General features: G+C 44.9%; 1 protein-coding gene and 1 non-coding gene across 3 annotated transcripts; one reads left to right on the top strand and one right to left on the bottom strand.

Moving 5' to 3' along the window:
- Positions 1-97,451: 97,451 nt before the first annotated feature.
- On the bottom strand, positions 97,452-549,815 carry PRKCQ (protein kinase C theta). Of its 2 annotated transcripts, XM_078677123.1 has the most exons (18): positions 549,682-549,815; positions 465,373-465,504; positions 404,324-404,523; positions 395,705-395,765; positions 392,493-392,655; positions 391,932-391,963; positions 391,447-391,532; positions 390,047-390,176; positions 388,122-388,231; positions 350,246-350,366; positions 341,551-341,708; positions 338,549-338,722; positions 303,637-303,728; positions 249,094-249,156; positions 214,228-214,366; positions 189,231-189,419; positions 103,182-103,310; positions 97,452-97,952 (listed from the first exon to the last, which is right to left on the bottom strand). In XM_078677123.1, exons 2-18 carry the CDS (start codon positions 465,494-465,496, stop codon positions 97,797-97,799), a joined length of 2,127 nt encoding a protein of 708 aa, XP_078533249.1. In that variant the 5' UTR covers positions 465,497-465,504; positions 549,682-549,815; the 3' UTR covers positions 97,452-97,796. The 2 variants fall into 2 exon arrangements, with proteins under 2 accessions (XP_078533249.1, XP_078533254.1); XM_078677128.1 differs by lacking the exon at positions 549,682-549,815 and having other exon boundaries at positions 404,301-404,523; positions 465,373-465,749.
- LOC144779728 (5.8S ribosomal RNA) lies at positions 506,344-506,497 on the top strand. The gene has a single exon (XR_013600713.1). It is a non-coding gene; the product is annotated as a 5.8S ribosomal RNA (ribosomal RNA).
- Positions 549,816-576,716: the final 26,901 nt, after the last annotated feature.

Raw genomic sequence — 576,716 nt, 5'->3', positions numbered from 1 at the left:
ACACATACTTATTACGATATTTTTGTAATCGATATTGGTGATTCCGATATTTTTCATCATCGATATTTAAACTTCGATATTATGTCACTTCGATATTAAAAGTTCGATATTATGTCTGCGTACCATTATGAATATTATCAAAGTCCCAATCATCAGAAAAAGTACTTGGTTTTACAAAGTCACTTAATGAAACCTTGAACTGGTGTGGATATTTCAAGAGCTCAATCGGGCCATAGATTTCATAATCCGTTTTGTCCCATGCACCCCACTGGGTATTGGATTGGCTGTGATGTTCACTGGTGACAGTTCTCTTTTTGTGATGTGAGAGGATGTGTGAGACTTTAGGACCAAGTTGATGTTCTGACTTGCTGTGTCCATTGTACTATATGTTCCATCAATTAATTTTCCCAAACATAGAACCATGATGAGCCAAAGCAGGAGGAAAAGTACACCTAACACAATCCAAAATTCAATCCATGGAGAAATCAGATAGGTTTCTTTGAGTTGATGAAAGAGTTCAGTTACTTTGTCTTTGAAAGTTTTTGTTGCTGGCGTTTCTCCATGCTCGCTTGGATCTTCAGAAAAGTCAACGAAATTGATCAAGTAGCCAGATGCAGTTCTGTCAATTGTTGGAAGTGCTTCCGAATTTTCATTTGCTTTTGGATTTTTCTTTGTTTCACTAGCATAGTCTGAGGCTACATCGTTGTAGACTGGTGTTTCTTGACGAACTGTTGCAATTTGGTTTCAAGAGGCACAAGTTCCATGGCTTTGTTGCATAGTCCTTTTTTATTCACTGCAGGTTTATCAAAAGTAACTAGTCTCTCGGTTTGAACCTCTTGGATTGTAGCAAGATTTGGTCTTCTGCTATTTCTTGGGAGTCCACTGGGCCTACTACTTATTATTGGCCACATGATTGTGGTTTTACCAGGTCGATGGATACAACTCGGTTCTCCTTTTTACCAGCAAGGGGCGGTAGTACAACTGATCTTGTTCCGCTGACAGCTAAGACAGGTACTGCTCTTCTGTAAGAAGGCCCAAATTCCTTCTTCACCATGATCTTTTCTCTGACCAGATCCCCAATCTTTGGTATCCAGACAGGTCTTGCTGGGACAGGTAGTTTTTCTTCAGTGGCCGTTGGCTTTAGCTTTAGATTACTCAGACTTCTTCTTGTTTCATTTAAGTCCTGTAAAACAGCCAAACGGTCTTTGATATCAAAGGCTTTTTCTTCTACCACTGAAGTGTGACTATCCAAGTCCTGGATATGCATTCTAGTACCGAACAATAGTTCGTAGGGAGTGAGACCTTTTAGAGAATTTCTGGGCAGATTGTTAAGACTACGTTGGACACTTGTTAAATGTTTGACCCACCCATCACCAGAACCTAATACCCTCGCCGTTATAGATTGCTTTATGCCACGTTTTTTTCTTTCCACTACCGCATTTCCCTCAGGATGGAATGGAGAAGAGTACCGCAATGCAATGCCCATGCTGGTCATGGCCTCCTTGTAAGCCCTAGCGCTACACGCAGGACCCTGGGCAGAATATAGCATGCCAATTGCGTATATGCCGATAAAGACTTGCAAATCTTTTATAACAGTTCTGGCGTCAGCCGAGCGCTGGTGTCTGCATTTTAAGTGAATCTAGTCTTTATATTTATGGGATCGCATTTCTCCTGCTGGATTTCTGCGTATAGATAGCCTTATGCTTTCTAACAAAGGGGTCCTGGCAATACTCCATTCGGTTCATGACTGGGATCTCTGTTGCAGTCTGGACAAACCTTTGCAAATTTGTAATGTTGCAAGTTCATCCCCGACCACCAGTATTCTGATTGTAATTTTTTTAGAGATTTAACGATCTCTAGGTGCCTTATACCCTCTCCCATGTGTGCGTCTGCTATTAAAAAGACTCTCTGGTTCGTGTTTGGAATTACTCTATCCCCCACTCCAGGGATTTGAGCAAAAGGAACGGTGTTTGCATCAATTATGTATGTATAACTGAGTGGATAGTTCAGAGGTAATGCTGCATAGTCGCCTTTTAATGAGGCTTTTACCGCTAGCACAGTTTCTCCGTCTATCTATTTTTTAGAAAGCTTTTTTGTGGCTACGGAAGCCAGTAGTACCGCTTCCGCTGTGGCTCTGTTAGCCATTGAATTCCCTGCAACGTGAACGCCATCACGTTGATGACTCAGTGTATGTATCACGTGAGTCTTTTGTAGTTCTTTCTGCAAAAGAACTACTTGTTCCCAGAGCTTATGCTTGATTGTGGCACCTGTGTCATCTTTGTAACCGTTTTGAATCCAGGTCTGCATGTCATTATTGTAAGACTTGACACAGAAATGCGAATCGCACACTATTAGTGTGGAGAATTCACGATCGGCATTTTCAAGCGCCATCTTTAAAGATCTTATTTCAGCTCGCTGAGTTGAACAGTTTCTGAGTGATTCAGTTTTGGTGACTATTGGTCTGAATTTACCAAAGCGCCAGCAACCTTTAACAATCGCGCACGTTGCGTTGTAGGATTTTTTCTCTACATCGTAGTGTTGTGCAAATCTGTCCATGTAGATTACACATGTGTACTGTTCGAGAGGCAGAATTTCGATTGACAGAGGATATTCTTCTTCATATTCTAGATTTTCTAGTTTTTTCATTTTCGAGTCAAAATAGTATTTCACGTCTTCTGCAGCAAGAGAATTTTCCCATTGTATCCATTTTGGATCTAATGCCACAGCATTCAAATTGCGTGGGCTTGTTAATGCCTCAAGGGCCGATTCTGCTGTTAAAACAGTTATTCTTCTGCCTTGGGCTTGGGCTCTTTCTTTTGCTACAGCAGTTTGAACCGCTATTAGAATCTTTTCAGTAGAACTGAATTTCATTTCAGCTTGTGTGTACAAATGTGATTTGTAAGCTATTGGTACCGTTTCTCCCTCATTAGAGGTTAGGTATGTGAATCCGCATCTTCCTGGGATGACTCGGATTACAAGGTTGCGTATGTTTTCGCGAGTTTGTAATTTTGTTTTAGCTAACATGTCTGTTTGCAATGATCTTAAAATTTCTGTGTGTTTCTGAGTCCAATTTATTGGTTTGAAATCAGGTTTTATTAATTAATCGAGAGGTTTAACCCTCTCTGCATAATTTAGAATGTATGTTCTTCCGAAATTCAGGAAACCTAGTATTGATTGTAAGTTCTTCAGCGTTTTAGGTGCTTGGAGTACAGCACACTTCTCTAAGAAGTTGTCTGCTAGGCTTTTGCCTTCACTTGATAATTCATATCCTAAAAATAGGACAGTTAGATGGGCAATTCGTGACTTTTTAAAGTTGAATTTGTAACCCTCAGCTGCAAACCCAAGTATTATGGTGTTCACTCTTTTCAAGTGAATCTCCAGGTCATCATCTGTGAGATAGATGTCATCGACATAAGATAATGCCTCATCATCATATATTTGTAGTAACTCTGTTACTCTTGCTGAGAATAATCCTGGGCTATTCTTGAATCCCTGTGGGAGTCGACAGAAGTGTTTTTGCGACCCCATTATTGAGAAAGCGGTCAAATACCTGCTTTCAGGTTCAATGTTTTGACAGAAGAATCCATTAGAGATGTCTAATGTCGTTTTATATTTTTTGCGCACAATGTTATTCATTAGTGCTGCACTGTGTGAGTTTTGTACTGCAAATGTTTTGCAACAGGAGTTTAAGTGTCTGTAGTCCAAAACTAGACAATATGAATCGTCTGGCTTGGAGACAGGAAACAAAGGATTGTTTATTTGTGAGGTGCATGTTTCAATCACCCCCTGATATTCAAGTTGATCTAATATCTCCCTGACCTGTTTTTTAGCTTCTTGCTTAACTGGGTACTGCCTTTGTGCAGTGGGTTGAGTTTTTTAACTGGATTTTGTGGTGAGGAGAATCCTCATCCCATCCTACATGATTTTTATATAATGCAGGAGCTTGGGCCACTGCCCATTTTTTTGCTAATGTATATTTTTTATGAATTGGAATATGATTTGAGAAGGCAGGCATAATCATTTCTTTGCCATGAGGGCACTCCCTGACAAACTCTGGTGGCCAGTCTTACTCAGCTAACAGGATGTCATAGCCTTTTGAAAGGTTATCCCAAAAGGGACTCCTTACTTTCCTAGTCTTGTCCCCCTCTATACGTAATGTTATTTTGTATAATTTATGGGGTTTGCTAACTTAGGTGTCTGCAGTTTCCACTTGAATGTATTCATTCGTGTCCACTGTCTCCAGAAGATTCATCAAGATCTTGCGAGCTATTGTTACTTCTGCTGCGCTGTCTAGCATTGTCTGGGCCCACTCTCCGTTTTTCAGTTGTGTCCTCAGTATCCTCTGCATGTTTTATTATTTTAATACTAGCTACCTTCTTTCTTGGAAATTGTAATTTTTTACTTTGATGAGCAGGTTCCTTGTCTTTGGACTTGACGTGCTCTTCTTTGTGTTCTGACCGTCCTCTTCTTTCCGATTTCTGTGAGGAAGTCTGAAAAGATCGAGAGGGACGTGTATCAATATCTTGATATCTGTCAGGTTTTCTTAATTTATCCCTATCTCTAAGGTTGTATCTTTTCTCAGAGGGCTCCCTCTGGGGAGACTTGTGTCCTCGGTCCGGAGATCTTTTTCTCCGTTGAGGAGACCTTCCTCTGGACTGGAATCGTTTTTCTTTGGGAGTGGATTGTTTATTGCCATCCAAACTCTTTTTTGGAGTGTTTAGATTATTTTTAATAAATGTTTTTTCAGGATTTTCAAGTTGTTGGGATTTTACTGGTTTCCCACCCAAACTATCTCTACCTAGTTCTTCATAGGATTTTTCTATGATTCTGGCAAGTTCAAATGGTTGTTCTGCTATATCTGTTTCTTTCAATTTCTGGCGGATCGCCACAGATGCTGCTTCTCCTTTTATGTTGGCTAATAATATAGCCGAGACCTGCTTGAAGTCTTTCAGTAATTTCATACCCAGAGTTAAAGCAGGTTCTGGACCGTATTCATTTTGAATCTGTCGTAGCACATCTGGTATTACCGCCATGGACGGAATACCATGCGTTTTTGTGTATATCGAAGCAAAGACTGTGCCCCAAGTGTCACAGTCCTCCACATGTGGTGCGATCCCCATCGGAAGACAGATAGTCAGAATTCTGTGTTTCTCAGTAGGTGTCATTTCAGGAAATACTGCCTCTATTTGAGTGATTTTTTGTGCTAACCAGAATGGAATTTGTTCCTGTTTTGCGGGTATTTTGCCAATGGCTGATTGTATATTTTGTGTTGTGATTTTATTTGTGTTCCCCTGGTGAGGGGTGGTCTGTGGAATTATTATTGCCGTTTGGACTGTTGAAGTCCGCATGACATATTGGACCAATTGTCTATGTATTTTAATCAGTAGTTTTAGCTGAGCTAAAAGTTCCCGGTCTGACATTTTGTCAATGTCTGGATGTGGTGTGCAACTGGCTAGAACCGGCCACGTGGCTCCTGGTCTACCTAGTGGACCTAGCCTGGTGATGTGATTTTGATGTTTTAGGGCGCCATTAAACCAGAGCAGGTGCTCTTGGTAAGTTAGTGGGATTTCAACGTCCTCGAAAGGAGCGTATTCATCCAGAGGTTCCCCCATTTTGTAATAGTGGAATTTGTGTGTCACAGCGTGTGCTGCTGGAAAATTTATCCTTGAATAGAATACCTCTGTCTGCCGATATTCAGGGCCTCTACCACGAATATGACTGTACCACCTCGTGATGATACTCCATTTTCTATAAGTGTTTTAGTTATAGTTCTTCTTACATTTACCGGAATGATTATAGCATTCGGCTCTTCATCTTGGAGACTTGTGTCATCCGATAGGAGTTGAGCTGCTATTCTAGCTCTCTCCCTTTCATCGTCGCTTTCCGTCATTTTTACTAACAGAAAGATTTTGTTGCAGATCAAGTGTCAAGGGAAACAAAGATTAGGTGCACAATATTTTGGAACACTGTATCCTTCAACGTTGACTAAACCAAAAACTAATACATAGGAATCTCTTCCTACTAAGTTCCGGCGGATATTAACCTTTTACCCACTCCAGACGTCTATTGGAGTTTTTACGGGGAAAAGGGTCTGTGTGAAAAAGCATGACTGAGTTACTCAAATGTCTTGCGTTCGATTATCGCTTTACCAAACGTTGGGCGCCATGTAGTGTAGTTCCTATATTCCCAATAGGCTCTGCGCATTGGAATAATATAAACAGCAGTGCAGACGTAGGACTGAGGTCGACTAGGTCTCTACTGACTATATTAGACTTAATTAGTTTTGCCAGCTAGCTCAGCGGTCACTAGAAACTTTCTTGAGTAAACAAGGAGGAGTTTAACTTACCTGGATAGACAAGAAGGGATTAGCTTCTGACAACCATATAACATGACAACTTTGCTCCCTCAGAATAAAGAGTGTTTCTCTAGAGCCGTGTGAAAACAATAGACAATTATTTCACTCAGTCAATAATGCGTACTTAGTTTCACCAGAGTGCAGAGAAATAGAGAGACAGGCGTTTTCAATAAAAGGTGTTATTTATTGAGCAGTCTTCTTTCTCATGCAAGAGAAATGAATTGCCACAATTGCAATACTTAACATAAAATAAAGTGCATACAGTAAAAGGAGTATTATGAAATAATACTGTAAAAGCATTGATATGATTTCTTAGCCATATGATACTTTAAAATGGATAAAATATATACATACATAAATACATTGACTAACGTCCTCAACTGGTGCTTCTAATCTACGCCTACCCCGGTGTACCTGACCTAAGCCTAATACGTGGGAAGGAGTAGGTAAGTTGCAGTTTAAGTTAAGTTGGTTTTGCCAAGGATCTGGATCAAGAATTCTCTTAAGGGTTTAGTCAGCTCCGTACCTTGGTTCTTAGAATGAAGGAGGTCTTGTATCTCTCTCTCAGGACTCGTGATCCCGGCAACCCGCAAGGGCGGCTGGAAACACCGGAGCTGGATTTTCTCGGCTGGAGAAAAAGACAGCGTCTTTCTCAGTGCGTCAGCTGGGCTTCCGGGCAAGTAGATAGCCGCTCTGCTCCAAACCACTGTGTGTTTGCTTAAGGCAATGTTGGTATATTTATACCTGAAAGGTGCCGGGTTTGACGTAAGGTTGGACATAAGACGTCACCAAGAACTAACAGTTCTTTCTGACTCTAGGAGTTCTTGTGCAAATCAAAACAAGAGCAGGGGGATTTACCGGGCTGCTGGAGGTTTGGTTTGTTTAAAGAACGCGTTGTACTTTCTAGGAGTCTAGGGGAGTAGCCATGCCGTATTTGGGCTGCATGGCTATTACTAAATATGGATATGATTCTTATGCCTTTATAAGGATAATATTTATTGTAGCCACATAAGGGCATAAATCGGGAATATCAAATTAGGGTCCTAGATAGAAACACAACAGCCTTGGGGGAGGAGTCAGGTGACCAAAAGTTTAGATTGTGTGGAGGGACGGGAACCGGGCCTTGAGGAAGTGACTAACTACTTTCGTGACAGGCTGCCAATCAGCTGCCCGCAGCTGACGAACTGACGCCCTTATAACGATCTGCACTTTCAGATGCGTAGTGGATGCGCTGGATGTAGGCAGACATAGAGTAAGCTAAGCGACAAGGAGCACTTTGGAAAAGGCCCAGTTTTAATTAAATTCCTTTTTAAATAACCTCCACGCACTCGCTGCTTTTATCTCTCTTTTCCATGCCTATTTGCACATCTTGTTTAATCTTTGCACACGAACAGACTGTTTAAAAAACAAAACTGCATTACCTATTGCACTTGTTCTATGTCCCCGGTCCACCGCCAAAAGTTTGGATTGTTGGAGGGACGGGAACCGAGCCTTGAGGAAGTGATTAACTACTTCCGTGACAGGCTGCCAATCAGCTGCCCGCAGCTGATGAACCGACGCCCTTATAACGATCTGCACTTTCAGTGGCGCAGTGAAGCGCTGGATGTAGGCAGACATAGAGTAAGCTAAGCGACCAGGAGCGCTTTGTAAAAGGCTCAGTTTTAATTGAATTTCTTTTTAAATAACCTCCACGCACTCGGTGCGATTAATCTCTTTTAATTGCCTATTTGCACATCTTGTTTAAATCTTTGCACACGAACAGACTGTTTTAAAAACAAAACTGCATTACCTCTTGCACTTGTTCTATGTCCCCGGTCCACCGCCAAAAGTTTGGATTGTGTGGAGGGACGGGAACTGGGCCTTGAGGAAGTGATTAACTACTTCCGTGACAGGCTGCCAATCAGCTGACCGCAGCTGACGAACCGACGCCCTTAAAAAACCAAATGCATTTTCAGTCGCGCAGCGGATGCGCCGCTGGAGCGTCGAAGGCTCACCAAAGGCAAGCCCGTGTGCGCCCGTCCGAGGCCGGGGGCCAGACCCCCTGCCCAAATTCATCCTGGTCCCACCAATTACCTCCGTGAAACCCTCCTATCTCTCCGGTCCACTCAGTGCACGCATGCTCCTCTTAGATGTGACCTTAGCCCTTCTCACTGCTCTGGTTGTGGGTTCTCGCTCTCAACCCCCCTATCTCAATTGAACACTAGTGCCTCAGATTTCTTACAAACCTCTCACGCCAAGATTAACATGACTAAACTCTCTGAATTCACTTTTTTTAGCCTAAACTGCAGATCACTGCCAAGACATAAAAGAGACATTTATGACCTGCTATCTGTCTCTCAACCAGACGCTATCTTCCTCACAGAGACATGGCTAAGCGATAGTTCTGGTCCGGATATCGCCACAGCACTCCCCTCTAATTACTCGTACCTTGGTAGAAACCGTATTCGCAAAGAAGGAGGAGGGACAGCTATAATTTTAAAAACCTACTACAAATGCAAATGGGATGACCTAGACCTTCAGGGCTGTGAAGCCGGCCTTTTCAAACTTTTGCTCTCGCCTAACTTTACTCTATCAGGTACACTTATCTACCCCCCCCCCCCCCCAGGACCAGCTAGTGCTGTGGCCGCTTCCTTTCCCAATTTCATTGCCCCTCTCTTACTCCAAGCCATTAGCTTCTTGATTGTAAGCGATCTTAATATACATTTTAATGAGACCTCCTGCCCTACTAACGCCAACCTCATTGCAGACCTGTCTGCTATGAACGTCACCCTTCATAACTCTGGCCCCACGCATAAAGCAGGAAATTTACTCGATCCTATTTTTTCTAACCTTACCAACGTCTTATGTAAACCTGCTACTCCTATCCTTTGGTCCGATCACTTCCTGGTCGAATTCCAAATTAAACTTAAACTACCTTTTAAGAACCCCGTATATCCACAAGGGCCTAGGAACAGCAGAAATTGGAAAGATCTGGATCTAAACAAATTTAATGATGACACGTTAATTCATAAATGGCTCAGCTCTGCCATTTATGCATGTTTACCTCAGACCAAGAAGAAATATAATCACCACTACCCACCCGCCCCTTGGTTCACTGAAAAACTCAAACTAGAAAAGACAAACTGCAAAAACTTAGAGAGGCGCTGGCGCAAATACTACGATCCTAAAACGAAATCACTTTACAAATCTGCCCTAAACAAATATCATTCACTATGCAACATCGCCCGGGCAGAGCACACTAATTTCACAGTTTTACACGCACAAAACCGCCCAAAAGCACTTTTCAAAGTTGTCAAGGAACTTTCAGGCGCCACCTGTCAGCCCAAACCCCCGTGCCTGGACACTAAGCAATATAACGCCTTAGCTGATTTCTTTGTCAACAAAATTTACAATATTTATGCTGACTTTGATAAACAAACAAATACGACTATAAAACCTGAATCTGATAAACTCCCAAAACAACTCCTTCCCCCGGAAATCATCCCAGCCAACAGTAAAACCTGCCTAGATAAATGGACCCCACTTTATATCCTCACGTTCCGCAAGATCCTTAGCAGCATTAAATCAGGGTCCCCTAAGGATCCGCTTCCCCCCCCGGTACTCCAAACACTAGATAACTCCACACTCAACCTAATCATGGAGCTACTTAATACTTCCTTAACTGAAGCTAGGGTCCCGGCAGCCTGGAAGCATGCCATGATTGTGCCCTTGTTAAAAAAAGCTAACACCGATCCAGAGGTACCAGCTAATTTTCGCCCCATCTCTCTTCTCCCAGTCCTTTCCAAAATCTTAGAGAAACATATAAACATTCAGCCCTCATATTTCACGGAATCACAAAATCTACTACATACATCCCAGTCTGGTTTCAGGGCAGGATTCTCGACGGAATCTACACTTCTGGGTGTTACTGAAATCATTCGCCAACAGGTCGACAAAGGAGAAACCGTGGCACTTATTTTACTTGATCTAAGTGCTGCGTTCGACACTGTTTCCCATTCCATCCTTCTTAACACCCTCCATTCATGTGGGATTACTGGCCTAGCACTTAAGTGGCTATCCAGCTTTCTATCTAACAGGACATTCCAAGTTTTCTCCTCCTCCGCCAATTCCAAAACTCATGTATCAGAGTATGGAGTCCCCCAAGGCTCCATACTGAGCCCCCTGCTCTTCAATATATACGTTAGCCCCCTGGCTTCAATAGCTGAGCAAGCTGGGCTCACTATTTACTCCTACGCAGATGACACTCAGCTCATCTTCTTACTCTCCTCTAACACAACCTCCAACACATCAGTACTTCGATCTGGACTAACAGACATAGCCAAATGGATGCAAGCTAGCAAATTAAAACTTAACGGCGAAAAAACCGAACTTCTCCTTTTCGGTAATAATAAAACCCGCTGGGGCCGCCACCACTGGCCGTCACAGATGGGCTCACCCACGCCCCCTTCCCAATCTGTCCGCAATCTTGGGGTCATTGTCGACGACCAACTGACAATGAAGCAACAAGTGGTCAAAATTGCTTCCACTTGCTTTGCAATTCTCAAATGGCTCAAGAAAATCCTCTGGATGCTACCTCTGTCCACCCAAAAAACTGTAGTACATGCCCTGATAATGTCCAGATTGGCCTACGGCAATGTTCTGTACTTGGGCGCAAACAAGGAAGTGCTAGGCAAGTTACAGGTTGTACAGAACTCGGCCGCTAGATTACTTTGTAAACTCCCCAACAAAACTTCTACCTCAGCGTCACTACGTGACCTTCACTGGCTCCGTATTGACAGTTGTGCCAAATTTAAAGCCCTGTGCTACATACATAAAATCAATTCCGGTACAGCCCCCCATTACCTAAAGTCCTTAGTGCACCACTATCTCCCCCCCGCCTTCTCCGATCCTCCAGTCAGCACAAGTTCCAAGTCCCCAGGATCAGACGGGCCAGAATGGGTGGTCGCTCCTTTTGCTACCTGGCTCCCTCACTCTGGAACTCGCTCCCTAATCACCTACGTTCTGAAAAACACTACCTTAAATTCCGCAAGGACTTAAAAACCTGTCTTTTTAATCAGTAGTTTCCATCACACTCTATTTACCCTAGCCTTCTTCCTTCTGCGTTCTCTAGCGCTGGGATACATTCGGGTAGCTGTGCGCTGTACAAATGGAATAATAATAAAGAGGGGTGGGGGTCCGCAGAGATGACCCTGGTCTCTTTAGGAGACAGTGAGATGGTCCCAAGAGCTCATCTGCCTGATAACACTAAAAAATACAGGCGGGGGGTGTCCATCAATGGCCATAGTGTGGAAGCTCTGAGAGACACTGGAGCCAGTGTGACAGCTGTCAGTTGTTGGCTGGTGTCTGAGGAGCAGGTGGTCCCCAACACATTCTACCCAGTAGTTGCAGCTGACAACTCTGAGTGCCTCTGCAAAGTGGCACAACAGGTTCCCTTTGAGTGGGGAGCGGGGGGGTGTCAGGTACCTTGAAAGTCGCTGTGACGCCAGCCATGCCTGTTGACTGTCTGCTGGGCAACGATTTGGAGAGCTCCCCTTGGGAAAAGGGGGAGCAGTAGTCTCATTTGGAGATGTTGGGTCTACCTGAGTGGTCGTGTGTGACCACTCGGTCTATGGCAGCCGGTAAGGGCATTCATGAGGACCTGGAGCCTGAAACAGTGGCCCAGGTACCTGCCAGAAAGAGAAGAGGAAGGGGGCGCGGTCCAGAAGGAGGCAAACCCTGAGGGGATGCCCTTGAACCTATAGGGGAAAAAGTGGCTGACCTGAGGGACCTGCATGAGCTGACCCATTGGCAGCAGGAAGTGGGCCTGTTAGACTTGACTTTTTCAGCAGGTTTACCCCCAGACTTTTTGCTTTTTTGCCTCCTGTTTTGGACCCTGTTTTTGTTGGTTTTAGGACTCTGGGCACCTTACCACTGCTGATCAGTGCTAAAGTGCATATGCTCTCCGCATAAATTATGTTATGGATTGGTGTTTGCATGATTAGCATATTTGATTTACTGGTAAGCCCCTAGTAAAGTGCATTGAGTGTGCCAGGGCCTGTAAATCATCATCATCTTTATTCGGTCATATTAAAAATAACCATAAAAGCACATACAAATCGATCTATAAAAAATATTATTACAAAATATTATCATTTAAAATTCCGAATATTTCCTCATAATACTAAGCTGAGATGAGAGTGTATAAAAGACAAAAAAGAGATAAAAAATATAGAAAAAACATTTCATATCATGGGTCTAGTTACATTGAGATTGCTAATCAAACTCAATTTACTGCATGTCATCCCCTTCCTTTTTCCCATGCAAGCCCATAGGAAAGTTGCTACAGAGAAGCAAACCAAAGGACCTTGGAGTGTTTTTAAAAAGGATAGTGCTACCCTACACTGCTTAAAGCCCATTTTCTTTAAAATTGGCTTCAAGTAGGCCTTCCGTTCACTCTCGTAGAGTTTGCAAAATAAAACCAAATGCAGTTCAGTCTGAAGGGATAATTACATCGGCAAAAACTTAGTTTGGAGTGGTTATACGTTTTTTCGGGGTAGCCAAGCATTTGGAGAATCAAGTTGGTACAAAATCTTAACAATAAGAATCTATGTTGTGAACTGTTTATGTTGACCAGGTAAGAGACATCTCCCTCCATTGATGGTGGGTTGAGATAATAGACCTGTGCTACATGTTTCTCTTACGCTTATATTCAGCCATCAACATAAACATAGCAATAACTTTCTGCTTGGACACCCTCTTACAGACCAGAGGATCTTTAAAAAGTTCGTGAAGACCGATCTATTTTAAAACTGTCTCCACATAGCTTAGCCACTTAGATCTTTTCCATTTCTCCATCTCTATGAAACTCTTAATTATCATTTTAGTCAGACGTAATTTGTCTCTCCTCCAAATGGAATGCCATAGGAGGAGTGGGGCTAGTTTTATATAATCTGATATGTGTGGGAGAGTTAGTTCTGTGTGTAACATCACATTCATAAAGGAGAGAGGGAGGCCCACTACAGATTTGAAAAAATTATTTTCAATGATTTGTAGAGGTGTAGCTGCAATCGTACCCCAGACCCCAGCTCCATAAGTCACAGCCGCTTTTACTCTAGCCTGATATTTGTTTTTTATTGGCAGTAGGGGTTTGGTGCCCAATTTCTTTGCAAACGATTTTACGGCAGCAATGCCCCTCTCCATCACCATCCTCCTGCCTTCCAGCAATTTTGCCCATGACAGGTCTTTTTCAAAAAGAATACCTAGATAGGGGAAAGAGTCTACAACCTCAATTTTTCCTGCATCTGCGCTAAAGTATGGGACTTTATCTCTTTTAGTACCCCCAGCTATGATTATAAAGGACTTAGATGGATTTACTTTTAGCTGTAGTGATTCCATAAAAGAAACATACGCTGTTATAAGCCTTGGTAGTCCTATCCCTGTTCTTGCAATTAAAACCACATCGTCTGCATAGGACAATATCGGTAGCATTTGATTTTCATAAAGAGGAACCTCCCTAGTAGCCACTGTTAGCGCCTTCTCTACTCCGTTTGTTAATAGGGAGAAGAGAAAAGGGGCCAGTACACAGCCTTGTCTGACTCCTTTGGAAATTTTAAAGGAACATGTACAATTTCCCGATTTAGAATAGCACACTGAAGCCGTGGCGTTTACATACGATTGCCTAATGTAATTAAAGATAGGGCCTGTAAATCAAATGCTACTAGTGGGCCTGCAGCACTGATTGTGCCACCCACATGAGTAGCCCTGAAAAGGTAACTCAGACCTGCCACTGCAGGGTCTGCGCGCAGTATGTAATTGCCATGTTGACTTGGCAAGTGCACCCACTTGCCAGGCCCCTTACATGAGAGTCACCCCTAAGGTAAGCCCAAGGTACCCCTGTGGGCAGGGTGCAGTGTATGTGAAAGGTAGAACATGCCTTGATGTGTGTGGCATGTCCTGATAGTGAAATACTTGCCAATTTCGTTTTTCACTATTGTAAGGCTATCTGCTCCATAGGAAAGCATGAGAGTTAATTTATAACATCTTATAAATATAATTTTCCATTGTGACCAGATAGGAAAATAAAGTTAATATAGGCCTTAACTCAGAATGTAAAAATGCATCTTTTAGTGAAGGTGGTTTTTACATTCTGTGTTTGAAAATACCACTTTTAGAAAGAAGCTATTTTCTTGCTTAGCCATCCAGTGTGCCGCTGCTAGGATGTGTATTGACTGTCTGGCTTTGGAGTGACAGGGGCTGGGGATGTGCAGTGGCTCCAGAGAGTCTAATGAGTCAGGGCTGGGCTGAATAGACCTGGGCTGCATTCAGAGTAGTGGGAGGAGTTTTCGCTAGCAGCTAAAGAGGCCCAGACTGCATTTAGAGTAAGGGGAGGAGATTTCTTTCACACCTGAATGGGCCTGGTCTGCTGGAGACAATGCTGTCTCCGCCTCCTGCTGGGCAGCTACACTGAGAGGACAGAACTGGTTCTGGCTGGGGACAGGGCTTCTCTGCCACCAGAGAACAAAGGAATTTTAGGTATAAGTACTGGGGCCCAGACCCCTGAACTTTAGAACTCTTTTGGAACCAAGAAGACTGCCAAGAAGAAGAGCTGGCGAAACTGTGAGGAGGGACTACCATTTTGCTGTGTGCTTTGCTGTGTTGGCCTGCAGTGCTGCTTCTGTCTTGGGCAGTGAAAAGACTGGACTGAACTTTCTGCAATTTCTTTTTGTGAGTTTCTCCAAGTGCTGAAGTACTGAAATCTTCATTCTCAGGGAATACTTACTAATAAAAAGAACTTGGCACGGAAGCTGAAAATATGAAAAGACATCTTTATTAAATTTAATAAGTGAGGCCACGTCCCACAGAAGCCGTAGCAACTGAATGAGGTAGTCTGAGGAATACAGAGAACAGAGGCCTTTTATATGCTCTCAGGGTTACAAACTTCAGCATACAAGTAAGGGGCAGTCCTAGCTTTTGCAAGCATGCAAAATACCTAACATTCCTTCTTACACAAGCCGGACAAACCCATAATAAAAGGACCACAACCATATCATAAACAGACCATAAAAGAAGGAACAGAAAACAGATAAGGGGTGTGTGTGTGTGCATACCAAACTCTACAATGTCCTGTGCTTTGATCCTCAATCTTGATCAGCTAAAGGGAAGGAACTGGTTTAACAAGGTCAGCTTCAGGCAACAGGGTCAGTTCACTCAGGTCAAACAGGAGTCAGCACAAACTCAAGCTAAGGTCTACATGTCCTTAAAAGACTTGTTTCAGCCACAATCATGGCCTATGTGAGGGCAACCACAAAATGGCTGCCATACACAAAATGGAACCCACGGGTTCAGAATTCACAGAACCTCAGTGCTTGATGTAGAGCTTGCCCCATGTTCAAACATTTTCAGAAACAGCAAAGACTTCAAGTTCTTCTGCCATCAGTACTGGGGACTGTGCGTTTTGTGCTGCAACAGAAGGAAAAGCAGCCAGACGCCGTCTACGACGCCGCTGCGGACTCTGTGTTCTGAGGGTTCCGCAGAGGGCATTGCCGCAATGCCGCAACGCAACCCTGGTCTTACTGATGACGCCACCACCGAGCCGCTGATTGCACCATGACCTATGGGGATCGCACTCCGCACCGCCTCGCTTCACGCTGCCACCCTGGTATCCACGACGATGCCACTCCACGCCGACATCGCCGCTGCTGCTTGTACCGTGGTTCGAGGACACTGCTCGGAAATTCCACAACGCACAGTCCTCATCCCGCACCGCAGCCTTGGCCTACCAACGCCGGTGCCATCGACTCTAGTTCGTCAGACGACAACAGCGCTCCAGCACCGACGACACCGCTGCAGGCACTGTGACCTGCAAGCACTGCGATGAGCATCGCATCACTTTGCACCGCAGCCCTGGTCTCACCAATGCCGCTGGACAACCGTCACCGAGCCGCAGTTTGCACCGCGACCTGAGGGCACTGCATGCCACACCGCAGCACCCGACGTCTGCCGACGCCGGTGAACCCCGACTTCAACCGCGAGGAGTTCAATCTGCAATACGTGTGACTGTAAGGGCCCGACAACTCCGGCACCGACCTCCAGAACCAACGCCTGCAGACACCGGCCGTTCTGGGCTCATCGGGAGGTCGCCGATGACCTATATTTCTAGAGGTACTGTTTTGCTTGTTTACCCAACATCGTAGCTGGCCCGCGATGCTGCGGTCAGCCAGAGCTGTGTGGATTTGTTGTTCATGATGCCATGATAGCTCCAGACAAAGCTATCAACTTCAAAGAACTGCATTTCAAGTCTATTTTGATTACTCGAGATTTTTGTATTGTGGATTGTTATCGTTTTAGTCTTGTTTTAAGTATATAAAATATTGGATATTTTTCTAAAACTGGTGTGGTGTCTGTTTGTAGAGTTTTCACTGTATTACTGTTTGTTATGTGCAAATGCTTTACACAAGCCTGACTGCTCATGCCAAGCTACCAAGGGTGTAAGCAGGGGTTATTTTAGGGGTGTAACTCCCTCATCCTGACTAGAAAGAAGGGTCCCTACTTGGACAAAGGTACTACCGCTGCAACTAGAGACCTTCATTTCTAACAGGGACCCTCCAGGGAGGAATTCTGCCAGGAGCAGCAGAAGTGCCCTTCTCTTGTTGGTTTGCGGCAACAAGCTTCAAACAGGCAGCAGGTGATCAGTCTGGATCACATTGGATTTACTGGGAGAATGGTCTCGGGTATAGTGAGCCTAAGGTTGCTGAGCCTGGGTCAGCCTGTGTGCTGGTGGTACCCCAGCACGCCAGAGCCTTCCTACTGGGTCTGGCTCATGATGTGCCTTTGGCTGGGCAGTTGGAGCAAGAAAAGACATTTGAAAGGCTTGTCACCCACTTTTACTGGCCCCAGATGCGTAAGAAATCTGACACCCATTGTAGTTCTTGCCAGACTTGCCAGGCAAGTGGGAAGAGTGGGAAGAAATGCAAGGCTCCTCTCCAACCTTTCCCTGTGGTCAACACCCCCTTTGAGACGGTGGGTATTGACATTGTGGGGCCTCTAGATCCCAAGACAGCCATGGGCAACAGGTTCATCTTGGTATTGGTGGACCATGCCACTTGGTACTCAGAAGCCATCCCTCTCCGAACTGTGACGGCCCCCATGGTGGGTTGTGCATTGATGGGGATTATCTCCTGTGTGGGGTTCCCTTTAGAGGTGGTGTCCGACCGTGGCACTATACTTCATATCTAAGTATATGAAGTCCCTGTGGCAGGAGTGCGGTGTTACCTACATGTTCACCACTCCTTACCACCCCCAAGGCAATGGGCTGGTTGAGAGATTCAACCGGACCCTGAAGGGCATGAGCTCTTGTATGGGCATCCTGTAAGAGGCCCTCTAAGTCTGGTGAAAGAAGGCTGGGAGAAAGATCCCAGTAAACCTCCCCAGGATGTATACAGCTACATGCTGGCCTTCAGGAACCAGACTAAGCTCTTCAGGCAACTCGCTCGGGCGAATCTGGAAGCCAGCCAGGAAGAGATGAAACAGTGGTATGATCAGAATGCCACTCTGATCAAGTTTAAGCCTGGCCAGAAAGTGTGGGTCATGGCCCTAGTGGAGCCTTGCTCGCTCCAAGATAAGAGGACTGGGCAATTTGAGGTGGTGGAGCGCAAGAGTAAAGTCACCTACATGGCAGACTTGCAGTCTCCAAGGAACCCGTTGCGGGTCCTGCATGTCAACCGCCTTAGCAACAGATGCTGAATGGAGGAGGAGATGGAGCCTCTTTCTGACCTCCTGTCTGCTAAGGAACATGGTGGGTCAGTGGACAGTGTAACACTCTACACCGCCTTGACTCCTGAACAGCAGAGTGACTGCCGCCAACTGTTGGAACAGTTTGCTACTCTGTTCTCCATGACCCCTGATGCACACCCTATCCCCAGAGCTGATGAGCTCCTTGTAGGAAAGTAGGATCTGCTTCTTACGGTTATCCCCACTTTTTGCTTGATGTCTCACGGTTTTTGACTAGTCTGGCTGGGATCCTGCTAATCAGGACCCCAGCCTATCTGCTTTCTCCCTTAAATTGACATACATGTACTTTGGTAAATTCCAGATTGGATACTGGGGTACCCTTATCAGTCCCTAGTACATGGTACACAATGTACCCAGGGCATAGGTACCCCAGAGGCCTCCCTTGGGCTGAAGCATGTATGATGCCATCCATGAGAGGCCATGCAAAAAGGAACTCTAGGTGTGCTCCTGCAGTGTGTGTAAGAGGGTGCTTGCACAACTTACTTTAGATATAGGATCACTATATCTAATGGTCACTACACTTAAAACGTATAAGTCACCCCTATAGCAGGCCTTATCAATTCTGAAGGCAGGGTGCTGAGTTTTATGTGAGAGGGTGCCCCTGCATGAGCGGAGCCCCTATGCATCCTTTGTAGACCAATCTCCCGGGGTGTCTGTGACTCAGCCGGATATATAGGTAGAGGTGCATTATAACCTTGCGGTAAATGCTATCTTGAAAATGGCTGCATAGAAACATATTGTGCTCAGTATCAAACACCTTGGAATCATACTTCCACACTAGTAACTGGTGTGGGAGGTATGATTCCATCCTTCTGAAGCGAGCTTCGTGGGGTCACCGGTGTACCCGGTGCCAGCCTTCTTGACCCGAATAGCACGAAATGGATGTAGCCAGCCAGAGACACATTTCTGCCCTCCTGTTGCTGAGCCAAGCTCGAGCAGAGGAAGGCAGCACAATAGGCATCCTGTCACGGGGCGGTGTGACCACCTCCCAGACAGGGTTTAGTGTATTGGGGCTTGGTGGGTGCACTCTGAGAGTGCCTGAAAGTCTGCACTGGGGGCACATTTGGTGTCCTAATGCCCTGGAGGAGGGCCAGCTTGGCAGTCCAGTCCCTTGTTATATCCCACTTGGATTATGGAATTGTGACCCTGGCTTGGCTTCCCAAAGCTAGTCTGGCCCCTTTAATAGCTACCCTGAACTCTACTGCCAGACTCATCATAGGTTCTAGAAAACACGCTCACATCAAGCTGAACCTAATTCAACTCAAGTGGCTCCCTCTCGAAGCAAGGATTCATCTCAAGAGAGCCTGTCTGACACACAAAATGTTACACTACAACTATCTAGTCTACTTAAATAGAACTTACAACCAATCCTTCTCTGGTCTCCCTAAATCAGAACTAACCCTTTGATCGCCACAATCAAAAAAGATGTCACAGGGATGTTCCTGAATAACTACTTGCAATAATAGTCCTGAAATCACCATACCAACTGTTCTTCCTGTTTACTCCACTGTTTTGTAATGTCCTACAATGCATTTTATACTGCTGGGTACCTCCCATGACCCGGGCTATTCCATATTCTTCTCCTGGTTAAATTGCTTTCTTTCTTGTACAGTGCTCTGATGCCCTGATGGGTCATGTTCGCGTTATATCAAACTTCTCAAATAAATAAAGAAAATCATTGGCATATGCCTACATCATTTCTGTTATCATGGGAATAATTTGAAGTCAATCCTTTGTTTAATGAGCAGCCAGTTGTCACAGACCAACGGTCTGTTAATACTCTGGCGGATGCAGCAGCCAGTCCACTGTCTCCCAAGCGGCAAAAATATAAGTACTTCGTAGGACAAACAAGTACTATCATTCAGACCCAGGGTACACAAGGAAGAAGTAGTAGGACAAGGAGCAACACCGCAAAAAAAATCCCACCATCTAGTAGAAAAATGCAAACACTGGTATTAATTAATATCACTTATATACTATTGTACGACCTCCTCTGATGTGTTTGTAAAACTTTCCTTTTGTCTAGAATTTTTGTCCTGAATTTTGACCTTCTGTCCTGAATTTTGACCCTTTGTCCTGAATTTCTACGCTCATCATCGTGAATTTGCACCCATGACAGTGGGTCACCCTAGTCAAGCGAAACACTAAGCTAAGCATAGATTTTCAACTCAGGTGCTTTTAAGCCACACCCTCAATCACATTGGTCACACCCCTTTGAGAGACCCCCCCCCTGTTTCTTCATCCCACTTAAAGCCCTGAGAACTGCCTCTAACATTACTGTCTAAGATATGCTCATGTATTTACCATAATCTGTAAATACCTCATCCCACGGAATTGGTATTTACTGAGTGTGGTAAATGACAATTCCGCACACAAAATTACGGTGGAACAAGTCAGAATGACCTTGTTGTGCCTTGGTAATCGTGGTGCGTATGGACATTTCTCAAACAGATCTTCTGTATCTGTCAGCCATCTAGTGATCTTCGTGAATTCCCTAAAAAGAACCAACAAATCCATCTTCGAGTCGGGTCTGGCTGGCCAGCGGGTCTTTCTCCGTTCAAGCAGCCTCTTTCTGGACTAAAACCACCTTAGTGCATTTACACACGGGCGGAATTACTTCAAATCTCCTCAAACAGTGAAGACCTGGCTGTACTCACAACCCCGGGCCTTCCATTCGTAGGGGCATGTTATCTAGGGACGGCGATAAATAACGCAAAGCACGCTAAGCTCTTTTTTATTTATTGCCGTCCATCGCTGGAATTTATCGCCCTGGTAGGGCGTTATTAGCAATGCGTTTCTCCAGGGTGACTAAAGTTCCAGCGATAGCAGGTAAATCGCCATTTTGCAGGGAATATCGCTGGTTTTCCAGTGATGTTCCCTGCAAAACGGTGATAACCTTGCTGATACGACCCTGTGGTCGTATCAGCATAATCCACCCCAATGTTAGGGAAAGGTAAGTCTGTATTTTAGCAAACGTTAGCTTTCTCCAAAAACTAACGTCTCTCTAAATGCTGGGGCAGCCTTGCAAATATCGCGATGTGCACATCAGCGATATTTACAAGGTTGTACTGCCCAGTGACGCCCACTTTACATCTCATTAGAGATACAAAGCGAGGCGTCGGTAACAAGGCTGCTAACATGCACTAATGCATGTTAGCACTGCCTTGTTAATAGAGCAAAAACATTATCTCCGCTTTTTTGGCTTTTAAAGCCAAAAAAGCGGAGATAAGTCACTTGATAATATGCCCATAGTCTTTTCACGCCAGCGTGCCAACGTCTTCACACCCACGTTGAAATATAAAAACAGAAATGCACAGTGAAACTAAGCATAATAATGTGTTGAAATCGTGCTATATTATCTTAAGTGGGCAAAGTAATACCATAAATATATACGGATAAGGACATCGGCGTGAATGTACCCCAGTATTCCCATAATATATCCATACACTCTCAGCAGACCTAAACGAAAAAAGAATTGATTATGTTGAAAATATTTGTGTAGCTGTGGTTTAACGACTGAAACAGATACAACCAGAAGGCCACCAGATGGCGATTTGGGACTGCAAATGATCCATGTTTTCTCTCAATATTTGAGTTGCATTATCTTACTTGGCACAACAGCTCTGAGCTCTTGATCTTTGTAGCTAGCAGTTTAGATATAAAATGTTTGCCTGGCGTGTTTGAATCATGCTTTTCCCTTTTCATGCCTGGACATGTGCAAGTTCTTAGGGGCAGATTTACAAGCCCCTTGCGCCTCTTTCACGCTGCCGTTGAGTCACTTTTGTGACGCAAAGGTGGCGCAAATCCAGCGCCATGGTGCGGGGTACGTACAATGTCACGCATCTCGTAGATGTGTCACGTTGCAAAACCCTGCGCCACTTGTAGGCGTTCTGGCACGGGGGGGGGGGGCGTTCCATGGCAGAAACGCTTTCTAAAAGTGGCTGAGTGAAATCTACAAGATTTCATTCAGTTACTTTTAGGGCCATGCTGTGTCAAAACCCTGTGCCAGCTTGAAGCAGGCGTAATGATTAACGCAGCATGTCACAGATAGGGCATCCCGAGCCTTGCTAGAGCTGCGTCGCGCTTGCGACGCAACTCCAGCAATGCGCCGAATTTCCACCAGGGATACGTCACGCATCTGCCCATCCGAGCGCCACAGTGCGCCGCATTGTAGATGCGGCGTATCAGTAGTGGCGCACGGGTGGGCGGATGTGTCGCAACTCTTCTGGCGCATCACTGCTGATTAGCAGAGATGCGCCAGAAGTCGTAAATCTGCCCCTTAGTGTCCTTGCACTGGAGGACACTAAAATACTAGTCAACTTTTCAAGCCAAAAACAAGGGTGGTATTCGCATGCCGCTGCAAACACACCCCCTATGGTCGTGGAGGTCCTGGACCAGGGTACTACAGGGACAGAAAATAGGCCCAGGCACCAAAGTAAAAGTGACAACAAATACTGACATGATACTATATTGGTAAAGCAAAATGTAAAAATAGACTAAATAATAAGAGTATGCTAAACAGTTTATTCATAGTAAAAAAGTGCACAATAGTTAAAATAATCATTAAAAACAAGGGACAGACAATTAGAACAAGGAAACACTCAAATTCCTATTGGTAAAAAGAGGTACCAAACAGAAACTCAATTCAGCAAAACATCAGAATTGTCTTCAATTAGTATGTAGCACAATCCTCCTGGGTAGGCCCGCATATGGAAGCATCCCCTCTCCCGCTGTGCCGGGGGGTATCCACAATCATCTTTCTGGCGCTCCACGCCCCCTCCTGGGCCTCGGTGGGGGCCTGGTCGCACCCGGATCCCACAGGTAGGAGGATGTGGCTCGGGGAGCCCACCACTTGCCTCTATGTTGGAGGGCAGCCTGGGGAGCTCACCCCCGGCAGCCCCCGCCAGCTCCCCGCGTGGCCAGCACCCTCGTGTGCTGCTGCGGGAGCCAGCTGTGCACTTCTGGTTTGCCCGCTCCGGCGGGCAGACGCGGACTCAGCAGTCCCGTCGGGACCTCAGGGGAGTGCGGCGGCGGCACTCCCCCAGCCTTCTCCTTGTCGTTGGGGCACGGGGATGGGGTCCGGGCCTCTGGATATCTTCGGGGGGCGCGACGGCGCTCCCCCCTCTTCCACCTTCAGAGGGGGCCAGGGTGGGCTCCTGCCCACGGTTGGGCATTTCTGCAGGGTGCACAACTGCGTTCCCTGGCTTGACTTCGGGGCCCGGGGATGGGGTCCCGGGGCCCCTCCAGTCTTCTTCAAGGGGGGCGCGACGGCACCCCCTGCCCCCTCCTCCTCACATGGGGCCCGGAGTTGGGCTCCTGAGCCCCTGCTCCACACACTCTCCAGGGGGAGAGCAACGGCGCTCCCCGGCTTCGTGTTCAGCGGGGGCCAGGGTGGGCTCCTGACACCCCGCGGGGGCAGCTTCACGGGGTGGGCGATGGCGCAACCCGGCTTTACTTCTTGGGGGGGGCCTGATCCACCCCGGGGGCTCATTACTGGTCTCATGAATGGTCAAAGGTCGCCTACCTTCCAAGGGCAATATCTCAGCCCCTGGGGGTCCAATCTCCACCTTCGGCTTTTCTTGCTCCTGTGGTGCCTCTCCAGCCACTGGGAGCACTCTTCTTTGCCCTCGGGGTCTCCAAGAGGGTCCCATTCTGCAGGGAGTGATCTTCACTGGCTCCCTGTGCCTCTCTTCTCCCTGCGCAGAGGCACCTGCTTCTGCGCACCAGTCCTGGGCTCTTCTTCTGGTGCTGTTAGGGGCCTGGGGAGCAGTCAGGGGGGTCCTCCTTCCAACTACCCATTGACAGGCTCCTGCACCTTCCCCCTCAGCAGACCACACCACAGAGAGAGCTTCTCTTCCTGTGCAAGTACTTGTTAAAAGTTGAGTAGGGGGCTGGCAGGAAGTCTCTGTGTGTCCTATCAAACAGTGCCACATCACTTCCCTGCCCTTGCTCCCTCCTTCTTGTCCAGCCTCTGGGTTGTTCAAAATGGAGTCGTCCAGTGTCTCTGGCCACATGGCCTCTGAAACCCAACTCCTTCCCCCCTCAATGCCTTCCCTCCTTGGTGCAGCCTGGTGCCAGGTGCCTGGCGCCCAGTGACAGCTGCTAAGGGATGAGCCTGTAGCCCCACCCATCTCCTTCTTTGTGGAGAGGAGGCCTTAGCTTGTGGAAGAAAGGTTATCAATCCATCCAGCGGAGGTCAACCCACAGCCTGGGTCTGGTCATGGCTGGCTCAGAGAAATATAGCAGTTCTGTATGACCCAAAAGCAGTACAAATAGGACTTAGGACTCTGCAGAATACTTCCTTTCACATCCGCTATACTGGACCTTAGTGCGTGTCTGGAATCTGTAGGCCTTGTGGAATTTACTCTAGCCATGGGTTCCACCTCCCCATAAGGGAATAATGAAGTGAAAAACACAGTAAAACACACTCACTTTCCCTGGCATGTTTACTTCCAGTGTATAAAGCCTATTCCATGTCACCACCCAATTCTGCATAAGTCCTACCACACTATTCACTCTGTAGCTGCTCCTGGACAGCGCACGCTAGGAATCTCCCCTGTGCAGCCCCTACACGTGTGCACACACATGTACACATGTGTCTGCATGTAACCAGTGAGGTGCCCCATACTCCAGCTGCTGCACAGCGGCCTAGTTAAGCCAGGGGGACCTCAGTACAATCTCCATGCAGTCTCCTTCAATATGAGTTCACTGTGGGTGAGTCCTAGATTATGAGGCTCCCCCACAGTAAAAGCTCAACAATTAGGTGCTCAAAAAGCTAAAGTCCTGGTGGCCCCTAGTGTCAGAACCACCTTCTAACACACGCCGCACGCATCTGATTCCTACAGGGAAGAAGTAGCCACTTTGCATGGGTACACTTCCCATAGTCAGCGATAACTAGGTATAAGGGGTTCTGACCAGACCCCCCCTACTCACCAGTTATCTGCTCAGACCACCTGCTTCTCCCATCCATGAAATCTCCACCCATGACAGGGATCCCAGAACCCTCCAGGCTAGATCCCTCCAGGTCACTCATGGTCTACACAGACTCAGCCTTACTAGGCCCACCTTTGCCCTTGGGCATGCAACACTATGCCTACCCCTTCTCTGGACAACAGTACAGTGCCTCAACACTGATGTGGTCTCCTGGGATAGGTCTACATCCCATCCCCGGGACAGTAGCTAGTCTCCCTTCCAGAGTTTGTTCCAACCAGTACACTCTCTCCGTTTTGGTCCTTGCACCCTAAAGATGCAACCTCTCTGGACTCTCACCCTCAGCCTGCAGCTGAGGTCATTTTGCCGCCACCACCCTTTCGGGATGACTGGCTTTCCTAAAGAAAGCACAGCCACTCATGCTTTTCCCACACAGAAAAGCTCCTCTGGCCACTGGCCTGACTCCAAAAGTAGGACATCAAACCGGCCTCACTACCACACTGGCAGTTCTATGGAAGAACACTGAGGTTGCCTCATCAGACCCCCTACAGCTCATTCCCCCCGTCAGTAGCTCCACACGGAAACTACCTCGGGAACCTAGACCCCTTCCTTGTTTTGCTCCGCGAGAACAGGGCCTATTCACTCTTCCTCCGAGAGGCGCGCTCTCCTCCACGAGTACCCTTAGAGAGCCTGTTGGCCCTGAGTTAGCTAGCCCCAGGCCCACTTCTCATGGCCTTCCCCGGTCTCCCGGCAGTGCCTTGGGAGACCGTCCAGGGACCTACATGGTCCCTGGATGGCCTGCACCACTCCTTCTGAAGAGCAGGGTCCCTTCACTTAAGATAGGCCCCACCTGCTCTCAGGGTAGTACTACCACTCTCAGCCAGGGACTCTAAAGATCCCGGCTAGGCCTGCACCACCCCTTCGCGAAACACAGGGTCCCTTCACTGAGGATAGGCCCCACCTGTGTTCAGGGTAGTACTACCTTGCAGAAGTCCATCTCCTGCCTCGAGCTAGGGGAACTCCCCCATGATCCTGGTCCTTGGGTCCAAGTCCCACAGGACCTACCTGACTGGTTACCGGCTAGGCATCGCCCCAACCACCACTTCAGGTTCCTTCCACCAGCTCCTGGTCCTGGGGTTCAAGTCCCACAGGAACTACCGGACTGGTCACCGTCCACCACTAACCTTTCAACTAGAAACTTGGGAGCACATCACCCCCACTCAGATCTCCACTGGGTCAGTTACCTAGCCCACCTAGGGTAGCTAGGGGCTACCACTACACATCATCTCTCAAGAACTACCCTCCTTTGGGGCCACCCACTACCAGGGGCCACCCCTGGGTTGCTCACCTCCCCACCAGTTAACCGGGGGGACCACACCCTCCTCCCACAGTGGAAAAAGTTTGATGGGGTCCCCCACCATGGGAACCCCTGGGGTGTTACTACCTGGGGTGAAGAAAGCTCCTGCCCCACCCTTCAAGTTGTTTTGGCTTGTGCCAATAGCAAGAAACTTTCAGCGGGGGGATGATATCTGGGGCCCCTTCTGTGGAAAGCCTCCCTGCCCTTAAAAAACGCGGGAACCTCCCAGGACCCCTTTTTCACCTGACCCCTATAAAGGTCAATCCACCCCTACACCCCCCTCTGTGATGAAGGTATCAGTTGCTGTCCCTATCTCTTGAGGAGACACCGTCCTCATGCAGGTATAGTGCGTGTAGTGTTAGGGTTAAAAGGTGTACAATATGGTTTAGAACATTTGTTTGTAATCATTTCCTGGAAAGCACCATCCTGCTAGCACATGATAATCAAGATAGCGTGGTCATATCTATACAGTTTACATTTAAACCATAATATCTTCACATGACACATATGGGCGCGGGGCTTTGCTTTCCCATACCTTTAGTTCGCATAACCAAAACTTTTAACCCTTCTCAGCGCCTTGCACTCTACCATTTGCTCATTACTGCATAGGCAATGTGTGGCAAAACGGGACTTATCAAATGCTATAAATGCTCACCAGAATGGGATACTATGTTTCCCGCCGATAGACACCGCTGTTGCAAAACGAGGCAGCATCTGCGAGGCCTGCACAAATAACATGACTACATTTGTCCTTCACTGGGAACCAAACACCCAATTGTAGCGCCTGACTCTCAGAGGGTAGCGTTGCAGATCAGTCTGAAGCTTACTCAAGGGAGGTGGTATGGGCTAGTAATCGCCATTTGCAAGTGCGCAGCAATAACACTCAATAATTGATTGTCCAGTCTGTACTTTGCTTTATAAAAGTAAGAGTACATTTATTAAACACACACACTACTCAATACTATGCACCAATTTACAAATATACATAAGCTGTTGGAATTACTTTGTGACATTGCATAACATCTCCACCCCTCTGCAGGTGGGTGGGGTCTAGTACCACCACTCCCATGTATGCACATCATCTTGCCCCCAATGCAATTAGTTGAACATAACCTGGAGGGCGGGCCCTGCACACTGGCACCATCCCAGTGGCGCCCCCCCTCATTACCTCAACAAGCATTAACCAGGGGTACACCTGCCTTGGTGACACATGACCCTGACTGAGCATCTCCTACTGACCATAAAGTATGCACCTCTACATCTTAAGGGCTAACAGTCCGGGTTCTTCACCTAAGCACAGCAGCAAGAATACATGTTTACGCACACTTGAGAATGACAGTGCTCACTACATTTGGGTATCATTAGAATGCTTTGCAAATACAGCCCCTAAAGGCATCACAGATTAAATCACCAGATTAGGATTATGAATATACAGCAAGACACCCTAACTGGAGTGTCTGACAACATAACCGCTCTTTGCTTATGACATCACCTTTACCATGTACTTCACATTAAAAACATGAACTTTAGTCCCCATAAAAGAAATAACAATTAGTAAATGCAGTTCTGATGCACTTACACCTCTTCATCTCCAGACATCCCCTACTCAGCCCATTTACTCAATGAAACACTTTTCAAATCACCCTCAGTTCCAGCCTCGAAGGTGTTAAATGTAGGGTGAGCCCTTGAGTGGTTATTCTTTCCAATCCCCAAGGCACTTAGGGTGGGACTTTTCTCTTCATGCAAGGGGGAGACTGTGCTTCTCCAGCAGCTCCCCCAGCACCTGCACATTCATGTGGTGGTGACCCCGTCCTCCTGGGGCCACCACAAGCAAAGAACACACTGTTTTGACCCTGCAGGCCGGGCCAGACCTGCAAGGCATTATGGGTAGGCCCGCATATGGAAGAAGCGGCTCTCCCGCTGTACCGGGGAGAGCTGCGATCATCTTTCTGGCGCTCCGTGCCGCCTCCTGGGCCTCGGTGGGGGGGCACGGTCCCACCCGGATCCCCCAGGTAAGAGGATGCGGCTCGGGTTGCCCACCCGTGGCCGCTCTGCCAGTTGTTGGGGGGCCTGGTCTCACCCGGCCCCCGACGCCGACTCCGTTGTTCCGGGGGTCGGGTTCCCCCGGGACCCCCACTTGCCTTTATGTTGGAGGGCAGCCTGGAGAGCCCACCCCAGCTGACCCCGCCGGCTTCCCACGTGGCCAGCACCCTCGTGTGCTGCCGCAGGAGCCAGCTGTGCCCTTCTGGTACTGCCCGCTCCTGCGGGCAGACGCGGACTCAGCAGTCCCGTCGGGACCTCGGGGGAGCTCCTGGCCCCCGGTTGGGCATTGCCACGGGGAGCGTGACGGCTCTCCCCTGCTTGACTTCAGGGCCCGGGAATGGCGTCCCGGGCCCCCTCCAGTTTTCTTCGCGAGGAGGCGCGGCGTTGCCTCCCACACCCGCCTTCTCACACGGGGCCTGGAGTTGGGCTACCGGGCCCCTCCTCCTCACACTCTGCAGGGGGAGCGCGACGGCGCTCCCCAGCTTAGTGTTCAGCGGGGGCCAGGGAGGGCTCCTGTCACACCGCGGGGGCAGCTTTACGGGGTGCACAACAGCTCACCCCAGCTTTACTTCTTTGGGGGGCAGCCCCCGGGACCTGACCCACCCCGGGGGCCCATTACTGACAGGCGGCAGAGCCCCACGCGCTCCGTTGCTGGTCTCATGAAAGGTCGCCTACCTTCCAGGGGCCATATCTCAGCCCCTGGGGGTCCGATCTTCTCCATTTTTGGCTCTTCTTGCTCCTGGCAGTGCCCCCCAGCCACTGGGAGCACTCCATCACCCTCGGGGTCTCCAAGAGGGTGCCATTCTGCAGGAAGCATTCTTCACGGGCTCCCTGCCCCCCTCTTCTAACTGAGCAGAGGCACCTGCTTCTGCGTACCGGTCCTAGGCGCTTCTTCTGGTACAGTTAGGGCCGTGGGGAGCAGTCAGAGGGGGTCCTCCTTCCAACTGCCCATTACCAGGCTCCGGCACCTTCCACCTCAGCAGACCACACCCCAGAGAGAGCTTCTCTTCCTGTGCAAGTACTTTTATAAAGTTGAGTAGGGGGCTGGCAGGAAGTCTCTGTCTGTCCTATCAAATAGTGCCACATCAGTTCCCTGCCCCTGCTCCCTCCTTCTTGTCCAGCCTCTGAGTTGTTCAAAATGGAGTTGTCCAGTGTCTCTGGCAACATGGCCTCTGAAACCCAACTCCTTCACCCCTCACTGCCTTCCCTCCTTGGTGCAGCCTGGTGCCTGGCACCCAGTGACAGCTGCGAATGGATGAGCCTGTAGCCCCACCCATCTTCTTCTTTGTGGAGAGGAGGCCTCAGCTTGTGGAAGAAAGGTTATCAATCCATCCAGCTGAGGTCAACCCTCAGCCTGGGTCTGGTCATGGCTGGCTCAGAGAAATATGACAGTTCTGTATGACCCAAAAGCAGTAAAAATAGGACTTAGGACTCTGCAGAATACTTCTTTTAACATCCGCTATACTGGACCTTAGTGCGTGTCTGGAATCTGTAGGCCTTGTGGAAATTACTCTAGCCATGGGTTCCACCTCGCCATAAGGGAATAATGAAGTGAAAAACACAGTAAAACACACTCACTTTCCCTGGCATGTTTCCTTCCAGTGTATAAAGCCTATTCCATGTCACCACCCAATTCTGCATAAGTCCTGCCACACCATTCACTCTGTAGCTGCTCCTGGGCTGCGAACGCTAGGAATCTCCCTTGCGCAGCCCCTCATGTGTGCATACACATGTACACATGTGTCTGCATGTAGCCAGCGAGGTGCCCCATACTCCAGCTGCTGCGCAGCGGCCTAGTCAAGCCAGGGGGACACCAGTAAAATATCCATGCAGTCTCCTTCATTATGAGTTCACTGTGGGTGAGTCCCAGATTATGAGGCTCCCCCACAGAGATCAACAATTAGGTGCTCAAAAAGCAAAACATCTGGGCGGCCCCTAGTGTCAGAACCACCTTCTAACAAATACTTTTTGATTTTACTTTTACCCACAAGACTCAGTGGGAAACAGAGAGTTGGAAAGTAAGTCTGACAGAACTTATGTTACATCACAGTTATGTAAAAGTGCACTAAGGATAGGAAATATTTTATGTTTGTTGCATGTCCTTGATCTAATTACATAAAGGGTATTGTATGAAAGTGAATTACTAATTCGGGTGAGCAGTCTCCCACCTCAAGGAAGGACACTAACTTATCAGGATGAACCCCAAAGTCACTATACTGAGCTGAGCTCAACTCCCTGGTAGCTGTTGAACAGCGGAGGCAAAGCTTAATTTAGGGGAATGTGTATAAAAACAGTAATAAAGTCAAAACACCAAACAATAAAAATCCTAAACCAAATTAGAATAAAAGAAAAAAATGTAATAAACAAAATGACCAAAAAAAATCCAATAAGGCATACTGAAGATATGAGTTTTAAAAGTCTAAAGTACAAATAGTGCCAAAAATCACTAAGCGCCAACGATAGTCTATGGAAACAGTAGGCCAGAACCCAAGCACAATTTCAGTCAGATCGCGATGGAGCACGGGTCGATACCCCAAGCAGGGTTATCCCAGTAAAAGATTTTATAGTCTGACTCAGTCTTTTATGGAGTTCAAAATCCTCTAGCAGGGAAAGCCTGAAGCTGTAGCCGAGGAAGATATATTGACTGGGCCGTGTCTAGGTGTTTTGCCACCCTAGGCGAGAATTGAAAGATGCCGCCCCCTCCCTTTTACTACCATCACTCATCAACTACAAGTTCTTAATCCTTGCTAAGCACACTCGGTCTTCCATTCTGCAGAGGTAGGTAAATAGGGCAATTGTGACACCTGTTATTTGCAGCCTTTGGAAATTGTATACGCATTGTGTAAAGCGCAATATGAAAATAACTCTACTATTTTTGCTTGTGGGGTTGCAAAAGGACGGGGTCGCGGATGGTTGGGTGGGTGGGGGTAGCAGCGTCCTCTGACATCACATGATGTAGTCTTTGCTCGATCAAGTGACCGGAAAGAAGAGTGTCAGTCAGTGTGCTAGTGCATGGGAAGCCAGGTTGCAGAGCCCCAGGCGCTTTTTGCCTGAAATTGGGTTTCATGAGGCGCTTTCTAAAGGTCTATATGTTTGAGCTATGAATTCACCGACAGTAAGATGCAATGGGTAAATAGATTGATGCAGTAAATTTTTATTTCAATATTCAACTTGGGAAGGAGAAATGTATTCAAGGCTAGAATGACTAATTAATTAATATTATTACTAATAATTCAGGCTGTATATGCATCAGTGAATATTATATTTATGTACACATGATGCCTACTATCAAGTATCCGACAGAGAATATCTTCTGCTCGTTTCAATGAAAGTGGAATTTCACTTTGTTGTGGCTCTTACAAAAATCCTGCCTTCCCATTTTCTTTTCACTTGTTTAATAGTATGCCAATAAAAGTATTACCCAACTTTGACATTGGTTTTGTGTTAAAGTTACTACAATCAAATGTACTTTCACGTTGTTATTTTTATAACTCTCGCCATAATAAAATACTTTGATATTTTTGTTAGAAAATAATGTACAATAAAAAATATTAAATTTCCCTTTTTTATACTATTTTGTACAATAAAAGTAATAGTTCAGTCAGTACTGGGGCTGTGATAAACATATTTCGATAAAGTGTTATTACACAGTTTTTTAAATGAATTAACAAAACGTGTTTGTACACTTTTTGCACTCCGTTGTAATTAATATTATGATAAAAGTATAATAACACGTTATTTAATAATTATTATAGCAATTACCATGTTTTTACGTGTTTATATTGCTTCTTATCACTCTGAAGGTGCATTTACACTGTTGCTCCATCACATTATACGTGGAAATTATACAGTTGGTAATTTTGGGTGCTACCAGAACAACGCTATAAAAGTTACTTTAATTTAATCATAGCACAAACAATCTCCACCTAAGGCAAAAACTACAATACTTGGCCAAAATTTCGATAAGCACTTAGGGCTAGATATAGGTAATTTAGATTTACCGATTCGAAAATACTGAATTTTACCGATTCGGTATTTTCGAATCGGTAAATGCAATGTAGGTAATTCTTCGGTAAAAAATACCGAATCGGTAAGATTCGGTATTTACCGAATCGGTAATTACAGATTCGGTATTTGCCATTCATTCCTATGGGCCTGTAAAAATCCAAGGGTGGCAGGGTGTCACTTTGACACCCTGTTGCACCCCTGATTAGTGCTGGTGTGCACATGTGGCATTCATACATGCCCTAAGGGCATGTATGTCTGTCACATAGCACAGGTGTAAATGCACATTTATGCATTTACATAGGAATTCCTTATTTACCACCAACTAATAGTTGGTGGTAAGTAACGAATTCTTAAAGCCCAGAAGCACTGTTTACAGTGCTTCCTACATCTCATTTACCGGTAAATGATGATTCGGTAAATACCGAATCGGTAAATACCGATTCGTTATTTACCGAATCGGTAAAATAGCCTCCTACATAGGAAAAGGCTTTTACCGGTAGTTAACGGTCGATTTCGGCCGTTACCGACAGGTAAAAGCTTACCTACATCTGGCCCTTAATTGCTAAAACCATTTGGGAATTAGTAGCATATTATTAACAGAGCCACAAAACCAGAAAACACTATTAGCAAGCGCCTGACTTCTAACTCCTGATCCACTGGTATAATCTTCTTGGTGCACTGAATTACTGACGCCGCGCAGCCCCAGGGTGGCGCAGAGCTCTTTCATCCCCGTCTATCCCGAGCCTGATGTATGGCACCTCTCCTGGCCACCGAACCACTTTTGCCCCCGGATTTATGACACATTTGTTTCCGGCGCCTTTTAATAATGAATGCGAATAACTGAGGCAAAAGAGGGACCCCGGGCTGAGCTTGTGCGCGAGGAGCACGACCGGAAGCAGACATCTGCCAAGCACTTTTCTGCCCAGGCCGGTCTGAGGGTCCCTGCGCTCTGATAGTGGCATAATTGGTGAGCCCGTTACTGTGCCTCACATGTACACTCCCTTGGCAGTGCTGGGGAGCCCTGCACCATGAGAGAGGGGCTTAACAACGGCGACCCCTGCCCTCTTCTGCACCTGATGCAGGGTCATTTCTAGGTTACTTTGCCGCCCTCCCCCTTGTGCCACCCCAGGCGGCCACCTAGTCCTGCCTAATGGTAGAAACGGCCCTGTATATTAAAATCAGACTGCTTTACCACAAGGTCCCCCTGATGGCTCTAAACATCTTGGCAGTATAAAAATGTTCTAAGCTCAACTTTTCAGGATTTCTGAAGTGGCTCCACTGAGCCAAATCTGTGGCACCCAAGACCTCAGGGACTTAGGGGCTACAACCCACTTCAGCAGAGGCCACCAGCAAGGTCCAGTCTAGGTCCAAATTGGTACTGGCCAATAGCTCACTTCAGGAAAAATGCTTCTTGTAGCTCGTTATGTCCCTGTAGCCACACATGAGGCAAGCCCAGTGATCCTCTCATATCCCTTTTTTAGGTCTCGCCTAGCGTTGCAGCGCATGCGTTGCTCGCTTTGCGAGGCATGCTGTATTAGTGTATGTTTTAGAATTGGGGAAGCCCTGCCCATATTTTTCATTGGCTGATGGCATTGTTTTTGGGAAAAGCTGGTTTCCAATTCAAAATGAGGCTTCCTAGTCTCTCCTTGTTACCACCCTGTCTCCTTTTGTGACCGCGCATCAGGACTAGGGGCCAGATGTAGGTAATTTTATTTTACCACCTCTTAAATACCGAATCTTACCGATTCGGTATTTAAGAAGTGGTAAAATAGAAGTACCGAGATGTAGGTAAATCCAGATGTGCATTTACCGAATCGGTAATATTCGGTATTTACCGATTCGGTAAATACCGACCGGTAATGCCCATTCATTCCTATGGGCTTTGAAGCCCATAGGAATGAATGGGCATTACCGATTCGGTAATTACCGAATCAGTAAATACCGAATTTCACAAGGGTGCAGGTGGTGTCACTTTGACACCCTCTAGCACCCCCAAAACGGGTTTGGGTGCCATGTGGCAGGTATACCTGCCCTAAGGGCAGGTCTGCCTGTCATATGGCACAGGTGTGCATGCACACAGGTGCATGCACACCGGAATCGGTATTTTACCATCAAATAGGATTTGATGGTAAAATACCGATTCGGTAAGGCTTGTGGGACTCAGAAGAGTCCCACCTACATCTCAATTTTACCGATTCGGTAAAAATACCGACTCGGTATTTTACAGAATCGGTAAATTTACCGATCGGTAAATTTACCGATTCTGTAAAATTGAGTGACCTACATCTCAAATTCCAATTACCGGTCGGTAACGGCCGAATTCGGCCGTTACCGACCGGTAATTGGCCACCTACATCTGGCCCTAGATCTTTTACTTGTAGTGTTACACGGTCTCCATAAGTCGGTAAGCACTCTTTTTTTTGTTATTTGCAGTGCGGTTCTCTTTCACTTTAGGGGCCGCGCTTGTTTGTTTCACTGCAGAAGTATGCATGATGTGCTGTCTGTGTTAATATTGTTTTTTCCCTTACAACACGGCACATCGGTAATGGCTCCAGCGCGTCTTTTTAAAATGCGGGTAATGCAGTTTAATTTAACAATTTATTTGATTATATCAAGGCGGGGTCCACTTTCGAGCGACCACTTGCCTTTAATAGTTATTTACTTAATTTACAGCCCCCCCCCAAATCCCCTCTCCCCGGCTGCAGTCCGTCACTGGTCTGGGCTCCCTGTCTCCTGCCACCCGCCTCGTCTGCGCCTTTCTGGCTGTACTAGTGGGCTCCCTCCTGGTCCTCAACTCAGACCACTTCGGACAGCTCCAGGAGGCCATCTAGGAGGGGTGGCTGAAGAAAAGGTGCCCATGATCCGGCCCCGCAGGAGGTCCAGCCTCGTATCTCTGGGGGAGACCTCCAGCACCTACTATGCAGTGGGAAGATGCCCCGGAGGCCGTCTCTGCCCTGCATCTTTCGGGAGCAGGTAGGTGCGAAAACCCCTTCCCTCCCACTAGGTTTGATGCCAGCCTGGCCAGGGTGGACTTTTGGGACAAAGTATTTCCCTTTTTAATGTCTCCACTTACAGTAAACTATGGCTGGTCAGGCTTCACCTCTTTGCCGTTCAAGTTAATGAAGTTCCTGGGCATACCACAGCTGTCTTTCCTGAGCTAATACATATAAAATGTCCCACATCCAGTTTATTATGCCAAGTGTGGAGTGGTACAGAGTAGAGTGCATTGGCGTAGATTGTGCTGGCATAGAGTGCAGTGGTGTAGAGTGCAGTGTTGCATAAGGGAGTGGCCTAGACTGGAGCGGTGTAGAGTGCAGTGGCGTAGAGTGGAGTAGAGTGCTTTGGCATAGAGTAGAGTGGTGCAGAGTACAGTGCAAAGGTGTAGAATGAAATGGCACACACCGGCAACACATTTAATGGCAACGCTGGAACTTCGGGCCTGGTTTCCTTCACCATCACTACACATACACCGGCTGCCAGGGAGAAGGAGAGTACTTACTCGGCTACAAGCTCTCCCCTCCCTTTGCTCCAAAACACTAGGCAAAATGCAGCACTGCATGTGCTGTGGTAACCAAGCACTGATACTTTCAAACAGAGCTCTACACACGCTGGACTGCAAGACAAAGCTCTCCTTATGTGCTTTTACTTTAAAACAAAGGTGAAAAACAGTCCAGTCCTTCTCCAGCTTCAGACAGGAGCAGCAACAGCAGGCCAACCCACCCCTCACAGCAGAGAAAGGGTAGTGTTCTTCACATAGCTCTTCAGCTCTCCTTCCCAACAGGTTACTTTGGGATCCAGTAAGGATCTTTCTTGAAGTCTTTGATTTCTGTGAGACTTTCAACAGGAGGCAAGCACACACAAACCCTTGAAGATTCAGTCATTTTCATCTGCCACAGACAGAAGCAGCAACTGCAGGCCCTTCACACAGAAAGGGCAGCGCTCCTCACACAGCTCTTCTCCTCATCAGGGTCCTCTTGTTTCCATAAGTAATGTAAGGTCCTGTGGTTTAAGGTCTAATACTTATATCCCATTTTCTCATTTTTCTTTTTGCTTCAGAGCCTCTGAGCTCAGTACAAACCAGTTCAAGTCTCCGTTGTCCAGCTTGACCACAGGGGGTGGGACAGCATTGTGCAAAGGAGACACAGACTATTCAGATGGTAGCGAAACTACTCCCACCACTCTAAATGCAGACCAGGTTTATTCAGCCTAGTGATGAGTCACCTAGGCAAGGCAGGACACACCTCAGCTCCCTTGTGACTGTCTAGAGTGAATGCACATCCCTAGCTCCTGTCACGCCAAAACCAGACAACAAATACATAATCCGACAGAGGCACACAAAATGGTAAAGCAAAAAATGCCCACTTTCGAAAAGTAAAAGACACACAGATGATGGATGGACCCCCAGTTTCGACCCAGTCATATGCAAATCAGTCTTGGCCCTGTGCCTCATGGGAACAGTACAGACCGAACTACCAAGCCAGGTGCTCCCTGAACCGGAAACAAGCATCCTGGGACCGGTTTAGGGGCATCACCCCTCATCAGCAGGCTAGTTTGAATCCGGTGGCACAGTGAGAATGATGGATTTCACACAGATCTCTTGACTGGTGGTGAAGGTGTGTCTTTTGCTACAACTGGTAAGCCTTTTCGCCTTCACTTACTACAAGTATAACACCCCATTTAGGAGTTTGGCCCTAATTGGATTATTATCCTGCAGGTCTACTTTTCTCCTTTTTTACGAATACTGAAGACCTACATCATCATAGGACCTAATGGAACCCCTTAGAGGTAAGGCACTTTCACGTTGAACTCACATCTTTTCACCCTGACTAGTATTATACTTCACACAATACACCTTTATTCCTCAGGTTTCCTGTGGCGTGCGCCCCTGCGCCTGCCATGTCACTTGCTCCCAGTCCCTTCCAGGAGAGGGGATACTGACATAATCAGTAAGATCCTCATTACCTTGCATTGCTTTACTCATTGCGTCAAGCTACATCTGGTATTCACATCAATATCACTTGGATTGCACTTTCATACTCACCCCACCTAGGGCCATATGTATCAAGCTAATTAGCATTCGCAAAGGCCGAAATTCTGCGAATTTCGGCCTTTGCGAATGCTAATTAGATAAATGGTATGTATCAAACATGTTTGATGCAAAATAAGGAATTGCTAAATTTGCTATTCCTTATTTTGCGATTGCACTTAAGGAATCGCAAATTTTGCGATTCCTTAAATGCAATCTATCAAACAAAAAATATTCAAAAATTGCCATTAAGGATTCGCAAATTACCACCAACTTCTAGTTGGTGGTAAGTTGCGAATTCTTTTCAAAAAGCTTTTTTACAAAAAAACAAAGGTGCCATATGACGCCCATACATGCCCTTAGGGCATGTATGTGCGCCATACGCCCCAAATGTCTTTTTCAGGGGTGCAGCAGGGTGTTCTTGAAAAAATTTCTAATTTGCGATTAGCAAATTGCTAATCGCAAATTGCACTTTCATTCCTATGGGCCTCCTGGCCCATGGAAATGAATGGGTAATTTGCGATTAGCAATTTGCTAATCGTAAATTAGGAATGCTAAGGAATCGCTATTGAAAAGCGATTTTGTACATACATACCGTTTTGCGAATTCCAAATAGCGATTCCTTAAAATTCTCTATTTGGAATTCGCTAAACGGAAGTATGATACATATCGCCCTTAGTGCTCTATGGACGCTATTGAATGGAATGCACCCATTTTATCAACCACACTTTGCATGGTTTTTTAATAGCCATTCTGTCAGACTCCTTCTTTTGATTCCCAATTCTAACTTTCCCTTTTCTTTCTTTTTATTATTTTCCGGATAGTTTTACAGGCATTAGTCTCAAGCATATAATCTTATGTCCTGATCATGATCCCCATATTAAGTTAAATGGGATTGAACCTTCATTGACTCTGTACATCTTGATACTCTCATAATTGTTAATTGTATTGTGCTATGGTGTTGCTCTTTGCATTTGCTTGGACAACTGTACATTTGAATCCAAATCCTTGTAAATGCCCGAGCCGCCTTCTTTTGTTTTTATTTTTCACAACAAATATGTCCCCACTTGTATGTTCTTTGTGTGTGATTTTTTATTAATATAAAGACATTCAAAGATTCTTTGTCCGGATGAACATAAAATGTATATAGACCTCATTGTATGTCTATATTATTCGTTACCTCTATTTCTGTTGTTGCAAGCACACTAGCCGCTTTAGATTTACAGGTGATGGCACACACAGTGCACTTTACTAGAGAGTTATCAGTAAATCAAATATGCCAATCATGAATAACCCATCATCATCACAATTTACACAGAGAGCATGTGCACTTTAGCACTAATCGCAGTGGTCAAGTGCCCAGAGTCCTAATGCCAACAAAAACAGGGTCAGAAAAATAGAAGGCAAAAGGCAAAAAGTTTGGGAATCAACCTGCAAAATGGCCAGGTCTAACAGCCAGCAAATAGAAAGCCAGAATACGTGAGTTACAAACCATAAAGCCAATGGTAAGCAACGGGCAGAATGCATTACCAGAGAAGCTTCCGACTGCCCCAAGATGTCTTTAGCAAACCGCTTTGACCGAAAAAGGAACAGAGAAGTCAGAAGTGGAACCCAAAGTTCAAGAACCCAGTCCTCATCCGAAACCCACCCCATCCGCACTACTGAAAAAGGCAACAGTAGGGGCCTCAAGCGGCTGCTTTAGGAAGCTCATGGCCAAATCAAGTAGAACTGTAATTATATCATCTAATTGGCCACAACATATTTGTACAGTACGATGGTCTATTAACCCATACATATTTGAAGGATATAAATAGAGAGAACATTAACTGGGTTATTAGTACTAACTACAGATGATATATTACTTGTTTAGTGTAGTTGTTATCACTGAAGAATTTACATTGGTTGCTCTTCATTTTTTAGCTGCTGCATAATTCTTTGTGAATGGTGGCAATAGAACGTCAAGTGAGCAGCAAACCCTAAAATCCCTGAAAATGGCAATAACCTCTGGCACAAGAGCATAAACACATGCACACCTTCAATTCTCTGAAATACTCAGGCTCTGTAACTGAGTATTTGGCCTCCTAGTGCAATGGGAATATGATGCTTTTGGTGCTGTTAGCGATCTTGATACATTTCAACAACCTCCGGTGATATCCGTGACCTTTATCATTGACCCCTCCAGACTCCCAATATAACAATAGTAACAGTACCTCCTGCAATCTATTGCCCATAAGCGTACTAAAGAATACCACAGGTAGCCCGCGCTCAGCATTCACAACCTTAAGCTGATATCATAGCTGTTGGCAGACTATTGTCAGACGATACAGCACTCATCATTAACAGGCAAACTTCTCTCTTCCATCAACAATACACAGTGCATACCCTTAACCTCATCTCACTAACCCCAGATATTCAAAAGGGCAGACTCAATAGATAAGGAGGTTAAGTAAGTTATAGAATAAAAGGTTAGGCAAAAAATATCAAAACAGGAACCAGAGATCTCAAACTCACTTATCAAAGGGAAAGAAGAACCCTCTGTCAACTGTGGCTTCACGGCTAGGGCAAGTCTTTGTCTGGAAAGGTTCAAGACTGGGTGAGGTGTGGTGTAGTGCCCCATCTTTTACCTTGGAGAAGTGTGGCTCACTGGTTAGAGCAGGCAGACCCTGAAGCAGAGGTCAGACCCGGGACCAGGGTTCAATTCCCAACGCGGCAGGGTCTCGAGCTCAAATGTCCACGGACTCGATAATTCTCGCTTCGGTGCCTGACCTAATCATGGGTTCACACTCTGCAACTCTGGGCATTAAGCTTGCTTAATCTCCACAACGGCCCCCCGCTCTGCAACTCTGGGCATTAAGCTTGCTTAATCTCCACAACGGCCCCCCGCTCTGCAACTCTGGGCATTAAGCTTGCTTAATCTCCACAACGGCCCCCGCGGCGGGATGCCTGGCTTTCACCTTGGGGATGCCCTGTAGGGGCTATCTCACAGGGAAAAGCCAGGACGGGTTCCCAAGGCAAAGTGCTTAGAGACCCCTGGGTTATAAGCGCTATATAAATCCAATACATACATACATACCTTCTTCATCTGTGTAAAGTTCCACAATCATGGGCAATCGGCCAGTCTTGAACCTTTCCAGATGCTGTTTTTTGGATGCCACAGTACACTACGAGAAATAAGAGATTTACGAATTATCCAAACCCGATGAAGTCCTAAGTGACAAAATGCGTTGGCTGGGCTGATGTGCAACTGTAATAGACCCCAAAAATTCAATAAATTTGGATTTGAACATACGTATAAGACGCCTGAGGAATTCAACACTGAACTTTGCTGATGGACACTATTTGATGTTCCATTTCTTTTTGGAACTTATATCTGTACTCTGTGTTGCTGTGCAGACGTCCTGTACACAGACACGTTTCCCACAGTGCCAACTATTTTAATTTATAAAAAAAATAAAGAAACTAGCCTTCAAGCAAAGTGCATGTGACCGAGACTGCTCAGCAGTTTCAAGCAAAGTCAGTTATCAAAGTACTGCCCAGAGCAGGACAATGGAGGAGAACACTGCTTCAGAAAATCTAATGCTTAAAAGCCACGAGGAGCTTTTACAGTTGATAAATGATTATAAAAGAAGTTCTGCATTTTTGAACTCTTCGTTACTTTTGTTAGAAACGCCCTTAATTTATCATCAAAATAATTTCCATCATATTTTCAAGAAATAATTGTTTCTATAGGTATCACTGGAATATATTCATATATAACTTTATATGTTAAAAAGTCATTTTCAAATATTATATTTGGGCCAATATCCTAAAATAATAATAAAGATTTCTTTTTTTTTAAATAAAGAAATGTGGCCGTCGTTTAGAGTTTGGTGGTTGTGTGACATTCACTATAAACTGGCAGATGTCTTAAAGCCATGATTCCCCACCTCAGTTACAGGGCAGGGGACTGCTTGGTTTCCAGTGGCGGAGACTCCGTTGGCTCTATTGTTGGACAACTTTAGTACTGACCATTGGGCACAGGGCCACCAACACATGCATGTCAGAAGGCCCATCCTTTTGAGGCCTTGCATTTTTCCTGCCAAGGCTGCCACCTGAGGCATGACAGCGCAAGACGGGAAAAGAATAGAGGCCCCCCAGGCACTGGAGAAAGGTCCCAGTTTGCCAGAGCCGTTTTTTTCTTCACAGTTTGCTTCTGTAAAAAATAGAAAAGAAAAGCTGGAACTATGACATGGTAAACTACGCTGGATCAAATTTTTGCTAAAAGTGTTTCTGCTTTGTCGGCAGTGATCTTTAGATATGTTTGGTGGACCTAAGCTGGGAAGACTAAGCTGAGTCTTCAGTGCTTGGTTTCCTATGCTCCATACAATTAAAATCCCCTCCATCTTCTATTTGCAGCGACACCTTTTTACTTCCTCAGCAAAATGATTACAAAATTAAAAATAACCCTTAATATCGAGGCTGCACGAGTTCTTTATTTAGCTGAATGTGACAAAGGACGGATGTTGAAGTAGAACACCAATGCTGCGGCACTTGATTAGACATGCTTAAAAAATACATGTCAGGGCACGTCATATAGCATGTTTTCTAGTTAAAATAGAAGTTAAAACGTCTTCAAGTTGTTTCACAATTTCCCCGAAAGTGTTTATGTTGAACCTTACAGTTTCCTGCATTCAGCACCACCACCCACGTCGCCGCATTTGCTCGCTGGAAACTGAGATGAGTCAAAAGCAGCATTGAACTACTATTTTTAAATGCTGCTAATTAACCCTATAACTGTTCACCTAGTTTATGCGCCCACGTGCTCCTTCGGCACTTGGGTACGTCATCTTCCACTCTCGAAGAGGCCCTTGCTTAAAATAGACGGCAGATATGCGCCACTGACAATGTCTGTTTGGGGTTTGTGCAACTTTCCCCTTCTGAGACCACGTGCCGAGCGATTATCTGATTTCAGATTTAACACAGGAAATGATTATAGGCCGCCGCCTATGTCATCATGTCGTGCGCGCGACGAAGAAATCACGTAGGAAAGATAGCGGGGGGGTGGGGAGGTGAGGGGGTCAATGATCAGCTGTTGTATTCCAGAGCCCTGACAACGGACGACTGTTCAGCGCTCCTGTCTATGTAAAAGTTTGTGTGCTTTATGCATAAGTTGGTTGCTCCTTCTTGTGGCGCCATATCCTTCTGCCTAATGTTACCCTAATGTATCACTTGTAAATTATGAGATGTGCTATTATCACAGTGGCTGCAGGCGGTTCATTTAGGGGCAGATTTACAAGCCACTTTGAAATGAAATGATTACGCACTTGTATAGCGCACGACTACCCGTAGGCATCTCGGCGCTTGTACGAATACCGCAGAGGAACCCTTCCTGGCCTTTCCCTGTGAGGAGCCCACTCGCAGCCGGACTGGGAACTGAAAGCAGCCCTGGCAAATTTTGCCAGACCAGCCCCCGTCCGGCGCGTTGCGAGCTCGCCCACTAGCAGGGCGTTTTTGGGGGGGGTTCTCCAAGAAAATTTTGGAAAAAGACAGGCCAAAATGTTGAATTTTACAGCACATTTTTCATTACATATTCAATTGTTTCAACTTTCAAAGCACAGTAAATAGTAGATGATGACCTTAAGAGCACCAGGTTGCACAACCAGTCATATGTACCCCTAGACATTCTTACAGAGAGCACCAAAAATAGACACGAGTAATGAATCAAAGAGAACAAAGTCAAAGTGAGACCATCCCCTATATGGTGTGTAGCGAGCAAGTGTAGTGAGCAGGCACTATTAGGGGGAGTTTGGGAGGGGTTCTCCCACAAAGAAATTTTTGGGAGACAGAAAGGCCAATACAAAGCAGTTTTCAACACATTTTTCATTACATATTAGATTGTATTAACTTTTAAAGCATAGTAAATTACCTGAATTTAATTTGGAGGAATCTGAGGCCGACAAGGACTTATTTACCATGTCTCAGCAGTCATTATGAACAATTTTTATCTAAAAAACACCTCACAAGGGAGGCCTGTGGAAGACTAGTGCTACAGCTCATCATCCTTGAAGAGCATCTCCCTACCATGTCCCAGTATCATTTTGAATGTTTAACACAGGAGAGAGTTTACGGATGCATATTCTTTAAAGCGCTGTGAATGCAACTACTTTTGTAAGTGTATGGCTAGTGTAGTGTATCACTATTCATTGTTGCACTTTTCTGAGCATAGCTATTTCTACTGGGATTAAGAGTGCTAGCCCCGCTGGCAAGGGCTCTATTGCTCCACACCTTATTGGGCTGATTTAATATTGCCTGTTATATCATATGGTAACTCCATCTAGCAGTGTTTAGATATTGACAAGGCTTCGAAGGCCCAGATGTGCCCTCTATAAGTAGCGCTTAGTAGCCATTGACTGGGGCATGTGCTTCGTCTGAAGGTAACCTGTACCTACACCCTGCTTCTGCTATGTATCCCGGAATCCACACAGAGAAGACACAGGACATGTGTCTGAGTGTTATGTGAAGCAGATTAGCAGATATGTATGTCCATTTACTTTGAGGAGTTAATAATTGGCATTTCCCACTGCCATTGTATCAGCAGCAAATAGTTACATACCCTACCACCAATCATTTAGCCCAACCGTGAACATGAAGCATAGGTTGTCCTCAAGGGCACTTATGTGACAATTCACGTGACTTGTGTGACAACTTGTAGGACACTTTATGACAGGCATGAGCTCAATAAATATCCATAACTTGACTACATGTGCATCGCATGTGCGCAGCCTTTTGAATCTCGAAAGAACATGGAGGTGACTACGGCGAGTGATCCCATTTAAATGGATGGATATATGGATAAATGGATGGATGAATGGATAGATGTATGGATGAATGAGATTTGATGAAGATGTCTGCGAAGGACATTGTAAGAGTTTGGCCCGACAGCGTTATCACTGTAGAACTAGGGTTCCTTCTCAAGGGCCCCCTCTCGCCTCAAAGGCCACCTCCTATTACATAATAAAAATAGGTTCCCTCTTGCTTACCTAAATCGGTATGTTTCCTGATGAGAATGTTCCCCCAGCAGCAGGATGGCACACGAGTGAGAGAAGTTATGGCTTAAGCTGCATAGTACTTCCACTGCACAATCTACTTGGAGGTTCCCTGTGCAGCAAAGTAACTTCATGTCTTTTCAAAATGCAGATGTTCTGGGTTACTATCCTGGCATTAGTCAGTATGCTCTCTATTCACGGCTTCCACTTCTATTGCTAGTGGCGCTGTAAGCATGTCCCTGTGTCCCTGTTGAATGTACTTGAGAGCACGTACAGACTTTTAAAGTCATACAATGCAGACTTACTGTAAATATTTATACAGCACAATTGGCGCACACGTGAGGCTTCAGAGCATGCGCTATGATATCATAGCATGGGCTTGGCAGGACTTTGACGTTGTGCAAAAGGGAGGGTGACTGGCATGGTTGCCTCACATGACTATGACGTGCTCTGCTGGAACAATGTGGGTGAGGTGGTGTAGCATTACCCAGCTACGCATGGCTCATGGATAGCACTGAGGGCGGCAAATGAATAATTAGTCTAGTGCAGTGATAGGCTGATGTGGGGTCTCAGATTGACATTACCGGGAGAGTTACATAAACCACGGTTCATCAGTAACTAACAAATGCCAGTTCTACCCATTTGGCTCCCAGACAGGGCACTCAGAAGAAAGAGCACACCAGCACTCTATTCTTCGGGCCCACCTCCAGTCCCTGCGCTCGATCACTGACACTGCTTTAAATCCTGAGTGTGCCTACGCTCCAGTGCAAAGGTTAATGTGATGTAATGCAATGTGGTGCAGCACAAAACAGGCCGCACAAATATTGTGCTCTTTTTCGGAGGAGTCCACCATTGTTGCCATGAGTCCTAATTCTGACTGAATACTTCCATGGCACTGAATGCAGCTTTTGCTATTTTGTTGACTTTATATATCAGGCCACCAAGCGGGTGCTTGCTCTATTGTTAGAAGGGCAGCCCCTGTCACCTTCCTGGAATGTCCTGCATTATTATGGGATCATTCACTTTCTACTTTAGAAGTTTTGTGACGCTGTAAATGTAAATGTAAATTGATACTTGTATAGCGCACTACTCACCCGCAAGGGTCTCAAGGCGCTTGTACGAATACCGCTGTGGAACCCATCCTGGCTTTCCCTGTGAGGTGTCCACTTCTGGGCACCCCCAAGGTGGAGGCCAGGCATCCTTAGCGTTGTGGGGGCCGTTGTGGAGATTAAGCAAGCTATTGCCCAGAGTTGCAGAATGGGACTCCATGATTGGAATAGGCACCGAGGTGAGAATTATCAGGTCCGTGGAATTTTGAGCCCAAGACCCGCCGAGGCGGGGAATTGAACCCTGGTCCCGGGCTAGACCTCTGCATCAGGGTCTGCCGCTCTAACCATTGAGCCACACTTCTCCTGCAGTCTCAGTCATGCCAGGCAGCACAATCACTGACTGTGAAATGCAGGCCTGGTGAAATATGTCACTATCATGGGCTATGTTTCACGTTGAGGATGTATCCTGCTGAGGCATTGCACAGGACTTGACTTTGATGGGGTATTTACCGTGGTTCTGTACACGGCACCAGCGAGGCCACGAGCTCCACACTGTGTTCCCCACAGCAGGGGACCGAGTTGGCCGTTGCATAAAGGCCAGGGAACGAGGCCTTTCAAAACCGGGAGATATAAACCCAGGGCCCAGGGGACGCAGAACACGCAGGGTATCACATCGAACCTAAAAGATCAGCAGACAAAGACTGTGACAGGGGAGCCCAATATAATCTCAGGAAGGGAAGGAGTCGTGGAGCCCTTAACACTGAGCACCTGTGAAAGCCAAGCCTCCCAGGGACGCCCTGAACTAGGGAGACATGGACTGTCAACTCTTGAAAATGAGGTAAAGATATAGGCAGTGCCTAATTAAAAAAAATAATAAGCACAGGGAGTCCAAAGTTTTCTTAGAGACCCACTTCAGGAGCAGCTGAAAGCTGAGGTGCCTAGACTTGTGAATAACTAATGCCATTTTCCACCACCCCCACACTGCTTCAGCTTTATTCTCTTACAGGTTCTTTTTCGTCCATGCTTTCCCCTTTTTTTTTTACTCTTTTCCTATCTCTCCTTTTTCCTTTCTCTGCCTTTATCTCTCTTACTCTGAGTAAAGTCTGAATAATGAAAAATGTGTCCCATTCCGTTAAAAAAGAGCGCAAGACACCACAACCTGGACAAATGAGACGCTGGATATTTAGGATGTCAGCCAGATCTACTGTCAGGCCCTTGTCAGCAGGACACCATGTTTACACAATCCAAGGCTTTCGTTTTAGGTATCTTTATTTTCAAGTGTATTTATACAAAGTGGTCCACTGAGGGGCATATCAAGACCACAACTCCCAGAAAGCACAGAATAGTTAAATCAGTGCTATAGCTGCCAATATTTCAGATTGCTATGTGTGACATTTTCATAATTTCATTGTATATATGAGTCAGCCGCCGCAGATCTTCTTAGAGTTTCTTGTTGCTCAAATCATGGGTCTAATTTTTGTATTTATATGTTTCCCTCGCCTTCATTGCCTGATTTTTGCTTGCAAGAAAGTATCATTCATACTCATTGAAAGTGAAACGTCACTCATAATTACACTGTAATTATGAAAATGTCACACATAGCAATCTGAAACTTTGGCACTGCAGCTATGCAAATCAAAAATGTTAACTATGATGATTGTCACTCACTGTCGCTGACCCTGACAAACAATCATCACGATTAAAGTATTTTATTTATTGCCTGCAGCCAGCCACAGCCAGGCCCACGACGGTGCGCAACTGAAGCCACCACCTTGTCCGCCCTGCTTACAATTTAAATCTACTGTGCAGAACCGGGCCCGGGCATGACATTGCAGGCAGATACTGGCCACAGGTGTACAGAAGAAAGTAGAAACGTCGAATACAAAGGAAACGTTGCAAATTATGCAGCAGCCAGCAGGGTTGCTATTCGTAATGATTTTTCATGTGAATAACTGTTATAAGAAAGGGAGGGCATACTTTAAGTTTACAAAGTATGCAAAGCGCCTGATGAGTGTGTGATTGCGCCCAGCACACTCATACAGAAATGCACCCCTGACATCTTGTGTGATCTTTATGAGATCTCTCATTAAGATTACACGGATAGTGAGGAATTCTCTGCTGGACGCCTGAACGAGAATTTAATGGACATTATGTCACAGCTAAAGTGCATTTACATGAAAACTAAAGCTACCGGGCCAGGTCCTAATTATACCTTTTGTTTTTTTTAATACCGGCCCGGTTGTGACGCCCGCTCAGCAAAGCCCACACTGCCCATGATGATTGCAAAGACTGGACAGACTCACCTGGCTGTGGGCGGTAGACAGGGGGCTCGAAATAATTAAATGATGGCTGCACGGGTTGGTGCGGTGCCTTGCCTCTCTATGTCAGTCGACTCCTCTCTCTACTAGCAGGAACCTCTGGGATGCCTTTGCGTCCTTGCCTCACCAGTCACGCGCTCTTTTTAATGTGAGAGCGACAATGCGCATGACTGATCACCAGCCCCACCCTAACGGTGCACTGCCGCAGAGACATCTGCGCAACCTGCGCTGCGCACCCTATATCCGCCTTGGCCAGGCTGCACCGGATGGTGCTTAGAGGCCCCAGAGTACCAGACAGTTGTGCTTTTTGGCCGCATGGAGCGGAGCGGCCTGGTATGGTGTCTGTCTAACCTCTGCTGGTGCTGCTCTACAGCCCGCAGCGGAGGTCACACAGACAGACAGACAGACTACTGACTAACTCACGCACAGGGTGCTGGTTTTGTTGTGGGGCCGATTTTCGATCCGTGACTCACAGACCGAAAATCGGCCCCACAACAAAACCGGCCTCCTGTGCAAAAACCGGCCCCCTACCCCATCCAGCTGACCAGGGGATTGCCCGGTGCCCGGAAATACCAGTCCGGCCCTGAGCCCACTCCTGGGCACCCCCAAGGTGAAGTCAGGCATCCTCAGCGTTGTTGGGGCCGTTGTAGAGATTAAGCAAGCTATTGCCCAGAGGTGCAGAGTGGGACTCATGATTAGAATAGGCACCGAGGCGAGAATTATCAGGTCAGAGGAAATTGAGCCCGAGACCTGCCGAGGCGGGAATTGAACCCTGGTCCCAGCCAGACTACTGCATCAGGGTCTGCCGCTCTAACCATTGAGCCACACTTCTCTACTTTTGTGATGCAATGGCGGCGCAAAAAAATGCGGCAAATTTACTACGTGACGCATCTAGGGAGATGTGTCACGTTGTAAAGCCCTGCCTGACATTATACCTGCGTCAGGTATAATGTATGCAGGGTAGGTGTTCCCACGCAGGAAAGCCTCGTGAAAGTGACGCAGTGAAAGCTACAAGATTTCACTGTGTGACTTTTAGGATGCCATTGCGTCAAAACCAGTGTATTGGAAGTAGGCCACAACAAGCTTTGCTGTAGTTGAGTCGTGCTTGCGGCACAACTCCAGGAATGCGTGACTTTTCCACCAACAGATGCGTCAGAATTTCTGACGCATCTGTCAATCCTTGCGCCACTGTGTGCCGTATTGTAAATATGGCGCATCTATGGTGGCGCAAGGGTTTTTCACTAAGGCGCAGGGAAACTGACACATCCATACAATGTGTCAGTTTCTTGTAAATCTGCCCCTCAGTGTTTAACCACCTGCCATCATCAAAGTGCCAAACAACATGGTCAGGTTTTGTTGTGAGTTGTTTGTTCTGTTGTATATTGTGACAACAAAACCTCAGAAACATTGTCTAATAGGCATTGAGAGGATTAACCAGATCTCATAATTTTCTCAAAATCCGATTTCTAAGTAAGCTAAAGCCCATCCCGAGCCCTTGAAACTCACCAGCATGTCAGCTAGTAGCCTCACATCACCTTTGAACCCTAATGAACAGCAGTTTGCTTTTAAAAATTGCTATGCATCAAATATTTAAGACTGCAGTTCGCAAATAAACAATGATTAGTAAAAGACGCAATCACCTAGATTCTAGAAATAGTTGATACTAAAGGCAAGCTTAAGTGTGAAAGATCAGTACTGCGATATTTAGGTTTCACCAACCAGACATTTTTTTTAGCTGTCCTTAGGGGAAAGCTTCTTCTGTACCATACCAAAAACCATGCCAAAGACTTACAGTGGGATGAGTGCCCTCCTATTGCTTATCGTTGGTTCAATCAATCAATCAATCATTTGTAGAGCGCTACATACCCGTGAGGGTCTCAAGGCGCTGGGGGGCTGCTGCTACTCGAAGAGCCAGATCTTGAGAAGCCGTATGAAGGCCAGCAGGTCCTGGGTCTGACGTAGGCCGGTAGGGAGAGTGTTCCAGGTCTTGGCAGCGAGGTAGGAGAAGGATCTGCCGGCGGCGGTGGATTTCCGGAGGCGTGGAACTGTGACGAGGGCGAGGTTGGCTGAGCGGAGGCTGCGTGTGGGGGTGTAGAAGCTGAGTCGACCGTTAAGGTATGCTGGTCCGGCGTTGTGTAGGGCTTTGTGTGCGTGGATGAGGATTGGCTATAACTGTGACTCTTATTTACTTGCTTCTTATTCAATAGCTTGTCTTCCTCTACTTGTTCTCAGGGCACATGTCAGGGGTACACACGGATACATGGAACCATCCACTATTTACCTGGGGTGGACACTGTCCACCCTGCCAACAAGTTGGACCGCACAGAAATATGCTGAACTTGTACCGGTGTAATTTCCAGAGACCAGACACTTTCAGCAGCACCTGCACGTTGTCTGCTTTCCATTACCAGCAGCAATGTGCAGGCAGCCAGAGCAGCTTTTTTTATTTTCACCTCTAACTGGGTCAAAGATAAAGGCCGAAGTTAAGAAGCAATCAGGCCTCCCTTTGATCGAGTATCCGGACTGGATGAGACCTGGAACCTCACACTTAAATGCAAGGGAGGGGAAACAAAGGCACACAGCTTATTATCACTTCACAGGTACTTAAGAGAGGCATCCTTTTGACCTTGTTCTGTCCCTGTATGTAACTGCATGCACTGTAAGAAATGTCAGATTTGTTGGTCTGTCCATTATTTACACAAATTACAATTTAAATAGTATTGTTTTTACTTATTTTATAGGACTACTCATGCCAGTGCAGGGTGTCTGAGCCCTTTACGTAACATACACATTATATGTTGACAATAAATCGTGTAAGTGTGTAAATCAATGTACAAGATGTGGTACATGAAAAAGTGAGGGTTACAAGATGTAGGAGTCACACTATATCACAAGGATTACAATTTATGAACTGCAAATAACAAAAGGATTGCTTTGTTAAAAGCAGTACCCACTTACCTATGCACATAAAGTAAAAATCTGTCATCTGCATGTTACATGATATACTTTTCAGGAGACATATTAATCTCATATAGTACTTTGATTCAAATCTGGGACTACACAAAGCACATATCTCTTCATTAAATGTGTTATCCGCCAGTGTTATCTCACCATTATTATTATTCCCAGAGATTTACTGCCTGAACCCCATAGAATATTTTAAAATGCAGACTTTGCAACTAATTAAGCAGAACTGATATAGTGCCATGCTTCTCCTAGTTGCCAATTTCTTTGTGGTAGGGTTTTAAAAAAGACATAAATGTATTAGGTGAGGCCGAGATTTTGCGTCGGCGTTGCACTACTTTTTTGGCACAAACTCAACACAAAATCGTATTTGTTACATCTCATAATGTGCTTAAATGTACTCATGATGTACTTTATAAACATATGCATGAGGTCTTAATATTTCATGTCTCTTATTGTGATGTCACTTCCTGTGATGCCATGTGCAGTGTCACACATCATGACCTTATGCCCTATGATGGCACGTGCCATCATGTCACTTGCAAACTGCCTAACTTGGTTAGTCCCCCCACTTCTTTATAAAGGACTTGTGCCCAGCTTGTGCTTGTACCTCCCCTGGAGTGTAGTCTCTTTACCATGCTTTTGATTCGCTGACTTGTATCCTCCACTGCACACATTTAGGGAGCTAGTTCTTTCTTTTTCATTACACACTCCGTGAGCAAGCATGAGTCTTCTTAGTCTCCTTCATCTGCGGCTTCCTCCCCCTCAAATAACCCCTCCCTATCTTTCCCTTCAAGTTCCTCCGTTGCTCCTCTACCCCTCATTGCCCTTTAAACATGTTTTCTTTTAATAGAAAACAAATTGGAGAGACCGAAAACTGCCTTTTGCTGCTAGGCCCCCCAGCTGTCCAAAAACATTTTGTACAAATATTTTTTTTTTACAAACTGATCTAAGTGGTAGATGCCATTTTAAATCTGTAAATTTAAAAAAGAAAGAACGAAAATAATACTTGCATCATTCTTTAGCCATGAACATGTGTCATCACGACAGGAAAAGTCATGTCAACATGCATCACAGCGTAGCAAAAAAGCATTGGTAAAGTCAATAGGTCAACAAGGCAAGAATTATTGAATTTTCCAGTGCTTGTTTGCAAAGCAGCCAGACTTTAGGGTTGCAAGCCATAACATTGCCACCTTGTTCAATTCTTCAATTAGTCGTGACAAATATAGAGATGGCTTTGCTTTCCACAAACAGACAAACCTTTCATCCAATCCTCTTACACCAACACATTTAGATCACACCAACAAATGTAGACCTTCTCAGCTATGTATGTCTGGACCACCTACCCAGACAACATCTGTTTTTTTCTCTGTTCTAGACAAGCAATCTGTACCTTTGGGCACAGAGTTACTTTTTAAACGAAAAGAAAAAAATTAATATTGGTCTGTTGTGGGGAACTAGACGTTAACAAATTAGGACTTTGGGAAAAGAAGTGATAGGGCTTTTGGACTTGCATTGATTTACCTTGTGGCCTTTGTAACTCAAAAGCGCACTGGAGAAATGGCATTCTGAGGATCAGACAGATGAAGACAGCATCTTGCCATTGGTTCTCAATGCGGGATGGGCATGAACAAGCATTTACAATCGCCAGCATACTCGTCAATGAAACACTGTCCCTGTGAGGACCTAGGTATACATGAGACAGAAATGACAGGTAACTGCGGCATTGTGAGCATCCTTTATGGCGAGAATTGCATAAATGCGAGAGATGTTGGCCATATGTGCAACATCTAGGCATCCTTTCATTAAGCTCTTGCTGCAGGAAGCAGCTCTCTTTGTGGAAAAAGTAGCATTTCAGGCCTACGTTTTAGATGATCGTGCTGTGCAAGTTTACAGTTTTAAGAAAAAGAAGGTGGCTTTAGGTTTTTTTCTAATTGGTCATTTTGATTAAGGAATTCTTGCAATGGATTGGGGGCTTTGTAACTCCCTAATCATTGGTTTAAAAACATATACATTTTTTCTAGGTTCTTTTTTATTTGTTTTTAGAAGAAAGATGGATAGGAAAAGATCTGAGAAAAGGAATCCTTTTTCTGCAAAGGTTTCTTCGGATGATGAGGAGACTGATGAGGAGACTGATCACAAAAGAAGCAGACTTAAACTTTCCACACTTTCTGCAAAGTCTGACTTTATGTCAGCAAATAAATAATAGCTGTTGGTGGAATAATTAAAAGCTAAGACTTTGACTACAGAAAGTGATAAACAGTCATCATAGCCGTCATATTAAAGAGCAGACTATGTTCAAATTCAAGTTCATCCGATCACAAAGAGTGTGGTCCATCTAACCACAGCAAATATGTTCACAGAGAGGGGTCGAGCCATTGTGACTCATGTAAGTGAAAACATGGGATTTACAGACAGTTCAAGTGAAAAATTCTGTCAATTCTCTTTATCTGCAGTATGAAAGATTATCAAGTGCAGCGCTTATTCTGCCTGGTAAGATGAAGTGACTTATACTACACACATGGCATGATTTTGTCGAACTTCCAATACTTTGTTTCAGGTAAAAAATGTAGGGGCATATTAGCAAGGGCGATATCGCCGCTTTAGCAGGACTTTTTCCCACGATAAGCGGTGATATTTTTATCCCCCTATTAGCAAGCTGTCGCTAACAGCAGTTAGCGACAGCATGTAGGCGATAGCTACAGGTCTGGGGCCCACTTTGCATGTAAGCGATATTTATCGCTAATGACATGCAAAGTGGGCATACCCAACCTGTTAGCGACTGCAAACAGTCGCTAACACAGCTATCGCCTATTAGCAAGCCAGGCAAAGTGATAAAAATACTTACGCTAAGCGCGATTATCGCCAAAACCTAACACCTGCTCAGACCACTTCTTAACCTGTATATCCAATGGGAGATGGATATTCTGGTTAAGACCTCATTAGCGATGATGCCTGAATATCGCTGGATTTCCAGTGATATTCACGCATTGAGCCGCTATCGCCGGATATTTTATCACTTTGGAGATAAACGTTGCTAATAGCACGTTATCGCTGCGAAAGCCGGCGATAAAAAAAATGCACTAAGCACATCTAGTGACAATTATCGCTATTTGTTGCTAATATGCCCCGTAATCTCTAGAAGAGGCAGACAAAGATCTACCCCATGCTCCAAAGGTAGACTTTAAAGCCCAGATTCTGAATACTGTCACGCAACGCAGTGCAACCTCCTAAGAGTCTGTGCTGCATGGCAGGTAGACAGCAAGAGAGTGCCATGTTCACAGAGAAATGGCTCTCTCCTCCCCTCTTCCTAGCATTGGTGCTGATTTCAGCAGCCGTACGCCAGGTACATACCTTAGCGCCAAGGCGTTAGGGTGCGTGCCTGAGTCTAGCATATGTTTTGTAGAACGGAACCCTTCCTATACAAAATACTATGCCTAGACATGTCTAAAAGCACTTCACACTTTGCATGTGTGCTGCACAGTGCAGCAGGCATGCAACATTGGAAAAGCACAGAGAAAGGTAAACATTTCTCTCTTTAGAGCCTGCTTTTCAGCTACATTAAACTTTGGCTGTATACCCTTTCCACTCATGTTAGTGATTAGGGTTTAGCATCAAAAAGCATTGGTGGTTGCATTGGAACGCCCATGTACCACCCCCTTAATGCAAAGTAATGCAAAGCAGCGTTTCGCGTTGCTTTACGTTACTTTACCATACAATCTAATACAAATATTTATTTGCTTTGTTTTGTGAATCCTAAAAAAGGTTTAGCATCGGGTTAGCATTAAAAAAGTAATGCTAAAAAATTTGAGAATCTGGGTCTATGTTAGCCTCTCTGACAGAGAGCATATCAATTAACACAAAAGAATACGCGTAGTAAGGACCGGTGGTCAAACGCATGGGTTGCGCATTAAGAATGCATATGAACTTGGCTTTAGGGGCAGGAGTTTTTGCAACAAAAAACGTGCAATCTTTGGTTAAAAATTTTGAATTTCTGGCTTGTGCAATCCCGGAGGTTGAAGTTTGCTCAGATATCTTGGTGCATATGGAGAAAGGAGCACATTTTAATTTGTGTATAGCTTCAGTTTTGGCAAGAAGATGCCTATGTATGTGGGATTGAAAAGTAGTCATAGCAAAGAAGACAGCACTAGTGAAAATCCTGTGTGTAGGACTTCCAGTTGTGGAAGTTTGGATTCATGTAAACATTACTCACGCTCATCTAGATTTTCATGACAGGACAGACATGCTTCCAACCAAGGCAGCTTGAGAAAACAAATCTAACACAGTACAGTTCTCTTTTAGCCATGACCAACAGCAGCAGATGTTTCAGATGGTTGAGTTTGGCCATTAATTGAGACAGGTACATTACGACTTTGTCTCCATGCTTCTGGGAGAGCGGGGTTTTCTATATCTCAATCTTCAGATATGATCATACCATAACCCCCACCACTGGTCTATGGACCTTTCCTTCGTCAACAAAGAGAAACGAGGAGAAAACAGCTATAGAACAATAAAACATTAAAGACTTAAATTCATTCAACAAAGATAGTTATTGTGTGTTACGGGATTAGTCTTTCATCTATTTATTTATTAGGCATTAATCTTTGGATTGCAGCATTAAAAGTTAATATAATCCATCAATCAATATTTGATTATTGAATACGACAAAAAGTTCATTAGAATCACAGTCAAAATAGTAATAATACAACAAGTGTGTTCCATAAAGGAAATTCTGTATTTGGGATAAGGAGGGAAAAAGGTGTCAATTCAGATACCCAATAAAGAGTTCTAATGACAGAATCAATAAGCAAGCATAAAGCCTTTTATTCTCAGCACAAAGATACCAGCAGACAGTTCAGTAAAATCTAAGTATGGCAGACTCTCATGAAGAAAAGGTATCAGAAACTGAATCTGGAATCTGCATCTGGCTTCTGGCTAACTGTTCTAGGAATACACACTAATATAAACATACAAATATAATGTTGCAACATTATTTTCTTTCATCTTCTTCATCCTCCAATAGAATATCCGAAAACTCCTGTGAATTAAGCAAACCCCCCATTTTCTCAGAGGAGCACAAACCATGAAAAGTTCTTGTCTCAGTGAGAACTCACTATCAGCTGTCAAATACATAACACACACCTAGTCACTATCTAAGAGAAGGCTCCTGAAATAATAAAATATTTAAAATGAAAGAAAAAAACATTGTTCACAAACAACTATTCAATGTGGAAAAACAGGCCTTTCATGTTAATTCTTTATTTTTCAGTTAACATGGCATCAGCAGTTAGACTAACATAAATCAGCACTTTTACTCATTTGCATGCCTACAACATTTAAGTATGGTTATGTACTACAAAGTTGGCATTTAACATATGTCTGATTTAAACGTCAGCTTTTGCACATTATTAATAAAAGCATTTTATCAGCAAATAAAATTTGAAGCAATGCTTTCTGATTTGGCATGCTTCGATATGCTGACCTTGATAAGGATGGCAATCAGAGGTATTGAGAGAGGGAGTTGCTATAATACTGTAGGCAAAAGCAGTCAAATCAGTCCCCAAAAGAAAAGAAGAAAATGCTATTTATTCAGTTCTGTTCCTAGTGGAAAATGTGATGGGGCATATTGTGCTATATTGGACTTAGAGAGTGTCAACAAATTGATAAGAACAACACATTTGTGTCTACAAGGGATTCTTCCTTTGGTGTACCCAAGAGAATATATAGCCACTCTAAACCCTAAAGATGTATATCACTTTATTCCTATGCATTGCTTGAATGCCAGGCGTGCAAGTTTTTAATTATTTGGATAGAGTGGACTCTTTTATAATGGCAGTTAACATTTTTCTTAATTTTGGCACTGAAAAGGATGACTGGAGGCCTTCCATTCCTATCTGCATTTCCTGGGCCTACTAGATTCAGAACTATCAAGAACGGGCCTAATAGTAGAGAGGTTCGGGAGAAGATCATTACAACTTAGATACATGGAGGGATATGTACTGATTATGAATACACTGATAAACCCCTGCTGGTAATTTAACTGAGATAGGTACAGCTGGAACAGGAAAATAATGGGCAAAAAGCATACCATATGTATGGTGTAACAAACAATAGGGAAACTTTCTCTTATTGGCCTACAAAGATCGTTACCTATACATTCCTGCACATTCTGTGAAACTTAGGGCTTATAGCCCTGATAATTAGCATCTTGATATAGTAATATGGTATAGCTCCGAAAACCAGCATATCGGTTTGACTACATTGGAGCTTCAGTAGTTTAAGGTATTGTGTATGTTATAGTAAATATCTATGGAGTAAATCACTAATTAAAAAGTAAGCAATACGTAGTGTTAGTGATTAAATAGACTCTATGAATAGAAGCTCGATTTAACTTTTTCTACAAAGGGTGGTTGATATTAGATAAGGGAAATAATATGAGATTCCAAACTTAAAAAACACCTAGATCGATATAACATTGTTTGTAGCCCAGATAGTAAATACACCTAAGATGGCCGCCAGACATGCGCAGCCCACAGTGTGACGACATCACGTTTGACGTCCATCACATGTAGACTAACCCTTAAAAGAAGTACTAGCGCAATGGCGTTGCCTATACAGAAAACGCTGAGCATCAAGACGAGCGTGAGGGAAATAAAGGTAAGCGGAAAAAGGCAAGAGTGAACAGGAGCGGTTCATCTTAGTGCGTGCAAACTTTAAAGGCTAAACGGGCAATGATAGATAGCGTCCTTTATAAAGAGACTTAGGGTACCCCGACTAATGCACGCACATCTTAAATTAAATATCCATGGGGAGGGGGATGTGCTAGCGTTATATTTCAGTAAAGAGGGTTCACATAAAATTGTCCACAAGATTCGAGACACCGAACAACTAAAGGTGGGGGTCATATGCCAAGGGGAATAGTCCCGCCAACCAGAGCAATTCTAATGTATGCGAACACCTCCTTAGTGTTGAAATAGGTAATATACAGAGCACCGAGTCCTGATCAATCAGGGCGTGGCTCTCCTAGAAGATCGGAGTAGAATAAGTAGAGAAGTCTTTGAACTATTTTATAAAAAGTCCCCTGGTTTATGATTCTAACAGATACCATCGAGATTTAATATCCATAAAATCCGGTGCGTGACCCACGTATAAGCGCATCAGAAGCTGGGGGTTGCTGTTTGATCCTAACCAAAGAAAAGGAATTAAATATAACTACGAAATAGATTCACATAGATACTGAGGTAAGCTGCATTGGAAATTCTTTTTAGTTTAAAAAAACAAAGAGGAATCAAATTGAAAACTAAAACCACCTTTATATATCACCATGCAGGGAACCATTTATCTATACTCTAAATGATATAACACAATGAGAGAGTAAGAAAGAAAGGCTTTAAGGAATTAATATAAAGATAACGTCATAATCAGAAAAAGCGATCAACACACGGAAGGTAAGACAGTTATGTTGAAAGTAACTACTGAGAAGGGCCTTACATCATTATTGATAATAATAAGGCCTTTTGCCCTTTTCATGTCATTCTAGCTCTAATAAGTGGATCTAGAAATGGAACTCCTTTTACCTGAACCGAATATGAGATACGGATGTAACATCAGAAATTACCCGATCCTATGGTTAGTAGATGTGATTATATAACAGCTCATCGCTTATGTATGAATGTGGATGATAGGATGAAGTGATGTAGTCTATATGGGGAGGAACATACCTTCCTAGGAGGGAGGACTCCAGGGGGTGGTATTCGGCTTTCATATGAAACCCAGAATGGAAGGCAGTGCTAAACAAATGTTAGTGTTTTATGATAAGACGATCTGGTTGAGGTTGAGGAAAATGATGCAGGAAGCTAAGACAGTGAAACATAAATGGAAAAAGGCCTCTGTATTCATATGTATCTGGGGGACATAAGAGTATTTATTGCGTATGTGTACAATACATGGAGATAAGGCGGACATCTGTTTTCTCTTTATTAGATTAACCAGTTGCAAAATTGAAATATTAGACCCTGTACCCATTTATGTTAGTCCTGAAGAAGGTTTTTGGGTAATAAGCATAGATACGCATCAACGCACTTGATAAGAATCCACCGCGGAAGGGTTTTTCAGGATAAAAAGAAAAATACAGTTTTTTTGCCGAAATTACCTTTAAATCATATATCAGCTTTGGATCTAAAGTCTGGCCACAACTGAATTTCATTACCATGTTGTTGGAGGCCATGGGGTCTTGTACTTTTGTTTTATGAATTGTCTATAATATGTTGTGTTTTTGTTTTTTATAAAAAATCTGTATGCTTTTAACGGACTAACATCCTTCATATACATGTATGAAGGAACTGCTTTTTAATATTTGTATTGATACAATTAAATACCTGTGTAAAGAAGAAGACTGTTTTTAAAAAAAATGAAAATAAATGTAAATTAGCACTACTTCCTAGTTTGGTTATAGATTCATGCCACAATGGGGAATATCTTGTAAGTCAAAGGAAGAGTGTATGTTTTGTGCTGAATTATCTGTGAGTGAACAACAGGCTTGGATGTGAATTCTTACTTACCACTAGCAAGTCCAGGGGAACCTCTTTTTGCTTTCCCTACTAGATTCAGAACATAGCCTGTTCACTTGGCAAACTGGGTGGGCCAAAGTTAGTGCTATCAGCTTCTTGGGCAGAGGCTCAGGGGGCATCTTTGATGGAAATAGGCAGAGCACCTACTTCGGCATCCTCTCCCACATTCACAAAATCTTATTGCATTCAGGTCGAAGGTACTGATAATAATATATGGGGCTCTATGATTCTTGCTTCTATGAGGTAATGTGCATTAGGTTTTCTTAAATAAATGTGTTTGTTTTGACTGCAAATTTGGAGTTTCGAACTAGACATTGTAAAAGGTTGTCCTTACTAAATTGTTTGGCTTTGGTATGCTCCATGTTTGTAATGGGTGGAATGAGGAATTGATCAACGACATAATATTTAAATTACTTAATATAGTTCCATTTCTCTGTGACCAGTTTTCCTCATTCTGGTCATAAATGAACTCCTTCCCCATTGGTATTTAGCCTGGCCAACTTTGGAGTTTAGGATTTGGTAACAACACAAGACGTTTGGAGGTGTAGGTGGATTGGCTGAAAGGGTTGCCTATCTGTGAGAGGTGTACTTGCTTCCTTATTTTTTATGACTGAAATAAGGGTTAGTGGACTCAGTGAAATTAAATTGCTCTAAGCCATTTACACATTGTGGTACCTGTCACTTCTAAAGGACACCGTTGATGTTGCCCACACAGAATGCACTTTTGTGTCTAAGGAAGTTTTCAGTGAGTGGTGATTCTTAATGCTCACCAGATAGAACTCTGCATTATATACAGGCATGGACCGAAAAATGCCTTTTTGGATGGAACAAAAGTTGTTTTTCGAAGGGAAGCATTATTAGAAAGATATAACGGAGGTGTGTGCAGAGAACTTCAAGTTTTATGATAATTATGAGACCCTCGCTGTTTTTTCCCTCAACCTCAAAAGATTTCGGCTGTTCAAACCAGCCAAATTATATTTGGGGCCCATCGGGAGACGGGGAGGGGAAAGATCGACCGGAGACAATATTAAGGTGTGATAAAGGCCGTTTTATTGGGAAACAGGTGCATCCTGAAAATATACCACATCCTTGGCCTTTGCCGTACAAAACTAGGCCTAACTAAATATGCACATACCTGACCAAAATCCCCACCCCTAAACAGTTCCCCCGCAAACAACATAAACATCATTACGAAGTACCAAAACGCCTGCCTCAACTGTTTAAACACCTGCCATATGTACACTCCCTCCCACTCTATCCAGGGCAAATCATTCCTCCTATCCTACCCCCCCCCCCTTTAACTAGGAAAAAGCACAACCTAGCAACAACTTTCCAGCACCTGCTCCCAGCGACAAAATTCCAGCCACCTCAACCATAGAAAGCACCTGCTCCCAACAAAACCCCTATAACCAGCGGAAAAAACCCTTCAGGACCCCAGTGCCTCCCCCCCTGCATTAACCACCCCACGACCTGACTTAAAAGGGGAGGGTGGGCGGGACAACAATTCCCCCTGCTACTCGGCTGCTGGGTCACTGTCCCACAAAATGGTGCACAGTGACCCAAGATGGCCGCTCTTATAGCCCCCAGCCCAAAAGGAGCCCAAGGCAGCCCAAATCCCCCTAAACAGCCCAACCAGCCCAAATCCTCTTCCTGTCCCCCCGTCTAATCCTTCCCCCCACCCTTCCTCCCGGGGCCCCAAATTCCCTGGGGGGGCGAGCCTCCCTCCGGTCGGCCACCCCCCGCAAAGCCCCATTGGGGCCCATCGGGAGACGGGGAGGGGAAAGAGCGACCGGAGACAATATTAAGGTGTGATAAAGGCCGCTTTATTGGGAAACAGGTGCATCCTGAAAATATACCACATCCTTGGCCTTTGCCGTACAAAACTAGGCCTAACTAAATATGCACATACCTGACCAAAACTCCAACCCCCACCCCTAAACAGTTCCCCCGCCAACAACATAAACATCATTACCAAGTACCAAAACGCCTGCCTCAACTGTTTAAACACCTGCCATATGTACATTCCCTCCCCCTCTATCCAGGGCAAATCATTCCTCCTATCCTACCCCCCCCTTTAACTAGGAAAAAGCGCCACCTTTCGACCCCCCCCCTAGGGCCTCTGCACCTTTGGATACCTAATCACCCCCACTGCCCGATCCACTGCCTCCTTCAGCTGCACAATATAGAGCTCCATCCCATATCTTGATAAGTGCACTCCATCCTCCAGGAAAAAATATATCGCCCCATATCTCAGCTCTGGGTGTTCCATTCTACCCAAACCTTCCTTCTCACAAAAGGCCCGCATATCCCTGTTAATTTTCCTCCGTGTCCTGTCAATGGCCCCCGGCCTCTCCGCCCCTCTCCAGCACCTCCTGGGAATGAATTCGGACCAAATAACATAACACCCCGCCCACTGTCTCCAAATTTCCAGCAAATCCCTCTTCATTTGCTTCACCAGTGCCAGCCCCTTACACTGCACCAAATCATTGTCCCCCAAATGGATGACTGCCATATCCGGACAAACTCCCCCCCGTACAACATTGTTCAAAACTGGCACCAACTCCTGCCAACGCATTCCCCCTTTTTCCCTCCAATGACACCTAAACAACTGTTCGTCCAATTCCAAATTAAGGTTCCTGTGTTTCTGCCATTCGGCCCGCTCCGCTCTTTTAACAAATGAATGTCCCACCACGTAAATGCTGATCGCTGTCCCAGTAGGCCCCGCCACCGCACCTGCAAAGATAAATATGTAAGCCACGGTCCCAACATGTCAGTCTACTCCACACCTACCCCCCGCATCCTGACGTATGTCTTATAGCAATCTGATCTCCAGCGTCCCAGCCTCTTAATCTCCTCCTTCCCCCAACCCCTTCATGCCGCCTCCGTCGCCGCCCCAATGCGAAAGGAATGCGTCCCGAATTCACCCGGGTCCACACCCATAGACCGTAGGGCGTGCCGCAGGACCCACAGCAGCTGCGCAGCCGTCACCCGACCGCCTTCTCTCCGGCCAAAAACCTCCGCACCAACCTGCACCTGCCCGTCCGCCAACCGTCTGCCCCATTCCGCCGGACACGCCGCCTCCGACCCCCCGGGACCCAACACCACCCAAGTACCCTCCCCCCGCTGATCTGTCTTTGACCGTCGCAGCCGCACCGCAACCTCCCGGCCATGCAACTCCACCTCCCTCCACGTCAAACCCGGACGTCCTTTCAGCCCTACCAGCTCCGACACCCGGAAGGCTCCGAAAAACATCCATGACATCAGCGTCGAAAACAACACCACCTCCGATTGATGCCTGCACACCCCCGGTAAGCACCGCACCAAGCCTTCCAACATCGCCTCCGTAATTGGCCGTCTCTGACGCACCCGTGCCCCCTTCTCTCTCTCCCAGCCTTCCAGAAGACGCCCCCCCAACTCCCCACCGACGGCGCATAACCCCACCAAAGCTTGCCCATGAAAGCCACCCCCGCCAATTTACCCGCAATCGTCACCCTCGCAAGCCCCTTGTCCATCAAACTAAGCATGAAACGCACCACCTGCTCCTCCCGACGCCACTTGCCCCTCTGCCTTACCGCTCCACAGCGTAGGAACTCCATCCAAGCCTGCTCATAAGTCCTCCACGTGGACGCTGCCAAGGACGACTTCACCAGCTGAACGACCCGTGCTCTCCCACCAACCAGAGCTCCTCCAGCACCTGTGTCTTGACCGCATCCGCCTCCGTGGCTAGCCCATGGAACCTCTGCCACTATGAACGAGACAAAGCATCTGCAATGTCATTGTCCACCCCCGGGACATGCTGAGCCTGGAACAAAATGTCATGCTCCAAACACCTCAAGACAAAAACGCGCATCAACTTCAGGACCAGTGGCTCCTGTGCAGACTGCCGATTTACCACCTGCATCACCAACATGTTGTCCACCTTGAACAAGACACGCTTGTGCGCCAACTCTTGCGCCCACACTGTCACCGCCACTACCAATGGGAACAGCTCCAAGAACGCAATGCTCCTGCCCCCTGCCTACCAATGTCCCGGCCACTGCTCCGCGCACCACCTGCCTGCCCAGTACAGGCCGAAACCTCCGACTCCCGCCGCGTCCGATGACATCGTAACGTCCCACTCCCAGTCTTCCGGAGGCGCCATGGGCACACCGTTGAAACGCCCCAGAAAAGCCAGCCACATGCTCAGATCCTCTCTTGAACCCGCCGATAGGCGCATGTGGTGATGTGGCAGCGTCATCCCCGCCAAAGCCAACCCCAGTCGACGACAAAAGGTCCGCCCCGCCCGCACCACCCGGCACGCAAAATTCAAATGTCCCAGCAACACCTGGACTTCCCGCACCATCACCTTCCGCTTGGCCAACATGCCCCTCACCAGGTCCATCATCACCCCCCGCTTCTCCTCCGGCAGGCGTGCTTCCATGGCCGCTGAGTCGAGCTCTATCCTGAGGAATGACAGCACCGTGCTGGGACCCTGAGTCTTCTCTGGCGCCAAAGGAACCCCCAGGTAACCCATCAAGTCCGTAAAACTGTCCAGCCGCTGCTGGCAGTCCGTCGAACCGGGCCGACCCACCAGGAAGAAGTCATCCAGGTAATGCGTCATCGCCTCAGAGCCTGTGCGCCAGGAAAAAGCCCACTGCAAAAAGGAGCTGAATCTCTCGAACAATGCACACGACACGGAGCACCCCATGGGAAGCGCTCTATCCACGAAAAAGGAACCTTCAAACTGTATCCCCAGCAACTGATGATCTGCCGGATGTACCAGCAGCAACCGAAATGCCGATTTCACATCACACTTTGCCATAAAGGCACCCCGGCCCGCCGTCGTCACCAACCTCCTCGCGACGTCCACGGACGAATACGACACCGACGCCAACTCCGCCGAGATATAGTCGTTCACTGAGGCGCCCTCCGGCCAGGATAGATGTTGAATGAGACAAAATTGTCCCGGCTCTTTTTTGGGGACCACCCCGATCGGGGAAATGATCAGATCCGGCAATGGCGGCTCCTGGAAAGGCCCCACCATCCTCCCTTCCTTTACCTCCTTGAACAGCTTCTCCCGGACGATACCTCTGTGCGCGTTCACAGATTTCAGGTTCTCCGCCCACCGAGCGATCCGCGGACCCTCGTAGCCTAACCGAAAACCCTCCCTGAAACCCCGACGAAGCACGGCCGCATCGTCCGCCCGAGGATAAGCCGCCAAAAGAGGTTCCAATCTGTCCAGCCTAACCGGTGTACGAGCCTTTTCCCAGGGCACTTCACCCCCCTCTGCCGCCCCCCTGCCCCCACTTGGCACCGCTGCCGGCTGTTGGCCCTGTGCGGGGCCTCCCCCGAGCCCCCAGCAGCGCACCACCGGGTGGCGCCTCCCGCACTTGGAGCATTCGTGCCGAAAACGGCACACTTGCCTGAGACAGGAACCCCTGTTGAAGTCCCAGCAGGCCCCGACGCTGTGCGTACTCCCGGCGTCCGCCGACCCCACCCCCCCTCGGGTGGGGCGGGCTGTAAAGAGGGTCGGTGTCAGTGGCAAACCACTGGCCGTGTATATGGTGCGGCCAAACTTGGCCCGGCTCATCGTCTGCTGATACAAGTCAGCATCCAACTCTCCCCACTTGGGCTCCGGATCCGACGCCATGCGCGCCCAAAACTCCTCGTCATAATGCGACCACGCAAGACCTCCGTACGTCACCTGCGCCCGCCGCACCACATCCATATACTTGAACAGCGCGACCGACCTGTCGGGATACTTTTCGCAGTAGACACTGGCGTAAATCAAGAAAGCGGCCGACCAATTCTCAATGGTAACCGGCACCTTCGGTCACCTGGCTAACTCCTGTTCCTCCTCCTTTGAACCCTCTTTGGCCATCAATTCCCTGTGAAGCAACTTCAAAATCTCCACATACTCCCCTTTCCAGATCTTCTCCTTAGTCGCCAGTGACAAGTGCGCCCCCGGTGGCTTCGCTACCCCCATATAAGGCAGCTTCCGGACCGGCACCTCACAACTCTCTTTCGCCCTGACGCCGGATGCCGCCGATCTCCCGGACGGCGCCGCCTTCCCCGACCCCGTGCTTCCCGACGCCGCGTCGCCTGTCGCCTCCGTACACACACCGCCATCCATCACATACCTACCCTTCACCAGCCGCACCACACCCCCCTCCTCAGCATCCGTTCTCACAGACACCCGGCCTCCGCCATCCGCACCCCCAGACGCCTGGCCTCCATGAGGCCCACCCAAGCCACTCCCCAACCGTGTCCCGGCCTTACCTGGCGTCAAGGCCGGCGTCCGCACCGGATCCCGCCGCCTAACCAGTTCCGCTGGGGGGGGCGTCACTTGCGGCACCATCTGCCGGGGGCATACCTGTAAAACACTGCCAACACCATTACTCGTTTCCCCCCTCCCGAAGCTCCCCTTCCTCTTCCGACTCCATCTCCCCCCCTACATCTCCATCACCATGTCCCCACCGCCCTGCCTGGACCTCTTCTGTGTGCACCCTGCTCAATGCTGCTTTGTCCCTGCACTCCTGCATCAGTGTCTCCAGATCCACGCTCCCCCTCCTCCCACGCTCCGCCCGGTAATCCGTGTATCCTGCCTCATGTGTGCTCCGTCCCCGTCCCCCGGCGGCCGGCTCGACCCATCGGGAGGGGGGCGTTGGAGACCCATGGCCCTGCCATCTGCGCTCGTCACGTGCATGGGACCACGTTGGAGCATGACCGCCCGTACTAGGCAGAGCCGGCCCATCCTCTCGGCGGGTTGGAACCGCATGCTGCTCACCCGAGCCCCTTGCCAACTGCTCCTGCCAAGAAAAAAGTAGGGACGTCCAGCATGCCGATGAAAAGCCACCCCTTTCGCCCTCCCAACCTCCTGGCGCGCCTCTCCCCCACGCCGCCGAATGCCCTCCCATCGCGTCGGTCTGCCCCCCCACGCTCTCCTCCCACCCCCAACCCCACCCCCCAGCGCCCCCCAGGCCCCCCGTCGCTCCCCCCCGAACCCCTGCAAGCACCGCAACCTCGCGACCCCCTCCCGCTACCCCCTGCCACCCCCCTCCCTCCTGGCTCCTCTCACCAAAGCACCCCCTCCCTCCACCCCTCCCCCACCCCCATCGGCCCCCATCCCCCGTGGCCTCTCCTCCCCCCTGCCCCGCCCCCCTCCCACTCCTGCCATACCCCCCCTAGACCCACCCCCCCTCCCCACCCCCGGGGACCCCGGCCTGCTAGGACCCACCATGTCCCCTTCACCCTCCGACGATGACCCCCAGTCTAACACGCTCTCCCCCTCCCCCCTCCCGGCACCCCCCTCATCCTCCGATTCATCAATCAGCAAGGGGGCTACCCACCCCGTGTACCCCTGGATCCCCCTCCCCGCCCGCACCCTGAGGCGGCCCCTCCCCCGCCCCTCCACTCCCACCATCCGGGCCTGCCAGTGAACCTGCGGTACCTCTTCCCCCCCCGGGATCCCTCCTCCCTGTCCTACCCGCCCCTGTTCCCCGTCTCCCCCCTCTCCCCCCCAGCCTGACACTCCTCCTATTCCGTTTCGCACCCCCCAACCTTCTTCCCTCCGTCCTTCTCCTTCTCCACCCCTGCGCCTCCTGCTGGTGTCCCTCCCGCTGCACCGGAGCCGCCCGCCCCACCCCGCCCTCCCGCTCCCTCCACAAACTCCAGTGGCGCCTTCCGCGCCCTACCGTGCTTTTTCCCCGTTCCCCCTCCCCGCTTCGGCGCCCCAGCCACCCGCTTGCCGCCACCGCGCGCCGCTCCTCCCCGCACCCCGCCCCCTCCTCCCTCCTTGCGCGAGAGCGAGGCGGCTCACAAGCCGCCACCGTCGCCGCGGCGCCATCGGCAGCGCGCCTCGGGGGCCTTACCCTAACGTTGCCGCGAAGCAGGTCCATCCTGCCTGCGTCTCCCAAGAGGTGGAGCGCCTCTCTCACCCGGGGATCAGCCATCGCCTCTGCCACCATACTGCAACGAAGGTATGCCTCTCTAGCCGTCCGCACCGCCGCACCAGTTCTCACGATTCCCGACACTCACCACCACTGCCCTGCCAACGGACCGTGTAAAAGCACCTGCCTACAGAAACAGTGCATTTAAGCACCACTACTCCCCCCACTAACCACCGAACAGAACTATGCCACACTATGCCACAACAATTCCCCTGCTACTCGGCTGCTGGGTCACTGTCCCACAAAATGGTGCACAGTGACCCAAGATGGCCGCTCTTATAGCCCCCAGCCCAAAAGGAGCCCAAGGCAGCCCAAATCCCCCTAAACAGCCCAACCAGCCCAAATCCTCTTCCTGTCCCCCCGTCTAATCCTTCCCCCCACCCTTCCTCCCGGGGCCCCAAATTCCCCGCTGCATTTCGTGCTTGTCATTTTACGGTGATACGCACACCTATCCTCATTAACAAAACGTTTGTTTCTAGCGCTACAGAGTGTTTCAAAGACGTGAATAAACACTAGTATACTAAGAGTTTTGGAATTTGCGTGTTGCTCAAAACGGTGACACGCACACCATTGAAAGTACATTTTTGGAAAATAGATTTATTTGTACATGAACACTTCCATTATCCCCTAAGTTTTGGAACTATAAAATAAAGGTTGGATAGCTACAATTGCAAGGAAATAACTTTAGAGGATAAATCAATACAGTATTGTACTTAATGGGTCGGTAATAGTAATTACTAGGAAACAAAATATTACTTACTTCAAAATCTGTCACAAATTGTCAAAAAAAGGGTAATTAGGCATGGCTTCAGGTAATGTTTGGAATTTATCTCCACCCTTACCTTTCATATCCTCTACAGGGGATGATGCCCTTAAATGGGATGAGTGGAGGGAGTACTTTGAGAACTATTTATCCACTTTTGAGGGGGATGAAGAATTGACCCCGGAGAAGAAAAAGAAAATTCTTCTTCATTGTTTAGGTGCAAAGGCTATGAAAATTTACAACCGCATCAACAAAAAAGCTAGGCCAGGTGATGTTTATACTATTGCATTAGAAGATTTGACAATGTATTTCAAACCTACTATTTCTATTTCTGTCAACAGATTCAAATTTTTTCAACGCAAGCAAACACAAGAAGAGTCTGTAGAAGATTACGTAGCTGTGTTGAAAAATTTAGCACTAACTTGCAGATTTGGGGCATTACATGACGAGCTAATTTATGAACAAGTCGTTATGAGATCCTCAAATAAGCATGTCCAGGAGAAACTGTGGGCTAAAGGTGAATTACCATTAGAAGAGGTAGTGGAAATTGTAAAATGTACTGAATTAACTGGAAGGTGTGCTAAGGCTGTGTTACAAGAAGAAAAATCCTCTACAGAGGAAAAATCTATGGTGGCAAAAGTCATTGGTTCTAGAAAAGCTAATAGTAAGCCTAATTCTGGTTATGTACAGAAAAGAGATTCTAGCCATAAAGCTAAGCTTTCAGATGACAGGAAATGTTATAGATGTGGCAGTATATATCACTTGGCCAACGACAGATCGTGTCCCGCGGTAAGACAAAAATGTTCAAATTGTAGTATGGTAGGACATTTCAGTGCCATGTGTCCTAAGAAACAAAAAGGGAGTAGAAATGTGAAAGCTGTAATTTATGAAGAAGAAGGAAAATTTACATCTTCAGATGAAGATGATATGAACTTATTTGTGTTGAATGTGGAAGGTGGTGGAAAGAAAAAGAAGAAACCTATATGTGACATGAACATTGGCGGGGTGGACATGTCAATTGTGGCTGATTCAGGCTCGCCATATACAATAGTAAATCAAGATGTATGGTTAGAGAAATTTGTTCCAGTCATTGGCAAAAAATTTAAAAACCCAGATATTTTCCCAAAGTCATTTAATTATGAACCAATTGAAATGTTAGGTTACAGGTAACTTCAGTTCCAATTTAAATCCCGCCAAACAGTTGGCAAATTGTATGTCTCCAAAGTGGGTCCATCTGTGTTAGGGTGGATTGACCAGGGAGAATTAGGTATAATTCTGGATCCAAACAGTCCGGATCCCGTCCTCATCTTACAAACAGAGGAAGAATGTAATAACTTCTTTAAAAAAAGGTATCCTAAGGTGTTTTCAGAGAACATTGGGAAACTTAAAGGTTTTGTCCATGAAATTAAACTTAAAAGAGATGCTGTGCCTTGTATACACAAGTCCAGAAACATACCGTTTTCCATCATTGGTGAGGTGCAAGATGAACTTAAAAAATTACAGAAGGAGGGCATCATTGAGCCGGTTGAATCTGCATAGTGGGTTTCGCCGTTGGTTTTCGCGAAGAAGCCAAATGGCAAGCTCCGTCTATGCATTGATCTACGCGATCTTAATAAAAACATTCTGGTGGATCAATTCCCTTTGCCAAAAATTAGTGTGATGCTGTCCCTTACTAATGGTGCTAAATGGTTTTCAACCATTGATCTAAGCTCTGCCTACCACCAAGTGGCTTTACATCCCAAAAGCAGAAGCCTTACCACATTTGTAACCCCGCTGGGGTGTTTCAGGTTTAAGAGAGTACCATTTGGACTGGCCTCTGCTGCGGCCATGTTTCAGAAGTTGATGAGTGAACTCTTCAAAGGGGAAAAAAATCTCTTAATTTTCCAAGATGACATCATGGTAACAGGCAAAAGCAGAGGTGAACATGATGCCAAACTCAACAGAGTCCTAGGGTTGCTAGAACATCATGGGCTTACAGCTGATCTGCGTAAATGCAAATTTGCTGCAAATGAAGTCACCTATTTGGGGCATGAAATTGATGGTAATGGCGTAAAACCAAAAAAAGAGCTGCTGTCGGCAATCAGGGAAGCCCCCTCACCCAAAAATAAGGAAGAGGTCAGAGCATTCCTAGGCCTCTCAGAATTTTATGCTAAATTTGTAAGGAACTTCTCTTCAAAAACCTTACATTTAAGAGAACTCATAAAACAGAAGAATAAATTTGAGTGGAATGCTACTTGTGAAGAAGCATTTAACAGGATAAAAGAGGACATTTGTGATGCACCACCTCTTCAAGGGTTTAACCCCTCTTTAAAAAGCATAGTGACCACTGATGCAAGCAACAAGGGGTTGGGAGCGGTACTCTCACAGATTAATGGGGAAGGAAAAGAGGTTACCATTGCTTTTGCCTCATGTTCAATCACGCCCACAGAAGGAAGGTATTCTGTGATTGAGAGGGAGGCACTAGCATGTGCATGGGCTTTGAACCATTTTAGACAATACATTTGGGGATACAAAATCACCCTTAGAAGTGATCACAAACCCTTAGGAACAGTGCTTTCCACAAAGGGTCTTCAAGTTGCTTCCCCCCGATTGTCACGGATTTCAATTAAATTGTTAGAATATAACTATGAAGTTGAATATCTTCCTGGTGTGAAAAACAAGGTGGCGGACTGTCTAAGCTGTTTACCTCTACCAAACAATGAAGATCAGGTTTCAGACATTGACACTTTCTGCATAGCTAATGTCGTAGAAGAAGTACCATGTATCTCTGGTGGTCAGAAAATATGGAAAAAGATGATGTTCTACTTGAGGTAAAGAAATACATAAGAGTAGGCTGGCCGGATAAAAAAAAATTACCTGCTCTATTGCGTCCTTTTTGGGAACTGAGACAAATTGTCTAAAGAAGGTGATTTGATTTTGAGAAATGGAAAGGTTGTTCCACCCAAAGGTTTACGTTCTAAACTCCTGGATATTTGCCACGAGGGGCACCTTGGAATTGGTAAAACCAAGAGTAGAGTCAGGAATTCATACTGGTGGCCTGGGTATGACCTAGAAATTGAAAGAAGTGTCAGGAATTGTACAGCCTGTGAAAACTCTGACAAGACTAAGCACACATTTAGACCACCTCTTCAACCCCTGTCTTGTCCTAACATGCCTTGGGTCAGATTGGGAATTGACATTAGTGGGCCCATTCGTGAACAAGGAGAACTGTTATATCTTATTGTACTGGTAGACCATTTCTCAAAATGGCCAGAGGTTGAAGTGGTACAAGATGCTGATGCTAAAAGTGTTGTAAGTTTTTTGCACAAGCTATTCCTAAGAGAGGGCCTTCCAAGTTGCATTGTATCGGACAATGGCCCACAGTTCACGTCAAAAATGTTCAAAGAATTTCTGATGAAACATGGGATAGAACACAAAACCACATCTGTTTATCATCCTGCAGGTAATGGTGCCGTTGTAAGGTTTAATCGGGTGATTAAAAGAATAATTCAACTGGCAAATCAGAATGACATATCATGGAGAAAACAACTAATCAAAAATCTTTGGTCATTTCGGGTTACGCCATGTGTATCTACAGGTACCAGTCCCTTTGTACTCTTGAGAGGGAGGACTCCCATTACAAAGGATAATGTAGGTTGGGCTACCCCTAAAAGAGTGATGTGGTCTTCAGAGGAGATACAAGAGAATTTACGAAGGTCACAAACCATAAGTAAGAAATACTATGACAATAGACATGCATGTAAAAAGGTTGACATCAAAGCAGGTGACAATGTGAGAGTGAAAAATACCAGAAGTACCAGCAAGGGAAGAAATCACTACTCTCAACCAATGGAGGTAAAGAAAGTGTTTTGTAATTCTGCCCTTTTGAGTGATGGAAAAACTTGGCATTTTTCTGCTTTATCATTATGCAAGGAGAGGAAAGGAATGTGTGATTCTCAATCCACTCCGGGAAATAACGAGGTTTCATGTTCTCAAGACTATGATTGGATTCTGGACCGTGAGGGAATTGTGGGGTCTCGGCCAGATGGTACTAACATTGTATCTTTAGGTACAAACGAAGTATCTTCTGAGAGTGAGAACACTTCAGATGCCTCACGGTTGGAAGACAGTAGTAGTAGGCAGAGCAAGGAGACATTGGAAGAGTACAGGTATCAGACCAACAGCGATACGGATTCTGATTCAGATGATTCTGTTTATGAAGATGTTACGTCACAGGACGTCAGTTGTGAGGACCAACCCACTGTGAGCAGATATGGAAGAGTAGTCAAACCTCCAGCTAAGTTACAAGATTACATATGTGATTAGCTGCGGGTTCCCCTTCTCATCCTTAAGCTTCAGCTGGGCAACCACGGTCCCTCTTGTTGTTTTGGGAAGGGAGATGTGTTATGTTTATATTACCCAGTGCTTTCTTCTAATGTAGAGCACGCGCGCTATGTTCTCTGCACGCGCGACCTGCCGGTGCATTGTGACGTCAGGGTGTTCTACCTGACCACCGGCAGGTTGACAGTTAAGATGTGACAGTTGCTTGTGAGTGGCGACTGCATGTAGACGTGCTTTGGTGTCAGTACTATACTTCAATAAAGAACTTCCAACTTACCTCCTTTATTGGTCATCTTTACAGGTGGGTACAGCAAATTATAAATGTGATTCAACAAGAAGATGCAGTATTTTCATGAGTGTTCAGATGGAGATCATGGGTTGCACAGTGGGCATCTGTTGGAGGAAGTGATTTGTAAAGAAAATGTTTCAGATGTTCAAAATGGTGTAGACCTTATTCCAAGAGAGAGGGCTTAAAACCTTTGGGGCTATTTGATAGAATAATATGAATTTGGGAAAAGGCACATTGGGCTTAGATTTGTTGAAGCTTTGGGGACGAGAGAACAGACAAGACGGTGGGACCAGAGCTCTGTACGACCATGGAAGGTGTGGTGTAGGAGGGTAGGCTCTGGGAGAATTTAATCAACGGGAAAAATGTGTGAAGGGCCTCGTTATGCACTCTAAGACAACATGACTGTTTTCTGTATAGAGAAGCTGAGGTGCATGTTCGAAAGATGAATAGGTTATGGATAGCAAAGTCAAGGTCTAGGGAAAGCGATGATTCTGCTATTGGTTATGTTTCCTAAGCTGCAAGAAAATAACCATTATTTTGGCTGGGCTAACATTGAGTTTTTTAATAGCTCATAGAGGTAAAGAGAGTTAAAATAGAAAACTGTTCTATTATGATAAGCACCTCAAGATGCAGTGTTGCTCTATTTTTAAAATGTCAAAATATTTGACATAAGACATTGCCACCTTCTGTGATTCCTTTCAACACTCTGTGGACACCTCAGGGCACCGAAGCATAACATCCTATACACATATGCAGCTGTTCACGGCAAACACAGCTGTTTGGGGAAATAAAAGAGATTGTTTGCCTGGCATTTGACTGGATGATTCTATACAATCCCTTACTTCCTTTGAAGGCACTGGTTTGTAAGAAATGTTATCAATGCCCCCAAATGTTAATCACTCTCACAATGAGATATGCCTTTTAGAGGATTTCTCCCAATACACTTTTAACGGATTCAGATAACGTTGCCTGCTGTATTTCTAATGATTTGACGAACACTTCCCCAGCCCTAAAACACATTCGGAGACACTGGCTTAATGAATATAACCTCATGTTTCCAAGAGAACAGAGCCCCCACTCTGCAACCATTCACTAGATAATACCGAATATTTTACTACTTTCTGAATATGATATTTTCCCCAGATTTGGAGGGGCGGGGGTGGTTTATGAATCATGGCTTTAGTCATTATGTATGGTAAAAAGATTAAAGCTAGCTTGCAAGCAGAGACGGCCATGCTGCACATCACCCTGGCCTCTCTGAACCTTGCCAAATCAGACATCTTTGGTGAGGAAGGATGCGCTCAACTAATAATGAAGAACCCGTGACACACCTCGTTGAACTGTTTACTCAAGGGGAACTTCTGGTTCGTTCGTCCTGTGAATTCTGCTATATGTTCATACGTATTTTGCTGTTATGCTATACAATTGTTTCTATGAGGGAATTCATGATAAACTGTCCTTAAGTAAACTGCTTTAATGCAGCTATAGAAATGATGTCATGTGAAACTTCATGTTTAATTGTCAGGTGTAAGAGTTGCCCTTTGCAGGATGAAACTGTTCTTAGGAGCAGCACTCTAATACGGAGTGGGTCTTGTTTGCTCTTTATTTAACTGCAATTAAAAGATTCAGTTTCTATAACAACTCACCTCAGTTAAGATGTTTTGGGCACGGCTGGCACTTCTGGGATAACAGTCAATATTTTGGGTAGTGGAGAAGTACTCGAGGAAAAAGATGGACCTACAGCTTCAAGACAATGGTATAAAGTAAACTGTGAAACCAGTTGAGAATAATAATTCCTGTGCAATAAGGACTTAAACCAACGATAGTTAGTGCGCCCCTGGGCAAAGTGTCATGCAGAATATAACCACACACAATCACCACAATACTCAAGCTAAGAACAATACAGCATTTGTTCCCACTCTCTAGGTCATATTGTCTCCAGGAAATCTACGGAGTGGGCCAACATTTAAACTGTTGCATATTGGAAGTGCAGTACCCTGCCACACCCAGTGCGATGTATATATATTGGGGCAGATTTATGTTAACTGGCACATCCCCAGGGATGCGCCAGTTAATGTGCGCCACAGTGCGCCACTGCTCCGCCACCCATGGTGCGCCGCATTTACAATGCGGAACACCATGGTGCAAGGCAGGGAAGATGCGTGACGCATCTTTCGGCGTACGGGCGGCGCATTGCAGGAGTCATGTCGCAAGTGCGACATGACTCCTGCAATGCACAGGGGCCACCCCTACAATGCATGGTGCGTCACCCTTACGCCTGCTTCAAGCAGGCGTAAGGAATTGACGTAGAAAGTGACTGAGTGAAATCTCAAAGATTTCACTCAGCCACTTTTAGGAGGCATTCCTGCGCAGGAACGCCCCCCCTGCGCAGGAACGCCTCCTTATGGTGCAGGGCTTTCCAACATGACGCATCTCCTAGATGCGTCACGTTGTAAATAGGGCGCATTGTTTGCGCCACCGTTGCGTCAAATTAAGTGACGCAATTGCGGGGCAAAGAGGCGCAAGGGCCTCAAATCTGCCCCTAGGTACATACCAACGAATAAAGCATCCTGCCTGAATTCATCATTTTTATCACTCTGTCTTCCCACGGTCACAATATAAACACAAATATGTGCTCGGCACGAGGCTTCTAATCTAACAATGCACAATAACATTTTATTTAACGATCCAAACTGCAGCGATACTTCACAGCTTCACCTAATGATAACTGACCGTTACAAACTGCTACATAAAAAGGTGCACTGAAAACAACTGCCGAATTTATCTGTACTGTGGAGCGTCCTCACAAGACATAGGGGCATATTTTCATGAAAATGGCGCAGCTCGGTGCTGCAAGCGATTTCCCTACTCTGAGCAGCGTCATTTTCAAAACGCAGGAATGCGCTGTATTAACACGCGTATGGCGCATCCCTGTGCTCGCCACGGTGCTAAAAAAGCAGCCTAGCACCAATGCATGCACCCTTGCACCATGGTGCACAAGTGCCTGCGTTGCAGCGATGAGTGTGTTTATGCAGGAAGGGACAAAAACAATAATTAATGATGTTTTGCTTCTTCTATATGTGCTGGTGTATTACTTAGGAAGAGCAAAAAACGAGGAAAAATAAAAGTATTTCTCCTCGTTGCGCCACATTAATGCCTCCTTTTGAGAGGCATTTGTTCTTGGCACTGCCTCAAATTTACAGATCCTTGTAAATCTGGAGCCGTGTCAAAAAGCCATGGGTGTTGCTGCGAACGCCCACAGCAACACCCAGTGCACGCCCCTTTGCCGCAGAAAGCTGCGTTGCAGAGGACCACATTTACAAGGCTGTGTTGAGCCACACAAAGTGGCTTAGTAAATATGGGCTTGAATAGAGCGCCACCGGAGCGTCCAAAAAAGTGACGCTCCGGTGGCGTTCGGGGCTTGTAAATATGCTCCATAGGTCAGCCACACTGTACGTGTTGCATCGAGAAGCTGCAGTTGGCGTTGACAGATGGACAAAACGCACACCAAGGATACAAAAACACTGCATGGGCCATGTGCGGAGAGATCTTCGGCTCCGAGTCACTGCTTTTCATTGGGAAGAAGTAGACGACAATACATCATTTGTCAGAAATCATGGAAAAACATATTTGAAGTGATTTTTTAGGCTCCAAGTGCATGGGCTCTAAATCAAAGCGACAGGTGTGCAATTTCAAAGCTCCAAGAATTGACACACATGCCACAGTGAAAGGGCCGGTGGGATTATTAACAAAACGCGTTTTATGCGGTGCTTGCTGCTGCTTAGAGCTGTAGAAAACAGGTGTGATGAGTGTTTGTTTTCAGTCTCAATTTATCTGAATTCTGAACCCGTGGCCAGAGGTCTTCGCACTCAGATTGCTAGAAAGATAAATGAATCCACTGAGCTAACGCGTCAGTTTCCTAATCACCATGTTTGTATTTCTTACACTTATCATTAAAACGGATTGTACAATTATTTACGCCTCCCTAGGCAAAGTTTAATGACACTAAAGGTGCGCTGGGATTACTAGCAGGAATTGACATTCATAGAGGCAGGCAGGAGATAGTGACCAGGAAATGTAAATGTCACTGGAGTACTTGAGGTGCCCATTAGCACGCTGAGTCAGTTCCTGATATTTCTTTTGCTCCTTATCCAGGGATATGGATAGGAATCACCAGAGACAAATGCAGCACACAATACATGTTCATCCCCCTCATATCTTATTAATCATGACACTAGTTTATTGGGGAGGAGCGAAGGCAGTGTGGAATCTGCATGCATATTGTGTATCCACTACAAATATCATTATCGAAGATCAGAAAAAATGTCTCCTGATGGATACCTGCTCCCATTCACTCCTCATCCTATGAATGTCTCACAGAAATACCTCCGTGGGAGGTGGGATCAAGTACTGGCAATTAACCAAGGAAATTATGTGACATGGATCAGGCAAAGTACATATTGCTGTGTGCCTGATATGTGAGGCAGTGGTTCTTTGCGACAACCACAAAAAGCTGGTCAGCATTTCTATCCTGTTGTGTGCAGTAATGTGACTGGGATTGTCTGGGACCCAGTTTATGCATAAAATCCTCTTCCTTGGTTGGCTGTGAGGGGGGGGGGAAGATAAGAGAATAGTAGCCTGGCTCATCTGGAGTGCAGAAACCGATTTGGGTGAAAAGGAGGAGAAACGAAGCAAACGTATCCGAGTGGAGAACCGTGATTGGTGGACAAAAGGTGTGGGGTTAATTAGAGTACACCTATAGATATCTATATATACGTATCTTCACATATTGTGGTGGTTTGGCAAGTCAATATTTAAATCTCAACATTCTGGCTGTAAACGTTTGCAAGGTATAAATTGAGACTTTAGAATTGTTGTTACACAAGCTTGGATTATTTTCAACCTACATGCAGATAATACTCAGTTCTATCTGAAAAGAAATTGCATTAATAACATCTACACTTTAATCACATGTATAATAGGTCCGGGCGTAATTTGTGTTTGCTGAAGTAATTTTGGTAATTTCACGTTACTCTTGTTATGCAAAATACCAGAAATTATTCTATTACTCCACATCGTATAATTGTGTGCCATTTGCAGGTAAAATTTACTGCAAACTCACTGGAACAACGTGAACAGCTGCTGTTAGCTGCACTTTTATTTTTTAGCCCAACATATATCTGCCCGACAAAAGACAAAAGCATGCATTTTGAGCCAAATGACAGTGGGAAATGGCAGTTTTATATTTTGCACAATTGCACGTAATGTCATGTAATTTTGCAGAAATTTTGCATAATAATGTAAAAGGCAAATTACGCAAATTTCACTCACCCTATTTAAGAGGTTCAAAAGTGGATGATATATAGGAAAATGAAACTATATTTAACCTTAAAAAAACTCACTCTTAAGTCCAATCACCAGCTTCTATAAGAATGGACTAACATCTTCAACAATATCAGTGTCTCCTAGGTTAGAGGCGAAACCCAAATATCTAGCCATCATTTTTTACTTCAAACTCGATTTATATGCTCACGTTAAAGCTATATCTAAAGGACAAAATGAGAATCATTTAAAACATCAGAAACTTCCCTCACATGCAGATTTAAAGTTGGTTAGACAAACCAGACTTTTCATAAATTGTTAATGAGAATGCTTTACTTACTAGACTTCCCAAGAACGGACTTAGGGGGATATTACCAAGAAATGCAATAATTATCCCAAAGAGCGCTTAGCTCTGTTTTTTTTTATCGCCAGCTATCACTGGATTTCACCGCAGAGATAATGCGTTATTATCAACGCTTATCTCCAAGACGATAGAAAATCCAGTGATAGCAGCGAAACCCAGCAATAGTGCGAGGAAACCAGCGATACATTCTACATGCTAATGAAAAGCTTGCTAATAGGCAGGTGAGGACTTAACCTTACAATCCACCCCCCCCCCTTTGACTAGAATGATTGTCAGGTTTTTAGCAGGTGTTAGATTCCAGCGATATTCACGGTTAGCGATAATTATTTTATCGCTTTGCGGGCATTGCGAAGAGGGGATAGCTGTGTTTGCAACGGTTTTCAGTCGCTTTAAGTTGGGAACGCCTACTTTGCATGTCATTAGCGATATATAATGCTGACATGCAAAGCGGCACCAAAACGTCCGCTTTCATTATAAAGCTGTTGCTAACAGCTGTTAGCGACAGCTTGCTAATAGGGCGATATAAATATCGCCGCTTTAGTGGCAAAAAGTGCTGCTAAAGCGGCAATAAGGCCCTTGCTAGTATCCACCTTAATTTCCTTAAAGCTTTGTTACACTGTGATTCCTGAAGGATCCCTTGTACCAAGATATGTGAACATATTACATCAGTCCTGACGAGCCTGAAATGGCCACCTCTTTAAGAGTGCAGCATATATGCATGGTGGACCCCTTACAAGGCTCTGCACCTCAGCACTGCTGAATGTCTTACTTCAATATGTTTGAAAGGAACAATACTTGTAGAAGCAAAGGGCGTCTTCAATTGGAAATCCGGGAGTTCAGGAACATTTCTATCCTGAAGTGCTCTACATGAAGTGTTATCCCCCATGATTTGGAATTCTCTGTAAGCACATGTCTGACTCACGAACACCCTGAAGAAATGTAAAAGAGAACAAAAAGGTTGCGGTCTTACCTTGAACCATAACACTTGAATCCATCCTTCAGTAGAGAATATGACATACATAACCACAAAAGGTCCACCATAAAAAGAGGAGCATCACTTAAATGTATGTGCCCACTTAACATCCCAATATGTACCCACATATGCACCTACTGAATTTTGTTTGTAGCGCTGTATCCGTTCTCCATGCCATGTATTACTCATATGTATTTTTGTTCCATATTTTACGGTCCTCTTTTAATTTATCATATGGTTGCCTGCCTTGATTCCGCCTGGTGCTACATAAGAATAATAAATAAATACATTTTTTCGCATCATATCAAGGATTTTTTGAAATAATGAAAATGAAAACTGAAAGGAATAGGCAGCTTTCGAAAACTAGGCCCCTTTTCAGTATAAAAAATGTCCGCCAGTTAAATGCTGTGATATCTCCCTTTTCAAACACAGCTCCATTGTTAACACAACACTCTTCGTCGGAATGAGCCAGTTGTGTATAATGCCTATCTTTGAATAAAAATGCTTACTTTAGCCTGGCCAGTAAGAACACACTAACTGTCAGTAATTTGAAGTATAGCAGGCAGACTTTGAGCGAAAAAGTGAGGACCTTGTGCTTGATTCTGTGCAAGATTAGAGTGAATTTCAAAGTATTTGCTATTAGCAGCAGGTCGACTCATCGGGTCTCAGAAACCCAACTACAAGGGCAGACTACAATAGGGATTCCCTACACAATGCACACTACAGGGACCAACATTCACATTGAGTTCGAGGGAGTAGATATATATTATCCATCCTCCTTCCAGGGGAAGTGCTGTCTCACTATTCAGCAGACTAGGTGTATTTTAGTAGTTCACAACACATCTTTTTGTTTTCTTTTCTACATCTGCACTATGTTTGGATTTCTATGGTAATGAGTGGTCATTGTGAATATGCCCCTCCCTTGAAAGGAAAGTGATTTATGCAATTCATCAGGCAATATTCAGTCAACCAGCAAATGCTTCTACCCCCTGCCAATTCCAAATATATATATTAGTTAGGATTTAAGAGTTAGTCGCAAGCACTGAATGCATTTTAGCATTATCTGTTGTGAATGGGGCTCTAAAGATCCTGCTACTGAAAGTTGTTATAGTTGCCTCGCTTCATCAAAATGTATCCAGTTGCATTGCAGAGTGGAGACCAATGCCCAGCTGAAACATGTTGATGCATCTTTGTGTTCTTCAGTGAAACATAATTTGGTGCTTACCAGGGTCCAATATTGTAGTATCTGCTGTATTTAAGCTATATCAAATGTGAAGACTTGCATTAGTGGAAGATATGACATTAGATACAAAAATCACCTAAAGCTGACGCCATTCTCCTGTCTCTGCATTGTTAGCTTTGGGTATCTTGCTGTGAACTTTCCCTTGGCCCTGAGGTCGGATGTCAATAATATCATTGTTAAGTATCATTGTGGTATGAGATCTACATCTTTGGTGACCTTAATATATGGTTAGAATGTTCTCAAAGACCAGACAGTACAGCTATCGATAATCAATCAGGATCAATCTTGTATACTAATAGTAGACAGCGAGACCGATTTTCAGAGGTGCACGATAATCCTTATAGTGAACTATTTGCACACCAATTAATTCCTCTTCATTTAGGAATAATTCCAAATAATGGAATGCCTGTAGTTTTTATACATTTGCTCTGATTTTGCTAAACTCCCATACACAGCTCTTACTATTTGTAAGACATCATCCTGAATGATAGAGAAGTTTTAACTGGTTTGCATAGGCAGCTTTGTTTATTCCTCTATTGACTACACAGCAGATAGGACTTTTAGTGAGGAGCACAATCTCCAATCACTGGACATTTTAAAAGTCCTATTTAACAGTATACACTGTCTATGTTCTCATATTAAGTCAAAATGAGATTACAGACATTGAGGCTAAAAGGAGAGAGCATCCTAGTCTGTAACTGGGGCATGAACTCTCCCTGCTCTACTTTCATAATAGCCTCAGGGGCACTATTGCCCACTGCTTTCTCTGGCATAAGACTTCCACTTCTCCTCCATCACACTGGATGCCTCAGTCAGGCAGCCAAAACCAGCACTGAGTGCTGCCTTAGATCTGCCTCAGAATGAGAGATAGATCTGTTTATTGTCAGTATACTGATTGCTTAAGATGCGCTTCTCAACATTTCATGAACATGTTGGTCTGCAGATTAAATAAATTCTCCAGTATTGGTATCTTTCTTAGATTCACATGCTTGAAACATTCCCTGTCGTCGAAGTGGGAGTCCCACAGTACATTAAAAGCGGTAAGTAATGTCTTTAACTTTAATAGAGAAAAAAAAGTCACCTTAATATCTCGTCCTAGTCATTAGGAATGGTCCAAATTCCAGATAATCAGGCAACAGCACCCTCTAGTACCCTCTCCACAGAGGCGCCAGGCTCTCAGATTTTGTACCGCACATTGTGTGAAGGGAGTCTCCCTGAGCTCTGCTCAGTACTTTCATTTTTGGCCTACTGAGCATTGTTTGTCTTCTTCTGATCAGCATGTCTTTTACAAAGAGGCCTCTTTTCAGGCATTGTGACTCCAGTGGGATACTCAGACTTCACTAGGATGATCCCCACAAAAAGTGTATCTACCTCCTTCACTCTGATCATCAGGTGAGAGACTGTCAGATCTGCAGAACATTCTCTCAAAAAACCTTGAGAGATAGAGAGGGACGTCTCCTTCTGAGGCGACAGAAGTTGAAAACTAAGGACAATCCTCTATCTGATGAGGATAGTGATTACTCCCTCAAAACTACTGCTTCTAAACAGAATGCTGTTATGGTGCTGAAGAAACATCACCATTCTTTAAAATCTGATGACCAGCCCTCCTCATCTGAAAGGGAGTCTCCCTCTCACAAGGGTCATTCTGTGCTCTCTACTCCTTCTACAGCCTCATGCAAAGTAAAGTCAATGTCCAGGTCTCTACCGGAGATGGTTTGGTCACACTCTGTCAACTAAACCATTCAACAGCACCCTCGTTGACGAAAGCTTCTGTCCCCACAACTACGATGACGACATCGACCTTATCTTCATCCAAACAAAACTTATTATGTTGTCATCCACTTCTCCGTTGACCATAGTTTTGGTAAGGGTGAAGCCTTATGCGTCAACGACAGCATTGTCTTTAATGTCAACGACGAAAAAAGGACTTTTGTTAAAAGAATCGTCAAAGGGTCGCTCATCGCCTCTGCAGCTGTCGGCGGTTCTCAAAAACAAGACTCTCTTGTTGACAGTAGCCTCGTTGACGGTAGCCTTGTCGACGGTGGCTCTGTCGACAGAGCCGAAGCCTATGAACACAGACCAGCTTTGACGAACTTCATTGACGTCAAAACTGTCAAATTGCCCAGAACACTGTTTTGTCAGATACAGTTCCCCAACCTAAAAGAAGAGCTTCACAAGAACTGATTTTACCTATCCACACTTCTCCTAGTAAGGCATCTCCTTGTCCTCCAAAATAAATTTTTGATTATGGAGACGAAGATAAAGATTCAGATGGCAAAGAAATGTTTGGTGTGGCTCACAGTCCTTCGGAGGTTCAAATAAAATGCCAGGAGGATGATGATGAGTATGTCTACTATCATCAGGACCCCAACCAGGATACACACAGGGAACAAATCATTTAAATGCCTGTTTCCCTAGTATCAAATTTACAGCAAATGGTAGAAGATTACTCCCGCAGATTCCCTCCTTCAGAACCAGCTACTTCTGTTCCTCAAACTCCTACTGCGCAGCCTTCCTCGATAAGGTCTCCCCCTCCTTTTTCTCCACCACCTGTAGCACTGCAACCACTGGGTCAGGAGATCATTCTTCTGATGACGAGAGAGGCGAGGGTGAGCTGGATGAGGTACCCCTACCTAACGAATGGGATGACTATCAAATACAAACACCATCTCCTTCCACCCAACCTCCGGTTGATTTCCCCCCGAAGATATAGGGGGTTATCATACCCTAATGGAAAGAGCGGCAAAGAGATTTCAGCTACTGATGGTTACCTAACAAGCTGATTGTTTCCTTTACGATTTTAAGGAACAGCCTAAAAGGCAGGTGCATTCTATCACCATAGTGGATTTTATATGGGAGGAAAGCTTAAAGGTAATGAGAACACCAGCTTCAATTCCAGCATTCTTGCTTAAGTTGGAGAAGAAGTTTAAGGTGCTGGAAAACTCGCCTGCCTACCTTATAGGATTTATAGGACTTTATCTAAGCAGGATTAAGTGATCACTCAAGCGGCTCAACGTTGTGCCAGAAATCCTGCTTCACCCCTGTCTGCCCCTCCTGATAGAGACGGAAGACGTCTTGACTCTATTGGAAAGAAATCTCCACTAAGGCAGCAACCACTATTAGAGCGGCCCACTCTTTTGCTATTTTGGGTAGATAAGACCGCCAAATGTGGTCGGACATTTCGCCGTTTATTGAAATGTTGCCTGAGGACTCGAAGGCAGAAGCAAGGAGAATACTTCCGAAGGGAGAGAGGTTCTCGGCGGAGACTATTGACTGCGCTGTAGATGTTTCGTCAACAGGTTTCAGACAATTGGCTGGTGCGGCAGTCCTCAGACGAAAGCGTTGGTTAAGAGCTCCTTCTGTCCACCAAGAAGTGCAGACAAAGATCATTGATATGCCTTGCAATGGTGAATCCTTATTTATCCGTCACATTGATGAAGCGCTGCAAATGATTAAGAAGGATACAGATACTGCAGTTTAAGAAGCAGCCTTTTTGTGGAGCCAGACGATGTGGCTCGTGTTCCTTTTGGGGAGATTATAATCAGTACAAATAGTTCCAACCTTATGAGGGGCAATCCCGATAGTCATCAACACAACATCAGCAGTCAAACAAGCAACCTCCTGCCCTTTCCTACAAGTAATACACAGGAAAGACAGCCTTCAGAGGAAGTGGGAGCACTAAGAAACAGTGACAAAATGCCCAGTGCTGGCTACAATCCCCACCAATCACTTCAAAATTAGTGGAAGGATTTCATTTGTCCTCCCCAGATGGTCCACAACAACAACAGACAGATGGGTTTTAGATATAGTTTCGAACGGTCACACTTTGGAATTTCAGAAGAGCCCTCCAAATATCCCACCGAGGTCCTCCGCCTTCTCATCTAACAGAATTACTATCTCAGATGAAGGTAATGTTGCACAAGGGAGTGATCGAAGTGGCACCAGGTGCACAGCAAGGAACAGGATTTTATTCAAGATTATTCCTCATAAAAAAGAAATCGGGAGAATGGCGCCCCATCTTGGACCTACGTTGCTTCAACAAATTCCTGGGATAAAAACCTCTTGTATGTTATCTCTTCAGGAGGTGCTTCAATTAGTGAATCGAGGAGATTGCATGACTACCTTAGACCTTCAAGAGGCCTATTTTGATATCCCCACTCTCCCCAAAGCACAGGAAATATTTTCACTTCAAAGTGACTGGCATGGACTATCAGTTCTGGGTTCTTCCATTTGGCTTTCGTCCAGTGCCTCAACTGTTCACCAAGGTCCTAGCACAGGTGGAGGCCCATCTAAGACAGGAAGGGATTCAAATCTTTCCCTACCTGGACGATTGTCTCATAGCAAGCAGTCATACTCAGAGATGCCACTCCCTTTTCCAGTCCTTGGGGCTGTCCGTCAACATTCCAAAGTCTCTGCTAATTCCCTTGAGGATCAGAACATTTTTAGGAAAAACCTTGGACACTCACCAGGCAAAAGCTTTCACCTCGCAGGAAAGGCAAGAGAAGATTTGTAGACTGGCAGCTCTATTCCTAGTAAAAAAGTCAATTTCAGTACAGAAGTACAAATCACTTCTGGGAATGCTGTACTCCTGCATTCCACTCAGTCCCAACTGTCGCTTGTAGATGAGGCCCTTGCAAGAAGGACTAGACAGTCAGTGATTACAAATCTCAGGGTCCTTTAAGGATATTATAAGGATAACACCACAGATGAAGGAGGCGCTTCAATGGTGGACTCACATCCCGAACATTGCCACAGGCCGGTCATTCTTAATAGATTCTCTGAAATACATAATTACGACAGGCGCCTCCCTCGAAGGTTGGGGAGCACATCTGGTGGATCTGACAGTCAAGGGCAAATGGGACAGCCAGCCACGGTCCCTGCACATCAATCTGTTGTAATTAAAGGCAATTTTCTTGGCCCTGAAGTCCTTTCTTTCAAAAATCTCAGGAGGATCAGTTTTTAATTCAGACTGACAATACGACAAGCATACATTATTTAAACAAACAAGGAGGGTCCAGATCTACTACACTATCTCTGAAAGCCCAGCAAATTTGGGATTGGGCAACTCAGCACCAGATAATATTAACAGCAGAACATGTTCCAGGACTGGCCAATATCCTGGCAGATTCCCTGAGCATATCAATGTTGTCCAGCTACAAGAGAGAACTTCACCAACCAACGTTGGATTACCTCTTTCTATCATTGGGTGAACTGAAGTTAGATCTGTTTGCAACTAGTCAGAACCACAAATGCTGATTCTTCGCCAGCTGGCTACCTCAACAGGGATCATGCAGAAATGCATTTTTGATAAATTGGTCAAAGATTTATGCTTACACTTTTCCTTGGATTCCTTTAATTCCAAGCGTGCTCCAGAAGATGAGGAAGGAACCTTGCCGAATGTTACTCACAGCCCCCTGATGGCCTTGCCAGTTTTGGTTACAGAGGTTCTCCTTCTACCGGAGTCCAAATCCATTTGGTTGCGTCCTATACCGAACTTGTTAACGATGAATCATGGCCAAGTCTGCTATCCAGACCCAACATCTCTTCGATTATCGTTATGGCTCCTGGACACTATGAGGTCGCCAATCTAGCCATCCCTGCTGACTGTCGGGAGGTCTTTGTGAATGCTAAAGCTCCGTTCACTATCAAGCCTTACAAGCTTAAATGGAAGAGATTCTGCGATTGGTGTGCAAGCTCTGAGGTACATCCTATCCAATCTCCTCCAGAGCAGTTACTACCTTTTTTCCTGCAGCTGGCTAAGTCTCGTCTTTCCCATTCCTCCATTAAGGTTTTCCTTGCTGCAGTATCCAGATTTCGGCGGCATAATGTGTCACAGTTGCTTTGGTCATCTAAAATGTGAAACAATTTCTAAAAGGCTTGTTTAGAATGTGCCCCCTAATAAGGAGCCCACCTCTACCTTGGCATCTAAACATTGTATTGGCACAACATATGAAAGGGCATTTGAGCCAATTCATTGAGCGGACCTCAAATATATCACTTGGAAAATGTCTCTTCTTCTGGCTACACGAGTAAGCGACATACAAGCTTTCACTATTCGTCATCCTTTCCTTCAGTTTACAAGGGACTTGATTCCGATCGCAAAACAGTAATACTTTACCACCAATTCAAAAGTGGGAGTAACTCATTCTTAAATGGGAAGGAGTCGCCATGGGACCCCTTCTCCTTTGAGAATGTTGAACACAATATTTTATAAGACCAGACAGTGTTCCCATGGACCATTGCCATACTCTTAAAAAAATGAAACCTAAATAGTAAACTTTCTTTTTTGAAACTCAGGCCGTTTTTCTTTATGGAAAATGGGCAGCATTAAAAAAAAAACTTTAAAAAAAGATTGCTTTATTAAAAAGCAGCCACAGACATGATGGTCTGCTGACTCCACCAGGTCATCACCCCTCTGAAGACCTCAGTAAATCTGATGAACATGGTCAATTTGCGACCCACTAGGAATCACGATTTTAAAAATAAAACTGTCATACATTAGGAATTGCAGTTTCCAAATTTGCAAATTGGTAAGAATCCCAATTTGGAAATCACAGTTCTTAATGTTGACATATCTGGCCCTAAGTTCTTAATAAAACCATCCCATTCACACTTACCATTTCCATGCTCCACTTTCTAGAGTCAAAAAGACTTGAGTTCACTCGCATCTGACAAAACCCAAAATGTTGTTTTTTTAGATGATATTTTTGTGGTCTCTTCTTAAAGACACAATTATAGCATATAGTATTCTTCATGTGTCTTAAAGGCACCATAATCAAGTGGTTATATGTGACTTCGTAGAAAAACGAATTCATGGAATATTAGTGAGAAGTCATTTCATCTAAACTGCTTAATGGGAATTTTCAGAGAGAAGGCCATTTACCTTTTCGTATAAACCAATTCATAGAATTTCTTTTTGGTCGAAATTGGCTTTTGAATGCTTATATTTTTCAAGTGTAAATACAATATGCAGGTCTTACTTTCAGAAACAGATTTGTCAGAGATATTAATTCAGTGCTTTACTTCAGGGGACATTATTTCATATTTATATCTTTTACATTGTCAAACAAATACTATGGATGATTTTAATGTGCTGACCCATCACCACCTGTAAACACCATCCATTGCTGACCCAGTGAGGTTCTCAAGGTGCTGGGTGGAGAGGAGGGTCTGTGACTGCTGTTCAGTGGAAGAACCAGGTTTTGAGGTCCTTCGTGAATTGTGGCAGCGATGGTGATTGCCTGAGGTGCAGAGGCAGGGTTTCCAGGTCTTTTGCAGCGAGGTAGGAGAAGGGTTTTCCTCCAGCCATGGTTTTGTGGATGCATGGGAGGGTGGCCAGGGCCAGTTGGGCGGAGCAGAGATGTCTGTAGGAATGTAGGAGAGGCGGTGGTTAGGGTATTGAGGTCTGGCATTGTTGGGGGGCTTTTTAGGCGTGCGTTAGTAGCATGAAGGTGATTCTCTTGTTGACAGTCAGTGAAGGTCTCTTAGGTGGCTGATGTGGTTGTGACGTCGGATGTTCAAGAGGAATCTGGTCAAGGCGTTCTTGGTGGTCTGAAGTTGTTGGGGGAGTCTTTGGGTGGAGTCGACAAAGAGTGCGTTGCCGTAATCTAGTCTGCTGCTGATGAGCGCCTGGGTGACCCTTTTCCTGGACTCGTAGGTATCTCCTTGAAGATCTTACAAAGGAGGTGGAGCCTTTGCAGCAGGAGGATGAGACAGCATTGATTTGGCAGTTCATTGAGAGTGAGGGGTCCAGGATAATGCAGCGGTTTCAAGCATGGTCTGTGGGGGGGGGGGGGATTAAAAGCGATGCTGGCCACTGGGGGACATCGCAGGCGGAGGGGGAGGATTCCATGATGATGACTTTTATCTTGTCTGAGTCAATATTGAGGCAACTGTCCTTCATCCAGGTGGCAACTGCTTTCATCCCTTTGTGGCAGTTGCTCTTGGTGGCTTGGGTTTGTCTTTGAGGGAGACAATCGGCTGGGTGTATGTGGCATAGGAGACAATGTTAACTCTGTGGCTTTTGATGATGGATGCAAGCAGGGTCATGTAGATATTGAATAGGGTGGGGCTCAGGGAGGATCCCTGAGGCAGTCCGCAGCTACCCTATAAAACCCCTCAACATAGCTAAGCTACATTCATACCTGAAGCCTAAACACCCTTTCTACCGCAAAAATCCACTATCCTTGAACCATAAAATCATTCACTACCTCTATCTCCACCCATTCCTTAACACTAAAAACCCTTTCATATGCCTGAACCCCACCCATGCAGTACCCCTTTAAACACCTCAGCACAACCAAACTCCACCCATCCCTGGCCCTAAAAAACCCTCAATGCCATTAAACATCAGCCAGTCATCACCAATAAGAACTCCTCATCACCCTAAACTGCTATTTTCTGAACAATAAAAACACCACCCATATAAACTCCACCCATCTCTGAATCCTTTAATGCCATCGCCACTCTAAACTCCACCCCATCCTGATCCCAAGAAACCCTTAACCACCCCAGCCGCTACCTATAATTGAACCTTAAAACACTCACCAGCCCTAAACTTCGACCGTCCATGATCCCTAAAACCCCTCAAAACCCTTACACTCATCCATCTCTGAAGCCTACAAGTGCTTCACATACCTAAACACCACTCATCAGTGAACCCTTAAAACCCCTCAACACCCCTACACTCCACCAATCTCTGACCCCAAAAACCCCTTTCTATGCCCAAACTCTAATCATTCCTAACTGCTAAAGCCCCCTCATCAACCTAAACATTACCCATTCCTAAACCCAAAAACCCCACTGTAGTATTAAACTCCACCCAGGTTTAATGTAATTTTTGATTTTTCCTTAAAATTAATTGCGTTTAAAATGTTTCCTTTAATTTTCGATTTTTTTGGTATTCCCTTGAAATCGCCTTTCCTTAAAATCGATTTTCCATAATTTGGTTCCATCCAATGTGGTTTTTCAGTTTTCATTTTCCATTAATTCACACACATCAAATCAAGTATATATATTTAAAACATTTGACATTAAAAGTGCCTTACTCCTGCCACCAACATTTGTTCATGTTGCAATCTTTTCTTATATAACTGTTTGGAATTATTTAATGTCCCTAAAATGCCTGGTAGGAGGCAATTTCTCAATGATTGAAGCCCTTTAATGCACATTCAGATTAATAATAATATCAGGCCCATGGTTGGAAGGCTCAGTTTACACTTGAGATGCAATATCATATGTCACCAGTCCTCAAAACACTTCATAGGAAAAACGCAAACCAAAATACTGGACTTGGGGGCATATTATCAAGTAAGGGCATTACATTATCGCCGCTTTTATCGGCAGGAAACTGCCGATAAAGCGGCGATAATGGGCTTGATAATATGCTCTATGAATTCCAATCAAAGCCCATGTTAGATGTCTTCACATCTAACATGGGCTTCAATTGGAATTCATAGAGCATATTATCAAGCCCATTATCGCCGCTTTATCGGCAGTTTCCTGCCGATAAAAGTGGCGATAATGTAACGCCCTTACTTGATAATATGCCCCTTGGTATTTACGACATGAATGACCATGGCCGAAGATATATTCCAGGGCATTCTACCAATACCAGCTCTGCAAAAGCCTTAAGTCAGCCAACCACAATAATCTTGATTCCTAAACATACAGGTTCTAAAGATTTGGAGGCAGAACAACCTGTCTATTTAGCTAAGATGCCAGAAAGATATCCTGATGTACCAGCGAGGCCTGAAAACCCACGTCTTTTGCTCTGCCTATGAATAGAAACACACATTTTCTGCATTCTTTAGCAGCACCACTACTGTATGAACTCTTACTGTCTTTACTCAGTAAACCTCAATCTGGCCACATGCCTAAAGCTGGACCTTCCCTTGCGATGCTGCTCACTTTGGTGCTACTGAAGTCGTTTTTCATCTTATTCATGGCAGTGGATAGATTTTAAAGACATCTGAAAGCCCAGCTGATACCTGTACTCCTTAAGATTTTTTCTGTGCTTGTCATTTCACAATGAACATTTTAACACATGTATCAAATATACAGTATCATGGAAAACAAAGACTACGGTGAGAAAATAAGGCATCCATACACAGACTATGTGATAAATTCTCTTTTGAGTCCTCAAAAATCTTGCTCATCTTTAATGCAAGGCAAACATGCCAAAACGAAGCAGCCTTTAAGATTGTATATATATCACACAATGATCCTGAGAAGGCTGTAGTAGGCGTAATTCTACCTTTGAGGGTAATATCCGTCCTAGAAAAAGGCCACGAATAACAATGGAACCAACTCAGTAGGACTAATCAGCAGGGTCATACAGTGTAACACTGATGAAAACGGTTCCTTTCATTTCATACTGCTCCCTGTGTATGTAATGCAGGTATATACTGTCGTGAAAAGAAAGACAGGGATGCACACTGAAATGATCTCGGAGGGCGGACAGGAAAAGGTTGCAGCATCTGTTTTCAGTTGTTTGTAACAAACTGAGGAATAGATACAGAGGATCTAGGGGTATATTATCAAGGGGGTTTATCTCTGCTTTTTTGGCTTTAAAAGCCAAGAAAGCGGAGATAAAATTATCTCCCTATTACCAAGCTGTCGCTAACACCAGTTAGTGACAGCTAATAGGAGATAGCGACCATCTTGGGCCCCGCTTTGCATGTCAGTGATATTTATCACTAATGACATGCAAAGTGGGCGTGCCAAGATGTTAGAGACTGGAAACAGTCGCTAACATCGCTATCTCCTATTACCAACTTTTGGAGATATTCCCGCTAAGCGCGAATATCTCCAAAAGCTAACACCTGCCCCTGAGCAGTTCTTAGCCATGTTATCCAATGGGAGGTGGATAACATGGCTAAGAGCATTTGCTCGATAATGCATGAATATCGCTGACTTTTCAGCGATATTCATGCATTGCGGCCGTTTTTTATCGCATTTGCGATAAACCTTGCTAATAGCAAGGTTTATCTGCGATAAAAATCGCCGATGTGCGGCGATAATTATTGTCTCTAAACAAGTTAGAGACAAAAATTATCGCTAGTTGTTGGTAATATGCCCCAAGATTCTTTGTGGTCAGCTTGGATAGGTCTTCTTGCAGGTAAATTAGGTGTAAGCTCTTGGGGGTATATTATCAACAACTAGCGATAATTTTTGTCTCTAACTTGTTTAGAGACAAAAATTATCGCCGCACATCGGCGATTTTTATCGCAGATAAACCTTGCTATTAGCAAGGTTTATCGCAAATGCGATAAAAAACGCCCGCAATGCATGAATATCGCTGAAAAGTCAGCGATATTCATGCATTATCGAGCAAATGCTCTTAGCCATGTTATCCACCTCCCATTGGATAACATGGCTAAGAACTGCTCAGGGCAGGTGTTAGCTTTTGGAGATATTCGCCCTTAGCGCAAATATCTCCAAAAGTTGGTAATAGGAGATAGCGATGTTAGCGACTGTTTCCAGTCGCTAACATCTTGGCACGCCCACTTTGCATATCATTAGTGATAAATATCACTGACATGCAAAGTGGGGCCCATGATGGTCGCTATCTCCTATTAGCTGTCGCTAACTGGTGTTAGCGACAGCTTGGTAATAGGGAGATAATTTTATCTCCGCTTTCTTGGCTTTTAAAGCCAAAAAAGCGGAGATAAAACCCCTTGATAATATACCCCTAGGTTCCTCTTTGTAAAACATCTTTAAATATTACTAACTTTATTTAGATTTCTTCAGTTGTTAGATATATAGCCTTAGCAACACCAGATTAGCTAAGCACTATATTTGCAGTTGACCAGAACTCTTTTTGCTCATCAACTGATTTGTCAAGATGATCTAGTATGCTGGGATGTTAGATTCCTCATATATTTGTCATGTTGCAACTACCGTACATACCACTCTAGCCTCAATCCTCAGTCAGCACATAACTGAAGGTGATAATTCTGGACAGAATTCACCCTACGTTACCTGTAGACCAGTCACATCTGAGGGGCATCACAGAAACCATTCTCTCTTATGCACCTCAGATAGGACTATTGAGAACTTCCTTTCACTTCTGATCTGTACAAATGAAGAAGTTTTGCCAGCGGTCACCCTTGTTGCATTTGGAACTTCATCACAAACAAGGTGTAAACGTCCAAAACTGTTTTGTTTTAGAAGAGCCCCAATAACTTTACTTTTTCTGGCCTGTGAAAGCTGTAATATTTACATTTTTAGATTGAGGGTGAATATTTCTCTTTAGGATGAAGTTGCTTATAACAGAGGTGGGAATGCGACAAAAGAGTATGAGTTTGGTGGACTGCCCAAGAAAGTGGTAGGCTGGCAGGTGTTTGTCAGGGAAAAGGGGAGTAGAGTTGGAGGTCACATCATGATGAGTGATTTTGGAGGAAGTGGGTAATTGGCAAATGGGGTGAAATAATCAACAGATGATGGGAAAGGAAGACTATCTATGGATAGGTAGTTAACTTCTGCATTATTTTATCAAATTAGCACCCCATAGTCATTATTTGAAGTGACCCAGTAATCCACTTGCTAACTCTGCCTGTTCTGGTTTTACAGGTTCAAGAAGTACTGGTAACTCCTAAAGGCCAGGCATGGTTTATGGAGATCACGAGTAGGGTCCCTAGGATCCCTAAGAAATGAAGACTAACTGGGGAGTGGGTAATTCCGTTCTTAAATAACCCAATTGTTCTTTATTCTCGCCCGAGTTTCCTCCAAGTGATTTTGCCTCCTTTCAGGATTGTAGACAGCACAGGGCCCATGTCAAAAACGCAGACCGATGGGGCAGATTTTGGAAATTACCTGCCTCATCAGAATTAACAGGGCCCTCTTATGTGGCCCTATATATACACCTTCTCTTAGGCAAGATAACGACTCACCAATATAGTGCCATAAATGTTATCAAATGCAAGAAGATTCCATGTCACTATAGAATTATTGTTTATTTCATTTTAATTTTAAGGTGAACAGGAAACCCTACTTCAGGGAACATCACAGTACCTTACAGAAATGAAATTTAATTACAAAAACACAATAAAAACATATTGTACCATGACGTAACAGGACTTAGTAAATATTTAAGGCCCACAGGCAGACAGACCTATTCAAATCTTTGGAGCAATACAGTAGAATGGTTGACCTCCAAGTGTTCCATGCGATATGCTTGTCCTAAGCAAAATCTTATGGTCAAGGTTTGACCTTATAGTGAACTGGACAGTGAGGTAGAGAGGGGTACTTCAAAGCTTACAAGCCAAAAAGGCAACAGGTAAGCAGCACAGATTGCCCAAAATGAGGTGTAGACACTGGAAGCCTCCAAGCAATCTCTCAAAGAATAGTTGCCTAGGATACATTGACTACTATTTATTTCTACAGTCAAATGGCATATGTATTATTAGGACTAATGCACAGAACTCACACACAACAGTATTTTCATAGAATATAAAATGCAGAAATTACTGAGCCTCTGTAAAATGAAAATAGAAGAGCTTATGCATTCACATTAGGAGTATATAAAAAAAAACATAATATAACCTTTTTGATTGATGATTATGGTGCATAATGAAAATTCACATACTCAAAAGCCATGTATCACCCTAAGTACAAGGTGTCAATCAGGGTGTCAACATTATGTAAAATGTTGCTAAAAAGGCTGAATGGTGATTGTATCCCATTGATCAGGGACACAATATGTCGCTATCACCGTCTTCATTGGAAATATTTTGCTTTTGTGTACAATCAACTTTCAGCAGGTGTTTTCTATTGCCCTAAGGTTTCATGAAATGTTGGCAAAGAGTTTGGCACCTTTCACCTAGTGTGATTCAGGGGACCACCTGCAATGGATGAGTTTTGTATAATGCACCGTAAATAGCCATTGCAAAGATTATATGATATATTTTCTTTATACATACTTGCAGCCGCGGGCCGTGGAGGGAGTTACGGTGGGGCAGGGAGGCGGGGAGGGGGAGGGGCGGGGTGGAAGGACCTAAAAACTGGCATATGGATAATTGCAAGTAAGTACACAATTTAATTAATAAAACGAAATTCGTAGCGCGCACTGCATCGCAAAATGCGATACTGTGCGCGCTACGAAATTCGTTTTAATAATTAAATTGTGTACTTACCTGCAATTATCCATATGCCAGTTTTTAGGTCCCTCCACCCCGCTCCTCCCCCTCCCCGCCTCCCTGCCCCACCGTAACTCCCTCCACGGCCCGCGGCTGCATACTTTCAAACTAAATGAATAAAAAACGCTTGTTTTTATTTCATACAGGTCCTATAGATTGTTTAATGTTGTACCTCCTGCATTACACAAGTCTGCCCATGCAGAAAAAAATATTAACTAGGCCTGGGTGTGAAATTCTGCTCCAATCATGGAGTTTGCAGAGTTTTCCCCCTCTCCGTGTAGATAGCAGAGCTAAAAAAAAACTCAGCGTATCGGCGCGGAGTGTAGTTTTTCCCTCCTGTGGCTTACCAACGCTGGTGAGCGCGAGCGAGGAAATTCTTACTCCAGACCACCTCCTGGCAAGATTTCTCAGCGCGGGCAGTCGCGGCTGGTCGCTACCACTCATATTGAGAAACCTTCCACTCACGTTGCAGAAGCTGCTGCTCGATTAGAATGTTTACTCGAACGACAGAAAGAAGAAGCACACTCTTGTGCTCCGCAGGGTGGCGTTTTTGCTGATTTTATGGCGCCGGACAGACACCTACCTCTAAAAATCCACGTGAGCAGCGTGACGTAACACATTCCGCCGCTTGCGAAAACTCTGTGTAGCGCAGCAGTGTTTTTTGGTAACTGTGGACTCCGCCCAGGCCTAATATTAACCTTACTTGCCAATTAATTCTATGAAACAATTGTTTAAAAGATCGTATGTAACACAGGCTGTTTCAAAGAAATCCAAGAATACCTTATTTTGGGAAAGGGACCTTCCAAGGAGGCGTTCATTACAAACTAGAGCTCCCAGCTATTTACACGACATGCTTTGGATTTAGAGTGTTTCCGTTGATCAAGATGCTTCAAAGTAGGTTTGGAGCTAATGTGTCAAGTCCGGACCAAAAAATATATGGCAAAAATATAGTACAAGCCTCATAGTCTTGTCAATTAAACAAAACCAACTTGATGGTGGATGCAGCAACATTAATTCTAAGATGTGGCTGTAGAGAAAGCCATAGTTGAACCTCTAAATTTGTACCAACTTATTTCACACCATATTCTTTGCATCACTTAAGGCTAGCATTGACTTCTTTCAGAATACAAAATCAGCAGTTTCAACTTTTCTGGACTTATTTGAGACCTCCTCTCCTCTGTGGAGCTAGTAACTGTGGCCAAACACATGTTTAGAGACCCCTATGCAATGCTAACCCCTGAATGAGCTAATATCCTGGTTGTTATCAGCAGATCCGCTCCGCCAGTCTCGCCCTCGCCGATGTCCCCCGCATCCAACGAACAACCTCCGGTGGCAGATCCTTCTCCTACCTCACCGCCAAGACCTGGAACACCCTTCCTACCCACCTACATCAGACCCAAGACCTACTCGCCTTCAGAAGACTCCTCAAGACATGGCTCTTCGAGCAGTAGCGGCACCCCTTCCCCTCAGCGCCTTGAGACCCTCACGGGTAAGTAGCAGCCTTTACAAGTGTTCTGATTGATTGATAGATTGATTGATTGATTGATCTATGATATCAGTCCTCTCAATGATGAGGGCTGAAAAAGACAACCCGTTAAAAAGATGTTCTAAGGTCAGGCATGCCATGAGACCAGTTGCTGAAATTGCAGCATGGGTGTAACTTATTCTTATGTAAAGTATTTCAACATCTATACATCTGTATAATGACATACATATTTTTCACATGAGCATAGACATTATTGTTTACGTACATAATTGTAGAAATCAAAGTTAAATATTGATATGACATTTCAAGAACTGATATATTTATGTATGTTTGCTGCATAAAACGCATGGATAGAGCTTTATGAAGTGCTTCTTTGTTCACTCTGAATCTTCTTATAAAAGATGTCCCTCCCGTGTTTTTCACTTCTGGTGAGTGCTCCTCTAATAAGTTACCTTGGTAGAGTTAAATAGAAATAATCCCCTCACTGTGCTATGCTATTGTACTTCTGAAGTGCATTATCACCTTATAGGTATCATGGTGGTGAGGGATTGCTGGGGGATAGAGGAGGAGTGAAAACTCCAGAGATTGAGTAAAGCACAGAAGGTTTTCAAAGCTTTCTGAAAAGAAAGGTGAAGTGATCTGATGCAGCACACAATGTATCTCCAATACCAAACACAGAGAAATGAGAAAGAGCAGTCTACTGTATGCATGAGATGGATCTTGGGTAGGACATGGAGGCAATGTGAAGAAGATCTGAAATAGCAAGGGAGGGAGTCGTGGAAAATGTAGACACGAGATAGGAGGAGTTGAGAAAGTGTAATGAGTGGTGCTAGACAGATATGTAAATTTGCCACTTTCGAAAATACAAAGAGTCAGACAAGCCAAGGTCTTACAACCAATGCTGCAGATGTCAGTCATTAATCTGAGAATGCTCTGAAGATGCTTGGTTTAACATTGGATTTGGCATCTCTGTTTAATCAATTTAGAGTGATTTCCAAGATGAGGATCCTCTGTGTGTGACATGACCCCATAAGCAAGTCATTCATTATTTCTATGGACTTAGCATTGCCTTTCCTATGACTCAGTCATGTCTTTCAAGATTTAACAGCGTCGTGTTTGCTGATGCTCATAAATACAGTAGGAGTGAAATCGATAGAGACATTAGGCAGCTTTACACGCCTCTATCCAATAAAATCCCACTTGGATTTGGATTCCAAGCAGGCTGTATAACGTATTTATTGTTCTGTATTGTGTGGGTGATCTATGAGGTAGAAAGGGGATAAAAATAGATGTAAAACAGTGGTCAACACATTGGTTGGACTGTGAAGTTGATATAGAGGTATCCGTCAATAACTTAACTGGCGCAGGGCACTGCAGGATAAAGGCCTAGATCACATAGGATACATTTTCCTTTGCAGAATGTTTGTCAACCAAGAGACGCTTGCAGAGATGGAGTGAACAACTCAGTCAATACAAGTGTCATTCAAACTGTCCAGCAGGTGCAGTTGTTTCTTTTTTGCCCAAAGGGAAGAGGGCTAAGGAGTGGAGCTGTTGTCTCAGGAAAGCAGAGCCTCCATCTTTGGATTTATAAATGAGAAATTTGTAAACATGTTTTGATCCATGCTGTTCATCAGTGTTTTGTCCCCGCAAGACAGTCGAGGCTTCTCATTTAGGAATTCCTTGTCAAAGTTGCTGCAGTCACTTGGGGATTTCTGGAGAGAGAAAACATCCACAAATTATGCAAGTGAAAGTTACATTTATTTATAAGACACTTAGCAAGAAGGAGAGGGTTTACATTTGGCACTCTTGTCGACACAAGTATTAAATGGAAAATACATGCTGATGTAGACAGTAAGAAAGCACAAGTAACGTACTTTTTCCAAAACATAGAGTGTACATGCAGAAATTCTTGTTTAAAAGCAATGTAAGGGTAAGCCTACCACCAGGCGATGAGTGATCTTCCAAACTGACACTTACAGAACAATGACTAAGAAGCATTACACCATGTTATATTTAAGACTGGAATCTTAGACGAAGTAGTGTATGATGTTTACTTACATTCCAGAGAAGTACTGATTTGGTATATATTTCAGATCTTCAGATTGAAGGCGAGAGAGAAAAAATTGCACCATCTCCTGGCTAATTTGTGCTTCCTGGTATTGGAAGCTACATCATTCTTTTGATCTATGAAGGACTTCATGTTTTAGGTAGGACATATAGTAGCCATATTTTCTGAAAAAATTAATCAATTAAGGGTTGGATCTGAGGTCCTTTGCACAAGATGAATTGGTGCTGTATATGAAGAGGATGACATTTCCCATCACTCATAGGATTCATTTTTTTTTTGTAAGCCAAAACCAATCAATAGATTTACAAAAAATATGTGTTTACCCACAAAAAAGCAAGTCGAGAGGGTTTGCAGTATACATATCATTGCAGTGCATTGCACAGTACACGAGAGCACTCTGGTGGATTCAACAGACTTCTTTGTTGGGAACCATGAGCCCATGGGTCAGTGTTCCGATGACAAGGTATTTGTTTCAGATTCCATAAGCCTAATGGATGAGAGGACTGAGTGCAGGTCCAGATTTAGGATACCCTTTTCCAGACTAAAAACTCATTTTCTTAAACCTTTTGGTGGAAAGTGGCAGGTCTGGTGGGACAGGGCATGGTGCCTGACACCTGTCACTAGCCTCTCCATGGTTTATTTGCAAGCTTGTATCGCGCTAGGAATCGACTCCCTAAGGAGTATCTCCGCGCCTTTGGCAACATCTGAGAGCAAAAAAAGAGGAAGAATCCCAGTCATATATCCTAATTCCCTAGCCAGATTGCTTAGTAATTGAAAAGGAAAGTTTTAAAATTTTTTCTAAAGGGAAGATATTCTTTGCATAGTCTAATTCCAATAGGGAGTTCGTTCCATAGCTTCGGGCCAGCCACTGATAGAGCCCTTCCCCCTTGTCTTGTCTTCCTGAACCTGGGGACACATAACAGTTCTTGATCTCCTGATCTCAAAGATCTGGAGGGAACGTATGGATTACATTTTTTGGTCAGATAATCTGAACCTTTACCAGTGAGGCACTTGTGAATAATGCAGCAAGTTTTGAACAACACCCTCTGTTTCACTGAGAGCCAGTGAAGCTTGACTAATAGGGGTTTAGAGGGAGTACGAGCCGGGGCATTGAGAACAAGGCGTGCAGCAGTGTTTTGCACAACCTGTAACCTTGCGGTAATCCCCTCATTGGCGGCTAGAAGCAAACCATTGCAATAATCCAGCCTACTCAGTACGAGCGACTGAACCAGTGTTCTTCTGGTGGTATCAGGTAACAGGGGGAATACCTTCCGAAGAAGTCCAATAACATGGAAGCAGGAGCCGACCACTTGATTGGCGTGTTGTTTAAGGGCGAGCTCCTGATCCAGTTTAACTCCTAGATCTTTCACAACCAATTTGGGCTCAGAGACTGGGCCTAGATCTTGAGGCCACCAGTCAGGAGTCCACAGGCGTTTGGCTTCCCCAAAGAGCATCACCTCAGTCTTAGAGACGTTACACTGCAAGAAGTTTGCTGCCATTCAGTGGGCCACTTCTTTCATCCCCCGGGCAAAGGAGTTACGTACTTCAGGAGTCATCGTTTTAAACGGGAAGAGGAGTTGAGTATCGTCCGCATACAATACGGGGATAAACCCGTGGGATCTCATGATGTTAGCTAGGGACGCCACATAGATGTTAAATAACGTTGGGCTCAAACAAGAGCCCTGTGGCACCCCCTTAGAGATCTCCACCTCCTCTGACTGATATGGACCCAGAATGACTCTTTGAGTACGTTTGGTGAAAAAACTCCTTAGCCAGGCCAGCGCCTTGCCTCCCAGACCGATGTCAACTAGTCTGGAGGTCATGATGTTGTGTGACACAGTGTCAAACGCCGCTGACAGATCTAAAAGCACCAAGATAACGGAGTTTCCTTTATCCTGTAGCATATGAAGATCGTCAGCGACGGACAGCAAGGCGGTCTCCGTGCTGTGCCTAGGCCTGAACCCAGATTGGGAGGGGTCTAGCCCCCCAGCACTTTCGATGTATTTTGACAGGTGCTGGTTAACAAACTTCTCGGTGAGCTTCCCTAAAAAAGGGAGGAGAGAAATCGGTCTCAAGTTTGTCAATTCGGTCCAGGGGATAGAATTATTTTTACGCAGTGGCCTTACCAGAGCACGCTTCCAGTCCGGGGGGACTTCTCCTGTACTCAGGGACAGATTAACTACCTGCCGAATTCCAGCACCCAGATTGTCAATCAGTAGTGGCATGATGCGTGCCGGGATAATATCTGAGGGGCACCCGCTCTTTATTTGGGTGACTAGAGCAATTGTCTCCTCCATTGATATGGGAGGGAATTCTACAAGTTTACTAACCTTGTTCTCTGCTGTACTAATGGGTGACTGAGCCATGTGGTCGACTGTGCCCATATTGTTGGAGATGTTTTTTGAGGCTAGTATCTTAACATAAATGCCCTCAATTTTTCTAATAAAGAATAGGGAAATATTATCACAAAGTTCCTGAGATTTTATCCCCTCAGTCTCACAAGCAGTAGGCTTGATAAAGGTTTGTAGGATTTGATAGAGAACTTTCACATTTTTACCAGCTGCTGATAATTGGGCTGCTATATGCTGTTTCCGAGCAGTCCGATAGCTTTTTAGAGAGATCCTATGGTTCTCTTTATCCTCAGCCTTACGTGTGTCCCTCCATCGTTTTTATAGCTTCCTCGCAGTTAGCTTTAGTTGTCTGAGGTCGTCAGTGAACCAGACTTCTTGTTTTGGAGCAGGCCGGGGTTTGTATGTTCTAAGAGGTACAACGTGATTTATAGTTGCTGTCACAGCTTCATTGAGTTTACATAGTGCAGTGGTAGCATTGTCCCCACATTCGTCCCAATTGGGTTCAGTGTATTTCCCCCTAAAAACCTCTGATGTTAATTTATTCCAGGGCCTCCTAACATCTGCCATGGTCCTCTGAATGCCCTTAGGTTTATAATAGGACCGGGTGTAGAATTCAATAATGGAATGGTCAGTCCAATCCACTTGGATGGGAGGCAAGCATTTCATGGCAGTAGAGTTACACAACACTAGGTCCAATGTGTGGCCTGCTAGGTGTGTGGGCCCCTGATTCATTTTATTAAGTCCAAGTGTGCCCAGATCAGTTAAAAGAGTCTGTGCCTCCACAGAGGTAGCAATTTCGCTATGGACATTAAAGTCCCCTACCAAGATGAAATCTGAATTCACCTGCACATGGTGTGCCAGAGCTTCAACAAGTTGAATGGAAAAATTCCCACATGGGCCTGGGGGTCGATAAACTAACGCTCCCTTCCTGGTTTCCCTGGAACTAGGGTTGATTGTGAAGATCAGGAGCTCCATCTGGGGGGTACACACTACCTCGGTAACTGCAATCTCCATCTCCTGTTTAAATACAATGGCTATCCCTCCTCCAGTTTTAATGGGGCGGTCCATCCTCACTATTTTGTACCCTAGCGGCACCCCCAGTGTTATGGGCGAAACAGTATGGGGCTTCAGCCAAGTCTCAGTTAGAAAACAGAGATGTGGGCTCTCAGATGTTATGAGATCCCAAACCTGAGTTGCGTGTGTAACTAAGGAGCGGACATTGCACAAGAGGCTCTTACAATTTAAAAACGGGTCCTTAAGAGGGGTGACAGTCAACTCCGCAGGATGTTTAATAGGGATTGACAGCCTAGGTCTTGGCAAACGCAGTGCGGTTTCAGCGCTGATGGTAAATTGCGTTTGACATCCCCTGCAAGAAAACGGCCCTTCCAGGCTATTTCCTACCCTATGGGTGCACAGTGTGGTAACGTACCTACCAATATCCATTAGGGTCTGGCTGGTGTATGTAAGAATGTTGCAATTGGATTTCTCCAAGCACTTGATGCTGTCCGCCATAGCCCCCTGCCCCTAGCCCCGTCCTGACGCGGACGGGCGCAGACGGGCTGGTCTTTGGCTCGTCTTAGGCACAGGAGTAGGCGCCACACTGCGCGTCAACGCTGCGCGTTGAGCCGACGAGTTGCTTTATAGCCCTCGAGTAGGGGAGAGCTGGAGCGCTAACCGCTCGCCTCCCTGAATGTTCCTGGCTCTGCCCCGCCTTCCGCACCCGTGATTGGCTGGAGGGTCGGACCGGGCGTGCAGGCACAGGTCGAGCTACTGTAGGAGCTGGTCCCTCAATGCGTGTGGGTATGCGGTCTTTTTTCACAAAGTGCAACTAGTAAATCAGTTCTGAGCACTAACAGTTTCTATCCCCTTATTAAAACACAATTTTCGATTTCTACATAAAATTATTCTGGAGCTCACGGAGCCGGTTTCAACACTTAAAACAATGATGAGCAATTATGCTCTGAGAATGGTGCCAAGCGGAGTCGGGAAGAAGCTGCCACCGTCCCCCTTACCGCCAAATCCATGGCAGGCTCATCCAGATGAGGGCTTGCAAAAACAGGAGGTCATATCTGTTTGAATGGTGCAGAGGGCGCAAGTCACTGACCATAACTGTTTCATGATCGTCAGCCAAGCTAGCGTAGGGAAGCACTAGAGACTGTTTTGAATTGACCAGCACTACAGTATGTAAATAGGCATCATCAGTGAGCGTGATGGTCTTTTTCTGGTGTCTCGTTGTGTGTATGTATATCACTGGAAACATCATTGTATTTAATTTTCCACAGCATTGTTGTTTTATTGATTACAATGGGCCAGTACTCAATTGTAAATGCTGGACTGACAACGTTTACATTGTCGCAATATCATATGAAAAAGAATTGGCCAAGTCTTCCGCTTAAATGCTGTAACCAAATTTGCTTTGCATTCACACCTAGCAAATGAGAATTTTGTTGTTCTTTCATTCTGTCTTAGACTAGTGCTTTTGAAGCAATTTTCTATGCAAGCTGTTCATGATTATTCCTTACCACTTTTGGTTGAAATGGTGGACACATCCCTCTGTTTTCAAGAACCTCCCACTTTATCCCTTGGAAGAAGGCATGCTGACGGATGTTCCCCTTCATACCCAGTCTCCTTTCGGGTTCTCGGATGAAAAGCTGAAAACAAACAGATTTTTAAAATTATTTCATGTCACAATTTATTCACAACTGTATGGCAGGAGATGTTGACATGGCCGCGGCTGAGCAAAGAAGGTGAGTCTGTTTAGTTTTAGGAATCTTGTATCAAAGTTTTTCTTCTAAGCACTATGCACGTTACCAATCTACCCAGCCAACCTCATGAGATAGACTGGATCCTAAGCCTTACTGCCAATAAAATAATCTACTTATATTCAACATTCACATAGAAACCACTAATGAAACAACTGCAACATTCTTTAAAAGATAAGTGACTTCTATAATAGTGCAAACTGATGCTGTATAAACCTGTTTAGAGTTAACTTTCTTCACTACCAAAATAACATCTATGGTTATGAATAATGAGCTAAATGCAGGACTGAAGCATGCTGCCCAGGCGGCTGGATCGTGCTCGCAAAGAATCTGAAGGATATATGCTTACAGATAGACAAAGGACAGCACTTAGATACTGTATTCCGCAATATATATTGTTTTATTTACAATTACAACTTTTATCACATGGGTAGAAAGGAACATATCCAAGAAGGCTTCCCGCGTGGCACAGAGAACACCTCAACTTGTAAATGAAACAGCTCATAGACATATATGTTTTTGGGTCATTCAGACTGATTAGTATAAATAGGGAGTTAGACTTTCAGAGAATTGGGGGCTGGTGATGAGAAGTGATTGCCTTTCATAGAGTGTGCATCTGAGTCAGTACAACCGATGTGTGCATTGGCACAGCAGATTTGAGGTAGCCCTAAAGGACTTGGGGGCATATGTAGGTAATTTAGATTTTGCGATTCTCAAATAGCGATTTTTAAGAAATCGCTATTGGAGAATTGCAAAATGGAATGTAGGTAATAATTTGCAATTTTTTTGCGAATCCCTAAAATTCCTTAATTGCGATTAGCAAATTGCGAATCGCAATTAAGGAATGAGTGCCCCATTCATTCCTATGGGCCAAGAGGCCCATAGGAATGAATGGGGATACATTCTCAAATTGTGATTTTCTATGAGAAAATCGCAATTTGAGAATAATTCCAAGGGTGCCAGGGTGTCCAAAGGACACATGTTGCACCCATGGAATGTGCCTGTAAGTGCATGTGGTGCACATACATGCCCCAAGGGCATGTCTGTGCGCCACATGGCACTTTGAATTTTAAAAAAAATGCATTTTGACAAGAAATCACAAAATACCACCTGCTTGGAGTAGGTGGTATTTTGCGATTCCTTAAGCCAAAATCGCAATTTAAAAGGCACCCCTACATAGCATTTAAGGAATTGCAATATTGCGATTCCTTAAATGCTTGAGCAAAATAAGGAATCGCAATTTTTGCGATTCCTTATTTTGCTATGTGGCACCTAAATACCAAAACGCCGTTTGCGATTCACAAACACCGGAATTCTGCGAATTCCGGCGTTTGCGAATCACAAACGCCTTCCTACATATGCCCCTAGGACTTGAAGCTATATAAGGTTTCAATGTCAAGAGTAGTGAGTGGTCTAAGTGGATGTACCTGGGAGAGCTGAAAATCTATCAGTTTGTTTCAATGAAATTAGATGAGAGCTAGCTTGGCAAGTTTTCATGTAGGGATGAAGGAGTTACCTACGTGATGTCTAGTTGATTTGTTGGGTGAAAGGAAGACAAATTAAGGGATTTATTGTAGTTCCATTTCTTTGATCCATTAACAAGGCAGGCAGCTGTGTACTGCAGAGCTGCAGTTAGGGAATAGATTGTCTGGAATAATCTCCGATGAGGCTATTGAACTAGTCCGGTTTATATGACATGAATTCTCTTCCTAGATGCAGTGTGAGAATTGTATTGTATCGTATTGTAATTGCATTTATATAAGGTTTACTACCCCTGATGAGGCGTCAAAGCGCTTTTTCGGCAAGTAGCACGCTACTCCGGGACCCATAGAGGATTAGTGTTGAATTAGTATAGTAAAACATGCAAGTACATGTTAAGTGGTGCATAGGTTAGTCAGTTATTTGGATTTGGAATGATAGCAGAAAGATAGAGGAGGACAAAGGTTTGTATTTATAGAGCGCTTGTTGATGCACGCTATTCAGGAAGCCTGCACAGGATTAGTGGTGAATTATTATAGAGAAATATGAAGTAATTTCAGTGGTGAATATTATTCAGTTACTTGGAGTGAGAAGGATAGCGGAGGGATAAAAAGGGAAGAAAGAGTGTAATTCATATAGCACTTGCTACCCCATATGGGTGTTGAATCGCTTTTCTGGCGAGTAGCACGCCACTCCGGAACCCATAAAGGATTACTGTAGAAAATTAGTATAGTAAAAAAAATTAATGAAGTAATTTGAGTAATGGATATGTTATTCAGTTATTTGGGTAGTATATTAGTATAGTTTAATATGGAATTTGAGTAGTGAACATGTTAGTCTGGTAATTTCGATTGAAAAGGATAGTGGAGGGATAAAAAAGTGAAAGATTTCTTTTTTTTTAGGTCTTAGCAATAGAAGGAGGCTTTTGGATGAGTAAAAAGGAGTTTTGGATGGGAGGACTCAGAGGAAAGAGTTTTGAAAGTTTTGTTTTAGGGGATTGGTATAGTAAAAGAGGTGTCAGATGATGCAAGGAGGGGTAGAGTAGGAGAGAGTCTAGAAAGGGTTATTTTGGCCATCATAGTAATGGTATGGGGTTTGGGATAAATGAGAGAGTGGATGAAGAGGATATATTGATAGATGTATAGGATGAGAGATAGGGTAGTGCATTGGAAGGAGTAGTAGAAGAAGTTTGAGATGAGTCAGAAAGGTTGGGCTAGAAGATATATTGAGCGAAGTATAGGCTGAGAAATAGGGTAGCGCATTGGAAAGGCTAAATTAGAAGAAAGTGATAAATATATAGATCCATAATTACATTGAAAGTGTATAGATACATAAAGGTGGTACGTATATGTAGATTAAAGATATTGATAGAGGCACAGGATGAGAAATAGGGTAGTGCATTGGATATGCTTTTTCAGGAGAAAAGAAACAAACACACAGATCCAAGTACATGGAAGGTACATAGATGCACAATGGAAGTATGTACATGTAGACCAAAGATGATTTTTATTTATTTATTATTATTATTTTTTCTCTCAGCAACATAATCATTTTACATGTTTATACAAAGTAATACACAAAGATAGGTACATATCTATAGTGAAAAAAAAATGCTTGTATGAAGAGGGATATGCTGTAAATCTCTGTTTGCGTATGGTGCTTATGTGGGGAAGAGCAAAATCTTGAGTAGTATTCTGAAGATAAGGTGGTTGTCGGTGGACCTTATGTTGGGGGGTAAAGAATACCATAGTTTGGCTGCTTGAACAGAGAAGGATGTGCCACCCATGGTTTTTTCTTGTATGGTGGGATTTTGAGGCGAGATGCTCCTTTGGAGCGGAGGTTCCTTTGTTGAATGTGTTTGGTGATTTTATTCCCGATGAAGAGCGGTCCCATTCCATGTATTGCTTTGTGGGTGATACAAAGCAGCTTGAACGTGGATCTTCTGGCAACCGGTAACCAACGCAGGGCTTTCCAGGCAGGGGAGATGTGGTCTCGCGGTTTGATATGCCGAGTTCTGAAGCCGTTGTAGTCTTTTCATGGTCGTTAAAGGTGATCCGTGGTAGAGGCTATTGGCGTAATCGAGTTTGGACAGAACAAGGGAGATGGTAGCTTGGACCTTGTGTGGAAATCCCAGTGAGGGAAAATTCTTTGCAGCATTTTTATAGTAGCAAAGCTTGATCTTGCTAGTTTATCCACTTAGGCATTCATCGACGGCTTGGAGTCCATGGTCATTCCGAGGTTTCTTACTTCCTTCGATACTTTAGGCAGTGATCCCAGTTCATCAGGCCATGCGGCAAGCGGGTTGTAATGTTTCCAATCACCACACGTGAGTATTTCAGTTTTCGAAGCATTCAATTTGAGATGGCTCCAGGTCATCAACTGATCCACGGCTTTGAGACAGCTGAAAATTGGTGATTTTCCAATGTCTTTGGGGCATTCCAGTTGAAGGAGTATTTGCATGTCATCTGCATAGTTATAGCACGTGAGGTGAAATTTATTGATCAGTACTGGTAATGACTTCATGTAGATGTTGAAAAGCATGGGCGAGATGATAGAACCTTGAGGGACCCCTGCTTTTGTGGAGTATGGTTTGGACGAGAAAGGTGGGGTATGGATGACATTAGTTTTGTTTCGACGGCAGGACGCTATCCAGTCTAAAGCAGTTCCCTCTATGCCGGCTTCATAGAGTCTTTGTTTCATGGTCAACTGTGTCAAAGGCAGCTGAGAGGTCCAAGAGGAGTAGCGCAGCAACCCTGTTGCGGTCAACTGTATTCTGTAGGTCATCCCAGATGGCAAGGAGGGCAGATTCAGTGCCTCTTCCCGGACGGAATCCTGTTTGGAAGTCTGAAAGTATGTCATTCTCTTCAATGAATTGTGACGTTTGGGCGAACGCTGCTATTTCTATCAGTTTGCCCAGGAAGGGTCCATTTGTAATGGGTCTATAGTTGTCAGGCTTCAGCGGATCCAAGTTTGTTTTCTTCAGTAAAGGGTGTATGTATGACTTTTTGAGTTCTTCTGGAAATATTCCAGTAGTTAAGGAATTGTTGATGATTCTTCTTACTGGAGTGGCAGCAGAGGTTGTTAAAAGAATTGTTTTGAAAGTTTGTGGCAGACAGGGGTCAAAAGGGCTGCCGGCAGGCCTGCTTGCTTTGACCAGGTCCATAAATTCATCGTGTGAGTAGTGTTGGAAGGAACGGAGAGGCTTGATTAGAGCATTCTTGGATTGTTGTTTTGTACAAGGGTTAGTGATGGTGCTTTGTTTCTGTTTTAAGTATGATTCCAATGTGTCTGCTTTGTCCATGTAATGATTTGCCAGTTTGTCTGTGAAATCTTGAGTAACAGGATGAGTTCCTTCTAGGCAATTTGGTTTGCGAAATTCATTGAGTATTTTATGGAATTCTTTATTTGCACGTTTTGAATTCTGTTTGAATAGTACCTTTTCTTGGCCTTTTTGATAGCAGACTTGTATAATCTGTTAATTTTCTGTAGGTAAAGTTTGCCTTGTTTGGCGTTTGTTTTGAGCCAGGTACATTGCAGCTTTCTAATTTGTTGTTTTATGTCTTTTATTTATATGTTTCTCCAAGGAGCTTTTTTTCTTTTGTTCTGTTGTGTGGTTTTGAGTGGTATCAGGATGTCAAAAGCTTCCTTAGAAATTCATATAGATTTTGAACAGAATTTATGCTTTCCAGATTTGTACTGGATGTTAGTTGTGTTTCCAAGTGTTCCAAATTGAGTTTGGTGGATGGATGTAAGGTAGTTTTAGGTGAGTTGCTTAGCGTTGTTTTATGTTGGAAGGCAAGCAAGTGGTGGTCTAACCATGTGACTGGAGTTATAGTTTGAAAGGTAACTAATTCAGTATTAGCAAAAATGACATCTAGGATTTGTCCAGCGGTGTGTGTCGGATTGTGGACAATCGGATGCAGGTTCATTGCGTCTAGGCCGGTGATTATAGTTTTTGGATGGGTCATGTTGGGTTTATCAAACCAATTGTTAAGGTCACCCAGAACGCATAGGTTGAAGTGTATTGTTATCAGGTTTGAACTGTGTCTAGAAGTGCGTCTGGGAATGTTGCATTGCTAGGTGGAGGCCTGTAAAAGAGGAGGAAGACGGTGTAGGATTGCATCTTGTTAGAAGAGCCTCACAATTCTTTATGGAGATGTTGTCAATTTTAGTGATATGTATTGTTTGCCTGAATACAACAGCTAGACCACCTCCTTTTTTGGCTATACGATTTTCGGGGATTATTTGATAGCCTAGAGGAATGACTCCATGTAGGACTGGAGCCATATCTTCTCCCAACCATGATTCGGTTATGAATAGCATGTCTGGTTTTGCATCTGTGAGAAGGTCCCGATTAAAAAAAAAAAAAAAAGAAAATGGGGGGCAAGCCCCGGGGGGTTGGGGTTCCCAGGGCCAAAAAAGAAGAAAAAGAAGGGGGGCTACACAGTCCCCCTTCTTAAAAGTATTATTTTTTTTTTAAACGGGATCGGGAGGGCATCACACCCCCTCCCTGCACCTCTCTTCAAACGCGCGTTTGCAGAGGGGGAACTAATTCCCCTCGCATACTGGGGGTCCCTAGGGGACAACTAGCCCACCAGGAGCCTCCAGTATGGGCCAGGGGGCTCCCTTGCAGAGGGTGCAACTGAGGCCACGCCCCTTTTTACACCTCTCTGCAGCGGAGCCCCCTGGCCCATACTGGAGGTTGCTGGTGGGCTAGTTGGCCCTCAGGGACCCCCAGTATACAAGGGAAATTAGTCCCCCTCTGAAAAAGCGCCAGAGGACTGTGTTGCAGAGAGGTGTAAAAAGGGGCTTGGCCTCAGAACACCTCTCTGCAACGCAGCCCTCTGGCGCATACTGGATGTTCCTGGTGGGCTAGTTGGCCCCCAGGGACTCCCAGTATGCAAGGAGAATTAGTTCCCCCTCTGAAAAAGCACCAGGGGGGGGCTTTGCAGAGAAGTGTAAAAAGGGGCATGGCCTCATTACACCTCTCTGCAACGCAGCCCCCTGGCGCATACTGGAGGTTCCTGGTGGGCTAGTTGGCCCCCAGGGACTCCCAGTATGCAAGGGGAATTAGTTCCCCCTCTGAAAAAGCGCCAGGGGGCTGCGTTACAGAGAGGTGTAAAAAGTGGCATGGCCTCATTATACCTCTCTGCAACGCAGCCCCCTGGCGCATACTGGAGGTTCCTGGTGGGCTACTTGGCCCCCAGGGACCCCCAGTATGCAAGGGGAATTAGTTCCCCCTCTGCAAACGTGCCAGGGGGCTGCGTTGCAGAGAGGTGTAAAAAGGGGTGTGGCCTCATTACACCTCTCTGCAATGCAGCCCCCTGGCACATACTGGAGGTTCCTGGTGGGCTAGTTGTCCCCCAGGGACTCCCAGTATGCAAGGGGAATTAGTTCCCCGTCTGCAAATGCGCCAGGGGGCTGCGTTGCAGAGAGGTGCAATGAGGCCACGCCCCTTTTTACACCTCTCTGCAACGCAGCACCCTGGCACATACCGGAGGTTCCTGGTGGGCTAGTTGGCCCCCATGGACCCGCAGTATACAAGGGCACTTAATCTCCCAACTTAGAATGTGGTACAGGGCGTGTTTGCACAGAAGTGAAGTTAGGGGGTGGGGCTAGAGGTAATATGTGTGCAAACATGCCCCCCTAGGGGCCAAATAGTCCAACAGGTACCTCCAGTAAGCACCACGGAGCTGCCTTGCAGAGTGTTGTAAAAAGGGGGCGTGCCCTCTGAACACCTGTCTGCAACGCAGCTCCCTGGCGCATACTGGAGGTACCTGGTGGGCTAGTTGACTCACAGGGGACCTTGGGATTGAAGAGGAATTAATTCCCCAACCTAAAACGCGCCACAGGGCGTGTTTGCACACATGTTACCTCAGGCCCCGCCCCCTTCCTTCACTATTGAGCAAAATATTCCTGTAAAATCAGCCGAACTACGAATTCTGATTTACTCACCTGTTATCACAAGAGACGTCAGTGCTGCATCTTTGAGCGCACTACTGATCCTGAAAGTAATTCTAACCATACTTACAGTAACTTGAATTTCCTTCCATAGGCTAACATTGACGGGTTTCACTAGGAAATTCTTCTAAGTGTGGAGTTTTGGAAGTTTAAAAAATTCCTCAAAAATCAGCCAACTACGAATTCCGATTTACTCACCTGTTATCAGGAGAGACCTCAGTGCTGCATCTTTCAGCCCACTGCTGATCCTGAGAAGTAATTCATCAAAGCTTTATTCGATAGAAATATCTTAAAAGCACAGAACAATAAAAATACAATTCATGTTATTAATTAAAACACTTAATAAATAATTAAAAAGACAAGATAAAACAGCATTAAACAATTTACAGCTTTGGGATAGTTAGGAAAAAAAAAAGACAGGGGATCGCCAGAGAAAAATTCATCACATAGCTTTGAATCTAATCACCCACGCCCAGCTAAGAAATTAAGCTAACCCACAGGCCAGTACTGTGTTAGGATCGGATTGTAAGATTCTTAACGCTGGGGCATAGCCTCTAGTCTCGAGAAGGCGACAGACTGGTTTTAGCCATTTTGATCTAGGCTTGTTATAGGCACTGCAGACAAAAAAGACATGTGCGATGGTTTCCAGTTCAGCTCTGCAGTGTGGGCAGGTGGCAGGTATGTGATGGGGGGGTTTCCATTTAGAGGTGCGTTCACAGACTGGTAGAGTTCCCATTCTAAACTGGATATATAAGGCCCTATCTTTAGGTTTTCTAATGAAGTCCATATAGGGTTCAAGCAAGGGTACTGTCTTGTGCAGACGAAACTCGTCTGTGAGTCTACCTAGATTATCCGCTCTAGATTCTTAGGCATCGATCCACAACCAGTATGCCCGCTTAACCTCCAGTTTAGATATTGAAGCACCGGATTCCCATATAACCCACAGGCCAGAAAGCATCAAACTTATTCAAGTAAGCCATTGGAGGGCAGTTAATTAATGATTTGAGTAGGCGTGTCAGATGCAGCACTTAAATATGTCGAGCCTCTGAAGAGAGCAGCAAGCTCAGAAACGCGTCAGGCTAACATCGACATTTCTGAAAATGTATCAGTATGCAGAAGCAGTCCTACCTAATGAAAGGCTCGAAGTGAACTGCTGTCGAAGTGCGTCCTTACCTGCGGGCAACCTGGAGCTTTGATGTTACACACGGCCGCCCGGCCGCGGAGGATTGCACCACCCCGGGAACATAGGGGGTCACAGGGCTTCGAATCATGAGGAGCACGTCGTCTGAGATAACAGTTCATAGGATCTAAGACTGCCATTCATTCTGAGGCCATTGGAGGGCTTTGAATGTTTAACATTTGACATGAACTACACGGCCCAGAAAGCATCAAACATATTCAAGTAAGCCATTGGAGGGCAGTTAATTAATGATTTGAGTAGGCGTGTCAGATGCAGCACTTAAATATGTCGAGCCTCTGAAGAGAGCAGCAAGTTCAGAAATGCGTCAGGCTAACATCAACATTGCTGAAAATGTATCAGTATGCAGAAGCAGTCCTACCTAATGAAAGGCTCGAAGCGAACTGCTGTCGAAGTGCGTCCTTACCTGCGGGCAACCTGGAGCTTTGATGTTACACGCGGCCGCCCGGCCGCGGAGGATTGCACCACCCCGAGAACATAGGGGGTCACAGGGCTTCGAATCATGAGGAGCACGTCGTGTGAGATTACAGTTCATAGGATTTAAGACTGCCATTCATTCTGAGGCCCATTGGAGGGCTTTGAATGTTTAACATTTGACATGGACCACACGGCCCAGAACGCATCAAACGTATTCAAGTAAGCCATTGGAGGGCAGTTAATTAATGATTTGAGTAGGCGTGTCAGATGCAGCAATTAAATATGTCGAGCCTCTGAAGAGAGCAGCAAGCTCAGAAACGCGTCAGGCTAACATCGACATTGCGGAAAATGTATCAGTATGCAGAAGCAGTCCTACCTAATGAAAGGCTCGAAGCGAACTGCTGTCGAAGTGCGTCCTTACCTGCGGGCAACCTGGAGCTTTGATGTTACATGCCGCCGCCCGGCCGCGCAGGATTGCACCACCCCGGGAACATAGGGGGGGTCACAGGGCTTCGAATCATGAGGAGCACGTCGTGTGAGATAACAGTTCATAGGATTTAAGACTGCCATTCATTCTGAGGCCCATTGGAGGGCTTTGAATGTTTAACATTTGACATAAACTACACGGCCCAGAAAGCATCAAACTTATTCAAGTAAGCCATTGGAGGGCAGTTAATTAATGAGTTGAGTAGGCGTGTCAGATGCAGCACTTAAATATGTCGAGCCTCTGAAGAGAGCAGCAAGTTCAGAAAGGCGTCTGGCTAACATCGACATTACTGAAAATGTATCAGTATGCAGAAGCAGTCCTACCTAATGAAAGGCTCGAAGCGAACTGCTGTCGAAGTGCGTCCTTACCTGCGGGCAACTGGAGCTTTGATGTTACACGCGGCCGCCCGGCCGCGGAGGATTGCACCACCCCGAGAACATAGGGGGTCACAGGGCTTCGAATCATGAGGAGCACGTCGTGTGAGATTACAGTTCATAGGATTTAAGACTGCCATTCATTCTGAGGCCCATTGGAGGGCTTTGAATGTTTAACATTTGACATGAACTACACGGCCCAGAAAGCATCAAACTTATTCAAGTAAGCCATTGGAGGGCAGTTAATTAATGATTTGAGTAGGCGTGTCAGATGCAGCACTTAAATATGTCGAGCCTCTGAAGAGAGCAGCAAGCTCAGAAACGCATCAGGCTAACATCGACATTGCTGAAAATGTATCAGTATGCAGAAGCAGTCCTACCTAATGAAAGGCTCGAAGTGAACTGCTGTCGAAGTGCGTCCTTACCTGCGGGCAACCTGGAGCTTTGATGTTACACGCGGCCGCCCGGCCGCGGAGGATTGCACCACCCCGGGAACATAGGGGGTCACAGGGCTTCGAATCATGAGGAGCACGTCGTCTGAGATAACAGTTCATAGGATCTAAGACTGCCATTCATTCTGAGGCCATTGGAGGGCTTTGAATGTTTAACATTTGACATGAACTACACGGCCCAGAAAGCATCAAACATATTCAAGTAAGCCATTGGAGGGCAGTTAATTAATGATTTGAGTAGGCGTGTCAGATGCAGCACTTAAATATGTCGAGCCTCTGAAGAGAGCAGCAAGTTCAGAAATGCGTCAGGCTAACATCAACATTGCTGAAAATGTATCAGTATGCAGAAGCAGTCCTACCTAATGAAAGGCTCGAAGCGAACTGCTGTCGAAGTGCGTCCTTACCTGCGGGCAACTGGAGCTTTGATGTTACACGCGGCCGCCCGGCCACGGAGGATTGCACCACCCCGAGAACATAGGGGGTCACAGGGCTTCGAATCATGAGGAGCACGTCGTGTGAGATTACAGTTCATAGGATTTAAGACTGCCATTCATTCTGAGGCCCATTGGAGGGCTTTGAATGTTTAACATTTGACATGAACTACACGGCCCAGAAAGCATCAAACTTATTCAAGTAAGCCATTGGAGGGCAGTTAATTAATGATTTGAGTAGGCGTGTCAGATGCAGCACTTAAATATGTCGAGCCTCTGAAGAGAGCAGCAAGCTCAGAAACGCATCAGGCTAACATCGACATTGCTGAAAATGTATCAGTATGCAGAAGCAGTCCTACCTAATGAAAGGCTCGAAGCGAACTGCTGTCGAAGTACGTCCTTACCTGTGGGCAACCTGGAGCTTTGATGTTACACGCGGCCGCCTGGCCGCGCAGGATTGCACCACCCCGGGAACATAGGGGGTCACAGGGCTTCGTATCATGAGGAGCACGCCGTGTGAGATAACAGTTCATAGGATTTAAGACTGCCATTCATTCTGAGGCCCATTGGAGGGCTTTGAATGTTTAACATTTGACATGAACTACACGGCCCAGAAAGCATCAAACTTATTCAAGTAAGCCATTGGAGGGCAGTTAATTAATGATTTGAGTAGGCGTGTCAGATGCAGCACTTAAATATGTCGAGCCTCTGAAGAGAGCACCAAGCTCAGAAATGCGTCAGGCTAACATCGACATTGCGGAAAATGTATCAGTATGCAGAAGCAGTCCTACCTAATGAAAGGCTCGAAGCGAACTGCTGTCGAAGTGCGTCCTTACCTGCGGGCAACCTGGAGCTTTGATGTTACACGCGGCCGCCCGGCCGCGGAGGATTGCACCACCCCGGGAACATAGGGGGTCATAGGGCTTCGAATCATGAGGAGCACGTCGTGTGAGATAACAGTTCATAGGATTTAAGACTGCCATTCATGTATCAGTATCCATAAGCAGTCCTACCTAATGAATGGCGCGAAGCGAACTGCTGTCGAAGTGCGTCCTTACCTGCGGGCAACCTGGAGTTTTGATAGATATATATATATATATATATATATATATATATATATATATATATATATATATATATATATATATATATATATATATATATATTTTTTATATATATATATATATATATATATATATATATATATATATATATTACCTACTGGCGGTCGCCAGTAGGTATATATAGTTAGGATTTTTTCTCTATGGGTTTTTTGAAAATTCTATGTCTAATAACTTTGGCGTTTGTGGACGGAATTGGCTGACATTTTCAGGAAAATGGCACATTTTGTTTCTGAGCAGCCCCTGAAAATTTTGGGGGGGTTCGTCAAGGGGGGGCCGAGAAAAAAGGGGGGTCCCAAAACGCGTTTTTCCCATGTTAATTTCCATAGGGCGGTTGGCCTCACTTTTAGCCCGAACGGCTGAATGGATTTGCACGAAACTTGGCAAAATTGTAGGGACTGGTAGCCCGATGTGCCTTTTGTAGGTCTCAATATATGTGCTCCAGTGGATTTTGAGAAATTAACGTTTAAAAAAAGATATATATCTGTAACAGCGGACTGGGCAGCGGCCCAGGACGCGTACTTTTCGCGCAACGGAGCTTTGTGAAGCGAAGCTGATTGGTTCTCCGGCGTCTGTCAACATTCCAAACAGTCTGTAGCGGCCGCCATCTTGTCTCTCGGTAGGATCGAGAGACAAGAGGAGGCCAAAGCGAAGGGGCAAATGACCATAAGGGGGCATAGTACATTGTCGCTGACCCCCTAGGTTTGATGTGGAGGTTTTAAAAGGGCCCCGCGGGGCAAAAAAAAATAAAAATAATAATAATCGAACAGCTGAATGGATTTGCACGAAACTTGGCAAAATTGTAGGGACTGGTAGCCCGATGTGCCTTTGCTAGATCTCAATATATGTGCTCCAGTGGATTTTGAGAAATTAACGTTCAAAAAAAGATATATATCTGTAACACCGCACCGCTTCGCGTACTTTTCGCGTTACGGAGCTTTGCGAAGCGAAGCTGATTGGCTCTCCGGTGTCTGTAAACATTCCAAACAGTCCGTAGCGGCCGCCATCTTGTCTCTCGGTAGGATCGAACAGCTGAATGGATTTGCACGAAACTTGGCAAAATTGTAGGGACTGGTAGCCCGATGTGCCTTTGCTAGGTCTCAATATATGTGCTTCAGTGCATTTTGAGAAATTAACGTTCAAAAACAAGATATATATCTGTAACAGCGCTCCGCTTCGCGGAGATAAAATTATATGTGTATTACCTAGCTGTTGCTAACACTAGTTAGCGACGGCTAGTAGAAGATAGCGACCATCTTGGGCCCCACTTTGCATGTGAGTGATATTTATCACTAATGACATGCAAAGTGGGCATGCCAAGATGTTAGCGACTGGAAACAGTCGCTAACATCGCTATCTCCTATTATCAACTTTTGGAAATATTCGAGATAAGCGCGAATATCTCCAAAAGCTACCACCTGCCCTGAGCAGTTCTTAGCCATGTTATCCAATGGGAGGTGGATAACATGGCTAAGAGCATTAGCTCGGTAATGCATGAATATCGCTGAGTTTTCAGCGATATTAATGCATTGCGGTCGGTTTTTATCGTATTTCCGATAAACCTTGATAATAGCAAGGTTTATCTGCGATAATTTCTGGCACATTTTGTTTCTGAGCAGCCCCTGAAAATTTTGGGGGGGTTCGTCAAGGGGGGGCCGAGAAAAAAGGGGGGTCCCAAAACGCGTTTTTCCCATGTTAATTTCCATAGGGCGGTTGGCCTCACTTTTAGCCCGAACGGCTGAATGGATTTGCACGAAACTTGGCAAAATTGTAGGGACTGGTAGCCCGATGTGCCTTTTGTAGGTCTCAATATATGTGCTCCAGTGGATTTTGAGAAATTAACGTTTAAAAAAAGATATATATCTGTAACAGCGGACTGGGCAGCGGCCCAGGACGCGTACTTTTCGCGCAACGGAGCTTTGTGAAGCGAAGCTGATTGGTTCTCCGGCGTCTGTCAACATTCCAAACAGTCTGTAGCGGCCGCCATCTTGTCTCTCGGTAGGATCGAGAGACAAGAGGAGGCCAAAGCGAAGGGGCAAATGACCATAAGGGGGCATAGTACATTGTCGCTGACCCCCTAGGTTTGATGTGGAGGTTTTAAAAGGGCCCCGCGGGGCAAAAAAAAATAAAAATAATAATAATCGAACAGCTGAATGGATTTGCACGAAACTTGGCAAAATTGTAGGGACTGGTAGCCCGATGTGCCTTTGCTAGATCTCAATATATGTGCTCCAGTGGATTTTGAGAAATTAACGTTCAAAAAAAGATATATATCTGTAACACCGCACCGCTTCGCGTACTTTTCGCGTTACGGAGCTTTGCGAAGCGAAGCTGATTGGCTCTCCGGTGTCTGTAAACATTCCAAACAGTCCGTAGCGGCCGCCATCTTGTCTCTCGGTAGGATCGAACAGCTGAATGGATTTGCACGAAACTTGGCAAAATTGTAGGGACTGGTAGCCCGATGTGCCTTTGCTAGGTCTCAATATATGTGCTTCAGTGCATTTTGAGAAATTAACGTTCAAAAACAAGATATATATCTGTAACAGCGCTCCGCTTCGCGGAGATAAAATTATATGTGTATTACCTAGCTGTTGCTAACACTAGTTAGCGACGGCTAGTAGAAGATAGCGACCATCTTGGGCCCCACTTTGCATGTGAGTGATATTTATCACTAATGACATGCAAAGTGGGCATGCCAAGATGTTAGCGACTGGAAACAGTCGCTAACATCGCTATCTCCTATTATCAACTTTTGGAAATATTCGAGATAAGCGCGAATATCTCCAAAAGCTACCACCTGCCCTGAGCAGTTCTTAGCCATGTTATCCAATGGGAGGTGGATAACATGGCTAAGAGCATTAGCTCGGTAATGCATGAATATCGCTGAGTTTTCAGCGATATTAATGCATTGCGGTCGTTTTTTATCGTATTTCCGATAAACCTTGATAATAGCAAGGTTTATCTGCGATAATTTCTGACGGTAAAAAAATCGTTGCTAAGCATCGTTAGGGATAAATATCGCTTAACTTTGGTAATATGCCCCAACGTCTGTTAACGTTCGATTCGAAGGAAATCAGGAAGTGTTGAAAAACATTGTCTGCGCCTTCTTGTCTTTTTTCAAATGCCACACTTTTGTCGTGCACGGCAGCCATTTTAGATGCCTTGACCAGACCCACTCTGTGCACGCTGTCGATCCTTAGCATGGCTCCCCACCCTCGCAAGCATCTCCCCCAGGCAGTGGTCACCCCCGCTCTCTGTCTTATGCATGGGTAATAAACCTCCCCCCATCTGCGCTGCTCTTCCCTGAGAATCACACCCTGTGCCCGCCCGACACCTCCCTTTCGCCCTATTCACTACCGCACCCTCTGACACTCCTTTTCCTCTGTGTCCGATTGTCCAGGCTGGTCCTAGGGTATCAGCTAGCCCTGCAGATGTAGTTTATGGCCACAGCTGTAAAGAATCACCCCTCTTCAAAGGAGTTATAGTAGATCAAGGCCCACACTGGATGAGATCCGTCACAGCAGAAGCGTTGCTATTATCTGAAAACCATCCTGTATTGTGATTGGGGAGGGGACCGAGCCTGAAGCGGAAGATTCCAGGGATGACTCTTTGTACATCAAAGTTTTTACAATTATGTGTCACATTAAATATATATAGCACTCCGACAAAGTAGTAAGATTATAAAACTTTAATAATTTATAAATATATACAAGAAAACAAAAATAGTAATAACATATAAAAATTTTTAGGGAAAAACAACGAAGTAGCGGTCGGCTGTGCGAATAGTCCCAACGCAGCACAACGTCCAGATTTCCGGCGTGGGGCGTCGCGGGGGGTGGGTCATCAGTAGCAAACTGTTGTGCGAATAGTTCCAAGGCAGCAGAACGCGCCGAAATCTAGATGACACGAAAGTGATGTCTAGTAAGTTGCCACCCAGCAAATAACGGCATGGGGCGTCGCGGGGGGTGGGTCATCAGTAGCAAACTGTTGCGCGAATAGTTCCAAGGCAGCAGAACGATGGCACCAAGGTGATGTCCAGTAAGTTGCCGCACTGGTTTTGGTATCCTACAATGCTGCTCCGAATAACGGCGTGGGGCGCCCCGGGGGAGGCGGCGTGAACGGGCCTCTCCAGGTGGAGTCTCGTCTGCTGTAGTGGGGCGCCCCTTTACCGTTTCAGTTGCCATTCCGTCTGTTTTTGGTCCACTGTGTCAAAAGCCGCAATTCAGCTGAGTTGCGCCCACTCTTGCGGTGCAGCGATAGGCGGCTGTCACAGGACTCTCAAAATGGCGGCAGGCTGTTTCCTTTTTGGGCCTGGTCCACTGAAATGGCCCTGGGACACCTTGGAAATCGGACGCTTGTCTGCTAGGTCTTGGACCCCATTCTCGAAAGCGTCCCCTTCGCCTTGAGAATTCATCAAAAGTTTTGGGGGCTCCGACTCCTGCAGGCTTCTGGTGGGGAGCGGCTGCCATGATTGCTCGCGGAATGACCACGACTGAGCTACGAGATGGTGGTGCTCTCATGCTGACGCCAGCTTCAGTCTGAAACATCCAGAAACAAGGTGCGGCTTTCATCGTTTGGGGAAAAAAAAAGTTTTCATCCAATGAAAAGTGTTGTTTTTAGGTCACATGATCAAGCCTTCCATCATTAGGAAACCAAAAGTAAAATGAACCAATGAAAAGTTTTATAAACAAGTCACATGACCTGTTATGCGGCATAGGGTGTAAAATGCGGAGAAAATACGTTGGCACGTGAGGCGGCGTCAGTAGCGGACCGATGTGCGAATAGGCCGAAGGCAATACAACGCGCCAAGATCCGGATGGCACCGAGGTGGTGTCCAGCAAGTTGCAGCACTGGTGTGGCCATCCTACAATGCTGAAAGTCGGCGTGGGGCGCCCCGTTGGCCTGTGAGTTTGCGTCAGTAGCGGACCGATGTGCGAATAGGCCGAAGGCAGCACAACGCGCCAAGATCCGGATGGCACCGAGGTGGTGTCTAGTAAGTTGCCGCACTGGTGTGGCCATCCAACAATGCTGAAAGTCGGCGTGGGGCGCCCCGTTGGCCTGTGAGTTTGCGTCAGTAGCGGACCGATGTGCGAATAGGCCGAAGGCAGCACAACGCGCCAAGATCCGGATGGCACCGAGGTGGTGTCTAGTAAGTTGCCGCACTGGTGTGGCCATCCTACAATGCTGAAAGTCGGCGTGGGGCGCCCCGTTGGCCTGTGAGTTTGCGTCAGTAGCGGACCGATGTGCGAATAGGCCGAAGGCAGCACAACGCGCCAAGATCCGGATGGCACCGAGGTGGTGTCTAGTAAGTTGCCGCACTGGTGTGGCCATCCTACAATGCTGAAAGTCGGCGTGGGGCGCCCCGTTGGCCTGTGAGATGGCGTCAGTAGCGGACCGATGTGTGAATGGGGCCGAAGGCAGCGCAACAATATTTTCGGAATAGAAGACACCACTAGGCGCTGAGATGCCAAGATCCGGATGGCACCGAGGTGGTGTGTAGCAAGTTGCCGCACTGGTGTGGCCATCCTACAATGCTGAAAGTCGGCGTGGGGCGCCCCGTTGGCCTGTGAGTTTGCGTCAGTAGTGGACCGATGTGCGAATAGGCCGAAGGCAGCACAACGCGCCAAGATCCGGATGGCACCGAGGTGGTGTCTAGTAAGTTGTCGCACTTCTGTGGCCATCCTACAATGTTGAAAGTCGGCGTGGGGCGCCCCGTTGGCCTGTGAGATGGTGTCAGTAGCGGACTGATGTGTGAATGGGGCCAAAGGCAGCGCAACAATATTTTCTACTATATTTTCGGAGTAGAAGACACCACAAGGCGCTGAGATGCCAAGATCCGGATGGCACCGAGGTGATGTCTAAGTTGCGGACCGATGTGCGAATGGGGCAAAAGGTAGCGTAACAAGATTTTCTGTATGGAAGATACCACTAGGCGTTGAGATGCCAAGATTCGGATGGCACCGAGGTGATGTCTAGCAAGTTGTGCCACTGGTGTGGCCATCGTACAATGGTAAAAGTCGGCGTGGGGCGCCCTATTGGCCTGTGAGATGGTGTCAGTAGCGGACTGATGTGCGAATGGGGCCAAAGGCAGCGCAACAATATTTTCTGACTGACACCACAAGGCGCTGAGATGCCAAGATCCGGATGGCACCGAGGTGATGTCTAAGTTGCGGACTGATGTGCGAATGGGGCCAAAGGCAGCGTAACAATATTTTCTGTATGGAAGATACCACTAGGCGTTGAGATGCCAAGATTCGGATGGCACCGAGGTGATGTCTAGCAAGTTGGTGTGGTCATCCTACAATGCTGAAACTCGGCGTGGGTCACCCCATTAGCCTGTGAGATGGCGTCAGTAGCGGACCGATGTGCGAATAGGCCGAAGGCAGCACAACGCGCCAAGATCCGGATGTCACCGTGGTGGTTTCATAGTTGAGAGGCACTTCATCTGCAGTGGGGCGCCGAGATCCGGATGGCACCGAGGTGATGTCTAGCAAGTTGCTGTACTGGTGTGGTCATCCTACAATGCTGAAATGTAGTGGGGCGCCCATTTACCGTTTCAGTTGCCATTCAGCTGAGTTTCGGCTGCTCTTGATGTTAAAGCGACAGGCGGCTGCAAGAGGACTCTCAAAATGGCGGCCTGTTCTTTGGATTTGGGCCTGGTCCACTAAAATGGCCCTGGGACACCTTAGAACTCGGACGCTCGATTTTTTTTTCCTTTCCTGTACATGCAAAAAAAGGTAAATGCCCGGTACGTTACACGCTTCATCTGCCACGATGAACTCTCCAGAGGAACCGGAAAAAAATATAGTTGTGGTAACTATACCATGCATCGTCATATGGAGAGGTGGCACCAATTAATTATAGTGCTGCATAAAAGAGAGATTTGGAGGAGAACCCCTGACCTGCTAGTACATTCATCAAAGAAGTGGCACTGAGAGCTTCAGAGGCAAGGGAAATGGTCCCAAATATTTAGAAGAACTTTGGAAAGATTAAAATGACATGTTTAGATTGTGGTAAATTAATTTCATGTGGACAGATGAGTGTTACTCTAATAAATACAGCATATGAACATCATCATAGTCGATGGTTGGTAGAGACATTTTGACTATATCCTGGACCTGCCCGTCCTCGCCCAAAATGGCGCCGGAATAAATGGGACTCGTAACTCCTTGTTGTGTACTGGTTGCAGAACCTTGAAATCACGAGATACGTATGCAGTTTTGAAGCACATGGCGGGCGGGGACGAGAATTGATTGAATATTTCGACATCCCTATTGATATTAAGTTCTGATGTGTTATTGATTACTGTACTGTTGAAAATTCGAATTAACGTCACCCATGGTACTTGCCCGCAAATGTATATCTAGATAATTTTATTGTAACTGGCCCTGTCGTATTTTAATTATAAAATGTACGTCCACCGATTCCGTAACTGTTAGACACCTTAGTTCTTGCAACCTAATGGCCCGCCCGTTACGTTCCTCTACAGTGTAAATGTCTATTCATCATATACGATTACAGTTTGCTCCGTGGCACACCCACGTGGTTATAGGCTCGTATTTGTATAATGAAATTTTCACAATAAAGGTTTTTAAAAGAAAACATGGTAGTAGTATATACATTGGTAAAGTTTTTAATAATAGTCACTGTTTTAGAATCATTAAAAGGCAAGTGAAATAAAGCAGACCAATTACATGAAGGGTAAAAGGTATAATACGAAGGAACGCAGTAAAGATAAATGGTCAAGGGCTGTTGTGTTTTCTATTCCTGCAACATAAAGTGATCGATAAGAATCTCATATTCAGGCGTATCGGCGACTAAGACAGCAGGTCGACCCTCTTTTGCTCAACGGCTCCGTCATGGGACGAAGAAACGCTCTTTTTCTCGAAAAAAGAATATATTTTACTTGCAGGACAGTTGTAAAATTTCCGGGAAAGTACATTAGCCTGGAACATTATAACATATATTTAAGAAAAAATAATGTTCGGAAGTAATTAAAAGCGTAATTTTTAGGTGATATGACCAAGGCTTTCATCATTAGAATAAGAAAAGTAAAATGAACCAATGAAAAGTTTTATTAACAAGTCACATGACTTGTTATGCTTACGTTACGCGCTGCGCGCCCCGGATGACTTCCGGATGCGCTAACGCGGCGCGTCATATGACGCATTACGCGACAACGCAGGTCCAGAATATAGTCAAAATGTCTCCACCAACCAGCGGTCGAAACACAACCCCTTTCAGCAGGCTAAATAGTTCTGTTAAATGACAACAGAAGGGACAGGGAACAAGAACCATCAGTCAAAGAGGGGAGGGCTAGTTCTTGTCTACCGGGTTACATTGGGGCGCTACTGGAACTGATCGAATTGGTAGTCTACAGTGTTTCTGGATGTTTCAGACTGAAGCTGGGGTTAGCATGAGAGCACCACCATTTCGTAGCTCCGTTGTGGCCATTCCGCAACCAATCATGGCAGCCGCTCTTTATCGTTATTTTGGGCGGGGTGGGTGGCGGAGCCGAGCTGTTTTGCAGCCATCATTGTGTGGAGTTCAGTTCATCTCACTAGTTTTGTATTTGTCATGAGGGGTTGTTCCTAATGTTTCTATTTTAGCGAGGTCAAAAAGAGATCCCATTAGTGGCCTACTGATTTTACTCGATTCCTTTTCTTTTTTTTACACGATTTTTCGTTATCTGCAAAGACTAAACAGAGTATTGCGACATCTGTGTTTGTTTGTAAATAGAGAATGAACCAAAGAGAACTAATTCTAAAACAGTAAATACTTGGATAACAATCAATCAAATGGAGAGAGAAGCAGGCACGACGGATTACAATGGGGGCAAAGGCCTGCGTTAACTACCTTTCACTATCTGCAAAGAGAGAGTACTCCTAATAGAAATGAGGGGGGGGGGGCACCATTCAAAGCAGATCAGTGTGCATAAACACGAAAATGTTTTCACTTACCACGTACTTGACATTCGACAGCTTATGATATTTGCTATTAAAAAACCATTGAAATTCACTGAAAAAACCATAGGTTATAGACCATATATAGTTAGGAATTAGCATTTACAAAACCTTGAAAATTCACTGAAAAAACCATAGGTTATAGACCATATATAGTTAGGAATTAGCATTTAAAAAACCTTATTTTACTCACACAAAACCATTGAAATTCCATATATAGTTAGTTGCACTAACTATATATCGCGCACCCGCAATCCATTGCTGATGATGTCACATATTACATCATTCATGACATGGTCAGTGACATCACTGATGACATCACTGATGACATCTCAAATGACATCACTGATGACATCACTGATGACATCTCATTTGACATCAATGACCACATCACTGATGATATCATTCATGTGACAATACAATGCATCTCCTCACATTTTAATATAACCTCTGTTTCACCCAGTGTTAAATACAGAGTATAATTTTTGAAACCATTGACACACCAATACTAGTTACTACATACGCACTCACTGATTCCTACGTCTACACACACATTCACTCATTCACCCATACAATCATTCATACATACAATCACTCATCTTTACAACACTATCATATGCAGTCATACACCTATACAGACACTCACACTCTGCCACTCATCCATGGAGTTACTCACACACCTAGTCAGTCCTGTAAAGAATCAATCACACTTCCATTTTCTTGTCTATACAGTTAAACATAGAGCACCTTACATTTTCAAACATATACTAACACATACTTACTTTCTTATACAATCATTGATACAAGTACACATTGATCTGCACAGAGTCACACACCTCCCAGCCAGCCACACACACACTCAGTCTCCCATACAAATACTTGGATAATCAATCAATAACCCATATAGTTAATCATATAGCTACTGATCAACACATGCAGCAGTTTACAGAACAACAGACATAATGATGCACAAATTAAGACAGTTTAGTCACTAACCCATGCACTCAGTGAGACACATTTAATCACTGACTCATACATTCAGTCTTGCACCTACTAAATCCTTCGTCCAGACACTTATACATTTACTCATTCTTCAATATGTAAAACATATTAAAACTTTACAGAAACACACAGTCACTGGATGATGTCATCAGTGATGTCATTTGAGATGTCATCAGTGATGTCATCAGTGATGTCACTGACCATGTCATGAATGATGTAATATGTGACATCATCAGCAGTGGATTGCGGGTGCGCGATATATAGTTAGTGCAACTAACTATATATGGAATTTCAATGGTTTTGTGTGAGTAAAATAAGGTTTTTTAAATGCTAATTCCTAACTATATATGGTCTATAACCTATGGTTTTTTCAGTGAATATATATATATATATATACACAAAACCCGGCTCCAGAAGGAAGAGAGCACGCACACAAGGAGTGCTGAGTTTTCAGGCACTTTTTTATTTCTTAGGGCCTCCTCCGACCCAGCAACAAAGAGAGACGCGTTTCGGCTGACCAGGCAGCCTTCTTCAATTTCATGAGATATTGCAAGTACTAAGAGCAAATGGAAATAGGCACTTGCTGCCGTACTTTTAAACAATCCAAAAATTGCCAATTTTAAACAGCACTTGCACTTTTTGAAATTCTAGAAATGTACAATCTTGTTTTATAAATACTTTAATTTGCGTTTATTTTAATTGTACAAAATTGAGGAAGTGATACTCCCAATTTATATATTTGGCTTTAAAAAAGCTCTATTAGATTTCAACCAAGAATTAATGAAAGAATTGGTAATTGAGCTGGTCTGTGGTGAATATAGATATGTGAATGCTGGTAAAAGTAACACATTTAAATATGGCCGCTGCTTTCCACAAAGCTGAATCCCACACACAACTCTGTGTCCATCCTCGCTTCTTACTGTCACTGTGCTGTGTATTTTAACTTGAAAAAAATGGTGGTAAAACATTGTGAACAAGGGAGCTTGACTCCCGAAACGCGTTGATGTAAATTTGTCATTCTGTAAAAATAAACTGAGTACGTTTCAATCCCACCTTGGAGTGCCGGATGATTTCCTGTTGCCTGTTGGATAATGTCATATTCAATATATATATATCTATATATACACAAAACCCGGCACCAGAAGGAAGAGAGCACGCACACAAGGAGTGCTGAGTTTTCAGGCACCTTTTATTTCTTAGGGCCTCCTCCGACCCAGCAACAAAGAGAGACGCATTTCGGCTGACCAGGCAGCCTTCTTCAATTTCATGAGCGCCATTTTGTTTAAAACATTTATACATGTCATAATCATGGACAAAGAAAAAATCTTTTTGTTCCAATTTAAAAAGATGCATACATTAAAAATATACCTACATTTAAAACATATGTGCAAATGCATTCACGTGAATAGTATGAAATAATGAAAATGGTCACAAACAAAACTGATAGCAATAAAAATATATATATATATATAAATATATGCAGACGAGCTTTACCAAGTTAATCCAAATGCGCAGGAAAGATTAATACGGACGCAAACCTTCTTGCAAGGTATTTATTAGTTCAGACACCCAGCACTACTGCCATGACGCGTTTCGGCCCTCAGGAGGCCTTGGTCACATTGCACCATGAGGAGTGACCCAGCTTTTAAAGTGACAGTGCAACAGCAAGTGTTAATCGAGGCACAGTACAATTTAAACTTATATACCACTCACAAAGTTTCGTAAATGCAGCAGCAATCAATCAATGTGTGCAAATATGGCAATAAATACATTGTAATAATTTAAAAATGCACATTGATTCATGGACATTTTAAACATTACTAAAAACATTACCACGTGCAGGCGAACTGGATAAGGACCCAATTTTCTACGATCATTATTCATTGGTAGTTTGAAGAATAATACCCAAGTGGGTATACATACATTCTATTCACAATGCAACATCAAGCAGCTACATAAAACCATTTTTGAAATTTAAACATGCTCATTAATACATGAATATTAAAAATAACAATCTAAAACAACCCCAATTTCTAGTGCAAATGTGCAAAGATGGGAACCAATTTTCAGGAGGTTAGCATCCAATAGTGCTAATACTAAGCATTATGGGCCAGATGTAGGTAGCCAAATACCGGTCCATAACGGCCGAATTCGGCCGTTACCGACCGGTATTTGGCTTTTGAGATGTAGGGGACAGGAAACAGGCCATTTCGGTAATTTTACTGATTCGGTAAATATACCGGTCGGTAAAGTTACCGACCGGTATTTTTACAGAATCGGTAAAATCGAGATGTAGGTGGGACTCTTCTGAGTCCCACAAGCCCTACAAATTCGGTATTTTACCATCAAATTCAATTTGATGGTAAAATACCGATTCAGGTGTGCATGCACACCTGTGCCATATGACAGGCAGACCTGCCCTTAGGGCAGGTATGCCTGCCACATGGCCCCCAAACCTTTTTTGGGGGTGCTAGAGGGTGTTAAAGTGACACCCCCCTGCACCCTTGTCAAATTCGGTATTTCAAAGCCCATAGGAATGAATGGGGCATTACCGGTCGGTATTTACCGAATCGGTAAATACCGACTTTTAAAGATTCGGTAAATCCACATCTGGATTTACCTACATCTCTGTACTTCTATTTTACCGATTCATAAATACCGAATCGGTAAAATTCGGTATTTATGAGTCGGTAAAATAGAATTACCTACATCTGGCCCTATATCCCAAGTGGATATAATTATATAGTAAATGTCCTGCAAGCTGATTAACTAACCTTAAAATTTAAAAACACCATAAATATTTATTACTTCATAAATAATTAAAATAGTTCATAAAATAGGCAAATCACGCTAGAACAAAAAGATTTCTAATAGCAACATGATATTAGTGATATATGAGGGTTAGAGGCTAACCTGGTTGACTAGAATTGCCTCACTGGTTATCTACTCCTGCCAACATAAGCGTTACATTGGTTTATACATATGGCTGTCACTGCATTCAGAGTGAAGGATGTAGCCTTAGTGGGCTTTGATTGCTTCTCTATGTCAATAAAACAAAGTGCAAGTGCATACAATAGTGCTACCAAAAAGAAATAGTTAAAAATATATATATATATCTAAATATTACAGTTGGAAACAGGGTATGAAATGTTTCAAAGGCATCAATGAAATTGAAAAGGGCTAGTTGAATGCGTTATAAACATGTGTATAGGTCCTCACTGGAGTTGAGCCCCTTGGGTGACTTAGTATCCAACTCCAGGATGTACCTAGCAGAGCTTCGCGGTTGCCACCGCGCTTGAGTTGTGGGACCAGATCCGCCACAAAGTAGCTAAGGTTATCCAGGCAATTGCCATGGACCTCCTTAAAATGTCTGGCAACCGGATAGGATGTGTCATTGTTACTGATTGCCCTAATGTGCTGGAGGATCCTCTTGTGGACCTGCAACTTGGTACTACCCACATATTGCAGGCCACACGAACACTACAGCACATATACAGCAAATTCTGTTTTGCAAGTGAGCCTCTTTTGTATGGCAATAGGGTCCTGTAAGAAGTTCTGCTTTTGCTATATTTGCATGCTTTGCATATAGGGCATCTAACAAATCCCTTCACAGTTTGTAGCCATGTTTTAGAGGTAACGGCCTCTAGACTGCTCTTAACCAACATGTCACTCATAGACCGTGCTTTTCTGGATGCTATACTGGGAGAATCAGCAAGCGATCTTCCTATCACCGGGTCATTGCGCACTACAACCCAATTTTTATTGATTATTTTGCGCAGGGCACGGTGTTGGGGATAATTAATCTGGGCAGTTTGGCAGTTGGGGAAGGATCAGCATTTGACTTCTCTGACTTATTAGGGGTCAAAGTCATTGATCTGGATACTAGTTCTGCTTTTTTGATGGCTTTGTCAACCATATCTACTGGGTAGCCCCTTCCCAGGAACCTGCTCTTACTTTCATTTTGGGCCTTGACACAGTCATCATCCGCGCTACAAATGCGCTGATTCACAGCATTTCCCCTTAGGGAATGCTGCGGATCAAGTGCTCAAGATGGTAACTGGTAGCGTGGAGCACTGTATTGCCTGCAGTTGGCTTGCGGTGTGATCTAGTCTCCAGTTTCCCATGATCATTGTTAACTTCTACATCCAGAAAGTCGACTATTTCTTTACTCATATGTGCTGTGAATTGCAGATTTAAGTCATTGTTGTTAATCTGCTCATTGAACACGAGAGCCTCTTCCTCATTACCTTTCCAGATAAGAAATAAATCATCAATATAACGATACCACAGTATCACATATTCAACTAACACTTTAGCAAATGTAGTACTGAGGACCTATATATATCTGCCCTCCTTGGTGTGGTTTCCCCAGCCTTTTTGCCTTCTTACCTCCTGCTTTCCTAACTTCATTTTTGCTGGCTTTAGGACTTTGGGCACTTTACCACTGCTAACCAGTACTAAAGTACATGTATGCTCTGTACCCTAAACATGGTAACATTGGCTAATCCACATATTTTATTTCATTACAAAACAGAGGCTACATTATGCAATATCTTTAAATGCAGTCTCCAAGCAGCCGCATATGTCATATTACAAAAGTTCCAGAAGAGAACATTGAAATAAAGTAAATGGCATGAGCTGACCATAATCTGCCTCTTTTAATTGCAGCTCCGAGCAGATAAGTAAACTCTCTCTCTTTGAGTTTATCTCTATTTTGGTTATTGGTGGCTTATTGGTGGCATAATCCCCACCCCCCACCCCCTCCCCTCACCTTACTGGTCTCCAGTTTACCGAGATCTCCCACTCTTGCCTCACCTACGTGGTCAGGTAACTTGAGTCAGGTAACTTGATTAAATTGTTGTATTATATGTTTTAACTTCTTCCTCCAAAGCAACATGTAAGTATTATTTTTTAATGTTTCTATTACTGCTACAATTGATTAACTGACTGCTTCTTGCTCACGAATCTCATGCGCTACCTACACTTGAGTTCGTTTCCCCTCAGGAGATTTGCTCACTTCTTACCTTGCGCCTCTTCACACACTGACGGGGCTTGGCTTCAGTTCCCATTAGACGCTTAGCCTACGCGCCCTTCCGCCCTTCCTCCACTCGACTGAGCAACACTGGCGCATTTTCCTGTTCTTCCTCTACCGCAATGCGATATAGGCAGGACATCGCGTTGTGGTGGGAATTAGAGGAATGTACCTTGGGAACAGGCAAGCTTCGTGTCTAGTTCACCAAAGACTTTTCCTCTACTGCATCAACCTTTAACATAAGCCTCGCGATCGTCAGTTGACGATCAGCTGTTCACATTACAAACGCAAAGCATTATTTCAAGGGAGCCTTGGGCATTTATATTTTTCTGAATACATATAAAAAAAGGGGGTTTAAATTAAGAAAAGGGTCTGATCATCAGTAATATTCAAGGCATGATCAATTTCTCGTGATTATATATCTAAATAAAAAAATCTGACTCTGATTCAGAGCAGGCTAGTACCTATTTTCCCAACTTTGATAAGGAAAGTTTTAGATTAATGTTACAAAGGGAAATGAGGTCATGCATGTTAGAGACCCTTGGACAGGTCATTCCCCCTAAAACACCTCTCCCTTCTCAAGAAGGCAAAATTAATGAGGTGCCTACTTATGATGATCATGATTTAAGGGATAAACAAATTTAAAAAAGTAAAAATGTTGATCTCTCTACCCCTATGAGCATTGGAGGTGCTAGCACCTTTTCAGATATGGGAGGTCCTGGCACATCAAATCTATTTGGAGGTTCCGCACCTCAATTTCCAAGGGTGTCCCTAGCGGCACAACATCTGTGGATGCCCATTGCGGCGCAAATAACTCGGATGTCCATAGCGGCACAATACCTCATAGTACTCAACATAATATGGGAGATGACCCCTCTAACATCAATGATACATTTTTGGATGTACCTGACTAGTACATCTAGGATTTAAACAAAGAAGATGGTGATTTCTTCAACACAGAAGATGACGCCCCTACATCCTCTAAAGACAACATTCTTGACCCCTTAGGGGAAGAAATGTTTTCTCCCTTAAACCTAAAGTACCCTAGATCTTCGGAATGGTTCCCACAGGACCACGTTTCAAAATGTATTAAAAAAATGGCTTCGCAATCTCCTAGAAAGAGAAACTAGGAATATTCTTAGAGCAGAATGCTCAAGACCTTCCATTGAAGATAACACCTGTCAGACTCCTAATCTAGACCCCGAGCTCATCAAATTTAATTTTAAGCTCGGTCATGACCCTAGAAAAGGGATAGAAAAATCACTTAAGGGTTACCAGGACCGTGTTCTTGATGTCCTTGGCCCCCTTGCAAGAATTCTCGACTCAGCTGCAGAGAGCCATATCCATGGCACACCTCTTAATACTGAACTTATCAGAGGTTGGAGCCAAAGAGCCCTAATACTCTTGGGCAATGCTAACGCGAGCGTTAACGCCGAAAGGCGTAGACTAATTCTCTGCAAGATTGACCCCAAGCTCTCCGATATGGCCGTCAAAGAGCCATCTTCAAATTCAAAAGGCCTTCTTTTCGGTGAGGAGCTCATCAAGTCCCTTGGGAAATATGTCTCAACATTTACCGCCCTAGACAAGGCACAACAAAATATGAGAATGGTTTTAACAATAACCTTTTTGGAAGGACCGAAAGAAGGGGCCTTTCTTCCGGCCGGTTTAACCAGAGGCCCTATCAAAGATCCTGTGGCTTTGGACGGGGATACCAGCAATTCAACACTCCTACCATCTACCCCTAGCGTGGAGAGTAACTCGTTCAAGAGGATATAGATCCTGTGGTTCATTCAACTCCAATCCACCAAGTTAGTCTTCCTCTCCTCCCTCCTCCCCCTTCTATCCCCTTAAAGGTGGGAGGCAGACTCAAGCTTTTTTCCAGAAATGGAAGTTAATAACTCAAGATCCATGGGTCCTGAACACTATCAAGGGGTTTGTGATAGATTTCGCTCAGTTTCCCTTTCAAACCTCCTTCCCATGAGCCATGCCTGTCTCCTTGGAGAAACAAAAAATAGTAGAAGAGGAGATATCCTCTATGCTCCAGAAAGGTGCAATGATAGAGGTTCCCTTGGATACTTTAACATTTATAAGTACATTATTCCTCAAAGGGAAAAAAGGGAACGGTTGGAGACCTGTAATAAATGAAAAAAATCTCAACACATTTCTAGTCTGCAGGCATTTCAAGAAGGAGGGTATCCACCTCCTGAGAGTCCTCCTCATGAAAGAAGACTGGTTGGTCAAACTAGATTTAAAGGACGCGTATTTCAACAATCCTATGGCCGTAATCCACCAAACCTTCCTCCAATTTATGTGGAAAAATCATCTTTATCAGTTCCAAGCCCTTCCTTTCGGACTTTCTTCTGCCCCATGGTGTTTTACCAAGGTCATGAGGACGGTCGCCTCTTTCCTGAGAGAAAGAGGTAATCGCCTTATCATTTATCTCGACGACATTCTGATAATGTCTCAAGACCTTCAACAAATTCTCAAAGATTTGAAAACCATAATGAATCTTCTAGAAAGTCTAGGATTCATTATAAACAAAGAAAAATCTATCCTGACCCCCTAAAAATCACTGGAGTTCCTCGGGTTCACCTTGGATACCTCCAAGTGCCTCCTTCTTCTACCTTCCACCAAAATAAGAAAGATCAAGAAAGAGATAAGACATGTTTTGAGACAACAAGATCTTCCTCTGAGGGAACTAGCCAGACTTTTAGGTCTTCTCTCTTCTTCTATTCAGGCGATTTTTCCAGGCCCTTTTAATTATCGGGCCCTACAAAGGATAAAAGGGAGAGCCCTAAGATCCGGTCTCTGGTACGAAGATCGAATTACCCTGGATCAGGATGTCTAATCAGAACTAATCTGGTGGCTGGACAACCTAGAAGCTTGGAATGGTACCTAAAAATACCCTTACTCTCTCTCTGGTATAAACAAAGCAATCTTTGGTTCAGAACCAGATTTTGCTTTGTAATCAGATGCTCCCCTCCAAGGTTGGGGTGCATGCCTTTTGGATCAGAACACAGGAGGGATCTGGTCTCAAAAGGAATCATCTCACATAAATTTTCTGGAAATTACAGCTGGCCTTTATGCTCTTATGAGCTTCAAACATTCCCTCCAAAGGAAGGTCGGTTATTTTAAAGATGGACAATATATCCGCGGTGGCTTACATCAATCGTTTGGGAGGTACCAAATGTGACGATCTCTCCAATCTAGCCAGGAGACTCTTCATGTTCTGTCTAGAGCACAAAATTGCCCACAAAGCGGAATACATTCCCGGGAAGTCGAACATCTCTGCCGATTGGAATTCCAGATTCCTATTAGATCACAGCGACTGGAAGCTCAACGTTTTTGTTTTCAGTTCCCTGAACAAGATCTGGGGCCCTTTTGAGCTATACCTGTTTGCGAGCCGTCTCACTTCACAACTAAATAATTATTTCAGCTGGATGCCCAACCCCGGTGCTCTAGCAGTGAATGCCTTTCTACAACCTTGGTCAGGGATCAACGCATATGCTTTTCCTCCCTTTGCCAAGATGCAAAGAGTCTTACAGAAAGTGAGACAAGACCAGTGCTCCCATGTCCTGATAACTCCATTCTGGCCATCTCATGCATGTTTCCCCACCACTCTGGAACTTGCATACGATCTTCTCTTCCTATCCCTTTTCCAGAGAATCTCCTTACAGACGTAAACAGAGATTACCATCTCCTAACCCAAACAGGGAATTTGAACCTTTTTGCTTGGAGAGTGTCAGGAGATCCAACGAAATCTGGGGCCTTTCGTCATCTGCTGAAACTCTCCTCAGAGAGTCTTGGGCACCAGGCACTCACTACAGATTCAATAACATTTGGAAATTCTGGGTTCGTTGGTGCCTAGAAAGGAACTTGGATGACCTACAGGCACCTATTGTTGATGTAGTGAACTTTCTGGTCGAACTATTTGATAAAGGTTTAAGCTATAGATCTATCAATTGCTATAGATCTGCCATCTCTGCTGGTCATATACTTGTCAATGGGAAAACAGTAGGTAAAAATGTCATTGTTTGCAGAGTGATGAAGAACGTTCAACTAAGGAGACTCCCAAGACCCAAATACGATACAGTCTGGGATGTAAACTTGATTCTGGATCTTTTTAACTCCTAGCCTGATAATTCCCTTCTGAATAGAAAGCCTCTGTCCATCAAGCTGGCAACTCTTCTTTGTCTTTTCTCCTGTCGTAGAGTCTCTGATGTTAAAGCCCTTCGAGATCTCTAACAGATATTATAACATATTTGCAGTCAAATTCGAGATTAACAGAAGAACCAAAACCATGTCTGATTCGATCTTCTATCCACGTTTTGATCCTTGCCCAAAACTTTGTGTGGTTGAGTGCATGAGAGTATACGATCAGAGAATGTCTAGTCTACGTCCTGTTGATGAGAAACAACTTCTCATTTCCTTCGTAAAACCTCATAAAGCTATAACCTCTACTTCCATTGCTAGATGGGTTAAGACTGCCATGAACTTAGCAAAATTTCAAGCTCATTCTGTTAGAGGTGCTATGGCCAGTAAATCTCTATGGTCTGGATGACATTCTTAAATCGGCCGACTGGTCGAAAGCTAGCACCTTTGATCGACATTATTGTAAGCCTATCGAACATATGTCTAATGTTGTGTTACAAAGCTACCAACGTGCATAATGTAGCCTCCATTCTTGTAATAAAATTGCGATTCTCCTATTACCATGACTAGAGAATCTGGATTCCATTAAAGACACGGAGGCTGACATTATCCCACCCATCCCATTCCCAGTGTTTGGTGATTTCCGTAACAAAGATTATTTGTTTACATTTATACCTATGTAATGCTTTGAAATAACTCTTATTTCCTTTTTATCTTGTCTTTGGTATGGTTTGGTTTGTTCTAGAGACATTCATTGCTTTCTTTCTTTTCAGGTAACCCTTCTTCATAACCTACGGTCTTTTTGGCTGAATCCTTGTTAGGTTACTTCCTTCTTCACGTCTCCATTTGGATCTTTAGAAGCCTTCAAGTCTTCAATCCAAGTTCTCTGTAGTTTATCATACCTTTGAACTTTCTTATTTTTCTTCGCTTCATTTAAAAGAGGCAGATTGTGGTCAGCTCATGCCATTTACTTTATTTCAATGTTCTTTTCTGGAAACTTTGTATTATGACAAATGCGGCTGCATGGAGACTGCATTAAAAGATACTCCATAATGTCAGCCTCAGTGTCTTTAATGAAATCCAGATTCTCTAGTCATGTGCAAGTTTCTAGTACTGTACACTATATGTGCCCAGGGCCTGTAAATTAAATACTACTAGTGGCCCTGCAGCACTGATTGTGTTACCCACTCAGTAGTCCTATCCACATGGCTCAGGCCTGCGTTGCAGAGCCTGTGTGTGCAGATTTAAACTGCATTTTCGACAAAGCAAGATAACCACTTGTCAGGCCCAAACCTTCGCTTTTATTACATAGAAGTCACCACTAAGGTAGGCCCTAGGCAGCCCCAAGGACCGGCAATAGTGAATTAAAAAGGTAGGACATGCACTTTTTAGTTTTACATGTTCTGGTAAGGGACAACTGCTATATTCATGTTTCACTACTGCAACGCCTATCACTCCTATAGGTTAACTTGGGAATTGCCTTAAAACATCGTTTAAGTGAAATTTCCCATTGGGAGAAGATAGAAAACTGAAGATTGGTGTCCCTGGACTCACAATTTGAAAACACATCTTTCAGGAAGGTTGTTTGTTTAAATTTTAGGTCTGAAAATGTCACTTTTTTAGAAAGTTGTAATTTCCCTACTTTAACTATACTGTGTCTCTGCTTGTCTCTGAATACATTTCTAGGTGAGACTGACAGCTAGGCTTTGTGCATTCCCTCTAGACAGTCACACAGGAACCTGTGGTGCTACATTTGCATCCTGGCCCATCACCAGGCTGATGGGCCTTCCTGAGGTAGATTGAGAGGAAGGAGCTGACACTTGGACTTCAATAGGGCTATGCCTGTCCGTACAAAGAGATGTATATTCCCCTGTAGTGCATCTGAGGCCAGTGAAGGAAGGGCAGGAAACGTTTGAGGCAAAGGCCTCTTTGATGTCTCTCCCCCTCAAAGACAGATTTTGGTATAACTTCTGGACCCCTGAAACCCCCACGTTAGTTCACTTTGAGGTCCTGAGGAGACTCTGCAACTAAGAGGAGCTGTGCTGCCAGGCGAGATTGCCACTTTGTCACTTGTTTTGCTGTGTTGGCCTGCTGATTGCTGCTCTGCCAGGATGGACTGCCACTTTGCAACTTGCTCTGCTGTGTTTGCCTGCCGCTTCTGCAGTGAAGCAAAACTGAAATTGCCCTCTACAACCTCTTTAACGAACAAAACTCCAAGGTATTGTTGGTTTGCCCCTGTTGTTGGAGTGTCAGGGCCATTAAAGACTTTGTTGTACTCATAGTGAGCTCTCACTACAGTTCAGCATCTGCTTTTGTTTCTACGACTTCTCTGTGTGTGCGATTATGCTTCAGCGCCGAGGAAAGCCAGCGAGCGTGGACCCCAGCATTGCCTTCGAGATCCTGGGCTCCCCTTGTGACGGAATGACCAGACTGCATGCCAACGTCGGCGTTCCCACCTCTCTCGCAAGTCAAGGCCGGCGAAGGGAGAAACTGCAACACCTGGAAACCCCGGGGTGCCGTGGAGGAGAGTGAGTGAGACACTATAGCTAGTCGGTCCTGGGATTTTGGGTACTGAGGTGGTAGGAAGGCTTAGCCCCTATACACTTAGGTCCAGTATTCCTGTGCATAGTTCTGTGTATGTGCAGAATCCCTGCAACACCTTCACAGCTCTCCTGATACCGGCGGCAATTCATTCTCCATGGAGTCTATGGACATCTGGGTACTAACTATGACCCCCCCTCTTGGTCACCTCCCCACCACACTCCAGGGATACCAGGACCACGGCGCAAAAAATGTCCTGCAGCTGAGCCTGAATTTCTCTACACACCTGGTTGGTGTTCTTCCCTGGGGAAACCAGCCTTTCTACTGCAATAGTCTGGCTAGCCCTGGTATCCCTCAAAGCAGTGACAGGGATTCCATTCACTTCTAACTGGTGGAAGTGACGACTCCCCCCTCAGGGAACACCAGCTTATCCTCTTGGTCTATCTTTAGCTCCCAGCTAAGGGAGATCATGGCATGGTCTATGACCTGCCCGTGGGGACTACTTACCCCTAAAGCCAAATTGGCCACCCCTGTAGAATTCCCAGCAGTGGATGGTTTCTTTGGACAGACAGACACCCCCCTGCTTGTGTCCTAACTCAGAACAATCAAATCACCAGGGTTGGAAATGATACACACTGGGCCACATCCCAGCAGAGCAGCCTCCCTGTTTCTCAGAAGTGGCATGGGAACCCTTTCCTCCCCCCTTATTCTGGCACTTGTCTGGGCCATCTTTAACCCCTTCGCCGTAGGGCTAGTTCCCCTAGTGTGGGGGGGGGGCAGCGCGCGGCGCCGCGGTACTCATGACGAGCCCAGCTGAGCTTGTCAAGACTCCGCCCACTCCCATGGAACATCCGAACATTAGGGGAATTAGCCCCGCGTGGGCGTTCCGCGGCAGTTATGACGATCTCAGCTCATCATGAGCACAGCTCCACTGTGCCTCATGACGAGCTGAGCTCGTCATAAGCGCCGAAGGATTTAACATCTACCACCCTTCTTAGAGTCACCCCAGCTACTTTTTTGGACACACTGGCACTGATCCTAAGGTCTGCTTTCTTAGCAAGCCCTCTATGGTCCATGAATTTACAAGGAACCAGATTGAACATAGTCAATGATGCAATTTAACATATCATGAGTGATGTAATATATGAAGTCATAAGCAGTGCATGGTAGAGATGCCATGGTACAAGGGTCCCTGCATTGGCACTAGGCAGCTAAGAGTGCGCCAAAGCATGGAAAAGACAGGAATGCAATGTTAAGTGTTAAATACTGTTCAATCCTGCCCTTTCATGCAGCACAGCAAAAGGTAGCTTGCTGGTCTGTGTGAAAGTTTGATAAATCTGCCCCTGTATTTCTCGTGTTCAACAACAGCTCCACACATCCAGAGAGTATTAACATGCACCTAGGTGGTGTCAACTATCAGCTGTCAGACAATGTGAAATGATTTGAATTCACCATTGATCTAAAGTTACATTCAAAAAACACACCACCAGAGAAAAGCAAGAGGGCATGATACTGGCTCTCCTAGAAAACGCTGAAGCCATCTTTTCAGAAACCGAATTCAGAGCAACAGTACAAGCCCTGACAGCTCACATCTGGTAGAAAGCAACACTCTGCTCAATGGCCTACCCAATACCACTCTGACACCCCTCAAAGGCATCCTTATGAAGGGGCTGAAGAAATGTTACTACATTGCTTCAATGATGAAGGAACATTCTGGCTTACCCTCCAAGCTGCATCTTCTTCAAGTGCAGCTGCATCACCTATACGGCCCTTAGAAATGATATGCTCTGTAAGTGACCTTGAATTGTACTTCAGTGCTCGCACCCTTTGACTAGTTCTCTATTTATTCTTAGGTAGGTTTGCACTATGCAAATACCTCTACATACGTACATACAAACATGACTGAACCCAGTGACGCTCAAAGTGTGGCATGAGGACCTTTCCATGCAGCCCCCTAAGGAATAGCAGCACTGGAACGCTGTTTACCTTGACTCACACTAACGTTAACATTCAGAATGGAAGTCCTGCACCACTTAACTTAAGAAACACCTTCATTTTTTAAAGATATTTTACAGCAAACGTGTACAAATATGATAAAGTCTCTTCAAAATTCAAAAACGTGTATTTTGATAACATGCAGGGCCTTTTCACCTTAGTACATCCGATGATACCACTGCATTGAGAGGTATTTTTTAAGAAGTTAGTTTTCAAAAATGAATTTAGAAGCATTCATGCCTCTACTGACCCTGACAACAATGCCAACAGTGAACTAAGAGACAAGTCAGCTTTGTTGCTATTATAAATGGACAACAGCATAGTTTATTAAATCAAACACAAGAGAAGGAAAAAAAGTCAATGTGAAAAAAAAACCAATTGCCTAGGATCACACAATTTGGTAAAGTGGGGGAAGCCAGGATTGATCCCAGCTTTTCTGGTTTCGAATTGTGAAATTCAGCAACTACATGTACATGTTTTGCTTCCCCTACACCCACCTTACAAACCCCAAACCTCCTGACCGCCACCCTGCTGGAATTAGTGCGGCCCTTGGTCACACCACAGACCATACTTTGTGGCCCCTGGGAAATTGTTTGTGAATACCCATGTCTTAACCACTTGCTTTCCATTCTCAGTTTAACTCTTAACTTAGTTATGTTAACTCAATTTATTTCTATATTTATCCATGTTATCGGAAGAGCAAATATAGAAAATAACATCCAGGAGCGTATTAATGCCTCCCTGCTAGCACTCCACTGGCTCCCCATGAATATGGAAAAACCAAAGGAAATGATGGACGGAGCGTTGACAATACAAGCACTCACCCCCAGTCAACTGATCTGGGTTTAATCGATCACCGTTCTTTAGCCCACTCTGCCACCCCAGTTCAGACATGGCCATATGCAAATCAGTCTAACCCTGTGCCTCATGGGAACAGTCCAGCCCAAACTGCCAAGCCATGCTTTCCCTGGACCGGAAACAAGCTACCAAGGACCGGTTTCTGGCATTTCAGCCGTCTTCAGCCCGGGTTGCTTGAATCCAGTGGCAAAGTGAGCAAGGGACTTACGTCTGAGCATACCCTGCCAACTTATGGCGAACAAAGAAAAACCAAAGGAAATGATGGACGGAGTGTTGATAATACAAGCACTCACCCCCAGTCAACTGATCTGGGTTTAATCCATCACCGTTCTTTAGCCCACTCTGCCACCCCAGTTCAGACATGGCCATGTGCAAATCAGTCTGACCCTGTGCCTCATGGGAACAGTCCAGCCCGAACTGCCAAGCCATGCCTTCCCTGGACCGGAAACAAGCTACCGAGGACCGGTTTGTGGCATTTCAGCCATCTTCAGCCCGGGTTGCTTGAATCCAGTGGCAAAGTGAGCAAGGGACTCACGTCTGAGCATACCCTGCCAACTTATGGCGAACAAAGAAAAACCAAAGGAAATGATGGACAGAGCGTTGACAATACAAGCACTCACCCCCAGTCAACTGATCTGGGTTTAATCCATCACCGTTCTTAAGCCCACTCTGCCACCCCAGTTCCGACATGGCCATATGCAAATCAGTCTGACCCTGTGCCTCATGGGAACAGTCCAGCCCGTACTGCCAAGCCATGCCTTCCCTGGACCGGAAACAAGCTACCGAGGACCGGTTTGTGGCATTTCAGCCGTCTTCAGCCCGGGTTGCTTGAATCCAGTGGCAAAGTGAGCAAGGGACTCACGTCTGAGCATACCCTGCCAACTTATGGCGAACAAAGAAAAACCAAAGGAAATGATGGACGGAGTGTTGACAATACAAGCACTCACCCCCAGTCAAATGATCTGGGTTTAATCCATCACCATGAATATGACCAACAAGATCCTTTGTTCAACTCACAAATACCCATGCATGAATTGTCTCTAACATCTCAGCAATATAAATGCCATTTCCTAGATGAGTCCTCTAACCATAATCTAGTCCCTCAGAACATATTACACCTCCAAATTCCAGTGATGCATCAAAGTTCGTGGACACGGACTATGTAATGCAAAACCCATTAACTATCAGACTAAAAGACCAAATGTTAAGGAAGAAACTGAAAAAGCATTTCTATGAAATTCGCTACCCTAGCCCCAATAAAGCAGTGCCTAGAGGTAATTCTTTTCCCCGGAGATTTTATATAGCGCGAACTTGACCCAAAGGTATCAGGTATCAGAGCACTTTACATGAGCATTACACAAGGACACATTCAATTTTTTGGTAGGCATGGGGAGATTAAGTGATTTGCCCAGAATCACAGGATGTTAAGCACCATTGCCGAGACTCAAACCAGTTCCCCAGATTTGAGATTGACTGCCTTAACCTTCAGGCTAAATCCTCTCCCCACTTCTCAGTGATGTGTGGTACATGGTTCAATCATTAATTCGAGCTAACTAATTGAAAGAGTTAATTGGGTCTCGTCTTGTTCATTCATCTCAGTGCCCATCAAAAGTAGGGCATTTTAAGATGTTTGCAATTTGAAACTAAATGCAGCAATGTATGCTAAATCCACCCCCAGGAACACTTCTAATGTCATGAAATCTCTAATAAATAAATGTGTACTTATTGCTTGAATGTGCTTACCATGAAGACTGCTCATTTAAAAAGTCATAAAACGCAATGTCAATGACCAATTCGACATGAGTCGTATTCTTTAGAATTTTGTTTACAATTATAAAAATGCATGGTTTACAAAAAACGTTGGTGCGTCATAGATGAAACCATAGACACTCAGCTGTCATAATATGATAGAATCCAAGGCCTAATTCCTATGTTTTAGGAGCTGATATATAACGTATTAGGACGAGGGAGCCTGGGATGTTTCCTCCGACAATGTTCCTCTTCCACAAACACCAAACTCTAAAAGACAACATTAGAAGCTACCCCGTGCAATGTGATACCTTACAAAGAATCATTGGGGCATATTTACAAGGGGATATCGCCACCAGAACGTTACTTTTAGTGATGTTCGGTGGCGATATCCCCTTCTCCTTATTTACAATGCAGCGTTAAGCCACTTAACGTGGCGGTTTTCAACCACTTAACGTAGCTTAAAGCCACCTTGTAAATAAGGCCCTTTTCATGCTTCACTTAGCGTGAAAGGAGTGTGCAATGGGGGTTTGCAGGGGTGTTCTGCCGCATCAGCCATTGATTTTTGAGGCTGCCTCATATTTACAAGGATGGAGCAGCGCCAAAAAAAAGGCCAGGTAAACACTGAATTTAGGAGGGCGATGCGAGGAAAATTATTCGTTTCTCCTCGTATTTTGCTCTTTCTATATATGCTGCATTCTGCAGCATGCATAAAAACATCAAATCGCCTTTAAAGATTGTGTATGTTTGGAATGTGTACCTTCCTGTACATAAACAATTGCCCCTGCAGCGCAGGCAGCGCAGGCAGCGCAGGCAGCCATGGAACATGGCAAAAGGGTGTCTGCGCTGCAGCTAGGCAGCTTTTTTAGTGCCAGCGCTAGGGGAATCACATGAGTGCGACACATTTTTGCAAATATCTAGGCCCTTATTTATGAAGGCCTTGCGCCGCCGGTGCGCCACTTTTAATATGGGAAAAAGTGACGCACCGGCGGCGCAAGGCCTTCATAAATAAGGCCCCTAGCATCTCTGCATTTAAAAAGTGTCAGTGCGCGGCGTCACCAATTTTGGAGCAACACCTCACTCTGACATTTTATTGTAAATAGCTACCTTTATCGTCCAATCTTCACCCCCGACCTTTTACTCTCTGGTAGGAATAGAGTTATTATTTGTAGTGTGGCAGCTATATATTATATGCTAATACGGTGCAATTCACATTCTCTCAAAAATCCTACATGCATGCTGTCTTCGAAATTGAAATACCCCACTTCTTTCAAGTCACAGTATTGTCCCATCGGGGACTTCCGGTTGATAATAACCACCTATACTCTAACGCTCCATTCAGCACGTTGAGATGGGTCAAGTTAACTCCGGCGCCTCTTATGACCGCCATCTATATTGCCTCAGAAATGCTTGCCATATCCTTATCGTGTAAACACATTAATGCGTTGACCTTGAAAAGTGCCTGGAAGGAGTTCCTTTCCCTCACAAATGAAGAGGCTGTTGCCTGTGCACTGCTCTCTCCTTGGGGTGGCCTGAAAGGCGCTATGGCTTCCGCTGTCAGACTACAGTGATCTCAGCTCGTCACACAGAGATAGGTGTACACTCAAGTCTCCTTGTCTCAAGCCACGTCGCAGTGGTTGGAATTGTCGCTTACGGCTTTCCGTGACATCTGTGTCTATTGACAGTCAGTCTCAAAATAGCAAATGAGAAAATGCCCTGCGGTTTGTGAGTTGGAAAAACACAGTTTCTCGTCTTGGAAACTGGCACGATGAACAGCTCAGATTTATTTAAGTATTTGATCTATGGTGGCTCGAGTAATTGGAGTGGACACTGTGGTCATGCCGGCAACCCTAGCCTACAGGACCTTGTTTTTGAAATGTCCATGCTGCGATAAGAATGCGCCTTATGAAGCCATCTGCCCCCTTGGAGTTAGACTACATTAAATACCCAGGGCATTATTTATAAAAAGTGACGCATCGCTGCGTGAAAACAGCGATGCGTCACTTTTTAAATATGGCGCAACAAGGCGCATGTTTTACGCCGCCGATGCGTCACAAAAAGTGACGCATCAGCAGCGCAAAAGTGACGCAAGGCCTCATAAATGAGGCCCCCAGAGAGCTGTGTGTGGAGCTCACAGGACTGAATCTGGATAGATGGCGCGTGACTGGAACAATTCGAGACCACACACCGTACCATTCTTGTATAAATTAAATTAGTGTAATTAACATTTGTAACGTGCTATCAAAGAACAGGATCGCTTCAGAGGCAAAGTCAAGGAAGGGGGACGAGGACTAGTGTTAAAAAACAAGGGGCTAAGGAAATGGAGCGAAATAGAAAAGGAAAGGTTACCAACAAGGACTCAACAACGGAGAGGCTTCATAGCGCCATAGGGGTTAGCTACAGAAACATGAGATAGGTAGGCCTACCGCCTTTCCGTATTTGCAGCAGGGCTTTCTTCTCTTCTCCAAAAAGTGCAGAGATTTCGACATAATTAAAGTTTTTACTGCGAGGAGTATCTGCAATTATGCTTTAGCAGTGAAAGCAAGGAGGCGTTCAACGGCCTTACATGCCTTGCTGGTGTGCAACAAGTAAGCAGATCTCAAGTTGTGAAGACCCTTTTGGGTAAGACAGAGGGGCATATTACCAAGCAATAGCGATAATTACTTGGTTAGAGACAAAAATTTACCGCTGAGCTGCGGCGATTTTTATCGCAAATAAACCTTGGTGTTACCAAGGTTTATCGCAAATGCGATAAAAATTGGCCGCAATGTATGAATATCGCTGAAAAGTCAGCGATATTCATGCATTACCGAGCTAATGCTCTTAGCCATGTTATCCACCACTCATTGGATAACATGGCTAAGAACTGCTCAGGGCAGGTGTTAGCTTTTGGAGATATTCGCGCTTAGCGCGAATATCTCCATAAGTTGGTAATAGGAGATAGCGATGTTAGCGACTGTTTCCAGTCGCTAACATCTTGGCACGCCCACTTTGCATGTCATTAGTGATAAATATCACTGACATGCAAAGTGGGGCCCAAGATGGTCGCTATCTCCTACTAGCTGTCGCTAACTGGTGTTAGCGACAGCTAGGTAATAGGGAGATAATTTTATCTCCGCTTTCTTGGCTTCTAAAGCCAAGAAAGCGGAGATAAACCCCCTTGATAATATGCCCCCCAGTGCTTTGAATGTGCTTTCACCGAAGGTTATGTGGCTTCTTAAACTTGATTCGATGTGTTTAAGAGTTTAGAGACAGCCTCCATATTCGTATTGAATATGCTGAAGATTGGGGATGAGGTTAGATGAAGAAGTACTGAGTTCCTTATTTGTGGCAAGCAACACATTGTAGCACATTCAGTCCTCGAGCCCTTATGTTCTAGTGCATAGAGCATCATTAAGTTATTCATTCATATCAACAGATTTACCACAAGCTACATTTGAAATATAGTAGGTCATCCAGTGAGAGATTACTTTAATGTTATCAGTGCTTTAAGAAACCTGTCGTTCCAGTTTTACAATGTGCATTAGCTTAATGCAAAGTGATTGGGCCCCCATGCAAACTATGTCGAGATGTTCCTGGCTTACCTGGTCAATATAAGTGCTGTGTAATGATGGCTGCTAACAGGGACTGTCAAGTGGGGCCTTTGACTGTGCCTTACACAGATTACCTTTCCCTTATCTGACTTGTCCTTATGACAACAGTATAGTATTATAAATGTATTGGAGCTTTTTGACCACATAATTCCACTGCATCTTTGACACAGCATTCCTAGTACAGCGCTTCTGTTTTTCACTTGTCTAAACAGCTAACCTTGGCTGGGCACAGCCACATCTCTGCTTTATCCCTTGCACGTTTTCTGCCCCCACACAGACTAATGGGAGGACAGCACTCCCACGATTCTGTATGTTAAAATGTTTATGGGTTTTGTCAAACCTCGTTCAGGGAGGCCACAAAGCAGGCAGGGACAACTGGGCCCCAACCTTCGTGGTTGATATTGTTTGCTATTGGTGTCCTGGGTCCCATCCTAGTATGACTCTGCAAACTGGGCCAAGTCTAACCCTTTCTACACTTACTCTCAGGGAAGTGAAGATGAGCAGGCAGAGGCTTCCCAGGCATATAGAATGGGTGGCAAGAGCTCAGAACTCAACAATGAACCAGCAGACAAAATAATATAATGTCCATCCCATTTGTTATACCTGTCAGCCTTGGGGTGGTCTTCCTCCTAACCATTTACCTAATCCCCTCCTGTTTATTGAAATTCGTTTTTCTTGACTTTAGGACTCTGTGCTCTTTACCACTGCTGACCAGTGCTTGTCCTCACTCCTTATAACTTGGTAAAATTGGCCTACACCTGATTGACACATTTCATTTACTTAAAAATCCCTAGTAAAGTGGTGCAACACTTACCCTGTGCCTTTCAGTTAAATGCTACTAGTGGGCCAGCAGCACTTATTGTGCCACCCACTAAAGTAGCCTTGTAAAACCTGTCTCAGGCCTGCCACTTCAGCCTTTGGGCAGTTTTAAGCTGCCACTTTGTCCTGGCAAAATAAATCTTTTGCCAGGTGTTGGAAATTGAGTTACTGGTTTGTGCTTAACCCACTGGTAGCTTGGCACAAAGCAGACAGGCTTAACTTAGAGGCAATGTGTAAAGTATTTATGCAGCACTTCAAACAATAATGAAGTGAAAACACAACACAAAGAAAATAAATCCCACACCAGTTTTGAAAACTAGAGTAAAATGTAGTAAATGTCTTGATACCAAAACAACAAAAATCCAATCAGTAAAACCAGAGATTTGCAATTTTAAAGATTTAAGTGAAAAACGTGTCTAGAAGCACAAAGTGCTAACTGTAGTTATATGGTCGATCTGAACTTGCACAAAGTCACAAGTATGGGCCTACCACAATGGAGTGCGGGCTGTATACAGAGGGACTTGGTTATGCACGCTGAACAAGAGTACCGTGAATCTTGGTTGCAGAGCGTTCCAAAATCCTATGTTGAAGATGCATTACACACTGGCTGGTTCTGAAGAAGCTGCGTGTCTGCGATGCAGAGCCTTGCCTCATGATCGAGGATACCTTCAATGAAGGGCTAGCAATATAAAGGCCTGTTTAGAAGACGCGTCGCACAGTGGCGGTTCTGAGGAGGCTGCGTGCTGCGATGCGAGGTTTTGTGTTGGGGATGAGTTGTCCTGCGGTTAAAGCATGGGAGAATTCAGGATGAAGTGGTTTAATGAAAGGATTTATTCCTCATTTAGCAGTGCGACAGGCGGGCGCACGAGCAGTGCACCTTTATGGAGACTTTTAGAAAGTTGGCATTTTCTTGTCCTAACCATTTGGTGCCCGAAGCCTGCATCACATGACTGTGATTAGCCTTTGTGTATTCCTCCCAGACAGTGAGGCATAGGGGGACTAAGTGTTGGCAGAATGTGTCATCTTGCTAGGATGTGCGGGGTGTGGCTGTCCCCTGTCGCACTTACCTCCTCACCCCAATGAGTTAGCCTCCTCAGTACACTCACTAGCCTTTTGTCAATCCGGACCCTTTGGAGCCTGGGCAGAAAGGATGGGAATTTCAGAACCATCTTTGGAGTAGGGGGGGCTCCAGCAGTTTCCTCCACTTCAAAGGCACCAAGTATAAAAATGGGACCTTTAGACCCAAGCACCAGTTCACTCCTGGACCTGTGGAGGACACTCAGAAGTTCTCCCGTGCACTTAAGAGGACTGTCCTGCTGCAAGAAGCCTGCCTTGAACCCTGAGATGACTGCCTTGCTGCTGGAGGACTGCCTCGATGTTTGTACCCTGGACTACCACAGTAACTTCAAAGAGTCTCTTTGGCTAACCTCCTATGTGAGCTACAGGGATGCAAAAAGTTCCAACTTAAACCCTGAACTTGGAAAATTTTCAGCTAAACAGTGCCTTGAGAACCGAGAAGAGACCAAAACCTTCCTACCAACCAATCCACCCAAGGTGCATCGCCGGTCAGCCTGACTTTCTGGTAGCTCATTCTACACTCTTGTCTGCCGTTGCTCCTTGCAGAAGGGGTATCCGGCCTCTTGGAGCCCTCATCTGCCACAGCCTGCAGTTTTGTTCTGCTGGACATTTTTGACTTAAAAAAAAAGACACTAAGTCTGAATGTAGAAATCTTCACCGCAACTATGACCAGCAGCGCCCTGACAATGACACCTCCTCCTCCGACCCCACCATCTGCCTTGTCCTGCTGTACTCCACTTTCTCAGACATGTTCTGCAAGAATTCTTTTAAGTCTGAAGGTAAGCAGAGACCAAGCCCAATCCACCTCGTGTATCTGAACCACCCTCCATTGTGGTAAGCCAAAATGTTCGACTTTGACCGGTCTCTTGCGACTGGATGACGCAGTTGGTACTTTGATCTTTTAGCTGCTAGTTTTAATAAAAGATTTAAAAATTCATAACTCCAATTTTACTGATAGAATTTGTATTGTATTTGTATAAAATAATGTATTTCATTTTACTCTATTTATCTATTTGTCTAATTTGGTGTCTGATTTTTCTTGAGATGTTTTCAATTTATTACTGATAGTGCTGCATAAATACTTTACACACTGCCTCTACAGTAAGCCTGAGTGATTTTGTGCCAAGCAACCAGAGGGTTAAGCAAAGGTTAATTTAGCAACTTTTTGAACTTTTTGTGATTCACCCTGAAATAATTGGGGTTGTTGCTTGAGGAAGGATTACACCCCCCTCAACCAAACACCCAATTTCTCGGACCAGTACTTATATTTTATGGAAAAAAAGAAGGCACTTAAATCTCGCAGCAGAACTAAACAGTACACAATTAAATTGCCATGTCATGCAGGTTTATCAAACTTGTGTCCAAAGCTAGAGTAAAGTTTACCTCTATCACTGTCCCTACCCCTCTTTGGGATTAATCAAGATTAGGCTCTTGACCAGATGGCCTAAAACAGTCTCACTGTTTAGGGGGGCAGCTCATTTCAATGTTTCTTATTGTTCCTTCACTTAATAGATTCAGGCAAGTGCATTGAGGCTGGCCTGCAGGACTCAGTATCTTGTTGTTGGTCTGTGCACGTTAAGCCCAGCCGATTACTTGTGTGTATTCAAGGTGATCTGAACTGTGCCATGGATGGATGTTACACACTTGCTATCACAGCTTGGCCATTCTTCCACAGGGGAAGATGTGGCAGCGACCTCACTTTAGGACAAATCTCCCAGTTAAGCTCAGAGGCAGGGGATAGCATGCACTGCTGCACCCAACTCTGGCATTGCGCCATCTGGGGCAGCTGTATTCCGGTACTCTCTAATGGCAGTAGCAGCTTCTGTGCCAAGGTTTTTGTTTCAATGACTGTGGGGGTAGTTGCTATGTCTGTGGCAATCAATATTCTCTACTGGGGCACTGATAGTGATCGTCTCTTTGTCAGCAGCAGCAATATCTATCTCTCAAGTTGCAACAGACTACCTGGGTATACACTCTGCACCAAGCTTGGTACAGTTAACTCCTGAACTGCGCATAGATACCTAGGGGCCCTCTTTTCATCATCGGTTGCTCCAGGATCACTCTCATGAATCATCAGCTTCCTGATGGGACTCCTGAAGCTGGGAACACAAAGAGCTTCTCCTTCTGAATAGTCTGTCTTTCTGGAGGGCCAGTCAGACTCCTTCCCTCTCTTAGCAAGCAGACTGGTTTCTCGGCTCTGCAGACAAACCGACAGCTTCTTAAGTAGAAAGTGTTGTATCCAGGTGATGTCTCCTCATCTATGGGACACTTGTGGTCAGGTAATCACTAGTTCTGTTTGCATAGCAGCTCCTCGATTAATCTGCTGATAACTCCCTTATGTCATGAACCGTCAGAATCTATGACAGAATTTTGACAGACAAAAATATCGACCTACAGAAACATCGACGCTGGAATATCGAAGGCAAGTATATCGACATCCTATCTACAACATGGTAAGTACAAAAATATCGAAACAAAAATATCGATGTTAAAAATATCGTAATTAAAAATATCGTTATATATCTGTTAAAATATAATGTGTAAAATATAGTAAATACTACTTATAAATAAAATAAACATTGTTAAAAATATTTAGTAATGTTTAAAATTAATAAATAATAGATATATAATAATATAACACTAATTAAACACATATGTAAAATATATATTATATATTTACTTAATAATACATTTTAATAATTACTTTAATTACTTATAAATTGTTTAAAATTAATATAAATTACAAATAGATCTCCACACATAAAATCATTACATAAAAAATAAAATAATTATTTTTAATAAATTAAAAAAATTAAATATACTTTCAATATTTTTTTGATTAATAACATAATACATTATCTAAATTAATTCTAAATAATAAATAAAACTACTATTTAAAGTCCAAAAAAACTACAGTATTAAAAACATTGGATAGCGTAAAACGTAAAATTACTATTCCCACTCCAGAAAATACAAAATTAGGGAAAACATTGTGTGGCATAAAAATAAAAATAACTATTACCACTTCAGGGAGTGAAACAGTAAAGAAAACATTGGATAGCGTAGGGGTCAAAATTACTATTCCAACTCCAAAGAGTGCAACAGTAGAGAAAGCGTTGGATAGCGTAGGGGTAAAAATGACTATTCCCACTCCAGAGAGTGAAACAGTAGGGAAAGCGCTGGATAGCGTAGGGGTAAAAATTACTATTCCCACTCTTGAGAGTGCAACAGTAGGGAAAGCATTGGATAGCGGGTGGGTAAAAATTACTATTCACACTACAGAGAGTGCAACAGTAGGGAAAGCGTTGGATAGCGTAAGGGTAAAAATTACTATTCCCACTCCAGAGAGTGCAACAGTAGGAAAAGCGTTGGATAGCGGGTGGGTAAAAATTACTATTCCAACTCCAGAGAGTCCAACAGTAGAGAAAGCGTTGCATAGCGTAGGGGTTAAAATTACTATTCCAACTCCAGAGAGTGAAACAGTAAGGAAAGCGCTGGATAGCGTTGGGGTAAAAATTACTCTTCCAACTCCAGAGAGTGCAACAGTAGGGAAAGCGTTGGATAGCCGGTGGGTAAAAATTACTATTCCAACTCCAGAGAGTGCAACAGTAGGGAAAGCGCTGGATAGCGTAGGGGTAAAAATTACTATTCCAACTCCAGAGAGTGAAACAATAGGGAAGCGCTGGATAGCATAGGAGTAAAAATTACTATTCCCACTCCAGAGAGTGCAACAGTAGGGAAAGCGTTCGATAGTGTAGTGGTAAAAATTACTATTCCAACTCCAGTGAGTGCAACAGTAGGGAATGCGTTGGATAGCGTAGGGGTAAAAATTACTATTCCAAATCCAGAGAGTGAAACAGTAGGGAAAGCGCTGGATAGCGTAGGGTTAAAATTACTATTCCAACTCCAGAGAGTGAAACAGTAGGGAAAGCATTGGATAGCGTAGGGGTAAACATTAGTATTCAAACTCCAGAGAGTGAAACAGTAGGGAAAGCGTTGGATAGCGTAGGGGTAAAAATTACTATTCCAAATCCAGAGAGTGCAACTGTAGTGAAAGCGTTGGATAGCGGGAGGGTAATAATTACTATTCCCACTCCAGAGAGTGCAACAGTAGGGAAAGCATTGGATAGCGTAGGGGTAAAAATTACAATTCCAACTCCAGAGAGTGCAACAGTAGGGAAAGCGTTGGATAGCGGGTGGGTAAAAATTACTATTGCCACTCCAGAGAGTGCAACAGTAGGGAAAGCGTAGGATAGCGTAGGGGTAACAATTACTATTCCAACTCCAGTGAGTGTAACAGTAGGGAAGGCGTTGGATAGCGTAGGAGTAAAAATCACTATTCCAACTCCAGAGAGTGAAACAGTAGGGAAAGCGGTGGATAGCGTAGGGGTAAAAATTACTATTCCAACTCCAGAGAGTGAAACAGTAGGGAAAGCGCTGGATAGCGTAGGGCTAAAAATTGCTATTCCCACTCCAGAGAGTGCAACAGTAGGGAAAGCGTTGGATAGCGTAGGGGTAAAAATTACTACTCCCACTCCATAGAGTGCAACAGTAGGGAAAATGTTGGATAGCGTAGGGGTAAAAATTAATATTCCAACTCCAGAGAGTTAAACAGTAGGGAAAGCGCTGGATAGTGTAGGTGTAAAAATATCTCATTAATATTTGCAAAAAAATAGGTTATAATAAATCATTAACAATAAATTTACAATAAATATCAATAAATAAATAATAGTTACCAAATAATAAATATTAAGCAATAAAATACTGTAAAAAATATATATATATTATTAATAATTGATTACCAATTAAAAAACATTAAACAATATAATTATTTGTATACAAAAAATAACTTTTTATAACACATTAATTATGAATTATTGACAAATAATTTCCCATAAAAATGTATTTAATTACCAATTAAATAAAGTAATTAACAATTACAAAAATTAATTAAACATTAATACATTAATTACAAATTACAAACATTAACTACCAATTACACACATTAATTAGCAAATAAATTAATTAATTACCAATTACAAATATTAATTACCAATTAAAACAATTAATTAGCAATTACATTTATTAATTGCCAATTAATAATTAATAAAAAATACATTAATTAGCAATTACAAATATTAATTACCAATTAAAACAATTAATTACCAATTAAATTTATTAATTGCCAATGAATAATTATTTAAAAATACATTAATTATCAATACCAATAAATAAAAATAATTCATGACTTAATTACAATTAAAACACTTCCCACCCAATTCCCCTATAAACCCACTACTAGCTACAGAGCTTAAACGCAAAAATGAATTAACATTAATTCATATTTCCTAAAAAGTAATAATTAGTTTAATATAATTAAATTACTTCCCACCCTATTCCCCTATAAACCCACAACCCGCTCCGGTACTAAAACATAAAATTGACTTAAAAATAACATTATAAATATATGACAATAGTTCACATATAAATTAAAACAAGTAAAATACTTAACAAAAAACATATAACACATACATATTAAATACATACTAAAAAACATAACAATAGTACAAATATCGATATTAGTAACATCAAAATTACTAACATCGATATGTTTGATATTGATATTACTGACTTCGATATTACTTACATCGATATAAAAAAAATCGATATTACTTACCTTAGTGTCGATATTCTGTCCAACGATATTCTTGACATCGATATTCTTTACCTTCGATATTTCTGACTCGATATTTGTGTAGGTCGATATTTACAACTCGATATGTTGACTGTGTACCGAACCGTCATACTGTGCCCTGTACCATTTGTTAGCAACCCCAAGGGCTGCTGCTTAACCATATTGCTATTGGGGCCCCTCTCTCCTGCCATTAAACACTGTATTATGTGGGGTTATATGTGGCATGACATCATGTTTATTCTGTTTTGTGTATTTTATTATGGGCACTTACCACTCATTCACGTTATGTGTTTTGTTATAGGTCGCGTGTTTCAGGGAACCCCATTGCCCTGGCAATTGATTCATGTCCTTTTTTTTAGGTCACACCTGAGCCAGCGCGCATGCGCTGCCAGGCAAGGCTTCTAGTAAGGGCTTTTCAACTCGCACCACACTCTCGTGTGTGTGCTTTTTTTTCTTCACATCTATTGGCCTTTGTGTGCGTCTTTCTAAGAAAGACAGCACGCAATTGGCCAAAAGACGGGTGCATGGCCCACCTTCTCTCTGCCTTGGCCTAGACAGCTCGGGAGCAAGCAGCAGCGCCATCTGTTTCCCATGATCTTAATGGGAAATTGATGGCGGTCGCGCTGGCCGTTATCGTATTTCAAAGGCTTCCCCATGCTTTCACTTTCGCGGCTACGTTCACGCGGCCGGGCACTGTTTTCTGTAAACAGTGCAGAACAGCGGAGGTTCCTGTGGGGGGCAGCTTCGGGACTTTCAAGACTCATTGGGGAAGGCTCACGCTATGAAATGTGCGAGCTGACTGACAGCGTTTACAGTGAGGAGAGATGCATTCTTTATTGTGGGGTTGACAGCTGGAAAAGTTTAGGAGACTGCCTAGTAGCTGGCTTTGGGGACAGCGTGGCTACAAACCACGAAGCTTGCGAGTGAAAAAGCAGAGGGGCAAAGTCCGCAAGGGGTGTTTTTTGCCACTTTGTCGTGAGTACATCCAGCGTCTGTCCGCCGCATTACTGCCACCTGCGGTTGTTTCTACGACTGCTTCTGTCATGTTGTGTGTAGAAAGCAGCCAAGGTTGCAAAAATACCCCAGCCAGAGTCGTGCAGTGGGCCTCAGGTCGTTTATTTAGAATGACATGAGCTGGTGTTTGCGGGACCCACGCTGCCCTGACATCCAAGTGGTTTCTCCTCTGGCTGAGAAATTTCTGACCCCGTTGGAACCTATCTGGCTGCATATATATAGTGTATAATATGTGCCAAACGCACTGGGGTGATGGCTGCTTATTACAGAAGAACAGGAGAGAGAAACACCGGCATCTACGTGTATTGGGGGCAAGTTGTATGTGTCTGCCAGTGTCCGTTCTTGTCTACTTTGTAAAAATTGACCCCGGCAGTAATTTACCAAGAAACCTACAGGCTTGGGTAACTGGAGGGAGCTTTATTTGTATTGGTGTCCCTCCTCCCCCGGCCCTCTGTGGAATTCCTCCCCAGATGGGTTTCTCCTTAACACACACTGGTTCTGTCAGCTGATCGTTTGCATAGCGGTGACGCTGTAGCCGCCCTGGGGTGATTGCTTGTCGTGATGAGGAAGGCAGCAGACAAGTGAAACTCTGTCCTGTCATAAGAAGCGGTGCTTTGCATTGTCTCCAAGGGGACGAGTGTTTTTCACCGTACAATCTTGTGTTCCGTCTCTGAATCCCTGTAAACCCTTTGAGCACGCAAATGAATATTTATAGAGAACGGTGATCGTCCACTTTAAAAGCCTTCTATTTACCCCCAAAAAACGTAGTCTAAATTACATGTTGAATTTTGTTTTTCCGCCGTTTAAATGTTTTCTTTGCCTTACTCATATCCCACAGCTATACAAACTGTTTTATTGTCTTTTCAGAACACCTATTGATTTCTAACTTGCTTTGCTCCTATTTGAAACATTATAGCTGTTTGAGACATAGCTACATTAATTCAAAGTATGTTTTCAGCATCAGAAACTCTCGGCGGGAACTTCTAAGCACACCAAAGCCACGGTTTCAAAGTGCTGGCTTTGTGGGAGCATAACCATGGGCACTGGAATTATGTAATTCGGCTGCCATGGCATTTTCCGCAAAATAATGTATTTACTTTGTGGTAAAGAATGTTTCCCCTTTCAATTGCTCATTGCTGTATTTGGGTGTTAAATTGGTACTAATAAGGAGAAACATGCTCTCAGTGTTACATATGTACAGATGACAAAATAATGAAGTGCTAAGAATGCAAAAGATACAGTAAAACTGAGTCGAACATGTTCTTGGACCTGGATTGGTCAAACTGCTTCAGCTCCAGGGCATACACCCAATGTGTAGTGCTTGCAGAAACATGTAGTGTAACCCAAATGGCCGCTCTGCATATCACCTTAATGTGAATGTGTCTTTGAAAGCCACCTTATGCTGCTTGGCCCTAACACTATGAGTATGCCAAAGACAGAGTACTTCAGTGTCCAGTGGGATGATGCTTTAGAGCTGGAAGAACGAGTTCACAGAGTAGAACACCCAGGCTCTGTATATCCACTACTTCACGCTCGGACATGGTATGGGTCAGCACCGTCCCGCGTCTTTGTAACCAGCAGCACCCAACAGGTACCCTTACAGTACCCACCTCTGGTGGCAATGGCATCTCCCCTAACTTCTAATTAGCCTCACTTTTCAATCCATTGTACAACTTAGCCTCAAGGAATGAGGCCTAAGCGTAATCAGTGCAAAGACCAAATCAAGGTGACCAAATATGAAACAAGCATTGGGACCTTTGGGACCGTAGAAGTATTTAGTTATGCAGTACAATATCCTTGGTACAACAACATCAACTGTTGCAGGGCTAAACACTTATAAGGTTCCCAAAGGAGAGACCTATTGGCTATGTCAATGCTTGTTATTGCTGGTGTTCTGGGCAACACGTGGGCAATGTAAGCCTCCTGACTGACATCTCCTTGCCGGCCTGCAGGTATTTAAGGCCACACCCCAGCCAAAGCCTTGCTTGGCTTTGTTATTCTTGCCTACAAGCAGACACATTTCCATGAACTTCCTGGACATAGGACGAGTCCGTGCTGCAACATTGAGGAACCAGAGAGCTCTTCCGAAATCTCCGCTGTCGCAGCATTGGACAATGTAAGAGATTACCTGAGAGCCGAAGCTAAGTGCCATGTGTGCGCATTTGACTTAACCAGTATATGCAGCACATTGCGAATATATGACTTTACCACGAATACAAATACTCCGCATGGCATTACCACGCGAATTTTACTTCGCAAGTAAGTGGCTTTACCACGCAGCTTTTTAGAACGCAAGTTCTAACATCGCATTTAAAAAATGTTACGTTCAGCAGCTCTTACTTCCATCCACCATGGAAATATGCATCAAAACACGTCTACCAAAACTAAAAAAGGACTACAATTATGACGTACACGCCACGTCTTTGGTGCGGCTCTTTTCTTTTACTTTTAAATGACACTGTAGTGCGTTTTTTTAATGTATGTACCCTGCTCGTTTTATTTTTTATTTTTTTATGGGGGGGAGACCCCACCCAACCCCCCAAGGCCACGCAGAACTTACAAGCAGGACGACCAAAAGGAATACCACTTGCGTGGTAAAGACGGTCGTGGAAGGCACCCGCGTTGAAGAGACGTTTGCGGGGTAAGTGGATCGTTGATAACGTCATGCGTGGAAAAGACTTCGTTGTAAATGATGTTTCCACACATTGCTTGCTCAGGCGTCTTGCCTCAGGACAGTGCAGTTGAACCTGAAAGGCACACTCGCTTTTGACTGTACCATAATTTCCAGTGCATTTCTTGCTTTGGCGTCTTGCCTCTGAACAGTGCCCTTGAACTTGAACCTAGAAGGCACACTCGCTTTGACTTTGCAAGCACCACCTTGCTCGAGGGCCTCTTTCCTGGCCTTCATTTTATTACTCATAACAGTGAAGGTGGGATGTGTTAATCCTGCTCATTATTTTAATATTGATGTTTTATTTCTTTTATGATGCGCGTGAGAGAGAGAGAATGGGGGATTATTGTTTGTTGCTCCTTATGTTTCTTTTGAGTGTGACACGAGTGGCATCATGAGGTGGTGTGATTGATATAGTGTATAATATGCACCTGCGCCAACAGAGACAAGCGCATTGGTGCCAACCCCAGCACACTAAGGACACCTGCCATAGTTCATGAACACTGCCTTCGGATGTATCACAACCTTCTAGTGACAAGTCTCCCTGAAGGTGCCTAACATTTATATTCATCCAATGGTACTACTTGTAGGAATACCCCCTGTGTAATGTTACTAATCTATGTTTTGTTTGAAATATAAACTACACACACACTCAAGAAGAGTGCTGTTCCTTCTACTCCTGAAAAACCCAGGATGCCTGGCTGGTTGAGGCAGCAAGGCGTAGAAGTGTCTCTTTCTCTTCTCCGTCTAAAACCTTTTCCCTTTTGGAAGACCTGACGGGACTACTTTGCAACCTATGGGTAGTGTAGAGAGGTTGCATCAAACCTGCATTTCAGGTGAGTGGTCTCACCATATAATGCCAAGCCACAAAAAAAGGTTTTGGGGGATGGATCCAACCGTTACAGACATTTTAAGGGTTTGTCCTAAGCCCTGCAGGCTAATGAAAGTCTCTCCTTGTTAGAGTTAACTAGGGCCTTAACTAGCCTGCAACAGGAATTATTCTCCATGAAGCACGAAAACCAAGAGTTGAATCATGAGCAACAGAGATATAAACTCAGGGGTAGCCCATGGAACAGTTTCATGAAGTCCAATAAACCTAAGACTAAAACCCCAGTTAAGCAGCCCTCGCGCTTCGATATACTCTCCACTTGCCTTGGCACTACAGGGACGACACCTCACACAGCCCGTGAATGTAATACCACCACACACATGCACGTTCCATTAGCTCCGCCAGAGAGATTTTTTGACAACAGCAATAAATACAAGATCTTTATACTTCAGTGCAATTACAATCCCTGTGTCATCCTGCAGCCTTCCCTAATGACACTGCTAGAGTGGCCTTTGTCACTTCCTACCTGGTTGGAAATGCAGCTATGTGGTTCATCCCTTTGGTAGAACAGAATGACCTGCTTCTCTACAACTTCTGCCAATTCAAGGATTCTATGTATAAGCTATTTGCCAAACATCTCTTTGTGCAGGCTAGTGACAATAAGCTGCTAAACTTGTGTCAGGGAAATAAAGAGTTCCTAGATCACTTCCTTCAATCGACTCATTGCAGAAACGGAATGGCCGAAAAAGAAACAAATGTCTCTCTTCTACCTGGGGCAATCTAAGGATATCTTAGCCCAAATCGTGGAGCCCCTCCAATTGATTGTACTGGTTTATTGACCTGGTTGTGAAGATGGACAACCATCTGTGTAAATTAAAGTGTGAGAAAACCAAGCGAGATACACGAGTAGTTATAGTGAAATCTGGGCAAAAAGAATCTTCTACTGTAGCCCCTGAAGCCACAGAACCAATGCAAATTGGAAGCATTAGAGTGCCCCTGCCGACGGACGAAAAAGACTGCAGTTGACGATTGAACATCTGCCTGTATTGCAGCAGGTTAAGGCACTTTGCACGGGAATGAACAAGTAATCCCAGCACTCCTAAGAAGGCAATAGGAGTAGAGGGAGAATCGAACTCTACCAGCCTTGATCAGGCAGAAAACTCCTAAGCTCGATAACTTCAGAGGCCTCTTTATCGAGCGCTACAGACCAGGCAGCCTCTCATTACCTAGAAAAGACCATGACAGTCATAGAGACACTACTGCTGTCTACCCAAGCAAGTAAGGTTATCCTCATACTTCTAGACTCTATGGCTATGGGTAACTTTTTAGACTTAGGTTTGCCAAAGACACTTGAGATCACGCCGATCAGGAAGGCGACTCCGGAACCCATTTCAGCCGTGAATGGTTCTGAATTGTCTTCAGGGATCCTTGTTTATCAGACATCTCCTTTGACCATGATATGTGCCAATGGACACACAGAACGCATACAATTTGCCCTAATTGATACTCCTGTCTTAGGGGCTATTTTGGGCATCCCCTGGTTACAGCTTCATAACCCAACAACAGATTGGATATTAAGTACAGGGACCCTTGACTCAAAGCATTGTTGGCAATCCTGTTAGCATGCTGTATCATATTTGGTAGTGCCCTTGCATTGTGCATCCACAAAATTAACGTGGCCTTGAAACACAAGCCCCACCTGAGTCATACCAAGACTTCTAAAATGTATGCTGTGAAAAGAAAGCTACCCAGTTGCTACCTCGTAGGTCCTACTACTGCCACATAGATCTGATCCCTGGAGTCACCTAACTGTGTAGTAGGGTGTATGCCTTCTCTATGGGAATATCACTATTTACCCAACTACCTAGATGCCCTATTATACAAGAGCTTCATATGCCATTCTATCCACAAGTAATGTCCCCCTTATTCTTCATGCCAAAGAAGAATCGTGAGCACCGTGCTTTCATCAATTACCGCTCAGTTAACAAAGCAACAATAAACAATTGGTACTCTCTGCCGCTTATACCTGGCCTCCTAAATCAAATATGGCATTCCACCATCTACACTGAATCTGATTTACGACGTGCCTACCACTTGATCTGGGTCATGGAGTGGGATGAGTGGAAAACTGTGTACCGGACCACGTTCAGGCTCTTAGAGTATACTGTGATGGCCTTTGGTCTGTTTAACGCTTCTGCAGCCTTCCAATTTTTCAACAATGAAGTGCTGCTGGAGTTCTTTGACGTCTGTGTAGTGGTGTACATAGACGATATCCTCATTTACTCACCCTCTGAGGAAGAACATATAAGGCATGTAAGGGCAGCACTACAATGGCTTTGTGAACATCAGTTCATCTCTAAGCTTGAGAAATATGTATTTCATGCCAGAACCATTAACTTTCTAGGTTATATCATCACCCCTTATGAGTTCTCCATGGATTGCTCTAACGTTCAGGCCATTCTTAATTGGGAAGCCCCAAAATTGTTTAAGAAAGTCCAGAGGTTTCCAGGTTTGCCAATTTCTATTGGCGGTTTATTCCTCACTTCTCCACCACAGTGTCTCTGATCACACAGCTGTTGGGTGGTGGGGTCTCTTTCCAGGGGACAGCCGAAGCCTCCTGTTAATACTTCAAACAAACTTTCATTGAAGCACCTTTTTTGCACCACCCAGATCCTTTCCAACCCTCTTTTGTGAAAGCAGATGTCTCCCAAATAGCAGTGGGGGCATGGTTTGTCTCAGAGGGGTTCATCCAGTGCCTACTTAAAAAAAACTTCTTCCAGCAGCGCAGAACGACAACAATGCAGAGTGAAAACACCTAGCCATAAAGCTGGCATTCCAGGAATGGAGGAATCACCTATTAGGAGCTAGGCACACAATCACCATATACACAGATCACAGAAACGTACAGTTCTTCCAGGCAACCAAAGCCTTGACCCCTTACCAGCTACGCTGGCTTTTATTTTTTTTAATGAATAGGACTTCGATATTATGTACCGTCCTGTTGCTGCACAGTTGAAAGATGACACACTGTATCATTTGGCTCTCTCAACCACTGACCTAGAGACAGAACCACCACAAAGTGTTATCCCCCTAAACAAAATAACTGCCCTTTGTTCCTCACAGAAGTTCCTGGAAAAACTCAGAGAAGCACAAACCACCTTATCACCATCCACAGAGATCATGGTAAAAGAAGGGTTGTTGTATCACAAGAATTGGTTAGTCCTTCCCTCCCAAGATTTATGTGATACTGTGATGCATTAAAGTCATGACTCTGTTTTGGAGGGACACCCAGGAGAAATAAAAGTGTGGAACTCTGTCAGCGATGGTTTTGGTGGCCTAAATTGGTTCACAACATCAGAAACTATCTATATGGGGAAATTCTAATTACAGCACTCCAAATTAGTAAGTATCAATGATGAGCTCTAGTATACAGCCCTCAACACTCAAAATTTTATACAAAGGATTGTAGAGTGTTAAACAAGCAACCACAAATACAATTCAAAAAAGCAATTTTTTGTATGTAGTAGGGGATCAACAATTGTCACGCCAATATAATTCGAGGTCCAAGTCTGTGTTCTTCAATATTTCTTTATTCAAAATTTCATAAAGACTTTCCCAGCATAATGTTCGCCAACACTACTATCCTCTCATTTTTCAACATCAGAAACTATGTTCAAACCTATCCAACTTGCGTGCGATCCAAAGCAACAAATGTGATGCCTGTTAGACTGTTATGTCTCTGGCCCATACCACCTTCTCCATGACACACGTTGAGCATGAATTTCGATACAGACCTTCCAACATCCAATGGGTTCTCCGTTATTTGGATAGCGGTTGATTACCTGGCCAAAACTGGCCCCTTTTGTCCCATTAAAATGGATACCTATGACAGCAGCTCTTACTGATCTATTAATTCAACACATAGTACGACTCTATGGTTTACCAACCACTATCGTTTCCGATCGGGTCCGCAATGTGTCTTGTGGTTTTGGCGCAGTTTATAATCATCTGTAAGAATAGATGTCTGTTTGTCCTCCGCTTACCACCCAGAAACAGAAGGTGTAAATCAGACCATGGAACAGGTTTTGAGGTGCCTAGTGATCACGTGGTCCACATACTGGGATAAATGCTGCCCCTCGATGACTTTGTGTATAACACTGCCACAGGGATTTCCTCATTCTACTGTCGAAATTTGGAAGTTATTATAAAGAAAATGAAGTATATGGTCTTTCATGCTGATTCCACAAACTGTCCTCTCCCAAAAATGGACAATAGGCCTCTGGAAAGGGTACCTATATTTGACTACTTGGGTATTACCCTAAATCAGAGATCTTCAATCTGTGGGGCGCGACCCGCAGGGGGGCCGTGGAGGCATGGCAAGGGGGTCGCGCTCTTCATTTGCAAAATGAAAACATCCGAGACACAGCTGAAATGCTTTCCCTGGAGTTTTATTCAGGGAATGGGAAATTATAGGCAAACAGACATCTAAACAGCCTTTCTACCAGTGTGTTGCTGGCCTGAAAGAAATACAAATATGCACAACGAGTTAATCTGCAAATGTAAAGGATTTGCAGATTAACTCCTTGTGCACATTTACATTTCTTTCAGGGCAGCAGCACACTGGCAGAAAGGTGTGTTTAGCTGTATGACTGGCTTCAATTTCCGAGAGTGCTGTTGCAGGTAATAGGCAGTGGCATACCAAAACGTGAGGGGGCCCCCTGAAAGAAATGCTGAAGGAGCTCCCCACATGCTGGGGCCTTTGTTAGGCCCATGGTTTCCCTTAGTAGTATACACATCTGCGAAGCAAATGATGGCAGCAGTGACCAACGTCTAATGCTGCACCAAACCCCACATCCATGTATAAGATAATTTTTTGCGTTCAATTGCTCCTCTAATTTATTTATATTTAGGCACTTCTAAAGTGCTATAGCAAGGTAGGTACATCAGCGCTCTTTTTTAAAAGCCCATTTCTGCAAATCACTAACCCGTCATATAAAATCACAGGAGCCTTGTAGTGGAAAAGCCAGGTGTTTAGTAGCTACCTAGTCTCAATCTCAGCAAAGAGTGTTGTCTTCTCAGATTTATTGTAAGCCAGTTCTAGAGCATTGCTGCAGCCACTGAAAATCATCTTTCCCCATAAAGTTCTCTGAAATGTGGGACCGGGGAATTCCCAAGCTTTTTCTGGGTGCAGACTGCATTTGGGGGTCTAGAACCTAGATTTATGGGTAAGAGGGCTATGTCTATCGCCATATAATGCTTTATGAACTAAGCATATGTATTTAAAGTTAACCCTCTGAAAAACCTGAAGCCAATGATGTTTATTTAGGTACTTTGAGAAGGACTGATGCAGTGTGAAGCAACACACTGACTTGCGCTGCATTGCCTTACGCCATCTCTAGGAGGCCATCAAAAGCCACGCAAAGTGACTTTGCATGGCCTCGTAGATATGGGTCTGCACTCTGCGCAACTAGAGCGTCATAAAAAATGATGCACTGGTACTGCAAGAGGCTTATAAATAAGCCTGTATATTTTAGAAGCAGCCCGCATATTTTGGAAGCACCATTTTATCGTGAAACATTTTGCACATTTTGTAGCGGTGTATCTTATATTGTGTGCAATGCAAGTATAAAAAAAAAGACTTACATATTCACAGTGCTCTGTCACAGGCTGTGACCTCATACCTCTAAAGATACACAAGTCACTTTTCTCTACTGCACCAGCCACAATTTAATTCTGTGTCTTTCTTTTTTCACACAGACTTTTGCAGTGCATTAACTAATAGAGGTTTCATAATGTATTATAGTGATTTTCCTACTGAGTAACAACTTTTTAAAATGTCTTTTTTATTCATTGAAGCTGCCCTTATTTTATATGTAGCTACCTGATGACGAAAGACCACAGGCTTTTGCAGTGCATTAACTAATAGAGGTTTCATTATAGTGATTTTCCTACTGAGTAACAACTTTTTAAAATGTATTTTTTATTCATTGACGCTGCCCTTATTTTATATGTAGCTATCTGACGACGAAAGACCTAAGAATGTAGGTATTTTTAATTATGATGAATAATGTTCATCTACCTCCGGTTACATGCAGCTGTAATTGCCAATCTGTGAGCATCCCATGAAATACAGTATGTTTTTTTCTCTAATGCCGTGCATTAAAGTTGCAGACCATGCATTACAGCTATTATACCAGGGGACAGTGTGGCCGCAGCGATTTTAGCATAATTATAAATTTGCCGCATTTGCCATACAATCCATCATCTGCCGCATAAACTACTGATTTTAACCCAAATAAATGTATTTACTAAAAAGGTTTAAAAGTTACTAAAAAGCAGCAACAACTGTTGCCCCTCTGTAGATGGCCCTTTGTAAAGCTGTACTGGTCCCCCTTTTGTTGCTTTTTGCTATATTTTGGTTTTAAACTGGTACTAATGAGGTGCAACCACAGATTGACCATTTCTCTGGAGATCATCTATGGTTGTCAATGATAAGGACTACCAAGTTCTAGAAATTGTTGTCAGGAGGGGGTCCTTACGCCTAAAAAAGTTTGATGGGGGTCTTGGCATCAAGAAGTTTGAAGCTCACTGCCCTAAATGATAAAATGGGGTGGGGCCCACAAATCAATAAAGCAAATTTAAAGCTAATCCAGGGGGGATCTAAAAGTTCAAAGGAGCTGTGTCCTAAAGGTTATCAGCCCACCTGTTGAAATTTATAATGTCGAAGCCAGGGGGGCATCAATGTATGGTGCTGAACTCTGGGGTCATTCCTCAGCTAAGGTCCTATCTGTAACAGAACGCAATTTTCTAAGACAACTATTGTGTCTGCCCAAAAGTACCCCCTTAAGGTTGGACCTGGGTATTGTCCTCATCGCAGATCTGATTGCTTTTCGTCCACTCCTCTACTGGCGTCGGCTATGGAGTACGCCTGAGTTAGTACATTATAGGGAGGAACTAAAGGCTGTTATGTCGGTGTTGGGGGCGGGGAATATCCCGTGGTTGTCATTTATTAGGAATGCATTTAGTGCCATAGGGAGGGATGACCTATGGTCGGCACCAGAGGAGACATGCCCAGCTATCTCAAAAAAATTACTAGCAATCGCCTTGAGAGAGTATAAATTGGCCCATATGTTACAGACAGTAGATTCTTCTAGTTTGACTTCTGGGTTTTTGGAAACAAAACAACACTATACCATGGAATTGGTGTTGGATTCTATCCAACCCCACACAGCAAAGAAATTGTTTCTGCAATTTAGGCACGGTACGCTCCCGCTACATGCGTTCACAAACAAATGGGCGGGCGCTACTAAACAATATTGCCCGGGGTAACAATATTGCCCGGGGTGCCTAGTAGCGGAAGAAACTGAAATTCATGTGGCATATAAAAAGGCCAGGTCTAAATTAGGTCCTCCAACTTTGCAGAAATCTGGGGATAAGAAATGATAGAGGATTTTTTAGGGTATTAAAATATGACACTCACCCAGTTTTTGTTGACGCTATTTCCAAATTTTTGTTTGCTATGTGGTGCAAGCGTAGGTATCTATTGAAAGATTGATGTGAGAACTAGCAAATCTTGTTATCATAAGAATATCAGTGATCCCAAATGTGGAAAAATTTAGGCTGTAAAAATGTTACATTTTTTGTTTAAATTAGATTTTTAATGTGACTCTTAATCGTTTATACTTACTATTACTGATGAAAATGTCACCCTTATTATAATTTTTGTATCGGTTTGCTGCCCCAACAGTCAATTTTGATTCCAGTGGGTTGCTCCTCTGCATGCAGACACCTTTTTAATCCTTCAGCTGCTCCAATGATATTTGTATTTCCTTCTTTTCCCTAGGTTTTAACCATGCTGTTATATGAATTGTAGAGATTGTTATCCTATGTGTGCTTTTATAGCTGTAATAGCCGAAATAAAGTTTTAAACAAACAAACATTCTACTGTCTATTTGGTCAGCCCCCAGGATGTTCCCATTATCAATGCACACGTCTTACCACATATTCCATTCATTCGGGAACGTCACCAAAAACTACACAGCATTCAACAACCCAGAGGAAAGCCCAGGCTGATAAACACAGAAGACCTACCCCACAGTACCAACCAGGCTACCAGGTATGGCTGTCGTCCAAAAACCTACATATGGCCCGATACATTGGTCCCTTCACAGTCACCCATGGGATAACCCCTGTGACAGTGAAACTCACCGTGCCAGAGGAATACAAAATCCACCCTCTAATCCATGTTTCCTTGCTATGTCTCTATTTCCTGAATGCCTGCACTGCCCCGCCACCAACCCCAGTGAAACTGGACAGCCAAAGGGAGTATGACGTTGCCAAAATCCTGGACTCCAAACTCATTCATTGGACCTTAAACGACTCCATTGCTTGGGAGGAATATGGCCCTGAGGACAACTCCTGGGAACTGGCTACAGCCGTACAAGCCCATGGTCTGGTTCAATCGTTTCATGTACAATACCTGTCTAAATCTCATCCATTATAGCAACCCTTGGGGACAGTGTCCGGAACCGTCATATTGAGCCCTGTACCATTTGTCTGCACCCTCAAGGGCTACTGCTTAACCACATCACTATTTGGGCATGTGGGGTTAAATGTGGCATGATATCATGTTTGTTCTGTTTTTATTTTTTCATTATGGGGTCTTGCCTCTTCAGACATGTCATGTGTTTTGTTGTAGGTGGCATGTTTCAGGGAACCTCGTTGTCCTGGTATGTGATCATGCCCGTGTATTATTGTTGGTGGTCGGGGCAACACATGGACAATATAAGCCTCCTGTGTGACGGCTGCCAATACCTTGCTTGTCTTTGTTATTCCTGCCTACAAGCAGACACACCTCCAAGCACTTCCTGGACGTCAGACGGCCCATGTGCAAAAGAACGGATCTATGCTGCAACATCGAGCAACCAGCGAGTTCTTTAGAAATCTCTGTGGTCGCCGCATCGGATGACATAGATCGCCTGACAGCCTAAGCTACGTGCTGTGCGCACACGTTTGACTTTACCGGTATTTGCAGCGCATTCCCTGCTTTGGCGTCTTGCCTCTGGACGGTGTGGTTGAACCTGAAAGGCACAAACACTTTAACTTGGCAAGCACTCCTAGAGCACATCTCACTCTGGGGCCTCATTCCTGCCCTTCATTTTATTGCTGATAATAGTGAAGGCCGGATGTGTTAATCCTGCTCACTGTTTTATTATTATTGATGTGTTATTTCTTTTATGTTGCTTCTTATGTTTCTTTTGAGTGTGACATGAGTGGCATCATCAGTTTTATAATGGATTTGGTGTATAACGTGCACCTGTGCCAACCCATTACACTTAAGACCCATGCCATAGTTTATGAAGACACCTTCTGTTGTATCGTAACCTTCTAGTGACAAGTCTCCCTGAAGGTAATTAACATTTAAGGATATGCATCCAATGGTATGGTAGTAAGAACACCCCCTATGTAAGTGTTACTAGTCTATGCTTTGTTTGCAATAAAAACAACGCACACACTCAAGAAGAACACTGTTTCCTGCACTCCTGGCTGAACCAGGCGGCAAGGCGCAGCAGTGTCTTTCGCTTATCTTCTAAGTCCCTCAGTAAGCAAGATACCAATGTCTCACAAGATTTCTGTGATAGTGTGTCTTCGTTTTTCAGGGATAGGATTCTCCAAATTTAATTCAGTCGCAACCCATGTGGAGGATGGGTTCAGTCAAGATATTCCAGGTGGTCCTTCTCAACTGCTGTTGTTTCCATCTATGTCAGGGCTTCAGGTCAAAGAAATCATTATGGGGTTTCAATCCGTTTCTCTCATTGACCTGTGGCCCCCCCGAAAGTCCTGCAGTTGGCTCCTGATCCTGTGGCTGAGTTCTTGGAAAAAATGTTAATCAAGTTTTGAGACGTTGCATTTTCCCCGAGGGATGGAAGGAAGCTATTGTTATCTCACTACCCAAAAAGCCAAACGTAGACCAAGACAAATTGAAGAATTACCGCCATAGCTCTTCCTCCCACTCCTGCTAAAATACTTGAGAAACACCTGAATAACGTGCTAGTCAAGCTCATTACTGACCATGATCTCCTGGGCCCTACTCATATTGGCGTCAGAAGTGGCTATAGTATAGTCAGCTCTCGCTACCGCGTGATGTGATGAGAATGCAGGTGGACTAGGGTAGGACTGCTGTCTTAGTATTACTGGAATTGTCACAGCAGCCATTGACACCATCTCTCCATCACATATGGTTGGGCAGCTAGAGTGAGTAGGGGTGGGCAAGAAGGCAATGAAATTGTTTCACACCTTTCTGCTTAAAAGACATCAGATTGTCAGCTGCAGTCAATTCAGGGGTAAGACTTTCAGTGTTCTTTGTGGAGTCCTGAAGGGCTCCACCATTAACCTCACAGTTTTTATTTTGTATGTCGTGCCATTGGCAGTCCTGGTGAGATCTTTTTTTTCCCAGGTGCTGTCATACGCTGTCAATACTCAAATCATTATGCCGTTCACTGATAATCTTTCTGAAACAGTGATGGTCTTTGGAGCCCAGCATTCTGCCTGGTCAGAGCTTTGGTGGCAGACGTCATGTGGGGAGGTGAGGTTTGTGTCAGGAAAAAGAGGCGGGGACGAAAGGGGACAAGGTATATACATGTAAAAATACAAAAAGAACTTAATTGCTGTCCTCCACCTTCGCGTCAGGCTCGTCTGCTCCTCTCCTCTTCTCTTCTGAAGGCACAGACTCCCAGACTACCCTGCGGCCAACCCCGAAGTTGCTTTCAAGCATGAGAGCGGCTTCAGGATTGGTCTGAGCATCCTTGATTTGCGCTCCAGGCTGGGATTTTGTGCCTGCTCTCTCCAACCCAGCTTCGTTGCTGGGTTAGAGAGAGCTTTCACTGCACATGACACTTTTGGCCAGCCTAAGACGGCTGGACTAATCATCATGTACAGTGAAGGGAGTGCACATACCACTACTCTCAGTGCCTGTCGTCACTGTGGCACCAAAACCCAGCACAAGGAAAATAAAAAGATAATAAAACGGGTTTCAAACCCGTTTTATTATCGTTTATTTTTCATATTTTGGAGGGTGCTGGCAGTGGGAGCTACCCCTGTGTGTGGCTCCACCCCATCTCTGTGGATTCTGTTATAACCTTGGTGTCACATTGGATACTTCTCTTAAATTCAATCTACAGGCAAATTGCACTACCAGCAGCTGCTTTTTTCAAATCCTCATGAAGATCTTTCCTTTTATTCCTGGAGAACTTCATAAAGCAGTGGTTATCTCGTTGATCACCTCACGTCTAGACTATTGTTACGCCTTGTATCCGAATATCAATAGCTACAAACTTCAGACGGTGAAAAATGGGGCTAAGCAGCTCATTCTCAGCATCCCAAAACATCTTTCTGTGAAAGAAAGACTTCAGAATTGGCTGCCAATTGGAAAGTGCATGATCTTCAAGGCGCTTATTAGAGTGCATCTTGCGCTTCATGATAAGGGAGCATTAGCAATCAGGTCCACCTTTCATTGGTGCAGACCGACGAGGAATTTGAAATCAGTCCCCAGCAAGAAAGTTGTAGTCCCTAAATTTCAAAAGGCAAGATGGGACACTCGCTCCTTGTCTGCGGCAGTTGCAATATTATGGCACACCTTGCCTAAAAACATTGCTGAGACCGACTCCTTCATCTCCTGGCTTTTCACATCATAGGCTTGTATTTTGGAATTTATTAGATTAGGTGTGCCTTCGTTTTCTCGTTTTCTTTTTTGTAACTTAGGACGGTTTCATTTCTTTTCTTTTCTGAGGGTTCCTGGATAGAGTTTTGTAATTCCTTAGGTGCAGCGTCTTGATACCTACAGTTTAACAGCGCTTTATAAATACCTTTTCATTTTATTTCTCTTCTCTGTCTAAACTCTGTTCCTTTTGGGACTCCCTTGCAACATATATCTCAGGAGGTGGAGGTGGAGCCAAACATCGCCCCTGCAGAAAACCTGATGGAACTGGAATAAACTGGTGTGGATCCCCCTTTTATACACATTTTCCAGAAAGGGATGTGGCTCCACTAGCTCATGCTTAGGAACTAGGGGAGGGTGGCAAACTCTGCTCTGCCAGCAGAGCTCATGGAGTTTTGCTACTTCGCGCTCCGCTTGTAGCGCATAGTTCAGTAAAAAGTCTGCCACCGCCATGTAGCAAAGTTTTTTACTGGTACCACCCCCTAGATTTAAGTGTGCCAGGTGCTCATCACCCCTTACCTGCCACACTGTGCTCCCAGCCCGGCAGCACTATCCAGGGAATGGTCTTGGACTGCATAGTGGACTCTCACGGACAGCACACTGCTCGGTCCTACAGCTGGTGCAGTCCCCGGAACATTGTCCCTGAAACCCTCAGCTTCAGGGCAGGCGGTAAAGGGCACCCCAAGGCAGGCAGCATCCCCGGGCAGGCAACATCCCAGGGTGGCACCCCCTGTCACAGATCTCAGAACCCCTTGACACTACTTTGGCAGGGTGGGGGTTATCAGCTCAGTAATGTTCACCGCTCCGTGGGTACCAGGGAACAGACACGCTGATTGGAACCCTCAGACTGGGATACTTCTTAGGGCAGTAAATCCAGTGGCTGTGCTATTCCTGACCCTCTGGTGTCTGGACGCACCACAGTTCCTTCGAGGTGGGTGCCTTCTCTGATCCCAGACTGAGCGACTCTGATGTTGCTGATATGGAGGTGGCACCAAGTCCTGCCCCTAAGCCTGGACCACATTATGTGGCCCGTGGGTGAGGAGAAGGCACAGCTCTCACATGCTGCTGTCCCAGGAATCTCATTGTGGTGCCTTCATGGCATGTGTGCAGCATACCTGCAGGATCATGTCCCTTAGAGAGGGAGTGATGGGAGGGATGGAGGGAGGAGAAAGGAAGAAGGAACTGATAGTGTAAGAAGGAATGAACACAAGAACCACTGAACCACCTCCCCCTTGCAGCATCCCTGCTGTCCTCCTGCATCATTCCTTCTCTCTTCCCACACTGTACCATCTCCCCTCTTGCAGCATCCCTGCTGTCCTCCTGCATCATTCCTTCTCTCCTCCCACACTGTGCCATCTCCCCTCATGCAACATCCCTGCTGTCCTCCTGCAGCGGTCCTGCTCTCTTCCCACACCATGCCACCTCCCCTCCTGCAGCATTTTTGCTCTCTTCCTGCACCATACCATGGCCCCTCCTGCAGTGTGCTTGCTCTCTAAGGGCTACAACAATTACCCTGATCAAGAAATTGTGTCAGGAAGCCACCGTTTTCTAACGAGGCTGCAACGATTTTGTCCATCCTCTTTGTCGAGGTTTCCCAAGTGTTTCTGGAGGGAGTTCTAGGGAATTGACAGTCCCGACCCCAGAAGTGGCAGCCAGAGGCTCAGAAGGGGGGCTTGGGGAGCAGCCGAGCCCCGTGAGGTCTGCCTCCCTTTCAGTTTGGGAGGGGGAGGGGCGGCCTCACCGGCCATTTTGTAAGTTTGGCCTGCATGGGGAATAGCCCAAATGCAGCCCAACAAATTTTGTAGCTCAAAGGCTATAGGGGTTGCCACGCCTTCTCCCAGCCACCATTTTAGCTTCTGGTGACCCGGTGGCTGAATGGTCAGTAGGAAAATAATTTTTGTTGAGTCAGGCAGGGAGTTTTGGGTAGGTGACTATCTGCAGGCAGGTAATAGGTCAGGAGATATGGCCATGGTAAGCGAGGATTATCAGGTCCTGGAGGCGGTGCGGCTCCTCAGCCAGGCAGATTGTCTGGACGTCCTGATGCCGGAGGCTTCAGGCAGAGGGCGCCCAATGAGATGCTCGCCTGCAGGGGTGGCAGCCGCCGGAGTGGCTTGCTCCTCGCCAAAGAAGGGCAGGAAAGGACAGGTAAGTGATGCGGGCCGTACGCGCTGTGTGCGTGTGGCCCCAGTTGTGTCAGGGCAGCTGGAAACAGAGGCTGCGGCGAGTGGGGGGATAGCGGGGTCCACCGCAGGAGCGCATCCTGCGCTTCCCCGAGCAGGTCCATGAGAGCACAGGGCTGCTCCCATGCCAGGAGAGCGGCCCGCTGGAGCGGATTGCGCCGGAGCCTCGGGTAGATCTGGAAGCTCCGGTGGGGAAGAATGTGGGCGGGGCCTGCCGGAAGAGTGGGTCGCGTGGCTCTCCAGCCAGGCCCCTGGGCCGGCAAAGGAAGTCCCGGAAGAAGGAGGCGGAGAGCCCCGATGGGCCAGTGTTGGTGAAGGGCGGGCAGGGGGGCACGGGGAGCGGAGAGCAGTGGGGATAACCCCCCGAGTGGGGAAAACTTGGAAGCAAGGGGGTTTCAGGACAGGGTGAGGCAGTGGGAGGGGGAAGGGATAGCACCCCAGCCCACACATACTGAGGGCAGGGGATTCCATGGGGGAGAGGGTGCTGGTTGGGCCTTCGGGGGAGGTTTGTCAGAAGGGGTAGGGGGCGCTGGGGCAGGGGGGCATTGGGGGACTGGCTGGGGAGAAGATGGGGATAGCATCCCAGAGGAGTTAGAGCCAGGAAGGGGGCTAGGGATTGGGACGGCTTAGATATATTTACGTCTTGACATGAAGACGTGCATGGTTTAGACAGGGTGGGTCAATTGGATGCCTGCATGGCACAAGGGAGTCACTGAGTCTGGAGGCCAGTATGAGGGTGGGTGCTGGTGGTCACGCGGAGGGGGTATTGGGCTGGAGGCCTGGTGCCATTCGGGAGGGGCCTGGGCCTCGGGGAGTCAGTGGTTCTGGGAAGTTCGAGTGGAGCGATGAGGAGGGGGAAGACAGGGTGAAAAGGGTAGCATTAGACCGTAGCATAGTAGGACGGCACTGGGCGTCCTCGACGTTCGGTGTTGGGGCGGGAGTGTCAGGGGAGGAACGGGGTAGGGCGGTTAGACCCAGCACACCAGTCCGTTCCTTTTCCTTGCAGGCGTCAGAAAAATGGCAGGAGCCGGACTTGGCAGAGCTGAGAGCGGCTCGGAGGTGCCGAGGTGAAGGAAGGGTGGAGCTTCGCATGGCATGCCTAGTACCACCGGGGGAGCCCGTCGTGGCCGGTGCATGTAAGCCCGAGCGGTCTCACTGACCCAAACACCCAATGGCCCTCAACGAGACACGGTACACCAGGAACACAGGACCACAAGCGGTTTTGATGTGGTTGGGCGGAGGAGGGTGCAGTCTGCCCCTTCGGTAGACAGGATTTGGGGGCCCGAAGTGTTGGACTATGATGTTGAGAGAATGGAAGAGGGTGAATTAAGGGAAAGTGAGGACGGTGAGGGGGGGCCAGCCATGTTTGTTCTAGTACCTTGCAGGTGTCACGATGCCCGGCGGAGCCCACCGGTTGGATATCTGGGTTGGTTGAAAGGATGGCCCCGGTGCCAAGGTGGACTGCAGCACGACGGGCACCCTCCTTGGAGCCAGGTAAAAAGCAGAAGGGGTCGAAACCTAAGATGGTTTCTGTGGGTTTTGGGCAGGGGAGGGGTTGGGGGAGGAAGGGGGAGGCTAAGTAAAGGCAAATATGGGTTGGATGTGGGGGTGGGCACTGATGACACAGGAAAAGCGGCGACAGGTGCAGGGGATGACACTAAGGTCAAAGAGGTGGGTGACGTAGGGGCAGCAGGGACGGGAGAGTCAGACTTAAAACTAGAAAGCAAGGAATTAAAATTTAAGAAACTGCCTTATATGGGGGTGACAAAGCCATTGGGAGCGCATTTGATGTTGGCCACTAAAGAGCGCATATGGAACGGGGAATATGTGGAAATGCTTAAGCTGCTGCACAGGGAGGTGCACGCAAAAAAAGGGTCAAAGGAAGAAGAGTACGAATTGGCAAAGCGGCCATGAGTGCCCCTCACTATTGAAAACTGGACTGCGGCTTTTCTAATATATGCCAGCGTGTATTGCGAAAAATACCCGAAGAGGTGTGTGGCTCTCTTTAAATACATGGAGGTCATTAGAAAGGCTCAGATCACAGGGGAGAGCTATGCATGGCCACAGTATGATGAGGAGTTTGGAGCCCGTTTGGCATGGGACACCGAAGCTAAGTGGGGGGAGTTAGATACAGATCTCTGGCAGCACACAATGGGGTCTGTAAGGGCAGGGAAGACGTTATTCACGGCCAGTGGGCTTCCACTCATTTATCAGCCCTTTCAGGGGCAGCCCACCTGGGGAGGAGTAGGTGGTACAGGAAGTGGGCAGACAGGATCGGGGGGCCTGCTGGGATTTCAATAAAGGACTGTGCACATGAGAATTTTTCTGAGTCAGGCATGACTGCTCGAAATGTGAAGTCAGACACGCCTTGGTTAATTGTTTTTAGGGGGGTCAGGAAAGCAGTCGAGGGTCCACCAGTGGCACCAAGGGGGGTTCTAGACAGGGGGACAGCAGCAGCAGTCTGGTGGGGCGGGCTTGGGGGCTAGGGGGGCTGAGCCAAAGGGCTTGAACACCAGTTAGGGTGGACAAACTAGTGGCAGCCTTACAGGGTTATGACAACCAGAAGGCTGCGAAAATGCTACAGGACGGTTTTACTGAAGGTATTAGGTTAGGTTACAAAGGCCCCAGGGATAGGCGCAACAATTTACAGTCAGCTAGGGTGCACCCGGTAGTGGTGCAAGACAAATTGGACAAAGGAAATGCGTGAGGGCCAAATGGCAGGCCCCTTTGATGAGTGGCTATTGGAAAATGTAATTGTCTCCCCAGTTGGAGTGGTCCCCAAAAAGAAACAGGGGCAATTCAGGTTAATCCAGCATCTGTCTTGGCCAGAAGGCAATTCGGGAATTGATTTTATTGACGACACAGAGGCTACTGTGTCATATTCAACGGTTGACGTGGCCATGTCACTGGATGTAACCGCGGGCGCAACAGCAGAGATGGCAAAATGCGACAAAAAATCAGCTTTCCGACTGCTTCCAGTCCACCCGGAGGATTGGGACCTCTTGGGTATCCATTTCAATGGTAAATGGTACGAGGACAAAGCATTGTCGATGGGCAGCTCTATGTCTTGCTCATTATTTGAATGTTTCAGTACGTTCTTACAGTGGTTTTTCGCCAGGCGCATGGGTCACCAGTTGATAACGCATTATCTGGATGACTTCTTCTTCGTTGGCACCTCAGACTCCACGGAGTGCCAGGCAGCAGTGGACAGCTTCAAAGAGATCCTGAGGGAACTTGAATTGCCTTTGGCGCTGGAAAAGACAATGGGGCCTAGTGCGGCTCTTTTCTTTTTGGGTATTGAGCTGGATTCACGAGTAATGGAGGCATGATCGCCAATGGGTAAAAAGCAGCAGATGCTGGGGCTGCTGGAGGACATGCTGGCTAGAGACAAAGTCACAGTTCGCGAGATTCAGGTGTTGCTGGGACACCTTAACTTTGCCTGTAGGGTAGTGAGACTAGGGAAGACATTTTGTAGATGACTGGGTTGGGAGTTGTCAGGACAGAGACCCCCACATCACCATGTCCGACTGTCAGCGGGAGTGAGGGAGGATTTGAGGATGTGGAAGTTTTTCTTACAGGATTTCAATAGCATTCCATTGGCTCAGGAAGATGACATAGTATGGGATGTTCAAATTTGTTCATATGCCACTGGCAGCAAGGGTTTTGGCCTCTACTGGTAAGGGAAGTGGTGCGCAGAACAGTGGCCCAGTGAGTGGGGGGCAGGGGGTAGGAGCATAGCTTTCCTGGAATTATTTCCCCTGGTAGTGGTAGTGACATTGTGGGGAGCAAAACTGGCCCATAATAAAGTAACTTTCAGGATTGACAACATGGCAGTTGTGGATATTGTCAAATGGCAGTCCGCTGGGACAAGCAGGTACTGAAGCTGCTAAGAGTGTTTGTTAGGGCTGCTTGATCAATGACATCGCCTTTCGTGCTGTACACGTGCCAGTTGTGGACAATGACATAGCGGATCCTTTGTCTCATTCACAGTGGGGAAGATTCCGTGGGCTAGCTAAGGATGCAGACAGGACTCCGACCCCCATGCCGTGACAGTTGTGGTACATAGGCAACACCGGATGCTACAACTGGTGGTAGGCTCCCTGGCACCTTCCACGAGGTCAGCATATATCTTAGCCTGGCAGGAATTCTTGACTTCGGGGGCACGGCGGAGGGTTTCCCTGGAGCACAGGAGAGGGGACGTGATACAGTTAATATTCCAATTGATTGATAAAGGGCTCTCTAGAGTGACCATTTCGGGTAAACTGGCAGGGGTTGCGTTTGTGGGGAAGCTTTTGTGGGGTTACGTCCATCCGCGGAAGAATTGGGGTCGCAGATGTTAGAAGAGTGGGCCAGGGAGCAAGGCGCAACTGGGTGCATTTGACAGCCTTTGTCATGGGACCTGCTAGTTAGAGTACTGGGAGTTTTGTACTCAGTATGTGCGGACAGTTTTGAAGCGTGCCTGTTTTCCACATTGATGGTGTGGATGTTTTTTCCGGGCTTTCCTGGTGTCGGAAATGTTGGGACAGAAACACTTGGGGGGGTCTTGCCTGGGGAGACGTGGTTCAGCGGCGGTATTGGGTTTGCATATGGCTTCGTAAATCCAAGACGGACCAGCACGGCGTAGGTAAATAGGTATCATTGCAAGCAGCGGACCCCCCCTTTAACATGTACTTGTAGGTGGGAAGCACGACAGAGGGAGCTGTGGGGGGTCATGAAGGTTGGGTCTTCACGCACAAGGATGGGCGCAGAGTGTACTGTGCCTATCATTGTTTGGTAATTTTGTGTTTTTTAAATTTAGAATCTGTCCTGAAGAAGGTGTTTGTATTTGAAAAAAACCGAAACGCCACGTCGACTTTCTTTGATTCTTGTTTTATCAATTTTATAAATTGTGTATTGATTGTTCAACTACTGTGAATTGTGTTTATCCATGATTTGACTTTCTTTGATTCTTGTTTTATCAATTTTATAAATTGTGTATTGATTGTTCAACCTACTGTGAATTGTGTCTATCTATGATTTTAATGTATTAAAAAAACCAAACTGTCTACACAGCTGTATGAAATAAAAATATGTCTATGCTTTTATAACCTAACTCTTGATAACAGCTTCTTATTTGCATTGTAAAAACTGTATTGGCCTTGCATAAACTCTTTTCATTTAGTAATACCAGTATTATTTGCCTCTCCCATGACTGGCCTAATGATAGTAGGTCTATATGCCTAAAATTCATGATACCTCTGTATTAGAAGTATTGTGATTCTGATCACATAGGATAGCTCATTACTTGTATTGTGGGACATCCTTTGCTTTTCTTTTAGTGTTTCAATTATTGTCAGTTTTGTGTAAAGCGCTTGCAGCAAGGGATTCGGGACACATTCCTTCAGGATTGGGGCGGCATCTGAAGCAAGGAACAGGGGATGGGCAAGGGGAGACATTATGAGGTTGGGGAGATGGTCTTCGGACTGCTACCGGAGGTATGTTTGTGGCGCTGCTGGGGGGATATAGCGTGGTTATGTGTTTTCTTCTGTTCACACAGTTTTTCTGTTTCAGGTTCTGTTGCGGGCCCCCTCCCTAGGGAGATGACAATATGTATAGTGGGACATTCATTCGTGAAGTGGGTCCAGGCCCAGGCAAGGGCCAGCTATTTCGGGGAAAGTTTGGATTTTAAAGATTGATTCAAAGTTTTGTGGATGGGTCGGGGGCATGCCTTGAAGGGAACTTTTGCGTACATTGAATGGTATGTTGGTGGCTGGTAGGTGCCCTGACATTTCGTTGATTCACTTGGGGGAAAATGACATGGTTCAGGAGAAGGGTTCGGTCCTCATGAGAAGCATGAAGAGGGACTTGGCCTTGTTGAAGCGTCAGTGGTCCGGGTGCTCTGTCATTTAGACAGAGTTTATTCCGACCAGGGTTTGGAGAGGTGCTGTCAACCCTGGGGCGGTGGACAGGGCTAGGAGGAAACAGAATACAGAGATGGTGCAGTTTTGCAGAGAATTGGGGTTTTCCAGGATTGCACATAGGGAGATTAATTTTGACACAGTGAAATTTTGTAGGAGTGATAGGGTCCATTTGTCCCTTTTGGGGATGGACTTGTATTTGCTGGAGATTAGGGAGGTTCTGGCTAGATGCTGCATGTATAGTGTGGTTTAGGAAACACTCCTATCAGGGCAGGGGGGCAGAAAAAAAGGAGGCGGCGTCACCGCCTACACTCCCGCTTTTTCCTGGGTGGCGGGGTTGTTGAAAAGTTGGCCACATTGGCAGAAGATTTTAGTTAAATGTTGGAAGTTTTGTGGGCAGGGCCAGGGAAAGGTTAGGCAGGTAGGCTAAGTTTAGACTAGAGGTTAGGTAGTTACAGTTGCAGAAAGACCGGTAGGGTTGTAGGTTTTTATTAGAGGGCAGGAATTGGGAACTGCAATACTGTGTAATGGGATTGTTGTGGAATGTTATGTAATGTTATGTTATCAGCAGGGTGGGGGATTTATGTGGGGATCGTAGGAGTGGGGGCGTAAAATGGAGGGTCAGTGAATTTATGTATAGCGAGGTTTTAGTTTGTAAGGCAATAGCCTAGGTTGACATTGTGATATGCACCTGTTTTCAATAAAGCGGCCTTTTTCACACACAAAAATGGGTCCCTGTGTTGGCTTGCCCCCCTCCTGCCCAAGGGGGATTTGGGGGGCAGCCGAGCCCCATGAGGTCTGCCCCCTGAGCAGTTTGGGAGGGGCGGCCTCACCAGCCATTTTGTAAGTTTGGGCTGCATAGGGAATAACCCAAATGCAGCCCAACAAATTTTGTAGCCTGAAGGCTTTAAGGGGTTGCCTCACCATCTCCCAGCCACCATTTTAGGTTCTGGTGACCTGGTGGCTGGGTGGGCAGTAGGAAAATAATTTTTGTCCCTCCCTCCCACCCTGTAATTAGGGTTTCTTGGGGGGGGGTTGCTCGGATAGGCTTCTTTAGGGGTTTTGGTCAATGTTGAGGACAGGTGCCTAGGAGTTGGAGAATGTTGTATATGCTGTAGCTTGAACAGGTGCTGCAGGGTTGTTAAACAAGTTGACCACATTGGCAAAGGTTTTTAGTTAAATGTTGGAAGTTTTGTGGGCAGGGCCAGAGAAAGGTTAGGCAGGTAGGCTAAGTTTAGACTAGAGGTTAGGTAGTTACAGTTGCAGAAAGACAGGGAGGGGTGTAGGTTTTTATTAGAGGGCAGGACTTGGGAACTGCAATACTGTGTGATGGGATTGTTATGGAATGTAATGTAATGTTATGTCATGGGCAGGGTGAGGGATTTATGTGGGGATCGTAGGGGTGGGGGGGAATGGATGTTCAGTGAATTTATGTACGGTGAAGTTTTAGTTTGTAAGGCAATAGCCTAGGTTGGACATTGTGATATGCACCTGTTTTCAATAAAGCTGCATTTTTCGCACACAAAAATGGGTCCCTGTGTTGGCTTGCCCCCTCCCTCCCAAGGGGTTGTGCTGCTGTGAATAGCGGTCGGGGAGCTGTGGGCAGACAATGGGCCTGTGAGCCAGCTGGACGGCTGTATGTCAGCTGGACGGCTGTATGTGAGGTGAGTGCACAGGCTGTGGAATTTGAGGACAGGGTCACGCTTCACATGATGCTTGCAAGAGAAGAGGAGATGCGAGGTTTGTGGGTTTGCAGAGGTTCGTCTGTGCTGTAGAGGGGTGGACCTGCAAGGGGGCATGCTCTCAGGTTGGAGAGAGGTGACAGCTTCCTACTCACATTGCAACAGGGTACCTAAGGGCACAAAAGAATGCAGCCTTGTAGGGTGAGCATGAGACTCCATTGCCTTAATCACTGCAGCCAATCAGAGAGGCACCCACACTTTCATATGTTTGTGATCTGCCATGCCTGTGGTTTGCTTCCCATGCTCACATGTGGCACCCCGTTTATCTGGGCAAGTCAGCGACTCCACCACTTGTTATACACCTGACTAGAGGTGGTCAAGCAATACTCCCCCTACATGTGGAACTCCATGGAATTTCACGCAGTTTGACGCTAACTCCACAGAATTCAGGCTAAATTTGAACCTGGTTGGGTTGGTAAAGAAGTTCTCTTCAGTAAATAATGATTCCACTCCCAATTGTTGTAATTCGCCAGAAGTTTATTCACAATGGAGCTGCCAACATAACAGTCTCACAGTATCTCTAACAGGTTACAACTGCCACCCGTTAAATCTCAACGTTCCCTTGGGCTCTCTCAGCAGTCCAAGGAAACCTTAAGCAGTATTTTATAGAACAACGCTGGACATAAACATGCAGTACTACATTACTTCTAACCCTTACATACATGACATAACAGTTACCACATTACTTAAGATGCCCATTGTACTAATAATCCTTAAAGAAAATTATACAAAAAGAAAAATATAAAACACTAGAGATATAAAACACTAGAGCATGACCCCACTAATTTCATTACATAAAGCCATGTATGCATCTATAAATAATGAGCAAATTACTAAGGCAACCAAGGAAACGTGTGATAGCAGATTTATCCCCTCATGGCAGAATTACCTAAATCTACTAGGTAACCTTCTCACACGATGACCCCTACGTACATTACCATCCTGTGAAGTAGAGGAACTGGGACTACCCTTTTTCCTTTGCTCCACCAGTGAAGTAGAGGATCTGGGATTGGGCAAAGAAGAAGAACTGGGACTGGGACTACCACTATCTACTTTCTCCACCACTCCCTTTCTCTCGGGCCCCCTATCATTCTGCTCACTACCACACTTCACTACTCTTCCGACATTCCACCAATTTCTTCCATTAACTCTAGCAGCATTTCCACAAACCTTATCAACCATCACAGGCCCACTGCATTTCTCTCCTCTTTTTTTTAACATGGACTCCTTTCTTGACACATCCCCTATTTTGACCTTAAACTCTTTCACCTTAGAATGATTGCTATAGTTCTCCTGCTTAGACTTTGCCACAGCAAGTTCCTCTTGACTGTCACATCGTAATCCTCCAAAGACACACCACATTTTATCCACACACCAATCCAATTTGGGCATATTTTGGTGAAATGTTTCCTCCCGCTCCATAATTCAAAAGGAGAAATCAATGTTAAACTTTGCGGGATAGATCAATAGAACCAAATCATCGAATTTACTGCATTCATCACAACAAACCTGTGTGCGACTGCCCACCGGACACACTTTACCATATCCCGGTTCATACACTCCACCTGCCTATTTCTTTGGGGTTTGTACAGTGAAGTTCTCAGATGTTTTAAATCTCCAGATTTCAAGAAACTCCTCACTTCCTTGTTTTCAAATTGGACACTGTTGTCTGACAACAGAAACTGCGGCAAAAGTTCCCGCAGGCAAACAGCGTTCAAAAACTCAATAAGTATTTTAGTGTAAGGCTCTGATACACATTTTACTTAGGGCCACTTATAAATCTACTAAGACCAAAGCATAGCGACACTGGCTTGGAAGGAAATACAATGAACCAAGCAGATCGATACCAACCTTTTCCCACTCAAGATGGGCACTCATTCGGTTGCAAAGGTGGCTTCCTCACAATAAAAATTTTCTCCGAAGTGGAACAAATAGCACACCCACTGATGAATTTGTCAGCCTCTCTGTCCATGGATGGCCATCAAAGGTTTGTCTTAGCCTTTGCTTTGTAAACATGTTTCCTAGGTGTCCATCATGTGCCAACCTGATAAGCTTGTACCTCAAAACTGAAAGGGGTACCAATTTGTCCACCCTGAGTAATAATCAGTCTTCAACTGACAAATCATTTGCCAAATTCGAAAATGGTTGGCAAGCTACCTTCACAGATCTCTCCTATGTCACCCTTTAGTGACATACTCAATTGATTGTTTAATAATCTCATCAATTCCAACTTCCGTCCTTCATTCTGCCTGTGATATGGCACACATTTCCTCCAAATCAATAGCTGCAATCACACAACTTTCTACGCCCTCTACATCCTCCATACCCTCCTTATTATTAGATGAGCTTCAAGATAAGTAATCAGCCCTTGCATTTTTAAACTGAATATACTCAATGTCAAAGTGAAATTGCAAAAGCTTCATATAAAACCTTTCTATGTGTGGGGTTTGATCCTTAATTTTATCACCACTCAAAATTGTGACCAAAGTTTTATGGTCAGTCTTTATTATGAACTTGATTACCCACACATACAGCTTACTTTTAAACAGTCCCCCAGAATGCCAACTGTTCCTTCTCCATAGTCAAAAAATGTGTTTCTGACTTTGAGTGTCCTTGATGCATACCCAATAGTGTATTCAACAACTTCACCATCGTCCTGGGGTCAACGGTACACAAACACGATCAAGCACACTATACAACTGTGTGTTTACGTTTCTGGCACTAGTATCTTCCAGTGGAGTATTTCACAGTATGTGCGCTCTGGCTGCAACACGCTGACACAGTGAGCATATCACTGGAGTAAACACCTCTGGACTTCACTGTTTGCACTAAGCTGTTGCAAATGAGTGTACCATTGCAGCAGACATGCCCAGAATGAGTACAACACACTGACACAAGTGTGCGTATCACTGATTTAAACTCCTGACATTAAATGTACGCAAGCATAGCTATATATACACAGTGTAATAAAAGTGTGGCTGTCTCTCTGGCACTAGTTTCTCTTCTAGTGCAGTCTTGTACAGTGCTTATCCTCTGGCTGCAACACGTTGGTGCAGTGTTGCATAGTACGTATGGTTCATCTGCAAAACAGCATATCATTGGGATAAAAGAACCTAAATATTACTGCATTAGACAATGCTTGTACCACTGGGCTACGCACCCCTTAAACTGCTTTAGACAATGCTTGTATTACCAGCAGATTTGTGCAGTGCATGTTTTACTGGTTGCACTACACTATTTTAATTGAGCGTGTCATCGCAGCAACACGCCCGGCTGAGTATGCGTATGTGCATGTCACTGGTTACTGCGCTCAATACCATCAGCTGTACAGTTTAATTTGATGGGCCCTTCTGACATCAGACTCTTCCAAAGTCTTCCAACACCGCAATAACTCAAACTTGAGGCTCTCCAATAAAAGATGGCCACCTTAACACCACGTAAGCAGCACTTCACTGCATTGGATATGGTGACTGCTGACGGTTGCACAGATGGAGTCCCTTCCCCTGCATGGAATGCAAGGCCTATGCCTTCAGCTGGAAGCTTTTAGAATGCATAGGCCTGCAGTTGTGCGATGCTCGGATGTGCTGAAAAACTGCTATAACCCTCTCAGCTGCCCCAGTATTGGCAACTCTTTACTGCCACAGGCCGTGTACGAGTATGTAATAAAAGTAAAGTCTTATCTTTCATCCTTGTCGCCAACAATAATATAGAAGTTATCCCTGTGCCCAGATGGATCGGCAGCCCCCATCCCCCCTCAGCACCTCGAGACCCTCATGGGTGAGTAGCTGCGTCTATAAACCCTCTGATTGATTGACTGGTTATCTTCAGTAAATAACAATTCCGCTCCCAATTGTTGTTATCCACCAGAAGTTTATTCTCTAGAGAGCTGACAACATAACAGCATCACAATATCTCTTCTTATTATTTTTACAAATCTTGTAAAGTGCGCAGCTACCCCCAACATGAGTGTCCCAGTGCTGGCAGTGGAGACAAAGAAAGAGGTGGGGTGAGTATGTTTGAATCCACAAGGTGCTAAGGAAGATTAAAGAGCCATGTCTTCAAGGATTTCTGGAAACTAGACTCCAAGTTGGCCTTTCTGATGTGTTCGGGTAAGGAGTTCCACAGGGTCGTGGTTCTGATGAGGAAGGACTGCCCTCCCATTCTAGCTTTGGCAAAACGAGGGGTGAGGAGGAGTTCAAGATGATTGGATCTCAGATTCCTTGTTTGCTGGGATTTACAGATTCTTTTCCGTAGATAGTGGGGCCAACTCTGTTTATTGCCCTGTAAGCAAGAGTGAGTGCTTTGAATTCTGTTCGTTTTTTCACGGGCAGCCAATGTAGGCTACGCAGATCGGGGGAGATGTGATGCCTTAGCGGGACATTTTTGATAAGCCTTGCGGCCGCATTCTGTATTGTTTGCAGTTTCCTGAACAGGTAGGCCGGAAGGCCCAGATATAGACTGTTATCATAGTCCAGGTGTGATGTTATAAGTGCGTGGACAATTGTTTTCCTACAGTCTATTGGTTGGAGGTGGAGGAATCTCCGTAACACCTTTAATTTCCAGAAGCATGAAGAGGACACATATCCTATCTGGGCTTTGCATGAGAGGGTGTTGTCAAATTTAAAACCCAGATTCCTGGCCAAGGACACAGGAAGTGGAGGAGGATTGAGCTGTAAAGGCCACCATAGTTCAGATCGGTTAAGGGAAGGTTGATTAAAAAGCAGTACCTCCATTTTATCGGCATTCAGCCGTAGACAGTTCTTAGTCATCAGGCTGATATATCTGTCAGACACTGCTTGAAGTTTGTGAATAGGGCATCTGAATGATCTTAGAAGGAAAACACCAGCTGGGTGTCATCAGCGTATGAGATCACACTTACTCCATGTTGCTCTATGAGTGGGGCTAGGGGGGCAAGATAAATGTTAAAAAGGGTCGGACTGAGGGCCGAGCCCTGCGGTACTCGACAAATCACAGGCGGGGTGATGAGACGTGAGGATGTAGACTCATTTTCTGGAATCGCCCCTCAAGAAAGCAACTGAACCAGGCCAAGACAGTCCCATTTACTCCCAGCTGCCTAAGCATGTCAAGGAGGATCTTAAGAGACACCTTGTCAAACGCTGCTGACAGGTCAAGCAGCACCAGCATTGCATGGCTACCCTTATCCAAGGCTTCCCGGATTGTTTCAGCTACCTCCAACAGAGCTATCTCAGTGCTGTAACCAGCTCTAAATCCGGACTGCGAGTCGTGTTGCAGTTTATTAGATTCTAGGGAGTTGGATAGCGGTTTCTGCACTTCTTTCTCAAGAACCTTGGCTGGTGCGGGCAAAAGGGAGATGGGTCTGAAATGTTTTAGTACAGTTGGATCTGCATCCTCTTTCTTGAGGATAGGTTGGATAAGTGCAGTTTTCCAGGTGGACGGATATATGCCTGATTTTAGGGATGGGTTCCATAGCGAATTTAGTGGAGGGTTAATCATAGGGGCAAATAGTTAAAAAAAACTAGCAGGACAGGGATCCATGGGGGATCCAGATTACATTTTTTTCAACTGCTTCAGTAATAGAGGTGTCAGGGTTAAAAGGGCACAATTCCGACCAGGTGTTTGTGGGTGGGAGGAAGGTGTTTTAGGGGTATCTGTATCTGTGAATGAGGCTTAGATGTCTTGAATTCTTTCTTGAAAAAAGATTGAGAGATTCTCACAGAGAGTATCGTACGGGGTTATAGTGCTATTCATCGTCCCTGGTTTCAGGAAGTCTTGGACAATTTAAAAAACTTCTTTAGTAGAATTGACTGATAGTTTCATTTGGTTGGCTATATGATACTTTATGGAGGTGCATTTTAGCCTATGGCATTGCTTTACATCTTTCCTGTAGGTGTTTGTCATCTCAGTTCTGTAGGTTTTGTGCCATATCCGCTCAAGCTTTTTGCAACATCTTTTTTTTTTGCAGTTCTGGCATGAACCAAGGGGCTGAGGGTTTATTGCTGGCCAATTTCATCACTTTCATGGGGGCTTTTTTGTCTATGGCAGAGGTGACCCATTGATTGAAAGTTGCTGCATCACTGTTAGGTTCTCCGGTAAGTAGTAAGGGGGTGTTAAGAAATGCCGGACCCATGGTTTCGGGGGTGACTTTCCTCCAGTTTCTTCGGACTTCGTGCTTAATCTACCTGTGGTCATGATTTGCGGTGGAGGTTGGGTTAAATGGAGTCAGACTGTGAACTGACTATGCAAGAGGAATGGGGTTCTCTGCCGTTAAGGTTGAGATATTTGTAAAGATAAGAACCAGTATGTGTCCTGTCACATATGTGGGCATAGAGACCACTTGGTTGAGATTTAATTCTTTGAGTGTGTCATCTAGTTCGGAGGCTAAAGGACATTGCGTGTTGCCCATATGGACAATGAAATCTCCCAAGAATAAAAAGTTTGAATATTTCAAAGAGAGGTCGGCGATCAAGTCACATATATTTCATAGCTCAGTGGGTTTGGATCCCAGAGGTCTATAGACCAGCATTCCTGCAATGGAGAGAGTGGGGGAAAACAGGTCCATGGATTCAATCCTTCTGTGCATTATCTCCTGTTCCTTTTTTATGATTATAGCTAGTCCACCATCTAGTCTGTTGCCAACTCAATTTTCTGTGACTATTTTATAGCCCTCAGGGATGGCCAGACTGATATCTGGGGTGTTGCTTTCTCTTAGCCATGTTTCTGTGAGGAATATAATATCCCAGGCTCTCACTTCTAATAGTAGCCAGATATCATCAGCGTGCTTGGGGAGAGACCTGTAGTTTTTCAAGCAGGCTTTAATATTGACGTTTGACCCTCTACTGGCGGTCCTTGAGTCTGAAGGTGTGACTTTATCAAAGGACTTACACCTCTTACCTAGGTATTCTTCTTTGAATTCAAAGGTACAGTCCTTGCAATGGGGGTTCTGGCCAAGAACCTTTAGATCTAGTGTGCAGGGATTTATGTGTATTGGATTAGGACAGCCTTTGGACTTAAGCTTACGGATTTGGTCCCTGGTCAGTATCATCCTTGTGGCTGGCTGCAAACAGGCAGCATGGCTGGCGTTGGACGCGGGCCGTACGCGGACGGGCGCAGACGGGCATGCCTTTGGCACTTCTTCGACGCACCAGCCGCGCGCCTGCTGCGTGAGTCGGCTGGTCCATGGACTGATAAGGGGAAGCTTAGGAGTTACTCTGCCCCTTCTCCGTCCCGAATGGAGTCAGCTGTGTCTCAGGGGTAGTTTGGCCCCACCCTCCACTCAAAGGGCTCCAACTGCAGTGTACCAGGGCAGAGGACAAAGTCCCAGAAGGAGTATGTGCAAATCCGAAAAGGCAAGCCGGGTAGGTTTCGTTTAAAAACAGTTAAGATTCTAAAATTCAAAAATGTACGCGCAGCATTCAGCGCGAGCGGCAACAAGTTACTGACATCCTCTTCTCTCTCCGTTGCATGTCTCTTACAGGTTACAACTGCCACCAGTTAAATCCCAACGTTCCCTCTGGCTCCCTCATCCTTCTAAGGAACCCTCGAGCAGTATTCCATAGAACATCAACAAGCAGTACTACAGCTGGCTTCCTTTCAAACATAATTTCCGGGATGCTCTTCGGACACAGCCATTTTGTAAGGCTATGATCTTATAGCAAGTATCACGAGGGCTGACTTCAAGCAGGATTACTCAAAAAAAACACGGACACAATTGTTTACTGCACCTGAATTTCATTACCCTCCTTGAAGCAGCAATCAGAGACAGACAAAAAGGATGGATGGCCTAGAACTTCCTCACATTTAACAAAAAACAACATTTCCGCCTCTCTCCCTTACCATTCACCAAATGGCAGTCAGTGACTGCTAATTAGTAGTCCCACGCTAACAAAGCGTTCATGGATTTTCTAAAGGTAGCCCTTTCTCCATCCTCATCACTGTCTGGTTTTCGGATCGAAGGAATGAAGACAATACACTTTCAATGTTTGGGTAAGCTATACTCACTTTACATGCTAAGAATGGGAGCATGTAAAATTGAGCCTACTGGCTTCAATACTCAGGCTCACACATGCACACAGATTACTATCAATATACACGTATCACACACTCACTGGGCACTCAATATGCACATTAGATTTTTGCTGCATATTCTGGGTCCCCTTAGAGGGGACAGTAGACCACCCTCTCACTGCCACAAAGAAAACATTCTGGTCACACCATAAATCACAAACACAGTAGGCTGCCACTATTGCTGCATGTGATAAACCCAGTACAAGGACAGTAGGTTACTGTCATGCTTCTGACCCTTCAGTTCACAGCACAGGTTTTGAATCTCACATTGTCATGGACTGGCCTAGTCCTCTGCACAGCACTAGACAGCATACCAGTTTCACATGTAATTGGGCACCTGATTATTATGCAAGACATTCCTGTCCCAACATATTTCAATTTATTTAAAACAATTTATAAGAGTGATGATGAATATAGGATGTGAAGGACACCACAACTCCACTTCTGCAGTGAGTTTCTTTTTGCAGCTGACAACTCCCATCATTTTCCAGGCCACTTTCAGCCAGAGAACCCCAGACACACCATTCCACAAGAAGGAGCTGGAGCTCCGGGTGTGTCAATGTAATTGCAGTATTCTTTCTTCTACTGACTATGCTATTATGTTCCTCATTGTGACAGTAACATAGGGTATTCCTGGTAATATGTTTAGCCATGGTATAATCTATGTAGAAGAATGTCCTGCCTCTCTGTTCCTTATGATGAAGAAGTTCAGAGAACCATTTAGATTTTTCTCAATGTATTCGGAACATTTTTGTCTCTCTCCATCTGTCAAGATGTAAAACATCAATGATTATTGGAGCTTTCTAACCGTAGGTCCTCTGCCAAATTGACATGGAATATTTTTCCCCCTGAAAGTTCAAATTCCTTTGCAAGGTTACTGTTACATGGATCTTCCTTTGATGTTGAAACTCTATGAATCAGCCTGTGGATCAGTTAACCCGTGGGTCTAAGTCATTTAACCAATCGCTCAATCTAAAGGCCTTATTTAGACTTTGACAGAAGGACCACCAAACACTAGGGAAGTAGAGATCTGCCTCTGGCAAACCTGCGCAATCTTTCCTCCCAAGTTATCCACTGTGACACGAGTTTTTGCCAAAACCACTTCTGCTGATATGGTGGGAGCACGTTTGGTAAACTGAATGTTGGCTGGCCTTTCTATCAAGTAGTTGGGATGGTCATTTTTTTAGGTTTTGCAAGGACTCAAACCTGTGGTTTCCTTGCTGTGCAAGGACATTTTTATTTATTATAAAATACATAAGCTCCTGCTGAAACATACATGACAAGGGGCATTAGCTCCGGTTACAATGTAGACACGGAGCGGAGAAACAACTGCGTTTCATCAATGGAAGATGACCATAGTATCAGTAAGAACTCCATTTCCAAGAACTGTTGAAAAGTGACCTTTTTAAAAAGTACTGTTGCTCTGACTGCTGTATCTATGTTCTGTAAATACCTGGAACTGTTTCAGGCAGCATTTGATGCGTATTACAAATTCAAAGAACTTATTAAACCTGCAGTGGTACACTATGTTATGTAAGGAAGCAATGTGGGTGGTAATGCTTACCACTAAGAGCATGATTACGAGTTTGGTGGACAGGGTTACTCCATCACAAATGTGGCGGATATCCCCTTTGACAAATTGCAATTCCATTTAATCCTATGGAGCTTGTAATACTGAGGAGGCGATATCCATCACCGTTGTGATGGAGTATCCGATCCGCCAAACTAGTAATCAGCCCCTTAGTATGGTCTGTGTACAATATGTTCGATTTCCATCCTGTTTGCACATTGCTATGAGGTGGGAACAATAAAATGCTAATGGTGAGCTTTACTTTGCAGTTTTTAAGTACAAGCTACAATCATCTTCCACAAGAGTGTCTAGAGGCGAAGCTCCAGGTAGCTCCTCTAAACACAGAGAGGATTATTCTACATGTATTTTTGAGATACTAATGTATACTTGTTTATAGCTTTCAGGACGTCCAAACTGTCCTACTGAGGCACAGAGTTGATTATACAGAGATATTGCTAAGTTACTGAAGACATCTATTTATCTTGTATCAATCCACTAAAACCTGCAGACCTCCTTGCTACCTGAAATGATGATAGCAGAGTGTGGAGTCCTCTGGTCTGTTTTCTCTCTCAGCCCATTCCCCTTTCACTGCATCCACAACTGGCCCTCATAACTTAGAGTATGTGCTGTTGGAGATGTTGAGCGACAGAAAATAACAATGCTAACATTTAATCTTGTGTGCACAAGGTTAGTACAACCTGAGATTCAAATCTCAAAACAGTCAAATAAAATCTGAACATCGTCTTACCTTGACCAAAATATCTCTTGCTTCCTTGTTGAGCCAACGTGGATAAAATGGGTCATCCATCCGAATGGATTGGAACAGTCCCTCTTCGTCTTGGCCATGGAATGGAGACTGTCCAATGAGCATTTCATAGACCAGCACTCCAAAGGACCACCAGTCGACAGACACATTATATTTCTGCCCTAAGAGAATCTGTAAGAGGAAGAAGTTTTAATTATGTAATAACAATCAATCAATATATTTCACCCCCACACACAGTGTAGACAACAAGCTATCCAGTTTGCCCAACACACAATCAATTTCTAACCAGGATCTATTCTTCATATCTCTATATTAACATTTATTGCCAAATGTAAATGTATTATTTGTATTTGTTCTGTATGAAAATATGTTTCACACATTTCAGCATTCAATGACATTGCAGATCGGGAATTGGAAACTGTTGCTTTATGGCTGTCCATCTACTTTGTAAGTCTTCCGCAGTCTTTTTTGCTTTCTTTGGACACAATATTTTTACTTTTGGTGTGTGTTTGGCTCGGTTTTCTGTAAAGCTGGTTGAACAAGACTTAGCAATATATGTTCTTTTAAAAAGAAAATAAGTGATCCTCCTGCCTTTCAGCATGGGCATCATTTAGGGGAAGCCAAGGGTCGCAGTTGCCACCCCTGGCCTGCCACTTTCGACCCCTGTCTTGCAATATCTGGGTCAGACTCTAACCTCGTTTTCTGCTCATTTTTGTTACGCTAATAGTAAATAATAGTTTATTATTCCCTATTAGTGTAATAAAAAGTGGAGTGAAAGTGGAGTACCAAGATCTGGACCTTCACTGGCACCTTATATAAAAAAAATGGTTTTCATGTATGTTGTGTGCATGCATGTGGGTGAGAATGAGTTTGGACGATAGAGCATGTATGTGTGTGAGCATGTATGTTTGTATATGGGATTGTGGTTGTGTGTGTGTGTTAAAATGAGTAAGTATAATTCAGTCAGAGTAAGAGTGAGTGAGAGAGTGCAAATGAGTGATTCAGAGTGAGTGAACAAGAGCGGGTGAAAATACATGAGTGCAATTCAGTGCTATTGATAGAATGAGTGTGAATATGTGAATATGCCTCAGCTCCTTCATTGAACACTCCCATTTTCTTGATTCTCATCAGGCAGGTTTTAGACCTGCAGACCAAACGGAGTCAGTTATTCTCACGGTTATGGACAAGCAAAGGGAAGGGGCAGACAAGGGTATCACCCAGGCCCTTGTACTTCTTGATTTGTCTGCAGCATTCGACACAGTTGATCATGATCTCCTGGTTGACCGTGTCAGCAATGACGGGATCCAGGGTCTGGCACTAAAGTGGCTCTCTTCTTTTATCAGCAACTAGTTTCAAGCAGTTTCACTTACCAACAAAGTGAAACTGGCCTGTGGGGTTCCCCAGGTCTCCTTCCCTTTCACCGCTTCTTTTTAATTTGTATTTACTAACCTTTATACGCTCCTTGAGAGAAAGAAAGGTTGGAATATTAACTACGCTGACAACCTTCAATTGGTATTCAATATCAACCAATCTGAATCTTCCCTGTTCAATTTTCAATCCACCCTGAGTTTTATCAGTGAATGGATGAACAGTAACCAACTAAAACTGAACCCTGACAAAACTGAGTTGATCATTACGGGTGGCCTAGCTAACCCATGGAACTCCAGCTTTTGGCCTCCATTATTGGGTAATTCCCACTCCCAGTAGGCTCTAGCAAGAGCTTGGGTATTGTGATCAGTAATGATCTGTCCATGAAAGCTCAGATTAGCTCAGTGGTCTCCTCCTGCTTCCTCCAATTGCGAAGAATTCGGACGATCAGTAGATTTCTGACCACGGAAGCCCTGGTTTTAGTCATCCTAGCGGTAATCTCCTGTGTTGATTACACAAATTCACTGTATGTAGGCATCCCAGCTTATCAATTACATCGCTTACAGTTGGTACAGAACCAAGCAGCCAGGTTGATTTTCCACCAGCCCAAATGGCATCATGTCAGACCATTAATGAAAAGCCTACACTGGCTTCCTGTGGCCAAACGCTGTGCTTTTAAGCTGGGATGCACAATCTTCAAGACCCTCTCCGGTAACAGTCCAGCATTTATCTCCTCTAGGATCCAGAGCTATACTCCTTCTCGGGATCTGCGGCCCTCCCATCTGAATCTGCTGGCTTCTCCGCCCTTTAAACGTAAAAAACATGGGGATTAAGATTTGCGGTCTTGGCCCTGCAATTTTGGAACTCTCTCCCTGAGGAGTTGAGGTCTGTGACCTCTTATACACAATATAGGAAACAGCTTAAGACCTGGCTGTTCTCCCAGGTGTATGACAAAGTCAATCCTCTCACTGCTGCAACATCTCCCTAGACCTCAGCACCATGAAAGCGTTTGGTGTACCTGTACTCAATACATTTCTTAACTTAACGTAGTCATGGACGGCAGAGTTTTGTCACGAGAAGGCCTGTTTGCAGCCACAAAGACCCCATACTTCAAGATTTTGACCTTATTTTTGTGGAGGGGTTCTAATTGATGCCAGCCAAGGGTCCTGGACCTGGGAGATACCTCTTGGGCATCAGGACTCACTCCAGCAGAGGCCAACAGCAGGGCTCAGGCAGGTTCTGTTGGTGCTGGTCGGCTGGACTGTTTTGAGGAGGTCTCTGGAAGCTTGCTTTTTCTCTGTAACTCACATGGGAGGTTAACCAACTAATCCTTGGAGTCACTCTGGGATCAAGGCAAGCAGGTCCAAACTTCCTTCTTCAGACAGCATGACATTTCTTCCAATAGTAGAGCTGTCCTTCTTCTGAATCTTTCACAGATCGAGGAGTGTTCTAATGAGTGTTTATGAAGGTCCCATTACAACACCTGGTGCCAGCATTTGTGTGGGAGAATTCTCTTATCTACCCACAAAACTGGTTCTCTCAGGTTTTCCTTTTTACCTGGTGCTGGCTCCAAACTGCCTAGGATGACTGCAGGCAAGTGACTTAAAATCTGACTTTAGCAATAAAGAGGATTTTAAATTGTATTTCATTTCAGTGTAAAAAGCATCTCGCTATGTCCCCCAATCTAAAGTCCGCACTTTTCTAACTTAATACAGTAACCAGGGGCTAGTGTATGGGAGGGATAGGCCTTACAGCAGTGAAACAAGATTTTGAGAGTATTTCACTGTCAGGATGTGTAAAACCACATATGTCCTACTTTTTAAATAGTAAGTGCTCTGTGCTAAGGGTGGTTAGGGCCTAACTTAGGGGTGATTTATACATTTTAAAAATCAAGCTTCAGGTCTGGCAAAAGGTTTATTTTGCCAGGTTGAACTTGTAGTTTGAAACTGCAGTACAGGCTGCAGTAACAGGCACAAGACATGTTTTACAGTGCCACTTTAAAGAGTGGCACAATGTGTGCTACTGCCCATCAGTAGCATTTAATTTACAGGCCTGGGGTACACGTAGTACCATGTGCTAGGGACGTATATTTAAATTAAATGTGCCGAAAGGTGTAGGTCAATTACACCATCTTTTAGGGAGCGAGCACAAGCACTTAGGCACTGGTTAGCAGGGGTAAAGTGTACAGAGTTCTAATGCCAAAAAAACAGGTTCAGCAACAGAAGACAAACATCTGGGGTGATTCTGCAAACAGGGTCACGTCCAACAAATTAATTGTACCTCATTGGGTAACCTATGAGTCTACTATTGTGTACCTACTTTCCTTTCATAGGAAATTGGGCAGTCTAAATAAGTTATATTCTGTATTTATTACATTTCTAATTCCACACTTGAAACAAAAAGGTGTCAATATGCTGCTTAAGCACAGCTAGGCAAGCGGAATGTTGGACATACATTGAAATAATTAAGTTATTGAGATGTATCTTGTTACCTGGTGGATCATGCTATGCTGGGGGGCAGCAATGTTGAAGAAGGGTAGAGCCTTTCCAGAAGAGATGTATGAAGGTGAGGCCTTGGTAGCAAGAGAAGGATTGTTCCACAGATTGGGATTTCTAGGCATAAAAATAGCTGTCACCTCGTCCAGTGTTTTGGTTCATGAGGTGTTCATAGGGTCGGAAGAAAGTATCTGAGCATTTAATTTCAGAGGTAAGCAAGTGCTGTGCATGTATGTTAGGGAGCAATATTAAAAAGTAGATTCTTGCTCTATTGTGGAACATGTTGAGGTTGCTTTGCATGGACTGTAGTTTTAGTCTCAATCAATCAGGGAATTCTAAGCGAGCTACTCACCCGTGACAGTACATCATTATTGCGCAATCCATGCCACTGTGGAATTGTTTTAAAAGTTTATATTTTATTGCACTTATAATGATGTATAATATTTAATTTTGCACACAATCCTACATATATAGAATTAATTAATGCAATTACACGTAAAACAAATTCCATATGATGCATAGAAGTGAAGTTATTCATGTGTTTTAGTTAGGCCACATGTCTGTATAAATCTCCATTTTCAAAAAGATGAATGCCATCTCTGTCACTCACTCCTCCCCCTCCCATGACACCCCCTCACTCCACAGAATTCACAGAGCACACGGTTAAACTGATGACATAATGCTTTATTTCTACTGCAGTAGTAGCCTTACTTGTGTTCTAATTGCTATGGTGTGGATGTAAAATTGCTACAATTATCTATTCTATACTAGATTCATTCACTTGAAGAAAGCCTTATTGTCTAAATGTTTCATATTTGTTCAAGCATCTCCGGATGACATTAGCATAGAGAGTGATGAATACAATCCTTAGTATTGGAATGTTGCTTATGTGCTAAGGTAATGACTTGTATTATTCTTGAGTTCTGATTTGCTGAGGAAATAACACCTTTGTTCACACCACAATTACTTTGCAGTTTTCCTAATAATTCTGTGCAAGAATTGTGTATTAAACACCCCTCCATTTGTGGGTAAGCTAGAAGAACATTTTCCTGTTGTACTAAGGAGGCTGCCCAATTTCATTATGATTTTGCTGCTCACTGAGATGTAGAATAGGTTTCTGATCTGTGCATACTGTTCATAACTGGGCATCTGAGACTGGTCATGGCATCAACCCTGTCTCGCTTATTATGAATGTTTGTGCTTATTTTGATTTTTTTTCATCAAACTATTTAACTTTCCATTGATCTAGAAGTCTGGTATTAAGTGGCACCATTATTTATTGTGTAACACGAAAGATTTGAGAAGGGTCCAAGGGGAATAAATATTTAGAGACCACCGAACACAGTCTTCACCCCCATTTTACATGTAGAAACAAAACAAAAGACTAGTAGTGGTCCATATTAAGGAAAAGACTGACCAGAAAGACAGAAGCAAGAAACTATGTGTCAGGTGCAATACGTGTGTTAGAGACTGGAAATGAATCCCATCAGCCCACCCATATGGCGGAGCATCGTCATCTGTGATTGTTTTAGGTAATGGTCTAGATAAGGAGACACACCTGTTGGTATTGTGTGTAATTATCCAATTCTCCAAGACCTCCAGTGATGGATCCGACCCAAAGATGTTGTCACGTGGATGTAATGGTGTGGGAAGTTGATTGCAGTGAAAAAATGTGTGTGAACAGAAATCAAATGTGCAACTTAAAATTGGCTACCATGATAGAGGGGAACTTTATTGGGGATAAATCATGGTGTCAACGTTAAAAAAGAGTGTATGACAATCTGAAATAATGACTGCCAGGGCTAGATGGTATTGCGGTCAACATGTTTCTGCCATTGCAGGGGCGTCTCCCCTACCAGGCTTTCATCAGGACCTTTATATACACTACTGCAAAGAAATAACAAGAACACTGTTCAAGATTGTTAAACAAGTGATACCAGATACCCTACAGTCCACGGAATCCTTCCTGCGTCGGTGTTCCGGTTTCTGAATTTGTAAAGGATTCTTTCCTGAAAAATTTCAAACACACAAATATATCCATATAACAAATACATATGAGACATAACAAAACGTGCTTACTGTCAAAAATGATTTTTAATTGCTTCAAAGTCAGCCTTCACAAAGATAGTAACAGAAGTAGTGGTAATTTTATTTACTCACCCAAAAATGCTTGGGAGTAAACCTCACCTCTCCTGGCCACTGCTCAGGAAATGGAGGCCCCGCTCTATAGTAGTGGAAAAACAAAGAAATTACATATGTGGGTTACCCTCATAAGGTGTGGCCCAACAAGTAATTGTCCACTACGTGTGCAATCAGAAAGATGCACTGAAAACCTTGGTATTGGTCATGGAAAATGGAGTTTGCAGGAATTCCATTGGGCTGGTATATAACGTAAACACAAGTTTTGCTTTGAAGCCATAACCAGAGCTACCAACCATGTTTTGGCTAGAGTCCTGTGGTAAACATTTCTTTGGCCATCTTTTTGAAGTCAAGGGCAAAAAACCAACAGACAGAATCTTGAAAGTTTTGCCAGTTTCTTGTTTTACACTACCAAGAGCTATACATCACTTATACTAGCTCTGGTTATGGTTTCAAAGCAAAACTTGTGTTTACGTTATATACCAGCCCAATGGAATTCCTGCAATCTCCATTTTCCATGACCAATACCAAGGTTTTCAGTGCATCTTTCTGATTGCACACGTAGTGGACATTTACTTGTTAGGCCCCACCTTATGAGGGTAACCCACATATGTAATTTCTTTGTTTTTCCACTACTATAGAGCGGGGCCTCCATTTACTGAGCAGTGGCCAGGAGAGGTGAGGTTTACACCCAAGCATTTTTGGGTGAGTAAATAAAATTACCACTACTTCTGTTACTATCTTTTTGAAGGCTGACTTTGAAGCAATTAAAAATCATTTTTGACAGTAAGCACGTTTTGTATGTGTCATATGTATTTGTTATATGGATATATTTGTGTGTTTGAAATTTTTCAGGAAAGAATCCTTCAGAAATTCAGAAACCGGAACACCGACGCAGGAAGGATTCCACGGACGGTAGGGTATCCGGTATAACTTGTTTAACAATCTTGAACAGTGTTCTTGTTATTTCTTTGCAGTAGTGTATATAAAGGTCCTGATGAAAGCCTGGTAGGGGAGACGCCCCTGCAATGGCAGAAACATGTTGACCGCAAACCATCTAGCCCTGGCAGTCATTATTTCAGACTGTCATACACTCTTTTTAACGTTGACACCATGATTTATCCCCAATAAAGTTCCCCTATATCATGGTAGCCAATTTTAAGTTGCACATTTGATTTCTGTTCACACACATTTTTTCACTGGAATCAACTTCCCACACCATTACATCCACGTGACAACATCTTTGGGTCGGATCCATCACTGGAGGTCTTGGAGAATTGGAGAATTACACGCAATACCAACAGGTGTGTCTCCTTATCTAGACCATTACCTAAAACAATCCCAGATGACGATGCTCCGCCATATGGGTGGGCTGATGGGATTCATTTCCAGTCTCTAACACACGTATTGCACCTGACACATAGTTTCTTGCCTCTGTCTTTCTGCTCAGTCTTTTCCTTAATATAGACCACTACTATTCTTTTGTTTTGTTTCACCATTATTTATTGAACAGTTTTTAGTCTACTAATTTATTGTTCTGTAAGCCTTAGTGCAGGATCACATTAGCTCATGAAAGGGAGGTTTAACACTGTCTCTGATTAATTAAACTGGGAGAATGGAATTAGGTAAATTTGTGGGTGTCCAAATTTCGGGGTATGGTTTTACTTCCACACCACATCAGTTTGGACCCAGCCATATGCAAATCAGTTTTGACCCTGCTCCAATGGGAACAGTCCAGCCAAAAATGAAGGGCAGATCCTCCCTAAAGCCGTATACAAGCAACCCAAGACCGGTTTTGCCCTTGTTTGGGCTAATCATTTAGCTATAGCTTGGTTCGAGAGGCACAGTGTGCACGGAAACTACGATGGATCCATTCATCACTTTTTTGTATACTTCACTTTGACGCCTTCAGTAGGACAGGTATGCCAAGACATGGGTTTCATACACATCTTGGACTTTCTGGTGTCTGATGGTTAATACTGGAGAGACACGGGTGGAGGGAGTTGGTGTAATATAATGTAGGGTTGACAAGATAGGACATGAGGGAAGTGTGAAAAGAGAGTTCAAGTGGAAGAAGGGGATTTCACTCTCACTGCCATTTTTTGTTTGAAAAGCTCAGGTCACAAGAAACACAAAGTTCTTGACCTTTAATAAAAGGTGGCCAGAGTGTTGAAATACAGAAGGACATCTGTGGAAATCTGGCACAACATCAAAATACTGACATCAGTCTTGACATGGCTGCACCTGATGATGCACTTATCTTTTCATTTTTCAGTGGAGTTGAGGCAACTGATTTTCTGCTGGAACTTATCATTGGGGGTTGTGACTTTGAGATAGATTTTTGATGTCACCTACATTTTAGTGGAAGGCAACATCCATTGTCCTACTTAATGCCATATGGAGATGATGGGCCAAAGAGGAGAGCTTTGGAGGCCCCTGTAAATGATCAATCAGGTGACATCCGGAGGTCAGGTACATTTTGATTCACTTAGTGCAAGTGGTAACTGAAGAAGAAGTTGAGCCAGTTGGTAGTATCTGTTGTGGCATTAGTCACTGAGCAGATCTTGAAATAAAGGTGCTGTGAGAGAAAGTGATGGATGTGTTAGCAAGATGTTGAAGTATGTGGTATTCCAACTTTTGTCCTGAAGGACACAGGGACCCATTCAGTGGAACGATATTGTGGTCAGTTTCCTAACAACTGACTGGGGTCGTCAACTAACTGAAGTGTTTTTTTTATACAATACACACATTTATGCCACACCAGTGAAATCAAATGTAGGCCAATAACACACCACCCCCAAACAGTGTTTTATTAGACACAGATTCATTCATCTACCACATCTACAGTTCAAAGGTGTATTGCTGCACATAGAAAAGGGCAAGAGATAAACCATGCATGCAGATCTACTGAGTACAATATGCTGTATAAAGCCATTGTGTAAGGAGGGGAGCGACATTGTGACCACATGTGAATCTTAGTGAAGAATACAAGAAAGTGGTTGATGGAATGCTTATCTCAGCCACTAACTTGGCAGTATGGCAGGACTGTTCTTACTGGAGCAGGACCAAGGCTGATTTGCATTTGGCTAGTTCTTAATCTGAGGTAGCATGGTGAGCAAAAAATATGATGGATTAGGATAAGGGCCAGAGTAATTATCAGCGGCTGACATTAATTGAATTATTCCACCTATCACCTTTGTGTTTACTTTAATGAGATGCACTAGGTGTGATTAGTATGCTCAGATGTGGGTCTTGGGCTCATTGTACCACTTGACCCAAGCTGCACCTGACTCAAGAAGCCCAAATAGACCAAAACTGGTCTTGGGTTGCTTGTGTTGCGGTTCAGAGGATCTGGCTTGACAGTTCGGGCTGGACTATTGCAACAGGATCAAGGCTGATTTGCATATGGTTGGGTCTTATCTGAGGTGGCATGGTGAGCAAAAAAACGGACGGGGCTGCAGCTGGGAGTAATTACCAGGGGCTCAGATTAAATCAGATATTCCACCAATTTTTGTTTACTTTACTTTTGCATCGAAGCCATGCTTCTCTGTCAGCAATAGTAAGAAATAGCATATTACACTTTTCACTTCAACATTTATATGCTATATATTATATTGTCAGCTATAATGACTGCTACGTTATGGTGAAGTCTTAATTTCAATTGAAAATTACCTTTTGCTTTGCTTATACATTTGGGACTTGCTTGGTTTGTTTGGCTGTTTTGTTCATGCAAAAAACATTTATTGCGGAAAGAAATAGGGAATGGAAAGAAAGTTGTGTTTTCCATTTTTACTCCATAGGAAAGTTTGCTTGCCCCTATGACTAAACTTGCTATTACTAGAATTATACTCAGAATAGTACTTTTGAATGTTTTGAGCTAAATCGATATGCGGGCTTTGAGATATGTGAAGTGTGAAAAGGTGCAGGCTGGCTTTGAACACTTAACTAGCTAGGGATTTTTGTGCATCTTGTCAGTTAATTAGCAGGTTATTCGTGGATGTGAATCCTCAAAAGAAAATAGATTTTAAAAATAATCAAATCTCATTGGAAGCAGCACCATTTTCCCATTTGTCCAATGCATCTTTGTGATTTGGATGGATAGCAGCAACTGAAAAGTTTTGTGACAGCCATTATAGGATGCCAGGCGCCCGAAGAAAGTGACAGACGTGATATATGGGGGCTGAGGGGGAATCTCCTAACGCCCTGGAGGATGGTTCCAAAGACGCACTTCAGATTGTTTGCAAATCCTGAAGATTAAAAATAAAAGCAAACAAAAAAAACACATGATAGATGGTAAAGACTGCGCACGGTGAGTATTGCGAACTCGGGGGATGGTACGCTGTGCCCAGGAGCTACTAAGCGCAGCTAAAAACTGATGCAGTGGCACTGTGGCTGACCCAGCTCCCAGAGACCACTGCACAATGCTAGAGCCGTGCACAGCTGGTTTGGTTGCGGAGGCCCAGTACCAAGAGTCTGCCACACATGGCCGAATGCAGAGGTGGTTGGGCAAGCTGAAGGTAGGTCAAAATATTTGGAGCTAAAAGGACTATATCTTTGATGTATATGGGCAAAATGTAAGTCGTTTTTCAGGATTCAGGCAACTGAATGTTACCTACTTGTCTTTCTGGTGACCCTGAGATAAGTTCAACAGTCACAAGGTGGAAGAACTAAAGAGTAGAAGGATACAAACATTTTAATTAAGTGAAGCCTATATGTAGGTATTTGAGGCATTCTTGGATTAAATACACATTTTAATATTTCACCTTAGAACATGTAGAAAATTAAAGAAACATAGTAAAAAAACTCTTGGGGAACAAGATGGCGGATTGAAGACGCCACTGCGGTGCAGCAGAGCCTGAAGCTCCCTCAACCCATCGCTCTGATACTGCCGTTTTTTCGGCTGTGCAGGACTTGGTGTTCCCGATGCTAACCAGTTATTGAAAAGGATCATTATCCGCAGACAAGCAGTTTGTTGAAAGTTTTGCTGTCTCCCAGCCTCCTGTCAACTCACTCTTCCTTCTATTCCAGCTGGAGCTGAATTGCAGTACTGGGTCTGAGCCTGCGAGAGCCACAAGAGTGGAGTGGAATTGTACATGGGGCAGGGCGGCAGCGGAGTGAAGGAGACCTGCTGTGAGCTGGGACTGAGCTGACTGAGCCGCGGTACTGGGACAAACACCGGCAAGTACACCGGCGGAGTTGAAATATGCAGTAGCCGTGTTTGCCCACTATTGCTAATACCGGTATTGGACTGTTACCGGTTCGCAGACCCCCTCGGAGGAAGCAGGCTCCGTAGCAGGCAGTCCGTTCACTTTCGGCTGATTCCCAGACGGCAGTACCGTGGGCGCGTGGTGCTGCTACGGCGGGGACCCTGGGGGCACGAAGAGGAGTTTCGGAGAGTTTCGGAGAGAAACAGACGGAGCCCCCCCATTGCAGCAAGAACACGTTCAGCTTGCCAGAATCAGAGAGTGACAGCGGAAACAAGGACAGCTGCCGCTCGACGGAGGAGACCGCTCGGCTGAGCAGGTACAGGACGGGGCAGCTTGTTAAAGTTTTGACGCTGGGCAATTTCACTCCGTGTAATATTGTGTATGCTGCTGGGGTTGAGAGGTTTGCAACTCTCCTCGCCAACCTAGGACACGACTGAGGCTTAGTTTTGTTTCGCCCAGCAACGTCACTGGGATAGTTTAAACCGGGACCAGTGGATGTTACAGCTTCTACTGCTTCGCGGCTTGACCGGGTGGGGCGTTCTGTGTCCCGGGACGCCGTGCTGGGTTCGGCGTATGCTCCTCCCCTGGCTCAGACACTCTGGACTTCGCTTTTACACAAGGCAGTTGGCTATTGCGGCGGGGGAGACATCACAGAGTTTATGCTCAGGATATATGTTTCCAGTTAAAAACATGGCCCCAAAGAATCTTCCGAGAGGGTCCCGTACTACAAGGGGGGCACCGGCAACGGAGGATAATTCCGAGCAGGGGACTGCCGCTGCAACAGCTCAGATGGAGAACGCGAACCTGCTGGTATCGACTATTGGGACTGGGCAACAATTACCGGCTATGGCAGAGACTATGGGGAAGCACGATAAGGTGAACCCGCCGACGGGTAAGCCGCAAATTATTCGCCCTTCTCTGTTTCCTGCTGCTGATAAAATACCTGTTGTTAAGTCAAAAGCTGCCTTGGTCACTGTAACTGCTACCCGCGCGAAGGGCAACAATGCTGCAACTATTTCAAAAACTCAGCTAAATGAGGATACATCAGTTGGTGTGCTGCTTAATTGGGGAGCTAACCGGAATAAAGACACCATTCTTGTGACTGATGACCCTTCAGGGAGCCACAAAGGAGTGCTTCTGAGTGAAGTGCCAGGGAGCACAGGAATTGTGGGTCTCACAGTTGGGGAGCAGGAGCAGGCGAGCATTGACCAGGAACTAAGTTGCCCTGAAAAGGACGATGTGCCAGATGATGAAACCCCCCAAGCACTGGTTATTATCAATCTGGAGCAGAGTGGAGTAATACAGGAAATATATGTATGAAGATAACAGTGCTTGCGTAAATAACACTACTGAGCTTGCTTCTGGGAGCGTCGATAGAATTGAGGGGCTCTCCAACGATGAATATGAGGAAATTGACGAACAGGAAGATGAGGAGACCATGGGATCTCCTACGGACACGGCTAAGCAGCTATGGAGGAAAAAAGGGAGGGCGAAGGCTAAAGGCAAAGTAAAGAACAAAAAAAATATTAACCCCTCTACTCTCTCAACGGTTATATCGCTCTCAAACACGAGAAGCAAACCTATCTTGGATGAGAGCCCACTACGAAAGTGGATTAAGGCAAAAGGAGGGGTCAAAAACATGGCACTTCGACTATCAGGTGCTAGCACAACTGAGACAGTTCATCCACTCCAAGAAATAAGTGGCAAGGGAGGTTTGGGGGGCAGCCGAGCCGCGAGGTCTGCCCCCCGGGCAGTTTTGGGAGGGGGAGGGAGCGAGACATGGGCGCGGCCATTTTGCCGTTTTTGGGCAGCATGGGTATAGCCCAAAAGCAGCCCAACTCCATGTTTTTATAGCCCAATTATAAAAGGGGCTTCCCGCATTCCTGGGAGCGGAGTGCAGGTTTTTTGGCATTTGTCTAGTGTGGAGTTTTTTCGTCAGCGAATTCCTAGCGTTTCTGAGGTGGTCGTTGCATCGGACGATAGGATGGCTGCACATGGGGATTTTAGAGTATTAGAGGCCATCCGCCTGCTGGGTGAGGCGGGGCGGATGGACCTCCTGGTGGTCCCAGTAAGCCCGCCGAGGCGCGTCGCGGCAGGTGTGGCGGCGGCGATCCTTGCCTGCTCGCCGCCGTGTACCGCCCCAAAATTACAGGTGGGTGCCGGGGGCCGCGCCGATACCAGGAGCGCGGCCTGCGTGTTGGCGGGGGGGCGGGGCAGTCGCCGGGGGGGAAGCGCGCGGTGAAAGGCGCCTCGCTGCGGGAGCGCCGCGCTGTTAAAACAGGAGCGGAGCACAAGGGCCTGCGGCATGTGGAGAAGGCTCCGGGTAAGGAGCCGGGGCAGCGCGGAGAAGCGCGGGATCTCCCCAGCACGTCGGCTGACGGCGGGGAGATCCCTCAGAAGGGCAGGGACTCGGCGGTTAGGCGGTCGGAGAGGAAGGCCGTGGGGGGCGGGGCAAAGGGGGGGAGGGCGGGATGAGCGTCATTGCAGGCGCCGGGCAGGGGGGCAAGAGGACACAGAAGAGAGCAGGGCCCCCAGAAAGGGGGCAGGTAGGGGGGACACAGCGAAGAGTGAGGAGGGGAGCCCCTCCCCGGCTAGACAAGGGGACAGCTTGGAAGGGGGGAGGGGCAGGTAGGAGGTAAGGCCAGAGACTAGAAGGGGGACGCAGGGGGAGTGGGGCAGGGGAGTGGGGGGGGGTTAGGGGGGCAGCGGGTGGGAGATTTGGGGGGTCTTGGGGGTGGAGAGAGGAGCAGGGTGGGGGTGGTTGGGTCTCCCCATTATTAATAGAGTCGGGGGATGGCGAACAGGATTGGGAGGGCCTGGATGTCTTTGATTCCTGGGGGGAGGGGTTGAGAGAGGCTCAGGGTGGGACGGGGGCAGGGTAGGGAGGGGGAGGTGGTGGCGCCTCGGGTTAGGCAGGCGGAGGGTCGGGGTGCAGGGGAGGTTGTGGAGTGTTCCCCGGAGATAGGGGGGTCTGGGTTTGGGGAACTGGCATGGAGCGAGGAGGAGGATGTGGGGGAGGTCGGGGGGACGCGGGACAGGTGGCAGGAGGGCAGGGGGGCCGCGCAGTGGCAGGGCCCCAGCACATCAGCAGTACCGTTTTTATTGCAGGGGGATGATCGGCGCGGGGATGCAGACTTGGCCAGGCTTGGTGCGGCGGAACGGCGCCAAGGTGAAGGGAGGGCTGTGCTTTTTGCAGCAGGCTCGGAGACAGCGAGGGAACACGACATGGCGGGCACACAAAGGCCCCTGGCGGGTTCGCTGGCCCATCACCCCACAGGGCCCTCACGGCTTGGGGTCCAGCGGTGGAAGTAGAACAGCATGGAAGAGGACTGTTTTGTATGGTCTGGTGGTAGAGAGGGGGAGCGGGCCGCTGGTAGGGTACAGTCGGCGCCTCCGCTGGCTCGCCAGGTGTATAGATGGGGCGGGGTAAAACTATGTGAAGGTGATGAGGAGAGTTTGGAGGAAGGGGAGTTACGGGATGGCGAGGGCGGACGGGGGTCCGTTAATGGTGTGAGCTCTTTTTTGCAGGTGTCACGGGGCCTGGGTGCTGCAGTGGCCCGGACACAATCCAGGGACAGGTCAGCGATGGAGCGGAGAGGCGTGGAGCGCCACGGGGAGGCGTTGGTGCCAGGTAAAGGCAATGGGACGCACATGGTGTCCGTGGGGGTGGGGGAAGGGGGCGTGGGGGGGGATCGATTGTGCAAAGGCAAGTATGTGGCGGATAAGAGTGTGGGTTCAGAGGAGGTTTTGTTGGCGCCTGCGGGGAACGGTACACCCGGAGAGTCAGGGCCGGCGGCCGGGGGGACGCCCGGGACCTCGGGGAGTACAGCGGGGGCGGCGGCGTCAGACGGCGGTGCGGAGAAGGTAGAGAGCAAGGAGCTGAAGATAAAGCGGCTCCCTTATATGGGGGTCACGAAGCCGCTGGGGGCGCATTTAATGGCGTCCACCAAGGAAAAGATATGGAAAGGGGAATATGTGGAGCTGTTGAAATTGCTACACCGCGAGGTCAGATCGAAGGAAGGGTCAAAGGAGGAGGAATATGAGCTGCAGAAGAGGCCGAGGGTGCCCCTGACGATTGAGAATTGGACGGCGGCATTTTTAATTTTCGCGAGTGTCTATTGCGAGAAATTCCCTGAGCGCTCGGTGTCCATGTTCAAGTACATGGACGTTATACGGAAGGCGCAGATCACGGGGGGGGGTTACGCGTGGGCACAGTTGGATGAGGAGTTTCGGGCACGGATGGCGTGGGATCCGGAGGCCAAGTGGGGGGAACTGGATTGTGACCTCTGACAGCACACGATGGGGCTGGCGGGGTCGGGTAAGGCTATCTTTACCGCCAGCGGTTTGCCGATAGTGTACCAGCCATTTCAAGTGGGGACATGGGCCAAGAGCCAGCCCGCAGCGTCGGGCGCCTGTTGGGATTTTAACAGTGGAGTATGTGCCAAGGAGCATTGCCGTTTTAAGCACGAATGCTCGGGTTGCGGTAGGTACGGACACCCCGTGGTACGTTGCTGGGGCCCCCCATGACAGCAAGGGGGATCCCAGGTGCCGGGGGGAGGCACGCGTCCTGGAGCCGCCCCACAGGCGGGCAGCGGGCGTGGGGGTCGGGGCTCTGGGACCCAGGGCTCGTACTCCGGTTAAGTTGGAACAATTGGCAGTGGCCCTGCGTACATACCCGGACGTGGGGGCCGCCGAGTGCTTGCCAGCCGGGTTTCGGGTGGGGTTTCATTTAGGTTATGCGGGGCCACGGCAGAGGCGTTGGGCGGACAATCTGCAGTCGGCAAGGGAGCACCCGGATGTGGTGCAGAGCAAGTTGGACAGGGAGGTCCGGGAGGGGCGTATGGCAGGTCCGTTTTCGGATTGGCCGTTGGAACACTTGATAGTGTCCCCCATTGGAGTTGTGCCCAAGAAGGAGGCGGGGCAGTTTCGCCTCATCCAACATTTGTCATGGCCGGAAGGGGGGTCGGTGAACGATTTCATTGATGAAAATGAGGCCACGGTGTCGTACTCCTCGGTGGAGGCGGCCATGGTTTTGGTGGTGGGAGCAGGCCCCGGTGCACAAATGGCCAAGTGCGATATCAAATCGGTTTTCCGGCTGTTACTGGTTCACCCAGACAACTGGTGCCTACTGGGGATCCAGTTTTGCGGCCGCTGGTATGTGGACAAGGCTCTGCCGATGGGCTGCTCGATGTCGTGTGCCCTTTTTGAATGTTTTAGCACGTTCCTCCAATGGTTTTTTACGGAACGCACGGGTCACCAGGGAGTTACACACTACCTGGATGACTTTTTCTTGGTTGGGGCCCCAGACTCCACGGATTGCCAGGTGGCTGGACAGGTTTCAGGAGTTCATGGAAGACCTATGGGTTTCTTTAGCACCGGAAAAGACAGTGAGGCCAGGCACGGCGCTGTCGTTTTTGGGCATTGAGCTTGACTCAGTGCGGATGGAGGCACGGTTGCCGGCGGACAAAAAGCGGCAGATGTTGGGATTGCCAGTGATGGTGGCGAAGCACAAGGTGGCAGTCCTGGACATTCAGGTGCTGTTGGGACACCTAAATTTTGCATGCAGAGTGGTACGCGCGGGCAGGACATTCTGTAGGCGTTTGGGTAGGGCGCTGGCGGGCAACAGGCCTCCACACCACCACGTGCGTTTGTCGGTGGGCGTGTGGGAAGATTTGCGGATGTGGCGGTTTTTCTTGAACCAGTTAAATGGTGTGCCCTTACAGCGGGACGTGGACATGGTTTGGGATGTGCAGATTTTCTCAGATGCGGCGGGCAGCGACGGTTTTGGTTTGTACTGGAACGGGAAGTGGTGTGCGGAGAGTTGGCCCCTAGAGTGGAGCGGAGGGGGCCGGAGTATTGCCTTTCTGGAGCTTTTCCCTTTGGTGGTGGCGATTTGGCTGTGGGGGGAGGTGCTCACACACCGACGAGTGACTTTCCATGTGGACAATATGGCTGTGGTACAGGTGGTGAATCGGCAGTCAGCCAGGGACGAACAGGTGTTGAAGCTGTTGCGTGTGTTTGTGCTTGGCTGCTTGCGGCATGACATTGCTTTTCGCGCGGTGCACGTCCCGGGAATCGACAATGACATTGCGATGCCTTGTCTCTTTCGCAGTGGGGGACATTTTGTGGGTTGGCCGCTGGGGAGACTAGCATGGTGTTAATGAGGACGATGCGGCGGGATTTGGTGGAATTGCGGAGACGTTGGGCCGGTTGTTCGGTGGTTTGGACGGAGCTGGTGCCGCGAAGGGTGTGGAGTGGGGCGAGTCGGCCGCAGGCGGTAGACAAGGAGCGGAAGAAGATAAACGTGGAAATGGTGCGTTTCTGTCGGCATTTGGGGTTTGCGAGGATTTGGCACAGGGATATTCACTATGATGCACCGGAAATGTTCAGGGGTGATGGGGTACACCTCTCGAGGATTGGGATGGATTTGTACCTGTTGGAGCTTCGGGAGGTGTTGGCCCGTTTGGTAGGCGTGCGCCGTGAGTAGGACCCTGGTTTTCAGTGTTGGATCTGTTTCGCTGCGCAGAACGGAGTGGGGGGGGCAGGGAAAGGGGGAGGCGGTGTATTCACCTTCACTCCACCTTTCCCTGGGTGGCGGAGTTTGTTTGGGATGTTGGTCAAGTTTGGCTGGAGTTCGGTATTTTGTCGTTAAGTTTGGGGACTTGGGGAACGGGAGCGGGGAAAGGGTAAACAGTTTGGGGGTTACATGAGAGGGTAGTTTGGTTACAGTTGCAATAGGACAGATAGGAATGTAGGTATTGTGAGGTTTTGGATTTAAGAGGTAGGGGAGAAAGTTGGATATTCATAGGATATAATGCTGACATATATTGTTATGTTGCGGGGTGAAGGGATATTATCATGTGGGATCATAGGGGTGGAGGGAGAAAAACAAAAGGGGGTCAGTTAACTCGATGTTTAGAGAGGTTTTAGTTTTGTAAGGCGGTTTGCCAGTTTGGTAATAATGTGATGTGCACCTGTTTCAATAAAGCGGCCTTTTACACACACAAAATTGTAGTCAGTAGTGCTTGCCTCCCTCTCTCCCTCTCAAGGGGGGTTTGGGGGGCAGCCGAGCCGCGAGGTCTGCCCCTGGGCAGTTTTGGGAGGGGTAGGGAGCGAGACATGGGCGCGGCCATTTTGCAGTTTTTGGGCTGCATGGGTATAGCCCAAAAGCAGCCCAATTCCATGTTTTTATAGCCCAATTATAAAAGGGGCTTCCCGCGTTCCCCAGCCACCATTTTAGGTATTGAAACCTGGTGACTGGGAGCGGAGTGCAGGTTGTTTGGCCCCACCCATCCTCCCTGGGGGTTTTCATGTTTTAAGTGGGGGGTTTCCCATGGGGATCCCCTTTGGGAAATAAAAGATTTTATGAAGGTTGCGGAATTGGGAAAGGTGCACAGGGTGGGGATTTATTGTATGTTGTCGCTGGAAGCAGGTGCAGGCGGAGTTTGTTTGGGATGTTGGCCAAGTTTGGCTGGAGTTCGGTATTTTGTCGTTAAGTTTGGGGACTTGGGGAACGGGAGCGGGGAAAGGGTAAACAGTTTGGGGGTTACATTAGAGGGTAGTTTGGTTACAGTTGCAATAGGACAGATAGGAATGTAGGTATTGTGAGGTTTTGGATTTAAGAGGTAGGGGAGAAATTTAGATATTCATAGGATATAATGCTGTTATATATTGTTATGTTGCGGGCTGGAGGGACATTATCATGTGGGATCGTAGGGGTGGAGGGAGAAAAACAAAAGGGGGTTAGGTAACTCGATGTTTAGAGAGGTTTTAGTTTTGTAAGGCGGTTTGCCAGTTTGGTAATAATGTGATGTGCACCTGTTTCAATAAAGCGGCCTTTTACACACACAAAATGGTAGTCGGTAGTGCTTGCCTCCCTCTCTCCCTCCCAAAGGTACTTCTTCTGATGTCTCACTTGTGGCCGGAACCCCGGACACAATTTCTGCAGGAGGGGGATATTCATTAGCTGAGGCAAATGTGGCAATATCCGGGGGAGAGGGGGCTAGCAGCATCGGGTTTACTCAAACTACCATTGTTACCCCTTCTACTGTTGCTCCAAGCGCTGAGGCAAGCGGAAAACACTTAAAGGATGCGCATACTGTCACTAATGTTCTCTCTGATACCTCATCTAGCATCAACAATCCGGCAGGCTCCGCTCAATCGGAGAGTTCTTCTTTGGCTTTAATACTTCATACTTTGACCGAACAGCGGCATGAAGCTCAGCAATACTTTTTACAATTAAAAGAAGATAATAATAAAATGCAAAACTGTCTATTAGAAGTGACTAGTAAGATGATTGGTATTATACAAGAAGTTGAAGAACTACAACAGCGGGTCGTGCTGGTGGAAGAGCAATCCGCAGGTACAGAATTATGGTCATCCCGCCATGATGTGGAAATTAACACGCTGCAAAATAAACTCGAAGAACTGGAGAATAGACAGCGGAGGCAGAACCTCAGACTATTCGGAATGCCTGAGGGCTCAGAGGGCTCGGATCCTCGAGCCTACATGGTTAAACTATTTCAACGCGCTTTCCCTGACCTGGCCGATTGGGATTGGGACTCACAATTACAAAGAGTTCACAGACTGCCTTTAGTAAACAGAAATAAAGGAAGTACATTTCCCCGCCCTTTCCTGATATTTTTCGGGAATTTTCTACTTAGACAGGCAGTCTCTTTGAAATCAAGACCAAATTCCCCAGTGGTGACTGAGGATGTAACTTTTTTTGTAAGGTCGGATTTATGTAAGAATACAATGGAGAAACGCTGGAAGCTGTGTCAGTTAATAGATCCCTTCAAGGCAGCTGGGGCTCAGGTTTTCCTCCAGGAATCGGCTTGTCTCAAAGTTATTAAAGCTGGCCATACATTTATCTTAATGAGGTTAAAGTAGCAGAGAATGTACTTTCAAAAATAGTACAGCTTAATGGCACTTATACTAGGAAATGCTTAAATGAAATTCTGGTCGGGGATCCGTTAATTATCTGATTATTCATATCTGGGTGATCCAAGTTTTATTTATTTACTTTTTTTTTTTTTTGGATGGAGAGGGATCTTCAGACTGCTGCACCCTTAGTTGGCTGCCCTCCCAGCGGCAGCAGGAGTTAGAGGGGGTTCCCTTTTGGTACGTAAGAGAGGCAGGATAGGGGTTGGTGGTGGGTTTGGGGGCTGGGGGAGGGGAAAAAAGAAGAAAAGGACAAGACAAGCTTCAGGGTGATTTTCGCTGTGGATTACAGCCAGGTTATGAGGTTGGAATTAAAGAATTGTGCAGAACGTTTAGATCTACCAATCAGTTATTATGCTGCAAATTAGATGTTTAGCCTGGAACATTTCCGGCCTGAACAATAAAAATAAAAGGCGTTTGGTCTCCGAGGAGCTGAAAATGTATGATCCACACCTGGTTATGTTAACGGAAACACATATCTGTTATAAGGATAAGAAGTTATTGTGCCAACTGGGGTACGATTTGGTGGTATGCACTTCATTAAATGCTCCTATACGGAGTGTGGCAATTTTGAAGAAGAGGCAACTACCGGGGGAAGTGATTAAAACAGCATCGGATAATGGAGGCCGATGAGCCATCGCTCAAATGGAGGTGGAAAATTGTAAATATGTTTTTTGTACTATCTACGGGCCTAATATTGATGAACCACGTATTTTTGATTGGCTGAACATTGAATTACTTGCTTGGGAGGGGGAACTGATTCTGATGGGGGATTTTAATTGCGTGCTGAATTATGACCAGGATGTAACCAAGAGAGGTTTATTCCGGCGGTTGGACAAAACTAGGGCTGCGATTTTGGAATTAGCGCAGATTCACAACGTTAAAGACGTGTGGAGGAATCTACACCCTGGTATAGCTGGCTATACGTACTATTCCCCACCCCACAAACTGTGTTCACGAATCGATCTGGCGTGGGCATCAGATAAAGTTATGGAGACAGGGCATATGGAGATTTTCCCTAGAGTATCGTCTGACCACAACCTCATACTATTTTCATTTAGCATAGCCCAAAGGGCACTGGAATTTCGACCTTTCACATTCCCTAGATATTTATTAGCAGATATAGCATTTATAGCTAAACTTAAGGAGTATATTAAAGAATTTATTGATATTAACATTAACACCGCATCACTTTTATCGGTATGGGACGCTTGTAAGGCCTCTATTCGTGGTCAGGCTCAACAATATGTACTAAAACAAAATGCAGAGCGCAATAGGGAGATTAAGGTGGCCACAGCAAATATTCTGTTATGTGAAAAACAACTTGCTGATACACTTAGAACTGACGGGCCGAGTGTGCAACATATTGGTCAATTAGAAACTAAGTTAGTTACTTTACGCTCAGCTTTAAAAAGTTCACTCAGGGAGAGAAATAGCCTTAAAATTCATAAGTACAACTATCTCAATATGAATGCGGGGCTAAAGTTGGGAAGGTCTTGGCGTACAATGTCGCACACGATCGTGCATCAACATTAATTAAATCTATTAAGGGCCCCAACGATACCTCGATTACTCAACCAGTACAAATATTGGGACAGTTTGTTTCATATTATGAAAAGCTGTATACTCCTGAGAGCTCCTGCAACGAGGCCAATATACAAACATACATTAATAAAAATGTGCCCGCAAAAGCGTATTTAGATCAGGAATGCATTGACTTATTGGAGGAAGAGGTTACAATATCGGAGCTGCGTCTTGCTATCACTTCTCTCCACTCTAACAAGGCTCCAGGTGGGGATACACTCCCTATAGAACTTTATAAAATTTGTGCGGAGGAACTTTTACCACTTTTTTGTCTAGTTCTTAACTTAATCGGTTCTACAGGGAAAGCTCCGGATTCCTGGAAAACAGCCAAAATTATGTTAAAAAAAAAAAAAAACATCTACGGAGTGTGGGTCTTACAGACCCATATCCCTGATCAATGCCGACGCAAAAGCTTACTCTAAACTTCTTACAATACGATTGGCTCCACTTATGCCACGGCTTGTTAATGATCAACAACATGGCTTTGTTGCAGGGAGGGACACTACCACTCATGTCAACATGGCTGCAACCGCCTTTGATGTAGCTGCAACTAATCTCACCCCGCTCGGTATGATTCTTTTAGACGCAGAGAAGGCGTTTGACCGAGTGGGGTGGGATTATTTGTGGGTGGTTATAAAGCAGTTTGGCCTAAAGGGTCGCTTCTTGAAAAGTATACAGGCATTGTATAGGGACCCTAATGCCAAAATAAGCCATGCTGGGACATTGTCATCAAATTTTGCAATTTTAAGAGGAACCAGGCAGGGGTGCCCGTTGTCACCCCTGCTCTTCGCTCTTTCCATGGAGCCATTTATTAATGCCCTTCAAATTCAAACTAAGATTGTACCTGTCCGGCATGACGACAAAACTCTTAAAATCACAGCATATGCTGACGATTTAGCTATTTATACGTCAAACGTGGCGGATGCACTGGTAGGGATTACTGAGGAAGCCAATAACTTTGGGGTTATTTCTGGCTATAAATTAAATATCAACAAAACTCAAGTTATAATGAATTACCAGTCCAACTCACCAGTGCTGGGGCTCTGCCACGCTGCGGTATATCTAGGGGTAAAGATATCTGCTAAGATTAGTGAAATAAATGCTCTGAACTATGATTCTTTGTTAAAAGAAGTGTCCGTTCTTTTGAAAAAATGGCACAAGATTCCGCTCAATCTCCTTGGGCAAATTAATCTTATTAAGATGACCATCTTGCCGAACTTTTTATATCTTTTCAGGTCTATTCCTTTTCGCGTTAACAATTTGTTTTTTAAAAAACTAGATGGCATTCTCAGCAGCTTTATTTGGGGCTATAAAAAGTCCCGAAGATCAATGTCGATATTAAAACTTCCACTCGATAAGGGCGGTCTTAACTTCCCTGACATTAGAGCTTATTTTTTTGCTTCCTTTTTGGGTCGGCTTCGTAGCCTGTATGTTGTTAACCATCAATATTTCTTTCATCAATTTTTGCTTGGTAGAGACTCAAAACAATTCTTGGCTAGAGTGCAAGATCCAAACTATTTTAAACGTGTCAAATTGAAGACTGCGAGGGATGCAGTACGTATCTGGAACCTGATACTGACTAATTGCGGTACTTCTTTTTTCATACTGATTTGCCACTCTGGGATAATCCAGGGCTTCCTGATATCTTTAGCGATAAAACTGGGCGGGACTGGGCTAACTATGGCATTAAGACACTAGGAGACTTATATGGCACTGGTGAGCTCCTACAATTTGAAACATTGAAACTCTTGTATAAACTACCTGAATCTATGCAATTTAAATATTTTCAAATAAGGGATTTTTCAATACGTAAGATGAGGCTGCAAGAGCTGAGCGGTTCAGACATATGGACTTGCTTCTATTCGCTGAATAGGAAATCACTAATTAGTTTGGGATACAAGTATCTTAGCCAAAATAGAACAGATGAATGCCCCAAAATGGCTTTAAAACGGACTGATAGATTAGGTTTTAATGTTACCGCCCAGAATATTTCGGCTGCTTTAGTGAATATGGACAAAGTGGCTCATTCCTCAGCTTAATGCTCCAGTCTTATAAGACTATATGTCATTTATATCATACTTCACTAAGAATTTCGAAATGGTCACCAAATAGCTGAGTTAGTGATCGTACTAAATGTCCTAAATGCGGTCTGGTGGCAGCAGACCTCATACACATGATTTATTCTTGTCCATCATTAACTAAGTATTGGTCAGCAATAGAAGGTATCATACTTCAAAAACAAGTGATTAATTTTGCAATATCCGCAGCCGAAGTTCTATTGGCTAAATATCCTACTAACAGTTCTAATAAAGACTTGTTGAATATCCTTCTGTCCTCTGCTAGACTGGTCATAGCTAGAGCTTGGATTTCTCAGAATCCTCCTCATACGACCGACCGAGTGGTGGGCTCTTGTTAATGAAATGTATACTATGGAAGGCTCACTAGCCAAGATCAGAGGTACTAAAGCAGTGGCGAAGTTTGTTAAGATCTGGGATAACTTTATTTAAAAACTTGCATTGTTACAGACTACGGTTGCCGGGGGGGACGGATAATGATAATGTTATTGATGTTACAGGGTTAAGAGCCCTTTTTTTTTGTTGTTAATTCTCTCTAGGTTAAACAAAGTGCATAGGAAATCTTATGAGTCTGATCTATTGTATATTGAGATGTATCTGCACTATATTTTTCTGTAAATTGTGATTGTCAATCATCTTGGCTTTTCTGTCAATAAAAAAGGAAAGAAAAAAAAAACAGTAAAAAAAAAAAAATTAAAGAAACACTTTTATGGAGTTTATGTGAACAGTCATTCCAATCTAATACCACTATTTAAAGTCTTTCAGGCACACAATGTCCATTTGGACTCAAGAGCGCGAAATGTATAGATTAAACAGTTCTGGAAATATTGTGAAAGCAGTGCATAGCAAAAACCAGCTCACTTTAAGTATCATATTTAAGTCCTCTCCCTTGCTAGTGTTTATTCTTTGGAAACCTTTTCGCCCATGAATGCTATTCTTAGGTATACCTCTAACAAAAGGAACAATGATTGCTGAGTTGTAGTTTCAGTGGGTAATGGGTTGGGCGCGTTCATTGGGCCGCCCCTCATCAGTCTTGCTAATAGACTGAACTCTTCCCTCCAGTAAGACTGAAGAGTGAGATCCGAGTAAAGACTGTCTTCTGAAGTTCAAATCAATCACCACCTCCCTCCAAGAACATATAGAACCCATAGGAGATGGGACTAGCACTCACCTCTGGTGCGATGTAGTCCGGGGTCCCACAGAACGTGTTCGTCTTGGTAGGTCCAAACATGTTCTCCTTGCACATCCCGAAATCGGCGATCTTTATGTGCCCCTCCTTATCCAACAATATGTTGTCCAACTTCAAGTCCCTGCAGAGACAGAGCAGAGCGGCCATATGGGGCTGTCATTGATTTGCATAGCTCGGGTTTAGCATCTTGCTCTTATTCTCGATGAGTACTCGTGTTACCCTGTCTTCCTTCTTTACCACCGCCGTTTCATTATAACAATGTGTTACTTAGTAACGCCTTGCTGATGCCCTTATAATAACAATGTTATCTGCTGAGTTCTGGATCACTTTGAAATGCTTTGTAAAGTTAACAGTCAGTGATTTCTTATTTTTTTCTTAGGTTTTTACTGTGATGTTCAGGCACCACCTCTGGAGATACGGCGTCTTTCGCTATTTAAAACCTCTTTTTGAAATTGGATGATCTGATCTCTCCTATCGTGGTATTACATTGCACACGTTTATTTTGCTCTGAGTAAAAGCTAAATAATGACCACAATCTCTGAGGGCTTTTGTGTGTGTTTTGCTTTTACAGGTGGAGGTGTTGAACTTTCTTTTGGTGCAATCTATATTGAGTAATTGCTTCTGTCGATGGGGGCATTTAATGTTCTTCTTGCATTCCCCAGAGATACTTGTAAAAGTAAATGGTATGACATTTAGGACTTTTCGATTAAGGGACTTTTGGCTATTCACGTGCCTTGCACCGCCAGTGAGCTTTAATGTCTGTGTTATGTAGATCGGGGTGGTTTGTTGTAGTGCCACAACAGGACTGTTTTAAAAATGAATATGAGAACCTTGTGCATATTTATCTTACAGGTGCTAGAAACATACAATCTTAAGTGACACGTCCAATGCCTTTTTTCAGAATTGCTGGGTCCGCTGTGAAATATTTACATATATCTTTCACGCACCATTGAACGAGCCTGTCACAATACGTGGAAGCTGAAAAGCCTCCCGGGTGCGCAGACATCCCCAGAGAAGTAACTGTGCCCTGCAGAGACCTCTTTTCACCTGAGTTGATTCACACGTCAGTGCCTCACAGTGGGAGGCAGGGAAACGAAAGTGGAGGTGAGACAAAGAGGATGGCATCTGAACATCAACCTCCTAGCACAGAAAGGCAGCCGATATATTAACCAGTTGCGTGAAATATTCAGTCAAATTAAATGTTTAAAGAAAGTGCTATGCAACACATCTTAAAAGCAACAATAGAGGAAATGAGCCTGTTTTATTAGTTCATTTTGAAACCTAGAATGTAAAGATACTCTATACAATTAAGCGGCCACAATATTTATTTATACATTTTATGTAGCACTATCCTTACTATTAGGGTGTCAGTGCGCTTTGCAATTAACATGGAATACAAGACTTGAGCCTCTTAATTCCCCTAAATATAGCAAACCACAAAAGAGTTCAAAAACTTCAGATATGTCTAAACTAAGACTGGGTTGATTGGAGTAGCAGAGGAAAGGGAACCACTTTGGGGCATATTTACAACAAAAGTGGCAGGGCGCAGGTTAGCGCCAAAATAGCTAACGCCATGCTCCGTCACTTTAGAAATGCAGGGATGCACTGTATTTACAATAATAGGGTGCATCCCTGCATATCTCCCTGTGCTGGCGCTAAATTCAGCTGCCTAGCGCCTTCACAGGCACCCTTACACCATAGTGCAAGGGTGCCTGCATTGAGGGAATGATTGATTATGTGCAGGAAGGTGTCAATTCCTGCATATGAACAATCCAGAATGGCGTTTTGCTGTTTCTATGTGTGCTGCACAATGCAGCACATGGGAAACATCGTTAACAACACGGTCACTACACCGCAATGCTGTTACAACGTGGTCGTTACAACGACCGCGATGTAACCACGCTATGCCCTTACAACGCAAGTCTTTACATCGACTTGCGCTAGATGGCGTGCTAACATTACAAATAGTGTAGTTTACTATCCCAACACCTTCCCTACTGTTAAGTGGACTGGAGTTGGAATAGTAAATTACACTTTTCTAATGTTAGCACGCCATCTAGCGCAAGTCGATGTAAAGACTTGTGTTGTAATGGCATAGCGTGGTAACATCGCAGTCGTTGTAACGACTGCGATGTAACGACACGCGTTGTAATAGCTAGGGTTGTTCCATCACACATCCCAGCACACATAGAAACAGCAAAACGAGAAGAAATAAAGCATTTCTATTGGTTTTGCCATGTTAAGACAAGGTTTTCCTGGACTTTTTTTGCCACAGCCCCATATTTACGCCACCCTTGTAAGGGTGTTGAGGCAGAACGCCCACCGCAACGCCTGTTGCCCACCACTTTCATGCTAAGTGTAGCATGAAAGGGTGCCTTACTTACAAGGCAGCATTAAGCCACATTAAGTGACTTAAAGCGGCCTTGTAAATAAGGCGGAGCCCCTATCGCCACAGGAACTTCTTTAAAAGTGACGTTCCTGTAGCGACAGGGGCTTGCAAATATGCTCCGTTGTCCATCATCTCTGTAGGTGAGTAGGGAAAATGATGAGCTAAATGTTGAGGTGAGTGCTCAATACTAGCATTTTCAGTAGGGCCTTTGTTTCACCAGCCTCTCTTGTTCTGAGGTCGAGTGTTCCACCACGACGGTGCAGTCCAACACAAAGATTTGAATGCATTTGAGTGAGATATGAAACTTTTGGGGGCATATTTACAAGAAAAGTGATGGATCGCAACGTTAGCCTTCTTGGCTTAACACTGCGATTCGCCAGCTTTGAAACACAGGGCTACACAGTATTTACAACGATACGGTGCAGCCCTGTGTTTGCCCCTGCGCTGGCGCTATTTACAGTTGCCTAGCGCCATAGTGGAAGGGTGCCTGTGTTGGGGCAATGATTGTTTATGTGCAGTAAGGTGTCCCTTCCTGCACATAGACAATCTTAAATGGCGATTTGTAACTTCTATGTGTTCTGCTTTGCGCAGCACATAAAGAAGTTGCAACTCATCATTTTTTAAATGATTGGGTCCCTTACTGCACATAAACAATCATGCATGCCGTTTTGCTGTTTTATGTGTGCTGCACAATGCAGCACACAGAGAAACAGCAAAAACTAGGAGAAATAAAGCATTTCTCCTCATTGTGCCATGTTTGGTCTTAATTTTGGTGCTGTCTCATATTTACGCCACCCTTGTAAATATGGGGCAGTGTCAAAATCAAAAGGTGTTATGGCATAACACCCATTGCAACACCAATTGCCTACCCGTTTCATGCTAAATATAGTGTGACAGAGTGCTTAACACTGCCTTGTAAATAAGGCAAACCACATATCGCCACAGGAACGCCCAAAAAAGGGACGCTACTGTGGCAATATGGGCTTGTACATATGCCCCTTGGTTTCCAGTCAGCTCCGGATATATATTTTTCGTGGAATGGAGTTTTGCTGACTGTTGTCTTAGGACTTTGAAAGTGAGAAAGGTGCTAGTCAATGACGCTCTATTAATACAGGATGACATGGCCATATTTTGGATCCAGTGACCCATCTGATGACCGAAGGCAGTACAGCTTTCTTGGGTAAAAGGCGTGGGATGCTTCACTGCAAGAAGTAAGGCACATTCTAGCATATTTTTGTCATTATCATACGTAACATCAAGCTAATCTCACAATTGTCTATGCCTGCTTGTGTACTTATTGTGCTCCACACGTTTATTCTGGATCTATAACACATACATAATAGTATGTTAGCAGGCATTACACTGGGAGTCGATACGCTACAGGAGAGTTGTTATGTAAATGTACAGGAATTTATATAGCGCAAATCACCAAGCGGTTTCTAAGCGCTTGCTTAGGGAACCCATCCTGGTATTCCCCTGTGAGATAACCCCAGCAGGGTATCCGCAAGGTGAAAGCCAGGCATCCCACCGCGAGGGGCCGTTGTGGAGATTAAGCAAGCTATTGCCCAGAGTCGCAACCCGTGAATCGAGTAGGCACCGGAGCGAGAATTGTCGAGTCCATGGACATTTTAGGACTCAAGACCCCACCGAGCCGGGAATTGAACCCTGGTCCCAGGCTGACCTCTGCTTCCACGTCTGCCTCCTCTAACCAGTGAGCCACACTTCTCCAATTGTTAGATGTTCACTTCTCAGGTCTTTACTTCAGGGATAAGTTACACTATATGTGCAAATATCTTTATCTATCTATATATATTTATAGACATATACATATATATTTCCTTGGGGCCATTTGTTGGATATATATATATATATACACATATAAATATATGTTCGTATATATTGTTACTTAAAACAATAAAAGTAGAAATGCATTAATACACTCATTTTCGTTTATAAAATAAATACTAAATTAGTGTGTTAAATGTAATGGATAAAATAGGATTCTTTCATATTTTCATATATTAATGCATTTATTTATTTCAAAAAATTAACTTTATATATGGTATTATGTTTTTGTCACTTTTAACGTTTTCAAGAGAGTTATAAGGAGTTTTTATGATTCAGGGATAGGTTGTGTGTAATGGTAGTAAGGAGTTTACAGGTGATGGACAGCATGCAGCCAAACTAAGGGTTTTCAGGGGTCAGAGATGGATAGTGTGAATAAGCTGTTTACTCCAAAGTGTTGCTGACAATGGTCACTAATTGGACTTAGAATGTTTACGCTTTTTTTAAACCTTTTTTGAAAAAATTGGGCGATGGGGAAGCCAGTAGATTTAGACAACTCTGTGTCTGCGGCATTTACCTCAAAACGATGGATTTACTGCATTTGCCACATACTTCATCACATAATGTGCCACATTTTTAATTTCACCAAATATTTTGTTTCTATCTCTGATGGATAAAAGTAATACTGACAGTGAATGTGGTGCATCATTTTGATGCATAATTTAGATAACCTTGCGGCATAATTTGGTCCTCTCTGCCTCATAATTCTAGCAGCCCTTTGTTGGACATGACCCTTCGAGGGGGATTTCCCTTATACTTTTTGCTTTTTGTCCTCCTGGTTTTTGCCAAATCTCTTTTACTGACCTTAGGACTCTGGGTACTTTCCCACTGTACTGCGGCAGGAAAGTGCGCACACCCTACCTCTACATGGAAAGATAGGTTGCTTACTTGAATGGTTTAGGTGTTGTACCTATGAGTGCCCTATAAAAAGGTACACCACATGCCAAGGTCAGGTACTGCACTGGCTAGTAGTAGGACACAGCACTAATTGTGCCACCCAATGGAATACCTTTTCAGACACTCACTCAGCCAACCCTCAGGGGGCCTTTCACTACCACCAGAGCGGCCCTAGGTTAAGTTTGGAAGGGTGGAGCTCTGGGTAGTTGAGTGGCTGGGTAGGTACACCTGTGTGTTCCCAGTCCAGGTAGGGACGAACCCCAATGTGGGTTTTCCCTATCTAGGGGTTCGGCTCTCCCCAAGTGACACCTCCTGGGTGTGGCTCATTCTCTTTCTTAAGCCTTCGGGCCTGGGGCACATTCCCACTGTAAATGTGAAAGTGTGCGTGCCCTTCCTAGGGATGTATGACGTTACTCCGCATACCGTTACAACTACCTACCATTACAACGCGACCATTACAACGCATACCATTACAACGCATAGCGCTTTGGGGTGCTGGATAGTGGTAAGTATAATTTACTATTCTAACTCCAGTCCCCGTGGACCCTAGGGAAGGTGTTGGATAGTAAATTATACCATTCCCTATCCTATAGCGCCCCCCAGCGCAATGCGTTGTAATGGTATGCGTTATAAAAGTCGCGTTGTAATGGTAGTGCGGAGTAACGAATGCGTTGTAACAGGTCTGCCATTGCAGGCCTATGTTTGTGCACTCATACCTATGGTGGTTTTAAACCGGTTTCCAGTCGTCCATTGCTGGCCAGTGTGCGCACTTGCACCTATGATGTTTAAAACATGTGTCCAGTCTACCATTGTAAGCCGTTCTGTGCACTTGCGCCCATGATGTGCTTAAACATGTGTCCCGCCTGCCATTGCAGGCTGGTATGCGCATTTGCACCTATGGTGTTCCTAAACATGTGTTCAGCCTGCCATTACACCTCAGTGTGTATGCAATTGCACTTCTACTCAGGCTGGCCTTTCTAAATCACTAGCCATCCTAAGAGGACTTTCCAGTACCCAAAGGGGTGAAGTGAGCGGTAGGTAAAAACGGACTGGGCAAGTACACATGCTTGTTCCCTGCCCAGGTAGTGAAGAATGCCTGTGTGTGTTTTCACTACTTATGAGGGTTTCTCTTCCTATAGGCTAACATGGGAAAGGGGTTGAAATTACTTCAGGCTGCAATTGTGGATTGCAGTGGAGAAGCCTCATAATGTTTCCTGTCATTGGATTCACAGTGGTAAAGGTGTTTTTGTCTTTACTAGCTGAGAAATGCCGCTTCTAGAAAGTGGGCATTTATCTGCTCTAAAATTCTTTGTGCGCCTTTGTGCTTGGCTCCAGTCCACACTGGAGGCTGTGGGAGCACATCTGGGTATTCCTTAGTGACAGCTATAAAATATTGGGCATGCAACTGGAACAGACCTCTGCCATTTTTGGGCCTGGCTGGATAGTTTGGAGGAAGAGGTTTTGACACTTGGCCTCTGGAGCCAGATCATGACCCCACTAAAGATTAAGATCTACATTCCACGGCCTCATGGCAGACAAGACTGAAATTCAGGGGCGACATCCTTTGAACCACCCACAACTTCAAAGGCACACTACAGTATAACTACTGGTGCCATACTTCAGCATGGCGGAGATACACTCCTGGGGACATGGGACCAGAGAACTTGGAACTGCATGGTGCACACTGACATAGGAATCTGTTGTGCACAAGGAGGATGACTGTCATTGAAAGGGACCGCTAAAGGGACCTGCATGTCCTTCATGAATAGTGGCTGGCCTGAGCTGACTACTTGCTGCGGTGTGGCACCCTGAAGTGTACTCTCCAAGGGCTTGCTGGCTTGCCCCCTGTTCTTTCGGAGGCCTTAGGGACATCAAAGATCTCCTATGAGGGACCCACACCGTCTACTTGTGACACCTGGAAAGCAGTTTCCTCTTAAGTGACCACATCTTCTGCTGGATCCCAACTGTTAGCAGAACTGAGAGGGTACCTAAGCATTGTGCCTGGAGACCGGACTGCCTTGTGTGGAGCCCCAGAAGTCTTGTCCACATCTAAGACATGTGACCTGTGCTTCGTGGACACCTCAGCATGCTTAAGCGTCTTGTTGGGGGTGAGCGATTCACCGGTTGTGGGAGCAACATAGCTAGTTTTGTCAATTGTGAAGCATCTCGCTCGTGCGACACACCAACTGCATGCTCATTGCTTGCAGTGTCCAAATCACAGGGTGCGATGCTCGGAGGTGGGGGTATAACCCTGGTAGTGCCCATTCTACCTTCTGAGGCATTACTCAACTTGTGCCTTTGAGTGTGACCGGAATTGTCTGGTGTGGCCAATATCAATGTGCACCAGACGTTGTGTCTCATTTCGAGGGAGGCTCAGAACTTGCAGCACTTCATTGTGTGTGACCGGAATTGTCTGGCACAACCCATATCAACGTGCACCCGACAATATGCCTCCTTTCCGGGGGGGTTTGGAATTTGAAAGTCCTCGTTGTGTGACCGGAATGGTCTGGTGTGACCCATATCAATGTGCACCAGAAGTTGTGCCTGTATTGTCTGGGTACGACTCTGATCAATGTGTACCTGACGGGGTTCCTTTTCCTTCCGAAAGGTTCCCTGTTTCATTCTTCATTCATTGATTGTTCCCTTTTTGGCTCTCAGTGCGGCGCACCAACTGCCGTCTCCTCACCCTGCCCTCGATGACATTGTGTTGCAAGGTAGTATTGGCTGCCTTGGGTCTGGGTGGTTAGAGTTATTGACTGCCTGACCCCCCTGTGCTTTGCAGAACTGGGATGGTGCCGGAAGGCATTTATGGAACTCTTTTGAGTGACCGACTACTGCCCCCAAAAGCGGTACAAAAGGGGGTGGTGATGGACGGAGCATCTGAATCAATCAAACACTCACACCCAGTCAAAAGATCTGGGTTTAAACCATCACCATTCTTTAGCCCACTCTGCCACCCCAGTTCAGACATGGCTATATGAAAATCAGTCTGACCCTGTGCCTCATGGGAACAGTCCAGCCCGAACTGCCAAGCCATGCCTTCCCTGGACCGGAAACAAGCTTCCGAGGACCGGTTTCTGGCATTCCAGCCGTTTTCAGCCCGGCTTGCTTGAATCCAGTGGCAAAGTGAGCAAGGGACTCACGTCTGAGCATACCCTGCCACACTTATGGCGGCCAAAAGCGGTACAAAAGGGGGTGGTGATGGACGGAGCATCTGAATCTGAATCTACTGCTCCCAGCCTCCTTCTGCTGTGGGTGAACTCCTGAGTTATGGCCAAACCCTCATTTGATGACTACATCTTAATGAGGCCTGCTACCTACCCTCCACCTGCTTCCCTGGGACCCTTACTAAGTGCGCCGTTGCCGCGTGCAGCAATGTCCAGGAGAGGACGGGTTATCCCCAATCTGGGGGTGTGGATAGTCAGTGTGAGTAGGAGGGTGGAGGGAGGCTTGGGCCACGGGGTCTGTAGTGTGTTATTAATTGACCTACTGGGTATCAGTGCACCGCATTAGGGTGCTGAGTACGTATGTATGCAAGCGCATTTCCTACAGACCTGTCTGCTACCTGTTGCATCACCTATCGATGCAGAGTGAGTGTGTGTTGGAGTGACTGTCTGCAGACTGTCTGTGACTCACGACACTGGCCAGCCTTAAATGGTGATTTCTTGCCAGTAGAGCATTACGTTTTACATTGCTTTTTCCCGTGCAGCTTCGGCCCACGTTGCTGCTAAAAAGTGTTAGAATTCCTTGTATGTACATATTTCTGGTATCGTTGTAACTCAGGGTGTACCCTATAACTGTGTGGTATTAAATTATAAGAATTGCTAGGGTGGGCCTGCGGTGGACAACGTGTTGCACCACATAAGGGTGCTGGAGGGGTGTAGAATAGGATCTTTCCCAATTGTGCATATTACTGATGTCATTTTAACACGGATGGGTCTAGTACTGCTAGTAAAAATTCAAAGTATGATTTATGCCGAGAAAAACATGATGTTCATGTTGTGTTGATAATTGTGTGTATTGAATACAAACGTTATTTACATCCATCATGTGTGAAGTCTCTTTTGTGATGGTCAGTGTACTTATCGTGAGTGCTCTGTATTTCACATGCAACCTTGAAATAGTTACCATATTTGATGGTTTTCTGCAATTTGAGCAATAAAAGCACCACCACAACATGTAGTCAGTCTGTCTCTATCTATCTATCTATCTATCTATCTATCTATCTATCTATCTATCTATCTATCTATCTATCTAGCTATCTAGCTATCTCTATCTATCTATCTATCTATCTGTCTGTCTGTCTGTCTGTCTGTCTGTCTGTCTGTCTGTCTGTCTGTCTGTCTGTCTGTCTGTCTGTCTGTCTGTCTGTCTGTCTGTCTGTCTGTCTGTCTGTCTGTCTATCTATCTATCTATCTATCTATCTATCTATCTATCTATCTATCTATCTATCTATCTATCTATCTATCTATCTATCTATCCATCTATCTAAAATTTTATTTTATTTTAATGTCCAGAGCCCATTCTAGTTTTATATTCCATGAGATCTCAAAAACATCACCATTCTTTCAAATAAATGTGGATTTATTTTGACAGTAAAATACAATATAAGGGAATTTATGGCAAAATGGCATGGTTATTTCTGATGCCAAGAAATATGTGGTATCTTCCGGAAAGTGGCCTGGGATCTAAGATATTTGGCATTATCAGAGGTTGGGATTTTTGTGATGCATCTTTAGTCGCTAACGTGCCATAATGGAAATTAAAGATTATTAAAGACTTTGTAAAAAGTAGTATAATACATCTAGTACTGTTTTTTTGTGCATGAGAAAATGATCACCAATAATAAAAGACAGGTGTGGAGCCTGAAAGTTCAATAGAAGGGAAGAGTGTAAATGTACCTGTTGCTGTGAAGGACAGTGGCGGCCGGCATGGATCTGGGATCAAGAGGGTGGCATTACATTGGGTGCCTTGCTGTCCTGTTTTAGAATGATACACCAGTCCACCATGGTGTGGATCACCATTAGACGACTTTGTGTGAAATATTTTTACAAGCAACAAGTGATGGGCAGATAACATAGAGAGACCTCTTTTTGTCAAAACTTTTCTGGGTGTCCCTTCAGCCCCAGTTTGCAACTTTGTCAGTTTGAGCCAAACTAGCAAGTGCTGATACAATATCCAGAGACACTAGCCTTTAGGTGATTGTAAACAGGATATTGTTAGAGTGTCCTGAGAAAGTTGATCAAACAGGTTTTTAGGAAAAAGAAGAGAGTTGTCCCCATGCGTCATTGTTTTTCAACATATAGATGTCAATATCATCGGCCTGCATATATCGACTCCAGAATATTGACTACCATCATATCTTGAAGGGAACCTTCTGAAGAGTAGAATGGATTTACTATTCCTAAATCCTGTAAATGGGTGAACCCGTCCCCAATGCCTGTATGGCCCGGTCAGGGGCGTGTGGGATGAACTGTTTGGCCTGCAGTGGGTATTCTCTACCTGGTATGGAATTAACCCTGATGGGTCACTTAGTATTTCACCCTTTTCTCTTGCCAAATACTCACTTCATGACCCTCACCCATGAAGATGGTTTCCTCTTCAGGAAAGTGGGTACAGGGACTTACAGCAATCTTATTTGGAATCCCAACATTCAGGGATCCTCACTCCACACCTGCAGCATTGCAAAAATGACTACGCAGAAAAGCATGGGGGGTGACTTTTAAAGGTGGACCGGGATTCTCCATACAGGGGACCAATAATAAATGGAAACATCACTGAATGTGCATCTTTTGGACCATCCTCTACCCATTCAATTATTGCCAGCGGCCAGCCACTGGGGAGCTGGGCTAGAACCTGTAGGACTCCAGGATGGGTTGCAGGAGATGCTCAGGATGACATACATACTGCACTCCATTTCTCCCCGCTGATATTTGTGCTATGAAGAGAAAGGGGAGTACTGCACAGCTGGGGCTTTGGAGAAAGGACAAGGGGCCGCAGGAGCTATTAGTACTGCCAGCATTTATCCACTCTATTTCTTTCCACAGGGAAGAAAGTGTTACAGGCGAGAACCTGGTACCTAGACCCTATCAACCACAAGAGTAAGGACGAGGGAGAACGACCCCTAATATGATAGGAGAATATCCTGTATGCGTAGAATAAGCTACTTGATCACAAGAGGAATGTCAAATCTCTCTTGCTATCCCAATGGGGCAACAGGATTTCTGGATACATTTTACAGATTGGACACGTATAAGTTGTTGTGATTGGGAATAAATCATATACACTGCCTCCCTGGCCGTGCTTTCTGACTTACCCACATCTAGTTTCCTTTATGATTAGGAGGCAGTCGATATTGTGGGGCCATAAAATGGCAAACTCAATATTTTGGTAGAATCGTCATGTACAATGAAGGAAACAGATAGCCAAAGTAATAGGACAGAGCATTGTGAAACCAGGGGATTTGAAAAAAGAAGGCAAACACCACAAATAACTCTGAGAATGTGAGGAAAATCACTGCCTAAGGAGAGAGAAGATAAAATATCTCGAGGGGTGGAAAGGAGATGGCCATGACATTAGGTGAATCAGAACATTGCAACACCCAAGTAACATTTTCTCTAATTTATTGAACGTATGATGCTTAAGTTTTAACTATGAAACCAGAAAACCAGTGTATTCATTATGGCTTCCACATTTGATCTGAACTATGTAATCCTCTACAACATGCACTACCTCCCAGGCCTATATTTCTTTCCCTGACGAAGCTGGGAATATTTATAAATTAGCTTTAACCCAGTTTTAATCAGGATATAAAAGACTGGAAATATTTATGCAATATTTCTAAACAAAGACAACGCAACGAAAGAGTAAAGTTTGAAATGGTACCTATTGAACTGCTTAGGAATTTAGCTATTTTTCTGCAAAGTCTTTATTTTCCATTGTAACAAAGGCTGTCAGTCCCCCCTCCTGCGGAGAACCAACAACAGCAAAAACAGACTCCTACCGGACAGAACTACAGGATTCAAGTAAGGTATTACAGCATTACTGCATCACAACATGATAACAATTTGATTTGGATTACTAAAAAGTTAATGAAGGTTGCTGGAGCGCTAGGTGTCCAGAAAACCACGTTTCCCCGCACATTGTGTGATTTGAGCTGCCGCCTTCTCATTGAGCGCTAGGAGCCACTTGGGAGCCGTCTGTAAGAGACTGTATCGACCACTGACACTCACGATTACTGTTCATAAAAGAATCACAAACATAACATCCTGATGACACGATGTTATCTGACATGCTGTCAGGACTCTGACACAAACGGACTGCCTGCCCTGACACACATCATCTGGCGTTCACTTTAGTCTACAGTAATATACGGATGCGGCAGGGGAGTCACCGGGCTCTCTGAGGTTTGCATTCATCGCAGTCATTTCCCCGATTCTACATAGGCAGCCTGCTCACCGCTGGGGGCATCTTAACGATGCAGGGTAATTGGCAGCACCATTTTAAATACTACCAATACTCATCTGGACTGTACTCTTTAAAACGTCATTAAGATCACTATAATATTTCATACGAAATCATAGAACACCAATATGAAAAACCTTAAACTATTTGATGTTGCATCAACCTGAAAAAGAAAGAGCGTGAAATTCAATATAGAGAACAAAATGCATGTTGCAGGGTTTTGATGTAAAGCTGTTCCCTGGGGCATGCTAAAAATAGTATAGGGTGAACCCAGTGGCCACGACATAGTTTGAAGCAAGCGGCAGGTTCTGTATTTAAAAGTCGGACATGCTCATACCTAAGGGAAGGGACAGGGTTAGCAGGATATGTTACACTTTATTTAGGCCTCTTCATACACAAGAAGAAAGTTCACGCATACACAGCTGCTCAATAGTCACTGATCGGTACGTAGTTCGAGAGAGGTCCTACTCACTTGAAGACAGGTCTTACAATGACCATCTGATTTACTTTTTCAATGTCATTTTATATTATATGCATGCCTGTACTGTCCCCATGGCTCCCTGCATAACACCTAAAAAGCCACATTGGCTGGTAGAAGTGGTGTGTGACCTGCACAACCGATCGTGTGTTCATTGATAAACCAAGGATCCACATAACTAAGACATTGACTTGTTATTCGTGGGCTAAAAATGCAGTAAAAGGACAAATGGTTGTGCTTTTTCATGTTGTCCGGTGCATATCACAGTGTGTAAATAACATTTGACACCCACAGTTCTTTAGTGACGCAGTGAGTGGAGCGAAGCACTACACTACACTCGCATAGTTTGCGAAGTTTGCGCAACTTCGCACTACGTGAGCTGCACATAGCACAGTGCGAACATGCGTAGCGCAGCGGTAATTTTTTGCTTGTTCGCGGTCCTCAACGTCATGTTCGCGACCACGAGCAAGCAAAATGACATCCCGGCGAAACTCTCTCAACGCGGGGAGGTCAGGTTTCTCATTGCAAGTGGTTGTGCATTTTCGCGACCGCTCGCGATGAGGAACTACCAGTTCGCAAGAGAAAGCTACCGCACGAGTAAAAATCTACTCGAGCGGCAGAAAACTACAGCTCGCACTGTGCAAGATGCCGTTTTCAATGATTGCACAGTGCCGGATGCTTGTTCGCACTGTGCAATCATTGAAAATGCATCTTGCACAGTGCGAACATGCTACTACGCAGCTCGTGTAGTGCTACGTGAAGTTCGCATAGTGCGAAGTGCACTTCGCGTAGTGCTACTTCGCGAACTACGCCCACCCTAAGTGCACAGAATAACTACAACAGTTTTTACCTTTGTTACATCAAACTTAAAGCTTGGAGTCTGCACTTAACAACACTGCCTCCAGGCTCCTGCCATCTCACATCATGAGGAACTAGATAGGAAAACGTTGTAGCAGGAAACTGGATAGTAAAACCCTTCACGTCACCTGTCCATCATTTTTAACATGCCCTAGACTTAGCTGTCATAACGAGCTTTATTGCCCAGGCACTGTCTCAAAAAGGTGTCCTGACCGCTGTACACCGTAAAAAGAGGAGGTGGTTCATTTTAGACTTTTTACTGTGCAATCTGTGTGCTGGATTATTTCCCTGACTATTTTCTGGCTTAACTGTCCTGAGTCTGATTTCACTGACGTTAAAGTATATGCCGGTTGGTTGTTGTTTCGGTTTTCACTTTTCTGAATTATCCCCATAGAAAATATTTCTGTGCCTTCTTGTTAACTGCGCTATTATGAACGTGCTAATGTTTGAATGTGAGTTTACCTATACTAACACAAATTACTTTTGAATAACGATTTCATTCTGGTACTAACTGAATGATTAATCTAATCCTAACATGTCTGCTGCCTTTCATGTATTTCTGAGGTCATAGTGGCATACATTTGCACGTTTTCATTCACCTTTTAGTAAGTGTAGCATCCTTTAAAAACTGCCACACCAAAGTGTGGATTTGAGAAAACTGATGTAATCCCCCCTGCTTGTATCATTTTATTTTGTCTGAAAAAGTTTCACATTCTTTCTGATGAGAAGCTCCTACCATCTGCTCGTTAATCGGTTTCTCTTAAAGTAACAGTTTTGATCATATGAATTTGATTCCATTCACTTTCATTGAGAAAAAAGTATAAATATATGGGTGTAACATATAGGGCCTGATAGGCCAACTGAACTTTGTAGCACCTTTTGTATTACTACAAAAGGTACTGCAAAATACAATTATAGTCGACGACGTCCTTTTCTTCCTTACTGATTTGCGTCGCTCGGGGCCCCGTGTCTTAGATATTATGCATATCTTTGGGGAGGTTTCCGGTCTTTGTCTTAACTTACGCAAGTCCACCCTGTGGGTGCTGGGGGGCGGAGCTGTGACGGACCCCTGGCGTCCGGATTGCGGGTAGCGTCTGGATGATTACAGTATCTAGGGGTGTTCCTGTCGGACTCGGCAAATATTGCCTGGGAACGCAACATAGTGCCTGTATGGGAGAGAGTTCAGGCAGATGTCAAAACGTGGTCTCGGATGCCTTTGACTATTTTCGGTAGATCTGCGATCTTCAAAATGGTTGCGCTTCCGCGACTCTTATACCAACTGCAGAACTACCCCCACCCCATCAACCCCCGGTGGTTTCGACAAGTCAACTCTGTTTTAGGCCGTTTCCTGTGGGCTGGGGGGGCCGCCAGGGTGGCGCTGCGGACATGCTTCTTGTCCACATACTGTGGTGGCCTGGCCACCTCAGATCTGCTGTCCTACTATCAAGCCTCCCAACTACTCGTCCTTAATGAATGGTGGTATGGCGACAGAGGGGACCCAGCATATGCTCTGGAGCGCTCGCTGATGGGGGATAACACACTGCACACGATCCTTTACTTCAGCCCGGTTGCAGCGGACATTGCCATGTGTTACGAAAATTGTCTTCGTTGTGTGGCGACAGGCGTTGCATCGTATGGGCTGGTGGGGTAAATTAACGATGGAAACGCCGCTGTGGAGAAACGGGCGACTCCCGGAGCTGACTACACTGGCGGGGTTCGATGGCTGGGATGCCATTGGGATCTCGTTGTTGGGCCTTGTGATGTCCGGGACCACCCTCAAATCGTTTCAGGAGCTTAGAACTGAGTTCCGCATGCCCCAGACCCAATTCTTTCGCTATCTACAGTTTCGCCATGCGCTAGCGCCTAGTATTGCTGGCTTGGAATCGCTCCCTGAATTCAGCCCGATTGAAGCGAAGGTCTTCATGGGAGACCTTGGTGATAAGAAGGTCTCCCGTATTTATCAAATGTTGGTCACTCACTGCTCCTCCACCTTGATTCCCCTTAGGGCGGCCTGGTCCCCTAGATGAAGATGATTGGAGGGAGGCCCTGGAATCCCCACGAGGGACTGCCATTGCAATACGGCTTAGGTTGATCCAATTCAAATATCTCCATAGGGCCTATTATACCCGAGAGCGGCTGTGGAAGGCGGGAATGATTGGGTCCCCGGAGTGTCTGCGCTGTAAGGCCGCAACTGGTACGCTGCTGCATACGGTATGGTTGTGTCCTGGACTAGTTGGCTTCTGGAGGGGTGTGTGGGGCTGCCTGTCTGAGGTTCTGGGTTGGGATCTCCCCCGTACTCATCGGTTGGGGTTGCTCCATATACTGGAGGGTGTTGGTGGAAATATGTATAAGCGCCATTTATTGTTGCTGGGGCTTGTTGTTGCCAAGAGAGACCTGGCCCGAGCGTGGAAGGGAGAACAAGCCCCCCCCCTGTGTGCATGGAAGGCTGGCCTTGACTACTGTATGGGGCTTGAACGTCCGGTGTTTGAAGCGGGGGGATGCCCCCGTAAACACTTTAAGATCTGGAAGCGGTGGGCAGATTACAGGGGGTTGACATTGGATCCCCCGGTGGAACATGAGGAGGACATATAGATGGATGATGCCGTACAGGCTTGAGAACTGTGTCATACCTATCACACTATGACCAAAAACTAAATGCTTTCTTTACACACGTGCAGGGGGTTAGGGTGGGATAAGGGGTGGGTAGTAGGGTAGTTGGGCGGTGGGAGTTGGTGGGGGTTGGGGTGGGTAAGGGGGTTACTTTTTTCTGGCTTTTCTCCTCTTATTGTTTGAACATTGTACCTGCGAGATAAAACTGCCAAAATGCTTGGCGGTGATCTCCTGATTGTGGGGAGCCGCGACTATTATTCTGCTTAATCACTCAATAAAATTTGTTGTGAAAAAAAATAATACAATTATAGTTATGTGTGCAGAGTTCTCTGCCCCAACTGGGGAGTCCTTAGATGCAGAGACGTCCGCACACATACGTATAGGAAGTGTGGGGTCGCAAAACTCTGCACGTAGTTTGTGAATACTAAAACATTCCAAACTTACTGATAAGTTTGATAGGAATTCTAAAACAAGTTAAATTGAAACATGCTAAAGCTGCTCTACTCTATCTGCAACAAGCGATTGATCCATTGACATTATGTTGTATTATGAATTTCATCAAAGTGGCGGTCCGACTGAGGGTAACTAGAGGGGGGGATTGATTGATAAGGCCCCCAATGAATTTATATTGTTATTGTTCTTTTAAAAAATAGATTGTACTACAAGCAGGGTTCTGATAATGGTTTAATTGGATTTTAATCAGTTGTATGTGTATGTGCTTTTATGGTGATTTTTAATCATCGAATAAAGAACTCTTGACTTGACTTGACTACTGATAAGATTAAGTTTACCTTTGAGAATCAGGGGGTTAGATTTTAGCATTACATGCTCCGACATGATTGTGGGTTGTTGCTCCGGTCCACTGAAATGGCAGTTGTCAATTGTTGTTTTTTAGGTCTCGCCTAGGCAGCGCGCATGCGCTGCCCTAGGAGTGCCTTTAGCCATCGGTCTTCACTTTTCAAGCACTTGCACTCATGCTTGTGGTGGCACTCACCTTGCGGGAGAGAGCAGCAACGCGGCCACGTTAATTACAAGCATATGGGCGCTGCTCGCTCCCGCAAAGTGCATGCCGCCACAAGCACAACTGCTTGAAAAGTGAAGTCAGTGAAGACTGCTTGTTTACGTTGTGAAACACTTCCACCCATTACTGCCTCTCTTCCATCAATGCTTTTTAAGGTTTATTAAAGCAGCGTGACAGCTGCACTCGCTAAGCCGAATAGTGAACAATAGCAGCCCTGTGCTTTTCTTGTCTTCGGCGCTTGTTTGTTTCCAATATTGGGCCTCTTTCTGCTCTCCCATGTGCCCCCTTCGAGCTCCTCCTCTCCTTCTGCAATCTGCCAGCACCCTCCTACCCAATAGTCGCCCACCACCACCACCACGTCCACCACACCACATCCACCACCACCACGTCCACCACCACCACCACGTCCACCACCACCACCACTTCCACCACCACCACGTCCACCACCACCACGTCCACCACCACCACGTCCACCACCACCACCATGTCCACCACCACCACGTCCACCACCAACACGTCCACCACCACGTCTACACCACCACCACGTCCACCACGTCCACCATCACCACCACATCCATCACCACAATGACCACCACCACAATGTCCACCACCACCACGTCCACTACGCCCACCACCACCACCTCCACCACCACCAGCTCGTGCACCACCACATCCACCACCGCCACCCTCACCATCACGTCCACCACATCCACCACCATGTCCACCACCACCAAAACATTCACCACCACCACGTCCACCACCACCACATCCACCACCACATCCACCACCACCACCACGTCCACCACCATGTCCACCACCATCACATCCACCACCACATCCACCACCACTATGTCCACACCACATCCACCACCATGACTTCCACCACCTCTACCACCACCACCACTTCCACCACTTCCACCACCACCACGTCCCCCACCACATCCACCACCACCATGTCCACCACCACCACCACGTTCACCACCACCACATCCACCACCACCACATCCATCACCACGTCCACCACCACAACGTCCACCACCACGTCCACCACCACATCCACCACCACGTCCGCCGCCACCACCACGTCCACCACCACCACCATGTCAACCACCACATCCACCACCACATCCACCACCACTACCATGTCCACCACCACCACGTCCACCACCACCACCACGTCCACCACCACCATATCTGCCAACACCACGTCCACCACCATGTCCACCACTAGCACATCCACCACCACCACCACCCGTGATGGGTAAAGTGTCACTGGAGGGCAGGGGTAATAGGAGTGTCAACCCCGGCTGTACATGGGACATTTAAGGATGCATTGGGTGCAGGAATAGGGGCTGGAAGTATTACACCAGACCCAAGATACATTTTGAAGAGGCACAATGTCACAGGGGCTCCTGTAAAAGCACTTGCAGCATCTCTACCTCACAGTGGCATACCTGCATGAGCCACTCACTTAAAACAAGCATTGGAATAGCCAAGAGATCTTGCCTTTGGGACCTTATAAGTGTTTAGCCATGCAACACTTGATGTTGTTGCACCAAGGATATTGTGCTGGATAACTAAACACTTATAATGCCAATGCTTGTCTTGCATTATGGCTATTTTAGCATTAAATACATATTAGGCTTTTAGGCCTATAGAAGTGTTGAGTTTTATTTTTACAAATAGTGTACAGACTGGGAAACCATTTGTACTAAGTCAGCAGGAGAAAGCAGTATTGGACTTCACAAAATTACTCAGGTGCCAGAGGTCAGGGAGAAATTTTGCCAGAGGTATTGCAGTGAGGAACGGCTCAGCACTAGACCTGGTGATTTGACTAGAGAGATCAAGCATGCTGAACTGAGTATGAGCTGTACCTGGTGGACGCAAGGACCTCCAAGATCACAGCCCCACTAATACCAGAGAAAGCTTAAGATGAACTACATACCAAATGGTTAGAAGATGCTTTCCTTTGCCCCATTTTAGTGATGCTAATTACAAGTCCCCCCACCCTGTTTGCTCCTGATACACTGCTAACTTTGAGAGTAAACCCAGTGACCAGGGGTATATCACGGTCGATGTCCCTCTGACCTATTGAACATTAAGAAACAATTCTCAAACACCTGAGGGAACCATACTTAGTTTTGAGAGAAGCAGCAAAGTGTGTTTCAAGTGTATCATCCCAATTGGCCGGATTTGAACCAATTGTTATGATTAGTGGTGCCGAGTGAAGTTAGGGATTAACTGGTGAAAAAGTCTACATGTCCAAGAGTAGCCCCAGAAATGATGGAGTGCTGCAAAGGATGCTTTGTTAAATGCAATGCAGTGGCTGATGTTTGTCTGGTAAGAACTGATTGGACTAAGATCTTAAATTGTAAACAGATTAAGGGTGAAGCACTAATTGACTTCCTAGACATGCTTAAAGATATGTCTGTAAGATATTCAAGTATAGCTCTTCTGACGGCTATGACTAAGGAACCTGTAGGTGTATTTATTTTGAAGGGATGGTTACTGTTAGATTGTTTTTGGGGGTTTATATTTTGTGCACTAATAATGATGAATACTATCCTTTTCACAATTGATTCTGCATATATAGGCTGAATTAACATGATTACAGTGGAAACACGTTTTACATAATGAGTAGAAGTGTGTTTATTAATGTATTTTATTTATGCCACATTTTTCTGTTAGATGCCCTCGTAAACAAGATGGATGCCATGCCTGTCACTCACTCTTGCTTCCCCCGCATACATCTGCTCCACACAGGCTCCACGGAGCACGGTCAAGCTGACTTGCAGTAATTTATTTCCACTATTATGATTACATAGAGAACCATGAACTTTCATTGTTCTCTAGTACTTGAAACATTATCCAGGTCCCTTCTGCTGCCTTCTGTTGTTAACACTAGTCTACTAATTCGGTGAAAGTTGAATTGTTTAAATGTTTCATATTAGTTAGAACATCTCCGGATGCTATTATCATGGATAGTTATGAATACATTTTTAGACTGGGATAGTGCATATGTGTTGAGGTAATGACGTTTATTTGTGTTCTGATTTGCTAAAGAGACAATACTTTTGCTCACACCATGATGATTTCGCAGTTTTGTCTAATTTTTTAAGCAATAACTGCGTATAAGAACCCCTTGAGATGCTGCCTGACTTCCTTTTGATTTTGCTGCTCATGTGGGACTTAGATTAATTTCTAATTTTGCAGACTCCTCATAACCTTGCAACTAAGAGCCTTTATGATGTTATCTGTATAACACATATTGTTTAATTTTGTAATAAATCCCTTTAACTTTTTATTGGTCTAGAACTCAGTTATTTTTTAGGTCCTGATATTTATTTGAACTGTTTTTCCTACTAACTGTTGTTAGGGGGTGCCCTAATGCACAATTGAATTTGCGGGGAACTAGACAAGGTAAACATTTGGGATGTCTAAATTTTGGGATATGGTTTTGCTTCCACATTAGCGAATACAAGAATTAATCACAATTTGCTTGTGGCTGAACTAGTAACCATTGGGAACCACTGTGTGGCATCAGAAGACAGAAATAGAATGTTGAATCAAAGTTGATGCCTTTGAAATTTCAGGACATGCAGCAGACTGTTATTGGGAAGGAGAGAGGAGCTGTCTAGAGAGGGGGAAAAAGGGGGAAAAAGAGGAGGGTGAGAGTAGGAAGAGGAAATGGTCAGTCTAGAGGAGAAACCTCTGGAGTTGGAAGATCTAGTTTTCCGTGTGGCCAGTAGGGACACTAGAAGGCTAGCCTACCACTGCATCACATGGAGCAGATCTGAGTGTTACAGGTATGGCCACACCTGGGTACCGTGTTTGCCATGCCACTGGAGTCAAGCTATCCTGGCTGAGAAGTGGTGATACCCCGAAACTGGTCCTACAATTCTTGTTTTCGGTCTGGGGAGGACCTGGCCTTAAAGTTCAGACAGGATTGTTCCCATAGGGAGCAGGGTCAAGACTTATTTAATAATGTCTGGGTCCAAAGTGAAATGGCGTGGTGAGCAAACTAATTATGGATTTAGGCCCAGATCTCTGTACTGTGGTCAGTCCATGACACTGTTCAGGATTCCGTCCATCACTTGTTCTTTTTGTATTTGTCACCCTAAGTGGAATGGATATGCCCAAATGTGGGTCTCGTGCTCGCATTGCCACCAGAGTCAAGCTATCCAGGCTGATGAGGGGTGATACCTCAAAACTTGGCCTATGCTGCTTGTTTCTGGTCTGGTGATGGCCTGCCAGTTCAGGCTGGACTGTTCCAATGGGGAGCAGGGTCAAGACTGATTTGCATATGGCTGGGTATAAACTGGAATGGTGGCATGGTGAATAAAAAAAGATGGATTTTGGCCCAGATCAGTGCACTGGGGGTGAGTGGTTCACACTGCTCAGCATTCTGTTCATCACTTTTTCTTTTTGTATTTGTCACCCGAAGTGGGATGGAAATGCCCAGACATGGGTCATGCGCTCACATTGCCACTAGAGTCCAGCCATCCTGGCTGATGAGGGGCGAAACTTGGCCTAGGATGCTTGCTTCCAGTCCTGTGACAACCTAGCTTGGCATTTAGTGCTGGACTATTCCCTAGGGGAGCAGGGTCAAAACTGATTTATATATGGCTGGATCCAAACTGGAATGGCGTGGTGAGCAAACCATCTATGGATTTAGGCCCTGATCTTTGTATTGGGGGTGAGTGATTGACATTGTTAAGCATTCCGTCCATCACTTGTCCGTTTTGCATTTGCCTAGACGTGGGTCCCATTCTCTCTATGCAATTGGAATCAAGCTATCCTGGCTACTATGGGATGATATCACAAAACCAGTCTTAGGATGCTTTTTTCCAGTCTGTGGAGGACCTGGTTGGCAGTTCGGGTTGAGCTGTTCCAATGGGGTGCAGGGTCAAGGCTGATTTTCACATGGCTGGGTCCAAACTGGAATAGCGTGGTGAGAAAAAAATGATTACTTTTGGCCCAGATCTCTGTATTTGGGGTGAGTGGTTGACATTGTTCAGCATTTCATCCATCACTTGCTCTTTTTGCATTTGTGGAAAATGTGTGCCCAGATGTGGATCCTGAGTCCGCCATGCCACCGGAGTCAAACTATACTGGCTATTGAGGAGTGATACCCCGAAATCAGTCCTAGAATGCTTGTTTCTGATCTGGGAGGACCTGGCCTGGCAGTTCGGGCTGGACTGTTCCCATTGAGAGCAGGGTCAAGACTGATTTTCATATGGCTCGGTTCAAACAGGAATGGTGTGGTGAGCTATAAAATGATGGCTTTAGGCCCAGATTACTGTACGGGGGTCAGTGCTTGATATTATTCAGCATTGTGTCCATCACTTGTTCTATTTACTTTTAGAAAGTTAGCATTTTTTTTCCTAACCATTTGTGCCTTCTGCCAGTGTCCTGGGTCACATGACTGTGAAGGGCTGTGCTGTTGGGGTTTGTGTATACCTCATAGACAGTGAAAAAAATGCTAAATGTGGGCCTGATGGGCCATCCTGCCAGGATGGCTGGGGAAGTAGCTTTGCCTTGCCCCACTTACACTTTAAAGCACACACAGGAACCTGACTAGTCTTTTGTCATAGCAGACTTCTAGAAGTTTTGGCAGGGAAAGGGAAAAACTTCCCGGAAACAGATGTGGGGGTCAGTATAAGAAATCCCCCCACTTTGAAGGCTGGTACCATGTAGAAATGTTGAACCTCCAGAGCAACTCTTCAGTACACTCCTGGACCTGTAGACATTTCAGAAAAAGGACTGCCTTGCTCCCCTGAGGACGGCCCTGCTGCTTGAGAACGGCATTGCCCCTCACAGGGCTGGCCTGCTCTCTGAGAATGACTACTGAAACTACTCTCTCTATCGTAGGCCACATGAGTGACTCCAAGGGTCAGTAGGTTGACCTCCCGTCTGAGCTATAAGGACACAACAAGCTACAGAGACCTTTCTGAATCCTGCTGGCTTCTGCTAGAGTAAGTTACTGATCCCCAAGAGGTGCCATTGCTATCATCTCCTAAGCTTCCCCAGTGAAAGAATATGAAATCCTGGAGTTTTGGGCTCTTCAAGACCATGAGCAGTCCCATTTGTGCCGATGCTCTGCCACCCACATCATCCTCCAAAGCGAAGCTTCAATAAACCTAAGTGTTCGCACTACAGCAACCGCCAGCGACAACCGTCAATGCAAAAGCTGAACTTTGCACAACAGCCCGTATTGACCACCAATGTGATGTTTGATTAACAACTGTCTTTTGATGCCCCACCGGTTCTTCACGCTACAGCGACAACACACCTGCTCTTTGCACTGCAGTGACGACCATCGTAGACGCTCACCCTGCTCCTCGCTGCCTCCTACGCTGTGAACGGAACTCTTTGTGCTGGACATTGAGTGAGACTAACCTACAGTGTCTAATTTGAGCTGGTGGTTTCTGGTGCTCGGCACCGGTAGTTAATTGGCAACACCAGCACTTTTGACAGCTGCCACATGGTGGTGCTGTTTATGAAATTTAGGGATTAGCAGAACAACAGTTGTTTATTAATTGAATATACATTAAAAACAACTAATACCAACCGCTCAAGCCGTTCCTATAGCTTTGGAAGCCTTGAACAGTCTGAATAATCATACTTGTAGCAGTGCAATGGTTAGTAGTTGTGTAGGTGCTGTCATTGACAACACTGGTAAAAGCAATGGGTAATGCAAGCTGCAGTGTTCACCTAATGAGGGCCTTGGCACTTATTATTATCAATTTATTTTTACAAATTAAGCGCTGCTAATCTGGTCCTTGTATCCGGCCCACTTTCCATCACAGTCGGCCTGAACTGGCGACTTTATCTAGGACTAGCACAACCAGATGGCCACGAGTGGCGATCTAGGATTTTAAGAGCTATATCTACCTAACATTTTGAAACTTCTTATCTCTGTTTCTACTGATTGGATATGTTTTTCTGGTATCATTTTATTTACAAAAATTTACCCTATTTGTCTGCATTGGTTTGGGAGTTTTCTTGTGTTGCGTTGTCACTTTATTACTGTTTGTGTGCTGCATAAGTAATGTACACATTGCCTCTAAGCTAAGCCTGACTGGTTTGGTAAAGCTAACCACAGGGTTAAGCACAGGTTAATTTAGTGAATGTTTGTAGTTCACCCGTACAAGGATTGTAGTTGTTGCCTGAGTAGGGCTTCCACCTCTCTCAACCAATAACCTGATTTCTTACAGGCAGCCTGAAAGGTTCCAGTGGTGTAAGGAATACCTTAATTCCTGCAGGTCAAAAGGATCCACATATAGATTGCCTCATTAACAGTAATATAGTTAATGCACCATGTGCTTCACAAACCCCAGTACTAGCTCATTTTGTTTTTACAGTCTTTTGAGTTTCTCACCTTATTTCTCTCAGCCAAATCCTTAGACCCAGTCGGTATCTCTCACCATCGAGTTCCTCACCAAGTTTCTGACTCCATCTCTGTCTTCTTGAGACACACTATTGAAAAACGTCCCTTTTTTGTGAGCCCTAGCTCACCTGCCAATTTATTAGAAAGGTATATACTGTACAAACTAGATTGCACTGTGTTCCGTCCCCTAGATCGGTTCTATGTAGATATACTTGAAAAACGAGAAAATGAAGTCTTCCCCTCTTGTGTAAATATAATAATTGTCAGCCAAACACAACCAGGGGGAAATATCTGCTGATTTAACTGGGTTGCTTTCTCAAGTCCAGCCCTTGCTGCGGTCCACCAGGAAAATTAATGTTGGGTTCATTTCTTCAGTGGAACCAGTGACGATCAAGATAGATCCCCCCAGAAGAAGAAGATATCCAGAATACCTCAGTATCTGTTAAAACCGAAAGCAATCAATCTGCCCTGTGACTGCTGATTTACCTAAGCATTGGGTTTTAATACATATTTTGTCTGCCAGTATAAAACCCCACTTTTGCCGACATGCAAAGCCTTCATGTACATGTTTGTACAAGATAGATCTTAGGGAGGTTAATAATGTGGTCATCCATAGCTTCCCGGTGGTCCCCAACTCTGCTGCAATCCTTTCCTGCATCCTCGCTAATGCAAAATGGTTCACTCTGGTTGACCTCTGGTATGTTGCCTTCCATTTCCCTATATGAAGACAGCCATTTACTTTAAACATTCTCATTAGGAGGGTTTCAACTTTCATGGAGGAGCCTCCCACAAGGGTTTACAGAGTCTCTGTTAATCTTTTCACTAGCCCTCAAGAAATATCTGGACACATTGGTTTTCCACAGGGTTCTACTTTGGTTCAGTTTTTATAATGTTGGCTTCTGTTACCCTGAATCATCGCAAGGTCAACTTGAACTACTACCTTATTGAATTCCTCGGATACTGTGCATTGGTCATGAGATCACTGCTGGTGAATGTCACTTGTCACAAGACAATCAAATCCAATCAAAGCCACTCATAAGTTAGACCGTCCTGTAAATGTTTCTCAGGTAGGCACCTTTCTGCGTAAGGCCAGTGTTAAGCCCGACACCCTTGGATGGTAGTCCCCCAAACCTTTTGCTTTCATTCCTTCAAGGTTCCTGAATTTGGTTGTGTTGGTGTTAGGACTCTGTGCACCTTACCACTGCTAACCAATGCATGGTAAAATAGGCCTACACCGAATTGGCACATTTCAATTACTGATAGGTCCCTAGTAAATGGGATCACATGCACCCAGGCCCTGTTAATTAAATGCTACTAGTGGGCTTGCAGCATTCATTATGCCACCCACTAAAGAAGCACTTTAAAATAAGTCTCAGACCTGCTGCTATAGCCTGCAGTGTTGGTTTAAACTGTGAATTTGACTTGGCCAGGCCTAAACATGCCTTTTTTAAGCTTATAAGTCACCCCCAAAAGTAGGCCCTTAGAGCTCCTGGGGCATGGTGCATGGTATTAAAAAAGCAGGATATGTGGCTTTACTTATTGTATTGCATGTCCTAACAGTGAAAAACTACTAAAGCAGGTTTTCACTGTTGCCAGGCTACCTCTCCCATTGACTATCAGTGGATTACCTTATCACACTTAATAAAGTGACATTTCAGATTGGTGGCAGGTAGAAATATATTTATTGGACTCTTTTGAATTGTAAACGTCTCTTGTTTTAGAAAGTTGGCATTTCTAGAAGCCTACCTACCATGCCTTTCTGCCAGTAATCAGGTTGACATGACTGTGGCTGTCTCCTCTGTGGTAGATTGCTGATTCCCCCAAGACATGGGGCCAAAAGGGGCTTAGGTGTGGCAGGATAGGACATCCTGGCAGGATAACTGGGGGAGAACTTGCCCTAGATTACACTTCAAAGACCTTGCTGTTAGCACACACAAAGGAACCTTACCCTAAGGTTTTGTCACCCCAGACCTCTGGAGTCAAACTCAAGACGGGCAGGGGAGTGGGCCAGGTGTTGTGTCCCACACAAAGCTTGGCCCGCGGTATAAAAGTTGACACTCTCAGACCCCAAATCAGATCATTTCTCGTGGAAGGACTGCCCTGCTGCCTTGCTGCCTGAGGAAGAAAGGCCTGCCTTTTGAACCCAGGACCACCAGAGTGACTCTAGGACTAGCTGGCTGGCATCCTGTGAGAGCTATAGGAACAAATACAAGCTACGGAGATCCAGGTGCTGGTCCTTGCTGGAGCAAGTCCTAGACACCAAATGGTGCCCCCCTCCTTGGTCCTGGACCCATGGTGTGGTGTTAAAGTGGCCTTCTCCTGCCAAAACCTGGAACTTGGAAAATGTCAGCAAAAGCTGATCTGAGAGCCTTTCAAGAGACCTGGACTTACCTGTGAGCTGATCCGCCTGAAGTGCATCGCTGTTGGGGTTGACTTCATCACACCTCCAGTTTCATTCTTTCTCCGCAGCATCCGATATGTTTTAGCGGGACCAGTCGGCGACAGTATCAGGCCTCACAGAGCCCTCTTTAGCTACATCCTGCAGCCTTGTCCTGCTGGGGTATTTCGAGCTCACGAAAAAATTCTAAGACTGAAGGTAGAAAACTTTGATGGACTCGACAACAACCAGCAACCCATCAATGACAATTATCTATTTGACCTGAAAATCCAGCTTTTTCCACATAGAGTTTTTCCGGCCATTGGCTACAGCCTGCTTGTTGTGGTAATTGAGTAGGGCTTCCACCCCTCTCAACTAATAACCTAATTTCTTACAACTGTTAAAAATGGTTTATGGGTTACACAGATAGTGCCAAAACCTTACAAGATTATGACCGTAAGGATACCCCAAGCCCTTGTAGTAGTCTAGCGAAGCTTAAAATACATTTGTAAAACTGAAATAATCCGCACCTGCTGTGGGTCTGCCTGATTTACATTTTTCTGTCATGAACACAGTGGTTTTGCTGTTGGTGTGCTGGTTCAAGATAATTAGGAGCAAGAAAAGCATATTGATTACTTCCATACACCCAGTCGTGACTGGGCGTATCTTCTCTTCTGTAGCCATGACAGCTAACCTTGTTGAGGCTACTGAAATTAATGTGTTGAGTTTCCCTTTTTATGTAGCTGTGCTCCATGCTGCTGTTCTCCTCCTCTAGATCACAAATACCCAGCACCTTTCCACTGCCAGATTGGTACCAGACACAATATAAGTTTCTTTTGTTATCTGTCTCACATATTGCAATTGTCGGATGCCCCTCTCTGAATCCTGCATCCCTTATATCTGCTCTCAGTGAGGGAAAGCCCCATGGTTTTTTGCTCACCACTGCCCACATTACTAAACCCTTTGTTGATCTGACCAAAGGTTCCAATTCCCAACTCTGAAGCGATATACTTTGTAGATGGATCCTGCCTTCTAAATCGGAAAGGGTGTTGGTTGCGGGTCATGCAGAGTGCTATCTTATTGAATAAAAGATTGTTGTCATTTGCCCAATGTGAAATAAGCCCAAGTAGCTAGGCTTATTGCTTTGATTTGAGCAAGAATTTTTGCTTGAGAAAAGATTGGTATTCTGTATGTGGACTTAAAACATTGTTTTGACGTGATGCACAGCTTTGGGTTCCTTTAGTTGTAAAGATGGTTCCTGACCTTTGCAGAAACCCTGATGATTAAAAGCAGTCACTATCTACAAAATCTCCTGAGTGTCTTACAATTAGTCAAACTGGAAACAGTGATTAAGTGTGATGCCCAACAGTATACCTAGGATGTGTCTAAGAGAAATGCCCAGCCTGATTCTGCAGCGTGAACAGCTAATTTGTGTGGAAGTGCAGATGATGCTCTATATGTAGTGCAAACCAATTTCTTCCCTATGCATTCTACTGCATACCCACAACAAAAACTGTGGGATCACCTTAAGGTTTCTGAACCGAACCAATTGTTCTCCATTTTCTTCCCCAGTTATGGTGTGGGTCAAGCTATCCCAGACAATGGATGAAATGCTGCAGTAGCCGAATAAATTACAACCACAATTGCTCTTGCACCACCCACTGACCAATTAGGTGCTCACAAGTCTATGCTCCTACAAAATAGAACAGCGTTACCTAACCTCTTACCGTCAAAAGGGGGATTGTGAGCCATAATCGGGACAAGTGTTGTACATACTTTCCTAACACCCCTCTTGGCAAACATGAACAGAGAGACCACGTTAAGGATAGTGTTAAGGAATTGTATTAGATTCGAAACTGGTTAGATTTCAACATTAGTGGCATATGGTGCTGACTTTATGGAATCTTTAGGAAGTGGAGAATGAAGATCTTTGAGCCCGCAATTGCAGTAATACTGACTGTGGTTATATTGCATGTTTCAGTAAAACACCAAATGTGCATCTTCATGTGCGCATCTGCTAATAAAGGCCCTGTTTACAACTGTTTGCTTGCTTTAAGTGAGGACGATGAAGACAAGGGGCCTCATTTATGAGGCCGTGCGTCACTTTTACGCCGCTGGTGCGTCACTTTTTGTGACGCACCAGCAACGTAAAAAATGTGTCTTGTTGCACCAAATGTACAAAGTGACGCATCTAGGTAGATGCGTCACTTTGTAAACCCCTGCGCTACATTATACCTGCGCCAGGTATAATGTATGCAGGAGGGCATTCTGACGCAAGAAAGGGTCATGGAAGTGACGCAGTGAAATCTATGAGATTTCACTGCGCAACTTCTAGGACTCAAATGCGTCAAAATCTTACGCCTGCCTCGCAGCAGGCGTAAGACTGACGCAGGCCGTTTCACATGGGGCTTGCCCCATGTGAAAGGACACATTGCTGGAGTTGCGTCACTTTTGTGACACACTCCAGCAATGCGTCACTTTTGCGCCTACAGACACGTCAGAAATACTGACGTATCTGTAACTCCTTACGACATGTTGCGTCATACTGTAAATATGACGCATCATTGGTGTAGCAAGGAGGGCGCAATAAAACGTGACGCATTGCTGTTTTCATGCAGTGATGCGTCACTTTTCATAAATGAGGCCCAAGGAATTTAAAGCTGAAATATTTAGATTGTATGCAATTGAGTTATTTTAAAGAGCTCTGCGTCCTGGGAAACATGTGGGGGGCGAGGGGGCTGAGAAACTAAAATCACTGAGCTTTCTTTTTACTTTCTTATTATGAACATGCTAATGTATGAAGTTGAAGTTGAAGTTAAGATACTTATTAAGCGCACGACTACCAGGCGGTTTCTTGGCGCTGAGGATACAGACCCAGGAGAGCAAGGGAAGGCCGCTAGGGCAGAAAGGCTTGTGAAAACAAAAAGGTCTTCAATGCTTTACGGAACTGCGGGTAAGAAGCAGAAGATCTAACAGTAAGGGGAAGGGAGTTCCAGAAGGTGGGGGCAAGGGTGGAAAACCTAATGTATGAATATACGTTATCTAATACTGGCCCAATTTACTTTTGAATTCCAATTTTTTTTGATGCTGAGTAAACGAGTATGCTAATTCTAAAATGCCTGTTGAGCGTCATGTATTCATGAGATTTAGAAACAATTTAATTTAGTGTCATACATTTTTACATGTTCCTGCATTTTATAAGTAATGCATAGCCTCATTTTAAAATAGGCACCTGATTAACTTAGCACTTCTTTGCATGATTTTACCTTTTCTCAAGGACGTCTTGCATTCTTTCTTATAAAAGCTCCTGCAAACTACTTATTAGTTGGTTTCGCTTAAAATAGCAGTTTCGATCACATGAATTTGCTTCCATTTACTTGTATTGAGGAAAAATATATAACAATCTGTGTGTAATGTAGAGAATTTAGCATGATATGCTCCTATGTGATTGTTGGTGTATGCTCTTTGTCAGTTGAAACAGCAATTGTCAATTATTGTTTTACTACATTATTGATATTTTTGCAGTGAATTCAAGTTAGACGTTTATGCCTCAAGAAGTGTTGTGTGTGCTATTTTTCTGCCTAAAATAAAATGTTTAGCATTTCCAATGAATGAGATCAGTTTTTTTTAGGTATCTAAGGACTCCATTTCCGAAAGACTGGAGTAAACGTTAGATAATTCCATATTTTTAAATGTTTATCTGTTTCTCCCTGGTAAAAAGAAGAGCAAGTCAAATTTTTCTACTGCATCTAACTCTCTATGAACTCAAGGCACTCAGACAACACTTAGGCATTTACAGGAGCAGGATCCTGCTTGCACCCCATACAATTACACACTTGGCGATCCAGCTAACTATAATAAACGTCTACCTCGGCACCAGTCGTTGACTGGAACAGCTACCTCACAGTGTTCCCCATAGCCACAGTGCATGCTTGGGGGGAGGCGGCGCTGTAGGCTATCTACATTATCGTAGAGGGAAAAGCATAATCACCATTTAAAAATGTAAATGGACTAAAGTCCTGAAGAAATGTAATCGTGATCCTATCTGAGATAATGTAGGAATGCATCGTCCTCAAGCATAGCTGGCACTCAAATATACTCAGTCATAATTAATGTACTAAAAAGAGTGAAGTATTGTATACTGAAAGTACTTTAAATATATATGTTTATAACGTGATTATAACATTATGTGACAATTTCCATATTAACGTGACTGGAGAAATTAACATGAATTGTCTTATTGTGAGATATTTAACTAGGATGTGTGCAACTAGTATTTGATAGCTTTATACGTATAACCCAAATTATTAATGTGAAGATATAATTATAATGATCATCCATAGTTGTGGCATTATATTAATGGGTATGAGAGGCTGCATGTAATTTGTATAAATGGGCACATATTTGTAATCTAGCGCACTGGTCAAAGTTGACAGTTAAAGTGCGGCCTTATTTATATGCTCTCTATGCTTCCTGTTCATATCCCGGCTTTTTATTTCAATCGTATTGATTCCGTTTTGTCCAAATTTCTTTGGAAACAAAAAAAAGCCAGGTTATCCCTGTCAGCTCTTCGCAAAGTCAAATCAAATGGAGGTGTCAATTTTCCTGATTTTCGTATTTATCACAAATCCTTTTCTTTACGTCAGGTTTCTAGGTGGTTATCGTCTGAGCTGTCTCCTTTTTCCCCCCTCTGGCTCCATATTGAGCATTCTTTATTGCTGCCTTTTTCATTTCAAGATGTACTTCGTTTTACTACCAATCTCCTTATACTATTTCCCCTCTGTTTAAACACACTTCGTCTCTCTTGAAACCTTTGCTTTCCCCATTGACTATATCCCGTGACACTTTCTTGCTCTCACCCATCTCGTACAATTCACTTATTCTGCCAAATAATAGACCTATTGCTTGGTCTTCTTGGAGATAAAAAGGTATTATTTGGGTTAATCAACTCTTCGACGGTTCCTCGCCTTGCTCCTTCCCCCAATTTCGAACACAGTTTCTTTGCCCTCAATCGTTTTCCCAGAAATATTATATTCTTATGGAAATTATTCTTGACCGTTATTATTCTCTCCCCTCTTCCGATCCACCTCTCTCTCCTTCCCCTCTTCTCGCCATACTTGCCACTCTTCCTAAAGCTTCTCTTATTTACCATTTCTTCTCTGCCCCCAACCCTAAACGTGCCATAACTAAACTGGAGCTCTCTTGGGAATCAGATTTGGGTTGCTCATGGCCTGTTCCTCTCTGGGATAAGTTATGGTCTAAAACTCTGAAGACCACTCGTTCTGCTTCCCTTACTCAATCCCTCTTTTTCCTTTATCATAGACTTTATCTTTCTCCCCTTTCTCTCTCTCGCTTTATTTCTTCCTCTAAATCTAATTGCTGGACATGTAGTGCACCTGATGCTGATCTTCTTCACCTTTTCTTTTTCTGTCCTTCTGTAGCAGCATTTTGGAAGCAGGTCTGGTCTTACATTTCACGCATTTTTACACTCTCTGTTCCTTACTCCAATGCCCTTGTGTTTTTGGGGAGTCTCTCGGAATCCTTAAATCTCCCGTCACACTCACTTGGTCTTTTTGACCTTATGCTGGCCCTTGCGTTTCAACATATTGCCTCTAATTGGAAATCCCTTACCAAAGTTTCCATAGGTTGTTGGTGGAATTTACTATGCAATTTCCATAGACTTGATGTTGCTTTTGCCTCCTCCTGTAAACCCCTTCACAATGTTGAACTTTATTGGTTACCCCTTACCATATACTTAGATCAATCTGCCAAACGGAATTACACTTCTTTTTCCTCCGAGAATTTTAAACCTCCTTGAAGGATCATTACTATCGCCTACAAGTGTTATTTCTTACAGTTCACAATTTTCTTTATTATATAAGATTTTTAGATACTGTGTACCTTTTCCTTTTATTGTGCAATTGTTTATCTGTCTATACCTTTATATACGCATAATTTGTCATAACAGGTTTCTATTTCCTCTTTCTCCCTCCCCCTACCTCCCCCCTAAAAACTTTAGAAAATGCTTGGTTTCTTAGTGTTGTCATCAGTAGTCTTCGGTTTTTACATATGTTTTTCCTCTGCATTTTTGCTTCTCTACTGATGTCACATTGTTTTTATATATCCTTTCTTTCAATAAACCTTTCAAACTTAAAAAAAAAAAGTGCGGCCTAATGAGTATGTCGTGCTATTTCATCTTAGCTTAATGTTCTTTGTTTCTGTGCAAGCTCACGTCATAATCTCATGTTTTGTCTATATTTAGCCTTTTGCTGTGGAATGTTTTGTCTCATTTTGTTTTTACTGCAGGTGTGGAGAAGCTTCATTATTTAGAATAAAGGAGTTTTATCTTGGTAGATAGCAAAGCATGAGAAGAAGGAGTCGCCGAGGAAATCGCAGTAACAAGCGAGGAGAGGAGTTCTCTTGGGAGACGAAGGAACACTGATGAGACGAGATTGTGTTTAATCTAGGTGGGACAGGTGCTGAAAGTATGTAGTTGTGCCAGAGCGGTGAACATTTCCAAAAAAGACGCATGGCAGTGTAAATTCGAATGCAGTTGATATTATGTGCTGTGTTTAGTGAGGGATAGACCCTCATAGGGTTTTTGCAGAGAGCAGACCTATGCTGCTGCTACTGTGGCTTTATGCTATTTGACCCATTGTCGGAGTGTTTTCTACTGAAGACTCTGATGGCTGACACCGTTCTCTCCTAATTGTTCGTGAATATGCCCTTACCCAAAGGGTTTAGTTAGGTTTCCTTTGTTAAGGTACTGTAGGGAAAGTTACTTTGCTCATGCTCGTTAAAGAGAATCATCTGATGCAATTTAACCTTCATTTCTCTTGCTTGATTGTCTGAATCAAAATCTTAGAGTTAGTCATTGGCTTTGTACTAGATAGGGTACATCTCTTAAGGAGATATGACCTTATTCTGATCTTTTCATACTTTTATAAAATTATGCTGAGATGGAACTATAATGATTTGTTTGTAAACTTATAATTAAAACATACTAAACTCAGATCAAAGAGTCGAGTGGATAAATCTGTGTCTATCATGGGTGCATTGTATTGGGATGATAACCAGGGATTTTTCCTTTCACTGCTCACACTTCTAGACAAACTTGTCCACTCTGGAGAAATTGTGTAAATGGGCCTAGACTTTAAGAGTCCCACTTCTGCTTCAAGGCAAACGCAAATTCTCTCGTTGGAATTAAGCAATAGTCTACTTTACACAAGGTGTATGCTTTTCCCCAATCCTGCTTTGTCTAAGAGCAAGCCCATTTATGACATCTTCCATCTTTGATCAATAACATTTTGATATTTTCCACAGGATTCATCACAAATTATTTTTTTATTTACAATCTGTTACTTTAATTAGGTGCAGGACATATTATTTGTTTTAATCTATCTGTTTTCAACACACTCTGTATTAACACCTAAACATTGCCTTTAGGGAAAAAGAATAATAATTATTTAAATACAACATATTATTAACTGTGATGAAAACTTTATGTGGAATGCATTACCTGTAAACTACTCCTTTAGAATGGAGAAACTGCAATCCACAAACAATCTCGGCAGCATAGAACCTGCAATTAAACAGAAGGTGCATATCAGGATAAGTTATTCAATGCTTTTAAAATCAAGAGATTACACACAATTTTGAGTTTGAAGATGGGAACATGAAATGTATAAAAATAAGAAACTGCTAGGCTTGTAACTGAAGTATACAGGACCGATTGCCACAATAAGATGGTGTGCTGATGCCCGGTGTAAATTTGGCAAAACATATGAATTAAGCAATATATCCAAGAAGGGGAGGGCAGTCCAAAGTAGTTAATTACTGGGGTGGCATCAGACAGCGGCGGCTCCGCCTCAATGGCGGAGGAGCATTGCCTCACCCTGCCAGCAGCCCAACAAAATGAAAAATAAAATGATATTAAGCGCTTTTCTATTATTGTTTTATTTTGGCTGTCAGAGCTGAGGTTTGGGGGTGGGGCTAGTGATGACAGGCTGGTGAAGGAGTGTTTGGCACTGTAATCAGTGTGCAGGATGGTTTGGTCGGCCGTCTTAGGCCGGCCAAACAGTAATGCGCACTGAAGCTCTCTTCAACCCCAGCTGCGATGCTGGGTTGGAGAGAGCAGGCACAGGTTGCCAGTCTACCTGGGATCGCTAATCTACGGCACTCAGGCCAATATTGATGCTGCTTTCATGCAGCATCAGGATTGGCTGCAGGGTATTCTGGGAGCCTGTGCCTGCAGTGCAAAGAGCTATTTCTAAGCATCAGAGCCAGATTGGAGCGTGGATGCAGGTAAGTTATTTTTATGTATTTTTAAAATGTTGCTGTCCATCCCCAGTTTCTCCCTCTTCCAGCCCTGCGACTTTGCCCAGATAATGGCAGCTACTGGATTCCGAGGGCCCAGAGGAAATGTAGCGGGCTATACTCCACCACAGTCAATAACAGCCTCAGAGTGACTTCCCCTCTTGGATAATGCAGCTTTTGTAAACCAGACCCTTATAATGTGTGGCGAAATTCACAAATTGTTTGCTAAAGGGTATTTTTCATGGAACTACTTGAATGGGATGTTAGAAAAAATATAACTGTTTGGATATTTGGGGGATAATACGGTTTTGTCATTTTTATCACATTGAAATACATTGTACTAAATTCCTAGTTTTAGGGGTCACAAAAAGAGACAAATACAGAGGATACTAACAGATTTTGGTCAAAATGTAAACCATTTGTTAGTGATATCTAATTAATTTTAGGAACTGTGGTGAGGTGATTTTATCCTGCGAAAAATGCTGATCATTTGCTGGAGATTGATGAACCATGTTTAACAAAAAACTGTTTTCTGTCATGAATTTCTCATAGAGTCATGGAATGTTCCTCAGATTCTAAGATTAGAACACATTTTCAATTTTCCTCAGTCATATGAGGAAAATGTGACATGCTGAGCAAAACAAAGACTTCAAACACCACCAGCAGTCTGTGATGAGGACACATTTTCTAGGGGTGGCTGGTAAAGTTTGAATGTGAAACCGATAATGAAACCATGAATTTGCCTGAGTCAGTGAGCGAGCATGACTGTCCTGAGGGGGCATCAAGCCTGGGGTCCTACAACAAGTAGAAATCCCCTAATTTGAACTCTGGTCTTTTAGTTTAATAGAAAGCCACCTAGTCACTAGGAAAATCACCTCATTTATTTTTACTTTAAGTTGTACACTTAGCCGCAGGTAGCTGCAATATTACCCTGCAGGTGCTTCCGGCTGTTTTTTAGGCACTGATGAGACTTGAGGAACACTGTGCCTCTAAGTGTCTCTGGTCTAGTCGAACATGCCGAGTTTTAAACACTAGAGTTCCACTTATTTTCTATGCTCACATAAAATTGGATTGTAAGAGGACTGAAATAGGGAGATTCCTTCTCGGGGATGATTACATGCATGACAATTCACTCTAATAATAATTATTGCAAGCAAATGGGCTCAGGCAAATACATGCTTATTGTGGGAGAACCAATGAGTTCACACAATATTAAAATATGAATCTATTTTTGCCGTGCAAGATGCATGCACTTGATTTTTGATTTGGCAAGTTGTATCCAATACAGCTCGTGACTGGTCAATATTCACTCAACTTCATAGGGCACTGCAAGGCATCCCTGAAAACTGGTGATATGTTCAAATCATGCACCACAACTCTTGATCCTTGACCACAGAGCCTGTCACTGCCTAATCTAGGGTAATGGGTTAAAAGGAGGTTGCTGGGTCACTTCTTTTTGTGTGCTTCGAGTGGGTACTCTTTCTCTGTGTTTCGAGTGTTTGTTTGGTGTGTCTGATGTGTATTTTCTGTGTGGTGCCTTATGTAGGTTTGTATTTCTGTAGTGTATGCCTTGTGAGAAACAGCACTTTGTGCATTCAGTTTTAGAAGTTTGTGCTATATTTCCATCCCTATTAAACTATGAAAGGCCCCATTAAGTGTATGTACAGTATCAGTGGCCCAGATAGGCACTTTGCCGCCCGTGGCGGTCTCTGCCTTTCCAGCCCTGCAGCCCGTTGAACAGTGAGCGGGGGTGCTGGCGATGAATCTTGCTTTTGCCGTCCGGCAGCAAACTCATGTGAGGGGGGAGCCGCCGCCCCCAAAACTTGGGCCCAGAGGGGCGGACCGCCCTCCCTTGCTACACCACTGGACAGTATAGACCTTCACTGACTAATGGCCAGTGAACAGAATAACTGAACACACACTGTGCATAGTCCTAGCCTTGTGCTGAAGGGGACTATACATGTTCACCCACAAGGGAGGGTAACACAGGCTAGATTATTGGCTATTATACCATGCTATTTTAAAAATGTTGCTTCATATTTTTAGGGTCAAGGCTGCGACAGCATGCGTTTCGCTTGTAAGACACTTTTGTTTACAAAAAGGGCTTGGAGCCTGACCATTGTGTACCATTTATTAGCTACAGTGGTGCTCTTCTTTGCAGCTTCCTTAATAGGCTAGTGCAGGCCAAACAACACTTTCAATCCTTTAATGGCAACGCGTGCACGTGTGGCTATTCACTTGCGGGAGCAAGCGCCACCATATGGTAGCAATTATCACTCCCGCAAATGAATCTTGCAGCCCCCCTCCCCCCTGCTGCCGCGCGCGCCTGCCCCTGCTCCCGACAGCCTGCCATGCTTGTTGTTCATGCTGACAGCAAGCACCTGGGTGTGCTGTGCAAAGCTATCAATGCTGCCCGCCCCCTCCCCTCTCACTGCTTCCCCCAGCCCTGCACACACTCACACACCCGCGGGTTTAAATACATGCAAATATATGCTGCCATTATTGTGAAGATCAGTTCTGTAAACACAAGTCTTTTTGTATTCATGACCTACCGCCCCCTCCTCCCTCGGCGCGCCGTCTTTCTCTCCCTCCTCCCCCTCTTCGCCCCAATCTCCATCGAGACACCAGAGGTCAAGTGGATTACATTATTATCCCTTTACCCTGTGGATCTGAAAAGAAAAAATGAATTAGCCCCATCATTGATAGGGTGAAATAGAACAACAGCTAGTATTTTTTTTCTTTTAACAATGTCTTTTGAAACTCCATGCGACCTAAGGAAGAGACCATTTAACGTTTCTGGAGCACGTGGGAAAGGCCCCTTCTGAGTCGTTAATTTGCAACAGAGCCTGCTTCACGAACTGTAATCACTTTACAGCTCGAATGTCTACCTCCTTTTAAAACAGGGCTAATTAGTCGACAAGCACCGAAAGCAGGGTGTGTTGGCAGGATAAACTCACAAATGTGCAAACAATGGGCCTAAATAAGAAACTCTTCAACAATAGATGTGGGTCGGCTATCCCACGGCTGCGGATATGCCAGAGACTCCTGTAATATACATGTAGGCAGAAGGTGGGGGAAGGGAGGTGTTTGGGACATCCCGCATCCGTCCTATAGATTTTCAAACAATTTTGCCAGAAACAAGTGGTACTTTGGTGCTTACCGGGCACTTAAAGGAGTATAACATCTCCATACAGGAAAGGCCACTAAACAAATGTTCCCAGCACGGTCTTACAATAAAAGGTGAAACCGCCCCTTTAAATGCTCTGTTCAGTGTTGCGCTTAAAAAACTGAAAAAACACATTTCTCTATTAAGTTTTTTAAAGGTTTACAAGAGTCAATTGCCAACAATCCATCACGTGCATTCGCTGTGATGAGCTTTGAGTTGCAGATCAAATAAATACGTTTCACGTTGACCTATTTTTACTTAATCCACAGGGACTGAGGCAAACACCCACTAATGTGTTTTCACTTACTACTATTTAGATAAAATGGTACCCTACAGCCAGATGAAGATTGGAGTAACGCTTACTTGACTGGAGTAATGCGTGTTTACTTTCATTCGATTAAAGTGCAATATTGTTTTGTATTCTGTGAGGCTATATTAGAGTAGCCTATTTATGGCTGATTTTCTAACGCATTACTCTACATATTTATACATCTATTCATTAATGAAATACTTTAAACAGAGCAGCCTAATCAGGTGTTTGCCGAGTCCTTCTCTTAGACCACAGAACTAGTAAAAATACTACTGTTCCTATAACGCCATGAAGATTAGCAGCAAATACGAAAAACCATCGACCGAGTTGTCTTATTACGGAGGCATTTGGAAGGGCTCGGAGGGGATGGGAGGCAGGATTACCTGTTCCCATGGATTAAAGGAGTTCTGATTATTGTAGTAGACCAGGAGGTGAGGCCAGGTAAGAGTGCGTGAACAGAACTGTTGAGGAAGCTGGCAGAATTACAGCAGCTATGAAAGAAGATGAAAGTCGAGAGGAGAGGGCCGTAAATTATTGGTGATGCTAATGAAAAGCAGCTTGGAAAGTGCTTTTCACGTCCTTGGAAGATGTAGTGGTAAAACAAAATATATTTTCAAACTCTGAATGCACAGGTCTCATGTATTATGTTTACCGTGATGAAATCTATGAATATACTGTATTTGAAATCATTTTGCTGTTCTGGAGCACTTTACTTTAGTAAAGACGTTAAATAATTCTCTTTCATAAAACAGGGGAGAACAAAAATGGATTATATAATTAGTGGGCGCCTTTAAGATGGATTTATCTGTGTCCAAGTAGAGTTCCCCACAGGCACGGCCCGTGCCAGGCGTTATACTGGGGCAGTGACGTCAGGCAGGGGAGGGTCAGGGTGGGGGGTTGTAAAATGCGCAATATGGACCATTAAAGGTAAGTACCGAAAAAAGTAAATAAAACGAATTTCGTTGCCCACGCTGCATCACATTTGGCGATGCAGCGTGGGCAACAAAATTCGTTTTTTTTGCTTTTGGTGTCGTGAAAGATTTACAATTTTAAACATTTCCTTACCTCTATTGTTATTATTTGCAATTCTACTTTCAAAATAATTCATTTTGGCCAACCATGTCAGTTTGTAGTGTGCTTTCGGCGCTGCTTTATAAGTAATTCTGTCCTCTATAAGATACTGCCAACGCAACTTCCTTTCTAGTCCTTTGTAGATACTTTTGCTGGTTTTTAATGATGCATCAAACCATGGTGCAGAAAGGCTAGTTCTCTTAGAGGTGCATTTGACCATTGAAGTAGCTGCCTCAATGTTTGTCCTCAACCAATCCTCTAGAGAGTGGCTATCAATTTCAGGATTGCCCACCAAAGAGGGGGCCGAGGTGTCAAATGCATACTGCAGGGATGGTAAATCTATTTTATGGAGAGCTCTGTATGTGAGCTCAGACTCTGGTTCCCCTGGTGGGTTGGGCTTCCCAATGACTGGTATCTGAAAGTTTACCAGGAAGTTGTCTGACCAAGTTAGCTGCCTTGGAGGATCTACCACCACCTGTAAATCGCATAAAATGTGGTATAAGGTGTGTCCACATTTGTGGGTGGGATTTCAGTAGGGAACATGAGGTCAGGAAGCTCATTCAATAAGAGGTCATGGACTTGTGCTTCGTGCTTTTGGAGGGAGCGAGTTTTGAGAAGTGCCTCTTTGACTTGCTTTCCCTGACTACCTGCGCTTGTAGTTGCTACCCTCTGGGCTGATCCCCACTGCACATCTCCCCACCCCTTTACCGGAAGCCGGTTGCCATAAGGGCAAATAAATGAGTTTATATTGTTCATGCTTGCCACGATAATCCTACATTTGTGGAAATTGCCTAAGTCCAGAAGTGTTGCACGAGTGTTGCTTATGCTAGTGCTTGCCTCACCAAATCCACTTGCAGCATGGCCTGCGCCTCACGCCTCCTGGACGCTGACGGGTGCAGACGGGCCTGCCTTAGACGTGCCTTCGGCGCCTCTGCTGTGCGTCCGCGGCATTCCCGGGTTAAATGCCCAAATGCTGTGTGACAAGGAGGAGACTAGACCGTCGCACTCCCAAATGGCAGCCGCTGTGTGGCGAATCAGAAGTGAGGAATACGGCTGGTAAAGCTCCCTCCACTCAATCAGCAGAAGCTGTGGTGGACCAGGAAGGATTAGCAGAGGAAGGAAGATGGCGGCGCTGGAGCTTCGGTAAGTGAGCAAGAAAACAAACTCTCACCCAACTATGCCAAAAAAATACTCAAAACAAACCGATTTCTACCCCAGCCCTAAAAATGAGGAAATATTAAAATAATTAACAAGTTAAAAGTAGTTAAAGAGGTAAAATTCCTAAGCAGGAATAGGCATGTGCGTTTCTAATTGCCTGGATATCACGCAGTCAGCTCTTGACCCCAATTTAGTTTATGAGATCTGGTGAAGAATACCTTAAGAGGGAAGCTGATTGGTTACGTAGGGATGAGGTGTTGAAAATGAAATCACAATTGGATGGCCCTTAGGAGGACCCTGAGAGGAATTTTCATGATTCCTTATGTAGCAAGAACATTCCCGATACGTCCTTGCTATCTCTCTTGATAAGGATACAGGCCTAAATGTTAAAGAGCATTCAATCCTAGTCTTTCCGAGTTTAGATCCACTTAAGTGTCTGCATGAGAAAAGCAAGAACGTTAAACAGTGGAACTACCCCAGAGATTCTTCCTTATTTGTAGACTACACTCTACAAGAGACATCACCATTTAAGGCTCCCTCTTCTGCATCAAGTAAATGTATCTCAGAAAGAGTTATACCGTTATCACAGAGAAAGAGAAAGTCAATGGAATTCTTTTGTAGTACACCCTGCGTTAATCTTTCTTCTCAGCTAAATCTATCTGTGGCATTAGAACTGCCCTTTAATCCATCTGCAAATCCCTCTGGTGAGTATGTCTGCTTCACTAGAACTCTTCAATGTCTTGAGAGAATTCTGTCCTCCATCATGCAATTATTGGAAAAAAATACTGACTGATCGATCATATTCTGGACATTCTATCAGAAATTCTGAGAGAACTCCCACTGATGTATCGTTGGAAAGCAGAATCTTCAATTTCATTCAATAATAATAATAATTATATTCTTCCATATTTTGAAATGAAAGGAAACAGGGAAATGATAGTTGAAAAGCCACCAACTCCAGTCCAAGCTCCCCAAAAAAGGAAAGGTAGGAAAAAAGCTAAAAATAAGCTAAGAAGATTAAACAAAAGAGGGGCTTGAAAAATACAATTTCCTGAGGAAACGTCTTCTACTAAGTCCTCAGTAACCCCTGAGGAAAGGTCTGTTGCTTCTGAGAACCTGTGTGGTTTAAGCAGTCTGAATAGGGCCATACTGGCAATCGAGCCAAAGTTAATGACTAAAAAAGACACAATATTAGATAAGGAGTTGGAAAAGATGTCCCTTGATTCAAAGAACTTTATACCATTGGTTTATTCATATTGGGACTCGAAAGACATAAAAAAGGAAATAATTGCCTCATCAGATGTTCTGAACCCAAATTCATTGGGCCTTTTTCCTCGTAGATCGTCTGATGATGTGGAAAATGTCCCTCATTATCTCCATACATACCGGAATAAAATTCAAAGGAGAATGGAGGAAAATTATAACTTTGGACATTATTGTCTTGTTTGAGGATGATTCCATCTTTTGGAACAGATCTCGTTTGTTGAATGTGTTGGCTCAGGTAGACTACCCTAAGTTGGTAAGGAGAAATAATCTGGAATTGGTGGAATTATTAGACACACAATTTGAGAAGAGAACAAGGGTTACATTTAAGTCACCAGTTATGGTGAATCTTATCTTGAACAATTCTGAATTTTGTTTGTCTCAAGGAATTTGCATTATTCCCTCTCCTCTTAAAAACAAGGTGTTGCCTGTTTGGGGGGGCGGGAAGGGGTGAGGGACTATTTTTCAATGTTGTGTCCCATTGAGGAATGTCCTGTTTCACAGTAATAGATAGCCTAAACACACAATTAACACCAATCTCCTGCAAAGCTGGCTCTCTGGTGGTTTTATCAGGCTTGATGCCAAAAAGTGATGATTGATCCAAATGGGCGTGGTTATCTGGTTGGTTGAATACTGGAAAAGTGGCTGCTCCTAATGTGCTGAATTGGGCTGTTTAGTAGGGTGTCCCAATCCATTAAAATTGTATCATGGAATATAGTTGGCTGTTAATAACCTGGGGAAAATCAGAAATTTGTATGTATTAATTTATTTGGCAATTTCTTTACAAGAACTGTGTGTTCCTGCAGCTTTTGATGTTCAACATTTATTTGTGATTAACTGCCCTGCTTTTAAGTCAAAGAGAGGCAATGCTAGTGGTGGCATAGCCACACTATTGTCCACAAACTTTACATGGACCTATCTGGTGTACTGTCATCAATCAAACCTATTCCATTGTGTTGTATTCCAAGAGCAGAATTCCTGTCACTACTCTGTTTTTCCTTTTATTTTGGCTAATCTTTGTATTCTACTGCGTCAAGAAAATGCTCATCTTTTGACTGACTGCTTTCATTATATTAACATGATTATGCATGAATTAGGTATTTCTAAGGTCTTAATCATGGGAGATCTGAATACAACTGTCTCTAACCATTCACTCGCTTTTTCTTTTGCTGACAATGAAGAGGAAGAGGCTGTTAATATACCGGCCACCATAGTCCCTCTCTGCTTGAAGACGAATAAAAGGGGACTTTGCTCCTGGGGGCTTGCAGGGAACATGATTTCACTTCCTCAATGGGAGATTATAGAGTGATATTCTAGCTCATTTCACTCATACCACAGCAAAATCAACTACAATATTGACTGGTATAAGTTCATATATGTTTTTCCCTTTTTTATCAGATAATTTGTGGAGTGACCACAATGATGTTCTTCTTACCATCAATGGAAACCTGAGGATGCACATCCATGGCAGATCCCTGATAGTTATAAAGTGTTACTTATCATTGTGAATGGGAAGGTTGTCTGGACTATGAAAGATGGGCAGTCACAATCAGTAGAATTAAGGACAATCAGTGAAAATCTTCTTCCATTAGGTTGCTCTCCCTTTTCCCCTCCTACTAGACAGGGATTGCTGCATTACATTAAAGCTGCTAGGAATTCCGGTACAAGAGGCCCAGACCTACTACCTATCACTATCATAAAGTTAGAGCTGGACCTATGGGCCTCTTATCTAGCGGCCCTTTTCTGCTACTTTTATTACACTGTGGTTGTCGCTAGTTCATGGAGGGATAGTATTATCTTGCCAATTGATGAAAAAAGGCCCCTCAAACCTACCTAGCTATGATAGGCCAATTATCCTGTTGGACACAACAGGAAATATTTTTTCTAAATGTGTTTTTCTGATCTTCTAGAATGGGTGGAGGAAAAAAATATTATACCATTGGAGCAAGCAGGGTTTAGAACTGACCACTTGACTTTGGACATTATAACTGTGCTTCATCTTATATTGGAAAAATATGTGAAATGAAGGGGTAAGCAGCTTATATCGATTTTCCAACTGCTTTTGATCGCGTAGACAAACAAACCCTTTGGAGAAAGTTGAGTGCCATGGGAATGCCAAGAGATCTCCTAAAATGTATCATTGCTACTCACACAGCTACATGGTGTCAGAATAGGGCTGGGGGGGAGGCCTGCCCCCCCCTGGGGAATTTTGGGGCAGGGGGAAGGGGGGAGAGTGACCAGCACCGTATGTGGGCTGGTTATTGGGCTGGTGGTAGTTTTGGGCTAGGGTTGGGCTGTTTTTGGGCTGGTGGTTGGGCTGGTGTAGTTATAGCCAGCCATTTTGTGTCACAAGCCACCATTTCGATGGCAGTGACACGGCAGCCGGGTGGGGGGTTTTCGTGGTCCAAAATGTATTTATAACTTTCTTTTCCTAACGCGAGTATCGCAGCTGGCTTGGGTGGTGTGTGGGAGGCAGCGGTGGTGGGTCTGGTAAAAGATCGCGCTGCACGTCGGGAAGGGAGTAAAGTGCGCCAGGGTTTGTTGGGGCTCGAGTGAAGGCCTTTGTGGGTCCGCGGCGGGGTCACGTGTTGCAGGGAAGAGTGAGCAGCTGCGGCGTACCTGAAGGATGGCGCGTATTGACGATCCGCGGGTGCGGGAAGCCCTGCGTTTCCTGGAGGAGACGGGCCGCATGGACTTGGTGCAGCCCGCAGTGAAGGTGAGACCGCCGTGACGCGCTGCCAGCGATGCCGCGGCAGCCGTGTTAGCGGTTGAGCTGCCGAGAGCACGCCCTAGGAAGGAGGCGGGTGGGGGGGGCCGGGGCGGTATGGCTGGAGATGAGAGGCGGCGCGGTCACGCTGCAGTGAGGTCACGGGGCAGAGGAAAGGGGACAGGAGGGAAACGAGTAGCGCCGGTTCGGCCGCCTCTGGAGTTTGCGGAAGGAGTGGGGTGGCGGGTGGGGGCCGGGTGGGATGATTGGGCATTGCGAGGGTGGGTATGCGGGGCGCGGGCGGGGCCGGAGGTTGCCCGGGGCTGTGGCGGGGGGAATCAGGAGGTGAAGGGAGTAGGGGCTCGGTATGGGGAGGGGAGGAGTCTTTCCTGCTCACAGAAGAATCGGATATGGAGGGGGTGGCGCGGGGGAGGATGTGTACTCTGAGGGAGAAGTGAGCATGGTGGGGTCCAGTAGGTCCCCGTCCCCGAGGGGGGCGCGTGGGGAGCTGGGGCGGGGAGGGGGTGCCGGGGGTAGGGGCCAGAGGTAGGGATGCTGAGGGGTGGGTGTGGGGCGGGGGTGGGTGCAGCGTTTTTTGGCAGGGGCTTCAGAGGGGGAGCGTGATGGAGATTTTGGGGGGGCGGGGGCGGGGTGCGGGCGTGTGAGGGGGAGGGTCGGGTCAGGGGGAGCGCTTTGAGTGGGGGTGGGGGAGGAGGGGGGTCCGGCCGGCGCGGAGGGGGGGGTCATTCAGCAGGCGGGGGAGTGCGTGGGGGTTGGGGACATACAGTGGAGCGAAGGGGACGGGGGACGTTTTTTCCTCGCCATGCTGGACTTCACCTCTTTTTCTTGGCAGGAACGCTGGGATAGGTGCTCGGGAGAGCAGCATGCGGCTTCACTCCACCGAGGGGATGGACCAGCTCTGCCTTGTATGGGCGGTCGTGCTCCACCAAGGGACCACTCACGGGAGCACGTTGGGAGGCGGACGGTAGGTCCCCGCCAGCCCCACCCTGAAGGGTCGAGACGGCCGCCGGGGGACCGGGATGGAGGCCAGATGATGTGGATCAGGCTGCGGAGTCATATGTGATGGCTGAGAGGAGGGAGAGTTTGTATTTGGGGGACTTGATGCGGGCCTGTAGGGAGAAGGCGGGGTTGAGTCGGCTGGAGCCCCTAGGGGGCGGCCGGGAGGCAGATTGGAAGGATGGGCCTAGTGCTGGGCAAGGGGACATGGTGCAACTGGACAACAAGGGGGATTCTGCAGAGGAGGGGGAAATTCGGGAGGGGGAGGGGGAGGAGGTGGGGGGGAGCGGAGTAACAATGTTGGTAGTGTGTTACAGGCATGCCCACGGCAAGGAGCGCCGAGAGTGACGGCCCCCCGGCTCCACTGGTTAGGCGGTGGGATCCAGCAAGATCGCCGGCCTTGACGCCAGGTAAGGATGGTGGCGGAGCGGGGAGTGGTTTGGGCAAGCCTCGTGCTGGGCAGTTTTCGGTGGGTATGGATGCTCATGAGGGGGATCCGGGGGTGCGCCTTTAAAAAGGGCGGTATGTGAAGGACACGGGGGTGGGCCCGGACCGGGCATTGGAAGAGAACAGCGTAGGGTCTAGGGGCACTGGGGTGGGGGGGCAGGGGCGGCGGTGTGGGGGCTGGGAAAACGGGCGAGGGAACCGCCGGGGACAAAGGGGGTAAGGAGAGTTGTGATGTCCCTGTGCGTAAGCTCCCCTACATGGGTGTGGCAAAACCGCTGGGGGCGCACTTGTCGCTGGCGACGAAGGAAAAGATATGGAAGGGGCAGTATGTTGAAATCTTGAAGCTCCTGCACAGGGAGCTCACGGTGAAGGAAGGGTCGAAGGAGGAGGAGCAGGAACAGGCTAGGCGCCCCAAAGATCTCCTGACTATTGACAACTGGTCGGCGGCTTTTTTGATATATGCCAGCGTGTATAGTGAGAAATACCCGGACAGGGCTATAGCTCTTTTCAAATACATGGATGTGATCAGGTGGGGGCAGGCTACGTACGGGGGTTATGCCTGGTCACATTACGACGAGGAGTTCCGGGCATGGATGGCGTCGGATCTGGAGGCTAGGTGAGGCGAGCTTGACTCAGACTTGTACCACCAGACTATGGGCGGGGCGAGGTTTGGCAGGTCTATCTATACGGCCAGCGGTTTGCCGCTTGCGTCACCCCCCTTTTCGGCCCTCCCCACCCAAGGGGTGTGGGGCGGGGAGAGAGATCTACACAGGCCACAGTCGGAGCACGTTGGGATTTCAATAAAGGCGCATGCGCCAGACAATGGTGCCGTTTCCGGCATGAGTGCTCCAAGTGTGGGAGGAGACACCCAGTGGTACGATACTGGTAAGTCGGGGGGGGTACTCAAGGGCAGCAGGCCGCGGCGGCAGGGGCACCGGCAGGGGGGCGGGGAGGTGGAAAAGGGGGGTCAGGGGGTATGGGCAAAGGCTCTTACACCGGTTAGGTTGGACCGTCTTGAGCCTCTCTTGGCGTCTTATCCGCGGACGGAGGATGCGGCCACGTTGCGACTGGGTTTTCGAGAGGGGTTTCAGCTTGGGTATGAGGATCCGCGGATCGCCAGGCGGGCGGAGAATTTGAAGTCAATCAATGCGCACAAGGGGGTTGTGCGGGAGAAGTTGTTTATGGAGGTGAGCGAGGGCCGAATGGTGGGCCCCTTCCCTGCTGCCAGGGCTGATTATTTCCCCTATTGGGGTGGTGCCCTAGAAGGAGCCCGGTCAATTTCGCTTGATCCAGCATTTGTCGTGGCCAGAGGGGACATCGGTAAGCGACTATATTTTCGGCGGAACTCACGTCAGTGTCGTATTCATCCGTGGATGTGGCGCAGAGGATCGTGGCGGCGGTGGGAGCGGGCACCCTCCTGGCAAAGTGCGACGTTAAGTCAGCGTTCAGGCTGCTTCCGGTCCATCCGGAGGATCACCAGTTGTTGGGGATCCAGTTTGACGGGGGCATTTTTGTGGACAAAGCACTGCCCAAGGGTAGCTCGATCTCGTGTGCGCTGTTGTGCGCTGTTTGAACGTTTCAGTTCCTTTTTGCAGTGGGCTTTTTCCGGGCTCACAGGCTCTGAGACGGTGACGCACTATCTGGACGACTTCTTCTTGGTGGGACGGCCGGGTTCGACGGACTGCCAGCTGTAGCTGGACGGTTTCACGGACATTATGGGTTACCTGGGTGTGCCCCTGGCGCCAGAGAAGATGCACGGTCCCAGTACAGTGCTGTCATTCCTTGTTATAGAGCTCGACTCGGTGGCCATGCTCGGTGGCCATGGAAGCACGCCTGCCAGAGGACAAGCGGACGGCAATGTTGGCTTTGGTGGGCGGCATGTTGGACAAGCGGAAGGTGACAGTACGGGAGGTTCAGGTGTTGCTGGGGCATTTGAACTTTGCGTGCCGGGTAGTGAGGGCGGGCCGTACTTTCTGCCGTCGGTTGGGTCTGGCGCTGTCCGGGTTGACGCTGCCACATCATCATCTGCGGTTGTCGGCGGGGATGAAGGAGGACTTGCGCATGTGACAGGCTTTTTTGGGGCACTTCAATGGTGTGCCCATGGCGCCCCCAGAGGATTGGGCATGGGATGTCACGTTGTCATCGGATGCAGCGGGGGTTGGAGGTTTCGGGCTCTACTGGGCGGGGAGATGGTGTGCGGAACAGTGGCAGCAGCATTGGCAAGGTGGGGGGCGGAGCATCGCCTTCCTGGAATTGTTTCCTCTGGTGGTAGCTGTTTCGGTGTGGGCACGGGAGCTGGTTCACAAGCGAGTGTTGTTCCAGGTAGACAACATGTCAGTGGTGCAGGTGGTCAATAGGCAGTCGGCCAGGGACCCGAAGGTGTTGAAACTGATGAGAGTTTTTGTGATGCGCTGTTTGGAGCATGATATCTTATTTCAAGCTCGACATGTCCCGGGGGTGGACAATGACATTGCGGATGCTTTGTCTTGTTCACAGTGGCAGAAGTTCCATGGGCTAGCCATGGAGGCGGAGGAGCACAAGACGCCGGTGCCGGAGGAATTGTGGTTGGTGGGAGACGCCGGGTCGTTTAACTGGTGAGAGCGTCTGTGGCAGCATCCACTTGGAAGGCCTATGAGCATGCATGGGAGGAGTTTCGGTGGTGTGGAGCGTTAATACAGGGGGATCAGTGGCGTTGGGAGGAGCAGGTAGTACAGTTCATGTTGAGTTTGATGGACAGAGGGCTGTCGAGGGTGACGATTGCAGGTAAGCTGTCTGTGGTGGCATTCATGGGAAAGTTGTGGTGGGGTTACTCGCCGTCGGCGGGGCAATTGGGGATGCGTCTTCTGGAAGGCTGGGCAAGGGAAAAAGGTGCCAGGGTGAGTCGGCGGAGGCCCATTACTGAGGGCATGCTCGAGGGTCAGTTGCAAACGTTGCCGTCGATATGTTGCGACCGGGGGGAGACTACGTTGTTGCCACCATTATGTCATGGATGTTTTTCGGAGCCTTTAGGGTTTCGGAATTGGTAGGATTGAAGGGTGGACCTGGGGTGCTTTGGGGGGAGGTGGACATGAGAGAGCGGGAGGTGGCGGTGAGGCTGCGTTGTTCGAAAATGGATCAGTGGGGAGGGTACTTGGGTGGTGTTGGGTCCGGTGAGGTGAGAGGCGGTCTGCCCGGCGATGTGGGGACGGCGGCTGGCGTCTGAACAGCGGGGATTGGCAGGGGAGGTCTTTGGTCGGGACGGAACTGGCAGCGTGACTGCGGCTTAGGTGTTGTGGGTCCTGCGGCACGCCCTACAGGTTATGGGTGAAGACCAGAGGCTTTTGGGATGCATTCATTCCGGATTGGGACGGAGGCGGCGTGTCAGGGATGGGGGAAGGAAGACATCAAGGGTCTCGAGCATTGGAAGTCGGACTGTTACCGGACGTCAGGATGCGGGGGATAGGGGTGGAGCAATGAAATGAAGGAGATTTTCTCACCCTCTTACATGTGTGTCTTTTCAGGTGCAGTGGCGGGGCCATCTGCAGCGGCGCTGGAAACATACATTGTAGGACATTCTTTTATAAAGAGAGCGGAGAGGGCAGAGTAGAAAAAGCACCTGAGTCTTAACCTGGAATTGGAAGAAAGGTTGTTTCACTGTCAGTGGCAAGGAAAAGGGGGCATGCACTGGCATGAGTTGTTGCCAGCTTTGAATAAAGTGGTAAAAGGGGGGGTATCCGGACGTGGTGGTAATACACTTGGGTGAGAATGATTTGGTATTGTGCAAAGGGTTGGCGTTGGTCAAACAGATGAAGAGGGACTTGTGGGAGATACGGCGCAGGTGGGCTGGGTGCCATGTGATTTGGTCAGAGTTCGTTCCCAGGCGGTTTTGGAGGGGGGCAGAAAGGCCGGTGGCCATTGATAAGACTCGGAGGAAAATTAACAGAGAAATTAAGTTTTTTGTGAAAAGGAGGGCTTTGGGAGGATGGAGCACCCGGAGCTTAGGTATGGGGCGGTGTATTTCTTAGGAGAAGATGGTGTCCACCTCTCTAGGTATGGAATGGGGCTTTGTATTGTGCAGTTGAAGGAGGCTCTGCATCAGGCTATTGGGGTGCGAAGGTATCCGAAGGTTCAGGCGTCCTGGGGGGGGTCGAAAGTCGTTAGCACGTCTTTCGAGTGGCGGTTCTTTCTAAGTTATGGGGGAATTGTAGGAGGTATGTTTGATTATCAAGGGGGGAGGGTTAAGTACAATAAGTTATTTAGCTAGGTAGAGAGGCAAGTTGAAGTTTGCAAATTGTTTTCCTGTTGGATGTTTGGGGGAACCATTTTAGGGGAGGGGGTAGGAAAATAATATATTTAGTGAGGTTTAGTTTTGTACAGCACAGGCCAAGGGTTTTTGTTGTTAAAATGCACCTGCTTCCAATAAAGCGGCCTTTGTCACACCTAAATTTGAGTCTCTGGTCGGTGGTGTTCCCCCTCCCCTGTTGGGCCCCAATATGTTAGAAGGTAGTCAAGGCATGACTCTGATAATCCTGACCAGAAATGGTGTAAAACAGGGATGCTTTTTGGCACCTCCACTTTTTTCACTGTATATGGTGGATCTGCCTGAAGTGTTGAGCAAGGGTGCAAGTGATCACCCAAATCTAGGCGCCTATCCTTTCGGGACACTCCTTTATGCATATGATATTTTTGTACAAGACTTGACTCCCAAAGGCCCCCAGAAATGCCTTGATACCTTTTCATCTTACTCAGATGCACAATTCTTGAAGGTTAATATATATATATAACCAAGGTCATGAGGTTTTGTCAAAAGGGGTGTCGGATCAATACAAAGTAAGAGTGGTTTTATAAAAATTCTACTATAGAAGTAGTAAAGCTATACCCTTCTCTTGGAAGAATTATGTTGGCAAATCTGTCTGATAATGAACATATTGCACATATATCAAATAAAGCATATGCTCATGGAAATGCACTAAGGGCACTTTATTGAGCAACTGGTCACATGCACTTTAATCATCTTTTAACAGTATACAAAATGAAGATTCTGTGACCCTTTTATATGATATAGAAACAATAAATATTAATCAATGGCAATTTATGTATAAGGTGGAGTGGAGGATTCTTCGCAATATTTAATACTAAGGCTATATTTAGCATAGAATAAGGCTAGAATTAGGATTAGTGTTAGAATTAGTGAATTAGTGAGAACTTATATAAGAGGTCTAGCCACTATTTTACATTGATATCATTGTGTTCTACGTGCCAAAGAAATGCCTTTAAGGAGTCTTATGACCTCGGCTTGTCTCTCTCTCCTAATACAAAGGTTGATTCGTTTTTCACTAACATTTATCTGCACTTCAGCACTTTTCCTTGACTAGATTAGAAATACAGAATATGAGTTATGCTCATCTTAAAAATGATGTAAAACATACCATGCAAATCTGTTCCATGGAGAATGGTATGGATATATATAGAGCAAAACCCAGATTCCATTGTGTTAATTATGTCAGGCAGCAGTTCCCCAAATGTATTTAATTGGAACCTGGATCACAGGGTGCAAAGGTGTTTAATGCTCTGCAGGTTGAAATGTATACCTCTAAAAACTGTGACGGATACATGGCAAATTGCAGTTACGGAGGAAAGAATATGCACTTTATGTTATAATGGTATACGGACTATAAAATATGTTGTATTAGTCAGTCCGGTTTTAAAAGTCTACCAACAGAGATTTTTAAAGACTATTAAAACAAATATATGGTATTACAACAACCAAAGCCGCTATGGAGATGATAAATTGCCCAGTAAATGAATTAATGTGTTGTACATTTGAAAAAAGTTTGCTCTTTTTAAAAATTGTATTAATTGATGTATTTCTTTATATTGTAGATCTCATTGTGAGATCAAAATCTCTAATAAAAACCTTCAAAAAGTAGAAATACAATTGACCATCTCGTTCCCATCCTGGCTTTGTACCAGGAGACTCAGAATAGGTAATTACTCAGAAACAGCACGGAGGCTTTGTGCAGAGTGGCAACACAGCCACATACTCATTGGAAGTCAACGGGAAAGTCGCAGAGGTAGTTTTAAAGAAGAAGTACCCTTCCCAGTGGACCCTGAAGAAAACCCATGGAAGACAGAATATTGGAGAGTAACCCAAATGGTGGACACCCAAGAACCAAGATACCTACACCCATGAAGCCGGGTGCAAAGGTGGGAAGTGACATCAAAACCGCCGTAGACCACAACGGAGGACTTTAGTAAAGACGCCGCTAGCGAAGACAGTGCTAGAGTCAGATGGAATCCAAGGGTGGATTTTTGGAGAAAAGAACTTGCAAGCAGAGGGGATAGAGTATCTGCCACTCTGAGGTGACCAGAAGGCATAGAAGAGCAATGCCTACCGATAATGGATGGTTCAAATGAGTTGACAGTGACCTTGTCGCTGCAGTTGTGGGGACAAGTGACTCTGAAGAAGACCAGGAGCCATGCACAAGCTGTCCCATGTTGGAAGTCGAGAACCAGGGGGTCGGTGTCCGGCGGGAGCATCAACAAGCTTTGACACATGCAACTAGTGTGGAAAGCGAAGAAGGCGCAATGTTGGGACCAGCAAGGCCCAAGGAACTCACCACATTCAAGAGAGTCAGAGGAGGTCCCAAGCAAGCAGAAGAGGCCACTGAAGCAGTAGAAGACCCCATAGAGGATTCACAGGCCAAAGGCGTGGGAGTCGAAAGAGGGCCTCAACCAGCTCATCAAAAAGGAAGGACCACGGTGTAGAATGCTGATCTTGGCAGGAGGAGATGCTGGAAGTGGAACTTCTTGTAGCATGAAGATCTCTGGAGTGCAGAGCCAACAAACCTTGGCAATGGCAAGTCAAAGTGGTGCACATGGGTTCAGTCCCAGTGGGTCTGACGAGGGATACTAGCCTCAAAATTGCATAGAGGACAGGAAAGGCCTCGTGGGAGTCGCAGAACTACCATCTGTGTTGCTGAGGCTTTTGAATTCCATGGGACGTCAGGAGCAGCCGACCCGTCAGCTTCATTGCCATGCCGGAAGACGCAGGGGAGTGACTCATTCACTGCAAGGGAGATTACTTTGGGTGTCCTTGATGCCCACGGGTCTGTTGAAGATCCTGGAAGAAGCACAGACACAGACAACAAAGAAGACTTGCAGAACAGTGGGACCAGAAGCAGCAGGAGTCTTCTGTGATGCAGTCTCGGTTCCAGGCGATGGCCAGGTGTCCAGAAGGTTGAAGAGTGACATGGTTTCAGGCTTGAGTCTTGTTCCATGAAGAATCTGAGGACTCACCCACAGGCAAGCCCTTTTATACCCCTAGAAAGGGGTTAGGATGACTCAGGGGTCCCTCCGAGATGAGGGGCTGGACACCAGAGCAGGAGCCAGGGGCTCCCACAACTGGTTCCAACTGGAGTTTGCAAGGAGGGCACCAAATGTGCCCTTCAAAGCAGTCTTGTGGCGATTGCAAGTGCGCCCACCCCAGCCCAATACACTAAGTCCTGTCTGGGAGGTGGTCACACCTTACTGTGACAGGAAACCTTTTGTTCTACCTTCCCCTGCTTGAGCGTCGGGGGGCTGGCAGGCCCTGGAAGGCTGTTGCTGGGAGTACTTGGGGGCTTCCCGGAGGAGCCCCCAGTGCATGGACTCCTACCTCCAACACCAGTAACAGCGTTGCGGCATGACTCCAACATGTTTGATACCAAACATGCCCAGGTTCAGAACAGCCACTACATAGTAAGCCATCGCGCAATGATTTGTGGCCACTATATGCATCAAAATGGCTAATCGCACTTACAAAGCCTGGAGAACTGACTTTGGGGTTTTAGGTGTGTCCTGATCATGCAGGGGCACCAACACACTTATAACCCAGCACCGGCCATCAGGATTGAAAGGCCTGCCTTAGGGGTGACTTATAGGTTTTAAGTGTAGTGGCCTCAGATATAAGAAAACAAATATCTGTCATAGTGCTGCTAGCACCAGCTTACACATGCTGAAATGGCAGGCCTGTAGTCACCGTCTGAGTCATCTCTCATGGGAGGCATAATACATGCTGCAGCCCATGGGAGTATCCGGGTAAACCTATGCCCTGGGTACTATACTAGGCACTTATATGGGTACACCAGTAGGCAATTGTGGAGGTACAAAAGTACTTACCATGTCAAATTTAGAGAGGTAGCACAGTGACTAGGGTTCTGGTTAGCAGTATTCCAGTCAGATTCAGACTTGTCAAAAAAACATACTGACACCAGCAAAACGTGGGGGTTACCATGAAATCAGATCCTACTTTCCTACACAGACCCATACACTCAGCTATACATCCAGTCTCCCACCCATACTGTAACTCAAATATCTATGTACAAAAGCATCCAGTCACTAACGCACCCAGTCAGACAGTGACAGAGGCACTTATACATTCACTCAAACACCCACACAGCATTTATGTATCCAGCAGCAACTTTGCCAGTTCCACACACAGTTATATGGTCAAATACTCACTAACACAGATAGAAAGCAATCCATACTGTCACTTACATACACATTTACAGACCCATAGAATTACTAAGAGAGACAGTCATATGCTAACATAGTTACTTACACATCTAGTGATAGGACTAATATACTATTTAGATATGTACAGAAGTAGTAATTCTCCCAGTCACCCATCCAGACTAGTAGCCCTTGAAACATGTGCTGGGCTTGCTGCTGCAGAGCCTGTGTGAGCAGTTTATTGCCAGGTCAAGTTGGCATTTAACACTCCCTGCCAAGCCTTGAACTTACTTTTACTACATATAAGTCACCCCTAAGGTAGGCTGTAGGTAGGCCATAGGGCAAGGTGCTATGTGCTTAAAAGGTAAGACAAGTACTTTGAGATTTCAGTGAGCATACATGCACTTCCAGACCCATATACCCAGTTAAACATCCACTCACCAACCCACACTGCAACTCACATACCTACTTACAAAAGCGTTGAGTTCTCATCCACCCAGTCAAACAGAGACAGGGGCACTTACACATTCAGTCACATGTCCAAACAGCACTCATGTATCCAGCAGTAGCAGAGCCACTTTCGCACACAGTTATATAACTCAATACTCAGCAATAGAGCCAATAACTCATATATACAGCCAGTTACCTACACATATAGAGACCAATTGAGAACAGCTAGTTTTATAGTGACATAGTTACTTACACATTCAGTGACATACTGAGAGAGGGACTGATACACCTATTTAGATATGTACTGATACTCCTAGTCACCCATCCAGACAAGTAGCTCACTAAAGATGTGTTGGGCCTGTTACTGCAGATCTTGTGTCTGTGTAGTTTTACTACCAGGTTGAGTTGGTATTTAAAACTCATTACCAAGCCTTAAACTCCCCTTTTCCACATTTACATCACCTCTGCTGTAGTCCGTAGGTAGTCATTCACTGATGCATATGGTTACATACCCATAAATACTCTAAAGTATATATTAGCACTCCCAGATACAGTGATTCATACACTAACACACTAAAGCACACACATGTACACTAACACATCCAGGGACAGTGACGCATACAGTAATAGATCCATGAAGACACATATACATACACTGATACTCCCAGCTAGACACTATTGCATACAGTGACACACCCAGACACACATTGACACATACATTTGACACACCCAGGTACACACTTATGGATACACTAATACACTCTGATACATATAGTGACACAGCTACACATACACTAATACATCCATTGACATACCCTAAACAGAATAATCCACACACTAACACACCCAGTTAGACACTGACCCATGTAGTATGACACCCAGGCACACACTGATCCATAAACTGACACACCCAGGCAGACAGTGATGCATATGGTGGGACACCCAGATATACTCTGAGGCATACAGTAGCACACCCAGGCACACAGTGATATATACACTAACAGACCAATGGAGACACTGATGGATATACTGACACACCCAAGTACACACTCATGCATACACTAACACATCTAATGATACAATTATGCATACATTGACTCACCAAGTCGCACACTGATCCATACATTATCACTCCCACGTGCACACTGATGCATATGCTGACACACCCAGTCACACACCGATGCCTACAGTGATACACCCAGGTGCAAACTAATGCATAGTTACACATCCAGTCATACACTGATGCATACGTTGACACATTCAAGAACACACTGATTTAAACATGAAAAGTTACACAGTTAGAGTGGGTATAACATAGTGACATAACTTTAAGTAGGTACTTAAATGCTTAAAGGGAGAAAATGTGGAAAATGTGGTTAAAGGGAAAAGAGCTGCTGGTAAGAAAACTAAGAAATTTCTCAAAATCGTACATGCAAAAATGAGTAGTGAGCAAAAGCATGCAAATACAAAGCAAGGTTACAAAACAGCTAAGAAAGGAGAAGAACTAGGTGACATCAAGAGTCATACATTTTATAAGAAAGGAGATAGTTTAACCAGAAGACAAAAGCAATTTAAGGAAATAAGAGTCAGAATGTTTCGTAGTAGGGTAATTCAGATTTTGGTATGAACTATGAGGCAGTATTAAAGGAGAAAAGAAGTAGTCAAACAAAAACAACATGTTGAGGCACCAGTTAAAAAGGCATTTACCCTGAAGAGGAAGCTATTTATTTTGATTTTGAACAGAATGAGAACACTGCATAAAACAGTGTTGCCTTTGAAGAGAAGAACAATATATATATAAATGTATGTGTTGCACACCTGTTTATGATAGTTCGTTACTTCTGTTTTGTCTTCAAACTTGATGTCGCGTGCACACAGGAAAAGTGCCCAGCCCACATGGCACGTGTTTGACTGAACAACGTTATAATGGGACTACTTTTCGCCCCCAAACCGATGGAACAGCCTTTTTTGAAAGTGCATTTACAGCATTAGTTTATCCAATTGCTTTCTTGTTCTTTCCGTTTTAACTCCTTTATGCTCCTTAAATCATCCACTGTCACTCTACAAGATATTCAACTCCGCTAGCAAGGAAAAGCTATTTCCTGGGTTTCTAATGTTCAAGCTGGGCCCTCCGAACCTCTTAGCAAGAACACGACAAATGCCAATTTCATCAAAGCAGTTTATTTATGCCCAATGCATTTCGGACCCATGATGGCCCTTCGTCAGGGATAACTGAAATTACCAAGTATGCATGTATTAAAATTCAATTACTATATGTATACAGTCATGTTTATACCGGTCATATCACTACACGTTTATGTCTTTCTTCACATCCAATGATCGAATCTGCACTCTGCAAAATCAATGACTTTGTGATAAAAAAATATACTCAGTTTTCTAACTGAACATTATTCAGTGTGAATACTGCACTCCATTATTAATTCAGCTGTAGTCTCCTTTACTATAGCCCACAGGTTAAACCCCTCTTTCTCCCCATTCATGTGTGCACAACTTCCTCTACAAACAGTTCTTCCTCTGTGCCGCGCATATGAACTTTCCTTTCTTTAACAAAGGCAAGGCGGAACATCTTATTTCTTAAAACATGTTTATTTTTAGGTGTCGTAAGAAGACTGAAATGAATTAAGGAACATTTAACTGCTACATTTCGGCAATAATTTTCGACTTTGAAATTTGTATACTGGAACTGTTAATTGTATATTTATGTACAAAGGATTGAATGCTGCTATCAGCTGACCTGCAGGAATATGGGAAATGTAGTGTGCGATGCACGATTGGGTGGTTTGAAATATCATAAGTGATAATCTTTGTAAGAGTAGTAGAGGGCACCGGAAAGGAGGGGTGTACGTTCCTGTTAAAAAACTGTTTGGGAGAGAGCAAAGGGAAACTCTGTCTAGCAGCAATGGAGGCGGACGGAAGTTTGTTTGACAGGTATGTGATGGACAAAATTAATGTGAATAGAAGGAGTAGTGTGCAGTGAAGGAGGATGGATCGGTAACACGCAGTGGGGTAATTAAGATGATTTAGTATGAAAATTTAAAGGGAATAGACAGGAAGGTTGGGGTTGAAGGGCCTGTGATTGCCATGTGGTGGTGAGAGAGAGGCCAGTAGGCATTGGAATAATGAAGATTTACATGCTGTATGAAAAAGCTTATTAAAGAAAGGAAAGTTCATATGCGCGGCGCAGAGGAAGAACTGTTTGTAGAGGAAGTTGTGCACACATGAATGGGGAGAAAGAGGGGTTTAACCTGTGGGCTATAGTAAAGGAGACTACAGCTGAATTAATAATGGAGTGCAGTATTCACACTGAATAATGTTCAGTTAGAAAACCGAGTATATTTTCTTATCATAAAGTCATTGATTTTGCAGAGTGCAGATTCGATCATTGGATGTGAAGAAAGACATAAACATGTAGTGATGTAAACATGACTGTATACATATAGTGATTGAATTTTAATACATGTATACTTGTTAATTTGAGTTATCCCTGACGAAGGGCCATCGTGGGTCCGAAATGCATTGGGCATAAATAAACTGCTTTGATGAAATTGGCATTTGTCGTGTTCTTGCTAAGAGGTTCGGAGGGCCCAGCTTGAACATTAGAAACCCAGGAAATAGCTTTTCCTTGCTGGTGGAGTTGAATATCTTGAAGAGTGACAGTGGATGATTTAAGGAGCATAAAGGAGTTAAAACGGAAAGAGCAAGAAAGCAATTGGATAAACTAATGCTGTAAATGCACTTTCAAAGTAGGCTGTGCCATCGGTTTTGGGGCGGAAAGTAGTCCCATTATAATGTTGTTCAGTCAAACACGTGACATGTGGGCTGGGCACTTTTCCTGTGTGCACGCGACATCAAGTTTGAAGACAAAACAGAAGTAACGAACTATCAAAAAACAGGTGTGCAACCCATACATTTATATATATATTGTTTCACAATGGTTAGCCCTACTGGGTTTGCACCCGCAAAGACTTAAGAAACAAAAGAAATGTTGGCAATTGATTTCGTTCTCCAAAGGCAAGGCGGAACATCTTATTTCTTAAAACATGTTTATTTTTAGGTGTAAGAAGAAGACTGAAATGAATTAAGGAACATTTACCTGCTACGTGTCGGCAATAATTTTCGACTTTGAAATTTGTATACTGGAACTGTTAATTGTATATTTATGTACAAAGGATTGAATGCTGCTATCAGCTGACCTGCAGGATTATGGGAATTGTAGTGTGCGATGCACGATCGGGCGGTTTGAAATGTCACAGGTGATAATCTTTGTAAGATTAGTGGGAGGGCACCGGAAAGGAGGGGCGTACGTTCCTGTTAAAAAACTGTTTGGGAGAGAGCAAAGGGAACTTCTGTCTAGCAGCAATGGAGGCGGACGGAAGTTTGTTTGGCAGGTATGTGATGGACAAAATTAATGTGAATAGAAGGAGTAGTGTGCAGTGAAGGAGGATAGATCGGTAACACGCAGTGGAGGTAATTAAGATGATTTAGTATGAAAATTTAAAGGGAATAGACAGGAAGGTTGGGGTTGAAGGGCACGTGATTGCCATGTGGTGGTGAGAGAGAGGCCAGTAGGCATTGGAATAATGAAGATTATCCCTGACGAAGGGCCATCATGGGTCCGAAATGCATTGGGCATAAATAAACTGCTTTGATGAAATTGGCATTTGTTGTGTTCTTGCTAAGAGGTTCGGAGGGCCCAGCTTGAACATTAGAAACCCAGGAAATAGCTTTTCCTTGCTGGCGGAGTTGAATATTTTGAAGAGTGACAGTGGATGATTTAAGGAGCATAAAGGAGTTAAAACGGAAAGAACAAGAACGCAATTGGATAAACTAATGCTGTAAATGCACTTTCAAAGAAGGCTGTGCCATCGGTTTTGGGGCGAAAAGTAGTCCCATTATAATGTTATTCAGTCAAACACGTGCCATGTGGGCTGGGCACTTTTCCCGTGTGCACGCGACATCACGTTTGAAGACAAAACAGAAGTAACGAACTATCATAAACAGGTGTGCAACCCATACATTTATATATATATTGTTTCACAATGGTTAGCCCTACTGGGTTTGCACCCGCAAAGACTTAAGAAACGAAAGAAATGTTGGCAATTGATTTCGTTCTCCAAAGGCAATGCCGAACATCTTATTTCTTAAAACATGTTTATTTTTAGGTGTCAGAAGAAAACTGAAATGAATTAAGGAACATTTAACTGCTACATTTCGGCAATAATTTTCGACTTTGAAATTTGTATACTGGAACTGTTAATTGTATATTTATGTACAAAGGATTGAATGCTGCTATCAGCTGACCTGCAGGATTATGGGAATTGTAGTGTGCGATGCACGATCGGGCGGTTTGAAATATCACAGGTGATAATCTTTGTAAGATTAGTGGGAGGGCACCGGAAAGGAGGGGCGTACGTTCCTGTTAAAAAACTGTTTAGGAGAGAACAAAGGGAAACTCTGTCTAGCAGCAATGGAGGCGGACGGAAGTTTGTTTGGCAGGTATGTGATGGACAAAATGAATCTGAATAGAAGGAGTAGTGTGCCGTGAAGGAGGATAGATCGGTAACACGCAGTGGGGGTAATTGAGATGATTTAGTATGAAAATTTAAAGGGAATAGACAGGAAGGTTGGGGTTGAAGGGCGCGTGATTGCCGTGTGGTGGTGAGAGAGAGGCCAGTAGGCATTGGAATAATGACGATTTACATGCTGTATGAAAAAGCTTGTTAAAGAAAGGAAAGTTCATATGCGCGGTGCAGAGGAAGAACTGTTTGTAGAGGAAGTTGTACACACATGAATGGGGAGAAAGAGGGGTTTAACCTGTGGGCTATAGTGAAGGAGACTACAGCTGAATTAATAATGGAGTGCAGTATTCACACTGAATAATGTTCAGTTGGAAAACCAAGTATATTTTTTTATCACAAAGTCATTGATTTTGCAGAGTGCAGATTCGATCATTGGATGTGAAGAAAGACATAAACATGTAGTGATATGACATGTATAAACATGACTGTATACATATAGTGATTGAATTTTAATACATGTATACTTGTTAATTTCAGTTATCCCTGACAAAGGGCCATCATGGGTCCGAATGCATTGGGCATAAATAAACTGCTTTGATGAAATTGGCATTTGTCGTGTTCTTGCTAAGAGGTTTGGGGGGCCCAGCTTGAACATTAGAAACCCAGGAAATAGCTTTTCCTTGCTGGCGGAGTTGAATATCTTGAAGAGTGACAGTGGATGGTTTAAGGAGCATAAAGGAGTTGAAACGGAAAGAACAAGAAAGCAATTGGATAAACTAATGCTGTAAATGCACTTTCAAAGAAGGCTGTGCCGTCGGTTTTGGGGCGAAAAGTAGTCCCATTATAATGTTATGAAGAGAAGAAGCCAAAAAAAGACTTGTGAATAGAACTAATTTTTGTTAACTTTTCAGAGAAGAATGGAAGCATATATCCATCAATGAACCTTTTTAGGTCTTGGACTAGGCAGCGCATGCGCTGTCTCGTCAGAGAGATGCTGTATACAGTATAGTGGGGGACGCCCCGCCCACTTTCCGTCTATCTTTTTAATTGGCTTGTGGATTTGTTCTTTTCCAAATGCTGCCTTTTTATTGGTTTAGAGGCTGCTAGTCCCGTCTTATGACTGCCATGTTTCCTTCCATGGCTATTGGCCCCATTACTGCATATTTGCTGAGCACTACTTTGTGCCCGTGTACCCCTCCCGCTGTCCGAGCCTTCTCTTCCGCTCTCCCCCCCCACATCTCATGGTGAGATCACTGCCACATGCCGGGGGATCGCCGCTGCTTATGTGGGAACTGTGAGGGCACTGCATGTTATCACCACCGCGGGTTGTTTTTCTCACCATTTAAACTTGTAAACATTTAAACCACCTCAGGAACCCTGTGCGTTGCACCCCTGACGTCAGGAAAGAGCCGCGCTGGGATTGGTGCCCGCATGGCAGTTGCCCAGCAACAAAGGGCTGGTCCCGGAGAGGAGCTGCTGGGAATTCCAGGAAGAAAGATCAAACCCGACCTCCTCTGCCGTTCAACTTGGCGAGGGGGCAAGAGTCTGGGTGAGTCGGCTCTCGGACATTGACAGTGAGAGCCGGCTCGTAGGAGCTTGTTTAAATTATGTTGGTCCCGGCCCCCCTGCTCTCTTTAAAGGTGGCAGCATGGTCTCGTACCACTGCGGGGTGTTGTGACTGTACACATTCTCTGTAGGTATGCTGGCTCACATGGAAGCTTTCGGTGTCTGTATTCACTGATTTTGTAACTAACTGATATATTTTATCGATATGAAATTGAGACAATTATTAACGGTTTGTGTTCAGGGTCCCCCTAGTCTGAACAGAAAATTCAGTGCTTGCCCAGAGTTAAGCTTTGACAGCGTCTGATCTCTGCGCGTGCCCAATACGTGCAAAATATTCTACCCCCGGCACAATAGGTCAGATCAGGCAGTTTGCAGAGCGGCGCTAATTTGATTATTATACAGTAAGGAGTTGTATACCTGGGCTCATTCTTTGCTCACCAGTGAGGCCAATGTTTTATTTACCTACGCTGTTTTTTCTAGTTTGGTGTGCTGCCTGCTACTTCTCAGAGGCAAAAGATGCGAGCCCCTGGGTTCTTCTTCCTCCTCAGTTGTTGGTCTACGTTGCTCGTGTATACAGAGGTTCTCTTCAAAAATTTTCAAAGTAAAGCAGGAGCGAAATGTCCCAGAACAGTTCAGAGCAGGTGAGACATATTTTATGCTGGCGCTGCAAGGTTTGTCAGTGACTGTCACAATGCCGAGACTGCCTTAATAAACAGAATGTAGTACTGGGACTGGTCACTGTCTGTGTGCACCCTACACACATTTCTACCTGTGTAATAAATATGTACAGCGTCTATTACTGTAATATAATCAAAGCAGGGGCAGTTTGGAGTGACTTTCTACTGGGTCAAGCACTCCATATGAAACTTTTAAATTAGTTCTCTCATAAATGTTTAAATCGTCAACCTCAAATATCGCCCGGGGATCTGCCTGCAAAGTGGCAGTTGACAGTGGTTCATTTTACAAAAATAAGACATAAGGACCCTAACTCGCCTTCAACCCCTCCATTCCTGTATTAGGGAATAATACAGCATCCATGGCGTCAAAGAGCACAAATCATTGTCGGCGCAGCTTTCTCATTGCCCAGCAATAACCCTTGGTCTCCCCGATAAGGATGCAACATCCCAGAAACTGAAACAAGCGCACAGCTCGTCCTGGAATTAACACATATTGACCTTCCTAAAAGATACAACTGCCATCAAGCGTGACTGGTTTGAATACCGATTTTGAGAATCATAGACAACTTTAAGACCTTTCCGAATTTACCACATGTGCAGAACACACCCTATTTTTAGGTCACAGCCTAGGCAGCGCATGCGCTGTCTCGTCCACAGTTGCTGTATACAGTATAGTGGGGGAAGCTACTAGCAGTGCGCTAATGTTAACTGCTATGACTACTCTATTGCTCCTGCTGTAACTGCTTTACTATTAAAACTGCGGCATAACTATTCTGCTACTTTTGAAGTCATTGCTAACCTGCTAACTCATTCATCTGATACTAAACACAGTATATTAATATATTTATAATAGCAACTACATCACTAAACTCATTAGTATGTCGAGACCAATTGGCATGGCCAATGCTTGTTTTTAATGAAAAGGCTACTTCCAAGAGAACATGCAGTTTGAACAAATGGTTGATGTTATGAAGTGAAAGAAGGTATTCCTGTTGGAAAAGAGGAGATTGTTCCTAGTAATGTAGAGGAAGTAAGAGCTGAAGAGGTGCAAGGAAGATGTGGACAGGCCACTTTATACAAATGAAACTGTAGCAGTATTTGCAGTGTTTGTCAGGACTTATTTGATATATTGGGAAGTTTCTTACTTAACTTTCCAAGCAAAAGTCTGATCCAGACAATTGCAATTTTGCAAGGATTAGATCCATTAAAAGTAAGTAAGCATACTTATTTACAGGGACATTTCCTTGTATGTCTATCAAAGAAAGTGTGCAGATCACCTTTCATCATTTCAGAATATTAGCTGTTTATCACTTTAAAATGCAAAATGTAGTTGGAAACTTTATTATGTGAAAACTCCTGCCTTAAATGTAGGAGAAATGAGTACAGTTTTTTTGCACAGTACTAAAGCAAAGGTAGAAAACCTTCTGTGAGGAGGTTCAGTTTATTTGTTTTGGTCCTGAACAAGTGCCTAGGGAAAATGAGGAGTTGGTACATGCAGGTATAGAGGAACAGGACACAGGTATGAATTAGTATTGATAACTTTACACTTGTCTTTCACACCGACACACACGTCTGTCACACCTTCAATTCCCCAGTCAGTATCCATACACTCCAGCAAACACCCTGCCACTCCCCTTGCACTCCTCTAGTGACCTATTCAGCAACATGAACTAATCCATTCACTGCGCCAAAACCCAACCACTCATAAAGTCACCCAATCATTCTACTTGCGGTACTCTAATCATTGAGTCAGTACCCAAGTACTCATGCATTGACCCAGGCCTTAGCACATAGACTGCTTCAAACCCCTCTTCACCATGCATGCAGTCCTCTAACCACCTACACACTTGTCTTTCACACCTTCAATTCCCCAGTCAGTATCGATACACTGCCAGCAAACACCCTGTCACTCCCTATGCACTCCTCCAGTCAAATATCCAGCACCATGTACTAATCCAAACACTGCGCCGACACTCAAACACTTATACATTCACCCAGGCATTCTCCTTGCAGTACTCTAATCATTCAGTCAGTATCTATGTACTCATACAATGTTCCAGGCCTTAAGACATGCATTGGTACAAACCCATGTCCATTACACATGGAGTCCTCTAACCACCTTCACACTTATCTTTCACACCTTCAGTTACAATTTCAATTAGTGATTACAAAAGAAAGTGCTTAAAGGGTTTTTATATATAATGTGTTTGTTTAGTAATAGAAAAGTATAATTTATAAATGTATTAAAATAGATCTATGTGTATTTATTTTTTAAAGATATTGCTTATCATCATTAAAATAAACTTATCATGCCTAAAAAATCAGCAAAGAGAAAAGGACAGAAAAAGGACTATTATTTGAAGAAAATTCAACAACAAGTATTGGATGACCAACATCATGTGGGGAAAAAGAATAAGTCCTCTGGTAAGAGAACAAAACAATTCATCAAAAAACTCCTACAAACAATGTGCACATTGATGAAAGTTCAAAGAATGCTTCAACAACAAAAATGTATAATAAGGAAAAATGTATATAAAAGTAAATCACATTCAAAAGGAGGAAAAGTCAGTATGCAGAAATTAGAAAAAAATATTTTACAATAGAGTTGTTTCTAATTTGTTGAAACATGTAAAGAAATACAAAATAAGAGCACTATTTTATAAAAAGAAGAAGGAAATAGAAATTATTGTAGAGAAGGCTTTTGAATTAAAAAGGAAATTCTTCATTTTAGTTTCAAACAGAATTCGATCACTAGATAAACCAATCCATTTTATGAAGGCCAATAGTAAGACAAAAAGAGTAATTAACAGAACGAATTTTAGTGATTTTATTTTGGATGAATGGAAACAAAGTTCAGAGCCTTTCTTTAATGAAGAGAGTTATTTTCAGACCAATAATTTATTGCATGCAGTTGATACCAGTGGTTGAGCTTATGAGGTTAGAAATGGTTGTCCAATTGAGAAAGAGAAGATGGTTCCCAGAAATGTAGAAGGAGTGATAGCTGATGTAGTTTTAGGGAGACGTCCTAAAGCCCCAGTGTACACTTGGGATTGCAGTAGTATTTGTAGTATACAACAGAAATCTATTGATATTTTACGTAATTTCTTACGAGAATATAGTAAAAAAAAGTGTTAAACAAAAGATTAAGATGTTGCAAGGACAAACAGGCATCAAAGGATTTTGCGATCGCAAACGGTGCGAATCGCAAAAATCAGCCGTTTGCGATTGCAAAATCTGCTTTTGGAATGCATGAAGAGTCAAGGCCCTCGCAATTTAAGAATTCGCAAATATTTGCGAATTCTCAAATTGTGATTGCATTTAAGAAATCTCATTTTGCGATTCCTTAAATGCAATGCATGAAACTTGAAAAACTTGCGATTTCGCAATTAAGGGGAGCAAATTACCATGAGGTTGAACCTCATGGTAATTTGCGAAAACTTTGAAAAATGCACTTTTGTGCATTTTTCAAAGTTTCATGTTGTGCACCCACATGCCCTACGGGCATGTGTGTGCACGACATATGTGCACAGATTGATTTCAGGGGTGCAACAGGGTGTCCTTTGGACACCCCTGCACCCTTGAACTCGCATTCTCAATTTGCGATTCGCTAATTGCCAATCGCAAATTGAGAATGTCTTCCCATTCATTCCTATGGGCCTCTAGGCCCATAGGAATGAATGGGGAGGTAGTCCTGAATTGCGACTCGCAATTTGCGAGTCGCAATTAAGGAATAATAAGAAATCGCAATTTATTTAGCTTTCTTGATGCATTGCATTTTGCAATTCCTTAATTGTGATTCCTTATTTTTCGCAATTAAGGAATCGCAAAATGCACTATTGATGCACGTGCCTGTATATATTTGCAGAGTGAGAATAAATACTGGTTTGCAAGGTCATTCTCTAGCTTGTCTTTCTAAAAAAGTATGTCAAAGTGTTTTTCATCATTTCGGGATGTTAGCAGTACATCATTCTGAAATGTGAAAGTTAGTCAGAAGATTGTATTACGCAAAAAGTCCAGCACTAATGTTAAATGAGTTAAACAGTGTTCTTTTGCATGGGTCAGTATCAGATGTAAATGTAAATGTACCGGTATTTATTGAGCGCACAGCTACTTCCCTGAGGTAGTGTCCCGGCGCTGTCCGTATACCGCTTAGGAACCCTTCCTGGTTTTCCCTGTGAGTGTCCACTCCTGGGCACCCCCAGGGTGAAACCAGGCATCCCAGCGCTTTTGGGGCCGTTGTGGAGACTAAGCAAGCTATTGCCCAGAGTCGCAGAGTGGGACCCATGATTAGAATAGGCACCAAGGCGAGAATTATCAGGTCTGAGGAAATTGAGCCCAAGACCCTCCAAGGTGGGTATTGAACCCTGGTCCCGGGCCAGACCTCTGCATCAGGGTCTGCCGCACTAACCATTTGAGCCACACTTCTCCACTGTGAACAAGGTTTGTGATGAAATTGAGTTTTGTTACTTTGCTCCTGGACAAGAGAGTGTAGAAACAGACACATTAAAAGAAGGAAATGTTGAAGAGAATGTGGAACATACTGCTACAAAAAAATTTGAAGAACAAATTACAAAGTTTAAGGTGATTTCAAGTGAAAGGCCAAATTATTCTTGTACTTGTTGCCAGTGAACTCACTATAAAAATCAGACTACGACTGTTGATCTGTATTTAAATAGTGAAAGAGAAAATAATGATAAGTGGAAGGAATTTGTAACTTATTTGTTGGTATAGAATTGTTTTGATTTGGGTTCTGATCAGCGTATTTGGAAATATTGTTATAACAAATTCGATGAGAATAAAATGCCCGCTAGAGCTGTCCATAATAATCTAGAGTTGTTAACTGTTCCTCCAGAACTGATAGATTTAAATACGTATGAGTCTATTCTGATTCAATGTGTGCCCCCATTCAAGCTATTGTTCGTATGGAGCCTAAAACAGGTAAATTGCCTCCAACAGATTTACAGACAGGATTAAAAGGAAGAGTTGTATATTTACCCCATAGATTTAAAGAAAAATATTGAAACTATTGGTGTAGAGAATGTAGAAAGTGAACCACTAGTTATTCTAGTTAATAGTGTTCCTACTAAGAGTAAGAAAATCTGGCAAGAATTAGTGGATGTTAGGAAAGTGCAAAAGGCAACATTATATCTGATAAAAAACAACGATTACTACAAAAATGTGTATGTGGAAGAAGAAAAGGTTTTAGGAGATGAATGATGCTGAAACATCAAGTGATCAAATTGAAAAAGTGGACATGTCCAAAAGTGAAGAAATCTATGAACATTACAGTGTACAACCACTTCATGCGAAAGAAGTGATAGGGAATACTATTGAATTATTCCAAATGAAAAAAGCGAAGGGAAGTCCCATGAGTGTATGGGAAAAAAGTTTGGAAGCTTGTTGTTTTCCGCAGCTGTTCCCAACAGGAAAAGGTGGACGATATGATGAACGATCTGTGCAGATTCCGGCATCTGAATATCGGACAACAAGATTGTATGCAGAAGATCCAAGATTTCGACAATGTATCCCATATATATTGCATCTTTTGTTTGAGAGTCACTTGTCTGGGCTTTCATATGTAATATCCAAAGGAAGAGTAAACAGTTTAATGTTAGCTGTGAGACATACCATCACTAGAAAATCTCCAAAAAATACAAAAGAAGAATCATATATCAATGATTATATTCCAGTTATTCTCTCAATGTGAAATGCTATTATGGACATTCAGTATGTTGTGGATAATTCCATTGCTGTTGCCAGGTATGTGATATCATATATTACAAAATCAGCGGGGGCGTGGCTTGGCAGCCGATGGAGAAAGACGGGTGAGTGCTGAGCTCCGCGTCGGCCTCCCCTAGTAATCCTGGCGATACTAATCCTGGCGGCTTTGAAGCCCTAGTTCTGCCCGCATCTCCTCCCGCTCACCTGGGGACCTGATCGGAGGCAGTGGGCTCAGTCCCGCGGCTGCATGGAGCCCGCGCCGCGCCGGTGACCTGTTGAGCGGCGCCGGCCATTTTGCGGCCTGGACAACCGGCCGCATCCCCGGCCTCGGGTGGGCAGGAGGCCGGCCCGCGGTGGTGGCTGACCGGCCACCGGCGGCCACGAGGACCGGAGCTCCGGAGTTCCGGGTTCACCGCGGCGGCGGAGCTCGGGCTGCCCTGCTGCAGCATACGCGAGGGAGCAAGGCGGGGGCGCCTGAAGGCGAAGAGACCAGCCACAGCCATCGGCCCTGCAGGCCTACTGAGCACCTACGGCGGAGCGCGAGACTGGGGTGAGGCCTGACCCTGCACGACCCACCAGAGTGGGGGCGGACCGACGCTGGCCCCTGACCGCTCGCCATTGAGGGACCCCGCTGAGAGCTAACAGCGGAACGCGGGACTGGGGAGGGGCCTGACACTGCACAGATTGCCAAAGCGGAGACAGGCCGGCGCTAGCCCCTGGCCGCTTGCCATTGAGGGACCCTGCTGGCACCGGAGGGCCTGACGACCCGACGCTGGGGACACTTGGGAAGGCCGGATCTCTTGGGGCCCTACCAGAGGCGGCAGCAGTGGGAGGCTGAGGCCCGGCTTGGGACCATACGGACGTGACGGGCCCCGCTCTCCGGGACCGGCCCTTGTCCAGTGAGTTACTCCCCGACTCCCCACGTGGTTGGGACCTTGGACGGCTGCCCCCGACGCCATCTTGGGGCTGACTGCATTCGGCATCGCTTCTGGACTCGGAGGAGCGGCGCACCAGGGGGGGTTCCTCGTGACCGGGGATCTGCAAGGCGGAGAGTGGTGACCTGGTGCCACTAGGGAGACGCTGGTTTTGGGGATCAGCGGCACCGGTGGGGGTGCGGTGTGGGGAGTGACCCCAGGACTTGTGGACTAGAGAGTTGAAATTGAAGGTGGACACCACCCCTGCTACTACAGAGACGAGTCGGGACTACCATCATGGGGAAACGCCCACAGCCCCCCCGGCTGCTGCTGGAGGAGCGACGAACGCCCAGGGCACCTCACTGCCCGCTAATCCGGCGGCGGAACTGCCACAAAGCCAGCTGGAGCAGATCCTGAAGGCCATCGCCGACACCAGGGAGGCCCTGCATCACGACATCGGACAGGTGTCCACGAACCTGGGCCTGTTGCGTGCAGACCACGGCAAGTTGGCAGACCGGGTCAAGCAGACCGAGATCCGGATAGACGCACTGGAGCCCGCGACGAAAGCGGCGGACACCCTGATGGGGGAGCTACAGCAAAGGGTGCGACTACTAGAGCAAAGGGCGGAGGATGCTGAAGGGCGCAACCGCCGCAACAACATTCGCGTGGTGGGCCTGCCGGAGAAGATTGAGGGGACAGACATGCTAAGCTATCTGGAGGCCTGGCTGCGAGACAGGGTTGTACCGGAGGGTCTGTCGCCGTTCTACACTCTGGAGCGGGCTCATCGTGTGCCGGCTCGCCCCCCGGCCGAGGGTCGGCCTCCCCGCCCGGTGGTGGCGCGATTGCTGCACTACAGAGATCGGGACCTCATTCTACAAAAGGCTCGAGCCCTGGGGCCTTATAAGGTGGACAATGCCCAGGTCTCCATATATCCAGACTACTCCTTGGAAGTCCAGAGACAGAGGTCAACTTTCCTGGCGGTCAAGAAGGCTCTTCGGGAAGAGGGCATCCGCTACGCTCTCCTATTCCCAGCCCGCCTGCGGATCATGATACATGGCAGCTCTTCCTTCTACGACTCCCCCAACGACGTTTGGGACTGGCTAGAGTTATACAAAACCGGCGCGGATGCGCATCACACCCCTGGGGAACAACGGAGGGCGCCACCGAGGCCTAGGCGGGGCAGGAGACCCAAGAAACGACCACCGAACATTCCAACACCTTCGATGTCACAAACTGGGCTGGAGCGCAGAGATGCCCTCCGGGCAGTCTCCGCTATCTCGCAAACGAAGGATACTGCATCGGCTGTGGAATCGGGCTCCCGAGGGGACACTGACGGGGGGACCTCGGAGGAATCGGGGGCTGGAGACCCCATGCTGCCCCACGTCACGCCTGGGACTGCTGATGGTTTGCTGGACGAATGATGTTAATGCTCCCCTACAGTGGTATTGTATGACCTGATGTGTTCCTGATCTAGGGTGGAATTGGGAGCTGTGCCACCCGGATGGGTCAGAGGCTGGTACTGGGCGGCTAACTCCTATAGTGGTTGATGCCTCGATCGGGGAGGAGATGCGGGGCACATGGGGCACATTGGGGAGAACTGACTGGGAGGAATGTGCTGTTCACGGTATGTTGGAGGAGGCGACAGGCCACCCCCTACTATCTCACACCTACTGTGGGACTCTGGTAGTTGCCAGAGACTGTTCTCTTTGGGAGTTAATCATTTGGATGGGTTTCTACTGTTTGGGACCTATTCTGGGGAGGGGTGGGACATGGGGTTGTTGGGGGATGTCGGGGTTTTGGTTGTTAGGGGTAGCCAGTGTGCATGCGATACTTGCTTTCATTGGGACTGTAATCTTTTTCCGAAATGGGGACCCTCCTTGAATTGAAGTGTGTGACCTGGAATGTGAGGGCTCTGAATTCCATGCTGAAACGTCATAAAGTTCATGCCTATCTTGTCCGCAGGGGAGTTCAGATTGCCTTTTTGCAAGAAACTCACATTGATCGAACTGAGGGGCGGGCTCTGCAGCGTAGATGGCGGGGACACATGTTTTACACTACCTACTCTGCCTTTGCAAGGGGGGCACTGATCTGGGTACGAGCGGGGATTCCCTTCCAGCCCTTGATAACGGTGGTTGACCCTGAGGGGAGGTTTGTGGCTGTACAGGGCCGCCTAGACGGGAGGGACGTGACGCTCTGCAGTGTCTACACCCCGAATGTGGACCAGCCTGCCTTCTTTACACGGTTGTCTGGGAAACTGGCAACTGTCCTGGCTGGTACGGTCCTGCTTGGGGGGGATTTTAACTCTGTACTGGACGTAGAACTAGATAGATCTCACCCACCACTGGCGCAGGCGTCAGCTCACAGACTAGCGAAGAGTAGGAGAGAGTGGCAAAGTGGCTGGGGCCTGGTGGATGCATGGCGGACCCAACACCCTACCGAAAGGGACTTCTCCTTTTACTCCCCCCGCACGATCTGCATGTTCGCCTAGACAGCATTCTGTGTTCGTTGGACGCTCAGAGTCTGGTCCGCCACAGCGAATACTTGGCCAGGACGGTATCCGACCATAACCCTTGCTTGGTGACGGTTCAATGGATGAGGCGACGCCAAGCTATCCCGACGTGGCGATTGAACCCACTAACACTGGAAGACCCGGCTTTCAAGGCTGATGTGCGCAATGGGGTGGAAGGTTACTTCGACGCTAATGTGGGTACGGCTTCCAGCAGGGCGCTCGAATGGGACGCCTTTAAGGCGGTGATTAGGGGCGTCTGTATCTCGGCTACCGCGGGAGTCCGTAAGACCCTCTTACAGGAGGTAGAACGCAGCGAGGACCGCTTGGGCGAAGAGGAGCGGCACAGCCACACGAACCCTGAAGCGCACGGAGCGGTTTCGGCGGCGCGGGAAGTAGTGGCGACGACAATGGAAAAGCTGCGCTGCTTCGACTATAAGGAATTTATGGTCCGGGCTCATCCCGAGCGTGACAAGGTAGGCGCTCTACTGGCATGGTTGGCCAACCCTGAGACCCGTGGCTCCCCGATAGTGACGCTAGCCACCCCAGAGGGGAACATGGTTTATACGCAATCGGACATTAACGACCAGTTCCTCCAGTATTATACGCACCTTTATAGGAGCAGGATGCCGGATCTCCCGATGGAGCTGGAGGAGTTCCTGTTGGCGGCGCAGCTGCCCAAACTCGACCCGGAGCATGCGAACCGCCTGGGCGGGGACATCTCCGAGGGAGAAATCAGAGTGGCCATCAAACACATGGCCCGCCGCAAGACTCCTGGCACAGATGGGCTGCCAATCGAATTTTATGCGGCCTATGCAGATGTACTGGTTCCACGCTTACAGGCGGTTTACTGAGAGGCCTGGGACTCGGGGTGGCTGCCGGCGTCTACTCGCGAAGCGTTGGTGATACCCTTACTGAAGCGGGGGGAGAAGCGAGCGACCGTTCGGCGTACCTCCCGCTCTCCATGCTCACCACGGATTACAAGATCCTGAGCAAGGTCCTCGCGACGCGACTGTTGACCCACATGCGCACCCTGGTACATGGCGACCAGGCGGGTTTTATCCCGCAGCGCACCACTGCCACCTGTGTGCGCCGGTTGCTCCGAATCATGGGGGGAGAGGCCGCCACTCACCCGGGGGCAGCAGTCCTCTCGATTGACATCGAGAAGGCTTTCGATAGTGTTGAATGGCCGTACCTGCTCCGAGTACTGGAGGCCTTTGGATTGGGCGAGCGCTTCGTGAAGTGGACTGCCTTGCTCTATGCCGCGGCCACGGCCCGGGTCAAAACAGGGGCCACCATCTCAGCCCCTTACGCGGTAGGTCGGGGGACCCGGCAGGGGTGCTCCCTGTCCCCCCTGTTATTTGCACTCGCTATAGAACCACTGGCTGCGCATGCCCGCCTGGGTCGGGCGTATGCAGGTCTTCCGCTGAGAGCCGACACCCACTACATATCCCTCTATGCGGACGACTGCCTACTGTTTCTGGCCGACGCGAGCGATTCCCTGCGTGGAGCCAAGCGACTACTGTCGGACTTTGGTCATCTTTCGGGACTGAGAGTCAACTGGGAGAAGTCGTGCCTCTTCCCGCTGACTCCGGGGGTTGATGACACCCAGCCGGAGGAAATGTTGCGGTGGGAACACCATTGCCTCCCCTATTTGGGCACTCACATCTACCACTCACCATTGGCCCTCTTAGACGGCAACATCAACAGAGCAATTCGGAGTTTGCAGGGCTGCATGGGTTTCTGGCGGACGCTACCGCTCTCGGTCGCGGGACGTGTCGCGTTATTGAAAATGGTGGCACTTCCCCGACTGTTATATTTGTTTCGCACTCTGCCGATCTGGATTCCGGCGTCTGTTTTCAACAGACTCCACTCCCTAACATCAGAGTTCATCTGGGGTTCGGGTAGAAGACGAGTAGCGCTGGCCACGATGATGCGCCCTAGAGCGGACGGGGGTCTCGCGGCACCGGATTTTGAGTGGTACTACTTGGCAGCACAGCTGCAGTGGCTCACCCAGGCGGTGGCTTTGGAGTTCCCGAGACACATCATCTCCTTTATAATCTTGGGCCAGAAACTGGACCTTGCCCAGCTCACACTTGAGGAACGCACGATTCGCAGCTGTTGGCTTCGGTGCCACAGGCGATCTGGTGCCGCTCCCCCCTATGCACCTGAAATCCCGTTAGGGATGTGCACGGCCTTTCCGCACGGTGGCGACTGGTCGGCACTGGCGATCTGGGAGGAGCTTGGCTTGCAGGTGATCGGCGATCTCTACAAGGATGGATCACTGCTCACGTTTCAAGAGCTGCGGGACGCTTATGACCTGCCGAGGGGGGGCTACCTACTGCACGCTTCATTAGTGGCTGGTATTCGCCGCCACTGGAAGAGTGGGCTCACCGAGCCACCAACTTCGGAATGCTGTCAATACGTGGTAATGGCCGCTGGCACCTATAAGGCCGTCACATGCCTCTACCGAAGGCTGTCGACTGCTGCCCTGAGACCCCTGGATGAGCTGCGAACCAAGTGGGAGGGGGACATTGGACGACCTATTCCTGAGACGACATGGCCGCAGCTGCTGCGCCGAGCATGGAAGGGCACTAGGAACGCCAGGTTTCAACTGGTCCAGTTTTTTACCCTGCACCGGGCATACCTAACGCCAATTAAAATCTCGCAATATTTCGAGGGTGCATCCTCGCTATGTCCCAGGTGTAGGACAGCGGACGCGGACTTCGCTCACATGTTTTGGACCTGTAACACGCTGGCGGGTTACTGGGAGGCGGTGATGTCCTGCCTGAATGCTGTCACGGACCGGCAGATCGATCCCGACATGGGCACCTGCCTATTATTGTGGTTCCCCCACACCCCACGCACTCGAGTCACCAGTAAATTCTACGACCAAACGAGAAATCACCATGCACTGGAAATCTAACCAAGGTCCCAGCTACTTGCGGTGGAAGACTACTCTGGAGCGCTGGGCGAAGGCCGAGAGTACCTTGCGGCTGCGACAGGCCAGAAGCCTAGATAACGACAAGGCATCAGAGGTGGCTAGGGCGTGGCAAGCACTAGTTGTGGTGCTCCAGCAACCAGAGGGTGACATGAGCGAGGACGAGGGAGGCACACCAGGATAAGGACACTGAGTTAAGGGATGCCTCACACCCACCATGGTACACACACTATGTACACTAATGATAGCAGATCTGAGGACGCGGGTACCACACCGGAAGATGATACTCGCCCTTTACTGAGGTTCCTACCAGGGAAGGGAACGTGTTAACAAGCAAATGTTCGAGAGGGAGGAGTATGACACACTGGCTACGGGGGAGGGATAAGGGGTGGGACAATCTGGTTGGGGGAATGTTCTATATAAATGGTGTCGTGTTGGAACTATACTGATATATTGACCTATCGGCTAATGCCTTGATTGCTTATCCTTGTATTGTACTTCTTGAACTCGACTGCCAATAAAAACTATTTTTACAAAAAAATATTACAAAATCAGAAAAGACGGAATTGAAAGAAATGTGGGAAGACATTTCTAACAAGAAGAGTCTTAGTAAAAAATTATACAGTTTCAGTTTGAAGATGTTATCCCATCGAGAAACTGGAGCGTATTAATACTCTGATCAGTTATCATCTGCAAGTTTATACTCAAAATTTAGAAGAATCATTTGGGTGAGTCTAGGTCTTGCTGCAACGCGAATTTGAGTACTTAAATCTGTACAAGAAATCGACTATTTAGCAGAAAAAGAACCGGAAAGTATGGATATTGTCAAAACAAACATGTTGGACACATATTATCCAAATAGAAGTCATCATCTTGAGAACATATGTCTTTAAGAAGTGCTGCAATATTACACTTTTAAACGGATTACTACAGAAAACATAAATGAAGGAAACAAAGGAAAGGAATTTTGATTAATCACATAAAACTGAGTTGTGATACTCCTGATAAAAGGGAATTTTACTATTTAGCGCTTTTGCAACTCTTCAAACCGTGGCGTACAGAATTGGAATTACTTGGAGATTTTCAGAGCTATGAAGAGTCCTTCAATGCTTGTAAAGATACCATACAATGTACAGGTTTTGCAAATTTTCTGAAAATGTTGAACAATTAAATTGATCAAGAAGCTACCATTGCAGCTGAGATTGCCAGAGACAGTTCTCAAGACATTCAAAGTTCTGCTGCACTAAGTCAAGATCCACTAGGACAACCAATTCTTGGAAATGAAGCGGAAATTGCAATGAATGAAGTGTAAACAGCAATGCATCAAGCTCAAGAAGATATTATGGACTTAGCAAACTTGGATGAACAACTAAATGATGACCCGAAAGAAAAATATCACCAAGTGAGACAACACATTGACCATGGATTTCTTCATGAAACAAAAGAATGCACATGCACATCATTTCAACCTATCTGAATGTATATCAGTGGTCAAGCTGGAAGAGGGAAACGTTTCTTAACTAAAGTATTGACCAGTTATCTACAGAAAACAATTGACTCACATTTGTCTTGTGTTGTAACTGCTCCAACTGGGTTGGCAGCACACAACATTAAAGGAATTACATTACATTGTTTATTTATGCTACCTGTAGAGCATGAGAATAAATTAGAATATAATAAACTATCTGGAAAAGCTTGCTATGACGTTTCAAGAGTGTTAAAGAAAATGAATCTTCTGATTATTGATGAGGTAAGCATGGTCTCAAACTTAATGCTTGACTTTGTGCATTTAAGAATGCAGCAAATTCTTAAAACAGAGTACGATGTCTTATTTGGAGGAAAACATGTGGTCGTTTTTGGAGATCTACTGCAACTTACTCCCATAAAAGGAACACCAGTATTTAAAATACTTGTACCAGAAAGTCTTTGGGAAGTGTTGGAAACGTTAACATTCGGTCATATTTTGAATACAAAGAACTCATTAAAAATATGCGACAGGCAAATGATGCTGATTATGGAAGCATTCTTCATGATATAAGAATTGGAGTACTGACAAAACATGGCAAACAAGCTTTGCAAAGTCAATTACTTACAAACTTTTTTCCAAATGAAAATATAGATCCTGAAAAAATATATATGAAAATTGCAGAAAATAAATCTATAATCTGCTTAATACCAACACTGCACGAGTGTTCTATATTCAATGAACAACCTTTAAAGCTAGAAAATTAACAAATAATAAAATTGGAGGCTATTGATAAAATTGAGCATGAAGGAATTACTATTATTTTGACGGAAAAATTGAAAACAAAATTGATTCTTTAGAAAAATCGATATCTAAAACTGCTGGTTTAGAAAAGAATCTATATGTATGTGTAAACTGTCGGGTAATTTTAAGGCGTAATTTGGATGTAGAAAAAGGTTTAGTAAAGAGAGCAATGGGTAAAGTTGTTGATTTTGTTAATTATCAAAGAGATGGAATTGAATTTTTAAAAATCAAATTTGATCAAATTGAAGAAGGAAAACAAATTGGTCGTTGTTCAGTTCGTTTTTTGCTTGTTAAAGATTTATATGTCTGTAGAAAACAGTTTCCACTTTCTCTGGCATATGCAGTGACTATTCATAAATCTCAAGGATTAAGTGTAGACAGTACTTTGGTGAACATTGGAAGTACTGTGTTTAAAGAGGGTATGGCATATGTTGCTTTGTCCGGAGTCAGAACTTTTTCTGGATTGTTTTTGATTGATTTTGATGAGAGAACGATTAGTGCAGATGCAAACTGTGTAAAAGAGTATAATCGGTTATGAAGAGCATATGCTCCCAATTTAGGTCAATATCCTATATTTGAAAAGCGTGTAGTAGGTCGAAAAAAAAAATATGAGAATATCTGTAGTGAAGTTATAGAGAAGGAAAAAAATGAAGATAATGTTCAGGTTGCAAGCAAAAAGAAAAAGGACACTATTGAAGAGATTGTTGGGTATCAGTTAGAACATAGTTCAGGTATCAACTGCTATGCTAATGTTGGGGTGAATGTTGTATTTTTTCTTGAAAGTTTGTAAAAGCTAATTATGGAGAATCGTGAAAAAAGATTTTGTTCCTTGTTGCCTTGTATTTATGAAAAATTGAGTACTGATAAAAGTAAAATGCAAGCCGTTTCTGATATTTGTAATCCTTTGGATATATGTTCTGGTTCTACACAATTTATGCAGAATGTCCAACAAGATGCTCAGGAATTTCTAATGTATATGCCTGCAGTATTGGAAAATGAAGGAATAGACATTGAAAATCTTTTTGGCCTCTGTTATAAATGGGAACATCAATGATAAAATTGTATGTTTACATGTAGCACTATCATAGATACTGAAGTGTCTTTCAACAAACTAGTTAAATCAGCAAATCAAAACATGGAGAGTAGCCAATGCAAATCAGAAATGGTATCAACATTATTTATACGAAGATATGGACAATATATAATTTTATTGATACAACGTTGTACAGCTGATGGAAGAAAACTGGAAACTTTAATTAAACATTTCGTAGCAAGTCAAGTATCAATATCAGGAAGAACTTTTGTAGCTGTAGCAATTATTTTCCATGATGGTCCTTCCACAACATCTGGACATTACACTGTTTATTTAAAATGCAATAAAGGATGGATATATTTTAATGATGCACATTTGCTTTTTCAACATTGTTTGCCTTATGAATTACCAAATACCTACCTAATATTTTTAAAACCAAAGTTTTAAGAACATAATTCGGCATATGAGGAATTAACTAAAATGGATTAATACGATTACTATTGGACAATTTCAGTATAAAGGATTTCAGGAATACCATTTGGCCTAGAGGAAAGGTATACATTTGAATTAAGGACTTTTTCTTGCACATTCTCACAGTATATATTTTTAAAGTACATTATTTACAGTGTATGAAAATTAAAAATAATTGTTCCTTGAATTATTATTTGAGTTCTTTCATATTCAAGTAAGAAAATTCTCTTAGAAGGAAGCATTTTATATATGTGTGATTTGTATTATATGGTATGTTATTGAGGATGTAGTTTTTATGGAATGTTCAGAAATAGTTGAGTATATTAAAACTATTTTTGACACAGATTTGTTTTTTTAAACAATCTTATTGATTGGTTTTTTTGCCCACTGTTATGTGATGAGTAACATTGAAATCACTGTTGTAGTGAAATTCAATATATTCTGAGAACAGCAAAAAAGCTAACAAAATAATTTATATAATGTTAAAATTATGTTGTGTTGTAAACAATATAATATTATATATTATAACTGTCTTTTTTCTTCTCTTTCACAGATCCTAATTCTAAAATATGAAATTTTCAGAAATTTAGATTATAAAAAACAACTGAAAAAAATGTTTAGCATTTTTTCATATCTACTAGTGTCAAGGTAAGATTAACTAAATATTAAAACGCACGATGCACTACGTTTGCACACTGGTGAAGGAAGGGGGGGACTGAGTTGACATGTGTCCAAACACGCTCTGTGGGTGTTTTAAGTTAGGGGATAAAGTCCCTTTGAATCTGAAGGGTCCCTGGGGGCCAAGTAACCCACCAGGTATGTGTAGTAAGTGTCACAGAGTTGCATTGCAGAGAGGTGTGAAATGGGGCATGTCCTCAGACCACCTCTCTGCAACGCAGCGCTATGATATTTAATAGAGAGACATGGTGGGCTAGTAGGACCCAGGTACTTTCAGGATTAAAGGGGACTTAATTCCTCAACTTGAAACACACCAAAGGGTGTCTTTGCACATGTCACATCAGGCCCCATCCCCTCTTTACCACTGTGTAAACACGCCCTATAACCTTTTTATGTTGGGAGATTAAGTCCCCTTGAATCCTGAAGGTTTTTACAGTCTAACTAGCCCACTACGTATATCTACTAAGCACCACAGAACTGCGTTGCAAAGAGATGTTAAAAGGGGCACAACCTAGGCTACCTGTCTGCAACGCAGCCCAGTGGTGCTTACTGGAAGCATGTATTCTCTTTAGAACAATTACATTATTTTATTAACTAAGTATGAAAGAAATGGACTAAACAGAAAAACTAGTAGAGGTACAATATTTTGTGCAGTATGTATGCAAACTTCTAATCACCTACATAGAATTGATACACTCTTTTAAATACTCAGTTAGTAACTAAGCAGTCTAGGAAACCTTTTGTCTTTCCTAACCACTTGTCCATTCATCCATCCATCCAGCACTATATATGTATCCTATCACTTTGTCAAAACCTAAGTACTTATAAATGTATCTTGCACTCTCTTTGCAGAACTGAAATTACTCTAGTTATTAGTCATATACTTTACGATTGGCCTAGTCACTAACCCTAATACAAATCAATTTATTTTTATACTATGTATGTAGACCTGCAAGAAGCTACAAACTATTAATACACTCTTCAAAATACCCAGTTTACATCTATGTAGTTTTGGAATCTCTCTGTCATAGGATCCCATGTGACCTGAAAAAAAAAGATTTGACTGGTTCATAACATTTCCCATTGTAACTATTGAAGGATCGCAATCATTTCAATCATTGTTGTTGGAGCATCTTTGGGTAGATATTTCTGTGTATTTCTGTGTTTACCTCCTGTCATATGGTCTTATTGTATCAGTCTGCCAATACCTAAGCAGTTATGGGGCAGATTTAGAAGCATCCTGTACCAACAATATGTCCCTTTTTGTAACATAGTGATGGCGCCAGATACTCCTTCGTATTTACAAGGAGAGAAAAGGGCACCCTGTGTAGCTTTTCTTTTCCATGTAAATACGACCTCATCATACACACCACTTTGCGTTGAAGGGGCGTTCCATAGGTGTTGCTGTGGGTGTTTGCACACAACACTCATAGAACAATACACATCTCCAGATTCATCAGAAATGATACATTTGGAGATGTGTGTGAATGCTGCACCTTCCTCCAGTTTGTGTAGCAAAACACAACAAGAGGAATTGTTTTCATTTCTCCTCATGTTTTCTCTTTCAATGTATGCTGTATTGCACAGAATACATTGAAAAGAGAAAAATGCCTTCACTGATTGTTTTTGTGCAGGAGGGTGTCCCTTCCTGCACAAAACAATCTCTCCACAGCATAGACATTCTTGCACTATGGTGCAAGGATGTCTGTCACTGTATGTCTGCACTTTTTGCAGCAGTGCAGAGGGAAGCATAGAGTTGCAACATTATTATGTACATATGTCCCATCCCTGTGCTTCTGAAGTATCACAGCACAGTGCAGCTAAAGAGCTTACAGTGTCATGCTGCAGCACTTCCTTATAGTTCTGCACTTATACATTCACCATACACTACTAATACATTCTTTCAGTCAATTATGCTCTACACATACATTCAACCAAACTTTCACACAGTATCATACAAACATAGTTCTTTCTTTAACCAGAGAAGTTAGTTCTGAAAATAACTTAGCTTTTTCTTCTTTTTTTGTTTTATTTTTTCAGTTTTTCAGGGCAATTTTGTATTTTTTTGGTGTTTATTTAAAAAGAAATAAATAAAAAAAGAATGAAAAAAAGGAAACTTTAGGAATTATAACTCATTCCCAAATAAACAGAGCAAACAAAAAACTAGCAATGATGATTACGTTGCGCAGCACAAACTGCCTCCACAGACTGCCCTCCAAAAGAAATGAGTTTGTTGCACTTCACGCAGTGCTGCTTCAAAAACGCGAATTCAGGACGTACGTCTGGTGGTGATGTGCTTGTAGAAGCTCCAGATGTTCCGGGAACTGCAGGTGGAGGGTTTTGTTCAGCTCTCCTACACTCCTCCCGAGCCAGATTCACCAGATGGAGAGTCTTAAGGTGCTTGTACATTGAGGCAGTACCGCACAAATATCTGTTTTCAGCACTTCCTCTTGATCTGGCAGTTGACTTTTGTGGTATTCACCTTTTTATGCCCCTCTGGAAAAGTAAAAAACGCCCACACCACCGACACAGGTCTTTGAGGACATGGAGGTTCTGCAACAAATTCTTCCTCCAAAGAATGTTCTGAGTCCTCCAGTGGCTGCTGTCCTGAAGCCATGTGTCCTGGTTTTCAAAAACACCACAAACAAATGATGGATAGAAAGTTCTTCTAAGCACAGAGATGTCTCTCCAAAGAAGCTCAAAGAAGAATGATTGTTATGAACCAATGAAATCTTTTTTTTTCAGGTCACATGGGATCCGCACACTGTGCGCATAGGCAGCAAGCACCCAACGCGACTTAGCGAAATTGCATTTAAAACTAATATAAGTTTATTACAAGTAAAAATATATAGCTTACATGTCTTGCCCTAATATGTATATTAAAGACATGTATATATCATTTTTGAGATAAAAAAAATCCGCGGGAGGCGCGCCCCCACCGCGTCCAGCACATACATGACGTCAAGTGGAACTCGTCTCTGCACAAGCGTCGCGTACAGTAATGCGCATGTGTCGCAAATGCGCGGGAGCTGGTGTCGCGTACCGCCTGCATAGCAATCGCGCACATCTCATATATTATATCGATGCAAACCACATTCACTGGATGATGTCATGAGTGATGTCATCAGTGATGTCATTTGAGATGTCATCAGTGATGTCACTGCTCATGTCATGAATGATGTAATATGTGTCATCATCAGCAGTGAATTACGGGTGCACGAGTTATAGTTAGCAGAACTAACTGTAACAGAGGAATTTCAATGGTTTTGTACGAGTAAAATGTCCAGCTAACTATAACAGCCCTGAAACCTATGGTTTTCTCAGTGAAATTCTAAGGATTTTTAAATGCTAATTCCTAACTATAACATGTCTGAAACCTATGGTTTTAGCAGTGAATATATATATATATATATATATATATATATATATATATATATATATATATATATATATATATATATATATATATGTATATATATATATGTATATATTCACGCTCCGTTTGCCCAGCAAATTGAGTTGCACTCAGACACAGGTGAAAGGTGGCAAACCTTTATTTCCAGTATGAGCTGACAGCTGCCTGCTGTTTCCAAATCCAGTCTCTCCCATACGTTATGCCTGACGCGTTTCTGGAAGATATGACTTCCTTCATCAGAGGCCATTACAGGATCGATGTGTGCTTTAGGACTCTGTTCCTCCTTATCCAATGCGACTTTACACGCCCCCAGATGGGCGGGTTCCTTAACCAGCAAAGCATTGTGGTATACAGAGTCCTGGCATTTCACGCACTATTTCTGGAGAAAACAGTTCGCGCCCTCAGATGGGCCCCCAACCAACAGTGCCAGCTCTAATCCCTAGCCGGTGTCCCACAATGCGATTCGGCAACTTCCTAGTCGCGTAGCCCCCAAAGTTTGTTGGGGTGGTGCAACTCGGCGACTTGGGCAGCCACCTAGTATTCACGCTCCGTTTGCCCAGCAAATTGAGTTGCACTCAGACACAGGTGAAATGTGGCAAACCTTTATTTCCAATATGGGTTGACAGCTGCCTGCTGTTTCCAAATCCAGTCTCTCCCATACGTTATGCCTGACGCGTTTCTGGAAGATATGACTTCCTTCATCAGAGGCCATTACAGGATCGATGTGTGCTTAAGAACTCTGTTCCTCTTTATCCAATGCGACTTTACACGCCCCCAGATGGGCGGGTTCCTTAACCAGCAAAGCATTGTGGTATACAGAGTCCTGGCATTTCACGCACTATTTCTGGAGAAAACAGTTCGCGCCCTCAGATGGGCCCCCAACCAACAGTGCCAGCTCTCATCCCTAGCCGGTGTCCCACGATGCGATTCGGCAACTTCCTAGTCGCGTAGCCCCCAAAGTTTGTTGGGGTGGTGCAACTCGGCGACTTGGGCAGCCGCCTAGTATTCACGCTCCGTTTGCCCAGCAAATTGAGTTGCACTCAGACACAGGTGAAAGGTGGCAAACCTTTATTTCCAGTATGAGCTGACAGCTGCCTGCTGTTTCCAAATCCAGTCTCTCCCATACGTTATGCCTGACGCGTTTCTGGGAGATATGACTTCCTTCATCAGAGGCCATTACAGGATCGATGTGTGCTTTAGTACTCTGTTCCTCTTTATCCAATGCGACTTTACACGCACCCAGATGGGCGGGTTCCTTAACCAGCAAAGCATTGTGGGATACAGAGTCCTGGCATTTCACGCACTATTTCTGGAGAAAACAGTTTGCGCCCTCAGATGGGCCCCCAACCAACAGTGCCAGCTCTCATCCCTAGCCGGTGTCCCACGATGTGATTCGGCAACTTCCTAGTCGCGTAGACCCCAAAGTTTGTTGGGGTGGTGCAACTTGGCGACTTGGGCAGCCGCCTAGTATTCACGCTCCGTTTGCCCAGCAAATTGAGTTGCACTCAGACACAGGTGAAAGGTGGGAAACCTTTATTTCCAGTATGAGCTGACAGCTGCCTGCTGTTTCCAAATTCAGTCTCTCCCATACGTTATGCCTGACGCGTTTCTGGAAGATATGACTTCCTTCATCAGAGGCCATTACAGGATCGATGTGTGCTTTAGGACTCGGTTCCTCTTTATCCAATGCGACTTTACACGCCCCCAGATGGGCGGGTTCCTTAACTAGCAAAGCATTGTGGTATACAGAGTCCTGGCATTTCACGCACTATTTCTGGAGAAAACAGTTTGTGCCCTCAGATGGGCCCCCAACCAACAGTACCAGCTCTCATCCCTAGCCGGTGTCCCACGATGCGATTCGGCGACTTCCTAGTCGCGTAGCCCCCAAAGTTTGTTGGGGTGGTGCAACTCGGCGACTTGTGCAGCCGCCTAGTATTCACGCTCCGTTTGCCCAGCAAATTGAGTTGCACTCAGACACAGGTGAAAGGTGGCAAACCTTTATTTCCAGTATGAGCTGACAGCTGCCTGCTGTTTCCAAATCCAGTCTCTCCCATACGTTATGCCTGACACGTTTCTGGAAGATATGACTTCCTTCATCAGAGGCCATTACAGGATCGATGTGTGCTTTAGGACTCTGTTACTCTTTATCCAATGCGACTTTACACGCCCCCAGATGGGCGGGTTCCTTAACCAGTAAAGCATTGTGGTATACAGAGTCCTGGCATTTCACGCACTATTTCTGGAGAAAACAGTTCGCGCCCTCAGATGGGCCCCCAAAAACAGTGCCAGCTCACATCCCTAGCCGGTGTCCCACGATGCGATTCGGCAACTTCGTAGTCGCGTAGCCCCCAAAGTTTGTTGGGGTGGTGCAACTCGGCGACTTGGGCAGCCGCCTAGTATTCACGCTCCGTTTGCCCAGCAAATTGAGTTGCACTCAGACACAGGTGAAATGTGGCAAACCTTTATTTCCAGTATGGGCTGACAGCTGCCTGCTGTTTCCAAATCCAGTCTCTCCCATACGTTATGCCTGACGCGTTTCTGGAAGATATGACTTCCTTCATCAGAGGCCGTTATAGGATCGATGTGTGCTTTAGAACTCTGTTCCTCTTTATCCAATGCGACTTTACACGCTCCCAGATGGGCGGGTTCCTTAACCAGCAAAGCATTGTGGTATACAGAGTCCGGGCATTTCACGCACTATTTCTGGAGAAAACAGTTCGCGCCCTCAGATGGGCCCCCAACCAACAGTGCCAGCTCTTATCCCTAGCCGGTGTCCCACTATGCGATTCGGCAACTTCCTAGTCGCGTAGCTCCCAAAGTTTGTTGGGGTGGTGCAACTCGGCGACTTGGGCAGCCGCCTAGTATTCACGCCACGTTTGCCCAGCAAATTGAGTTGCACTCAGACACAGGTGAAAGGTGGCAAACCTTTATTTCCAGTATGAGCTGACAGCTGCCTGCTGTTTCCAAATCCAGTCTCTCCCATACGTTATGCCTGACACGTTTCTGGAAGATATGACTTCCTTCATCAGAGGCCATTACAGGATCGATGTACCCGGGACATGTATCGGGTCTAGAGATCATCAGTTCAACAAGTACTTACTTGCACCCACTGGGGTGAATCACTCAAGAACTCCATGTGCCAGAGTCCCTGGGGGCGATCCGGAGATGGGGCTAGCGGTGTGCGGTCCATTGCGATTGGTTCTACAAATTGGCTCCCTTGAGCTTTGAGTCGACGGGCTCCTGGACGACGCACCTGCGTGCCGGTTCGGGCATCGAGGCCATTGACAGTTGCTTGGCGGCCTTCTCTTCCACCCCTAACTATTTTCTCTACTGATGAGGGAAGTTATCCCGAAACCCGAGCCATGTCTCGGGCGACATCCAAAAACCCGGGACATGTATCGGGTCTAGAGATCATCAGTTCAACAAGTACTTACTTGCACCCACTGGGGTGAATCACTCAAGAACTCCATGTGCCAGAGTCCCTGGGGGCGATCCGGAGGAGGGGCTAGCGGTGTGCGGTCCATTGCGATTGTTTCTACAAATTGGCTCCCTTGAGCTTTGAGTCGACGGGCTCCTGGACGACGCACCTGCGTGCCGGTTCGGGCATCGAGGCCATTGACAGTTGCTTGGCGGCCTTCTCTTCCACCCCTAACTATTTTCTCTACTGATGAGGGAAGTTATCCCGAAACCCGAGCCATGTCTCGGGCGACATCCAAAAACCCGGGACATGTATCGGGTCTAGAGATCATCAGTTCAACAAGTACTTACTTGCACCCACTGGGGTGAATCACTCAAGAACTCCATGTGCCAGAGTCCCTGGGGGCGATCCGGAGGAGGGGCTAGCGGTGTGCGGTCCATTGCGATTGTTTCTACAAATTGGCTCCCTTGAGCTTTGAGTCGACGGGCTCCTGGACGACGCACCTGCGTGCCGGTTCGGGCATCGAGGCCATTGACAGTTGCTTGGCGGCCTTCTCTTCCACCCCTAACTATTTTCTCTACTGATGAGGGAAGTTATCCCGAAACCCGAGCCATGTCTCGGGCGACATCCAAAAACCCGGGACATGTATCGGGTCTAGAGATCATCAGTTCAACAAGTACTTACTTGCACCCACTGGGGTGAATCACTCAAGAACTCCATGTGCCAGAGTCCCTGGGGGCGATCCGGAGGAGGGGCTAGCGGTGTGCGGTCCATTGCGATTGTTTCTACAAATTGGCTCCCTTGAGCTTTGAGTCGACGGGCTCCTGGACGACGCACCTGCGTGCCGGTTCGGGCATCGAGGCCATTGACAGTTGCTTGGCGGCCTTCTCTTCCACCCCTAACTATTTTCTCTACTGATGAGGGAAGTTATCCCGAAACCCGAGCCATGTCTCGGGCGACATCCAAAAACCCGGGACATGTATCGGGTCTAGAGATCATCAGTTCAACAAGTACTTACTTGCACCCACTGGGGTGAATCACTCAAGAACTCCATGTGCCAGAGTCCCTGGGGGCGATCCGGAGGAGGGGCTAGCGGTGTGCGGTCCATTGCGATTGTTTCTACAAATTGGCTCCCTTGAGCTTTGAGTCGACGGGCTCCTGGACGACGCACCTGCGTGCCGGTTCGGGCATCGAGGCCATTGACAGTTGCTTGGCGGCCTTCTCTTCCACCCCTAACTATTTTCTCTACTGATGAGGGAAGTTATCCCGAAACCCGAGCCATGTCTCGGGCGACATCCAAAAACCCGGGACATGTATCGGGTCTAGAGATCATCAGTTCAACAAGTACTTACTTGCACCCACTGGGGTGAATCACTCAAGAACTCCATGTGCCAGAGTCCCTGGGGGCGATCCGGAGGAGGGGCTAGCGGTGTGCGGTCCATTGCGATTGTTTCTATAACGTATGGGAGAGACTGGATTTGGAAACAGCAGGCAGCTGTCAGCCCATACTGGAAATAAAGGTTTGCCACATTTCACCTGTGTCTGAGTGTAACTCAATTTGCTGGGCAAACGGAGCGTGAATATATATATATATATTTCAATAAATGGATTGTTTGTATAGAATTTCTGTATTTTAGCCTCTTGACTTTATACATAAAGATGACTAGACAGAGTGAATTCAACAGATCAGATAAAGGACCTGCAAAACCTTTTGAGTGTCATATCATTATTATGCGTATTATTTTTGGGGCTGTAAACAGACTTTCAAGGTTCAAAGAGCTTATTCAATCTCTAAACCAGTAGCAGCTGCTAACTATTGTGAAGGGTGGAGAGAGCAAATGGGTGGTGGGTGCATGCACGTAGTGAAAACATTACATGAACTAATTTGGCGACATGCAATACATTATCATGTTAAATGTAAAATGTTTAACTTTAAAATGGTAATGTAAAGCATGTAGACCATTTAGTGCACATTACAATATACACATAAAATACATTTTAAAAAATGGAAATTAAAGTCACTTAACTTGCTGAATGTCCTTGCTCCTGTCCTGGTGTCCTACTCTCCTCCTGCGGGGTGCCCAAGCCAACTCTCCTAACCAATCCTGGCGCTGCTATCATGCTCTTCGCCAGCATGAGAGAAGCGCCAGTAATGGATAGAGCGGACTTCTCAGCGCTTCCAAGAGCACTGGAGGCCTGTGCTTGCTCTGAACCCAGCTAAGACAGCTGGGTTGAGAGGTTTAAAGTGCGCATGTCTAGCTGACCGTTGCAAAACAGCTGTCAAAGAGACATGCGCACTTTAAACTTATATGCCCAGCCCACCACTCCGCCCTGCTGCTACCACTCAGCAGCGGCCCACCCCATCCTGACACTCAGCTCAGGATGTGGGTTATTGAAAAATAAATGTAATTTATTTCCATTTTATTTTTCATCTGTGGGGCTTGGGGGACATTTTAATTAGTGGGGCGCTGCTCCTCCACTCTGATAGAGGAGCCGCTCCAAATGATCATATTTGTTTAATGGAAGGTAGACTTACGTTGCCCTTCCGAGGTCGAACTTGTGGCACATTTGTATGTGAAACATCAGGTCACCCCCATTCAGGTACTCCATTACGAAAAATAGATTTTCCTGCAAAATTACCCAGAGAGAAACAGATTTTAATTGAAATCTGAGTAACAGGGATAAAACAATGTATGTATCGTCATGATATCTACATCACAAGACTTTAATACAAAACTCATTTTGAGTATATTTCTAATCAACTAACAAGCACATTTACTGTATGATGTTAATTTGGTGATTTAATAACTCAAATAAAATGTAATGCTGCACATCAAGTTTCAGGAGATGTTAATGGGTTGAAATACGGTTCCATTAGGACACTTTCTATTCGTTTATAATAGTACAAGGCTGGCACAGAAATTTAGTTTGCCCTATATTAAGTGATTGATTTATACTGGTGAGTGTTGGTGGGACTTGCCAGCACTTATTTAAGGTGACCAGGGTTCTCTGAATTATCTCATGTTAATTCAAGCTCACAGGCCCACAAAAATATGTCCCGGGTTGCTGGCACCTCTCAACTTTCCGCATCCACCCACAGGTACCTGTGGCGGTAGTGTCTCCTTTATGTGTCGGACCACGGTAGGCACCACAACATCCCTCAAGTAGTTATATGAATACCAGCATTGATCGACAGCAAGCCCACCTTCAGCGTCTATCTATCTAACCACTACACTCGCCCAGAGCCCACCCGCTGACCCCACCGATCCCCACACCGCCACCCGCAACCTCAGACAGTAGATCAACGAATGTGCCAACACCCTCGCCCCGATCTAGAAACCCTTCAACAGTCACACCAACAAGAAAGCCAGCTGGTTCACTGAAGACCTCCGGCCCCCCAAGCAAAACTGCCGAAAGCTGGAGAAGATCTGGCTCCATGAAAGAACACCGGACAGCCACGCAGCCCACAAGAACGCCACCCGCAGACACCATCACCTCATCAGACCCGCCAAAAGGGCCTCCTTCAAAGACCGCCTAGACAACAATGCGCACAACAGCAAAGAGCTCTTCAACATTGTGATGGAACTCTCTAACCCCAGCTCCAACACCAACGATGTCCAACCCTCGCAAGACCTGTGCGACTCGCTGGCCACCTTCTTCCACCACAATATCGCAGACATCCACTACAGCTTCAACGCCACGACCGCCACGACAACCACTGAGACCTCTGCCCCCACGACCACCATCCGCACCAACCGCCTGCTCTCCTGGACCAACATCAACGACGACAACACCATCAAGATTATGAACACCTTCCACTCCGGATCTCAGACCCATGCCCACACCACATCTTCAACAAAGCCAGCACAGCCATTGCACCCCATCTTCGGAAAGTCATCAACACCTCCTTCGAGACAGCAACCTTCTCGGAGAGCTGGAAGCACGCCGAGATCAACGCCTTACTCAAGAAACCCAAGGCGGACCCCAAGGACCTCAAGAACTTCCAGCCCATCTCCCTGCTCCCGCTCCCGGCAAAGGTCATCGAGAAGACCGTCAATGAACAACTGACCCTCTACCTCGAGGAGGACGAACATCCTGGACCCTTCCCAGTCCGGATTCCGCAGCAACCACAGCACCGAGATTGCCCTCATCGCCACCACCAATGACATCAAGTCCCTGCTGGACAACGGAGAAACAGCGGCCCTCATCCCCCAGGACCTGTCAGCCGCCTTCGACACGGTCTGCCACCACACACTATGAACACGCCTCCACAACGCTGAGATCCAAGAGAAGGCTCTGGACTGGACCACCTCCTTCCTCTCCGGCAGAACTCAGAGCGTCCACCTTCCCCCCTTCCGCCCTGAAGCCACCGAGATCATCTGCGGCGTACCCCAGGACTCATCCTTCAGCCCAACTCTGTTTAACATCTACATGGCACCGCTCACCCACGTCGCCCGTCGGCAGGACCTCAACATAATCTCCTATGCCGATGACACCCAGCTGATCCTCTCCCTCAGCAAGGACCCCCACACCGCCAAAACCAACCTTCACGAAGGAATGAAGACCGTCGCTGAATGGATGAGGAACAGCCGACTGAAGCTGAACTCGGACAAGACAGAGGACCTCATCCTCGGATCCACCCCTTCGGCCTGGGACGACTCCTGGTGGCCGACCACACTGGGAACCGCCCCAACACCCCCCGACCACGCACGCAACCTAGGGGTCATCCTCGACTCCACCTTCTAAATGACTAAACAGGTCAACGCCGTCTCCTCCTCCTGCTTCAACACCCTCCGCATGCTACGCAGGATCTACATTTGGATCTCAACTGAAACTATAAGAACGGTCCCCCAGGCCCTCGTCGGCAACAGGTTGGACTACGAAAACGCCCTGTACGCAGGAGCCTCGGCCAAACTCCTGAGATGGCTCAAACGGATCCAGAACGCCTCTGCATGCCTGATCCTCGACATCCCTTGCCGCAACCACATCACACCCCACCTTAGAGACCTGCACTGGCTAAGCTCCTCACCCATTCACACAAGGCACTCCATAACACCGGACCAACGTACCTCAACAGACGACTCAGCTTCTACACACCAACCCGCCAGCTCCGCTCCACCGACCTCGCCCTTGCCACAGTCCCCTGCTTCCGGCTGCAGATCGTTCTCCCACCTCGCCGCCAAGACCTGGAACACCCTCTTCATCCACCTACGGCAAACCAAAAACCTGCTGACCTTCAGGAAACTCCTCAAGACCTTGCTTTTCGAGCAGTAGCAGCCTTCCCCACCCCAGCGCCTTGAGACCCTCACTGGTGAGCAGTGCGCTTTACAAATGATATAATTGATTGATTGATCTATCCAGCACCACCACAAACAGAGCCTGGGGTTTTACTGCAAGGCTTGATGGAGATTTGCATTCCTCTTTCTATTCTTTGGTTTATATAAAGATGTGTTTGGTCATTGGCCCTGTTGGATTTACTTGCACCAGTGCTATGTAATAGTTCATCCCAGAGTTTTAAATGGAGAAAGTCCTACCAGGTCTCAGACCCGGCAGAAATCAAAAAATGACTTTCAAATGAGTCGTTGCAGACTCCTTGTTCTTGTTACATTTACCAGAAAAAGCTACTGATAGATTTCTCTACAACGACTTGAAAAACTCCAAAAGTAATACATGCCAGTGATACAGTCAATGTTTACATTCATTTCCCTAAAAGGATTCGCTTTTTCCAGATGTTGTTTGTCATATAGCTCCTGTATATCCTTATATCGTGTTTAAGTTAGCATAGGTACATTTGAGGTTTAAACGCCATTTTTCTTTCTTGCAACTTCTGCACACGACACTTAATTGTTGACTTAGCTTTCAACCTAGTAGTTTGCCGTGGTGTATGTGAGAATAATATGTTATTGCTCTGATATCAGCTTTGCTTAAATAACTATGTCTGCACGAAGAGTGCTGAAGTTTCAGGAACAACACGATATGGAATTGTTATGAGGTCTGATCTCCACGCCTTCATAGTCATAACACAAGTGCAGCCTTTGCCAACTCTGGCTTCAGGCGGGATTGATATTGCTTTACGCGAGGCACATAGAACACACTTGATGCGGTGCACATGCAGAGAGAGCTGGTGTATGCTGATGTGATTCCTTCATGCTAGGACACTAAGGTATGGGCCCGCCCTGAAACAACCCAAAGAGACCTTCTTAGCTAATAATATAATATATGTGTTAGGGAGGGTGAGATATAAGTGTTGTTAACTCTTATTCATTACAGTATGTTAACATGCTGTCACCATTCGCTTTTTATGTCTTAGTAACTATGCTGATAATTTTGCTACTGATAATAAGTATACTTGTATTATCTAAGATACTGCGCCTGAGAAGACGGCATTAGTAAATAAACATTTCAAATGCACATGTGTCTTCTTTACTCCATGTTCTGGTTTGTAATGATAATATAACGAAAGAGTGTTCATGAGTCCCACGTACCCTGAGGTACTGTAAGTTCATGTTCTGGTTTGTCTAAACATTGGGAGTTTGATATGTCCAATGAGACACTGTAGCTAGCTCGGTAAGGGGTGAGTTGGTTGCTAAGGTGAGTTTTGGGACACCCTAATTTGCCGAGGTTCCACTCCTCTGTGCACAGTTCTGTGTGAGAACAGAAACCCTGCGACATGGCGCCCAACGGTTTCGGTGGTCTTATATCATGACACTCGAGTAGTTTATCGTTCATACCTTAACCCCTTCACCTCCGTTTCCGGAAAGCGGGGTGTCGGTGAAACCTGCCTATTTTTTAAGATAGGTATTATTCAAGCTTGATTCTTTCTTAAACGGTTTCTTTGAATTACTACCCAGTTGTGCTACAAAGTATTCTTTGTGTTTTCTTGTTTCCAGTGTTGTCATGGCGGCGGTGGCCATTGCGCAGCATAGTCGAGTAGCGGTACGCAACCATCTTCAGACGTACCAGGTCCCGGTGGATGGGATGGCTGTGATTTTCGTGGTATGTGCAGATCCGGCGTTCCCTTACGAGTTGTTTTACTCTTGGGTTACGTTTCCGGCTGTGGACGCTAATTCTGGTTTGTTCCACTCCTACACCGCCTCGGCTGTCCCGGCTGAGTATACACCGTACAGGGCATTGGAAATACCTATTGATCATTGGCAGCATCGAGTTTGGTTTGATGGCGCCCTCCCCCACTCTTTGTCCGCTGCGAGGTTAGGTCCACTCTCAATTCCAGGTACAAATTGGCCTGCGTTGGGTGGCTTTACCCCACACCCGAATCACGGCGCTTGTACCCTGCAGGAAATTCGTAGGCTGCATGTTGTTTCCATTTCCGTGATTCGTGCATTAGTGCAATACATCGGTCGCCACCTGCCTGGTGGTCCCCAGGGAGGTGCGGCCGTTCCCATGGATCGAGGCGGAATGCGTCTCAATCCAGTGATGGTTAATTCGGTTTTTGGTGCTCGTCCAGTTGACGATGACTTCCCATTCTGGCTAGCTGAGAAGTTTGATCAACTGGAGGCGGTTTTTCCGAATTCTACTCCTGCTGATAAGCATAGAATGTTGACGATTACTTTACCGAAGGATTTAACTCCTGAACTTGTTGACTGTGAAAGCTGGGGAAAAACATTTGCGGCAGTTTATACAAGGTGCTTCGGCACCGCGTCTATGACTGCCCTGCCTGACATCATTAGACGTGTTCAGAATGATCACGGTCCAGAGGCAGCGGTTGAATTGGGTATGCGCCTGTGTGGTTCTTTTGAGATTGTATGTGATCTCATTCTCTCCAATGTTAAAGGAGATGCAGTTAACTTTCAGGTGTCGAATGCTTTGGCTGCTCTGCCCGATGCCGACAAACCCCGTCAGTTGGCAAAAATTGTAGTGGCCGCTTATAAGACAATTGGCCGCACAAGTAGAGGTCTGAAATATTTTGCAGTAAAGGAGAAAAAACAACCTCAGGGACAATCTGCAGTTGCAGATGTCCCGCCCAAGTCCAAAAAACAGAATTGGCCTAAAAAACAGACACAGGGGAAGCAATATAAGCAGACTCAGGATTCTTTTCCTGCGCTTCAAGCTCCTGCGCCGACAGAGAAAGTATATGATTTGCGCGATCGCGCGATGATTAAATCACCTGATCGTTTTCAGGGTTCTGATCAACGCTCTCCTCGTTCCTTACAGGAAACATCGGCCCCGAAGACCGGTGGAGGAGGGGGTGGACGTGGACGTGGTGGCCAACAGGGACGTGGTCAGTCCCGCCAAGCTGACGGCGCTGTGAAGCAGGAGGATTCTACGCCTAAAAGACCGCAGTTTGCGAAAAAGAAAGTCGCAGCCTTAACAGCGCATCGATATGCCACAGATAGTGAGAACGCGGCTTCGGAATCTGACGTGGGTTCTGACCTTGCTGGACAGCGCGGCGGAGATAACCATAGTCAGAGAGGCGCTGCGTCCACTACTGAGGGTGACAGCGACTGAAGTGTTCGTTGTAATTGAAACAGCCGATACAAGACTGGCTCCCCCTGAAAGACTTTTTGAAATTGTCCTGTTAATTGAAGGTGACATACAGCGTACTGTCAGAGGGGTATTTTGGGAGAACCTTTCGTCTACGTACGACATTTTGCTTTCTGAGGCTGACTGGCCCCCACCTTTTGTGCTCGCAGCGCCGCGAGGGGAGGAGGTAATCCTTCCCAGTTTCGCGCACACTGTCTCGACTGAGCATGCGCAGCATTTTGCAGAAGAGTGGGCTCGGGCTCTTGCACCGGCTCTGTACCGCAACCAATGTGGTTGGGATAAATTGTCTCCTTCCCACGAAATTCCTTTGCGGTCTGAGCCTCAGCCTCAGCCTCAATATCCCGTACGGCGTGAAGCTAAAGCTGCCGTCGCAGAAATCCTTGAACAATTGGAATATCAGGGAGTTATTGAAACGTGTGTGTCACCGATGAATAATCCCCTTTTTACTGTGACCAAACCTGACGGATCATATCGTTTGGTATTGGATTACCGTCATTTGAATTCGCATTGCCGTAACTGTGCGGTACAGAATACTCACGGCTCTGCGCTAGTGGATAGTCTAGTGCGTAAGCGTTTCAAGACAACGCTTGACATATCTAACGTTTTTTATGCACACAGACTGGATAGCTTCAGCTCCCAATGGACAAGTTTTACGTCCGCTGGTGTGCAAAAAAGCTTCCGGCGACTTCCAATGGGCTACAAAAATAGTCCTGGAGTCTTCACCTCAAGAACAGTCACTATATTGGAGAGTATCGATCCAGATGCATGTTCTTATGTGGATGACATTTATCTCACAGACGACGAAATTTGGATGCATCTGTGTCGGGTGAATTCAATAATTTGTAACTTTGCTGATATGGGTTACAAGTTTAATTTTGCAAAATCGCACATTGCAGAACACACAGTGTTGTTCCTCGGCTATGAGCTGAACAATGAAGGTCGAGGATTGGCTCCCCACTTCCTGGAGAAATGCGCACAGTTGCGCGCTCCTACAACACTGAAGAAATTACAGTCTTTACTGGGCTTCTTGAATTTCGGCAGAACTTATGTTCCGGAATATGCCCAGCGTATCAAGCCTTTGTATGCTTTGATACAACCAACTTTTTCAAAATCATGCTGGCTGCCTGAGCATTCGGCCATTTTGCAATCTTTGCAGGCCGATCTGCTCGCTTCTAAATACTTACTGACTCGTGATAACCACACCAACCTGGTAATAAGAATAATTCCTGGGACAGTGGGTTTCACGTACCTCACTTTTAATGAAGGAGACACAGTACCTATTGCTTACAAGTCACACTTGTACACTTCGGCTGAATTGCGATTTCCCACTGTGGAAAAGGTTTTAACTGCTGTACAGATGGCGATTCTTAAAGAACGAGCTCTGTCACAGGGGAAGCGCATGTTAGTGGTAACACCCTGTCCTCATTTGGAGGCAGTCACGAAAGCCAGTGTACCAAATTCGAAGGCTTTGCACCCACGGTGGATTCAATGGGCAGCGTCATTGACGTCCACGGATGTCACGTTTATTTTTGACGCCTCTTTACGGTCGCAAGAGTACTTGCAGTATGAGTTCGTTCATCCTGCTCCTCTGGCTATGCGACCTTTGGAGGACTTCCATTGCATCATTTACACTGATGGGTCGGCGCAGGTTGCGCATGGCTCTAAACATGCCTACGTTTCCGCATGCGCTATTGTGGTTGGTGCTATGTTGAACGATGAATTCATTTCCAGGGAGGTACACACGTTGCCCCTGGGCGATTGCACTGCACAATTAGCTGAGCTTCGTGCTCTTTTACTAGCGTTGGAGTACGCAGATCCAAGTGTTACTACTCTGATTGTAAGTGATTCTTTCTACTGTGTCCAGTCTTACAATGAGAACTTGTTCTTTTGGATTCAAAATGAATTTCATGATTCCAAAGGTAGCACAATAAAACATAAAATGATCTGGGTTCGAGTGGCAGAGCTTAAGGCTATGTTGCCACTCGTTTATGTGATTCATACTCTCGGTCATCAGCGCGTAGGAGTTCACGCTGTTGGCAACTCGCTTGCTGATGAAGCAGCGAAATTAGCAGTATCTACATACTTAGTTGCAGCGGTTACTAGGTCAAAAACCAAGATTGATAGCGACATCTTGGCAGCAGTTGCTGCCTCTGAGAAGGGAAGTAAGCATCCTGCGGGATTCCCTTCGAAGTACAAATACCACTTAAGTCCCGAAAAGGTTCCTTTTGTGACAATTCCTGACGTTGGGGAACGGCTGATTCCCAACTCGGATCGCAGAGCAGACTTGATTACAGCGGCACATGAAGGTGTGGCGTCTGCGCATGCGGGCGTCTCGGCCACTGTAACTCAATTACAACAACGTTTCTGGTGGCGGGGACTGTACAAACAGACGCGTGATTATGTCCTTCTTTGTGACATATGCCAGCAGATTAAACCTTCGACTGCTACGCGTCCGCCACAGACTCAGTTGTACATTTCTAATAAACCACTAGGTTGTGTTTATTTGGATCACTGCGGTCCTTTTTCATCTGATACTGCGTTTAAGTACATCTTAGTAGCAGTTGACTCATGCACACGCTTTGTGTGGGTATGGCCACATCGCAGCGCTGATTCACGGACTGTCATTAGAGATTTGCGTATCTTTATAGGGATTTTTGCCTGTGGTACCTTCCATTCGGATCAGGGTCCGGCTTTCGCCTCTAAGGCGTATAAGGATGCCATGACTTCGTTGGGGGTGCAAGTCAAGTTTTCGTCTCCCTACAGACCTGAGGGTAACAGTGTAGTTGAGCGAATGAACCGTGATTTAAAGCAATCTTTGACAGCCCGAGTTATAGGCACTGGCAGAAACTGGCTGGCTCACCTCTATGGCGTGCAGCGTGCTCTTAATAATCTCCCTAGAAGGTCTCTGGGTGGGCGGACCCCATACGAAATGCTCTTTGGCATCAAGATGTACGTCCCTGACCTTGACGGTCTAGACTATGTGGTTCGCGCCACTTCCTTTGACGCAGATGAACATTGCAATGTTTTACAGAATCTACAAAAGACCAGAGACAGTCTTGCAAAGGAACATTTGCCCTCCACGTCGGATGATGCGTTGCAGATCCCGGTAGTTGGCTGGCTACCCCAAGTTGGAGAACTGGTTCGGGAGAAGATCGATAACAAGAAAGAATTTGCTCCTTCCTATCGAGCTCCGGTTCCAGTCCTTGGAGTGAAAGGCACAAGAACTGTCATTTTACCACCACTTCCTGGACGTAAGGAAAACAGGTTTATTTCAATTGACAATGTCAAGATACACAGAGTGGCCGATTCTTCTTAGCATGACACCGGCTGTTTCCTGTCCTTCCATTGTGAGGAATTCAGTTATGCCCACTGCTTCTAATATTGAACCTGAAGTGGCCATCGAATTACCTGCTGTTTCCAGTCCGTTATTAAATAATTTACCCGGAACTAACATTGATGAGATAGACTATACCTACCCCACTGATTTGTCCATGCCTGACCTGCAAGCTCGTTTAGCCACGGAATCCAGATTTTCATTTGACTCTGCTTCCCTTGCCTCGAAGAAACCCTCTCGAATTGCAGTTTATGCTAGCCTGTGTAAAAAACATTTTTTGATACCCCCTTGGACTTACATTTGGCTGGTCCTTTATTTTTTTCGAATTATGAATGGACACTATGTCGAGGAGAGAACTTGCATTACTCATTTAAATGGAACTTTGGCCCCACTTTCCTCTTCACATTCTACACACAGATTAAAAAGAGACTTGACTTTGGTTAACATCACAGCATGGCCTGTCCTTGATGGAATCGTGTGGGATGCAGTTCGGTTTCAGATTCATGGCCCAACGGAAGTCGTTAATGTCCCTAATGTACTTAGAGTGAATATGGGGGATGTGGTGAAACAAAACATTCGTTCTGATGACTGGGATGTCAAAGCTGTAGAAAGTTTATTTTCTGATTTGCAATACTATGCTGCATTTGATGCTGAGGATTTATATTTAGAATCTGCTAATTATGGTGAATTATTCTGTTACCAACATTATGGCAATCACTTCTTACACAAAACATCATCCAGAAGGGATGCTGTTAACTTTACTCAGTGGGAACATTGCCCAGCGCCTCATCAGGGGAGTTCTGAAACATTTCTGAGAAAGTATACTTACTTCACTGACTTTAATCAGTCCAATCCTGAGTCCTTTTATTTTAAGTTTCGAAAAATGCCAATGTCCAAGGTTAGACTTACCGATACTAAATTGTTGTATTCCAAGTCCTTCCTTGATCAATTAGTTACTGGAGGCTATGAGTTATGGAAGGATACGATAGACCTTAAATCAGTTTGGGGTTCAAAGGCCTGGCAGGTACAAGGCACTGAGGCTTTGCACCGTGCATGTCTCATCCCGAATCATATGCTGTTTCTGAATGAAACAATTTCCCAGACCACATGCTTTGGATTGGCTACTTCTAAAAAATTAAACGCTCCTTCTTTCCCGGAGTTAGAGGAATATGATGGTTGGAGTAATTTTACTCAGTTATCCATTAGAGAATTACAGACTCTACTTCTTAATTCCTCCTTTAACATTTCCAGTGTGAATCCTAAGGGTTGGCTGCTTTGGCACCGTAGTGCTGATTCTTGCCAACATAGATTTTTGAATTTAACTGACGGTTTTAAAACTGTTAGATCTGATCCCCGTTTTGACTTAGGTCATACTGTCACATCGTATTCTGTAGGCAAATTGTGTCAAAACTGGCTGAAACATTCAACTTTACCTGCGGTTAAGAATCACCTTTCTAAACTAAATGCAGACGTGGACTTGAATGATTTCATTAAAGGCCCGGCTAGTGGCAGGTCGAAAAGGTGGTTATATGGGGTTTACAATGAAATTTGGAAGCTATCACAGATTGAGGCTGCTACACGCCTTAGGGCCATTGATCAAGCAAATCTTGAGAAAGTGCTTGCAGTTGTTGACAATAGCATTAATGTGCTTTCCTCTAGAATTTACACATTGGATAATATTGTGTCGTCAGTCGTCGATATTATACATGATGAAGTGTCAGTATTATACCATGGTCAAAATCAATTACGATCAATCATGCAGTTTGCATGGACCCTTCAAACACTGAAAATGGGTAAAGTTCCCTGGGGGTACATGAACGTTTCTTCTTTATTTGCACCGTTTAATTTGACTGACAAACAACGCTTACTTTCAATGCGTGATGCTTCCTTTTCTATGTTACATATTGAAAGGTTAGAATCTTTACCTTTTTCCGTGGCTGAAGCCACTGCTGCAACGTGGCTTATCCACGGTTTAATAACGCTGCCTTTTGCTTTATATAAGTTTTCAAATTGCATGAAATATGTACCCATCGGTCGTTATGAACCTTTAGGTAGCGGTTTCCTTCATGAAGTCTGGTCACTCCCATACACATACAGATGTTTTAAGGATGACCAGGAAGTTTATCTGACAGGGGAGGAGTGCACTGAGACGCCAGATCATTCTTTAATGTGTAGACATATACAGTTACACGGTTCATGCAACAAGAACCGACCCAATATGGCTTGCGTTTTACAGGGCACGCCAGTTCCTGCTATCATCCCCACGTTTAAATTATTAGAGAATGGTAGTTATTTAATGCTCAATAATGAGGACTGTTGTGGGTTAATTAAAGGTATTCCTTTCATAGTAACAGTAAGTGAGCGGGTTTTTTGCTGCAGAAATGTGCTTTATCCTCCCACACGTGAACATAAGGAGTCTTCCATCTGGCCACAGATACCGACCTTGGGAGCAGAATTCAGCGGCATGGCAAGAATAAGGGCTCTTTTGTCCCAGAAAGAGGTGGCCTTGAGCTCGGCCCGTGAAACTTTCGTGCTTCACATTGCAAACACCCGTACAGAGGTTCAGGCTCTTTTGAATACTGATTTGCCTTTGCATTTCGGAGCGATGGTTCGAACTATCTTTAACGCATCCTCCACAAAAGGCCTTGCACATTTTTTTAAAGTTGTTAGCAGTGGTCTCGTGACTTCCTTTGAAAAGATTTTTGGAGTCATCCCTGCTTTCTTCCATTCTATTTTTTCATCCTTGTTTGGAGGGTTCCCTTTTTTACTTGCATTAGCAGCTGGCGCGCTAGTGGTTTTTTGTCTCTTTAAATATGGATGTCCATCCTGTGCAAGACCCCGCGCAACAGCTACTGACGCGGTTTCGCAACCGCATGCTTGAATATTATGGCACACTGCCGTTGGCGACATTGAGCACGGCATATGGATTATCTTTTCGATTCTCCTACTTCACCTGTGTCCAGCCTGTATTTCACTGCCTGACCTGTGATTTCCAGTGGGCCATTGATTTGTGTCTCTGCGGACCGGTTTCTCCTGACGTCGATTTTAATCAACTGATGAGTCCTATCATTGCTCACGAGTTGGTTTGTTCTGACGAGAGGATTATGGCCTTAGCAGTGGCTCATGGACTAATTGGTCCCTGGGATGTGTTGTCGGCAGCACGGAATTTCTTGGAACTGAGTTTTCTTGAAAACCCACCGAGCTGTCCTCTGATGGTTATAGAGGATCCGGTGCTGGAGGACCACGTATGTTCCTTTCATCTTTTAAATTGGATGGCTGAACTGTTTTCGGATGAGGACAGTGACTTCATATTGGAGGCTGTTGCTACTTATTTTTCATATACAGTTTTGTCATAGACACTGCTTCGAATTGACTTGCTGATTTATAGCATTTCGTTGACTTATTTGTCATGAATTTTTAATTTTTCTTGCCTATTGGCTTGAGCCACATTATATTTTTGGGCTATTTTTTAGCATTACCTTTTTGATCTTTAGTTTCAATTCATGCTCGTTTACTGTTGAGTTCTGCTCTCATGAGATGGCACTTCTGTTATCATATTTAGTCCGTTCTCGGATCATGGGGGGGTGTCATATAGCTCCTGTATATCCTTATATCGTGTTTAAGTTAGCATAGGTACATTTGAGGTTTAAACGCCATTTTTCTTTCTTGCAACTTCTGCACACGACACTTAATTGTTGACTTAGCTTTCAACCTAGTAGTTTGCCGTGGTGTATGTGAGAATAATATGTTATTGCTCTGATATCAGCTTTGCTTAAATAACTATGTCTGCACGAAGAGTGCTGAAGTTTCAGGAACAACACGATATGGAATTGTTATGAGGTCTGATCTCCACGCCTTCATAGTCATAACACAAGTGCAGCCTTTGCCAACTCTGGCTTCAGGCGGGATTGATATTGCTTTACGCGAGGCACATAGAACACACTTGATGCGGTGCACAGGCAGAGAGAGCTGGTGTATGCTGATGTGATTCCTTCATGCTAGGACACTAAGGTATGGGCCCGCCCTGAAACAACCCAAAGAGACCTTCTTAGCTAATAATATAATATATGTGTTAGGGAGGGTGAGATATAAGTGTTGTTAACTCTTATTCATTACAGTATGTTAACATGCTGTCACCATTCGCTTTTTATGTCTTAGTAACTATGCTGATAATTTTGCTACTGATAATAAGTATACTTGTATTATCTAAGATACTGCGCCTGAGAAGACGGCATTAGTAAATAAACATTTCAAATGCACATGTGTCTTCTTTACTCCATGTTCTGGTTTGTAATGATAATATAACGAAAGAGTGTTCATGAGTCCCACGTACCCTGAGGTACTGTAAGTTCATGTTCTGGTTTGTCTAAACATTGGGAGTTTGATATGTCCAATGAGACACTGTAGCTAGCTCGGTAAGGGGTGAGTTGGTTGCTAAGGTGAGTTTTGGGACACCCTAATTTGCTGAGGTTCCACTCCTCTGTGCACAGTTCTGTGTGAGAACAGAAACCCTGCGACATGTTTTCCGGGTTTGTTTCATGCTACATAAGACTCATGTAGTGCAAAGCATGAACTGATCCTCTTATCGGTTTCTAGTTCGATTTCAGGTTTTGGGTGGGTGTTCATGACAAGCATGATTTGCAGCTCTGGAGCTGAGGCTGACTTTCCCAAAGTGCCTGTCACTGGATTATATGTTAATTTCATTTAGTAAATGTTAATTAAATTTAGTCTAGCGCACAAATCACCTCGAAGGTGCATCTCGGTGCTGTGGGTAAACATGGGCAATTTAGTACGCAACCTTAAAATAGAACTGTCTTAAGCAGTTTCCTGAATTTGGCATGATCTGTACAGGTTCAGATATGATAAGGTAACTTACTTCAATAGGAAGGAGCCAGGTAAGGGAAAGACCTGCCTCTACACCTTGTCAGTCAGATATGGTGGATCGTGAGTAATCAATCAATCAATCAGGGAATTGTGAAGGGCACTACTCACCTGTAGGGGTCTCAAGGCACTGGGGGGCAGGGGGGGGGGGGGGTGCAGCTCCGGTCATTCTAAGAGCCAGTTCTTGAGGGTCTTGCTGAAGATGTGAAGAGTGGGGGCGTGTCTGATGTTGATCGGGAGCTTGTTCCTTGTCTTTACCGCGATGTAGGAGAAGGCTCTTCCACCCATTCAAGCTCTACGGATGCATGGGGTTTCGGCGAGGGCGCATTCGGCCGATCTCTTGGGTATGTGGAAGGAGATTCTTACGTTGAGATAATGGGGTCTGGTGTTGTGGAAGCATTGTAGGTGTGCATGAGTATCTTGAAGGTGACTCTCTTCTTGACGGGAAGCCAGTGGAGGGCTCGCAGGCGTTGGGTGATGTGTTCATGTCGAGGGATGCCGAGGACAAGTCTGGCTGCGGTTTTCTGTTTGGTCTGGTGCTTGCGGAGCAGAGATTTGTTGATCCCGGCGTAGAGAGTGTTTCCCTAGTCCAGTCTGCTGGGTATAAGTGCGTAGGTGGTGGTCTTTCTTGATCTGGGGGATCCATTTGAAGGTCTTGCAGAGGATGCAGAGAGTATTGAAGCAGGTGGAGACGACAGCATTGACCGGTCAGGTCATGGTGAAGGAGGAGTCGAGAATGATGCAAAGGTTCTGGGCATGGTCTGTGGGGTGGGTTGGGGTAGGGTAGGGGCTACCGAGTGCAGTGGGCCACCAGATGTTGTCCCATGCAAAGGGGGAGAGTCCGAGGATTAGGACTTCTGGCGGTGTGGCCTAGGTTGAGGAGGCTGCAGATGTCGTCTGAGGCAGCAAGTAGGGCGGTCTCGGTGCAGCGGTTGCTGTGGAATCCAGATTGGGAGGGGTCAAGGATGGAGTTCTCTTTGATGAATTTTGTTAGTTGGACGTCGACGATCTTCTCGGGGACTTGGGCTGCGAAAGGGAGGAGAGAGATAGGTCAGTAGTTATTGAGGTCTGTCGGATCTGCTGAGGGCTTCTTGAGGAGGGGCTTGACTTCTGTGCGTTTCTAGTCGTCGGGAATTTGCCAGCCTCGAAGGTGTAATTGATGGTGTGTCGTAGCTCAGGTGCAATGGTGGCGGCGGCTCTGCGGAAGATGTGCGGAGGGCAGGGGTCCATGGGGGCTCCTAAGTGAATGCCTTTAATGGTCGAAGCAGTGTCTTCGGTGGTAGCCAGGCTCCAGGAGGAGATGGTGGGCTGGTTGTCGTTTCTGGAGGGAGGAGATGAGTGGGTGCCTGGAGTATGTATATTTAAGCTGTTGTAGAAGGATCTAATTTTCAGGTGGAAGTAGGAGCTGAGTTTGTCACAGAGGTCCTGGAAGGGTGTGACATCCGTGGTTTCACTGGGGGCCTTGGTGAATTCCTGAATGATGTTGAAGAGTTCCTTGACGTTGCTGGCGTTGGCGTGGATTTTGTTTTAGATGTAGGTTCTTTTAGTGTATCTGATGAGCTGGTTGTATTCTGTCATGGCGTTCTTGTATGTGGTGCCCGGCTTCTGAAGTTTTGCTGCAGAGTTGGCGTTGGTCGAGGTGGGGGGGAATTGCGGTTGAGGGTGGAGCTGAGGTGCTCTTCAGTGACCTTGCTCCAGCTCCTTCACGGAGGGCATGGTGCAGGATTGGGGGCAGTGGGTTCGTTGATGTGGAAGTGTACGCAGTGGTGGTCCATCCAGGGGGGGTTGCGTGGTGTGGCTGAAGTGGATTATGTTGCCTCCGGCGAAGGTCGGGTCAAGGGTGTGTCCTGTTTTGTGGGTAGGGGTGGTGATGAGTTGTTTTAGGCCGAGGTTGGCAAGGTTGTACAGGAGGGTGGTTGAGTTGAGGTCGCTGAGGCTGTCGAGGTAGAAGTTGAGGTCTCCGTTGAGTATGTAGTCCATGGATGTGAGGGCACAATAACGTCTGCGATGGTAGTGGTAAATTCGGTTCGAAGTCTGGGTGTCTGTAGGTGAGGGTATCACGCAAGGTCGTTCTGGGGCTGGTCTGGATCTGGAAATGGAGGTGTTCGGTGGTGGACGTGGGGTCGCTCTTGCTGGAAGTAGTGAGTTGGAGGGAGCTCTCGTGTGAGATGCAAAGTCCTCCTCATGGGCAGTTGGGGCGGTCCTTCCTTTGTATCTGTTGGCGATGTCTGGCGGAGGGTGTCGAGGAGGTCCCAGATCTCTACAGCATGTCTGTGCAAGGAATGCATGATATACCTCAGGGCTTCGGGGGGGCTAGCATCGGGTGTGGGGGCAGCGGTCGTGGGGGTGCGGAGGATGGTGAAGGTTTGTCTGCAATGTCGGCAGGAGAACTGGCCGTGGTTGGTGTTCAGCATAGAGAGATGCCAGTTGTTGGTCCTTCTGGAGTTGGGTGCAAGAAGGGCAGCTAAGGTGTAGCAGTGGGTGGCCGGAGAACCAGGGTCCCTGGCGCTGGTCACGGTCGGGACACGAATGGGTGAAGACAGGCTTGCCTTTGGCACACCTTCTGCGTGCGGCCGCCATTATATAGGGAAGGGGGAGGGAAGCGCAGCTGGGAGGTGGGAGCAGGAACCGGCAGGGGGAAGGGCTGCGGGGTCAGCAGCGGTGGGAAAAAGACTGCAAAAAACGGACACGGAGGACACAAGCAAAGGGCACAGGTACAGAGACAAATTCAATTAAAGGCAGAAACTTACGGGCACAATAACAAAAAACAAAATAAAAAAAACAAAAAAACTGAAAAACAGGCCCCAACACGAATACAGACACCAGCGGACCAGCAGAAGAGCAAGGCTCTCCCACCGGACCAGTAGGGATGAGGCACACATGTTTTTAAAATTGAAACATTTTCAATTAACAAGTATTCACAACAACATCATTGTTGTTACTCATTTATCTACTACAGATAACAAGCATTAGCAAAACCATGGGTGGGGCTAGTTTCAGTTGTATCTTCCTTGTTGTGGGATATGTCTGGATGCTGTAATTGAAAAATCACAGAGAGGAACCCAAATACTGTTCAGGTGGGATGTTGTTTGAAGCTTAGGACTTTAGCTCACATGTTTTAAGCTGTGCCCTCATCCACATAGATCACGACTCTTGTAAAGGATTCCTACTTATGCTTCTTTGTCCATGCCCCTTTCAGAGACCTCCCTCAAACTTCTATATCCCACAAAAAGTACTATTTTGTCTGCTCTTAAATCTGCAGCGCAATAAATACTGTATCCTCACATTTGTAACGTGCTCAGAGATGTCTAATGATGGTGCTGATAAATTTGTTGCAAGAGGCAAATGGTAGCAAGCTAATGTATTATGCAACACTGGTATCATTTCATTTTGCATGGAGGTATTGGAGCAAGCCACTGCTTTTCTTGATTTCTCCATCCGCCTTCTCTTTTGTGAGTGACTTACACTGCCGCACATAGTCATGGTATCTGTCTCTAGTGTGCGACATGTATGCATCAGATGTTATTACAAAGCACTCCAGATGACGATATCAGAGCAAATTGATGCTATCAATTTAATGTCATCTAGTGCTAGTGGGTATTTGTTATGCACAAAACATAGAAACCAATAATGGTACAGAAGGGTACTGTGCTATTCACGTGTCATGGCACAAGGACAAATATATTGTGGAACTTTTAGCACTTGGTCCTAGTGTAGTTAGTAATGTTCTAACTTGGTGGGGGTGGAACTTGCCTGCAGATGGCAGCCATTTTGTCCAGCTCCTTCGGCCGCACTAACAATATTCAACCATCCTTTGCCAATCTGCAAAATAAGACTCACATAAACATAGCCCTGTGCGCCCAACAGCCTAGCTGCAAAATTGCTGCTAACATTTTGATCTGGGGCCAAGGCCTGGTGCTGTGTGCTCACCAGACATCCTTCACTGCACTAGAAGCACAGCCTATGGAGCTAAGGCATGTGAGGTTGCCTGCTGGTGCAGGCTCTGTGGGTGTGACTTGGCTCCCCGCATGGTGGCTGACTGCGAGGGGGGTAAGAGGTGTGCTCCCGGAGGATCCTATGGGTGGAGGCTCTGCTGTCTGACACCACTGGGGATGACTGGTAGATGGATGAGGACTGCCATCGCCTTTGAAGCTCACCCACTTCAGGTCTGTTTTCCCCTCTGACCCTAATACAGGAATGCTCCTAACAGTCGCCACTCGCAGACACCCAGGCTTTGCCGGAATTGCTTTGCTCGGGTCTGAAATTGAATGCCGCATCAGATATCTGCCGGGAGGGAGTTCTGCATGCATAATTGGGCCTTACTGCGGCCTATATCGGAAGCTTTGAAGGGGATGTTGGCAGAGGAGGGACTCCAACACGTCAATTGGTGCAGGCACTGCCACTGGGAGCCTACTGCAGCCCTTGTAGCATGGTCTGTGTTATTTGGCCTGAACCTGCATCTGCGGTGGAGAGGTGATATTGCTGGTGCGTGGCAGACAGGAAGAGCGCAACTACCCATGCTGAGGGCAACACTTGATAGATATACCTGCAAGATAATTGCTGACTTTGGGCACTGGTAATCGGCCATCTGACTAAGCAAGGCTGGTCACAGTGTGCCTGGGGCCTTGGTGAAGGCTACTGGCTGGGGGCCCAGGCAGCATAGGGAGGTCCATAACTACTATGAGCCGTACGTCCTAGCTGGATCATGCCTGTGCCCTTCAGCTGAAGATTTGATTAAGCTGCAGAAGTCCTACAATCAGGGGCTTGCTGTGAGGTGCCTCAGGACCCTCTTCCCATCGATAGCTGATGGCAGGGAGGATTGTGCCTTACCGCTGGCTGCGTTCCTGATCCTACTTTTCAAGATGGGCAAGATCGACAAGACTCAACCAAGGAAAAATGGACCTGTGAAGAACCCTAGGTCACACAAGGAGAGCACTGCGTGTCGGAGATGAGGTCGGACACTCCGAGCCAGGAATTGGGTGATGAACTCCAGCAGATCTTGACAGCCATACAACTCAGCCTCACCAAAGTAGATGGGGAGATTAAAGCTCTCACTTATCGCATGGGCAGGATGTCAGAACACATTGGCAAGCATGCAGAACGCCTCAACATGGTGGAGAAATGCGTTACGGAGGCAGAAGATGAGCTGGTCTAACTTGCGGGAACACAAAAATGAGTGGTTAAGGCACTGATGGCAGTACAGGCTAAAGCAGAAGACCAGGAGGCCCTTTCCTGGTAAAATATCTATATACAATGGGACTTGCTATGGAAGGTTTTGGATAGAATGGGGATCGGGCCAGATTTTATTCCGTGGGTTTGTCTACTATATTGTGACCCAACTGCCAGAGTGCGCCGTGGTGGAGTGGTCTCTGCACTCATCACTATAGAGTGGACAGGTACGCCTGTTGTCCCCACTCCTTTTTGCACTGGCAATGGAACCACTGACAATCGGCTATGGCAGGACATGCCCAATGGGGAGTAGTTGTGGGTGGGGAAACTCATATCATTTCTTTGTGTGCGGATGACGCACTACTTTATTTGCATCACCCTACCGAGGCTGTGCCTGCCCTCATAACAGTGCTGACCGAGTTTGATATAGTATCAGGGTTGGTTATCAATAGCCAGATAGCCAGATATCAGGTATGTTGCCCCTGATGGATCTAGCTGGGAGAGAAATTACGAAACTCCCAACCTCTGCATTTACACGGGAGTGCCATTAACTTTGTTATCTAGGTATTTAAGTTGCCCATACAGCCAAAGCCCAATATGCATTGAATATGGGAGCGGTCCTCGCGGGCCTAGAGGCACTTCTGAAATCGCCTTCCACTGTCTGTTATGGAACACGTAGCCCTGGCAAAAACGGCCCTACTGCCACTTTGATTATATGTGTTGAAAAACTCCTTCTGTAAAATCCCCAATGCTACATCTACTACCTTAAACCCTTAAACAGCCTTCTGGTCTGCCTGGTGTGGGTCGGGAAACACAGTTGAGTGAAGCTGGAGCTTTTAAAGCTAGATATGGATCAGGGAGGCCTCGGCCTTCCATACTTTCATCTTTATTATCTTACCAGACTCCTCCAGTATGCGGCAATTAACCACACGGATCATATTTATGCAGGGACAAAGGGACACGCTACGAGCATGAGCAGACGCATACTGATGAATTAATGTGTGACTACAGAGTCCGTCCTCCCTTGGCACCTCTATGATGTCTGTCGAAAAAACAAGTCTTTTACAACCATACAAGGAAAAGGTTCTATATATATGGTCTGTATGGTTACCTGCATAGTTTTCACTATTTAATTGCACAGAAAATTAGCAATCGCAAAAAGCAGGGTAAAAGCGAGGTCGTGAGGAAAGCTTCCTGACCCTTCATGGCCTATATAAAAGCTGAAACATGTCGACCTACTGGATGCCTGGGAATATTAATTCAGAAAAGCATCACACTGATCTATTTTAACTTAGCCCTAGATCCCCGAATAATAAATTTGTTCCAAATGATTTAAAGGCTATTTTAACACACTCACTCAAGCCTGCCTTCACTCACTGCTACCACTCAAAGAGCTCCACTTACAAACGAGTTGAGCCCACCCATTCACATTCGGTGTCTGGGTGAGGGTCCAATGATGAAGCATGCCACAGGTGGTACCTGTTGGTGAGGACCATATATATATGTTTTCATTTATCACACCATCTCAGAGAGTGAAAGATTACTGCCTGAGTAATTGTGCAGTAAGCATTGATTTACCTAGGAACATTATGCTCACTTGTCTCGGATACAGGCATGACAGACACTGTCACAAATAACTGGGTCTCCCCTCTCCTTGTGTTTATTGCTCAGCACAATGGACATTCATCGCGATCAGATATTCAGCTATGTACAATACTGTATTATTCCTTTCACCATTACAGATAGATGTGCTTGCTTATCACCTGGTACAGAGTGACCAGGTAAATTATAATTTATCCATAGAGCCACAATCTTAGCCGTCACTTACCAGAATACAGATATGTAGAATGCATTGGTCGGTTGCAACTAGGAATAGGTCCTCTTGTTTTGAAACTAACTCATCAGCCACCATGGGTTGTATGAAGTTTTTAGGGTGGGATATATATTTATATATTTTTAAATAGCGTAAATATTGCCTAAAGGTGCTAAAACACTATACAATAGAAATGTATTCTTACATAAACTTCAAAATTACATAATCTGAAGATGTTGATACATTAGATAATAAGAGCAGATAATTACATAAACCAAAACATTTCATTATCCGAAGATTTAGTTACATTTTAAAGGCAATGGACATTGTAGTACAGTATATGTTGCAGCAGAGATAACATTTGCATAACAAGATATCCATTGGTGCTATGAGTGCAGTCTAATGAAATGGAAGTACTGCTGTTAATCAAAAGGCACTTATCATTGGAAAGACTAAACCAGAGAGGTCACAACTGGTGAGGAGAAGTTAGCTAAAATGTCTTTGAAGGAGAAAGGGTTGTCAGCTCCAAATTAAAGACAACCTTCGAAGTGGTGGTGCATAGGTTTGGAAGTAAGGAGTTCCATATTCCGGTCGGAATTCCTAAGAAAGATTGAGCTATGAGTTTTTCCTTTTTAAGGGTAAGGATTTCTAGTAGAAGTCCTTCGACATTTCGTGATGGTATAGTGCCCAACTTATTTTACATTTGCCAGCCTGGTAACGTGGAATGGATGCATGGAGGGCTTTATGAGAGTCTTGTGTATGGCCCAGGCTTGAATGCACATCCAGCAACAGTGAGATGTGGTCATTTCTTTTGGGTCCCATAGACGAAAGATGCTGTAAAATGTAGGTTTCGATAGATGTCTCAGTCATTCCTCCCTGTAAGCTTCTGACATGTACAATAACAACATGGTCATAGAGCTCCCTGATGTGTTATTTTAAATTATTTTAGTCTAACCATTCCTTTATACATCAACTCATAGTCAAAAATTGTGAAAAACAGAAACCTTCCGACCATACTAACTGAAATTATTTGACAGCTCCAAAGATCAATGCAGAATAGAGTATTACTTTTGGGTTGAACCAATGTGTAAAGCATCTTAAGAGGGATGTGTATGCAATGATAAAATACCCCAAGTGTAACCCTGTGATCACTATAACAAAGTAATTTCATTTACACAGGAGGTCGTTGCAAATTATCAATTGTATTATGGTTGTGAGTGCGCACAAATTAGATTTGAACATTCAAGACAACGGGGAAGAACCATGAATGATATGAATACTTTCTACCATAATTCCGACAGTGGTAAACTACCATAATGCTGCATTTTGATTGGCTCCCTGCTGGTCTTTTTCTACCCAGACGATTCCTGAGGCAAGCCTCGTGACTGTATCAACCCGCATATCACTCTTCTTTCTTTCCTAACAGCTGCCCGTGAAGGCCACAGAGTTCTGATAAAGATCACAGCGGTCTGACAGTCACTGAATGTGCCTGCACTGGGAGACATTGCTGGAGAAGGCAGCTTTAGAATCATGCATTTTGTGTGCAGAAGGTTGAATTTGTACTTCCAGTACATACTTTACTAAAAGCAGTGGGCAGCAATCCTTAATTGTTTCCTTCTTTAAATCTTGTTAATTTATGCAGAGGCATAGTTCTTGGTTTGAAAAAACAACAACAAAAACATTGGCTCTCCAGATGAAGAAGTGGAATGAATAGTCTATTTTGAAAATTCTTGCAGAGCTATTATTTTAAGGTTTCTTTTTCTGACAAAGACTATATTCTTCCCAAAGGAATAACTGCTCGAGACTCAATTAGAATTGCGAAGTTGAATTCCCAATGAGAAAGTATGGAAAAAGCAATAGGCTTCTAAAAGATACAGAGGAATATATCTCAGAGTAAGTTACTACTGAGGTCAGATAGGTAACAGTTGCAGCTGGAGAAGCAGTTTCAGCGTTATCTTCAATTGGTGCCCAGTAATTACCAAAAGCAATATTATGTTAATAGCAAAGATGTGAAGACATTGGAAAAGTATGGTTAACATCATTTGTGTACTTGTCATATATGAGGCGGCATGGTAGCCCCAAAATCACACCAGAGTTTGATGGTGCTCTTTATTGAAAAGTAATATCTTTTTATGTGCTCTGAAAAACTAGTAGAGCATTGCCATTGTTAGAAATGGGGGTCTCTAGTTGGCAATGGTTTGCACCTTTGTCCAAATAGGGCCCCCTTGCTTATGGTCAGGGTAAGGGGGATACACTCCTAAAATAACCCCTGCTTGTCCCCTTGGTAGCTTGGCACGAGCAGACAGGCGTATCTCAGATGCAGTGTGTAAAGCATTTGTGAACACATACAGTAATACAGTGAAAGCTCTACAAATAGACAACACAACAGTTTAGAAAAAAAGTAATCTTTATCTAAACCAAAACAAGACCAAAAGACAAAAGTCCACAATACAGTATTAAAAATAAGGCTTTGAAATGGTAGAAATAGTTCAGTTCTATGCAAGTTGTAAATGCACCACTTTTCTCACAAAGTACCTAGGATGCGTCATGCAAAACAAACAAAATGGCCACAGGGAAGGTGATGCATCTGTTCCTTACACGCAGGAAAGGTGATGCATTGATTCCTTGCTTCGGGGGAGGTGATACGTCAATTCCTTACTGTAGCGCAGGGGAGGTGATGTGTCTGTTCCTTACCGGAGAGGAGGTGATGCGTCAATTTCTTACCGCGTAGGGAGATGATGCATCTGTTTCTTACTGCGTCCCCAAACGATGCAACAAACTTGGCGCCTCGATGCTATGCGACGATCCAGTACGATGCGTGAACCTTTGCTACCACACTTCAAGACTTGCATTCGAAATCGGTACGTCGGTCTCGGACTTCGGTGATTGGAGCACTCGATGCAGCGTGCGGCAATTTTTCAAGCCGCAGCAGACACTGCAACGGTTTCTTTGGCGATGCATCGGAAAACTGATGCAGATGCGTCTCGCTTCTTCCACGTTGCATCGATTTTCAAGGTCGCTGCCGAAAACTGTTCTCTAGAGGCCCAAAACAACAGCAGGCACCTCTTGTAGGTCAGAACTCCCAGCAGTTCAATTCAGGGGAGCTAGTGGTGAAATCTTTGTGTCCCTTAGACATCCCAACAGGAGGCAAGCTCAGTTTCAAGCCCTTGGGGATCTTCCTCAAGACGACAAAGGAAAAAGAAAAGTCCTTTTCGCCTTTTCTTGGCAGCAAGCAGCCACTGCGGGCCAACCCCAGATTGCAAACAGTACAGGGGCAGTATCCTCCTCAGCTTATCCGGCTCTTCTCCTTGGCAAAGGTTCCTCTTGAATTCCCAGAAGTGATCTAAGAGTCTGGGTTCTGGGCCCCACTTTTTATACACACAAATCCTTTGTTCTCTGAAGGCAGAGAGTGTGTGTACCCAGCCAAAACCAGTTCTGTGATCACTGGTGCAACTTCCTGACAGAAGGTGGAAACAGCAATGTGGAAGACAGACCAGGCCCATTCTGGGGAAAAGGAAATCTCCTCCCTCTATTCTAAATGGCATCCAAGTCTTTTCCGCCCAGCCCTAACTCATCAGACTTCTGGAGCCACTGCCCCTCTCCAGCCCCTGTCATCCAAAAGCCAGACATGCAATACATAAAGCTAGCAGAGGCACACTGGATGTTTAGGCTAGAAAATACCTACCTTCTAAAAGCGGTATTTTCAAACACAGAATGAAAAAGTTACCCTCACTAAAAGATGCACTGGAACATTCTGAGTTCAGGCATAATAAACTTTATTTTTCTACCTTGTTCCTAGGGTCAGTTATGTTTATAAGATGTTCTAAACAAAACGCCCCATTCTCTCCTATGGGAACAGGTAGCCTTGCAACAGTGAAATACTAAATTGGCAGTAATTCACTATCAAGACATGCCACGCACACCAGGGTATGTCCTACCTTTTACATACATTGCACCCTGCCCTCAGGGGTACCTTGGGCCTACCTTAGGGTTGACTAACATGTAGAAAAAGGAAGGTGTGCACTTGCCAAGTTGACACAACAGTCCCAGACTTCGCACACGCTCTGCAATGGCAGGCCAGAGGTACATTTTACAGGCTGCTTCTGTGGGTAGCACAATCAGTACTGCAGCCCACTAGCAGTATTTGATTTACAGGCCCTGGGCACACACAGTGCACTATATTAGGGTCTTACAAATAAATCAAATATGCCAATCATGGAATTACTAATCAATAACAACAATTTACAAAGGGAGCACTTGCACTTTGGCACTGAACAGCAATGGCAAAGTGCCCAAAGCAACTAGACCAGCAAAACGGAGTCCAACACACCGCAGAAACACAGGAGGCAACAGCAAAAAATGGAAGGGAGACCCACGTCAATGGTGCCCGGTCAAACAGTCATTTCCTTAACAGGACAATAACTCAAGGACATGCCATACATGGTTCAGGATCCTTCTAAGGGATGTTATGCTTAGGAGGCCACTTATCATGACAAAACATTTCAGGAATGCAACTATCCAAAACAGCTGAAACTTGAATCATTATTCCATTGTTAGAGCATAAAGATCTCTGTAAGAGGACAAATTGATGAATAGATAAATCATTTGAACCAACATAACGAAGTAGCTTACATCTCATCCCCTACTTCCTTACAAGAGACTGGCACTGCCAGTTCATTGTTTTTTTTTTAGGTTTAACACTACATTTCCTGACCAGCTGATGTCAGTCACTGCAATAAATTTACGCCGGCTCTTCATATCTATTCAGTCTCTGCTTCAGGCAAAATTCCCCTAGTAACACCGAACTGCAGGGCCCCCTAATTGAGAAGCAGCTTAGTGAAATCCACCTTATGCAAAAAGATTCTTGCTGGGGATATTGGACCAAGTCACCTTGACCACCTTCTTTCATTCTTATGTTTTTCAGATGAGATTTGAGGGGCATGACAGTTTCAATCAATTCCGAAAAAATGGTAGGATGAGCAGATCTCACTGAGTCATCTTTGATGTTCTCTTTTATTCAATGTCTAAACAGGCTTATCCGAGTCCTCCTCATTTTTTCTTCTCTTTCAATGCATGCTGTAGTCTACAGCACGCACTGGAAGAGGAAATCACCTCAATTGATTGTTTTTGTGCAGGAAGGTGCCCCTTCCTGCACAAAAACAATCTCTCCACGACACAGGCACCCTTGCACCATGATGCAAGGATGCCTGTGTCGGTGCATGGCAGCAGCTTGTGTGCCAGTGCAGGGGATAGCACAGAGATGCGACATATTGTTGTAAATATATTGCAACCCTGTGCTTCAAAGCTAATGCAGCGCTGCACAGCAAAATTTGTAAATCTACCCCTAAGTGAGCGGGCCAGGGTATGGCTGCACTGAAGAGACAACTGATGAGATAGCGGACTATTGATTGATCTGAATAATAACGAGTTGGTCGGAAGGCAAAATGGACTATTAAAGTTTCTAATAAAATCTGTTAATATGGCTGCATCTCCAGAAAATCAGAGAACTCCAGGGCAACAAAAAGTTATCCAGCAGCTTGGTCATATTTTGGGCTTACTCTGTGGAGTTTACACTACATGCTGAGAAGAGTCCATACTTAGGCTAGGATTTAGGAGATAGGCTTCACAAGCTGCCAAGCTCTGGACATGGCTGTTATTCATGTTTCTCTTGTTGAGCCTTCCCAGACTTAAGCATGCATCTTTCCTGTGTTGGTTAACACTACCAGTATTATGTGGAAGCAACTTTCTGAGGGGTTACTAGATGGAGGATTGAGCCAAGATGCACGAAAAACTTCCATGAAGGCAGGAGAATTACAGTAGAGAATTGTAGAGGAGCCTGATTCTCACAACCCCTAGACTGGAGTAGATGAGCTTGGGATCCAGTTGGAGCAGGATTTCAGAAGATGCAGCAGGATTGTATGAGCAGGATTTCAACACAAACTAACAAGGATGGAGAAATTCACATTTATTTTAACACTTTTGATACATAGAATAGTAGGTTCAAGCTTCTTCTATAGAGAAGAACAGGGAGTTAAATAGTAAAAGAAGAAGGACGTGACAGACAAGAAATGCCACAGCCATTAGTGTTTGAGAAAAGCAATTGACAGAGAGTGCATAGGTGGGCATGTTAGTTTGGGAAGGAACAATCCACTTCCGGTCATGAGACATATCAAGAACCCCAGATCTAGGAGATGCACTCAAAATGCTACAAACAACATTAGTTTAGAGTGTTGGAGTGTTAGAATCTTGGAACTGTACAAAAGGCTGTTTTGGGTAAGTAGAAATCATGCTGAAAGGAAGTAACTTTCCTCTGGGGCGTGGATAGTAAGGAACAAAAAGACCATGCCATCCGATATTTCCCCAGGAACGTCAAAGGAAAGATTCACACTTCATCCGAGAAAGCCTTTTCTTTAAGAGCAGTGAGACAACCTTCCCAGTGGGTGGCAGGTCACATTTTTCGTAGTTCTACTCAATGTGGAAAGCTGTAACAGTCACTTACTTTTAACAAACAAAGGCTGCTCATTGTACAACAGCACTGCTTAGACTCTAAGAGGAAGGGGGCATTTCATTGTGGTAAGAGGCTGTTACACACAATGGTAGGAATGGTGTGGAAAATGTCTCCCTGGGTTACAGATTGTACAGGCTCATGTGTTAGACAGCAGTGATACTTCTTAGGTTAAATAAATTGCTATGACGCCAGTGTCAACATTTTTCCAGTATGTAAGGCACTACTTGTCACTTACACCACTATCAGCATGTAAAACACTACTGCCATATTAGTAGTTATTGCCGCCCTGTACATACGTCACAATAGCTTCTACACTAACAACAAGCACTAGAATGTAAAACACCCCTCCTATAGCAGTACAAAAATGTATTTGCCCCCAACTGCCTAGTGGTCTGAGCCTGTGGCGCTGGGCCCCTCCCTTCCTCCTGAGGTGACTTGAGATGTATGCGCTGGGGCACATGTAAAAGGAAATACAGAGGCTCCCTCATTTGGGGACTGAGCTTTGCTGCATACCACTCCCCTAGATGTGCAGGGGTGTTGCTGCTATTGGTGCAACAGGTTCAGTTGCACCAGGGCCGAGAGTCCTGAGGTGGCCCACCGAACTCTAATTATTGATTTCTTTTATTATTCAAAGAGCAGCCGAGGTGGAGGGGGGCATTCCTTCCTTGCACGAGAGACCATTATACACTGGCAATGGTACTACTGACGTGCATTTCTTCGACAGCTACCAGTGCGACTTTTCCGTGGTTTCCGGGCAAGTTCTTGCTGGCCGCGAGGCTTCAATTTCCTGCCAATAACCCGCGCTTGACAAACGGCTTTTACACTTCATTTTCTCACACAAAAAAGCACATGATGATGAGCTGTAGCTGAAGAGGCACGGATTTCGTTTTTTTTGCTATAGTAACAAGCTACCAGAAAAATTGTGATGTTTTTTACTTGCCACTGCAAGTGAGGGCGTCCTCGAAGCCAAAACCACATAGTCAACCCGACGCTGAAAGGCACGGGTTTGCCTGCCTGGCCAGTTGTTTTTTAATACACTCCAGCAGATAGTATAACATAGATTTTTCCACTGATCATCGACCGCAAAACCAGCAGGATTCCGGTGGAAAAATCTTGCACTCCGTCCTCGTCCTCCTTCCTTTGACTGTCGTCTGGGCATTCGACGTCACCTTGCAGCGTGACTGAAAAATTCATTTTGATTAGAATTTCATTTGATCGTAATTACTTCTTTAAAGTATCATTTCACCTTTTGTTCTTCATTTCTGGATTCTGTTAATCCTTTGAATCAGGCAGCCTTTTAAAATCAATGTTTCTTTGACAGATCTGTGCTCTTCTTCTCTGTTTGAAGCTCCATATCTGAGGCTTTCCGGTCGGCCTAGAAACCTTTACCAGTAATAACTCGCAGCCACGGATCACACAAGCCACCCGTCCCTCTTTCATGCGCCAGAATCTATGTAAATATAGTTTTAACCATGCTCCCATATCCAGCAGCACGAGCATGTTTTACTGAGCCTTTCATACAGGTCAAATGATCCCTTTACTCTCTCGAAAGGCCAGAGGAAAGGCTGCATAAATCTATTGCGGTCGAATGATGCAAGAGACGGGGTGACAAAAGGCATCGGCTGTAAGGTGCAGCTGGTTAAATTCTGCTGATAAAAGGTACCAACTGAGAGCGGATATAACTGTGCCCTGTGCCCAAGAGGGGCTATGTGCAACGACGTCTCTCACATGCAACGTGCACCAGCGTTGGTCTTATGCGTAAACATCAATCTTCCTCCTTAACCAAGCCTTTGCAAAACTGTACAAAAGTCCTATCGCCTTATTTCTGAATTCTTGAGATTTATTGCCATGTAATCTGAAATGGAAAGTATATGCAAATTATGGAAAACAGAATCCCATGACCAAAAAGATTAATAATCGCAGAGTTTAAAAAACTCAAAAGAAAAAGAAGTACAATGCAAACAGTAGACTTTCATATTTATTTAACCACATAATATATAGAAATATTTTTGGAACTAACTTTTGGCAATATATTTATGCTAATAAAATGTAATATATGTGTTAGAGCTGGCTTTTTCAGCGTGACCCTGTTTTTCTTGGCTTTAGGACTCAGGTCACTTTACAACTGCTTATCAGTGCTAAAGTGCATATTCTGTCTGTGTAAATTGTTAAGGATTGGTGTTCCATGATTGGCTTGTTTGGCTTATTACTAAGTCCCTAGTACGGTGCACTTTGCGTGCCCTTGGTCCGTCACTCAAATGCTGCTAGTGGGCCTGCAGCTCTGATCCTGCCACCCACACAAAAAGCCTTTTAAAAATGTCTCAGACCTGCCACTGCAGTGTCTGCATGCAGTCTCTACTGTTGACCTGGCAAGTGCACCCACTTGCCAGGCCCTAACCTTCCCTTTTGTTACATGTGAGTCACCCCTTAGGTAGGTGCAATGTTCATCTGTGGGCAGGATGCACTGTATGAGAAAGGTAGGACATGTCCTGATGTGTGTAACAAGTCATGATAGTGAACTACAGTGAATTTCGTTTTTTGCTATTGAAAGGCGATCTGTCCAATAGGATAGAATGGAAGTTTATTTATAACATCTTATAAGTATTACTTTTCATGGGGACAAGATAGAAAGATGAAGTTTAGTATGCCTGAACTCAGAATTTAAAAACACATCTTTTAGTAAGGATGATTTTTATATTATGTGTTTAAAAATACCACTTTTGGAATGTGCGTATTTTCTCACTCAGCCAAATTGTGAGCCTCTGATGGTTTGTTGGTTGACTGTCTGGCTTTGGAGTGACCAGGGGTTGAGGATGTGCATTCACTGTAAACAGCTACTTGGGTGGTTTGAAGTTTGTCCTGCCTCTCCTGGATGAGTGAGTCAGGGCTGAACTGAATAGACCTGGGCTGCATTTAAAGTAGGGGAGATTTCCTTTCACCTGAATGGGCCTGGTCTGCCTTACACAATGCTGTCTCTACCTCCTGCCGGGAAGCTGGACCAGAGGACAGAACTGGTTTTTACTGAGCACAGAGCCTCTCTGACACAAGAAAACAAAGAGATTTGGAATATAAATATTGGGGCCCAGAATTCAGAACTTTAGAATACTTCTGGACTCAAGAAGAACCTCTGCCAAGGAGAAGAGCTGGGAAAGTAGAGGATAAAGACTTTGCTGTGTGCTGTGTATCCTGCTTGAAGAAGATCTCCAAGGGCTTGAATTAGAGCTTGCCTCCAGTTCTGAAGTCTCAGGGACACAAATACTCCACCAGCAGCTCCCCTGAACTTCCTTGCTGGGAGTTCTGACCTGCCAAGAGGTGCCTGTTGCTGTGTTAGGCCTCTAGAGGATGTTCCTGCTGTTGGGAGCTGGAAAAGAGATGCAACTAAGAGAAGCACAATGCAACTACACCTGTTTCCGACGCATTGCCGCTGTGCCACTGAAAAAAATGACGCAACACCTGCCTGAGGCTGGAGAAATCACTGCACGCCGAATCCGGTGCACTCACCTCCAAAGTTCGAGATCTCCACACCGATTACGACACAGGCCCTGTTCTGCCGCCGCAAGAACCAATGCATCATGGGATAGCGGCTGGAGAGACCAACGCAGCGCCTTTGCCTCCGCATTGAGAACCACTGCATCCACAATCCCCACGCATCGCACCTGCGTGCCAAGTCTACAAGAACACCTGGGCAGCAGTAGGAAACAAATGCATCACCTCCCCGCACAGTAAGATATCGACGCATCACCTCCCCTTCGGTAAGGAACCGATGCATCACCTCTCCTGCGTACGTAACTGATGCATCACCATTCCTGGGCGTGAGTAACCGACACATAACGTTCCCTGTGACTGTTTTTGTTTATGATTGTAATGCATTCAAGGTACTTTGTGTTGAAAGTGTCGCATTTATAGTTTGCTAGGGACAGAACTGTTTTTGCCTTCTAAGGATTACATTTTAATTACTGTATTGTAGATTTTTGTTGTTTTGGTCTTGTTTCATTTTGATAAAGTTTTCTTATTTTTCTAAACTAGTGTGGTGTCCATTTGTAGTGATTTCACTGTATTACTGTATGCGTGAACAAATGCTTAACACACTGCCTCTGAGATAAGCCTGTCTGCTCATGCCAAGCTACAAGGGGGTGAGCAGGCATTATTTTAGCAGTGTATCCCCCTTACCCTGACTAGGAAGAATGGTTCCTACTTGGACAAAGGTGCAAACCCTTGCTAACTTGAGACCCCCATTTCTAACAGTATGCCAGTTTCCTGAACAAAGAGGTTTGCAGGCTCCAAAGAGTTTTAAAAAAATGTAACAAAGCTTATCTTTGCTCTGATACTACATCTCACTTGCTCTTGAAACACACTGCATGCTTGTCCTGAAGGAAAAAGAACAGCTGAAGACGTTCTTTTACCCACAAGTAACTTAGTTGACCAGGCCCTCTCCCAGACTACAGTTCGAATGCATTTAGTGCTACCAACCAACTAGGAATATATGATCAGCCTCCATTAACAAAGTTGTCATCCAACTGGTCAAATACAATTGATCTGTGTGAGAAAGTGGATTAGTAGTGGACGTGGAAAGAAGTCCACCACAAGTAATAATCTCAACACTCTTGTATGATCCAGTAAAGGTTTCAGCAATATAAAGTAGAGCTCAAACCCTGGTAACTTTGGCACAGAATAGGCAGACTTAACTTAAGAAAATGTGTAAAGCACAGGTACCAAAAGAGTTAAACATTTGAAAAGAAAAGAATAGAAAAATCCCACTCCAATTCACAAAAATAGAGAATAATTTAACTAACATAATGACACCAAAGTGGAAAAAATCAAAAAAATGGGAACATTCGCATCAGCAGGCCAAGGCTGTGAGGCCCAAGGGAAGGGTCCCTCTGAGGGGCGCAGAAGTCACTAGAGTATCAAGTTTGAGCAGTAGAGAGGGTTAATGTGTACCAGGGTGATAGTAAATTGAACCCAGATGTCCAAATGGGGAACCCCTATCCCATTAAGACAAGAAACTTGAATTGGGTGAAGAACAGAGCTGGAAAACGAAACAATCTTAGTTTGCTGTATTTCCAAAATGGCAAAATAGGTCTTGAGTAATTAAGATTTTTTTATTTTTTATTATTGTTCTGATGGTCCTGAATAATTCTTCCAGAGCAAAGCAAAAAAACAGCCAACATGTGTTTGCCCTCTTTACTTCGCAAAGGCCTGTTTTTTTTTCAGGGCTGATAGTGTTAGTTGCATTTGTACCATTAAGTGAAAAAAGAGCCACTGATATTCTCTTTGACTTGTATGTACAATCTTTTATTTCATATGCACCTATGGATACGTTTCTATCCAATAATAATTTCTAAGATGAAAGAAAGAGCCATCACCACACCCAGTGCTGGTGGTTTCTGTAGCCACAAGTATATCACTCGTAGTAGAAAAGAAAAAGGAAAACAATTATATCTATACTTACAGTTTAGTGGATGTACGACATTACAACGCATGCTTTTACATCGCATGATTTTACAACGCGAGTTTTACAACGCATACCATTACAACGCATAGTGCTTTGGGGCGCTGGATAGTGAATTATTTAATTTACTATTCCAACTCCAGTCCCCGTGGATAGTAGGGAAGGTGTTGGATAGTAAATTAAATATATTCCCTATCCTAGAGCGCCCCCCAGCGCAATGCGTTGTAATGGTTTGCGTTGTAAAAGCTGCGATGTAAAAGCACTGCGTGGTAAAAGTTGCGTTGTAAGTGATGTTCCCCCAGTTTAGTTCACCCTTAGCGTCTTCTTTTTCCCAGGGGTTCTTGCTAAGATAATTCTTGACAATTAAGAAGAGAGAAATTCTAGTCTCCTAGCTAAGTGTTTTCTCCTTTCTTTAAACTTTAAAGAGGGAAAAAAACACCCAGGAAATAACCAAAGTACTTTTCTAAAAACGGGGACTCCTTTACCCTTGTGAGGTCGGTTCTAGTTAACAGAAGCGTTAAGTGTGGAAAAGGTTCTTTCAACTCCCGGTAATGTTTTATTCTTAAAAGGCTTGTAGTGGCGGTGGTGAAGGATTAAAGGGGCTGGAAAGGATTCCCCGCAAAATAAAGGTCTGTAAGGAAACAGGTGGGAAACAAGAAAGGAGAAAGGGAAAAAACCTCGAAAAAAACAATGCACTCTTTAATCCTTGGGCATTCTCCCGCACCCCCGGTCCACTCACTTGTTCACACAACTGTCCCCCACCCCTTTCTAAGGACACGTACCACTGTCTGCTGCAACTCTCCTGAGTTTGAGCCGCTCGTCGGCTCCATCTGTAGTGCACCACCACTCCTAACACCCCAGTTCAGGGGCCTCGTCGACATAAGTGTCCACCTCTTCCATGGTCGAGCCTTCTCATACATCACTCCTCAAGTATGGAACAACATCCCACTCTACATTAGAGTCTCTCATTTCTTCTTGAATTATGAAAAATGCTTCGGATTTGGATCTTCGTGTAAGTTCCCAGGAAGCTAACCTTCACTCGTCTGCAAAGCCCCATGATACTTCCACTGGTGACAATGTGCTATAACATTGCATGTCACGTAACAGAACGTAACATTAGAGACGAGGACCAACCATATGCAAATCAACCTTGGTCCCCATGCAGAAAACGTGGAAAAATACAAATTTGTGTTCCTTTCTTCGATTGTTCTTCTGATTTAGACGCAAACATATTGCCATGCCAGTAAAATACTGACCAGGTGGTAATCATCACATTTGGAAATATGTACACCAAACTTTTCCACCCAGTGTGAATAATATAATGTATTTCCACTTAACACAACTTTAAAATATATGCACTTATTGTATTAGGGCTCTAAACTATATGCTTATTTAATATAGCGATATCAGCACAAGAACAGTTGCTTCTTGCAAAGTTGCTTTCACTATGCCAGACGACTAATAGTAACTTATTGTGATGCCATTTCCTGTGATGTCACAAGAGAAGCCTCGCACGTCTCCTTTCTGTTAGGGGCCCTAAAAATCCAAGAACCCTCCCTTAATGCATCTGTATCAGCATGTTTGTGTTTACAGATTTGTTTTACCATACACTACAGAAGAGCAACTCATGTTCAACACAATAAACGGACTCTTGCTAACACATTCAGTAAAAATGCTTTTCGCTTTGAGTGTACAATAAGTAAGCATTGGCTGTGCCCAGGGGTTCCGGCTCAAATGCCTGTAATGCTTTAGATGAAGCAAGTTTCGCTGTGAGTATGGGAGAGCTTACCTTAGTCTGGAAAGTGCAGTAGACGTGTGTGAGAAACGGGTTCTCCCAGGCCAGTGACAGGACGCGCTTCTCCACCATCGTACACTCAATGTCATCATCCATCAAAACCACGTCTTTTTTCAATACTTTCACAGCAAAAAATTGATTTACTTTCTTCAGTTCGGCAAGGAATACCTAGCAGAGAATGGTAACCTTTTCAGAGACAGGGAGCACTCGTAGGGTATTCATCATTGTCACAAAGTAAATGAGAAAGTGATGCATCAGTCTGCCAGACTTCCAGCCAAATTGCATGAACTTTTAGAAAACGAAGATCTTTTATCGAATAGAAAGCCAAAGATGGTGCTAGGAATGGTGGTGCAACATATGAGAAACAATGAAGGGCCTGCTGATTTGGAGGTTCAGCTCATAATTCAAAAATACATTCCTGGCTGGCTGTATTTTAAGAAACTTTGAATTTTTCGTTTTCTCTTTCTCTTGATCAAAGTATTGCTGGACCTGGTAATTACTATTTACGCTTTTGATACAGCTACATTCAAACCACCCTAACGAACCCTGATGGAATTTCCAAAGCTTAGTTTTTGTTCACGAAGGGCTAAGTCAAAAGTCCTGGAAATCTGTGACTGCAGGGGATTTTCAGGAGTATGTCTGGTGTGCCTAAACATTTAACTCAACGCCTGTGACAGGAGAAAGTGCACTGTGTGACTGTTCACATTTATATTTGATAGTGCATTTGCACTTTAAAATCTGTTTTGCCAGATAGAATGCATGCTCTTGCTGTTAAAAAAACCCCTTTCTACGGAATGCAATTAAAATTCACCCTGGGCGTAGTTAGCGTAGTAGCTCTACGCGTAGCTACGCGAAGTGCACTTCGCACTACGCGAGCTACGCGAACTGCGTAGTGTTGTGCAAAATGCTGTTCGCACTGATTGCACAGTGCTGGATGCTTGTCCGCGCTGTGCAATCAGTGCAAACCGCATCTTGCACAGTGCAATCGGTCGTTTTCTGCCGCTCAAGTAGATTTCTACTCGAGCGGCAGCTTTCTCAACACACACTGGTAGTTTCTCATCGCGAGCGGTCGCGAGCATACGTGACCACTCGCAAAGAGAAACCTGACCTCTCCGTGTTGAGAATCTCGCCAGGAGGTTTATTTTCCACGCTCGGGATTGGCAACTTGATGTTGCTGATCGCGAACAAGGAAATGTCTCACAGGGATGTCATTTTGCTCACTTGCGGTCGCCAACTTGCCGTTGAGGATCGTGAGCAAGCAAGCAAAAAATGACCGCTGCACTATGCTACGCTACGCAACATGTGTTTGCACTCTGCTCCGTCCAATTCGCGTAGTGCGAAGTAGCACAAAGTTTGCAAACTACTCGAGCGTAGCGTAGTACTTCGCCCAGGGTTAATATGGCTGCGTTGTTTTTTCTCGCAGGAGAAACTAGTTAACATGGTCATTTAGATCTTGGCGGGTGAGCCACGAGCTAACAAACTGAGCCATCCTCACCTCTAGCGAGGTCTGATCCACACCTTCAGAGATCCCCGCCTGCCTGGCCGGATCTCTAAACTTCAGAGGATCCATCGCTTAGGCAAAACAGATGTCAGGGTATCCTTTCTGTGCAAGTCCGAAAGGAAGCTGTTTCTTTGGCTTTAAGCTCCTTTGCTGCCTAGGAATGTTTTAATATGGTTGTTTTTTATTTTAAATTAACGGTTCAGCAACACTACATTATTGATCACGGAACCCCCAAAAACATTATATGGGAAAAAAAAGAAAATTGCTGGACTGGATTTCCTATTTGCTTAGCAATATTTTATGTGCTGGACCAACATACTGAGACCTGTTTTTACAACCCCTGAGCTCGGAGTCAATAACCAAGGATTACTTTGATTATATTTGGTATGGTATGAATTGATTAAATTCAACTCCCAGAATGCACTGTGTCAGGATACTTTGAACAGCATGGGCCATGACAATTTAATAGGGTGACACAAACAAAGGTCTACTGTAAGAGGGTGAGGATGACCTCCTGGGCGAAATGTGGTGCCGTCTTTTTGCTCACTGTTTTTTTTAACTAATACAGAACTTTTGTACTACTGTTCTTCTTCGGTGCCCTCCCCCTTTTCAGTTAACAGACTGTGTTAATTATATGCATACATGGCCATTTAAATGTTTTAGAGAGGGTTCTACAGTCACAGAAAAGGGGTTATTTGTAACTTTAGTCTACTGACCCCAAAGAACATGCTGGCAAAAAATCACCGCTCAAGCTAACCATTCAAACCCTGACAACTAGAGCTCCTGACTTAAGGAATTAATTCACCAGAAATCAGTAGAGTGAGCTTACAGTGGAAGATATTGTTCTTACAGTACCGTTGGCATAAAAGCATCTTGAGTGAATGAAATTACCAAGTCAATGCTATCTCAAGGTGCACATATTGAGGAAGCTAACATTTATTTAGTGCTATAAAAGGAAAATCCTGACATCTGGTGCAAATAAATTGCAGTACTGAGGGGATAGATCCTTTACAACAAATTACAGTGGTCCACATTTTTTTGTGAGACTGCCCTACTCTAACTGGATAAACGTGAGATTTTAGACCTGTATAGACTCTTGCATGGGATAAAAAAACAGATTTCTCATTTTCATAGTGCTATTTGCTAGAATTTCAAAAGGCTTTCAGAAAGACCATTTGAAGAGTGGTGGTCGCGAATATTATTAATAGTGCTTGATGGAAGCTAAACACAAAGAATATTTGTGACTGGGAGTATACTGATGAAACTCTACCAGGTTAATTCAATCCACCGGAGAGATCTCAAATAATTTACTGATCACTGGGTCCTATTCCAGTTGAGCAGATGCGCATTTTCATCCTTTCCTGAAATGAGTACCTATAAATTGGGTAATAGTTAACATCTGATCTTGAAGCTCTTAAAACAATGTTTCCGCACTACATAAAAATTAATTTATTATATTACTCTTTTCATATTGCAAAAACCCATTCAAATTTACCTTGCCGAAACTTCCTTTACCCAACAGTTTATGCAACAGAAAGTCCTCGATTGTCATTCTGACTGTTTCATAATCCGGTGTCCTGGAGTCACACTCTGTGACAGACTCAAGTTTCTGCGGCTCTTCTCTGATTGATTCCCAATATATGCCTTGAGGTTCTGCAAATTAATGTGAAATGTAAAAAAACAATGATATTGAACACATAATTGAATTCTACAGGGTAAAGCAAGTTCCATAGCTACCAGGGTTCATATGTTCATGGCTAAGATTTTAATCAAACCCAAGTTTTTCCCTTTCTGGGAGGAAATATGGTTCATTATATGGTGTGGTTGTGTGACCTCACCGTGTACTACACTTACCAACCCCTTTAGGACTGGTTGGTTTCGTTTCAAACCTTAAGCTCATCCCTGGGTAACTGTGGCTCTGAGCAGCAAGGCTTACATAAAGGAACAAGTGTAAAGCTTTAAATAGCTCCAAAACAATTCAAGAGGAAATTGAAATACACCCAAGAAATCCGACACCAATAAACAAAAATAGACTGTATTTTTATGTATTCTTAGACATCATAATGGAAAGATCCACAGGAGGGTGGTGGAGATCGAAAATTTACAAAGTATGGTAAATCAAAGCATTTCACTCAGCTGCAAACAAGCATTGGCAAATTCAATGAACATGACACAGAAACTTTTTCACCAAAAAGTTGGGCTAGTTGTTTTGCGGTCACTTAGATTCACTTTAAGTGACCAACTCCAGTAGGGTGTCAGTAGAGGGGGGGGGGGGAAAGGTCCACAGAAACAGTAAGGTGAACAAATTATTCAGTATTCGGTCAGTTTCAGGCACTTTATTCATTGCAATGCCTTCCTGTGGTAGTGGTCCTGATGAAAGGGATGCTGAAGTTGCTCAAGGAAGATATGAGCACAATGCATTTGACAGGGAGTTTTTCCTGCGGCTACTCCTCAACCCATGAATGTGGTGAGGCGGTTCAAGTCAAAGTGTTGACATCCCTCGAAGTCCTTCCAGTGCTGGTAGAAGTCCAATCGTCACTGAGCTACCAGTTGCCTGATGTCACGGTCACAGCCAAATTCTTCCCTTGGCAATAACTCGGCTTCTGGGCAACCAAGTTGCACTCCAATGACTCTCCCGGGCTCAGCGAACTTGGGTTCAATTTTGAGCATCAGGTCTTGGTCACGGGTACTGCACTGTGGAGACTGGCAGCAGTCTGAAGATTCTGGGCTATCAACTTGCCCCAGAAGGATTCTCAGCTGTTGTGGCACTGTGCTGTGAACAGGAGGTCAGCCAACTGCAATTTAACAAGGTCTCTTTAGCGTTATTATTTACTAGGCTTATGTTCATGACTCTCTGTGTGTGTTTTACATCTTTTATTTGTTTTCATATTATATGTGTGTTTGGTGCGTGGATTCGGGGCACCAGTTTAAATCCAGCCATAGAAATTAGGGATTCAGATATCCTTTTTTTTAAATAGTGCAATGGTTGTGAGGCTTAAAAACATGCCGGTTAGCTGACCAGAGCACTGCCAGGAGGGGGGCCCAGAATGCCTCTATGATTAGCAAGTGTATCAGAGCACTAGCATGTAAAACTGATGCACCTTTCAAGTTGCTAAAAACCCTTGAATGGGTCCCAACCAGGGCACAGGTGGTAGATGGCATCCACCCACTATTTTCACAGGGTGGACGCCATCCACCGTGCCAAGAATCTTGGACCCATTGAAATATGCTGACCTCATCCCAGTGTAATTTTCAGACACTGGGACACTTTCATCAGTGCCTGTGCGTTGCCTGCTTTAGTTCAGAGCAGCAAGACCAGAAGCGGAGGACACTCCTCATACTTCACAGCGAAGAACTGGAATGACCTACCAAAACACCTCAGAACCTCCCTCTCCCTCACTGACTTCCAAAGGAACCTCAAGACATGGCTCTTCAAGATGAAACAGGCATGATCTCCTCTTCTCGCCTCGGGCCTGCCCTGCTCAAAGCCTGGATACCTTCACTGGTGAGTGGCAGGGCCGGACTGGCCGTAGCGGGCACTGGGCCTTTCCCCGGTGAGCTGCCAGGCTGGGGGCTGTCTTGGGACCCCTGTAGGAGCCGTTTTTGTTACAGGGGGCTGGTTTTGCAGCATAGTTACAATATCGCCTCCCTGTAACACCCCTGTCCTCCCCCCCCCCGCCGTCCGTCCGGTCCAACTCAGGATCAGCTTGCATTCCCAGTCCAGCACTGTTGAGTAGGCGTGCTCAACAAATTCACATAACATAACATAAAATACCATAACATACCATACCACAACATAACATATTTCCCTATAGCAATTCACCGCGAATTCTGTTCTTTTGGGTTCTGGAGTAGTGTGCTACTCGCCAAAAAGCACATCTATGTCTCATCAGGGGTAACAAGTGATAAATAAATGCAAACCTTCTTCTATCCCTCCACTATCCTTTTTCAATCCAAATGACAGACTCACATGTCCATCACTCAAATTAACTTCATATTTCCCTATGCTAATTCACCAGTAATCCTTTTCAGGTTCCGGAGTAGCGTGCTACTTTCTAAAAAATGCTTCTACGCCTCATCAGGGGTAGTAAGCACTTTATAAATGCAAACCCTTCCCTCTTCTACCCTTCCTTCCACGACCTTTTTTCAATCCAAATAACAAGCTCACTGGTCCACCGCTCAAATTAATTTCATATTCCCCTATACTAATTCACCACTAATACTTTTTGGGTTCCGGAGTAGTGTGCTATTGGCCTGAAAATCGCTTTGAGGCCTGGTCAGGGGCAGTAAGCCCTGTATAAATGCAAATGCAATTACAATAACATAACAACGTGAAGGCAGCAAGGGGGTGTTATATTCCTGAGCCAGGCCCATGTAGCGAAGCAGCTTATTTCTTACATTGTCCTCACAAATAACATTTCCAGCTGTGACCTTTTGCACACATTTGCATGCATGACAATGTTGGATTAGTTTCTTTGAAACAAAACTTGTTTTTACATTTAGTTTCGCACATTATCACAACGCCCTGAACATCATGTACAAGCTCTTGTTTCGCACTACGTACACATATCATCACTATCTTTATCCATGGGGCAACAGAGCTATCTATATATATTTCCATAACATCACTAATCTATGTGCACATCACAAAGTTACTTTCTATTATAAAAGATGAGCATCCCAATAGATTAGCAGAGGAGGTACTTCCCCTGACACCAAGGGTCCTTGTATGCTGAGAAATCACCATGAAGTTGGCTGACATCTCGTGAGGGGTGGCCAGTTTGCAGCCGCGGGCCGTGGAGGGAGTTACGGTGGGGCAGGGAGGCGGGGAGGGGGCGGGGCAGGGTGGAGAGGGCTAAAAACCGGCACCTGGATAATTACAGGTAAGTAAACAATTTGATTAATAAAACGAATTTCGTAGTGCGCACTGCATCGCATTTTGCGATGCAGTGCGCGCTACGAAATTCGTTTTATTATTTAAATTGTTTACTTACCTGTAATTATCCAGGTGCCGGTTTTTAGCCCTCTCCACCCTGCCCCGCCCCCTCCCCGCCTCCCTGCCCCACCGTAACTCCCTCCACGGCCCGCGGCTGCCAGTTTGTGATCACGAGGAGGTCCTTCTCTCTATCCCATCAGGTAATGGGGTTAGACCTGTCAGTCTTAGGGCAGCCTTCCCCCAAGCGTTTTGTCAGCTTGCCTCCAATTTTGCTGATATCGTTTTTATTGATCTTAGGGCTCTATGCACTTTACCACTGCTAATCAGTGCTAAAGTGTTTGTGCTCTCTCCCCTAAACATGGTTTGGGGATTATATACCGATTTGCATATTTAATTTACTTGTAAGTCCCTTATAGAGTGGTAAAGCATTTACCTAGGACCTGTAAATTAAATACTACCAATGGGCCTGCAGCACTTATTGTGCCACCCACTTAGGTAGCACTTAAAAACATGTGCCAGGCCTGCTTTGGCAGCCAGAATGCAGTGCCACACTGCCATGTCGACTTGGCATTTAAAAGCACTTGTCTATTAATATATATGTCACCACTAAGGTAGGCCCTAGGTAGCCCATAGGGCAGGGTGGTGTGTAGGTAAAAGGTAGGACATGTACTTTTCCGTTTTACATGTCCTGGTAGTGAAAAACTCCCAAATGTGTTTTTCACTACTGAGATGCCTACCCCTCCCATAGGATAACATTGAGGACTCCTTATTACATTTGAAGCCGTAATTTAGAGGAGGTGGATCTGTCATGTTTGGTTCTTATGGAATTGTAATGATAAATCCCCTTTAATGGCAAAGTTGAATTTATCATTACAATTTAGAAAATGTCACTTTTAGAAATTTGGCCTTTTCCTCTCAGCCCTGTGTGCTTGCAGTCTGTCTATGTTTGCATGTCAGGGTTGTGTCAAAGGTGGCCTTTGCGTGTGGCTGGCTAGGGGGAATACACAATGTGAGCTCTGGTGTGACTTGAGGGGCCTTGACGGCCATCCTAGCAGGATGAGAGGGAGGAACTAGACACAGCCTCACACTTACACCTGAATAGGCTGTGTCCTGTCTCCACAAAAAAAGGGCTGCATACCCCCCTGTGGTGAGTCTGGAGCCAGGGCAGGAAGGGAGGACCTTAGTGCACTACACAGACCCTTCTTTGAAGTAGACCCTACTTCAAAGGCAGCTCTGGGTATAAGAACTGGACCACAGGCCCTACCACTTCAGTATACTTCTGGATCTGTGGATACTACGCAAGAGAGAAGGACTGCTGTGCTGCTGAAGAACTGCCACTCTGCTGGACTGCTGTTCTGGAAGAACTGCTGTCTTGTTGTGCTGACTTGCTGCCCTCCATGTGAATTGTACTGGACCAGCATCACTTGGCTCCCAGAACCCAGAATGACTCCAAGGACTAGTTGGCTGGCTCCTCCTGATCTGAAGTCCCAGGGACATAAAAAACTTCCAACTATCCTGCTTCTGCACCTGGACTCTGCCATCTGTAAGTCTGCGCTGCCAAGTGGTACCGTCCCAGTCCTGGACCCTTGGAAGTGGGCCTAAGGAGCTTGCTTCATCCAAACCCCCATATCAAATCTCGTACTGGCACACTGGCGCCATAGCATGGATCCGAACTGGCACATCGCCCCTGTTGCATGACCAGAACCGGTGCATCACCTCAGCTGCGAGAATTAACGCCGACGCATCACCTTCAGAACCACCACTGCTCAACGCTCACCCTGGCTTGAGGTCTTTGCATCTCCATCGACGGCAGCCTCAACGACGATGCAGAGAACTCCACATCGCAGGCCCTGCACTCATTGAAGCTGACGCATTGCTGCTGCTGCGCGGATCAGGACCAGTGCATCGCTGCCACTGTGAGGATCAACACATCTCTTCAACATCACTGTATCACTTCAGCTGCATCCCACACCCTCCTTGTTGACAGGATCTTCAACATAGATGCTTTTGTCGGTGTGTCAATATTGGTCACTGTAGCCGACCCGCACTCCATTGTGGTCGGCCTGAACCTTTGACTTTCTCCCAGTTCCGCTCGACCAGATATCCCCAGTCCACGCTTTTTGCTTTTGAGCACTATTTTACAGTTCATACTTTAAAAATTCATACCTCCGGACTTATTAATGAGATTTTTGTTGTTTTGGTCTTGTTTTATTTATTACATTAAACTCTATTTTCCTAACCAGGTATGGTATCTTTTTGTGTGGTGTGTTCACTGTTTTACTGTTTGAAGTGTTGCACAAATACTTTACACATTGCCTCTAATGTTAAGCTTAACTGCTCTGCACCAAGCTACCAGGGGGTGACCACGAGTTAATTTAGGGTATGTTTGTGACTTACCCTGACTAGGATTGTGGTTCCTGCATGAACAACCGGAACCCAAATTCTAACATGTGGCATAATTCAGCACATTTTGTGATAATACCAGATAATTATTTGGCATATTTCCACATCTTAACACTGTCCAGACTAAGGTTTCACCTTGTTAGTGCTAGTTTAATACCCAAATACAGCAATATGCAAATGAAAGGTGAACAGTCAACCTTTGTGCAGTGCTTTCTACTGCATAGCAGAACAAATCACAACATTTTTAGCAACTTTTGATCTGTCTGAGTTAGAAACAATTGTTTTCTTGTTAAAATCTGCAAATTGTGCAGCAGATGATGGATCATGTGGAAAATAAGAAGAATCTATAATTATGTGAAAAATGCAGCGGCCGCAGAATCATATAAATGCAGTGGCCCTGCATGAGACAGTGAGGCGTACAAGGTATCGGATACACGTCCTTCATAGCTCACTGTGCTGTATTAGAAGGATTTCACTTCATGAACTGCAAGTAACAAAAGGAACTCAGTGCTAAAAAATGTGACCAATTTACTTATATAGACAAGTTAAAAATCGTTCATCTGCATGTTACATGATGTGCGTGGCACGAGACACATTAACCCTCCAAAAACATGGACAAGACAAACCACAAATCTCTCCAGCAATTGTGTTAATCTCCTGAGTTATCTTATCACTTCTTATTATTCCCTGAGATTTATTCGAAGATCTCTGCAGCATGTACTTTACCCCCCCCACCCCCCATGAGATATTTTCAAATGCAGACTTTGCAACCAATTAAGCAGAAAAGATTGACTGACATGTTTCTCCTTGTTGAGTAATTCTTTGTGGCAGTGTTTAAAAAAAGAAATGTATAAATTTAGCCTCAGATATTACATTGGGGTTGCATCAGGTTTTTGACCCACCCCAGATGCAAAATTTCACTTGTTAAATGTTGTAATGCACTCAGATGTACTCATGGTAAACCTGCAAACGTACGTGTGAGTTCTTAAGATCTGATGTCACTTCTTGTAATGTCACTTCCTGTGAGTTCATGGTTTGTGATGCAGTTTCCTGTGATTTCACAGGAAACCAGCCGCTGACCTAAAGCCCCTCAGAACTAAGTCTACTTGTGTTATCCACACTTTTAAGTGTGTAAGTAATCGCCTACAAAGTTCAACTGCCTAGCCCATGCTGACAGCCTTGAAAGCAAAATTGATTCTAGCCCTCAACTACAGCCATTTGGCCTTTCCAGGTGCCTTCAGTAGGCTTTTAATGGACTCCTAGATCAAGGCGTACAAGGCAGTGTGGCTAGCCCCTAGGGAAGCCAGAAGAACGAGGCTGAGATTGGAGATGGGTCTAGGGACCCCAGACCTGATCTGTCAGGGGGACCTAATAAAGTACTACCTAAGGTTCCTGTGAGCCCCAGATTCCTCCTTAAAACACCACCTGAAAACAAGTTTTTAAGAGGAGAGCTCCTCTTGGCAAATAGAGGTAGGAACGGCAAATAGCAGCCTGGAGATAAGGGCAGACAGCTTGCACGCCCATGAAATTCCCTTTCTGCCTAGAAATGAATGCATCTTACACCTTCGGGAAAGCATAGTCCTACTTTTATCACACACGTTGAGCCCAGGCTCGCAGGGAAATCCTCTCTACATGAGGCTCATTGCTTTGCCAATCTCGGACTTTAATCCTGCCTGGGCACATAAAGAGAAGGCATTTTCATGTAGGCTATGCAGTTATCGTAAAGAATCCTGGCTCCTCATGTTGTGTTGGTGTCCCAAACTGTCCAATGAGTGAACCCGCTTGTTTCTCCCTATATTTTGGGTTACTGGCATACGGCGCTGCAAGGAGGTCTCGGACTTGTGCTGAAAAACGACATCCATACTAGCCAGACAGGGGAAGTTTACGAATTCTATCAGACTTTTGCTTACTGAGGCTGCCATAAACCTCCTGGCTGGCTAGCACCTTATTTTTTTCTTCTCACAACTCTGAACGCCCGAGAATGCTTAAAGTTTCCAACAACATTCAAACTATCTTTTATCCTATTGTAACTTGGTTTTAGTGTGCGATATGACCCTATTAATGAAAAATTATTTGCAAGGACTCTGCACTTTATCCTCTTCCTTCCACATTCCAAGACGTTTCACTTTTGTTTGAAGGTGCTAATGGTATACAAACTAATGTTTATCTTGTTGTAACCTGGCTTTAGGGTGCGATATGTTCCTATTTATGATATATTTGATTGCATTCTATCATATGTCCCTAAAAGGAAAGCGCCTGCGATACTAACTGTCGCTTTCTTTTATGTGTAAGTCGAACGCACACTCTTTTTTTTCTTTCAGAGATGTAATGATTTTAATTAATCGAACATGAATAAAATAATAATAAACTTCCTGACATGCCATGATGTCACGGGCAGTGGTGTTACTTGAATACTATCTAATTTGGTTAGTCCTGGCACTTCTTATTTTAAGGACTTGTGTCCTGGTCCCAACTAGAATGAAAATTAAGTTCATTCTGAGAAACACACGGAGTGTAAGAGGCCATGAGAGAAAGGATTCACAACAACATCAGAAAATATGAATACATGGACAGAGTAGTGAATACATGGTAAAACCATGCACTAGAAATGGTTGAGACAAAAATATAAATACATCAAAACAATCTCACAGAAACAATTAACAATGGCATGCTTTGAGCAAGGTTAATACTGGGGAGCTATTTTTGAGCTTATCTTTGATAGTTTTTCAGATTTATTTTTCAGATTTTTAATTTCTAGTGTGCATGGAATAAATAGTCTTTCCTCGAACACATGGAGAATTGTAAAATATTTGAGCCTTTTAATGCTTCATTCCCCTTATACATGAAGTACCTTTTCTGGCTGTTGCAGGCAGTGGCAAAGTGGGCATTGTTGCATTTGTTGAAGTACTCGTCAGTCCTATTTCAACAGGTCTTTCTCGGTAGATGTGCTCTGGATCCCGGAGACAGCGGGCCTAATTAACGGAGATACCGAAAGAAACACATCATGTCAACAATGTGATTATTTTAGTGCATGCATCCACACTCATGGAATAACCACAAATACTTGGGATGTCATGAACTGAGTACAGATATTACACTACTTAGAAAATAAATGCAGAAACATTATTATGAGAAATAGATTGGATTGTTTCACTTAAGTCCAAAAATGCGTGGTTGGCAGAACTGCCTTTTGGAACACTGGCCCAAATACCTCAGACGCATTCAGTACCTTCTTACTGTTTTGAAAAATTTGAATATCTGGTTATTTGAAAAATCATTAATATCGTTTGTGGCGGCACTTTAGAAATACCCGCGCTCCTTGAGCCGTCTGGTTTCCTAGAGGGAGGCAAGGGACTCTGGTTAGGGGAAACTGAACTCCTCAGAAACAAACAGATCTCAAACTTACAGGGTATTCCCTGATTCTTGTCCTCAAGTAGAATGCCTGATATTAGGACGTTTTTGGGGTATTGGCATCTGGAGCAGAGGAAAGACAAAGCGGGCATTAAAGCAGAGGGAGCAGAGTAGCACACGAATGAGGCAAGCATCAGAGGTGGAGCAGAGTGAGGCTAAAGGGAGAGCAGAGTGGAGTGAGGTCATGGTGAGAGAGGTGGAGCACAGTGGAATGAGGACAGAGGAAAAAGGGAGCAGAACCAGGAGGTGTTGAGCAGAGTCAGAACAGAGAGACAGCAGAGCGAGGAGGATAAGAACAACAACAGAGGTGTAGAAGAGTCCAACCAGATTCAGTACATTGGTCATAAATCCCTCAGACCCAGATGCTACTGGGAGAGATGCACAGTCTCCCACTGCCACAACCCCATCAAGCATGGCATGGCGTCGGGCTCGTACTAGAACATCGGTGGGGGGAGCAGAATTATTTTTAAGCAGTTACTTTGTGAACATTTCCTTCAGGGTCCTGAACATGGATAAGGGCATGTGTAAGGGATGTACTAAAATGGCTTCAAGAGAAAGTTTAGAAACAGTATAAAATTAGGTAGTGTAAGAAAAAACACATCGGACGTACTCGATTGTGTGCATTTGAAACAAGAAAGCACAAGGAGAGTAGTGTTTTTTTTTCCATTAGGAGACAGAGGGTCTCTGTCAACCTAGAAGTGTACTGTTTGACTTTTGGGCTCGGGCTCTGCGTACTCTGCGCATGCAGTGTTGCGCAGCGAGAGTCCTATTCCCGGCGTTTTGAAAATGGACCTTGAAATTCCACATAGCTCGTGCATGTGGATTTCCAAGGTCCATTTTCATTGACCTTCGCGTGCGTGCTGTTTTTAAACAGAACACGCAATAGGCCATAGGCGGTCGCGTAGCTCCGCCTATGGCCTATTGGTGTCTGTTACGCGCACCAGAGGCCGAATGTTTTGAATTATTCAATAATTCAAAACATATGCTGGCAGTGGCACGCGCGCGTGCACCACTCGCCTTTTTTATTTTTTTACAATTGGATCGCTTTCGCAATCCGTTGAAGTGCCGCTTGTTGTTTTTATTGGGCACCCCTTGTTTGATATTGCTGTTAGGATTGTGGTAGCCTTTTTCCCGGGGTTATATTTTTGTAATTAAATAATAATAATAAATAATGTTTTTTTTTAATGGATCCCATACGCAAACGCTAAAATAACATGCTTACAGTTGAAACGAGTTTAATATGATGTACAAAAGTGTGTTTATTCATGTAATCTAGTTGTGCCACGTTTATGTAGAAACACTATATTTGATACCATGGATGCTGTTCTGATGTTTCTTTGTCATTCCCTCCTGCTTCCCCTCCTGTCTCGCCCTCCTGCGCAACTTCTCTCCCCACAGGCGCTGCGGAAGTAAAGAAAACTGATGTAGTGGATTTTTTTTTACTTTGAGCATGTGCTTCGATTGAACTTCCTATTGTTCCTCACCTGTTCTACCCATAATAGTTTTTCAAGGACCTTCCCCTATAGTTCCGTAGATGGGCCTAGTCTTATTCATTGGTCTGATTGAGTGTCTGTGTCCCTCCTGAGGCGGAAGCCGGGAGGTTGTGTTGCTCTACTTTTTAACTTACTTCTTAATCGAAATACTGCGTAAATCGGCGCTTTTTATAACTGATTAGCAACATTGCCTAAATTGCTTGACTGAATAAGCTTTTTATTGCTATCGTCTTCCCCCTCCTCCTCGCAGCCCTGGGCCACTCCCAGCCGAGTATTGACTCTGTGGAGTTGGTCCCGGGTACAGAATAGCGGCGGCCATATTGTGTGTGGCTGGGATTCCTCGCGCTCTAGTTGCGCATAAAAGGGGACGTCCATGCCTCCGCGAAGCGGACGCGATTAGCGGACGCGCCTGGATCGCGCCGGAGTCCTGCCAGAGTCCTGCCCATCTGCGCCCGTCCACGACCAGGACGTGGCCAGGGCCAGAGACCATGCTGCACCTCCCCTCTATAGGTATGATAGGAAAACATTACTTAACCTACGATCCTCCTACTGTGCCTTCTCTCATGCCCTCCCCCCCGATATGACTACCTCTAATTTCCCATGTACGCCTTGCAATCTCGTTCAAGCAAATGGTATTTCTGCTTCTCACTGCCCCCTCCGCCTGAACCTCGAGCGGCTCAAACCTACTAACAATAATGTCAGGATTAAAGCAGGCCTCATCCACTGTCGCTCACTAGTAAAACAGTTGCTTGATATAGCGCTATCCCTATCTGACAACAACTGGGATATGCTTTTCTTGACGGAAACGTTGCTAGGGGAGGAATCCAACCCTGCCCTATCCCTAGCCATCCCTGTAGGATACAATATCCATTGTGCTAACAGACATAGTAGCACTCATGGCGGTGGTATTGCTATCATCTATAGATCAACATGGACCATTTCCTCTTTTCCTCACACCCAAATTGACTCCATCGAGGCACTCCCTTTTTGCATTCATTTTCCGGCTAACATTACCCTCTCAGGCCTATTGGTCTACCGACCTCCTAAATCCAAGACCTCCTCCCTGCCGGACTTCTTAGATTACATCCTCCAGGCTAGCTCGCGCTATGCAAACTTCACCCTACTTGGAGACTTTAATCTCCACGTGGAGGATACCTCGGATCCGACAAGCTCCAATTTCATTTCCACACTCTCTGACAGTGGTCTAAAACAACGGATCCGTAGCCCTACTCACAAGGCTGGACATACTCTTGATCTGATATGTTCCAATCTGCCGGACTTATTCACTAGTGATCCTTACCCAGTGATTTGGTCTGACCATTTCTTTATCCCGTTTTCTTTCTGTTTATCCCATCAAAAGAGACCTTGTGTTCAGGCCAAAACCCTCGGGCGTAACTGGAGCAATATCTCACCAGATAGCCTTGGAGCTTATTTGGGCTCCACAGCCCCGAGGGAGGCCAGCGATCTGGACTCCAGGCTGAACAACTTTAACAGCTGGATTACCTCTGCTATTGATTCTATTGCTCCCACCAGGCCAATTAAAACATTTCGCTCTGCCCCCTCCGCTCCATGGTTCTCAGAAGAACTACGTAATTGTAAGTCTGCCTGTAAACTTTTGGAAAGGCGTTGAAGACTTTCATATTCATCTGATAGCAAAATGGAATATAAATCAGCACTCAAAAGGTACAGGAAAAAGATCATAGATCATAAAAGAATCTACCTTGAGGAAAAAATTAATAAAGCTCATGGCTCCGCTAGGGAGATCTTTCAGACTGTTAGAGCATTCACCGATTCTTTGGCCCTCAAACGCCAGTCCCCTGTTTCACAATACCTCTGCAACCGTTTATCAGATTATTTTGAGGATAAAATTGCCACCATTTATGACTCCTTCCCCCGGAAAAACCACTCTGACCTCACCCATAATTCGACACTTAACACAACCCCTGACTTAGCACCTCCCCAGATCGTCTCTAATTTTGAAGAAATCCCACTCGAGATCTCCTTAGCAGAAATGTCCAAATGCAGATCGGGTTCGCAGACCGACCCTTGGCCGGCCAAACAATACAAAGCCTTGGCTCCTCTTCTTAATCCTATCTTGAACTGCATCTGGAATGACTCTCTCCGATCTGGCATTTTTCCAGACTCGTGGAAGCCTGCACGACTAGTTCCAATCCTTAAAAAGGCTAACGCTGACCCTAATGAGCCGGCTAACTATAGACCCATATCCTTGTTGCCGGCTCCAGCCAAGGTCTTGAAAAAACTAGTGCAAAAACAACTGGCAAGTTTCCTGGAAACCAGCGGGTCATTCCATGACACACAACACGGATTTAGACAGGGCTATAGCACGGAATCAGCCCTGATTGAGATGGTTGATGCTGTGCATTGGAAACTTGATGGAGGCTCAAAGGCGGTGTTGGTGCTGCTGGATTTGTCGGCAGCATTCGACACCGTCTCCCATCCTGTTCTCCTTGATCGTCTCCACTCCAAGGGCATTCAAGGCCAGGCCTTGAAGTGGCTGTCCTCCTTTTTGTCCAACAGGACTCAGGCGGTCTTCACTCCCCCGTACACCTCCAACAGCCGGCCTCTAAAGTGGGGAGTCCCTCAGGGCTCCTCCTTAAGCCCCCTTCTTTTTAATGTTTATTTCTCCCCGTTTGCCGAGATGATCGCTCAGTCCGGAATCAAAGCCACCTCACATGCGGACGATATCCAACTCCTGTTCTCCTATGACAAACTCTCCCAATCAACCTTTGATCCTCTAAAAAACTGTTTGCGTAAAATTGCATCCTGGATGGACAATAACTGCCTCCGACTTAACGCCGGAAAAACCGAGGCCCTTTTCTTCCATCAGCCTTCCCCCTTGGACCCCAACCTTTGGTGGCCACTTGATCTGAGCCCTCCCCTCTCACCTAAGGATTCCGTAAAGAACCTGGGAGTCAGATGGGACTCCAATCTCTCCTTTCACAACCAAGTACAGGCAGTATCAGCGGCTTGTTTCTCCAAAATTAGGATGGTAAAAAAATGTATCAACTTCCTCCTTAATAACACCAGGAGAGCTATAGTCCAAGCGCTGATTACCTCTCACTTGGACTACGCCAATGGTCTGTACATTGGTTTGGATGCAGGGCTCTGCCAGCGTTTACAGACAGTTCAAAACGCAGCGGTCCGACTAATATGTGGCATTTCCCTCAGAGAGCGCATCTCCCCCCACCAACGCTCGCTCCACTGGTTGCCAATACAGCAGAGAGCGGAATTCAAAGCTCTTACACTGGCTCACAGGGCAATTAAAGGACAAGGCTCTGCGTACCTGTCCTCCTGTCTACGCCCCTATAAGAATGTGAGATCCCTTCGCTCCAGCTCCAAAAATTTTCTTACCACACCTAGATTCAATAAAACCCATTCTGGAGGGAAAACCTTCCAGGTTTGCGCTGTCTCCCTCTGGGACAAACTCCCTCCTTCCATCCGGATGATCCCGGACGAGCTCCCCTTTTGCAAGGCACTAAAAACTTTTCTCTTCTGCTGATTCCCTTAGGAGTAAGACACTTCTACACTCTCAGGAGCGCCGGGACACCCCGTTGGGGTAGCCGTGCGCTATACAAAACACACTAAATAAATAAATAAATAAATTGGTGTCAAGCATCATTGTTGTAATGTTTCATATTCGGTAGGACCTGTGTTCCCTCTAAAGCGCGCACAAGGATGCTGCGTGCAGGCACTGTCTTCTTGCCGCGCGTAAAGAGACTGAGGGGCAGATTTACAATCCCCCTGCGCCACTTTTGTGCCACTTTTCCCATGTTAAAAGTGACACAAACGTGGCACAAGGGGCTTGTAAATCTGCCCCTGAGTGCGTGCACAAAGGAGAAACAAAAAGCACAATTATCACCCTCCAAGTTTGAACTGGTGTTAACTTTATCAAGAACCTCACCACAGTGCCATGCTTTAGACTTTAAAGCCAGTGCCTTGCAGTTTAGGGTGGTCAGACCTGGATGAATTGCCTGTTGATGTTTTTGAGAGATGGGGTAATTATTTGGAAGGTTGGTACGTGTATATGTTGAAAACGTCTGGAATGCAAACACCAGAACAAACTGATTATGGAAAACTATTTTAGAACAGTTCATAATGGCTTTATAGTACTCTATCACAAATTGATGGTGAGTAAGCATACGAAGCTGAATGATGACTGAGTCAAGAGACAGTAGATTATGATCCTCATGCTTATGTTTCTCCCTTAAGTACTGACACATTGCAAAAGAAAAATTAAATTTGTGAGCATCGTGCGACAATAAACACTCCATGACCCCAAGGCTAGTGTTCGAGGCCAAATTTATTAGGACATGGTTGCACATTGATAACTTTATTAATCATTCAAAACATTGTATAACTTAAAACAACCAACCTCCAAGATCACGCATCCAAACGCATCTCACAGCAACTCCCAAACCCCAACCATCCTTTCTCATTCTTTCCAGGCAAGGTACTGCCCCCGATTTTTCTCCTAGGCACCATTCTTCCCCCCAAGCGTGTGTAAGAGCCCTATGTGACTTTACCACCCTCCAAGCGTTCCACCCTGCCTGCTGAAGATGCAACCCGTCCTAATATTGGCATGAAACAACTTTCACGATGTGTGCACCAAACTCCTCTAGTCCTCTCGAAATGTAGGGTGGGTGGGTTGCCAAACTAAGTTCTTGCCTATTTGAACCCCCCCCTACCCCGGTGAGGCACAGGGTCCGGAAGAGGCAGTTTTTGCCTCGCCGGACCCTTAAATAAAAAACAGATGCCCCGCCCCTTCTCCCCCATACGGACTAAACCCAATCCATGTCCGTACGAATACCCCCGGGAAAAGACTAGTCTGCGCCTTTCTTTCCCTGGGGACCGTCATTGTTCCTTGAATTAGCAGGCGAGTGTTTAAATCCTCATTATATAAACCAACAACAGCAAATAGTGAGAGGAAAAGAAAATATTTTTAAACAGCTGTGTTTTAAGCTCCAAGGTACACTGGCCATTTGTGAAAATACTTACCAATTTCAAAAGAAATCAGGGCCTTCGATAGCTTGTATAGCTGGAGCTTGCCTCAGAGGTCACTGGTTCTGCCTAGCACCAGAAATATGCTAGAGGACCTGAGTTCCATTTTAAATTAAATAAGCAAAACCTTGTCGAAAAACGAATGTAATGTTCATTAGTTGACTTTAACAAATATATGCAGACTTTATCGAAAGAAGAAGTGCATGCTGTAGGAGATATACAGAAGTGTGCGCTAAACTGCACCTCAGGCCCTCAGCTTCCCTGTACGAAGCAGCAGGGAACATACTTATTTTGCTGGCAGTTTTTTTTAAAAGTCATCGTGGCTTAGCTATGTTATCCTTTAACTGACATACCATCCACTCACTGCCAACACCCCATAGGTGTGATAGCTCACTTACCACTATCACTCACATTGTGATCCTATACCCTTGATTCCGCACACTGTCAAGAAAAGTGTTCCCACAAGCATAGTGTTGCTACACACAGTGGAAAATAATAAGGGTTAGAACATCTGCAGATGGCAATAACACACACAATGCTTGATGATTTCATAAAAATGGGTTAGTGCTTATGTATTTAGAAGTGACGTTGAATTCTCTGATTTGCCAAAGAATTTGTTAGTTGTCAACATGCCACAATGATTCTTTTTTTTCTCTAATTAGTTTTGCAAAAATTGTGTATAAGAACCCTTTTGTTTTTGAGGATGAGCCAGGTTTTAGAATTTTCTACCAGAGATGCTTTATGATTTTGCTTCTTATTTGGGACTTGAACTGTTTCCTAACTACTCTGTGCAACTCTGCATAGAGCCTTTATGGAATTTACTCTGTACCACTCGTTTTTTGAGAATTTTGTGATAAACGCCTTTAACTTTCCTCTGACCTAGAACTCAATTTTGTGGACCCAGTTACTTATGATAGTCACTCTACTAACATGTTGTTGTGGGGGGGGGCTGTCTTTTTGAGTAGGATAAGTCCGGAGAAGAACCGTCTGAGGTAAATTTTGAGTAATCTGAATTTTGGGGTGTCCTGAGTACTGCGGTGCAGTTTTGCTCTCACAAGATATATTACTTGTTTTTGGGCTGTTTGTGAACTGAAAATCTGTGACAGATGTGGAAGAACTTCACGTATTCTAACGGAAGACTCTTCACTCATCGTCTGAGGTCCTCTTGCTAAGAGCATGGTTATATCAATGACACTCCAAAAGATTACTATTTTGTTAAATGCCTACTTAACAATAAATAAGCACAACGACCTCCAAACGTGGTCGGTGTACTTCTACCCTCCCTCACAAATGTTCTATTATTTCAACACTCCTTGTTTTCCTTGTGTCTGTGGCTTTCATGAGGCTTCCTAGACAAGCACCACTTACAAATCATCAGAATAAACAAATACAGGGGAGGAAATATATAATACCTAATTTAAAGAACCGTAGGCATGATGGGATGTGATGTTGCAGCAAAATAAATGCATTCTTAAAATAATTGTGTATCAATAAGAAAATGAAAGGTTTACTGGGAAATAATTACATTTTCTGCATTCAGTGTTCGGAAGAGTTAGAGTAGTTTGGACACACAGTACACACAATGGGCACTGAATGCTGTCTCTGCTTGCTGGCAGGTTTGGTGGTGCTTTTCTGCTAATTAACATCACGTCAAACAGACATCACATATAACTGGAGAAGCACGCCTCTTACTGTGAATAGCCAAATCCTGTCAGATGCAAGCAGCAAAAGGTTCACATGGTGCCACATATCGACAATCCATTCCTCTTCCTGCTCTGCTGTTGCTGAAGGTGGATGATGAGTTTCGCACCACACAAAACACATTTAGCTCCTTTTCCACCACCTTATCAAATATGGCCTAGCAGGGTCTGCTGACAGTCTCATTACATTTCAAATTTCACTTAATCTCTCTGCCTTACTTGTGTATTTGCCATATTATGAAATGTGAGATTCCAGCTTTATTTATCCTGTATTTTAGATTCATGCATGACCCTTACTTTAACAGCAATGTGCAAAATAAGTTGGAATTCTTAAAATGCAATTCACACAAAATGATAAGGAAATAACACCGTAATTAGGCAACAGTTAATGCTAACAATCTGTTATTTTGCTAACTAAAATAGCTTTAGATGTTTCACTTTTCACCCAGACTTTTTTGGGCGATTAGCATTTTAGATTTAATTTGGGTCCCGTTACGCATGTTGTGCCTCTCATCACCGGAGCTGCTACTGCTGTCCCTGGAGGGGCTCTAGGAGGAGGAACCTGCCCAACACTCCTGAAGGGGACGTCTTCTGCCCAACAGCTCGCCGCACGGGACTCGGGAGACCAGGAGTCCGTGCGTGCCTGCAGCTGTGAGGAGCCCCGCCCACCGGGGCTTTAAAACTCTTTGCCGGACCCGCTGGCGCGGGTCCCGCTGCGCATGTTGTGCCTCTCATCACCGGAGCTGCTACTGCTGTCCCTGGAGGGGCTCTAGGAAGAGGAACCTGCCCAACACTCCTGAGGGGGACGTCTTCTGCCCAACAGCTCGCCGCACGGGACTCGGGAGACCAGGAGTCCTTGCGTGCCTGTAGCTGTGAGGAGCCCCGCCCACCCACACACCGGAAAATATAGCTACTTCCTACTCCCGCAGCGCGGGGCCGCGCGCGGAGCAGCGCCGGGCTAAGACCGGGCAAAGGGCGGGCCCTCTGTGGCCCTCAGAGGACCGAGAAGGATGGGACGGGCCACCCCCCCTTGCCTCCATTAGAAAGAGGGTAAAAATTTACACCTACTAACTCTTACCTACTATTTATCTTACCAACAAGGTACTTTTTGTCATCCGTTTGAGCAATATCACTAACTGATTGATCTTTCTCCTGTAATCACGATGACACGGAAGGGGGCATTCAATAAAGCTATCCCACATAGGGGCTCGCCAAAAGGGACACAAGAATTACAAGGAATTAAGCCCACTCAGCAATCTCCCTTAAATCCAGGGGTAAATGAACCTATACTGTCACCCGAGAGCATAACTACAAACCATTCACACGTATCTGCCTTTGACTATGGGAATAGCTTAACAGGGCTAGACGAACTAAACAGTCTGTGTGGAACTAAGTACACTTTAGCGGCAAGCAGCCCTGAATACATTAGCGCCCCAATTGGTTCACAAAAATTGAATAACAGTCCGTACGAACGTCCCCAAATTAACCCTGCAGACGCCCAGAGCACAGTAACAGCACGGCGCCCACCTGGTAAAAGGAAGTGCAAGATAGACAAACAAAATGGGAATCAACCTAAACTTCCCAAATTGTCTTCTAACTCCTTGCTGTCTGCGATTACTTCCCCTCCAACTCCAGACCCGGGTGAAAATGTGGGAGGGTTAGATCTCTCAGCACCGCCCTCACAGTCGTCTTTACTGACCCTTATTGAACGGCTAATTAACTCCGCCATTTTACCATTGATGGCTAAATTAGACCTTTTGGGGGATAGACTTACGGAATTAGAGACCACGATCAACATAAACCTGGCCCCCATAAAAAATCAGGTATATATCAGGCAATCCCCTTCATCTGCTGTTTCTGGAACCCCTAAACCAACTGCACTAAGCACCAATGTTCAGACTCAGGCCACAGCTCCCAATATGCTAGATCCAAAGGACCCTCCTCCTCTGCCAAATCGTGTATTCCCACAGCGCAACATCGCCAGTTCAGGGTCAAACATAGCACCTCATATTCACTTACCACCTGAGGCTGCTCCCTTTGTTTATGTTCTATCAGGAGTGCCACCAATCACACAGGGGAAAATTGAAACCCAACATGAGCTACAGAACAAAGTTATCCACTGGTTATCTAGGTATAGACCCCTGCCTGCTGAACTTAATGGCAGAATACTAGCTGTTAGAAGGGTGGGCTGGTTAGGTCCCCTTCGAAAGGATATCGTCGGGGATCTGGTCTGCAACAGAAACATTGTTTCGTTCCTCCAATCTTGGTACCGGCAAGATGAAGATGGCCCGATACATACTGGGGACCTTTATGACTTTTACCCTCATTATCCCGCACTTAGACCAGGGGCAGGCTACACCCATGCTATTGATAACTCTGTTTGGAGAACGATCAATAGCAACCCCCCTGCACCTAACCGTCTCGATATGCTACGCTACAGAGGCTTTTATTAGCAGCCCATGGGGAGGGCGATATTTATGTAATGGCAAGATTGCTAGAATATATAACTGCCTAAATATTGTGTAAAGTCGTTTCATTATGAATGAGGTATGCACATTTTAGGACTGGGATCCTCTCTCCATGAACAATCTTTTAAATCTTACCTTTTAATTTCGTCAATATTTTGCGGCCCTTGTTAAGGTTGTTTTAAATTGTATGTTTTTTAAAACTGTACGCTTTTATGATTTGTACAACAAAATCGAATAAAGCTAAATTGATGATGATGATGATTTAATTTATAAAGATCTTTTTGTAAAGCTATTTTGTAACCCGATTACACATGATGTTTGCCCTTTATAACAGCAGAAATAACAAGCATTTACAATGCAACGATTTCGCCTTTGGAAAAGTTAGAGCTATTGGCATTGTAAATGACAACATTTGTATTTATGTGTTGGTTTTGAAAACAGATAAATAAATGGCATTGTCATTTACATTGCCAATAGCTCAATCTCTCGCAAATGTGAGACCTATTGTACCCTACGGACAAGCTCAGCAGACAGCAATTACTACCACACACACACACCCAGAGCCACACACACACACCCAGAGGCAGCCACAGACACCCAGAGCCAGCCACACACACCCAGAGCCAGCCACACACACCCAGAGCCACACACACACACCGAGCCACACACACACACACACACACACACCCAGAGCCACACACTCACACACACACACCCCGTGTGTTCACCCCTGCCCTCTGCACCTAAAATCTCAGTCGTAAACTTGTGTTCTGCAGGGTTGTCTAGCATTGTGGGGGGCTCATAAGGGAGGCGGGCGGTTGCTTCTGTCAGAAAGGCCTCTCTACCAGGGCACGTCGAGGGGGCACCTTTCAGTGTCACCGTTTGGCTTTGTAGACCTGTCCGTGCAGGTTACACCGACTGCTCAGCTGTGCAGCACACGTGCAGGGCCTCCGGACCGAAGGAGGGGGGGGGGAGGTCAGAGATGAAAGGCTTAGTGTCCGCGCTGCCCATAAATCACCTTGGAGCCAGGAGCCGGCTGAGAACATCCAGCACGGCAGGAGACGGAAAGTGGGCTGTGTTGCGCACACCTGAAATGCTCTGACCCCCACCAGTCACACCATAGCCGCATGACGGCTCAGAGCTGAATACCCTTGGTGAGTGCCATTAGCACGTGCCCCCGCCGGCGTCCATGCCCCCAGGAAGACCCAATGTCCACTCCTCAGACAAACACCATACAATACTTCTCCGCACACGATTAAACAATTAGAAAACCACTGGGAGCCCGGACTCACCCATCGTGTCAGCTTCAGGTTCCGGAGCGGAAAGGAAGAGGCCCACAATTCACCGCGCAAAAGGAAGGCTAGCAAGGACCCCAACCTCCGAGCAGCCGTCACCGAGAAACTATAAAACATACGTCCCAAACGAAAGGGATGTTGTTTCACGTTAGGATCATCCATACAAGTTTCCTTGAAGCATCGAGGCACTGAGGAAATAGGGGGAGGCAGAGCAGTAGGATCTATAAGCGACATTGGACAGCATCGAACACGGACAGTGGGCGGGAGGAAGGAGACACGGACAGTGGGCGGGTGGGAGGGAGAAGACACGGACAACGGGACAGAGAGAGGGAGGATGTATAGGGAGTGTTTCCTTGAAGCATCGAGGCACTGAGGAAATAGGCAGAGGCAGAGCGGTAGGATCTGTAAGCAACATTGGACAGCATCGAACACGGACACGGACTACTTATGCATAATCCAATAGGTGCAATAACAATCTAGCGATGCACGGCGTCACTTTGGTCATTCCATTACGGGTAAATTTGACAAGAGGCTTATGGTCAGTTCTTAAGGTAAAAGCAGTCCCCCAGACAAACTGCCTTAAGTAATTCACAACCCACACACACATTATTACCTTTTCTCAATCGCCAAAAAAACACTCGTCTGAATGTGTGAGGATCTCAAACCACATGCGATAGTAACTTCTTTTCCATTACTTTCAATCTGAGAAAGCTCAGTGCCCACTCCTTCATGGCTCGCATCGGTGGTGATAACCACCCTGAGAGACGGGTCAACCCCACTCAAAGGTGCGGCGTTGATAATCAGCATCCAATTATAATTTTTTGTTCCATTTAAAGCAGACATCTTTTCTTAAAAGCTGTGTGATATCTTAAGTTCTTTCTTCAAAATTAGCCACAAACTACACATAACATTCCGCAAGACCTACAAAAACCTCACATCCTCCTTGTTCTTGGGAGTCTCTATTAACTTCGGCTTGGGCAATATACCCTTATTGCACACCATACGTCCTAAATAAGTAACAGACTCAGACTCCGGATAAAATAGAAAGATGCAGGTTAACACTATGTCAAACCATCAGAGCTGTGCGAGGTAACAGCTGCACGGTACAAGATGGGACCTCTAAGGTGAGACACTAATGAATACAATGGTCGTTACAAATAAAGTAATTTGAGGTTTATTTCCAACAGGTATTCATCCACAGTCAGGAGCGTCCTATCAGCCCGGAGTCGGTTCAGTAACTACAGTCCCTGAACGAACCTCGAGCGCAGAACACTCTTATCAATTCAAAGGAAGACATAAAGGAATACACAACATAACATAGAATACAATCTGCTGGGTAACATTCTATACATAAGCATTACCTCATTACTACATCACTTCCCCCCTTATCAACAAAACAAAATAAAAATTAAACTTAATATCTAACAAATTCATTGAACCTTGTAGGGACTCTTCTCAGTCTTCCATTATGACTAAAAGAAGTGGAAGGCTACAGACACCTACCAGGGTTGCATTCCCAGATGTGAGCCCCTCGGTGGTTCAGGTCGACAGGCTCCAGACAGCGCAACACCTCCCGCGCCAACTCGGGGTCTGCGATGAAGCGGCGGAAGCCTGACTGGCCTGGGCCCGCTCCTGCTGGTACTCCAGGTCAGGGACTTCTCGTTTCCACCGCGCCCCGGCCGCTGCCGCAGCGGAGACCCCGCGGAGGGGTAGGGTCGATACCCGAGGAAGGTGGCGCGAGAGCAGCAGAGGCAAGAGCAGTCGCCCGCTCTGGAGCGTGCACATGACGGCAGAGGCACAGCCCTGCAGGGTGTATGTTTCCACCCGTGCCGACACAGGTCAGCACCCCACAAAACACCCTGGTGCCATTCCACGTGAGTGACCTTCTACATGGTGCAGGAACGCTGGAGGTGGCGCGTGCCGTCAAACCAAAGCACACACAGGCTTATATTTCCGCTTCCGGAGCACACGGAATGTAAACAGGACGCTCTAACAAAGCACTAGAGCGCTAACTCACAGCTTACGTTGTGCTAGCATCAAGCGAAAGGTGCTGGATAAACCGCATTCACAATGACTTCCCTTCTCTATGAGACTGTCTGAATTTGTAAATGGCTCGGGTTTTACATGTCCTAGCGATCTCCTGCAGCATTGGAGGATGTAGACACAGAGTACATTCCATAAAACGCCACTATCTTTCGGACTGTAAACGCGCTTGAACCGTTTGGTGTTTTCACTGTATTTCAAACCGCGGGTGCTCTTAGTGTAAAGAGCCCAAAGCAAATACATATTGATTTTTCCACTGACAGTCTGTTCGGACTTTCATCGCAAATACAGAAATTATGGCAAATCGGACTAGACCCTGTTATCGAGGTGTTCGCAGCCAATCAGGTCAGTGTAAGCATGTTTTATCTAGCAGTCCAAGATTGATTCCAGCAATCCTAACTGTACCATTGGCTAGGAGCCCTTTGGTCAATTGTTAATTGGCTACATTGCCGCAGAGAGTGCAATCAGCTGAAAGAACGATTAAGTGGTCTTTGGATGTTGATCGCTGAAGCCGGAGCATGCCCTCTGTTCACAGTATGTACCTGTGCACTTGTATGTCCCACAGTTGACGGGTTTAGATGTCAATAGCGCGCCCTGTAGGGATTCGGGGCGTGTTTTTCGTTCCCTCCCCTTCCCATTGGCTGGAAGGTAAAATTCCAGCCAATGTGAAGATGAGAGGGCGGGACTAAAAAAAAGACACGGAAACGCCCCTGAATCGCGTCGGGACGGAGAAAAGAGTAACGGAAACCCATCTCTTCCAATGGCTAGCCTCCATTTATGGAGCTAGCCAATGGAAGACAGAGGCGGGACAAAGCCCCATACTGTAGATCAACAGATTTCGCCTGCGCGAACTCTGCTGCGCAGCGGACGCCAGGCGAAACCTAAAAATGGTAGAGTATTTACTAGCACTTTCAATAAAACCTTCAAAGTAAATAAACTCCAGTAACAGTAACCTACTTCTTTGAAGTGCTGGAGTGTAAACAGCTCATGTTACGCTTCTCTTCCTGATGCCCTATTGGTTGTGAATACCTTATCTCCTATAACAACAAGCAACTTCCTAAAACCAACAAAATACTTGCCACTGGGTAGTTATAGTTATCACTAACCATGTTTCCATAGGAAATTGATTTTTTGGTTTGCTAATAACCCCACCCTAAAGTAACTATAACTCATGTCTTCGCCATGCACTGCTTGTACCCTCACATATTACATCACTCATGACATCATGTTCAATTAACACATTGATAACTTCCCTAATGACATCTGAAATGAAATCATTGATAAGAATGGTACTCATGGCAAGGGTGCAAGTTGTAGTTAATTTAGGGCAAAATTTGTGTCACTCTTGTGAAACAAAATGGTTAGGACCATTTGCATATTTTGGAGTAAGTTGTGGCAAATATACCTACACAAGAGCAGAGCAACAGAGTGGCTAGCGGCTGCTGCTGTTCCCGTTCTATTGTACTTATTGTTATTTTCTTCGTACAAAATGCATCCTGTAGTTCATTTTGGGTGCGAGGGGACATTTTGAGCTAACAAAATAGCACTAAATACAGGGTTAGTATATTCTCGCACAATTGGCTGTAATTTCGCATTATTACCTTTGAGCAAATTATGCGAGTTACGCCCACCTCTAGACTGTAGGCTACCTGTAGCCTGGCTGTGTAGGTTTTACCGCAAATTTGACCTGTAAAAATAACCCAGATTGACAGGTCTAAGTCTTCCTTTTAGACATTTATAAGTCACTCCTAAGTAGGCCTTAATGCCTATAAAGGCATGGTATTTAAAAGTAGAACATGTAATAGTTTCATGTTAAGCATGTCCTTACAATGAAAATGCTCTAAAAGCTATTTTCATTGTAGCAGGTTTGGCTGAATAATTTTAAATACTAATCCTGGGTCTCTGGTATGGGACTAACAAGAAAAATAATTAAACAACGATTTTTAATAGTTGTTAAAAATCCGATTCAATGGTGAATTCGGGTTTGTTTTAAATATCACGGAGCGGTAACCTTTCTAAAAGTTACCTTTGCCATGCCTGAAGCTCCTGCAAGCTAAATCTGCATTTTGTTCTCTTCTTTCGTGAGTCAGTAATTAGCATTTTAACTTGCTTCCAGGACCACAACAGTAGGTTAAGATGAACAGAGAGAAATGACCCTCTGAACCTGACAAAATATGCAAGGGGAGCCCCCAACAAGGATATGGTGGGTGCCCTGGTTGAGCACTAGGATACCCACCCTTTGTTGGCCAGGACCCGAGGGATGGAGTCCGCAGGGCCAACATTGGCCAGAAGAGGTGGGCTGCGTTACTCCCTCCCCCTTAATAACTTTGGCCTGGTCCAGGGGGATGGGAACCCTGGGACCAAAATCGGCCAGGGAAGGGGGGCTGGGTGCCTGCTCCCCCTATAGAACATGGCTGGACCCTGAGAAATGGGGTCCTTGGGGCTGAAATCAGCATGCATACCCCCTCTCCCATAAATATTATGGTGGGCCTCGGGGAATGGGGTCCCCAGGGCCAAAAATGGCCTGGGGAGAGGCACCTTTCCCCCAACTCCATAAAAAAATTCACCAAGCCCCGGGGATAGGGTTCCTGGGGCCAAAAGTAGCCCGGTGAATGAGCCCGGGGGGTTGGATACAAGGACTGTGCGCAGGCCAGGCCTACTGGCCAACCCCCTGCTGTGGATGTCCGAAGTCCGTGCACGGCAGCAGTTGGATTAACATATGATATTTAAATATTATATAATATTTTTTAAAAAACTAGAAATTCAAATAAATAAATAAAGGCTACAGGGACATTATAGTTAGGAAATAGAAATACAAACTGTGGAAATTCACTGAAAAAACCATAGGTTATAGGTACATTATAGTTAAGAAATAAAATATGAAAACATTTGACATTCATAGAAAAAAACAAAGGTCACAGTGACGTTATAGTTAGGTTCAGATTTTACACACACAAAACCATAGAAATGTAGCAGTTATAGTAAGAGTTATCTCAAGTAACTATACCTTGTGCCTTGAGGTAACTATAATTTGCGCCTTTGCCATTCACTGCTAATTACCGCACACATGACATTCCTGATGACATCTTCTATGACATCATTGATAATATCAGTGCAACATTTGCTGTAAAACTATTGATGAGATAATTATGCATGGTGGGGGCTGGAGTTCTAGTTACCTTAAGACATGAGTTATAGTTACTTGAGATAACACTAACTATAACTGCTGAATTTCTATGGTTTTGTGTGTGAAAATCTGACCCTAACTAAGGCCAATGCTGTAGTCAGTTATGGCTTATCTCCATTAAACACATTTACCTATGGGGTTACTAGGAATAAGTGCTTTCGCCAAGACTCTGTCTGATGAGGGCTTCATAGTGTCAATCAGTTTTTCAAAGAACTTTATTCCATGATAATAAAATATCATACAAGTACATACAATGATTAAAAAGCTTATAAAAAAACATTAGGATTCCATACTTCTATGGCACTGAAGAATACATTTTGAAAAAGAACCAAAAGCAAAGATAGTATCATGATTGCTGACTATTTGCAAATATAAAAAGGCCATCCTATAATGTCTGGAGTTATTGGCTTTTAGGATGGGATAGAATTTATTTTGTATAAAGAGAATAACACTTGCAGAAAAGGGTAAAGTGTGTCAACGTTTGGGGAGATACACCATCATGAGGGCAGACAATCAGATTGTCTCAATCAGACTGCCCTAATAGGAAACAAATTAGTGCTAGAAGGGAACCCGTCCTGAATCGAAGCAGCAGGATCTGCTCCAATTGACCAAACACAAGCAATAAATAACGCTCAATTCCAGGGGGAGTTTTTAATTTAAGATACTGACTAATATAAGTTTAACAATCTCATTGGGGCCCCTAACCAAGTGCTTAGATTCAATGTGTGCACATGAGCCATAATTTGTTGTGATTTGGTATCAAGCTTAGATTGGGAAAAAGAAAAGTCTTTCCCATGTTATCATCGACCGACAGATGATAGCCTGGGAATAGTCATCCCCAGATCACATCTTTGACAGGCTCAAATGACCTGCTGGGTAAAAGTAGAGAACAAGTTAGACCAGATAGATAGCCATAGCACCGGCGGTGAAAGTAAGTATACATTATTTTACATATTATAGACCAAGCTCTTCATGGCAGAGAAAATAAGAAAAACTAGGTGGCTGAAGTTGTCATCAGAAGCGATTCGCTTCAATTGGGCTATGTGAAGCGTGAGCTCCATAGATCTCCAGGAATGCTGCAATAGTTTGCCACTCACTAAGAAGGGTGAATAACAGAGAGCCCCAACGGACTGCAGAACTTTTTGACAGCTAGCATTGATGTTTGTAGCCAGGAGCCAAAAGCATGGAAACAGGACACAAAGTAGGAAAAGCAAGTAACTTTAGACAGCCTCTAGGATTTGATACTTAGAAGGCTCAGGGAAAAGCGCGCCTGGCCATGGGCCATAAAATGAGACTAAGCATAGTTAATAATCATATGATTTATACAATTAGCGAAATCAATGAGCAGATTTTTCAGGCTATGAGGAGTAAGGAGCCATCTGGATATAATAAGCAAGGATTGGGGTTTAATCGTTTGTGAGAACATCCTGCCCATTTTCAATCAGGTACGTGCTCAATAAAAATAATTGGGGCTAAAATGCAACCCTGCCACACTCCTGTTTCTAGACCAAAAGTATCTAAGCATTGACCACTGGGGCATACCTTATTCTACCAGATAGGTTACCCTGGAAATCAAACTGAATATACGCCAACCCTGTGCCAAACCCCTGCTGCAGTAACATCCAACAAGTAGCCAGTAACTTGTCCAGGCCACAGCCTGGACCACTTAACACTCTCATAGGCGCTAGACAGGTCCATAAAGGCCAAGTACAAAGGGCTGCGCCTAGCGATAACATATTTCCCTAGGATATGGTGGAGGTTCGGACACTGCTTCATAGTGCCAAGACCCTCTCTGAATCCGTACTGACAGACACTAAAAAGGCTACCTTCATTTACCCAGGGCCTTATTTTTTATTAACAACCACTTTGCCAAAGAGTTTGTCCAATGAATCTATAAGACAGATTGGCCTATAGCAGCGTGGATCAGATCGATTTCCCTTTTTAAAACTAGGTACAATCAGCGAGGTTGACCATGAGGGCAAGAAATTGGAAGAGTTCAAGTTGTTAAATAAATTAGTAATCGGGGGGATGGGCAGGAGTCATTACTGCACTTTAGAAGGTCGATAGGGATCCCGTCAGGACTCGGTGCCTTGTGTGAGAGACATTGCTTCAAGGCCACAATCACTCTTCCTCTCACTCAGTTCTGAGAGAAAAGCTCTGTGGAGTTGCATTGAAGCTGTGAGGATGGCATGCAGAGCACTCAAGCAATAGATTTTGGAGAAATGGATACCCACAGTTCAGCAGTGATGTGCAAGCTAACATTATGAAAGGCACATTTCCCACTTCTTATCCTGCTTAAAGCCTGGCAAAATTCTTTCCAGATGTTGTCTTTGTTGGCCTCGATAAGAGCATAAAGATTATTTTGCCTGATATTTTTCTTAGCAGTAATGGTTTGTCTATAATGCCTACAATGTGTCACTTCCACTTCAGCCTACAATGTGTCACTTCCACTTCATCTCTTGGATTCTTGGCAAGAGTTTTTCCCAGATGTATATTTGTTGAAGATCATGCTGCACTACACCATCTAGGAGCCCATTCGACGCAATGCAAATGAGGCTTCAAAAGCAAACTTTTGGCTAAGGCACACAGCGCTGAGAACCGCTCCAGCATCGACTTACTAGGAAGCGGACAGTAAAGGAATTTAAAAACAACATCAGTATTGCTCTTAATCGAGGACTCGAGAAGCAGGCAAGGATTGGGTGACTTCCATACCAAGTGCAGGGCCCTATTCTGAGTATTGAACTTGAATCTAAAGGCGAGCCAATGTGTAGACTGCAAGAAAGGGAGCATAACAGATACAGTAAGAGGATTATGGTTAACAAAACAAAAGTTGTGAATTTTGCTCTTACAAACACGTTTAGTCAGTTGTCGAGATATAAATACATGAACAATTGTGGACGAGAACTCTCAAAACAAGCATTTGCAATGCATTTGGTCTCGCCTTTGGGACCTTATATGTATTTAGCTATGCAGCACATTCACCTGGGTGCTGAAACATCTATTGTTCTTTAACATCGAGGGAAAGTAAGCACCAAACTGCGTGACATGCCAGGTATAGGAATACATGGATAGAAATATTGCCTTTCAGCTGAAATGGTACAGTCCAAAGCTTTGTTTTTGGTAAAACCAGGGCCTTCGGTGGTCATATCACTGAAAATACAAGATTCAAAAACAATATTGTCTACGGGTGCTCCTGGAAGACAATTTCTATGGACTGGAATCTTGAGAATGATAAAGTGATTCTGGTATTTTACTGACCTCTGCTGGTCATTTTCTATCAAGAGAGTTAAAAAGAGGCAGTTGCCAGAAAAATTTAAAAAAGAGAGTCCGTCAGCAGAAAGCAATTCTGGTATTTTACTGACCTCTACTGGTCATTTTCTATCAAGGAAGTTAAATAGAGGCAGCCGAACAAGCAAGAAGCAAATCTGGTACTTTACTGACCTCTACTGGTCGTTTTCTATCAAGACAGTTAAATAGAGGCCATTGAACAGAAAAAAAGTCCCAAACCAGAAGCAGACAAGTCCTAGGGCGATCTCCAGAGCCCACAAAGAACATACACATATAAGTATATACAAAAGTATATACATGAGTCCTCCAATGTTCAACCTAAAAAGTGGGTACCTAAGGTAAGGCAAGTCTATCCTGTTAATGGATATTAATGAGATCTCGCTCCAAACAGAAGTTATCTAGCTTGTTACCTCTAAGATTGATACACTCCTTATTCAAAAGTAAAGTGCAAATGTTCTTGCAACGAGGATCATATGTGTGCGCAGATTATGTAGCAGTAAAATCCCTGCCGATAATCATATTGTCGCCATTAACCAGATGCCTATATGAGTTAGGTATTTTGTCGATGTACCTTGCAAGGGGTCCCCATTCCTGCCGCTAAAACGACGATAATTTTAACGAGGATCTTGCTAATATGCCCCTTAGTGTGGTGTCATGAACAAAATTAAAGTTCCCCGCCAATATCCAGGTTAGGTGTGACCAGCACAGTAAACAGGCCGATAGAGTAGCCAAATACAGAGATTGTCCAGAATTCGTCAAGTAAACACTACCCAGTAATACTGCGACACTGTATAAGATTCCCTCAACCAGACTATACCTTCCATCAGGGCCTATCTCCACCACAACCTGGGGGAAAGGCACCACCAGCTGGATCCATATGTGCACCCCCTTGTATAACCGGAGTTTGGTGTTTTTTACTCCCTGAATTTGTGAGTTTCTTGCAAAAAAGTGATGTGCGCTCCTCACATCTTAATATACTGATAGAAAGAGTACCGCCTCAGCGCAGTGTTCATGTCACGTATGTTCCAGGTCAGTAATGTTACTTTACCCATCAAGTATAGTGTCTAGGTCACAGGGGGAGGGCTTTGGGGGCAAAGGTGGAGAGGAATCAGCACCACACGGCTTATCCCACCCAAGGCTTCTCAAACAGCATGTTACACAATAGGCTTGACAACATGAACAGCCAAATCCCAAACCACAAGGTGGCAGGGCAACACCTGGCTACCCAAACTAGGAAACAAACATGTTCATATAGCAAAAACACCCTTCCGGATGGAGCCCTGTTGGCCCTTGCGAGGAACCCCCATCCGGGAAAGAAAAGAGAAGGCAGTCAAAGATACAAGGGGCCCATTTCAAAAGCAGGTAAGTGCAGTCTATCCAACAATCAGCTTATGCACACATGCAATTTTAAGTTAGGGCAGGAGTGGCCACAGTGGGTAGAGGCAGGTTAGTTTGAGGTGTCATACCTCCGAGGGTGAGGACAAATCCCCATCCTGTCAGTGAAGTGGTTTCTTGAGTTCTCTGGATGCCATTCTGAAGGAGGGGGACCAGCCACTGATACCGTTAGGAATTGGATTATTTAATTGGATGTCTGGGGCATGACAGATGGGGGCACCATGGAGGATTTACTGTCCTGTGAGTCATCGGACCCACTATCCGAAGTTTCTGAGCCAATTGGGACAGGCGCACATGGATGAGTCGCTGTAGCAAGGGCCAAGTTCCTCTAACGGCGCATAACACGCTGGAGAGGAAACACTTGATGTTCTGGGGTGGTGTGCAGGTTGACCATGCAAGGGTGACCTGCACCATGTCCCACACCGAGGGCATGGCAGCCTCTGGTTTCACCTTCGCACATGTGGGTCGCTCATCAGCATTGTTTGACCCAGTCCCAAGTGTGCCCGGGTTTCGTGAAGACTTAGGATTTCCAATTAGCCAGCACTTTCAATCTTGCAGGGAACTTTAGTGAATACTTAAGGCCAGCCTCCTTCAGTTTACATTTTACTCCAAAGACAGAGGCCCTCTTACATTTGAATCTGTGCATTCTAAAAGGTAATCCATCCCAGTTATCAGGGCACTTGAAGTAATTCAGTTTTGTCCATGAATTTCAGAATTCTGGCAACCACTGGTCTCCGTGGGTTACCAGGAGAGGATTTCTGGTTTGTACTCTGTGGACCCTTTCCATGGCAAAGTGAGGGGAAGTACATCTGGCACAACACACGCCGAGAGCCAATTTTCAAAGAAGACAGTGGGGTTATTGCCAACTGAGCCCTCAGGGAAGTCTATGAGGCGGACGTTGTTGCATTGAGATCGACCCTCTGAATCATCCAAATTCTCCTCCAGGGGATTTATTGTGTTAGCAAGCATCTCAACCTTGTTGCTACGAGCTTGAACTTGGGCTTGCAGGTCGTGTAGAGGAGATCCATTGTGTTTACTCTGTCCAAAAGTTTGCACAGATCCTCTCTCAGAAGCCCATTTCCAGGGCTACATCATCTACTCTGCCCCCGAGATCCTGCCTGGTTTTTGTGATGGCTTGCAGATTTGGGTTGCCATGTGGTCACCCTCAGTTCTATAACAACAAAACCTAGGGGTCTAAAAAGAGAAAGACTCTTATTGCAACCTTAATGTCACATGCAGTGACTTATTTAGGTTAGGAGAACAACTTCTGGGCAATGAAACACTGGGACAGCTAATAGCATAGGACCATCAGTGATTGTGAATAGAAACATAAACTGGTATGTAGGATTCCCATCAACATCTTGCAATGATCAATATTATCACTTGGTCTTCCTTCAAGGGTTGTGTGCCTCTAGATCACTGAGACAGTATTACGTACCCTATGCCAGAATCGAGTTCTGACCCACAATCACTTCAAGACCATTTGAACATTGAATGATGGGATCCGGTGCAGTGCAAAAAACAAACAAAGGTGGTGAATTAAAAAGGATAGGGGAAACAGGAAAAAACTTTATTGAGCCCTGTCCACTTCCTATTAAAACCAAGAACAGTGCAAAAAATCTAGCAGTTTAAACAAATGACTGCATGGGGCCAACAAGTTTCAGCCTCACGGGAAAAGTACCCTCAGTTCTAGACAGAGCCTGGGCACTGAGGGGGTTATGAGGGGGGAACAGAAGCAGTTGCCTCCTCAGTTCTAGACCGAGCCAAGGTAAGTGGCACAATTGAAGGCTTTCCATTTTTTTTAACCATTCCCTGTGATGTCCAGACTTTCAATATTATCATTAAGTATCGATTACAGAGGCTCACTGTCCACCAACTCAATCCCCCAGGTCTGTGTATGCTGGGGAGGCATGTGCAACCCACGGCATGCACTTTGCTCTGCTGGTCTCCAGGGATGAAGGGCACCGGAGAATGATCGAATGGGGGTTGCTATGGGGAGTGGGGCCATGGCGTTGTCGTGAGCTCTTGCTGCAGTCTGAGCTCAGCTCCCCCTTCGCATTGATGGGGGATTTCTTACGAGCCCGCCTGATGTGTTCCTTTTTCCCACAGCTACAGCCGCAATGGCAGCAGATCCAGAAATTCACTCCAACCACTGCATTAGGCCCGCTGTCCCCAGCACCATCCGCTCTGCTCAATGGGGCTGATGAGGCATGAGAAGCCTGGTGGCATGTCCTTGAGATCACCCCACATACTAATTGCCCCACTGGATGTAGGGGGGGATGTGTGGGTAGCCCTTGAGGGAAATGGTACCTTCAAATTGTGTCCCTCGTCAGCTGCAGGGGCTTGGGATGCCCTGCATCTACAAAGCACCTGCCCAAGCGGCCCAAGGTCTGATCCTAGTTTTACCCCCACTGCACGAGGTCCAGTAAACAAGATAGCGGGCCCCCGATCTCTCACGCTCTTCTCTGGCCACCAGCTCAGGTGGGTATCAGACACCCCCCTGCCCGAGGGGAGGGGATAACTTCTGCAGGTCTGCCGGGCATACCCCAGGTCTCCTATTAGGAGGACAGGTCGCCATCCCAATCGTCTAGTTGGGATAGGTTTTGTCGCAAGAGCTGGATCAGGAAAGGCTGGGCCCCCGCCGGCACAGCCCTGTCAGGCAAAGCCAGGTCGGGCCGCGGACCTCCAGTGAGAAGGGCGGGAGGGGCAGGTCCCCACACCAGTCACCCAGCCACAACTGTCCCTGGAGTGCGGGCGGGGTGCAGGCTCCTGCAGCTTGTCCTCTCACCACAGGGGTCAGCTCTGCAGCTTGCCCGGCCCACACCAGAGCAGCCTCGTTAATTGTACTCATTCCACCATCTCCTACAAGGGGATGCTGCCTGAAACAACATGAATGAAGAGAAGTTCAGTCCCTTACTGCAGATCTTTAATCAATCGCGTCCACCATCTTGCGGCACCAGGTCACGGCACCCTACATAGTCCCTGGTTATCTTGACAATCTCGATGTATGCAGTAAGTTGATCTACACTTTACTACAGGGAAAATGTCAAACCTAAGTAATTTAATTTGGGGCAGTTGAAGCCGCATACTGTACATATGGCGAATTTTCAAAAGCATCAGTTCCCATCAGAAGAACTTTCTCATTTGCTCCCTATTCCTCTGATGCATCAAGGGAAATAGATTCTGTCAACGCTAAAGCATGTAACCATCCGCTCTAAAAAAAATAGAGACCTAAGCAGCCACGGCCGGTAGTAGGTGTAACTGCAGGGCGGTGATGTGGGGAGGGGGAGGGGCAGGGTGGGGGTAGTAATGTAAGGATTACGGACTTTAACAGGTAAGTAAACATAAAAATAAATATAACAAATTTTGTTGTGTGCACTGCATCACCAAATGTGATGCAGTGCGCGCAACGAAATTCGTTTTATTTATTTAAATTTTTACTTACCTGTTAAAGTCCGTAATCCATACATTACTACCCCCTACCCTGCCCCTCTCCCTCCCCACGTCACCGCCCTGCAGTTACACCTACTACCGGCCGTCGCTGGACCTAAGAGGTGCTAATTATAGCCTTCATAGGTCATCCTCATTGTAACACCTCTAACAGTAACCATTGAGCAAAATTCATAACCCAAAGGATGTTTACAGGCCTAACTAGCAGGCATATTTAATGTATGAAATGTTTAGCCTATAATTATAATTTAGAAACCAATGATGGCCAAACTAATATAATATACGGGAGGGTCATATAAAATTAAACATTACCTTTTCAATTTGATGCCATCACCTAGATGACATGAAATATATGTTTAATTCAATTCAGAGCACAAGTGGTCAAACACACTGGTTTATATGCATCTTATGGCAAGGGAAAACATGCAATAAATGAATATTTCCCATCAAACCCTCTTTATAAATGTCACAGTGTTTTGCAGAGACAATTGACATTTACAGGCACATCTACTATTGTGTGCACTGTTTATAATTCCGGTATACATATAAAATGTCCTGAACTATATTATGACTCTACTGTGTACTTTACACTAGGGGATAGGTTTGCTCCATTACACATAAGAATAAAAGGCCTGAGGCAAAAATATAGGCCTCTGCCCACAGGGAAAGCCTAAAGAGAATTCAGAAATCATAACGGCTAGTGGTTCATAGTGTTAAATGAGATACTTACACTTTCAGTTAATTTTGTCTGCTTTTGTGACCATACTTTAAATTCTTCAGTCTTGCTTGCTGCATTCTCAATTACCAAATTCCAAATTGTGTTTTGAAATCTAAATTTTTACTTTTAAAAGGTCTTTTCTGACTATTTCATATGTTGTGTGTAAAGAAACCTATGGGCATATTTACAAGGCCCTATCGCCACCACAACGTCACTTTTCATGAAGTTGTGGTGGCGATACAGGCTTCGCCTTATTACAAGGCAGCGTTAAGACACTTAGCGTTGCCTTGTAAATAAGGCACCCTTTCAGGGTATACTTAACATGAAAGGGAGGGGCAATGGGTGTTTCGGTGGGCGTTCCACTGCAACACCCATTGATTTTGACGCTGCCCCATATTTACAAGGGTGGCATAAATTTGGGTAGTGCCAAAATTAAGACCAGGGAAAACATCGCCTTACCCTAGCGGACCGAGGAGAAATGTTTAGTTTTTGCTGTTTCCCTATGTGCTGCGTGGTGCAGCACACATGGAAACAGCAAAATGCCATTGATTGTTATGTGCAGAAAGGTGTGCAGGGGCTGCATGGCCCTGTGTTTTTCCACAGGACATCCTGTGATTTTGAGCAAATCACTTGATCTCCGGGTGCTTAAATAATGAATGTGACCATGTTTAATGTAAAACATATTCATGTAAAGGGCTCCAATACCTTCGGGTCGAGGTCGCATAACATGAAACTGCAAAAAAAATAAGAGCATACTATACAATAAACATCTTGGGGGAGGAATCATCCCTTCTTTGGATATGGGGTTCCATTCACTAACTGAAGGGCCGTTCGTCAATCTCTCCAAATTGTTTTTTCTTGTTTTTTGTTACTTTTCAAGTTTCAAGCAGCTGCGCAAATGCATGAAGCACACAAACTCTTAAAAAGATAGTGTAGGACAGCTAAGCAAACACAGGCGGAGTCTGAGCCCCCCTCCCCCCCACCCCAGCTCCTAAGAATCCCCAGGGCATGGGGGGCGTTAAACCCATGACGAACACAATTAGCATTAACCACCAAAACTTTTGAAATTGACTTTTGGATCAGCGATGGGAAACCTTGCACTGTAGCGCCATGTGGCGAGCAACCTTTGAGCTGATTAGGCACAGGAACCAGCAGAAGCGAGTTCTATTGCATCACTCTGTGGGACATACGATCTGTGGTGGTCCCATCCTAAATCTAACCATCAGTCCATGGCTCCTATTTTTGGTTCAAGCCAAATCCATCACTCAAAACAGCAGTAAAACATAATTTGCTATCAAATAAATTGGGCTCTATCATTTCAATGTAGGACCTTACTAACATGTATCGTATTACAAATGCAGCTAATTTGTCCAGGATCCATTTCCCTTGGAAACACACCTTATTCCGTCCCCCACCCTACTATTCATTTACTTAGTCTCACAGTCGAATATCAGACCCATTAAAAATAGTTGTACTGTATGATTTCGCCTGCCTTTTGTCTAATTCCTATATGAACGTCCTGTGTTTTTACATGTTTTTTTTCCTCACAGGGTTAAATCACTTCAATGTGTCTTGCAGGTTTGTTGAAGGTCCTCCTCTTCTCTCACAGTTGATTTGGGCCATTGTCAGGGGATAGGTGGTTTGAGGTCCTCAGATACTTACTCATTTCAGCTTTAGTGTGTGGATTGATGGTATAATTTAAAGTGAGAGATACTCCTATTCTGCACTCACTGTTACCAATTATCCATTAAGGGCTGTCAGCTGCATCGGTTCTTTGCAGTATTTTGGGTAAGATGTTGTGGCTTGTGTTTATCTCATCAGCATCCAGTCATCCTTGCTAAGGTTAAATGTTTTTTGTTTTGATGACTTCTGGAATTCTTCAAGCTGTAAAGATATAATCTTGTGGGCGAATGACTGCCCTCAAACTGGCTGTTGATAGTGAGTTGGCTATTGGGAAACAGGATGCTAGAGAACCCCCTTTGCTTGGTACATCACCAGATTTTTGCCTTGACTGTTTTTGCTGGCTGTAGAACTGTGCACTTTATCCCGGCTAACCAATGGAAAAATGCCTGTGCTCCCACTTTCAATATAATGACATTGGCATACCCCGAATTGAGATATTTAACTTACCATTAAGTCCCTAGTATGTGTTACAAAGTGTACACAAGGCCTGTATATTAAATGTCACCAGTGGACCTCAGTACCCAGTGACACCCACTGCAGAGACAGTGCAAAACATGACTGACTGAGCAGTTTTGAACTGCAAATTCAATCTGTCAACATACCACCTTTTGACATGCCAAAACCTTCCTTTTACATATTAACGTCACCTCTAAGTATGCCTTATTGCACAGTATTTAAAAGTAGGACTTTTAAATACTGTGTAGCACGGCTGGCTGTTCCGTGGGTAAGCACTGGGATACAACCTTACATTTATTACTGTTATCCCAACGTAAGTACAGCCAGAATTTTCATTCTTGGACTTTTTGAAATAATTATTAAAAGTCCAACTTGGTGGTGAAGTCATATTTTATTAGGTATTTTGGAAAAAGTACTTTTAGAAAGTTACCTTTTTCCTGCCTTCCTGCCTTAATTCTCTAGAAGCCCATTTGCAGGAGTACTTACTGTCATCTGGCAGCTGAATAGCCCCATTGATGAGGTATGAACTTGCTCTGAGAGCTGGGACAAAAGGCCTTGGCTGTGGGGAGGTGTTATGGCATTTTAACAGGATTAGGAACTTGATGAACCTCAAATGGGACTCCACAGTTAAAAGCAAATGTTAGCTGATACCAAGCCTGCCCCTTTCCTTTGCCCCCCTCAGCCACACAGGTACCAATCTCAGAGGGAGGGGAGCTGCTCCCAGAATAGGTTTAGAGTGACCACAAAGGAGTGGCTGCTCATTTCCATGGCCACATCTCTGGGGTGGGCCATGAAAGGTCTGCCATCTGGGTTTTAGGTAAAGAGGGGTACTATGGGATTGTTGCACTACACCAAACAGGGAATGTTGCAAAAGTGGGTAGGGTACCCCTGGTAACTTTTACCCAATTGGTTAAGGAGTGTTCAGAAGTTTCCCCTACCCACAAGCTAGTGCCAAACAGAAACATAGCATTCCCAGCACTCTCCCCAGCACACTTTCTGTAGCATTAGTAGACTGGATCTGCTCTAACTGGTTTCCCAAAAACAAAGAAGATTCCAGTTGCTCCTGCTTGGAGCAGCAAATCAGAGACCTTTGCAGCAGAAGCAAATGCAAGGTAGCTGGACCTTGTGGAAAAGGTATCAACCTTATGCAGCCCTCTCTGGCTACAGCCTTCAGCCTTGCTCGGTTGAAAGAATTCGACCTCCAAAAATGTGATTAAGTCGGAAAGTAGAAAGCTTTACCAGGCAAAGGTATCAAAAGTATCCAGCCAGTGAGGGACCTTCCTTGGGTGCAAATGTCAAATTTCTCCTGCTGAGAGATTTCCCCTCCAAAAGTCAACAGCTTGACTGTGACATCCTCAAATGGCTATCTGACCTTGTAGAGCCCTCTTCAGCCACAGCCTGATACCTTACCCAGCTGAGAATTGTTAACTTCTATTTCAAAGACTAAGTCTGAAGGTAAAACTGCCAACTGGGTGAAACCTGGTGTCTTCATCCAACCGACTCTCTGTGGCAGTTGGCATTAACTTTGCCTAGGTTCTTGTCAAGCGCAACCTGAGGACTTTCAGTATTTTCGTTTGGGACTATTACCAGTGGTGAGTCCCAGTTGTGGGGATGTGAGATTCTTCAATGTTGTTAGTAGTTCTTGAATTTCATTTTCAACTACCTTTTGTATTTGGAAATGTGTTTCCTGTGATGTTGGGTGACGGGTTTTATGATTTCTTTTGTGAGCAAATATTCTTCAACCTAGGCCTTTCTGCAGGTTCATCCCCAGACATTTTGCCTTTCTCCTCCACTTTTTTTGTTAAATTAGTTTTGGTTGGCTTTAGGACTCTGGGCACTTTACCACTACTAACCAGTGCTAAAGTGCTTGTGCGCTTTCCCTAAAATATGGTAACATTGGCTTATACCCAATTGGCATATTTAATGTATCTATAAGTCCCTAGTAAAGTGCATTACATGTGCCCAGGGCGTGTACATTTAATGTTACTGGTGTGCCTGCAACACTGATTATGCCATCCACTCAGGTCTGCCATTTCAGAGCCTGTGTTTGCAGTTTAAACTGCCATGTCGACCTGGCAAAATAAACCTTTTGTCAGGCCCAAACCTTCCTTTTTAACACATATGCCACCTCTAGAGTAGGCTCTGGGCAACCTTGATGGCAGGGTGTAATTTCTTTAAAAAGTAGTACATGTACTTTTACATTTTACATGTCTTGGTAGTGAAAAAATCTCAAATGAGTTTTTCATTCCGGCAAGGCCTACCTCGCCCATAGAATAACATCGGAGTAGCCTATTACCTTTTATAAGTGTAATTTCCAAATGGGAAGAGATAATTGATTCATGTTTGGTGTCTTTGGAATAGTAATTTTAAAATCCCAACTTATGGTAAAGTAAGACTGTAAATTATTATTCTGAAAATACCACTTTTAGAAAGGTGCCATTTTCTTACCATAGCCATTTGTGCCTGCAGAGTGTATTTGGTCACATGAATGGGTATAGTTGGCAGTTCAGATTTATGTATTCCTCCTAGAGAGTCACAGACAGTGGGAGCTTAGGTGTCACTGGCAGAATAGGAAGGAGGAGCTGGGCCCAGCCTCACTTACACCAGAATAGGCTGTGTCCTCTCCCCACATAAAGAGTTACATACCCCCTGTAGTTAGTCTGGTGCCAGGGCCGGGAAGGTAGGAGGTAGGGCATCTGTGCACTTCAAAGGCATGCCTCTAGAAGTTTCTCCCCACTTCAAAAGCACAAATGTGTATAAAAGAAGGATCTTAGACACCACTGCAGTAAACATCTGGACTAGTTGATACTCTACCAGGAAGACCTGCTGCTACAAGGACTGCCACTCTGCTCAACTGCTACTCTGAAGGAGCTGCTACCCAAGTTGTGCTGACCTGCTGCCCTCTTACCTGGGGAAGAAGAACTGGACCTGCAACTCATCTTGAATCCAGGAACCCAGAGTCACTCAAGGAGCTAAAGATTCACAAAGGAGGTCTAGGATGCAATACCGCACTTACTTATGTCTTGGGGATATTGTTGGCTTTTGGTGCGAAGATCAAAGGAAACAAGACCCCTTAGTATCCTAAATTAGTGAAAGAAACTTTCCCAACAAAATCTGCATAAAGAATGTGATCCGCACACAATGAAAAATAAGGAAACAATTCCACCCAAATATCGTAATTTACATATTCCTTTATTATGATTTCTTTCTTCACAGTAGCCAACGTGTTTCGTCCTGTTTAAGGACTTCTTCATGGCTCATCAACTGTCCTCTAAGTAATATACATTTTCTCCTTACTCAGGGGCCATCCATCTCGTATTTATCATTTCTGTGTCACTGGGATATCATAATCCCCAGTCTCGACAAAGTATTTCTAGTGTTCTCTTCTGTATTTTCTCTTTTGAAGTGATGGCAGCATCATAAGCTGTGCTTGTGTTCTAAAATCCGAGGTTTGGTAGGTATTTAACAAAACCACTCCTTATGTGAGATCAAGTCATGGTCGACTCATAGAGCATGGGTCAAAGTGTCCCTCCTTCTGTATACAACGCTTTGACGGCGTTGTATTCAGAAGGAGGGACACTTTTACTTGTACGCATTCCATGATCTATGAGTCGACCATGTCCAATTAACCAGGTCAAATGCTTTTTCAGCATCAACCATTAAAATACATGCCAGGGTTAAATTAGTGCTAAAATAGACTAAGGCTTGTATTAAAAACTCGGTATTAGCTGCCATAGATCTTCCCGCTATAAAACCTGTCTGATCACTATGAATTACCTCCTGGGCAGCAAATAAAAAACGTTTGGCCCATACTTTCATTAAAATCTTATAATCCGAATTTAAAAGACTAATGGGCCTATAAGAGTTTACAGCCTCAGGATTTTTGTCTTTTTTAACAAATGACACTATTATCGCTTCTTTGAAGGTAGCGGGCACCAACCCTCCTTGCTTAATATAGTTAAATAGTTTTTTCAGAGGTGTTAGTAATTCATTTAAAAAGGTTTTATGAAATTCGATGGGGAAGCCATCCTGGCTGCATGCTTTTGCCCCAGTTGTTACTTTGATAGAATCCACTATATCTGCAGAATTTATATCAGATCCTAATTGACTGATCCGGTTATCTGAAATTTTAAGAACATCTATATTAGAAAAATATTCCTGGATCAGTTCGTCCCCCACCAAATACTCTGTGGAATAAATACGGTGAAAATGCTCTAAAAAAATTGGTGAAATCTTATCACCGTTAACCTCTTCCTGGCTGGTCTGGGGATCCCGTACCTTCACTATTATTGCCGACTCCTGTCTCTTTCTTGTTGAGTTTGCCAAAAGTTTCCCTACCAACTGACTACCTTCATACACCTTTTGCTGGTACATTTTTGAACTGCAAATTTCTTCTAATACAAAAAAGTCTCTCAGAGCTTCTCTCGCCTGTTCAAGTTCGTTAGGATACTGCTGGAGCTGAAGGGCATATTCTTTTTAAACTACAGTTTGTAACTTGGCTATTTTATGCCTCCTATCATTTGCATGGGCAGCTGTATAGGTGATGATCTGGCCACGAGCTGCCGCTTTGAACCCATCCCACACAGAGAAAGGCTCCGCAGTATTATCGCTAATCTTGAAATATTCGGAGATCCATTTTTTGAAGCTTACCACCCAATCCTGATCTTGGAGCAGGGTGCGGTCCAGCTGCCACCTGGACCGCTCTCTGTTTTCCACACCAAATACTATCTGTCTTGGAGATCTGAAAAGATCTAGATATAAAAAAAAAATCAATTCGAGATGCAGTTCGGTAATGATGCGAATAACAACTAAAATTTGTTTTATCTGGGTTACTATTGCGCCAGGGATCTACTAATTGGTATTCCAGTTTAAAGGCATCTATAATTCTTTTGGTGTTTGGTTTCAGTTTTTTCTTATTTTTTTTATTTGAAGTGTCTTTTTTCAAATCCTGTATGAAATCAAAATAGCCACCTACGATAAGCTGCCCCGGGGCACCCCTTAAAAGCTCATTAATTTTGACCAGACTGGAAGTATCGTCCGAAACCGGACAATAGTAATTAACAAAATTCAAAATTTCCCCCCTGTAGCCTATCCAATACCCATATCTATCTCCCCAATGGATCTCTCTGAACTTGTAAAAATTCCCAAGGCAATTTTATCGAAAAACAGATGGCAACTCCTCTCAGGGCCGACCCTGCTGATGCAAAGAATGCATGAGAAAAAAACCTGGTTAAAAATAATTTAGGAGCATTTGACTTTAAATGCATCTCCTGAAAGAATACCACTTGGGAAATAAAAGATATTAACCATTTTATAAGGGCGTCATATTTTTGTTTGTTTAAAATTCCATTCGCGTTAAGAGATAGGATATTACATTTGTTAGTTTCCATCAAGGTTTCTAATCGCTAAATAAGCTCAAGCTTTTCATTAAGTAATATCTGTACCTTTTGATCTTACTCCTTTTACTGCAATTACCCCAACCCACCCTGCCCTACCATCCCACCAAAAACAAAAAAGCAACTACGCACCCCCGGGGTGTGAAAATACCCCCCAATGCCACGCTATCCACATTCCAGCCCTCCCCACTAACCTAATGGGTGTCCTCAAGTTACCCCCACAGTGACCCCGCTGATCCTGGACACCCACTGGCAAAATTGTCACTATTAGTTACTAGCTGCTGACCAACACAAATTATATTAAGGAAAGAAGCAGCAAATATTGTACCAATTTTCATTCTGACAGACAGTCGCGCCCAAGTAGTATCTATAGTGCCTCAAAAATAATCTCACTATCAGGCTGTACACCCCGACAGAAATATAGGACCACTCTAAGGAACAACTAGCCCAACTTGCATTCTAAAGGAGGGGGACCTCAAGTGTTACTACTACCGATGATACATCCCTCTAAATATACTTATTCAGGTACTGGCCCCTGACGACCCTGACAAAATCTCCTTCAAAAGGGCTTGTGCTTCTTCTACATATGAAAACATAAAAAATGTCCCTTTAACCAACACTCTTAGCTTTGACTGCTAAGCAATTGATGCCTGTGCACCATGAGCCTTGAATAGATGGAGAATTTTAACAAATTCTTTCCTCCTGCCTGCAGCAGCAGCAGTCATGTCCGAAAAAATACGCCATTTACTGGTTTATGTCACAGCAAATTGTCTCTGCTGGATTGCTCTTGACAGGATCTTCTCCTTGTCCCGAAAGTCCGCAAAATTTGACAAGATAGTTCTGGGAATGTTAGAATTAGGAAAGCGTTCTGCCGGTACTCGATGGGCTCTAGTAATTGTGAGGTCACCCTCAAACTCTGGAAACATATTCTGTTTGATGAATTAATTCACCCATTGGATGGGTTGTGAGCCTTCTATATCTTCGGGAACCCCAACGATCCTAAGGTTGGACCTTCGAGAATGATTCTCGAGTTCCTCCAGTTTGCTCTCAAGAAATGTTTTCTTTTTTGAAGCTTCCTTGGCCTCTCCCACAGCCATATTCATTTGTTCCTCCAGTACGGCAATTCTTGCTTCAGCCTCCTGAAGTCTAATTGGGAACCCAGACATTGTTTCTTCAATTTCCCCTAGTCTCAAATGCAAGGCCGCAATCTCTGTTTGCTATGTTTTTTTCATTTCGCGGATCTCCTCTAAAATTAAATTGAGCATGTCTCTGATGTCTAGCTGGTAGATCCCCTTAGTCTCTGAACCTTGACCTAGGTTCTCAAGCACAGCGTCGGTGTTCGCATTCATCGTTCCCGTCTTGGGATCTGCCTGTACCGATGGAATTGATGGAGCCGATGAAGCCTCTGGTGGTACTTTCTGTAAGGTCTTATTTACAGTTCTATTTGAAGATGAGCCTGTGGAATGAGGCAGGGGCTGTGAGGTCACCGGGTTCACCGGAGTCTCGGTCGTAAACTCCCTGCATTTATCGACTGCATCCAGCACTAGAAAGAGATCCGGGTTGGATATTGCAGTTTCTGCCATATTCAAGGAGGTTGAGGGTGTAAGGGGTGCTCCCAGAACTTGTGCTTGGATATGCACTTGAGACTGTGCTTGAGTCTGTTCCATCTGTTGCTGCAGGTCTCGGAGGGCACTTATTTCAGGGGTACGTTGCGAAGAACCCACATCTCTGGAGGCTACTACTACTGATGAGCCGAGTCCTGTATCTGGCAACAAGGCGTTGGACAGCTGGGGGGGCCGCACCAGATGTCAAATGGGAGAATTGAGGGTGCGAGGATTTCGGGGTAGTTTTCTTTATAAACAGTGGAAAGTCTTTCATTTCTTTTGTACCTTTCTTCGGGCCATCAAATGCCGGGCTTGTTGAATCTGCCTCGGCTCCAGCAAATTCCTGTACTGTAGCTTTTGCCAGATCAGCCCCAGATTCCGCTGGGTCCAGCTACCCCTCACTTCGCATAGAAATAGAGGTAGGGGGGAGCTCATCTTCTGAGCACTCCATGGTGGTATCGAGGCCTGAGAAAGAGCAATTATTCCCCCTATCCTCGTCTTTGGCAGCCCGAAGTGGAGCTTTTTTTCCCAAAGCCTGGCGTGTTTTCGCTTTGAGACGGGCCGCAATCTCCGCTTTACTGGGCTTACTGACAGTACTACCTTTTTTCTGTGGTTTACCCATTTCAACCCTCACTCCTTACTCCTTGCTATATGGCCTATTGAATGTCTTGTAGATTTTTTCTCTGTCTTCTATCTTCTCAGTGTGCTTCCAAAAGCACAATTTTACTTTTGGCTTTCTGTTACACTCTGTTGCACTACATTCACTACATTCACTACATTCAAAATGAGCCCAAGAATAGCCCGTGCCCTCTCTCAGGTTCTGCTCTCACCTCCTCCACTCCTCACCTTCTTTTGCCATAAGTTAAAATGAGACTCCAATCCCACATTTTCCGCTTTCCCCCTCCTCTACAACGTGCCGTGCTCACCAAAATTTGCTTCACGCTTTTGTTGTCCTGTGAGCAGCCGACAGGGGAGGTGAGCTGGGAGCAATCAGGGCTCCTTATTTCTTTCAGGATTAAATCTTAAAAGTACACGGAGTCCTCAACCGCTGCTCTTCTCCGCTCCTCCTTGCCGCCGCCGCTGCCCCCCAAGCTACTGAGGGCTGAGGTCTGCGGTCATCCAGTGAGACTGCCGTCACTGCCGTCACTGCCATAAAAAAGAAAGGAAGCCTCAGCACTCCTCGCTGTTTTCCTCCGATGCCGTAAATCCACATGAATCTCCACTTCAGCAGCACGAGAGATGCAGCACCTCACTCCTCAGCCAGGTACACGCCGCCATTGCGGGGGGCGGGATCATGAGTCACCTATGGCTACACGGAGGCATGCAGCTCCATAGCCGGCATCCACCCCACAAAGCCCTCATCAATCTAAAGAGAAAACATTGGCTAAATGTAAAAATATTTTATGGTTTTCAAAGGCACACACTTCCATATAGTCCCTGGCATTGAAGGCAGCTCCTCTGTGTATGAAGGTGCTTCTTGTGAAAGGGCAGTGTGCCATCAGTCTCAATGAGTTTACCTAATGGCCGAAATAGGATGAACTATTGTCTCAAGGTACTACAGTGAGAGGAAAAATATGTGAACGATACGATGACAGACCAGTGGAAGAAGAGGGTTGGCTCACAGCCCCTATAAATAAGTGTATTATAGATATCATTTTAGTAAAATCAAATGGTCTTGGTGAAGGTCAAAAATAAAAACAAATCTGACTACCTGGTGAATGAAAAATCAGACATCGTGTCTGTGAAGGATAACATGAAGATAGTTTCCTCTTCCATAACAGAAAGCACACAGTACATATTACAGTATTACATTTATGATTTTCGTGACTTCAACACATTTTTTTAATCAAATTATAAAAAGAAAACATGAGGGGTGGGCGTAAGTTTTCGCTCTTAATATCTGGTTGGTAATTATGCTAATAAATCAAGTATGCTGCTCAATTTCACGAAACATTAGTTACCTGCTACTTAAGGTCAACATGCAGAATGATAATCTGGTTTTCTGCACATATAACATACCATATTTACTCAAGTAGATGGCAGATGTCTGTTAATCAGGAAAGGACAAAATCCATGTATGGCCCTGGACCATTGTAGCATACATGGTGATAGGAATCATACCTGCTGGACGCTCTCTATCATTGCAAGCGCTTCGGCCATGAGCTTCTGATTAACTCCGCACAGGTTTGCAACTTTGTTCTGACATTTATGATGTACATTCATAGCACATTCTGGTAAGAAAAAACAAAGCATGTTGTAAGAAAAATGTAACTTTGTAGGAAGCTAGAGCAACAACGCCCTTAAATGCGAATTGCCCTGGTGATCACTTATTAAAATGCAGGTGTTTGCTTGGTAACTAGTTGTAATCCTTCTGTTGCATACATTTTGTCTGCACTTTGTTGGCTCTGAGTTACTCCTACCAAGCTTAATGTTTAGGAACTTTCCTCCAGAGAAGAGGTTCAGAAAATTCCATACATGGGCAATTTAACATGAATCCTTCCAGGAGTTGAATCAATTGTCTCACTGGGCCTGGTCTGTACGTAATTTCACATGCTAGAATGCCTCCAGGCTGCAGAGCATTTGCTTGCACTCCAGCAGCCCATCGTTCCAAGAATGGGAAGAAAATGTGAATAGAGGTCTTCCTATGTCAGTCATTTTACACTGAAAAACATTTGCATGGAAATCCTCTTAAATATAACAATGACGATATGAAGATTTGCTTAGCTCAGTAGGAGGCCCTCTCCAACAGGGAAACATGTAGATGGATGTCATTGTATATTATAGAACAAATGCAGGGAAGCTAGGACTGAGTTTGTCGATCTTCTAAATGAAAAACAAATCAGGTATGTTTTATGAAATCCATAATAAATATAAAGGAGGTTAATTTATTTCAAACTGCACAAGGGCATGTTTATATGGGATTATAATGGGTCGTGGTGGAGATTATTGATTCTGTGACCAATGGTAGGGTTTGGCTTTCAGGTTCTTGTTAGCCCGGTCCTTCTTTCCTAGTGCTGGGACACACTAGCAGGCGTAACCATGCGCTTTACAAATCTGATTATTACTATTATTATTATTACATGCAGACAGTTTCATTGGTGATTATTTGCTTAAAAAAGAATAATAATAATAATTCCTAGTTGTAAAGTGCAAACATATCACTACTTAAAGTTTCAAGGCGCTGGGGATGTCGGGGAGATTAAATGAGCTATTGCCCAGCGTCACATGATGCTGAGCTGAGCTGCCGCCGGGGATCAGCCACTGTGCCACGCTCCGCCACACCTCTCCCCTAAAAAAACCCCCTGAAAATATGACTCATTTTCATTATTATATCTGTCAGCGAGATCAGTCCTAATTGAGGCTTGACACTGTGGATTATTTCTCAATGTGAGCGGTTTTACAAGGCAAATATCATGCTCGGAGCCACTGTTGAGTAGGAAAAACTATACATGGAGCTCGTTTTACATTTGACAACGTTTTTCTGTAATACTACTACATCCGCGAAATTGTGCATATGTTTACTCTTGCTTCAGACAACATGTAGATGGTGCTCATAAAAGAAAGAATATTTTGACAGATTCCCTATTATCTGAGATCACTTTGTGGTCTTCTTGCATCAATGAACATGGGAACATCTGACTTAAGGCCCTCCTAGAGGAACGCTGGTGGGGGGCTTCATGTGCACCTTACACCATTTCCATAGTAAATCTCTTGATAAAGAAATATTTCCATATAGGTCTTCTTACATCAGAGAACATTTGTATTAAATCCATCTCACATACAAAGACACTGATAGAACCAGTTTATGATCACGTTTCCTTATGTATGGAGTAAATATGTTTCATACCATGATCCATATTAGATTGAGTAACATTTGCAAATGTTTTGACTAGCTTTACAAACATTGGACTGATAACACATCCAATTTGTATACCTCTGCCATGTTTGAAAGAATGCTGCCAAGGGCGCCTTTTTGTTTCTCGGTAGTAAGACATGTCATGAATACACTGGGGAATATATTCAAAAGTAAAATACAAATAACTTACCCTCACATTTTAACCCCTGCTTTGCGAGTCCCCATAGGAGTGTGCCACAGTGCTCACAAAAGGTTGGGCTCTTATAATTGTAGACCTTAAATCGATGTGGCATGTCAATTTTGAACCTCTCTTTGTGAATCTGAAATGTAAGGAGATCATTGAGGATATGTAATTGTTCATTTAACATCTGGAATATTTGTGAAATCGATACCTACTATATTTAATTCTTATTCCTACAATTTGATCATCTTTGTTAAGTATTGAGCAGTGGCCTCAATTGTGGGGATTCAGATATTGCCCTGCTAAATCAGTAAAGTTGAGGCACAGCTGCATGTCTAAGTCACCTGGTTCTAATCCAGTCCTATATGAGGTTACTTTCCCCAACACAGAGGTGTGTCCTTGTGTATCATTTTTTCACTAAACCTTCATGGACTAAAGCAGTGATTCTGAACCTTTTGACTTCTGTTGACCCCTACACAATCCTCACTGGAACTAGGGTACCCCCACTGAATCATTCTTGGAATCCAGGACCTCCAGTGAGTCATTACTGGAAGACAGGGACCCTGGCCTAAGCATTTTCGATTATTTGAAGCACAAAATATTACAGAAAAAATACAGAAACGAGCATTCATCAAACAAATGCACAATCAAATATGTTATTTAATTCACAAACAAATATAAAAAAAATCGAAACTTTAGTTGCAATCAAAAGGTTGAAGTGTTTCTACATTCAATTGAGGCCACTAATCCATACTAAATTTTGTTTGATGCCCTTGCACTGCTCCCACAACTCAGTCTGAGGATACTAACTCAATTTTTAGCCTCCAACTTCAAATTCCTTCACATTTACAGAACGTTTTAAAATTTCTAATTTTAGATTTTACTTCTTTATTTATATACACTTTATCTATACAGTAATGGACCCCCTGAGTAGGCTTTGAGGGTCCTAGGGGTCCCTGGACCACAGGTTAAGAAACACTGGAGTAAAGTGTTACTTGCCTCTTAGGGTCTGGTGAAAATTGCCCAAAAAAGAAGCATATGTTGTCTTGAAAATGCACAAAGCAAAATATGTTTTAATGATCTAGACATATCATCCGGTGTGGAACGTTTACAGTTTCTGATCACAGTCTCTAACAAAAAAACTCAAGCACCTTAAAGTTCCTCATTGATTTGGTGTAATACTCGGGTATCTGTTCTACTTTTTTAGGAATCCCAACTTGCAATGCATTCTTTTTTTGACTTTGTCTAATGAGAATTCAGATTTGGTATGGTTTGCTGTGGGTATACTAAAACTATGTAACTGGCTACATATCCACAAATTCATGTTGACTAGAAGCAAAGGGAATGACAAAACAGTTTTTGGTTCTTGTTGTATAACTATCCTAAAATTAACTGAAAATGATATGTACCATTGTTTCTCTGCTGTTTACCGCCGAGCCTGTACACTTTGCTATGACCTTATCAATGCATTTCTTGTGAATTGCAGCATTACATTCTGAAAAAATAAAGAGAGATAAAACACTTAGTCTATGTCAAAGAATGCCGCCATACGTTAGAATAATTTTTAACAACAGGGCCAGCTTTAGCGCTGGTGGTGCCCGGTGCAACACTCTTTTTTGGCGCCCCTACATGCCATGACCGCCTCCTCGGATTCTCTCACTACCACCAGGCAATAGTGCCCCTCATCTCTCCAATCATATGTTATTGCTAAACACAGCGGCCCGAGGTCAGCACTTCCTCCACAGGTCAGCACCTACTGCATATGCACCGGTCACTCTGCCCTAAAGCCGGCCCTGGTTAGAAATGAGTCTAATTTGTTTGCCACCAAAACATTAGCCAAAAAAGAATCCTTAGCTCTACATATGCAACATTGAAAAAACGCGAAGTTGCTTACGTCTGCACTGGTAGCCTTGCTTGTTCAGACCCCTACAAAGATAAAATGCATTTTAGCTGTCTGGTACATTTTATAATTGATTTCTGATTTATTTTCTAGAAAGGCATGGAAAATGTTGTGAGATCTTCAGCTGATAATTCTTTCAGTTGATTGGTATTTTAATATTGTTGAGAACATAGATTTTAAGAAAAACACAATAATTGCCTTACTGATAGCCAATAAACATTTAGAAACTACGAGTGATGGTGTAATCTAATGCTAATACATTAAGGCAGTGATCGAAATAGGTCTGAAGGTGTAATAGATCCGCCATTAGAAAACGATGGAAGGTATTTTTAAGTTCTTAAAATAGCATTTTACTTTTATTAAAAAAACATGTAGTTGTTGTCATTATTCCCAGAATTCAACACAAGATTAATGAACAAAAATACAATCATTATTTTAAAAAAAATCAGCACACTCACCACTGGCTTAACAAAACAGTAAATTGAAAGGGAGAGCTCAAATATAATATGCATTGCTGTAAAAGTGGAGACAACAAAATATTTTAAAGAACCATACCAGACAAACTCATGACAGACAGAACAGAATGTAGGCTGTGGAAAGAAGGTAGCAATGAACTCGTGGCACTTGACATCATGAACCTTGGCTTGTTTCATGGCCCCTCTCCGTTGGTGTAATGTGTAAAGGCCTTCTGTATCAGGATCTGGCTCTTCCTTTGTGTCTGGGGGAAGTAACAAGTGATACATTATGTATGGCAGACTGCAGTGGAACACCAAAATAACAAAGCAGCACTGCTTGTTAACACATAAGGAATGCACGCTCTGCACCTGTTGTGTTTACCTATACAGCGTGTGTCTCCACGTTTAAATTAAGCAACCAAGCCCACCACCCTCCGAACTGGACATGATGAGTCCTGCTTCTTTTCAGTCCCAGTTCTGCCGCATGTGAGAGGCAGCATATGCCTTTATGGATATTGCCTCAATTGCAATCAAGAATCACTAAGAATACCAAAGTGATTTTTTACACCCGTGCTTTGTTACTGTACTAACTGGGATCCATTTAAGGAGACACTTTCACATAAATATTAAATACAGGGTGACACTGTGGCTAATAGCAGTCATCTCCATTTCTTTAGGCAATGAAGAAGGAAGTAAGAGGCCATTGCAATACCCAGGCCTTGACATGATAGCATTTTATGTTAGTTTTTAATTTCTTACAATGTTTCTTCAATTTAAGATAATCCTGATTTGGTACCGTGGAGCTCATGTTTGTAGGTTGTGGTCACAGTCATAGATAATATACCCAAAGATATTATTCGAGAACAATTACATCAGCTGAACTGTTCATTACATCATGGAAATTAAGTAATTAAATGAGAGACAGAGCTTAAGTTGCACCGATGGTTGCCGGTGGGAGGGGTACCAGTACTAATTTTTGGGGCCAGGCATTTATTTTTACTGTATCAGATATTTACAGAGTGCAAGAGCGACAAACAAACGGATTGGAAAGTCAGAGAAAGAAAAAGACAGCTAAACCATCACAAGCAGGAAGCAGAAAAAGGGGCAGGGAGTGTCTGGTAGTGGATTAAAGACTACTTGCTTAAGTATTCGACGCGTCTACGTTTAATTGCACCGGCGTCTGAGTAGAGCTTTGGGCACTGGCACTCTTTCATTCACAAATTAAGCACTGAAAGTAATGTACTAGTTCTTAAAAGCATCACATGCACCAAGCGGATGTATGACGTTATAACGCATACTTTTACTCCGCAGACCATTACAACGCGACTTTTACTCCGCATACCGTTACAACGCATAGCGCCTTGGGGCGCTGGATAGTGGTAAGTATAATTTACTGTTCTAACTCCAGTCCCCGTGGACCCTAGGGAAGGTGTTGGATAGTAAATTATACTTATTCCCTATCCTAGAGCGCCCCCCAGCGCAATGCGTTGTAATGGTATGTGGAGTAATGGTCGCGTTGTAATGGGTCTGCGGAGTAAAAGATCCGTTGTAACGGGTGTATACCGCACCAAGCTAAAACAGAGCCAGCTTCATTAGACATTAAGTAAACTGATCACTGCTCTAAATTGCACCCCGGTCCAAGATGACTCAACCAAATCGCTAGGAATTCCGCTTGATAAGAATCTAAAAATGCAAACCCACATCAACTCTATGGTAAAGAGTGCCCGCTTTCAACTGAGCTACCTTCTACCTTAGAAAATTCAAACCATTAATTGCAACCTCAGACCTTCAATTGGCAGCACAATCCTTAGTCATCTAGAGGATTGAATATGACTTCATGACACTAACAGGATTACCCAAGATCTCCACAGCTCCACTAAAAAGATTGCCTCAATGTGGCCACTAGACTCATAACAAGTTCTAGAAAATATGACCACATCTCTCTACACCTGAAGACTCTAAACTGGCTGCCATTTGAAGCCAGAATACAACTTAAGCTGGCATGTATCACACGCAAGGAACTCCACTACAAAACACCGATGTACCTAGCTCAGAAAATTGAGATATCTGTAGGAGGCAGATCTTCTCTAAGCATCAGAGACCTGGTGCTGAAACCTCCTATCCTTCAGAAGAAGAAGACTTACTATAAAGCATTCTCCGGAGCTGCCCCTAGAATCTAGAGCGCACTTCCTCCAAACTTTAGAAGAATCCCTGCCATGTCAGTCTTCAAGAGGGAAGCAAAGATTTTTCCAATGAGCAAATTCCTACCATAATCAACTGCAGATCAAATACATCACAGTCAGTTAGCTAATGTGTCACCTAAACCTTCTGGGTATTGAATCAGCTCTCTCTAGAATGATCCCAAGATGTATCCTAACAGACCTCTCCACTTATCAGGGAGGTATTTACTAGTGAGCAGACATATGCTTATGCCCCAGTACGACACTAATGCGTATAGCGGAAGAGCTTACTAATTATTTGTGAGTAAACTTATCCTTTTCCTTCTTATACTCAATCTGTCCACATGATATATTTGGATGGAATTGTTTTATTCATGTTATCAATTAATTCATTTTATTTGTGTTATGATGCCTCCTTACCCTGTTTTGCACAACTGTAGATGCCATGTAATTGTGAAGCGCTCTGATACCCAACGGGTCATGTTTGCGCTGTAGAAAACACTGAATAAATAAATAATTAAGTGGACTGACCACAGATTATTCTCAGCATACATATAAAAGGGGTTAACCACATACTCTTCTCTGAAGTTTTACAAAAACTAGGATGTGATGTCCTCTGAAGATTAATCTAATTTCATACATCCCTACTTTCCCTATTTAGGTACGAACGCTGTTAGTGGAACTGAATGCAAACAAAGATTCCAAAATTGATTTGCATTGCATGAATCATGTTGGTAAAATGTACCTACACATTTGTTATCAAAGTTTATGGGCTGAGATAAATCAGTCAGAAGAGTGCCATGGCATGCCATTTGGGAGGTAAAGATCTTACAGTTGTGCTGGACAAATGACTATAGATATTGTTTACTTTTACAAAGTGCACAGTAATAATAACGTTTCAATAACACTCCCCTTTAGCAGCAAGCGCTGGACAAAATGATGCCTTTGATGTTGGGACACTATTGCAATATGTCTTACCACGTCCTACAGTGACTTCTGTAAAATAGGCAAAATTAGTTTGAGATATACTCTTAAATGAATTATATTTTGAATGGGGGGGTGGTAAAAATGTTTTCCCAAATTAATAACTTTACAGAAATGACAAAAATATTGTATACAATATGTTACTTGCCACATTCTTCCAGGAAGTATTTTGCGTTCATTAGCATTCGGCCGCGGGGTCTCAGCTCGACCTAAAAAATAATGCAATACAACAAGTAGGTCAGTGTGAACAAGGGGACTGTGGTGGAAACAACGTGAGGGTTTCTTTTTTAGCAAGTAGCCGAGGTGGTCTGAGCTGGTGAGAGAATATAGACAGCATTTATGCTTTTCATTTTAACTTGACTGCCTAGTTTCACAGGGACTACTAGAAGCATTCAGGAGTAGTAAGCACTATATAAATACAAATTAAACAAGTGCATATGACTACTCTCACAGCCAGTGAAGAATGCCAGCTGGGAGGGAAAATTCAGTTGATCAGTTACAAATCATTTTTAATGCATACATTTGCAAAATATGAGTTTTTGAACTTTGAGTTTTGGAGTATATAAGCCTGTGGTAAAAACAAGCGGCATTCTAATTCTTTAATAAAATTTCCAACTGAATCGAACTAAATAGCAGCCCTTGGGCCTTAATAAAATCAAATTCCAATATGCATCAAGAATTGAGAGGAGGCAGAGTTACTCTTTACTTAAAAGTGTTGTAAGATGTGGGGAGATTATCTTGTTCGTCTATCCTGCTTTACCCCATGCTACAAATCTTGCCTTTATGTTTCCTAGGTGGTTGATTCACCAACCCAAATAGTTATCACTTCAAGGTTCCCCCATTATATTTCACACTTACACTTAAAATCAATAAGCCAAACAATTCTCCCTTAAACACACACATTTTATTGCCATGTTATTAGGCTTGCGCTTGAACACTACTTGACAATTAAGGTAATCACTAAGGGCCTGATTTAGTTCTTAGAGGACCGGTTACTCCGTCACAACATCTCCTAAATATAGATTTAATTATATCCCATGGGATTTATATTTTGGTCGACGGGATATCTGTTACCATTGTGACGAATTAACCTATCCGCCAAGATCTAAATCAGGCCCTAAGTTCCAAAACACTGGAAACTCCACATTCTTTACTCATTATCCATGCATGGGTCCTTTACCATTAGCTTCTCTTTAAATATAATTAGTTTATGCCTAGAATAATTGTATTTGCTGTTATTGTGTATGCTGCTGAATTCATCCTTCATATGGGCCAATATTTCCTCTTTGTTAAGCAAAACTACAGTCGCTTGTGGATATTAATAATGGTTATTCCTATTTCTATGGAGAAGTGTGTGCCACAGTTATATACCGCAAATGCTTCTGCGCGGAAAAGAACACCATACATTTTTTCATCTAAAGTATTGGTGAATATAGTGTCAAGAAGTAGAAAATATGAAAGCTCCACTTTGGTCTCTCTTGCCACCTGTATGAGCATTATAAATAAGGCTCCATATTTTCCGTTTTTATTGATTTTTACAGATAAATACAGACAGAAAACAATATGTTTCTGTCTGCATTTATTTATAAAAGTGGATAAATGCAGAAAATTGTGCTTCTTTTAAGTGAGTCGCAATGCTGTCATGAATTGTAGCCCAACTGCTGAGCAGATGGGCAGCATGGTAAATTAAAAAACAGGATGACATTTCTTTAAATAATGGCAAATGTCAAAATGCATTTGTGGTATAATGCTAATATTTAGTGGATGTATTGTCACATAATACTTGGCAGCTCAAATAGCTAAATCAAGACAGACATCAAAGAAAGAGTGCATCTCTATCAGTTAAATAAATATGGAAATGTACAGTTTTACAACATCATTTATAAACAAAACATAATATAAATATGGATAAATACAGATAAAATGGCCCGAAAATAAATATGGATAAATACAGACAGAAATGTTAGAAAAAATACCATAAAACCGGGAGCCCTAATTATAAACCCGGATAAGGAATAGGCATGTGGTATCTTAGAAAAAGGTTACTGTCAAGTTGTTTAGCAGAATCTATTGTATAATGTTATTGTTGAATTTCATATTAGTATGGTGTAGTATTTAGAATGGTGTTAGTGTAATGTTCTTTGAAATGTTCATGACAAATCAGCTACTGCTGGCTGAAGCGGTGGATGGGACTTTTCTGTATGAGGTTACTTAAATAAAACGTATTCACACCACACTACTCTTGCGTGGGTGTTTGACATCATCACAGGGTGCTTATTCGGTATCTTAGGTCTATACTCAATTGTGCTAAAGCTATACAAATATGTATTCCTAGGAGAAAACAACTCAAGCCTAGTATTCAAATTCTGTGAAAATTGTCTGAGAAACTTCCTGACATATAACCTCCTTGTATCAGATTAATTCTGCAAAATCTTAATTTTCATTTCAACCATGTGTACCAGAAAACGGTCCTTATCCACACCAACATGTCCATAGACAACAAGCATTCATTCATCTTTACTGTTACATTCCATTTTGTTATCCATGTGTGCTTCTCTGCTTTTGTTGGTGTATCTTCCCCTCTCACAATCTGTTGCTTTCGTTCCCTTGATTTGACTTATAGAGCGACTACTTGTTCTGTTTCGTATATTCTATTATTTGTGAGGTTTAGTAACATATTCTATTTTTTAGCATTAGACATGCAAAGAGCAGCCCATCCACTTCATACATTACATTTTGGTATACTCCATGTTCATTTGCCTGTTCAACCCAATGCTCAGAGGCAGTTTCCTCCGATTGACTGTATTCCTATGGTCCAGATGATTTTCTTGAGTCTTGAGTTGCTGTCTTCCAGATTAAAATGAAAACGCAGAAGGAGGATATGTTCTTCATACTTTTTCCTTTTCTTGCTGTATTTATGTTAGTCTAGAAAACTTCCTCATTTGATGGTTTCTCTACAAGAAAGCACTGATCCTGGTTGGAAATATTTTACCAACTGTTTTTATTGTGACCAGAAAACCCTATCTTCAGATGAAGTTGGGCATGCAGATTCACCTGATCATTTGTCAATGATAATAATAATAATAATAATAATAATAATAATAATAATAATAATAATAACAATAAACTGAACTGCATGCCATAAATGAGGATTTGCAAACCTCTGTTGATCAGAGGTTTCACTTATGTCTGAGCAGAATTTTCAACGTTAGCATTGTGTGGGTGAAAGCAGAATTCAAGATGACACAACTGTATTGACTCAATCGCTTCAAGATCAAATCCTCTTTCTCTTGACCTGGCCACACCCTTGATGCATCTGTGTCTGCCCAATTAATTTAGGAATTCCAGACATCATGCAATACCAGTCAGATATGTAGGCATCAGATCACTGATACCCCATAGGTTTATAGTGAAAAATTACATTGAATACCTTTCTGGATATTTTAAGATCGGGAGGAACTTTCAATGGCAATAATTTGTCACACTCAAGAAGAACCCTCAAATAATCACATTTTATAAATTGGAATCAGTCAACAGCACATTAGCTACACAGCACGAAGACCTGGAATCTGATCCTTCACATTTTCACACACTTCTATCTGAAAAATATAACCACATCAGAAGGTTATACAAGGCAATTATTCGTTTTAGATCTTTCGTCCATACCTAAATGTTATCATGATACAATTGTAGTTATTTATCTGCCTGTCAGTATTTTCTTGTTTGTTATTAAAAAAATGATGTCGTATATTCTAAATAGTGTAATTAGTTAAGACAGGATTCGTGGTTCTGCTTTTCTATCTTTTAGGAGAGAGTCTCTAATTTGAACAAGGGTTCCAGAGGGTTATGGTTGTCGCTTCTAGATACAGGCTGGCAGTACACTTCATGAGAACTATGATACTCCCTCTAGGTTTGTGAGTGTAGGGAGAGCTTCAAAATGTATAATTCACTTACCAGCAAGATGCTTATATTGACTAGCCTGAGGTGTAGCAGTTACCAAGAGGTAGAGAGACGTGGCTTTGTCTGTTTACCAGGTTATGAGTATAAACATACTATGTCCTTTTTGAATTCTTAGTTAAAAACTCTATGTGCCTTTGTACATTTGATTCTATCAATGGGCCCTGAACATGTTATCTGCTTTTTAGCTCCAGCTCAAATACTCCTTAACTAACATTTCATTCAAATTTAACTTTACATTCCCTCTGGTGCCTCTATTAGGTCATTCCCTGCCATTCTCATCTGCTCTGCCCTAAGGAGGGGACTAAACGTCTAAGGCTAAATACAAATCCCAGGAATACACCCCAAAGCACCTTACCTTTATCTCCTATCTATGCCTGCATCCATGGTAGGATTATGTGACTCATTTTGAGTGTTTCCTGTGCTTGGTGGAAGCCCAGCAATTTAATCCACAATATTTCAGTAGAAACATGTCAATGTGTTTGCTAACTACAGTTTTGGTGCCAAAGGAAACTAGCACCTGTATTACAATTGAACCTTTCTGCCTACCAAAGAGAGGCTATTTCTGCCTCCCCTGACCTGGCTGTTCAGGCTGGACTGTTCCCATGGGGCACAGGGTCAAGACTGATATGCATATGGTTGGGTTCAAACTGAAATGGCATGGTGAGCAAAAGAACGATGGATTTAGGCCCAGATCTCGGTATGGGGTGAATGTATGACATTGTTCTGCATTCTGCAGAAGTTGATGGTTGATGGTTGTGCCAGTGGTTGTTTAGCTCGTTTTTAGTTTGTAAAAGCAAAAAAGAGTGTGATTTTGTTTTGCTTTGACAGTAGGGGGTCAGGATTGGGTGGCACGCGGAAGTTGTTCCAAGTGCGTGGTTTACCTTTTCACACTTTCAATTTATTTGTGCACTCTTTTCACTCTTTCTTTATGATTTTGGAGGCTGCCAATGATGAAAACCGGAGCACACTGGTGAGAACCTACCAGCAGCTACCATGGTGGTGTTTCCGTGAAGTGCCTTCATTACCTTCACACATTTTTCTTTGTTGTGAGTTCCACATAACATTTTTGGTGTGAGAAATATATAGGTCCATCTGTGTACATGGGATAGGAGCACCTAGTGTGTACAGCATTACTTAAATATTAGAGTCAAGATATGGCTTTGGGTATACTCACGAAGAATGTCCCATTTTAGGGCAGGTCATTGTTTGTGATTATATATCCTGAGTGGAGGGCGACCTGCACTATATCCTTCGGTAGCTCCTTTTTGTGCATGTTAAACTTAAAGCATGCCAGTAAGGATTTCCCTGCATTTCGATATTCTCTCTGTTAACCAGAATGTCTGGACAAGCTTTCTTCTTTATGTCGTTGATTTGTGCTTCTCTTTGAATTGTGCTACTCATATATTTTTTCAGAAAAAGTGCCTTGTCAGTTGATAAAATCTGAGTGAGGTATCTTTTAAAACTAACTGTCCCACTTTGTGCAGGCTTACAACTGCCACATTTGTCAATAACATCTAGCTAGCACTTTCAAATGCTAGGACAATCTTCCCGTTTACTGAAAACTCACATCACACCTCACGTAGGTAGGAAGAAGCCGAACAGGATTAAAACCTAGGGGTGAGAAATAGTAGCAGTGATGTAAACATGTAATGAGAAGACACGGAACCCATTCCAACACCCTCAACTCCACCTAAACCATTATCAAGTTTGCAACTTGGAAAGTTTCCAGATTCTACATGCTTCTTCTAAAGGTTTGATGGTTTACTGTATATAGCAGTGCCAGTTAGCAATGTGCTATTTTAGTGTCAACCATGGTTTGAGTGAATATTAATTTTTAAAAGTGTGCTTTGCCACTTACTAGTTCTTTAAATTAACCTTTCTCTACCTAGGTGTGTAACACTACCATGAAAGGCACATCATAACCTTAGGAAGAATATGTGGTTGTTGTCACATCACTTGTGAATTACAGCCATAAAAGAAGTTCTGATTGCGCATATCTATCTGTTGGCGACTTTCTGTGTCTTCTTTTAGGTGCATTGATATTCATATTGATATTTGTGTTGATAATTTTGTAATTGATTGATGTTTCTCTGGTTGGATATCGACTCAAAATAGTCACGGTCTCTATATTTTCTAAAATGATAGACATACAGTCCAGTCAATGTAATTTATTTACACTAAATCCTACATTAAATATATAGTATTTTCAGTTTCTTTAAAAATGCTATTTATTTTAAAAAACAATCCTTTAATTTTTCCTCGACAGATCTTATTTCTTTAGTGCTGCAAATATTGTGTTGATCATTTGTAATGACGTCCCTTTTTCTTCAACAGTTTCAATAAACAATACAAGTCATATACGATTTGTCAAAGAGTTATAATAACTGCACTACCCATGCTTTTCCAGGAACTCAGTTGTTTTATATTTTTAATAAATCTCAGAAGTGTATATGTTTAAAGGAGTATGTCAGCTGATTCTCATCTCCAGATGTGTATTAGAGCTTTGTGTATTTTATATTTTCATGCGTTATTAACAAAATGCAGAATGTGGATTTACTTTTGAATTTACATGTACACACTATCATGGCACTATTGCACTTGAACAAAAATTGCTGTCTTGTTAAAGTGTGTTTTTCTGGCTCATGCTAACTAGACCTCAGATAGGTCTCGATATCATCTTGTTCAAAGTGGATTTCTCCTCTTTCATGTTCACTGTTTAACATTTCTACAGTACACAGTTAAGCAGTGTCATATTGGTCTATTTTCATTGATGTTTTTCTTGCTGTTGTCGAAGAAAGATACAGTAATGTTGCTGTTTCTAAGGGTGCTTCTGCTAGCTCATTGTATTGCATTAATTCACAATAGTTTGCTGTGGTTCTTTTGACTAGTGTGTCCTCCCGTCTCTGGGTGACATTACCACGGAGTGGGCAGAATCAATATTCATGTAGTGGGATAGTGCTTAGATGGTAAGGCAATATGAAGTTTACTAGAACTGTGTTCTGATTTGCTGAAAATGTAATTTCTTTGCTCACACTATGGTGATTTTGCGGAAATGTCTGATTGTCTATACAGGCAAACTGTTTATAAACCCCAGATTTTGGGGGTGAGCCAGAGTTTTACTGAAGACTCTCTGATGCTACTAGAGATGCGGCCTGATTTCTTACTGATTTTGCTGCTCATTTGGGACTCAGACGTTTACTGGTCTTGCACATTATTCACTGTTACCCTATTTACTGAGAGCCTTCATGGACACAGGTTTATGCACCTGCATTTACCAATTCTGCACCACACCTTTTGAATGTTTGTAATAGCTTCTTCAATATTTCTATTCCTGCTAAATAACTCAATTATTGATTATATTTTGGCATGCTGTAAGGCGCTTTATGTTGAGGACAAACTGCCTCATTAAACAGATGTTTAACAACGTCACCCACGTGTTGATGAGGTTTTATTTTAGGATGTAAAACTTTAGGGGTTCCCCGTCCTTACATGTGTATGAGGCATTGCCAGTTTTCTTCCTTTTCCTAAAATGTGTGTTTCCAGGTATCACATACCAAATAGCAGCCATTTTATATCATGAATAGAAAGGGACATTTGACTTTGATGTATGTTATCCGGTAACTGATTCAGCCTTTTTGGGCTTCTTGAGTAAAGTTCAGATTGGTTCCAGTCGCACAGTGAGTATGGAATCCATGAATGGACAAACCTATCATACTTAGGGCATTGCACTGAGGAAATCATAAAAATGATGGGTGCATGTTTTAATTGTTCTCAGTCTCTAGTAATTAGCATTCTAGTCCATTATTTAATTTTTTTACCCACCATGCAAAATATAGGCATTCAACTCATAGCTTTTTTCCTTTCTTCAGTGTGACGCACATAGTGCAATGGGTATGCCCAGGTGTGAGTCCCGTGCTCACTGTGCCATAGGACTCGAGCTATAACCTTCTAAAGAGACCCAAATAAAAGTACACATCCAGAAGGGACCAGGACTAGCAAACCAAGCTAGACTGTTCCCACTGGAGCAGAAACAAGGCTGATTTACATATGGCTGAAATAGCATTGTGAGCAAAAGGATAATGGACTTGGATGCGACCCCGAGGATTTACCAGTGACTGAGATTATTTCAAGCGTTTCATCCATCATTTTTTAGTTTTCCTCAAATCTCAAGGAGACGTCATCAATCAAAGGAGCATTCCTTCGTGTCTATTTTTCGTGATTGTTAGAAGTGCAGGTCTGGCTAAAAAGAACTGGGTTTTCTCAACACATGAAGGTTCTTTTATTTTCTGTGGCTTGCAAATCCCAAGAGTGAATTATAGACCAGTTCTCATAACAGAATGTTAGATGTGGAACCACAGTCATGTCAATTGAAAGGGAATTATCTCAATTAAAACGTTTATGTAAACCATAGGGTCTCGTGATATAATTATCTTTGGAAACAATATTGGTCATTTGTGTGGCTGTATTCTTTCTTTTCAAGCAATATTTGTATAAGAAAAGGAGATTTCAAAACCAGACCTGGAAAGATTGACACAACTGTACATTGAACATGAGTTAATAAAATTGTAAATTTATAATAAATATTAGTTTTTATAAAAAATAAGGACATTGGAATAGTGATACTGCTAAGGTATGCATGCACCCTCTACAGGAGATATTATACTGACTTTGAGAATGTTTTATGACCATATTAAAATTATGTTAAGAGTTCAACATTCATAAAGCGAATTTATGCAGTTCTGTGTGTACAATCTTCTGAGGTTCCCCGATTTTTAAATGCTCACATTTGTTGACTATGGGTACACACCCAGATTTCTGTTTTCCCACTGTTCTTCTTGCATCTCTCTGCCAGCAGGTTCAGCTCCACGGTGGTTTCGCAGGTTGTATCTGTGCTCTTTCCTTTGACAACAATGTGCATGACCCGGCCCTTGTTGATGTGGGCATCGAAAGGGCTGTTCCATGGGGGGAACATAGTTGGCTTCTTTTGGATGTAATGTTTCCCATCCTCTGTGAACAAAAAAAAATGTGTGTCAACTGCTTATTGTTTCTTTTTAAGTTGTCAGTGTATTGTATCTCTCTTATTAAAATATTAAGTATCACCAGCTTGTAAATAATGTGTAAGTTATAAGCGAGTAACTGAATGATGGTAATGTTTTTCTACAAAGGGCAATGAGATACAAAAACAGCGATTTTTTGCTGGTTATACAAGCTAAAGGCTCTATATGAGATCCATAGATAACAACAAAGTATATACTTCACAATTGAACATTATATCAGAACAATAACTCCACGTCTACTCTACTCAGTCTGCATATATAAGATTTCCTCTTGGGAGCAGTTTATACAACACAGGTGTGAAGGTCTGCTTCTGTCTAATGGTCTAGCAAAATGTAAATGTATTTGTCACTATGTGATCTGCAATCAATTCCTGGTGCTGTGCTCTTCTGTTCTCCCTTTCTTCCCGAGCTAGTACAAACTCATAAAATAAAAGTAAGAAGCATTGGGGAAGAATGGATATTTTCTTGCTAAAAAACACAATGTATCCCAAGGGCTAAAGCCGGTGAGTTTTCTAATACAAAACCCATCAACGATTATCCACTTTCATGAAGCCTCTACTATGTGAAAAGGCCTTCAGTCACTGGCATCCATAACTGGCTAATCAACAGAGCAATCTAATTAACTGCTGAGGCATCAAAAGGGCCAGTGTGCTTAGGGAATTCAATATAAATACTGAATAGATCAGTGTTTATACTAGCTTGTTCATTCGCTGGAATGCCAGAGCAAATAATGAATCTAAGGAAAGCAATGAGTGATCCAAAAAAGTAAACGCCTAAATATATATAATCCTTGTTAATGTGACTGAATATGTGGACTCATTATGCCATTATCACCATGTAGAGTAGATGGACCTGGTGGTTCTCAGCTGCCTTAAATGAATATATATCCATTGATTTACGATGAGAACCTGGTGTTTTCCCTTAATCAGTACCCCAAAAGCGACTCTACACAACTCTTACCAGATACTCAAAAGAGAGTAAGGGCAAACAGTTACAGATCCTATATGCACACAACACTTTCTATCTCCTTAGTTAGTGGAGAGTTTACCCAGTTAATATTTGGACCCAAGAGAACGCAGATCACAGGGACAATGTTAGGGGATTATTTCAGTGTTTTGAGTGGCAGAATGCCAACCAATGTCTCTTGTGTGTACCATAAACTAACTTATCAGGGTCTCTTAAATGAAGCGATTATGCCGATGTGGCATTTTCTGGATAAATATGAATTTGCCATATTATCGCATTATCCATTATATGCTCCGTAATCTGCGGATATTAACAAAAAAGTTGTTTATATCTCAAATGGATCTAAAGTTACTAGAAACATGGGTTTACATGTATCAAAAAAGTAAATAGCGATTCTTTAATTGCGATTTTTAGGGAATCGTAATTAAAGAATCGCTATTGCCTATGCATGTAGGAATCGAAAAAAGAAATGTGCAGCCAGATACATCAAGCATCCATTTTGCGATTCCTTATTAGCGAAAAATAAGGATTCGCTAATAAGGAATAGCAAAATGCTATGCATGAAGAAATCGCTTAAAAAATAGCGATTTCTTAGAATTCCTTAATTGCGACTCGCAAATTGCGATTGCGATTCCAAGGGTGCAGGGGTGTCCAAAGGACACCCTGTTGCACCCCTGAATTTGATCTGTACACATATGTTGCGCACACACATGCCCTTAGGGCATGTGTGTGCGCAACATGAAACTTTGAAAAATGCACTTTAGTGCATTTTTCAAAGTTTTTAGAAATTACCATGAAGTTGTACTTCGTGGTAATTTGCGTGCCCTATTAGCGAATTCGCTATTTTTTAAACTTTCATGCATTGCATTTAACCACTTGGATGCTCAGCATATTCCCCTCCTGTGCTGAGAATTTGTAAATCCCATTATTCATGACGAGCTGGGCTCGTCATGAGCGTGCGAGGAGGCTACTTCATGACGAGCCCAGCTCGTCATGAGTGTGGAAGGGGTTAAGGAATCTCAATTTGAGATTACTTAAATGCAACAATCGCAATTTAGCGAATTCTCTATTTGCGATTATTGCATTTGGGATGTTGCATCCCAAATGCAAAAATACTGGTCGCAAAGGGGCAGATTCTGAGAATCTGCCCCTTTGCGACCGATATTTAGCTTGATGTATCTGGCTGGTGATTCCTACACATTCCTTAATTGCGACTCGCAAATTGCAAATCGCAATTAAGGAATTGCTTCCCATTCATTCCTATGGACCTAGAGGTCCCATAGGAATGAATGGGAATTGCACGCGCAATTTCAAGGGTGCAAGGGTGCAAGGGTGCCAAAAGGACACCTTATTGCATCCCTCAAATTTCGATTTATCCACATGTTACGCGCACACATGAGCCAGGGACTTTGAAAAATGTACTTTAGTGCATTTTTCTAATCAAAATGGGCAAACTACCATCAATTTTAGATTGAAGGTAATTTGCGATTCCTATTTGAGAAAATGCAAATATTTACTGGTTAATGCGTTGCATTTAAGGAATCGCAATTTACAATTCCTTAAATGCAATTGCAATTTGAGTAATCGCAAATTTTGTGATTCCTTAAATTGCGATTTTTGCATTTGGGATGATGTATTCCAAATGCAAAAAAAGTTTGCAACGGGGCAGATTTAGTTAATCTGCCCATTTGCAACCGGTGTGTATGTTGATGCATGTGGTCCATGGTGATACATGTCCTCACACAGCGAAAAGTCCTTCAAAAGGTTCAATAGTCATCATTCAATTGCTTATTGCTGCATTTGGGTGATAAACAGGTACCAACAAGGCGAAACCTTTGGCCAGATACTGTTACCATTTGTATGAGTGAAAAAATAATGAAGTAATACTATCACAAAATGTGCTGCATTATGGCACATGATTTGTCTTTTTTTGCTGCATAACTTAGTCAAGCTTGCCACATAATTTGGTCCTCTCCTGCCGCATAATTTCAGTGACCCTGCTTATTATAGATAGTTAAGTCTATATATGTGAGGTTGTCGTAACTCCATTTAAAATGGTACCTTTAATAGTAGATAACTATTTTTGTGACTGTTAATGAAGTAACTGTGTTATGGGTTGGAGTGTGGCTGGGGAAGGTAACAGGGAGGAGTTTAGAGACTATAGCAAGAAAAGATCAGTCTATATATTGGAGTTGTGGCCAGTGGCAGCTGGCAACATTAATTAATGGTGGGGCACTCACCACAAATGCTGCCAGTCGCCGGACACTCCAAATAAATGCGCCTCACCCCTGCACCGATCCTGGAGGTGATGAGGAGCAGGAAGGAAAGGGAAGGACTTCCCTCCTGGAGCAACGTGGATCCAACCAATCCTGGAGCTGCAGAACAGCTCCGGGATTGATTGGAGCAGGCTAACCCAGCACTAAATTTGAGGCTGGGGGTGGGGGGCTGTAATCCCTTGGCTGTTTTACAGCGCTGGGATTGCTGACTTTGAAAAGTGCATGTCAGATTGGCCGGTTGCAGGCATCCGGCCAATCTGATATGCGTACTGAGCACCTACAACATCATCCTTTAATCTGTAGGAATCTGCCCTGCCCCCACCATCCACTCGCTATGACGGCAGCACACAGAATAGAAAAATGGTAATGACTATTTTATCATTCTGTGTTTACGGCTGGGCTCGCAGCAAGTGGGGCGACCCTCTTCCGCCTACGAAGAGAAACTGCTCCTAGTTGAAGCCAAAATACATGGTGGGCTTCTTATCCAGAACTACTTAGTCAGCGCATCCTGCGGTCTAAGTAGTCAGGCTAAGGCTTGTTCAAGCAAGTGGATTTTCAGATGTTTAAGATGTCTCCCACAAGACATTTTCAGCCTGAAACAGCCTCCTGCAGAAACGATTCTGAAAGTTTTCTGCCCAATGAAATCTCACAAAATTTTACACAAGCATCTCATCAACTTGACCAGTTCAGTATAACACTACAGTCAAGAACTTTCTAATCTTACTGCAGGATCATATCATGTGACCCAATGATCCTCACTCGACACTACAAACATTGGAAAGACCTTGAAGTACCTAAACCCACCATTTTCACTCACATTGTAGTGTAGTACAAATAGGAAATATTTTGGCAAGCATAGGGACATGGACAGTATGCAGCCAATAGATAAGGGTGTGCGAAATCATGAAATCTTTTTCATGAAAAATATGAGAAATTAATTTAGCAGCATCATGTGTCAAAATTGACTCTGAGGGCATAGCTCATATTCAAAAGTGATGTGAGCTATTGCCAGAAGACAATGTCTCCTGCAAGACATGTTCTGCTCTGAACTGCTCCTGTGGAAACAAGTATGCAGTTTCATGCCTGCGAAATCTCGTAATACTGCACACATCAACAACAAATCGGTTCTGTATAAAACTTCACTCTATAAGTTTCTAATCTTATTGCAGGATCATATAACGCTTCCAAGTCCATCAAAGTTCTGAAGTTGCTAATTAGTTTACTTTTGTTTTAGAGTCCAGTAGACATAGAAGAATATATTTTTTTTAATACATGAAAAAACGAGGTTGATGTTGGCACTTTAAATAACTTTTAAAATTAATTAGCAGCGTGAACACTTGGAAACAGGACTCAACTCTTCTGCTAAGCCCTGAAAATCTCAGCAAAAGAGAATTATTTAGCGTTTACCTTATTTAATTTTATTAAAATAGAAGAAATACAGTGCCAATTTCAAACCAGTTGGTATTGAAAAGGTGGCAGTTAACAGGTTTATGGAGCAGGTAGTAAGTGAGCGTAGAGATTGGCTGACTTTAACATGATCATAATTTGGGCAGTCTTTGTTTTTATATTAAATCCATATTTCAGAAACTCAAAGGAGACCATTGAATCCTGTCACAGCTTCATATTGCCAGTCAACATCTAAAATCTCCAGAAAATATATTTTCTGTTAAGTTTCCACACTGGTTTGTGCTAAAGAGTGGCATGAGTATACATACAAAAGGAAACATCATTACAAGGAACTACAATGTACTTGCATGTTTCTCAAGTGGTAACATCTCTCTGTAACATGTTTGCATCTTGTCTATACCAGGTAGATGAATTACATGGAAATGCTTTACAGAGGTATCTTCAAAATAGCATCAGTTAGGTGTTGAATTTCTCCATTTCTTGAACCATAAGTGTCATTTCTTTGTAATAATGGAGTAGAGAAGAAAAAACAAACAACCTCTCAATTTTCCTCCTCTTCAAAACAATCCATGGCACCGTGGAGGTTTTTCCCTTTACGCTGTAGTAACTCATGCACAATTTTAAAAAATGTCCTAAAAAGGTGCTATGGCCAATGGAGGAGGAGTGTTTGGAAAAGCATGTAAGACTCTTTGTAAGATGTTCGTATACAGTGCTTCATTTTGCCACCTTTATTTATTGTAGTTCCTTTCCATTGATGCATAGACAACATCTACATTTCTACTAAGGATAGCCTGTAGATATTGTTGCAGGATCATACAGAAATGTATTTTATTTTACAGTCTGTAATGTGTGATTGCTAACAGCAATGTGTAACAGGGAAACTTTTAGACGTATTCCAATTATAAAAGGCTTTTATAATCGCCCATCAGATCCCAAAAATATTTATCAACTTTTTTATCAACTTTTGCTTGATTTGAAATAATGAGCAATATGTCATTGCATAGATAACTGTTTTAAACTCTCTATTCCTAAACTGCAGTCCTTGAGGAATGGAATCTTCTCAAATAAAAATAGTCAAGGGCTCTGTGGCTAAACAAAGTGAACCTTTAAAAAGCACCATCGTGGGACCGGCAGGCCACCCACTCGTCAGACCATAAAATCGTTTTTTTAATCTGGCGGGTGGGCGGCAGCGGCTCTTAGCGGTGCAGGCGTGCAGCCATGGCATGACGCCCGCTCCCGCACCGCCAAAAGTCACAATCAGGCCCTTAGTGGGGAGTGAGTGCTTGTGGGAGGGAAAAAGGTGAATGAGATAGTAGTAAGACATTTTTTGCAAAAATGTGTTTCAACTGTGCATTGATGCAATATTCCTGAATTTATGCATACACTGTGTCAATTCTACCTAAAAAATGAGTGGTTCCAACCATGCATGCATACAAGGAAAAATAAATATGTGTTCACTAACACTTCTTTGAAACGTGTCTCCCTAAAACGTCTGCAATTAAAGGCCCAAATGCAGGTCAATATTAAGTCTTGTCTAAGACATTTTATGTGCTATCTTACGTGAGACCTTTTGTTACCTTACCTGGGTTTAGAGGTGCCAATTGATTGCCATTGGTTGGCTTCATTGTCACTCTCATTGAATTGCTTTTTGTTCGTCAGATTCTGTAGGCTTCCTTCATCTTGGTGTGTTTGCCCTTCCCCTGGAGCAAGGATGCATTACCTTTGTATTCCACTGCTTATTTTTCAGATGCTACTTTTTTCTTATTGTTAAATCACTCCATACGAGTATGTGTGTTTTTCCACTGTCTCCCTTGCATACTTCCCTCCTCTATGTTCCTCCCTCAGCCCCTCTTGACCACCCTCCGATGTCCAAGTGTTTGCACCACCCCTTCTCACCAATCTATATTCTCTGTGTGCTTGCCCCCAAACCTTCAAGATTTTCCTCTGTTGCCAATCTGGTTGCCCACTGCCCCACCTGACTCCTTATTTTATACTCCACATGTCCTGATTGCAAGAGTGACAACATTTTATTAGCAAATGCCATCTCTTTGAAGCCAGATATTTTAACCCAAACATATTTGGTAAGCAAATATGAGAGAACTGGTTGAAAAGCTTAATTGTTTTGCATTCACTGTCTGATCTGCCTCCAGTTTTGGGGTGCTCCAACACCTGCAGCATACTCCAAGTTCCAGAGCTGCTGTATTGATGTGCATTAGGTAAAAAGCGAATGCAGCATCTCCTATAATGTGTGAACAAAAGAAAGTTTCATATGTGGTACAAATAGAAGCCAGAGTGTCTAAGGGCAATGAGCAATGCAACACACAGTCAGAGGAGGCAGACAGCAAGCATCAAATGAAGCGATGGAAGTAAGGTGAACACACGTTCGTAATATACACAGACTGTCAGTAATCAATCAATCAATCAATCAATATATACTTTATTCGGCATAAAACACAATACCATAAAAGGACAATCTATATATATAAAAACGAATGTATGTCTGTCTGTCTGTCTATCTGTTTGTCCCTTATGCATTACTACACTATTCATCCGATCGCCATGAAACTTTGGGAAGTTGTTGAGTACACTCCCGTGAAGGTTTCTGGCATATGCATTACTACACCATTCATCCGATCGCCATGAAACTTTGGGAAGTTGTTGAGTACACTCCCGCAAAGGCTTCTGGCATATGCATTACTACACCATTCATCCAATCGCCATGAAACTTTAGGAAGTTATTGAGTACACATCCGCGAAGATTTCTGGCATAATTTCTTTTTTAAATATCGGCCCCCCAGGGCCCTCATAATCTTTCAAATACTGATGTACGCACCAGATGAAAAACAACAAATCGTGTATCCACAAGCACTTGAATAAATAAATAGAATTAAAACACCATTCATCCGATCGCCATGAAACTTTGGGAAGTTGTTGAGTACACTCCCGCGAAGGTTTCTGCCTTAAAAATGTTTTAAATATCGGCCCCCCAGGGCCCTCATAATCTTTCGAATACTGATGTATGCACCAGACGGAAAAACAAAAAATCGTGTATCCACAAGCACTTGAATAAATAAGTAGAATTAAAACGACACTTTGAAATGTTTTCCATATTAAAATGAATATGTTTCAATAAAAATGACACAATGCAAATTGAATGTTATCATGACGAGTTTCCTTGAATTTCCTTTCTTTGGAGATCGCAGCAACGTGCGACGGGTAAGCTAGTATATAAAAAAGACAAACATCACAATATCAAAAAACCAAGCCAAAATAAATGTGCAATCCGTTCGCAGGTGGAGCCACTTCTCCTATGTCATTCTTTTATAGGGTCATAGATAAATAGTCCAGGGTTTCAATAGGTCGAAGTAAATTAATAAGGGGGTAACATATAAAATCGGCCACATAAGATGCACAATTAATTAATCCTTTTATACTTAAAAATACTCTCACCTGCCCAATTCATTGCTAGGACCTTTAACAGGCCAATGCTGCAACCATGTGTATTCACCCCTCACCTCTTGTATTTCTGAGTCTCATTGCAGACCTTAAAAAGTTTACAGTACAGAAAAGTGTTAAAACCTCTGAGGACAACTTCAGAAACAGTAGGGCCACCTTTGCCTGACTAAAACTAGCGTTCTTTAGAATACTTTTTAAAAATAGCTTCCTAGGGCGCGCATAGTAGGGATTCAATAAAACAAAGTGAAGGGTATCCTGCGAAGAACGGTGGTCGCAGCCGTACGGTCCCTTCAACTATGTAGATATTGTGTAACCTGCCAGCACTGCTAAACTATGATGTAATAGGTTTAGCCTGACGCGTGTCATTAAAAATCTGTCTTGGGCATTGTGAAAAAAAGACAAGTAAGTCTCAATAACCAGACAAGATTTTGTCAGAAGGTGAGCTCTCACAGAAGGTTTAATCAGCTCTCTGTCTTCCCTACGGGATACCACAAGCTTCTGAAATTCCACTTTAACATGCGCCTTATCCCGGGGTAACAGTTTTATAGGATGATTAAAATAATCTACACAGCCCATGTCTTTTAGGGTTTCCCTCACGTACTTGAGCCATGGGACGTTCCGGCCACGGTCACGGGCGATACAATCCATTATGATCTGCTTGCTTAGTAAGGCCTCAGGGTTTGTCCAACATTTGACCCATCATGTAAGTGGTTTAAGTTCCAACCTGTCTCTAATGTGGCTAACACCCAGTTCTTTGTGAATAATATGGGACAAAGTGCTTTGCGTGACTTTCAACAGCCACCGCAAGTATTTGTTCTCTTCAGTTTGGAGATGTTGCGAGTCAATAAAACCCCAGACCTCACTCCCGTAAAGAGTTTTAGCACAGTATAGAGTTATACAATCTCAGGATTTGTTCCGGTGACCAACGACCCAGCCCACGCGCAAAATTCCTAATTGCCCCGGAGCAACTAACTAAAGTTCAGCATTTCTCTTCTACCAGGGCTTTAAAACTAAGACGGGTATCAAATAGTATCCCCAAATATGAGAACGTCTGCACCTTTTCTAAACGGTGAGAGCCAATCATATAATTATATTTCCTTTTCGGTGTTTACCCACTTCCATAATATATGATTTTGAAAGATTAGGGGACAGGTCTATACTCTCCATGAAACGGACAAAACCATCTATCAAACACTGTAGCCCGCGAGAGGTACGCTCGAGAAGCACCGCGTCATCCGCGTAAAGCAGAACGGCGATCCCTCTCGTTCCTATCCTTGGCGAGTCCACCCCAAGAGCACCTAACGCCTGGTCCAGGCCGTTTATATACAAAGTGATTAAGAAAGGGGCCAGAATGCATCCCTGTCTTACCCCCCTTGAACATGGAAAGGGATTGGTGGTACTCCCCTCCTCATTATATCTGACTTGGGCGAACGTGTTCCGGTGTAATGCTCTTAAAATGTTGACCAAACCCGAATCCACACCAAGAGCCCCCATGAGTTCCCACAATTTCCTACGTTTCAGCCGATCAAATGCTGCCGTCAGGTCCATGAAAGCCAAGTACACAGTTTCTTGACTGGCAATGGTGTACTTGGCTACCAATAGGTATAAATTAAGGCATTGGTCTGTAGTTGACCATCCTGGCCTGAACCCATAATGCGTGTCAGTGATTATGTGGTGTTCAACCACCCAGTCCATTAACCGGTTGAGGATTACCCTGCCTAATACTTTCACTGTCACGTCAATAAGAGAAATAGGACGGTTACATGATGGGCTATCCTTATTTCCCTTTTTAAAAATTGGGACAATTGTCGCTGTGGACCAAGATGCAGGCATACCCGATTCCACTGCTGCATTAATGACCCTAGTCATTATGGGCACCAAAAGTTCCACCTGACTCAAGTAAGGATCTGGGGGAACCCCATCGGGACCCGGGCCTTATTCCTTGTCCTTGTCTCGCCCCCCTTCTCTACTTCTAGTCGATCCTTGGACCTACCGTGACTGTAGAGGCAGTGGAAGTGCTCATACCAAGATTCTGGCAGGATGTGATTTGCTTCCTTTGGTTTATTTGCGTCTTGGAAGCAAGGGTCATTTATAACTTCACAAAAGGCGGTCGAGTTCTTAGACCCAACCGCTTCCCTCAAATTCTCCAACGCCTGCTGTTGCAAGGAGGTTTTGCGTCGTTTTACTGCCTGTTTGTAGAGGGCCCTACATGTGGACACCCTTGTCTTATCTTTTAGGGCAGCTTTTAGAGCTGACTTCAGCTCCCTCAGGGCAAAGGAGCATTGATAGTCAAACCACCTATGATCCTCCTTTCCCTTTTTGTTAGGTCTACACCTGAGTAGACCATCAATATATTGGGAGACGCCCTCAAAGGCTTTGACCAATTCTGCCCCATCCACTGTTAGATTTAGGCACTTTCAAACCTGCTGTTCTTTATCAGCCACTAAGGCTCTATAAAAGGCTTCAGCCTCAATCTGGGACCATCTGAACCTCCTTCCTTGATCAGTGGCACTTATCTTGCCACTGACTCCCATTCATACAGGGTTCTTGATTGAGTTTAGGTCCTTAAGTAACATGACCAAAGGATTGTGATCACTAAAAATACTTACATGTATCTTAAAACTTAAGATCCAACATTTTAGCGTGTTGGAAATGAAAATAAAATCAATAAAAGAATCACAGCCTCTACCTTTGAAAGTTGGATGGGCCAGTCTTTCCTCCCCCACTGTAATCAAGTCCATAGTGTGTGTGAGCGCATGAGAGCCTAACACCTTACTTAACTCCCTTCCCTCCCTTGTGTGCTCCAAGTGCAAGCCCTCTTCCAGTGGGCAAGAAGACCAATCCCCCCTACTAGATATCAAATTTGGGCACAAGTGGCAGTTAAAGTCACCAAGTAACACCAACTGGGACAACATTGCCCCTAGGTTTTGTATACCTGCCAAACTACACTCCAATTCGTTCAGTCTTATTGTGGTCTGTCCCGCTAAAATGGCATTATAAAAATTAATAAAAATGTACTTATAACCCTTATTACAAAATCTAATCCCCTGCATAAAATCTGAATCCCATCCCAAATCATCCCACCTCCCTTGTAACCTCAAGTCCACGTATGTAATCAGGCCTCCCCTTGCTCTTCCAGCAGCTGTCTTGCGTGCTGGTACAAAGTAAATTTTATAACCTTCTAAAGAAAGCACACCACTATCCACCTCCCACGTTTCCTGAAAGCAAATACCCTGGAATTTCTTTATGTAAGCTAGCCATTCAATGTTTTGTATTTTAGCTGAAAGACCAGCTATATTCCAGGAAACTATCTCAATATTACCCTGTTTGAGGACGTCTGGGCTCTCTGATATGAGGCCAAGATTAGGACTGAGAGATACATTAGCTACTTGGTTATTTATTCCCATCAACAGCGGGCCCACTAGCCTCCCCAGGTAGAGAGGGTATGATTAACTCGTTAGCCTTTGACATGACTGTCCCTCCCATGCCTACGTTAAGGGACAAACTCTCCAATGTATGACCAGCCCTACTGGACGTGCTCCTGGCGAGTCAATCTATGTCGTCTAGGGCAGATACATTATTGAGAGGGGCATACCGTTTAGATAATGGGACATAGAAACCCCCTCGATTAGGTCCTGCTAGATGTCTCCTGTGTTCAGCACGATTATTTGCACACATCATGTCCCTATAAAAAAATCCCAGGGGAAGCATTCTGATACTTGATCCGCCCTCCGCCTGGTAGGGCCCCTTTCGCTGGGTGAGGAGATCGTGTACCAGTCCTGGATACCTTAGGTTTAAGATCACACTATCTCCTGGGAAGCACTTCCTACTGCTTCCAATCCAGGACACCCTTCTAGCCATTAATATATGCCTGTGGTTTGAGATGTTAAAACCTGCATTTCTGTTCAGCCAATGGGCTGCCTTGTTAATCAACATATGGAGGGTTTCTTCTCTGTCTCCGCTAAGAGCCGGGACCCCTATCAGGAATACTGTGTATGGGCATGATGCCTGCGGCAGATCTAAAACCGGCAAGCCCGCAGTGCACCTAGCGAAGTCACTTAAAGTGGACGCAATATCATGTGGTATAGGTGTTCTACCCTCTATGTTTATAGGGGCTGGGTCAGAGACCAGGTTTTGAGCTGCAGTTCCCACCCTCGTATATCTATTGTCTCCCAAGGTGATGTTTGGCCTTGGGACATTTCCATCCGTAGGCCCTGGAGTTTGCCCTTTGTCTACACCCTCCTTTGTGCCCTACAGCTGTGTGCACTCGTAGTTCCCACCCTCTTTTCTCTCTGGGGGAATCAGTACCATTGAAGGTGTGGGACCGTCTGGTGCCTCCAAGCTGTTAACTGAAGGCCCTGTGACCACATTTGTGAGGCTACTATTCTGTGTGATCAGCAGGGACAGTTTCCCTTCTATCAGATTAATTTTCTCGTGTTTCTCTAGGTGGGTAGTTAACATTATTTCCAACCTAGACCACATTTCCATATCCGCACGAGTCTTTTCCGCCTCTCCACAATTTGGGTCGTAGATAAACCAACTCTTTCCGCATCCGGGGTCTTGCCCCTTCCCAAACGAACTGTTGTATTGCTTGTTTCAGTTTCTGAAGAGTACCTGGTGGGGGCCAAATTGGTATTGTCTGAAAAAGATATAATGCTTTGGGAAGGATAATTGTTGCTACCCTCACCAGGAGTGATAGCTGGTGGTGTTTCCATTGTTGCAGTTCCTCGAGGATCTGAGTGGTTAATTTAAAATAGTTGAGCATGACCGTTTGTGGCACAGATAGTGCCAACTAAACTCCAAAGTATGGTATAGATGACATGGTCTGTATCCCTGCGTAGGGGGCTCTGCCCGCAGCCTGAGTGTTTCCTCTCTGGTTCAACCAAAGATTCATAGACTTCCCGACATTGACCTGGAAACCCGAGACCTGACCAAAGGCCTCCAGTTCTCGCAAGAATGCCGGTACCAAGCGTTTGAGGGAAGCGATGATGTAATCCGCATAAAGACTGATTGCGTGTCGCTCCCCACCGAATGGAATGCCCAGGATGTCAGGGTTATCGATTACCTTCTGAACAAGCAGCTCAACATAGAGGGTAAAGAGGAGAGGTGACAGCGGACCTCCCTGGCGGGTCCCTCTCTGAAACTTGAAGGGGCTGGATGATACCCCATTCACCCTAATAGTCGCCGTGGGCTTGCTGTAGCAGCTCAATACCCAGGAACCTGAACATGTCCTCCAGGCCAAAGTGAACCAGGGTCTTGTCTAAGAGAGACCAATCCACTCGGTCAAATGCCTTCTCGGCATTGACCGATAATAGAAGAGCATCCTTGTCAGTGCGATGGGCTTTGTCCACTCAATTTAAAATGCATTTGGTGTTGTCGTTACTCTGTCTATTGTGGATAAAGCCGTACTGGTCAGGTTCTACGCTGCCCGGATTGAGGGGGCCCAATCTAGCCGCCAACACCCCCATGAACAGCTTCAGATCTACATTGAGGAGCGACACCGGGTGATAGGAGCCGCAGAGTGATTTATCTTTCCCGTGTTTGGGCAGTACTACCATGGACGCTTCTAGCATCTCCGGAGGCATAGCTCCCAGGCCAGTAAAAGAATTGAAGAGCCTTGTCAAAAGCAGAGCAAAAACATGGCAGAAGGATTTATAGAACCCTGCAGAAAAGCTGTTGGGTCCTGGTGATTTCAGTAGCTTGAGGCACTAGATTGCCCCTATCACTTCCTCTTCCTGTATGGGTGACTCCAACAGTTCCGCGCGCCCTGGCCCTAGAGCCGTTAAGTGTACGTCCTGGAGGTAGGTGTCGATGTGGGAGCTTTGAGGGGTGTCTTTGCGATAATGCTCAGCACAGAATGTTTGAAAGACCTTTGGTATCTCCTGATCACTTTCTACTGTCTTCCCTGAGCTTGATCTGAGGGACTGAACCTTCGTCTGCAGGGTGCAGGCTCTCAGTTTGATCACCAGCGAGTGCCCTCTTTTATTGCCTCCAGTGGAGTAGGAGTTTTTGAATCTGAACGCTGTGTATTCAGTCCTGTCTAGGTCGAGTCCCGCTAATTGGGCCCGAGCCGCTTTCAGATGGCGCCAAACTCTTGGTGCCCCAGTCCTACTGTGCACCCTCTCCAATTCGAGTACTTGTGTCTTGATCTGCTCTCTCTTGGTTTTGTGGTCCCTGTTTTCAGACGCAAAGATCGCAATCAATTCCCCCCTCACCACTGCCTTAAGGGCCCCCATAGGGTAGCCAGGGAGACGTTGGGAGAGTAATTCAGGTTTAATCAGTCTGTGATGTGTGATGTTTACGTCCTTCACCATGGCGTTGAGTTCCTGCGTGCCCAACAAATGGTCAAGCCTAGCATATCTGCCCTGAGCGTGTGAATGGAAAGAGAATTGAGAGGTGTGAGGATGAGCCACAGACCTACAAGCCCTCTATTCTGTAGCCATTCCCGCCCCTCATAAGACAATTCCCCAGTCTGGGTAAATCTCTGGCTGGATCTGTCCACTGACGTGTCCATTACTGCATTTAGGTCCCCCAATGATTATCCACGGCTCTTGCATGCTCAGGACTTCAGAGAGCGCTGCTTTCAGGAATTTCTCTTGCCCTGAGTTGGGTACATAAATGGACCCCACCATGATGGGTGAACCCCATAACCAGAGTTTATAGGCTTTAAGGTGCCCCTTAACTTCCTCTACCTTGTCCCTCACTTTCCCTCCCAAATGCTGAGCCACCAGGATTGCTACCCCTACCTTTTTGTCTTGTGTTGAAGAAAAGAACTGCTGGGGAAATGCCATGGACCTAATCCGGTGCCAATCCTTGGATAGGAAGTGAGTCTCCTGAAGAAGGCATACATCCGCCCCGAGTGCTCGAAGTCCGACAGTATGGATTTACGCTTGTTGGAGTTATTCGGGCCCCTCACATTTAGAGTGAGAATGTGTAGTGTAGAGTGTGTCATGGGATATGATCGAAAGTGGATTGCGATGATGGCGGACTTTCCCACCCCACTGTCAGATTTGCGCCCTCTACCTCCTCGCCCCTGAGTTGCCCTGTCGGTCGCTTATTCAGCTGGATCCCCCTTTGTAGCACACCATTTCCCCCCCACCCTCTCCCTTACCCCAACCTGAACTCCCAGGCCCCCTATATTGTCCAGTGCCCGCAGGGCTTGTTCACATGCACCTGGAAAAAAGAAAGAAGAAGGACAAGTCGTGGCCCAAAACCCCTCGACTCCTCGCTCCAAGCAACACCCCACCCCCACCCTACATGGTACACTTGCTTGCAACAGCCCCTTCAGGACTCAGGAGCTATTCTGGAAACCTGTGTCTTTAGGGACCGTCTCTAGCACTGCTTGTCATTCCCTGACCATGGTTGTGAGATTGGGCCCCCTGGAATTGGCCTGAAGGCGTCTCCTTCCCACTCTCTGCCATCGCTCTCGTGCCGCTCTCTGATACGACTGGACCGCTCCTCGGGGCTATGGAATGGCAGACCTAATAACTTGCAGGCCTCCTGTAGTGATTTGATCTGGTGTATTGCGCTGTCCCACTTGAAGATTACCCAGAAGGGATGACCCCAGCAGTACGCCACTCCTTTGTCCCAGAGATGTGAGGTCACCTCTTTAAATTCCCACCTCTTCTGTAGCATGATGGCTGCTAAGTCCTGATAAAGGCCAAGAGAATGGCCCTGGTATTTAATTGGTTGCTTCGTCCTGGCCTCCAGAAGAATGCGTTCCTTGAGGGGATAGTTGAGCAAGAATGCTAGGATGTCTGCCGGTGGCACAGGGGCCCTTCTTCTCAACTCCACTCAGTGGGTTCTGTCTATGTGGATCTCCAAGTCCGGCGGGGCTCCAAGGATATTGTGGACCATGTCTGACCCCTCTGCGTCCGCTGGAACTCCCCTCACCTGAATGTTATTCCAACAAGAGCGGTTTTTGAGATCCTCTGGGTGGGCTTAGAGATCTATTTGTTGTTCCATCAAGTGTAGCACTTCCAGTTGGAGCTATGTTACCTCTTCCTCCCTGGCCTGGTCCTGGTCTTCAATTGTGGCCACCCTCTCTCCGATTGCATCCACGTCTCGGCGGATCTCTTTCACATCCCCGACCACTTCGCTTATCAGTGTGTGGAAGTCATCACGAAGGGTGTTAAGCAATGTATCCAGAAAGGATCGGGTGATCGGGGCCTCCACACCTTCCAACTTAAGTTGAAGCTAGTTCGTGGGCGTGGACCGGTCGTCTCCTCCTCAGGTTTGTGGTGGTTTGGTTAGCATGCCCTTCAATGTTCTGTCTTTCTTCCCCCGCAGTGAGGACATGTTGGCGGTGTAGGTTATAGGCTGTAGAGTGGCTTTCCGTTGACACCCTCTGTTCCAGTTATTGTATGCCCCCTCGCCCCGCTGTGTTCTGTACTCTGGCACTGTACTATTGGTTCCTTAGGGTGGTACGATGCTCAGGATGGCGCGCCCCCCACCCGGGGGTTCCGCAAGGTATGCGGATACATTCAGGACTGAAGATATGGGTAGCTGCACCCCCGGTGGACGTTGGTGTCCTCCCAGTGTTTGGCTCGTGCGCTAGGCCCGGTGGACGCATATAGTGCTGGGTTGCTCCCTCTCCGTTAGCCGCTTCCAGGCCGAGAGCTGCGTTCAGAGAGTTTAAAGAGCACTGCTTCGGGCAGTCCTTCTCTGCCCTCAACGTCCCTACATTCGGCTAAGTACAGCTATCAATGCCGAGCCTGAGGATGCAGCGTAGTTCGTGATTTGCAGTGGATGGAGTACGTTTACTCCGGGCCAATCCTGTGTCTTCCGTGGTGCCTCTCCTGGTCCTTCAACTTTTGGGTCCCTGTCCCTCTCTGCCTCTCTGTGTTGGGCCCCCTTCAATCTGCAGTCAAAAGAAAAGTCCCTCAGGCCTCGTCTTCAGGGCCGGCCGCTCGCGCTGTTCATTGTCCGCTGACAATTTGGACTCGTAGGTGGGCTCTGCTGATGGAACCCATGTAGTGCGATGCTAGCTTGGACTCAAAGCTCCCTCTTTTGGCCCGCGTGTATTACTGAGCACAGTGGGGCTCTCAGGCTGCTTTGCCACTCACCAGACTCTTTCCTGGAGGGTCACTGCTCCACATAGGGCCTGGGCTAGCCCCGCAAGCCCCCGACACGGTGACCTCGGTCCCTGACTGCAAGACTCTGATCGGCTCGCCGCTAGTGCCGACCTGCTTATGCGATCCCCTGTTCTGGTCACGGCCCAGCCTGCCCTCCTGTCCCCAAGCCCGCGAGCGCCGGCTGGTGCATCTGGCTGATGCTCTACCGGGCCAGTCAGGTCCTTGGGAGCTCCTGAATCCGCCTCCTCCGGTGCTTGATCGAGCGCCTCGCCGTCCGCTAGGCCGCTTGGAGGCTTGGACTCTTCTCTTGTTGCGTGTCATACACCAACAGCGACCGCTACGGGTGCCGCCTTTCAGCAGCGCGCCGGGCCCTCGGTACCAGTCGATTATCTGGCCCATGCCCTGGAACCGCACTCCACCCTGCTTCTCACATCCAGGCACCTGCCCGTCTCCTGTTAGTGCTGGGCTCTGCTCGGGGCACCCCGGCAAGTCCCTCACCTCATCTAGCTGTTCTCGTTAGGTGCTTATCTGCCCTCCAGGGGCCTGTAGTGTCTCTGGACCCCACCAAGCACCGCTCTCGACCTCCTCTCTTCTGGTTGGGGTCGGCTGCCATTTTCCTCACTCTGTGCTGCTGCAGCGCCGGGTGCGGAGTTGTCCGCTCTCCAGCCTCCGGCCCACTTACACCTTATTTGAGAGCGCTGTCGGACCGGAGTTGCGTCCCCTCTTATTCTCGAGCCTTCCGCTTTGAATTATTGCTTTCTTTTGAATGATTGTTCATGCCATGTCTGTTTTGCTACAGATGTTACTAAATTTGTATTGCATCCAGCATTCAGTTTCTTTTCTAGGTGTATGGGAAATGCATATGAGAAATGTACTGATCCCAGTGTACTGCACAATGGACTGAAGTTATTTAATAATCTATACTGAAAATGTAACAAATTAAAAATGTATTGTCTTTCCTCAGTTTAAAAATATATTCTAAATAATTTGGGAAGAGAACAAACTCGATCTACTTCCTACAGTGTATCTTCTTCCCCTATCACTATCAAGGTATTGATGTTGCAGCCCCCATTCAAAGGATTTGTTTTCCTACATATTCATTTCTGTGACTCTTCAAATATCATATTGCAGAGAGTCAGTAATAGGTATATGTAGAACTAATTGATTAGTGGGGGAAGAGAAATCCTATTGCTTCAACCCTATGCCTAGGTTTACCAGAGGGCAGTGCCATACTGTGGCTACCACGATTTCAGTCCTGTGTCTTCTGAGAGTTGAAACGTGGCTAATGGTCTTAGTTGAACCTGTAGCAGGTCAGCGGTCCTGGTATCCGCAGACCCGAATGTACATGCACAACATCCTCTGGCCAGGAGTGGCTAGACGTGGCCAGAGGCTTTAAATAAAGTGGAGTGGACCGTATGGGGTCTCACTACGACACATACTTTACGAGTGAGTGTGGCTCATTTAAGGGACCTGGGAGCGGGGCCTGCGCTGGGGAATTAACAAGGAGACATATCACCCCCAACACCACAGAACAAATTAGACTGAAGGACCACATTTCAACGTTTTTAAATGGTATATCTGTGACAGAAAGCAGCACAAGAAAGAGGCCTTCATTCGTTCTTTCCAAAATCGACTCCTGGAAATATCTAAGTGGCGCTATCTGCTCCTAAAAGCCAAAACAACGTATTAGAAGGATCAATTTATGTTGTTATTCAGTGCGACTAGTCTGCATTTTAGCCCCCCGTAGGACACAAGCACGATTTAGAATACTGCAATACACCACATCCAGTGGGTCAGTGGCAAGAGCCGCTTTCCCGCGTAATGCACATTTGGCCTTTTGAAGTAATAGTTTACCAACTCCTTCCCTTAACCTTTCTCGTCTTCAGAGCCAGCTAAAATGGCGGCTTTTAAACAAGTGTTGTATTAGGGACTACACACATATTCTGGTATGTTTGCAATCACTTTTCTATCAATTCTTTCAGTGTTCGTGAGGCATTTTGCACTATGATGATGTATCACGTTTCAGGCTAAATCATGTAATAAAAGAAAACATTATTTTACCGCCTCAAGAAGAAAGTGTATTAAATATGTGTACAAACTAATTGCCTGTTTTCTTTAATCTTATTCTTACTTCTGTTCCCACAAACACTTGGACTTCTAAGTACTTTCTGGGTTCAATCACTGCGGGGGCTCTCAAGAGGAAAATGTCATCGTAGCTGGTGGTACCCACCAATCCATGTGTCAGATAAGGTCAGGGTTTGTAAAGGGCATGGTTAATCTACTTCAGAGCTTTACACCATGCTTCAAAGGTCTCTGACCTACAGCAGCCTGCCAGCCCCATTACCAATGAGACTAACACACTTTAGCTTGCGGAACAGCTGCTCCCAACCAAGGAAGGGACAGTGGCCTTCATGAAGCAAACACTAAGCATTGGAACAGGAAACATAATTGATTAGAACGTGTCTCCTATTCTGTGTAATAGAACACAAACTAGGTCTGGCATAAAACTGATATATACAAATGTTTAAAACACCAGTAGTCTGGAAATTCGAGGCTGAAATACCACGCCATTCTGCCATGTCATGAGTATGACTCTTTAAAGCTCCAACACCCATTGAATGGCTCTAAATTCTTGTTGACAACTCTTCATCTCTTTCCCGGTATTATTATTTAGATTCCTGCAAAATATTTTAGACTTGGGGATTCTTTTCTGCATTTGCATTCTTGTACTTTGGGACATGATGAAGGTTTAATTATACCTGTCACAGTCAAAGACTTGAGTATAAAAGGTTTCCCACTGAGGTCCGTTACGGCGTAGTTACAGTTTGTCAATCTTTCCAGACTGATGTTCTTTCATCCTCCTGGGATGGGCCAACAGAATGCAGGGATCTCTTTCAATCAATCAATCAATCATAGCATTTGTAACATGCACTACTTACCCGCGCTGAGGGGTGGGGAGTGCTGCTACTGTTCGAAAAGCCAGGTTTTGAGGAGTTTTCTGAAGGTCAGTAGGTTGTGGGTGTGCCGTAGGCGGATGGGGCGGGTGTTCCATGTCTTGGCGGCGAGGTGGGAGAATGATCTGCCGCCGGCTGTCACTCTTCGGATGCGGGGGGCGGTGGTGAGGGTGCGGTCGGCGGAGCCGAGCTGGCGGGTGGGGGTGTGGAAGCTGAGTTGGCTGTTGAGGTATGCTGATCTGGTGTTGTGGAGTGCCTTGTGTGCGTGGGTGAGGAGCTTGAAGGTTATCCTCTTATTGACGGGGAGCCAGTGCAGGTCTCTCAGGTGGGGTGTGATGTGGTTGCGGCGAAGGATGTCGAGGATCAGGCGTGCAGAGGCATTCTGGATGCGCTGGAGCTGTTTCAGGAGTTTGTTTGAGGCTCCTGCGTAGAGGGCATTTCCGTAGTCCAGTCTGCGACTAACGAGGGCCTGGGTGACTGTCCTTCTCGTAACAGTGGGGGTCCACTTGTAGATCCTTCGGAGCATGCAGATGGTGTTGAAGCAGGAGGAAGAGAAGACGTTGACCTGCTTCGTCATGGAGATGGTGGAGTCGAGGATGACCCCTAGGTTGTGTGCGTGGTCGGTGGGTGTTGGAGTTGTTCCGAGTGCGGTCGGCCACCAAGAGTCGTCTCCGGCCGAGGGGGTGGATCTGAGGATGAGGACCTCCGTCTTGTCCGAGTTCAGCTTCAGTTCAGCTGATCCTCATCGATTCAGCGACAGCCTTCATTCCTTCGTGGAGGTTGGTTTTGGCGGTATGGGGATCCTTGGTGAGGGAGAGGATCAGCTGGGTGTCATTGGCATAGGAGATGATGTTGAGGTCGTGCAGACGGGCAACGTGGGCGAGCGGTGCCATGTAGATGTTGAACAGCGTTGGGCTGAGGGACGAGCCCTGGGGTACGCCGCAGATAATCTCGGTGGTTTCAGAGCGGAAGGGGGGGAGGCAGACGCTCTGTGTTCTACCGGAGAGGAAGGAGGTGGTCCATTCCAGGGCCTTCTCTTGGATCCCGGCATCGTGGAGGCGTGTTCCTAGTGTGCGGTGGCAGACCGTGTCGAAGGCGGCGGACAGGTCCAGGAGGAGGAGGGCCGCAGTTTCTCCATTGTCTAGGAGGGCCCTGATGTCATCGGTGGTGGCAATGAGTGCAGTTTCAGTGCTGTAGTTGTTGCGGAACGCGGATTGGGACTAGGCCAGGATGCTGTTCTCCTCGAGGTAGCTGGTCAGTTGTTTGTTGACGGCCTTCTCGATGACCTTCGCCGGGAACGATAGCAGGGAGATGGGTCGGAAGTTCTTGAGGACCTTGGTTTCAGCCTTGGGTTTCTTGAGTAGGATATTGATCTCGGCGTGCTTCCAGCTCTCCGGGAAGGTTGCTGTCTCGAAGGAGATGTTGATGGTTTTCCGGAGATGGGGTGCAATGGTGGTGCTGGCTTGGTTGAAGATGTAGTGTGGGCATGGGTCTGACGGGGATCCGGAGTGAAAGGTGTTCATGATCTTGATGGTATCGTTGTCGTTGATGTTGGTCCAGTAGAGCAGACGGTTGGGGCATATGATGGTCATGGGGGCGAAAGTCTCAGTGGTTGCCGGGGCGGTCATGGTGTTGAAGCTGTCGTGGATGTCTGCGATCTTGCGGTGGAAGAAGGTGGCCAGCGAGTCGCACAGGTCTTGTGAGGTTGGGATGTTGTTGATGTTGGAGCTGGGGTTGGAGAGTTCCTTCACGATGTTGAAGAGCTCTTTGCTGTTGTGTGCATTGTTGTCTAGGCGGTCTTTGAAGGAGGCCCTTTTGGCAGATCTGATGAGGTGGTGGTGTCTGCGGGTGGCGTTCTTGTGCGCTGCGTAGCTTTTCGGTGTTCGTTCACGGAGCCAGTTCTTCTCTTGCTTTCAGCAGGTCTCTTTTAGCACTGCTGCACATCTTTTTAGCTCTCTGATCGAGGAAGTTGCTGGGTGGGGCTTCCAGATCAGAGATAGGATAAGGCGCCGGACTGGCTGATATTGCTTTTTCCTGCTGTCATTAAGGAAACATTGGGAAAACTCAATAGCAGCTGCTCAGCGTCATCTCCTTTTCCTCGATTCTAGAAGTTCGGTTCAGGGACCACCAGGGAAGGAGTGCTGCGCAGCTGTACACAGAGGGGCTGCCAGGGAACACAGAGACGGGAGGCAGTGGCATCATGAGAAACTCAGGAGGGCAACGCAAAGCATCACACTGAGGGCTGGATGTTGTGTGGCCCACAGAAGCAATGCAGTAGGCAGAGGCTCACAAGGAGCGCTAGCAAGGGGGTGTACAGCGGCACTCAATGTCTGCAAGAGGGGCAGGGACACAAAGGTTTTCCAGGGGTGCGGGGTCATAAACAGCAGATGAGGAAGAGGCAGGGAAAAGACAAAAAGGCTGCAGGGTTAGGGAGGGCCACATAGAAGGGCTGTGGGGAAAGCTCACTTTAGCATACACGTCATGCAGAGCAGGAGGGGTCAGACAGAGGAACTGCAAGGGGCCAAGTCCACATAGATTGGAGGCAGGGTCGCATAGAAGGGTGGCGGGGGTACACGGAAGCTAGGTGGATGACATTCTGAATGGCTGTAAGTGGTACTGGGGGCACAAAGAGAGCTACAGCGTAAGGCAGGATGACACACAAAGCTTGCAGCAGGTTGCGGAAGACAGAGGAGCTAAGTGGGCCAGGGTTGCACAGAGGGGAGAAATGGGGAACACACAGGGGTTGCAGGATGTGGTGACAAGCCAAATGAAGGGGGACAGGGATTCTAAACTGCATTGGTGTAGTCAACCAACATCATACGCTGATACACCCACCATCATTCCACCTGAGGGTCACCATATGACAGCCTCACAACCAAAATCACACATCCACTGATACAGCCACACGAGCCAAACATGAAGGCCAATGCAGCCACCAACATGCATCACACACACCCAGCTTCATATAACACACAATCTACATCATAACCCAATACCCCAACCAGTATACTTCCACACAACTCAAATCATAAGGCAACTCACCTACCATCATACTCCAACACACTCACGTTCAAAAGTCAAAGCACACACAGTCATTTGTCAATACATATATTGTCACATGCCAACACACCCACCATCATCAGTCCTCAACCAACACCATGCACCCACTCACCCACCTCATATATATGTTTCCAAAACCAACACCTTCTGCCAATAAACCAACTGCCATAAATCCACACAACCAACATTGTACATAGTATGCAAACAAACCCATAAGCACACTTTAACACCCACACATATTGTCAGATACAAAGACATCCATTATCATATGTCTACACAACCAATAGTATACAACACCAATTTACACCAACACCACATCAAGAATCAAGTGTTAGCACAAGCAATATTATAGGTCACACACCCACCACAAAGTGCTGACACACACCACCATACAGCCACACAACCAATATCATATGCCAAACCCCCCGCCATAAGCACTAAAACATCTTCAACTCTCCACAATCAGCATCATTAGCCAACATAGCCAACATCGTACTCTAATGCACCCAATATTGTATGTCCACACAACCAGTATATTAGCCCAACATGTCAATCGGTATACCCTAACATCAACCATTATACCCAACACATGCATCATCATACATCCAATTAACATAAATGTCATAAGCCAACACATTCTCCTTCATACACCCACAAAAGCAACATTATACTTCAACACACACATTATCATACTCCAATGCAACAAACATCATATGTGCACAGACGTCTTTGTATGACAACCCACCCATTATCATAAACTAACACATCAATCATCAAAAGTCCATGCAACTACCATATTTAAATACACCAAAAACCATAAGTCAGTCAACCATTATTAAATTCACACACATCCATCATCACAAGCTACTATACCCACAATCAGACATTCAAACAAGCAATATTATGCAGGAATGCCCATCTTCACACATATGTTATCACACTTTCATAGGGTATGACGCCCGCCATCATTTATCTACCCACCCAAAATGCATATATGACCACTAACCCATCATTACTTGTCCACATAATGGTTTCTATATGCCTACACACACTCATCTCACAATTACTCAGTCCAATGTATACACCAACCAACACAGTACCATACAGCCATCAAATGCTCACACAGACCCTATCATATACCAGCACCCCCACTATCATAAATCTTAGCAATCATCACAGACATCTAAACCAATCATTATAAATACACACACCCACCATCATATGAAAACACGCCAAACATCATGCAACAACACAAGTAGCCTTTATCACTTCAGGAACATAATCAATCCATAATCTTGCATCATTTTGCGAACTTAAGAACATAATCAATCTCAAAGCCATATAAATGTAAGCTTTCTGAAATAATAACAGTGTAAGGAGTTTAGTTGAAATAGTACAGCTGCGTTGTGAGGGAGGTGAAGCTATACTATATAAAGTTTCATTTGAAAAGAGCCCAAAAGAAATGTCCTAAAAAAACTAAAATTTAAAGTAAGTTAAGGGTGACAAATATGTTTATAGTTGCTCCACCACAAAAAAGTGAAGACATTCTCAAGTTAATGTGATACTTTCACCTCATGCCCCAACCCTAATGTACTAAATCAGCCTTAACACCAACAGACAGAATTCAGTATATCAAACACCTTATGAAACAAAAAAGAACACACATGCAATATAAAACATTAAGTGCATCACATGCCAACACCCCAACATCATATATTCCTTCAGAAAATTAACACATCATCCTTCGTACATGCATCCACACTATTCTACACTACTAAAACTGTCCTGATGATGGTCTTGTAGACTTCTGCAACCAAGACCGAAACGTCGACCTTCACATCATCTCCGAAAACAATTTGTTTTCCCTATGAGTTTCCTTTGTCTTTGTTTTGACTTGAGTTACTCTAGGTTGATTATTTGGAGTAGACCAGTATTTACATACAAAATACCGACAGCACTTGCTCTCGGTAGATGTTACCCTTTGAACAGTGCATTTATTTACAGGCAATGCAAAGTAAGGTAGGAAACGTTGGTCAGAGCAGCTACTTTCAAGACCTGCAAGGCAGAACCACTAAACAAGAGGTTGTTGAAGTACATGTGGAAATTCCCCTCTCCAAGCAGAGTACCGCAACCCACGTGGAAACCCCAACTTCAGAGAACTCAAAGCAAAGATGGAACTTGTGGTCCTAGATCTTTTCAGATTGTTCGGCATTTGTGCCATCCTTTTGCTAAAATTGTACTGGTCATGTAGTATCCCTTGATAGCAACTTTTATAATACCATCAAGATGTGAAGCTACCAGTTTCAGGCCACTCTGCACATATTGAATTTTATAGATCTCTTTTATTAAATTTTAACAAGGTAGACAGCAATCACCTCCGGATGGATGCCTGACCTGAAACATATGACATCCCAACAGCAAATCATCCAGCATGCCATCAGATACAGTTGAGCTGTTCAATGTGAGCAGTCCCACCATGGTTCCATATTTTGTGGTGTTTCTGTGGGTACCTCCGTGACATACATACACACTGTTCTGCTTTTGTGTAGTAGTCCATACCATTGGGGCATTCTTTAATAGGGGGCTTTGTCAGACTGCCAATAGCGGTCAATGTCCCATTTGACTGTTAACAGTCCTGTTGCCACAAACAGCCTCATAGGTTGATCGCCTCCCCTTTCATCCACCAGACCTAGCAGCACCAGATTAGTGTCTGGTGTTACAAGTCTACCTACAACTTGGGTAGGTCTATTGTGTATACAAACTCAGTATTTTGTATAACAGGGCAACTCCTTATCGTATGATAAAAAGCGCCGGTTCCAAATCACATTATAAAGAATAGGTACTAATACTTGACTTCATTTTACTCAAACAGGGTGGCCTCAAAGATGGTCTGTGTAGGTATTTGAAATGTATAGTAGCAGTCGCATCTACACTGCAAGGGCTCTCGAGGTCATTTGCACCTCAACTCAGTAATCATCGACAAGCGAACCAATGCCCTGTGTCCATCTGACTCGTAGTTGCTGAAGGGGTTTTGGGGTATTATTGACCAAAACACAGTATACGTTTGAAATGCCCTAGGTAACAAGTTGTGCCATCGTGTTTTCACATTCCATTTGGTTATACTCTGGTAATGCTTAGAGATCGAGTGCACGTGCTTTCTGTCTCGTGCAAGTTACAGGTGTCTGTTAGGAAGCGAAGGGTAGGATATAGTCCCATTCCCAAACATCTGCTAGGTTGGAGAATTTGAGGAGGTCCCTAGAGCGAAGCCGGTAAGTTCACAGAATGCATAAGCCAGGTGCCACACCACAGAGCAGTCAGCACTCCCTCCCATTTGATGCATTGGAGAGCAGAATTTCAGCAGGCGAGTGTCTTTTTAGTAGCAGTGGGAAGGTTTTGCCATATGGTTGGGTTATATTCCAAATGTAGGATTTTGTCACTGTCAGGACATGTAAAACTTAATCAGACAAGTCCTACTTTTTAAAATCCCATGCACCCTGCCTTAGGGGTCATTTCAATCTACCTGAGGGGTGGCGTTTGAGTTTGAAAAAGAAAGGTTTATGCCTTGCATAAGATTTATTTTACCAGGTTGTGGAGGCAGTTTAAAACTGCACTGCAGACTACAGGGGCCGGCCTGAGACATATTTCACAGTGGCACTTTAGTTGCTGGCACAATATCTGCTGCTGTACTCTCGTTGCATTTAATTTCCATGCCCTTGGTACATGTAGTACATTATACTAGGGACTTAAAAGTAAATTTTATGTGCCAATTAGATGCAGGACCAATTTTACCATATTTTAAGGAGAGAGCTCTTTAGTAGTGGTTAGCAGGTTCTAATACCAAATACAGCAAGTTCAGAAAAAATCAGGAAGTGAAGGCAAAAACTTTGGGGGAATACCACACAAAAGATGTCAGGTCTAACAGCTATGATCATCCGTAATTGGCACAAACAGATGTGTTTCACTTTACAGTCAATCCAGTGGCCCCCCAGTAAATCTGTACTATCCATATCAGTCTATGGACAGAGGTTTCTGGGTTCCGAATATAGAGCAGGATATCATGCACATAAAGAGGTACTCGATCTGTCTACTCTGTGTCCCACCGGATCCACTCAGCAAGTGGGTCTATGAGTAATGCAAAAATAAAGGTGAGAGGGAGCATCTTTTGTGTGTGCTGCCCTGTATATCGAAAGGGCACTGTGGAACTATTGACTCTGACCTTCGCCCAGGGTTTGGTATAAAGGATTTGAACATGCATTCAATTGGATTTGAAAAGCAGGCCGAAATGCATTCCTTCCAGCAATTCAAATAAACTTCAGATTAACTGAATCAAAGACTTTCTCAAAGACTATTAAGACAATATTCAGATGTTTTAAAACACGCAAGGGCAACGTGAAGCCTTCGGAGGCATTGGCGTGTAGGAAGCCATTCTGGTCACTGAATCAGGTTATTCAATGTCTAGATCGACCTACTGGCCAGGTCTTTGGCCAACAGTATAGTTTCCAAATAAATTAAAGATATGGACTGATAGGAGGTGCACATTGTGGAGGGAGTCCCGCATTTGGGAATTACGGTGATGGCAGTCCCTTGTAAGTCGTATGGCAGAGTGTCCTGGACATGTCACCTTCTGATGAACTCCCATGTCCCTATGGTGCGGTGCCTTGAAAAGGGCAATGGCAATCTTTTTACCATATTGGCCACTGGAATCATCCTCATTTTTGCCTTGCATTGCAGCTATAGTCCACCCAAAACAAGGGCACAATGAATTGTGAGATTTCTGCAATTGGCTGCCATCAGCTTTTCTAAAGCATTAATCAGGGGAAGACTAAGGGAGAGAACCTGCTTAGAAACCTCCTCACCATAAACAACAGAGGCTGCAGTCATACCCATCACCCCTGAAATCTACCAAATGGCTGTGCTCACGAAGAACTAACCTGGAGTCCTTTGCTACCTGGGTCCTCGTTGACTCTCTAAGGTAATCCCTGTATCTGTGCTCCTTCACTTCAGTGCCAAGGTCTCCACCCCGCAGCTATATGAATGCAGCCAATACACTTCCACTGTCTGGGTAAGCTGTAGTCACCTATCATCATGTACTATGCTAAACGAAGAGCTATCCAAAATGGTTTCTACTGCCAGTACTCAGACACTAGCGCAGCGTTCTACTACCATACATATGCTACACATTTACTGAGCACACAGGCACTCAACACACATGTGGACTGTAAGCACAGAGATTTGGGGCTTAAATAATGCAGATATTTATATATAAGCGGTCAGCAGACTGCCAACTCTCCGACAAACAAAAAAAGGTCTGGTCACACTCATGATGCACATAAAGCTTGGTATGACGCTAGCACCACTTGATATGCATCACCTGGTAGGGGCAATTGCCATGTTCTCAAAATGAAGGGATGCTCCGCAGCCCCTCAGAGTCACAGAATAGATTTCAGACCCTTGGATTTTCAGGGACGCCTCTAGCGCGCTGTGCAAATAATAAACTTGATTTAATAAAAGTCAGAATACCAGTTTCGAGAGCGGTTAGGCGCTTGGGTAGGGGTGCAAAGCCAGTTCCCACGCTCGTCCCAACACTCTCAACAAGGGCATTCTCGTCCCAATATCAGTGTATTTCTGCCAAGGCTCATGCAGGCAAAGTGTATGGCGTTGGAAATCAAAGTTGAAGGTACTTTCTGAATAAGCAATCCATGACAGTACCGCAATATTCATTTAATTATGTTGAACAAATGTAATTTTATTATGAGTTATCCCACCTGGCATTTGTTATGTTATGTTATGTTATGTTATGTAACTTTTATATAGCGTACGGCTACTCGATATGAGTGTCCCGACGCTTTCCACCTGCAACTCAGAGTAGAAATAACACAACACAGCTAAAATAAGACAAGAGACAGCAGAGGAGAACAATACAAGCAGTAAACAGTAAAACAGACTAAAGATTAAAAAGCCAGGTCTTCAGGCTCTTCCTGAACTGGAGCAAATTGGCAGTGCTGCGGAGCGAAAGAGGAAGCAGATTCCAAAGCTGGGGAGCTCTGCAGCTGAAAGACCGCCCTCCCACGCGGCCCTTCCTCACCCGCGGGACCACCGCTTTAAAGAGGGATTCCGAACGCAGGGAGCGGACTGGACGATAGAAAGCCAGTCTCCGCCGCAGATATCCCGCCCCTGATCCATACAGGGCTTTATGCATCAGAGTCAGGGATTTAAACTGGATCCGCTTCCTGATAGGGAGCCAGTGAAGCGTCTGAAGCAGCCCGGAAGCTCGAGCTCGTCTGCGTAGGCCAAAAATAGCCCGGGCGGCAGAGTTCTGCACCACCTGAAGGCGCTGAACCAAGTAGTCAGGGAGGCCAAGAAAGAGGGCATTGGCATAGTCAAGCCTTGAGCCGACAAGAGCCTGCACAGTAATCCTCCTGTGCTCCTCAGACAGCAGAGGCAGAAATTTACGGAGCATTTTCAGGATTCCGTAGCAGGTGCCAGCCAGGCCGAGAATATGAATTCGCAGCGACAGCTGGTTGTCTAATTTGACGCCCACATTTTTGGCCACCAAGGAGGACTGTGCCGGAGGGCTCATGTCGGACGGCCACCATTGCTGCCACTCCGGATCGGCAACGCAACCAAAGAATAGAACCTCAGACTTGCCTGAGTTGGCCCTCAGACTGTTCCGCTGGAACCAGTCGAAGACCAATGCAAGACAGTCCCGAATTCTCTCTCCATCAAACTCTTGATCTTTCCCGCATGTGAAGAGGAGTTGCGTGTCGTCGGCATAAGAGACGATCTGGGCCCCGTATGCCTCCACCAAGGCCGCCAAAGGGGACATAAAGATGTTAAACAACGTGGGGCTCAACACAGAACCCTGTGGAACCCCGACTCCCAGTGGCGGCATCTCGGCGGAACTCTGGGAAACCCAGACCGTCTGGCGGCGGCCTTCAAGGAAAGAAGTAAACCACCTGAGCACCGTCCCCCTAAGGCCGATGTCATAAAGCCTAGCTAAAAGCGCCTTATGGGGGACGGTGTCGAAAGCCGCCAATAGGTCTAACATGACCAACATGGCCCTGCCGCCGACATCCAAGGTCTCCCTGATGATCTCAGTAACCTCCAACAGAGCCGTTTCCGTGCTAAAATTAGGACGGAAACCAGATTGGGATATATGGAGCAGATTGTTAGCTTCCAAAAAGCTCGACAGGACACCGTGGGCGTGTTTTTCCGTTATCTTCGCTAGCGCCGGAAGAAGCGAGATTGGCCTGTAATTGGCCAAAGCCTCGGCGTCGAGACCCGTTTTTTTTTAGGAGGGGGATCACCATCGCTCTTTTCCAAGAACTAGGGACCCTCCCCTCCCTCAGGGAAGCATTGAGGATGGGGTTGACCAGTGGATTCACCACTGCCGCCATCCCGGCAAGGAATTTGGCAGGGCAGGGGTCAAGTGGCGAGCCAGATTTAAGATTGGCCAGCAGCGTCCAAGACACATCGCTGGAAACAGCAGGGAAATCGGACAGCACCGCCGCAGGTATATGCGGAAGTCCACAGTCCGCCCTCCTGACGCTACTTCCATCCGGTCCCTCCACGAAGGTGGCCTGAATCGCCTTGATCTTATTTGTGAAAAAACCAGCAAGACCACACGCCCATGCATCCGACGAAGCTAATGGGGGCGGATGGGAGCTGGGGGTCGTAGACTCCTTCACAATATTAAAGATCTCCTTACAGGAGTTCGCAGATGCCTCTATCCTCCTAGCCAGATAATCCCTCTTGGCACCCAGGATGTCCCGGTGGTAGGCCTTCACCGCCGCCTTGTAGGCGAGTTTAGCCTCCCCATCATACAGAAGGCGCCAGGCCCTCTCGGCCACCTTGCATTGACTACGAGCCACACGAAGCGCCTCCGTAAACCACGGTGCAGATTGCCGTGCCGCCGTGGACCGGGGGGCTGCCTTAGGGGCAAGATCGTCCAGCCTGTCAGTAAGCCATCGCTGCAGAGTCTCAGTGTCGCTGTCCAAATCCCCCGAAAGATGACAAGGGTGATCCAGCAGCGCCTGCTCTAGCATGTCAGGTGTCACTCTATGCAGCGCTCTCGAGGCCGGTCTAAGCAGGGTAGGCGCTCTGTTATCCGGCCGCGCGCACTCCGACACCGAAAATCTGATCAACCTGTGATCGGTCCAGAGCATCTGCAGGGTATCAACCTCCATGAGTGGAACAGACGAAAACACCTGATCCAGGGTATGCCCCTTCTCATGTGTTGGCCCTGACACGAACGGTATAAGACCCAGCGGAGATGTAACATCCAGCAATTTGGCCGCATCAGGGTCATCCGCCGCGTCAAGGTGGAAGTTGAAATCACCGGCCACGACACAATGCTGTGTGGTCAGCGCCAGTTCAGAGACGGCTGTCTGCAGATCTTCCAGAAAGGAACCCACAGGGCCTGGTGGTCTATAAACCAGCAACCCCTTCAGGGCCTGACCCGGGGACAGTCTGAGCATGAAGGCGATTGACTCGGCGTTCCCTATGGAGTTCAGGGGAAGCACTGAACAGGAGACGCTCTTTTTCACCACTACCGCCACTCCCCCTCCCCTGCCCTTAACTCTGTCCTGCCGGAAGATATTGTACGCCGGAGGAATGGCTGAGAAGACGTCCGGATTGGAAGCCTCTCCCAGCCAAGTTTCGGTCAATAGCAAACACAGGGGATTTTCCCTGACCAGAAGATCGTAAATGTGCAGGGCGTGGCATCCTACCGACCTCGTGTTCAGCAGCAGGCAAAGATGCTTCACGCCAGCTGTTGCCGGGCGAGGAACTGTGACACGAGTCCAAGAAGGCGTCCAACCACAGCCCGGGCAGCGTCGTTTGCCCCTAAACTGCCCAGGGAAGACGGAGCGGCAGGAGCTAGAATGGCCCCGCATGTCCCGCAATGACGCAGAGGTATAGCAAATCATCTCAGCCAAAGTATCGCCGGACCGGGGTCCCCCGCCGCCCCGACGCCTCCGGGACACTGACGGGCGCAGACGGGCAGGACTCCGGCACGACTCAGGCTAAGCGAGGGCGTCCACCTGCGTGTCACGCTGCGCGTGAGGGAGCGACTTTAAGTAGGCGCTCCAATCAAGCCTGAGCGTGATCAAGTTCTGTTAAAACTTATTTGTGTCTGCCTGGATGCAGAAAACTCCTAAGGCAATGACAATAAGAGCACAATGGATCAAAAGTCAAGACCGTGAACGAGCATAATGAATTAGAAAGTGCAATATATCAGACAACATGGCACATATGCAAATAGAATATTGTTCATATTGTTTCATGTGTATGCAACAACATCATTATGCTACAGCCCAACCAACACTCATGGTCTTCACCATTTTAAGTAGAGACACCCGACTCTTGTTTAAATCCACATGTTGATGTCTATAATTCTGATAAGTGGTCATTTTCTATGGGCTGGCTTGACAGCGCAGTTGTCACCAGGCAATTATGTGTGCACCACTAGAGAGGGGCTTTGGCTATTCCCTCATGTTGGGTGCCAAGAGTACATGTTTTGATTGGGTCAATGTTGGGTGCTTCCACAAAAAAGTGCTTGCCCTCCTACACCGCTGTGCTCATTTTGTTTAATTAGTCAGCTGCCTGAGCTTGAACTTTAAGTGGCAAACACATGGCATTGGAAATCTATTGAAGTGTCTCAGATAACAAGATAATTAATGGTGTTTTTCTCTGGCAGCAGCACAGAAAGGAGAGCATTCATTAACCTAGACGGTTTTGTTTAGGTCTGCCTTGACAGTGCAATCAAATCACCATTTAATCAACATGAATATTATTCTACAGTTCTTTGCTCCCACACAAATACATATCCACTCCAATGCTACATGCAAAGCTTTACATTACCATGCCACATTCCTTTAAAACCAAACCGATTGGCTTTCCAAATGTTTGTTAACTCACTGAAGAAAATTAAAACATCACCTCCAGACATCACCATTAAACATAACATTTGCAAGACAGAGCACCAGGTAAGTGTTGTATTGCGGCAATCACAGCACAGGAAGCACACCCACGTGTTTATTAAGCGTGAGTACTCACCCGTAAGGATCTCAAGCTGCTGGGGAGGAGGACTTACAAAAAATAAAGGAAAGCAAGACTAAATTGAAACTTTATTTATAAACAGTCTGTTTACCAGGCTTCACCAACAAGTAGCTCAAGAGCATCTGGTGGTTCTCCAGCTACCTGTAAGTGGGTCTCTTGTGTACACCCAGCCTATTAAATTAGCAGCTTTTGCTTGGTTGAATTTATATGTATACCAAAAATGAAAAGTGTGCATTTAATGTTTGTCTTTTCAGAACTCCTGAAATGATCTTTGGTAAACAATTTATTGAATTTCAAAATATATTTAAAGTTGATATTTGAGTGAAATACGCAGCATTGGGGAAATGTATTACTATATTATTAACTTGGTGCCAAGGACACTGCAGCAATCGCTGTTTTGTAGAGGCATTTCAAATAGACAAAATATATTTTACATTACTGCTAGCAGCCACGGAAATGCACTGAGGAGATCATGTCTGGTAATACTGCTAACAGTCACGATGCAATCTTGCCTGATGTAGTTGATGAAGCAAAGCTTCGCATATTTTGCGGCTTGCCGAAGTCAAGAACCTCGTTTATGTATAACAAGGTAATAAATGTACGTCTTACTAACATTTATATTAAGTTTGAGTAAAGTTTATGACGCTTGCCTATGTGTATTCCTAACTACTTTAATCCGTGTTTATAAAAATGGCCGCCGCTTGTATTTTAGTTACTGCGCATGCGTCAGCCACACTCACGTGTCCTGACGCGTCTGCAGAAGTGGAGGGAAAGTTATGCGCATGCGTAATTCATAGCTGTGCTTATCATGTGGTACTGCTCGTGCCACTGCTCTTGTGTCCGTATCAATGTAGCTAACATTTAGATGCTATAAGTTTATTTCTTGATGATGAGTTAAAAGTACAAACCCTGTGATGTGTTTCCATAATGACATTATTATGTATTAATTTGTTTTCGCTTACTTTTCATGTACCGCGGGAAATGGGGGTCTGAGTGAGAGGAGAGCCATATTGGAGGTCCCTTCTGCGCCTGTGCGACATTCGGCAGCACGAGGGACCTTGGCTGATGGAACATAGCCAGTTGGCAGTGATGGGCGAGATGCTCCTGAGAAAGTCACCTCTGCCCTGCGAGAACAGCGAATGTGGCTCCTTATATGATACATTGTAATATTGCGCTACTGTTTGCCGTGTAACTTCTCATGGGAACCCCAAACCTGCTAGGCGGTACCCAAATATGTTAATGAGGGCTTCAAATCGTGTATTGTGATTGGTGTGTTACCCAAACCCTACCTTAGGACCAATCGAAATTGAGGGATTCTGACACTTTGCAACATTGGGGGGTGGTACACTGTCCCCAAACTGTATATCTACCCTGGGTTCACCTAGTGAACCGTCCGACTTGTCTGGTTTAGCTGACCTGTCACTGACCCAACGCACTCAATAGGTGACTGAAGATACAGAGCGCTGCGGAGCACTCTGTCCGAATTTGACCATAGACTAAGGTTCTACTGAACCTTAAAGTGCTGGCAAAGCACTTAGCTGGGAGTTCGCTGACCCAATCGGGGTTTTGATCGATAGCTGCAGAGCGGGTGGAGCGCAGGCGTTGCTTCCGAACTGTGGGTTCCGGTCCTGTCCTGAAGAGGGTCCTGTCCTGAGGGTTTGCTGTCCTGTCCTGAGGGTCCTGTCCTGATTCCTATTCCGAGGGTATCCTGTCCTATCCTGGGTGTCCATTCTGCACCTGCTGTCCTTTGAGGGGTATCCTTCCTTGAGGGTTTCCTGTCCTTAACTGACCCGTGGCCAGGGTTTGGTTTCCACACCTTTCTAGGTAAATATTGCTCTGAACCTCTTGAAAATCTTGCACCTTCTGAATTTCTAACTTTTGCTTTAATAAAGTTCAACATTGCATATGTGATATTTTCCATGCCTTTATGCAACTATTGAAAAGTCATTTATAATTCTTATGCCTTCTCATTTGTTAGAAATTATATTTTGCATAGCAGTGTGTCATTTCCTGATATGGTCTAGAACTTCGTTGCCTAGATTGTTCAAAGGCCACTTCACCTTAAGTGAAGCGTGTTATTCATTATAAGCTCTCCTATAGTCACTCACACTTAGTCTATCCCTGTTTAGATAATACTGACTTACATAGTATTTTTCTCGCTACATTTTATTAGTACCTTGATGATTACTCTGTCATTATTTCTTCATGCTTACGTGATTTACGTTATCTTGGTTATTGATTGCCTTATTTTACTGTACCTCATGCAAGAAAATATTGAACTTTAGATAAACATTTTAAAACTTCCAGTTGTCCGTGGTCATTTTAAACAGTATTTGAATGTTATTGGTTGGGTTTGTATTTTGCTGCCTTTCTTTACAGCTAGCTCCCTGATTCATTGTGGTCATTAGGCACCCGCATCGGTGGATGGTAAGTCGGGTGCACCGAAATTTGGTAGCAGGGAACACACACACACCAACTTGATAGAGCTCGTGAAGTCACCTGATCGATGTATATGGTGATTAGAAAAGTATATGGGCCCTGAAGCCGGAAACGGCGAAAACTGTTGGTCGGGTGGCCTCGCGCGCTCTATCAGTTTTCTGGTAGCTAGAGGATGGTTAGGGACTAGTTGAGAGTAAGGCAGGGATTAGTTGGACTAGTTAAGTCGGAAGCTGCTATTATATTAATGCTGCTATAAGAGCGGCTGTTCTGAGGGAACTGATCACTCTCTTGTGAATACGCTGCTGAAACTCATGAATTGCTGTATTGTTATTATTCTTGTTCTTATATTGTTATATGTACTAATCCATGCAATTGTCAACCGTTTAGTTAAGTGTTGTCCGAACTCCCCGGGGAATTGAAAGGGCAAGTGGTGAATAGAATCCATTGTCCTGAGGTCACAGGTTCGAGGAAAGTTAGGTGCAGGTTAGGATAACCGGGAAGCACTAACTAGGGTTTTCTGAATACATGTGTGAATAAATGACAGTAACGGGGTTCATTGGCAAAATTCCCATAGTGGCGTAACCTAGTAAGGGTCACATCGGAAGAGTAGCAGGTTCCTCGGAGCTAGCGTGAAAGCAGAGGGGTCCGCTGAGAAACCTTAAACTCGGAATATATCCCGGAAAGAAGTGGATGAGTTTAGGGGAATAACAGGTTCACCGATGCTAGAGTGAAGGGTAGGCAGAAGAGATCTGCCCGCAGCGCGTGAAAAGTAAATGGAAGTAGTTTACTTGCAGTAAAAGAATTCTTTCTCTGTCTAGACACTTGAGCACTGTGGCGAATGTGTATTTGTTGTAAAATAACCAAGCACTGAGCACTTTAAAAGAAAGAAAGTTTCCGTTACCTTGTGAAGGGAGGGAGTCAGTCGCGAAGCGTCTCTGACGTCACTCTGTGCCGCGCTGGGATTGGTAGAAGCAGCGGGCGGGTAGCGGAGCTGAAATTGTAAAGGAGGGGTGAGCGCCGGAGCGTGGGAACTGTCTCACGAAGGGGCCGCGCACCCATTGGCGGAGCTTATTTTGTGTCGCGCACCCATTGGTTGCACGAATTTTCTGAAGCGCGTTCTGATTGGAGGTAGTTTGTAAACAAAGTTAGCGCAGAAGTCGTATGTGGCACTCGCGGACTACAGAGACTCGACCTGATCCAAGGCATCTAGGGTTTGAAAGGGATCAGTGGAAGGCTAATAGATACGATATTATGTACGGAACCAAGAGAAAAATGTCCCTTGTAAGTAAGGTGAAAAATTATTTTAAAACGGACAAACCGATTAAATCTAGAGAAGGTGTTCTTGTCCCAGCACCCAATACTCCCGCCTCATTCATGATGTTTGACCGAGGGTACAATACCTGTGTGTGGCTGGAGAATTGGGTGAAGTACACAAAAGATGACGGAGTATTGGCTTTTCCGTTAGATGGTACTTTCAATGGTAGGATCTTATTTAATTTAAGAACCCGAATGAATGAACTGCATCCCAGACCGAGACTAACGCAGTATGAGGCATTAGAGGAATGGGAGATTGAGGCTTTTGAAAGAGAAAGACCCCGAATGGACAAGGGTTTGACCAAGTGGTACCCCAGGCAGAAACAGGAATCCAGGGATAAAAGGATGAAACAGTGGAGGCAGAGCATGATTGTTGAGGGTCTGTTTCCCATGATGCCTGCATGTCATAACGTTGGAGCGGGTGAGAAAAGTACTGAAAAATGTAAACATTGGGGGGCCCTGGGGGATTCAGATGATGAACTAATAGATGACATCTGTACCAGAAGTCCGCCACCTTACAATGAGGGAACCCGACCTTCCAGTGTAGGAGATGTTCCCCGACGCCACTTCCTAAAAGAAGAAGACAGGTCCCTGGGACTGGGAGGGGGTGGTCAAGTATTGCCCTATCCTGAAAAACCCGAACTGACGGAAACAAGGGATATATATCCCAAAGTGCCCGCAAGTCAGGAAGAAAAATATTCACGTACGAAAACCTTTTTTCCCAGACCCTTGTATGAAAGCGAAGAGAAACCCTCGAATTCAGGACTGCCTTTTGTTCAACCTCCATATGGGGAAGAGCGCAGGTCCCTTAATACTGGAACTTTATTCCCGAAACCAAATTATGGGGGAGGACCAAGTGAAACGCATCCTACTGCCCCGAGTTTTACTCCTCCATTGACCCCCCAGATATTACATGACACAACTCTAAGAAGGGTACTAGTGGAAAAGGAGCAAGAGGCTCTAGCTAGACAAAGAACAGAAATAATTCAGAAAATTTCTCAGTTAAATACCAGTCCTGAGGCATTGACTATTCCAGTAACTATTGGACCGGTGGTCCCGTTATACGGAAATGGTCAGGGAAATCCGATTACTCCAGTTATGACCCCAGTCATGGCAACCCCGAGACAGGAACCGATCATTATAGATGATCAGTCCAGTGAGTGCGAGTCTGAAGTTGCGTTTTTGGAATTGCCAAACAAACAGACTGGAAAGGGAATACAGCAGAGGCATAACCCTTTTAATACAAAAGAAATTAAATTAGAGACAGCAACAGGTACTAGGAATGTCTCTCTGGTAACTCCGGATGAAATTGAGAGTTGGAGTCGTGAATTAGAGAAGCAGACTCCGCAAACAAAACCTTTAGACCTCTACAAGCTGAGGGTTGAAATAGAAGAATTAATGGCAGGAAATGTGGGGTTGGATCGATTGAATACCTACTCTGAAGAAGAATTGTCGTTCATATGTAAAAGCTTTACAAGGAACACCAGAGTGCTCCATGAAAAACTGACCGAAACAGCAGTTAGTATGGGGGTAGATATCTCAAAATCCAAGCCCTTACAGAAACCGTACAGAGCAGACTTCTCAGACAAAGATATAGAACACCTGAATGTGGCAGGGAAGAAGTTGCAGATTAAAGAATTAATGGGGGTACTGCAGAAATGGGGAGATGTGGAAAAATGGAGAAACAGGTGGGCGAAAAAGAGGGAAGAGGTTCGCTCCCGACAAGTGACTCCCGAGTTTGCTTTAAGAGAGGTAGAAAAACCTGAGCAGTTATGCCCCATGCGCGAAGTTCCAGGAGGGAAATATGTGCATGTGCCCTGGTCTAGGCAGGATATTGTGTCCTTCACGAACGATTTTCCAAAATTACGAGAGAAACCAGTTGACTGGTACAGGCAGGTGGAAAGGTTCGTGAAGGTACAGAAATGTCTGTGGAAAGACCTGGATGGGTTTTTCGACATTGTGGTTCCAGTAGATTTATGGACCCAGTGTAAAATAAACATAGACTGGCCGAGTGAGGAGTACCCAAGAAATAAAGAAACAGGGGAGCCATCAAAGGATGTCATGCGAAAGTATGAGCAGGTAATTCAGCATTTGAAAGAAAAGGTGCCCGCAAAGGAAACTGATTGGACAAAAATAGATAGAACAACTCAGGAAAGGGACGAGACAGTGCACTCCTTCTATGAGAGGTTATTGCAGGTATTTAAAACATACAGTGGTATTGACAACATCGACCTGAAGGATATGACGCACTTTATTTACAGGTTTGTAAATGGTTTAAGACCTGAAATTTGTCAGTGGATAAAAGATAATAAAATCTGTTGGCATACTAAGAAAATGGATGAGGTCCTGCGGTACGCTAAGTACTGCGAGGACGAGATGGCAGAAAAGAAAAAGGCCCTTAAGGAGAAGGTTATGTGGGCTCAGGTGAAGCTCGCAGAACAACAGGAAAAACAATTGAGTAACATGGTTAAAAATGCTGAGAACAAAGGTCCTGGGGGAGGGGGTGGAGGAAAGCCCCGGCCCAAATTTAGCAGGGAAGAGGCTATGAAAAAATTTCCCTGCCATCAGTGCGGCGAAATTGGACACTGGCGAAACGAGTGTCCCCAATTAGTCGATGTTAATGAGAAAACTCCTGATTTAACTCCACAGACGCAGAAAGAAAGACCAAGAAAGACTCAACCCCAGGTAAAAACAGTTCAGGTGCCTCGAGCACCCAAGCAGGTATACAGGGGAAGACAGGCAGAAAATGAAGAGATAGAGGTTTGGGAAAGCGGGGAGAACAGAAATACAGCAACTTCGCAGTATCTGCTGAATGATACCTTCCTTTGTAATGATCAGGACTGACGGGGCCTGAGAGGGGAGGACGAGGAGTGCGTACTTGGCGCTTCCTTGCCGGTAGACCAGTCTGGACCATATATTGAAGGAAAGGTTGACGGAAATGATGTCACCTTTCTGTTGGACACTGGCGCTACCCGTTCTACTGTAAGAACAGTGGACGTTCCAAACCTACCCCTCTCGGGAGAAAATATCCAAGTAGTGGGTGTATCTAATCAATTGATTAGTACTCCTGTTACCGAACCAATGGAGATTTCAATTGGAAATTTTAAACAGATGCATAGATTTGTCGTCTGTGACACCAGTCCAGTGAATCTACTGGGTCGTGATTTGCTGTGCAAAATGAACTGTACCATCTTTTGCACACCAAAGGGTGTTGAAATACAGACCCCAGATGAAGACGGCATTTATAAATTATTGTTGCTTAGACCTGACTCAGAAATTAAAAGATTGACCCTGCAGGATTTGCCCCAAGAACTCCAGGAAGCCGTAAAGCCAGAAGTGTGGGATTTCACTGGAAAAGATGTGGGTTTGATGAAAGATGTGGACCCCATACAAATAGCCATCAAGGAAAATGCAGTGTATCCTAACACTAGGCCCTACCGAATGAATGCTGAAGTGAAAGCAGGTGTCACTCTGGAAATACAAAAATTATTGGAAGGAAACATCATACAGGAAGTGATGAGCAGCCCATGCAACTCACCGATTATGGGCATCAAAAAGCCTAGTGGCAAGTATAGGGTAGTGCAGGACCTGAGAAAGATTAACAAAATTGTAGTTCCTTGCTGCCCTATTGTCCCAAACCCTGCAGTGATATTATACCAGATTCCTTGGGATGCTGAATGGTTCACTGTGATTGATTTGTGTCATGCATTCTTTTCGATACCCCTGCACCCCGACAGCAAATTTCTTTTCTCATTTGCCTTCGAGGGTCACGTGTATTGTTGGAACAGGGTCCCTCAGGGGTATACAGAGAGCCCCTCTATCTTTAATCAGATCTTGAAAAAATGTCTAGAGACTTTGATCTTACCTGGGAACTCTGTGTTAGTGCAGTACATAGACGACCTTCTAGTGGCGTCTAAAAGTCACCGGGACTGTGTGGTTGACACCATTGCCCTCCTAAATCATCTGTGTGAGAAAGGGCATAAAGTAGCCCCTGACAAACTACAGTTCTGTGCGAAATCTGTAAAATATCTGGGACACCAAATAGAAAAGGGTGTCAGAAAAGTCACATCAGAAAGAGTGAGAATAATTCAAAAAATGCAGTTGCCCCGTACTCAAAAGGATGTCAGAATGTTCCTGGGTGTATTAGGGTACTGCAGGCAGTGGATTATGGGATTTGCAGCCTTAGCCAGGCCCTTGATAAAAATGACCACGAGAGGGATGCCAGATGTTGTACAGTGGGACGATGAAAGTCTAATGGCTTTCACAAGATTGAAGAACTGTCTGTGTACCGCCCCTGCGTTGGGAATGCCAGATTATTCCAAAGAGTTTGCCCTTTTCTGTGACACTCGCGATAATTGCGCATTGTCTGTCCTGACTCAAGAACATGGCACGACCAGAAGGCCTGTGGCTTATTTCTCTGCCACACTGGACCCAGTAGCTGCTGGGTTACCAGGCTGTCTGAAAGCAGTAGCTGCTACCTGTGCAAGTTTGGAACAGAGTGAGTCCATTGTCATGGGACATCCTGTGACCGTGTATGTTTCACATGGAGTGGTAATTCTATTGACCAGAACTAAAACACAGTATCTCACCCCTAGTCGGCTGACTAAATACGAGAGGATTCTTGTGGGTGCAGCAAATGTAAGCATTGTTAGGTGCGGTATTCTGAACCCTGCCACCTTACTCCCCGACCCCTTGGAAATGGAAGGGGGGGATGATGATGAACATGATTGTATTGACCTAACAGAGTTCAGTACCAAGCCACGCCCAGACATAAAAGAAGTACCATTGCCTGAGCATGATAAAGAACTATTTGTGGATGGTTCCTGTCTAAGACATGAATTAGGAGGCTTGAGTGCTGCTTATGCAGTAGTGTCTTTCACAAAAATTGAACAAGCAGGTTACCTATATAACATCAAGTCTGCACAAGTAGCCGAATTGATAGCCATGATAATGGCTTGCAAAATTGGGAAGGACTTACGCATAACAGTGTATACTGACAGTCAGTACTGTTATGGCGTTGTGCATGACTTTGGCCAATTATGGCTACAGAGGGAATTCATGACTTCCTCAGGTACTCCCATTCGGAATGCAAAGGTTGTTCATGACCTTTTAGAGGCCATCCAGTTGCCCAAAGAACTGGCAGTGGTAAAATGTACTGCTCATCAAAGGAGCATGGACAGAGTATCACTGGGGAACGATTATGCTGATCGAGTGGCTCAATGGTGTGCCAAAGATCGGTATATTGTAAATCCAAAACGAGGGGGGCCAGGAACCAGCTGCCAGCTTCAGGTGTTTGAGGAAGTGCCTACATGGGATGAGGTGAGAGAGTGGCAGGAGTCGGCTCCTTGGCAAGAAAGAGAGAAATGGAAGGAGGATGGGTGTAGACCGAGACGTGTGGATGGTGTGATTCTGGGCCCAACTGGTATGCCTGTGTTACCCCGACACTTGCTTGGCACAATGGCAAGATTAATACATGAAGGATCACACATTGGTAGGGATGCCATGATTCTGGTGTTTCAACAGACTTGGTACAGTAAAAAGTTCAGGAAGGTAGCAGAGTCCCTCTGCCAGAGGTGCCTGTCATGTCAACAGATGAACCCAGGCAAGAGGACAATGGTTGAACTGAGCAAGATTGGGAGATCAGGGGGTCCCTTTATAAAGATACAGGTTGATTTTATCACCATGCCCCGTTGTGAAGGGAAACGATATGTCCTTGTCATTGTTTGCGTATTTTCAAAATGGGTAGAAGCTTACCCTACTCCTCAAAGTGACGCACTGACAGTAGCGAAGTGTTTACTAAAAGAACTGATACCTAGGTTCGGAATACCATGCATTATTGAATCAGATAAGGGTGGACATTTCCAGAATGACATACTGGCTGAACTCTGTAAGGCCTTTGGAATAAGGCAGAAACTCCATTGTGCATACCACCCAGAGGCTTCTGGAATAGTGGAACAAGTAAATGGAACTATCAAAAACAGACTAGCAAAGCTGACAGATGCTACTGGCATGACCTGGGTGAAGGCCCTGCCCCTGGTCCTGATGGGACTAAGAAGTGTTCCAGACCGCAAGACAGGCCTAAGTCCCCATGAAATCATTATGGGAAGAGTGATGAGACAAGCATGGGTGCCAGGAAGCAAACTGTTGAGTATTACTGATGATTTGGTGCTTGAATACTGCAGAAGATTGGGTGACCAAGTGCGTTCTATCTCTCGCCAGATTGGAGACGACGGCATCCTCAATCCAACGACTCCTCTCCACAGCTTGGTTCCAGGAGATTGGGTCAAAATAAAGAAGCACACTCGATCAAGCTGTCTGGCACCAAGGTGGGGAAAGAAACGCCAAGTAATCCTGGTGACAACCACTGCAGTAAAGGTCGCAGGTGTTCCTCAGTGGATCCACGCTGGACACACCCAGAAGGTATTACCAGACCGAGGATTTGAAGAAGAAGGGCAACCAGCAGAGGACCCTGAAGGAGCCAGACCAGAAGCAACTGACAACGAGCAGCCCAGCACCAGCCAGGTTGCAGGAACAGCAGACGTTGGCCCAGGAGTAATTGACTACGAACTGCCAAGAATCCAGCCTGCTGAAGAGGTCCAGGAAACTGAGCCAGGAGTAGCTGAAGACGAGCTCCCAAGCATATGGCCAGAAGAATGGATACCGATGATTGATCTGACTGAAGATCCTATCAGAACAAGAGAACGACTTAGTGAAGGTAGAGAGTGGACTAGTCAGGAAAAGCAAGGCACAGGCGAAGAACCTCAGTCGCTTGAGATTCAAATCAAAACTGAGGAAGGAGAAGGTCAGACAGGGACAGAGCAGGTATTCGATACACCACCGCGAACACCTGATGCAGATAAGGGAGAGACTAGAAAAAGAGTGATAGTTCGAGCAGAAGAAAATCAAGAGATCGAAGTGCTTGAACAGGATCAGAGAGGGTTAAAAGAACGGGTTCAGGAAACAGAAACAGAAACAGAGACAATCGAAAGCCAAAAACAAAATATTCCTGAACAAGGCCAGATTAGCAACCAGGCAGAAGAATTTGATGCTAGCCCTGGAACTAGCCAGATAAGGGAAGTAGGAGAAGAAAGTGGAGAAGAATTACCACAAGATAAAGAGGACAAGAGAATAAGAAAAGAAAGTGAAGTCCAAGTACCGACTAAGAGACTAAAGAAAAGAAACAACCTTGAGCCTAGGTTTGTAAAAAGATTGAGACTTAGGATAAAGACAGTGGAAGAAAAACGTGCAGAGGCAAGAAGAAGTGCTCGAATAGCAGAGCAAGAAGAAGACTCTTCCAAAAGAAGGAGTGAGCGAATAAAAAGACAAAACAAAAAGTACAAGTCTCCTGAATGGACACTGGTTTTGGAAGAACTTGAAGATCTTGATATAACTGACGTGAGCGACGGAGAACCTGTCCCAGAGTACTCAGCTGAAGAGGAAGACGAACCACCGTGAATTTGCACAAAGTAAGCTAGTTGTGTAAAAAGCCAAAAAGAGGGGTGAGAACACTCCTTCTGAGCCAAAATGTCTGATTCAACAGTGAATGGTAGTCCTAGTTGCAGCCGTTTTAAGACGTGTTGCAAGGTGTGTATATGTAGTGTAGTAGTACTGATAGTTATCTGGATAGGATTAACAATTTTCATTCCCTTTGCTGTAAGTAAAGATACTAACATTGTCCCTGCTGGAACTGTAAATACTGACAGTGAGGAGTTGACAACACAGAGTGTAGAAAGACATGAAAGAGCTTTGAGACAAACAAAACAGAACTTAGAAGCATCAGATGAGGGAGGACTACATTATCATGGAGTTAAGAACAAGACACACTTAAACGTTTTCGCAAACTTATTAATACACTATGTAGAGACTATGGAAATTGAAGATTGCTATGTCTGCATGAAGCTACCTACTTCGGTGGCTGAAGGCGTGACATACCATCATCTGCCATTGACATATGGAATTTCCTGTAGCATTTTAGCTAGTTTATTTTACAAAAGGGGACCGTTACAGTATTATTACTCTAACAATGACGTGATCTTTTCTGAACTTCCTATACGTGGGAACTTGAATCCTGTACATACCAAAACTGACACCATAAGATATATGGGAGACTACTTTCTGACTATAGGGAACATTGACATAGCAGACGCACACAGAGATAACTTGACTTGTTCTTTGCGTGAGCAGGAAAAGATGTTCCTGAACATGGCAGAGAAAAGGAGAATTAAAATTCAGAAGAAGGCTAATGACGAAAGTCAGAAAAAGCCAAAGTGGGCAGAAAACATGGAAGGCACATCATCTGGTGGAGCGGGTCCTGCTCTGTTGCTGGATTTTGAAAAGAAAGGCAAGCTATGTCTTCACCGCGAGAAGACTAGCTATTATAATAATGTTTTCATTGGTTCCAGTGAATGTGAACATAATTACAAGGTAATTGGAGGTTGGGGTTTCAAAAATGGGTCAGAGCCTGTGTTTCCTGGAATTTATTATATTTGTGGGGACAAGGCTTATTTCAAATTGCCGGATCACTGGTATGGGAGCTGCTACTTTGGCATTGTTTTCCCGAAAATATACCATGTGAATGGAAAAGCTGGAAGCAATGAAGATACTAATGGCTTAGTGCGTAGTAAAAGAGAAAGTATAGGTGAAATTATGTGTAGTATTTTCAGTGCACTGATACCTGGAGTGGGAGTGGTTCTGAACACTCACAGAATTTGCAAATTGTCTACTATAGTAGATGTGCTGTCTACTGAAACAGCTCATGGATTTCTGCTGGTCAATACCGAAATGGTTGCGATCAGATCAATGGTTTTACAAAATCGACTTGCTCTTGACACCTTATTAGCGAAAGAGGGCGGAGTCTGCCGGATGTTGAAGGCGCAACATTGTTGCACTTATATTCCGGATAAAAGTGTACAGATCAAAAGATATGTGAAAAACATTACTAATTTGGCAAAGGAACTCAAACCACTCGAGGTTGATAGTGCCTGGAAGAGACTGGTAGATGGTCTCTCAAATGTAGGTCATTGGCTTGCTAGCATAGGTAAAAGCTTATTATTCAAAATTCTGATGCCAATTGGTATTATAGGTCTTATTATACTTTCCATTTTCTTATGCTGTAAATGCCGCAAGCGCACCAAAAAGCACGAGGTAAATGCAAGAGGAGTGAAACGAAGTGTGGATGAGATTGAATTAGAGGAAGTGAATGATCAGATATACAAAAAGGTGAAGACTTCTCATCCGGCTAAAACTGAAAGAGAAAAATTAGAACGGTTGCTGGAAGAAATAGAACTTTATAAATTGTGAAAGAAAGTTGGCATCTGGTTCCATTATAATTTGTGATGATAGTAGATATCATCAAAGAGGGGATTGATGAAGCAAAGCTTCGCATATTTTGCGGCTTGCCGAAGTCAAGAACCTCGTTTATGTATAACAAGGTAATAAATGTACGTCTTACTAACATTTATATTAAGTTTGAGTAAAGTTTATGACGCTTGCCTATGTGTATTCCTAACTACTTTAATCCGTGTTTATAAAAATGGCCGCCGCTTGTATTTTAGTTACTGCGCATGCGTCAGCCACACTCACGTGTCCTGACGCGTCTGCAGAAGTGGAGGGAAAGTTATGCGCATGCGTAATTCATAGCTGTGCTTATCATGTGGTACTGCTCGTGCCACTGCTCTTGTGTCCGTATCAATGTAGCTAACATTTAGATGCTATAAGTTTATTTCTTGATGATGAGTTAAAAGTACAAACCCTGTGATGTGTTTCCATAATGACATTATTATGTATTAATTTGTTTTCGCTTACTTTTCATGTACCGCGGGAAATGGGGGTCTGAGTGAGAGGAGAGCCATATTGGAGGTCCCTTCTGCGCCTGTGCGACATTCGGCAGCACGAGGGACCTTGGCTGATGGAACATAGCCAGTTGGCAGTGATGGGCGAGATGCTCCTGAGAAAGTCACCTCTGCCCTGCGAGAACAGCGAATGTGGCTCCTTATATGATACATTGTAATATTGCGCTACTGTTTGCCGTGTAACTTCTCATGGGAACCCCAAACCTGCTAGGCGGTACCCAAATATGTTAATGAGGGCTTCAAATCGTGTATTGTGATTGGTGTGTTACCCAAACCCTACCTTAGGACCAATCGAAATTGAGGGATTCTGACACTTTGCAACATTGGGGGGTGGTACACTGTCCCCAAACTGTATATCTACCCTGGGTTCACCTAGTGAACCGTCCGACTTGTCTGGTTTAGCTGACCTGTCACTGACCCAACGCACTCAATAGGTGACTGAAGATACAGAGCGCTGCGGAGCACTCTGTCCGAATTTGACCATAGACTAAGGTTCTACTGAACCTTAAAGTGCTGGCAAAGCACTTAGCTGGGAGTTCGCTGACCCAATCGGGGTTTTGATCGATAGCTGCAGAGCGGGTGGAGCGCAGGCGTTGCTTCCGAACTGTGGGTTCCGGTCCTGTCCTGAAGAGGGTCCTGTCCTGAGGGTTTGCTGTCCTGTCCTGAGGGTCCTGTCCTGATTCCTATTCCGAGGGTATCCTGTCCTATCCTGGGTGTCCATTCTGCACCTGCTGTCCTTTGAGGGGTATCCTTCCTTGAGGGTTTCCTGTCCTTAACTGACCCGTGGCCAGGGTTTGGTTTCCACACCTTTCTAGGTAAATATTGCTCTGAACCTCTTGAAAATCTTGCACCTTCTGAATTTCTAACTTTTGCTTTAATAAAGTTCAACATTGCATATGTGATATTTTCCATGCCTTTATGCAACTATTGAAAAGTCATTTATAATTCTTATGCCTTCTCATTTGTTAGAAATTATATTTTGCATAGCAGTGTGTCATTTCCTGATATGGTCTAGAACTTCGTTGCCTAGATTGTTCAAAGGCCACTTCACCTTAAGTGAAGCGTGTTATTCATTATAAGCTCTCCTATAGTCACTCACACTTAGTCTATCCCTGTTTAGATAATACTGACTTACATAGTATTTTTCTCGCTACATTTTATTAGTACCTTGATGATTACTCTGTCATTATTTCTTCATGCTTACGTGATTTACGTTATCTTGGTTATTGATTGCCTTATTTTACTGTACCTCATGCAAGAAAATATTGAACTTTAGATAAACATTTTAAAACTTCCAGTTGTCCGTGGTCATTTTAAACAGTATTTGAATGTTATTGGTTGGGTTTGTATTTTGCTGCCTTTCTTTACAGCTAGCTCCCTGATTCATTGTGGTCATTAGGCACCCGCATCGGTGGATGGTAAGTCGGGTGCACCGAAATTTGGTAGCAGGGAACACACACACACCAACTTGATAGAGCTCGTGAAGTCACCTGATCGATGTATATGGTGATTAGAAAAGTATATGGGCCCTGAAGCCGGAAACGGCGAAAACTGTTGGTCGGGTGGCCTCGCGCGCTCTATCATAGTCACTCTTAAAAGTCCAATAATATTAGTAGCTCGGGATGATTTTCATTAAACCTAAGTACCTCTTACTACAGATAAGGTTGGAGACTCCCTGAAGAATACATTTCAGGTAGTTATGATTCATCAAATGTTGCAAGCAGCAATAGGCTGCTTGAAAGTCACACCAAAACAAAAGCAGAAAAAACATAAACTATTAATACCTTTGTAATACCAGTTAGGCTTGCTAGGCTATTTGAAAATTATATATGGTTCATTTTTTTTAAGGCAATGTTCACACACCAACTGGGAGGAGCAAGTACTTGAAACTTCTAAATGTAACTAATTAATATAGGCTTGCTCTTTTTTCATATATACTGAATTTTATAATAATTGTATTTGTTTTGCCTCTAGTTTTGGACCTAACCTCAAATGCCTGTGCATGCTAAGGCTTCACCAGTGCTGCGTGTGTTATCACATGGAAGAAAGAAACGTTGGGACAGCCAGCAGGGTTTGCAGACGTTGCTTTTGCAGATACATTAAATGACTTGCTTGCCTTCTCTTTTATTTACGGAACGTCTTAGAATCATTGAAACATACAAGTTGACAACACACAATGGGCACTAGACCCATCCAGTTAACCCATTTCCTGTCTAGGTTTGAGACACAGACCTTACTTGGTTTCTAGCTTGACCGTAGCATTGTCAGATGTATTGTTCACTGTGGCTTTCTCAGGCTCTTGCAATTAAATTGGAGTTTATCATAGTGGTCTTTTTCATATTCCTGACATATGTGGAACCTCGGGTTTAGATTCCATTAGGGATGTTTGCGGTGGGGATTCTTCTATTGACCGTTGAGAGTCGGGGCTGGCGAGGGAAAGTCACGCCAGGGCAGGCTGAATAAAGATTCTACTAGAAACGACATATCTGTTTTGAAGGATCATTACTTTATAATATTTGGCGACGAATAGTCTTCATCGCTTATTTTGGGGAAATGTTCCATGCATTCAAAGCATAATTAGGAGGATAAGGCAAACACAGGCGATTGCGCAATCTTCCTACAGAGTTTCACAGCGCTGGCACAGGAACTAGGGATACGGCTAGCTCAAGACAAGACAGAGGGCCCACCACTAAACTTTCTTTCCTAGGCATAGAATTAGACACAATTGCAGGAACATGCAGATTACCACTCAGCAAGGTAGCTGAGCTCACGGGGATTATAGGTAGGCTGAGTGCTACAAAAGAAGGCCACGCTAGGAGAGGTGCAGCAGCTTCTGGGGAAACTGAATTTCGCCATAAGGGTGATCCCAGCGGGGCGGGCATTTGCGAGAAGGCTGGCATGGATGAACAGGGGCACGACGCAGAAACACCACGGGATCTGCTTAACGCAGGGGGCAGAAGCAGATATAGAACAGTGGGAAACTTTCTTGTCCGATTTCAATGGCATCTTGATGTGGTGCGAGCCATGGGTACCAGCAAGCCAATTCGAGCTATACACAGATGCAGCAGGGGGCCTTGGTTTCGGGGCTATCCTGGGGACAGCGTGGGTGGCAGGAGCATGGCCAGAAGCCGGGCAGCAAGCAGGGGCCACAGCGAACATCTCACTGCTGGAGCTATTCCCCATAGTAGAGGCATTTCACATTTGGGCAGAACGGCTGGCAAAGAGGCAGATAACTCTGTGGTCTGACAACCACCCAGTAGTACAGGTGATCAACACAGGGACAGCAAAATGCGCGGACATGGTTGGACTGTTGAGGAGGCTGGTCCAATGCCAACTGAGAGCAAATATAGCGCTTGGGGCGCGACATGTGCGGGGAATAGACAACTCTAGTTTTCAGTGGGAAAGATTCCGAGACCTCTCTCCGAATGCAGACCAAAGGATGACCCCTGTGCAGGTGGAAGTATGGGCATGGGTGGAGCTGGTTTAGAAGTGGGGCTGGAACATACACTTGTCCCAAAGACAATGCACTGTTACCGTAAGTGCTGGGCAACATTTTATGCAGCCACTGGGCTAAGAAAGGGCCAGCCAGAAGGGCAGCGCGAGGTTCTGGGTTTCAGAGATTGGGCTTTCAGAGCAGGTACAACAAAGTCTTGGGCACAGACCCATCTGAGCACAGTGGCATACTACTAAAAAATGTCAGCAGGCCAGGACCCCACCAGGGGTTTCCACTGCAGGATGGCATTGAAGGGGTGAGGCAGAATGCAGAAGGCAAGTCCAGATGCAAGAAGGCCAATTCATTTTCAACTGCTGCAGCAAATAATAGGGGCTCTTGGCAAGGTATGCATCAGAGGGTGAAGCAACACTGTTAAGGGCAGCTTTCGCACTAGCTTTCTTTGGGGCATACAGAGTGAGCGAACTGGTGGCCCCAGGAGCAAAGTACACAGGAACGGCATGCATATGCCGGTCATATGTTAGCTTAGGTGAGGGCCACATGGACATCCTGCTGCAAAGGTCTAAGACAGACCAAGCGGGCAAAGGGAAGTGGCCCAGATTACATTGCTTAAGAGAAAAATCACGCTCTCCGGTATGCCTGGTGCAGAGGTACATGGCAACCGCAGGACCCAGAGAAGGGCCATTATTCAGACATAAGGAGGGGACATTCCTTAGCCGTTTCCAATTTATTACTGTGATGAGGAAGGCCCTGGGGGCGGCAGGGCTCCAATCCAGGGCATTCGGTTCCCATTCTTTTAGGATAGGGGCAGCGACCAAGGCAGTGGGGCTGGGCATGGGTAGCGAGCAAATCAAGGGGATTGGACGTTGGGCATCTGGAGCAGTTAAATGGTACATATGCCCCACCACATACTGAGCCCGGATTTTCTCTCCCTCCCCCTGTAGGTACGTCCACGTGGGGATGTATGACGTTACAACGCATACTTTTACAACGACTACTATTACAACGCATTTTTTACAACGCAAAAACTTTTACAACGCATACAATTACAACGCAGGATTTTACAACGCAAGTACCTTTACAACGCATACCATTACAACGTAAATATTGGTAAGTATATAAAATTTTTTTTTAATATAAATTAATTTAAATTAATAAAATATAATTATATGTAATGTAATTTTATTTAATTAATTTAATTTAAAAATAACTTTAATTTATTTTTACAAATTAACCCTGTACCCCAAAAACTGAAAACTGACCCTGAACCCTAAAAATACCCCTTTACCCAAAAACTGAAAACTGACCCTGAACCCTAAAAATACCCCTTTACCCAAAAACTGAAAACTGACCCTGAACCCTAAAAATACCCCTGTACCCAAAAACTGAAAACTGACCCTGAACCCTAAAAATACCCCTGTACCCAAAAACTGAAAACTGACCCTAAACCCTAAAAATACCCCTTTACCCAAAAACTGAAAACTGACCCTGAACCCTAAAAATACCCCTTTACCCAAAAACTGAAAACTGACCCTGAACCCTAAAAATACCCCTTTACCCAAAAACTGAAAACTGACCCTGAACCCTAAAAATACCCCTTTACCCAAAAACTGAAAACTGACCCTGAACCCTAAAAATACCCCTTTACCCAAAAACCCAAAACTTACCATGAACCCTAAAAATACCCCATACCCAAAAACACAAACATATAATATTTTTTAAAAAATTATATACTTACCAATACTTACGTTGTAATGGTATGCGTTGTAAAAGTACTAGCGTTGTAAAATCCTGCGTTGTAATGGTATGCGTTGTAAAAGTTTTTGCGTTGTAAAAATTTCGTTGTAATGGTAGTTCGTTGTAAAAGTTGCGTTGTAAAGGTTGTTTCCCCCACGTGGCCCAGAACGGTATGGTTTGTGGGGCATTCATACGTCACACGGGCACAGCAGTGGGTGACGGCCAGACGCGAATTTGGAGGCATATGGCGGCGGGACACCGTGGTGGTCTGGATGGGGCGGTCCGGAATGAAATGGGAACAACTGCTGCCCACTGCGCGAGAAGCGATAGGGAGAGGTGACAAACTGGATGCAGTAATAGTCCACTTGGAAGGTAACGACCTGGCCACACAGGGCAGGAGGGCACTGCTCATGACAATGTAGGCAGACTTGGCTGCTTTGGCAACACTGGTGTGCCCCGCCAAAATCATTTTCTCAGAGATAATAGTGAGAAAGTCCTGGAGGGAGGCAATTCACCTGGGGGCAGTGGAGAAATCCAGGCGCAAGTTAAATATTATGATGACAAAGATATACAGGACCAACGGATGGGGATTTGTAAGGCACAGCTTCATAAACCTTAGGTTGCCAGGCTACCACCTGGAAGATGGCATGCACCTGGCAGGGGTGAGGATGGATATGCTCCTGCTAAACATTGTGGGCGTGTTAGCGCAAATGGCTTCTCGTGAGCAAGGGGTGAGCACAGAGGAGCAAAGGGAGGAGCTCCCTCCGATCTGACGACCGTAGGTAGCGTGGCAGAAAACTACCTAGAAGGATATGAAAGGAAGGGAAATTGAAAAATGTAGATAGAAGGCTCACGTAGTGTCCCTGGGATGCCTTACAGCAGGGACACAGAGGGAGCAAACAGTGGCTAGTAGCCACGGAGAGAGTAGATGGAAGGCTCCTGCAGGGCCCTTGGGATGCCTCACAGCAGGGACACAGAGGGAGCAAACAGTGGCTAATAGCCATGGAGAGAGTAGATGGAAGGCTCCTGCAGGGCCCTTGGGATGCCTCACGGCAGGGGTACCAAAGGAGCGAGGGGTAGAACTCAGCCGCAGACAGGATAGATGAGATGCTCACATAGGGTCCTTGGGATGCCACAGGGCAAGGACCTGTGAATAGCAGGGAGGGACCAAGTTGGCACTGAAGGCAAGCGGGACAGCACCTGTGGCCCGGGCAAGTCCGGACGGACACCCACCAAGTCAGTAGCAAGTTGAAGCCTAACCCCTTTGGCAACAGCAGCCGTGGTATGGGGGCCCCTTCCAGAAGGCGATCTGTTTGAGAACAGATAACAGCCAGAAATGGACTGATTGAGCCACAATGGCAGATCATTAAGCGAAGCAATACAAATGTTATGTATTACCAGGAGAATCAAAATGTATAACTGTATAAGTGTTTAATAAACTGCAACCTTTTTTGGCACAAGCAAGTTGTTCATCATGTGTTTTTAAGGTCTAAGTGGCGCAGTTGTGAAATGTTTAAAGGAGGGGGAGGCAACTCGCCGCCTGGGAGGGTTTGGGAAAGTGGTGTGGGGCTCTTGGTATGACCATGTCAAGGGCTGGTGGGAAGTGAAGGACTGACAACTGATTCTATACATCTTCTATGAGGACTTGAAGGAGGATCCAAGACGTGAAATCCTGAAGGTTGCTCAGTTCATGGATCTAGAGTTAAGTGAAGAGCTTCTGGAGGAGATCATTCTGCACACGAGCTTCCAGGCAATGAAAGAGAATCACATGGCCAACTTCACCCCGCTGTCATTTTCAAATGTGACCATTCTGTGTCGCCCTTCATGAGAAAAGGGATTGTAGGGGACTGGAAGAACTATTTTACTGTTGCTCAGAACGAGAGGTTTAATCAAGAGTACAAGAAGAGGATGTTCAGAACGTCACTGAGATTCCACACTGAGCTTTAAATTAGAGGGTATTGGGAGCTCAGTAGCGGGGATGTTTTTCTAATGGGGGAGGCAGATTCTCCTCCAAATCTCTGGCCCTGTGAGAGAAACATTCACCGGCTTTCCCCAGGCTCTCACCACTGGATTCCAGCAAGCTGAACTGAACTGGATGGTGCTAGACTGCATTAGGAGCTTCTTCATGATGGTCAGCCATAAGGAGTTTTGTACAATGCCCCAACAAATTCAAGCACACATATTTAAAGTTAAGAGTTAAAAAAAGTCAGACTAACACGTTGTTGGTCTAGAAACATTTGCAATCATAGAATCTGGATTTGAAGTAAACCAAAGTGTGCTATAACTCAACTCATCATCCTGAAAAATCTTGCAAAGCATGATCTTTCTAGCCTGTTCTGACTGGGTTCTTAATCATGACCCAATCACCAACTTCAAAATCTTGTTCTTTCACCTTGTATTTGTTATCAAAGTACTTTTTCTGGAGGTAATGTTTGTGTACGGTAGTGTTAACTACTCTTCTTTTGCCGGCATAGGCAAGACAAATTGATTTGGGATAACGGGACAGATGTATCAACATCCAGATTTGCGAATCTCAAATAGCGATTTTTTAGAAATCGCTATTTGAGATTCGCAAATTGGTATGTATGTAGAAAATCGCATTTTGTTTGCGATTTCTTAAAATTCCTTAATTGCGATTAGCAAATTGCGAAACGCAATTAAGGAATAATTTCCCATTCATTTCTATGGGTCCATAGGAATGAATGTGAAGTTATTCTCAATTTGGGATTCGCAATTTGAGAATCGCAAATTGAGAATAATTTCAAGGGTGCAAGGGTGTTATAAGGACACCCTGATGTACCGCTGAAATTCACATGTGTGCGCATATGGCGCACATACATGCCTTAAGGGAATGTATGTGCGCCACATGGCACCATCACAAATGCTAAAAAATGCTTTTGTGAAAGAAATCGCAAATTACCACCAACTTCAAGTTGGTGGTAATTTGCGATTTCTTAATGAGAAATCGCACAACTTGGGTGCTTCATACATTGCATTTAAGGAATTGCAAAATTTGCGATTCCTTAAATGCAATCGCAAAATAAGGAATCGCTAATTTGTGATTCCTTAATTTGCACTCAAATTTGCTACATACATATCATTTAGCGAAAATGAGTTAGCAAACGCTGAAATTCTGCAAATTTCGGTGTTTGTGAACCCATTTGAGCTTCATACATCTGGCCCTAAGATTCTTGACCCAATCAGGGCACATCTTGTATCCTTTTTCACAATAAACAAAAATGGGAGATCCTTGTGTTGTAATGTGGTGTAATTAAATATGTGAAAGTTTTTGCTTCAAGAACTCCTCAACTGGAGTTTTCATGGCCAAGGCAGTTTGAACTCCCTCCTTGAAGAATGTTTTCATTCTTTCCACAAGACCATTAGAGGACATTAAATAAAGTGCAACTTGTAAGTGTTTCTTGGGGTGTGCAAAAAATAAAGTTTTTCATTTGCGAAGAAAAATAAATAAATAGAAATGTATGTATTCATTTGTAATGTGACTTCTTTGTTCCCTTTAATTATCAGTCATGGATCATTCAGGCAGCTCTAGAACACAATTAAAAGTGCTTTCTATTTGTATTTGCTGTTCAAAGTATGCAGAGATAAGTGCCAAAATGCGGCTTTTGGTGACTGCCTATTTTTGTACCATCTGGGACATCAAAATGATAACCTGGCAACCCTAATTATAAGACTGGAAGTTTGTTGCAGGATCAGCACATCATTTATTTCTTCACCCTCAATCCCTGATTAATGCCATAATAGCAGCGCTTTAAGTGAGTGGATTTCTGCCGGTACTCAGCACCAGCAGTTCGTAAAAGCAGGCGCCCAGATGGGTCCCTATTGGGCTTTCCATGTTCACCCTTACACTCAGAGTGGAAAAACAAATCTTAACACTGTAGCAGTTCACTGTTTTGATGTAACTTTTATTTTTTTGCAGTTCTGTATTGCTAAACTTGAAGTGCTTTACATGAGCACCAACAAGGTAGTCTTTATTTATTTTTTGGTAGGCACGGACTATTAAGTGAGTTTCCCAGAAACACAGGATGTTGAGCCGACGCCGAGACTGGCAGCTCTAGCCATTACGCTACAACCTCTTGCACAAGAAATAAAGCATTTTCAATATTATATACAACGAAGCCTTAGTTGTTTGCATGCATGTAGTTTATTTCTCTTATGCAACTAACAACCTTTGACAAAGCCAATAGCCCTGGCTTGTTGTAAGTGTAATGTTACTTATTTGGGGGCAATAACAGAAGCAGCAAAATACCAGTCATGCAGCACATTATGCTGAAGACAGATTTTTAGCCTAAATGTTTTAAGCCACACCCTTTTATATCGCCCCTTTGAGAGATCCCCTGTAGGAAGCTGGCTCTGTATATACTATACCAAAATGAGGTATACTGTGCACAGAGTACAGTTTTAACCCAAAAGGTAAGCAGAGTTAAAAGTAGATTGCACCTTACTCACTACCTGTGGTAGTGTGAGCGAGCAGTAAGTCTTTATCAGACAGTAGTATTGAGCATTTATTGTACACACTCAGGCCAGAGATGATGTCACACACTCAAAGATTTAACTCAGACCAATTTGTTTGTAGAAAAATACTATTTAGTTATTTTATTTCTAAAACCAAGCCAGACCTGGTGCAGGTAAGTGAAATATTACTTTGCCAAATCTTATGCAGTGATTTACAGTTGAATGCAGGTTCACATGCAGTTGGTTGATTTACAGGTAAGTCAACAGTTCAACTTATTTTTCAGTTACTTTACAGATTACTGTGCATGTTAAGTTTTTGGATTACTATTTAAGTTACTTTTGCTAATCAGTGTGATTTGCCTAGGTAGCATACTGAGACATTTCCTAAACAAAAGGTAAGTAATTCAGTTTTTACACATATGCAGTTTGTTAAATTTTTCATAAAAACCAACTTCCATCAATGCAATTCTGTGGGAGGAAATGAAGTTATCGGTTTGCAGGGAAGTACTGGTTTGTAGGAGTTGGTATTTTGGGGTCAGAACCAGGGTTCCCCAGGGTTGAGGATGCACTCTCAGAGCACCCTCATCGGTACTAGGGCGGCCGGGTGCAGAGTGCTGGTGGCCCAATGTTATCCAATGGGGGATAGGGGGCCTCCTGTTGGTGGCTGCTCACAAGCAGGCCACAAGGTTGTGAGAGCAAAGCTCCTGGTGTTAGGCTCAGGGCAAAGGGGTGTCCGAGTTAGCACACACGGTGCACCCACAGCGGCACAGAAGCAGCCGGGTACAGGGTGCTGTTTTGGCTTAGGTGCCCTGTTATTTTCAATGGGGATTGCCGGTTTAGGTTTTTGGCTGCAGTCTCGGTCCAGGGAGACTTCTGGGAGCAACCAACAGCTGGGCAGGTAAGTTGGAGTGCTCGGGTGAAGGTGCACCTTGGATTCTCTTCTCCAAGGGTGAAGGGTGGCTGGATGCAGGGGTGTCATTTGAGGTCGGATTTCACCTTCCCGGGACACTCGCGGTTGGGGGGGGGGTCTCCGTGCACAGGCTGCAGGTAAAGTCAGGGAGGCCTGGCACTTGAAGTTTCACCAGTAAAGATTGTGAAGTTAGCGACTTTTTAAGTAAGTGGGGTTCTTACTTCGGCATGGATGTGCGTTATGGCAGCATGTGTTTTCACTACTGGCATCTACAATATGCACTTGTTATAGTCATTTTGCACTTTCTTTTGCAGCTCATTCCGCAGTATTCTATCTGGGCATTGGACTGGATAGGTGAGCATGGTTGTATTACGGAGGTGTTCTTTACACAGTTATGTGTGGTTTCTGGTGGTTAGATTACACATACGACACCTTGAGCGTTCAGGTTGGTTAGTTATGAATTAGGTCATGATTTGTTGGTGTTTTTTTTAACACAATCAGCAGGCTAATCATCTTTCGTTATACATTGAATTTATCTTGGTTCACACTGTTTCATGGACAACAAGTTTGAATATCTGTTATCTATACTGCTTGGGGACACAGGCTCTTGTCCTAAAAAGCCCCAAATTAATTTTTACAAAACAAAGAGAAGTTTACCATTATGTTGACGTGTTGTATCATTTGCATTTGTAGTGTTCCCCTGACGAAGGGTCTCCCACAATGCATTGGGAACAGCAACACTGTACAAGAATCATGAAATTTGAGTTTTGATCATATTGTATAATAAAAGTGATTTCTTAAGAACATTGATCATCTATGGCTGTTTTTGATGGTTTATTTATGTAATATTATTGGTTTATGGATCATCTCTATGTTTATTGAACTATTATGAATCATGACAGAAAACTAGTCTGTACAATTTTATCTCTGAAGAAAAATTGAGCAGGCTTATTCAATTTGAAGCACCGTCAGGGCGTAAGTATAGTGCACCTTGTTTATATGTGACAGGATCTGTACACATTTAAAGCAATTTTTATTATCTGACAGGAGCTGGTCAGGATTACAAGGTAGCACTGTTGATAATATTTGTTATTCGCATTGGTTTAAAATTGTTTACTGTGCACAAGTGTACACAGGTAGGAGTGCAGGTTGTAGCCATTAATTGTATATTTACACAGGAATGTGTGCCATAATGACTCCTCACTTTTCTTTGGACCAAAACACGCAGCCTGCAATGGCAATGACACAATATGTGCTGCAGCCCTTAGAGGCCTTCCCTGGTCACAGTGCCCTTGGTAAACATGGTACCTTTTACAAGGGACTTAACCCCTTGGCCGCGGCGGTAATTCCGCCGCGTCGCTAGGGGGAAGGGGGGCCGCGTGGCGCAGCCATGCTCGTGACGGAACCACTCCGTCACGAGCCACGGGGGCGCTGTGCTTGTGACGGAGTGGTTCCGCCCGCTTAATAGAACACGCCGCACAGATGTGGAATTCTATCAGCGTGGCGGGGTGGCCGCGCCATGACGGAACCATTCAGCCACCAGCACAGCGCGTCCGTGGCTCGTGACGGAGTGGTTACGTCACGAGCACGGAAGAGGTTAAATGTGGCCAGAAAGGGGTCAATTGGGGGTACATAGCTACCGTTTTGGGAAAGAACACAGGTCCTGGGAACCTGATTTGCCGGGGCCCAGGGCACATCAAGTCAAAGTGCATCAGAAACCTATCAAAAAGTGGAGGGGTTATTGCAACAGTAACCCAGATTCCTACACTACCCAATTTTTTCATCCCACTTAAAGCCCTGCATAATAGCAATAGTTTAACTTATGTATGAAACTCTATGCAGCTGTCAATAGCAAACTCAGTTACTTCATGTGTCTGGGAATGCACCCTGCATTCAGACAACTTACTCCTCATTCTTGCCCTTCACTTTCACGCTTACCCTGCAGCCACAGCAATCACAGTGCACTCACACTGATCACCATGCACTCACACCATTCACCCACTCACCCTGCACACACAGCGAGCACTCTGCACTCACAATGCACTTGCGCAGTTCACCCTGTACCTCACCCTATAGTCACAGAAACACACTACTCACCTGCATTCATTTGACACTTCACCCACCTCTCTCCCTCACTGCTCAATCTGCATTCTCACTCAAACAAGCCCATCACTAACCATGCATTCATTCATCCCAATCTGCACTTACATCCTCACTATATGGTCACCTCACTCACCCTGCAGTCACTCTTTTTACCCTACTCTCACACTGTTGCATCTCTCACCGTGCACTCAGATGGGCATTCCTGCCACACACACAGTGGAGAGGATTAATGTGCATGCTACAGAGAACGTGTACCATGCAGATCACAGAAATGTGTGAGTGTACTGTGAGTAGCGCTATAAATATTGAAATGTTTATCAGAAAGGTGCTATAGAGAGATGAGGTGCATTGCTGGTGAGTGGTACTGAGGGAATTCATTGTAAAAGGAGGAAATGGGGGTGGGGCGCCAAAATAAATGTTGCACTGTGTGCGACCAGTGCAAGGGCTGGCCCTGGCTGTGAGTGTTAGCCCCCCTTAAGTTTGGGTCTAACTGCGCCCCTGTAGTGAACATGTTTACTACAGAATCCATATCAATTCGTGTTAAATGGTGATAAAGACAATGTTAAAGTCAGCACTGTTGCTTGTGATTACCCCTGAATTCTTCTAGTATTCGGATACACAGCATTTCAAGCTAAATATCAAACTCTGCCATTAGCAAATCATATATGTAAATATGTTATCAGGCTCAGTCTACCTGAATAGCAACAATGTGAATAAGTACATACTTTACCCCTTGCACAGTACTGTAGAATACCTTGATTCTGATCTATGATTTTGAAAACCTGCATTTAAATATATAACCATGGAAAACAGGAGTAAAACTATTCATCCACATAGCAGTTGCAAACGAGGTGGTGCTAAACCAGGAACTGATCACCTCCAATAATCAATATTTAGGGTCCATCCAAAAACATTTTCTGTGAGCAGATGTCACTTACTATTGAAGTGTAGTGCTCAGACTTACTCCTGTCCTAAAAGCCAGAAGTGCACCAAATGTAAGTCACAGCAAAATCTTTGTGAATCCAGGGCCCATTTCTGGAAGCTCGGCAACATATCACTGCATCACGAGGCATTTCAAAGTTATTTATTATCATATTGTCGGCATGGAAGCATATGACTGCAATTTTCCACTCAACATTTACCCCCTTGTGACCTTCTGACAACTTTGAAAAAAATCTGTCGTTACATTTCGGCGTCAAAAAGTGACTTACTTTTCAGAGAACTGACAATTTGTTCCAGAATTATAAATTGCAGACTGGGCGTACATACCTGTCTGGACGGCTTCCTTCACCACCACGATGCAGTAATGGCTGAGTAGAATCGCCTCCCCCTCAAGCTGCAACTGAGGACCCGCGTCAAAGTTGGAGAAACTGATCCGAAGAAAAGGCGACATGGCTGCTCCTGTGCAGAGTGAAACACAAGACACGGTCTTGGTGAGCGCGTTCCTCCTTTCTTTTGTTTTTCTAGAATCGCTCTATGTATTTTTTCCGGTGGCGTGCATCACCGGCAGCCAGTGACAAACTGGTACCAGTTCCCCATCGAGAGAAGAGCCTTTTACCTCGCCGAGGGTGCGCGAGATATCGCGCGCAGGCAGACAGTCGCGTGACTCAAACTGGAAGACGTAGGGCCACCCCCTGCTGAGGTTCAAAGACAACTTCAGGCTCCCTGCCTGCTTAAACCAACAAGCCACTGAGGGCTCTCGGAAGTGTGGTTAGGGGGTTAAAGATAACCTATATAGACACCTGTTGAGCGATGCTCGCTATTGAAATACAGCAAAACAGGCAACGCTCGCTTTGAACAGTCCTTAAGCGCAACCCATGCAGCGTGCTAGGCCAGCAGCGTGCTTCGTACATACGTTTAAGCGGGGTTTGAGAAGCACCCTGTTAAACCTGATACCGTGAAACATAAGAACTCTATTTATATATTTGACCAGTGCAACAGCTGCCGTTCCCTGCGTTGGAGCTAAGGGCTACCAACAGAGCTGCTGCAAGAGAGGGGTCACGTCTTATGCAGATGAGAGCGCAGAATTGAGCCGGTTGTCTAAGCATGCTCTTCTACGTCACCATCAAGCTCCTCGCACTCACCAGTGCCCTCGGCAAAATAGACTTACCTTACTGGATAACCTGAGTCTGCTTTGTAACACTCATCTTTGCGCTCTACCTGCAGCAATCATGACATTTCCATTCGCAAAAAAGTGTCCGCATATTGTGTGCTGACTTCTTGAGAAAGGAAAGGAATTTTGAGAGCCGACCTATGTACTAATAGGTCTGTTCACAAAATTCAGAATCGTAGTGGGTCTCAATTCGACCTACCTCATTTACAATCGTGAGGTTGGCCACAAATTGTGTCTCACTACAATAGGATGCCATCACACGGATTTTGGCCTGCAGGGATCAGCAGAGAAGTAATATAGTTGTAGACATGGCATTGCTAAGCCTCCACATTCTTAACTTGACAGTAATTTAAAACTTCTCATGCAGGACGTTGTTCTTTCAATAGAAAATTGGATATTCATTTCCCTACTAGATTAATAAAAAAAAAAACCTCTGGTTCAATTTACAGCAGAAATGCATGCATAATAAGTAAAGGAGCTGAAGAATAGATATCTTGACCAAATCTATTCATCCAATAATTGAAGGAGCAAGGCCTGCAATCTAGAGAATACATTTGTAATTATTTATCAGAGAGGGAAGTTTAAATCATACATATATATGTATTCACTGAAAAAATCATAGGTTTGAGGGGCGTTATAGTTAGTTGGACATTTCACTCGTACAAAACAATAGAAATACCCCCGTTATAGTTAGTTCAGCTAACTAGAACTTGCGCCCCCGCAATGCACTTTTGATGATGTCACATATTACATCATTCTTGTCATGATCAGTGACTATGGTTTTTTCAGTGAATTTCTAAGTTTTTTTAAATGCTAATTACTAACTATAACGTGCCTGAAACCTATGGTTTTTTCAGTTAATTTCAAAGGTTTTTTAAATGTTAGTTTCCAACTATAACATGCCTGAAACCTATGTTTTTTTCAGTGAATTTCAAAGGTTTTTCAAATGCTAGTTTCTAACTATGCCTACAGAGGTAGGACATGTGAAGAATGAAGAAAAAAAGCACAGAAAGAAGCAAAAAAATGCAGAAGTCTACAAAGCTGAAGAAAAGTGCAAGAAAAAGCAAGACATGTGCAGAAAGAACCAACAGAGGAGCAGATAGAGGCCTTGTTGCAAAATCATCCTGTGCCCACAACTTTTTCAGACGGGTACTGGTGGTAACTGACTCTGACTAACCAGGCCTGGAGCCAGTGCTATTCTAAAAGATACTTAGAATACAGTGAAAACACCTACATACACTAGGAAACACTATGCGTTGGGGTACCCCTGTGATTAGCATGACCTCCTCTGTAAGGCCCTAGTACATAATAGGGCAGGGGGATTAAAACTACCTCTTAAAACGTTTTACAGGGCGCATTTGCACAGTGGTGAAGGGGGGGTCTTAGGTGAAGTGTGCAAACACGCCCTGTGGCCGTTTAAAGTTTGGAGATTAAGTCCCCTTGATTCCTGATGCTCCCTGGGGTCCAACTAGCCAACCAGGTATACATCCAGTAAGCGCCCCAGAGCTGTATTGCAGAGAAGTGTAAAAAGGGGCGTGGTCTGGACCACCTCTCTGCAACGCAGGCCTCTGGCCCTTACTTACTGGTTTGGTTTGTTTGTTTTAAATTGGGAAATTAATTCCCCTTCAATACTGGGGGTCCCTGGGGGCCGATTAGCCCACCAGGTACCTCCAGTAAGCGCCACAGAGCTGCGTTGCAGAGAGGTGTAAAAAGGGGCGAGGCCTGAACCACCTCTATGCAACTCAACCGTGTGGCGCTTACTTGAGGTACATGGTGGGCTAGTTGGCCTCCAGGGACCCCCAGTATTGAAGGGGAATTAATTTCCCAACTTAAAACGAGCCACAGGGCGCGTTTGCACACGGGTGATGAGAGGGGGCGGGGCCTGAGCTGATGTGTGCAAACATGCCCTGTGACGCGTTTTAAGTTGGAGAATTAATTCCCCCTCAATCCTGAGGGCCCCTGGGGGCCAACTAGCCCCCCAGGTTCCTCCAGTAAGGGCCAGAGGCCTGCGTTGCAGAGAGGTGGCCGTGTGGCGCTTACTTGAGGTACATGGTGGGCTAGTTGGCCTCCAGGGACCCCCCCAGTATTGAAGGGGAATTATTTCCCAACTTAAAACGCGCCACAGGGCGCGTTTTCAGAGTGTTGCTGGGAGGGGGCGAGGCCTGAGCGATGGCAGTGATTTTTTTTTAAGAAGGGGGCTGTGTGGCCCCCCTTCCTTTCCTATTTTGTGCACTCTGGGGGACCCCATCCCCCAGGACCTGGCCCCCTTTAAAAAAAAAAATCTAAATGGGAGGGGGTCGCATGGGCCCCATCCCATGGCCTATTCTGGTCCCGGGGACCCCATCCCCTGGGGCATGGCCAAACATTTTGGTTTTTTATAATTAGGGGGGCTGGATGGACTGCCTAAAGGCCTCTATTGGCCCTGGGGACTCCATCCCCCGGGGCCCGCATTTATTTATTATTTTTTTTGGGGGGGGGCTGCGTGGTCCCCCTCCCAGGCCACTTCCGGCCCCGGGGACGCCATCCCCTGGGGCTGGCCCTCTCCTTTGGGGACAGTGGGGGAGCCCCAATGCCACCACGGTCCCTGCCGGCTCCCTGCCTCCTGCGGGAACTGGCATTGCTTTTCCACAGGGGGAGCTGCTAACATGCAGCTCCACTTGTGGAAAAGCTATCTGCTTCGCTTCATTGAAGCAATGCAGTTTGCAATGACAGGGTGGGAGCCAGGCGGCTCCCGCCCTGCCATTGCAAACAGCAGTGTCCCGGGGTGGGCACCCTTGGACACTGCAGGAGCCGGCCCTGGGGGTGGCCCTCTCCTTTGGGGACAGTGGGGGAGCCCCAATGCCCCCACGGTCCCTGCTGGCTCCCTGCCTCCTGCGGGAGCTGGCATTGCTTTTCCACAGGGGGAGCTGCTAACATGAAGCTCCACTTGTGGAAAAGCTGTCTGCTATGCTTCATTGAAGCAAAGCAGTTTGCAATGACAGGGTGGGAGCCAGACGGCTCCCGCCCTGCCATTGCAAACAGCAGTGTCCCGGGGTGGGCACCCTGGGACACTGAAGGAGCCGGCCCTAGGGGTGGCAGTGCCCTGGGCTATCACTGGCTTCAGGAGGGGGGCCGCACGACCCCCCCTCCCAACATTGAGAAAGCCCCAGGGGGTGGTGGTGCCCGGGGTTTGGGGGTCCATTACAGAACCCCACATTTAAATATTAGTGCCCCGGGGAGGTGGCGGTCGCCGGGTTGTGTGGGGGCGAGCCCCCCACGCAGGTGTTTTAATTAATAAAAAAGCCTAGGGGGGTGGTGGTCCCCGAGGCAGTGGGGGGGCTCTGTGCCTCACTAATTAAATAAATAAAGCCCATGGGGAGATGGTCCTCGGGGCTTGGGGGGCCTGCAAGGCCTCCCCACAGATTAAAAAACAAGCCGCGGTCTCCGGGGCTGCGGGGGAGCAGTGTAGGAAAAGCCCGGGGGTGGCGGTCCCTGGGGCAGTGGGGGGGGGATTGGGACCCCCACAATTTTTTTACTGCCCTCGGGACCTGGCCCACCCAGGTCCTTTTTTAATTAAACAAAGCGCGTGAGTCCGCGCGTCATTTTTTTTCTTTTTCTCGGCCGATTCGTGCAGCGAGCGAGAATTCGGCCGAGTTTCTTTGTTAAAAAAAATGCTTTTTTGGGCCTGGGGTCCTTGTGGGACCCCCTGAGCAGGCCCATGGGTCTTGTTTTGCACGTTTGTTTTACTGCTTTCTTGTGCCTCGGTTCTACTGGTGCACAAGATGGCTGCCAACACTTTCTGGTTTGAAGTGTTGACAGCCAATTAGAATGCAGCTCGTGATCGGCAAGGTGCATGGATCCTCTGTGCCTCTATATATCGAAACTTTCATTTTTTAATTTTCTCAGCAACTACTGAACGGATTTACACCATTTATGAAAAAGAGTGCTTTCTGAGCCAAGCACTACCTTTCCACCAAATTTGGTGTAATTCCGTGAAGCAGTTCAAGTTTCCTATGGGAAATTGATTTTTTCACCTCTTTTTCTTGATTTTCTCAGGAACTACTGAACGGATTTACACCATTTAAGAAAAAGAGGTTGTTTTTAAGAAGGGCTACCTTCGTGCCAAATTTGGTGTAATTCCGCTCAGCAGTTCGGGCTGTAGCCGTGTCCAAGTTTCCTATGGGAATTAACATAGAGAAAACACGTTTTGGGACCCCCCTTTTTTCTTGGCCCCCGCTTGCCGAATCACCCTGAAACTTTCAAGATAAGAGCAGACCGTAGCGGGCCATAAGTTTTAAAAATTTTGCGAAGATTCGTCAACCAGCGCCAAAGTTATTGGGAAAAGAAAAAACGCTTTTGAATAGAAACAAGGTCCTAACTATAACTATCTACTGGCAACCGCCAGCAGGCAATATATATATATATATATATATATATACCAGCATCGCTGGTGTCAGGAGGGCAGAGCTAGCGCAGGGGGGCCAACAAGCATCAGCGCCTACAGCAACCATTTTGCCGCGGGGCCGAGAACGGACTGCCGCCCCTCCCCCTCTCACCTGGAGCTCATCACTGAGGGCATTGAAAACGTCTTGCGCCTCCTGCTCTGCGGGAGACGCATCGCTGGTGTCAGGAGGGCAGAGCCAGTGCGGGGTAACCAACAAGCAATAGCGCCTACAGCAACTAGTTTGCCGCGGGGCTGGGGTCGGATTGCCGCCCCTCCCCCTCTCACCTGGAACTCATCACTGGGGACGAATATAACCAACTAGCATTCCCCGCCACGAGGGACGCGTGCGGCCGGCGCCGGCGCAGGGCCAGAAGAGGCCGGGCCGGGCCAACCCTCTTGGTTCCAGTGATGGGTAAGCGAAAGCAGAACGGCAACGGGGAAGGGGAGGGCAAGAAGGCCAAGGTCCCGAGGAAATCTGAGTCTATCATCTCGTATTTAACATCGGCGGTGGGGGTCCTAAGTGTTGAAATTGCCAATGCTGAGAAGGAACTTGGCCTGGTTATCCCCGCCACTATATATGAGACCTCAATAAGTATGCCTGTGCCGGCACCGGTATCTATTATCCCCTTGGATCCTGTAGTTGTTATTAAGAATTCATCACATGTGACTAATAGTGGTACAGCTGCAAATGAGGGTTTGACTAGTGACAAAGGGGGGAATCCCTCAGGCCAAGGATTATCTGGCAAGGAGGGGGAAACGAGGGCGGCCTATAAAGACCATCAAAAGGCCAAAATCAGGAGTGGTCCCACAAGCCATTGACCCAAGTCTCCCTGAACAACTGGCGGCACTAGTGGAAGAAATGTTTGATTCACGGCTGGAGCCTGTTCTTGCAGGCATAGCCAAGGACATTGTGGACACCCTTAACACTTGTGTTGCTGGCTTATTAAGGAAATGTGAATATATTGACAAATTTATAAAAGAATACAGGGATCGACATTGTTTGGCCAAACTACCATGTGAGGAGCTTAATTGTAATGGGTCTAAGAGGAGGTATCAGGCCTCCACTAAAATTATTCTACCCCAAGTGCGCCCCACTAGTGCATCTACCTTGGAGAGATCTGGGGGTACTAATATAACTACTCAGCAAATAAAGGGAAGCATGCACCTAAATAACACCGAAGAGGCAAGAATTACGGATGCTGGGGGGGGTGAAACCTTTTGGGACACGCCATAGCAGCAACAGGCTTATTCCCTATAGTGGCTTGACCTTAGATCGCCCTCCAGATTCTGCTCCTTTGGTGGCTGTTTTAACCGGGGTGCCCCCCTTAAATAGCGATATGGTAGAGTCTACCCAAGATCTTATTGGGAAGTCTAAAATCTGGTGTACCCAGCTTAGTAGTGGTGGCCTAGATATTCCATCTCATATCATTATGGCTAGACGGGTTGGGTGGGTTGGGAAGCGTAATAAGAGCATATCGGGGGATTGTGTGGTGGTCAATTTCAATAGGGACAATGTTACGAATAGATTGTTTTGGGATGCCTCAGACATTGGACATTCTGGTATCAGGGCACTACCACTGGGCTACTGTTATCCACCGGTGGCCGACACACATCCCTCATTGCCCTTACAGAAAAATTTAGCGTCTAGGCTGAATCAGCCTTACAATGCCCCCCAAAGTAATCCAGTAAGAAGGCCCACCCAGAGAGAGGAGAGACCAGTATCGACTTGTTCTCGTCTTTCTGGTAATCCACTAAATGAATGGGGTACAGACATAGCTCTGGTAAATCATTTTCCCCCATTATCTAATATGGAGGATAATGATTGACTACATGACACAACCCCACATTTAGTGGAACATACTAGGGTGCTAGGCCACGTACCTTCCTGTAAAATACTTAGCTGGAATGTGACTGGAATTAGCCAAAAACGAAATGATGATGTCTGGGTTGATTTTGTAAAACAGTACGATATTATCGCCCTTCAGGAAACATGGGATATATCTAAAAGCTTTAGTCTGGATGGGTATTCAAGCTTTGTTGTCCCAGCAATCACTGGTTTAGGGGGTAGACCAAAAGGAGGCCTAATTTTGCTTATCTCGTTAAAATGTAGTGGTCCCCTGAAAATGTTGGATTCTGGCTCTAATAATATATTAATTCTTGAGTGGGCTGTTCCAGATCTCCCTAATATTTTACTAATTAATTTTTATAATGCCAGTGAGAAGGATGTGTTGAACCAACATCTAGGTTCCCTGGTTGGTATTTTGACTGATTATAAATTAACACATGACACTCTATTCGAGATTATTATTATGGGTAATTTTAATATTCATCCCTGTAGTTGGGATTGTTTTTTAGATAGCCTCCCAGGGCCACCAGGCTCTGTGGTCCCGCATTTCAAACATAATAGGCAGGGAGAGGTCCTGGAGGACTTCCTAGCTAACATGAACCTCTTTGAGGTAGCTTGCGATTTGGGGGAGGAGCGGGTCCCCACATTTAAGGGCAAAGAATCTGATACTGTCATTGATTATATCTTTTTATCGTCTGGTGTGTTAGCTAGGGCAACTCTCTATAAAGTAGTTCCCTCTGTGTATAGTGATCATAACCCAGTAACCTTGGAATTGGATCTGGGGGAGGTTACCAACATCAGGAATAGGGTATCTACTGAGATTAACCATTTAACTCCAAAAGATCAAGGTAGGAGGCTTAATTGGGCTAGGGTGGTCCCAGAAGCCTTTATGGAGGATTTTCTAATAAAGGCTGACGTATATCTGGCCATATGTCTAGCTTGTTCTGCCCCTAGTAGCGAAATCATTGGTGCTTATGTCTCCATCTGTACCCAGATCGCAAAGGACCTGAAGGTAAAATATAAAGGGAAACCAAATAAGCTATATAGATGGTTTGATGGTAATTGCACCAAAGCCCACGGTGCTCTTCTCCAGGCATTAAAACAAAAACCTAGAGACAGAGAGTTAGTCTCTAAATTAATGAAAACATATAAATTGGCAATTGTTAACCGTAAAAAAAATGTCAAAACTGAGGCTTGGAACAATCTTCTGTCATCAGATGTTCTAAGGGACAGCAGTAAATTCTGGGCAACCATCAACCATCCCTTTTTCTCAGGGCAAGAGAACTCAATTCTAGACTGTGTGATTCCAGACGAAAAATGGCTCTCACATTTTAGTGAGATCTACGGCAGTGAGGGCAGTGCCTGCCAAGAGAATGATCACATGCTCACGCAGCCTATACCACCTTTAATATTTAATGAGGTCGATGTTCATAGAGCGATTCTGGAGATGTCTAAAAACATAGCCCCAGGACCGGATGGCGTCCCAGCGGACCTATATGGTACTTTACCCAAATTCTGGGAAAAGATTTTAACTAATGTTTTTAATGCGTCTAGTATAAATGGGTTCCCGGCATCTTGGGCTACTTCCCAGTTTTTAAAAAGGGCCTGAGGGGTGACCCCTCCTGCTACAGACCTATCTCGTTGATAGACTCTGCTGTTAAAATCTTGGGCATAGTCATTCTGCATAAACAGGGATTGGCTGGAGGAGAGAGGGGTCCTCTCCAACCTTCAATACGGGTTCAGGGAGAAGAGAAGTACCCTAGATCAATGCTTACATTTGCATATTTTAATAAGTAAATATACTCAGGCGAAGGAAGGGTTGCTTTATATGGGATTTATGGACCTTTCATCGGCCTTTGACCTGGTCAACCGAACAAAGCTTTGGTCAATTTTCCTGAGCATAGGGATTGACCCACCTTTAGTAAACGTTTTAGCTGCTCTTCACCAGGGGCTTTTAGCATCAGTCAGGGTCACAAGGGAAGGGGGATGCACCAGTCACTTTAGTTCTAAGCGGGGTGTTAGGCAGGGCTGCATCCTGGCGCCCCTTCTTTTTACTTTATATATTAATGCCCTTGATAAGTCTTTAGAGGGGGCTTCTTTGGATGTTCCGCGTGTAGGAGATTCCGTAATTCCGGTTCTCCAATACGCGAATGACGCAGTATTATTGGCTCGAACTGGCCTGGTTCTCCAGAGGCTGTTGGATTCCTTTGGGGATTTTATGGGATCTGTAGACCTGCAGGTTAATAACAAAAAGTCACATGTCATGGTTGCTGGTAGACGCCCCAGGGGCCTAAAACTAAATTGCTTCTTATGCAATGGCGCAGAGGTATCAAGGGTACCTGTTTTTACATTCCTTGGGGTCCTCTTTGATGAAAGAGGTACATGGGGACCTCAGCAGAAGATTAAATGTAACGCGTAGCTAGGTCGTCGGCGGCACTAATGGGCTTTGCGAAGCGGTTGGGGGCAAGACCTATGGAGGCACTTTTAAATGTTTATAAATCTAAATGCCTGGCTATAGCTTCGTATGGTGCTTCACTATGGGGTTTTTTTACCACAAGAAAAGATACAGGTTCAGAAAACAAATTTTTAAGATCCCTCCTGGCGGTTCCCCAATCTACCCCCACAGTTTCTTTGCACTCCGAACTTGGGCTGGGTTACATTACTGATCAATTGAAAGTTGCCCCATTGATCTGCTGGATAAAGACCTGGTTGAATCGAGAGATTACACTGAATCACCTTATTTTAAGAGATTGTATCTCTATGGAGAAGGTTAATAGGGTGCCCTGGTTAGTTTATATCAAAGAAATGTTTTTAAAACTCGAGCGCCCAGAAATGTATATGTCACCTGATCTTATTAAAAAAGAGGATTTAAGTTGGACAAGGAAACATTTTTTGGGTATGTTATCATTGGATCGTGAGGAACAGGAGTTTAAGAAACCTTGTGTAAGAGCTAATTATGTTTTATTAACTTCATTGTCTCTCGAGCCGTACCTAAAAATTGTTACAATCCCTTTTCATCGTCACCTTTTAATTAGATTTCGGTTCAATATAATTCATTTGTCTCTGGGTTCTTTTCCAGTCTGGGGCAAACCCAAAACTTCTATCCCTTGTAATTGTGACAACTTTTCTATCCAAGACACGATGCACTTTATTATGTTTTGTTAGCACTACGCGGATATTAGGAAAAAGTTTTTAGTACCGATATTAAGAGAGGCGGGTTTTTTACAAGTTAGGCCCGCTCTCACTTATCTGCAACTGTTAAGTAGTACCCGTGAAATTTTTGGTGTTGCTAGGTTCTTGGTGGCTGCTGTATGGAATAATGCCAAAAGAACAGCTGTTCGTAATTTCCCTGTCTGATTTTTACTTTTTGAAGATAGTATATAACATTTTTATTATGGAATTTTACTAGATTGTGGATAATGTATGACAATTGTACTTATGACTGTATGCATTTTGATGCAATGAACTGTTTATATTTGCTTTTATGATTTTAAGTAATCGAATAAAGTGTTTTGACTGACTGACTGACAAATATATATACAAATCGCCAAAGGACCTTCATCTGCTTGCAGCGTTGTACACGCTTACTCAGCCACCAAGGAAGCATGAACCACAAAACTGCAGGCAATCAATTATTTTTTTGTTGCTGTTTTCCTCCTGATAACGCGTTTCGGGCACCACTTGCCCTTGTTCACACAAATTGAGAGTATAAACGCCATACTTTTATGTGATGCTTGAACCACGTGATAGAACACCACCAATGAACATAGAAAAAATATATATACATATCCAAAGGCACACACAGTCTTTCTTCTTTTTTTCTCTGTTTCTCTTTTTTATATATATTGTTTGTTATTCTTTCCGATCTCTTAATTTTTGTTGTGCCCATAAACATTCATATTTATAATCCTTGTGATTTCTTATCTTTAGATGAATAGTAGGTCCAAATGCGTTCTTTGGTCATTTCAATACATAATGTCAATCAATATATCCATATCCATCTAAAATGCCAAAGGGTATACATATAATATAAATAAATGAATACAATATATAAATATATTAAAATATATTAATCAATTCAATGCATTCTATTGTGTGCAAAATAGCACCATTATATCACATAATACCCCCACATCCAAGTATAAATACATTAATGTGAAATGAATATTGATACAAACAAAAGCCTTTCTACTTATTTGAATCTCCTAAAACAGCGTATAATTCCTGCTTAAATGCACTGTCATTCCCCACCATTGATGGAACCTACTGCATCTCTCATATCTATAGTTAAAGAACAAAGCAATACTCTCCATCAGACTGTGCCTAAAGTGCCACCAATGTATAAAGCGGTACAAAAGGGGGTGGTAATGGACGGAGCATCTGAACCAATCAAACACTCACACCCAGTCAAAAGATCTAGGTTTAATCCATCACCGTTCTTTAGCCCACTCTGCCACCCCAGTTCAGACATGGCTATATGCAAATCAGTCGGATGTATGACGTTACAACGCAGGCTATTACAACGCCTGCCTTTACAATGCAGTTTTTACATCGCAATCCATTACAACGCATAGCGCTTTGGGGTGCTGGATAGTGAAAAGTTTAATTTACTATTCCAACACCAGTCCCCATGGACACTAGGGAAGGTGTTGGATAGTAAATTAAACGTATTCCCTATCCTAGAGCGCCCCCCAGCGCAATGCGTTGTAATGGTTTGCGTTGTAATGACCGCGTTGTAATGGTAGTGCATTGTAAAAGTTTCGTTGTAAAGGTTGTTCACCAAATCAGTCTGACCCTGTGCCTCATGGGAACAGTCCAGCCCGAACTGCCAAGCCATGCCTTCCCTGGACCGGAAACAAGCTTCCGAGGACTGGTTTCTGGCATTACAGCCGTCTTCAGCCCGGCTTGCTTGAATCCAGTGGCAATGTGAGCAAGGGACTCACGTCTGAGCATACCCTGCCACACTTATGGCGGCCAAAAGCGGTACAAAAGGGGGTGGTAATGGACGGAGCATCTGAACCAATCAAACACTCACACCCAGTCAAAAGATCTGGGTTTAATCCATCACCGTTCTTTAGCCCACTCTGCCACCCCAGTTCAGACATGGCTATATGCAAATCAGGCAGAGTGGGCAAAAGAACGGTGATGGATTAAACCCAGATCTTTTGACTGGGTGTGAGTGTTTGATTGGTTCAGATGCTCCGTCCATTACCACCCCCTTTTGTACCACCAATGTATAAAGTGCATATTGAATGTGCAAATCCGCAATAATGCTAAAGTGCAAATACCTTAAGTGTTTTAACTGTAATAATTCCTAAATTTTCATAAAACGTTCTAAAAAGTATAGGCCACTAGAAATAGAGTGCAAACAAAACTGAAAAAATCCAATCTTGACTGCACCAGATATCCAAGGCCGCTGCTCAGATAAATACCTATTTACAACTGGAAAAAATATTTATATACAAAATGTCATAATAGGTACAAGGGTGCCCCCTCATAAAAGATGATGTCTATTATTCCTAATAAAATATCTATAAAAAATTATGTAGGTCTTCCGTGTTGTTCAAGCCATATGGAAACTTGGTGTCTAGCTCTAAAATCATTTTAGACTCCAACTGTCTTAGGGCTTTTTCACGATCCCCTCCACGACGTAATTTGGGAATAGCAGCAGCCATAAAATAACTCAAACAACTAAGATCATTGTTGTGGGTTTGTTTAAAGTGGTGAGCCACCGGGTAGAAGGGGTCGTTGTTTACTATGGCACGTAAATGCTGCCATATCCTGACTTGCACCTGAAACTTAGTACTACCCACATATCTCAGTCCACAGGTGCATGTTAGGAAGTATACAGCAAACTCCATCCTACAAGAGAAGTGGGCCAATGGCTATTTCGTTTGGGCTGAACGGTGACGAGTAATGTGTTGCATTCTTCCCAAACTTACAAGCTCTACAGGTAGTACATTTAGTAAAGCCATTCTTAGGTTGTAGCCAGGTTTTAGCAGCTGCCAATTATGGGCAAGCCTTCCCAATCTGCGTGCGCATAGAAATGCCCTTTCTGTAAGTAACAGTGGGTTGAGATGGTAATTTGGCAGACAACACCCCATCTGTCAAGACTATTGGCCAGTGACGTTTGACAATCGCACATACTTTTCTCTCTTATTTGCTAAAGGCGGTGATCAACCTCGAGCAGAATTGTCTTCAGTGGGTTTCTCTACCTCATTCGTGAGTGAGGATTCACTGGATCTTGCCTTGGTTTCATTAATGGCCGTCTTAAGGATCCTCTCACTATAGCCCCTTTGTCTAAATCTTTGGTAGGCCTCCTCAATGCATCTGTTCAAGTCCTCATTATTGTTACAAATCCTTTTAAGACGCAAAAATTCACTTTAAGGAATATTGTCAATCATGTGCTTTGGATGTGCACTGCTGGCATGTAAAGTTAGATTGCCAGCAGTTTCCTTTCTATAAAAAGTAGTACACAGTTGCCCTTCACTTTGATCAACCTTAACATCCAAAAAATCAATACTACTCTTATTGATATTAGAAGTGAATTTGAGGTTAGCAGTATTGATATTAATCTGCTTAAAGAATTCAGATGCGCTAGATTCACTGCCTCGCCACACAATAAAAACATCATCAATGTAACACATCCAATGGAAAACATGTTCATTAAAAACAGTAGCATACAGAACTTTGAGGACCTGCTCCTCCCAGCAGCCTACATGCAAGCATACATAGCTAGGGGAGAAGCAAGCCCCATTGCAACTCCTCTGTTCTGTAAATAGATGTTATTGCCAAATAAAAAATAATTATTGTGCAAACACCATGAGATCAGACTTAAAAGTATCTTATTGTGTTGATAAAATTCAACTGGTCTTAAATCTAAAAAATGCTTAATAGCCATAAGACCTGTAGAGTGTTCTATACTGGTGTACAAGGATTCAATGTCCAACGTAATAAAAAGTAAATCCTCAGACCATGTACACCATGTAGCTTTCCTAAAAAATCACGAGCATCCTTCACATAACTGGGCAGTTTCTTGACAAAATCCTGAAGGAAAAAGTTCACATATTGGGTAACAGTTTCACCTACACAGTTAACGACCAATATAATTGACCTGCCAGGAACTGGTGTAGTTTTTTTGTGGACTTTCGGGATAAAATAAAGTATTTCTAAAACTGGATGTTCTTTTTTCATGAATTTAAATTCCTCCATTGATATCACCCCTTCCCTTTTCCAGGCCATTAATTCCTTTTTCAGGGTCTGTCTTGCTGCATTATATTTGGCGTGAGAGGACTTCTCATAACACTCTTCAGATGTAATCTTTCTGGGGCCAGATGACCATGTTGCCCCCTTTATCAGATTTAGTCACTATGATCTCATGTTTGCTGCCCATTTTTTTTAAGCAATTTGGCATATTCCATTTCCTTCTTGCTCTTGTAACGCTTTTTATGTTTTGTACGGTGGTACAATTTTTTGATGTCTTCAATTATTACCTCATGATAAATGTCAACAGCGTCCTTCGGCATAATGGGTATGAATTTAGATTTGGATTTGAAAGGGCTTATACCAGCGCCCCATTGTGTTATGTTCTCGGCACGCAACCCTTCCTGCGTGGAGCACAACTTTCCTTCCAATTCAGTCCCCATACTGGCCTCCTTATTCAAATGTTGCAGGTCTCGCAATAGAACTGCATCTGAGGCTTCTAACTCAATAGTGGACCTTCTTCCACCAACTTCACAAACTTCACAAACAACATGGCTAGTCTGCATCTCTTTCAGCCCCTCCTTAATGGCAAAACACTTTTTTTGTTTTATCTTTTTGATAAAGCAGAACACGTCTGCCTTAAGGTTTGGCGTCTGTTGAAAGCTAAAAAATCAACCTCTTCTCCCAAATTCAAAATCTTCTTTTGACCGCTGGCACCCATGCTGGTAGTGCTTTCTAATGAGACCTCGCTAGTCAGGGAATCCCTATTCAGTGCTGTATTACCAGTTGTCCTGGTCATTGTTACTTCGGGAGATTTTGCACTTTGAGAGCCCTTCTCAAATATGGCTTATTTAGCATTTTCATACTTGCGGGCGAAGGTAAAAATGCGACCTTCTTCATAGTTGCATTTGTCCCTTAAAAACTTGTGTGCTTTTCGAATTTTAATTTTCTCCTCTTGTTTGGCCACTCTGTCCTGAATGTCTTTCTTAGTTTTAGTAATGGAGTCACTTGGTTCCAGCTTCGCCAACGATTCAGTAATTAGGGCTATCTCCTCCATCAGCGCATGCCGATCAATCTCAGCATATTTGACCAAAATGTGCACCAAGTTCATCGATGCTGCAAAATTACTCTCCCCCATTCTCTTAACATGCTAGGGTTAGGGCTCTCGAAACTCGGGGATAGGAGGATCCGCAACACTGACAAAAAAGTTTAAAGTAACGTTATAATTAGGTGTAATGGAATGATTTTTTTTTTTTTAAACATAGAAATTTAATGAAAAACCTAAGGTTCAAGTAACGTTATAATTAGGTGAATTTTTAGTGACAACATTAGCATTTTGAACTTACAAAACACAGAAATTCACCAGTTATAGTTAGAAGTTCATACTATAACTTGCGCTACGCCATGCACTGCGTATGAACTCACATATGACATCACTCCTGACATATTCTATGACATCATTTATGACATCACTGATGCCATCTCAAATTACATCATTGATGACTTCACTTAGAGGGTTCAAACACCCGTCCCTCCAACAGGCTAAATTGAATATCAAAAGATAGACTCCAAAGACAGCAGTTATGGATGCCCTGAAAAGGCGGGATTTCACCTTTAGAGTCTGCTTACCATTCTCCAGAATCCCGTCACAGGTCAAATGGACCTTTTTACCTGTCATAGAGTGAATTTAGGTAATCTAATCACAGCTAAACAGTCCTAATTCAAGATACCAAAATACTTTCCCCAAAGAACCACTGACTAAAGACTGAATTTAAAAGGTTTATTACATAACCAAAAATAGCTGGAGATACAGGCACCTCAGCAAGAGGTTCAAGAGATAAACAGGTACTAATACAAACATAATCCTACGGAAAAGTCTCAATCGGCTAATGAACAGAACGAGAATCAACTCCAGAATCATTAAACTAAACAGAATAGCTATAACTTGAGTTCTGGTACTCATCAGGATATAAGACATTAATTCAGATTAGTCTGTCCCTACTCTATGCTAGATGACATCCCTACTCAACAATAGCCCAACCTAACCAAAAGGTGTCAGCCGCGGTGACTTCCTAAGAAGTTCGCCACCTTCTCTCTTAGACTAGAATTTCCATCACCGCTGCTAAGCTCCTTGCCCATGCGACCGCTCTCTCTAGCTCCTCAGCCATCTGCTCTGCCTCCACCCTCGGGGTGCTGTCCCTAATACAAAACCCCACAATGTAAATGACACGCCTATAGGTACGCCCCTCTAGAAGGTGTTGGGTTCTGTAAAATTCCAGATGGCGTGGATCCATCTGTGTCCGTTCAGCTGTCCTTGGGTCTCAGGCTCTTCATCCTTTCAAGTTGCCTCCTTGAATTCCTGGTCTACTCCTCCATGTCTAGGTCTAGAATCCTAACATACACACACAATGGGCCCTTCTACTCTACTATCTGCTCGTTGAGGCGCCTGCAAAGGAATACACGCAAGTAGCTCACAGTCTACAGACATTGCAACATTTATAAAGGTCATTTATAAATCATTTCTACAGTTAAATATCAAGCAAGGCATTCTCTAACAGGCCTACACCAATTCCAAAGGAACTAGGCCACTGCTTGCTTTATAGGCCCAACGCTTTACATTGGCATTCCTTCTTCTTAATTCGCTAGGCCTCCAACCTTAAACAGCAAATGCATTTTCTACTTTAAGCAAATCATTATATATATATATGTGTAGACCGTTACGTTTCAGATAAAGCAGATCTCAAGTTCAATTGCATTGCTAAACACACGTTGCATCAAAAGAAGGTTTCATTTTAAAAGCATCTATATTTTCAGCAAGCATGGATTGCACTTTGTAACGTTGGCTCTGCACATTTTCTGATACCAATTTACTTTAGTACTCTTTCATACATTGCATCTAAACATGATTAACAGGCCTCTACATATGCGGGTGCTGACTACTTGTACATATGCTGCACCCCTACAAATTTCACTTTAAATGACGCTCTCTCAGTTCCCCCTTTGATGACCCGTGTCATCACCACCCTCACATCATCCTCAGGGTAAGAACTAAACTAAACAGAGCTTGTGGCCATTTTTCCCCTCTTGAGCATCTCCAATGCTCTCAAACTGCGGTACTGATTGTCTTGCAGTCTTTCCATTCGCATCTCTTGCACTCTCATTGATCTTGCCAACCTGTTCGACTTGTACCATTTGTACAACCTCACTAAACCCCACAAGGCAATTACACATGCCACTGCTATGAGGAGGGGTCTCAATACAAATCCAAGGAAACCCTTTCCTAGGTTGGCAAACCAGTTTCCAACCTTTCCAAATCCCTTGCCAACGGTCTCCCATGCATTCTCTTGGGTCAAGTCCTCAATCTCCTAATGAATAGCAGTAATGTTGCTTATATATGTCTCCAGATCCTTAGAGTTGTCTGGTATATAAGTGCAGCATTCCTGAATCTTCAAACGTTTACAGACTCCGCCCCCTTTTGCTAGGATGACGTCTAGGGCAAGACGGTTCTGTAAAACCATTGTCCTTATCGACAACATCTCACCCTCGACCAACACTAATGACTTGGCTGTATTCATTGACAGTTCATCCACCACAGTTGCTAACCGCCTTATCTTGATGTCATTCAAAATGACTCCCAACATAGGTATCGCTGCTCCAAACACATCTCCAATAATTGCTCCTGCACTCTCTCCTCGCCTTACCCTCCTTTGGGACCCTCCCTCCAAGAGAGAAAAATCCTCAGTATGGTAAATCTTGGGAAAGATGATTGCTAGGTAACACGTTCCATACCACTTCTCTGGCAATCTCACATACGCATTCTTTCCACAGACAAAATATACAGTAGGGATCACCTGCACCACGCTCTTCAAGAAATCCTTTGTGTAGTACTCTAACGTAAAGGTGTGTTCACACGTGGTATGACCTACATACACATTCCCATAATAAGTCTGTGGACGGTGAAGGCCCTTTCTGTACTTCATCTAGAGCCATTGGACCATAACTCCCTCTTGATTTGTGCTTCTTCTCCTCTTCGGTCCAATCTACCTTTCCTTGTCCTGAATCTCGCAACTGTTTTTGCTTCGTGTATCTGTCTTCTACCTGCTCAATGAACTTCTTTTCCACCTCTGACAATGAACAAGTCAAATTGTGTCTGTGTGCATACGGGGTGTCTAGCTCTTGTGTGGGAATGAAAAAATATCCCAATCTGTCCTCTGATTTTTAATAGTCCCACTTATTCAAGTGCTTGTAATTTGGGACTTCTGGTAACACAGCATCATAATTTGAAAAATAATATTCAAAATGATTTCTACCTTACAATATGCTAATCAACAAACTACATGAAATTCCATATGTCAATGGAAGGTGATGGTATCTAATACCCTCATCTACTGAAGCTGGCAATTGCATACACACATAACAATCCTTCGCATCCATTGCATCAATGTATTCATACAGCAGCTTTGCATATGCGTTCTGCCCAAAATTTCCTTTAGACAGATCTGTATGTAACCTGCGACTTTCTGCAGCTAGCAAGGCTTTTTCTCTCTTTTCCCTTTCTTCCTTCTGACTAGGGGTGTCAGGTGCCTGTGTCCCCTCAGCCTTCTCTACTTGTTCGTGTGGTGCAAAATAGGATACTGAAACTACTATAACTATAAGGAGAATCACTCCTGCTAAAAGGGTGCCTACTATGCACTTGGCTCTACGATTCGGGTTTCCAGGCGCCATGGTCTCGGCTCAAGCAGTTCGTTCTCAGAAAGCACCCAAAGTCTCTTTTCTTTGTTACTTGAGTTTCTTGAACCACACCTGGCAACAGAAGTTCTTGTTTCAGTTCTTCTTTTCAGACAGCCCTAACCCTTCTCCGTCCTCTGTGGAAAGTCCCTAAATTTCTTCTTCTTCCACTCGGCTCTAGGTTAGTTTTAACAGCTACTCACAACAGTCTTTTCAAAGTTCTTTTCAAAGCAAAGCACAAAGTCAATCAAATTCAAAAGTTCAAAGTTCAGTTCACGGCTCTTAATAGTCTATGATTATACTTGATCCGATTGCCTGCAACACATAATCCAAAAGTTCCATGCGAAGCACAACTACATCATAGGCTGGCATGTCCGGAACAAAAGTAGGAAATACCAGTCTTTCCAGGAGTAAATCACGTATCTTGCTTAGGAGAGGGGGATTAGGAATGGTGAGTGTCAGGATACCTTCAATTTAAAGTCCAGGTATCAACAGCACCACTTGCAGCTTAACATTGGGGATTGTGCAGGTCACTTCCACTGACCTCACCCTCCCGGACCTCAGTACCCCTGGCATTGGCAATCCTAACATTTGTGAAAGGATAGGTTCACTCTGGAGTGGCATATCTTTGGCACGGTACTCGCACCCTCCTTGACCTTCTCGGACCACTCTGCGCAGCTCCTTCGTTTTCCCCTTCCAAATCGGACTCTTCGGACACAGGGGCAAGTTCTCTTTCGGAAGCCAATCTCACATTCATTCACCTCCGTCTTTCGGGCCAATGAGCTTCTGCACCTCTTGCTCGCCGGCCTCTTGTTTGCACTCCCTGTTCGTCTTCCCCATCAGTTTCTTCTGTACTCTGATCACCTTCTTCGCCACTTCCTTCTTCTGGGGCGGATTCAGTGTCACTGTCGTCGTGATCATACACAGCTTGATCAGGGGAGTTCCCAACTTCTACCGGCACCCCCACAGCTTGACTTGTTCCCTCTTTCGGATCCTCTTCGCCGTTATTGTTCTCATCCATGAGAGGAGCTGTTCCTTCTTCAGGTGCTGGAGCTCGTCGGGTGTGAGAAGCATGGACCCAATTTGGCAATCCGCCACACTTCACGGCAGTAGTGGTTACGAGTATCACCTGGAAAGGTCCTCTCCAGCGTACATCCAGGCAGCTCTTCCTCACGTGCTTTCTCACGAATACCCAGTCACCCGGGCACAGGTCGTGACAAAGGTCGCTAGCAGCCGGAACTTCAGCAGCCTGCACCTGAAGGGACACAGAACGGATGACATCAGATAGTCCCCTGCAATAATCAAGAATCAGGTCATCTGTGATATTCAGCAAGGCAGTTGTAGGAATAGATGGCAATCTCATAGCCCTCCCCATGAGAATTTCGTGAGGTGAGAGCCCTGTCCTCCTATCCGGGGTACTACGCATACTCATTAAAACCAACGGCAGTGCATCGGGCCATTTTAGGGACGTGGATGAGCACACCTTTGCCATTCGGGCCTTTAGGGTCCCATTGATCTGCTCTACTATGCCAGAAGCCTCTGGACGGTAGCTACAATGCAGTCTTTGATCAATGTTCAGAGCAGAGCAGAGCATCTTAACAATTTCGCTATTAAAATGTTTTCCTCTGTCCGATTCCAAAGAGGTCGGAACCCCGAATCGTGGCACCAATTCCCTCAACAATAGTTTGGCTACAGTGAGTGTATCGCACCTACGAGTGGGATATGCCTCAACCCATCTAGAGAACACACACACAATCACCAAGACATACCTGAGGCTATTACACCTTGGCATTTCCATGTAGTCTATTTGCATTCTGTAAAAAGGTCCGCCGGACCTTCCAATGTGACTCAGTGTAACTGGTGTTCTTTTCCCAACATTTATCTGTTGACATGTCACACATCTCTGACATACTGCTTCCGCAGCCTGTCTAAATTTGGGATTGTACCATGTCTGTCTGAACACACGCAACATCGCATCCCTTCCCAGATGCACAGGACCATGTATCTGTCGTGCCATCGCACTCACCAGCTCGTTCGGCAACACAGCTCTTCCATCAGCTGAAACCCACATGTCCAAATCTCCCTTGACACAACCAGCCGATTCCCACACCTTTTTCTCATAATCTGACGTCTGTCCTTGCATGTCTCTCAACTCTTCCCAGGTATCTGCCACCTCAAGCATCATGCTTAGCTCAGTTCTTTCCCTCGGTCCCTCAATGTGTTGTTCAGTAAAGGAGTATCCCTGCTCTGCACAATAGCGTGCAACTTCATCAGCATAACGATTCCCCATTGTCACGAAGTCCGTGCCTCTGGTGTGAGCTGTACATTTTACCACTGCTATTGCGGCAGGACCTTGCAACGCCTCCAGCAATAACCTGACGAACTCGCCATTCCTGATTGGGGAGCCTGATGATGTCATGTAACCCCTCTGCGACCACAACTGTCCGAAGTCATGAACCACCCCAAACCCATATTGGCTGTCGGTGAAGATGGTAATCCGAATTCCGTTGGCTGCCAGACAGGCACGCGTCAACGCAATGATCTCAGCCACCTGTGCGGAGTGTACTCCTTCCAGGCAGGCTGCTTCAATTATTCCAGAAATAGTACAGACAGCAAATGCTGCTCTCAACTGACCAGTATTGTCTCTTATGCATGAGCCGTCGACAAAATAAATTTCATCGGGGTCTGTCAATGGCACATCAACAATATCTGGCCTAGGTTTGGTGCATAGTTCAGTTACATCAAGACAATCATGGTCTTCCCAATCATCATCTATATCATTTGGTAATGGCAACAAAGTAGCAGGATTCAAGACAGAGCACCTCCTTAGACTCACATTCTCCGCACCAAGTATAACCTGCTCGTAGCGTGTGAGCCTATTGTTGGTCAAGTGCTGCGTCCTGGTCCTGGTCATCAACAATTCCACAGAATGAGGTACATGCACCGTCAGTGGATATCCCATCACTATGCTTTCACATCTCTCAATGCTGACACCTGTTGCAGCAACGGATTTGAGACATCCGGGCAACGCTGCGGCTACTGGGTCTAAGGTAGCCGAAAAGTAGGCAACTGGTCTACGGACTCCTCCATGATCTTGCACTAGAACAGCTAAAGCACATCCTTCCCTCTCACAGCAGAATAATGCAAATAATTTGTGGTAATCTGGCATCCCCAGAGCCGGAGCACGACACAAGTCCTCTCTCAGCTCAAGAAAAGCCATCATACAATCTGTGTCCCATGGTACCGGATCAACCACGTCCTTGTGCGTCAGTTTCTGCAAGGGTTTCGCTTTCAGGGAAAAGTTTGCAATCCATTGTCGGCAGTAGCCAACCATGCCCAGGAACATTCTAACCTCTCTCTGGGTCAAGGGCACAGTCATTCTCATGATCGTTTCAATTCTGTCAGGCGACACCTTCCTCTTTCCCTGCTCTATTCTGTGACCCAGATACTGCACTTCTTGCAGGCAGTACTGTAACTTGTTAGGTGATACCTTGTGTCCATTCTCTCCCAAATGGTTCAACAAGGCGATGGTGTCAATCCTACAAGCATCTTCGGTGTCTGACGCAACAAGGAGGTCGTCTATGTACTGTACGAGAACTGAGTTCTGTGGCAGTACCAGACTCTCCAGATTCCTTTTCAGCAACTGATTAAAAATCGATGGGCTCTCTGTATACCCTTGGGGGATACGGCACCATGTTAATACGCGACTCTCTATTTTGAACGCAAAAATAAATTGGCTTTCCTCATGCAGTGGGATGGAAAAGAAAGCTTGACACAAATCAATCACAGAAAACCACTCAGCTTGGAACGGTATCTGAAACAATATTACTGATGGATTCGGTACCACTGGACAACATGGGACGACTATTTTGTTAATTTTTCGTAGGTCCTGCACTATCCTGAACTTCCCACTTGGCTTCTGCAAGCCCATTATCGGAGAGTTACAGGGACTGCCCATAACCTCCTTCAGAATCCCTTGTCTAATCATGGACTCAATCACGGGTTTTATTCCTTCCAATGTCTCTGGAGTCAGCTTGTACTGTGGGGTTCTAGGAAAGTCAGCATTCTGTTTCACTTGGATTCTGACAGGCTCTACTCCTTTGATCAGTCCTATCTCCTCCCCCATAATGTCCCACACCTTCGGTGAGACTGAATCTCTCAAATCCCAGGGAAGTTCTTCCACAGTTGTGGCAGGGTACAACTCAATGCACATGTGCGTGTTTGCAACTTTAAAATCAGCATCGTCATCATTAGTGTGCAACTCCACTCCCTTGGGGGTACAATAGATGGTGCAATTGAGTTTACATAAAAGATCTCTTCCTAGTAAACATACAGGACTGGAATCGCACACTACAAATTGGTGTCTATCCCTGAAACTTCCGATCTTTACCGGGACAGGCTCAGTCAATGGGTTTGTCATTCTTCTGTTCGCTACTCCTACCACTTGAATAGTTTGTCCTGAAAGGGGCAAATTTGGGACCACCGCAGACCGCACAGTTGATCTGGAAGCACCCGTATCCACCAAGAATGTGGTGGGGTGTCCGTCTACGTCAGCTTCTACAAAGGGTCCCCTTTGATCTACCTCCAGCACTGCTCCAAGGGTGCAGTCCTCCTTCCCATTCAGGCACCGCCCTGACACTGGATCAAAGAAATAGTGCTCATCTCCCTCGACTATGAAGGGCATCTGCCTGTAAACCTTGTTCCCTGCTGAAATCTTAGGTGGTTGAGGAACCAGAGTCCCCCCTTTTGTCATTTGGGGCTTAGTCACTGTCACCTTCCGTATCGGAGGGGCTTCGACTTCCTCCTCCTCTTCCTCCTCCTACACCTGATTGTCCGGATTATGGGGGCACTCGCGTCTCCAATGCCCGACCTCATGACACTGATGGCACTTGGTCGTCTTTTTCAGAGTCGCTGTGTCTATCCTAGGTCTCGGACCTTCTTCGTTGTCTTTTTTTCTGTCCCCCTGTCTTCCTACCCATGGTGCCATTGCCTGACTGGCCCTGTCCTCCCGTTTGCATCTGGACTAACATTAGTTTATCCTTAAGCTTCTTTGTCTTCGAGTCTATCTCATCACTGCAGTACCTCGCATACCTCAGAATCTCATCTAAGGGCTTGTTTTGCCAACAGATCAAATGTTGCTGTATCATGAGGCAGATATCAGGCCTCAATCCCAGCACGAACTTGGATACGAACTGTCCCATATCCTTCGGATCTATCACATCTAATCCGCTGTACTGCTTGAAAATCAGCAATAGCCTCTCGTAGTATTCATGCACCGTCTCTTTTGGTTCCTGCCTAGTCCGATCTATTTTTACCCAGTCTATGTCCTGTGGTGGTCCCTTAGTCTTCAGCCATGTGATCGCCTGCTCGTACTTTGCCATTACCCTAGGTGACGGCCCATTTGTGGCTGTATCTCGCTCTGGCTCCGCTGTGGGCCATTCGACACTGACTTTGCACGCTATCCACAAATCACTTGGAACCACAATGTCAAACAGTGTGTTTAAATCAATCCACAACACCTTCGAGATTTTAACGAACCTCTCTACCTGCTTGTACCATTCCACTGGGCTCTCGCGCAACTTTGGGAAAGTGTTAGTAAAGGCAGCCAGATCTCCCCTGCTCCAGGGTACATGTACATATCCCCCATGGGCCACCTCCCGCAAGGGGTATGCTTCGGCATGCATCAACCCTCCTCCCGGGGGTGTCCCAATAACACTCCGCCTAACAGTCTTTTTCTTTGACCACCTTTCCTCCCATCTCTCCAAGTTGGACCATGTTCGGATTCCCATGATCAGCTCCCTGATATGGGTTTTTAACCCGATCACCCTCTTTTCTTCCAGGTCTTGATCTGAGTATTGTAACCTATGGCCCCCCTGCAAAGCTTTTGTCTTTGTCAAATCCACCTCATACTTGTTCGCTAATTCTGAGAGTTTCTCATGAGCAGTCCTAGCCTTCCGAGTGACATCCTTTGCCACGAACAATAGCTCATCTGGTTCGTAAAGTTCAATTCTTTCTAGTGGCAGTGTACCTTCCACTATTTCTTCTACTTCTGACTTTAGTCTCAGCACGTCTAACCTTCTTGCCTTTATTGCCGCTCTCAGTGTGCCTTGGCTAGAAGTTTCCTTAAAGTCCCTCCCGCTGCCGTTCTGACTCTCTCTTCTGTTCTCTTCAGGTGTGTTAGGAGGAACCCTTCTACCCACACAGGTCTCGCAGTCCCACTCCTGCCTGCTGTTTCCGGAGGTGTGGTGGGACGTCCCCCTGCTTCCCACACCTCCGCGTTCCCATTCTTGTCTGCTTTCGCTAGCTGCACAGTGAGAAACCATCCTATTCTCTTCGTTCTCGGACCCAAACACATTCCTTGACCTGTCGCTCTGGGTATCCACAACTGTTTCCCAAGTTCTCAAATCTGGCCTTAACTCCCTCATCGACTTCGGCCTTGGTCCTCTCAGATCCATCGATCCCCTCCAACCCCCTCTGTCTTCCGAGTGGTCTGCCGATGTTACCAAAGGGGTGCTCCGTTCTACAGGTCTAGGTAATGTCTTCCACCCATCCGCCACATTAGTTCTATCTTCGCTGGCACTCCTCTCACTCCCCATCTGGGGTGTACTCTCTCTTTGTGTCTGTTCTGGGTTATACACCGATACTATGGGACCTATGGTAACCGGTACTGTAAGGGCATCTGGCAGTTTCTGAGAATGGACACCATCTTCCACCCGTACCTTCTGTACTGTAAATCTTCCCACTACTCTCGCTACCGGTGAGGGTGGAGGTGCCTTTTCTCCCTTATCTGGAGTAAACTTGTCCCCTGGGGTGTCCCATCCGTTCCCCATCGGAACTCCGCCTTCCCCTGTTGGGGCTTCCCAGTGCTTTCTCGATGGTTGCGTTCCCTCTAGCTCTGGATTGTATGGGGTGGCCTTTCTGACAACAGCCTCTCTATTAGGCTGTCGTCTGTCTCACTGTCTTCATCCTCTGTGCTCTTTTTCTGCCCATCCCCTGCACTTTCCAGCAACAAATACAACTTATCTACTGCAATGGTCTGTACCTTCCACCTCTTTTCCATGGCATCCCATCTCGCTTCTTGAACCGCCCTTACCGATCGTTTTACTCTTTCCTGTCTCCTGTCTCTGTTCCTGTCATGGGCTGCCCTGATCCATGCATTTAGCGCTTCAAACTGTGTTGGTCTGGGCAAAGGTCGCAATGCAGCCATAATCGCTTTCAACTGGTATAACACTTCTAGTCTAAACGCTCCATATTTAGGAAAAGTCAATTCCTCATTTCCATCTGTCATCTTACACCAATTATCAAGCCACAATATGGTATGCAACCCAACATTCGCTGCCATATAATAGGCTGGAGTATCCTCGGGTGGAGCCTCCTCCCCGCCCCGAGGTTCTATCTTGTTTTCTCCTTTGAAACATTTCCGCAATACTTTAAAACATTTCATGATGAAACCCGCAACGTTTCCTTGTTTACAACCCTCGTTTACTTCCTGATGACAATCCACCAATCTCAGCGCGGCTTCACACTAACCGCCCTATCACAGCGCGGCTCCTTCTGACGTCACTCGCCTCCGTTTTGCAGCAGTTCCCCTCCTTTCTCCGATGTCTCGCCGGTCACGCATGCGTCCCAATCATACACTAGAAATGATTACTTCCGACCAAGCAACCACTTTCTTGACTGTACGGCCACAGTCTAACTGTAATTGTCACCTTTCCCGGCAACTGCCTGTCCGCGAGCGAACAGACAATCACCTCAACTGTTCAACACCCGGTAACTTCCGACCAGCGTCCGTTACCCACACACTCCTTCGGGCGATCAATGGTACCTCATGACCCCCTTTCACAACAGTCGACAATTACTTTGGATGTTCGATACACCCGAACCACTTAAACTCTCCTTGAGTTTAAGATTTTCACCGGTTCCGCGCGCTCACAACCTGATCTCCTTTCACACTACAGGCATTCAACTCCGCAAGACATTACAACACAATGACACAACATAACACCGCAATCTAGCAATGCATGACCCTTTTCATACTCACTCTCCTCCGACCTGCTGCTTTCTGCCGCACTGTTACTCTCCGTCAGTTTCCGTGGAACGCCATCCTCCGTCCGTGACTCTCTGGACACTCTTCATGTTCTTCTCTATGGGCCTCGGCGAAATCTCAACCTACTTCTAGATTACCCTTACTCCAGAAGAGAAACCATCCTAAACTGCTACCAACTGAAAAGGCGGGATTTCACCTTTAGAGTCTGCTTACCATTCTCCAGAATCCCGTCACAGGTCAAATGGACCTTTTTACCTGTCATAGAGTGAATTTAGGTAATCTAATCACAGCTAAACAGTCCTAATTCAAGATACCAAAATACTTTCCCCAAAGAACCACTGACTAAAGACTGAATTTAAAAGGTTTATTACATAACCAAAAATAGCTGGAGATACAGGCACCTCAGCAGGAGGTACAAGAGATAAACAGGTACTAATACAAACATAATCCTACGGAAAAGTCTCAACCGGCTAATGAACAGAACGAGAATCAACTCCAGAATCATTAAACTAAACAGAATAGCTATAACTTGAGTTCTGGTACTCATCAGGATATAAGACATTAATTCAGATTAGTCTGTCCCTACTCTATGCTAGATGACATCCCTACTCAACAATAGCCCAACCTAACCAAAAGGTGTCAGCCGCGGTGACTTCCTAAGAAGTTCGCCACCTTCTCTCTTAGACTAGAATTTCCATCACCGCTGCTAAGCTCCTTGCCCATGCGACCGCTCTCTCTAGCTCCTCAGCCATCTGCTCTGCCTCCACCCTCGGGGTGCTGTCCCTAATACAAAACCCCACAATGTAAATGACACGCCTATAGGTACGCCCCTCTAGAAGGTGTTGGGTTCTGTAAAATTCCCGATGGCGTGGATCCATCTGTGTCCGTTCAGCCGTCCTTGGGTCTCAGGCTCTTCATCCTTTTAAGTTGCCTCCTTGAATTCCTGGTCTACTCCTCCATGTCTAGGTCTAGAATCCTAACATACACACACAATGGGCCCTTCTACTCCACTATCTGCTCGTTGAGGCGCCTGCAAAGGAATACATGCAAGTAGCTCACAGTCTTCAGACATTGCAACATTTATAAAGGTCATTTATAAATCATTTCTACAGTTAAATGTCAAGCAAGGCATTCTCTAACAGACCTACACCAATTCCAAAGGAACTAGGCCACTGCTTGCTTTATAGGCCCAACGCTTTACATTGGCATTCCTTCTTCTTAATTCGCTAGGCCTCCAACCTTAAACAGCAAATGCATTTTCTACTTTAAGCAAATCATTATATATATATATGTGTAGACCGTTACGTTTCAGATAAAGCAGATCTCAAGTTCAATTGCATTGCTAAACACACGTTGCATCAAAAGAAGGTTTCATTTTAAAAGCATCTATATTTTCAGCAAGCATGGATTGCACTTTGTAACGTTGGCTCTGCACATTTTCTGATACCAATTTACTTTAGTACTCTTTCATACATTGCATCTAAACATGATTAACAGGCCTCTACATATGCGGGTGCTGACTACTTGTACATATGCTGCACCCCTACAAATTTCACTTTAAATGGCGCTCTCTCAGCCCTATGGAGGGCTTATCGATCTATATCTCATCAACCTTGCACGGCACTGTGGGGGAGATCCCACTAACAGAAACATAGGTGCAAGAAGTTCTCTTTAGCACATGCAACGGCATAAATAGGGAAGCTTTACTGATTATCAAAGCGTACATAAAGCCTGTCGGATCAGAAAAGAGAGCCAAATTGGATCTGCTGCTGGCAATAATAACAGAGTTAAAAGTAAAATTCCCATTGGTCAACAATATGCTATCTGGCGATTTCAACATTAAGGGGCAGATTTATGATAACTGGCGCATCCCCAGGGATGCGCCAGTTATTTTGCGCCGCTGCTCCGCCACACATGGTGCGCCGCATTTACAATGCGGCGCACCATGGGGCAAAAACGGCACAGATGCGTGACGCATCTGTGCCGTAAAGATGGCGCATTGCTGGAGTTGCGTCGCAAGTGCGACGCAGCTCCAGCAAGGCTCGGGGGTGCCCCATCTTAACAATGCTGCGTCAAGACCTACGCCTGCTTCAAGCAGGCGCAGGGTTTTGACGCAGCATTGGCCTGAAAGTGACTGAGTGCAATCTTATAGATTTCACTCAGCCACTTTTGCGAGGCGCACCTGCTCCGGAACGCCCACCCTGCGCCGGGACGCCCACAAGTGGCGCAGGGCTTTACAACGTGACGCATCTGCCTAGATGCGTCACATTGTAAATGGGTCGTAGGGATGCACCACGTTTACACCACAGTTGCGTGACGCAAACGTGGCGCATTCCCAACATAAAACTGCCCCTTAGTTGCTTGCCGGTGCATCAGGGCAGAAAGCCAACGATCTGTATTTAGCATGTGACATTCCCCCACAAATGGTGCCTTTGAAATCCTGCAATAGCAAACCAGCAGAAACCTTCATGTCGAGCATCAGGAAAGTCCGTCTCCTATATAGATTTCACACTGTGCTCCGCCGCTTTAATGAGGGCCATTTACAACTTCTCCTTTTGAGATGAATCTGAAAGCGACCACAGACCGCAGCAATTTGTTCTGGCAGGCGTCTGCTCTCATTTGAAGGTTACACCCCCAACCAGCTCGGGGTCTCAGAGTGATAATCGGAAGCCAGTGAAATAGGTTGGAGAGATCAGGCATGAGATGATCCTCTACACAAGAGCACAATACAAAGACATCGCCAGGAGCACAGTCTCTCCAATCCAGCAATGGCTCCTGCTTACAGATCATATACTTCAGAACTATCAGACCAAGCATAACCTTTGTACTAAGACTTTTAAGCCCTCAGGAAGACTCAAGCTGACGAGCTACCAGAAGGCTCTGAATAGAGCAGTGAACCACAATTTGCATAACCTCCTCTGGAGTCCTCTCTCTCCAACAGCAACGCTGAAGCTAAAACCATCTTTGGGAAAATATGAGAAGGTCAATTCAGCTGTGCAAAAGAGCAAAAACGAATGAGTTCTGGGCTCGGCTATTACATGCAACCAAAATAAATAAGTCTAACCAATTCTGGTACATGGTAAATCAGTTGTTAACCTGAGGCAAGAAAGGCACAAACGCAAATATTACCGAAACAGCATGGATTTTCTTTCTAACAGCACACATCACAATTGGAAACAACCATATGGGCCCGGAGTTTCCCCATCAACAAATGTGGGTGCAATCACACCCCAGAAGAAATACAAGGAATAAGGCCTACCCTCTGCCGGAGGCATATCCTGTCAATCCATCTTCAAAAACTTGGTGACAAGTGTGACAAAAGTTCGGATTAGACTCAAACTGAGCAGCATGCTGAAAGATGGGGCTCCTGGCCCTAACACTCTACTAATGGCCCTCTTTGCTTTCAACCCCTCCTTCTGCGCTGAGGTAATAGCCCCATATTCAGACTGTGCCTGGCAACAACCTGTATCCCAGACTCTTGGAAGGGATCCATTATTCAGCTGTTCTTCAAGGGGGCCTCTAAAGCTGACCCCAGCAACTATCGCTTCATTGCACTTCTTAGCAATGACGCCATGCTGTTTGTTAGCCTTCTGCTTGATGGCTTGAAATCCTGGGCAGACGGTGTGAAGATCATCCCAGAAATCAGTATGGCTTTAGAGATAATTGTGGTACTACAATAAACCTGATGGCGTTGGAGTTAAAGCGTGACAAAGCTTACAGGAGCGTTTCTACACTCTACACTGGTTTCATCTATTTCAAAGCTACATTTGACAGCATTCTGAGAGGCTCACTGTGGTGCAAACATAAAGATGGGGGCTTGCCAGCCAACCTTCTGAGAGTGATGGAGTAGATGTACTCCAACACCTGGGTGCAGGTTAAACTGGGGGTTGGCTCACGCATCTCAAAGAAAATTCCCACAAATCCGGGCCGGAAAAAAGGTTGCATTGTGGCCCCTACACTTTTCAATCTGTATATCGCCAACATGTTAGTGGATTTAGACAAAGTCAATTGCAATCCTCCTACGTTGGGGGTCAATGTATAATGCATCTGTTCTATGCAGATGATTTTGTGCTGCTAAGCCAAATCAGAATCGGCCTCCAACACTAACTATCTTGCCTTCTCAATTAGACTGTCAGAAATAGTATTGAAATAGACCTCAAGGAATTGATGATGGTCAGCTTTGGTAAGAAAATGGCTGGTTGCAGCAGGTGGCACCTAAACGAGGAATGGCTTTCACACAGCAACGAGCACAAATGCAGGGCATCCTTCTGGACAGACAGGGACCATTTAATCACATCCACCCACCCTGAGGAAGAAATGCACTAGCCTCATGCTTACCCTCACAATAAGCCAAGAATCTCGAAGGCTTGATCCTAGATGCCTTACTCCAGGTGATGACAACACAAGTCACCCCCTCCCTGTCCTATGGAGGCAAATTCACTCTGGGAATCGAGGCCCCCCTATTGGACAAAATGTCCACCAAGAACTAGAAAGCTGCATTGAGTCTGCCAAAGCAAGTATCAACTGCACAAGTCAGGCTTGAGTTTAATCTAACAAAGCAATCATGGGCCAGAACCCGTGCCTTCTTAACTTTGTGCCACAGGCTCAGACTCACCACGCAGGATTGCATGAATTGCCTACTTTGGCGAGACTTAAATACCTCTTAAGTACTGTCTTCAAAACAAGCTGAAAGACCTCTTGCTAACTAAAGGTTGGGAAAAACATCTTCCACAATCAGCGTTCAAAAAACTTTCAGGGGCAGATTTATGTTGCCTGACGCATCTCTGCAAATCAGCAGAGATGCGCCAGGAAAGATACGGCACGCAAGTTCATCCTTGCGCCACCCATGATGCGCCGCATTTACAATGCGGCGCACCATGGCACAGGAATAAACAAATGCGTGTCGTATCTAGGGCGTGAAGTTGGCGCAGTACTGAAGATGTGTTGCCTGCGGCACGCAACTTCAGCACTCTACCAACTTTGCCCTATCTGTAACGAGGTGCGTCAAGCCTTACGCCTGCTACAAGCAGGCACAGGGGGGCAGATTTATGTTGCCTGACGCATCTCTGCAAATCAGTAGAGATGTGCCAGGAAAGATACGGCACGCAAGTTCATCCTTGCGCCACCCATGATGCGCCGCATTTACAATGCGGCGCACCATGGCACAGGAATAAACAAATGCGTGTCGTATCTAGGGCGTGAAGTTGGCGCAGTGCTGAAGATGTGTTGCCTGCGGCACGCAACTTCAGCACTCTACCAACTTTGCCCTATCTGTAACGAGGTGCGTCAAGCCTTACGCCTGCTACAAGCAGGCACAGGGTTTTGACGCATCAGCGTTGGTAAAGTGACTCCGTGAAATCTTGTAGATTTCACTGAGTCACATTTCAGGAGCGTTCCTGCGACGGAACGCCCCCCCCTGTGTGGAAACGCCCACATATAACCTGACGCAGGTTTCATGTGGTGCAGGGCCTTACACCGTGACGCATCTCCATATATGCGTCACGATGTAAGTAGGTCGTAACGTGGTGCAGGGTTTACGCCGCCGCTGCGTCACAGAAGTGACGCAACGGCGGCGGAAAAGTACCGCAAGTCCGACATAAATCTGCCCCAGGGTTTTGACGCATCAGCGTTGGTAAAGTGACTCCGTGAAATCTTGTAGATTTCACTGAGTCACATTTCAGGAGCGTTCCTGCGACGGAACGCCCCCCCCCCTGTGTGGAAACGCCCACATATAACCTGACGCAGGTTTCATGTGGCGCAGGGCCTTACACCGTGACGCATCTCCATATATGCGTCACGATGTAAGTAGGTCGTAACGTGGTGCAGGGTTTACGCCGCCGCTGCGTCACAGAAGTGACGCAACGGCGGCGGAAAAGTACCGCAAGTCCGACATAAATCTGCCCCTCAGTGTCTACAGTGAAAAGGCTATCAAGGCTGGATGACTTAGCAAAGCTGAGCAAGTGATCGCATGCTTGGGCAGTGATAAACTCTTATATCAGATGGATCCAGCAGAAATATGCTGCTTGCACTTATCCATTGTGGCTAAAAGCCTGATTTATAGTCCTCAGAATGGGGGAGTGAAACCTGGGGGGCTGACGCTGGCAAGGCAGATATCGGCAGCTTAACACGTGCACCTTTGTGGCCTGGGCGAGGAAACCATAATTCATATTATCTGCATCTGCCCCATGTTGCTACAATTTCTTTCCTTCACAACAGGTTAGTATGCTCGAGAGCTCGTACTTGCTGCTAGGCTGTAATTGCCTGATTGAACCCAGTGAATACCACTTTAAATGTTAAAACTATCAAATTCCTCCAGGTGGCAGTGTTGAAATTGTGGTCCGCCTGGCTGTCCTGCTTTTTCTTCAGAACACATGAACAAGACTTCAAAAACCAAGACACAACGTGAACACTCATCAAAACAGGACCCTACACACTTTAGAACACCAAAATAAAACATAAACAAAGCTCAACACTCATTTGCCAAGTAAATGGGGAATATTTATTACAGCAAGTTCCCATATATAAAATGGCAATAATGAACATGTAAAACAAATGCATACAGTAAATGTATATACACAAGAATAAATGCATAGAAAGGTAAATATGTACACAGGAGTAAATAATTTAGAACTTGAAGTACTTCATCGGCTGTCTGTTTAGCATCATCAATCAATCAATCAATCAAACCATTTATAGAGCGCGCTACTCACCCGTGAGGGTCTCAAGGCGCTTAAGAGGGGGGGGGTGCTACTACTGCTCGAATAGCCAGGTCTTGAGGTGTTTCCTGAAGGAGAGATGGTCCTGGGTAGTTCGTAGGTGTGTGGGGAAGGAGTTCCATGATTTGGCCGCCAGGTAGGAGAACGATCGTCCTCAGGTGGTGGTTCTGCGAATCCGTGGGACGGTGGCGTGGGCGAGGCTGGCGGAGCGGAGCTGGCAGGTGGGCGTGTAGAACGAGAGGCGGCTGTTGAGCTATTCGGGGACCCATGTTGTGGAGTGCTTTATGTGCGTGGGTGAGAAGCCTGAATGCGATCCTCTTGTTGACGGGGAGCCAGTGCAGGTTTCTCAGGTGGGTGGATATGTGCTGTGGCGAGGGATGTCGAGGATGAGTCGTGCGGAGGCGTTCTGTATGAGTTGTAGTCGTTTCTGGAGTTTGGCCGTGGTTCCTGCGTATAGGGTGTTTCGGTAGTCCAGTCGGCTTGTGACGAGGGCCTGGGTGACCGTCTTTCTGGTTTCGGTCGGGATCCAACGGAAGATCTTACGGAGCATGCGTAGGGTGTTGAAGCATGATGACGAGACGGCGTTGACTTGCTTGGTCATCGTGAAGAAGGGGTCCAGGATGAATCCCAGGTTGCGTGCATGATCCGAGGGTGTCGGTGCGGTGCCCAGTGCCGTGGGCCACCAGCAGTCGTCCCAGGCGGAATAGGATTGTCCGATGATGAGGACCTCCGTCTTGTCTGAGTTCAGCTTCAGGCGGCTGAGCTTCATCCATTCTGCGACGTCTTTCATTCCTTCCTGTAGGTTGGTTTTGGCGGTGGCTGGGTCTTTGATGAGGGAGAGTATCAGCTGGGTATCGTCGGCATAGGAAATTATGTTGATGTTGTGTTTGCGCGCGATGGCGGCGAGGGGGCTCATGTAGATATTGAAGAGGGTTGGGCTGAGCGAGGATCCTTGGGGTACGCCGCAGATGATCTCGGTGGCTTCTGAGCGGAAGGGTGGGAGGCGGACTCTCTGGGTTCTGTCGGAGAGGAATGAGGTGATCCAGTCCAGGGCCTTTCCTTGGATCCCAGTGGTGAAGAGGCGGGTTATTAGGGTGCGAGGGCATACGGTATCGAAGGCTGCCGAGAGGTCCAGGAGAATGAGGGCGGTTGTTTCTCCGTTGTCCATCAGGGTCCTGATGTCGTCAGTGACTGCGATGAGGGCGGTTTCGGTGCTGTGGTTGGCTCGAAATCCGGACTGGGATGGGTCGAGCGAGTTGTTTACCTCGAGGAAAGCAGTCAGCTGCTTATTGACGGTCTTCTCGATGACTTTGGCCGGGAAGGGAAGAAGAGAGATGGGGCGGAAGTTCTTCAGGTCATTGGGGTCTGCTGTGGGTTTCTTCAGAAGGGCGTTGATTTCTGGGTGCTTCCAGCTCTCGGGGAAGGTGGCTGATGTGAACGACCTGTTTATGATGTTCCGGAGATTGGGTACGATGATGGTGTCGGCTTTGTTGAAGATGTGATGGGGGCAAGGGTCCGAGGGGGAGCCGGAGTGGATGGAGTTCATGATGTTGGTGGTGTCTTCAGAGCTGATGGGGGTCCAGGCGCTGAGGGTGGTGGTGGGGGTCACTGGTTCGGTGACTGGAGGCGGGCTCTGGGGTCTGAAGCTGTTGTGTATATCTGCGATCTTTCGGTGGAAGAACGTGGCGAGGGAATTGCAGAGTTCTTGTGACGGTGTGATGTCGTTGTTGCTGGCGCTGGGGTTGGAGAGCTCTTTGACGATGTTGAAGAGTTCCTTGCTGTTGTGGGTGTTGTTGTCTAGTCGCTTTTTGAATGATGTCCTTTTGGTGGAGCAGATCAGCTGGTGGTGTTCATGGGTGGCGATCTTGAGGGCTGTCATGTTTTCTGCAGTTCGTTCGTGGCGCCAGGTTTATTCGAGGGTTCGGCAGGATTTCTTTGATTCTTTGAGGGCGTCCGTGAACCATGGAGTTTTCCTGTTGCTGGTCACGCCTGGGGGGGTTCTTAAGTGGTGCGAGGTTGTCGGCACAGTTGGTGATCCACTGTGTGAGGTTGTGGGCTGCGTTGCTGGTGTCAGCGATGTTGGCTGGTGGGTTCTGGCTCAGCGATGAGAGGAGCTGGTTTGTGGTGATTTTGCTCCAGCATCTGCGGGGATTTGTTGCGTGCGATGGTGGTGAGTATTCCTTTTGAAGGTGAAGTGGACGCATCTGTGGTCGGTCCAGTGTAGTCCGGAGGAGTGGCTGAAGGAGACGTGGTTGCTGGCGGAGAAGATGGGGTCGAGTGTGTGGCCAGCGATGTGGGTGTGGGTGCTCACCAGTTGCTTGAGTCCGAGGTTGGCGAGGTTGTCGAGCAGGGTGGTGGTGTTGTTGTCGCTGTTTTTCTCCAGGTGGAAGTTAAGGTCCCCGAGGAGGATGTATTCTGGTGAGGCTAGGACGTACGGGCTGATGAAGTTGGCGATGGTTTCGCTGAATTGTGCATGTGGGCCCGGGGGTCTGTAGATGAGTGTTCCACTAAGGGTGGTCTTGGGGTCGGTGTGAATCTGGAAGTGTAGGTGTTCGGCGGCGGAGAGTGTGTCTTCGGTGATAGTCGTGATGTTGATGGTGTTCCTGTAGACGATGGCGATTCCTCCTCCGGTTTGGTTGACGCGGTCTTTCCGGGTGATCTTGTAGCCGTCCGGGATGGCTATGGCGATGTCTGGGGCCGAGGAAGCATTCATCCAGGTTTCCGTGCGGAAGGCGACGTCTGGTGCTGTTGTGCCCAGGAGGTCCCACAGTTCGACGGCGTGCTTGTGGACGGAGCGTGTGTTGAGGAGGATGCACTTGAGGTGGTTGTTGTTTTTGCGAGGTCCGGTGGGTGGTCTGCAGGTTCGGAGGCATGTGTATTTGCAGGCTTGACAGGTGAAGGGTCCATGGGTTCGCTTCGGGGTGGCTTGGTAGCATTCGGCTGTTCGTCGGGTGTTGAGTGCGTTGAGGGCGGCGGAGTCGTATCTCAGTCGGGTGCTTTGGGTGCGGTGGGAGCTAGAGGTTCTGGCGCTGGGCGCAGTCCAGGCGCGGACGGGCGCAGACGGGCTTGCCTTTGGCGCGCCTTCGGCGCACCTGCTGTGCGCATCCACTGCGCTTCTGCGCGGCTTCCTCCATAAGAGGTTAAGTGGGAGGGAGGAGCAGCTGGGAGGCGGGAGCGGGGCGCCCAATGGGCGAGGGAAGGGTTTACAGAAGGCAAAAGCGGGCGGGGGAGCAGCGGCGGGAAGCGTGGGGCAGGGGGGTCAAGGGGCGCAAGGGGAAGCCAAGGGAATCAAGGGGAGAACAACAGTGATGAGCACGGTGAAAACCAGACAATGTACCACAAAATACAACAACAGAAATAATGGCACAACAATTACAGCAATACCAGTCCCAGGGGCACACCAGCGGTGGGCTCCAGGCAGCAGGAGGGAGTCACAGGGAGCCGTGCGGCGTGTTGGGTGACTAGAGGTCAGGTCACCAGAGGTCAGGTCATCCTTCCCAGCACGACTGGGGAACCCGTTGACAATCCCAGGCAGGAGGTCTCAACCTGGCACAAAAGCTCCAGGCAGTGCATCCACTCTCAGGAGAGTTCCTGTCAAAGCTGCAAGAGGTCTCCGTCTGTATACTCTTTACTAACACAGAGATAGAGTTCTAAAGCTCCTCCTCCCTTCATCTGTACTGTAGGTGCTGGCTACCCTTCTGCATCAAGGTCACTCAATGGAGCTGGCCAGGCTCCGATGACAGCTGAGGTAGAATTCTTTACTTTCTCATCCTTGGACACTGTACACATCCCACACTGTCTGTTCTAATAGCTTATCTCTCTGGCTTGGTGAAGTGAGAAACATAAACATTTCTGTGTGTGCAAGTAATCAGGGCCTGCCTGCCTTTGCAGCGGAAAGGCAGGGTCAGACAGATATACAAGATGAAACCATGCTCACAAAATGTAGTTTGAGCAAAATGAAGTCAATGGTCAATACATGATCTTACAATGTATAATTGCCTGTAGCATTACATTGCCCCATCGATGACTAGGCGCTGGGGCCCTAAAAACCTGCGCCATCATGTTACAGCTGCGCTCATACATCTGAGACTTTTACAGACACTACACGGCTGCTTCTGAAACATGCACAGACTGCTCCCCTCGCTCGAGGTTGCCCAGGCCACTGCATTGCACAGCAGCTACTCAACTCATCTGAAGCACCCTTGGGACACACCAGCACCCATATTCACACAGCACGTTTGCACTTTTGCACTTTCTACTCGTCTGCTGAAACACAATCAATCTGTGGAATCCAACATTTGAAGCCACTGGGGCTGCCTGGCTGCTGTTCTGGACTGCCTAACTCCTTACACTGACCTCGGTGGCAAAAACAAATGAACGCTTTGCAGAAGGCTCTGACCAACCTGATGGCACATTCTGGGACTAAGTTGTGTCTATCTTGAATAGATCAACACTGAATATGATACAGTGCCATTTGCGTTCGATCAACTTTGACACCTCGCCCTGTCCGACAGACTTTACACCTTTTCCTTTGGAGCCTTCTGGCCAATTTTACTGTGTCATCCATCGCTCAATGTAAATACTTAAGGCAACAATAACAATACAAACATATTACCGTTTAACTAAGAAACTGGAAGACATATTGAAAGACAGAACCATGTCAACTTTTTAAATGCCCTTGATATATGCTGAGGATTTTAATTCTATTTTATTTAAGGTCTACCAAATTCTTTTGGGGCTTCGGTGGAACATTTTATGATACTAAAAAAGCATTTAGTGCTTTTTGCTTTTGTAAAGATTTTAGTTAAATGTAAAATAAAATCTATCTATCTATAACACCTCTTCCCAAATGGGTGTAAATGTAGACTCTGATATACACCATCTCCACTAAGACTCCTTGCTACAGCAACAAGTGTGCATACCAGAGTGCATTCAAAGATCATCTACTCCTTCCTATTTTTCATGATCCCATGAGAGTATTGTGAGATCGTAAAACCTTTTAAAAAAAACAATTAACCTTCTACTACTCATCACAGTACCTCTATCCCACACTCTCCCTCTCAATAACAAGGGCCACATTATCCATTTCAACTGGTGGAATGTATTGAGAAATCACCTGCTCCTTTTTACTATTCGCAATCCTGCGAGAGTACTGCGAGATTGAAATTCTTTTTTTGAAACAATATACATTTTATTATATCACAGCAGTTATGCTTTAGAGACCTCCTCTACAAATCTAGGGGTACAGAATGCCCCTGTTCTGTCCCTTATATGGCGTTTTTACTTAATATCCCCAACACCTGAAATTCTTTATAGTAAACAATATTTCATTTCTATACCCTTGACAGCCAGGCAATCAGAGCGTTTGTGAAGGGTGTGAAGGCTCATGGAAAAAACAGGTCTCTCACCCTATCACAGGGCTCCATTTATGAATTTGTGCTCTTGTGGGAAGCTCACAAGACTCTTGCGTCCCACAAAAGCACACATTCATAAATGGCTCCCTGTGATAGGGCCAGAGACCTGTCCTGTTGCTGGGCTTGCAAGATTCTTACCAGCCCAGCCTTAATAATACCCATTTTTTCCCCCATAATATGTCAAGAATACTTAACAGATTTACATCAAATCACAAAAAGCACAATCTGTGGACCAAGATCTAGCTTACTGCCAAATTTGGTATAATTCCGTTGAGCAGTTTTTGCTGTAGCCTTATCAAAAGAAGTCTACGGAAAATGCATGAGGATTTTGCATTTTGAGAACCCTTTTTATATTGCCCCTTGCTTCACGGATCAACCCGAAACTTTCCACAAAGGAGCCAAGGTAGATGAACTATCTTTTGGGGAAGTTTTGTGGAAGATCCCTCAAACTGGGCAAAATGATTAGCAAACCAAAAAATGCTCTGTCTATCGAAAGGCAGACCTAACTTTAACTACCTATTGACAACGGTACATGTGTATAGATATATATTGTTAGAAATGGGGGTCTCTAGTTGGCAGAGGTAGGTACCTCTGTCCACATAGAGACCCTTGCTTCTAGTGAGGGTAAGGGGGATACACGTCTAAAATAACCTCTGCTCACCCTTTGGTAGCTTGGCATGAGCAGACAGGCTTATCTCAGAGGCAGTGTGTAAAGCATATGTGAACGCACACAGTAATACAGTGAAAACACTACAAACGGACACCACACCAGTTTAGAAAAATAAGTCATCTTTATCTAAACCAAACAAGACCTAACAACAAAAATCCACAATACTGTAATACAAATATGACTTTCAAATGTTAGAAATAGTTCATTTCAAAGGAAATTGCAGATGCAACACTTTTAACACAAAGTACCTTGGAAGCGTCACGCACACAAACAAAAAGGTCGCAGGGGAGGTGATGTGTTGGTTTCTTACTGCGTCCCCCAACGATGCGACAGACCTGGCGCCTCAAAGCGATGCGATGATCAGGGATTCTGTGTGGGTTCTTGCAGCCGCACAGGTGGGCTTTGGTCGGAATCCGTGCAGTGATCTCAGACTTCGGAGATCGGTGCACTCAAAGCGTCATGCGGCGATTTCTCGAGCCGCCGGCAGGTGTGGCGACAATTTCTTCAGCGATGCGTCAGAAACAGGCGCGGATGCGTCATGCTTCTTGTTGTTACGTTGATTTTTCAGCTTCCAACAGCCAGAACAACCTCAAGGGGCCCACAACAGCTACAGGCACCTCTTGGCAAGTCAGAACTCCCAGCAAGGAAGTTCAGGTGAGCTGGTGGTGAAGTCTTTGTGTCCCTGAGACTTCAGAACAGGGGCAAGCTCTTCTTCAAGCAAACAGCAAACAGCACAGGGGCAGCACTCCTCCTCAGTTTTTCCTCTTGATTTCCCAGAAGTGATTTAAAAGTCTGGGCTCTGGTCCCCTCTTTTTATACAGTAAATGTCTTTGTTTTCTCCTGGCCCAGGGCTCTGAACCCAGTCCAAACCAATTCTGGGGGGCACTTTGCAAGTGCACAACAAGCTGAGCGCCTGATAATGCTTTTTTGCTCCCAACAGTGCAGTCTGACTCCCAGAGGGGAAGGCTTGAACAGGGCAGCCAGGTCAACTCGCTGCACGGGCCATGGACGGATGGCATCGCCTTTCTCCTGCCTCTCCTGAGCCCGCAGGTGGGCAAACATTTTTGAAAAATTGCCTGTGACTCTTGGTGGTGAATCACTCGGGTTGCGGGTCGATGAAGAACACAGCTAGCTGTGAGAATTAGTGTGAATTGCAGGACATATTGATCATCGACACTTCGAACGCACCTTGCGGCCCCGGGTTTCTCCTGGAGCTACGCCTGTATCGATCATCAATCGCCCTGGGGATTCCTCGGAAAGCGGCTGGGGCTGTCGCAGAGTTAGCTCTGCTTCCTTTTGTTCTCCCACAAGGTCTGATCCCCCTGATCACCCGTGACAGGGTCCCTCACTGGGTCCTGCCACAGAGGTAGGCAACCGGCATGCCTATCCCCGCCTCCCTGCCTCGACAGGGAGGGGGGTCCTGTGACCGGTCCGCCCTGGGCTCATCTCAGGGTGCCTGGCTGCGTGCTGTGCGCGGCTGTGTGTAGTGGCCCACCAGTTGCCTGCGCACATGTGCCTCGAGCACTCACCTCCGGCACCGGCTTCCCAAAGAGGGCGTGCGCTGCCAGGACCCCAGGCCCCTGCTCCGACAGGGACCTGGACTTCCCCGGTGGCTTCCCCCGACTCTTCGGCGGTTTTTATCAACTACAACCTCAGATCAGACGTGACGACCCGCTGAATTTAAGCATATTACTAAGCGGAGAAAAAGAAACTAACCAGGATTCCCCCAGTAATGGTGAGTGAAGAGGGAAGAGCCCAGTGCCGAATCCCTGCCCGGAGGCAGGCATGGAAAATGTGGTGTACAGAAGACCGACTTCCCGGCGTCGATCAGGGGGCCAAAATCCATCTGATCGAGGCTCATCCTGCAGAAGGTGTTAGACCGGTAGCAGCCCCCGTGCCGGGATTGGGTCTTCTTTGAGTTGGTTGCTTGGGAATACAGCCCAAAGTGGGTGGTAAACTCCATTTAAGGCTAAAACCAATAGCCATATATATCAGAGGGTCTAGTGACAGAACTGAAGGGTACGCACAATGTGACCTTACAAGGCAACCAAGATAACCTAAACATGTGTGTATCTATCTAGGGTCATCCCCACAGTGGTCAGGAAAGGATGCCCATCAGTCACCACACGGCGTCGGTTCTAGGAGTACCGACGGACAGAGCGTTGCTTCCCCTATTCCCTGAGCCGTGGCCAGGTGGGGTGAGGTCCATACCTCTTACAAGAATGTACATTCACATAACTTGGAAAGAGTGAAGAAAACGATATGAACACCAAGTGATGTCAGGTGATCTCTGTTTCTGTTTTTGATTTTGAGCACATTCTTGTTTTCATTATCACTATTATTGCAGTAGCTATCAGTAGATACGGTCCTGAAGAAAGCAATGACAAATTTGTCACCAATTGCTAAAACATTTCGACCTTATGAAACATCTGGGCAGTCCATACTATAGTGACTGTCACTGACTACTTTTTAATATTGGAAGAGTGGGTAGCACCCGAATAAAATTGTTAGTACTCCCCCATCCAATTTTATAAACACTTATTTCATTATTATTTTCACACCTTTTGTGCACTGCAGCGTCAGTCCCCCTCTTGTTATGTGTGCTAAGATCCTCATAATTGAGTAGCAAGACCACAGTAAGACCTATCTGATCGGCAGAGGAGTCATTTCTTTACATCTGGACCCTCGACCGTGAAAGTTGAGTGGCTCTCCCAGTGTTGGTCTTTTTGGAATCCAAAATGATGAAGGGCGGTTCCGTGTGGTGACTGATGGGCATCCTTTCCTGACCACTGTGGGGATGACCCTAGATAGATGCACACATGTTTAGGTTATCTTGGTTGCCTTGTTAGGTCACATTGTGCGTACCCTTCAGTTCTGTCACTAGACCCTCTGATATATTTGTAGTTGAATGCTTGTAGGGAACCTATCGGAGCTTGGTCGAAATAAATTTCCCCTGGTCCTAACCACCTGTTTTTGCTTAAAACCAATAGCCTACAAGTACTGTAAGGGAAAGTTGAAAAGAACTTTGAAGATGGAGTTCAAGAAACCGTTGAGAGGTAAACGGGTGGGGTCCGTGCAGTCCGCCTGGAGGATTTAACATGGATGGAAGGTCGGTGGCCCAGGAGTTCCGGATCCCCTCTGCGGGACCGGCACCCAGGTCCTACCCGGTTCCCGCATTTCCACTGCGGTGGTGCGCCGCAACCAGCTCTGGGTTGGCTGGGAAGGCTTCAGGGTGGCAGGTGGCCCTCCGCTCTGGTGGAGGGTGTTACAGCCCCCCTGGTAGCAGCTTTGCCATGTCCGCGGGGCCGAGGGAGATTCAAGCGCCTACGTACCCTCCCCAGATACCTGCTCCCGGCCGACCCTCGGAGTGCGCCGGGTCAGGGAAGGGGGACGGGCCCCCTATTCCTGGCACGACTGTTGATTGGGACGGACTGTACTCAATACGCCCTGACTACATTGCGCCGCTGGGTGGGGAGGCCCACGCCGGACGCCTCTCTGGGGATAAACCTGCTGTAAAAGCCAGGTCTAACAAACTGCTGAATTAAATCCAAAGCTTTGCTGATATTATTGCTATTAGCTTTTAAATAGTGACTCAAATAGTCAGCGTATAATTTTAGATTTGTAATGTTGGGAATAGACTGTAAACACCCTATTGTCCAGTCAAATCTAAATTCCAAGCAGCTCTATAAAAAGTGTGAAAAGCACAAGGGACATTGAGCGTCCATTTAGATTCCCCCCACTAACTCAAAATTTCTCTACATCCTCAGAGTAAACTATTATGGTGGTGGTAGCTTTTGAATGAAGCTGGTTCGGGATTTAGATAACCTGGGAAAAGAAACAAAAATGTTTGAGAATATTAAATATAGCTTCCAAATTAACCAAATCAAAGCTTTTCCCAGGTCTACCATTTAAATAAGTGGATTCACAATTGTTAGCAGAGAAATAATCTATATCTTTAATCCCCCCAAATGGTATTTGCAAACATTTTTCTACCAGGGATAAAGCTGCATTGGTTCTAACCAGGGTGCCAAAATGTTTGAGGAAATGTTATAATCACCATACCGCCTAGTAATTAAAATTTTCTCTGCATTTTGGAGTTATCTATTATGGTGGTGGTAGCTTTTGAATATAGCTTTTTCAGAACTTGTGAGAACTGGGAAAAGTAACAAAAATGTTTGAGAATATTAAATATTACTTTCCAATTAACCAAACAACATAATTTTCCATATTTACCATTTAAGAAATGTGACTTCAAAATTGTTAACAGAGAAAATAATCTGTAGCTTAACCTAAAACAATATTTTTGCAGTAATTTGTCTACTGGGAATAAAGCTACATTGGTTCAAATAACTCACAATAGTCTTTAACCAGGATGCCAAAATATATGTAAAAATTATATTTACGCCATTCAAGATACTAATAGGTTTTCCTGTGCCAGATTGCTCAGATTGCTCAGGTTGTTTCAAAATCTTTTTTTTAAACGCTTAAAGAGTTAGGTGCATTGCCGGCATCTAAAATTTGATTATAGGATTACAGAGCATTTATTTAAGTTGTGAAAGACAGTAAGGTCCTGTCACCTTTCCATTGTTTAAGCTATTGAAAGCCCTAGATAATTCTTTAGCAGATATTTGCCTACAACACCTATTAAACCTGTTCTTTCGTTATTCCTGGAAACTGAGTTTGTCCTTTTTATTCCGTAATCCCATACTCTGGTAACATTTCTTGACTTTGAGAAAGTTATTCATAACGATGGAAAAGGGTCTCTATTTTACCTTTTTCATTCTTGAGAAGCTGAGTAGTTACTGGGTCACATATAGCACGGATATCATTACAATTAGTTGCTATCTTCGTTGCCCACACCAACATTCTTCCAGCATGTTGACTTTCTACATATGATTGGTGACCAATCGTTTTGTCAATGACCAATTGTTGTCCCAGTTAAAAATCTTTTAAACCTTCAGAATCTCTGAAGCACTCAGATTGACAAATATGAGTAATTGAACAATGATTATTAGTGGTGGCTCTTAGGGAATAGGGTGGCGGGGTGGGTGAGGCAAGAGGGGTTGAAGAATAAAAAATAAAAACGCACTTACCTTTTCTGCTGCCTCTCCTCCCTCTCCGCTTCGCTTCTCTTCCCGACTCCAGTCCGGAAGAAGCTGCAGGAAGCAGCGAGGCACACAGGCTCCCCAAAGCTAATCACAATGCTGCAATGTAGCATTGTGATTGGTCTGAGTGCTGGGGATCGGTGCTCAGATGGGGACAGGGAGCTCGTGCATATTCCACATCAGGCTGTGCATTACAGCCTGGTGGGGAATATGCAAAGTGAGCATGAATGTTTGGATGGGCCAAGATGGTCGGCCAAGCAGTCATGCCCTCTTAAGTGTGCCCAAACCACACCCCCACCCTGAGTCACCAGCCCTACCCCACCCTAACCCAGCCCTGCAGTAGCAAAAACAAAAATGATATTAACGTTGTTATTATCATTTTATTTTTCCCTTTTTCAGTGCTCTAAGAAGAGTGGGGCGACACTCCTCTGCCTTAGCCGAGGAGCAGCCACTGATGATTATAACAACATATCATAGTACAAAGTAAGACAGCCACTGGATTCAATGAAGTCATCATTGTCAGAACAGACTTTGTTTGACTGCCGCTTAAGGTTTAGATGCCTTAACATGGACAGTGCATAATAATTCTACTCATTGGACTAATGTGACTGAACTGTGAGAATTAATTCTCAAACACCTCTCTGAACATCATATTTTGCACAATTTAGATATCAAACTCAAAGATGTTTAAAATAAGAAAAACAGAGCCTTCATAAAGCATGCATTTACCACCAAAATACATGTTTCCTATGGATCTTCTCAACGATGTATACAAGAGAAAGCAATCCTAGTTACATATAGCTTTAGAACATACTTTCTACTTGTGCTTATTGTCAGGGCTACTGGAATTATGCACCAGGGGAGGGCCAAATTATGCAGCAGGGTTGAGTAAATTATGCAGCAAGAAAGGGCAAATTATGCGCCTTAATGTGGCAGACTTTATGATGCTAATACTTAATTTTCCTGTCTTTTATACACTTGGTAAGACGGTCTGGGCATGGTTGCACCTCATTATTACTAATTTAACACCCAAATACACTAATAAGAAACAGATATGCGAGCAGTCAACCTTTGCAAAGTGCCTTCCACTGCACCACAACACAGGTCGGTTCGTTGTTATTAACTTTTGAACCGTTTAAGATAGGAACAACATGTCTTCTTTGTTTAAATCTGTAGATTATGCAGCAGATTATTAAATATGTGGCAAAAACAGCAGATCTATAATTATGCGAATATCGCAATGGCCACACAATCGCAAAATTCTAGTGGCCCCACGTATTGTCAAAGAAATTCTCGAAAACTATTCTTGGATATTAGGATGAGGGCATGAGAGTGCTGTAAGGGAACCATATGTTTTCTCAGATCTACACTAGATTAAACAAAAAAGTCCCTTTACCAGTATCATTTTCTTATGTTAAGGGATGCCTGTGAACTGATGATTTGAATGGAGGTGGATTTTCCTTTTCATCATGGTTATTTTTAAGGTTTAAGTGTGCAGAGTGGTCTGAGGTGTGCTGATCTGGTTTCAAAAAACTGCTCTACTTTCTTATTTACTTTGAACAGCCTACCTTTAAACTTAGCAGTAGTAGCTATACTACAACCCCTGCCTACACAGAAAGTCTCAGAACCGAATAAAGCGAAATGAGCACACTTTTGAGCAGTACAAAGTTTGCAGGACAAATGAAAATAATGAAATTGTTAAAACTGCATTGCGTGTTCAAGGGAGGGGCCAAGCAGAAAGACACATTGGGTGGGCGAATTCCACCAAGCCTGCAGTGATCACTTAAAGATGCACCTCATGCCTTCAGCAGTTTTTTGGTTGCACTAATCTTGTTTTCCCCTTTGGGCCCTGTAGTGAAGAGTAATACAGTTCATTTACACATCTTCTTTTGAGCCATTCTTTGGCTTGGTTGCTTATGCCACTGCATTATGATCATTGTACTATTTATAGCAGTAAACTTTAGTGCAATTCCTTATTGCAAATCTTAGAATGAAGTTAAAGTAGCACAGGCTCTCGTACCATGTTTAGTAACAGACTCTTCTTCAAGAGTTCATCTCATCCTAGTGCATCAACACTTGCCCCTAGGAAGCAGAGCTTAAACGGGTGACATTGTTAACAAATTCAGACTGTATCCTTCAAGAAAACAAGGGCCTGATGTACTAACTATATTCATGTTGCAAGCTATCCTTTTTGCAACCGGAAAAAGGATATTCCCATGTACCAAACTCTTCTTTGCAATTCGGTAACCTATTACCGAATCACAAAATGGGTTAGACATTCTATATTAGGAAGGGGTGTGTTAAGGGTGTCCCTTCTTAATAGCGACTCGCAGTGGTATGTCTGAATGCTTTTGTGACCAAAAAATGCAGTCACAAACATTTGCATTTTACCACCTACTTCAAGTAGGTGATAACCCATTCGCTAGCGGGAAGGGGTCCCCAGAGGACCCCTTCCCCTTTCTGAATGTATGCGATAATGTTTTTTTAACCATATACCACTGACTGCTCTTAAAAAAAATGTAAAGAAAACTTTTAATTTTTTTCTTCTTGAAACACATCCTGTTTTCCTTTAAGTAAAATGGGCTGCACATGCTCCCAAAAATCGTTGCTTTATTTAAAAGCAAACACAGACATGGTGGTCTGCTGGCCCTAGCAGTCCTCCATCCCTGTGTTTTTAGGGAAGCGATTCCCAATGGGTCGCAAATTACAACCTACCCCATGAATATTAATGAGGTAGGTCAATTTGCGTCCCACTAGGAATTGCAAAAAGTGTACAACACAGTTATACATAGCTATGAATCGCAAATATTCACTATTAGGTAATCGCAAAACTGGGTCTATGCATATCTGGCCCTAAAATTCTAAACCACACAGCAGTGGCAACGAACATCCATAGCAGCATCCCCTCCCACTAACCCCCCGCCATGCTGAGAAGGGGAGGAGGAGGGGGAAAGCAAGTGGGGAAGGACAGAGGGAAGGAGGGTAAGAACACAAGGGCCCCTCCTAGGCTGCACAAGACCACATCCTCCGGGCACCCTCACACATGCACTGGTGCACACACAGATTCTGGGTGCAGCCTTTATGCTTCTGTAACTAGTTCCACCGGCTCAGTATCCCAGTATCCTCAGTATCCCATGTATCCCCAGGAGAGATATCAGGTGGCTGCTCCTCTGACACTAAATGTTCCAGCATACCCCCACACAGCTCCAGGTCTCTTTCTGCATTCTCATCAGCGCAGAATGCTAGGTTGTCTCTGACAAGAATGATCATATCCAAAAAAGGACAATTTTAAGCCATGAAAGTCCTGTAGTAACTCAAGCATTTTTAAGAGGACACAAATAAAGCGTGTCTGTATTGTCTGTATCCTGACCACAGGCCTAGGCAATGCAGATATTGCATGTCATTTTCTGTCAAAGCCCTAAAACACAGGGAGGTAAGGCTTCTTTTGCGGCTTAAAAAGACGAACACTAGGGAAACTCCAGGGTCTGGAGCTGAGGGAGAGGGAAAGAAAATATCCTTTAAAGAAGAACCACAAAAAAGACAGAACAGATTTTTGGAAGAGCCTGCAAAAAAGGTTTAGGAAAAAAAGGATAAAGAGAGATCCAAGGAAAGCCCAATAAAATCAAGGGCAAAAGACTCTTCAGTTCCTGTGCCTTTCAAAAAAAAATCTAAGTTGGGTCTGAACCTTCTACTCCATGTGTGAAGACCCTCTTCAGAAACCGGAAAAGCTTCTGCAGATCCTCCGAAGAAGGATGTGTTGATGAGATTATTCAATTTCTGTGTTGACAGCAATAACTACAACATCCACTACATCCTCGTCATCAAAGTCTTTAATGATAAGAACATGATCGTCGAAGAGACCGTTGGCGATAGCGCAATTGATGAGACCAACTACAGGAGCTCCGTTGATAAGTGAGCCTCAACGCTTGACAACTGCAGCAGAACCTGAAACTTTCTACAAACATAGGATACTGTCAAGGATACCATCATTGGCCCGTCATTAAGCCCCTCAGTGGTACCAGAAGAGCATACATCTAGGCCGGTCCCGCCCCGCGGGGGATGGCGGCCTTCTTACAGCAGCGCATTGCACGTCCACTCAGTGGTGTTGCTGCATGTGGATCCCTTGTGCTCTTGAAACTGACTGATTTCCTTGTAGGTGGTCTACGCCATTTTTGGGAGTTGCCATGCTCCCGCCCTGTGTGGGGGCCATATTGAAAAGGTTCAACCCTTGTTTTTAATATTTTGTTAATTTGCCTTTTCTCACTCCTAATTTAGTTAGTATTTACTTTACCAGTAGGATTCCTGTTCCCAAGGGAGTGTGCGTTAGGAATTCAGGGGTTGCTGGACCCCGGTTACCTTTTTCATTTTTCCCCTCCGTGTTTTAAGTTCGGCTAGTCATGGCTAGCGCATACATGCCACGCCTCCGGTCCCACCCTTTGAGGAATGCGGCCTACTAACAGCAACGCATCTGCACAGCTGAATACGGCGTCTGGATGTCTTGTGTTCCTGAAACTGACTGATTTCCTTGTAGGCGATCTGTGCCATTTCTGGGAGGTGCCTGGCTCTCACCCTGTGTGGGGGCCATACTGAAAAAGTTCTACCCTTGTTTTTAATATTTTATTGATTTGCCTTTTCTCATTTTTAATTTAGTTAGTATTTAATTTGCCTATAGGATTCCTAACCCCAAGGGAGCCTGGGTCAGGAATTCAGGGATTGCTGGACCCCGGTTATCTTTTTAATTTCTCCCACCTGTGTTTTAACTTCGGCCAGTGATGGTTAGCGCGAACAAGCCACGTCTCCAGTCTCGCCATTTGGAGAATGGTGGCCTACTAACAGCATCACTTAGTGCATACACACAGTTGCGTACTGCATGTGGATTCTTTGTGCTTCTGAAACTGATTGATTTTCTTGTAGGCGGTCTACGCTTTTTCAGGGAGATTCCTTGCTCTCTGCCTGTGTGCAGGCCATATTGAAATGGTTCTACGATTTTTTAAAAATATTTTACTGATTTGCCTTTTCTCACTTTTAATTTAGTTAGTATTTACTTTACCAGTAGGATTCCTGTTCCCAAGGGAGTGTTGGGTCAGGAATTCATGTGTTGCTTGACCCTGGTTACCTTTTTCATTTCTCTCATCCCTGTTTCAACTTCCACAAGCCGCGGCTAGCGCAAACAAGCCACACCTCCAGTCCCGCCATTTGGGGGATGGTGGCCTACTTACATCAGAGCACTGCTTGTCCTCACAGCGGGCATGCTGCTGACTCCCCAAAGGCAAACCCGTCCACGCATGGACCATGCACACCATCAGCCATGCTGCCAGCCGGGGCCGTGATTCAAACACTGCACTCTCCTACTCGGCTGGCTTCCTAAAGAAGATTAACCGCAAAGGTAAAATCTTGAGCGTGCATGCCTTGATCTCTCAGAGCTCAGAGTTGGGGATAAAACTTTATATACTGCCTGTGGTTTTCATTTTAACATCTCAAGTGCTAATGCTAATTCTGCATCTCCTGCTCCTTCCCTACACCCCTAACTTCGTTTTACAACTAAGTAGAGAAATACTGTGTGCCCCCATTAATGCTAGGTCACTTATAAAACACTGTTTAGAATTAAATGTTTTTCTGGGCACCTATAACCCCTTGTTGACCTTTCTCATGGAAACTTGAGCGGATGCGGCTTTCAGCCCACAGATTCAAATATGCTATTTCACAGGGCTTCTTGATTTACAGATTAGACCGTCCTGGTAAATGAAGCTGTGGTATAGCCATTGTCCACCGATCTGATTTGCTGGTTCAGTATTCATTTTCGCCCTCTTCAATTTGTGAAGGTGAGTCTTTTCAGGTCGAAGTGTCAAGAAATAACATCGTAAAAGGATTTCTTCTCTGTCGGCCTCCAGGGTCACGGACCAGCTTCACCTAAGAGATAGGCAATTTATTAGAAACAGATATTCTCTCTGACAATCTCACAGTCCTGGGTGATTTTAACTCCCATTTGGAGGCATTAGATGATCCCAATACTTTATCTCTCCTCTTTACAATGTCAGCTTTTGGTGTGTCTCAATTTGTAGAAGGTCATGCAGCAGGCCACACCTGTGATGGTATTTTTTCAAACAATGCTGCTTTAGGCAAGATCAAAACTAAGGGCCCGATTATGATGGCGGTTTTCCCGCATCCTCCGGGCCGGCGGAAGCCACCGCCGGCCCGGAGGATGCGGGAAAACCGCTGCGGACTGAAAAAGACCCCCCGCCAGATTAGGATAGCTGGGGGATCGTTTTTCAGTCCGCAGCTTTTCCGCTGCAGTCGCCTTCCGACCGCGGCGGAAAAGCTATAACATGGCTGGCGGTGTCTATCAGACCCCGCCAGCCCTATTATGATTGAGTATAATGTATGCTTTTCCGCCGTGGAAAAGCATACGGACCTTCACCTCGGGGCCCCATTGCGGGCCCCCTGGGTGAAGGGGGGGTGGGGGGTGCAAATGGGGGGTACCTATGGTACCCCCCTGCATTTGTGTGGACAAAGCAGCAGGCACCGCGCGGTGCCTGCCGCTTTGTGCATGCAAATGCGGTGCATACATTTTTAACATTGCGGCGGGTGCAGCTTGAAGCTGCACCCGCCGCAATGTTAAAAATACAGGATGTGACCGCCAGGGTGGCGGTCACATCCTAATTGCACAGGAGGGAACTCCGCAGGCCATGCGGAGGTTCCCTCCTACTCTATGGTGGCGGACGGACTCAGGTCCGTCCGCCATCATAATCGGCCCCTTATAGTCTCTAACCTTGACTGACAATAGAGTCGTTCTATTTGAATTCCATTACATACAAGCTGGTCAAGGTCCTCTAGTCCATCCAGTAGGTATGACCTCTCGTGCATGACCCAGAATTCAAGCCAACGAGTTTTTGTTCCGACTTACAAATTCCGGTCCCATATCTCGGATGGTCCCGACATTAGCCCTGCAATATACTAAGTGGCTGGAGGATGTGTCCCTAGTCCCTAGCTCAAGTTAAAAGATCCCAGATAAAAATAAATAATTTATTGCCTCCCTGGTTCTCAGAGGACCTTAGGACTCTCAAGCAGGACTGTAGAATGCAAGAAAAAAATGGTGCTTTGCCTACTGTGAATGAGAAAAAGTAAAGTACAAAAACCGCTTAGCTGTGTACAAAGCACTAATGTGTAAAGAAAAAACAGCATACTTCACAACAAAAATTTAAGCAGCTAGTAATCGATTTAAAGAATTGTTCGCAGTCATTTCAAAATTAACCTCAGTCCCTTCCAATTCTCTCAAGGATTGTTCTCAATCCTTTTGCAACTCACTGGGAGAGGCTTTTCACCTTAAAGTAGAGGACATTTATAAAAATGTCAAATCCCTCAACACAGGGTCCAAATCAGATATTACAATTGACCACCCATCAGCTCTCGTCCTTCAAGTTTGAGAATTTCATTTCTCCGACTAGAAAGGAGATCACAAAATTGATTGAATCATCATAGTCGGGCACTTCATACGATCCTTGCCCACCTAAAGTGAGTAGCCTAGTGATAGAAACGATTGCCACCCCTTTGACACACATATTTATTCAAATATATTTTCAGGCCTTTTCCCCAACTTAAGGAAGAAAGCCTCTGTAAGGCCTCTAATAAAAAATACCCTCTCTTGAACCACAAATTGCAAGTAACTACTGACTGATTTCCCGCATGCTCCTACCAGCTACAATATTCGAGAAAGTCTTGAATAGGCAATTGGTCGACTATATTCAGACCATTAATTGCTCAGATTCCACTCAGTGTGGTTTCCGGGCTGAGCACAGCACAGAGACAGCTCTTTTCAAAAGCATCGGATGAGATCAGAAGTATTATGGATCTAGGAGGAATGTATGCCCTTTTTCTACTCGATATATTGTCAGACTTCGACACAGTTAATCATGGGTTGCTGATGGACTGACTGAACAAGATAGGGATATCAGGCACGGCCTAGAAATTACTTAACTCCTTTCTCAATGACCGAGCACAAACAGTCAATCTGTAACAATTTACCTCCTCTGCATATTCTCTTCCTTGTAGAGTCCCGCAAGGCTCGTCGCTCAGCCCAACACTTTTTAATATCTATGTTTCACGTCTGGCTGAGATTATATGCTCATTCAGGTTTCCTTTATCATCCTATGTGGACGACACACAAATTGTTGTGTCATTAAGACCAGGACGTGATTCTAAATTCAACAACTGCATGCAGGCAAGTTAGTCAGCTGATGGCCAGAAACTAAACTCAGATAAGACAGAGGTTTTGATCTTTGGGGCCAAACCTTCGTTTTGGTCCCCATCTTGGTAGCCATCTGAACTCTGCACCCTTCCAATTCTGGTTAGGACCGTAAGTAATTTGGGAGTCAAGTTCAATAACACACTTGCCTTCTCTGATCAAATGAACGTAGTTACCTCAGCTGTGCTTTATTCTCTCAGGCTTGTTGAAAAAGATTCTGTCTTTTATCTCTGCCAATCTGCAGACACTAGCTGTCACTTTATTAGTGATGGCAAAGATTGACTACTCTAATGGGCTACAGCTTAATGCTCATCTGTATGTTATAAACAAGCTGCAAGTAGTACAAAATGCAGCAGCTCGAATTCCCAAATATCAGCCCATTTCCAAATTTATCATGAAACTACATTGGCTACCAGTCATACACAGAACCACCTTCAAACCTCTCTGTATCTCTACAAAGCACTGCATGGACAAGGTCCACATTTTCTCTGAAAAAGCGTCAACTGGTACATGCCAGGCAGGTTCCTTCGATCAGCATCTCCTAAACTAGTAGCCATGCCTAGGTTTCATCGCACGTCTTGGGGAGGCAGAAGCTTTGTGCTGGGAGCAACCAAAGCATGGAATTCACTCCCATTAGACATAAAGACCATGCCTACCCTACTGCCTTTCAGGAATGCTCTGAAAACCTGGTTCTTTGCCGTAGAATATTTGGTTACACCTTTGGCCACGCTTTCTCCTCTCTATAAACTCAGCCAGCACCAAGATGCCTTTTTAGGTTTTTGAAATAATAATAATAACATGGCATAACAGATTAGATTTTCCAAAGCAAGGTATCACCTTCACGTCCTGTCCATCTCCTTAAAATGGGTGGCAGAGACAATGATGATGAAAATGATGGTCCTTTTTGGGACTGAGAGCAGCCCATTACATTTTCATGTTAAGTGCTAGGACATAGATAACGATGAGGAAGATGATGCAGCTTACAAAGCAGGAGATTTGTTCTTCAAAGAGAGGCCTCAAACAGGAGTTATGTCTAATGAACCTTTTCATGATCATTATTCTCATGAGGATCCTTACAAGGAGCAAACCAATCAGGAGCCAATTATCCCAGTTCCAGTAGGGCTGGTTTTATATCATCGTCACATGTTCAGTGACTACTACAGAAGAGTTCCTGAGATATATCGCAGAGAAAGAGCATAACTACACAACAATGAACAGTTACACAACCCAGGATGTTTAAACCGATTGCCATACATATGTGGATGAAGGAGACTATGATAACCAGAAGAAGTGTCAATCATCCATGTACTAACAACTGGCACAGTGAGCGAATTGGACAATTACATTGTTCCTCTGTAAGCTCCTCCAGTGCTCCTGCGGCAAGTTCCCCACCAGAAGATATAGAGGGCTTTCATGCTCTTCTCAAAGGATCCTCTAGTAGGATTGACTTGCCAGTGCCAGTTCACCAATACAACTGTTTCCTTTATGACTTCACAGAGTAATCTAGGAATAGATCATATATGGACAAAGTACTTCAAACCTATGAGAAATATTGAAACAGTTGTGGCTGTAAAAAAATCGAGAGTGTGGCTCGGGAAACACCATTGCCGCTCAAATCCCTTTGGTCAAGGGACCCTCAGGTCAGAATATGTACTCGGGAGTGTCACAAGTGACCGGAACCAGCCGGAAATGCCAGGAGAAACAAGCCAAAGTAAATTCTAGTCTAGGTGTTGTGTTGGCCGGAATAATTTGTGTAATCTTTGCAGGCCCGGACTGGCCGTAGCCGGCACCGGGCAATCCCCCGGTGCGCCGCACAGGTGGGAGCCGGTTTTGGGCCCCTGGGGGCCGATTTTGTTACATGGCCGTTTTTGCAGCATAGCTGCAAAATCGGCCCTGTAACAAAATCGGCCGAAAACCGGCCCCCGCAAAGAACTCGGTGGCACCTCCAACCCCTCACCGGGGGGAGGGGGGCCGGCCGAGCACTTTGCCAGGGCCGGTTTTGGTTCTCAGTCCGGCCCTGAATCTGTAAGAGTGGGATTGCGCATTCGCCAGATATTTAGAAGCGATAGCTGCTCGCAGAGATCTAAGAGAGCGCGGTGTGCCCGTGGTTTGGTGTCTGGAGATGTGGGGGTGCTATCCAATCTGGGGTTAAGGTGCAAGTTAAAATCCCCCCTACTAAGAGTAAACTATGCTCTAACATTACCTGCTGCGCATGTAATGAGTGAAAAAAGACGGGGGAATCACTGTTCGGGGCATACACACATACAAATGTGGTACTGTCTTCCATGAGGAACCCTGTGACAATGGTGTATCTACCTTTACTGTCCCGTACATTAGAGCAGAGACTGAAAGGGACCTTTTTATGGATAAGGATGGCCGTGCCGAAGGTGTAATTGCTGTAATTGGCAAAGTACCTGTGCGCTCCTCAATTAGCAGCAAAGCGGGCCGAGTCTGATTTGGGGAAAATAAGCACATTATATTTACGGCGGGCATCTTGCACCGTGACAGTGGAGTCCGGGTGAAAGGATAGTTTAGAGCCCTACCATGTAGCGTCCCCACGTTCCCTAGCAAGGCGCAGTGCAGATTCGAGGTCTCGAAAGTTCATAATACGTGCAATAATGGGTGTAGGTGGGAGTCCGGGATTGGGCCAGGGCCCCGAGAACCTGTGCGCACGCTCTATTATGAAACCGGGGCTGAAGGACTCCCTCCCAAATAGGTCAGACAGCAGAGCCTCAACAAAGAGGTCCATTCAGCTGGTGGTGGTAGTCTCTGGTACCCCCAGGACGCAGATGTTATTGTGCCTGCTTTGCACTTCAAGGTCTTCATTCTTGATTGCCACGTCCTTGAGGACGCACTCTAATCTTTTTAAGGACTGTGCAGTACCATCCTCAATATCTGAAACGCGCGCTTCAGCCACATCCAGGCGTCTGTCATGTACTTGGATTTTGGACACCAGGCTTGCAAGATTTTTGATGAGTGTATCAAACCACCTGTCTAGTGCCCTGAAGCCAGCTTTCATCTCCTGTAGCATTGATGTGGACAAGGCGGGAGGTCGTCCGCATGATCACCACCTTGTGCGCCCTCCGCCATGCTGGAGATTTCCCCACAAGCTTTATCCGCGAGCTTCTCGAAGGGGGGTCTTCTATTTGGGATCTTTGAGGCCCATGCCGCGGAGCCACACCACAAGTGGAACAGTGGAAAAGCAAATCCCTAATGATCACTATGGGAGCGCTGGATCAGGCCTGATGAGGTGATCGAGCAATGTGGGGAGCAGTGCAAGGGTTCAGTATGCCAGTGGTGTGAGTGGCATCAGCACCTGGGCAGTTTGGAAGGTTTGGTTGTGGGCTCCCAGGGAGCTGATGCAGAAATCCGAGTGCCCGGATAGGGTATGGCAGGCAGGTCCAAGTTTCGCCTTTCAGGCCGCTGTGGCCTTGCTGCAGGACTGGGGAGAGCCGGTTGTATATGGGGCTTGGGGCGCAAGTCCTCTCCCCTACTAGATCGATTTGCAGGCTCGGTATCTTTATGTCGGGTAGTATCCCGGCCTGGGCTACTACGCTCCAGGAAGAGAGTGCCCCCGGAGGTGACGTGCGGGAGGTCAGTTGTAGACAATGAGCCAGGCGCGGATGGTCTAGCGGGGGCCCAGGCACAGAGTGGGATGTATACCCACGCTGTAAGGAGGAGATAAACAGTGGCAGGTTTTCGTGGGCCTCCTGGGATATGGCGGACGCGAGCACCAAGGATTGGGCGCAGCCAGTCAGGGCCACTCCCTAGCAGAACCAATAGTGAATTGGGAGGGAAGACACCGCCGTCGAACAACGCCCTGCTCACTCACTGCTCCAATGGGCCCCGGCTCACATCTGACACCTGCCTCTCACATCCTCGCCTTCTGGCCAGTCAGTATGTGTAATGCGCAGTTCCACGCCATTACACGCTCCGCCCCAACAATCGCCATGTGCCGTAGACCGATGTCCGAGGCACCTTTCCGCCACTGAGTGAGCTCGCCATTCTCAGATCGTGATCAGCGCTCCAGCGCTGTTAGACACGGGGCGATTACTGCAGCGAGCACCGGGGATAATATCTGGAAGCTGGGACGGCCGTCAGAGCTTCAACTCCAAGCGGCCATCTTGGTCTCTGGCTTGGTCACACCCAAAGCTTCAAACTTTAAAACGTGTACCAGGTGTAGTGGAGTCATCTGGTCACTCTGCACCACCGTACAGGCCTCCCCACTAATCCTTACTCAGATCCAAGCCTAAATCGCGCAGGTGTAGAGACCATATGGAATTTGGGTCACAAGTTTAAGTGAGAACCTCGGTGTCCCGATCTCCCTGATAAAATTACTGACATGGTTTTAAGAGTGACAAACTGACAAATACAAACAACGATTTCGTGCACACAACCAGGAAGGTTGGTTCACGGACAGCAGGACAATAATTTCTGGGGCAGCAGATGGTCTCATCTGCTGCAGAACGGATTCCTAGGACGTGACTGGTACCGTCTTTTTTGACACAGTAGCAGCTGAATGTTTAGGATATGTATGGCGGAAGGTAAGATTAGAGTTTCAAATCTCCCACTTAATTTATTTATTTATTTATGTGCGGGTTTGTATCGTGCTTGAATCCACTCCCGAACTAGTATCTCTGCGCCCAAAAAAAGCAACAATAGCATATAGAGGGAGAAGAAGCCAGTCATGAGAAGGGAGAGTGTGATGGAAGAATACAAAGACCCTGTCACATTTTAAACAAGAAGGTTTTCAACTTTTTCCTGAACGTCAGATGGTCCGAACATTGCCTCAACAGGAGTTGAAGCGTGTTCCATAGTACAGGCCCGACCACTGAAAGAGCTTTGCCACCCTGCCTTACCCTTCTTATCCTAGGGACTTGTAGGAGAAGCTGATTGCTTGATCTAAGGGTACGGGCAGGAACATATGAGACACATTTCTCTGCTAAATAGGAGGGTCCAAGTCCATGCAGACTCTTGTGGACTATACAACAGGTTTTTAATTTTACTCTCTGACGAACTGTCAACCAGTGTTGTTTTTCAAAAAGAGGTTTAGAAGGGGACCTGGGGGGGGCATTAAGGACCAAGAGGGGAGTGGTGAACAAAAGAAAAAGCAACATCAGTGAAATCAGACTACAAAATGTTAATGCTAAAAGCTACTGGCTGCTTTCAAAGCGCAGGCCCACGTGAAGGGGATCATGATAACTTGCAATACAAAAGTAATGATGAAAGCTGGCGCTGCAACGCCCATGCATATTAAACATATGCGCATACCGGCCCATGAAGCGGGCGCCATGGTGATAAAAAAAAAAAGCTGAAGTAGTCCCTAAACGAAACTGACAAGCCCTACAGCGCAACTAAACTGTAGTTGGTTGTTGCTGTTAGACATGAAATGGAAGTGATATGTCAGAATGCCAGCCAATAAGGACCCAGGAAAGCAGAGCAACACTGGGGTGGCCCAGTGGAAGCAGCAGGCAAGATTGTACTTTGTATATGGATTACAACGGGTCTACTAAACAGCGTATGCGCTGCCTAGGCTTAACCTAAGAATAGTCCAGTTGCAAGATATTCTACAGTTACTAAACTCAGGAGATTATTTGACATCTCTAGAACTACAGGACTCATATTTCCATATTCATGTCCAGGTCAAACACAGGCAGTGTCTCAGGTTTGAGGTGGATGGATGTAAATATCATTTCTGTTTAAAATCTGACCCAAGAATGTTCTACAAATACATTGATCCAGTAGCAGCTTACTTAAGAAGAAAGAACCACCAGGTTTTCCCATACCTGAATGCAAGCTACTTAACAAAAGCTTGTCTCCAAATTTTCACAGAGATAGGTCTGAAGCTAAGACCAAATCTGGTCTAATTCCATCCAGAAAGATTACATTTTTAGGAGTAATCTCAGACAGAGTCACTTGCAAAGTGATTCCACGACAGGGATATACCCGATAATATTGCTAGTTCCTTCTCTCTCAAGAAGAAAGTCCATTTCAGTAAGGGAATCCAATTTGTTCCTGGGAATTATGTCTTCTTCCATTCCTCTGATCCCAAACTGTCAGCTGTTCATGAAACCTTTACAAGAAGAGATCCACAAACAGAGTAAACAGTTACAAGGAACATTAAAAGACATTATCAAGATAACCCCAGAAAGGAAAACAGCTATGGTTTGGTGGACTCAGAAGGACAACATATCCTTGGCACAACACTTCACAGCAATCAACCTAACTACATTATGACCACAGATGCATCAATGGAGAGCTCATCTCCAGGACCTCAACGAAAGTGGCAAATGCTTGTTCCAGGAGTAGAACATGCACATAAACATATTAAAATGAGAGCTGGAGCTCTAGGACTTCAGGCTTTCTCCATAGAACAATAAAATCTGCATTACTGGTTCGTACAGACAATGCACCAACTATGTTTTACTTGATCAAGCAGAGAGGAACAAAATCACATTTTCTGTCAAACAAATCCCAAGACATATGGAACTGGATCTTGCTAAACCAGATCACTTTGAAGGTAGAACATCTGCAGGTATAGACAACCAGTGGGTTGACATTCAAAGCAGAAACTCAAGAGAGTGACACGAATGGGTGCTAAAACAGCAACACTTGTCAAGGATTTTTCACAAATGGGAAAAACCAAACCTGGACCTATTTGAGCCACCTCTCAACTGAAAATGTTGCTTCTATGCCAACAGATTTCCGTACAAGGGATCATGGGGGATCCCCTTCCAAATTGCATGGAATGGTATATTTGCTTATGCCTTCCCATCTCTGCCATTGATTCCCAGGCTACACAACAAAATGAAATCAGAGCCATGTCGAATCATTCTAACTACTCCAGCATGGCTGAGACAGTTCTGGTACGCCAGATTTCTTCTATCAGAACTGCAAATTATTCCACAGAAAACTGTCCTGGGAATGCTTACAATGAACAAAGGCCAAGTCGTTTATCCACTGTCAGATTCGCTCAATTTGTCTGCTTGGCTTCTGAGCACAATGAACCCCATCTCTTAAATATCACACAGGAGTGCAGGGACACCCTAGTCAAAGTATGAGCTGTCTCTACAAACAACTCTATAAACAAAACGTACAAGGCAAAATATCTACCCCCGAGCAGGTCTTACCATATTTGCTGAGCTTAGTACAATCTGGACTCTCAAATAACTCAGTCAAATGCCACATAGCAGTGAGCTCCAGGTTCAGAAGAGCTTTAAAATAGAAATCTTTATTGTAAAATACATTGATAAGGGAATTCTTAATATTGGGGTTTTTTAGAGTTTACCCTCTGATGAAAAAAATGCCTATTCCTTGGCAGCTGAACACTGTGGTAGTCAAACCTATGTAAAGTAATTTTAAACGTATTCATAAAGCAGATGTAAAGAGCCTTTCTTGGAAAACTGCACTACTTCTAGCCATAACTTAGGCTAGACAAATTAGTGAAATTCAGGTCTTTATTATCAAACATCCATATCTTTAATTCAAGGAGGACAAAGTTAATTTTGAGAACCTATCCTTACTTTATCCCTAAGGTACCAACAAACTTCAACCTTAACAAACCAGGTACCATATTTACTAAAAGTCATGCAACACAGCAAGAAAAGTCGCTGCATTGCTCTGCGTGTCAGGGAAAGAGCAGAAATGTGCCCCATCTACTAAGATATGGTGCATACCTGCTCTCTCTCTGCGCTGGCGCACTTGTGGCTGCCAAGTGCCAACACAGGCACAGGTAAGGGACACATTCCTGTATAAAAGCAATCCATTGAGTCTTCTTTCTCTTTCTATGTGTGTTGTACAATGCAGCACACATGGAAGAAGTAACCAGTAGAAATAAACATATTTCTCCTTGTTACGCCTCCCATGGGAAGGCGTAGCATTTTGATGCATTCCCAGGTTCACTATTGTTTGTAAATCTGGAATTGTGTCAAACTCCATGGGTGGATGCATGGGAACACCCATTCCCCACCCATGGGAAACCTTCCCAGGGCACAGTGATGCATGTCAGACACTTGCAATGGCTAGCACTACTCCAGATTTACTATGCCATGCAGAGCCACCTTTGGTACATCTCACTTAAGGGCTTGCGCTGCAAGGGCAACACAAGGCCTTAGTAAATCTGATCCCAGTTTTATTGAAGATCTACTTTCAAAATCTAACACACTAGAAAGAGCTATTCTATCAGTGGACTTCAAAAGATGTTAGAAATTACACAACACAAATCACTTAGAAAATGTGATCATCTCTTTTTTTGTCTTAACCCCCACCAAGAAATGGTAAGACTCTCTCCAGAAGTACTACAACTCAATGGGTCTCACCAGGCATACCTTTCTGCTATGAGACAGCTGGAAAACCATTCACTGCCAGGCTCATCCTCATTTAAGAAGAAGAGTTGCAACTTCTGTTGCCCTGTTTGCTAGGGTCTTTCTACCTGATATATGCAGGGTTAACGCATGGAAAAATAGACATACATTCACTAGACACCTAGACGCTTCCCTGAATCAAGAAGTAGCAGTAAGTCAAGCAACTCTTTGACATCCATTTCAATGAGTTGGCCCACCTTGATGTATATATAGATATGTATGTAGAAAGTTTACTGATCTTGCTTTAAATTAGTCCCACCTCTGCATGGGAAAACTGTCAAATGTATTACTCCTTACTATTCAGAATCAAGCATGTTAATCTATAATAATAATTATAATTATAATTCCTATTTGTAAAGTGTAAACATATCACCCTTAACCCGTTTCGTGCTTGCGTCGGTCAACGGCCATCTCCAGCACTACCTCGCTTGTTATGCGCACATCCGTTGGCCGATGCAGCCCCGACTATTGATTAAAACTCCTGCACCGTGGCGGAATTCACCCGGCGGTTAGGGAGTTAAGGGTTTCAATGTGCTGGGGGCCGACGGGGAGATTAATTAAGCTATTGCTCAGAGTCACATGATGCTGAGGTGAGCTGCCACTGGGGATTGAACCTCAAGCCCCGCACTCCTGTATCAGACGCTCTAGCTGCTGCAACACACCTCTGGTCCATGTATGAAAGATTCAATACTGGGACTGTGAATCTCCAGTATGCCATCTGTTTTAGATTCACATGCACCCCTCCCTCCTCCACTTCAAAGCGTATTCACCTAATCGGATACCTCATTTATATTATCTTTACACTGGGGCTAAAAACCTGAGGTATGGTGACCCTGTAGGGGGAGAGTGATGCAGCAGCTGTTATCTGTTTGGCTGGAGTTTAGCTCTCAATAAAACAATGTGAATTGGTTAACATTGAAGCCTGTTTAAACTTCACTGTTAAATGCTTTGCTGTACATTGCTTATTATAATTACTATGGGATTCATCTCAACAACGGGTAAAATATAAGCATGTAAGTCATGGCTGCCTAGTCGATTCTTCTAGTCAAGAATATACTCCATTGCTATTACTTTTTGCAGTCACACAGAAATTTGAGAAAAAAGTGATTTTTTCAGATAAATTGGAGGTTTACAGGGGATTCTGGGTACGAAAGCGTTGGGGGGGTCCATGCAAGCCATACCTCTCTGAACTCTCTCGGTTGTCTAGTTTTTAGAAATGTGTGGCTTTGGTAGGTTTCCCTAGATGGCCGCCGATCCCTGGGCAAAAAACTCAGGTGACCCCCCCCCCTTGCATGTCGTTTTGTGATAGGTAATTGTGATATCTCCACTATATGTTTTGGGCCCTTCCCTGCCATGGGCTCTTGGCCCACCCACATGACTGAGGTACCATTTTAATTGGGAGACTATGGAGAGTGCTGGGTGGGTGGATTTTGTGAATCCACACAGATTCCAGAACTTTCCATCACAGAAATGTGAGGAAAATCTGTTTTTTCTTTACAACGTTTAAGGTTTGCAAGGGATTCTGGGTAGCAGAACCTGGTGAGAGCCAGACAAGTCACCCCATCCTGAATTTCCCTAGGTGTCTAGTTTAAAAAACTGCATAGGTGTGCTAGGTTTCCCTAGGTGCCGGCGGAGCTAGGGTTCAAAATCTATAGCTAGGCACTTTGCAAAAAAAGGGTCAGTTTTCACTGTAAAAATGTGGTGTGTCCACGTTGCGTTTTGGGCCATTTCCTGTCGTGGGCACTAGGCCTACCCACACAAGTGGGGTACCATTTTTATCGGGAGACTTAGTGGAACACAGAATTGTAGAGCAACTGTTATTACCTATTGACTTTTGATGGATTTCTGCCTTCCAAATGTAGGCCAATGTGTAAAAAAGAAGTCACTTTGAAAAATGTCCTATAATTCACATGCTAGTATGGGTACCCACAATTTGGAGATGTGCAAATAGCTACTGTTTCTAAACTCTATATTTTGTTCCCATTTCAGAACTACATAGGTGTCTTTCATACTGATTTTTCACTATTTATATGTTCCCAAATGAATTGCTAAATACCCTCTGCTCAGTTATTGGCTCTGGGTTCCTCAGGTGCTTGGTGAACCTACAAGTTCTATACATGTGCCCAACTGGAAGGGTCCACCGGATGTAACGGTATATTGCTTTTAAAAATCTGTCATACTCAGAAGAAGTTACAGGTGAAAATGTTGGCTCAAATTGCTGTTTTTTCAACTCATTTTCAATTTTCCCTATTCCACTGTGAGTTTCTTGAAGGAAACCTTGAAGGATCTACACAAATGACCCCTTGCTCAGCACCACAAACCCTTTGTTGATATCATTTGCAGGGGAAAAAGCAGACACTTTCATCTGCAGCAATTTTTTACTATTTTCCCCCCCAAAAATAACACCATTAGCTGTATTTTGGCTAATTTCTGGCCCCCCAGGGTAATCAACACACCCTTGCTACCTTTAAAATACCCATGATGTTGGAAGAAAAGGACACAAATGTGGCATGGATACCTTATGTGGTCGAAAAGTACAGGGGCCTAAGCCAGAACTGCTCCAAATAGCCCAAAAAAAGGCTTAGCAGGGGCGGGGAGGCCTAGCAGCGAAGGGATTAAAACCATTACAAACAATTAAAATCAGAAATTATAAAAATATCTTTTAGAGATTAAAATTGTCAATCATTACAATTTTTTTAAAAGTTGTGCAAATGCTATGAGCAATTAAAAAGAGTAACTTGTGCAAAACAGCTATTACTAAAAAAATAAGGGCTAACGAGCTAAATTCCGAGTGCCGGGATATGTAGTCAAAGCATTACGGAACAGGTGTACAATCCGAGCTAGCGGACCATGCTCCGAATGCCGGTGATGTTGGCTCAATAAATATCCATGTCTCCCAATCTCAAGAAAACCGCAACACTTCCGTTGTAAATTTTGTAATTAATTGTTCCCTTGTGTGCGATCAAATGCATTGGGGGGAGAGAGCCGCTGCCAGAGTATTCTGAGAAATTTGGGACACTTTGCCAAAGTCCACGGGGCAATGCTCTTAAAACAGATAGAAAATGCGATCTTACAGGTTTGTTCCCCAAGAGTCAGGAAGGCTGGTCAGATTATTAGTCTCCTCTCTTGTTCTAACACATGACAGCAGCATAACAGATGTATTCAAGGTTCATGTCAGTAGGAACATTACCGGCACTCCCTTTTATCACTGCGGCCCCCCTCCCCGCAGGCCAGATTAAAGTTTCTATTGGCAGTATTAACAGTCTCATTTGCAATCTGTGGGTGGATTACGCATTTCTGGTTTAAGTAGAGTACGGTTGTGGTTTCTCTGGAATATAAGAGTTGTTCAGCGGCTGGACAAGTGACAACTTTTTGACAAATAGTAAGTCTAGCTCCCTTGAGGACTCTTTTAATTGTTGGTTAACTGCTCTCCTACAGATATTAAATAGGACATCATCGGTTTGGAAGACTGTTTCTTCAATCTTGAAGGTCTTATTGCATCTCTTACTTGGAAATATCAAGGGTTGCCTGGAGTTTAAAAAATTAACTTTAGGTCACCGTTTAGTACTTTAGACTGCACCCTCATGGTTCTGATGTAATATTTCAACATAGAGGCTTGACAATCTAGTGTTTGGATCGCCAGCCCCAGTTCCAGCTTTAGCCTGGACCGACATGTGTTTTGTGGTATTTGGAAGATTTTCCTCTATGCTCTGCAGTGAATTTGTTTTAAGGTTGAATCTAGGGCACCTGATGGCCGCACAATGTGGCTGGCAAAAGAGTCACCTTAATTACCCTTAATGTTGGCTAAGTAAAATGAGAAAGAAATATACAGAAAGACTTCTTAGTGGTTAAAAGGAAATTAAGGAAAATTAATTTAAATTATAGCCTTATGTCTCCGGCCAAATCAAGAATTTACATGATGGCAAGGTGTATTTCTTGACCTCGCTCAATGATGCGTGGTTATGGTTGGTGGTTGACTCTGGCATCTGTGAAAATGACACAGCATCAGGATGCCATACTGAAACAGAGACACTACCCAGAATTAGAGTTTGGAGGACATGCATCTTCTAGGCAGTGGGCGGTGCCTCAGTATGCAGGAAGAATCGATGTGGAATTAAATGGAACGCTTATGGATATAACTGGGGGACCTGGGCAGAATGTGGACAAAACTGAGCTTGTAACACACACAGCTGAAGTGTAGAGTCACTAAACTGCAGCAACATAAACTGGTGCACGTTTGTGGGACTGTATTTGGGTATTTATGTATAGTTAGGTAAAAGAGAATTTTGGTTTGCATTTGCCGAGAGTCCTACTAAGACCATATCAGGACTGTTGCTATGGAGAACAAAAAGAGTTCACTACATTTATAGAACTATAATCTGAAAGGTCTTAACAATATTGTTTCCTAAATAGGTTGAGTATAATGTTACTGTGGGTATTTCGGGTCATCGGATTGGGACATGAGTTTATTAGATTGGTCAAGCTGTGACAAGAATTTTAATGGAATGTATACACTCAGGGTATTTGGCAAAGGAGTGGGGGACAAGACAGAGATGTCATCTGTCTCACCTCCTGTTTGTATTAGTAATGGAACTATTGACCTATAAGTCTATAGGTCAATAGTATAATTACTAAAAAATAAGGGCTAACGAGCTAAATTCCGAGTGCCGGAATGTGTAGTCAAAGCATTACGGAACAGGTGTACAATCCGAGCTAGCGGACCATGCTCCGAATGCCGGTGATGTTGGCTCAATAAATATCCATGTCTCCCAATCTCAAGGAAACCGCAACACTTCCGTTGTAAATTTTGTAATTAATTGTTCCCTTGTGTGCGATCAAATGCATTGGGGGAGAGAGCCGCTGCCAGAGTATTCTGCTAAGACTCTGGAGGATACAAGTGGGGACCACCACCCACGTGATGTCATTAAACACCGATTTCGTTTTTATCTTGAAATGAAAATAATTTTTGTATAAAGCACTACTGCCCAGAGCCGTTTAGGTGCTTCCGGCTATGGAAAGAGAGAAAACTGTAGAATGTGGAAGTTAGTGGAGGACATCATAACGAGGGAAAAATAAAGAAGATATTGATTAAAAACCCATGTTTTCAGGGATTTCCTAAAAGCACGAAGACCTGTGCATTTCTTCAGATAGAGGGGAAGGGAGTTCCATCTTTTAGCGCACAGTGAATGATGCTCCTGCCTCCTCAGTGATCTTGCTTAACTTTAGGATTCACCACATTGAATGCTGAGGAGGATTGCAATGTTCTGGATGGGCGGTACCAGATGAATTTCTGGTTTAGATATTCTGAGCTAAGGCTTTAAAAGTGATGCAATGTGCTTTGAAGCCAATGCGCTTGTGCATAGGTAGCCAATGGAGTTGAGCCAAGGCTTGAGAACCAGAATGATGCTTAGGGATTCTAAGTTATACAAAAGGAGGGGTTAGGCCCTAGGGACTCGAGGGTAGGCTGGGCCGTATAATCATGAAACATAGAAAATGTACCTAACCCTCAATTTTACTTCAAACACTTCTAGTGTACTGAAAGATAAACAAAACTTTATACGTTTATCCTGGCAATTACTTATGCCTTTTATTTTGATAGTTATTTGTAATTTTGATGTTTTGATTCATCAAGAAAGACACATCATCCTGTAAACAGGATACCACATTATTACAATACAATCAAAAACAAAAAAATGAATTGTACATTGTCATCCATATAAATAATCCTTACAAGTGTTAAATACATTTACAAACAAACAGAATGTCACGAACACTTCTTGTAAACATGATTTTAGAAAATCTGGAATATTTCATAAACAGTTGCCTAATGAACACAATTTTCAGACAACTGAACAACCCTATTCGTAGCCTTGTTATAAGAAACCTATTGATTGTCTCAAATTAATCAAGGAATTTTAGGAATTTTAATCCCATTATCTAATTATTCATGGAATTAATTCTGTTGCCGACGCGTTTCGAGTTCTGGTTTAGAATCACCGATCATCGATTAAGACAACTGCATTTTGTTGCAGAATCGCACTGCCAGCACTTTCAGCATTTCTAGACCCAGTACCTTCGTGAAAATATGAAGGTACTTCGTCCTTACATATGCAAATTATATAAGATGACTTTTAATAGGTAGAGAAAGTTTTCTAGATAAAATCCCCTCATGTTTTGTTTTTTGTCATGAACAGTGTTTAACGGAAAAGACTAACACAGCCCTGATGAGAGTCCGGTGATTCTAAACCAGAACTTGAAACGCATCGGCAACGGCATTAATTCCATGAATAATTAGATAATGGCATTAAAATTCCTAAAATTCCTTGATTAATTTGAGACAATCAATAGGTTTCTTATAACAAAGCTACGAATAGGGTTGTTCAGTTGTCTGAAAATTGTTTTCATAGGCAACTGTTTATGAAATATTCCAGATTTTCTAAAATCATGTTTACAAGAAGTGTTTGTGACATTCTGTTTGTTTGTAAATGTATTTAACACTTGTAAGGATTATTTATATGGATGACAATGCACAATTAAATTTTTTGTTTGTGATTGTATTGTAATAATGTGGTATCCTGTTTAAAGGATGATGTGTCTTTCTTGATGAATCAAAACATCAAAATTACAAATAATTATCAAAATAAAAGCATGAGTAATTGCCAGGATAAACGTATAACGTTTTGTTTATCTTTCAGTACACTAGAAGTGTTTGAAGTAAAATTGAGGGTTAGGTACATTTTCTATGTTTCATAGGGATTCTAAGTAGCATACACGCCTTGGCATTCTGCTGGATTTGTAGTTTGTTTATAAGTCTCTGCTGTAAGTTAACATATAGTGCATTAAAATAATCAAGTTTCGATATCACAATAGCGGTAACCACCAGCTTCTGTGTGTCTTACAGAATGAATGGAAAGATCTGCCTCATAATTTTGAGAATGAATAAAGAAGAGGAAGTCACAGCATTGATGTTTTTATCGAATGACAGATTGTCATAAAAAATTACACGCAGGTATTTGGTTTTAGAAACTGGCATGGGTAGGGCTCCTAGTTTCGGTGGCCACCAAGTAGGAGACCAGAAAGATGTTTTGTTGTCCAGCAGGAGCACCTCAGTTTTGCCAGACTTTAGTTGTAAACAATTGTTGGACATCCAATTACTAATCTCCAGCATGCAGCTTGGAATCTGCTTGCTGTGTCCTCTGGGTTATCAGCCCCTGATACGACTATCTGGGTGTCGTCTGCGTAACTAACTACTAAGAATCCTAACTTTTTGATTAGCATGGACAAGGAGTGACATAAGATTAAAAAGTATAGGGCTCAAAGATGAGCCCTGTGGTACCCCGCATGGTATCGAAAAGGTGCTGGAGGAGAAGTCATCCAGAGCTACAAATTGTTCTCTCTTCGACAGGAAGGATTTTAATATGGGCAGAGAAGAGCCTGATACCTAGCGAATGGAGCCGGTTAATAAATGTAACTTGGTTGCCCGTTTCAAATGCAGCCAAAAGATCCACCAGGATCAAGGCTGCATTTGACCCTGAATCTAGAGTAGTTCTCAACTTTTCTGAAACAACAATCAAGGCTGACTCCATGCTGTGTTCACCACTAAAGTCGAACTGTGAGTGGTCCAGCAGATAATTAGACTCAAGGACTGCTGCCTATTCTTTGTTGAGCTCCTTCTCTACAATCTTGGCTGGGAAAGGCGGGATTGATATTGGCTGATAATTATCTTAAGACACCGAACATACACTGCCCAGATTTTATTACATGCTTTATCTGAGCAAGGAGAGGTATCAGCCTAAGTATGACCTGCAGCAAATCTGAATTATTTTAGATGGGAGAACTTAGGGATTTTGGTTGCTGAGGATTTGTGTTACCTGGATGACTATGGGCTTTAGATACTTAGGTGTTCAGGTAACACTTAATGAGGTTGATGGCAGCAGACTGAATATAGGGAGAGTGATAGATGGCCTTCAATCTTTGGTTGCATTCTGAAGCTCACTGCATTTATCAGAAATGGGCAGAGTAACTCTGGACAAAATGTTTTTCCTGATGCAGTGTATATATGTATTGTAGGGAGCCATTTGTATGATTCCATGGAGTGTGTTTATGGTCTTTGATCAATCACTGGTGGAACTGATTTGGGCTGGTGGAAGAAGCAGGGTTATTCTAGTCACACTGAAATGGGAATGGGAGAGGGCTGGATTTAAGGTACCAGAAACATAACTGCATACATAGCTCCAACACATGGTGCATTGTCTTGAGGAGGATGAGAACTGGGAGAAGAGACTCCTGGTTGGGTCATATTGGAGTGAGTTTTAGCCAAATTGCTGATGAGAGGCCTTTGAGTCCCAACACACTTGTCCTATGCAATTAGACAGACTTGTATAATCTGTGATACGACAATTAAGGCATCTGATGTTTGCATTGGACATGTCTGTATGGAGTGTTCAGCTGTGAGAGAGAGGGGATTATTAGTTTCCTTGCTATGTCCAGGAAAGGTTTCAGTAATTTAGACCCGAGCTTAAAACCTGGTAGGTATGGCACAGAGAAGTAAGGCTTAACTAATCAAAATGTGTGTAGCAAAACTGTTAAAAGGTTGAAAACACTGCAGAATAAAACTCCCACTCCAATTTATAAAAATAGAGGATAATTTAATGAAGAAAATTAAACCATAAAGCGTTAAGTGCCAACAGCAGTCATCTGATTGTGCTTGACTGGGACTTAAACGTGTGTTAAGGCCAATCATGATAGAGCACGGGCAGTGGTATTGCTAGAAAGACATGGGAGGGGGTGGTACTCTTTTTGGGGGTGTTGGAGGAGAGCAAGTTGTCTGTCGACTACCCCCCAACGAAAAACAAATCATCAGTCGACCGCCACCCACCCTTACCTGCACCAGGCGGCAAACTCAGGGATCACCCCGGGCAGCAACGGTCTAGCTACGCCACTGTGCACGGGTCTTATACAGAAACCTGTTTTGACCTGGTCAGAAGTTTACCTTCTGACTTAAGACCTGGAGTACAGTTTGACAGAGAGGGAAATCTGTTGCAAAGGTGACAGAGTAAGGTCTTTGCCAAACTGAAGGTCCCTGTGTCTCATTTAGAGTCGGGTGGACCTTTAGACAGACTTGTATAATCTGTGATACGACAATTAAGGCATCTGATGTTTGCATTGGGCATGTCTGTATGGAGTGTTCAGCTGTGAGAGAGAGGGGATTATTAGTTTCCTTGCTATGTCCAGGAAAGGTTTCAGTAATTTAGACCCGAGCTTAACCCCTGGTAGGTATGGCACAGAGAAGTAAGGCTTAACTAATCAAAATGTGTGTAGCAAAACTGTTAAAAGGTTGAAAACACTGCAGAATAAAACTCCCACTCCAATTTATAAAAATAGAGGATAATTTAATGAAGAAAATTAAACCATAAAGCGTTAAGTGCCAACAGCAGTCATCTGATTGTGCTTGACTGGGACTTAAACGTGCGTTAAGGCCAATCATGATAGAGCACGGGCAGTGGTATTGCTAGAAAGACATGGGAGGGGGTGGTACTCTTTTTGGGGGTGGTGGAGGAGAGCAAGTCGTCTGTCGACTACCCCCCAACGAAAAACAAATCATCTGTCGACCGCCACCCACCCTTACCTGCACCAGGCGGCAAATTCAGGGATCACCCCGGGCAGCAACAGTCTAGCTACGCCACTGTGCACGGGTCTTATACAGAAACCTGTTTTGACCTGGTCAGAAGTTTACCTTCTGACTTAAGACCTGGAGTACAGTTTGACAGAGAGGGAAATCTGTTGCAAAGGTGACAGAGTAAGCTCTTTGCCAAACTGAAGGTCCCTGTGTCTCATTTAGAGTCGGGTGGACCTTTAGAATGTTGACTTCTCTTTCTCTGCAGCCGAACTGAACATTAAAAGTTTGCTTCAAGGCTCTATCGTGTTGAAGGAGCTGTCCATTAAACTTTCGAAGAATTTACGCAGTGTTGGTGGTTCCTGTAATTGCAAGAGATGGTTGCAGAGCCAGCGGCCATTACAAAATTTGGTGGGCGGGTACTCCTTCAGAGCAACGGAGTACTTTACTACATAACCCTGATGGGGTATATACCCATTAGCCAAATTAGGCCCTTGGTGTCAGAAATGTAAGTAAAAAATCCTCAGTGGGCAAGGCAGCCGTCTGTGGCCGAAAATGGGTGCCATGAGGCTGGATAGCCATTGGACAAGGTTTCAGCGAAGCCACTGATTAAAGGCCGGAAAGCTCAGACTAAGATAAATATTTTTTTTTACCTATGTAGGTCCTTCTCTGGACGGATACATTTAGCTGCTTCGTCCGATGATGATTTCTATATTCAGACTTAGTAACATATTTGTAGCTCTGATTCCTCCAGCAGGACAAGGCTGCAAGCTGTAGTCAAACAGGGCTTCACAAGGCTGGATACCCTCTCTGCAACATACAGCTGAAAGGATTTGGTGTTGAAGAAAAGCGCTGAACTGTAGCAGCCTGAATCTTTGTAACAACACACCTTTGTCAGATTGACTTGGGCAGGTTTGTGCTAGTCCTTAGCTACCTCAGACTTAGCACTTCGTATCAGCCATGTCGCACTCTATGTTTTAATTCACAGGGTGCATGCCCACCAAGTGTAACGCTATGATTGTTCCTATATGCGACGCCTTCCCTTACTATTATGCTCTTGCATTTTCCTTCCTTTTCCTTCCCTTAGGCAAATGAGGCTTTTAATAATTAGGCATTTATTACATGTCCTGATTATGATCCGTGTAATGGTTTAAACGGATCGAAACGCCGTCGACAAATATGTGCACTTTATACAGATGCAAAAAACGTTATGTCCTTTAAAAGTGTAAAGATGCAAGTATTGTTCTGTTGAATAATCATAACTGTACAATTAACAGTTTGACAAAACGCCAAGCTTTGCCTAAAAGCCCTTTTGTTTGTTTTCTTCACATGTCCTTCTTCCCTGATGTCTAATTGTGTGATAAGCTGGGTACAGGCTTGTGCCCCGCCTTGTATACTGTTTGTAAATTGTCTTTGACATTGTTTGAAAAGTAAATATCAGACCTCTGCCCGGCTGGGATGTCATTTTCAATATAGAAATGACTACGGCTATATTCATTGTTTTTGTACTAATGCTTGTAAGGGACCAGCGAGGTAGTGCTGCCGTCGGCCAATGGCCGACGGCAGTAGCCAACGGGTTAATAAATACTTTGCGCAATCGCTTGATTGCAAGGGCATTCTGCCTACCACTTTATACAAGTGGGTCACCTTCCTGTTCCCTTATCACCCCACTCTTCTAACTTGGTGCACACACCCCTGCTATGTCTGATCATACACCCTTGTACTCGGATGAGTACATCAAAAAAATCTGTGAGGGCCCCTCTCTATTTACAAACACAGAAGACACACCAGGAGTGAGTAGCTCTAATCTTTCTGAGGATTTAGAGAAAGAAAAAGTTTGTACGTCTGGAACTTATGATATTGATGCTGACAGAGTACCTTAAATCCAACACAATCCCGTTAGGACTACAAGTTAGGAACATACCCGGAGTCTTTACTGACAATCCTAAGTATATCTCTAATTTTAGTTACATAGGAACCACCTGCTCACGACATTGGCTAGTACAAGGCATCGATACTGCCACTGTGGAACTTAACAAACTTGCTGACATTATTAAAGACATTGAGAAGCAAATTCATGAGAGTAGTACTGTACCCTAAGCCAAAAAACTTCTTGAAAAAGTAGACAAAACTGTTGAGGAATTTAACCGCATTGAGCAAAATAAAAAAGCCAATAAAGTAAAGAAAGATATCAAATCTTTTACGCAAGAGCACGCATATCCCTACCTCAATAAGGATTTTTATACTAATCGCAACTACAGTAACACTCCACAAAATCTCAGATCCTGGGGTCGTTTTAATAGGCGAAATACCCTGGTAGGCTTCTCTGATACATCAGCTGACTCATCAGATAATTCTGACGCTGGTGAAGGCCCTAGTGCGCCTACCCGTAATCCCAATTTTTTAGGACGAGGCCAATCCGAACCCCCCAAAAGGGCCAAGGTGAAACAGCAACCACGCTGGTACAATCCTCCTGGTGAGAGACAGACCAGACACAAATTCTACCAATGGTAGACACTACTACAGACTCAGTCTCTGACAGCAATATTATGGTCATCCCAATTTTCAATCTATCCTCGCATACGCTGTCTAGCCATGAGATTTCTATTCTGAGTAGAGGACTATCTATCGTCCCCACTTCATACCCCAATTTTCTGGACCTACAGTCCGAACTACTGAGGTTTTTCAGGAAAATACGACTCCGGAATTTTTTGAAAACAATCCTAGCCCTCCTAAATTTTCACACACACCTTTCAGACCACCGTCAACTTTTGCACCATCAGCCAGTATGGTCCCTTACTATTATGCTCTTGTATTTTCCTTCCTTTTCCTTCCCTTAGGCAAATGAGGCTTTTAATAATTAGGCATGTATTACATGTCCTGATTATGATCCGTGTAATGGTTTAAACGGATCGAAACGCCGTCGACAAATATGTGCACTTTATACAGATGCAAAAAGCTATATGTCCTTTAAAAGTGTAAAGGTGCAAGTATTGTTCACGTTGTATAATCATAACTGTGCAATTAACAGTTTGACAGAACGCCAAGCTTTTGCCTATAAGCCCTTTTGTTTGTTTTCTTCACATGTCCTTCTTCCCTGATGTCTAATTGTGTGATAAGCTGGGTACAGGCTTGTGCCCCGCCTTGTATACTGTTTGTAAATTGTGTTTGACATTGTTTGAAAAGTAAATATCAGACCTCTGCCCTGCTGGGTATGTAATTTTCAATATAGAAACAACTACATCTATATTCATCGTCAGGTCTCGCGACCTATCGATGCGCGCAAGCGCATCGAGTGGAGCGAGAATTCATGTCCTGAAAATCCTCGTGAAACCAAGGGCTTCTTGCGCTGCGGTTTTCTTTAAGTTTACGTGAATCACGTGACAGCAAGCTCCTTCGTGCACGAGCTTGCCTGAGCCTTCTGCCTATCAGCCTGCCAGTTCTCCTCCCCTAATTATTCACTTCACTTGTGACTCCCCACATCAAAGCCTCAGCCTCCCTCCCTTGCCATTTGCTTCCTAACCAGCCTGCCTCGCATGATTGCATCAGACCCGACACTTCAAAGGAATGCGCCCCCCCCCCGAGCCACTTTCACGGCCGTGCATTTCTCTTCCCCCTCTCCCCACAGCAAAGCCAGGAGCTTCTTTTTAAATGCTTCAATGAGATAGAACAGAGATGGCAATGCGTTGCATGCAATGATACAGTTTAAAAACTCAATTCGGTTTTACTTTACGAGCCGTTTTCCAAGGTGCAACAGAGATGGCAATGCGTTGCATGCAATGATACAGTTTAAAAACTGAATTCTGTTTTACTTCACGAGCCGTTTTCCAAGGTGCAACAGAGATGGCAATGCGTTGCATGCAATGATACAGTTTAACAAGCATTGGCATAGCCAATAGGTCTCGCTTGGTGCAACAAGGATATTGTGCTGCAAAACTAAATACTTATAAGGTCCCACAAGCGAGACCTATTGGCAATGCCAATGCTTGTTTGTACTAATGCTTGTAAGGGACCACTGTTGCCTTAATAGTCCTTCGGTGGTCTTAGGAGCCAAAAAGTCCCAGGTTTTTCAGGTTGCTATGAGGAGTACACTTAGAAAGCGCTAAGGGTTTCAGGACCACAGGAACAGCACTTGGGGTGGCTAAGTAGACTCATTCCAAGAGACACTACCAGCAAGTTCCAGGGCAGGTTCAATTGAAACAGGTCAGATGGGCTCTTCAGGAAAAGGGGCTTCTTGCAGCTTTTTGTAGCCCTGTAGCTTAAAATGGGGTCAGCCAATTGACTCTCTGAGTCCATTTCTTTGTCCTGGGTATAAGTGGGAGAAGGGCCAGCCGTACAGGTCTTAACAGCAGGAGCACTCCGTCTTCTGTCTTCCATGGGTCCAGCATTATTCTGTATAGCGTAACAGAAGGTGCCTCATTTATGCCTATCACTAGTCTGTGGGTGGGTGGACTCCTGGACCCACCTTAACCGCTAGAGATAAAGTTCCCTGGTATACCCTACACACATTTGCAGCAGTTCCTGTGTACCCTCCTGCAAACAGTCCCACATGCCCCTTTATGCCCAAATCCAACATTTCGAAATCCTTCTCCCCTAGTGCAGAGGATGTGTGCTCACCCCAGAGATGTGGAGCAGGAGCAAAAACTTCTAACCAGTTCTGGGGGACCTTCTCTCCTACTGGGATTTGTGCCTGTCTGACTGGGAGAATAAAGAAGGTCCCTGTCCTGGTGTCAGTTAACATTTGACTGTGAGGCCTCTCAGGAGTTGATTGAGTTACAGAGCACAGCCCAGATGGTACAGATCCACCTCCAAACACCAAGGCCTTTGTTTGGCTCTGGGACCAGGGCCAGATTGGGAACCCAAAGCAGCCTTGGCAATTTTGGCAGAGCAGCCCTAATTATGGCAGAGCAGCCCTCACCGCGGGCGGTGCAAGGGTGAAGCACTGCTGCTTTTTTTTAACTTGTGGCCGATATTGCAACACCTGCAGCACCGCAAGCCAAATCAGACCCCACATCAGCAAGAATGCCTCCCTACCCTTACAGCCTCCCAGGGAAGCGCTTGATGCCTGCTACAGCCAGTCCGACCCTGTCTGGGATCAATTTTCACACCTCATCACAGGGGCTATTCAGCTGGCAGGTGATGGAGCTCATGTAAATGGGCATCCAATAGATTTAAGCAGGACAAAATTACCTTTCAAACCTAAACTCAATCGGTTCATGAAACTTCTGTAAAGGGCACTATTCCGAATTGCTTACAACTCAACAACTGAACTACATATAGAAAGGGGTGGGGGTTGAAGGATATCGTACATGGTTACCCTTCTTCTCTGAATGGTTTATAACTTCCAGTGCTTAATTTGTAAAAGAGTATGTGGCAGGATCAAAAGTTTTGCTCAGAATCCCACAACCAGCAGTAATGAATGTCGACATGCCAAATACCACTGCTGCATGGTCTAGATTGCACCTCATGCTTCTTAACATCAGACCCTCCATGCCTTCTTATCTCACTCCTACAGATTCATACTTTCTCCCTTTGTCATAGTTTTTCTGACTTTCTCTTCCTCCTTTCCTCCTTGTGTGCTTTCCCTCTCTTGCTCAAAGTCTCCTGAGGAACAATGAGTGCCAGTCCCCAAATATAAGTGACTTGAGTCCCAACTCCAACCACTGGACAAATTAATCACTGACTTTCCCGTTTTCCCTCTCTAATCAGTATTTTCTAGATTACTTTCTCTGTTTGAAAGTAACTGTTTGGCAAAATGTATCACTGCAGAAAATCTCTAAATAAATAAATTCAATTATGATTATGCTCACAGTGTTAAAGTGGCCAGCGGGGCCAAACTTTCAATCAAAAGCAGTTTTCGCAAACATATTCAAAGTCTGCTTCCTTCCTCCCCTCTCACTATCTATATCTCATTACATCCATCCATTCTCAGTTTCTCTTGTCTCCCCTTCTGATCTCTCACTTTCTCCCCCCTGAAGTTCCCACTCTGCCTTCTTTAATTAACCTTGTGGAGCTGGAAATAATTACAGTGGCACCAGCAGCAAAAACCCTTCAAAAACTGTCTTCTAATGATGCGGCCCTTGGAACCCCACTCCCCTTACACCTTGTGCAATGTCGATGTGATAAATGTCCAGTTTGGTCCTGGTGCCCAGGAATAACTAATGTAACCAATTTTAATCTTTACACATGAATTATAAGAGCTAGGTTCTTGTGCAAAAGAGATTGACTGCACCACAATCTATCAGTTGTGCCAGAACCGTTTTTGGTGTGGGGATACTGACACCAATGTTACATCACTGAAGCCATAGGGATTGTGAAAATGCAATCCTTGCTCAAAGAACAAAAGTAGCATATGAGCCACTCACATTCACCAGGAGAGTGGGAAGGGTGTGATATGCAGCCGCTGGTGAATTTTGGAGCACACTGTTGCAAATAAATTACTAGAGCATCGTGTGGTAACGTACTGTCATTTACAAACAACATATTTTAGATTGAAGTGGCCACAAAATTTGGACTGACGCAGTTTTACTCATAAAAGTATATAGAGCAAAAACTATAATGTGTGGACATCGGGTTTCAGCAAATCATTTGCACATTACCTTATAAAGTGTCTTCATTTAATTTGATCCTCTTCAGAATTACAAAAATGTTCTTAATGTGTGGTTTAAGTTGTGGTTTACCTGTTTATTTACAGGTATTTAAGTGTTCTGCCTCAGAAAACATTTTACAGCCTTTCCTTTCACAGTCTCGGATAGTTCACTTTACAAAGTGCTCTAACTTTGTAGTCAGACAAAGAATGTGAACACCAATCTACAAGTTAGAAAAATAACCCTTACATTTGACCTCTGTCTTTGAACACAAAGCAAATGTGACAAGGTAAAAATAAAATTTAAAGTCATCTTTATTGTACATTGTTCAAACATTGTCGTCACCATCCCCGAAGGATACAAATTAACACACAGAGACAGGAGCAAAAACACAGAGGTGGAATCTACAAGGACACCTTCCCCGAATACTGGAAACATGTGGAAGTGAGACGGCCCTGATATCAGCCACAGACAACATCAGGGCCCTCATCATCCTGGACCTATCAGCTGCTTTCTACACCCCTCCCATCACACACTGATCAACAGACTACACCACATCAGGCTCCAGAGACATGCCCTGGAGCCTCATTCCTCCCAAGAGAAACCCAAAGGGTCTGTCTCCTCAAAAAACCCTCTGCCAACTCAACTGAGTCTAAAAATTATCGACCCATCTTCCCCGAATACTGGAAACATGTGGAAGTGAGACCCCGCCTGAAAAAACCCTCTACTGAGTCTAATAACTATCGACCCATCTCCCCGATCCCATTTCCACGTAAGATCCTTGAGAAAGCGATCAACAAGCAACTCACTCACCACCTGGAGCACCTTGACCTCCTGTACCCGTCTCAATCCAGGTTTCATAGCAACCACAGCACCAAGACGGCCCTGATATCAGCCACAGACAACATCAGGGCCCTCACAATTCTGGACCTATCAGCTGCTTTCCACACCCCCTCCCATCACACACTGATCAACAGACTACACCACATCAGGCTCCACCGTGCCCCGCCAAGGAATTAAAGTCAGGGAGTGCCATTACGCTCCCCTTTAAAGTGCCAAAGGGGGCCAGGAGCCCACCCTGGCCCCCGGTAATGTTGGGGGAGGGGGAGTGCTCTCACGTCCCTGAAGAAAACAAGTCGGGGAGTGCCGCCGCTCTCCCCGTGAAGGTACCCTGGTGGGGCCCGGGATCCCAACTCTGGGTCCCGCAGCATGAAACTAAGTCGGGGAGCACCGTCGCGCTCCCTGTGAAGAAATGGCTGGAGGGCCGGGGGTGCTGCTGGATGGCAGAGACCGGGGGGTGCTGCTGCACTACCCCGTGGCTGGAGGAAGGTGGGGGAGTGCCATCGCACTTCCCCGAGTCCGGACGGACCCGTCAGCAGCTCCGTGTCTGCCCACAGAAGTGGGTAGACCAGAAGAGATGTGGCGGCAGGCGAGGGTGCTGGCCGGTTGGGGAGCTGGCGGTGGCAGCCGGGGGTGGGCTCCCCGGGCTGCCTTCTGACAATGTGGCAATGCAGGGTGCCCGGGTGGGACCGGGCACCTGCGAGAAAGATGAGCGGCCGGGGGTGGGCTTCCCGAGCCGAATGAACACACTCACCTGGGGGTCTGGGTGGGACCGATCCCCCTCTCGAGGGCAGAAGATGCGGCGAAGCTGCCGACAGCATGATCGCGGGAGAGCTGCTACTATAATATGCAGGGAATGGGAGAATCACCCCATAATGCCTTGCCGGCCTGGACTGGCCTGCAAGGGAAAAACAGCGTTTCCTCTGTTTGTGGTGGCCCCAGGAGAACGGGGTCACCACCACATGTGTGACGAGGTGCAGGGGGAGCTGCAGGAGAACGCAGCCTCCCCCAGCACTAAGAAGGGAAGTCCCTCTCTAAGTCTCATGGGGACTTGAAAAGAATAACCCCTCAAGGGCTCAGCCAGCATTTTAACACCTCCTGGGCTATAACTTCTGCTCTACAGATGGGGTGTATTGAGAAGTGCACCAAATGATGACGGACTGAGCTGGGGATGTCTGGAGAAGGGCATTCCCTGGAAGTGAAGAGGTGTAATTGCACCAGCAATGCATTTACTAACATTATTTCTTTCAGAGGGACTGAAAGTCATACATGTAATGTGAAGTACCTGTGTAGGGTGATGTCATAAGCAAAGTGGAGTTATGTTGCCAGACATGCCTGCTAGGGTGTCTGGCTGTATATGTTTAATCCTGTGATTTCATCTGTGATGCCTTTAGGGGTTATAATTGCAATGCATTCTTATGATCAACAAATGTGATGAGTACGGGAAACATCCTTTACAACGCAACTTTTACCACGCAGTGCCTTTACGACGCAACTTTTACAACACAAACCATTACAACGCATTGCGCTGGGGGGCGCTCTAGGACAGGGAATAGGTTTAATTTACTATCCAACACCTTCCCTACTATCCACGGGGACTGGAGTTGGAATAGTAAATTAAATTATTCACTATCCAGCGCCCCAAAGCACTATGCGTTGCAAAGGCATGCGTTGTAAAAACAGCGTTGTAAAGGCATGCGTGGTAAAAGCATGCGTTGTAATGTCATACATCCGATGAGTACTGTCATTATAAAGTGATGCTTAAACATATATTCTTGCTTCTGCGCTTAGGTGAAGAACAATCCCGACTGTTAGCTCCTAAAATGTAGAGGTGTATCCTGTATGGTCAGTGGGAGATTATCAGTCAGGATTATGTGTCTCCTCGGCAGAGATGCCTATTTTAAATGCTTGTTGAGGTAATGGGGTGTGTCCCCACTGGGATGATGCCAGTGTGCAGGGCCCTAGCTCCAGGTTATGTTCAACTAACAGCATTAGGGGCAAGATGATATGCATACATGGGTGTGGTGGTATTAGACCCCACCCCCCTGCGGGAGGGGTAGAGATGTTATGCAATGTCACAAAGTAATTCCAACAGCTTATGTATATTTTTTAATTGGTGCATAGTATTGAGATGTGTGTGTGTGTTTAATAAATGTACTCTTACTTTTATAAAGCAAAGTACAGACTGGACAATCAATCATTGAGTGTTATTCCTGAGCACCTGTAATGGCAATAACTAGCCCACACCACCTCCCTTGAGTAAGCCTTAGACTGCTCTGCAACGCTACCCTTAGAGAGTCAGGCACTACAATTGGGTGTTTGGTTCCCAGTGAAGGACAAATGTAGTCATATTATTTGTGCAGGCCTCTCAGATGCTGCCTCGTTTTCCAACATCAACTTACTGCTTCGTGAGACTCTGTGGAAAGTTGTTCCCCTTGAGGTCCTCTCCCATTTTCAACATTAGCCAATGCTGCAGAGGTAGGTTAGAAATAGGCTGGAACCAGGGAACCTGTCCATTTGGGTTAGTAAACAGTCTTGTGCTGACCCGCCCAGCGGTGGTGTGGCGATTGGTCCTCATTCTCCTGTGAGGGTTCATGCCAAGTTGTGCCCTCCTGTAGGATAACTTAACTTCATGTTGCTTTCCCGTGTGGGAGTCAGGGCTCAGTCTCTACACCTAGGGCTTGACCGACCTACCAGCTCTTTGCTTGCTAACTACACTTATCTAGAGCATTAATCAGGGAGATGAGCCTTTCAGTCCCACACTTATTATAGGTGAGGTTTTATCCTCACTACCTAGTTTGCCGATGGAGGCATTTTACAAACTGGCCTCTAAAATTAAATCAGGCTCACCAGAGGATCCATTGAAGCCTGTCCAGTTCAGAGAATCTGCTGCTGTCTGCCTCCCTCCTGTATGCCATCTCATTAATCTCTCCCTCACTTCGGGCACTGTCCCGTTAAAGTGGAAACAGGCCGTTGTGACACCCATACTCAAAAAGGTTACCCTAGACCCCCTCAAACTTGAGAGCTATCGCCCTATCTCTCTCCTCCCATGGGCCGTGAAAATTGAGGAAGCCCATGTGAATGAGGTGTTGACTGAACATCTTGCGAGGGAATGTATTCTGGATTCTTCCCAGAATGGGTTCCGTGCGGGCCACAGCATGGAAACTGCCCTGCTCTCTATGACGGAACATCTTCGTTCTGTGCTCGACTCCGGTCAGACTGCGGCACTGATACGGCTTGACCTCAGTGCCGCGTTTGATACGGTTTCGCACAGAATTTTACTTCAACGTCTACGAGTGGCAGGTGTTGAGGGCACTGCACTCGATTGGTTCCGCTCCTTCCGATCTGATCGGACCTTCAAGGTTGCCACTCCTCCGTTTGAGTCCAAACTCTATCCCCTAGATCTGGGTGTGCCTCAGGGTTCGTCATTGAGCCCCACATTATTCAATCTTTATGTGAGGCCGCTGGCTGCTGTCGTCAAACATTGGGGTCTGACTATGGCCTCCTACGCTGAGGACACGCAGCTGGCGGTCACTTTGAGTGGGACTCAGACCATGATGCCCCCAGATTTCGGGAAGGACTCCTAGCAGTGGCCAGCTGGATGAATACCAACTGTCTCCAGCTTAATGCCAAAAAAACGGAAGTCATGATAGTGGGTAAGCGAGCGGATCTCTGGGGTGATAAGTGGTGGCCCCCTGAGCTGGGTGTAACCCCTACTCCAGTGACAGAGGTAAAGAACCTGGGGGGTTGGCTTGACCCTGCCCTCAGTTTCTGTGGCCATACGAAAAAAGTAGCGCCCACCTGTTTTGGCATCCTACGAGGGCTGAGACCTATCTTGAGGTTCTTCGATGCCTCAACCAGGCAGCTGGTTATTCAAGCATCTATACTATCACGGCTTGATTATGCCAGCTCACTATTGCTGGGGGCCAACCAGGCTGAAATCGCGCGGATGCAACGCATCCAGAATGCTGCAGCCAGAGCCCTGGTGGGGCTTCCGAGGTTCTGTTCTGCTGAGAGTACCATCCGCTCGCTACACTGGCTACCGGTGACACAGAGGATCTATTTTAAGACCCTGTGCCTGTCGTTCAAGATCCTCAGGATGGCCTCCCCCCCCCGATTCTTGACAATCAACTGAAGCCTTATGTTCCTTCGCGCCCTTTGAGATGTTTGGGCCAAAACTTGGCTGTGGTCCCACGATTCAGACTGTGTAGAGCGGGAGGACGTTCCTTCCGAGTCTTGGCTGCGAAGTTGTGGAATTCTCTACCTTCCCACATTCGCGAAATTGATGAGCTGTTGAAATTCAGGAGAGCCATCAAAACGCATCTGTTCCCCCACTCCTCTTAGGATCTTTATCTGCGTGTTTCCTCCATTATTCTGTTGTGCTGTGTCTGGGTACCTTTCCAGAAGCGCCGGGACGCCCCTTGGCTGGGGCATCTGTGCGCTATAGAAATATTACTAACATAACATAACATAACATTCACACTTTAAAAATGACATAGGCGCACAAGTTCAGAGGCCGAGGTAAACAGAGCCTGATACACCCTGGCACTAATCAGGCTCAGCCCATCCCCAATGTCTGCAGTACTTTAAAACGACCCTACCGGAAACCTGTTGTTTCACAGTTAACACACAGAATGTGACTCCCGCTCCAGGCATTCATGCATTTTACACAATTGCAACAGGATCTTCATCATAGCATCAGCAACAAAACCATTTACACTATATGTCAGAGTGGGGATTGCAGCGTGGGAAAACTATAGTTTTACCAAAGCATACATTGAATCTCCAAGATGAGGAGATGGAGGCAAAAACAGCACATGAATTCACGAAGTCCATGCATAGACAATGTGGAACAACAGTAATGTAAAAACTGGAGAGCACTGACAGTAACATCGCAGACACGATACACCAGTGAGTCTAAATCGGCCATTAAATTCTTAATTTAAAAAATAGGATCTAGAGTAAACTTCTCTTCGAATTTTTGATCAGGGTTCAAACAAAGGTTAAAAAATGCACTGTCAGGGATATAACACAACATAATAGGTAAATTATAATAAAACAATTAACCTTCAAATAAACGGCAAAACCCTAGTTCTGAACTGTACAACATGAAGGCACAAAGAAACAGCCGGGGTATCACAAGGCTCTGTTTACAAAGAGACATTTTAAGTGCTGTGGAGCCTGATGCTCATCACATGCTGCAGGCTCACACTAGGCTCTTTGACAGCAGCCCAGCCACACCAATTCTTTCAATTCACAACTGTTCTTATGCTGCAGGGCTTTGCGCAGGGCTGGGTTACAGAAATGTGCACATTCTATTGACCTCGGAGACTGAAAGGCCGAATCAGCCCTAGCAGAGCGACACGACCCCTTCCAGGTTACACAAATCCCTAGGTAGCAGGAGCTCACCCAAGTCAGTTGTCTTCCCAGTCATATATGTACGTATGTTTTTAAAATATGTAGTTGAGAGACAGAGGGTCGTCATATAGAACAAGTATAGAAGTACGTAGAAAAAAATGAGTTTGCACGCTGGTTTGTAAATCAAAAGAAAAGGAAAGTGCTGCACTGTACTAGTTTCCAGTCTAGGATGGGTGTGTCCTTCTTCACTCTCCTCTGTGAGATACAGGAACCTGATAGTCATTGCTGTTTTGGAGTCGGAGATTACCTGCTCTTATCTCTTCTTGCTAGTTGAACCCCGTGGTTTCCTCCAGTGTTCCGCTGTTGAGCTTCATGTGCGTGCCAGCCAGCCGTCGAGAAACCACAATCACGGCTTGGTTCCAAGAAACAGCTTCGTACATTAACAGCGTCTTCTGATCAGATTGAAGAGAATCCAACCAGAAGCTCCACCCTGTGTGCAGCTTCTCATCTGTGCTGACAGTGAGAGCCTCTAAATGCTTTTTAGGTCTGGCTTGGCGACGTATTACCAACGTGACTATATAAAATGGGCACAGAGTGGGGTTTGTTACCACCCACAGCAGTATTAATCTCTCACCACATGCTGTTGTATCATTCTACCGCCTATGGAGTGCTTGTTCTGTAATGCTTATGCCACTATTTTACACCCTGAAGGTACACTGAATCCTCACACATTATACATGATCTCATTGGGGCATTAGATACAGATTGTTTGTTTCCACTGCAGCACAGTTTAATGTTTTTGTGAGAACTCAATATACAATCCCGACCTATTGGCTTTGACAATGCTTACATTTAGTAGGATGATATTTGGGAGATTTTAATGAGTTCCACTTTTTATTTCTGCACCCCTACTAGTATGAACATGTCCTTGGCATGTTGTAGGTGATATACTTTTATATCACAATCCACTCATCTATTGAAATGTCTCGAAAAATTACTTTACAGATACAAATCTACAACTACATAAAGACTTTCTTTTTGATAATATTGAGTGCTCGGAGAACTACAATTATTGTTTGGACCTAGGTTTGCCTTGGGGACTGTGGTAACCAGCCCCCCACCTCTTCTTGAGCACCTATTTGATAATCTGTTTTGTTACATAAACCTTGATATTTGCTGTGCGCTCCTAATAGCCGTTACCAATCTTCGCTGTTAAAACAAACAAACAAGTTCAAGTGTATTTCTAAAGTACATAGTTAAGTACAATTGTTACACCGTCAACACATTATGACAATAATAAAATTAAGGAAATACTGATGAAGCAAAGCTTCGCACATTTTGCGACTTGCTGTATTCATGAACCTCGTTTATGTGTAACAAGGTAATAAATGTACGTCTTACTAACGTTTATTTTATGTTTAAGTAAAAGTTTATGAAGCTTGCCTATGTGTATTTCTAATGCATTTAATCCGTGTCCTTAAAACATGGCCGCCGCTTGTATTTAGTTACTGCGCATGCGTCAGTCACACTCACGTGTCCTGACGTGTCTGCAGAGTTGGAGGGAAATTCATGCGCATGCGTAATACATAGCTCTGCCAATCATGTGGTACTACTCGTGCCACTGCTCTTGTGACTGTTGATATGTAGCTAACATTTAGACTGCATAAGTATATTTCTTAGTGATAAGTTGAAAGTACAAACCCTGTGATGGGTTTTCATAATGTTATTTTTATGTATTAATTTGTTTTCGCTTGCTTTTCATGTACCGCGGGGAATGGGGGTCTGACGGCACCAAAAGCCATCTTGGAGGTCCCTTCTACGCATGTGCGACTTTCTGGGGCACCGACAACCTTGGCTGATGGAACACCGCCAGTTGGCAGTGATGGGCAAGATGCTCCTGAGAACTGACCTGCGAACTCGGCTGGACGAAGTCATTTGTCCCTGTTCTGCTACATTGTACAATTGTCATTGTATTTCTCTGCAGTTTCTCATGGGAACCCCAATCTCGCTAGGCGGTACCCAGATATGTAAATGAAGTATCCAAATAGTGTGTTATGATTGGTGTGTTACCCAAAGCCTACCTTAGGACCAATCCAAATTGAGGGATTCTGACACTTTGCAACATTGGGGGGTGGTACATCGTCCCAAAAGAGTATATCTACCCTGGGTTCACCTAGGGAATTTGTCCGACTTGTCTGGTTTAGCTGACCTGTCACTGACCCATCGTACTCAATAGGTGACTGAAGATACAGAGCGCTGCGGAGCACTCTGTCCGAAATTGACCATAGACTAAGGTTCTACTGAACCTTAAAGTGCTGGAGAAGCACTTTGCTGGGAGTTCGCTGACCCAATCGGGGTCTTGATCGATAGCTGCAGAGAGGGTGGAGCGCAGGCGTTGCTTCCAAACTGCGGGTGCGGTCCTGTCCTGAGCGGTCCTGTCCTGAGGGTTTGCTGTCCTGAGGGTCCTGTCCTGATTCCTAATCTGAGGGTATCCTGTCCTGTCCTGGGTGTCCATTCTGCACCTGCTGTCCTTTGAGGGGTATCCTTCCTTGAGGGTTTCCTGTCCTTAACTGACCCGTGGCCAGGGTTTGGTTTCCACACCAGTCTAGGTAAATACTGCTCTAAGTTCTTTTAAACTTGCACCTTTCTATATTTCTGTCTTTTGCTTTAATAAAGACACACCTTGCATATGTTGATTTTTCCATGCTTTTGCTGCAATTATTGAAACGAAAAGTCATTTGCATATTTCTTGATATGCTCCCATGTTACCCTACCTTTTAGAAATCATATTTTGCATTGCAGTTTGTCATTTTCTGATATGGTCTAGAACGGCCTTACTTAAATTTTCTAAAGAGTCTTTGCCTTGAATGCATAGCATTTTTCCCTTGCATCTCATATTTGCATTTAAATGATTACATTGACTTTATTTCTCTATAGTTATGTACTTTTCATTATCTTGGTTATTGATTGCCTTATTCTTGTAAGTTTGATGCTTGATGAAAACGAACTTTAGATAAACATTTTAAAACTTCCAGTTGTCCGTGGTCATTTTACAACAGTATTGAATGTCATTTGAATTTGCATTTGCTGCCTTTCCTTTTACAGCTAGGCCCCTGATCCGTTGAGGTCATAGGTACCCGTGTCGGTGGATTGTAAGTCGGGTACACTGAGTAATAACAGTAGGGAACACACACAAATTGGTAGCAGCCCGTGAAGTCGCCCTGTCAATGAATAGTGTGAATTGAAAGTATATGGGCCCTGAAGCCGGAAACGGCGAAATCATTGGCTGGGTGACCTCGCGCGCTCTATCAGTTTTCTGGTAGATCAGAGGATGGTTAGGGACTAGCTAAAGGTTAGGTAGGACTAGTTAGACTAGTTAAGTCGGTAGCTGCTAGTACATTAATGCTGCTATAAGAGCGGCTGTTCCGAGGGGACCGATCACTCTCTTGTGAATACGCTGCTGAATATTCATGAATTTTTGTATTATTATTATTCTTGTTCTTATATTGTTATATGTATTAATCCATGCAATTGTAAACCGTCTTGTATTGTGTTGTCCGAACTCCCCGGGGAATTGAAAGGGCAAGTGGTGAATAGAATCCATTGTCCTGAGGTCACAGGCTTAAGGAAAGTTAGGTGCAGGTTAGGATAACCGGGAAGCACTAACTAGGGTTTTCTGAATACATGTGTGAATAAATGTCAGTAACGAGGTTCATTGGCAAAATTCCCATAGTGGCATAACCTAGTAAGGGTCACATCGGAAGAGTAGCAGGTTCATCGGAGCTTGGGAGAAAGCAGAGGGGTCCGCTGGGAAACCTTAGACTCGGATATATCCCGGTGAAGTGGATGAGTTTAGGGGAATAACAGGTTCACCGATGCTAGAGTGAAGGGTAGGCGGAAGAGATCTACCCGCAGCGCGTGAAAAGTAAATGGAAGTAGTTTACTTGCAGTAAAACAAAGCTATCCTGTCTAGACACTTGAGCACTGTGGCGAATGTGTATTTGTTGTAAAATAACCAAGCACTGAGCACTTTAGAAAGAAAGAAAGTTTCCGTTACCTTGTGAAGGGAGGGAGTCAGTCGCGAAGCGCCTCTGACGTCACTCCGTGCCGCGCTGGGATTGGTAGAAACAGCGGGCGGGTAGCGGGGCTGGAATTGTAAAGGAGGGGTGAAGCGCCGGAGCGTGAGGACAGTCTCACGAAGGGGCCGCGCACCCATTGGCCGAAATATTTGACCGCGTGCATCTCATTGGTCGCACGGAATTACAAGACGCGTTCTGATTGGAGGTGACTTTGTAAACAGAGTTAAGCGTAGAAATCGTATGTGGCACTCGTATTGTCCAGAGACTAGACCTGATCCGAGAAACCAAGGGTTTGAAAGGGATCAGTGGAAAGCCAATAGATACGATATTATGTACGGAGCTAAGAGAAAAATGTCCCTTGTAAGTAGGGTAAAGAATTATTTCAAAATGGACAAACCAATTAAGTCCAGAGAGGGCGTTATTATCCCGCCACCGAATACTCCCGCCTCATTCATGATGTTTGACCGAGGGTACAATACCTGTGTGTGGTTGGAGAATTGGGTAAAGTACACAAAAGATGACGGAATATTGGCTTTTCCGTTAGACGGTACTTTCAATGGCAGGATTTTATTTAATTTGAGAACCCGCATGAATGAATTACATCCCAGACCGAGACTAATGCAGTATGAGGCATTAGAGGAATGGGAGATTGAGGCTTTCGAAAGAGAGAAACCCCGAATGGACAAAGGTCTGACAAAATGGTACCCCAGGCTGAAACAAGAGACCAGGGATAAGAGGATGAAACAGTGGAGGCAGAGCATGATTGTTGAGGGTCTGTTTCCCATGATGCCAGCAGGTAACCCTTCTGTGGGAGAGAAAAGGACAGAAAAGAGTAAGCATTGGGGAGCCCATGGGGAGTCAGACGATGAATTGTTAGATGACATCTTTACGAGAAGTCCGCCCCCTTATAATGAGGGAGCCCGACCTTCCAGTGCAGGAGAGAATCTCCAGCGTCCATCTATTAAGGAGGAGGACAGATCCCTATGTAGGGGGGGAGGTGGCCAGGTGTTGCCCTATTTTGAGAATCCCGGACCCGCAGAGGTACGCGATATATATCCTAGAATGCCCGTGAGCTCGGAGGAAAAATATTCCTGTGAAAGAACGTTTTTCCCCAGACCTCTTTATGAGAACGAAGAAAAACCCTTGAGTTCAGGAATGCCCTTTTTGCAGCCTCCATATGGGGAGGAGCGCAGGTCATTTGGCACAGGAACTTTATTCCCAAAACCAAATTATGGTGGGGGACCCAGTGAGACGCATCCTACTGCCCCGAGTTTTACGCCTCAACTGACCCCACAGATAATGCCTGAACGAACATTAGGAAGAATATTGGAAGAGAGGGAACAAGAAGTTCTAGCTAGACAAAGAACAGAAATAATTAAGAAGATCTCCCAGTTGAATACTAGTCCTGAGGCTTTGACTATTCCGGTAACAATCGGACCAGTGGTTCCGTTGTATGGGAATAGTCAAGGAGGTCCGAACCCTCCAGTCATGAACCCGATAATGGCCCCGCCGAGGCAAGAGCCCCTACTGATAGACGATCAGTCCAGTGAGTGCGAGTCCGAAGTTGTGTTCTTGGACCTGCCGAACAAACAGAACGGGAAGGGAGTGCAGAAGAGGCATAATCCTTTTGATGCGAAAGAAATTAAATTAGAATCAGCAACAGGTACTAGGAGTGTTTCTTTGGTAACTCCGGAAGAGATTGAAAGTTGGAGTCGTGATTTAGAAAAACAGGCTCCGCAAACGAAACCTTTAGACCTCTACAAGCTGAGGGTAGAAATAGAGGAATTGATGGCAGGAAATGTGGGTTTAGACAGATTAAACACCTATTCTGAAGAAGAATTGCTGTTTATGTGTAAAGGCCTTACCAGAAGTACCAGGGTGCTCCACGAAAAACTGACAGACACCGCAGCTAGTATGGGGGTAGATATTTCAAGATCCAAGCCCCTACAAAAGCCTTACAGAGCTGAATTTTCAGACAAGGATTTAGAGAACCTGAATGTGTCAGGGAAAAAGGTACAGATTAAGGAATTGCTTGCAGTTTTGCAAAAATGGGGAGACGTGGAAAGATGGAGAAGCAGGTGGGCACGAAAGAAAGATGAGGCTCGATCCAGATAAGCTACCCCTGAATTCCCTTTGAGAGAAGTAGACAAGCCCGAAACATTATGCCCCATGCGTGAAGTACCAGGTGGGAGGTATGTGCACGTTCCATGGTCCAGACAGGATATTGTGTCCTTTACTAACGATTTCCCGAAATTACGCGAGAAGCCAGTTGAATGGTACCGGCAAGTGGAAAGGTTCGTAAAGGTGCAAAAATGCCTGTGGAAAGACCTGGATGGGTTCTTCGACATTGTGGTCCCGGTCGATCTATGGACCGAGTGTAAAATAGCCATAGCCTGGCCTAGTGAGGAGTACACAAGAGATAAAGAAACAGGGGAACCTTCGAAGGAAGTCATGAGAAAATATGAGCAGGTAATTCAGCACTTGAAAGAAAAGGTGCCCGCAAAGGAAACTGACTGGACCAGGATAGATAGAACAACGCAGGAAAGGGATGAGACAGTGCACTCCTATTATGAAAGGCTGTTGCAGGTGTTTAAAACCTACAGTGGTATAGATAACATCGAGATGAAGGATATGACGCACTTTATTTACAGGTTTGTAAACGGTTTAAGACCAGAAATTTGCCAGTGGATAAAAGATAACAAAATCTGTTGGCACTCCAAAAAGGTAGACGAGGTCCTGCGGTACGCAAAGTACTGCGAGGACGAAATGGCAGAAAAGAAAAAGGCCCTCAAAGAGAAAGTTATGTGGGCTCAGGTGAAGCTCGCAGAACAGCAAGAAAAGCAGTTGAGTAACATGGTCAAAAATGCTAAGAACGAAGGTCCTGGGGGAGGGGGAGGAGGTAAGCCCCGGCCCAAAATGAGCAGGGAGGAGGCTATGAAGAAATTTCCTTGTCATCAGTGCGGCGAAATTGGACACTGGCGTAACGAGTGTCCTTACTTGCCCGATGATAACCCCAAAACACCTGATTTAACTCCACAGACGCAGAAAGAAAGACCGAGAAAGACTCAACCACAGGTAAAAACAGTTCAGGTGCCCCGAGCACCAAAGCAAGTATACAGGGGAAAACAGGCAGAGGGAGATGAGATAGAAGTCTGGGAAAGCAATGAGAACAGAAATGCAGCAACTTCGCAGTATCTATTGAATGATACCTTCCTTTGTGATGACCAGTACTGACGGGGCCTGAGAGGGGAGGACGAGGAGTGCGTACTTGGCGCCTCCTTGCCGGTAGACCAGTCCGGACCATACATTGAAGGAAAGGTTGACGGAAATGATGTCACCTTTCTGTTGGACACTGGCGCTACCCGTTCTACTGTGAGAACAGTGGACGTTCCAAACCGACCCCTCTCGGGAGAAGCCATCCAAGTAGTGGGTGTATCTAATCAATTGATTAGTACTCCTGTTACCAAGCCCATGGAGATCTCAATTGGAAACTTTAAGGAAATGCATAGATTTGTCATTTGTGACACCAGTCCGGTGAACTTACTGGGACGTGATTTGTCGTGCAAAATGAACTGTACCATCTTTTGCACACCAAAGGGTGTTGAAATTCAGACCCCAGATGAAGACGGCATTTATAAATTAATGCTGATCAGACCTGACTCAGAAATTAAACGAATGACCATGCAGGATTTGCCCAAAGAACTACAAGAAGCAGTGAAGCCAGAGGTATGGGACTTTACTGGGAAAGATGTAGGGTTAATGAAAAACGTGGACCCCATACAGATAGCAATAAAGGACAATGCAGTATACCCCAATACTAAACCCTACAGAATGAATGCGGAAGTGAAAGCTGGTGTTACGCTGGAAATACAAAAATTGCTAGAAGGAAACATCATACAGGAGGTAATGAGCAGCCCATGTAACTCCCCGATTATGGGCATCAAGAAGCCTAGTGGCAAGTACCGAGTAGTGCAGGATCTACGAAAAGTCAACAAGATAGTAGTTCCCTGTTGCCCTATTGTCCCGAACCCAGCAGTGATTCTGTATCAGATTCCCTGGGATGCTGAATGGTTCACTGTGATAGACCTGTGTCATGCATTCTTTTCCATTCCCTTGCATCCAGATAGCAAATTTCTTTTCTCATTTGCCTTCAATGGTCACGTGTATTGCTGGAACCGGGTCCCTCAAGGGTATACAGAGAGCCCCTCTATCTTTAATCAGATCTTGAAAAAATGTTTGGAAACTTTGGTCTTACCTGGAAATTCTGTCTTAGTGCAATACATAGACGACCTCTTGGTAGCGTCTAAAAGTCATAGGGATTGTGTGATTGACACCATTGCCCTACTGAATCACCTGTGTGAGAAGGGACACAAAGTGGCCCCTGACAAATTACAGTTCTGTGCAAAATCAGTGAAATATCTGGGGCACCAGATAGAGAAAGGTGTCAGAAAAGTGACATCGGAAAGAGTGACAATAATTCAAAAAATGCAGTTACCCCGTACTCAGAAAGAGATCAGAATGTTCCTGGGTGTGATAGGATACTGCAGACAGTGGATTCTGGGATTTGCAGTCCTAGCTAGGCCCTTGATAAAAATGACCAAGAGAGGAACACCTGATATTGTAGAATGGAATGATGAGAGCTTAACAGCCTTCACCAAACTGCGAGATTGTCTGTGTACAGCCCCTGCATTGGGAGTGCCAGACTATTCCAAAGAATTTGCCCTATTCTGTGACACTCGCGATAATTGCGCATTGTCAGTCCTAACTCAAGAACATGGTACAACAAGAAGGCCTGTGGCATATTTCTCTGCTACCCTGGATCCAGTGGCTGCTGGATTACCAGGCTGTCTGAAAGCAGTAGCTGCCACCTGTGCCAGTTTAGAGCAGAGTGAGTCAATTGTCATGGGACATCCGGTAACTGTGTATGTCCCACATGGAGTGGTAATTTTGTTGACCAGAACAAAAACTCAGTATCTCACCCCTAGTCGGCTGACTAAATACGAGAGGATTCTTGTGGGTGCTGCAAATGTAAACATTGTTAGGTGCAGTATTCTGAACCCAGCAACCTTACTGCCCGACCCAAAGGATATGGAAGGGGGGGTGGATGATGAGCATGATTGTATTGATTTAACAGAATTCAATACCAAGCCACGCCCAGACATAAAAGAAACTCCATTGCCTGAGCATGATAAGGAACTATTTGTGGATGGTTCATGTCTAAGGCATGAACAAGGAGGCCTGAGTGCTGCCTATGCGGTAGTCTCCTTAGACAAAATTGAAGAAGCAGGTTATCTATATCACATAAAGTCTGCACAAGTAGCCGAATTAATCGCTATGATAAAAGCATGCCAAATTGGGAAAAATCTACGCATAACAGTATATACTGACAGTCAGTACTGTTACGGGGTTGTGCATGACTTTGGCCAATTGTGGCTACAGAGGGAGTTCCTGACTTCATCGGGTACCCCTATTCGAAATGGAAAAGTTGTTCAAGACCTTTTAGAGGCAATCCAGTTGCCAAAGGAACTGGCAGTGGTAAAATGTGTTGCAAGAAGAGCATAGACCTTGTATCACTGGGAAATGATTTTGCTGATCGAGTGGCCCAGTGGTGCGCCAGAGATCGGTATATCGTAAATCCAAAACGAGGGGGGCCAGGAACCAGCTGCCAACTTCAGGTGTTTGAAGAAGTTCCTACATGGGATGAAGTGAAAGAGTGGCAGCAGGCGGCACCTTGGCAAGAAAGAGAGAAATGGAAGGACGATGGGTGTAGACCAAGACGTGTGGATGGTGTCATTATAGGTCCAACTGGTATGCCTGTGTTACCCAGACACCTACTTAGCACAATGGCGAGGTTGATACATGAAGGATCACACATTGGTAGGGACGCCATGATTCTAGTGTTCCAACAGACTTGGTACAGTAAAAAGTTCAGGAAAGTAGCAGAGTCCCTCTGCCAGAGGTGCCTGTCATGTCAAAAGATGAACCCAGGGAAGAGGACTGTGGTGGAACTGGGGAAAATTGGGAGGTCCGGGGGTCCCTTTGTGAGAATACAGGTTGATTTCATCACCATGCCCCGTTGTGAAGGGAAGCGATATGTCCTTGTCATGGTCTGTTTATTTTCAAAGTGGGTGGAAGCTTTCCCTACTCCCCAAAATGACGCAAAAACCGTAGCTAAGTGTTTACTGAAAGAACTGATACCTAGGTTCGGGGTTCCAGTCACTATTGAATCAGATCAAGGCTCACATTTTCAGAATGCAGTGATCGACGAACTCTGTAAGGCCTTTGGAATTTCACAAAAGCTTCACTGTGCCTACCGTCCAGAGGCTTCTGGAGTAGTGGAACAAATAAATGGAACTATCAAGAACAGACTAGCAAAACTGTGTGATGCAACTAAATTGACCTGGGTGAAGGCCCTGCCCCTGGTCCTGATGGGACTGAGAAGTGTTCCTGACCGCAAGACAGGCCTAAGTCCCCATGAAATCATTATGGGAAGAGTGATGAGACAAGCATGGGTACCAGGAAGCAAACTGTTGAGTATTACTGATGATTTGGTGCTTGAATACTGCAAGAGATTGGGTGACCAAGTGCGTTCTATCTCTCGCCAGATCGGAGAAGACGCCATCCTCAATCCAACGACTCCTCTCCACAAGCTGGTCCCGGGGGACTGGGTGAAGATAAAGAAACATACTCGGAAGAGCTGCCTGGAGCCAAGGTGGGGAGAGAAACGTCAGGTGATCCTGGTAACTACCACAGCAGTAAAGTGTGCAGGAGTTCCACGCTGGGTACACGCCAGCCATACCCAGAAGGTACCACCAGACGAGGTGCCTGAAGCAGAAGGACGTCCAGCAGAGGACTCTGCAGGAGCCAGACCGGAAGTAGCTGACGACGTACAGCCCAGTACCAGTCGAGCTGCAGGATCGGCAGACGTTGGCCCAGGAATAGTTGATAACGAACTACCAAGAGCCCAGCCTGCTGAAGGGGTCCAAGAAGCTGAGCCGGAAGTAGCTGAAGACGAGCTGCCAAGCATATGGCCAGAGGAGTGGATCCCCTTGATTGATCTCACTGAAGACCCCATTCGAACAAGTGAACGACTTCGGGAAGGTAGAGAGTGGACTAGAGAGGAAAGGCAAGGCACAGGCGAAGAACCTCAGAATCTTGAGATTCACATCAAAACTGAGGAAGGAGAAGGTCAGACAGGGACAGAGCACGTGATTGATACAGAACAAGTGAATAATACTGAACAAGTGCCCGATACTGAACAAGTGAAGGATACAGAGCCAGCGTTTGATACTCCTCCACTGACTCCTGATATCGGGAAGGGACAGACTAGACATAGTGTAATAGTTCGAGCAGAAGAAAGTCCAGAGATCGAAGTGCTTGAACAGGATCAGATAGAATTAGAAGAACGTGTTCAGGAACAAGAAACAGAGACATTTGAAAAACAAAAACAAGATTCACCTGAACAAGGCCAGATTAGTACCCAGGCAGAAGAAATAGATGCGAGTCCTGGAATTAGTCAGATAGAAGAAGAAGAAACTGAAACAGAATTGCCAACAGTTAATGAGAACAAAAGGGCAAGAGAAGGAAACGAAGTCCAAGTACCAACCAAAAGACTTAAGAAAAGAAAACATCTTGAGCCCAGGTTCGTAAAGAAATTGAGACTGAGGATAAAAACGGTAGAAGAGAAACGTGCAGAAGAAAGGAGAAGTGCACGCATAGCTAAGCAACAAGAAGATACCTCCAACCGAAGGAGTGATCGAATAAAGAAACAAAACAAGAAGTACAAGTCACCTGAATGGACACTTGTGCTGGAAGAACTTGAAGATCTTGATATAACTGACGTAAGCGACGGAGAGCCCGTCCCGGAGTACTCTGACGAAGAAGAAGAAGAGCCACCGTGAAATTGCACAAAGTAAGATACTCGTGTGAAGTCACAAAGAGGGGTCGAGAAACGTCTTCTGAGCCAAGATGTCTGATTCAAACGTGAATGGTAGACCTAGTCGCAGCTGTTGCAAAACATGCTGCAAGGTATGTGTCTGTAGTGTAGTTGTCCTGATATTAGTTTGGATAGGATTAACAATTTTTATTCCCTTTGCTGTAAGTAAAGATACTAATATTGTCCCTACTGAAATTGTAAATACTGACAGTGAGGAGCTGACAACACAGAGTGTAGCAAGACATGAGAGAGCACTGAGACAAACAAAACAAGACATAGAAGCATCAGATGAGGGAGGACTACATTTTCATGGAGTTAAGAACAAGACACACTTAAATGTTTTTGCAAACTTATTAATACACTATGTAGAGACTATGGAAATTGAAGATTGCTATGTCTGCATGAAGCTACCTACCTCTGTAGCTGAAGGCGTGACATACCATCACTTGCCATTGACATATGGAATCTCCTGTAGCATATTAGCTAGTTTATTTTACAAAAGAGGACTGTTACAGTACTATTACTCTAACAATGACGTAATCTTTTCTGAACTTCCTATACGTGGGAACTTGAATCCTGTACATACCAAAAGTGACGTAATACGATATATGGGAGACTATTTTCTGACAATAGGTAATATCGACATAGCTGATGCACACAGAGATAACTTGACTTGTTCTTTGCGTGAGCAGGAAAAGGTGTTCCTGAACATGGCAGAGAAAAGGAGAATTAAAATACAAAAGAAGGCTAATGACGAAAGTCAGAAAAAGCCAAGATGGGCAGAGAACATGGAAGGCACCTCAACTGGTGGGGCGGGTCCTGCTCTGTTGCTGGATTTTGAAAAGAAAGGCAAGCTATGTCTTCACCGCGAGAAGACTAGCTATTATAATAACATTTTCATTGGTTCCAGTGAATGCGAACATAATTATAAAGTAATTGGAGGTAGGGGTTTCAAAAATGGGTCAGAGCCTGTGTTTCCTGGCATTTATTATATTTGTGGGGACAAGGCTTATTTCAAGTTGCCGGATCACTGGTATGGAAGCTGCTATTTTGGCATTGTCTTCCCGAAAATATACCATGTGAATGGAGTCGCTGGAAGCAGTGAAAATACTAATGGCTTAGTGCGTAGTAAAAGAGAAAGTATAGGTGAAATTATGGGTAGTATTTTCAGTGCACTGATACCTGGAGTGGGAGTGGTTCTGAACACTCACAGAATTTGCAAATTGTCCACTATAGTGGATGTGTTGTCTACTGAGACAGCTCATGGATTTCTGCTGGTCAATACTGAAATGGTTGCGATCAGATCAATGGTTTTGCAGAATAGACTTGCTCTTGATACCTTATTGGCGAAAGAGGGCGGAGTCTGCCGGATGTTGAAGGCGCAACATTGTTGCACTTATATTCGGGATAAAAGTGTACAGATCAAAAGATAGGTGAAAAACATTACTAATTTGGCAAAGGAACTCAAACCACTCGAGGTTGATAGTGCCTGGAAGAGACTGGTAGATGGTCTCTCAAATGTAGGTCATTGGATTGCTAGCGTAGGTAAAAGCTTATTGTTCAAGGTACTGATGCCAATTGGAATTATAGGTCTCATCCTATTTTTCATATTTGTCTGCTGCAAGTGTCGTAGACACACCAAAAAGCATGAAGTGAATGCAAGAGGGGTGAAACGAAGTGTGGATGAGCTTGAATTGGAAGAGATGAATAATCAGATATATAAAAAGGTGAAGAGTTCTCACCCTACCAAAACTGAAAGAGAAAAGCTGGAGCGATTGTTGGAAGAGATAGAGCTGTATAAAGTGTGAAAGAAAGTTGGCATCTGGTTCCATTTATTTTGTGATGATAGTAAATATCATCAAAGAGGGGATTGATGAAGCAAAGCTACGCACATTTTGCGACTTGCTGTATTCATGAACCTCGTTTATGTGTAACAAGGTAATAAATGTACGTCTTACTAACGTTTATTTTATGTTTAAGTAAAAGTTTATGAAGCTTGCCTATGTGTATTTCTAATGCATTTAATCCGTGTCCTTAAAACATGGCCGCCGCTTGTATTTAGTTACTGCGCATGCGTCAGTCACACTCACGTGTCCTGACGTGTCTGCAGAGTTGGAGGGAAATTCATGCGCATGCGTAATACATAGCTCTGCCAATCATGTGGTACTACTCGTGCCACTGCTCTTGTGACTGTTGATATGTAGCTAACATTTAGACTGCATAAGTATATTTCTTAGTGATAAGTTGAAAGTACAAACCCTGTGATGGGTTTTCATAATGTTATTTTTATGTATTAATTTGTTTTCGCTTGCTTTTCATGTACCGCGGGGAATGGGGGTCTGACGGCACCAAAAGCCATCTTGGAGGTCCCTTCTACGCATGTGCGACTTTCTGGGGCACCGACAACCTTGGCTGATGGAACACCGCCAGTTGGCAGTGATGGGCAAGATGCTCCTGAGAACTGACCTGCGAACTCGGCTGGACGAAGTCATTTGTCCCTGTTCTGCTACATTGTACAATTGTCATTGTATTTCTCTGCAGTTTCTCATGGGAACCCCAATCTCGCTAGGCGGTACCCAGATATGTAAATGAAGTATCCAAATAGTGTGTTATGATTGGTGTGTTACCCAAAGCCTACCTTAGGACCAATCCAAATTGAGGGATTCTGACACTTTGCAACATTGGGGGGTGGTACATCGTCCCAAAAGAGTATATCTACCCTGGGTTCAACTAGGGAATTTGTCCGACTTGTCTGGTTTAGCTGACCTGTCACTGACCCATCGTACTCAATAGGTGACTGAAGATACAGAGCGCTGCGGAGCACTCTGTCCGAAATTGACCATAGACTAAGGTTCTACTGAACCTTAAAGTGCTGGCGAAGCACTTTGCTGGGAGTTCGCTGACCCAATCGGGGTCTTGATCAATAGCTGCAGAGAGGGTGGAGCGCAGGCGTTGCTTCCAAACTGCGGGTGCGGTCCTGTCCTGAGCGGTCCTGTCCTGAGGGTTTGCTGTCCTGAGGGTCCTGTCCTGATTCCTAATCTGAGGGTATCCTGTCCTGTCCTGGGTGTCCATTCTGCACCTGCTGTCCTTTGAGGGGTATCCTTCCTTGAGGGTTTCCTGTCCTTAACTGACCCGTGGCCAGGGTTTGGTTTCCACACCAGTCTAGGTAAATACTGCTCTAAGTTCTTTTAAACTTGCACCTTTCTATATTTCTGTCTTTTGCTTTAATAAAGACACACCTTGCATATGTTGATTTTTCCATGCTTTTGCTGCAATTATTGAAACGAAAAGTCATTTGCATATTTCTTGATATGTTCCCATGTTACCCTACCTTTTAGAAATCATATTTTGCATTGCAGTTTGTCATTTTCTGATGTGGTCTAGAACGGCCTTACTTAAATTTTCTAAAGAGTCTTTGCCTTGAATGCATAGCATTTTTCCCTTGCATCTCATATTTGCATTTAAATGATTACATTGACTTTATTTCTCTATAGTTATGTACTTTTCATTATCTTGGTTATTGATTGCCTTATTCTTGTAAGTTTGATGCTTGATGAAAACGAACTTTAGATAAACATTTTAAAACTTCCAGTTGTCCGTGGTCATTTTACAACAGTATTGAATGTCATTTGAATTTGCATTTGCTGCCTTTCCTTTTACAGCTAGGCCCCTGATCCGTTGAGGTCATAGGTACCCGTGTCGGTGGATTGTAAGTCGGGTACACTGAGTAATAACAGTAGGGAACACACACAAATTGGTAGCAGCCCGTGAAGTCGCCCTGTCAATGAATAGTGTGAATTGAAAGTATATGGGCCCTGAAGCCGGAAACGGCGAAATCATTGGCTGGGTGACCTCGCGCGCTCTATCAATACAATGATAGAATTATAAATATATGGAATAACCATAACCAGTGCATTGTAATTGTGCATTCATTTAAATTAAAAACATAAAATACATTTTAATATGCAACAAGTTCTCATCGAATCGTAAGAAATAAACTTCTCTATGCAAATAACATCATAGATTTGATTAGGCAGACACTATTTCCCCGCTATATCCTTTTTTATAGCTTCAAATATTTCTAAAAATGTTACCATTCGAATGTGAAGATGTGTGAATGCTGGGTTGAGTGTGGTTATAAGGGCTTGCCTGCATGTTTGACTAGCTTACTGATTAAAAGCGCCCAGCAGCATCCTTCTGCGGTCTGGTATCATAGCCGGACAGAAGCAGAGGACATGCATTAAGGTCTCTGGAGGGGAGTAAAAGGGGTGCTGACATGAAGGTTGCTGGGGAATCGCAAGAAGAAATGACATTTTTAACTAGCTCCAAACTGCTTATATTTATGAGGCCCTAGAGTTCCCCACCATAAAAGGCCACCCCTAGAGTTTGGAGATTATATGAAGAGCTGGGGTTACTGGATGAAAATTGAACTTCAATATTATCTCACAATACCCACTGTGTGTTGCTCCAACTTTAGTCTGCACTTCTGAATGTGGGGAGACCGATCAAACTGCTCTGAGAGTGTGACCCCTAAAAATTCGTACATATGGACTCAATCAAGGGAACACCATTTAAAATAGGGGTGGGAGCGAGTCGACGGCCAAGGGTTGAAACCCATATACTTGGTTTTAATAAGGTTAATTTACAAACCCCTCAGCTTGCAGAAGAATCCAAACTGGTCCAAACATTTTTTGGTTCCCATTGGAGATTTTGAAATCAAAAGAGTATCATTTGCGAACAAGGGAGCTGGGACCCTCCTGTTTCCAATACTCCGGGCATCGTTATCACACAGCCCAAGGTGAAGCACTAGATCATTGATATACAAAAAGATAAGGGGTGAGCCTAACACATATCCTTGCCTCGTACCCAGAGTGACAGGAATGGGGTATGTCAATTCGCCCTGAGGTCCACATCTGACCTGGGCGAAATTATTGGAGTGAAGCCGGATATCGGCTAGCTAATTCAGGACACCCAGTTCCGTCATGACCTTCCACAGGGATTCTCTGGGTACAAGGTTGAAGTCGTACCGAAGGTCCACAAAGACTACATATAGATGGCCTCCCCCCCCCCCCCCCCAGTGTGACATATTTCCAGTGAATTAGTTAAAGACGAAACAACTGATCAATGGTGATAAAACCATCTCTAGAGCTGGCTTGCATTGGGGAGAACAGGCCCACATCTTCCGTCCAATCATGAAATCTATCCAAAACAATCCAGCTAAATAATTTCTAGGAGCTGTAAATCAGGCTAATGGACCTATAGTCAGATGGAAAAGATCTTAAGCGCTTTTTGAAAATTGGGATTATCTCAGCCCCAGCCCACGGAGGAGGCATAGGGGAGTATGGGCTTAGCAGCAAGTCATCTTACACCTCAAATAAGAGCTGCAGTCCATGCTAGGCAGACACACTCTACAACAAGGATTTCCCCGTACATTTTCGGTTCACATCTGCTACATTGTCAAAGTCCATTTAACCGACTATTAGGTATTTTCTACAGTTCCAAAGCTAGGGACATGGTTAATTGTACAAGGACATTTCTGATAGCAACTTACGGTTAGAAATCAAAATGGTATATATATGTTGATGATATCTTACTTGCAGCAGACACGCAGGAACAATGTGAGGAGAGTACTCTCTCCCTACTTTCTTTTCTTGCCAAAAATAATCACAAGGTCTCGAGGAAGAAGTTGCAATATTGTAGACCAAAGGTGACCTACCTCGGTCATATTTTGTCTAAGGAGGGGCGTGCATTGACATCAGACCGAATTCAAGAAATATTAGATACGCCAGTCCCTTGCACTCAGAAAGATGTTCGCGCCTTCATAGGTTTGACGTCCTTTTGTAGGCAATGGATACTAGGATTTTCACACATTGTAAAACCTTTGTTAGCGTTGTTGTCCAAAACTACACCAATTCCCCTTGAATGGACAGATGAATGTCAGAATGCTTTTGAACAATTAAGACAAGCCCTTTGTTCTGCACCAGTGTTAGGTACACCAGATTATACAAAGATCTTTACATTATATGTACATGAGAAGGATGGGTGCTCGAGGACTGCCTGGATGTTTTCGAGCAGTTGCAGCAACAGCAGTGGCTATACGACAGAGTGAGGGAATAGTTCTGTCACACAAATTGTTGGTGTTAGTTCCACATGCATTAGATGCTTTATTGAACCAAACGAAAACACAGCATCTAACTAGTGCCCGTTTAACAGGATACGAGTTAACACTGTTGGCGCCACATATTACACTGAAGAGGAGCGCCACTTTGAACCCTGCTACTTTATTGCCGTATCCTGTTGCTGATACCCAGAAGGAAGAACATCATGATTGTGTTTTTCTGACTGAAGAACAAACAAAGGGTCGTATCGATTTACAGGATACGCCACTTCCAGAAGTAGATGGGGAACTGTGGGTTAATGGATCGTGTTTAAAGCTGCCAGATGGTATGACTTCCGCAGCCTATGCGATCACGACACTTAAGACAGTGGTAGAAACAGCATGAATACCGCAAAAATCGGCTCAAGCAGCTGAATTGATAGCCTTAACGAAAGCATGTGAGTTAAGTGCTGGATTATGTGTGAATATCTACACTGATAGCCGTTACGCTTTTGGAGTAGTGCACGATTTTGGCCTACTCTGGAAGGAACGAGGGTTCTTGACCTCACATGGAGTGCATATTATGCATGGAGAATTAGTACGTGATCTCCTGAATGCACTGTTATGTCCAAAGAAAGTAGCAATAATCAAATGTAGTGCACATAAGAAGGTGACAGACAAAATAGGACAAGGAAACGCTTTTGCAGATCGCATAGCGAGAGAGACTGCCATGTTACAAAATGTCTCTCCTATGTATGTGGTGAGATCACAAGCTGAGCGATGGCATGACGCTAGAGAGGAAATATTAGACATACAAAAGTCGGCATCTGAAGCAGAACTTGCAACCTGGGCAACAGAGGGAGTGTTGGATGATGAGGGTTGTTGGCGTAGCAAAGATATGGAGAGATGGAAATTGCCTGCCGCTTACTTGCAAACAATGGTTCAAATGACACATGGGCTGGCACATGTTGGAGCTCTTGCAATTACTAAATTGCTTACATGGGAGCATCCTGAGATTGCCAGCACGGCCAAGAGAGTAGTGCAGACCTGTCTGATATGCCTACAGTACAATCCTGCCAAAGGGACCTATACTCCTAAAGGAGGGTTCGTTCCACCTACTGCACCATTCGAAGTACTGCAAATGGATTACATCCAGCTTGAGCGCTGTAATAACCTCAAATATGTCCTAGTGGTGGTGTGTGCCTTCAGTAAATGGATTGAGGCCTACCCCACGAAGGATAATACAGCATTGACAACAGCTAAGGTGTTACTCAAAGAGTACTTCCCACGCTATGGTGTTTGTAAATTTTTGTGGAATGACAATGGTCCTCATTTTGTTGGAAAAATAGTGGAGCATGTCCTGAAAGGATTGGGAATTAAACAGAGGTTTCACGCTGTATTTCACCCGCAGTCAGCAGGTCTAGTAGAAAGGTATAATGCGACTCTGAAGCTGAAGCTAGCAAAGATCGTGGCATCCACGTCTTTGAAATGGCCGGATGCTTTGCCTTTGGCATTACTGTCTATTAGATCAGTGCCACATTCCCGATCTGGCCTCACACCCTATGAAGTGGTGTTTGGAAGGCCTATGAATATCTGGGGAGTTCCAAAGCCTCGGTTGATCCATGATGTGCCTTGTATAATGATGAACGATTATTTGGCACGATTAACAAATGATTTACTTTCTATTCATCAACAGGTTCGAGAAACGCTCCCCGACAATTCCATTGGAGAGGCTCACGATCTCCGTCCTGGGGACCATGTGATGGTCCGCGTGTTTGAGAGAGCCAGCAGTTTGGAGCCGAGGTGGCGTGGCCCTGAACAGGTATTGCTGGCAACTCGGACGGCTGTGCGAGTCACGAATAAGAAGCGGTGGATACATTCCACTCACTGCCGTCGTGTCTCTCCGGATCTGGTGAATCCTGTGGTGCTGTCTGATTATCGAGACATTTGGATGCAGAGAAGAGCCCAGCTGTTACGTCTCATGAGTCGGAGGGAGCCTTCCCGGACCACACTGTTTCTGGAGGAGCGAAATATAACCTACGTCCAAGGAAAGCAGTTATTTTGTGTAAGACTGGTTGAGTTACCGTTCTGAGGTTTGCGAAAACGGAAGCCGAGAATATCAAGGGGGGGGGGGATCAGTTCTGGCTAGTGTAACGACACCCGTCTTGAATCTCGGAGAAGACACCAGCGGCTACCTCCGATCTAGCACTCAATTTTTATTTTTTAGTTGATTTTGAAACTTTGTTCTTTGCACTATGGCACCTACTACGATGAGAAACAGAAGAATTCTGGGTGCAGTACTTTTTGTTATGACATTAGTGGTGATAGCAGTAATAGCTTGGACTGTAGATCGATTGCTTCCTGCACGAGAATATTTACTGCCTACCACTCCAATCCCATCTGAACATTTCCATTTTACTCTGCCTTATCATGAAGAGAGACATAGACAGACTTATTTAAATAATAGCTTCATTCAAATTCTGCATCATACCCATAATATGACGAACACTTCGAACTGTTGGGTATGTGGAATGTTGCCTGGACATCAAAAGAAAGGAGGAACTCCACTTATTCCTCTTCCATTCTCACATAATGGTTCTTGTAATGCTTGGTACACTCTTCTTTTTACCCTAAGATGGCCAACAAAAGGTGGACTACTCTTTCGACTAAACAAAGTGTGCTACAATGATAGAGATGGTTATCCACAAGCAGAAGGAACTAAATTTGAGTGGGAAGAATATCGACCGGACAATGTATCTACACCTCGTGTTTTCACCAATCAAAGACTTATAAATATGTCCAGTTTGCATGTGATTACGGTTATTGATACTAAGGCTGACCTTTGTGTGAGGAATAAAGGAACAATTCCGGTGGGGAAAAGTGAATGTAATACTACTCTTACATTTGACACACCAAGTGGTATTGCTTTTGTAGCCTCACGAAACACCTACTTTATTTGTGGAAATAAAGGATATCATCGTCTTCCCATTGGGTGGTTAGGAACTTGCTATATATCTTTTGTACTGCCCCCTGTGTTTATTGCCCCGCCTATGTACCATAATGATTTTGTATTATATCATGATTTTATATTAAATAGGGTTAAGAGAGCATTAGAGGTTGAAAATGTAGACCAAACGGACACCTCCTTACAACAATATGTAGATTTCAATTTAGGTCTGTTCTCTTTTGTTGGGGCTGCTTAAACAGCAGGAAAATAAGACGGCTAACACGTGTTGTGGAAGCTGTTGCTAATGAAACTGCCTCTGCTTTAGGGAACTTAACTGAGGAACTCCAAATTACCAGAATTGTAACGCTCCAAAACAGAATGGTTCTTGACGTAGTACTGGCTGATCGTGGGGGTGCATGCCGCATTATCGGAAGTAGTTGTTGTGTTTACGTCCCAGATAATTCGCCTTCTGTGTATGATGCCATTTCCAAATTTCACAAAATTGCTGCTGAAATCCACCCCGAAAATGGTACATGGACATTCTCTAATTGGTTCTGGACTTTAGTTAGTACCTGGGGTTGGAAATTACTGACTATCCTATGTATGATCATTGGAATACTCTTTTTTCTTTGTGTATGTATCCAATGTGGCCCTACCCTATGCTCTGTATGTATTACGGCCTGTATTCCATCCAAACGAGCTATTGCCAAAAATAAGCAAATGATTAATACAGAAGTGATGAAGATAATGATGATTAATATTGATGACGAGTATCCTGATTACTTCCATTATGAGGTAGCTTCAGCTAAATGCTAAAAGGGCCGTCTGTCGTAATTTGGCAGCAACTGAATTATCATTTAGCTCAGCTACACGAACTTTCACCGTTAACTTGACCAAATGTGCGGGGGCCATTTTGTATTTCCTGGCTTCCATTTTGTATGAACATGCGGCCTCGTGGTCAGCCTGCCCTTTTGTCCTTTCTCTGTACCAATGACCATTTACCTTGCCCGGCAACAGGCTATTTTTAGCACTGGTCAAGCTCACGCATGCGTACTCGAACATTTGGATTAATGAGCGGTCACCTCTTAGGAATGTTCTCTAAAACTGACCAGTGGTACTAAACTCCTCCCACATGTTGGCTGTGTTCCAAAAAATGTCCTTATATGTACCTAAACTGTGAAAAGAGTATACCGCCTACCTTTTTATTACTGTTAAACTTGTATAAAAGAGGTCGCGCACCGATGTTCGGTGTGATACTTCTTGCATTGCCGAAGGGTGCTGTAGGAATGTACCACCACCCCATGGGGTCCTAATAAACTTGTCTTTTGCATTTTCTAGTTTCCGTGCCAACTTTTATTCTATTGCGTTCGAGAGTTTTTGCAGAGTATGTAGACCTGACGAAACCCAATACCACAGTTGTGCTTTGTGAATCTTCGGTAGTACATAAAAATATGGGACTACCGGATTCACTGCACACAAGTATTGTGCCTCTTTACCAGTCAGCCATCCTTCAGACAAAGCCTCTTCCACAACACTGTTGATCACTATCGAAAGTCTCTCAGTAGGGTCCTCGTTTAGTTTGCAATACGATTTGGTATCATTCAGTTGACGAAGGCATTCGTCACGGTAGGTGCCAGAGTCCATTAGGACTATGGCACCTCCTTTATCTGCAGGCTTGATCGTCAAGGTCTCATTGTTAGTTAGACCCTTAAGCGCTTCTTGTTCCTTCCTAGAGAAATTAATGAAGGTTTATGCTGTTGTTAGAACAAGACCCTTAAGTCATGGTCCACTGCCTCCTCAAAAGCCACCACTTTAGCAGGAAGCCCCGCAGTCGTAGGATTAAAAGTTGACGGTCTTTTGAGGCCAGTATTAGTCTCCTCTGTCTCACCAGGGGAATCCCCATCATTTTTAGAGAAGAGGAAATGTAGGCGGACCTTTCTGAAAAATGTACCCATTTCTATTTGGGTGAGAAAAGGGTCCCCTACATTTGTGGTCACAAAACCAAGCCCTCTATTAAGGACCTGCTCCTCCAGAGCAGTCAGTACATGGGAACTTAGATTTACTACGATGCTGGTCCCGCTGATGTCCCTGGTTGCTCCTGGGGAATCTTTTTCCCATTCCTCAGATCCATTGTTTTGGATGGCACATTCCATTGGACGTGTCCCTGTTGTTGGGACCGTCTCCTCCCTCTCATTCTCCCGTGGCCAAACCCTAAAAAAGGTTGCTGGTTATAGTCAGAGTAGAATTGTTTTGGGCCATAAGGTCCCATAGGAGGTGGAAAAGATGGTACAGTGGCACCCCAAGGATTCGGTTGCCACCAAGGTGGTACTGGAGTATGACCAAAATTCTGATTAAATCCCCTTCGATTCCTCCTATTACCACGTCCTCGATAGCCAATCTGGACACTCCCTGAATTGGATGAATCAGAATTGCTAGATTTGTCCTCCGAACTCGAGGTACCATATGTTGAGCCACCCTTACGTCTGTTATTGTTGTAAGGTGTGGGTACATATGTGTCACTCGTGTAGGGATAGATTTTTTCCAGAGTAAATTTAGCAAGATCCTTTTTAAATTTTTCTAATTTGGCAAAAAGGATCGAGTCTTTAAATTCTTTGCTCGTCTTATTACTCTCATCCTGGTTGTTCGAGAAAGCTTTCCCAGAAATTGTAGTTTTAATTTGACCCTCAAGGATCTGGATTTCTATTAGAATCTTATCTGCTGTTTTCTTCGCTGTTTTTATTATTAAAACAAGCCAGTCTCTAGTGCATTTCCATGCAACTAGAGACCAGTCACGCAGAAAATCCTTGTCATCTAGGAACAAACGCGGTGCGTTCGTAACGATCAAGCCGCTCGGAGCACAATTGCCTCGCAGGTATTCGGCCATTGAGATCCCGTACACACAGATCCGGGCATGGCTTTTTTTCAGTGTGAGAATTTTAGCCCAACCTTCCTCACCACTCGCCTGGATTGTGGACAAGAGATCTAATATACTTGAGTTTTCCAACAGGATTGATTGCCCCTCGGCTTCATCAAATGCCAGCCCTAGATTAGTTGCCATGATGTAAAATGACACTAGCCTGTTCACTAAACTTGATAGTAGATCAAATATAGTTAGAGTAACCCTGTCTATACTTTATGTCACACCGGGGGTTTGAGAAATATTTTATAACAATATGGCCCGCAGTGTCAACTGCACAAGAACATATAAACAACAGGGGAGAGGAGGGCCAAAGGGGATGTTTAAAGACCCAGCACTGCTACAACCCCTTAATTTTAACAGTAAACAAACATAGAGTAGCAATGGGTCATAAACTAACCATCTCTAAAATATGTGTCTGGAGAACGTAACACTCACCTAATGAGACCTATCCTCAGAACTATGTGAAAATACGCTGTCTGAGTATGGGGTATCTTTCTAGTGTGGAAAAATACCCATCAGTTGCCGATCCTTGACGCCCTGTTCATCATCTGGGTTCTTCCATGCCAGGAAGATCGTTTTTTTATATAACCACTGGAGACAAAACTGTTGTCATTACAGTGGAACCCTAAAGATATCAACTGGTATCAGGGTGTAGATGGACAACTGTAGAGCAGTGCGTGTGAAAAGTAAAACAGAAAAAGTGAACTGTGAATAGGACGGATAAAATTGGGTCGTAGAAAGGATAGAAGCTTTATTAACACCTTAATACTCCCAAATAATTAAAATGCGTGCGATAATAGTGGTTTCAGCAAATGGCCACTAATGCAAATGAGTGGTCGACATATTTCTGCAGACTTAGTTGGGGCCTAAAAGGCATCCTGCTGCTTTCTTCAGGACCATAATCGCGACTGCTCAGAAAAAGGTGTAAAAAAGGAAAACTATCACCTGGGTATCTCAGTAGATCTTCATTCTCCTCTTAATTTTCATTTCCAGATCATCATGGAAGGGGAGGACGTTCAAACAGAAACATAAAAGGGAGACAGACAACCATAACAACAACCAGTCAGTTAGGTTACACTTTCTATTAGTGATATGTGTAAATGATTGGATTACAAAATCCCAATACAGTGCCTCTCAGTGACACCCCACTTTCATCACCATAAAGTGGCCACTCTCACTTACCTCATTCAGAGGAGAGTAATGCTCCACCCCACCTGGCCACAGCTCAGGTATATGGAGCCCGCACTAGTGAGCAAAGAACAAAATTAAAAACAGGGGTTATTCCAACATGTCAGTCAAAACTGACTTCATAACACCACCTCAAGATAGTAAAACAGCACGGTGGTCCACTCTCAAATATTGATAAATTGTCACTTCTATTTGGCTGTTGTCATTATTCTGATGCTTGCTTCCATGTATTTCAGACACAGCCCGCTCTTTTGTATGCTGCCATTATGCTCATAATGTATTCTCTCAGCAAAATCTTTATATCATACCTAATTTTAAATCTTTGGCTTTAATCTCGTTTAGTTCGACCAGTAGCGTTCTTTCAAGCCACAAAGGAACTGCCTATGCCATACAAGCCGCCTCGTATTCGTGCATAGTCATACTTCACGCAAATAAAGCTGAGCCTGAGACAGACTCTTCACGGTCACAGTGAAGCTTCTACTCGCGGGCTCTAAACGCGTTCACTCACCTTCCGGTCGGTACTCCGGACGTCCTTCTGGGCTGTCTCGGGGAGGTACCGACCGTCGCAAGCCTAGCGTTTACATACACTGTCTCCTCCGTAGTCTGTCGCGTAAGACGTGTCACGTCCGCGCGACATACCAAGGAAATCATGGGAAATGTAGTTGTTCTGAACTACAATTCGATAGTTACTGCTATAATGAGTCCTCAAGAGTGAACACTCCTACACGGCACGTCTGGTTCACTACTAACTTCAGAATATTACCAAATTCGTAAAAGTTTCTTACCAAATCGTCCTTTATAAGAACCCATGTAAAAAGATTCAGGCAGACTGTTGCGCTACTACTCCCAACAGCATCGTCAGCGAGGGCCAATTATATGTTAGATATTAATACAGTGGTAAAAATGGATGTAAATTATAATACATCGCAGGAAATTAGAGTAGTTATTGTTCTATGAAACGTTTACCCACTGAAAAGACCCAAGTTGTGAAGGATAAGCAAATTGTTGAGCTACTATTCCCATAGTTACAGTCAGCAAGGGCCAGTTAGATGTTATTGCCCCCATGTCAGGCGGAGTGCGCTGTAATTTATGTGACCTTCCTGTTACTATACCATGCTGTGTCTAAAGATAGTTCTTATACCTTGTATAACACGATATACATGACAGCCTATCATATGCTATCATATTCAAATAGACTTCCAGAATGGCATAATCAGGACAGACAAACAGATAGAATATATATATCTCTTATTGACAGGACACAATCCTCATAATGACATCCAAGGGATGTCCTCGTTTAATCCCACTTTATCCGAATTCAGCTTCTACACCCATTTCTGCTCAAGCCTGAACAGAAACTTGGTTACATTGGATACATGATCTGGGATCAATGGCTGCTCAATCACAGTCCACTTAAGATCAGTAGGACCATGACCCACTTCTAGAAAGTGATTTGTCATCTTTGTTGCTTGTCGCTGGCATCTAATTGAGCTTTTATGCTCCGAAATGCGAGTCTTTATTTTTCTCGTGGTCATCCCTACGTACCTCATAATGCAAGGACATGTGATAAGGTACACTAGATTGGTACTATTACAGTTAGTGAACTTTAACTGTAACCAAGGACGATCAGTGCCTATATCAATGCTCGTGGTTTTAGACGTTTGAGGGCAGGCAGCGCAGTTCCCACAGGGATGATCTCCCTTGACTGCCGGCATGTCCCATAATGTTCCCACTGCTCGGGGCAGTACCGTTAATGTATGGAAATAACACCTCACAAGGTTACACTGAAAGAGGGAGCCCAACTGCCACGCATAAAACAATACAAAATTCCACCTCAAGCTGAACAGGCGTTAATGTTAATTATTCAGGATCTAATACGGTCAGGTGTGGTTAAAGAAACATTTTCTAATACTTGTTATTCCCCAGTTTTAGCAGTTCATAAAAAAGTGGAACTGGGAACACCCCCTGTCTACAGGCTAGTGGTGGACTTGAGAGAACTTAATAAATGTGTCATTCCCCAACACCCCGAGGTCCCAGAGATCTCCACGTTACTCACAGCCATAGATGCAGAAGCGACACATTTTACTGTAATTGACTTAAAAAACGCATTTTTCAGTATACCCATTCACCCAGACAGCCAATACCTTTTCGGCTTCTCCCTACAAGGACGAAGCT

This window comes from Lissotriton helveticus, chromosome 1_1 (genome assembly GCF_964261635.1).
Source record: "Lissotriton helveticus chromosome 1_1, aLisHel1.1, whole genome shotgun sequence".
Lineage (NCBI taxonomy): Eukaryota > Metazoa > Chordata > Amphibia > Caudata > Salamandridae > Lissotriton > Lissotriton helveticus.
This window is presented reverse-complemented; position numbering and strand designations above follow the sequence as displayed.

Bases quoted from the DNA above. Each gene is read 5' to 3' on its own strand.
- PRKCQ (XM_078677123.1), bottom strand. From the start codon at position 465,496: ATGTCGCCTTTTCTTCGGATCAGTTTCTCCAACTTTGACGCGGGTCCT. The intron at 390,177-391,446 runs GTACATATCATT...CTTACATTTCAG, and splicing joins TAAACAGCAGAGAAACAATG to ATTCACAAAGAGAGGTTCAA. The intron at 249,157-303,636 runs GTAAGTCTACCT...GTTTAATTGCAG, and splicing joins TTCGACCTCGGAAGGGCAAC to GTTCTATGCTGCCGAGATTG.